At 40.9% G+C, this 499,538-nt stretch overlaps 2 protein-coding genes, 1 non-coding gene and 3 pseudogenes across 13 annotated transcripts; 4 read left to right on the forward strand and 2 right to left on the reverse strand.

The window, feature by feature from the left end:
* The first annotated feature begins 74,087 nt into the window (after positions 1-74,087).
* On the forward strand, positions 74,088-75,223 carry LOC100712838 (voltage-dependent anion-selective channel protein 1-like; annotated as a pseudogene).
* A 14,685-nt stretch (positions 75,224-89,908) lies between these two features.
* Positions 89,909-120,575, forward strand: LOC106028029 (wee1-like protein kinase 2; annotated as a pseudogene).
* Positions 120,576-138,382: 17,807 nt separating this feature from the next.
* On the forward strand, positions 138,383-183,370 carry Nsun7 (NOP2/Sun RNA methyltransferase family member 7). The gene is made up of 12 exons (XM_003471547.5): positions 138,383-138,629; positions 138,896-139,297; positions 145,086-145,144; positions 145,519-145,649; positions 155,445-155,597; positions 156,126-156,309; positions 157,304-157,514; positions 166,030-166,173; positions 166,569-166,670; positions 170,157-170,274; positions 179,862-179,985; positions 180,139-183,370. Exons 2-12 carry the CDS (start codon positions 138,985-138,987, stop codon positions 180,820-180,822), a joined length of 2,223 nt encoding a protein of 740 aa, XP_003471595.2. The 5' UTR covers positions 138,383-138,629; positions 138,896-138,984; the 3' UTR covers positions 180,823-183,370.
* Positions 161,859-161,991, reverse strand: LOC111757321 (U4 spliceosomal RNA; annotated as a pseudogene).
* Apbb2 (amyloid beta precursor protein binding family B member 2) lies at positions 181,811-486,466 on the reverse strand. 11 transcript variants are annotated; one of them, XM_063240605.1, is made up of 18 exons: positions 486,330-486,466; positions 480,728-480,843; positions 428,159-428,311; positions 368,283-368,397; positions 338,467-338,534; positions 330,244-331,062; positions 285,790-285,998; positions 277,627-277,689; positions 277,151-277,236; positions 276,999-277,059; positions 252,375-252,521; positions 249,510-249,637; positions 198,638-198,752; positions 196,308-196,395; positions 195,582-195,665; positions 193,878-193,993; positions 192,334-192,513; positions 181,811-187,175 (listed from the first exon to the last, which is right to left on the reverse strand). In XM_063240605.1, exons 5-18 carry the CDS (start codon positions 338,483-338,485, stop codon positions 187,008-187,010), a joined length of 2,283 nt encoding a protein of 760 aa, XP_063096675.1. In that variant the 5' UTR covers positions 338,486-338,534; positions 368,283-368,397; positions 428,159-428,311; positions 480,728-480,843; positions 486,330-486,466; the 3' UTR covers positions 181,811-187,007. The 11 variants fall into 11 exon arrangements, with proteins under 11 accessions (XP_063096675.1, XP_005004546.1, XP_063096677.1 ...); XM_005004489.4 differs by lacking the exon at positions 480,728-480,843 and having other exon boundaries at positions 285,790-285,995; XM_063240607.1 differs by lacking the exon at positions 480,728-480,843 and having other exon boundaries at positions 195,582-195,662.
* Positions 381,699-381,802, forward strand: LOC111757334 (U6 spliceosomal RNA). Its single transcript, XR_002791706.1, has one exon. It is a non-coding gene; the product is annotated as a U6 spliceosomal RNA (small nuclear RNA).
* Positions 486,467-499,538: the final 13,072 nt, after the last annotated feature.

Genomic DNA, 499,538 nt, shown 5'->3' on the forward strand with positions numbered 1-499,538 from the left:
CTCTTCACCAACCTGAGAACTTTGGATCAGAAGAACCCAGGTGCCCAGCCCAGTCCTCTGCACTGTGGGGTGGGCAGCCAGTGCAGGAAACACCCAGGACTCGGTAACCTCCTTATCAAAGGAGGAACACAGGAAAATGTCAAGATGCAGGAGCACGGTGCAAACTCAGACTTCTGGCCCACCCAGAACGAGTCCAGAAGACAAAGACACAGAAGAAATTAGAAGCCACACACCTGAAATCTCTGAAGTGCTGGCAACTGAAGTAAAGAAATGACTTAGTGCTTATATTGTTTAATTAATTTTGCAGGCCCAGGAGACATAGAGAAAGTTAGAAGCCAGGTGCCTGAAATTTCTGAGATATTGGTAAATGAAGTAAAAAAACAACTTAGTGCTTGTGCTGAAAAAGAAAAAAGAAAGAAAGGAATTCAATTCCAGTTTAGAGAATTTTAAAGGGTTAATCTAGGAGAGATACTGTCAGAGCTGAGAGGCTTGGAGGTTGCCTGAGATATAGCCGTGTAAAAAGGAAGAGTGCATTTTAAAGGCAAGCAAAAATCACCAAGAAACAAAAGAGGATAGATTCAGGGTATGAAGGCAGTGTTCTGTGAGTGAAGACTGGATGGCTGTGGGGTAAAGAGAAATTGAGAGGCCGAGTGCCCAGTACATGAGGAAGGGTCCATCACAGGGGAAAGTCACGGGATTTTAGGTAGGGAGCACGGAGATCAAGTTATCCACATGAGTCCATGGTTGTGGCAAATTAGATGGAGAAGAGAGAATTCAAAATGCCATTAGGAACAGGTTTGGTGGCACACATCTCTAATCCCAGCATTCTGGGAGGTTGAGGCAGAGGATCTCAAATTCAAATCTACCCTGGAGCAATTTAGTGATTTTTAAGAATTAAGAATGATGTGATTTCAACCATTGTCATTAAAAAAAAAAAAGAATTAAGAACGGTGTGTGTGTGTGTGTGTGTGTGTGTGTGTGTGTGTGTGTGTATGACAGGATTTGGGGATATACATCAGTACAAGGACCCTGGATTCAATCCCCGGTATTGCAAAAGAAAGAAATCTCAAGTACAGCACAGGAAGAGAAGGAGAGCTTGGAGCTAAGGACCAGTTCAGAAAAGACAGTGTTGCAGACAAAAGATCACAAGGTCACAGGGCACCAGCTGTTCCCCAAATGCTGGGTGTGGTGGATGCTTGAACTGTCAGATCTCTTCTTCCAGTAACAAGGGGCTGGACAGTTGAAAACTACATTTCCCAGACTGCTTTGCAGCTAAAATTCCACAGTAGGAGGAGTCTGACAGAGATCCAACAGTGTCCCTACCACTACACCTCGAGGTGCTGCTGTACTTCAGGGTGTCGAAGCCGGGACACCACACATTGCTGGTACGGAGACGTGGCAGGAGTGGCTTTCTGTTGCTTCAATTGCAAAGAAGGTAACCTGTGCACACAAGTGCCATGGCTTCAGACTGAGGCAGAGGCAGGGGCTGCCCCGCAGGCCCGTGGTGCACAACGCCAGACCCCACGGTGCAGCCACTCTCGTCTTCTCCGTTACACACCTAGCTGTGGGTCTCAGTCCTTGACGCTTCCTACAGCTGCGGAAGTTTCTACTGGTGGCAACTGAGCCCTGCTAGACCTGCAGAACACACACTGATAGCACTTGGTCCCCAAGTGAGTATGATCAGGAAGAGGGGCAGGTGGCAGTGAGGAAAAGAAAAGGGACAACTCTGGTTCTGTGGATTTATCCGGGCATCAGTCATCGGACCTATGGAGAAGTAGAGGCTGGGGCGGAGGGTGGAACATCACACTGTGAAGCCTCCGGCCCCGCACAGAGAATGGCATAGCTCCTTGCTGAGAGGGGGAGCAGGGAGGTGCAGGGCATCAAAGTGGGGCTCTTACTGCGATCAGTGCTTCAGCTACACTTGCCAAGTCCACTTTGTAGTTCAGGCTGCCTGGGACTCATAGCAATCCTCCTGCCTCAGCTTCTCAAGGGCTGCGATTACAACCCTTTGTCACCACACCTGGTTTTTATTTCTTATTTTGAGATGGAGTCTTCCTAAGCCACTGTGTCTGGGTTTAAACTTGGGGCAGTCTTATGATTTAGGCCTCCTAGAGTGCTGAGATTACTGATGTGTATTCTCCTACTGTTTTTTAAAATTCTTGAGACAAGGTCTTGCTAAATTCTCTGGGCTAACCTCAAACTCATAATCTTCCTGTATCAGCCTCCAGAATAGCTGGGATTTATAGCCCTCTATCACCACACCCAGCTAGAAACCCAATTCTTAAACGAAGTGTCATAAAATAACAATGGTTGTGTAGTGGAATTCATGCACATTTTCCCCAGTCAGATCTTGTTATTCAGAAAGTTGTTTTTCTGCAGGGCATGGTAGTACACACCCACAAGCCCAGCATTTGGGAAGTTGAAGCAGGAGGACACTGTCAGTTTGAGGTCAGCCTGGGCTACTTAGAGAGTTCAAGGCCAGCCTGAACTACTTATCACCGATCCTGTCTCAAACAAACAAACAAACCAACACCTGGAATTTATCTTCCTGGTAGTATGTACCTCCTGTTTCAATTTTGGCAAGACTAGTGCACTGCTTATCTCTTTTTTGTGTGTGATATTAGAGATTGCCTTTTTCTCTTTAGAATGGTGAGAACCAGGAGAGTGCACTGATACAGTGTAATGGATACATTGTTGCCTTCTAAGATTGGTTTTATGCCACAAACCTGGATTTTCTTTTTATTCATTCTTCCTTTTTATATTGATATTTTTGTTTGGAGGGATTTTTGGTGTTTTATTTTGTTTGTTTCATTTTGAGACAGGATCTTGCTATGCAGATCAGGCTGGTCTTAAACTATGTAGCCCAGGTTGTCCTGGAACTTAGGGCAGTCTTCCTGCCTCAGCCTCTCAAGTGCTGGGGTTAGAGACGTACACTACTACCACAACTGGTGTGAATACACTTTTTTAATAGGCATAGGATACAAAGCGGAAAGTAAAAGCAGAAGCAGCATTGGGAACCCCTAAATGTTAGCGTGTTTGTGTGTAGTACCAGGGCTCAAACCCAGGACTCCCTGCAAGTAGGCAAGGTCTCCCATCCCTAGTGTCTACAACCCCATCCCTAGTGTCTAAAAAAAACTAGGGAATGCTTGCTGAGTGACCGAGTAATGTTTCAGACTCAGGTTCAAGGTAAGTGTTGTAGACTGGCTGTGCCTCACTTTTTCTCAGTTACAAAATGGGTGCTCAGGACACGTGTTCTAGTATTTTTAAGAAGAACATGCAAAAACTTTTTTTTTGCGATACCAAGGTTTGAACTCAGGGCTCTGCACTGAGTCAGATGCCTTTATTCTCAGACAGACTCTTGCTTGCCACTAAGTTGCCCAGGTGGGGCTTGAAATTTCCATCTCTGCTCAGCCTCCCAGAGTGCTGGGATTACAGGCATGAGCCACCAGGCCTGGTTTATCAACCCTTTTTTTGATCCTTAATGGGAAAAGATGAAGAATTTCCTGTCCTACAACTGTTGAAGCATAATTATTCAATGAACTAAACAGGGGGATGGATTGAATGACCCCTCAATGACCTCCGTGGTCTAGGGTGGTAGCATGCTAGTAGCCACCTCCCCACTTCTCCGTCTGGGTCTGAATCGCTGCGTGTGGAGGAGCCCCGTAGAGAGGTGACATTAGTGACTGGTTGCTGCTGTTTTCCTCTTGTTTACATCAGATTTCCCCTTTCCAGGGGGATTTTCTGAAAAGGTCACACAGCCACTTCAGAACCGTCCTCTTGTTGAACAATGATAACTTCTCTATGTGGTTGGCAACCAGGGCGACTTCTGTCCAACCCAGCAGAAAAAGGGGTCTAGGCCACTCGACTGGCCAAAGCCAGAGGGAAAGTCCAGGCTCCTCTGACAACATCGGAGCTGTGGCAAAAAGTCTTCCATGACAGTCAAGCCAAGCTCTGCTGAGGTCTTGCTGGAGCCGCACGGGGTCAGGAAGCCGCTTCTGTGACCAGCTGTGGGTTTAAGGGGAAGCCGTTCTGAAATACATCAGGCCTTCTGTCAGTGCCACCTTCCCAGTCCACTTCCAAAATGCACCCCGAGATAATCTATGCCCCTTTCCACCAACACTACCCTTCTGTAAGTGCAGTAAACAGCTGTAAGGCAGAGCAGTGAGTGTAACCAGCCCGAGCCCCATCTCGCAGGCTCTGGGCTAGACCCCCACTAGATGCTGAGTTCAGGGTAGTAGAGGAGACCACAGTGCACAAGCTGGTGGCCTGTGGGGTAGACACAGTCTTGCAGGAGAAATTATAATTTTTTGTTTACTTTGGTGTACAAGCTTAGGACCTCACACTTGCCAGGCAGGCATTGTACCACTGAGCTATATCCCTGGCCAACGGAGGAATCCCTGTCATGGTACAAGAGTCAAATTCCAATTCATTCCCTGCCCCAATACATCCCCCGCTGCCCTGGCAGGGCTGACTGTGCCATTCTGCCTTCCTAGGTCAGTGCCTGTGTTCACGTGGTACATGACTCATGTGACTGTGACACTGCTGCCAGATTTCTCAGTGAGTCTCACTCGCTTCCAAAGAAAGTTTCAGCTCTTTAGCATGGGGTGCAGTTTGGCTGCCACTCTTCTCTAAGTTGCTTCTCTCACTGGCTGCAGTGAGCAGTCTGTGATTTAGGGTTCTCAGCTCCTGCGGTGCTCTGTAGCATGCTGGGGTGGGGGTGGGCCCTTGCCAACACCTGGCTGCATCTGCCTGTACTCAGTGTAAACTGCCACAATACCCACCAATAACCTGGGGATGATGCTGCATACTGGGATCCCAGCTTTGGGCAGCTAAGGCCTGAGGGTTTAAAGTTCCAGGCCATTCTAAGCAACTTAGTGATTTAGCAAAATCCTGTCTCAAAATGTAAAATCCTAGTTGGGTGTGGTGGCACATGCCTGTGCTCCCAGGACCTTGAAAGCTCAGGCAAGAGGATCACAAACAGTTATTCAGCTAGAGCTTGTCTCAAAATAAAGATTTTTCAAAAGGTTTGGGGATGTAGCTCAGTGACAAGGTCCTGGGTTCAACTTCTAGTACAAACAAAAACAAAAATGAAACCAAAACCCTACAGCTCTCTGTGGCTTTTCTCCATCTGAAGGGCACCCCCCCCCCTTTTTTTTCTGCAAACTGTTGAGTTACTGAAGGGCACCCTTACAGAATAAACTAGAGGCTTCCCCGAAAGTGACTCCCTCTCTCTCTGGCTTCGGTGACTCTGAGACAGCACCACACAGACACCCCGAGCTCCCCACTGGGTTTGGACTTTAGTCACCCTCAGTGACACACCTTGCTTCCTTCCCCATCCAGTACCCTATGCTCTTACTGTTGTTTTGGGATTCATCTCCCAAATTAATAGCGCATTCAGGTCCTTGTCTCTGGGCCTACTTCTGGGACAATCTAAAATGTCGTCTGTCTCCCCAACCTGGCCCTTCATGCTGTCTCCAGGGGCTGAGCACCTACCTTGTTCTCAGAGGCCACAGACATCGCCTCCTCTGCAAAGCCACATCCCTCCCACTCTTGGGACCTTAACACAACCTCTCTGTACTCCAGCGCAAACCACGCAGCATTGTCATTCTGTGTAGGAGTGTTTGCCTGCTCATTAGGAACTAGGACTTACTCATCTTTGTCCACCAGTGCCTATATCCAGAGCAGAAGCCCAATAAATACCTGAGTGAATTCCTGAGTCTTCTGCTCTGATTTCCGGGCTGTCACCCTTGTGACACAGGAAGAAGTTGGCCACCATGTTCTTGACCCAGCACGGGAATCCCTGGACCTGGAGAAGAGGTTGAGAAAGTCCTCCTTACCCACCTACAGGGCTGACTGGGCCTGCAAGCTCAATGCAGAGCAAAGTCTTTTTTTCCATGCGGGGCAAGTCTCTAAGCCAACTTACGCAGGCCTTTAGGAGTCCCTAGGAAATTCCAAGGGTGTAAAAGGAACAAAGGCCTAAGGGCTGGTGTGAATCCAGCAACAAGGCTCATTAAAAATGCTGCAGATAAGTCCTGGGCATCTGCCCTCAGTCTTTAAGAGAGCTGCTATCTCTGTAGTTTTTACCCCAGGGCAGCCCACCTCAAAGGAGATGCGATTCCAGAGGAATCCAAAGCTGCTGGTGGAGCAGGCCCCTGGTCTTTTGGGAGAACTGTTTCCGCCAACTTTCTGTGCTTTGCTTCAGAGCTATTTTAAAATTTCTTTGCCAAGGAAGAGCTGATGCCCTCTGAAGATCTAAGACTAGCAAAATTGGCTGTGCAGGCCCATTCACTGCAATGCTACACCTCAAACAAACAAACAGGAACACAAGGTCCAGAGCCACGAGGAGGAAAGTCAGTCTTCCCTGCTGGGTGGAAATGGAAATGAACCAGACAGCGTGAAGCATCCAGAATGGGGAGCTGGTACAGAAAGTGACCCAGTGATCAGCCACACTGATAGCGAAAGTGCTACGAGAACCAAGAAGATTGAAAGAAAAGAGGGGGGGAAGGAACAACAATAGAGTGGGGGGAGGACAGCAGACACACTGATAGGTACGAAAGGCGGGCCATTAGCATCCCCTCGGGATGAGAGCATTGGGTCTCGTGGGTAGAGAGCATTTATTCCTCCTATCAGCCCTTCCAGTAATTACAGCCATTCCACAGAAGGAAAAAAGTGGCTTGCAGAGGTCGAATGATTTGCCCAAGGCCTCCCACCTAGTGAGGAATAAAATCTAGGTTTAACTGACATAAAGACTTAGAAAATGATTCACACACAGGTCAAAGAACAAGAAGACTATCACCATGTGATATGGAACAAGTCAGAATTGGGCATGTGCATCTCCTGTTCTGTGCATTTGTAAATTCCCTGCCCTTGGAAAGGGTGAGGCAGGGCTCTAAGTGTGGGAGAAAGAACGGGGAGGACTCTAACCTTTGGAAATCTCCAAATCTGAGTTTAGCAGTGTTTGGCAAAGAAAGGTGGGAAGGAAGAGAGGAAGGGAAGAAGGAAGCACAGGATTTAACAGTTCACACTTGCTAATCCTAGCTGGGACCCGAGAGACACTGGCCTGGCTGCTCTACTTCACAGGCAGCCAAAGCCGGAAGGCTCAAGTCTGTAGCAAGCAGGCATCCCATTACCACTGGAGACCAGAACAAAAAGGGGAAAGAGACTCCCACCTTGAAAGCGGTGGTTCCCAAAGGCGCTGTGGAGCTGTTCTGGTTCTGTGTGTGTCTCATGTCTCAAGGGTGTCACCTGACAGCATTAGAATGACCCTCATGCCCATTCCCTGAGCCATAAGATAGTTAGAGTACATTGGCTTTAGGAAAAGGGTGCTAAGGGATTCCGCTCAGAGGAGAGCAACAGAAGAAAGAACTCTGGACTGGAAGACCTGCCTGCAGCTTTGAGGTCTGCATCCAAGTGCTGTTTATTGCTAAGCATTTCAAACTCCTTAATCCAGGTTCTATGACATCAATTAAAATGCGTATTTTTGTAACAAATTCAGTGACAAAGTTAGGCTCTTTTAGTGTGCTGAAAGAGTTCTTTTGGGTGACAGTGTCACACTGGAAAGAACACAGGCAGGTTTTAAATCCAGTTGCAGCACTTGAGAGGCTGAGGATTTCTGAGTTTGGGACCACCTGGGCTATCTAGTGAGTTCAAAGCCAGTTTGGAATAAACAGCAAGATCTTGTCTCAAAAAACAAAAACAGAGGCTGGGGATTTAGCTCAGCAGCGTAAGCGCCTGCCTTGCAAGCAGGCAGTTGTGAGTTCGATCCCTGGTACCGATAAAAACAAAAAAGACCAAAAAAAAAAAAAAAACTTTGTGGCTGAGCGTGGTGATGCAGGCCTATAATCCTAGTCATCAGGAGGCTGCAAATTCAAGGGCAGCCTGGGCTAAAAAGTAAGTTCAAAGCCAGCCTAAACTGCATAATGAAATCTTGTCTCAAAACAAACAAGCAAACAGCCAAACAAAAAAAGTAGTGAATATACAACTGCCTAATATCACATTGATGATAACACAATAATAATGATAATGATGTAGTAATACTAACAGTAATAGTATATTTAAAAAATTTTTAATAGTGTATTTTATTAAATGCTCCTAAGCAAAGTGAGTCTCCAAAGAGGAAATATGTTCAGTATTATTTGAATGTCTAATCAAACAAGGTCTAGATCAGTAGTGGCGAACCTACAGCACATGTGCTGCGTGGGTGGTTTGTATCACTGAAAGCTCCAGAAGGTTTGCCATCACTCCTTTATGGGATGATTCCAGGCCAATCAGATTTTTGGAGTTTTGCTGTGGAAGGCAGGGCCTGGGATGAGTTTCTAGGTTCTCATATGCTACAAACAAAGACGTGGAGAAGGCACCTGAGAGGCAGGAGAAAGCGGCAAAGTTTAATGGTGGTTAGAGCAGGCCCGTCCCTTTCTACTGTCAGTTTGTACCGCAGCATCGTGGTAGCCAGGTCTGCGTCTCAGTGCCTCTCCCTGCGGGATACAGGAAGCAATCTCTGTGTTTACCCACTTGATATGACAAACAGCAAGGAGTGTGCATGTGTCATAAGTGTCAAAATGGGCTTTGGACCCACCTTTATGCTCCAGCTAACTGGTTTTGTCTATATTTACCTGAGCACCACAGAGTCCAGTAGACCCACACCACTCTGGGATTTTTTTTTCTTTTCTCACTTTTTTTTTAAACTTTTTTTCATCTTTCCTTTGCTTTCCCCTTTCTTTGTTCTTCTCTGGATTTGAACATTTTCTTCCTATTTTATAATACCTATTATACATTTTCATTCTTATTTACAATTTTGGTTTCTCACACCAGAGAAACAATGTGGTATTATACATGTGTGTCCAATTTATTTTATTTAAGAGCATAGTCTTGTCTCCATTTTTAGTTTAATTCCTGGAGTGATGCTTAAAAGTTGCCTATGGTGAGTTGTTTTACTGCTAGTACTTAAGACCCTTAGGTGATGACTACCTCTTTGAGGTATCTTTCAGGCATAACTAGTTTTTGGGTTTTGAGTCTGTTGAAAGATCTGACACCTTCATTTTGTTAGAAATGAGAAGTTGTTGGTTGGTTGATCTAGTCCCTGGTTCTTTGGCACTGTGCCACAGTATTTTCTGTGACACTTAATCTCAGTCATGGAATGTCAGAATCAACAGCTGTTTAGAATAATTATGTCCGTTTTGGCTATTGTGATATCAATAGCATCAAATACAGCCCTGAAAATGACAGACTGAGCTAACCCTTAATTTGCAACTTTTAACATATGAATTAGATTTGTGATTTTATAACAAAATGTAAAACAAACCAGAGAGTCTTTAATGTGTCAGTTTTGCCCTTAGGGGTTAAAATTTAAAATGTTAAGGAGAAAACAGGAGTAGAAGAGGAGAAAGAGATTAGCAGTAAGGTTAGAGGACAAAGAGGTGGGGGGTCACACCAACTTGGGACACTAGTACAGGAGACTGAAGGAAAAGAGAGATAGAAGATTTAAAAGGAAGAACAGGACAGAACCACAGCCACAAAGAGGTCAGGAACCACTCACACTCTTATAAAAACAGTGAAGGAGAAAGAGAAAAAAGAAAAGGGAAAACAAACTGCATTTCCTGGATTCTCTGTTTCACTGGAAGACGCCCTGTGGAGACAGAGTCCTACATCCTGCCCATCTATCCCAGCACGCCAGCAGTAACTTTTTGGTGGAGTGTAGAATACTCTCAGCAAGCCTGCTCTGGGCTTGCCACAGTCCAAACAATTTCCACAAATCTGAGCCCACCTGGGAGCTGCTAGATGAACCGGCAACAGTTCTGGGTTCTGAGCTCAGACGGCCTCTCTACTACAAAATGGCTCTGGCCAATGGCTGTCTCCCGCAGGAGGACTAAGTCGTCTGCACTCATGGCCAGCCACTGTAGTCCTTCATGTCTGCTGCTGTCCTCCACTACCACGTCTTTCTGCAGCCATCACTGTGACCGAGACCCAGCGTCTGAAGGTTCAAACAGCTCCTCTGGCACAGTGAGTCCCATCTCACTGTGAAGATGCCTCCAGCTACCGCCTTCTCCTTCACTGAAGTTTTCTTTTCACTCTCTTCAATTTGCAGTTCAGACTCTTCCTGGGTCCAGGGCACCCACTTCCCTTCTTGGCTTCCTCATGATGCTATAAGATTTCATTGTCTGGATGTCGACTCTCAGAGAGGCTGTTTTCTCTGCTGCGTCCCACTCTGCCATCTTCCTAGAAGTCCTCACAAAACTCTCTTCAATGACAGTAGAGATAGTGTGTGGAGGTTTAAATCCACAGCCAGCTGGCTCCAAGGCAGCGTGGCACTGAAGAGGAGAAAGAGCCCCATGGCTGGGCAACCAGGAAGACGTGGTAGTGTCTTTTGCTTTCCTGGCCTCTTTGCAGGACATGCTTGACATTTCGACATACTTCACATCTTGCTGTTTCGTTAAGAGGTTCTCATTATGTTATAATGTGTAGTCAATAGGAACAGAAAATATTTTTTTGATTTTTTTTTTTTATCGGTACTGGGGATCAAACTCACGACCGCCTGCTTGCAAGGCAGGTACTTATGCCGCTGAGCTAAAACCCCAGCCCAGGAACAGAAAATATTAATAAAACAAATGGTTAAATTTTCAATATACAGACATCAACATTTTCTTATCAGCTGTGTACTTGCTTACAAAATCTATCAGAAATCAGACATGAAAACCTATATGAACTACAATGAAAATACCAATAGAAAGAACTCTACCACAAAATAAGCTTTGCTTCCGTGGTCACACCCAAGGCAGTCTCCACACATGACAACTGCACATCTTGCCTACACTGACAGCACATGTGCTGAGCTGTCCTTTCCTATGTGGCAAGCCATTCGTGTTACCTTTTTTTCTCTTCCTGATTTGCCAGGAGCTTCCTGCTATATTGTACAATGTGCACTTAGCAGGGAAATAAGATGGCAATAAAATACAATATCAAATATGTAATAGGTGCTTAGGATAAACATCAACACTTGCACATCAGTTGTTTACTTGCTTATAAAACCTAAAAGGTAACATCAAAAATAAAAATCTATGTTAACTACAATGTAAACACAAACAAAAGTCTACCACAGAACCAGGCATGGTGGTTTATGCCTATAATCCTAGCCCTCAAGGCTGAGGCAGGAGGAGCTTTGCAAGTTTGAGACCATCCTGGACTTATAAAGTGAGCTCAAGGCCAGCCTGCACTGCATAGCAAAACTTAAAAAGACAAAGAAAAAAAATCTACCACAGAAATAAGCTTTGCTTCAACTGCCTCATCAAATGCAGTTTTCACACATGACAACTGTATGTTTTATACGCAGGTATTGCTTACACTGATAGTATATATGTTTTGTTTTCTTGTCCTTTTTTGTAGGATATGGTTGATATCTTTTTTGTTTTCCTATTGTCATAGTGGGTCTTTGTGATTCTGCACCTGCCTGTTCACCTGTCAGGTCACCAGTGTGCTCCACAATTTCTTTTTGCATGTTTCCCTAGGCAGCAGCATTTTGTTTTCCTCTGCTATAAATGATCTCTCATGGATGCAAGTCCTGATCTGCTAAGAAAATTTCTCCATGGTATTTTCCACTTGCTGTTTTCATTATAAACTAATAAACTATGCTGCAGATTTTTAGGGTTGAGTAAAACACAACCTTGGCCAATGCTTTGTGCTCTGAGTGACTTCATAGTTGCTGCATAACTCATCAACAACATCTACTCCATGTTCAGCTTTGTTGTTGGAAGTTTCCATCTCAGGGTTCCATTTTGTCAAGGTTTCCCTCTCAATATTTCCATCACGGTGAAATGTTGACACAGCAGTACCAGTTTTTTTTTCCTTGCCATATACTAAGCCAATGTTGTATCTTTCTGAAATCCAAAGATCTTACTATACAATTCTGTTTTGAAATTGCAACATTTCACTTGGAATGTCTGCTTTATTCCTTTGTACAGTTCCTGCATCGATCAATTTGTGTTCTGTTAGCAAATGTAACATCATTTAGAAATTGGTAAACTAATTGCTGAATGTCACTGTTCTAATTAGATTGGGAGATGACATCATCATTTGGTTTATTACTGTACTAATAAGGGCCTGATATCTGAGTTCCAGAATAAATGTTTAAATTGAAAGTATAATAAGTCTTCAGATTTACAAGGGCATAAACTTTTATGCTATATTTTGAAGACTTTTGGGAATCTGAAACTATAGCAACCATGAAATGCTGCCAGGTGTTCATCAATGGTCATTTATTCAGATAGTGTGTAACTTGTTTGACAATTACCCACAAATCTTCAATCCAGGGGCTGGGGATTTAGCTCAGTGGCGTAAGCGCCTGCCTTGTAAGCAGGCAGTCGAGAGTTCGATCCCTAGTACCGATAAAAAAGAAAAAGACAAAAAAAAAAAAAAATCTTCAATCCATGAGCAGACAGCCGCCAGATTATAAATTCTTTTTCTTTCTTAGTAGTTGGTATTGTTATCAAACTCCAGGCAATTCTGAAAGAAACCAAAACTCCTCAGTATTATTGTTATTCTACAAACTTCAAGTAAACACCCAATGCTTTTCTATAAGTCTTTTACATTCTTGTGATAACCATGAAAAAGCCTTGTTAAGTACGGCAGAGCTATGAATGGTTTCAATTCAGCTAGTGAGGTGTCATAATAAATACATTTTAAATGTATTAAATGGCTAATGGTAACGTACAGAATATTTTACCTGTATTTCAGCATTTGTGTATTTCACAACATTTTATAGCATTTTGTTACAAACAATTTCCAACATTGATTGGCAGTGTTGGCATTCCATCCAATTTGTTCCATCCCTAGGAAGACCCTCACTGTATTTTCAGGCATAGATTTAACATTGGATCATTCCATTTGGTTGTGTGACCATTTGTATCAATGCTACTAGTTAATTATATACTCACCTTCCTGTTTTATTGATTATGTCAATCAAGGACAGCTGCATTTGCTGTGTCTAAATAGGTAAATTCTTGCTCCACTTCACTGTTCCAGGAACTTTAACTCTCATGGCCAACATCAAAGTCACTATCATCTTCATCATCCATGCATGAATCTGATGATTCACTTTTGACCTCCAAAATTATAAATCTGGTTCTTCATGTGCCATTGTACTGAACTGGGCTACTTCTACCAGAAAAAAAACCAAAAGAAAATTTTTAAAAACCAAGTCCTAAATGTACACAAATTTAGCAATGAGCATTTCATGGGTAAAACTCATCTTTTGCTGCTTTCTATCTCCTGTACCCACCTTGATGTTGTTTGTTTGCCAGGTGGGTGAATGCACACTGGTCTTTGCTTTCCCCAAGCACAGTTATTGTGAATCACCCCACATTACGTTTATAGTAAAATACATGTTTATGGAGCAAAAGAGTGGTGTGGGTGTATTTAACCCCCCGTGATGCTCAGGTAAACATAAATAAAATCTGTCAGATGGTGTATTACGTGGGTAAAAATCCTAGTTTGACACTTTTGCACACATCCACATACTTTGCTATTAATCATATCAAGTGGGTAACATGAAGAGTGTCTCTTGTATCCCCCAAGCACAGCTACTGAGATACACAACTGGCTACTGTTGTGCTACAGTGCAAATTGACAGTAGGAAAGTATGAAATGACTTGCTGTATTTCAGTGCTATGCCCTGAGGGATCAAAATGTTGCTCCATATCTAGAGCACCCCTCACTGGGTCTCTCGAAGCATGGCTGGCAACATGATTGACAGGGTGCTGAGTCATGTCTGTTCTGTCACTCATATCCTTTCTTATAATTCATTCTGTTGTAATTGGATGTATGAGATACAGTCCATATACATGAGCTTTAATGAACTCCTAGTAAAGAAAGATTACTGTAGGTCATGCAAAAGGCTATGGCTTACATGGGTCTTACCCACTCAGTAGAAGGCCTTAGAACAAAGGTCAGGGAGTGTTGCCCAGTTTCCAAGGAGAGGAACGGAGTGGCCCCATAGCCCCAGTTGGATACCAGGAGTGTCCTGCATCAGTTTATTTATTTATTTATTTACTTGCTTACCTAACTTTTTTGAGAAAGAATCTCACTGTGGAGCTCAGGCTGGCCTTTAATTTGTAGTGATCCTCCTACCTTTGCCTCCTAAGTGTGTTTATTGATTTACTTATTATTTTTTCTTTGTTATTAGTAATTTATTTTTAAGACAAGGTCTTGCTATGTAGCCAGACTGGCTTTGAGCTCGCCACATAGCCCAAACTGGGTTCAATTTTGTGATCCTCCTGTCTCAGCTTCCTACTACTGGCATTACAGTGAGCTTCCCAATGCCTGGCTCCACATCATTTCCACCATTAAATATCTAAGTTTCTAGGCTCAGAAAGGAGGTGTTTTGGAGTAAAAAGAATTGAGATACATTATGTACATATACCAACTCCCCACCACAAACGAAATCATTGCATGCTGTAAACACACTGATAAACATTGGGTAGGAACACACAGAGCAGAAATGTTAGTTGCTGAGAAACAGTGCAGAGAACGTAGTGAAACCTCTCTCTGAACAGTTTTATCACCGAAAGTGCCATCTGGCCTTGCCTATCAGAAAACAAATTACCAGGTGACAAGTTGTATCCCATTAAGAAATCAAGCAAAATATTTATCCATCAGGATGGTTATTCTGGGTTGAGATTAGAGAAAAAGTAGGTATTGAGCTGTCTCTGTGAGTCCCTGTGAAGTCCAGGAAAGGCTTCCTGGGGCCTATTGGAGCAGGACCATGTCAACCTGAAACTGAATCTTGCAGGGAGGCACCGAGGAAAGAGGAAGCAGGAAACCAGACTCCAACAGGTGCTCAGCCAGCAAAGCAGCCCTGGCTCCACCGACACATCAATGCCCATCTGTGGAGGCCCCTTCCTGGTGGTTACTCTCCTGCACTTTTTCAGTGCTGGAGATCAATCCCTAGCCCTTTATTGTTTTTATTTTGAGACAGGTACACACTAATTTGTTAAATTGCTAGCTTTATAAGTGTGTATCATCACACCTAATTTCATTACTCTAATTCTCCCCCCCCCCCAAAGACAGGCTCCCACTGTGTAGCTTAGGTTGACCTTGAATTCACTATGTAACTCATTTTGGACTCGAACTGGCTGCAATCTTTCTGCTTCAGCCTCCTGAATGCTGGGATTACAGGTGTGCACCATCCATGCCTGCTAAGTGTCCCTGTTCTTAACCTCATACAAAGAAGTATGGAAACGATTAGTTGTTGTTTCTGGAGAGGAAGAATGGTAGTGGGGGGACCAAACACCTGAGATGGAGGAGAAATATGCTTTTCCCTATAAACTCTCATGGACTGTATATGTTTGACAACTGTGCACATAACCTGCTCCATAAGTAAATGACTATTGTGGATATCTGAACAAATAGTTCTAAAATAGATGGTAGTGATACTTGTACATTGTTGATGTTTAATCATTACAATGGTGAATTTTTTATCTATACTATAGTACCAAAAAATACAGTTCTCAGCCAGGCATGTGGTGCATACCCATAATCCCAGCATTTGGAGGCTGAGGCAGGAGGATTGATTTGAGTTCCTGGCCACCCTGGGCTATAATGTGAGTTGACATCCAGCCTGAACTGCATATGAAGACATTGTCTTAAAAGAAAAAAAGAAAAATAAATAAGATAGTCATACTTCTTCCGATTTCTCTGAGTTCACTGAAGAGAAAGATTTGTGCTGGTCTTGCTTGGACAATTGAAGGCAGATGTCTTGTGCTCTGGGTGAACGATTTGGGGATAACAAAGCATAATATATATACCATTGTTAGCCCCTGACTGATGTGCTTTGAAAGTTTATTGTAGTTTTTTTCTTCTTTTTATGTTTGAATAAAAATGGATTTAAAAAGAAAAGAAACGAAAAATACAATTATTGAAGCTGACCACAATGACAGAGATGCTCGGACAATGTTTTCCAAGATTTTTTGTTTGTTTTTCAAGATTTCAAGCAGCACATTTGGGTCTGAAGTCAGACTCTGTCTCTGTCTCTCTCATTACTGATATTGAATATAAGACCTTTACACTGAGTTACATCCCAACTACCACCTCTTTTTAAATTTTTTTAATTTTTATTTTGAGACAGCATCTTTCTAAATTTCGCAGGGCGGGCTCAAACTAGCCATCCTCCTGCTTCAGCTTCTCAGAGTGCTAGGATTCCAGGCAGCTGCCACCCATCTAGTTTAGATGTCTCTCTTTAGCCCCCTTCCTATGTACCTACCGTGTGCAGGCAGGTAGGATCCACCAATGGCAAAGCAGTAGCTTTGATCTCAGAGAATGTACGAGAAGCAGTCTGAGGTGGGGAAACACAAGGTCAAGAAGAAGAGCTATTTTCTGGTCAAAGATAAGCCTATGTTGGCAAAAAGTCATGGATATATCCTTTTATTTGAAAAAATTCTGTTGCTTTGAGACAGATTGTTGAGATGTTGCCCAGACTGAGCACTGGTTTTTTTTGGTTTTTGTTTTGTTCATTATTATTTTTTTTAAGAGCAGACATTGAGACATGGTCTCACTCTGTGGTCCAGGCTGACCTTGAACTCATGAGGTAACCCAGGCTGGTCTCTAGCTCACAGTAATCTTCCTGCCTCCATCTCCTAACTGGGATTATCACACTGACTTTTGGACAGTGGTTTATGCCTCCTACTCTAACAGTCAGCTCTGTACCTTGTACCCCCCTGATACTGCTTGAGGGCTGTTCATCACTGGGAGCACTTTTAAGCCTCACAGGAGATACGTCTCTCAGGCTCACACTATTGCTATCCTGCCCCTGTTACCCTGCAAATTTGCACCTCAGAATGGCTGGGTAATAGAACCTGGTTCTTGTCTGCTTGTAACCACTCTGGAGCCAACCACTCTTTGGGCTGAGCATGTAGCTCAGTGCTAAATCCTGGGTTTAATCCCCCTCACTGGGGGGCAGGGAGAAACCAGGTGTGATGGTTCATGCCTGAAAGCCCAGCATTCTGGGAGGCTAGGAAGAACATGAGTTCTTCCTCATCTTCCGCATCTTGGGCAACTGAGCAGACTTCATGAGATTTGTCTCTAAAGGGTTGGGTATACAGCTCAGTCTGAAGTCACTGAGTTCAAACCTAGTACCTAACCAAACCAAAAAAATAAAAGCCCACCAAAACAACAACAACAAATCCAGTGGGGAAGAAAATGATATCAGGGTTTATCATAGTCACTTTTACTCAAATAAGAAGACCTCAGATAGAGATCTGGAGATTTGTCTGTGTTCTGTTTTTGTGTTTTTGACAAGGTCTCCCTATGTAGTTTAGGCTGGCTTTGAATTCACTGTATTGCCTGGTCTGGCTCAAATTTGTGGCAATTCTTCTCCTGCCTTGGCCTCCCAAATGTAGGGATAACAGGTGCGCATGCCTGTCCTTATGCTGTGACTCTTTGGGTTTATTTTCCTAATTTCCCTAATCAGAGTTCTGGGGCTGAGGACCTGCAGACACTCTGATAAGAATGGGCATGGGCTGGTAGTTTTGTTTGGTTTGGTTTTTTGAGACAAGATCTTGCTGTGTAGTCCAGGCCAGCTACACACTATGTAGTACACTCACTACATATCCCAGGTTAGCCTTGAACCCACAGAGATCTTTCTGCCTCAGCCTCCCTGAGATGTAGGCATGTGTCACCATGCTTGACACAGTTTATGTTTTGCCAAGGGCCATGGCAATACAAGGCCTGCTGGGGTGGCAACTGTCACAGTGTGAGGACAGGTGCCTGCGATGAGGGCCAGAGTGTCTTTACGCACAGCCTGCCATGCTGCTCCTGGCTCTGGGCCAGACTGGCACTGTCCCAGGACTCCTGTCGCCAGGTGCAGGGACTCCTTGTGCTGTATCGCACAGGCTCCTGAGAACTGAGTGGGATATTATGAGTTATTAAACACATCCGTTATTACAGTGAAATTATTCAAACTTGCACTTAAGTAAATTCTATTTAAACGGATGTAATAAATACCCCAGGGTTATCATCACCTGTTTATTTTGTTGTAGTTATCAGTGTCTTTCTGGCATTTACACCCATTGTGTTTGTCCAGTGGAAGGTATATACAATGCTGTGCTTTGATCTTGCTTTTTGGATTTTTGTGGCACTGGGGGTTGAACTCAGGGCCTTGGAACTTGGTCACATCTCCAGCCCAAGTGTCTCCCCTTTTTTAAACTCTGAGACAAGGTCTTAAAGTTGCCAAGTTATGCTGGAACTGGAGGCAATCCTCCTGTCTCAGCCTCCCATAGCCCTGGAAATACAGGTGTGCAGCACGTCTTTCTGGTTCTCCACTCAGTGATGTCCACTCAGAGAAGCTTGGAATCAGCCAGAGTGTGAGTGTACACTGCAGCAATGGGCAAACAGTCCAGGCTCCCAGCTCCACCAGGCTGGTTGGTAAGGTTGCTCAGTGCATATCTTCTCCTGGAGCCCCCCCCCAAAGAAAGTAATAAGCACTAAGGAGTAATAAAATCCAAGATGTGTAAATTTTGTTGTAAAAAAGAGAGGGAAAAAAAAAAAAAGAAAAGGAGCTCTAACGGATATAACAGCAAGTGTGTTTGGGGGTGTTAAATAGCTGACTTTATCAATGTTTTTGGAACATTGAACACAGCTGTTTGCAGTCTCCCTGTTTGAATGTCCACCTTGTGTTCTTTGATACTGTGATTTGAGGAACTATTTTCAAGAAAATAGTGTGTAATCTACTAGCAGGTAATTTCTTACTGTTATGGTTTTTTGTTTTGTTTTGTTTTGTTTTGTTTTGTAGTTCTGTATTGCGTGTACCCTTACGCCGCTTTGGTTTGTTTTGTGTTTTTCTCTTTTTCCTCTTAAATTAAAAAAAAAAAAAAACAAAAAAAAACCACATATCTTCTCCTGGAAGGAAGCTGCTGCCTTCTAGAAGGGAATGCGTAACTATCACCTCATTGCACTTCAGTTGGTCACACAGAAGGGAGCCAGGACACACAGCCCTCTTCTCTGCTTCCATCACAGAATCAACTAACTCTGAGTGCATGTACTTTTCTGCACCTCCTAATTACAGGAAGTAACTGCCTCCAGGGTGCAGGGCAAGAGCTCCTGTGCCTGATGAAATCCTGGCTGAGTCACCCCAGCATTTGGAGACTCTGCCCTCGGCCTCAGCGCATGAGCACAAACCAGATCTGATAGCATGTGTGTTTGCTTCTAAATGAATCAGACTTTGTGAATAGGAGTTCAGCATTCTCCGCCCACTCTACCCAGCCACACCAGTTAGAAAATTTTGTTTTTCTGCTTGAATTGACTCACAGACAATGTTAGGAGCCTGCCAGATCACATAGTTCTGATTATGGAAGAGGGAGTTGGAAACTTTGCTTTGTAAACTTGTTGATTGTACACTATATATTTGATTCTGTGTTTGTGTAAAGAAAAAAAGCAACTCACTCCTAAAGTATAGAACTAAGTCTCAGGAATGGAAAAGGAATCTGGTAGGTTCCCTAGAGCAAAGTCAGTGTCTTGGTTACTTTCTTGTTGCTGAGACAAAATACCTGACAACCAAAGTTAAAGGAGAAGAGGTTTATTTTGGCTCACAATTTGCAGGAATTTCGGTCCATAGTTAGCTGGCACCAAGGCAGGTCAGCATGGCCAAAGGACATCACAGAGGAGACTTTCCTGTTTAGCGCATCCAGGTTATGAGCCTATTTGTTGGTGCCACCCACACCCAAGAGCTACACCAAACCAATCAGTGGAGTAATGTAATTATCATACACCCTTATTACCAGTATCACACACCCTAGATCCAGCTCCACACACTCACGATCCAGCCACCTAGGAGTGCATGTGGCTTTAGGGACACCTAAGTACAAGCATCATAGCCAATAGACTGACCTAGCCAAGCCTCAGCGCTCTCTCAGCAGAGCTAGTGCACCACCAGGTGGGCTTGAACAGCTCCGTAGCACCACTGGACAGAACCACTTGAGGTATGAAGCGTCAAGTGCCTAAAGACCCTAAATGGTAACACTGACTGATGCTCCTCTGTCACAGATCATCCCAAATGAAGTTTCCAAGTAACAGAAATTTCCATGGAAACTGTAGAGATCAGCCAGACAGTTTGCCTGCGAAGTCTAGCTTTCCCACCTATCAGCTGGTGACCTTGCAGAAGTCACTTAAAACTCTGTTTCGGCATCATCATCTGTAGAACAGGGCTGATGAATACTACCTGCTTTCATTGGCTGGTGTTCCAGTGAAGGACACTGACATTTTCAGACACTTATGTGTCTTTCAAGCACCAGACAAGCCAGATGCAACTTGGATAGACCTGAAATTCAGAGTGCATCCTGGTGGGGGGAGACAAGGCTTTTGGCTTTCAAGCCAGACATGGACAGTTCTTGTCATTTGTTTCACCTTATTTATTTATTTATTTATTTATTCATTTTTTGGTCTTTTTCCTTTTTATCGGTACCAGGGATCGAATTCACGACTTCCTACTTGCAAGGCAGGCGCTTATGCCGCTGAGCTAAATCCCCAGCCCCTTCACTTTTTGTTTTTAAGTAATCGTAGACTTCTTTCATGACTACTCTCCATCCAACTTCCCTAATGGCAACACTGTATGTGACTATGGTACAATTATTAAAGCCAGGTTGCTAATGTGATTCAAATTTACCAGCTAAACTATAACCCCAGCCTGCATTTCCCATTGACCTGGCTCTCACATTGCACTTAGTTGTGTCTTCCTGTCTTCCCAGTTTCCTCTGATCCACAACAGCTGCTCAGTGTTTGTGTGTCCATCATGATCTTGACATTTTTTTCTCCAATACTGGGGCCATTGTACTGAGCTATGTCCTTAGCACTTTTCATCTGTTATTTTGAGACAGGTCTTGTGAAGCCATTATGTTACCCAGGTGGGGCTAGAACCTTCCATCCTCCTGCCTCAGCCTCCCAGAGTGCTGGGATTACAGGCATGTGCCACCAAGCCTGGTCACCTTGACACTACTAGTGAGTGCCATCCAAGTATGTTCTAGAATGGCTCACACTTGGGCTTGGTCTGGTGTTCACCTGTGATTAGACCAGTTTGCCTTTCTGGCAGGAGAGGACAAATTGAGGGAGCATCATTTCAGGATGAGCGGGATGTTGCTGTCTCTTATTAGTGGTGGTATCAATATTGGTTACGTGGTCCAGAGTCATACATCTATGTTCCAGAATAGCCACTGAAAACACTGTTAGTCACCTCAGAATGAAGGACAAGCCTGCTGCACAGCAAAGCTTCTAGAACAGTGGTGGCAAAGCTCTGGCACGTGTGCCCCAGTGAGCTGTTTTTATCACTGAAAGCTCTAAAAGGTTCGCCTTCACTGCTCCGCATCGTATCCTGCTCTGTGAAGATGTCAGACCCGTCAGCCAACACCTAGAACATGACTTCAAGTCCTGGAGGTCAGGTTTAACTGCTTGAGCATACGACTAGGGTAGCAGTTAAAAGGAAAGTGAATATGGGTACTTCTATGCACATTTGGACAAGAGTACAAGTTTCTCTTAGGAGTAAGAGACCCACAGGACAAAGATGTGAATTAATGCTCATGGAGCAAAGTGTGCACTGTGAGGGGCAACTGAGGCAGGAAAGCACAAAGACAGTGAGCTTGAGTGTGACTTATGTTCAATACTCAATACTCAAGCACGCGTGAATTGCTAGTCTGGACATTAAGTGCTTTGTTCTCATGGTAATGTCATTGTGCTATCTGGAATGACGAGGACCAGCAGGGAAGACTGGCTTTCTGTAATGAATCCAATGAAGTTCAAAACTGCTACATACTAGCTGAGCGTGGGGATGCACGCATGTAGTCCCAGAACTCAGGAGGCTGAGGCAGGATGATGGCTGTGAGTTCAAGGCCAGGCTGAACTACATAGGAAAAAAAAAAAAACAGCCAGGGACGTAGTTCACTCACCATGTATCCCTGGTTGGTCTCACACTCATAGTGATCCTCCTTTGTCAGCCTCTTGAGTCTCGGATTACAGGCATGCACCACCACGCTTGGCGAGAGGTGCCCTTTTTGAAGAATGGCAGAGCACAAGACTCCCATAAATTAATTGGTGCTGCTGCTATTTCTTTCATTTACTATAGCTGTAGGCAAGTTGCTGACACTCATCTCAGAAGCTGTAAAATGGATTCAAGTAATTAACAACTCAGAGCAACTATTATGAGAACCAATTAGTTTCTGCTTACCAAACCCTCCACCCGGCAGTCCTGGGTGTGTCCTCCTGTGAGTATGGGTTTTCCTATAGGGGAGCCCTGCCCACACCCTCACGGGTGGTTAAGCCCCTGCTTTCCTCTGATGGCAAACCCAGCAGCTGTTGTCCTTTGGTCCCCATGTAGATGGCTTCCAGGACCCCTTGTGTATGCTAAAATCTGAGGGTGCTAAAGTCCCTTACAAAAAAGAGCATAAACTGGGTGTGGTGGTGCACACCCATTATCCCAGCACTTAGGAGGCTGAGGTGGGAAGATTGTAGCTAGCTCAAGGCCAGCCAGGGCTACTAGAGAGACCCTCTCAGAAACAAACAGCAACAATGAAAAAGAAAGAAAATAGTATAGTATTTGAATTTAACCTATGCATGTTCTCTAAAATTCTTTAAATCATCAGTGTTACTTATAATGACCAACAAAGTGTGAAAATATGTAGTTGTTAAATTTTATTGTTTAGTGAATTACAAGAAAAATATTTGTGTTTGTTTAATACAGACATAATTTAAAGCCTCTTTTTCAGACATTTTTCTTTTAATCCTATGTCTACCAGCTGGGTGTGATAATGTACACTGGTGACCCAGGACTCAGGAGACTGAGGCAGAGCTCAGCAAGACCAAGGCCAGCATGGGCTACACAGTGAGTTCAAGGCCAGTCTGAACCACAGAGGGAGACTGTGTCTCACACAAAAAAATTACATCTACTAAAACCACCAACGCTACAGAGCCATATAGTAAATATTCAATATCCCAACTTGACACGGCTGTCATGGGAGAAACTCAGATGACAAGCAAATTGAAGATGAGTACAGAATTGCAGGAGAAGTGTAAGGTAATTTGCACTCACAAGAATGTTCTTCAAGTGTCAGAAATATTGAAACCAAGCAAACTATAACAAGGCCATGTTGAAATTTTTTAATCTCATAAAATTTCTCCAAGGATTTATACAAATTGCAATTCTCTCTCTCTCTCTCTCTCACCAGGATCTCACTATGTAGACCAGCCTGGCTTTGAATCCACAGTAATTCTCCTGCCTCAGCCTTCTAAGTGCTGGGATTATGGGCCTGTGCCACCACACCTGATCTAATGTATAAGAATAAGCAAATTATTTTCCATGCTCAAAATTTTAAATATGTTGAATAAGGTTGTATTTAGGCCTTGAGTACAGGAGTCCATAGAACAAATTTTTTGTATAGACTGAGAGCCAAGTTCATCTTATATATATGTTTTAAAAGGTAATTTTTATACCAAAAATTATATAAGTAATGTTATATGTAGTTAAATGTGATGCATATGTTCAGTATTCAAAAAATTGCTAATGTTGTGGGTGTATTCAAAGTCCAAATGAATGCCATTGTTTGGATTATAGCTATTTCAAGCAGTCCTCCAAAGCACAATCCATTGTTTCAAAATATTAGAAAGTACACCCAATATTATTGGTGGAAATGTCAGTGTGGTATAACATCTATGGAAATGTGAATAAAGATTCCACAACAATGGAAAAGTAAAAATTCAATTTTTTCCAGCTATGTTTGCTGTGTCTATAATTAAAGTAATCATATTACAATGATGCATAAATATCCATTTCTAGCAGCACAAATTAGAAAAGCTAAACTCTGGGGGAAGCCTAAATGTCTATCCACAGGAGTTGATTAAAGAAACATGGAATAGCTTGGGAACAGTGGCACATGCTTGGAATCCTAGCACTCTGGGAAACTGACACAGGAAGACCATACATTCATGCCCAGCTTGGGCAATGTAATGCATAATAAATAAGCTTTGGATGTATCGCAGTGCTAAAATCCTGGGTTTAATTTCCAGCACTGAAAAACATGTGATATGTACACCTAATGGAGTAGTTGATAAGCCATAAAAAAGAATGAAATGATCTCTTTTGCCAAAACATGGATAAATTTGGAGCTCATAATGTTAGGTTAAAAATTCAGACACAGATATTTCAGTATCACCAGTTATATTTTGTATGAGAAACAAAACATTGTATTAAGGAGTAAAACCAAGGAAAGATGGTAGAAAAGAGAGAGAGAGATATTTTGGAGTGGGTGGAGAGGCTTAGTGGAAGGGGAAGAGATGAAATTGTGGAGGAAAAGGTATCAAAAAAAAAAAAAAGCCAATACATAGCCTATATTTCACCAAGATGTATTCCAATTCCTCACAATGTGTTAAGTACTGCAAACGTGTCAATTACAAATTCCCAAATGAATATTACTGGTTTTTTTTTTTTTTTTTTTTTTTTTTTTTTTGTCTTTTTCCTTTTTATTGGTACCGGGGATCGAACTCACCACTGCCTGCTTGCAAGGCAGGCGCTTTATGCCGCTGAGCTAAATCCCCAGCCCCGAATATTACTGTTTTTGTAAAAGCTCTTTTCAAGCCACTGAGTGTAAATTCATGATTAAATATTCTTAAGGGGCATCAAAAATTATGTCTACTAAAATAATCAACTCTACAGAGCCGTATAGTAACTATCCAATATCCCAACTCCATGGGCTGTTAACTGTTAGCATACATCTCCCTTATTTTTGATATTTCTAATTTTTATTGGTACGTGTCTCTAGTACACAATTAGTACATTTAGGGAGCAGTTACACTTTCATAACATTTCTTAATTCGTTTAATTTCATTTCTCCCCTCCCTCACCCTTCCCTCCATCGCTAGATTTCTTTCCCATTCACAAAAGATCTATCTCCATGTTTCCTATTGTCTAGATTTTCTTTTGTTTATCCTACCTGTGTTATCCCTTCGCATGGGGCCCTGTCATTCTCCCTGCTCAAAACCAGAGCGTGCTGAACCCACGCAAAACAACGGACTTTCGTGGTCACACAACTCATGAAAGGCAAGCAAGGACTTTGTTTTACTTCCTTCTCCCTCTCCCCACCTTTTTTTATTCTGAAGGTAGCAAAATACAACAGAACAGGACAGAACAAAGCCAATCCAACAATGCGGTAAAATTGGTACAGAACTTCACATCAGGTAACCGGGATAACAGTAAGAGGCTCCACAGTGTGTCTCGTTATCTTCACCATAGTTGTCCTTTCAATCAGCAATAGCAAAATCAAACCCAAAACAGAGCATTATAAAACCTATCAAAACAAAATATTGACTACAGCCAAACAATTAATCAGAACAAAGCAAAACAGTGAAAACAATGTTGGCCTTCAAAGAGGAAACAGAAGGAAACGCCCATATTTGCTACATTGCCTATGGTCATCCTCCTAACAGACCTCTGGCCCCCAGTTGCTAATGGGGGGTGATGGGGTGAGATGTTTGCGTCTCAGACCTGCATGCTGATTGGTTCTCTTCCTGGCTGGCCCATCACTGGCTTGAGCCACAGCCGCTTACCAGCAAGGAGAGTATGTCGCTTTCTTGCTCAGTGCCCTAAGTTCCAACATCTACTGCCTTCTTTTTATAGCCAGCAAAACTGATTTATTTCAAATATAAAAGATATAAAGTCAAAAATTACTAGCCCCTTCTATTGGTCACCTTTCATTTGTTCTAATTTTTTAACTGATACTATACCAGATCATGCTAGATTATATATATTAGATGTACACATATTCATCATAGGAAACTTGTACCTGTACATGATATATCTTTTTTTTTTTTTTTTTTTTTTTGTCTTTGGTAACAGGGATCAAACTCACGACCTACCAGGCAAGCACTTGAGCCACTGAGCTAAATCCTCAGTCACAATAAGATATATTTTGATTCTTCCTTTTTCCCCGTCCCCTTCCCCTTCATACAGCTCTTTTTTCCTTATTTACAAAAGCTTTGTTTCCATTTTTTCCTTCGATTCATTTTTTATTTTCTTGTCCCATCCTTCTTTTTCCCCTCTCCCTTTGCTTGTTCCCTTCTTATTTGAACATTTTCTTTCCATTTCCCAATACCTATTATATATTTTGGTCCTTACATAGACTTTCAATGTCTGAGAGCAGAGAAACAATGAGGTATTTAAATACGTGTGCCCAATTTATTTCACTTCAGAGTGTGGTCTCAAGCTGCATCCATTTAGCTACAAAGGTCTTAAGCTTATTCTCCATGGCAGAGTATTACTCCATTGTATAAAACACCACATCTTCTTTATCCATTCATGGATTGATGGGCATTTGGGCTGTTTCCAAGATTTACCTATTACAAACTGTGCTACTATAAACAGGGGTGTGCATATATTGCTGTGGTGTGATGCTTTTGATTCTTTTGTGAAGATACCAAAGAGAATAGCTGGGTCGAATGAAACCTCTAGTTTTAGTTTTTTGAGGAATTTTCACATTAATTTCCACAGTGGTTGTACCAGTCTACACTCCCACCAACAGTGGAGAAGCATTTCTTTTCCTGCATAGCTCCATTAGAATTTCTTATTGCTTGCTTTCTTGATAATAGCCATTCTTTCTGGAGTGAGATGCAATTTCAGCATTGTTTTAATGTGCATCTCTGGAACGACCAGGGATGCTGAAGAATTTTTTCATACATTGAAGTGTCATTTCTATTTCTTCACCTGAGAAGGGTCTGTTCCTTTCAGATGCCTGTCTTTGGACTGGGTCCTTACATTTGGAAGATCTGATTTTTAAATTTTCTTAATATAGTCTAGATGCCACTTCTTTGTGTGAGGAAATGCTGGCACTTGCTGAGCTAGTGATTGTTCACACCTGCAGAGCCAAAAGCACAAGTGACCAGCCGAGTGCCCCAAGGGTATGAAGCACCTGAGAAATGCCCTGAGGGTGTGGAGTGCTGGACGTGAACAGGCCTCCCAGCCCCAGAACAGGGAGGTAAGAAGTGAGCTGGCTAGTTAAGCAAAGGGGCGTGGTATGACAAGTGTATAAAAGAAACGCATTGTGGTGGTTGACCAGTCTCTTCCTCTCATCTGCAGGAAGAGCTCTGCCTGACCCCAGCTTTCTGTCTCTATCTTTATTTTTTCATCCTCTCATCATTCTCCCCCTACCTCCCGGGAATTTAGAGCACTCTCATGGCCAGTGACAAGGAACAGCTAGCAAAATATTTTTTCCTACAGTATGGGCTTCTCTTTACTCTATCGATAATTTTTTTTTTTCGTGCAAAAGCTTTTTAATAAGTTGAGATCCCAATAGTTGATTCTTTGTGATACTTCCTCTGCAATAGGAATTTTGTCATAACATTTTTGCCTCCATCAGTGTCTTCAACAGTTCTACCTATTCTATTGCCACTAGATTTAGTGTTTTTGTTTTACTATTTAGATTTTTGATCCATTTAGATGTCAGCTTAGTGCATAGTGAAAGATATGGGTCTATTTTTAATCTTTGGCATGTGAAAAGCCTATTTTTCATCATCATTTACTAAGGAGGATATCTTTTATCCAGAAAGTGTTTGGCCCCTTTGTCAAAGATACAGCTGCTGAGTATGTATGGAGTTGTTTCTGCATCTTTGAATCTGTTCCATTGGTCATCAGACATCAGGTATGTTTTGTTTTGTTTTTTGACCAGTGCCATGCTGGTTTTTGTTTTTTTTTTAATCACAGTAGTTTTTTAGTACAGTTTAAACCCAGGGATTATGATCCCCATTACTTCCAAGGCTTCTCCTGTTTTTCATTAGACTGCCTCAGGTATTTTGTTATGGTAACAAAAGGCTGACTAACACTAGGAGCATTCATTCACTCCTCTATCCCTACAGCTACCGCAGGCCCTGGAAAGTTATATTCTTATTCTGATAGTGAAGTAGAGTTAATGGACATAGCTCATTTCTAATAAATTACAGTTACCTGAGCATAAGACCAATTTTGTCATCAAGGAGCATGAAAGTGGGTCTGTTAGACCCATATTTATTCTTTAAAATATGTCTATTGATGAATTATCAATTTTAATTTTATGAATTTTATTAAAATGAATACTTAAGAGGAAAAAATCACAAAATAAACTATCAAGTTTTTAATATTCATTGCTTATACAAAGCATCAAAATTTTCAACATAAACTGGTTTTTGATTTGCAAGGTCTAAAAGCAACATCAGAAATAAATTCCACTATGAGCTACAACAAAAATATCAATAGAACTCTACAAAAAAATCTTTGTTTGGGGCTGAGGATTTAGCTCAGTGGCATAAGTGCCTGCCTTGCAAGCAGGCAATTGTGAGTTCGATTCTTGGTACCGATTAAAAAAAATTTTTTTTTAAATCTTTACTTTGATTACCACATTGAAGGCAATCTGCATGCATGACAACAGCATGTTCTGTTCACATGCATCTCTTGCACTGACAGCACATGTCTTTTGTTTTCCTGGCCTTTTTATAGGACACACTTTATATCTCAGTGGTCTTGCTATTTTATCAGGAGATTCTTGTTATATTATACAGTGTGTAGCTAGTAGAAATAGAAAATGTCAATAATATAAATTATTAAATTCTTAATATGTATTGTGCATTTAGAAGAAACATCAACATTTTCACATAAGCTTCCTAACAAAACTTAAAAGTTGATATCAGAAATAAATTCCTATATGAACTACAATGAAAATACCAATAAAAAGAACTCTACCTCAAAGATAAGCTTGCATCTGACTGCTCAACTTCACACCCAAGGCAGTCTTCACACATGAAACTGCACATGCCATGCCCATGTCTCACTTACACTAACAGCACGGGTGCTTAGCTTTCCTTTCCTATGTGGCAGGCTATGAGTATCACCTCTCTTCTCTTCCTGTTTTGCCAGGAGCTTTCTACTATACTGTACTATGTACACTTAGCAGGGAATAAAATGTCAAAAAATAAAATACCAAATATGTGATGAGTGCTCAGAACAGGCATCAGCACTTGCACATCAGTTATTTACTTGCTTATAAAACCTAAAAGGTAACATCAAAAATAAAAACATGTGTGAATGATAATGTAAACACAAACAAACCTCTATCACAGAAATAAGCTTTGCTTCAACTACCACATGCCAGGCAGTCTATTGATGCTGAAGCTATGGTCTCTGATAAGTGCTTAGTTGAGATAAAAAGTGTTAAATACACAGAATGCTAGGAAAAAACACTGTGCATACAGACACATACACATATATACATACATATGTGGTGTGTGAGTATATGTTTTTTTTTTTTTTTGAGATAGGGTCACAGTATGTCCCAGGCTGGCCCTAAACTCTCAGTGGTCCTCCTTCCCCAGCTTCCCAAGTGCTGGGGTTATAGGCATGTGCTACTGCCCTGGGCTTTACATATACGTTTTTCTGTCATCCCCTGAGGATCTTGTTCTGTATTGGATACGGGGGCCACTTACATGATGAGCGTGCACCATTTTTCACAACAGAGAGGATACGTGCAGGGTAGATTTCTAGAAATGGAACCACAATGGCAAACAGAAACACCAAGATGATACCCAGGATTTGAAGGCAGGTTTCTTTTATGTTTGCAGGCACTGACAGGGACTCAGTTGTCCCTCAAAATGTCAGGCCTTGAAGGCCCAGGAAGGGAGGTTTTTATTGAGTTGAAAGGGGAAGTACAGAGGTAGAGTACTTGGCTTTGATTGGCTTTACAACATGCATCATAGTAGCCAGCTGTGCATCACAGTCACTAGCCATTTCTAAGACAGCAGTAACAGGAACTGTAACAGAGATTATTAACCAGGCAACTGAAGTATACTGGCTGGGGGTGGGGCATTTTCTGCTACATTTCTCCCCTCTTTTAGTTTCCCCAGAAAATCTTTGCTGGGCATGTCACATGTGATCTTTTGAGACAAGGCCCAATAGAAGCAGTAACATTAGGGCTGTCAGTGGTCCTAGGATTGGCCCTATACAAGGTTCCCCACAATTGGAATTTTCCCACAGGAGTTTGTAGTTTGTTTCCCTTATTATAGAGACTCTCCCTAAGTTGTCTCTGGCAAGAGAGTGAGGGAGTGATCTAGGAAAGTGTCCAGTGTATCTTAGACACTCATCAAATCTTAGAGCTAAGGCAAAAATCATAGCTAGCAGGGGGCTTGGGAGCAAATCCAAGTTGGAAAATACAATACACACAAGATGAAGTGGAAGCAAGGACTAGGATAAGCCACTTGAAAAGGCACAAAAATCAAGAGGAATAATGCATTGAGGTATGGAGTAATCATATGAACGTTGTCCTCAAGCTTCAGCCATGCATGGACTGGTCAGCATCCAGAATGACCAGAGCAGGGTTTTGAATGCATTGTGTCTTCAGAACTTTGGAACGGTGGATCTAAATGTGAATTTCTGAAACTTTGCATGTGGGTTATATGTATGTGTAGGGGTTTCTACAGGTATGGTTGGACCTCTAGCTAAGTGGTTATGAGCTATTCCTGTAGTGTTATGCTTTATTTCTTTAACCTTTCAGAACTTTGTGACCTCTATGCTGTACATAACTTTTATTTATTTTTTTAAATTTTTATTTAAAGAAAGACTAAACAAAACAGAAAATAGGTAGAAATACATACATTCAGAGAAAAAAAATAAACAGTAAGAAATCACTAGTTGATGTTGTCGTTTTACAAATAGTTGTTCAAGGTACAAAAATGGAACATGTAAAGTGGGAATTCAAACAGAGAGACTGCAAAAAGTTCTGTTCAACTGCCCAACAAAAAATTAGTAACATGGTTGTCAATCCTATACACTTAAACATACATGCAGTTATCCATATCTTTATTTATGTTTAGATTAAACAAACTAAAGCAGGTTAAAATCATTCTGAACAAAGAATAATAGTATTGCTGGATTTCACATCATGACACTCCATGATCAGCACTGGGTACTGTAGTGTCTTCTTTTTTTTTTTTTTTTTTTTTTATTTAAGAGGAAAAAGAGAAAAACACAAAACAAACCAAAGCGGCGTAAGGGTACACGCAATACAGAACTATAAAACAAAACAAAACAAAACAAAACAAAACAAAAAACCATAACAGTAAGAAATTACCTGCTAGTAGATTACACACTATTTTCTTGAAAATAGTTCCTCAAATCACAGTATCAAAGAACACAAGGTGGACATTCAAACAGGGAGACTGCAAACAGCTGTGTTCAATGTTCCAAAAACATTGATAAAGTCAGCTATTTAACACCCCCAAACACACTTGCTGTTATATCCGTTAGAGCTCTTTTTCTTTTTTTTTTTTCCCTCTCTTTTTTACAACAAAATTTACACATCTTGGATTTTATTACTCCTTAGTGCTTATTACTTTCTTTGGGGGGGGGTGTAGTGTCTTCTTTTAAAAATTGAATTTAAAGAAAGACTAAACAAAACATAAAATGGGTAGAAATAATACATAATTTCAAAGAAAAAATAAACAGTAAGAAATCACTAGTTGATGATTACAGATTGTCTTCTTACAAATAGTTATTCAAGATACTAAAGTGGAGCATATAAAGTGGGGATCAAACAGTGAGATTTGCAACCAGTTCTGTTCAACTATCCAACAAAAACTTAGAAATATGGTTATCAATCCTATACACTTAAACATAGATGCAGATACCCATATCTTCAATTATGTTGACATTGAATAAAGTCAAGCAGGCTAATATCACTCTAAACAAAGAATAATACTATTGTTGAGCTTCATATTATGACACTCCAGGATCAGTACTGGGTATTTTAGTGTCTCTTTTTCTTCAAAGTATCTTTCATTTTATCATGTGTCATAAGATCAGTTCTCATAAACAGTTTATAGATTCTACACATGCATGAGACTTTACATGTATTTCTTTTTTTTTTTTTTATTTTGAAAGTAGTAAAAAAGCAGCAGCACAAGACAGAACAAAGCCAACTGAGACAATGCAGTGAAATTGGTACAGGATTTCACAGTAGGATACTGGGATAGTAGTAATAAGTACTATGATATATCTCTTTAACTTAACAATAGTTGTCCAGTCAATTAGGTATTGTAAAATCAAACCAAAAATAGAACATTATAAAACCAACTGAGAATACTGAATAGAGCAAAAGAAACATAACAAAACAGTGAAAACAACCTATACCTTCAAACAGAAGATAGAAGGAAATCCCCCATATTTGCTATACTACATATGGTCATCCTCCCAAGAGATGTTGAAACATCTATCCCCAGTAGCTATGGGGGGAGAGGGCAGGTGGGAGAAGAGTGCTTGATTTTCAGCCCATTTGGCAGTAGGCTCACAGGTAATGGTTCTCCTCCAGGGCCAAGCTGCAGGCGCTTACCAAGAGGGCGGGTGAGTAAGCTGCCTGAGTCCCTCCATGGCCGGATCTCTGGTACCCTGTTCTCCTCCTGGCCCGCGTTGCAGAAACTAATAACTTTTATTTAATCTTCAATAGTTTTGCAAGGTTTGAGTTACCTCTGCTACAGCTACAGGCCTGTTATTGCTGCCAGTAATCAAGGCTAGTCCATATCTAGGGATGATTTCTCACAACCCTACAAACTTCTGCTGTATTTGCAGTGCAGGTAAGGAATGTCCACTCAGGGTCAGCCTGAGTAGGTACAGATGAACATTAATAGATAGTATGGGGTAAAGCTTTTCTGGCTGGGGTGGATGTTTCAGGTAATCAGATGGATCTCTGGCAGGGGCTTAGGCTTCTGGACCAGATTGTTTTGAGCACAGGTTTGGCATCATTGGCAGACAGCAGCAGAGAGCAGGAGCAGTTCATTGTGCAGATCATCTCTGTGGAGGAGTCTTGTCCAAAATACCTTTGTCCAAGGTGACCGTGGCATATCTAGTCTGCCAGCCTCCATTCTTAACGGAGCTACTTTCATCTGTAAAGTAGGTGTGCTCAGCATCTGTCAGGGGGGTCCTTTTTTGTATGTGCCAGGAATTGAACTCACCACTGATCTTGCTAGTTCCCCAGCACAAAATAGCACTGCACTTCTGATTAATGACACCCAAGCTGCCTGCTGGAAAGAAACAAAAGCTCTGCCCACAATATGTGGCAGAAACTGGCTACAAGGTAGCTTGGGAAAGGCTCTCTCTTCAAAGAAGGCAAACAAGTTTCTGAACCTCTGGTAAGTTGAGTCTAGGTCAGTTAACCTTTGAGTTCAGGACTGGGAAGAGGAGCTGACTGACAGGAGCCACTCAAAGGCAGAAGAAGGCATTGTTTTTAGGTCCAGGCAGGTGTTCCAGCAGGCTGTAGGTGGCAGAAGACTGAGGTCATGTATATTGAGGTCAATTGCAGTGGCACTGACAGTACTGGGAGATCTTGAACTGGCTTTACAAGCAGGAGAGGTGTATTTTAGCAGTATGGCAGTTTGTAAGCATTTTGTGGCTTTGAAACCTCTGGGTGTATAATTGTATTTTTCCCCAGGGGACCATGATGGCAAGCAGGAGAGGACAGAGAAACGGATTACCTTGGGTTGGCCAAATCTGTTGTCAGGGCCTCCCTGAAAATAGTGTGGAGTTATTAACCCCTTGGCAATTGACTCCAAGCGAATGTGTTTTGTCTCAGAATTTTCCCAGTTAAAGGGGTTTATGGGAGCAACCCACAAGCAGAAGAAACCAGGTGACATCTGTAGGTAACAGGTGACATCTGGAGGTAACAGTCCAGGTGACATTTGGAGGTGACATCTGGAGGTAACAGTCCAAAAAGGGTGCTTTGGGCAGGAACTGCAGAATTCAAGGTGCATGGAGATCTTTCACTGGCTGGTAGATCCCCAATGAGCATTTTTACCAGGAAGAGAGGAATGATTCAAGGTGATTAACTGTCCATCAAGATCTGGAATTCTTGGGGCTGGAGATTTAGCTCAACGGCATAAGTGCTTGCCTTGCAAGTAGGCAGTCGTGAGTTCAATCCCCGGTACCGATAATAAGGAAAAAGACAAAAAAAAAAAAAAAAAAAAAAAAAAAGATCTGGAATTCTTTTAGATGGCTGAAGTGTGGCTGGATGCCTGTGTGCTTCCTGTGACATAAGATACTGTCAATGGGGATTGCAGAGTTCAATTGCTATAGGAGCATGGTTTTTGGTCAGGCCTGGAGGTAAGTCTTTGGCTCACACCTCTGGGAGGAGAGTTTTCAAAATTCCAGGACTGGGATTATCTGTCTCAGGCTGATGCAGGCATCATCTCTCTCTTGGGTAAAGCACAGGATTAAATGAGAGAGAGGCCGACTGACTGGGTTACAGGAATTCATGTTTGGTGAGATATCCTCCAAGGCTGTAAGTTTGTGGTGGGCAGATGCAGCACCAGGCAAGAGTCCCAGTTGCCTGTTATGATAACCTTTTTCTGCCATAGAATTCAGTTCCATTGTCTAAATGTTCATAGTTTTTCTATCAGGCAGGCACTGTGCCACTGAGCTATACCCCTATCTCTAACTTTTGACATATTGATGGGCTTTTTTGTCTCCACTCTTTGATGTCTATGAGAAGTGCTTGACTGATTTTATGCTTCTAGGTGAGTGACCTTTGAGAAAGTCCATGTCAACTTATTCATTAGGGCTGACAAAAGACAGTTCAATTTTTTCTCAGTGTGGCAACACTTCTGTGTTGAACAGAGCCAGAAAGAATTGCTGACAGCCATATTAGATGGGAATTAGATGATGCCATCTGACTGGGATAAGCATGTAAGGATCCCAAGAAGTGGGAGGCACTGGAGGAGGGCTTCTGAGGCTGAATGCAAGCAGTGGCTAGCTGGAACTGGTTCAGCTGGCTGGAAGCAGACAAGTTGGGAGAGGAGAGAGGAGTGATAGGTGTTGGTAGCAACTGCAGTGGCTGAAGAGGATGCTGAGGAAGAATCCTCAGGGAGAATGGGTCTCTTTTTTCTTTGAGAAGTTTGGCACTCTATAATCTCAGAAAATCGTTTTTTAAAATTCTTGGACAAGGACCATTGGTTTGGGCTAATTAATTCCCATTTCAGGTTTCCTACTTGTGTGTTGTGTATCCTTGAACGATGGCATGACAAAGGGTCGGTACCTATAATGATTGATACATTTTGTCAACTTGAAAAGATCAGAGTTTAAGGTACTCAGCAGGGGGCCAAGATGCTCAATTTGTAAATATTCCCATCCTCTGTGAGAGGAAGGCATGAAGATTGTGTAGTGCTACACCTGCCCTGGTGGGTGGGTAGCCTGCTTACAATATAAGGGAGGAAATGAGGCTTGCTACCCTCTGATTTTGTGCTTGCTGCTTTTGCTGTCTTCTGCTGCCTTGAAGTGTTGCTGCTGTGCCATGCCACCCTGCTCTGAAGCCAGCTGATTATGAACTGGAACCTCCACAAACTGTGAGAGCTAAATACACCTTTCCTTTCTTCATTTTGGGGGTTGGTGTTTTGTCCAAGCAATGAGAGAAAAACAACCAAGACAGTGTCCTTAAGAGAGAGACCATTTAGATGCCCACCTGCCCATGTTCCTATGGAAACTTAGGCGTGACTTAGCTAGGGAGGGTGTAAGGCCTCTGTCATGACATATGTTAACTGCCACAGAACCATGGGTGAGGGCCCAATTATCTACCTCCACCAGTGCGTTCCAATCTTGGTGCATGGATCGAGCAGCTTATGGCTTATACTGTTTTATTCACTCACACATTCATTCAACAGGCACTCAGAAGTTAAACATTCTAATCTCTTTCCCTTGAGTGTGGTCCTGACTAATGAGAGGTGGTCAATCTCTTTTCCTGCATGAACTGAGCAAGACTGATAGACAGACTAACTGGGGTGCCCCTGGAGGTCTTACCTTATCTGATAATCAGACTAGACCTCAACATCCTCCCTTTTAGGTCCGATATGAGCCACTCAGAGGGGAGTCAACAATCCTCCTCCATACCTCTAAAGGGACTCAAGAAATTTTAAGGATACAACTTCTCATTAGGACTTAGAAAGGTTCTTGCTCTGTCTATGAAGGCCATGACTGGTGACCAAAGAGGTCAGTACAATTGATCTTCCTACATACCAGCTGCAATAGCAAACAGAAACACCAAAATGACACTCAGGACTTGGAGGCAGATTTGTTTTATGTCGATGGGCACTGACAGGGAATCAGTTGTCCCTCAAAATGTCAGGCCTCAAAGGTCTAGAGAAGGAGATTTTTACAGAGTTGAAAGAGGAGGTAAGGAGGTAGAGTACTTGGTTGTCTTTGATTGGTTTTTACAATATGCATCACAGTGACCAGTTGTTTTGAGGAGCCAGTAGTAACAGGGGCGGTAACAAGAACTATGACCTGAGCAGTATATTGAAGTATACTGGCTAGCAGGGGGCAACTTTTGCTATAGAATCACTGGGTCAAATCAGGGATGTGGTATTGCCCTCTATTGTATAATTCCCTTCAACAATACATGAGTGCCTACTTTCCTATCCCTTCACCAAGAGTTGCAACGGTTGTCAGGTTTGTTTTTAATTTTTGCTGTGGAATTTTTTTATTTAAAGGAAAAAAACAGTATAAGGGTACAAGTAATACAGAATTTTAAAAAATGGTAAGAAATCCATATTGATTTAATAGATTACATATTGTCATCTTAGAAATAGTTGTTCAAGTTACAGGATTAAAGCATACAAAGTGGACATTAACAGACTTCAAACAGTTGTGTTCAATGGTCCAATAAAAACTTTGTAATATGGTCATCTATCTTAACACATCTAAACACACTTACAGTTGTATCCTTTAGAGCACTTTTTTTCCCTCTTTTTTTTACAACAAAATTTACACATTTTGGGGTTTTTTTACTCCCATAGTTCTTATTACTTTTTTTTTGTTTTTGGAAGAGAATAAAACCAAATATGACAAAACAAAGCAGTCAGTCAAAACAAAGGCTAGACATAGCACATGATGTAAAAACAATACAAGGTTATCAACAATGGTTACTATAATGCCTCTTGCTTCCTTAAAAAGAATTGCCTATGTCATTAGGTATAATAAAATTGAACAAACAGTACAGAACAAGACCAATAAAACTTAAACATTGGAAACATTACAGGACTTCAAAAGAAGATAATAGTCAAACCAGAATGAGCATCATAGTGAATCTTATTGCCCTCAAAGTAGTTGCCTATACCATCAAACTTGATACTATCAAACAGAAAGGAATAGAGTCTAATCAGTCAAAACAAGATAGTGGGAATAATATAGGATTTCAAATCAAGTTAATAGGAAATCAAAAAAGTTACTATAATATATCCTGCTATTTTTTCCCTTAATTAAAAAAATAGTAAAAAATAATTTTTTTTATGAAAAAGAAGGAGATTGAGATAAAAAGAGGACATAACAACATAACAATACAGGTCAAAATATGAAAATTTCAGCAACCTAGTGTTCACCACAAGATAACCCGACTTAATAGTAGTTACCATACTGTCTCTTTCCTTGAAATATTTGAATATAACTTCTTATACTATCGCATCAAACATATCAAGACAGTGTGAAACCATTCAAGAGGATGAAAGTATTACAGGGTATTTAGAACCAGCTAACGGAAAATGAACAATGGTTTCTATATTATCTCTTTGCCTATAAAAATTTTTGTTTATACTATCACATATAATAAAATCCAGTAAGATAAAACATGATAAAACCAATGGAGACAGAAGAACAACAGTGTGGTGGGACTTCAAAACAAGATGATATTAAATCAGCACTAGCTATTATTTTCTTCAAAATAGCTGTTCATATCATCACAGGCAATAATATCAAACAATCCAGAATAAAGCCATTCCAATTAATGAGTGAAAACTTTATAAGGCTTCAAAGCCACATGATGGGGAATCATGATTACCACATACTTTTATATATTTGAATCATTTCTTACAATAGGGAAACTATTAAGTATTCATACATGTGAGTTTGATTTATCTCACTTATGAGTATGGTCTCAAGCTGCGTCCATTTATTTATAAATAGCTCAATGTGATCCTTTTTTATAGCTGAATAGTACTCCACTGTATAAAAATGCCACAACTTTTTTATCCATTCCTCAGTTGATGGACACTTGGGTTGTTTACAAGATCTGACAATTACAAATTGTATTGCTGTAAACATAGGCACACATATATCACTATGGTATGATGCTTTCAGTTCTTCAGGGAATATGCCTAGAAGTGGAATAGCTGGAACAAATGGGACTCCAAATCCCAGCTTTTTGAGAAATCTCCAGACTGACCTCCACAATGGTTGCACCAGTCTACACTCCCACCAACAGTGCAGGAGAATTCCTTTTTCCCCACAGCCTCTCCATCATTTGTTGTTGATGGTTTTCTTGATCCTGGCCATTTCAGGAGTGAGATGGAATCTCAGTGTGGTTTTAATTTGCATTTCTTTAATGACTAATGATGATAAACATTTTTTCATGCATTTATTTGCCATTTGTATTTCTTCATCTGAGAACTGTGTATTCATCTCAGATGCCCATTTTTGGATTGGATCTTTGAATTTTGGGGATCTGATTTTTTTTAATTCTTTATATGTTTTAGACAAGAGTCCCTTGTCTGAGAGAGAGTTCATTAAGATTTTTTTTCCCAGTTTGTGGGTTTTCTTTTCACTATGCTGGAGATTTCTTTTGACATGCAGGAACTTTTTAATGAGAGGTGGTCCCAGTTATTGATTCTGGGAAGTATTTCCTGTGCGGTTTGAGTCCTGTTCATGAATTCTCTACCTACCCCTATGTCTTCAAGGTTTCTACCCAATTTGTCTTCCAATAGATTTAGTATTTCTGTTTTAATATTCAGATCTTTGATCCATTTAGATTTTAATTTAGTACATGGTGATAGGCATGGGTCTAGTTTTAGTTTTCGGCAAATGGAGAGCCAGTTTTTCCAATACCATTTATTAAAGAGACTGTTGTTCTTCCAGTGAACCTGTGTGGCCCCTTTATCAAAGATAAGGTGGTTCGTGTGTTTGTAGTTGTGGTTGTATCTTCTAATCTATTCCATTGATCTTTGGCTCTGTTTTGATTCCAGTACCATGTTGATTTTACTACTGTTGCTTTGTAGTATAACTTCAAGTCAGGGATTGTGATGCCTCCTGCCTTGCCTTTGTTGCTTAGAGCTGCCTTTGCTATTCTAGGTCTCTTCTCACTCCAGATGAATTTTAGGAGTGATTTCTCTGGATCTATGAGGTATGTTGATGGTGTTTTTATTGGGATTGCATTGAATCTGTATAACAGTTTTGGGAGAATGGCCATTTTCACAATATTTATTCTTCCTATCCATGAGCAAGGGATGTCTTTCCATTTTCTGAGATCATCTTCAATTTCTTTTTTCAGTGTATTATAATTTTCCCTGTATAGGTCTTTCACTTCTTTCGTAAGAGTAATTCCTAAATATTTCATTTTTTTGTTTACTAGTGTGAAGGATGTGGCTTCTCTTATTTCTCTCTCTGTGATTTTGTTGTTAGTGTATAGGAATGCTATTGATTTTTGAGTATTGATTTTGTAACCAGTTACATTACTGAATTTATTATATCTAAGAGTGTTTCAATGGAGTTTAGGGGTTCTTCTATGTAGAGTATCATGTCATCTGCAAACAATTATAATTTAACTTCTTCTTTTCCTATCTTTACCCCTTTTATTTCTCTCTCTTGTCTAATTGCTCTGGCTAGTATTTCCAGTACTATATTAAATAGGAGTGGTGATAAAGGACATCCTTGCCTTGTGCCTGATTTTAAAGTAAAGGCCTTCAATTTTTGTCCATTTAGTATGATACTGGCTGTTGGTTTGTCATAGATGGCCTTTATTATATTGAGGTAAAAACCATCTATTCCAATTTTCTGTAAAGTTCTTATCATGAATGAATGTTGGACCTTATCAAAAGCTATTTCTGCATCTATAGAAATGATCATGTGATTCTTACTTTTGGCTTTATTGATATGGTGGATTACCTTTATTGATTTATGTATGTTGAACCATCCCTGCATGCCTGGGATGAATCCCACTTGGTCATGGTGTATAATCTTCTTGATGATTTGCTGCATCCTATTTGCCAATATTTTATTGAGTATTTTTGTATCTGTGTTCATTAGGGAGATCGGTCTATAGTTCTCTTTTTTAGTTGGGTCTTTCTCAGGTTTTGGTACTAGAGTAATATTTGCTTTCAGGAATGACTTAGGAAGGATTGCTTCCCTTTCAATTTCATTGAAGAGTTTGAGGAGTGTCAGCATTAGGTCTTCTTTGTATTTCTTGTAGAATTCTGCAGTGAATCCGTCTAGGCCTAGGCTCTTCTTTGTAGGTAAGGACTTAATTACATTTTCAATTTCATTAACAGAGATTGGGTTATTCAGCAGTTTTACATTCTCCTGACCTAGATTTGGTGCTTCATATGTTTCTAGGAATCTGTCTATTTCTTCTGTGTTATCAAACCTTTGAGAGTAGAGGTTTTTGAAATAGGTGTTGATGATCTCCTGTATTCCTATAGAGTCTGTAGTGATTTTACCTTTTTCATGTCTTATTGCATAAATTTGAGCTTTTTCTTCTCCCTTTTAAAAATAAGGTTGGCTAGGGGCTTATCAATTTAGTTATTCTTTCAAAAAACCAACTCTCTGATTCATTGATTCTTTGGACTGTTTTCTTAGTCTCTATTGCATTGATTTCTGCTCTGATTTTTATAATTTCCTCTCTTCTTTTGGCTTTGGGCTTGACTTGCTCTTCTTTTTCTAGCTGTTTGAGGTGTAGCATCAGGTTATTTATTTGTACTCATTCTGTTTTCTTGATGTGGGAACTCAGTGCAATAAATTTTCCTCTAAGGACAGCTTTCATTGCATCCTCTAAGGATAGCTTTTCATTGCAGATTCCGGTAAGTTGTATTTGTATTTTCATTTTCTTGTAGGTATTGTTTAATTTCTTCTTTAATTTCCCCTGTGACCCACTGATGTTACTCAAGAGTGTGTTATTCAGTTTCTATGTGTTTGTGGGATTTTTGCAGTATCTTTTATCATTAATTTCTAATTTCAAAGCTCTATGATCCGATAACATGCAAGGGATAATTTTAACTCTTCTACATTTATTTAAATATGTTCTGTGAGCTAATATATGGTCTATTTTAGAGAATGACCCAGGTACTGCTGAGAAGAATGTGTATTCTGATGTTGTTGGATGGAAAACTCTGTATATGTCTATCAAGTCCATTTGTTCACATGTGTGATTCAGTTTTGTTATTTCTTTGCTCATTTTCTGTCTGGTTGATCTGTCCCTTGGTGTCAATGGTATGTTAAGGTCTCCTGTTACAATTGTGTTACTGATAATTTGATTTTTCATTTCTGTTCATACTTACTTTATATAACTGGGTGCTCTAGAATTTGGTGCATATATATTTAAGTTAGTTATCTCTTCCTCTTGAAGTTTTCCTCTTGAAGTATGTAGTGACCTTCTTTGTCTCTTCTAATCATTATTGGTTTAAAGTTCACATTGTCTGCAAACAGAATGGCTACTCAGCTTTTTTTTGGGGGGGTTCCTGTTACGTGAAATATTGTTTTCCGTCCTTTAACTTTCAGTCTGAGTATCCTTCTGGGTTAGATGGGTTTCCTGTAAACAGCATATGGTTGGATTTTGTTTCTTGATCCATTCTGCCAGTCTGTTTCTTTTAATTGGTGCAGAGACCATTTACATTAATGGTTATAACTGTTATATGTTGGTTTATTGTTGACATGTTATCTCTCTGCTGTTGCATCTTTATCTTACTGTTCTGTTTAATTATCTGCTTTGCTTAGTGGTTTTTTCCTAAGTGTATCTAAACTGTCTTTCGATATTTTTTGCAGGGTTGGCTTGGTGATCATGAAGTTCTTCAGCTGTTCTTTGTCATGGAAGTATCTTATTTCACCATCAATTTTGAAGGACAGTTTTGCAAGTCTAGGTTGGAAATCATTTTCCTTTAGGATCTGCAATACTTCAATCCATGCTTTTCTTGACATTGTTTGTGCTGAGAAGTCTGCTGTGATTCTGATAGGTTTTCCTTTATAAGTGATCTGTCTTTTCTCTCTGACAGCTTTTGATAATCTATTCTTGTGTTGGATTTCTGGGATGATGATTATTATATGTCTGGGTGTAGGTTTTTTTTTTTTTTTTTTTTTTTTTTTTTTGTGTGTGTGTGTTACTCATGACCTCACACTTGCCAGGCAGGCACTTATGCCACTGAGCTAAATCCCCAGCCATCTGGGTGTAGTTTTATTTTGGTTATGACTATTTGGAGTTCTATATGCTTCCCTGATCCTGATGTCGGTTTCTGATTTCATGTTTGGGAAATATTCAGCTATTACTTCTCTAAATATCCTCTTGACGTTCTTTATGTCATCTTCTTCTTTTTTCATTAATCCCTATCAATCTTATGTTGTTTTTCTTTGCATCATCTTGCAGGTGTTGAATTGTTATTTCCTGATTCTTTGTTATTTTTAAAAGATCTTTCCTTTCCTGTTCACTAGCTGCAATCTTGTCTTCAAGGTCTGAAATTGTATCTTCACTTTCATTGAGGCTGTTTTTACAGCTTTCAGTGTATTTTTTGATTTCCTGTATATCTCTGTGCACCTGCTTTATGTATTCTGTTTGTTTCTTATATTGCTCATCTAGAGATTCTATCTTTTTGTTTATTTCCTCCAATTTTTAAACTGTGTTTTCTTTAGATATGTTCAGCATCTCTTTCATTTTTTTTTTATCATTTTTCTTTTACCTGGGAGATTATTTCTAGTTTGAATTCCTTTAATGCTTCCCAGAGTGGCTTTTTTTATTTCAGTTGCTTTTATGTCCGTTATTTGAGGAGTACAGCATATATTTTCTTCTATATACATTGCTCCTAAGGTTTCTTGGGATGGCTGGAGATTTGAGATTGTAATTTGGTCTTTCGTTTTGTCATTTTCTTATATTTCTGTGTTTCAAGTGTTTCAAGTGTTATTCTAAGGCTTCCTCAGGGTCTGTTGGAAATCCTCTTCTATGCCCTTAGCTCCTGGGACTCTGATACCCAGTTCGCCCAGTTCCCCGGGCCTCTGGAACTGGTGGTGCTTGCCTGCTTGCTTAGAACTCCACAGTCCTCCAAGCACAGCCGGGAACCAGGAGGCAGATGCAAGTGCCCCAGACCCATCTAGCTGTTCCAGTGCACCCAGAAGGTGCGAGGGTCCCAAACAAGCTGGACTCTGGGGAAAGTGGGCCCCCATTTGCTTGCTTAGAACTCCACAGTTCTCCAAGCACAGCCTGAACGAGGAGGTGGATGCAGGCGCCCCAGACTTGCCTGTTTCAATGCACCCTGAAGGTGTGAGGGTCTTTGCTGTGGAATTTAAGCCTCAAGCATTTCAGGCCACACTGCCATTCACATTCACTCTGTTCACATCCTGAAGCAGAAGCCCTGAAGCATTTCCCACTAGCAGCGATGATCCTGCAGGTACTTGTGCCTCTAGAAACCAGGCTGCCTCAAGGCAAAGGCTCTAACAGAGTTCATGGCTGTAACTATCTTCTGGCCACTCCAGCTATGGGGCGTGCGTCCACTGCACTGCACATGTCCTGGGAGGTTAGAACAGGGCAACACTTGCTATTTCTGAGCAAGAGCTTCTGGCCCCTTTATTCTTTTGGTGCCTCCCAACAGGTACAACCAGGACTTTTGCATGCAGAAGCCACAGAGACCAAGACACCAAATTGCAAAAGCATTGCACAGTGGACAGAGTGCAGAATTGGGCAAGCAATACAGAGTGCCAAAGGTCTGCATATGCCCTGCACTGTGTAGGACAAGAGGACACCATTGGGCATGGAGGGCTCTGAGGAGGAGGCCAAGAGCCTCATCCAGGAGGGGCCCGGGTGGTTGGTGCGTGCTGGGCATAAGATTTTTTCCTTTGGACTAATGAGTAATACTGGTCACTTCTGGCAACATATGCTATTTACATTTTACTCAGAATTTTGTGTATATTTGCTACTTCAATGATAATTAACAGCATTCAGTGTAAAAAAAAAGTGAATTTATATGCCAGGATAAGCATAATTCTCTTTATTGTCATATGGAATCAGAGGCAATAAAAACTGCAAGACCAATTACTTTAGACAAAGTGCCAAGGTTTGATTTCTTTCATATATATATATATGAAAAGATACATATATAGCCTATATAGCCATAAGACTTTTGTTTCCCAGCCTTACTGGTAAGGCCTTCTCAAGTTCATGGGATACCTATCTTTGAGCTGAACATATACTATATATAATTTTTCTAAAGTATTAGGGCTTAAAGAACCCAAGGCCTTGCTAGGCAAGTGTGTTACCACTGAGTTGCATCCACAGGCTGGTTTATTTTTTATCTTGAGACAAGGTTTTGCTAAATTGCTCAAACTGGCCTCAAATTTCTAATCCTTCTGCCTTAGCCTCCCTAGCATCTGGAATTATAGGTAAATGTCACCATGCTGGGCTCATATGTGTGTTTTGAATTGTAATACAACCTGGGAGAAAATTTGATAAAATTCTAAATCTGAATTTTTTCCTTTCTCTTCTCATATCTTCCAACTTATGTTTGGTTAGGTTTGCAGTCTTCATTAAATAGTATCCAGCATAACCCTACCTCTTGCCTGTGTTTCCATGACAAGGGCCATTAACCCCTGAAGACTGACATGTGTATAGGGAGAATTTGGTTGGAGACAGGCTTACACCTAATGTTTGCTTGCTTTTCCTTAATTTGAATGCTGAAAACCAAATGTATGAGCCATCTGCATTTGTACTTGCAGTGCTCTGTAAGAATTCCTTGCAGATTTAAGGGTTGCTTCAGCTGCTTTCATGCACTAATCCCTGAAGTCCCTGCTCATTAGGTCACAGTGAGCAGCTCGCTGAGGAGTGGGAGCTCCCGGAAGTGGGGAGTGCCAAAACCAGTGCTTCTGTAGCCTTAGCCTAAGCTAAGATTCCCCGAAGTCCCTGCTCATTAGGTCACAGTGAGCAGCCAGCTGAGCAGCAGTGCTTACATCTGCCAGTGGGCGTTCCCGGAAGTGCTTCCTTAGTGTAGCCTAAACTAAGATCCAACCCTGGGTTGCCAGTATTGCAAATGTATAAACAGTAGAGCTCATTACCAGGGCCCAGCCTAGGCAGGTTCTTGTACTTTTGCAAATGGCAGTTTGTAAATCATAAAAGGGAAAATACGTATAGCATATATTCTGGATGGAACTGTGTCTTCCCACCCTCCCGACTCAGGTGTCAAATCTCTAATTCTGTATATGACTATGTTTAGTAATTTCTATTACTAACGAGGGTGGGGCCCTAATCCAACATGACTAATGTCTTTATAAGAAAAGGAAGAAACACCTGGGAGGTGCCAGAACAGGGAGAAGGTTACAGGGAGGATCAGCAGATGGAGGGCGTAGAGAGGGAGGGGCAAGGAACAGGAAGCAAAAAAGCATTAAGATGTGTTATGTGCACGTACCCCAGTGTGAATGTACTCATTATGTCCTGCAAACACGACTAATAAAAATGAGAAACAAAGTTGTTAGAATCTAAAAAGAGTAAGATGTCCATCTATAAGTCAAGGCAAGAGATTGCAGGAGAAACCAACCCTGCTAACATTTTGATCTCACACTTCCAGAAAATAAAATTATGAGAAAATAAATTTCAGTTGTTCAAGCTACCTAGACTCTGGTATTTTCCTATGACGTCTCTAGCCATCTAATCAATGCAATTGTTAGGAAAATGTACAGAATTTGAGTAAGTTTGTGAGCATGCAGAGTTTTCCTTTGTGGCAATACATGTTAGCTTTTCATTTGCTATGGCAAAACACTTGGCATAAGCAATTTAAAGGAGGAGAGATTCATTTTGGCTCCTGGTTTCAGAGATTTCAGTCCATGGTCAGTTGATTCCATTGCTTTTTGGTGTGTGGAGAGGCAGAAACATCATGGCGGCTGGTGTAGAGGGCAAAGACTGCTCACTTAATGGTGGTCTGGAACAGAGTTCACAAGGGGAAGGGAACAAAAATATGCCTTTCAAAGGTGGGCTCCATCTCCCATTCAATCCACTAAGTTATGAATCCATTAATAGGTTAATCCATTGAGCACATTAGAGCCCTCACCACCTAATCACTTCCAAAGCCAGTCTACTGGCAACTAAGCTTCCAACACAATGAGCCTTTTGGGGTATGTGTTGGATTCTAACCAGAAAAGAGAATATAACTGTTTGAGTTGCCACCTGTTTAATAGGGGGGGATTTACAATACAGGGAGTGGGTTTGAAGGGGTTGGTGATTAGGGTTCCTGTAAAAATGCTAGGTCAAGTCTGGTATGCTGGTACATCCCTGTAATCTCAGATCCTCTGGAGGTTGAGATAGGAGGATTGAAAGTTCAAAAATAGTCAGAGTGAGTTAGTGAGACCCTGTGTCAAAATGAAAATTAAAAGGGTCCAAGTATGTAGCTCAATGGTAGAGCATCCCTAAATGCAATCCCAAGAACCATCCCCATACAAAAATACGGGTTCAAGATGAGTTTTCTCCCCTTTCCTTTCATACACATTGTCCTCACAATCTAAAAATTTAGCTCTAACATGGGCCAAATATGTCCCACTTTCATGATGTGTGCCAAAAATCTAATTTATTCAAAGAAGAGTATCTGGTAAATTATCCTGTCTCTTTAGAATTTTTGTCTCTCAGAAAGAGGAAAGAATAACAGTGGGAAACATTATCATGTCCTTAATTTTGATCGAACACACAGAATAGGCAAGAAGCAACAAGTATCAAGGTAGAAAAGATTGGGCCTTGCCAGTGCTGGCCAGGCAAGTGAGGTCATGAGTTCAATCCTTGTTAAAAAAAAAAAAAAAAAAAAAGATAGAAAAGATAGGGAAGGAGCCCTGGGGATGCAAATTCACATAACTCCCAGAAAAAGGTAGCCTTGTATCTACAGACCATCAAGAAGACTTGCCCAAGCAGGATGAAAAATCCTAAAAAGTGCAGTGTCCACTGTTAATCCCAAAGGGATACTTAGGAGTGACTGCCAGCAGGTACAACTGTGCTCTAGGCATGAGCTGCTGCAGGGTGGATAACTAAGCCAAACTGGGAAATCACTTGCTAGGTGTAAGGATTCTGGATGGTTGAACTGTTAGTACAGTAGTAGTCATGGTGATGGTCCTGTCCTTGAGCAGAGCCATGAAATGCTGTTGAATGTGACCTTGCCTTTCCTGAGTTTGGTGTTCAATTCTTGTTTGGAGTCTTGGATACTCTCTGTCTATCTATCTATCTATATCTGTCTATCTATCCATCCATCTGTGGTGTTGGGGATTGAACCCAAGGTCTTGCACATGCTAAGCACAAACTGGACCACCGAGTTACAGCCCCAGCCCAATGCTTTTAATCTACAAGTATTCTAGCCAGACTTAATTTCTGTTACAACCAAATATCAATTAATAGAGTTGACAAACCTTGCCTAAAGACTGACTACTTCTCATACATAACAATAAAGCATCTCTACATAATGTCAATTAATAATTTACAAGTTAATTTATAGTTATGAGTCTATTAGAAACTTTTTTGCCATTCCATATTTTTCTCATTCTCTTTGTGCTGAAAGCACAAAAAAGTAAAAAAGTCTTGATAGTAATAATTTACAGACAATATCCAACAACACAAAAGCAGAGATAATAAATATAATAATATATTATAATTTAAAAGTTGTAACAATAATCCAGTATAAATAAGCTTCAATGTGCCCAGCTTCAATAGATATCAAAATTTGGCTAAACTTGTTTCATTTATATCCCCACCATTGACCTATACTTCAATATTTTTAAAGAAAATATTGTCTGATGTAGTGGTGTGTACTAATAATACCAGCATTCAGGGAGGCTGAGGGAGCAAGATTGTAAATTCAAACCCAGTCTGGGCTGTCTTGGTTATTTTCTCTTGTGGCTGAAACAAAATACTTGACACCCAAATGAAGGAAGGAAAGTTTTCTAAGCTCACAGTTTGTGGATGTTTCAGTCCATAATCAACTGGCTCCAAGGTGGGTTGGCAGGGCACAGGGGCAGCCGTTCATGTCAGTGGCAGGTACCAAAACTGAAAAGAGCAAATAAGGAAGGGCATGCCTCCTTCCTTCCCTTGTATCGTATGCTCGCTACCCACCCCTGCATGGGTGCAACACTCACACCAACAATCCCAGGATTAGACAGTGAACCAATCACAAATGTTAGACTCAGGCACCTTCAAAAGGCCTGCCCTCCATGACTGTGTGAGACTTTGGGAGGACATCTAAACACAAACCATAACAGTGAGTTAGCAAGACTTTGTCTCAACATTAAAAGAATAGCCAGATACTGTGGTGCATGCCTGCAATCCCAGCACTCAGGAGACTGAGGCAGGAGGATTGCCACAGGTTCGAGGCCAGTCTGGGCCACATAAGGAAGTTCAGGGCCAGCTTATACTACACAGCAGGACCCTGTGTCTCCCTTCCCTGGCAAAAGATTAATCAAAGGGAGATTTTAACTAAGGAAAACGATGGGAACCTTTACTTTCTGATGGTGTAATGCATCTCCAAGCACTAATGGCTGGGAAACCTGAAAGACCAATATACATTCCTTCAAGGCATGAGGTCACTGATACCTGGATGTGACAATCAGAACAGACCTACTTCAGGCTCAGCCAAAGCCCTGGTGAGCTGCAGATGATTGCAGGCTCACTTGGTACAAGCTTCCTGCCTCCCTTTAACCAAATCACCCAGAGGAAGCTTTGACAGAAGACTTAAATAAGCCATCTTGGGGCTGTGTGGTGAAACTGGAGTGTTTTGTTTTGTTTTGTTTGTTTGTTTGTTTTTGTAGTGCTGGGGATTGAATACAGGGCCTTTATACCAAGTGACAACCCCAGTCCATTTGTTTGTTTGTGACAAGTTCTTGGCAAGTTAGTTGCCTGGGCCAGGCTTGAACTTGTGATTCTCCTGCCTCAGCCTAATGGAGGACTCAGATTACAGGAATTTGAGAGGACCTATAATCCAGTTGAGTATTTCTTCTGAGAGTCTGTGTGTGCTTGAGCTTTCTCGGACCATGCTCTCCCTCTGAACCCAGGTAGAGTATTGTGCTGGTTGAAGCAGTGGACTTGAAAGCAGACAGAGCTCACTTGCCGTGGAAAAAGACTGCTGGGTGTTGTCTCTGATATCCTTGCTGTACCCTTTAAGGAAAGTGCAAACGGACAGCCTTTCAGTTGGATAAGAGGACCTCACTTTCATCATTTCCCTAGAGACTGTAGTTGTAAATGTCTGACCAGTGTGAATCATAATGCACCTATGTAAAAGGCCTACCCTCCTTTGCAATTGCAAAGGGGACCAAGAGATGGCGCAGGGAGGGGAAAGGGACATAAGAAGAATTAAGATGTGTCACATACCTGTACCACTCCCCACAATGAGTGCAGTCATTGTGGAGTGCAAACACATGCCAATAAAATTAAACAGTTGGTTTTAAAAAGAAGGCTGCCCTGTTCCTTTTACAAAAAAACATCTAAATGAAGGAGTCCAGAGGTCCTTCTGCTGTACGCGGTCTGTGTACTCTATATAAAACTTCAGAGTGTGCTTTAAGATTATTTGAAATTTTAAGAGATACTCTGTAGTGTGATTAAAAGTATATACAATTGGTAATAAGTTTAGAGCATGGCATTAACAGTCTTAGGCCATTACCTCCACCCCTGTCCTGCCCCATGCACCGCCTGGGACTTGCCCCAGTGAGTCAGAGGGGCACAGGCTCTGAGTTCAGGGACCTCGCGACCACACACAGGAGCCATTATGCGGGGGGCTAACCCTGGGCCCCGGCTCCTGCCATGTCAGGGGCACAGGGCCTTCAAGCGGACTTCGGGAATGGAGTTCCTGGGTCTCTGGTCTTGCTGAGAAACTGTGTGTGTATTTCACTGTGGCCTCACTCTGCCACGGAGAACTTGCCCATTGGTTCCAGTTTTCAGTGTCTTACACATTCTCTGAAACCAGTGAGGAATTATTGCCACTGGGAGCAGCTGCTCTTCTCAGGCAATGTAACTCAGAACAAAGGTGGTCTTTCAGCTCTTGGAAATTGGAGAAATCACTTAGGTTTAAGCTCAAATGCAGTGACACACTGGTCTTTTCTTTGTTGCTTTTGGTGCTGGGCATTGAACCCAGGCCCTCATACATGCTAAAGTGCTAATCACGCACTCTACACTGAGCTAACCCGACTTCAGCATACACCTTGACTAGAGTAGTGTATGACTTTCTTTTTGCTGAGGCCCTCTTACAGTCCTCATCGTGGTCTGGGAAATTTATATTTGTAATTCCATGGAAACATTATTGGAATTCTGGTGAGTTAATTTCAATCTACTACCTCTAGTGCAATTCACATGGAGAATAAAGATACTAAGACGTATTTACAGTTATGGGACCCTAAGGAACCCTAAGTCTGATCCAGATGAGGATTTACAGAACAAAGGCCATAACCCAGGGCCTAACCAAGATTTTATATTATTATACACATTTAATGCAATATAAATCAAAATACTAATAGCATGTCTCACAGAATTGGAGAAAACAATCGTATAATTCATCTGAAACAGAAGAGACCTAGATGGCAAAAGTAATTCTGGGCAACAAAGACAAGGCAGAGAGCATCACAACCCCTGACTTAAAATTACAGTACAAAGCTACTGTGATAAAAACAGCATGGTACTGGAAAAAAAAATCCAAAACAAAAACAACCGCCCCAAAACAAACAAACAAACAACAATAACAAAAACAGACCTGCAGATCAATGGGAGAGATTAAAAGGTAAATCTTTGAAATAGCTCAAATGTCCATTAATCCATTAGTGGATAAAAAAAGATGTGGGGTTTTATTCCATGGAGTAGTACTTTACCACAAAGAAGAATAAGCTTGAAACCTTTCTAGCTAAATGGATGCACCTTGAGACCTACTCTTACATGAAATAAATCAAGCACATGTTTAACATCACATTTTTTTCCTCTTGTGCAAGAAACTGGAACTGTGAGCACTGAAATATGTAATAGATATTGGGAAATGGGAAGAAAATGTTCAAAAGCGATATGGGACAAATTAGGAAGAGTCTTTGAAGGGAGGAGAGAGCAATGAGCAACAGGAAGAATCAAGATATATCAAATTCTTTATGATGAATGTGATCATTATGTACATCTAAAACGTACAAGAACATTTTTTGAAGAACAAGAAACAGGGTTAGGGATACAGCTCCGTGGCACAGTGGCTGCCTGGCAAGTATGAGATTGTAGGTTTGATTCCCAGAACAAAACAAAACAAAACAATAAGGCTGAAGGACAGAGAAGATTACCTGAACTTTGGAAACTGGTGAAGAACACAACAGGGAAAGAGAGTAAGAAGAAATAAACACAAGAACAGTCCAGAGTAATCACAAAAATACTAGAAACGGTCTTCATATTAATACAGAGAAGAACAAACTAGCAAGAAGAGAAGGGAAACGAAAAAGTAGGAAAAAAATGTCCACTTCATGGCATGTCCCTGCTGTCACCAATAGACAGAGTGGGCACAGAGAGCCCAGATCCGTGTTGATTAATCCCGGGAAGCCAGTCATCCATTTGTGGCAGCTTGTAGAGAGTCCCAGCAGGCCTGCTCCTTCAGTTCACTGAAGTCCAGGCTGGTTTCTGGCTGAGGCCGGGACCTGATTGGTTCAGCCTCCATCGTCCTGCGTGTCTCCCGTTGTCTTGAAACTGCTCTTAATGTCCTGCCAGCTAAACTGGGTTCTGCCTCCCCATGACACTAGGAACTGCTAGACGGAGCCAGCCAACAGCTGCTTTGAATTTGAGCTCAGTCAGTCCCTGTCCAAAATGGCTGCAGGTCAATCCCCTCTCCTGGGGGATGTCTGAACCTGAATAACTCACTGGCCACTGCAGTCCACCATGTCCACTCCTCTACTGCCCTGGTGCATTTCTCTGCAGAGGCCTCTGGGGTTCCCGAGAGTAACCCCCGTGCCTGCCACCCACACACACAGCGAGGCATGGCTTGCCACCTCCCTCTGCACTGAGTCTCTCTCTTTGCCCTCCCTGTCTGGGGGCTTCAGTTCTCACTTTAGATCCTTGCTGGGTCCTGGGGACCCACTCCCCTCTTTTTTCTTTTCCTCACTTTGCTATGTTCCAGCATATGGACACCCAATCTCTGCTGTTCACCACCCCGCTATCCTCCTGAAGTCCCTCAGTCTTTCTATTTTTTTTGTCTTTTTTTCCTTTTTATCGGTACCGGGGATCGAACTCACGACTGCCTAGTCTCTCTCTTCTTAAAAGATAAGTCCTGCCACCCTTATGTTTGGGTCTGTTTGCACCTTTCCAAAGTTGACAGGGCATATACAAACGCTATCTTTGAAAGACAGCCACAGTGCATTTCAGCTTTGAGGCAGGGGATTATCTTTATCCCGGGCCAGGTTTGAATGTCTATCATCATGCCCTTCACCTCACTTTTGCTTTAGCAATTATTTTTTTATTTTTCGGTACCAGGGATCAAACTCACCACCATGCGCTTGCAAGGCAGACGCTTCTGCCACTGAGCTAAATCCCCAGCCCTGCTTCAGCAATTATATAAGCAATTCTAATGGTGCATGTGTGACGGTACAGCAAGGGCATTTTGACCACATACGAAATGCTGTCCCTATCAGTGAGCCATGTATGTGAAGAGGTACTTGAAATTCTTCAGAAGCTACAAGCACATAGCCATGGTGATCCGTCCTGCTGAGCCAGAAGGCAGGAACTCCCTGTTGTTGGCAGCATTCCAATCTTGAGGACTACACAGAGAGAGGGCAGCTGGGCCAGTGACCACTCACAGGTCCTGGACACACACAGGAAAGTCCATTCCCCCTCCCCGCAGAAGAAAGGAGCCCAGAGGCTGGGGAAACCACTGTTCATTTGATTGCTTTTGCAGTGCTGGGAATCACACCCAGGGCTAGGCATGCACTCTACCACTGAGCTACGGTCCCAGCCCGCCATAGTTTTTAATATATTAGAAAAACAGTCACAGGGTTTCAGCAACCTGGTCCTGCTTTGCCTGTGCCGTGAGGGAGACCAGTGAGGAGGGTTTGGAGAGGCCTGTTTACACCTGAGTTCGGGCCCAAGAAGTGGCCCAGGCTCCTGCGCTCTTGATTCCTGGGCTGAATCAGGAGCTTTTCCAGCTGTACGGAGGTGGGTGAGGGCGAGATGTGAACTTGGCAGCTTTGCTTGCACCTTATGCAGAGAATTTTTTTCTGTCCAAAAGAGAACACTCTTGTCCATTTGAATTTCAAACCAAATAATGCTACTCTGGGCTGATTTAGGTGGCTCATCTTCGCTGGGAAATGCCACACATTTATTCAGCTTCAGAACAAATTCTCAAATTGTGAATTTGGGTTTGAGAGGATTTGCTGCTACACTTACATTTTCACATGGTGCAGGGCCACGAATGTAATGTGATGCTGATTTCTGTTTATGGTAGTTTTCTTAGAGTTTTTCCAAACAAGACACAATTTAATAGACTGCAATACTGCTCAATTCTCTGAATAGGGACAAAAATCACTACAGGGCACGGATTCAGGGAGAAAGTAAGGAAAGCTTTATTATTCAAGGCAATGAATTATACCATGAGAAGCAGTGACCCTTCCCTCCCTCCCCACAAAATCACCCCAAGCCCAGCTCACCCAAGTAAGCCACAGGAAATTTAATCTTCTCCTCTACTATATGCTCAGTATGTTCTAGCTGACATTTTAAACCCTGCTCAAAATCTGGTCAGCTTCCAAGCACATGCAATACTAGAATGGAGAAATAATGTAGATAACTATCTCATTTTTCTCTCTCTGAAACGCTGACAATGATTCTTTGTAAAACCTCCCAGGACACTGAAGGAAGTTATTGACAACCATTTTTCAGGAATCTGTCAAGCACCGATTAGACAACGTGGATATTCCATCTCACAGGCTTCAGGTGTCGCCTGATCAAAACACGCGTGAGAGCCGAGGTGTCTCCCAGAGATGAAGATAGGAGCGACCAGGGCCTGGGGTGCTCAGCTGCAGCGGGGCAGGACGGTGACTGCAGGTGACCCAGGCAGGGTGGCGGATGCACAGTGCTCTCCTCCCCACCAGAGTGAGCCTTACTCAGCCACACAGTAGAAATCCACCCCTCTTCCTTTTCCCAGAAACTCTTGCACGTGCACTATGGCAGTGGCAGTGGTCCGTTGGAGGTCTTCACTACGTGGACAGGCGCGCAGTCACCTGGACGTCCTAGAGGAACCCATGTCCTCCTGTTGGCTTTTTCATTTCAGCTAAATTGGCTTTGCCACCTCTTTACCCAAGGCCTCCTTCTAGGAAGGACTCTACCCCGAGCCTGCAGAAGGAGCCCCTGTGTCAGGAAACACTGCCCAGCTGTGTGGTGACTCCCAGGAAACGGAACACGCTGGGCTGTCACACTGCACGTGGGCTTAGCTAATTCTCAGAATCAGCCACCCAAGGCAGTTTTAGATTTTTTTCTTTGATAAGCCTCGAGTCTTATTAAAACAGGGAAGAAACACACAGATCATTTAATTCTGCTTGCTCCGGGGTTTTGGTTTCATATTTCGCCTCTGCCTGTTCACTGTTTTCCCCAGAAGCATCAGGCCATCCCACAGCTTCTCTCAGTGTACCCAGCAGTGCCAGGTTTGCAAGGGACAAGTTAATCCGGGGCACAGACTTGCTCATACTTCTCAACAAAGACGATGACATTTTCTTTCATAACCTTATACTTTAACACACCAAACTTTTTTTCTTTTTTTTTTAGAGACAGGGTCTCACTATGTGGTTTTGGCTGGCCTTCAGCGTTTAACTCCCTGTGTAGTTTAGGCTTCCTCGTGAGGATCCTCCTGTCTCAGCATCCTGAGTGTTGGGACCATGGGCTCGCACTGCTACACCCAGCTTTAGATTCATAATTTTAACTAGTCACCAGGGCTGTGTGAATCCTTCCGTTTTTGTTTTTTGGGGAGTGGCTTCAAATAAATGACCACAGGCATTCAATATATCTGTGGCATAAAATCATTGATAATTGAATATCTCTTAATGTGAAGGTTTCCACAGAAACGCAAAGTCCAAAAATACATAGAGACCCCTTTCCTTAGTGCTGTTGAATTTTCCTTTCATCCTGGCTTAAGAGCCTTCAGCTATGACGTCGCAGGGGGCTGAGAGAGGCGCCCAGGGCCCTGGTCTCTAACAGGCTCCAGGCTCCCTAGTGCTGCACCTGCGGCAGAGGGCAAGCCGCTGATAGCATCTGCTTGACTTCCTAGATCCTTCCCCGCTGCTGTGCTGGGGACAGTCAAACTCCTTTTCCTGACCAGACGGGTCCTGCTGGACTTTGTCCTCTGCTCTCTGCTCCTGCCGGGTTGGGTCCTCTTCCTGTTTCTCTCATCCTGGTATCTTGAGCCCTGCAGCATTCCGATCGGCACTCGCCAAGGTGTGAGCGGGTCAGTCTTGTATCTTCCCTGACTATGAATCCTCAGACCTTTCTTGAATTAGTTAATTCATCAATTAACTGAAGTGCTGCACACAAGGACATCACTCCTGACCCCACCTTTTAGAGTTATTGCTTTTGAAAAACTTTTTCATAGAATTTATTTTTTAGGGTGGGCATCGTGGCACACGCCTGCAATCCCAGCACTCAGGAGGCTGAGGCAGGAGGATTGCTATGCGTTAGAGGCCAGCCTGGGCTACACAGAGTTCAAGACCAGCCTGAACTATGCAGTGAGATTCTGTCTCAAAAAACCAAACAAACAAACAAACAAAACTTTATTTTTTTACATTTTATTTTTATTAGCGTGTGTTTGTAGTACATTATGAGTACACTCATCATGGGGACTTGGTATATTTACACAGCAGATCTTAATACTTTTTAGTTCCCCACCCTGGATCTCTTGATTCCCTTTTCATTTGCAAAAGAGGTAACCTATCTCCCTGTTTTCTATTATCTGTCTCTAATTTTTCTCCTTAAGAATTATTATTATTATTATTACTATTTTTGTGTGTGTCTGGGGATCGAATTCAGGACCTTGCACTTACCAGGCAGGCACTTATGTTGCTGAGCTAAATCCCCAGCCCAAGAATTATTTCTATTTTAAAAGAAAGTTAATGCTGAAATGCCATTCAGTGCTGTTTTACTGTTTTATTTTTTTCACATCCATTTTATTTCAAAGTGAAAAAAATAAAACAAAATTTCAAAACACAATGATCAGGGGACAACAATGGTGCATACATTGCACATTGCCATCCCCAAATCATTCCCCACAGCACAAGACAGCTGCATTCAACTGTCTAAATACCAGCACAAACCTTTCTGTCAATGAACTCAGAAAAACCAGTAGTATAACTACTTTAACTATATTATATACATATATATAATATACATGCACATAAATATGTACATGTGTATAATTATACATATACGTATATGTATTATATATACTATGCATATAACAGTACAGTATATACATACTATACATATACTATATTATATACATATACATATACATATACATATACATATACATATACATATCAATGCTGCTTCATCTTTTCACACTAGGAAGACCATACAATGTTTACACATGTGTGTCCCATTTATTTCACTTGTAAGTATGGTCTCAAGTTGCATCCATTTACCTATGAAAGTCTCAAATTTGTTCTTCTTTATGGCTGAGTAGTACTCCATTGTATAAAAGTACCACATCTTTTTATTAGTTGTTGTTATCAGTTGATTTCTTGATAATAGCCATTCTTTCTAGACTGAGGTGGAATCTCAGTGTTGTTCTAATTTGCACCTCTCAAATGACCAACGTTTTTTCAAGTATTTATTTGCTATTTGTATTACTTCACCTGAGAAGGGTGTATTCATCTCAGATGCCCATTTTTGGGTTGGGTTTTTAAATCTGAGAGGGCTGCTGATATTTTGGAGACATTTATGTGGTTTCTCATGCTTTGCACAAGTTCTGTTTTTGTTTTTTTGTTTTGTTTTTTGTACAAGGGATCAAACACAACTTTGCACTTGCAAAGCAGGTGCTTATGCCACTGAGCTAAATCCCCAGCACCTGTGCAAAGTTTTTTATACGGTGAGATCCCAGTTGTTGATTCTTTGTGACAATTTCTGTGCAATTGGGGTTTTGTTCATAAAGTCTTTGCCTACACCAATATCTTCAAGAGTTTCACACACTCCATCTTTCATCAAAATAGAAACATTAAATGGATTTAATGTTTCCATTTTAATATTTAGGTCTTTGAGTCTGAATTCAGTTTAGTTCATGATGAAAGATAGGGATCCAACTTTAATCGTTGGCATATATAGAGCCAGTTTTAACCGTCAGCACATGGAAAGCCAGTGTTTCCAGCACCATTTATTAAAGAGGCTGTCTTTCTTCCTGTGAAGGTATTTGATAACCTTTGTTTTTAAAGATAAAGTGGCTTAGTGTGTCTGAAGTTGTTTCTGCATCTTTGAATCTATTCCACTGATCTTCAGGTCTGACTTTTGCCCCCTGATACCACACGGTTTTTATCATAGTAGCTTTACAGTATAATGTCAAGTCAGGAATTGTGATGCCTCCTGCTTTTCCTTTGTTACTCAGGATTGCCTTTGCTATTTTAGATCTTCTGGTTCAAATGAAATTTAGGATACTTTTTTCTAATTCTGTGAGCTATGCTGCTCAGTTTTGATTGAGATTGCATTGAACCTGTATAATTGTTTTGGACATATGGCCATTTTTACTATATTAGTTCTTCCTACCCAAGAGCATGGGATATCTCCTCATTTAAATATCCTTTTCAATTTTCTTTTTCAGAGTATTGTAGTTTTCAATGTAGAAGTCTTCATTAGACTGATTCCTAGCTATATCGTTTTTTGAATGATATTGGGAAAGATGTTGTTTCCCTGATTTCTCTCTCAGTGAGTTTATTATTCATGTACAGGAATGCTATTGGTTTTTGAGTGTTGACTTTGTATCCAGCTAAACTACTGAATTTGCTTATTAAATCTAGTAGTTTTTAGTGGAATTTTTGGGGTCCTCTATGTAGAGTATCATGTCATCTGCAAATGACAATAATTTAACTGCTTCCTTCCCTCTGTTCATTCCTTTTATTTTTCTCTCTTGTCTAACTGCTCCAGCTGAAGTTTCCAAGGACTATGTTGAATGAGTGGAGACAGTGTATGTCCTTGTTTTGTTCCTGATTTTGGTGAGATAGTTTTCAGTTTTGGTCCATTTAGCATGATGTTGGTTGTTGGTTTATCATAGATGGCTTTTATCAGATTGAGATAAAAACCATCTATTCCAATTTTCTGTAGAGTTTTATCATGAATGGGTGATAGACTTTGTCAAAAGCTTCTTCTGAATCTATTGAGATGATCATGTGGGTTTTGCCCTTGGCTCTGTTAATATGGTGTGTTACATTTATGGATTTACCTGTGTTGAACCATCCCTGAATCCTTGAGATGAATCTCACTTGAGCATGGTGTATAATCTTCTTGACAATTTGCATTCTGTTTTCCAGTATGTTATTGATGATTTTTGTATCTGTGCCCATTAGGAAAATTCACCTGTAATTCTTTTCTTAGTTGATATCAGGGTAATGGTTGGTTCCAGGATTGATTTTGGTAGTATTGCTTCCTTTCAATTTCATTAATGAGTTTGAGGAGTAGTGGTATTAGGTCTTCTCTAAATTTCTTGTAGAGTTCTACAAGCAGTGACTCTGTCAGGGCTTGGGCTTTTCTTTGTTGATAGGTTTTAAATTACATCTTTGATTTCATTTATTGATATTAGGTTATTTAGAATTTTTATATATTCTTGATTCAGCTTTGATAATTCATATATATCTAGGTATCTGTCCATTTATTCTGTATTTCCCATCTCATTAGAATACAAGTTTTCAAAGTAGTTATAGATGATCTTCTGAATTTCTTCAGGGTCTGTTGTGATTTTATCCTTTTCATTTTTAATTGTGTGTATTCAAGTCTTTTCTTTCTTTTTTTTTCATAAGGTTTGTTAAGGCTTTGTCAATTTTATTTCATCTTTCAAAGAACCAACTATTTGATTCATTGATTTATTTTTTTAATCTTCAATGCATTAATTTCTGCTCTGGTTTTTATAACTTCCCCCTTATATGAGCTTTTGGCTTAGTCTGCTCTTCTTTTTCTAGAAGTTTGAGGTTCACATTAAGTTGTTTATAGGCACTTGCTCTGATATCCTGATGTGGGTATTTACTGCTATAAATTTTTCTCTTAAGATTTCTTTCATTGTGTCCTGTAAGTTCTGGTATGTTTGTCTTGGTTGCTTTTCTCTCATTGTGGGGAAAAAATTACCTTACATCCAAAATGAAGACAGGAAAGGTTTATTTAGCTCACAGTTTGTGGATGTTTCAGTCCATAATGAGCTAGCTCCAAGGCAGGGTGGCAGGGCACAGGGCAGCCATTCATGGGAGTGGCAGGCACCAAAATTGAAAAGAGCACATAGGGAGTAGCATGCCTCCTTCCTTTCCTTGTATTGTATGTTGGCTACCCAACCCCAGGGGTGCAGCACTCACACCACCAATCCCAGGGCTAGAGAAAGACCAATTACAAATGCTAGACTCAGTCGCCTTTAAAAGGCTTGCTCTGTAAGGGTTTGGAGAGACATCCAAACACAAACCATAACAATATTGCATTGTTCTTATCATTCAACTGTAAAAATTGTCTAATTTGCTGGGGATTTAGCTCAGCGACATAAGCGCCTGCCTTGCAAGGAGGCAGTCGTGAGTTCGATCCCTGGTACCGATAAAAAAGGAAAAAGCCAAAAAGAATTGTCTAATTTCTTCTTTAATTTCATCTGTGATCCATTGGTTGTTCAGTGGGGTGCTATTTAATTTCCAAGTATTTATGAGGTTCTTGTGCTTTCTTTTGTCATGGATTTCCAGTTTCATTGCGCTGTGGTCTGATAGTATGTGTGGTATAATTTGAATTCCTTTTCATTTACTTAAACATGTTCTATGAGCCAGTAAGTGGTATATTTTGGAGAACATCCCATGTGCAGCTGAGAAGAATGTGTATTCTGATGTCATGGAGTAGAACACTCTATGGATATCTGCTAAGTTCATTTGTTCAAATGTTTGGTTCAGTTCTAATATTTCATTATTAATTTTTTGTCTAAATGATCTGTGTTTTTTTTGACAGCAGGGTATTGAGTTCTCTCAATACAGTGCATTAGGGCTTATTTGATTTTTCATGTCTGTTAGTATTTGTTTTATATTGTTGGGTGCACTGATATTTGCTGCATGTACATTGATGATTGTTATTTTTTTCTCTTGGTCCCTTTTTGAGGATGTAATGACCTTTTTATCTCTCTTAATCAGTTTTGCTTTGAAATTCACTTTGTTGTGTGGTGGCACACTACTATAATCACAGCACTCAGGAGAATGAAGCAGGAGGATACTTGTAAGTCAAGACCAGCTTGGGTCTGGGCTACAAGGTGAGCTCAAGGCCAGCCTGAACTGCATAGTGAGACCTTGTCTCAACAAGACAAAAAAAAAAAAAAAAGACAGAAATAAACAAAGAAATTCACTTTGTCTGCAAATAGAATAGCTACCCTTGCTTTTTCCTGGGTTCCTGTCACATGGAGTATTGTTTTCCATGCTTTGATTTTCAGCCTATGAATTTTGTTTTAAATTAAATGTATTTCTTGTAAGCAGCATATTGTTAGATCTTGCTTCTTGATCTATCCTGCTAGCCTGTGTCTTTTGATTGGTGAATTGAGGCCATTCACACTGATGGCTATAACTGATATGTATTGACTTATCCTTGCCAGGTTATTGTCCTGTTCTTGGCTTCTCCCTTTTCTTTTCCCTCCCTCTGTTTGCCTTGTCTGGTGGAGTCCTTCTCTTGGGGTTCATGGAGCTGTAGTCCTTATTACTTTGCTAGAATGTCTTTGAGGATATTTTGGAGTGCTGGTTTGGTGGTTATAAATTTCCTCAGTGTTCTTTATTATGGAAGTATCTTATTTCTCCATCAGTTTTGAAAGTTTTTCAGGGTACATCAATCTGGGTTAAAGTTGTTTTTCTTTAGAACTTGAAATATTTCACTGCAAGCTGCCCTTGACTTGACAGTATGTGCTGAGCAGTCAGCCGTGATTCTTTTCTTTCTTTCTTTTTTTTTTGTACCAGGGATCAAAATCACAACCTCATGCTTCCCGAGCTCATCTGTGATTCTAATGGGCTTTCTTTTATAGGTGATTTGTTTCTTTTTCCTAACAGCTTTTAAGATTCTACTCTTGTGTTGAATTTCTGGGATCTTGACTATGATATGCCTGGCTGTAGAATTTTTTGGATTATGGCTAAATGGAGTCCTATATGCCTTGCTTATCTTCATGTCAAATTCTTTTTATCTGCCAGGAAAGTCTTCTGTCCTGATGTCTGTGAACACTTTTTAATGTTATTTGTGGTATGTGTTGCTTTTCATTGACTCCAATCAATCTTAAGTTATTTTTCTTTGTCTTATCTAGCAGTTGCTGGGTTGATTTCTTATGATCCCTTGCTATTTTTGAGAAATCTTTGTTTACCTGGTTGCCAACTGCAAGCCTGTCTTCAATGTTTGAGATCCTGTCCTCATATTGGTTTAATCTGCTTTGAATACTTTTAATGGAGTTTTTATCCTTCTGGATATTGGCTTGAATCCACTTTATGAGTTCCATTTCTTCCATATGCTGAGCTTCCATAATTTTCTTAAGCTCATCTATTTGTTTTTGTCTGTGTCTGCTCTAATATCACTAAGCGTGGCGTGTATTCTGATAATCTCTGTAGCTATCTGAGAGATTATTTCTGATTCCTTTTTTTCCACAGCCTCATTCAATTGCTTTGTTGTTACCACTTGGAGGAGCCCAGGCTTTCAGATTATCCCACCTCATTGCCCCCCGGATTTGCCTTTAGTGAACTTGGTGTCTTGGGTTGCATTTTGTTTGAGTGTCTTCTCACTTTTTTTCCTTTTTTAAGTTTAATTCCTGGGATGATGTTTGTAAATTGCCTATGTTGGGTTGCTTTATTGCTAGTATTTAGGATCCCTAGGTGACCATTACTTCTCTGACGTATCTTTCAGGTGCAGCTGGTTTTTGGGATGGAGTCTGTTGGAAGATCTTACATCACACTTCAGATCCTTCCCGGGTCAAGGGGACCCACTTCCTTCTTTCTTGTCTTCCCTATGATGCTATATTCGTGTCTGGATGGCAACTCTCAGAGAGGTGTTTTTCTCTGCTGCTTACTGCTCTGCCAACTTGGTCTCCTCTCTCTGCACTATTTTAAACTATGAAATATAAGTAATATTAAATTATGTGCTTACATTCCATAAGACCTTTCCTAGATACTCGACTTCTAATTCATTTCCTTGTATCATTACATCATGACAAACTGAAGGGAAAGACTTGCTCCATGGCAAAGCTGGGAGGAATCTTAAGGGTATACAGTACTCATAATTAAATTCATATAGTGCTCATACATTAAATTCTAATGTATTTGCTGCAAAGGAGAAATGTACAGAGACAATAGGAAGATCAAAATTTGCCAAGGGCCGGGGGAAGTGAATACGTAAAGCCTAGGGGGTTTTAAGTTAGTGAGAATTCTTCATGGGGTATACAACAGTAGATACATGTTATTACAGTATATGTTTGCTCAAATCAGTATTATTTTCAACAGGCAAGAGAAGCTTCACATAGGGTACAGATATTGAGTACTACTGATATGTCATTATAGGCTCACGTCCCTAAAAAGCACCACCCTGGTGGAAGATACCACCTGGTGGTAATGGGGGTGTGCACATGGATGCAGGGAACATGGGATATCTCTGTACTATATCTTTCCCACGAGGGAGGAATGTGGTACATCTGTACCTTTTCCGCCAATGCTGCTGTGAATCTAATACTGCGCTAAAGATTTTCTTTCACTTACCATGTGTGATGGTGCATGCTCGTAACTCCAGTATTCAGGAGACTGAGGCAGGAGGTTTGCCATGAGTTCAAAGCCAGACTGGGATACATAGTGAGTTCAAGGCCAGTCTGAATCTCAAAAAACACAACCAAACCATACACACACACACACACACACACACACACACACTATAAATATGTATGCATATTTATGTAAATCTTACATATTTAATATACCATTAGTTTGAAGGTTTGCTAACTATTCTCTGCTCTTATGTAATTTAATATTTATTCAGGAGTTAACATGTGCTATACCCTGTATGGCCCTCAGTACACAGACTATTCAAAGATACAGACTTTGTAGTGAATAAGTTTTCCTATACAGTCCCTCCTCGGTATCCATGGATGCTTGAGTCTCATTTAAATTTTGTATGTAGCTTACCTTCATCCATCTATACATTGTGCTCTAAATTATCTATAGATTACTTATAATACCCCACTCAATGTAAATGCTGTGCAAATGTTGTTATACTGCTTGTATAGGGAATGACAGCAAGAAGCAACTCTACATGCATGTAGGTGGAATATTCTGTTTTGTTTTCTTAGCTATTTCCTAACTGGTGTTGTTTAACATCTGCAGGTGCAAAGCAGAGGGTAGCCACACACCTTGAGAAGACCCACACTAGAGCACTGTTGCTGGCAATATCTCATACCTGTGACCCCCCCGTATGCCCCCCGTATTCCTCTGAAGGAACGGCCGAAGAAAACAAATGTTAGTTGATTAAGTAATTCTTTCACTTAAGGAGCTTTCAACACAAAGAGTTATGCAGCAGGCGTCTACCAAATTGTCCCACACATGGAAAGGGCTTCACATGAGTTTCAGGTCAAAGCAATCAGCCCAGCAGAATTGCTTTAAATAAGGAAAGTCTCAGGGCTTGGGTATCAGAGTTTGCTTCTTTCTTTTTCCTCTTTCTTTCTTTCTTTTTTTTTAAATTTTATTTAAAAGGAAAAAGAAAAACACAAAACAAAACAAAGCAGTGTAAGGATACAAGTAATACAGAACTACAAAAAACAAACAAACAAAAAAACAAAAACAAACAAAAAAAAGTCAGAAATCACCAGTTAATAGATTACGTATTATCATCTTAGAGATAGTTGCTCAAATCACAGTATCAAAGAATACAAAGTGGACATTCAAACAGTGAGACTGCAAACAGTTGTGTTCAATGATCCAACCAAAAACATTAATATGGTCAGCTATTTAACACCCCTAAACACACTTGCTGTTGTATCCTTTAGAGCTCTTTTTTTCCCTCTCTTTTTTACAACAAAATTTACACATTTTGGGTTTTATTACTCCTTAGTTCTTATTACTTTTTGGGGGGGGGGAGAGAATACAGTCAAATATGGCAAAACAAAGCTATCAGTCAAAACCAAGGATAGACATAGCACATGATGTAAAACAGAGTACAAGGTTATCTACAATGGTTATCAACAATGTCTCTTGTTTCCTTAAAAAGAATTGTCTATCTCATTAGGTATTATAAAGCTGAACAAAACAGTAGAGAACAAGACCAATAAAACTTAAGCATTGTAAACATTACAGGACTTCCAAAGGAGACAATAGTCAAACTAGAATGGGCATCTTAGTGAATCTTATTGCCTTCAAAGTAGTTGCCTATACCCTCAAACTTGATACTATCATACAGAATGGAACAAAGTCTAATCAGTCAAAACAAGATCGTGGGAGTATTACAGGACTTCAAAACAAGTTAATAGGAAATCAAAAAAAGTACTATTATATATCCTGCTAATTTTAAAAATTTTTCTCCTTAATTAAAACAAACATAAGAAATAACTAAATAATTTTTTTAATGAATAAGGGAGAGATTGAGATAAAACAGGACATAACAATATAACAATACAGGTCAAAAGCCTGACTGTTTCAGCAACCTAGTGTTTCACCACCAAATAACCCGACTTAATAGTAGTTACCATAGTGTCTGTCTTTTTCCTTGAAATATTTGAATAAAACTTCATATACTATAGCTTCAAATATTTCCATATCAAGAAGCCCAGAATAAAGCCTTTCCAATTCATAAGTGAAAACTTTATAAGACTTCAAGGCCACCTAATGGGGAATCATGATTACCACATATTTTTATATATTTGAATCATTACTTACATTAGGGAAACTATTCGGTATTCACACATGCGAGATTGATTTATTTCACTTATGAGTATGGTCTCAAGCTGTGCCCATTTATTGATAAATATCTCAATGTGATCCTTCTTTATAGCTGAATAATACTCCATTGTATAGAAATACCACAACTTTTTTATCCATTCCTCAGTTGATGGACACTTGGGTTGTTTCCAAGATCTGGCGATTACAAATTGTGCTGCTATAAACATAGGTACACATATATCACTGTGGTATGATGCTTTCAGTTCTTCTGGGAATATGCTTAGAAGTGGAATAGCTGGAATAAATGGGACTTCCAATCCCAGCTTTTTGAGAAATCTTCAGACTGACCTCCACAAAGGCTGCACCAGTCTACACTCCCACCAACAGTGTAGGAGAGTTCCTTTTTCCCTACAGCCTCTCCAGCATTTGTTGTTGTTGGTTTTCTTGATCCTGGCCATTCTTTCAGGAGTGAGATGGTATCTCAGTGTGGTTTTAATTTGCATTTCTCTAATGACCACTGATGATGAACATTTTTTCATGTATTTATTTGCCATTTGCATTTCTTCATCTGAGAATTGCATATTCATCTCAGATGCCCATTTTTGGATTGGATCTTTGAATTTTGGGGGTTTGAATTTTTTTAATTCTTTATACATTTTAGACAAGAAACATATATTGTCTGAGAGAGAGTTCACTAAAATCTTTTCCCAGTTTGTGGGTTTTCTTTTCACTATGCTGGAGATTTCTTTTGGCATGCAGAAACTTTTTAATAAGAAGTGGTCCCAGTTATTGATTCTGGGAAGTATTTCCTGTGTAGTTTGAGTTCTGTTCATGAATTCTCTACCTACTCCTATGTCTTCAAGGTTTCTACCCAATTTGTCTTCCAATAGATTTAGTGTTTCTGTTTTAATATTCAGATCTTTGACCCATTTAGATTTTAATTTAGTACATGGTAATAGACATGGGTCTAGCTTTAGTTTTCGGCAAATGGAGAGCCAGTTTTTCCAGCACCATTTATTAAAAAGACTGTCGTTCTTCCAGTGAACCTGCTTGGCTCCTTTATCAAAGAAAAGGTGGTTGAGTGTGTTTGTAGTTGTGGTTGTATCTTCTAATCTATTCCATTGATCTTTGGCTCTGTTTTGTTTCCAATACCATGTTGATTTTACTACTATTGCTTTGTAGTATAACTTCAAGTCAGGGATTGTGATGCCTCCTGCTTTGTCTTTGCTGCTTAGAATTGCCTTTGCTATTCTAGGTCTCTTCTGGTTCCAGATGAAATTTAGGAGTGATTTCTCTAGATCTATAAGGTATGTTGATGGTATTTTTATTGGGATTGCATTGAATCTGTATAAGAGTTTTGGGAGAATGGCCATTTTCACAATGTTTGTTCTTCCTATCCATGAGCAAGGGATGTCTTTCCATTTTCTGAGATCATCTTCAATTTCTTTTTTCAGTGTATTATAATTTTCACTATATATGTCTTTCACTTCTTTTGTAAGAGTAATTCCTAAATATTTCATTTTTTTGCTTGCTAATGTGACGAGTGTAGTTTCTTTTATTTCCCTCTCTGTGATTTTGTTGTTCGTGTATAGGAATGCTATTGATTTCTGAGTATTGATTTTGTATCCAGCCACATTACTGAATTTATTTATTGTATCTAAGAGTCTTTCAATGGAGTTTAGGGGTCTTCTATGTAGAGTATCATGTCATCTGCAAACAATGATAATTTAACTTCTTCTTTTCCTATCTTTACCCCTTTTATTTCTCTCTCTTGCCTAATTGCTCTGGCTAGTACTTCCAGTACTATATTAAATAGGAGTGGTGATGAAGGACATGCTTGTCTTGTGCCTGATTTTAAAGTAAAGGCTTTCAATTTTTGGCCATTTAGTATGATGCTGGCTGTTGGTTTGTCATAAATGGCCTTTATTATATTGAGGTAAAGGCCATCTATTCCAATTTTCTGTAAAGTTCTTATCATGAATAAATGTTGGACCTTATTGAAGGCTTTTTCTGCATCTATAGAAATGATCATGTGATTCTTATTTTTGGCTTTATTGATATGGTGGATTACATTTATTGATTTACGTATGTTGAACCATCCTTGCATTCTTGGGATGAATCCCACTTGGTCATGGTGTATAATCTTCTTGATGATTTGCTACATCCTATTTGAAAATATTTTATTGAGGATTTTTGCATCTGTGTTCATTAGGGAGATCGGTTTATAGTTCTCTTTTTTAGTTGGGTCTTTCTCAGGTTTTGGTACTAGAGTAATATTTGGTTCCAAGAGAGAAGCACTTAGGAATCCACTTAGGAAGGATTGCTTCCCTTTCAATTTCATTGAATAGTTTGAGGAGTGTCAGCATTAGGTCTTCTTTGTATTTCTTGTAGAATTCTGCAGTGAATCCATCTGGCCCTGGGCTCTTCTTTGTAGGTAAGGATTTAATTACATTTTCAATTTCATTAACAGAGATTGGGTTATTCAACAGTTTTACATCTCTTGATCTAGCTTTGGTACTTCATATGTTTCTAAGAATCTGTCTATTTCTTCTGTGTTATCAAACTTTTGAGAGTAGAGGTTTTCGAAATAGGTGTTGATGATCTTCTCTACTTCTATTGGGTCTGTAGTGATTTCACCTTTTTCATTACTTATTGTGTGAATTTGAGCTTTTTCTTCCCTTTTTTTAATAAGGTTGGCTAGGGGCTTATTGATTTTATTTATTCTTTCAAAGAACCAACTCTTTGATTCGTTGATTCTTTGGATTGTTTTCTTAGTCTCTATTGCATTGATTTCTGCTCTGATTTTTATAATTTCCTCTCTTCTTTTGGCTTTGGGCTTGACTTGCTCTTCTTTTTCTAGCTGTTTGAGGTGTAGCATCAGGTTATTTATTTGTATTCGTTCTGTTTTCCTGATGTGGGAACTCAGTGCAATAAATTTTCCTCTGAGGATGGCTTTCATTGCATCCCACAAATTCTGGTAAGTTGTATCTGCATTTTCATTTTCTTTTAGGTATTGTTTAATTTCTTCTTTAATTTCTTCTGTGACCAACATTACTCAAGAGTGTGTTATTCAGTCTCCATGTGTTTGCGGGATTTTTGCAGTATCTTTTATCATTAATTTCTAATTTCAGAGCGCTATGATCCGATAACATGCAAGGGATGATTTCAACTCTTTTGCATTTGTTTAAATATGTTCTGTGAGCTAATATATGGTCTATTTTAGAGAATGATCCATGTACTGCTGAGAAGAATGTGTATTCTGATGTTGTTGAGTGGAACATGCTGTATATGTCTTTCAAATCCATTTGTTTGCAGGTGTGATTCAGTTCTGTTATTTCTTTGCTCATTTTCTGTCTGGTTGATCTGTCCCTTGGTGTCAATGGCATATTAAGGTCTCCTGTTACAATTGTGTTACTGATAGTTTGAGTTTTCATTTCTGTTAATAGTTGTTTTACATAACTGGGTGCTCTGGAGTTTGGTGCGTATATATTTAAGATAGTTATCTCTTCCTCTTGGAGTTTTCCCCTTACGAGTATGTAGTGACCTTCTTTGTCCTTTATGGTCATTGTTGGTTTAAAGTTCACATTGTCTGCAAACAGAATGGCTACTCCTGCCTTTTTTTGGATTCCTGCTGCATGAAGTATTGTTTTCCATCCTTTGACTTTCAGTCTGTGAGTATCCTTCTGGGTTAGATGGGTTTCTGTAAACAGCATATGGTTGGATTTTGTTTCTTGATCCATTCTGCTAGTCTGTTTCTTTTGATTGATGCATTGAGACCATTTACATTAATGGTTATTACTGTTAAATGCTGGTTTATTGTTGACATGTTATCTCTCTGCTGTTGCATCTTTATCTTTCTGTTCTGTTTAATTATCTGCTTTGCTTAGTGGTTTTTTCCTTTGTGTATCTAAACTGTCTTTCAATATTTTTTGCGGGGTTGGTTTGGTGTTCGTGAAGTTCTTCAGCTGTTCTTTGTCATGGAAGTATTGTATTTCACCATCAATTTTGAATGATAGTTTTGCAGGATACATCAGTCTAGGTTGGAAATCATTTTGCTTTAGGATCTGGAATACTTCACTCCATGCTCTTCTTGACTTTATTGTTTGTGCTGAGAAGTCTGCTGTGATTCTGATAGGTGTTCCTTTATAAGTGATCTGTCTTTTCTCTCTGACAGCTTTTAATAATCTATTCTTGTGTTGGATTTCTGGGATGGTGATTATTATATATTTGGATGTAATTTTATTTTGGTTATGAGTATTTGGAGTTCTATATGCTTCACTGATCTTGATGTCGGTTTCTGATCTCATGCTTGGGAAATTTTCAGCTATTACTTTTCTAAATATCCTCTTGACATCCTTTATGTTGTCTCCTTCTTTTTCATTAATCCCTATCATTCTTGTGTTATTTTTCTTTGCATCGTCTTACAGTTGTTGAATTGTTGTTTCCTGATTCCTTGTTATTTTTAAAAGATCTTTCTTTTCCTGTTCACTAGCTGCAATCCTGTCTTCAAGGTCTGAAATTCTATCTTCACTTTCATTAAGGTGGTTTTTACAACTTTCAGTGGAGTTTTTTATTTCCTGTATATCTCTGTGCATCTGCATTATGTATTCTGTTTGTTTCTTATATTGCTCGTCTAGGGATTCTATCTTTTTGTTTACTTCCTCCAATTTTTTATCTGTGTTTTCTTTAGATATATTCAGAATCTCTTTCATTTCTTTTATCATTTCTTCTTTTACCTGGGAGATAATTTCGAGTTTGAATTTCTTTAAAGCTTCCTGGAGTTGCTTGTTAATTTCAGTAGCTATTGTGTCCGATATTTGAGGTGAATGGCATATATTTTCTTCTATATACATTGCTCCTAGGGTTTCTTGAGATGGGCTGAAGGCTTGAGGTTGTAATTTGGTCTTTCGTTTTGTCATTTTCCTATATTTCTGTGTTTCAAGTGTTATTTGAAAGCTTCCTCAGGATCTGTTGGAAATCCCCTTCTATGTTTGCAGGTACTGAGACTCTGGCACCATGTTACCCCGAGCCACTGGGCCTGCAGAACCTATGGCCCTCCTCTGCCTGTTCAGAACTCTGCAGTTCCAGATAAGCTGGGCCTCAGGGACACTGTGGGCCCACCTGCCCGTTGGAAGCTCCACAGCTCTCCAATCGCAGCCGGGATGTGGAGGTGGATGTAGACGCCTCAAACCCACCTCTCCACTTCACTGCACTCGGAAGCCTGGAGCGTCCCAAACAGTCTGGGATTTGGGCAAAGTGAGCTGAGCACTCACCACAGGCCCCGGTGCCTCTGGAACCGGCGATCCTCCCCTGCTTGCTGAGACATCCACAGTCCTCCAGACACAGGGGGAGGCTGATGCAGTGCCCCAGATCCGCTCAGCCCCTCCTCTGCACACCAATGGCCAGGTGTGGGAGTCCCAAACAGGCTGGGCTCCTGGAATAGTGTGGGCCCGCTCACCCGTTGGAAGCTCAGCAGTTCTCCAAGTGCAGCCAGGATGGGGAGGCGGAGGTAGAGGCCTCAAACCCACTTCTCCACTTCACTGCACCCGGAAGCCTGGAGGGTCCCAAACAGTCTGGGATTTGGGCGGAGTGCGCTGAGCACTCACCACAGGCCGCGGTGCCTCTGGAACCTGGGATCCTCCCCTGCTTGCTGAGACATCCACAGTCCTCCAGACACACGGGGAGGCTGATGCAGGCCCTTTCTTTCTTTCTTATCAGTCAGGGTTTCACTATGTAGTTCAGGCTGGTTTTGAACTCACTTTGTAGCCCAGGCTGGCCTTAAATTCTAAACATCTTTCTGCCTCAGTCTCCCCAGTGTTGGGATTACAGAGATGTGCTACCATTCCTGGCCACCAGGGCTTCTATTTTAAGACTCCTTCTTTATGCTGTACCTCTTGTACTAACATTTAAATAAATCATCAATCCAAGAGACAGCTCCAGCTTGCTGGCAAACACACAATATTTCTGTTCAAAATGAGCAGAACAAGGAAATGTTTTTTCTTTTTTTTTTCTTTTTCAACTCTCATTCTACAAACATAAGAAACTAGAAATACTAGCTAGTCCTGGAGGAAATTAATGCACAGCAAGCTGAATAAACCTTTTACCTGCACAATTGCTTTCTGTGTTCCATCAAGCTACATCTGAAATATTGCCAGGTAGATGAGCCACCAGGTTAGACAACTGACTTTTCCTTGAACAGTTGATCGTTTTGTCTTCCCATTGCTCATGATGGTGCTGGTACCACTCCTGGCTTCGTCAGGGTTTCCGACTTCTGGTTTATGGTTGGGGTGGGCACTATGTTGATACTATTGCCAGAGCACCTAGTGGCGAGTTTAGGGATAAAGGTGGTGACAGGGCAGTGAGGTGAGGGCACTCAGTGTGTTCTGGCCAGTCCACAACCCAAGGCTTGGTTGTGAAAATCTAACATCCAGAGGAACCAGTGCTGGCCAAGGGCCACCTGTGCCATTCTAATCTAGTTTGGGTAGACGTTGACAAGAAGCAGTTTCAGCTAAGTTTTCAAGATAGCTGGCAGCAGGAATTCTCTTGTTGGGATCAGCTCTGGACTGGAGCCAGCCAGGATCTCCCAATCTACTGGATTCTGAAAGCGGCAGAGACCTCTCTAAGGAAGGGGCTTTCAGTGCCACACTGAGCGAGCACAGCTGGCACACACATCCAGTCCTGCTAACCTAAACCCTCCCTTGCCAGCATCCTCGTCGTTTCTGCCCTTCGATCTTTTACTTGCTTGAAGAGTAATAGTTTCTATTTTTATATACTTTTTTTAATGCTGGGGATTGAACCAAGAAGCTCAAGCATGCAAACCATGCACAGTAGCAGGGAGCTACACCACTAGCCCCTTGAGTAATACTTTTAATGGAATAAAATAAATGTATATATGATTTTAAAACAAACTACACTGATATAGTTATCAATTTTTAAAATATCTAGTTTGTATGTGCTTCCTTATTGACCAACAAAAAAGTAAGACTGGGCCTTAGTAAGTTATCATACACTTGAAGTCATTTAAGTGACATTTCTAAGGTATCTGCAACAATAGTGATGTGGTTTCTCTTACAGAGAAGTTGCAGGTGAGTCTAATGCTTCCGTGGTTTCTCACAGGAATAGAAAGAAATGATATATTTTATTTTATTTTTCCAAATCCATTTTATTTCAAGGAGAAAAAGAAAAAACTAAAATGAAATTTCAAAATGCGTCAATCAGGGGGCAACAGTGATACATACACCGCTATTGTCTTCCCCAAATCATTCACTCAGAGGAAAAGACATCTGCGTTCACTTGATACATTTTATTTAGAGGTTGTTGAAATTAAAATTTTAATTTTTTATTCATAATCAGCCTGGATTCTGCTAATGAACCCAGGGCCCAACATTCTCTGCAAGGTTTGAAAAAAACCAACACAGATTTAAAGAAACAGCCACTACCTGAATGAAAGGAATTCCAAGCTGGGGATGTCAACTCTTGTGACATTTCACTTGCAAATCTCAGTCCTGGTTACCCAGGAGAGGAATCCTTCTGCCCTCTGTTTCCTGGTCGCTTGTCATGTTTGCAATACATTCTGGTGATTCTGGATCCTGAGTAGACCCTTTTCTAAAACAGACCTGCCACAGAAAGACAATTATTTAGATAGTACACTGCAAAACCTCTTAGAAATCTTAGAGGAAATACAGGCACTTAGCTTACGGATCTGTGCCCACATTGAGGCTGCTTCCAGCATCTTTAATTGTGAAAAAACTGCTTCATTTAAGAGCCCTTTGTCTCTGGCCCAACATTCTTGTTTAACAAACCTACAGTTAGAGATCAACAGATGATGTTCTAGAAAAGCCCAGTGATATATGATGCAGATTGGACCACACTGAAAGTCCCAAGGATCACCAACCTTAGAGTCATCTTTGATCCTGGTTTTTAAAAAAGATATCCTAATGGCAGAAATGAAACAAAGAGTGGTAAAGAGAACTCTTGTTATCAACAAAAAATAACAGCATTAACCATGATCATAATATCAATTAAGTCATTATCCTCAGACAATGAAAATAATACCAGAGAAGTTAATGAGAGAGATTTTCAAGACTGTTCGTGCAATGATTTCTTTTGTTAAAACAAAATTTAAAATCACAAATAATGGATGGGGGAAGATAATCTCATCATATTTTTGATTGAAAAAGAATACTACTATGTACTAGTCAAAAGAAATGTGCTAGTTTCCTGTATGGAGTCATAAGAAAATATGACCATGTAACTACTTTTATAAGTGATCATTAAATGTACTGGTCAGATTTTCATGACTGGAACTAAACACCTGGCATACACAACTCCAGGGAGATGTTTACTTGGCTCACCGTTTCAAAGGGTTCAGTCTATGGTCTGCTGGCTTCAAGGCAAGAATATCATGGCAGAAGGGTATGGTGGAGCAAAACTGCTTAGCTGATGAGCTGGGAAACAGAGCAGGGGGCCAGTGCCAGACAGGAAGGGGTCAGGGACCAGACACAGACCCCAGAGTCACACCTCCACAACCCACTCAGACACACCCAAGTGTCCTTCACTAATCCCCTAGGCGTGTCCCAAGCCAATCAAGTTGACAATTCAGGTTCTCTATCCTTTGTTGACTTGACACCCAAACACATACTTAAACCATTCCTAATCACCAAATGGAAATAGGGTCATAGTTCTGCCGAACATGACCTAAATATCCTATGAACAATCAAAACTACAATTAATCCCTTCTTTCAAAGTCTCAACAGTTTCAGTATTGTTTAAAAGTCCACGTCCAGTGTCTTCTGAGACTCAAGGTAAACTCTTGGCTTCCAGTCAAGGAAACTCTACAGCCTTTGAAAATTCTCCAAGCAGAATACATATTTCCAATATACAATGGTATATGATAAACAGTTCCATTCCAAAGGGGAGGAATAGGAGGTTAGAAAAGAATAGATCAAAGCAAGATCAAAACCCACTAGGGTGGCCACCCCGCCACGGCCGAGTTCTTTTATTGTAGCAGAAGATGTGGCCCACGGACGCCGATCTTGGCAAGTCTGCCAGGGACGTCTTCACCAAGGACTACGGGTTTGGATTAATAAAACTCGATTTGAAAATGGACTGCAATTCACAAGCTCCGGCTCAGCCAGCACAGAGACCACCAAAGTGACAGGCAGCCTGGAAACCAAGTCCAGGTGGACCGAGTACGGCTGACTGTCACCGAGAAATGGAACAGGGACAGCACCCTGGGCAGCGAGGTCACCGTGGAGGGTCAGCTTGCACGTGGACTGAAGCTGACTTTCGATTCGTCCTTCTCGCCTAACACCGGGAAGAAAAATGCTAAAATCCAGACGGGGTACACGCGGGAACACATCAACCTGGGCTGCGACGTGGCCCTGGACATCGCGGGGCCTTCGCTCCGGGGAGCCTGGGGCTGGGCCAGGAGGGCTGGCTGGCCGGCTACCAGATGAATTTCGAGATCGCAAAGTCCCGAGTGACCCAGAGCAACTTCCCTGTTGGCTATAAGACGGATGAGTTCCAGCTTCACACTAACGTGAATGACGGGACAGAATTTGGTGGCTCCATTTACCAGAAAGTGAACAAGAAGCTGGAGACCGCTGTCAATCTTGCCTGGACAGCAGGAAACAGCAACACTCGCTTTGGAATCGCAGCCAAGTATCAGATCGACCCTGATGCCTGCTTCTCGGCCAAAGTGAACAACTCCAGCCTGATTGGTTTAGGATACACTCAGACCCTAAAGCCAGGGATCAAACTGACACTCTCAGCTCTGCTGGACGGCAAGAATGTCAACGCCGGTGGCCACAAACTTGGTCTAGGATTGGAGTTTCAAGCGTAAATGCATACTGTACAATTGTTAATTTTAAACTATTTTGCAGCATAGCTACCTTCAGAATTTAGTGTACCTTGTAATGTTGTATGTCTGGGATGTAAGAATCGCTAAAAAAAAAAATCATGTTAGACCTCCAGGTGAAAGATGATTCAGCTTTAAGGTGTTACCGATTCAGAGGTACCGAAGAAACCTGATTCTGAAAAAGGTCCTTTCAGCAGTACACGTGGGGGAACGTGGTGGCCCCCCTAGAGATGCCAGGTTCCCCTTTTGAAAAATGTAGGCATGGCTGCCAGGGGAAGCTGATAATGTGTAGGCACTTTGTAAATCTGCATTGAGTAAATGAATGAGTTGTGACTTTGAGAATGAGACCGGTGGTTTCCTAACCCTGACTGGTGAGAAGCTCATGGCTCGATGGTGTGTACAAGCTTCTGTAAGGGACTTTTTTAGACAGACCTTCACAATCTGTTCCCATCCCAGCTCCTCATCGCCTCTTATACACCAAAAGTAGTCCACAGGGAGCAATAGCTGCTCCTTTTGTGCCATTTTGGGGTGGCGAGGGGGGATGGGACGAAGCCAATCATTCAGGATTTAATTTCTTTTTATGTTGTGGGGTTTTTTTTCTGCCCTTGCACCAGTGTATGACCAGCTATGAGCTGGGAAGTCTGCAATCATGCAGTGACAACACTAGGAAGCTAACTTGGGTGTTTGGTGTATTCTTACCACTCAGTTTATTTTTCAGCAGTTTATTTGGTACATTTTAGAATCTTCCATTTTGTGTGGAATTAGATTCTCCCCCTTCAAATGCTGTAATTAACATCACTTAAGATAAATCTTGAATAAAATATTGAAACCTCCAAAAAAAAAAAAAAAAAACAAAAAAAACAACCCCAGTAGGGCACACATTAAGTCCTGCAACTCCAACTCCATGTGTGGCATCCAGAGCTCAAGCAGCTTCTCTCGGGCTTATTCCACTCACCACCTCTAGCTCTCTTCAGCAGGTATCCCACATTCTGGGTATTTTCAGTTTCCTGGCTTCCCTCCTCCAGTTTCACACATGACCAATCACACTGCCTGGTCTCCCAGACTTTCTTTTGAAATCTGGGTGCAAGCTTCCATGATCCTACAACTCTTATATTCTGTAGGCCAGTAAACCCAGCACCATTGTGGATGATGCCATGGTCTGCCACCAGCAAAAGCACTAGCAAAGCTCCTCAGGCCATGACTGCAGTGGTCTCTGAGTGCCTGCATGGCTGAGCATGGTGAAATGAATCCCAAGGAATCAATTACTTAAGAGGCCCTTCTTGAGCAAAGGTCCTGGGGCTCTTTACTTAAATGAAAGAGTCACACTTTTCCACACTTGACCTGGGATGGATGGTGTCTTGTTGCTCTTTGAGATGCTATCAAGCATCTTGCTTCTTGTTCCAATTCAAAATACTTGGTTTCTTTCTAATGACCCTAATCTCTTTGGCCTCCTTTGACCTTAATTGTAGGCAAGGTTCTTTTGGCGCCAAAATTTAAGTTTTTCAAATACTTCTGCTCTACTTCTAAAAAACCAATTATTTTTATTATTTCTATTAATTATTTTGGGTTTGTTGTTGTTGTTGTTGTTATTTAAAAGATAGTCTAACTATATAGTCCAGGCTGGCCTTGAACTTACTGTGTAGTTCAGGCTGGCTTTGACCATGCAGTGATCCTCCTGCTTTAGCCTTTTGAGTTTTGGGATCATAGGTGTGAGCCATTAGACCCAGCCTATTATTATTGTTGTTGTTGTTATATTTTTTTAAGACAGGGTCCCACTATGCATTTAGGTTGACCTCGACCTCACTATAATCTAGGCTGACCTTGAATTTGTAGCCATTTTCCTGCCTCAGCCTCCTAAATGGTAGGATTACAGGTGTGTACCACCATGTCTGGCTACTTCTGCTCTATTTTTTGCTCTTTACACTTATTATACAGCTGGCTAAAAGCAGTCTAGCAGTTACCCATCCCACAGCCTGAACATTTAGCTGCCTTGAAGTTTACTCCACATCAGAAAATGCCTTTATAATAATTACTGCTCACCTAAATAGAGTCTCTTTTGCAAAGATATGGATCTCATCTGGGGCTGTATTCTCTGAAAATAGTACCCTGCCTAATTTTAAAAGTTTAAAAAACTATTAAAAATTATGTTTGATATAGACTTTGACATTTGTACTAGAGCAGGATAAATTCTGGATATGGCTGTCAAGAATGACCTTGGTCAGTCATGAGAAATGCAAATCAAAACCATGAAATACCACTCGATATCCACTGAAATGGCTGGAATTTTAAAAATGAAAGTATTGCTGAAAGTCTAGAAAAGTAAGAGCCCACATGCATTCCTGGTGTGTCAGATGGTACAGCTGCTGTGGAAAATAAGAAGTTTCTCGAAAAGTTAAATGTATGTTACTATTTGACCCAACAATTCATTCACTTTTATGTATATGCCTCCGAGAAATGAAACATGTCCACACAAAGGGGATATGTGGCTATCTTAGAAAAAAATGCATATGTCCATCAACTAATGAGTGGACAAACAAACCGCTATATTCTTTTTTTTTAATTTTTGAGACAGAGTCTCGTTTTGCAGCTCAGGCTGGTCTCCAACTTGCAACAATCTTCCTGCCTCAGCTTCCAAGTGCTGGAATTAGAGGCACCCATCACCACGCCCAGCTCAAACTGGTACATTCATACAATGCTATATTATTTAGCTAGAGGAAAGAGTGAAGTACTGACATATGGTATGGCATAGACAAATCTTACAAACACTGTGCTAAGTGAAAGAAGACAATTACAAAAGACTACACATATTCTGAGTCCATTTATATGAAATATCCAGAACTGGCAAATTTACAAAACTAGAAAGTAGAAAAGGGGTTGCTTAGGGCTGGAGGAGATTTGGAGGTTTTGGGGGTGATAGCTAAGATGTAAAGAGATTTTCCTGAGCAGAAGGAAATGATAAAAATACTCTAAAGCTTATTGTGGTAAAGATTGCACAACTTTGAGAATATACTAAAAGCCTTGAAATGAATACTTTCAATGAATAGCTTGTATGGTAGGTATGTAACATATATCTCAATAAAAGCAGGCTAGCAGTTACCCATCCCACAAAAATACATGTAATTTTACACAAAATAAATGTGATTCAAATGACCCATCATAAAATCAGAGAGATGATTAGGTCCTTATCAAAAGGATCCAAGAAAAACTTATTCATGAATGGGAATAGGTTAGGAGACAGGAGGGAGGACAGGTTAGGAAATAATGAATTGGAAAAGCCAGTGGAACATTCTCCACTAAGAGATCCAGTAGGCAGCAGAAATATTAATCATTGTGCCAGAAGAGAAGTCTACACTGAGACACACAAGTCTTTTGTAGATCCAACGTCATAACTCAATGAGTCAAAATTATGAATATGTGGAATATTTGCAGTGCATAATTTTTTTTAAATTGTGCCAAAACATGGCAAAATGTATCATTTTAACCACTTTAAGTGAATGTTTAATAGAGTTAAATACAGTCGCACTGTTGTGCAACTCCTCTCCACAACTTTTGATCTTGCAACACTGAAACTGCATTAATCAGCTCCAACCCATTCCCGCCTCACCCCAGACCCTCGTAATCTGACTGTGGTAGAACTTCACAGAGGTGGAAAGAAGCATTCGGTCTTTGTCTTTTGGTGACCAGCCTGTTTCCTCTAACATAGGGCCTTCACGGCTCATCCATGGTGCAGCACGTGTCAGAATGTCATTGTTTTTAAAGACTGATAATATTCTGCTGTGTGTACATTATCACCTTTTGTTTATCATCCACCAATAGAAATGTGGGTTGCGTGTCCTCTCTTGGGTATGGTAAATAATGCTGCTATGAACACGCGTGCACAACGGTCTCTTGGAAACTGCTTGTGACCCTTTGGTGTAGACCCAGAAGTGAAAGTTTTAGATCACTGCTATTCATTTTTCATTTCTGAAGAACCGACATGTTGCTTCCTGTAGCAGTGACACTGGGTTACTTTCCCGTCAAGACATAATGGTTCCAGAGCCGGGTGTGGTGGCTCGTGCCTGTAATCCCAGCACTCAGGAGGCTGAGGCAGGAGGATTGATGCGAGTTCGAGACCAGCCTGGGCTACAAAGAGAGCTCAAGGCCAGCTTGAACTGCACAACGAGACCCTGTCTCGAAAAGACAAAAAAAAGACATGGTTCCAATTGCATCACACCCTCACTGATACTTGATGTCTTATGATTTTTGGCTTTGGGAAAGGTTGCTTTGTTTTTCAAGAATGTGAGTCTTTTTAAATATTAGGGTTGAGCCCAGGGACACTCTACCACTGAGCTGCATCCTTATCTTTTTTTTTTTTTTTTGAGACAGTGGCTCACTAATTGCCCTGACTGGCCTTCAGTTTGTGACCCGTCTACCTCAGCCTTCCAAGCCGGTGAGATTATAGGCATGTGCCACCACGCCTGACTCTCAGTATGATCTTGATCTCTATTTCCTCAATGATTACTGATGCTGAACATCTTTTCATAGGCTTCTTTGGAGGCCTATTGAGTGAAGTCCTCTGCCTACTTTAGATAGTGTTAATGGCAAGAGGGCTGTTAAAGAAGTCTTAATGTGCACAGAACACACCTGGTGTTAATGGCTGGATTTTAACCAGGCATAAAGACCCTGGCACTGTGCACAAACCATACGTGTATAGAGCTTTTCCTGAGTCTTTAATTCTCATCATTATTTTCCACAATGAAAAATAGCCTTAACTTTTTGATTAGGTAAATAATGCTCCTAGGTGAAAAACTAAAGAATCAAATCATGTTGTCTTGTTTGTCTATGGCTTTGTCATATCTTCTGTCATACAAACGCTGTCATTTTTATATAGTTAAACATGTTCTCGCTTCTATTAATTTCAGAGTCCTTCAGCCATAGTGAGAAAGGGATATCTTTCACCCTTTAGTAAAAGGCAGAACATGAGCTGAAGAGAAACCAGAGTACGTATGCCCTAACCCTTTAGATCGTACGTGGTATAATAATGTAGATTTTTTTTGTGTGATATCTTCTTCGTGTTTTGCTTTTACATTGAAGTTCTGGGTCTGCCTGGGATTTGTTTTGTGTTGGTATACACAATGTTTATGGTCCCTTTTGTTTTCATTGTTGTTATTCTGTCTTACAAACAAGGTTCTGCTGTGTTGCCCAGGCTGGCCTGGAACCCTTAGATCAAATGATTCTCCTGTTTCTGCTTCCTACAACACTGGGACTACAAGTGTGTACCACGGTGCCCAAATTTTGTGTTGATAACAAAGTGGGGGTCTTTTTCATTTCCCTCCCTTCCTCCCTTCCTCTCTTCCTGCTTTCTCTCTCTCTCTCTCTCTCTCTGTGTGTGTGTGTGTGTGTGTTGCTGCAGATTGAACAAGCATTCTATCACTGAGCTAAATTCTGTCCTTTAAATTTCATTTTGAGACAGAGTCTGGGTGAGTTTTCCAGCTGGCCTCAAACTTGTGATCCGGTTACCTCAGCCTCCCTGGTAGCTGAGATTACAAGTGTATACCACCATCCCTGGCTTTCTCCTCCTTCTCCTCCTCCTCCTCCTGCTTCTTTTTCTTCCTCTCCTCCTCCTTCTCCTTTCTTCTTTTTTTGAGACAAGGTCTCACTCTGTAATTCAGGCTGGGCTTGAAGGCACTGTATGGCCCAGGCTGACCTCAAACTCATAGCAATCCTGTCTCAGCCTCTCATGTGCTAGGATTGTAGGCATGCATCACCATGCCTGGCCAGATACCTCATTTTTTATTGCAGTAATATGTTATGGCATATTTGCGTGCTAGATTTTGCTAATCTTAAGCATATTTACATAGTTTCTATTCTTATTTTTCTGAGATATTACATCCGGAATGGCTGGTGAATTCTATCAAAGTTTTCAACATTTTCAGTGGTACCTCAGCTCATGAACTTAATTCTCTTCTTGATTCTGGTTGCAAAATAATTTGGACGAGAACCAAATCAAATCAACAGTTAGGGTCAATGTTGACCTTATGAAAAAATTTGATTTAGTCCTCATCCAATTCAGTTTGCAACCAAAATTGTAAAAAGAATAAAGTTTGTGAACTGAGATACCACTGAACTGATATGCTTATATTTTTCTATTTTAGTGTATAAATGCAATAGATTTGTAGTAGATTACTTGACAATGAACAATTTTTGTATTTCTGAAATATCTATTGTTCTTTGGCTACATAAATTTTTTTTATTTAAGGAGAAAAAGAAAAAATAGAAAAAGGGTACAAGTTATACAGAATTTCAGAAAAAATAAACAGTAGGCAATCACTAGTTAATAGATTACATATTGTTATCTTAGAAATAGTTGTTCAAGTTACAAAATTAAAGCATATAAAGTGGACTTTCAGACAGTGAGACTTCAAACAGTTCTGTTACATAAATTTTATTTGCTCAAAAAATAGAAATGTTTTATTTCTATTTTTTTGCAATTACATTCACAGGTGAGATTGGCCTGTATTTTTCTTTATGTTTTCATCTTAATTCATTTATGTTTCTACAGTAAAACACTTTTTAGATTAGGTTATGTTAGGGTTTTTTGGAGTGATTTTTGTTTGTTTGTTTGTTTGTGAGACGGTCTTAGGAATAGTTCAAGTTGGCCTTGAACTTGATATGTAGCTCAGTCTGTTCTGAAATTTATGTTCTTCCTGCCTCGGCCTCCTGAATGCCTCAATTCCAGATGTGCACCACCATGCCCAGCAGAGACGAGGTGATTTCTACAGAGCAGGAGTTTAATTCTCACAGCTGTGAGACCGGAAGTGCCAGGGAGTTGGGCTGCGCAGTGAGTGTCTGGCTGCACCGTTTGCAGCAGGTGGAAGGTTTGTGGCAGAACCGAAGAGCAGAGCAGACGCTGTGTGAAGCCTCTTTCAAAAGGACCTTCATCCTGTTCACAAAGCAGGAGCGATGGCCTCTTAAAGGCCCCCCTTTAATACTGCCCATTGGTAACCTTTGCGGGGAGCATTTTTCAAGTCTGCTATTAAAGTCAGATGTGCTATCATATTTTTACATATGTTATTTTATCATATATTACAATTTTTTTGTGGCACTGGGGTGGGACCCAGTGAGGGTGTTGCACCTGCTAGCTAGGTGCCCTATTATCAAGCTACAGCGCGAGCCCCAGTTTGTTTCATGAAGTAGGTTAGTAGAATTTCTTCTGCAAAGGTAACTAAGTTTTTCATTGTCTTTTTTTTTGCAAATCCCAGCTGGGAAGCCATATGGTTTTTCTGATAGATTTGCAACCACTTTTCCAGTCTTTTCTGCAGTAATTGGCCTATGCACATCTTGTACTTCAGCTGGGGTCAGTTCTACTCCTTTTCTGGTCAGGAAATCATTCCTTGCCTTGAAAATTTCTAGCTGCTGCTGTAAAACTTCCTCAGTCGCTCAGATCTGTGGCGATGACTACTTATCCCTCTTTTGCTGCTCCTGTGCTGTGCGCAAGGATGGAGAAATGGTTCGGGGGAATGTTGATTTCAAGGACTATTTATTTATTTATTTAGGGTCTCACTAGTTCACAGGTTGACCTCAAACTCATATCCTCCGGCCTCAGCTTCTTGACCAAATAGGATTGCAGAAATGTGTGGCAGAGTACACTCTGCTTCATTGATCTTTTTTTGGTACCAGGGATCAAACTTGTGACCTCGAGCTTGCCAGGCAGGTGCTTATGCCACTGAGCTAAATCGCAGGTCCTTCACTGATCTTTTCAAAGAACCAGAATGCGTCTTCTGGTTGAGTAGTCTCCTCCTGATCCCCATGGCAGAGAAGCACGCCCTGCCGTGAACTGGCTTCTCCGTGGAGATCAGGAGACTACTCAGCAAAGAACCAGATTTATCCTTCCCCACTTTGTGATGCCAGGGCTAAGGGGATCCTACCACTGACATCCCTAACCTCTTCTCTGTTTTTCTTTTATTTTTATTTGCGATGCTGGGATTAAACACAGGCTAGGCAATTACTTTATTACTGAGTCTTAACCCTAGCTATGTATTTTTAAAAAATTTAAATGGTTTCAGCTTTTAGTTTAGATTTTTCCTTATTCCTTTGGTTAATTTGTTTTCCTTTTTCTTGTTTCTAAAAATAGATCATTATTAAGTTTATTTTTATTCTCTAATGATACTTAAATCTATGCTAAACTTTTTTTAAAACCAGGAATTAAATTAAAATCTTGTGCTTGCCAAACATGCGCTTGTGCTGCTGACCTATATTCCCAGTCATAGATTTTCATTCTTTATTTTCATAATAAATAAAGTTTACACTGTTTGAATTTATTCACAGAGTTCACTCCATTCCCTAGGATGGTGCTTTCCATCCTAATTTTGTCTGATAGTACTATCAACAGCCCCTGTTTGTTTTTCTTTGTGTAGCTTTCTTTTGATATTCATAACCACACACATGAATTCATACTGCTGAATTTATTTTTTTAACCAATTCTGGCAGGCTTTATTTTTTTTTAAAATAGGTACACTCATCATATTTTGTGTTCTGTATCAATCAGTATAATTTAGATTTTGATTTACCTTATTCTTTTTACTTTTTTGGCAGTGTTACAACTTTATTTGAAAGTTAGTTCTCAGCTGGATGTGGTGGCACATGCGTGTAATCCCAGCACTTGGGAGGCTGAGGCAGGAGTATTGCTGCAAGTTGAAGGCCAGGCTGGGCTGCAAAGTAAGTTCAAGGTCATCCAGAGCTACATAGCAAGATCCTATCTCAAATAATAATAATAATAATAATAATAATTAATAAAAGAAAAAGATAGTTCTCATCTACATTCACTCTCTGGAGATTTTTACCAACACAGAGAGCTTGCCTGGTGAAACTTTCTTTGTTACACTTTCTGGACAACCATACAGGAACATGATACGGGATGTTCCCTATCCCTTTGGCCCAGACAGCTTTGTTGAGCCTGGGCCACATCCGGAGCCCCTTCTCCAGCATGGCAAGTTTCCAGACCTCCTTTAGTGGCCGAGCAGAGCGCTTCTTGAAGCCCACTCCGTGGACGCACTTGGGAACGCTGACGGTGTGTGCGCGGTGGCCATCTCGCTGCTGGCCGAGCTGCCCCTCTCCCGCGCTTCCTTGCGGGAGCAGGGAGAGTGGGATTGTGCGAGGGAGTGGTTTATCTTATTTTATATCAATCAGCTGAATTTAGATTTTGGTTTCCTCTTCTTTTTGCCCTAGTTTTGTTCATTTCAACAAATTATTATGCTTTCCACTTTTTTTTTGTCTTTTTGAAACAGGGTCTCACAGTGCAGTTCAGGCTGACCCTAGGCTCACTTTGTAGCCCAGGCTGGTCTCGAATTTGCAACATCCTCCTGTCTCAGCCTCCCGATTGCTGGGATTACAGGACTGCACCACCACACCCACCTTTTTTTGGGGTGGAGGGTTGCCAGGATCGAACTCTGGAGCTACTGGAGATCGTGCTACTGACCTTCACACTGAGCAACATCTCCAGCTCTGTTTTAATTTTTACTCTGAGACCAGGTCTCTCAAAGTTGTTCTGGCCGAGTGTGAACTTGTGATCCTCCTGTCTCAGCCTCCCGATTGCTGGGATTACAGGACTGCACCACCACACCCACCTTTTTTTGGGGTGGAGGGTTGCCAGGATCGAACTCTGGAGCTACTGGAGATCGTGCTACTGACCTTCACACTGAGCAACATCTCCAGCTCTGTTTTAATTTTTACTCTGAGACCAGGTCTCTCAAAGTTGTTCTGGCCGAGTGTGAACTTGTGATCCTCCTGCCTCAGCACCCCCAGAGGACTGGGATTGCAAGTGTGTGGCACCGGCCTTTGTCAGTCTGAAGTATCTCCAAGAAGGCTCATTTCTCTTCCTCTGCTTTCTGTCTCTGCCAGATACCTTTAGTATTATCTATAAAGGTCACTCTCTGGGATGCAGTGTTTGCCCAGCGCGTGTTCTACACCCAGGTCTCCTGTCCTCCAACTCTGCCCGAGCACAGGCCCCCGTCCCCACTCTCCTCCCCCTCCCCGTGGAGCACCTGGGGCTCCCCCTCCCCATCTTCTGCAAACGCAAGAGCCAGCACACCTACTGCCTCCACAGTCCTGTTTTCTAATCTTCTGATCTCCACCAGCGAGGATGGGAAATCCAGCACAGCACTGAGCTCTCCCCTCTTCCCAGCTCCGATGGAAATTTCCGGGCAGCCCAGGAAGCCACCGCGTCCTTACTTCGCGTCCTTACTTCTAGAGATCTGGTGCGGTCGGGCTCCCGCTAGAGATCACACAGGCACTCTATTAACATGGGCACCCGGACAGAAGCTTACCTTCCTCAGAAGGTCAGTTTTGGAGGGTCGGGGTTTGGTCACTGCAGGTTAGCTCCAGCACTGGCCCCAGCTGGGAACTGAAACCTCTGACAATAGCCTTCTTCTGTTTTTACTTCGACTCTCTCCGGTATTTTTTAGGGTAACAAAAAACTTAACACCTGTAGCATTTCATTCACTCTGTCCCCGCAGCGACAGCAGGACCTGAAGTATGATAGCCTTATTCAGAGAGACAGGTACAGTTAGTGGTCACAGCTCATTTCTAATAAGTTACAGTTGCCTGAGAATAATTTTAAAGTGAGCCTAAACATTATAAAGAGAATATTTTCAAAACTATAAGTTGAAAGAAAAAAAAAATTTTAGACAGGGTCTCCTTATGTGCCCAGGCTGGTCTCAAACCTGCAGCAGTCTATTGTCTCAGTCACCCAAGTGCTAGGATTGCAGGCGTGTGCTGCCATGCCCAGCAAGAATATTGTACTTAAAAAAATTTTTTTGAGTAGTTTAGGCTGGCCTTGAACTTGTTATGTAGCCCAGGCTGACACTGAAGACACGCTGATCCTCTTGCCTCAGCTTCCCTAGTACTGGAGTTACGGGCACACACCACCATGCCTGGCTCTTAAAGAATATTCCAGTTTTAAAATTGAAAAGAGGCCGGGTCGGGAGGCTGAGGCAGGAGGGTTACCGTGTGTCTGAGGCCAGCCTGGGCCATAAAGTGAGTTCAATGCCAGCATGAACTGCGTAGTGAAGCCCTGTCTAAAAAGACCCCCCTCCCCCAAAAATTGAAAATAGCCAATTTCTCTCTTTTCTCTTTTCTTGTACTTATGGTAGTTCTATTGAGTAACTCTAACCTTTAAAAGATGTCTTCATAGGCATTACACCATAAAAAAAACCAAGAAAACTGGCTTATAATAACTGTGTTTATTACAACCCTATAAATCATATTGCTTGTGGAATATGTTATGTAGTACTGTATAATAAAACCTAAACTTTTCAAAGTTCTCTATAATATTTTATCTTTTTATTTTTTGAGACAAGGTCTCACTGTGTAGCCCAGGCTGGCCTTGAACTCGTGACAGTCTTTCTACCTCAGCCTCCCGAGTGCCAGAATTATAGGCATGTACCACCATGCCCTGAAATTTTCTGTAATTTCAGTCTATTTCTAAGCAAGCTCCTTTAAGAAGCACATGGTCAAATGAACAGGCTTGTTCATAGCAACTGACTTCAACACTTCAGGCTTAAGGCATTTTTAGGGCTTACAAAAAGGTTCTCAAGAATTTTAATAATTATTATCATTGTCATGATTATTATAACAGCTATTTATTGAGTGCTTATAGTCATCTAAGAACAATGCTAAAAGCTTCACATACATTATCACTGTAAAGCTTTTAGAATAATGTTAATAGTCAATTGCTTAAAGTCAGCCAGCTAATACATAAATAACAAGCATTAAAATCCTGGTCTGCCTGACTTTCAAGTCTGGGATCTTGGGGGTTGGGGATTTAGCTCAGCGGCATAAGCACCTGCCTTGCAAGCAGGTGGCCATGAGTTCGATCCCCGGTACTGATTAAAAAAAAAAAAAAGTCTGAGATCTTGCCCATCCACTGCCCTGATTAGTGTAGGTGGGAGCACAAACTCAAAAATTATATGAGTTGTCCCAGATCATATGGCTAATAAAGTGCAGGGCCAGGACTAAAAATTACCTTTCTTATTTACAGAGCCAGATTCTCTGCATATCAAATGCAGCCTATGCATAAGCAAAACACAGGATATGTAATTTATTTAGGATTTTTAAATGTTTTCTTTTAGTGGTGGTAGGAATCAGACCCAGGGCCTCACACATATTAAGAACATGCTCTATCGCTGAGCTATATTCCCAAAGATATACATATTTTTTAATCGCTCAAACTGATTCTGACCTCCACAGAGAGAGAAAATAGTTATTACTGGTTCATAGTCTATTTTTTCATCAACAGCAAACTATTCAGCAGCCAGGATGGCAGTGAGGAAAGTAGACCTGAGGCACTAAGCAGGGGATGCAATCATTGATTCTGGTCCCAAACTAAGCCAATGAAGTGAAGCCTTATGCCTGACAGTGGTTAGTGATTAACTGTTTCTGCGGCAGAGGCACCGTAGCATTGCTCCCGGAAGAGCCTGGAAAGCCTTGGTTGGAGCAAGGAAGCGTGAAGGACAGGTTAAAAGGAAGCGAGCTGTTCCAGGCTTTTCTTGGGGGTAGAAAATGTCTCCCCTGCCTCTCCAGAGGGCTCTTCCCTTCTCTCTCTACCTGGGAGTCTCCATTGCTGGATGGCTGGGGAACCAGGGCCCCAGAATATCTCAGGCCTGGGCATTTTCAGGGCTGACCTGAGCATTCCGCTCTGGAGAGCAGCAGGTGCCCTGCCAATCTCCTAAGCCCCAGTAGAACTTAGAACAATGCCCTGCTCAGTCCTGGCCAGTTGTCCCCAAGGCCACTTCCCTTGCATTTAAGTCCCTTTTGATTGAAGTCAGTTGAATGCTGTCTTATCCGCATTAAGGGGTTTGGGCTACTTGTGGTTACAATGAGGTTTTTATGCCACCCAAGCATTGAAAGCTCATTTATGTCTGCCATTCCAGCAGGTTTGTGACCTTGAAGCTCACAGCTAATTTTTGGTCAGCAAACTAGGAGAGAAAAAGGAAGGCTAGACTGGTATTACATAGTAAAATACAACTTGTGTGACAGGAAAAGTCTGGTGCAGGGCACAGGGTGATTAATAATCAATCGTTAGAGGTGTGTTCACAAGTCTAATGCAAACCGCTGTAATTGTTCCTGTAACTCCCCTTGCTGGCCACTGTGAAGAGTGACACAAGAAACAAAATTATCTGCAGACTTTCTACTCCCACCGAAATCTCCTCCTACTTTATGTTCAAATATTTCAAGGTGAGGAAGAATAAAATAGGCTGGGGTACGGGGAGGCAAGGTCAGCTGGAACCCAGGCCTAGCATGTTGGGTTCGATTCCCAGCGCTGCACATGTTAGGAGTAAAAATAAAATAAAACTGATAGCTTTTTTCCTCTGGTTTTGGGGAGGGTCAGTTATTTGAGTGGGAAATGCAACAAGGTCTTTATTTTCAGAAAGAAATGTGCTTTCCCTGGTGTGCAACTCACATGCCGGTCACCTTCAGGTGCCACATAAGCGGGGCCAGAAATCAGGGGACGGGAGTGACATCCACAGTGGCAGAGAGGCTACGCGTGTGAACCGGACTCCCAGCTAAGCCCAGAGGAGTGGGGAGCAGGAGTTGTATGTGTTGGCTGTAGCGCTAATCATGATGACTGCAAATGCAAGGATGTCATTCTGTTACTAGTTGAAATAACATTTTTAATTCACAAAGAAAATTCCTGTTAAGGGCACATATGGAGAAATTAAAACATCAAGTGACAGGGAAGTGGCATGGGGATGAAGTCCACCAGTGATGCACTTTCTGACAGGTGTACTTTGAAGAAGTTCTGGAGAAGGATGGAGGTGTCAGCCCTGAACACCCATTGTCATTTGAAATTAAAGGGATGGCTCCCCCACTGTCGAGGCTCATCTTTCAGAAGCAGATTTATGCTTTTTTCTGTTGCCGCCATCAACAGTCCCATCACTGGATTGACTTTGAATCAAGCGGCATAAACAAAGTCTTTGTAATCCAAATATTGAGGCTTCTCCCATTGGCTAAACTGAGAATTGAAAAGCATCTGTGAAAGCCATTTTGAAGTTTCCCCTGAAGTCTCTAAGGTTCTCCGTGTGCTACTTAATACTTTTATGCTCTGCTAATAATTTGCAAGACAATATCCTCACAGCAATTACATTCTGTCTGATGAGGAAGGGTGCTTGCGTCCACTGCAGGATGCCCATGCCTATTCACTGGCAATGCCAGTACAGAGCAGACCATCCCACCAAAGTGCTGAAGACTTGCCTGTCTCTCCTCCAGCTTCTACATCCTGTGTTGTTAGTGACAATTCTAGGCTGTTTTGATGACACGGGATGCTGCAATCTGTACAGCATGATGTTTCAACGAAGGATAATGCTCCTCTAGCCTTTGATAGTCAAATCGAGCTGGAGCTTGTATAAGATGAGTTTTTATAAGACACGTAAGATGAGGGCTTTGGCTTTGAAGGGCACATTTTAAAGGAGTGCTACTGAACGGAGTTGCCAAACTGCAGATTAACCAAGACAGTGCGAAGACACGCAGTCAGGGCGCTGTCCCCTTGCATATCACAAGCTCCTGTCTTCACCTCTTCCCTTTCACAGTTCAGGCTCTTGGCCCATCATTGTGGCTGCCTCTTCCAGGCGGCTTTTGTCACCCTTGCCCCTCTCCTCTCTCTATTGTGTTCATCAGGCTTCTGGCACTGGGTCAAAGCACCGTGTGGGTCTCTGCTGAGATGCGCCAGCTGCTGGCTTGTCGAACTCGCAGGCCTGCAGATGCAGATTCCAGCAGAGTCAGGGGCTCTCGATATTGCTCGGTTCCTGAAGACAACACGGCTGTCATCTAATATTTTCCCAGGCAGCGCTCTTTCTCTCTGCACCCCGTTTCACAGATTCCAGCTGCTTCACTTTCCTCACAGTTTGGGGACCAGCATTCAGCCTGCCTGTCTGCAGAGACAGTGCCCTTCACAGATGCCCCTTTAACATCCCACTCTGCCCAGTGGGAGTAACCACCTGATGACTGGTGCTCTGGGTCAGAACACAGGGAAGTGCGGTGTGTTTGCTGGTGGAAACAGTCCCACTGTGACAGTAAGTCCAGCTATTACTGTGATGTTAGGCAGTTAGTAAACCCCTGATTATGCAATCGTGGCTCCTGTGAGCAAGCACCCAGAGTAGGAAGCCCAGAGAGTGAGACCATCTTCACGGCAGCGCTCAGAGCAGGCTTCAGTCCTCCTCTCCAAGCTCTTGTTCTGTCAACTGACCCACCCACCGTATGGTCAACTTCCCCCTCTTCCCGGTAACTTCCATTCTCATTAGCTCTTAGGTCATTCTGCCCAACTTTTCGTCTTCTTCCCCCTCTCCCTCTTTCTCCTCCTTTTCTTTCTTTTTAAAAAAATGAATACTATTTATTTTTTCCTTTGAAACACGCTCTCACTGAGAGGCTGTTATCCACGCTGGGCTTTCACTTGTGTTCCTCCTTTGGCAGCCTCCCAGAGTGCAGAAATTACAGGGGTCCGCCAACAAGCCCATCTCAGACCCCTTTCTTTCTTTCTTTCTTTCTTTCTTTCTTTCCTTCTTTCGTTTTTTTTCTGGTGGGGGGAGCTTTAGTTTATGAGGTATGCTTGCTCATATAAAAGCTGTTCTAAACATATACATTTTCCAACCAGATTTTATTGGTATTTTAATTATATATAATGATCACATTTATCATAGAGAATTTTTTTTTTTTTTGTCTTTTTCCTTTTTATCGGTACCAGGGATCGAACTCACGACTGCCTGCTTATAAGGCAGGCACTTATGCCGCTGAGCTAAATCCCCAGCCCCCTATCATAGAGAATTTGTATCTGTGCATGATGGAACTTGATTCTTTTTTCTCCATTCCCCGAGCCTCCCTTCAACTCCTTCCCCTCCCCATTTACAAAAGCTTTGTTTCTATTTTTTCCTTCTTTTCTCAACTTTTTTTTACTTTTCTTTTCTTACCCCTCTACCTCCCTTGTTCCCCTCCCCATTTGAGCATTTTCTTCCTAGTTCACAGTATCTGTTCCACATTGGTCTTTATTTACACTTTCAGTTTCTCACACCGCGGAAACAATGCAGTATTTCTATATGTGTGCCTGATTTATTCCACTGAAGAGTATGGTTTCATGGAGCATCCATTTGCCTAGAAATGCTCAAATTTATCCTTCTATACAGCAGAGTAGAACTCCATTGTATTAAAAAACACACACACACACATCTTTATCCATTCACTGGTTGACGGGTATTTCGTCAGACTCATTTTTTAAAAAGAATTTTTTGGGCCAGGGATTTAGCTCAGGGGCATGAGCGCCTGCCTGACAAGTGCAAGGTCGTGAGTTCGATCTCCAGTACAAAAAAAACTTAGTATTTTATGCTGTCTTACATTCAGGCCACTCATTACTTAGTGGAATTTAGGTTTCCACAGAAATTTCCCAAGTTACAACAACTTCCTTGTTACTAAATTCAACAGAAATTTGCAGTTTCTGTTCTACTGACCTCTCCCCCCTCAGCGCTGGAGCCACTCCTTCCCTCAGCTCTCGAGGCACAGCGAAGGCAGGACGGTGCTCCTTCCTCTCAGCCTCCCCTGGCTCTGCTCCCAGGCTCCTCCCTTCTGCAGGTGTCACACTTGTTTTGTTCTTGGCGTTTGGATCCTAAGATTCCATCTCTACTCAAACACAGACTAGAAAATGACAGACTGTGGTAACCATTCATTTGCTACCTTTAACCATATGAACTGGTTCTGGTTGTATAACTAAAACAAACCAGAAAGTTATATTCAGTAAATAAGCCTTCAGTCTGGTAGTTTTATCCCCAGGGGATAAAATTGAACAAGGGTCAGGGGGAAAATAAAGACAGAGAAGAAGAGGAAGACATAAGAAGCAAGGCTGGAGGACAAAGACTGCAAACTTTGGGAAACTGGTAGAGAAGACAAGACGGCAAGAACAGGAAAAAAGAAGAACAAAACAGAACAACAACTAGAAACAATGTTCACACTCACATGAAAACAAGAACAAATAAGAAACAAAAAACCAAAAGAAAAAATGTCCACATCAGGCCATGTCTGTGCTGTCACTGGCAGAGACTGGGCAGACAGAGCCCAGATCCGTGTTGATTAATCCCAGCAAGCCAGCTGTAGATTTATGGCAGGGTGGTGGGTAATCCCAGCAAGCCTGCACCATTAGTTCCACGGAAGTTCAGGCTGGTTTTTGGCTGTGAGGCTGGGGCTGTTTGTTCAGCCAATCACCTTCACATTTCTCCTGCTGGCGTGAACTCCGCTCCACCTCACCCTGGCACTGAGAGCCACTAGAGGGAGCCTGCCACTGCTCTGAGTTCTGAGCTCAGTTGACCGTTCTCCAAGATGGCTACCTGTCAATACCCTCCTTCTGGAGGATGTCTGCAACTGAAAAACTCACCAGCCACTGCAATCCACTGTGTCCACTGCTCTGTTCTCCTGGAGGCCTGTGGGGCACCAGCAGTCTCTGGATATCTGCAGACTTCAGCTGCTCCTCCCATGCAGTGAGCCAGAGCCTGAGGAGAAAGCACTGCTTACCACTTCCTTCATCTTGAAGTCCTTCCCTTTGCTCATTTCTCCCTTCAGATCTTTGCGTGGTCCTAGGGACCTTCTCCACCTCTTCTCTTCCTCACATTGCTATATTCCAGCATTCAGGCACCAAACCTCAGAGACTGTTTCTCTGCCGTTCACTACTCTACCATCTTCCTGGATGCCCCCATCTCTCCTCATCTAACTTCCCCCAGGATCTCACCTGCTACTATGGCTTCCATTTCCATCTTCAGGTTGACTTGTTAGTCAGCTCACCATCACTGTTACAAACACCCAAGCTAAACAACTTCAGAGGAGGAAAGGTATGTTTTGACTCATGGTTTCAGAGACTTCCAGAAGGAAGCTTGGCCCTTGGTAGCCAGTACACCGTGGCACCAGTACATGGCGATGGAGAAGGCCTGCTCATCTTGTGGAGGCAGGACAGCAGAAAGAGACAGGGCCAGGGTCCCCAAGTCCTCTTCAAGAGCGCACCCTCCACTTAATTTCCTCCGACCGTCTCTCACCTCTTAAAGGTCCCATGACTTCCCCATTGCACTACACCCTGGGGACCAGGCTTTTGGGAGACAGTTCAAATGCAAACTAAAGCAATGATTCACAGATCTATGGTCCTCAAGCCAACCCTTCTCAGAGCTTAGACGTGTGGCACTCACCTCACAGACATGTTCATTTAGATAGCTTCAGAGGCAATTTAAGGCTAGTGTTTCTAGAACTGAAATCTTTCCAGATTTCTTCTGCTTTTGTGAGAGGAAGGAGACATTGAATGACCCCAGATGTCTCATGTCAGATCACACGGAATAACCCTGGATTCTTTCTCCCTAGCTCATTCCATCTGCTTAACAAGCACTGTTGGTTCAACCTCTGCTATACCTTTCCTCTGTCTGCCTCTCCCCAGCCCCATCACCACTGCCCTGGTCTAGGCCATGGTTATGCTCTGTTTCCTAACCTTGTCCCCGCCTCACTTTACCCCCATTCATTCTGTGTTCTGAAGCGATGCTCCAGAAACTAAAACAGATCATGTCACTTCCTCCTCAGAGCCTCTTGATGGCTGCCACTGCTTTGTCTCATGTGTGATCCAACCCCTCCTTGCGTTCTCCCTGCTTCCCATCCTGGTGGGGTTGACTAACATTTCCCCATCCCCTAAGCACACTGTGCATGGCCTTTGGATATCCTGTTCACTTTTCCAGGAGCACCAGAGCTGGTGTCCTGCTGCTCTCCAGCCCTCTCCCTTGGACTTACTGGTTATTAGAGGTCACTTCTTGCAGAGGTGCTGCTGACTCAGCTCCCTGTACCTCTTGCCTCATCGCATTTATCAGTCAGACTGCAGTGATTGTTGTAGCTGTCAGTCCCCCTCAGAGAGACTAACCTCCCCAAAGACCGCAGGCGGTCTATTCTCTTCACCTTGACTTAAATCAGCAAATCCTGGCCATTAGCAATCACCTCCCCATTCCACCCCTCCAGCTCCTGGCAACCACTAATCCACTTTCTGTTTCTGTGGAATTCAAACGTCCTCAGCAGCAGACAATGGGACATACTGAGCCTGAACTACCACCATCTTTTAAAATAAGAATGCTAAATAACTAACTCAAGGCAAATTATTAAGCCCTCTTCTGTCTTATTTTTCCTTACTTTGAAAAGATGCCTTCTCACTCAAGGGCCCAGGCTGTAAAATGGGCCACATTTTTAAATGGGTCATCTGCATGTCCACTGACTTTCATATAAAACTTGGTACTACTTGCTGGAATATATTTCTAATTCTCTAAGTGCTAGATTCTAAGATTGAACCAGGAGAATTGCAAGTTCAACTAACGTTGTAAACTGTCTCAAAATTTAAAAAATAAAAGACAAAAAAACGACAAACAAAAATTAATATTTTAAAAAGCAACTGCATTAATTAGTATCTCATTCATTGTTTTGGTTAAGTCATAGACTTTCCAGCAGTCTGAACCCTGGTTTCTGCTGTGAGAAGCTCAGGCTCTCGGAAGGCCGAAGGCCTTGGAGAACCTTGCAGAGCACCCCTCACCATCTACCTTCTGAGCCTAAGATCTTCTCTGTTCTCTCCCTGTGAACTTCCCCTGCTCCGATCACAGGATTCTTGAATCTTTGCAGGACAGATAACATCTAAAAAGATATTGTAGACTATCATGTTGTTTCTACTGAAAATCTTTTGTTTAGCTAAAAACTTTTTTAGTTCTTTCAGAACTATGTAATGAAAAATAATAGTGAAGAAATCATAGATATTATATTAAAGGAAGGACACTTGATGCCTCTCCAAGTACCGGATGCCTCGTTGGTGAATTGTAATTAGAGAGAAGGGCTAATCTTTTCTCCCAAATGTGTATCTAATGTTAATTGAAGACTTTGCGGCACAGATATAATGCTGGAACCTTTACCTTCATTACCTTATTTAATCTCAGAACATCTCAACAAGGTAGGAAATATTGTTACACTCATGTTACAGATGAGGAAGCCGAGGCCTAGAGATTAAATGATTTATCACGCAGCTAGTAACTAATTACAAGCACTTAGGTTGTCTCTGACCACAGAATCCAGCATCAACTTTGAATATCTCTTTGATAATAGAGATACATAAATATATATTTGTGTGGGACCTGTGAGGAACATTTGTATGTCCTGATCATGAATTATTTTCCTTTTAGATTGTTAATGTGGTTATCGTAGGATGGGCAAAACTGGCAAAGTTCAACAGTGAGAAAGAGCTGCTTAATAGATGATCATAATCGCTTCCTATAAATTCCTTCCCACAGTGCCAGATACACATTGTTCAACTGCTTTATTTTCATTTTTGTAATATTTAAATTATTGTAAATTAGATGCCTGGCACTTAATAGGAACTTGCTGCATATCTGTTGGACAGACTGATGTGTTTACTCCTTTATGATCACACTCTGCCAGAGGCAGGACCTGCGTAAAGAGAAGTAGAAGGGTCCCAAGGAACATTCAGCTCTGCACTTCTATGAGCCTGGACATTCTGGTCCTAAAATACCCAACGTAGTGGCTCCCTAAATGCTTCAGTTGCATTAGTCTTGTTTCCTTAACTAGAATTTCAAGCAAAGTCTGAATACAGTTTGCCTTTCTTTTTTTGGGTGTGGGGGGGTTATTGCAATTGAACTGCCAAATATGCCACCATGCCTGGCTTATTTAAACTTTTCATGAAGTCCAGTTTATCTTTTTTCTTTCGTTGCCTGCACTTTTGGTGTCATATCTAAGAAACATCACCTAATACAAAGTCGTAAATGTTTATCCTTATGTTTTCTTCTAAGGGTTTTATAGTTTTGGCTCTTAAATTTGGATGTTTAGTCTCTTTGGCATTAGTGCATGAACATGATGCATACGCTAGTGCTACAATTTGGGGAGGAAATGTCTCCCAAGGCCTGTGTGTTACAGCGTTGGTCCCCAGCTTGGTGCTATTAGAATCTGACGGAAGCTGAGCAGGGGGCCTGGTGGGATCCACTTGCGCCTCCAGTCCCTTGGCGCATGCCCTTGAAGGAGCTGGTGGGATCCCCCTCTTTCCTTTTTCTGTCTTTTGCTTCCTTACCAGGAAGTGAGTTATCAGATGTGCAATGCAATCCCTCTGTACTGTGCCTTCTCACCACTGGCCCCAAAACAGTGGAACCCACTGATCACAGACTGAAACTGTTATTGGGGTTCTGGGGTGTTACGCTTTGCTCACTGGTACTTTCTAGGCTCTTGTCTGGGAACAAATAATTGAACAGGATACAAAGCATCGAGGTTGCACACTTATTAGAGGTATTAAAAATAAGAAAAGAAGGAAGGAGGAGTCGGGTGTGATGGTGCATGCCAGTAATTCCAGCACTTGGGAGGCTGAGGCAGGAGGATCCTTGCAAATTCAAGAAGAGCCTGGGTTACATAGTGAGTTCAAGGTCACATAGCCTGACCCTGTCTCAAAAAGACCCCCCCCAAGAGAGAGAGAGAGAGAGAGAGAGAGAGAGAGAGAGAGAGAACGGAGGAGAAGGAAAAGTGCTCTGTACAGGGGTGGGGGCCAAAGGTGCCCTTGGAACAGAAGACTAATTTTGTCATCAACGCTCATAAATGTGAGTCTGACAGACTCACATATATGCTTTAGAATATTTCTACCAATGAATTATTAATTTTAATTTTGAGTTTCATTTTATTAAACAATGATTACTTAACAGTAAAAAAATCACAAAAATAAAGTATTGAGTTTGTAATATTTTTTATAAAAAAGCAATCAAAATTTGCAGCATCAACTGGTGTGTGGTGTACAAAGTCTAAAAAGAAACATCAGAAATAAATTCTCATTTGAACTACAATGAAAGTAACAATAGCACTCTACATAAAACTGTTTCCTTCAGTCATCATGCCTAAGGCAGTCTGCACACAGACAAGGGCATGTCCCTTTCACACATGCTGCTTTTACTGGGTCTAATGTCTAATGTCTTTGCTTTTCTGGCCTTTTTGTAGGACACTCCTGACATCTCAGGGTCCTGCTGTCTTGTCAGGAGGTCTTATTGTAGCATACAGTGTGTGGTTAACGGGAACATAATATATCAATAAAATAAATCCTAAATTCTTAATCTGTATTGTATGTCTAGAATAGATTTTCACATCAGCTCTGTACCTACTTACAAAACCTAAAAGATAACATCAGAAATAAACTCTCATTTATATATCTATTTATTTATTTTTACATTGGATTTTATTGGTACATCTCAGATATATACAAGGATCATGTTCGTCATAGGGAGTTTGTAGCTGTAAATGATGTAACTTGTTTTTTCCTCATTCCCCTCCCACTTCAGTCCCTCGTCTCCTCCGTATTTATAAAACTTCATGTCCATGTTTTCCTTCTTTTCTCATCTTTTCTTGCTTTTCCTTTCTTTTCTCTCCTCCTCCCCTCTCTCTTGTTCCCTTCCCCATTTGAACATTTCCCTCCTATTCCAAATACATTTTGGTCCTAATTTTATAATTTCAGTTTCTCATACCCGAGTAACAATGCCGTAATTACACATGTGTGTGCAGTTTATTTCACTAAAGACTCAAGGTGAACCCATTTTCCTAGAAATGTCTCCAGATATCCTTCTTTGTGGAGAAAAGTACTCCATTGTATTAAAACACACACACACACACACACACACACACACACACACACACACACACACACAAGCACATCTTTTTATCCACTCACCAGTTTGGGTTCTTGGTTGTTTCCAAGATTTGGCTATTAAAATCTGTGCTACTATCCATATGGGTGTTTATATCATACCGCAGTGTTATGTCACCATGATATGATGCTTTTAACTCTTTTGGGAAGATACCCAAGAGGGAATGGCTGGGTCTAATGGAAACTCCAGTCCTGGTTTTAAGTGTTTTTTTTTCAGCCCTAGTTTTTGAGAAATCTCCACACTGATTTCCACAATGGTAGCACCAGTCCACACTCCCACCAACAGTGGAGAGGGGTTCCTTTTTCCCCACGGCCCCTCCAGCATTTATTGTTGCTTGATTTCTTAGTAATAGCTGTTCTCTCTGGGGTGGAGTCTCAGTGTTTTAATTTGCATCTCTTGAATGACCAATGATGATGGACATTTATTCATATATTTATTTGCTGTTTATATTTCTTCATCTGGGAAGTTTGCATTCATCTCAGATGTCCATTTTTGGATTTGGTCTTTAAATCTGAGAGGACCGATTTTTTTGAGTTCTTTGTATGTTCTTGATAGTAATCCTTTGTCTGAGGATCAGCTGGCAAACATTTTCTCCCACATTGTGGGATGTCTCTTTACTGTGTTGTTGGTTTCTCTTGCTGTGCAAAAGCTTCTCAGTAAGATGAGATCCCAGTTGTTGATTATGATAGTTCCTGTGAAATTGGAGTTTTGTTCAGGAAGTCTTTGCCTACACCAATGTCTCTAACAGTTTTACCTACTCTATCTTCCAGCAGATTTAATGTCAGGAATAAATTCTTATACAAACTACAATGAAATACCAGTAGAAAGGAATCTACTCCAAAAATAAGCTTTGCTTCCACTGTCACCCCCAAGGCAGTAACACACATGACAACTGTGTGTTCCATACACAAATATCACTTACACTGAGAGTATATATGTTTTGTTTTCCTGTCCTTTCTTGTAGGATACGGTTGACATCTTGTTTTCCTATTATCATAGTGGGTCTTTGTGATGCTGCATCTGCCTGTTCACCTGTCAGCTCACCAATATGATTCACAATTTTTTGGCCTAGTTCCCTGGGCAACATTTTGGTTTTCCTCTGTTATAAATAATCTCTTATGAGCTCCAGTCCTAATCCTCTAAGAAAATTTTTCTGTGATATTTTATACTTGTTATTTTCTTTGTAAACCATCAAACTGTTTATGCTGCATGTGTATTGGATTGAGTGTTGTGTTTCGAGTGACATCATTGTTGTTGCATGACTTATCAACAACATCTACCACCTTCAGTTTTGTTGTTGGAAATTTTCAACTCTGGCTTGTGTTTTTTTTTTTAATTTTATTTAAGGAGAAAAAAAGCAGAGAAAGGGTACAAGTTATACAGATTTACAGAAAAAAATAAACAGTAGGAAATCACTAGTTAATGGATTACATATTGCTATCTTAGAAATAATAGTTCAAGTCACAAAATTAAAGCTTGTAAAGTGGACATTCCAACAATGATACTGCAAACAGTTCTGTTCAATGATCCAATAAAACTCAGTGATATCATTTTCTATCTTATACACTTAAATATACATGCAGTTATATAGTTTAGAGCACTTTCTTTTCCTCTCTTTTGTACAATGACTATTACACATTTTGGGTTTTATTGCTCCCACGGTTCTTATTACTTTTTTGGAAGAGAGTAAAACCAAATGTGACATAACAGAACAGAGTTGGTCAAATAAAAAGGGTGGACATAATAGATAATGTAAAAACATAATACAAGGTGATCAACAGTGGTTACCATAATGCCTCCCGCTATCTCTAATAGAATTGCCTATATCATTAGTTATAATAAAATTGAACAAAACAGTAAAGAACAAAACCGACAAAACCAAAACATTGGAGACATTGTAGGTCTTCAAAAGTAGATAAAAGTCAACAAGAATGGGCGTCATAATGAATCTCACTATCTTCACAGCTGTTGCCTAAACTTTCAAACCTAGTACTATCCAGCAAAACAGAAAGGGGAACATCAGTCAAAAACAAGATGGTGAGAGTAATACAGGGCTTTAAATCGAGATAATGGAAAGTCAAAGTGGGTTACTATAATATATCCTGCTATTTTTATTTATTTTTCCCTTAATTAAAAGGATAAAAATAAAAAAGTAAATAATGGAGTGGAGATTGAGATAAAAGAGGGCATAACAGCAAAACAGCACAGATCAAAACATAACCATTTAAGCAGAATAGTGTTTCACCACCAGATAATCCTGACATAAAAGTAGTTACCATATTGTCTCTTTCCTTGAAATCTGTGAGTACAACTTCGTTAAATATAGCATTAAATATATCAAAACAATGTAAAACCATTTAAGAGAATGACAGCATTATAGGGTATTTAGAATTGATTAACAGAAAATGAACAATGGTTTCTGTATAATCTCCTTGTCTTTAAAAGTTTTTGCTTATACTATCGTACATAATAAAATCCAATAAGATACAACCTATTCAGACCAATGGAGACAGAAGAACAAAAGCTTGATGAGACTTCAAAACAAGATGATACTAAATCAGTATTACCTATTAAGATGTCATTTTCTCCAAAATAGCTGTTCCTATCATCCAGTCTTCTCTGCCTCATTTCTGTTGAGCTCTTTTTCTGTCATTAGCTGTCAGTTTGTCTTCTTCATTTTGTTCTCTGCTCCATTCGTTGTGGCCTCCCCACCACTATTTCTGGATTCTTTGTATTTTTCTTTTTTTAGAATATCCTGCAATACTCTCTGTAGAGTTGAATTGGTGGTTGCAAATTCCCCCAGTTCCTCCTTATCCTGGAAGCACCTTGTTTTTCCATCAATTTCCAGGGACAGTTGTGCAGGATATCTCAATCTTGGCTGGAGATTATTATCCTTCAAAGCTTGAATTATTTCTCCCCACGCTCTTCGTGATTTGATGGTTTGTGCAGAGAAATCTGCTGTAATTCTGATGGGTGTTCCCTTGTAAGTGGTCTGTTTCTTGTCTCTGACAGCTTTTAATATTCTGTTCTTGTATTGAATTTCTGGAATTTTGATTATTATATGCCTGGGTGTTGCTCTGTTTGGGTTGTAGGTAGCTGGGGTCCTGTATGCCTCATACATTTGAGTATCTTTACCTTTTGCTAAATTAGGAAAATTCTCCTGGATTATTTCTGTGAGTAGCTTTTGTAGTTCATTTGTTTGTGTCCCTACTTCTTCTTTTATGTTCTTAATTCTTAAGTTATGGATCCTCTTATCATCTTCTTGTCTTTGTATTATTGCTGTTTGTTTCTTTGTTATTTTTAAGAAGTTTTTCATTTCATTCTCCCATATTACAAATCTGCCTTCCAGTTCAGATAGTCTGTCCTTAGTTTCTTTCAAGCTGTTATGCCAGTTTTCGATAGACTTTTAAGTTTCCTGGTAGTCCCTTTGAACCTGCTTCACTTATTCTATGCTTTCTCTGTTTTCTCCATCAAACAATTCTCCCCTCTTTTTCTGTTCTTCCATTCTACCATCTGTTTTTTCTTGGGTGGTGCTTAGCATTTCTCTAACTATTCTGCTTACTTCTAGCTTCAGGTCATTGATAACTTCATTCCTGAACTGATCTATGAGGCTCTCTAGATGGCGCTTTATGTCTATTGGTGCGGTGTCCGCTATTATCTGTTTCTCAGAATTGGGGGCTGAGGAGCCTTTCTTGTTGCTGCCTCTTCCCATATTCTTTGTTCCTTATATATGCTAGCTTATATAGGAGGCCCAGCTTCCCTCCCTGTCAGCCACAGCCTGATCAAATTGTGCTGGTTATGTGTTCCCGCCCACCGCAGCACACCAGAAGTTCCAGACCAGGCAGCCTACGCGGGGCCCGCCCCTCCCGGCCACCGTCAGGCTCTGGGATCTGGGTTGGGCTAGCCTACCGAGTCCGCCAGCAGCGTCACGCAGGCCAGGCACTTCTCACAAATCCCACTTAAGAGGGGGATGTGTGGCTGAAGTCGCCACCGCGCCCTGCTCCCGCAGGACTGCCCGGTCCCAGAATGTCCTCTGCTGGAGTCAAACTGTGGTAGAGTGTCAGTTTCTCTCACTCACCTCACCACAAGTCAGTGCACACCTCTCTGCCCGACCTGTTTTCGACTCCGTTCGCAGATTCCCATTCTCAGAGCTTCCACGCATCTCTCTCCTTGCCGAGCCAATATAGAGGCAGCCGCAGTGCAGTGGGAAACCCAAATCGCGGCTTCCAATGGTGCGGGCTCCAGCCTCCACACTGAGGCTTTTCTGTTCCTGCTCTAGCACCAGGACTGCGTTCCAAGTTGGTTTCTCTCAGTCCAGTTCATTCCTGAGTCAGCAGAGCATATCTCCACTGGCTTATGTCTCCTTATTCCGCACCATTCCTGACTTCTGAGCCGAGTCTTTCAGAGAGCCTCCGTAGCTGCTGTTATCTGTCTGCCATGTTCTCCCGGAAGCTCAATCAATCAATTGAATAATGACAGATCTCTCCCATAGGATTATGACAGATACTAAAGGGATATTGTGAATAGGGCAGCAACATATTGGTAAAGTACGTGAATTCCAGAATTAGATTCCCTGACTCTGAATTCCAGCTTTGCTATCAATAAGATCAAAGTTTATCTATTGATCAAAGTTTATATCTAGCAATGATAATGTGTAAATTACCAAGTGTGTAATCCCAGCACTTGGGAGGCTGAGACAAGAGGATCACTACTAATCTGAAGCCAACCTTAGCAACATGGTGAGTTCAAAGCCAGACCCTGTCTCAAAAAGACAACAATGACAAAAATGTAACTTGTAGGTCTGTCATGAATATTCCTGGTAAATAATTCTTTAAAATGTTTGGGTGTGTTTTGTACATAGGAACTTCCCAGTAAACACTAGTTATCACCATTATTTGTTATTATTTGCCAAGTGGAGTCAGCCAGAATAAGTCAGATATTTCTTTCCTTTAAGAATTTGAAAATGACTTTTTCTAGGGTACTAACAGTCCCCAGAAGCTGTAGCCAGTTCTCAGCAGTCGTCAGACTCTGCATCGTCTCTGTGAGTTACCCCTCAGGAGAGTCCCAGCTTGTGGATGTCACTGTCCTTTAAGAACGATGTCCACATCTAACAGGCATCTAAAGGAGTAGCTCTTAACCCCCATCTGCCCCTGCTCACCTTTGCACATTCTATTTCTGGTAATGCCATTCTTGCTACGTTCACTATTCATAATATTATAGCCAAAGTTTCACCCCAAGGCCACTTCACACATGCTACCATTCAGTCAGGTCTTGCTTGTTCTCTATTTTAATGGTGAAATTTTTAGTAGTTGTTATAGTATTCTTTTTGTCTTTCATTATCATGGCTTGCTGTACACTGTACCTAAGATATTGTCATTGCTATCATTTGGGGGGGTGTTAGAGATTGAACAGAGTGAGGGTCCTGCACAAGTTAGACACATGTTCTACTATTGACCTACATCCCTCTACCTGCCTAAAATAATTTGGAGGGATAATGTGAGGCATGGACAAAAAGTTCCTTCCTCTGATGAAGATTTATATTTGTTTTATTATTTTTGTTTTTATTATTTTTTGTTCCCTTGATCATGTGCCTATTTATTTATTTATTTATTACTGAAATCCATTTTATTTCAAAGAAAAAAGAAAACAAAATTTCCAAACGTGACCATCAGGGGACAACAATGGTGCATACATTGCACATTGCCATCCCCAAGTCAGTCACCCAGAGCATTAGCCATCTGCATTCAGTGGTCCAAACAGTACCAGTGCAAAGCCTTTTCTTCAATGTACTTAGAGAAATCTGTAGTATAACACTAGGGAGATGATACAATGTTTACACATGCATGTCTGATTTATTTCACTTAAGCGTATGGTCTCAAGTTGCATCCATTTACTTATAAAAAGTCTCAAGTTTGTCCTTCTTTGCAGCTGGATAGTACTCGATTATATAAAAGTACCATATCTTTTTTTTCTCCATTCCTCAACTGATAAGCATTTAGGTTGTTTCTAAGATTTAGCTATTTTAAATTGTGTTGTTATGACCATGGCTGCACATATATTGCTGTGGTATGATGTTTTTAATTGTTCTTGGAAGATACCCAGAAGGGGAATAGCAGGATCAAATGGGACCTCCAACACTAATTTTTAAAGAATCTCCACCATTGAATCTCGGACAATTGAATGCAGTTTTTTAAGATTTCCACAATGATTGTATCAGTCTACATCCCCATCAATAGTGGAGAAGAGTTTCTTTTTCTCCACAGCTTCTCCAGCATTTGCTATTGATTGATTTCTTGATAATAGCCATTCTTTTTGGAGTGAGGTAGAATTTCAGTATTGTTTTAATTTGAATCTCTCAAATGACCAGTAATGCTGAACACATTTTTCCCACATATTTATTTGCTGTTCGTATTTCTTCATCTAAGAAGGTGTATTTATCTCTGATGCCCATTTTTGGATTGGATTTTTAAATCTGGAAGGACTGATTGTTTTGAGTTCTTTATATGTTCTTGATAGTAAACCTTTGCCTGAGGAATAGCTGGCAAACATTTTCTCCCACATTGTGGGATGTCTCTTTACCATGTTGGTGGTTTCTCTTTCTGTGCAAAAGTTTTTTGTAAGATGAGATCCCAGTTGTTGATTCTTTGTGACAGTTCCTGTGCAATTGGGGTTTTGTTCATAAAATCTTTGCCTACACCAATGTCTTCAAGAGTCTTACGTACTCTATCTTCCACTAGATTTAATATTTCTGTTTTAATATTTAGATTTTTTATCCATTTTGAATTTAGTTTAGTGCATGATGAAAGATATGGGTCCAGTTTTAATCTCTGGCATGTGATCAGTTTTTCCAGCACCATTCATTAAAGAGGCTATTTTTCTCCCAGTGAAGGTGTTTAGCGCCTTTGTCAAAGATAAGGTGGCTTATTGTGTCTAGAATTGTTTCTATATCTTCTAATCTGTTCCACTGATCTTCGGGTCTGTTTTTTTTTTTTTTTTTTTTTTTGCTAGTACCACATTGGTTTTTAAATCACAATAGTGATAATACAATGTTAAGCCAGGATTGTGATGTACCCCTTGCCTTGCTTTTGTTTTCTAGGATTGCCTTACTATTTTAGGTCTCTTCTGGTTCAAATGAAATTTAGGATAGTTTTCTCTAATTCTGTGAGATATGCTATTGGAATTTTGATTGGATTGCATTGAATTTGTATAATAATTTTGGAAGTATGGCTATTTTCACTATATTGGTTCTTCCTGCCCAAGAGCATGGGATATCACTCCATTTTATTTTATTTTATTTTATTTATTGGTATCAGGAACTAAATTCACTACCTCACACTTGCCAGGCAGGTGCTTGTTTAGCTGAGCTAAATCCCAGACCTCCATTTTGTAATATTCTCTTCAATATCTTCTTTCAGAGTATTATAATTTCCAATGTAGAGGTCTTTGACATCCTTTGTTAGATTGATTCTTAGGCATTTCATTTTGGGGGGGGATCCTATTGTAAAAGGTGTTGTTTCCCTGAATTTCTTCTCAGTGAGTTTGTTATTCTTGTACAGGAAGGCTACTGAATTTTGGGTACTGACTTTGTATTCAGCTACACTATTGAATTTACTTATTAAATCTAGCAGTGCTTTAGTGGAGTTTTTGGAGTCTTCTATGTAGAGTATCATGTGATCTGAAAATAATGATAGTTTAACTTCTTTTCCTTTGTTTATTAGTTTTATTTCTTTCTTTTGTCTAATTGCTCCAGCTAAAGTTTCCAGGACTATGTTGAATAAGAGTGGAGACAGTGGACATCCTTGTCTTATTCCTGATTTTAGAGAGAGAGTTTTCAGTTTTTGTCCATTTGGTATGATGTTGGCTGTTGGTTTGTCATAGATTGTGTCTTAGTTACTTTTCTATTGTTAATGGGTCAAAATATGTGACATCCAAAATTAAGGAAGGAATGAATCTAGTATTTAGCTGTTTATGGAGGTTTCAATCCATACTCAGCTGGCTCTAAGGCTGAGTGGCACAGCAGAGATGCAACAGTTCATGATGGCAGCAGTTATCAAAAGCAACAAGAACAAAAAGTGTAAGAGCATAAAGAGAAGACTTTTCCTGTCTTTTATATTGTATATAGGCCACACCAACTTGGGTATAGCACTCACACCCATAACTCAGCATTGGACCGTGAGTCATTCACAAACTCTAGGAGTCCACCTCCATGACTTCATGAGGCTTTGGGGGACATTCAGACTCAAACCATAACAGTTGGCTTTTTTCACATTGTGATAAAGACCATCTATTCCAATTTTTTTTAGTTTTTATTATGAGTGCTGGACTTTGTGAAAAGTTTTTTCTGTATCGATTGAGATAATCATATAATTTTTGCTCTTGGCTCTGTTAGTATGGTTTATTTTGTTTATTGATTTACATATGTTAAACCATCCCTGCATCCCTGGGATGAATCCTACTTGATCATGATGTATAATCCTTCTTGACAGTGTGCTGCATTCCATTTGCCAGTATCTTGTTGAAGATTTTTTCATCTATGTTCATTAGGGAAATTGGCTTGTAATTCTCTTTCTTAGTTGGTTTTTCTCTAGTTTTGGTATCTAGATAACATTTATTTCCAGGAATCAATTTGGGAATATTGGTTCTCTTTCAATTTTATTAAAGATTTTAAGAAGTAATAGTATTAGGTCTTTTCTAAATTTCTTGTAGAACTCAGCAGTGAATCTGTCAGAGCCTGGGCTTTTCTTCGTTTTTTTAATTTTGTTTTGTTTTTTTCCTGGTACCAGGGAATGAACTCACAACCTTGTGTTTGCTAGGCAGGCACTTATGCCACTGAGCTAAATCCCTGGCCCTGGGGTTTTCTTTGTTGATAGGTTTTTAATTACATCTTTGATTTGATTTATTGACATTGGGTTATTTAGAATTTTTATATCTTCTTGATTCAGCTTTGGTAATTCATATGTATCTAAGAATCTGTCCATTTTTTCTGTATTTTCTATTTCATTAGAATACAAGTTTTTAAAGTAGTTATAGCTGATCTTCTGAATTTCTGCAGGGTCTGTTGTGATTTCACCCTTTTCATTTCTAATTGCACTGTCTTCTTCCTTTCTTTTGTTTTTTTGGGGGGGGGGTTAAGGTTGGCTAAGGGTTTCTCAATTTTATTTAATCTTTCAAAGAACCAACTCTTCAATTTATCAATTCTTTGTATTGTGTTTTTTAGTCTCCAATGTGTTAATTTTGGCTCTGATCTTTATAATTTCCAACCCTGAACAAGCTTTTGGTCTAGCCTGCTCTTCTTTTTCTAGAAGTTTGAGGTTTATTATTAAGATGTTTATATGTGCTTGGTCTGTTTTCCTAATTTGGGTATTTACTGCTATAAATTTTTTTCTTAAAACTGCTTTCACTGTGTCTTGGTTTATTGTAGTTGTCATTTTCATTCGACTGTAAAAGCTATGTAATTTCTTCTTTAATTTTATCTGTGACCCATTGGTTGTTCAGCAGAGTGCTATTTAATTTCCATGTGTTTATGAAGTACTTGTGGTTTCTTTTGCCATGAATTTCCAATTTCATTTCTCTGTGGTCTGATAGTATGCATGGGATAATTACAATTCCTTTCTATTTACGTAAGCATATTCTATGTTGCCAACATGTGGTCTATTTTGGACAAAGTCCCATGTGCAGCTGAGAAAAATATGTATTCTGATGTCATGAGAGTAGAACACTATATAGATATCTACCAAGTCCATGTGTTTGAATGTTTGATTCAGTTCTAATATTTCATTAATTTATTGTCTAGGTGATCTTTATATTTCTGACAGTAGAGTAGTGAGATCTCCCAATACAATTGTGTTAGGGCTTATTTAATTTTTCATGTCTGTTAGTATTTGTTTTATATAGTTGGGGACACTGGTATTTGTTGCATATATATTTATGATTGTTATCTCTTCCTCTTGGATTGTTCCTTTTAAGAGGATGCAGTGACTTTCTTTATCTCTCTTAATCGGTCTTTGCTTGAAATTCACTTTGTCTGCAAATAGAATAGCTGCCCCTTTTTTCTGGATGCCTGTTGCATGGAGTATTGTTTTCCATCCTTTGATTTTCAGTCTATCAATTTATTTTTGAATTAAATGTATTTTTTTGTAAGCAGCATATTGTTGGATCTTGCTTCTTGACCCATTCTGCTAGTCTGTGTCTTTTGATTAGTGAATTGAGACCATTAACATTGATGGTTATAACTGATATATATTGACTTATCCTTGTCATGTTATTTTCCTGTTCTTGGCTTCCCCCTTTTTTTCTTCTCCCTCTGTTTGCCTTGTCTGGTGGATTCCTTCTATTGGGGTTCATGGAGCTATAGTCATTATTTCTTTTCTAGAATGTCCTTGAGAACATTTTGGAGTGCCGATTTGGTGGTCATAAATTTCCTCAGAAGTTCTTTGCCGTGAAAGTATCTTATTTCTCCATCAATTTTGAAAGATAGTTTTGGTGGGATACATCGATCTAGGCTGAAAGTTGTTTTTCTTTAGAACTTGAATTACTTCACTCCAAGCTCTTCTTGGTTTGAGAATCAGCACAACTTGGGCTTTCTTTGTAGGTAACTTGTCGTTTTTCCCTAACCGCTTTTAAGATTCTATTCTTGTGTTGAATTTCTGGAATCTTGACTATGAGATACTTAACTGTAGATTTTTTTGGATCATGGTTAGTTGGAGTTCTATATGTCTCATTTATCTGCAGGTCAAATACTTTTTCTCTACCAGGACAGTTTTCTGCCATGATGTCTGAACATTTTTTTAATGTCATTTGTGGTATCTCCTGCCTTTTCATTGACTCCAATGAGTCTCAAGTTATTCTTCTTTGTATCCTTTAGCGCTGCTGGATGGATGTCTCATGATCCCTTGTTAATTTTGAGAAATCTTTTTTTTCCTGGTCACTAACTGCAAGCCTGTCTTCAATATTTGAGACCCTGCCCTCACATTGGCTTAATATGCTGCAAATACTTTCAATGGAGTTTTTTTTCCACCTGGATATCTGCTTGAATCTGCTTTATGGATGCCATTTCTTTCATATGCTGAGCTTCCACAATTTTCTTAAGCTTACTATTTGTTTTTGTCTGTGTCTGCTCTAATATCACTAGGCATGGTATGCATTCTGATAATCTCTGTAACTATCTGAGAGATTTTTTTCTGATTTCATTTTTTCCAGAGCCTCATTCAATTGCTTTGTTGTTACTGCTTCAAGGAGCCCAGGTAGCAGGCTTTCAGATTTCCCACCGCATTGCCCCCTGAATTTACCTTTCGTGATCTTGGTGTCTTGGGTTGCATTTTGTTTGAGTGTCTTCTCATTTTTTCTTTCTTTTTAAAGTTTAATTCCTGGGGTGATGCTTGTAAATTTCCTGTTAGGTTGCTTTATTGCTAGTATTTAGGATCCCTAGGTAATGGCTACTTTTCTGAGGTGTCTTTCAGATGTAGCTTGTTTTTGGGTTGGAGTCTGTTGGAAGATCTTACCTCTTCAGTTTATTGGAGATGAGAAGTTGTTGCTTATTTGACCCAGTCTCTGATTGTTTTTGCACTATGCCACTGTATTTTGTGTGACCCTTAGTCAATCTCAGTCATGGACTACCAAGACCAATAGTTGTTTAGAACAATTATGTCAATTTTGGCTATGGTGATACCCATAGCATCAAACACACGGTAGAGAATGACAAACTGAGCTAACCCTTAATTTTCTCTTTTAACCATATGAGCTAGATTTGTGGTTATATAACAAAAAACCAAACCAGAAAATTATACGCAGTATACAAGTCAATTTTGCTCTTATGTGTTAAAATCTAAAATGAATTAAGGTGAACATAGAGAATTAGAAGAAGAGAAGATTAGAAGTAATGTCAAAGGATAAAGGGGGATCACATCAACTTTGGGAAACTGATACAGAAGACTGAAGGAAAAGAGAGATGGAAGAGCTCAAAGGAAGAACAGAACAGAACCACAAGCACAAAGAGGCTACGAACCACATTCCCACTCATAACAACAAGATCAGACAATGAAGGAGAAAGAAAAACAAAACAAAACAAATAAGAAAACACGAAAAAGTCCTCTTCCAAGGTTTTCTCTGGTTTCACTAAGCCTGTGGAGACAGAATCCCTATTTGTGAAGATCTCTCCCCACAAGCCAGCAGTAGTTTTTGGCAGGGCATTGGATAATCTTAGCAGGCCCGCCCAGAGACCAGACTCACTGGGCTCAGCACCACCCAAGCACTTTCCATGGGTCTGAATCCAGCTGGGGCAGCTAGATGGAGCCCCAGAAGTTCTAGGTTCTGAGCTCAGCAGGCCCATCTCCAAGATCACTCCCAGCGAGTTGGTCTCTCCTGTGGGGAGACTAGGTCCTCTGCTTGCACCACCAGCCAGTACAGTCCCTCACTTCTGCCTCTCCCCTCCATCACCTCGTCCCTCTGCAGAGGCCTCTGGGGTTGCCAGACATCACTATCATTCTGGGTGCATAGAGCTGAGCTGCTCCTCTCATACAGTGAGTCTCACTTCAGGGAGAAGGCACCGCCAGCTACCTCCTTATTCACTGGACTTTCTCTCTTCACTCTCCCCATGGGCTTTAATTCACACTTCAGTTTCTCCTGGGTCCAGTGGACCCACTTTCCTCCTTTTTGTCTTCCTCACAATGCTGCTTTCCAGTGTCTGGATGGCGACTCTCAGCGAAGCTGTTTACTGCTCCGCCATCTTGGTCTTTTCCACATTTGTTTTTTTTTAGACTCTTGAGGCCACAATCAACAGGAGACCAACTGGTCCATGACCTGAGATTCTCAAAACCCCACAAAATTAGCATGAACTCTTACTTACTCATGGCTCACTTTAATCTTGAGAGCACAGCATCTGGGTCTGAGACTGCTTTGGGGAAGGAAGGTCTTTCTGTAGACTTTCTGCTTCCCCAAGCCCTGAGGTATCATTTCTGACCTCCTTACCCACTAGGCCACCACGATGACGTTTCTCATTCATTCAATCCACTGTGCTTGGCACAAAAGCAGATGCTCCGCCCTGATTACCTGTCTTCACTCTTGGTTTAGCTTTTATTTTAGCCCTTCAGTTCCATATTATTTTGTCAGCTCTTTGAAGCCTCTGTCATCCATAATAACAGATATTCTCCAAAATGAATGAGTTTCTTTGGGAGTAGTGGAACACTGAACTGTATATATTCAAGAAGGCTGAGGCAAATGGAAATTTTAAAGCAAAAGAGAATTACGTAAGTTATTTTGAAACAATAATCCTTGAGCACAAGGGTCAAGAACAAAGGTGACTTCAGCCTGAGTTTGGGCATTGCTGGCCAGATGACCTTGCAGGAGTACTTCTTATGAAAGGCTGCAGTAGGCTCTGTGTAGGGCAAAGCCTCTAAGATAATTATGACCCTACAGGGCATGAAATTCCCCCTCCATCCAATCTCCTTCTTTCCTTATTTCATTTGTTTGACACAAGTGACTGCATTTTGGTTCTGAGAACTTACCCACTTCTTTGTGGGTTTTTTCACATTTTTTTCAAAGTATTTTCCCCCCAAGGGACCATTGATTTAAAAACCCAGTCTATCATTACAGGAAAATGCAAATCCATCTGTAATACTCCTGTTCTTTGAGAAGAAAACAGAACCAGAAGAAAATCAATGAGAGTCTAAGAAGAGCATTTGAAGTGGAAATAAACTTGCTTGTGCTGGTGACCAGGCAGCAGGCGCTGCTGTGTGTCGGGGATTAGCCCAGGAGGTGGCCAGAAGGATGCATGTGAACCTGTGGATCCGAAGACCAGAGGCTCTCAGGGGTTCCAGAAGAGAATTTGGGGTAAGGAACTTGGGGATGTGCTGTTGGAGATTGAACCCTCTTTTTGTATATGACAAGCAAGCACTCTAACACTCAACCGCATCCCCAGCCCGAAATAGAGATTTTAAAGAGCAGCTTCTTGTACAGGGTCCTTAAATATTTGCTAGACTAAACTTTCTGTGTTGGCTTACTTCTTTAAAGCAAAGTCACTGTGATTGTGCCACAGAAACCACTGCAGTTGATTATGGAAAAGGGAGGGAGAGAAGACGCAGGAGAGAAGAGAAAAGCAAGTCACAACAGCTAGAAGGCACATCTCCTTCCGGTAGCCCTCAGCCCCTACCGCATGGCAGGGGAATCCAAAAGTTAAAGGAACCATGTCCTCTGTCCTCTAGAAGTTTGCTGTCCAAGGACCAGGGGGAAAATTATGTCATCCAATAATTCACATACAATCCACATGCAACCAAATTTTGTTGCAATATTTTTGCTAAGAAAGAAACAAAGCCCTGATCTTGAGAGAGGCTGGTCAGCAGCTTGCCTGGAGCTCACAGCTAGGCCATTACTCTCCTGTTAGAATCATCACACAGACTAGTGACGCCGGTCAAGGTCATGCTGAGATCATGAGGGAGTGAGGAAAACAAGATCATTTCATATTTTTATCTAAGTACAGACACAACCAAGGTCACTATGTAACCCATAAAATAGCAAATAACTCTTCTTCCATCTACTATGAGTCACTACTGCTTTGTTACCTCTGGAATCGTAGCCTGAATCTCGCCTGCTGTCCCTACGAATACTGAGCTGTGCAGTCGTGGGTGGTCTTTGTATGCTGACAGCATCCAAGCCAGAGTGGACTCCCGCATTCTTGGCCTCTCCCACTCATCCCCAGACTGTTATAGACAGGCGGGTTAGGCAGAGACAGGAGGAGGCTAGAGAAGCCCTGGGTCCAAGCTAAAGTCAGGACGACCAGGCCTTGGTGAGATAGACAGGCTAGAAGCTACCAAGAAGCAGGTGGACCAGGATGCCCAGGGATGTGATAAGCGAAGTAACGGCCAGGTGCTAGACTGTGACAGCTGTTCCTCCCTATTTGAAAAATAGTTTTCCCTCTCATTTTATTCTTTAAAGAAACCACTTAGGTAGGACAGAGGCTTAGAGGCCCCTGCAGACAAGCTATGTGCCTCCGCTCCTTACAGGCCCATTTCTAGGTTAAGTCAGCTTGTTTTCACTTTAAGCTGACCTCAGAATGTAAGTCCTGGTCATTTTTTGATATAAAAACTCCTAGACAAAGAATCTCCTTGGCAGCCCACTTTTAGGTCCCCACTCAGTTACTGGGAGCTATTTCTCTCTTCTTCATACTCTTGTCTACTCCTTTGTCTTCAGTTTTATTCTTTGACTTTGTGAGATATGGATCCACATTACATCACTGGATCCCAGCCGGAGTCCAGTTCAAGGCCTTTCCTGGCGCTCTCTCAGGGAGCTGTGTGTGAATATAAAGCCAGCGTGTTCAACTTTAGGTACTCTCTGGGTGGGCTTCAGCCAGAGGGCACTGTCACTTCAAATATATTCTTTAATCTTCATAAGAAGAGCATAATATATAATTTATAGATGATCTTAAAGCTGCTAAAGGTTAATTTAATTCAAAGTTACAAACAGAAACAGACAAAGCTGGAATTTGAATATGGGCTCTTTGAATGCTTCTCATGACTTTGAACAACTGAAGACAGGAAGTAAGAGAAAAAGGAAAAGAAAGATGTCCAAAATGAAAAGAAAAAAGATTTTTTTTTCTCACATAGTATAACTGCCTCTTTAATGGAGCAACGTAGCCTTCTTGAAATACTTTAGAACAGATTTTAAATTCACTGGACTCTTCGAGCAGAAAAAATCATTCAAATACAACCAAGATTTAAGAGAATATATTTTCTTTTTATTCCATAAGCAGAAGAAAACTAATCCATTAAGCTGAAGTCCCTGGTTCTGTTGGAAGAAATGCCCTTTGTTGTCATCTACGATATTTTGTTTTCTCTGAGAAAAAGTCTTTTTGCATCCTCCTTTAGATTAATGTCCTTCTTTAAGGTAACCGACAGGCTCAGACCATAGTGGTTTCTTTTCCATCAAGGAAATTTTGAGTGCCAGGGACGGGGTGGGAGACGTTTCAGTGAAGATTTTGTATTTTTTAAAAATTGAAAGCCAATGGACTATATCACTAAGGAAAACAAAGTGTAGCTAATAGGTACAGAATGTTCTTCGTGTGTGCAAAGTCCTTGATATGATCCTCAGCAACAAAGGAAAAACATGTGTAAAGGTCAAAAATGACATATGTGTGTGTGTACAGCTCTTTAAAGACAAGTAGAATCTGCACCTGAGGTACTGCCCAGAATACAGCTCATTCACTTTTGGTCTTTCATCAATTGTAATTGACTCAGATTGCTTAAAGGTGAGTCTGTAGCAGGAGGAGAGAAATACATAAAGCAGGAAAAAGAGCTCAGTTAAGAATAAACAAAGCTAAAGAAAAGAAATAGACAAGGAATTTGATACATGGGTAAGGCAAACCTCCACGCTGGAGTTATGTGGATTGAGCAATTCTAAATATTCGTGTTATCTGGATTCCAAGAAAACATTTCCTGAGTCACTTGAAGGAGTATAATTCTAAATGTAATATATCTAAATTCTCTAGCAACCTTAACTATACAAACATTTTTTTAAAAAATCGAAAACAACTTGTCAGTTTACCAGCAGATGGTGCCCCAAATCTAGTTTAGAATAAACAGCAAACTCGCCTCCTGTAACAAATCCTTCTGTGTCAGGGTTTTTGTTGTTTTGAGTGATTGCATGATTACTTTGATTATTTTGTGGGGGAGTAGGAATTTTTATCTAGTTATATAAAATAGTGAATATGTCTTATTATCATTTAAACTGTTCCTCTCTGTGATCCTTAACTTCTTTCACTCTCCTTTGTTCATTTCATCCTTTTTTTGAGCATTGAGATTAAACCCCAGGGCTACTGAGCTACAGTCAGAACCCCTTTTCTTTTCTTATCTTTTTTTCTTTTCTTTTCTCTACTTCCCTTCCCTTCTCTCACCTCTCCCCCTCTCCTCCTCTCCTTTTTTCTTTTGTTTTCTTCTTTCTTTTCTTTTCAGTCAGGGTCTCACTAAATTGCCCAGGTAGGCTGTGAATTTGTGATCTTTCTGCCTCAGCCTCCTGAGCCACACCCCACCTGGTACTTTTTTCTTTTTAATTAGCACACCATAATTGCACGTATTTGTGGGATACAGTGTGATATTTCAACACATATATCTGATTGTAATTATCAAAACAAGGTGATTAGCATTTCCATCTACTTATCATTTCTCTGTTGGAAGAATGAGTTCTTCTAGTTCTTCTCAAGTACACAAAGGTCACTGTAAACTGTAGCGACCTACTGGGCAGCAGACATAGAACTGACCACTCCTCTCTGATGGCATTTTGGTGCCCATCATCTGACCTTTGTGTGTGCACATGGAGTGTTCTGACCCTTCCTATGCCCATGAATCACTATTGTGCTTCGAGTAAACATTTTCTTATTGTGGACATCTAGGTGAGAGCATGAGATATTAGTCTTTCTCAACCTGCTTTATGTCACTTAACATAGTATTTTCCAGTTACTTTCATTTTACTAAAAATAGCAATTTTATTTTTATGGCTGCCTTTTGTATGTCTAGCAATTGTGCATATACACTATTTTTTTGTGTGGTACCAGTGATTGAACTTACGGCTTTCACACTGTTACATCCCCATCCCTTTTTTAAAAAAAATTAATTCACTTTAATTTTGAACCAGAGTCTCACTAAACCCCTAACTGCCCAGCTTTAATTTGCTATCCTTTTGCCTCAGCCTCCCAGGATAATGGGATTATAGTTGTGCATGACCACACCTTGCTTGTATGCTATATTTTCTTAATCCATTCACATGATCCTTAACTTTAAAAAGAAAAATAAATCACAGCTTAATTTTACTTGTTTTATTTTTTATTTACACAAACATTTATATGCTAGTATAAAATATATTTCAGTATAAGGTGAATCTGATGTTCCGTAGAGGAATCTTACACCTATAAGACTATGTGTGTGTTAATTAAAAAAAAAAAAAAAAAAAAGACTATGTGTGTTGAGTATAAAGGCAGGGATTTTTTTTAGGACATGAATGAAATAAAAATGCTAGGGATTTTGTTTTCTTTTTATTTAAAAAAGACTTTATGTATTTTATACTGGTTTTGAATTTACTGTATAGCCCAAGTTGGCCTCAAACTCACAGTGATCAAAGAGACTGCAACAAAGAAGAAGGTAACAAGTGGCACTTTCTCTCTGACTCCAACTCCCACAGGGGAGTGGGTGCTTGAACCTACAGACACATACTGACAACCCCAGAGGCCTCTATGGAGACATGCTCCAGTGGAAGGAAGCAATGGGCACAGTGGACTGCAGTAGCTGGAATTATTTATGTTCCAATGTCCCTCAGAGTCAGTTGGCCAATAGCCATCTTGACAGAGACCAAATGAGCTTAAAACACAGGCAGCTGCAGGCTGGCTCCATCTAGCGCCTCCCACTGTCGGGGTGAGATAAAAGCCAGTTTCAGTTGGCAGGAGGTCAAGGAACTGACTTCAAGCCAGCAAGATGCCGGCTTCAAGCCAGCAGGAAGCACCCAGCATGTTGTAGGCTGAGCAAATCAAATTCCAGTCTCATAGCCAGACAGCAGCTTAAACTTCAGGGAAACTAATGGTGCAGGCTTGCTGGAATTAGCCACTACCCCACCACAAATCTACTGCTGGCTTGCTGGGATTAATCAACACGGATCTGGCTCTGTCTGCCCATTCTGTATACCAGGGAAAGCAAAGATATGCATTGAAGTGGACATATTTTTTCTTCTTGTGATGGTTTATTGTCACTTTTATATTAATTATGAACACTGTTACTGGTGTTTTTGTTATTGTTCTGTTCTTGTTTTTAATTTCTTCCTTCTCTCTTTCCTTGCTGTCTTGTTCACCAATTTTCCAAAGTTGACATAGTCTTTCTTTGCCCTCCAGCCTTTATTTGTATTTGTTATTTTATTGGTACATTTTAGATATACATAATGAAAACATTCCTCATAGAAAATGTATACCTATCATATACATGATATATGTTTTTTACATGATATATCTTGATTCTTTTTTTTTGCATTCCACTCCCCTCTTCAACTCTTCTTTCCTTCCTTATTTACAAAAACCTTGTTTCAACTTTTTCCCTTTATTTTTTTGTTTGTTTGTTTTGGTGCTGAGGATCGAACTCATGACCTCATGTTTGCCAAGCAGGCACTCACACTGCTGAGCTAAACTCCCAGCCCCTATTTTTTTTCCTTGTCCCTTCTTTCCTTTCCTCCTCCCCTCCTTGTTCCCCTTCTCTTCTGAACACTTTTTCCCCATTTCCCAATGTTTATTATACATTTTGGCCCTTATTTACACTTTTGGTTTCTCACACCAGAGAAACAATACAGCAGTTAAATATGTGGATCTAATTTATTTCACTTGAGAGTGTGGTCTCAAAGTACATCCATTTAGCTATGAATATCTCAAGCTTGCTTTTCTTTGTGGCAGAGTAATGCTCCATTGTTTAAAAAAAAAAAAACCCACATCTTCTTTATCCATTCATCAGTTGATGGGCATTTGCTGTTTACAAGATTCACCTACTACAAATTGTGCCACTATAAACATGAGTACATATATATCACTGTGGTATGATGCTTTTAATTCTTAAAGGAGGATACCAAGAAGGGGGATAGCTGAGTTGAATGGTACTTCTAGTTTGAATTTTTTGAGTAGTTCCCACACAGATTTCCACAGTGGTTGTACCAGTCTACATTCTCACCAACAATGAAGTGTTCCTTTTTCTCCACAGTCCCATCATCATTTCTTACTGGTTAATTTCTTGATAATAGCTGTTCTTTCTGGAGTGAGAGGAGACCTTAGCATTGTTTTAATTTGCATCTCTCCAATGACTGTGGATGTTGACATTTTTTCATATATTTATTTGCCATTTCTACTTCTTCATCTGAGAAGTGTCTGTTCATTTCAGATGCCTGTCTTTGGACGGGATCTTTTAATTTAGAGGGTCTGACATTTTTGAGTTCCTTACATATTCTAGATATTAGTCCTTTTTCTAAGAAACAGTTGGCAAAACTTTCACCCACTCTGTGGGATGTCTCGTCACTCTGTTGGTGGTTTCTTTTGCTCTGCAAAAGCTTTTTAATAAAATGAGATCCCAGTTATTGATTCTTTGTGATATTTTCTGTATGACTGGGCTCTTGCTCATGTGGGGAGCAGTTGAGCCAAGGCTGAACAGGAGATCAAATAGACATTCGAGGCTAGAGCAAGGCCAGCCCTAAAAAGAGAGAGCACCAGAGTGTTTCTCTGAGAACATATGCTTCACTCTGAATGTTCTCAGAGAAACACCGAGACTTACCTTTTCACCCTGTTGCACACATCCCTTCTTTTTACTGTGTATAAATAAGATGCAGACAGTGCTAGGTTGTTACTGGAGCTCCATCAGACAAATCAGGCCCCAACTGGGCCCAGCTTTTTCTATATGTCTTGTTTTTTCTTAATCGCCTATCACCCCGTCAGTACCCCACTGGCTGTGAGGGTTGCTGCAGTTTATAAAGTGTTTGTCTTCACCAGTGTCTTCGAGAGTTCTACCTATTCTATTTTCCAGCAGATTTAGTTTTTCTTTTTATTATTTAGATCTTTGATCCATTTCCAGGTGACAGACATAGTCTAGTATTAATCTTCGGCATGTGGAAAGCCAGTTTTTCAAGCACCATTTGTTAAAAGAGGCTATCTTTCTTCCAGTGAAGGCGTTTGGCTCCTTTGTCAATGATACAGTGGCTGGCAGCTGTAAGCTGGTGGACAGAAAGGCAGGATGAAGGTGTGGAGCTGTTGCTTTCAGTTTTTCTGTCTGTACATTGTTTCCTTGTTTCCTTCTGAGAGATCTCCTTGCCTGCATTACAATCACCTTCACTGAGATGATTGACAAAAACATTCACAGAGCCAAATCAAAAATTAAACTTTTCTTTTTGTGAAGAAGAGTCCAAGCATAAGGGGAAGAAGACAATGAGAGAGAGAGAGAGAGAGAAAGAGAGAGAGAGAGGAAACCTTGAGCCAAAACCCTACGAGTGAAGTTCAGGATGTGAAGACCTCAGGCCCATGCTCCAAGAAGGATGAAACTCAATATACAGAGACCCCAAGTCACAGCCCTAAGAAAGGCAAAGCTCACTATGTGAAGAACCCAATCCAAAGCTCTGAGAGGGGTGAGGCTGGAGATTTGGAGGTTCCCATAACTCCCTTGAAGAACACACTTGAACTTGGCACATATCAGGAGGAAGACAAGGAACGTCTAGTTCTGGTTCTACAGACTCCAGGGTCAGAGCTCTCAAGGGCGTACACGGCCCACAGAAGCAACCTGCAGTAGAATGACAACCCCCTCCACTCTCAAAAGCCTGCTGATGCAGCTGGAGATTTCTTCCACAGGGAAGGTCCTTGCCTGGAGTGCCAAGGATTTGTGACTCACACCTGCTCCCTCACGGATGAGGTTTCCTCAGTCCCTAGCCAGGGTTAACCCTTTCAATAAAAGGAAAGCCCCTTCAGAAAAAAAAGAAAAATATATATATGTATGATAGTTAAGATAGTTATATTACTAATTTCTCTTAGTTCATTGAAAAAGGTTCGTGCTAATATTGTATGGACAATTAAATGCTGGTATTTTGTACTCTGAAAAACTAATTTAAAGATAATAGACAATATATTAACCGTTATTACCTTCCTACTGTCTTGTTTTGAAATTTTGGTTTTTTTATATCTTTAAAATAATTAAAAAAGAAATTATTCCTTCAATCAAAGGACAGGAGGAAGACCCCAGGAGATCCTAAGACAACTGGTACAGAGAAAGGCAAACTATAAGGGCTTCTTGCCAAGAAAAGTGTTCTACAAGAGGCTAGCATGGCTTCCTGCTGTGAAAAAAGAATCTTTCGAGCTAGAAAAACTTGGAGTTGGGGGATTTGGTATAGTCTACAAGTGCAGGAAGAGGCTAGATAGATGTGTTTATGTGATAAAGCATTCTATAAAACTCTGGCAGCGTTATCAAATGAAAGTTTGTGTTTGCATGAAGTTATGCTCATTCAGCACTTGGGCATCATTCCCCTGATGTGGCATGCTACCACTCCTCATGGGCAGAAGATAGAATCTTGCAATGATGGGAAGCTTGCAAGCGGCTACATCTGAAAATATGAAGTCTGGTACTCATTTGCAAGAGTAAAACTTAGAGATATGCTTCTTCAAATTTCCTTAGGGCTTAAATACATCCACAACTCTGGCCTGATACACCTGGACATCAAGCCTGTAACATCTTCATTTGTCATGACGCATGAAGTGATTCTCCTAGAATCCCAGAAGAGATTGAAAGTGAAGCCAGTTTGTTTCTCTCTGCCAGTATAATGTATAAAATTGGTAACCTAGGCCATGTGATATCACTAAAAAATCCCAGGTGGAAGAAGGAGAGAACTTCTAGCTAATGAGATTTTGGGAGAGGATTATGGTCGTCTTCCCAAAGCTGACATACTTGCCCTAGGATTAATGATTTAGTGGCTGCAGAATGAAGACTTTACCCACCTGTGGTGCACAGTGGTATCAGATTCCTAAGGGTAACTCTGTACATTCCTTAGGAGCTCGCAGAAGATCCTTCACAGTTCAGTCAAGAATATGATCCATCCCGATCCAAGGGAGAGAACTTCTGCACCAGCGCTGGCCAGAAGTCAAGTTCTTGAAGACAACAGAGGAGCTCTACCAGCAGCTAAACTTGGAAAAATCGAAGCCACACTGGAAAGGAAACTGACGAATGTCCAGCAGGCCCAGTCCCCTCAGCGAGACCTCCATTATGGTAACCCTGCGGTCTCTGTGGGCCAAACAGAATCAAGAAGCACAAAACATGTGGTGGGTGGGATACAGAGTGCAAAGTCTTCTGGCTTTATCTATGGGCCATCTTCCTCACAAGAACTCACTCAGACCAGCCAAATTTATAATATAAACCCTCCAGAAAGATATGGATCACCCAACCTTCCTCTTACAAAATAGAAAAACTAACCAACCTAAATACCCAAAGATTTCAAGTCACCCTGTAACATTTATAGCCAAGATCACAAAGCCACTAAAACTTATCAGCTGTCTCAGATATAATAATTGGTAGCCACTTTTATTCCTGATTACTATATTCCTACTGCTGCCTATCAATGACATACAGACTTCTTACATTTTTGGATGGATAAGAATACATGAGTGTCTGTACTGAAAGAAAAAAACAAAAAACAAAAAACAACCTTTGACTTGGCCTATAGACTCAGATTGCTCACCAAAGATCCCAGAAAGAAATAAAATTTGTCTTGAGTTGAAATAGGACCTTGCAAGAAAATGTCTGTGCAATTAGACGGCACTTCCCATGTTATATGATGCTGTTCCTAAATGAGAATTTCCAGCCCCTCTGAGCAATGGTTTCCTTAATGTGTTTGTGGCAGGAGGTAACCTCTCTGATACTGTGTGTATCAAATGAATGGATCCACCATTATATGATGGGGGTAAAAATAAGACTACAAATAGCATGGATATGCCTGAGCTAGTTATTAACCCATGAAACAAAAACACTGGATAGGGCTCAAGGGGCCTCAAGGGAGAGGTGATGTGGCAGTTCTGTCTCAGTCAATTTGTCTTTACCCTCTTGTGCCTGTTGATTTGTTTTTGTTTTTTTGTTTGTTTGTTTTTTCCTTTTTATCGGTACCGGGGATTGAACTCACGACTGCCTACTTGCAAGGCAGGCACTTATGCTGCTGAGCTAAATCTCCAGCCCCATGTTGATTTGTTTTGACATTCTGGCTATCATCCCTGCCCCCACTGTCTCTACACTCTACCTCCACCTCCTAGAGCAGCACACAGACCACACTGCTTTTGTCCATGACCCTGGTGCAGGCAGCGTGGAGAGGACATGAGTGTACAAAGGGAAAAGCCAATGCCGTTCCTTTCTCAGAAGAAAATACTTCCCCCAGCCCTCCACAAAGTACACACGATCAACAGTAAACACCATGACATACAGATTAGTTTTCTTTGTTTCATAGCAGTGTAAAAAATCATAAAATTTTCACTAAAATACAAAATAAAAACAATGCAATGGCACAAGCACCTGTATACTAACTGACAAGGAGATTTTAATTGGCATCATTTTGCCAGATGGGCATCAAGCCTGGCATTCAACATGACTTTATTAATCCACATGCTTGTAAGGTTTTAACAACCTTTTACTTTATTATTTTATTTTATTACTTCTTTCTTCTTCAGTCAAGCCCAAAACAAAGAGAGCACTTCCCATGTCAGGCCAGCTACACCTCTGTGATGTCTCGGTTGCACTTTCTGTGCTAACTAGGGCGGCATTTTGCTCAGCAAACTAAGGAACTTATTTCTGTTTCCTTGATTCCTGTGACTTCTCCCTTCTCAGTCTTTTGTGCGCTCACTTCTTTGTAAATAAATCGTAGGCTTGAACATACCAGGAAATAACTGTAAAGAATGAAGAGATTTACTAGTGTTGTGTAACTAGTTCGTGACATTAATACTAGAAACCAGAACTTCTGACTCTAGTTTCAAAATTCCCCTGCTGCAGGGCCATGTGAATAAGCCGGAGTCATCTGTGACCTTGGATTTTCTTCCTTCCCTCCTTCTTTTGCCTCTTAATTCAGGGAAATCACTGTCCTTGTGAATTTTGAACTCAAATCTGTAAGTGCACTGCTTTGCAAGTGGTAGTAGGCCAGCATCTCTAAAGAGCTGGTAGATGATGGGAAGTGATGTGCAGATTCATCATCAAACGACATTTAGTCACACAGCAAGAATGTGGCTTTAGTCAATGTTCTTTCAATCCTCTGACAAGCAAAAGGTCTGGTACTAAGTTTAACATTTTTCTGCACTGCCCATCTCCTTCTGTAACAAAGCACAGCTACCCTCATGAGGCTTGGCACAACCTTTCCTAGCTGGAATTTAATGGTATCAGGTTTTGTTGTGGTTATTTTCATGTATGGAAAATGCCAATTTGCCACTTTTAGTTTTCTTTTTAAGTAAAATAGTAAATCTGATTTAAAATACAACATTACATAAATACTATCTTAGTTCCTTTCTCATTCCTGGGACACAATACCTGACAACTATAACTGTAAGAAGAAAAGGTTTGCTTTGGTTCACAGTTTTTAGAGGTTTCAGGCCATAGTTGGCTGGCAGGGCAGTATGGTGGAGGGCATCGCAGAGGAGAAACAGTTCATGGCAAGGCAGAGATCAAGGGAGGAGGAGGGATATATACCTGTCCTGGTCACACCCACAGTCACACCCACAGTGACCTACCTTTTCTCTCCAGGCTTCACCTCCCACACACACCCAGCTGTAAACTCATCAGTGGACTGACTAATCCAGTATCACATGTCTGCGATCCAGTCACTTCCCCACCCATGAGTGCATTAAGCTTTGAGGGGGCATCTACACATAAATCATAATGAATATACAGTGGACCCTTGAGTTATGGCTAGTTTCACATATGAACGACTTGGGTTATTACCAGAAGTTTAGATTTATCTTATGACCAAATTCTTGAGTTATGACCTGAATGCCAGCCACTTGTGCAATTATAAACAAAGACTAGCCATGCTAGAAAAGCATATGTAAGCAATCATAAGCATCAGTTTGAGCCCATATGCACGTTTGTGGTTTTTACTTCACTCAGTGCTTTACATAATTGCTATGATGACTGCTATCAGAATGGCCCCCCAAAACAAACAAACAAACAAACAAACCTGAGGAAAGTCAGGAAGGTAAAGAAAACAATCACAATTGAAAGAAGGAAGAAATTGTGGAAAATATGAGAGTGGTGTTCATGTGACCAATTTCCTTAATATGCACAGCATTTCGAAATCCACCATCCTGACAATCATACAAAGAAAAGATTTGTATAAGGAAGCTAGTATTGCTAAACAAATTAGTAAGTCATGATCAGCAGTGTTAGATGAGGTAAAAAAAAAAAAAACGCTATTATTAGTGTGGCTAAATGAAAGACAGATGGCAGTTTATAGCTTTAGTGTATAATTTGTGAAGAAAGCTTAGGGTTATAAATGCAGATCTCAAAGCATAACCTATTGAGTGATAATGGTGAAACATTTCATGCCAGTAAAGCATGGTTTCACAATTTTAAAGCAAGAACTGGGATTCATAGTGTAACTAGGTATGGGAGACAACTCCAGTGTCTGTCTTTGAATCCAAGACAATTACTGTGCCTTTGAATATTTGGAGACTCATTTCCTTATACTGACATGTAAAAGGGTGGCTAGGGTATTTCCTTCTCTTCAGTTAACGCTGAACATGGCAAACAAGGCTAGCCCAGGTGCTAAGGAGTGGAAATCTATAGCCATCACAGATGTGAGAGACAACTCCAGTGACTCCCTTTGGATTCAAAACAATTGCTGTGACTGTGATTATTTGGGGACTCATTTCCTTATACTGATATGTGAAAGGCTGGCTAGGATATTTACTTCTCTCTTCAATTGGCTCTAAGCATTGCAAATAAGGCCAGCCGAGGTGTTAATGTGCAAAGTCTGACCATCAGACAGTCCTGTTTCCTCACATGGTGCTCTCCACATTACAGGATTGAGCCGGAGAGATGTAGAGCAGATAGCTCTGGGAATGTCAACTGGGAAGGAGCCTCAAGATAAGAAGCTATGATTTCCCAGGGCACAAGAGTTTGCATATCAAAAGCTGAAGCAACAGCCCCCCAAAACAATTCCACTGCCACCTTAATCAGGTTATGTAAATTGATCCTTCTGCATGTCTTTATCTCTGCATTGGTGGTGGTAAATTGGAATTAACTTGCTAGGATTCCAATGGGATTACAAATATATCTTTTTGGATTGTGAGGAAAAGTAGAAAGAAGATTACAATACTTGGATGACTGAACTTGATATTTGGATAACCAACTTTTTTTTTTTGTCTTTTTCTTTTTTATCAGTACCAAGGATCAAACTCATGACCACACACTTGCAAGGCAGGCGCATATGCCGCTGAGCTAAATCCCCAACCCCTGAACTCAATATTTGGGTTTACAATGATTAATTTCTGGTTTCATGATGCTATGATCCAATAACATGCATGAGATAATTTCTATTCTTTTGCATTTACTTAAGTATGTTCTGTGGACTATTATATGGTCTATTTTAGAGAATGTCCCATGTACTGCTGAGAAGAATGTATATTCTGATGTTGGATGTAACACTCTGTATACGATGGAGGTCACTGAGCATGGCCCAGTCAGGCCTGCAGGACCTCCTGTGCCTCCTCCGTTGGCTCAGGAAGCTGGTGGGCTTCTAACCACTGGGAGTGATGTCCCAAAGTGCTCCCCAAGAGAGCACAAGGGCACTGGAACTCACCTTGCGCACCCTCAGCTCCCTAGATTGAAAGAAGGTCGCTAGGTGTGGTCCAGTCAGGCCAGTGGAACCTCCCTTGCCACCTCCAGTGTTTTAGAAACCTGAGCTGAACCATGGAAATTCTTCAGCCAATTCTTCCAAATCTCATGGGTGAGCAGAAGCATTGTCCATGATGAGGAGGGCCTTGAGTGGCAAACCTTTGTCTTCTAAACAGTTCTTAGAACAAAAAGCCTCTCTAATCCACTCAAGAAACAGTACATTTGTTACCCAGATTTTGTGTTAGAGCTCCACATGACTCCCTAGCCTATTCTTCATGATTTTATGTTTCCTGAAAACTCTAGAAATCTCAGAGTGACAAACCAAGACAGGCTTTATCTTGAGGTCACCACTTGCATTGACACATTGCAGTAAGTTTATCCTATCCTTCACAGGCTGATGGCTTGGCATTTGCTTCTCTTCCTGGGTAACGAATGTTCTCTTGGAAACTTTCTTCCAGAACATGCAAGTTTCATTACAATTTTTAACTTGTTGTTATAGTTTTGGAGTGGTGTATGTAACTTCTGGCTGTCCATTTATCAGTACTGGCTGCTTCAGCATGCCTAGTTATTGGAAACCCAAAAATCGAGTTCAGTCATCCAACTATTGTAATCCTCTTTCTAGTTTTCCTCTCAATCCAAAAAGTTATATTTGTAATCCCATTGAGACACTATTGGAATCCTTGCCAGTCAATTTCAATATACCACAACCAATGCATCCACGGCAAGAGTAAAGACACCAAGACATGTTCCACATTAAGGGCAGCCAAGGGGACCCAAGTCCATTTCCCGTGAGGACATGTAGACAAAGGCCTCGATCCTAGGCCTCTCCCAACATTTATTCTCTTGTGAAGAAAGGAGGGGGTGCTCAAGGATGAGTGATAGTATGTCAGGGATTACTGAGTAACTATAATTTGCAGAGAAAAAGATATGCAGAAGAATCAATTTACATAACCCAATTAAGGTAGCTGGAATTGTTTTGGGGGCTATCACTTAGGTTTCTGATATGCAAACTCTTATGCCCTGGGGAGTCATAGTCTCTAATCTTGAGGCTGTATCCAGTTTACATTCCTAGAGCTATTTGCTCTAACATCTTGAGTGCTCAATCCTGTATTGTGGAGAACACTATGCAAGGAAACAGGACTGTCTGATGGCTATAGACTTTGCACATTAGTACCTCAGCTAGCTTTATTTGCAATGCTCAGAGCCAATTGAAGAAAAAAGGAAATATCTTAGCCAGCCATTTACATATCTGTATAAGGAAATGAGTCTCCAAGTAATCAAAGTCACAGCAATTGTTTTTATTCAAAGGGAGTTACTAGAGTTTGTCTCCCACATTAATGATAAAAGAAACTGCAAAAACCCCACAAACACATGGAAATTGAATAATACTCTTGAGCAATCAGTGGGTCACAAAGGAAATTAAAAAAGTAATTAAACAATATCTACAAGCAAACAAAAATACAAATACAATTTACTGAAATCTGTGGAATGCAATGAAAACAGTCCTCAGAGGAAAATTTATTGCAGTGAATTCCCACATTAGGAAAACAGAATGAACCCAAATAAATAACCTGATGCTACACCTCAAATATCTAGAAAAAGAAGAGCAAGTCAAGCTCAAAGCCAAAAGAAGGGAGGAAATTATAAAGATCAGAGCAGAAATCAATGCAATTAGAGACTAAAAAAACAATGCAAAGAATCAATGAATCAAAGAGTTGGGTCTTTGAAAGAATAAATAAAATTGATAAACCCCTAGCCAACTTTATTTTTAAAAAGGGGAAAAAACTCTTAAATTCATGCAATAAGGAATGAAAAGGGTGAAATTACTACAGACCCTGTGGAAATACAGAAGATCATCAACACCTATTTTGAAAACCTCTACTCTCATAGGTTCGATAACACAGAAGAAATCCACGGATTTCTAGAAATTTTATAAACTACCAAAGCTGGGTCAAGAAGATGTAAAACTGCTGAATATCCCGATTTCTATTAATGAAACTAAAAATGTAATTAAATCCTTACCAACAAAGAAGAGCCCAGGCCCAGATGGATTCACTGCAGAATTCTACAAGAAACGCAAGGAAGACTTAATGCCAACACTCCTCAAACTCTTCAATGAAATTGAAAGGGAAGCAATTCTTCCTAAGTCATTCCTGGAAGTAAATAATACTCTAGTATCAAAATCTGAGAATGACCCGACTAAAATAGAGAACCACAGGCCAATCTCTCTAATGAACACAGATGCAAAAATTCTCAATAAAATATTGGCAAATAGGATGCAGCAAATCATCAGGAAGATTATACACCATGACCAAGTGGGATTCATCCCAGGAATGCAGGGATAGTTCAACATATATAAATCAATAGATGTAATTCTCTGAAGTGAAGTTAGGAACAAAAAAAAAAAAAAAAAATAGATGTAATCCACCATATCAATAAAGCCAAAAGTAAGAATCACATGATCATTTCTATAGATGCAGAAAATGCTTTTGATAAGATCCAACACTCATTCATGATGACAAACAACCTTATAGAAAATTAGAATAGATGGTATTTACCCCAATTTGATTAAGGCTATTGATGACAAACCAACAGCCAACATCATATTAAATGGCCAAAAACTGAAAGCCTTTACTTGAAAATCAGGCACAAGACAAGGATGCCACTTATCACTGCTCCTCTTCAACATAGTACTGGAAATACTAGTCAGAATAATTAGACAAGAGAGAGAAATAAAAGGAGTAAGGATAGGAAAAGAAGAAGTTAAATGATCATTATTTGCAGATGAAATAGTACTCTACATAGAAGACCTCCAAAACTCTATTGAAAGACTCCTAGATGTAATAAATAAATTCAGTAATGTAGCTGTATACAAAGTCAACACCACAAAATCAAAAACATTCCTATACAATAAAAACAAAATCACTGAGAGAGAAATAAGAGAAGCCATATCTTTCACAATAGCATCCAAAAAATGAAATACTTAGGAATTAATCTAGTGAAAGAAGTAAAAGATCTATAATTATATATATTATTATATATATTATTATATATATTATTGTAATTATAATACTCTGAAAAAAGAAATCAAAGAGGACCTCAGAAAATGGAAAGACATCCCTTGTTCAAGGATAGGAAGAATAAATATGGTGAAAATGGCCATTCTCCCAAAATTTTTATACAGATTCAATGCAATCCCAATCAAAATACCACTAGCATATCTCATAGATCTAGAGAAATCACTCCTAAAATTCATCTGGAACCAGAAGAGACCTAGAATAGCAAAGACAGTTCTAAGCAGCAAAGGCAAAGCAGGAGGTATCACAATCCCTGACTTGAAGTTATACTACAAAGCTACTGTAACAAAATCAACATGGTACCGGGATAAAAACAGACCTGAAGATCAGTGGAATAGATTAAAAGCTACAACTACAACTACAAATACACTCAGCCAGTCATCTTTGATAAAGGGGCCAAACACATTCATTGGAAGAACAATAGTCTCTTTAACAAATGGTTCTGGAAATATTGGCTCCCCATATGCTGAAAACTAAAACTAGACCCATGCTTAACATGATGTACTAAACTAATGTCTAAATGGATCAAAGAACTAAATATTAAAACAGAAACCCTAAATCTGTTGGAAGACAAAGTAGGTAAAAATCTTGAAGATATAGGGGTAGGTAGAGAATTCATGAACAAGAATCAAACCACATGGGAAATACTTCCCAGAATCAATAACTGGGATCACGTCTTACTAAAGAGTTTCTGCACATCAAAAAAATCTACAGAAGAGTGAAAAGAAAACCCACAATTTGGGAAAAAAATCTGAGTGAACTGTCCCTCAGACAAAGGATCTTGTCTAGAGCATATAAACAATTTTAAAAAATCAGACCCCCCCCCAAATTCAAAGACCCAATCCAAAAATGGGCATCTGAGATGAATACACAGTTCTCAGATGAAGAAATATAAATGGCAAATAAATACATGAAAAAAAGTTCAGCATCATTAGTCATTAGGGAAATGCAAATTAAAACTACACTGAGATTCCATCTCACTCCAGAAAGAATGGCCAGGATCAAAAAAGCTACCAACAACAAATGCTGGAGAGGATGCGGGGAAAAAAGGAACTCTTCTGCACTGTTGGTGGGAATGTAGACTGGTGCAACCACTGTGGAGGTCAGTCTGGAGATTATTCAAAAAGCTGGGATTGAAAGTCCCATTTGACCCAGCTATTCCATGTCTGGCCATATTCCCAGAACTGGAAACATCATACCACAGTGATATATGTGCACCTATGTTTATAGCAGCGCAATTTGTAATAGCTAGATCTTGGAAACAACCTAAGTGCCCATCAACTGAGGAATGGATAAAAAAGATATGGTATTTTTATATGATGGAGTACTACTCAGCTATAAAGAATGATCACATTGAGATATTTATAATATATGGATGCAACTTGAGACCATACTCATAAGTGAAACAAATCAAACTCACATGTATAAATACTATATAGTCTCCTTAGTGTAAGAAATAGTAAGACTACATCAGATTTTATGGTAATAATGGTTCCCCATTACATTGCTTTGAAGTCTTGTAATGTTCTCATTCATTGGTTGGAATGATTTTATTGTTTTGTTTGATTTTATTATGTGTGATGGTATGAACAGCTATTTTGAAGAAAACAAGACATTATGGCAGCCATTACTGATTTAATATCATCTTGCTTTGAAGTCCTACCATACTTTTGTTCTCCTATTTCCATTGGTTCTACCCTGTTGTGTCTTACTGGATTTTAATATGTGTGATAGTAAAAACAAATTTTTTATGGAAAATGTGATATTATAGTAGTCATTGTTCATTTTTGGTTATTTGGTTTTGAATGTCCTGTAATTCTTTCATTGTCTTGAATGGTTTTATCCTATTTTGTTATGTTTGCTATTATTGTGTGTGAAGGTATGCTCAACTATTTCAAAGAAAAAAAAGACATGGTAGCTACTGTTAATATCAGTTGTCTTGTTGGAAGTGCTGTATTGGTTACATTGTTCTGTTCTGATTTGCTTTGTTATGCCTTCTTTTGTTTTATTGTCTTTAAAATAAAATTAAAAGAAAAGAATTCCCATGGTTCTCAGTCAAGCTCCTCCTACCTAATGCAACTTCTCTACTGCAGCCTATGGACCAGTAGGTTATAGCTAATTGTAAGAAACTATACACCAAAGAACTGTTCTTGACATGCTTTCAGATACAGATACAGATACAGATACAGATACAGATACAGATACAGATTTAACACTTAAAGAGTTATGGAAGAAATATTACAATATTTTTCCTTGTGTAGCATTAATTGAGAAAGCTTGGCCAATGTCTCCCTAAGGACATTTGAGATCTGCCTGGAAGAAAGTGTGGCCTGAAATTATATAGGGGAGAGACTTCAAAGGTTGTGTAGAGGAGTCTGAGCCTTCCACTGACCCTGTGGTTAATGACACTGTATCTATAGCAGAGTCCAGAGGCTTGCAGGTAGACAGTGGTGATGCTCAGGGACTGGTGGAGGAACACTCAGGAACTGTCTACAGAGGAACTTCAGCAACTTCTGGCTGAGCAACAGAGAATGGCAGGTGAGGAGCTTTCTGAAGAGGTGGGTGAGTATCAACAATCAGTATGGCAAAGTTCTTCTTCTGAAATAAAGGAAATCCTGAAAACATGGTCAGAGCTACAAACATTTATAGAGAAGCCTCTCCCAGATGGAGAAGAAGCCAATCATTGCATGTACTTGCTTAATGGAAGTGTCATCTTCTCCTGTAGAACAGTGTTAAAGGAAAGACAGAAACAGACCAGTTTTTAGTTATGAAAAGATTGAGATCTAGTGTGCTAGTGGGCTACAGACTCTTCTGAGGATAGAAAGGACACCAGAAAGGCAGATTCCTGGTGTTTTTATGGGAGGGAACTCTCCTTCCAAACAATAATCACCTTCCATTTCATCCTACCTTCCTGCAAGCTTGAATGTTGAGTGCAGAATTAAATTGTTGTTTCTGGTAAACATTTTATAACTTTTTGGTGAGTACTCTAGGAAAATTATTGGTTTCTGGTAAATTACGCACATTATATAATTTTTTAATTTTTTATTGTTAAGAGAATAATACAAAAAACAGAATAAATTCAATCAAAACAAAACAATGAAAGTGATATAGGACTTCAAAACAAGATAACAGGTAATCAACAATGGCTGCCATACTGCCTCTTGTTATCTTCAAAATAACTGCCTATACCATCAGACCTAATAAAATCAAATAAAACAAAACAGAATAAAATCAATCTAAATGAAATGGTGAAAGTGATACAGGACTTCAAAACAAGATAATAGGAAATCAACAGTAGCTACCATAATATATCTTGTTATTTTCAAAACAGCTGCCCGTATCATCAGATATAATAAAAGCAAACCAAACAAAACAGAGTAAGACCAATCAAGACAAAACAATGAAAATAATACAGGATTTTAAAACAAAATAATAGAGAATTAACAATGGCTATTACATTTAATTTTTAGACATTTCCTCCCCTTTCACTTTCATAATATCTATTGTACATTTTGGATCTCACGAAGTCCTTCAGGTTTTTATGCATGACGTTCACCTGTGTGAGTCTGAATCATTCCACCCAAGAACACGGTCGCAATTTGCATCCATTTACCTACAAGAACCTTGAGATTATCCTTCTTTATAGCTGAGTAGCTTTCCATTGTATAAAAATGACACCTTTTTTATCCATTCTGCAGTTGATGGGCAAGCTAACCTGCTTTTTTCAGGTTCCCTGCCATATGGAGCATTCTTTTCTCTCCTTTGACTTTCAATCTATGAAGATCCTTTTGCATTAATGTGTTTCTTGAATACTGCATATTGACAGATCTTATTTTTTGATCCACTCTGCCTGTGTTTCTTTTTTATGAATGAATTGAGGCTATCTACATTAATGGTTATGGCCAACATGCACTGGTTCATCTCTGCCCTGCTTTTTTCCTGTTGTTTCCCCTCCATTCAATTGTCTGCTCCACTTGGTGACCCTATCTTGCTGTTGTTCCTAGGACTGTGGTCATTTTTCTCTCTCTCCAATATATCCTTTAGTACTCTGTAAAGTTGGTTTGGTGGTCATGAATCCCCTCAGTTGTTCTTTGTCATGGAAGTATCTTATTTCTCCATCAAATTTGAAAGAGGCAGGGTACATCAATCTGGGTTGGAAGTTGTTTTCTTTCAGGATTTGAAATACTTCGAACTCTTCTTAACTTCATGGTTTGTGTTGAAAAGTCTGTCATGATTCTGATGGGTTTTCCTTTATAGGTGATCGGTTTCTTTTCTCTAATAGTCTTTAATATTCTGTTCTTGTGATGAATTTCTGGGAACTTGATTATTATATGTCTGAGTGTGGATTTATTTTGGTTATGGCTAGTTGGAGTTCTATATGACTCACTTATCTGAATGTCAGGCCCTTTTCCCATGCTTGGAAAGTCCTTTGTTTTTACTTCTATAAGTAGTCTCTTTACATCATTTGTGTTGACTCCTGCTTTTTTGCTGATATCATTCTTATTTTTGTTTGTGTCATCTTGCAGCCATTGAATTGCTATTTCCTGGTTCCTTGTTATCTTTAAGAGATCTTTCCTTTCATAATCACTAGCTGTCATCCTGTCTTCTAGGTCTAAAAGTCTATCTTCAGTTTCTTTCAAGAAGTTTTGCCAGCTTTCAATGGAGTTTTTAATTTCCTGGCTATCTGTTGGAGTCTGTTTCATGCATTCCAATTCTGTACGTTGTTCATTCAAGGTTTCCCTCATTCTCCTATTCTCCTATTTTTTTTAATCTAGTCTTCTTTAGATACGTTCAGCAATCCTTTTATATTTGTCATTTCTTCTTTTACCTGATATATTATTTCTGATCTGCTTTCTTTTACAGCCTTATGAAATGGTTTCTTTACTTCAGTTGTCATCATCTCAGAAATTTCAGGTGTTTGACTTCTGCTTGCTTCCAAGTCTATGTCTCCTGGACTTGTTCTGTTAGGGCTGGAGGCCAAAGCCTTTTCCTCCTTTGTCTTGAAATTTTCTTGGATTCCTCTGGATGAATAGATTGTGGGGTCCCAGGTGCTTCCCATGTTGACTATCCATCCACAGTGCAGAGGAATGGGTCAGGTACCTGGGTTTCTCCTAACCCAGGTTCTCCAGAAAGCAGTAGGGTATGTGGCATGCTTCTCTAGACACTCACAGCTTCTCCAAGGTATGGCTGGCTTCCGCTGGCTACTGGCCAGACAGTCCCAATGGAAGCTGTATGCACACAGAGGCTGGGCTGGCTACCCATGCTGGCTACCCACAGGAGAGTCCTCAAGGTGGCAAGAGTGCTTGCAGGAGCTCCAACCCCCCCCTTTTTTTTTTTAATCATGAAAAGATTAAAAGGGTTCTTTGGGAGGTTTGGAATGCATTACGGGTATTTCCATTATTTCTTATGGGAAAAATAATCTTGACTTACAACCAACTTAAGTTACAATCAGTCCTTGCAAATGGATTGAGTCTAAAAGTCAAGGGTCCACTGTATAAGGTGACAAATAATAGTTTAAATAAGCAGTATATTGATATAGCTAAAAGGGATTGGGGGAGTCATGAATGTAGTGCTAAGTGATCAATCTGGCAAACATTATGTTGACATAGTCTATCACAGATAGTTGATTATGATAACCTTGCTCTGCCTAGACTACAAAGGATGACCAAAGGCTAGGGTGATAACTTTCCTGACTGCTCATTTCCCCTTGTATCCTAGGTGACTCAAATCTTCCTCAGTTGCTATTGTTATTTTTGGCTTCTAAATCTCAGAATGTCATTTCTAATGGTGCTGTCCCTGAACTGCTACAGTCTTGAGATTTGTTCCTCTGAACACACCTAACCTTCAGGAATCCATGCTCCACTTTGATCTGCTGCTTTCAAATTAAGGGAGTTTTTCCTTCTCTGGGAGCAATGATAAATTCTTTTGGCTGTCTTTGATGGTACCATGTTAAAGAACCTACAGTCATATTTTGATTTTCCCAAAGGGGTGGTTTTAGTATCAACTTAGCAGTCCCGTTTTAAGTTGCTCCTGTAAGGACAGAGCAGAGCAGAGTTGAGTAATGATGCCTTTATCACATGCAAAGCGATCCTCCACAGGAGCTCTTATTTAGCAATAAGGTACTGTTCACCTACTTCAGAAGATGCCTTCTTAGGTGACTTGGTTTATTTTTTTGCTGCTATAAACAAAACGCCTGAGGCTGGGTAATTGCTTAACAAAAGAGATTTATGTTGGTTTATGGTTCTGGAGGCTGGGAAACCCAGGAGTATGTCACCTGCACATATGTGGCTTCAGGTAAGAGTCTCATTTTGTGTCAACTCATGGCAGAGAAGTGGAAGAGGAAGGGAGCATTGCAGACAGGGAATAGGAGTGCAAAACAGTGAGAGGAGATGCCAGGCCTATTTGATAACAACCTGCTCCTGTGATAGATAACTAATGCACTCTCAGGGATCTACATTAATCCCTTTGTGAGAGTGGAGACCTCTTGATATAATTAGCTTTTAAGGTCCCATAGCCTCTCAACAGTATTCCTTTGGGAACCAATCTCAATATGAGTTTTTATGGGATGAACCACATCCAAATCACAGCAATGGGAATCTATACTCTCTTCTAGGACATCTTTTTCCTTGTATTCTGGCATACCTAGCAGCAAGGAATGGTAGGCAATGTGTTGACCTACCATACAAGAAGGGGGTGTGTGGAGGTGTTCTGTTGCTGTGACAGAATACCAGATAATAAGAAAGGAAGAAAGATTTTATTTCTAAGATAGGATAGCTCAGTATCCAACCATCAGGCCCAAAGGGCCCTCACTTATAAGTCCCTGAGGATCGTTCCACAAAGAAAGGTCCTCATGGCCTGACTTAGTGCCCCAGAGTTCAAGATGGCCATAGCTTAAGTCTCATAATAGGACACAGATAAGTCATAAAATAAAAATAAATAAGAAAGGGAAGTGCTGCAAAGAAAACCAGTCATACAATGATTATGCATGAGTCCTAATATTTTATAAATACGAGTTAAATTTCTTTGTATTTCAAATACCTTTTGTATTTCTGTAACAGGTATCAGTGGTACTGGAAAGTTTTCTTTGTGCAAACCAAACTGAGGCAAATGAGCTAATATATTTTGAATATGTACATAAGTAACATAAACTACCTAGTACTCTAATGCAAGGAATGCTAAGTTACAAGTATTTCAAATACATTACACTCAGGGAAAAGAAAAAAATCACTCTTTTGAGTTTCTTTGTCATAAAGTCCCAAATAAGCTAACTTTAATTTTCTACACCATATCTGATTTAATGTTCTGATTATATTACAGAGTGAGACTTAATGATTGGATTTTTACTACCTTGCCTTCATAACAGTTTAATCCACAAACATTTCTACGGTTACTTTTTTATAGTGTACACTGAAATTTAATGTATTATCCTTGAGCCCTCTTCTCTAATACCTTGAGTCCACAATGAGGCCATAAACCTGATAAGGAAGCAAGATTGTTCACAATAAAATAAATAGCAACCATGTATTCATTTACCTACAACTATTTGCCTGAGTTCTATTTTGGGAATACAGATTATCTGATTAAATCTTGTTTCAATATAGTGAAGTGTCACTTCCATGGAACTATTACATAAAAAATGAAACTTCTCAAGTCACATTTTGAAAGACAGTAGTTTTCAGTGAATAGCTATTATCTCATATTTTCTACAGATTATACCAGGTATTGTGTGATGCATGACAAATACATTATGACCTCCGAGACACCTTCCATATTTGTAATCTGCTGCAAAAGACTGATATTTTGCTAGCACCTGGAAATAAAAAGGTATATGATAAAAATTAAAAGTCAATAAGGGTATAATAAAACAGAGTGTGTGTAGAAAAATGGCAGAAGCAGGTGCAATACAGATATGTATATGTATGTTTATAATAAAAATTGAAAGGTGCCAAAGCATAAGTATTTCCAACCATTTCTTTCTTGAGAGCAAAGTTCCTGACTGTCCCATATGTTCATACTTTATTCCCAATGCTGAATACAATGATAGGCCCACAGTGAGAATTATTTCATTTTTTCTTGTTAAAAATGAGTGATTATATGAACAAAACATTACGGGAACATGGAGAAACTTTTGACATGCTGGGGGTAATGGAAGTGCCTGGACTGGTGATCAGGAGAGAGGTTTGTCAGTTTCTTCCCATTCTTTCTTCTCCCTTTTATGGTCTGGATTGGATACATCCCCAAAAGTTTCCTTGTGTTGAAAACTTGGTTGCTAATGGGCTTTTGAGAGATGATTGAATTATGAGGATTCTAACTTCTTCAGCGGATGAGAAGTTAGAATCCTCGGGGCTGGGGATTTAGCTCAGTGGCATAAGCACCTGTCTTGCAAGCAGGCGGTCGTGAGTTCGATCCCCGGTACCGATAAAAGTGAAAAAGACAAAAAAAAAAAAAAAAATAGAAGTTAGAATCCTCATAGCAAAACCATCACAATTTGATGGCATTATTGGGGGTTGATAAAAATGGGAGATATGCCTAAAAAGGGAGTGCATTATGAGGGCATGGCCTTGGGGACTGTATCTTGTCCCTGGCCCCTTTGTCTCTGGCTCTCTCCCTTTCTTGCTGTTCCTGGCTGCCATGTGGGAAGCAGCTTTGCTCCCCCTTACTATTCTCCATGATGTTCTTCCTCCCCTCAGGTCCACAGCAATGGAGCCAGCTGACCATGGATTGATACCTCTGGATTTAAAGGAAGAAATAAAATCTTTCTTCCTTTCTTATTATCTGGTATTCTGTCACAGCAACAGAACACCTCCACACACACGCTTCTTGTATGGTAGGTCAACACATTGTCTACCATTCCTTGCTGCTAGGTATGTCATGTGACTAAGTTCTGGCCAATGGAATATGAGCTACAGTAATATGTGCACCTTTCAGGTTATGTTCTTGAAAGGAATGGGCATGTCTTCTCCTTCCCTTTTATTTTCTTTTAGTGTTGGCTGGAAAGGGACATGGGGATGAGTTGTCTTAGACTATGCAGAAGAGCAAATCCTTTAGCGGTGGCCCCAGTTAGGAGTCTTGGTCTCTGACGGATTTGTGGAGGAGCACCTTTATGTAAGAGTATGGAGCCCAAAGTCTGGCTATGAAAACCTTATATGTGTAAGAATCCTCACACATGGGTAAGGTGCTTTTGGAGCCTAATGGTCAGATACTGAAATATCTTTATGTGAAACAGGATTTTAGGTGAAAAATAAGCCTGCAGAAATTTTGAATCTCTGTTTCAGCAGCTAAATTTACACCCTAACACATGCAAGCACTAGGAAAGGCTTTGAGAGAGGTAATGCTTTTGCTGAGTTTTAAAGACAGAGTAGGAATTTGCCAGACAGACTAAAAGGAAAGAGTTTTCAGGACTGAAGGGATAGCATGCAGAAGTTTGGGGACTGGTTGAAGGATGTCAATTGAAGATGGCAAGGGAGGCCAGGCCACATGCAGGAAGATCCTGTCCTGCTTCTCAAAGGTTTGGATTTTACCCTGCGGCCAAGAAGCTACTTGTACAGCAGGTGTGGAAGAGGATGGGAGACTCCAATAGAGCACGTTATACACAAAATAACCAGGGATAACCAGTCTGGTTAACAGAAGGATCAGAAACTCAGAGAGGACTTTGCAAAGTTAAGAGACAGAGATAGGATAACCATAATAGCAAAACCATCCATGGTCTGTGGACTGACTGCACCAGAGCCAACTCTTCCTTGGTTGCCTCCAGAATCCCTGGTTTAGAATCTCTTAGAGTGGGTTTTAGGAATTTGCATTTTTGTGACTAAAAATACAATAGTTAACACTTTAAATGAATCACAGTAAAAGGCACATTGTCTTAATCTCGCTGGAAATACTTCTTTCAAACACATCTCCTTCCTTTTTTAAAACAGATGCTTGCAGTACATAATCGTTACAGTTACTGTGGAGAGTTGGTACATGTACATAATACATCTTAATTATTTTTCTTCCTTTTTTAAACCCGTATTTTCCTCTTCCTTTCCTGCCCCTTCCAACTCTTGGTCCCTTTCCCATTTGTAAAAGCTTTGAAAATGGAAGGGATTTGCATTTTTAAACAAGCTCTTCAACGTGCTTGATAGTTGAAAACCACTGAACTTTACCAGACAGCTCTAAAAAAATCGTTTGTAAACAAGATGTAGCATTAGTGGCCACGGCTTCCAACAACGATCGATGCAAGGGTCTGGGCTTCACGCAAGGACTAGTGCAGAGCGGGAACTTCCGGCGTGCTGCCCGCCCGGCGTCCGGTTGCCCTGGAGACGCGGTGTTGGCCCCGCCCACGGCTGGCGACGGCGGCAGGCGCGAAGGCGGAGGGGCAGGCAGGCCCCCCAGAGCGCCCCGCTCTGGGGAACCGGAGCGGAAGAGGCCCGAGGCGCGTGTCTCCCGGAAAAAGCTGCATTTGAACTAAACCGGCTTCTCTGTCGCCACAGCACGGGCTCCTGAGGACCTGTGACTGACTCCAGCGGCGGTACCCCGAGTGCAGCGGCCGCCGCGTCTGCGCCCACAGAACCCCGGGAAACATCCGCCCTGGGGGTAAGGGCGGGCGGGACCGCGGGGGCCTGAGACGGCGACGGGATCGGATCCCTGCGAGCGGGATCCCTGGGGAGCGGGTCTCCAAAGTCACTCTGTGTGTATGGGGGGGGGGTCCCCAGCCGGCCTGCGCCTCCAGAAATTTCCCTCAGGGGTCTCATTGTGGGCAGCAGACGTAGACCAGGAAATGCCCCCTGTTGGTCTCCACGGCCGCCGAGGGAGGTGCGGCCGCAATAGTGATCCACCAACGACACTTTTTCTTTTCACAGAGAAGATGCATAAGATACGAGGAAAACCGTTTCCTGGAACATCGGAGGTGTAACGGGGGCTTTTTGAGCTGGTACGGTCAGGGGCAGACATGGTGAACTCCATCAGTGAGCTGGAGCTGTCTAACGACAGAAGTAACGAGGAGATCTCCCAGGTCGCGCTCCTGCAGTTGTCAGACGACGCGGCGCACAGAGAAAAAAGTTTAGCTGTTGCGCCGGAAAAAGCTGGCTACCCGGACCCCGTGTACGTGATGGCAGCGAACATTTTTCAGGGTATTCGAAAGGAAAAGTCGCCAGAGAAAGCCATAATCAAGTACGGGAATGAACCCCTGCGGTTCTCGTTGCAGTCAGAGGATGAAACGTTTAGGCGATTGTCCTACGAGCTGGCTTTCAGCACCCTGAAATGTGAGTAGTTCCCTCCTTGAAGATCAACCAGAGGCGCTAAAAGAACAGTACCCGGGAGTCTGGGGTGCAGCCCCCACCCTGCCACCCTCACACCACGAAGGCCTTGTGTCTCTCCCGGAGTGCATAGCGCTGGGTAATGCGGGGCGTTCAGTGAAACTAGCAGTTTTTACCTTGTGTCCCCCACCCCCACCCCCGTGCCTAGAAGTGTTTTGTGCTTAGATATTGATGCTGCAGTGATCGAAATGAACAAGACGCAATTAATAAGCAGAGAGAACAGGAGCCAATGGAAATATCCAAGCATCATTTTAGTGTGTGAGTGTGTGTGTATAGGTGTGATTGGAGAGTGAACTTAAGGCCATGGATCACACTGTCTTTAGCAACCCCCTCTCCCCCAACTTATTGAGACAGGATCTTCTCACCAAGTCACTAAGTGGTGCAGGCTGGGCTCAGGCTCCTGTCTGAGCCTCCTGGAGCGGTGAGATTACAGGTGTTTCTCTCACCTCGAGTATTTCTTTCCATTCCCTAATTTCACATCATGTTATTTTGGTTTATGAATTTTTAACAAATAGAAAACTACTAGGGGAAAGTGACAAGAACAGAGACAAAATAAAAAGAGAGAATGCAATATTTTAAAAAATGATACCAACTTACTGGGCATCAAACTCGAGATCTCACACTTGCCAGGCAAGCGCCTATGTTGCAGAGCTAAATCCCCAGCCCCATCATCCCATTCTTAACCAACAGCCTTAATTTCAGGGGCCAAACATGAGGGGAATTTCCCCTTCTATTTATTTGTCTTCAGAATATCAGACTCAGTGTCTTCAGTAACCTCAGCTATGGTTAACCTGTCAGCTAAAGTGAGCTGACTTCAAGAAACCACCAGTTATGGTTAGTATGAAAGGAGCTGTCACAGAGCCTGGAGAACTTGGTCTTCACAGAAGTTCTAACTGTGAACTTTAGACTGTTTTTTTGTTTGGTTTTTGAGACAGGGTTTCACTGTGTAGCTCAGGTTGGCCTTGAACTCACTATGTAGCCTCAAACTGGGCTTGAACTCTCAGCGATCTTCTTGCCTCAGCCTCCTCCTGAGTGCTGGGATTACAGCAACCACACTTGGCTAGGAGTCTGCAGAGATGATGCAGCTCAACTCTGCAGTCTGGAATTTGTCTTCATAGAGAAAATTTGATGTTTCCTTTGGTCATCTCTGTTTCCTTCTGTTGATTTTTTGCAGCTAAGACAGATAAGTCTGTCTTACCAATTTTCCTCCTCCAGTTTTTATCTTTCAGATTCTGTTTCATTTCTTGTTCTCTCCTTCCCACAAATCAAAGTGGTGCTCTTTACGAGTCACATTGCAATGGTGAAATGCAGCCCAGGCAGCTGTCGGTTAGCCAGTATTTAATGTTAATACTGGGATTCTATAATACGCAGTGTCCTTAACAGAATATTGAATTTTATCTTTAGAAATCAATAATAAGGCCAGTGTAGTGACAGATACCAATAATCCCAGCTCCGTAATGGCTGAGGCAAGAGGATTGTGAATTCAAGGCCAACACAGGCAACTTGGTGAAACCTCATCTCAAAATCTTTTTAAAAGGCTGAGATGTGGCTGGTGCCAGAATTCTTACCTAGGATTCACAAGGACCTGAGTTCAAGTCCCAGTACTTGGCGGGAGTTGGGGGGAGTAAGAAAAGGAGGAGGGAAAAATGGGAGAGAGGAAAAGAGAGAAGAAGAGACGAAGAAAGAAAACTATGATAAAGGCCTGAATTAATATAAAATTAACTAGATGGCTGTATTACAGAGTTATTTTGAGTAGATTATCTTTTACTTCCTTTCAATCCTGTTTTCTGTTTTATGAAAGAATCTTGTGACTATTTGATCTTAATGATTCAGAAAATCCTATTCAGATAAATAATGATCAAAATTCTTCACAAATCTTCCTTTCCTTGCAACATTCTTTTTTAATAATATAATAATATTATTCAACTTATTGTGTTTACTTGTTTAGAATACCTTACACTAATGCTGTCTGGCTTTAAGTTATCACCTCAGTAACTTCTAATATCCAGGGAGAGTAAAATCAGAAGGGGAGCTTCTGGCATCTGACAGAGCGCATGGTTAGCACTTGCCAGGCCTTGGGCCCTGTCACTGTAGCACTGCAAAATAAAAATAAAAATAATCAGAATCCAAGTGCAGTGCGTTTTCCAACATAATTAAGAGCCTGATCTTTTACTTTTAAGATATTGGAGGCTTTTGTGTGTTTCATTTTTGTCTTCTGTCACATCAATGTTCTGGCAATCCTTTCACTTGCAAGATTTTGTAAATCCACATTTGGATTATACATTTTACGTTATGGAGTCACGGTTTAGAAAATTCCACCTTTTATCCCTAAAGCCTTATTGAGTGGTGAAAGTTATTGTATAAATTAAAGCGTGCTTAGGTAATGGTATCTTTTGTGTGTTATTTTGTGAATAGGAAGTTAGAGCACACATATTTTTTTTAAGAAAGTAAGAGGACAGGGAAAAAATAAAATTTCTTAACTATATGAAAGTTGAGTATGACCTTTGGTTCTGTTTAATACTTTTCAGTTTTAGTTTCTTTATTGATGTCCTTCTTTGTGCATAAGCTCTTTCAAGCAGGGTTTACGTATATCTGATTAACCTTTTAAAGATTTAAAAGGCTCAGAATAATGTTTTTTGAAATGAAGATTGCCACTAGTCCTGCCTTACAAAATAATTCCAAAATCAATTTTCTGCTAAACAAGATTACTAATAAAGGAACACTTAGTCCTGTTAAATTTGACTTTTGTCAGATTAGTAGATACCACCGGCTGGTCTATTTTTCAAAGAATCTCTGTATCTTTCAAGGAATGCTAAATATTTTTTTTAAAAAAGAACAACTGGCAAAAATGATTTCTTGAGATATCATTGAACAAATAAAATCAAAGGAAAATGAAGTTGCCGATCTTTTTCTGGACTTAATTCTGTCTCTAGCTTCCCTAGATGTGTATGGTAGTTGGCAAACTTTCCACCCGAGAACTCTCATTAACTTGGTCATTTTGGAATTGTATAACTTGTCAGTAAATTAGTACTTAACTGGTTATTTGGTTCTAGCTTTTGGGAATTAGTCAAAAGATCTCAAGATCATCCCCAGCCAGGTTCAACAATTCCATGAAAGGACTCACAGAACCTTGCAAGACATTGGTACTCATGGAGCCTTATAGACAGTGTGCTCCATTGTCCTGCTAAAAATGTGTGATAGCAGGAAGTTTTACAGCCAAGGAATCTCACCCTGCTCTCTAGGGTTTTTCTTGACCCCAGTCTCATAGGCAGAGAGCCCATGTGGCTACTTTTGGTTACTCAATCTAACTTTTGCCCAAGTCAGTCAAGCTGGTAAACAAAGACATCTTATCAGGTGAGACATTTCAAAGGCTTGGCCTTTTCTCCTAGGAGGTGATCAACGGCAAAAGCTTTCCTTAGAATATGCAGTTTGGCCACCCCCTCCAACTCACTCCTGACTGCTGAGTTGATTATTGACCACATAATGATTCATTAGGGAAATGATACTGATCAAGAATTTCTTGTGCACTGTCACCTAAGAGGTTAAAACAGTTCACTTGATTGATGGTTATAGTCCCTTACATTTGTGTAACTCTTTATAAGTCACAGAGTCCTTTATTCTATTTGAATGCCAGTTCTCTGAGGTGGAAGATTCTCATTTTGTAGATGAAAAATATTGGAAGAAGCTCAACAGAGTATTAACACCCAGAGAAGCCAGCAGTGTGGCTAAAAAAGGAATCATCTGGATGAAAGGAGGCAGAGTAGCAGCTTCCATCTATAATTCTAGCTTTTTTATTTTTATGATCTATTTTATTTTACTACATAATGATTGATGGCAACTTCTTTTCCCTATTATATCCTTTTTATTTACTTAGTTATTTTTTTGAGACAGGTTTGCACTATGTAGTTCAGGCTGGCCTGGAGCTCACAGTGATCCTCTTGCCCAGCCTCCCAAGTGCTGGGATTCCAGGTGTGTATCACCATGCCCAGCATCTGCTATATCCTTCTATCAAATATTCTTTCGAAAGTGTTAGTGACTAGTTTTATTAATTTTGCCCAGGAGACTGGGATGGGGTTCCTGATCTGACACTGTGTAACCGTGGACATGTTATTTAACTATTCTGTGCATTATGACCTACAAAATGGGATCAGTGATAGGACCCAACTCATTTGACTGTTTTAGAGATTAAATAAATATATAAAAAACCTTTACAACAATATGTGCAATGTAAAATGTGCCATTTATAGTTATTATTAACATTGATATTGCTCTGTGAGAATGTTATGTAAATTGCAAATATAAAGATAATGCATTCTTGACAGTATCTAAGATACTAGTTTGGACAAGAGCCCTACAAAGCAACTATAGTGTTGGCAAAGATCATGTTGTGCTTTCTGGTCCTCGATTCTGCTTCTGCTGTTCTGTGGGCACCCAGCACCCTGGTGCTCACAGCTTTACTACCCTTGCAGTCTGCTGTGTTAGAAGCCCTCTGCGTCATCTGGGATTTATGCTGGGAGACAATGAAGTTCAGTGGAATTGGTTTGCAAGTGTGAAGGGTGTGAAACTCTGGAGTTCATTCCACTATGAATGAAATGGGAATGTTACCTCATATAAATATTGACAGTGATTCATAAAAGATTTCCTGTGAAAATTGAAGTCTGTGTTTCCAAATTAATGTTCTTTCTAGTTTTCCCATCTTTCAAATAAAGATTAAAATTCAGTGTGCACATTGCATGTAATATGTTTTCTTTGAACATTGAATGAATGTAAGACAGGCCTTGCTTTCTGTTTAACTGATTAAAACATCTGCTCTGTGATGCTCATCTAGTTAAGAGCTGGTGTCAAAAGAGATCATAAGAACCCTGTGGAGGTTTTCAAATAGGTCCACTTGTTTTCATCTAGTACTTCTGTTAGCCATTTATTCTCTCTCGCTGGACTGCGGTTCCTACTCGATCTTTATGTGGCAACTTGTCATTTGAATCATAGATTAAATGTCATCTCAGTGTCTTCTCTAGTGAGTTCTACCAAGTATTCAAGCTAGAAAAAATGTCATTGTAACACAAACTGTTGGAGAGGATTGAGGAAGAGGGAGCACTGCCTGCTCATTGTGTAGGGCCAGCTCAGCTCTGCTGTCAACGTTGACGAGGATGCTGCGAGAAAAGAAAATTGTAGCCCAGTATCGCTCATAAACATAGAATAAAATTCCTAAATAAAATCTTAGCAGTTCAATCCAGCAGCCCTTAATGTGGATAAGAGAAGAATGTTACCTTATTAAGTAGGTCTTCTTTAAAGTTTTTGAAAGATCACAAGTTAAGATCAAAGTTCTTTTATTCTTTGATTATTCATATTATTTGACTAGGATTCTATGTGGAATCACATGGCCCAGGGTTCATAAAAATTATTAATATTTCATCATGCTATTTTAATTTGACCTTATTAAGATCAAGAATGGAGGTATATTTTAAATATGAAAACAAAGTTATTGACTTTTTTTTGGTCTTTTTGAGACATGGTTTCACTATGTAGTTCAGGTTGGCCTTGAACTCACTTTGTAGTCCAGGCTTAGTCTTGAATTTGCAATGATCCTCCTGCCTCAAGTTTCCGGAGGGCTGGGATAACAGGCCTGCACCACCACACCTGGCCATAATGACATTATTTAAAGTGTACTTTGATTACAAAGTTTTCATTTTCACCTTTGGTATTTTTAATAACAGGCATTCCCCTTGTCTTGCAGATCAAGATATTTTGGAAACTATATTAATAGACAGCTATCTATTCCCAAGCACTACAATAGTAAGTAGACAACTTTTAGAATTAGCTTGTCTCATGATTATTTTTTAAAGAAAAAGTTAAATAGCTTTCAGATTTAAATAGTAGCTCATTTGCTTAATCTTGAGAGTTCGTCAAAATATAAACTGTTTCCTACTTCTCATTCTGATCTTTGTCCTTTCATTTTGATGACCATATCAAGATTTTTCTTTTCTGAAAGGCTTTTTTAAAAAAAAATTGGGTTCTCCACCATATTTTGAAGGCCTTTCCTATTTCAAATTAACCAGACCGTGTAAAACTTGTCATATTCCTGGTAGGTATGAAAACTAATGCAAAATAAAATATTATTGTTAGATATTGTTTGTATACTTCTCTTTATGTGTGTTTCCCTTTGGTAGCCACATCATTTGAATAGTCTTATTATTGTGATGCTGTATGATTTCCAAGATAGAAAATTTCAAACTCGTGTCCTTCCTGATAATGAAGAGTCCATATCAGAAGTTCAAGAAGTAGAGGACCTTCTTAATAGGTAATTATACAAATAAAAGGAGTTTTTATATTAAAGCAATACCAGTGTTGTCACTGGCATTATTGAATACAATACAATGTGTAAGTAAGTGTTAAAAATTTATGGAGGAAAATACAAAAGTTTATAAGTTTCTTGAGTTCTTTTATAGTCTTGAACAGATACAATATTCTGTTCAAAATCAGATTGATGGCTCGGTGTGGTAGCTCATACCTGTAATCCTAGCACTTAGGAGGCTGAGACATGTTCTCCGAGAGTTCAAGGCCAGCCTGGGCTATATAGTGAGTTCAAAACCAGCCTGGGCTACATAGTGAGACCCTGTGTTAACCCCACCCTGCCAAAACCCCCCAAAATAAAATCAAATTACTTTGAAATCTTGGATTTCAAGACGCAATGTGCAAGCATGTGGGGAATCATTAAAATCCCTCATAATTTTTAACATACACATAAATTAGACCTCATTACAAAAAGCTATCATTTGTTTCTTAAGCTTCATTTGCAATTTAAAAAAATTTAACATATCAAGTGAGAAAACCCCAACAGCAGGTAAGAACTCACTATTTTGCCAAATTGAAAAAGAAAGTTCTATTTAGTTTAAAATAAAATGACATGTTTTAAATTTCTCCTATATCAACAGAAGCTTGCTGATAGGATAAGAAGTACCTTCCTTAAAGGCTAGCTAGGAGAACTAATTAAATTAATGCATGTAAAACATTCAGATTAGAACCAGACCCCTAAACAATAAATCCTAAGTGAAAATGGTCAGTAAATCATGAATGTTATCATTTGCTGTGGTTCAAACGTGTGCCCAGAATTTATGTGCTGGAAACTTGATGGTCATCGTGATGGTACTGGGATCAGTGTCTAATGGGAGGTGTTTAGGTCATGAGGGCTTCACCTTGTAAATGATCCACACCATCATTAAAAGGCCTTTCGGGAACTGGGGTGTGGTGTGGTGGTAGAGTCCCTGCCTTGCAAGCTTGAGGCCCTGTGTTCAATCCCCAGCACTAAAAATATGGAGGGGAGGTGTGGCTCTCTTGAGTGCTTGCCTTTCTGCCTCCCACCATGCCATGACTCAGCAAGATGGCAGTGGCTTGATTTTGGGCTTCCTGAATGTGAGAAAATAAGTTTCTCTTGCTTATAAATCACTTAGTCTCTGAAAGCCTATTATAGCAACACAAACAGACAAACACATTGTTGGTTATGGCTTCTGTTATTATGTTGTTGAACGCTAATAGAACCCACACAGGGCAACAGGGAAAGGTTATAAGAAAGTTTTTATTTACTGAGTTGACTGACATAGTTATCAATAGGATGTCTGGTTTTATATTTTTATGGGAAATTCAAGCTATTTCATTTACATTGTTGAAAGCTGAGACTAGAGGATGCATGTGGTAGAGTAATCCTAACAGCTTTATTAAACACTTAGTGTGTCTCAAATCACTCTCCTGAGAAGCTCTTCCTATAACAACTCATTGAGGTAGTGACAGTTACCAAACTGTGACAGTATTTTGCACTGGGAAAACTGAACAGCAGGCAGGTTAAAGGACCTACCTAAAGCCGTGGAGCTAGAAAGAGGAAGTAGCCAGAAATGAAGCTCAGGCATCTGCTCCCAAGTCCACACTTTAAACATTTATATGCCACCACTCTTCCTACCTGTAAACTCGAGGCTGGGCTGAGGGACTCTGTGGATTCAGGATGTGACATAGTCATAGCTCTTGTCCATCATAACCACTGTGGGATGGAGAAGAACAGAAGCAACCTGATGTGTGTACTTTCTGTGTTAGATAAGTAGGCATCCAGCCCCTGCATACTGTTTGGATTTGGGGGAACCATCTCACTGCTTGTGTCCATATTGGACAACCTGTTTCCCAAGATGGCCATACAGGATGGATGCAGAAAACCTGATGGAGTAGTCTGCTGTGGGACACGCTGTGGGTTCCAGTCTTCCTGTGCGTCTCTCGAGTTCTGTTTTATGTGGCCAGCACTTAGGATTTAACAGTCTCAGACGGGCTGATGAGAACTGAGGTTAGGCTGACTTGCCAGGAAATCCGCAGGGCTCTAACCAAGTGAGAAAGTCGGAAAAGGACAAGCAGAGAGCACCTGGTTTAGGACGAGTGAGGAGCAGGAGATGCTACCATTTAAGGACTTCTAGAGCTTTCCCTTTACCGTTAATAAACACCATGCTCCTTGTCTTAACACAGATCTGGTTATATTGTTGTCAGTGCAATGTTACTAACTCTATAGAGGTTAATATAATGTAAACTTTACTCCTAAACTAATCAATCACACGACACTTAATTCACTATGAAACTCAGTTTATAATATGGTATGAAAACTAATGGAATGTGGTTAGCAATTGAATTTCAGAAATCAGTAGAACAAAGATAAAGCCACAGTATCAAGAGTATCAGCTTTCAAGTAACAGAGGCCATCTTTAGTTAGCTTGAGCCAAAATGGAAAATATTCTTATAAAGATACTGGAATACCTAACATAACTTAAGGACTCGGGAAAAGAACAAAAAAGGGAACTAGAGAGATGTTGAGACTTTATTTTCTTTCTATCCTTTTAATCTCTGCTTTTCTCTTACTGTCTGCCTCGTTCTTTTTTCTCTCTGCACATCTACCTTCTCTGTTTCTCTAGCCCACATGAGACCTCTCCATACCCATCTGCACATAATACCTGAGCTGATAGCTTACAGCTGTGTGCTAGTTTCCTTCCTTAGACTGACTTCTTACCTTCTACATTCTGGCAAGAGCAATTTGACTGGCTCCATGTGGGCCAGGGCATCCCCTTGGTTCAGACCCCATAGGCACTGAGGACAAGGAGGGGTGGGTGCGCCCCTGAGGATCCTCCAGTGCCGGAGGGTGGGCACCGTTGTTCCCAGGGGACAGAGCATTGGAACCTTACCATGTACCAGATTCCCTTAGTATGTGTCTCCCCAGGGCATAAAGTCTAAGTTTAAGAGCTATGGAAGAAGTAGTTAAGAAGAATCAAATGATTTCCTCCTCATGATTATTTTTGTCTTTCCCAGGGATTCTCTCCTTTTATCACACTTCTCCCCTACCTTGAATCTTTTGCTTCATTTATTCATGGCTCTAGTGATCAAGTCAAGATGGCACTGTTATCATTTTTGACATACGCAAGATCTTTAGGAACTCATTCCTTGTATCAGCTCAGCTGCCTATTAAACATGTGGCTGGGTTAAGAAAAAGACCACCGTCTCCTCCTTTCCAGTCCCTTTGCTTTCCCACCAGCCAGGGCGTGTCCTTCTGCCAAATAATTTGTTGAACTTTTATGGGCAAAGAATAAATAGAGAGGCAGCCAGGGCGGGGTGGTGTGGAGGACCCCGGGAGTCCATCCTTCCAGACCATCCCAAAGCTTTTCAGCCCGAAGCCTTCTATGGTTACAGTTAAGGCTCCACTGTGCTCACAGATGGCACGTTTGTCCCTCTCCTTCCCTCACCGCACCTGACTGTAGCTCCTGCATTGAGTTCTGTAAGTGCAGTGCAAGACACTTGCTGACCTGTCCACTTCTTTGCCTTGCCACACCGCCGTCCAACTGCTCTGTCTCTGCCAGTCGTACTGCAGCGATAGCGTGCTCACCGGTTACACTGCCCGTCACTTGCTCCCCGAGGAGTGGTATTTTAAATGTGTAATTATTTGGTCAGGATTGTGCACGCTGAGTCAGACTTGTTCTCTTACTTTAAGCAGTTAGAAAACTGGATAAAACACAAGTTACAGGTTTTAGATGTTAGTTAAGAAACTGCATAGAAATTTGATCCTGAAAGGACAAAAGCAAATGTGAATGTGTTGAGCTCTAGAATCTCTTGGCTTTGTGCCTAGAGGTACTTTCCATGCTGCGGTGTGGGAAGCGGAAAATGGCAATCGAGCCAAGTTTAAAAAAAAAAAAAAAAAAAACAGATCAGCAGTTTAGAAAGCGGAAATGCTCAGTTGTTATTTGCTTCCTTCTTCTATTAGGTGATAAGGTAATTTGCATTGAATGATTTATGAATGTTAGACCAACTGTGCAAATAAATCACATCTGTTAGATATTTTGTTTTTCTTATCTTTTCACTTCTCACATTGCCCCTAGTGACCCAGAGTTTCTTAGCCCAAATACCACCTAAAAACTTGCTGAAGGTTTTTTGTTTTGCTTTGCTTTGATTTAAATCTCTTGGACATTCTCTCTAGCCCCTCTTGGGAAGCTCTGCCGCAATTTCACTTATCTAATGAAGGGTCTGAAACATGTCTGTGAAGTGTCTGATTTTACATTTTTCAAGCAGAGAATTTCCTTTGACATTAATACTCGATTTATGCTCAAAGAGAAACATTTCTGATGTGTTAGGTTTTAATAATGGTACGCTTAGATAAAAATTCCTAACAGTTCTAAAGCCAAAAGGGAGTCAAGTTTATTTCATTAAAAAATAATTGAGGGGCTGGGGATTTAGCTCGGCGGCATAAGTGTCTGCCTTGCAAGTGTGTGGTCATGAGTTCAATCCCTGGTACCGATAAAAAAAAAAAAAGAAAAGAAAAAAAAATTGAAAAAGACTTGCAGAAAACATGGTGGATAGATAACAGCAGCTACAGAGGCTCTCTGAGATAGCCAGCTTAGAATCCAGGAATGGTGCAATGTGGGGAGTCCTAAGCAAGGGGTGATATTCCCTACCGAACCAGGAACAAACTAAGCTGAAAGAAACCAACTGGAAATGCAATCCCGGTGCTATGACCGGAACAGATAAAATCTCAGCACTGAAGCTGGAACCTGTGCCTCTGGAAACTGCGATTTGAATTTCCTGCTGCTGCTGCTGCATCTGAATCCACACAGCAGAGATAGAGATGCAAAAGCTCTGAGAGCAGGAATCGGCAAACCAAATTGAGAGCGGAACTGATGAGGAGCCCTACATCAACCTGTGGTGAGTGAGAGGAACAGGGACCCCTCCATAAATAAGGAGACTCCAACAGAGGACATTCTGGGACCGGGCAGACTAGTCAGAACAGGATGCAGCAGTGACTTCAGTCGCATATTCCCCTCTCAAGCAGGATTGGTGGGGAGCACCTGACCTGGGTGACGCTGCAGACTAAGACCCAGTAGGCTAGCCCAAACCAGGTCCCTGTGCCTGGTGGTGCAACCCAGCAGTGAAGTCTTCAGTAGGTTGACCTGGAGGGGCAGGCCCAGCATAGGTTTCCCAGGTCTGTGTCTCCCTAGTACACTGCAGTGGGGGGAACACCTAGCTGGCGCAATTCAAACAAACTGTAAACCACAAAGAAAGAAACTGGGCCTCCTATAAATGCCTGTATGGAAGGAACCAAAAATATGCAAAGAGGAGGCAACAAGAAAGGGTCCTCAGTCCCCAATCCTGAGAACACTGATCCAGGAAAGGTAAATGCAAAGGAGAATGAGGACAGAAAACAGACATGGCACCAATAGACATAAAGCGATATCTCTGGAGACATAGATGAGTTCAAAAGTGAAGTATTTAACAAAGTAAAGCAAGATACAAGTAGAATAGTTAGAGAAATGCTAAGCACTGCCCAAGAAAAAAACAGATGGTGGAATGGAAGAACAGAAAAAAAGGGGAGAATTATTTGATGGAGAAAATAGAGAAAACATAGAATACATGAAGCAGGTTCAAAGAGATTACCAGGAAACTAAAAACTCTATTGAAAGCTGGCATAACAGCTTGAAAGAAACTAAGGATAGCTTAACTGAACTGGAGGACAGATTTGTAATGTGGGAGCATGAAATGAAAAACTTCTTAAAAATAACAAGGAAACAAACAGCAATAATACAAAGGCTAGAAGATGATAAGAATTAAGAATGTAAAGGAAGAAGTAGGGACACAAACAAATTAACTACAAAGGCTATTCACATAAATAATCCTGGAGAATTTTCCTAATTTTGGAAAAGGTACAGATACTCTGATGTATGAGGCATACAGGACCCCAGCCACCTACAACCCTAACAGAGCTACACCCAGGCATATAATAATCAAAATTCCAGAAATCCAATATAAGAACTGAATATTAAAAGCCATCAAAGATAAGAAACAGATCACTTATAAGGGAACACCCATCAGAATTACAGCAGACTTCTTGGCACAAACCATCAAATCACAAAGAGTGTAATTCAAGCTTTGAAAGATAGCCTCCAGCCAAGATTAATACATCCTGCACAACTCTCCCTAGAAATTAATAGAGAAACAAGGTGCTTCCACGATAAAGAGGAACTAGGGGAATTTGCAACCACCAATTCAACTCTACAGAGAATACTGCAGGACATTCTAAAAGAGAAAAATAACAAGATTCCAAAAACAGTAACAGAGAGGCCACAATGAATGGAGCAGAAAGCAAAATGAAGAAGACAAACTGACAACTAATGACAGAAAAAGAGCTCAATAGAAATGAGGCAGAAAAGGTTGGATATAATTTCTAATATAGATGGCCTAGATACCCTCACTTCAGGGCTAAAATAGAGGATAGCAGGCAGAGTGGATAAAGAAATAGGGTCCACAGAGAGACTCTTTATAGGAAATATAATTAGCCTGAAGAAGGTTATATGGACCAAAATCAAACATGAGAAAGTGGAACTCGATGTGATAGGGAACCATAGAGTAATAGGGGTAACTAGACCAGTATATATGGATAGGTTGGACAGACAGGCTTTAATAAATGAAGAAATATAAGTAGAAATCCAGCCCAAGAGTAAGAAAGTTCAGAAACAAGTAAATAGCAGGTTGCCTCCTAATACAAAACCTTGAGTGTTGGGGAGACCCAAAAATACACAGTTCATTCTGGGGGAGTAAAAGAGAGGAATAGTCCTCAAAAAAAAAAAAAACAGCAGAAGATATAGCTAATAGTGTATCAGGAATTAAAACCCCTATTACTCGCCCCACTCTGCTTGGTTGGAACTCGTTCTGTCCTAGTTTGTGTACAAGCATTGGATCTGAGGGCACGGACGGCTGTCCATAGCATAGGGGACATCTTTAATTCCCTATTAACTCAATCAGGATCCATGTATGACTTATACTGTTATATCATGACTGATCTTAGTTAAATCTGACTTGTTTGATTGCTGCTTATTATTGACAGATTTTATTCAAAACCTGTAAGGTTGATGGCAACAAGTTGAGGAGTACAGACAACTATACTGAAAATGACAATGATCACTGTGATATCCATTCTGATTTGATTACTACCTGTTTTTGTAGCTCTACACTATCTATAAAGTTGTATTTCTGTTAATTCTGTTATGTACTGATATGCTCAATTATACTTTATCTGATGATATAGCCAATTCTGTTGATGATAACAAGAAACAGCACAGTGACCAGGATAGAACTCCTCATACAGTAGATTTATCTGTCTTTTTAGTTTGATATGTCTAGAAGAAAAGTTTAGTTCTTTCCTGCTTTGTTATGTTTTTCCCTCTAACATAGAAAGGATAGAAATATATGTTAAGACTCAAGCTTACGTAAAACCTATAAACAGTTTATGAGCACTGATCTGATGACACATGATGAAATGAACAAAAACTTTGAAAGAAAGTGGCACTGCAGTACCCAATCCTGATTCTGGAGTGTTATGATGTGAAATCCAGCAATATTATTAATCTTTGTTCAGAAGGATTTTAATCTAATATGCTCTGTTAGGTCTCAACATAAATGAAGATATGGATAAATGCGTACATGTCTTAAGTGTATAGGATTGATAGCCATATTACTTAGTTTTTGTTGGATAGTTGAACAGAACTATTTGTAGTCTTCCTGGTTGAAATCCTATTTATATGCTCCACTTGTGTGCCTTGAACAACTATTTATAGGGGGACAATATGTATACATCAGCTAGTGACTTAACACTGTTTCTTTTCTTTGAAAGTATGTACTATTTCTAAAAAAAAAAAAAGAAAGTATGTACTATTTCTGCCTGTTTTCTATTTTGTTTTGTCTTTCTTTAAATAAAAATAAAAGAAACAAAAAAAAATAATTGAAGGGAGTTGGGTATAGTGGTGCATACCTATTATCCTAGCACTCTGGGAGGCTGAGGCAGGAGGACTGCTAGTTAAGGGACAGCCCAGGCAACTTAGTAATTCAATGAGACCCTGCCTCAATAAATGCATACATGTACAACACATACATACATGTATAGAAACAAGCACTAGGGATGTAGCTGTGTAAAGGCCCTGAATTCCATCCTCAGTGGTGCAGGAAACAAACAGGCAGAGAGGGTGTCGCTCGGGGATCAAACATTTGCCTAGCATGTGCGAGGACTTGAGTTTGCTCCCTGGCCCACACACAAAAATAAAACAATAAAAAGATAATCAAGGGGAAGTACTATATCAGGATTCTTTCTTTGCAACTGGATTAGGCAAAAGGGGGAATTTCTTCAGCAGCTGTGGAGCTGTGCTAACTTGAACCTGATCCTCATTGTAGCATCAGAATTCTTGTCAGTTGCAATCTTTGCTGCAAAACTTCCTAATGATGGGAAGGAAACTTGGCTGCTGACAACTTAGACTTTATAGTACTAAGAACTAGAAGCACTGGCTTATCTTTCTGTTCTATATCTGAAACATTACACTCCCAGAGTGCACCGTCAGCCCATTGGAGGTGGCCAGAGACAATCAGTTTGGGATACCTTCTAAGAAAATGGTATGAATGGGGGAAGGGGAGGGACATTTTTCAGAAGAGGAGAATTTCTTTTTTTGGCAGGGGGAGTGATTTCAGGTACGTAATACAGCTTGATTCTAGCAAACCTATGGCATGCATATTTGTTTCTCTCTTAAGACCAAAAATGCTAATGTATGAATTTTTTTCTAAACTAAAACCTCAGCATTCAGGTTTAACTGCCGTATTGGAGCTTTGCAACAAGTAAATGGTTTTTGGAGGCAGTTTGGGCACTCGTCTGTAAAGGTTCGCCTCTCTGACCTAGGTCATTAAGTTCCTGGTCATGGCATATCTTTATTCTGCTTATTTCCTTCTTATTCTTAGAGTGGACAGGGTGCTTAGACGTCAAACCAGCAGGTTACTACATTAAGGAAGAGCACGGAGAGTAACTTTCGGGGGCATCATTTGTAGATTGATAGGTGTTTCTGTGATGCACTACAGTAGAGAGAGTGGATAGGACCCACGCATAGGACAGTTTGTTTCACTTGCAGTGCTGTTAGGTCAGTGAGTTGAACAGTGTTTCTCTACTCTTCAGTCACCTTCTATTTCCTGCAGAAAGCATCCCAGCATCCGATGCGTGTGTGTAAATTTATTTTGATCTGAGCCATCTGTCTCTCACCACACCCTGCCTAGAAAATGTGCTTCGCTGTTTATCGCCTCTGTATCTGGGGTGTTGCACCCTCCGTGATCTCTTGCTGTGTACGGGAAACTCATAGTGTCTCTATGTCTCCACTTTTGATCTGGAAACTTCTTGCTCCTCCTTTAGTAGCAAACTCAAACTTCTCCTCTTTCTTTTTATTGATGTGGCTGTAGCATTCATAATGTGTTGTCATTATGTGCTAGTGTATATATTTCCTTCCAAATTAGAAGTTACGTAAGAGTAAACATTCTCCTTTAATCTTTACAGTTCCAGATCTGATCACCGTACTTAGTAGTAGAATAAAGAATAAACATATTAATTGTAATATTTTCCTGACTAGCCTGCCGAGGGACAACAAAAAATAGAAAAAAAGAATCAGGATTATTTGGTTTTCTGTTTTCAATATGACAGTTTTTTATTTATGACTTCAAAATATAAAATGGAATTACAGGCAAATTTATTAAAATTCACCAAAAATGGATATTCTATCTCTAGTTTTAAGACAAAATTGGCTGCAGCTTTGGCAAGATGTCGAATCAAACACGATGCTCTTTCCATTTATCAAATTCTGCCGGAATCGCTCAGGAAACAGGAACTGAGAGCCTCCACCCTGCCGCTTTATGCTTGGATAAACACTTATAAGATAAGGTGAGAGTTTATTCAGGTCTTTTATTTATATTCCTTACTTCAAGTCTCCATCTTTTAAAATGATGTGGTGAGAAAGACTGTCTTTTTTTTTTTTTTTTTTTTAAGGCAGTCTTGCTATGTAGTTCAGACTCGGCTTAAATTCACGGTGTATGTAGCCCAGGTTTGCCTACAACGCTCAGTGATCTTCCTGTTTCAGCCTCCTGAGTGCTGAGATTACAGGCGGGCACGACCACACCTGGCTAGAAATATTACTTTAAGGGTCGGGGGCACATTAGAGTTATAATTTAATTCCAGATCTTATCACCAAATTAGCAAAGGTAATTACATAATTCAGGTGACTTTTCTGTTTCTAATTATCTTTTAGCTTCTTATTGGCTAAAATTATGAGTTCCAAAAAAAAAAAAAAATCTGAGTTCCATTAGATGTAACATATGCAGTAATATTTTGTTGCAAGAAAAAAGTATTATTTTTGGATACATTGTTAATATATCATACTTCTAATTACACCCTAATATTGTATATTTACAGCCCTGAAGAAGTTTATAGTAATTTGAAGAAAAAAGGCTACAATCAAGTCACATCTATATTGCATGTTGATGATAAAGTCTTTGCTGTGGACCAACATTGCTATGATGTCTTAATTTTTCCATCTCGTTTTAAAAAAGATCTTATAAATACAGATCTTTTCAAAGATTATAAAGTCATTTTTCAGGTAAACTATATTTACTTTCATTGTAATTTTCAGCAATCTTACTTATTCAAAGAATCTCCCTCAATAGTGTTTGTATTTTTAATGGATTACGGGGGAGGTTTATAAGGCCTAACTGTCACCACGAATAAAACTGATGCCTCTTTAATCAGTCAGTGCTCCTTTTGTATCTTGGCATCTTAGTTTCATGAGAAGTTGTACAGAGCATATTCTTCTCTCCAGACTCCCAGGAGAGGTTGTTGGCCGCTGGCAGGCTGTGTTATTTTCTCCGAAGGGAGGATTCCAGGGCAGCTACAGTGAGACCTTTGCTTTCTTTCATGTCTGGTTTCGATCCCCTGCCGCCTCGCGTATGGAGAGGCGCACAGAAAGCACTTCCCCACGCTCTCTTTAAGATAGTCTTACAGGGTTGATCTGTGAGCAGTGGATAATGGCTGCCAGTAGGAAGAGAATGAGACGAATAATGTGGTTTCAATAGAATGAGTAAATCAGATGGCCCAAATCATTAGATTAAGTTCATTTTTATACCCTTAGATTCTATATCTGGCTGGAGATTCACTAAGGTTTAGTTCTTCCCCACACCCATGTTCTTGGGCAGAATTTCTTACCTAATCAAGCACTGAGATCAACATCTTTTCATTATCTTTTCCAATATCATAATTTTAATCTCTCTGAGCAGCTTAATAGCAAGTTTAGGTGACATTGAAATGGGCTTTTTTGTGAAGGAATAAGAATGGAATCTAAAGCAAGCCCTTACAAATATGTTAATCACGTGTTAATGATTTAGGCTGAACAAAGTTAAGCTCTTTATTGTAAATATATTTAGCAGTTTTCTTGGTTAACTTTTATTTAGACGTATATTGAGATGTTTTAAACTGAAATGAGTTAAGTGTCTCTTCAAGAGCCCTACCAAGTACTTTCTGTTATCTGAAATGAAGTCAATTTATATTTCTAGTCAGGCCCTTTGAAATTCTAATCATGCTGGTTTTGTTTTTTGTAGGACAAATCTCGAAGTCTTGCTGTCCATTCCGTAAAAGCTTTATTAAATATGGAGGATGATATTTTAATGGTCAACACAGGTTCATGGTACACAGTTGCCCATATGTCTGTCTTAACAAGTAATAATACCTCAAAAATATTTGTTTGTGGAGTACAGTCACAAGCCAACAATCTTGACTTAAAGAACCTTTTCACAAAAATGGGATGTAAAAGTATGTACAAATGCATATTTGTTTGGTGATTGTTCTACAGGATTTAAGAAATTTTAAAAATGTTTGAATTTATAATATTTTGTGATGTATAATCTCTATATGATATAAACTAAATTCATAAAATCCTCACTATATTATATCAGGCTTTAGGGGCTGGGGATTTAGCTCAGCGGCGTAAGTGCCTGCCTTGCAAGCAGGCAGTCGTGAGTTCGATCCCCAGTACCGGTAAAAACAAAAAAGACAAAAAAAAAAAAAAAAAATTGTATATCAGGCTTTTTTTTTTTTTTTTTAGACAATTTCACTGCGCAGTTCAGACTGGCTTTAAATTCAGTATGTAGCTCATGCTAGCTTTGAATTTGCAGTGTTCCTCCTGGCTTAACCTCCCAAGTGTTGGGATTATAGGTGTATACCACCAAACCCAGGCTGTTCTTAATGTTGGTTTGACAGCTGTAGGTTAATCAATATGTTGATATTTTCAAGTTGTCTTTACTATGTAGCTATGACATAATTTGAGGCTCAAATTTTGGTTGAAGCAGATGAGTATCTTCACTTAATAAGTAAGAATATATTTACATAAGTACTTAACTGACAAAGATAGTACTAGAAACCAAGTCTTTTAGGCTTCCTGTTTTTAAAAATCGAACATCTACTGGATTGTGCAAGCTAAAGATTCAGTGGAGACCAAAAACTAAGCAAAACTTTGGACAGAGTCTTAGGGCTAAGGAGATAAAAATTGAATTCAGGGCTTGACCAGTAGAGGTATCCTGATAAATATTCAAGATTTCACTTGAAGCATAGAAGTAAACTCTGAACAGTGATAAGTTCTCCAAAAATAATGGAGCCCAGATTGTAGTCACCTGGGTTCCCAATTAGATTTTTGAGATGCTCTGGTTCTCCTAGTGCTCTGTTTTACTAAGCCCACTTTTTACCTGCAAGAAACAAAAGTTAATTCTCTCTAAAAGCAAATAACATTATCCTAAGTTTCCGATTATTTTCTAAACTTTGCCAAATGCAGTGTCTAGCACTCAGTTTAAAAAAAAAACACTGGGCAATAAGAAGAGATATGACTCAAATATTAAATTAATCCCACACTTAATCTTAGTCAAAAGGCCAAGAAGTGGTAGATGTGATTTAAATAAAGACAAGGTACTAAGTAATCAGACCCACAGAGAATCCAATTCCAGATATACCCGATATGAACTTTAAAATAACTATGATTAATATGCTGAGAGAACAAAATGCCATACTTCCACATTTCATACAGAACTGGAAACTGTAATTAAAAAAAGAGCTAAAAGAAAATTCTAGAACTAAAAAATACAGATGTGAAATTAAGAAGCAAGTAGGTCTTAGGTATAGCTTTGTAGTATACCTAGAAAGAAAAGGAAGTTAGCATCTAGAATGTACAGTGCCATGGCTTTGATTTCCAGTACCAAACAAAAAGAAAAAAGAAAGAAGAAATGAATGGACTTAATAGTAAATTAACAAAATGGAGAAAAAAAAAAAACCAGCAAGTAGGCTGATCCGAAGAAAATATCCAGACTAAATCATGGGGAGACAAAAGAATGGATACCTTGAAAGAAGTTACAAGACGTGCTCAAGACTGAGTGATCCAGGGATCTCATGTGTTATGACTGGAACCTCAAGAAGAGAGCAAAGGATTCCTTCAGGCCTTGGAAGGAAATGGTATTTGAGTTTCAGGCTGGGACTCATCCAATGTAGATAAAACACTCTAAGCCACAGATTCAAGAAGACTGGAGAACTCTAGTAAGAATAAGTGCATGGGGAACATACTATGGGGTAAAAGTTCCACTCGCCGGCCCTCATTCATATGTTAGAATCCTGTCCCCCAAGGTGATGGCATGAGGGATGGCGTTTTGAGAGGTAGCAGTGAGGTTAGTGCCCTCATGAATGAGAACTTGACAGTTAGCTAGTCCCTTCCACTGCGGGCGCCAGTTAGGAAAAGGAGGCCCTCAGGCACCAACTTTGTAGTACCTTAGCCTTCCCAGTTTCCAGACTTGTGAGAAGCAAATTTCTGTTGTTTGTAAGCTACTCATTCTATAATATTTTGCTACACTCCAAAGAGAAATATAACATCTTAGGCATATGGAGGCATAACTGCTGAAAACCAATGACAAAAAATAATGGTAAACAGCTGGGGAGAAAAACATATACTACCTTCAATTAAATAGCAACAAAACCGAAAACTTCTCAGCAGAAATGATTGACGCTACAAGTCGGTTTAACTGTGTCTTCATAGTGCTGAAAGAAACTTTCAGGGTAGTTTTTTTTTATATATATCTAGCAAAAATAAGCTTTGAAATAAAATGGAATAAGGACATAAAGGAAACACATTGTTTGGGTAGAAGGAATATTATGTTGAAAGTTGGGGTTGTTGCAAAAGGGACAATGAAAAAGATTAGTTCATACGTAAATCTACATGACTGTTGTATCTTATGGGCTTAAGGGATTAAACGTTTGTATGTTGTATATAATTAAAATAAATACAGGCCAAGGATATAGCTCAATGGCACAGTGCCTGCCTGGCAACCTGAGATCCTGAGTTTTATTGCTGATATCAATAAATACATAAATAAATATTTAAAACCATAAATATAATAGTGGCATAGAATTTTGAAGGAAAGGAAATGGAATTGCTGTGTTCTATGGCCCTTGGTTTTCTAGGAAGTAGTAAATGATATTAAGTAAGTGGTGTGTGCTATAGTTTCTAGCATAACCAGTAATAAAAGAATGTACTATTCATGATTTAGAGGAGGAAGAATGGGATTGGAATACCAATCAAAAAAGAAGGAAAAAAGAAAGACAAGACAGATAGAAAGCAAATAATATGGTACATAAACCAAAGTACTTATATTTAAGTTTCTATATAACACATTAAAATATATACATATTATAAAGTATTTATCAAATATATTAAAATATATGGATTGCTTACTTGAAATAGAGAAAAAAGAATGTCAATATTCTGTTTTAAAAGATTAATTATACACTGTTTATGAGATACCCCTTAAATAACCATCCAGAAAATTTAAAGACTCAGAGAGATATGTAATGCATATATGAACAAAAAGAACTACAGACAAATGGAGTCTAGCCACAAAACATCCCTAGAATATGCATGTAGTTCAGTAGCAGAACATGTGCCTAGCATGTATAAGTTTTAATATCCAGGGCTTGAACGAAATCTTGGGTATTAAGATAACAACCATGAAAGGTTCAGTCCATCAGAAAACATAACAGTGCTAAAGATGTATGTGTGTAACATCATAATCTTAAAATGTATAAAGCAAAATTATTAAGAATCAATAAATACTCTCATATAACAAATGATAAGGAATACCTGAAAAAATTGTTAAAACTAACAAAACAGTATAAGAAGGTTGCAGGATACAAAATGAATATATAAAGATCTTTTGTATTTTTATACATTAGCAATGAATAATCTAAAAATAAAAGTTAAAAACTATAACATCAAAAAGAACAAAATTTTAGAAATAAATTTAATGAAAGAAGTATAAGACATATGTAGAAAACTACAAAACATTATTTTTAAAAATTAGAGATGATATAAACAAAGAACATTCTGGGTTTTTTGTTGTTGTTTTTGAGACGAGGTCTCACTATGTAGCTCAGGCTGGCCTTGAACTCATTATGTAGCCCAGGTTGGCCTGGAACTCCTGGCAATCCTCCTGCCTCAGGCTTCCGACTCAGCTGCTGTGTGATAAGCGTGTGCCACCATACCCGGCCATTCTGTGTTTATGGGTCAGAAGACTTCATATGACAATACTTCCCAGTTCATTTTATAAATGGATATCAAAATCTGAAAAGCCTATTACAAAGACAAAAATTTTGAGCCAGGAATGATGGCACATACCTACAATCCCAACACTTGAGAGGCCAAGGCAGGAGGAGGACAATGAGTCTGAAGCCAGTCTGGGTTACATATGAGTTCAAGGCCAGCCTGGACCATACAGCCTCCAAAAACAGAAAACAGGGCCAGGGCTTTCGCTCAGCGGCATAAGCGCCTGCCTGGCCAGCAGGAGGTACTGAGTTCAATCCCTGGTACCAAAAAACAAAACAAAACAAAATTTTCAAAACAAAAACCTACAAAACAAAACAAAAAATAACAAAAAGAGAGAAAAAATTAATTTAGGCTTATAGCATACATGACAGTTATTTAAAAACCAGTAAATAAAATATAAATACCTGTGTAATTAAAAATACTTTTTAGCTGAATTTAGCAGTATGTTAGACAGTACATTGTAAACAAGCTGAGTTTATTCTAAGAATACAAAATTGATCTAATTCTTAAAAATGAATTTGTACAATCACATTAATAGAAAAATTAATATGATCATCTCAGGAAGTGCCATAAAGGAATTTGATAAAGTTTAATTAGCAATAATTACGCCTCAGATAAACCTCATTGGCTATGATACTGCCACTGCGCAAAGCTTTTGATAAAGTTTAACACTTGTTCATGACATAGCTGTAGCAAACACATTTGATGAAATGCTCAGAAGTTTTCTTTCTGATATGAAGAATTGAACAAGCACTCTTGTCATCGCTGTTTACCCTTAACATTGTACTGCAGGTCATAAGCGAGGTAGTAAGAAAAGAGAAAAATAAAACCATCTGAATAGGTGACCTGATATGCATATGGCAAATCCAAAATAATATACAATTAGAATTAATGTGAATTTTGCAAGGTTACAAGGTCAACATACAAAAGTCAGTTTTTTCTATATACCAACAAAAACCTGAGGTGAAGTTTTAAAAACAGATTCCTTTTAAAATATTATCCCAAAATGTAAACTATTCGACAGTGCTTCCAACAAAAGAATGTAACACCTTCTAAAAATAGAACATTACTGAATGGGAGGATCCCTGAGCAGATGGGAGAATGGATTTGTTCATGAATTGAAAGGCAACCTGTCACAAGCTGATGTTTCTCTCCAAGTTACTCTTAGAGGTTCTGTACAATCCCAATAAAAATTCTAGTAGTTTCTTGGTGGAAATCAATTTTTTACGTTAGTGCAGAGGGCCAAGCATACCCTCTGAAAACACTGCAGATAAAGAACAAAGTTGGAAGGCTTACTTCACTGAAAGGCTTTTTCTTTTTCAATTAAATTTTTTGAGATAGTCTTGCTGTGTAGCCCAGGGTGGCCTTGAACACATGGCAGTCCTCTTGCCTTAATTTCCTGAGTGCTGGGATCACAGGTGTGTAAAACACCACAGTATTTAAGACAGTATGTGAAGGGTGGTAAATAGACCAGAGGAACAGATCAGCATCCAGAAAAGACCCAGATGTAGGGTTACTTTATTTTTATTTATTTATTTTTTTGTCTTTTTCCTTTTTATCGGTACCGGGGATCGAACTCACGACTGCCTGCTTGCAAGGCAGATGCTTATGCCGCTGAGCTAAATCCCCAGTCCCAGGGTTACTTTATTTATGACTGAAGTGACAGTGCAGAGTATTGAGGAAGAGATGAACTTTTCAGTAAATTGTGCTGAAAAAAAGTGAAATGGCCATTTCATAACAATACACTAATCTAAAGTTTTCTAAAACTTATTATAGAGAAATACATCATGACCTGGAGGTAGATTAAGATTTCTTAAACAATACACATAAAGTCCTAACTGTAAAAGAGATGGTTGATAAATTGGGCTACAAAATTTTTTTTAAAAGCAAACTTCTTTGGATTAAGAGTACAAAGACAAAACCATAGAAAGTACACAAACTGATGAAGAGCTTTCATGGGTAAAAAAGAAGTACATCAGTACGAAAATGTGCAAGAAGCCCAGGATTTAGCTCAGTGGCGTGAGTGCCTGCCTAGCAAGCACGAGGTCATGAGTTCTGATCCCTGGCACCAAAAAAAAAAAAAAAAAAAAAAAAAAGTGCAAGAGACATGACCAAGTGTTTCACAAAAAGATACTCAATGCCAAATAAAACAACTTGTATCAAAATGCCAAATCCTATTAATAATCAGGAAAATGCAATTAAAATCACAACTTACTAAATCAGAGCATCTGGAATCGTCAGACACAGCAGGTGGCACTGGAATTTGTATTATTATTCAGTATTATTCACTGAAGGTGAATTATACCTACAGTATCATCCCACATTTCCTCTCCAGGTTTAGTACCCTTTTCCCTCGCCCTAAACTAGTACCTGCCATATGATCAATAAGTATGGTGAATATGGCTGCAGAGCGCCATCCACTGGAAAGGCAGGGATCTTGAATACAAGAAGCATCATGTAGAACTTTACTAACAGTTTCAACTGTGGTTCTGTTCAGAAAGCACGCTAACAGCGGATTTGAACACGAGGTGAATGCAGAATTTGCTGCTCGTGTTTTGACTGATAAAAGCAACACAGTTCACCAATTTCATTAGAATTGTGTGATTGGGCCACTTCAGCTTCCAGCCTAAGAAACGTCAAGTGATGAAACTGAGATCTGTAGTTATGATCTTGAAACCAAGGTTCAGAGTTCTCCGTGGAAATTACCCAGTTCTCCTTGTGCGAAAAAAGCTGATCAATCAAAATCGAGCCTCAGGGTGATGTCAACTGTGTTTTTTGACCTTGATGGGATCGCACAAGTTGGATTTGTACCCAAGTACCATGAAGTCTGTTATGAGGGTTTATTGGAACATTTAAGAAATGCATGAAGAAAATGGCCTAAGAAATAGGCAAGTGGCTTCATCCTTTATCATGACAATGCTCTAGTCACACATTGCCTGTGGAACTGCAGTTTCTGTCAAATAAAAGCATTATATGGTGTGTTATGGTGTGTGTACCATGTGACTCTGGCTCTTCCCCAAAGTTCAAATGACCATGAAAAGTATGTTTTGAATTGATCCAAGACATCAAGACAGCCACAAAAATCAGACATTCTGTGCCAGAGGAAGGGCTTGGACCTTGGACGATACACGACTTCCTCACAGGGCTTCAAGCAGAGCAGTGACAAGTATTAGAACATTTGGTTACTCTGGGGGCTGCAGAGAGATGAGCTGGGGGGCGGCTGTGCACAGGTCAGGTGTGGTTTTGATTTCCACCAGGTGGTGATGTGGGGATTCGTGTATTTCTGGAGGGGAGGGAGTTTATTACATTGTGCACGGGCCATGGGAGGGCGCACGTGTTGGGATCAGTGAAGGCTGTTGGTTTGTTCAGCTGGAAAGGTGAGGTTGCCCTTTCCTGAGATGGGAAGACTACAGGAGGAGTGAGGTTTCGGTCAGGTTAGGTATAAGATGCCTGTTCAGCACCAAGTGGCCGTGGCGGTCAGGCATTCGGGTGTGGATATAAATGTGGAACTTGTTATCATGTAGATTTAATGCATAATCCCTGGAAAGAAATCCAAAGCCCAGTACCTGTACATGGCAATACGAGGAGGGCCGTAAGATGAATGAGAAAAATCCACAGGAGAAGGAGAGTCAAGGAGCAGGTTCAGACACTGGGCCAGTTAGCTCTTTCCATCACCTCTCTGCTCCAAACTCGCCTTTCACCGGCTTTGCGACACTCTGCCAGTGCTCCGCAATTCCCACTCCCCAGGGCCAGTGTCACTCCTCCCGGGACAGCACTGGAGAGGCTTTCTAAACCTCTCTCCCTCCAGAGTGTCTGTATCTCTGCATGACTGTGCAGGGTGCTGGCAGTGTCACCAGGGCATGTGTCTTTGGTAACCTTGCCCTCTCCCCAGAGGGTCGGCCCTAAGGTAGGGGCGCAGGCAGTCGAAGGCTGAAGGAGGCAGATGCTGTGAAACTAAGTCACAAGGCCCTTAGAGGGAAGGGAATAATGTCCACCCGTCTCTGCTACGGGGTCAGCACCTTGGACTATGCATTCTAAGTGTTCTTGATACCCATTTATTTTTTGAAGACTGATAGCATATAAAAAGGGTACAAATGGGAGAGAGAAATGATACCGAGCATTTTACTGTATACAAGCATGCTATGCTTGACTACTTTGCCTCAATGTTGGTCACAGTTGTATAAGGAAATCGTCCCATTTTATGCATAAGCAAGTGGAGGCACACATGGGTAGTTAATAGTGGAGCCAGGAGTCAAAACTCAAGTTTGTGTGCGTCCAAAGCCTGGTTCCCCACCGTCTCATACTACTTTAACTTGAAGCTGAAGTTCAAGATGAAAACTTTAATTTTTTTTTCTTTTTTTAAAGCCAGTCACATTTAGCAGTGTGTGGGGGGTGGTATACCAACTTTAGTGACACAAATGTTAATGAGTTCTGATAACCCACTGCCAGCGGACCAGCCGAAAATTTTAATTTTAAATTTTAAAAACTTTCACATAGAGAAGGTACTTTATTAAGAAAATTCCTGTACTGACTTTGGGATGTTGTTAGAGAATAGTAAGTCCTTGTTTCTAACTACATACATTACAAAGAGTTTTTGTGGAATTGAGGATTTTAAAATGAATCATACATAGATACAGTCACATACTAAATTCAGATTTTAAATTAATATTTTATACTTTTTTTCCCTCCCAGATATTGAAATACTGGGTGAGACATTTGTTAACATTGAATCAAAGGACCCGAGGTTACAGAAAGTTAAAGTGATCCTGCTGCTGCCTCGTTGTTCAGGAGCAGGCATTAGCAATCCAGTAGAATTTATTTTAAATGAGCATGAAGGTACTTCTTTTAATTTCTAAATTATTATAATCAGTTGAGTGTATCCCATCAGTTTTTGGAAAATAAATTTTATTCTCTCTTTTCTGTATTTGTCTCCAGATTGATTGCATTTATTTTTCCATGTCTAAGTGACTAGCATGGCTACTTGGATGACTATTTCATAGACTTGAAGAAAAAAAGTATTAAATATTTCCTGTGCTCTTTTTGAAAAACAGTACGATAATGAATCATAATTATTTTTAAGTGAACATCTGAATGTTTATCTATTTTGTTTTGATAGGTATTCTTCCATGAAAATTCCTAGTAGGCAAAATAATTGAAAAATAATGTGATAATAGTAAAAAGTATTTCATAGGAATATATTTAAAGGTATGTATTTACTCTTTAAAATTTAGACACAGATTTACTTAAAGACCTTTCTCAAGGAGGCACATCAGAAGATAAACTTCAGGTTCTTACTCAACAACAATACGAGCTGCTAACACACGCAATGAAATGTGAGTCTGACATTGATAGAATCTTGTTAAAAAGTGGCATTAACCTTAGAAACATGAATATTTTATTTAGTATATTAAACCAGTGAAGTGTGAACCATAATTACATTTTCCAGAACATCCAGCGTTAGAACCTTCCCATAACAAAGTATTTACTGTATTAACTTAATCTAAGTCTTTAAAATATATGCATAATCATTTTAAACACAGGTTAGCGAGCATGATTTGAGTTTCTTTATAGTGAGGTGAAATGGTCATACACATCCGTAGTTGTACATCTTCATCTTTCCTGTTTCTTCTGCCTTCTTGCTTGATATAATTCTTCTTTTGTCATTTTGCCTACCCCCGAGAGCTCTTCTGAAGTCCAAGCTTTAATCCAGCTCTTCCCTCTCAGTGCTGAATTGAGAACAGAAAGGTGTAATTACTGATAAAGCCTCGCTGTCTTGACTTGAAGTCTAGACAGCCAGGCTCTTTAAGAATGACTTGTATCCCTGCTTCGGTCACTCCATTTAGGTTTTTGAGTACCACTGCATTAATCAACTTCCATTTAGTTCCAAGTATATTTATCAAGTGCCTACTCTGGGTTGGGTCTTGAGTGGGGTATTAGGCTGATGAATATGAATAAACCCTGACAAGGGCTTCAGGATGAGTCTGTGGACAGAGACAATACATAAAGATATACATGAGGTAGGAATATGGCAAAATAGCACGAAGGAAGTCTGCCCTTCTGGGTGATGTCGCTGATGCACAGTAATTTGAATGTGACAGTCTGCATATGAGCTATTATAATAAATTGGCTGGAAGATCATTTTTTATTAGTGCATGTTTGCACTACATAATGAATACATTCATCCTGAGAAGCTGGTACATACACATACCCCATCTTATTTCTTTTTACTTCTTCCTCACCCCTGTTTCCCTAGATCCCCTTCCCATCTGCAGAAGGTCTCCCTCCCTGATTCCTATCATCTATCTTTTATTTTGCTCTTTAAATGATTTATACTTTGAATTTCTCATGAGAAAAACCATGCAATATTTAAATTAAGTAACATTTTTTACTAGTGCATTTCAATTAAATTTTAATTGAATATTTAATGCTTTAAAAGGCCTTATGAAAAGCAAAAAGATTTACTGATGTAAGCTCTTTCGTGATGCCAGTAAACCTATTTTGGCAGCCCTCTAGAGTAGGGTAATTTACCTGAAGACATACTATAAATCAAGCTGTAAATATAAGGCCATTTAGGAAAAGTGCATAATTAGGGATTTATCTCCAAATTTTGATGGAAATGACTGAAAGCTCCATTTGAAGTTAACCATTTAAAGTATGCTTATGCTCAGTCTTCTAATGCATTGTGAAAATAACTTTTAAAATATTTTAATATGTGTTGATCACTTATTATTTGTTGGGCACCTTGCTATTGCCGTGTTTTTATATATTATCTGATTTAATGCTTATGAAATCATCCCTCTTAGCTTCCCCACCCCGAATCCCTAACCCCTCAGCACCCCCTTCTGTGGCCACCGTAACAAGAGGGCTCAGGCCTCCTAACCTCCATTGCCCTCTAAACCTCACAGCCATGTCCCTACTCTCTAAAGAGGAAAACATGGGAAACACCTCTTTATAATCACCAGAAATGCCTCTCTAAAATCACTGGAAATGCCTCTGTTTAGATCGTTGACCCCAGAAAGGCAGGCAGCTAAGGAAGGCTGGTCATCTCCTGCTCCCAGGCCCCTGTGGCTGTTTTCAGAGCCCCTGTCTTTTCTCATCGTCCACCCTACGTGCTCCAAAATTCACAGCCCCTCATCAAGAAAAATCTGTATTTTAACTCTCTTTGAATGTTTTCATCTCTTTTCCCCTATAACTTGACTTTCCTCTGAAAACAGTATTTCTCTAAATTTTTCCTCTTTTTTTTTTTTAAACCCCACTAACCTGCACATTTCCTTCCTACCAGTCCGCAGAGCCGTGTTAACTCCACTGGCAGACCTCGTGGGACTGGTCCCTCTCTGGCCTGGGAGACCACATTCCCTTCCTTCTCCCCTTGCTCTGTCTCTCGGGACACCTGCTCACTTTCTTTCCTTTTCCTGGGTTGCCAGCTCTTCCTGACCTCGCCCCACTTTCGCATTGCAGCTTGCCACGGCTCCCACCTTGGCCCTTCCTTCTATCTACACTTAACCCACCTGGTGATCTCACCCAGTCCACTGTGTGACTCCCTAATTTTGCAAATTCTAGATCTGTGTCTTCAGTGCCTTCCTGACGTTGTCCATTAGTGACAGGCAGGCATCTCAAAACTCACAGGTCCAGAATGGAAATCCTGATCTCCCAGCTGTCCTTCCCGGACCCTTCCATTTTAGTTAATGTCTTCTATTTGCTCAAGCCAAAGTCCTAGCATCATGTGTGACTCCTGTTTCACACCCACAACAGGTCGTCAGGAGCATTGCCACCTCTGCTGTCACTGCCCTGTCCTCACCACTACCTCAGCCCAGACCGCCCCAGGGGCCTCCTAATTTGTCTGTCAGCTTCCACATCCCTCCCTCTCTCCCTGCTTACTGTCCATTGTCAACAGAGCATTCAGGGTGGCGGTGGAACCAGTGGCTCCCATCTTACGTCCAGAAAAATCCACGGCCATTCATTACACCACCTCTAGGCCGCTTTACTATGGGGAGCTCACACCGTGTTTTCTGGGTTCATCTCCCACGCCTCTGTCCTCATTTTCTTTGCATCTCTTTCTAAATGCACCTGTGTCATCACCCCCGTCCTGCACCATCACCTACTTTTCCTGTGTATTTACGTTCTAATGTCTCTCACTAGCAAATGAGCTCCACACGGCAGGGAGTTTTGTCTTTGCTGCCCACCCACGTGTCCCACATCCTAGGACAGCACCTGGCAGGTGCTTAGGACAGTGAGCAAATACATGAGTTGCAGGTCAGGATGTTGCGTCATTTTGCAGAACAAAGATTTAGGACTGTGAGTAACCTTCCAAGGTTCACCCAGCATTGAGGAACGAAGTCTTTAAACCAATTAGATGACAAAACATGGAGGAATAGCTGAAAGCATCACGTTCATGGCAGCCTATGGTGTCTCTTTGTGTTTGTAATCAGTTGGTCATATACATTGAATTTTCAATCTTTGTACAATCCAGTTGAATTTAATTATTGGTTAAAAACTATTACATTAATGCACTTTATGCTTTAAAGGAGAGCCATAGTGGAAATCATTCCCATCAAAACCCAGTGATACTGTGTATGGTAGTGCACACTATAATCCCAGCGCTCAGAAGGCTGAGAAAGGAGGATTGCAGTGAGTTCAAGGCCAGCCTGGGCTATGTAGTGAGTTCAAGGCCAGCCTGAACTACATAGCTCTGTCTCAAAAAATCCAACAAATAAAAGAATCTTGTGGTATTCGTAGGAAATACACATCTGGAAGCATAGTGAACATACGTTGGCTTGTTAATGGGGCCATTACATTGATTCCATCTTCCTTAATTATAGTTGCTAAAGCGCAAGCAATTGTTTACTGCACATGCTCAACTTATCCAGAGGAAAATGAAGCTGTTGTTAAGAAGGCATTGGAATTTCAAGATCATGGGGTTAAAGTACAACCTTACAGGTAAGCAAAGGGTTCTAAACAACTCAAACATCCTTGAAAATGAAAACCATGATTTTTTAAGTCGTATACTTTCTTTTTATTAAGCTTTAATTGGATCAAGTAGCCTAACTTCTTTTTGCAAGTTTAGATTTTGTTATGGCTTTGTGTGAACTCCTGTAGCCTGGAATGATCTCTCTCTCTCTCTCCCTCTCTCTCACACTGACCTTGAACACACTGTGTAGCTCAGTCTGCCCTTGAACTTGAGGGGATCTTCCTGTCTCGGCCTCCGAAGCGCTGGAACATGCACTCCCACCTGCGTGAACATTTTGTTACACATATAAAGATTCTTCGATTTTTGTTATTATTGTTAAAGCTAAAGACATTTTCTCTTTGACTTGAATGGCTTCTAGATAAACTGGGTCCAAGTTTCATTTAGATGTCTGTATGCCTCAGTCTGAGAGCAATAAAGCCCGTAAACTGTTGTTAGGAAGTAGAGAGCCCGATGTGCACTGTTTGAAGACAAACATTTCTTAAGCTCTTTTAGCCTTTGGCACCCACCAGGACAGAGGTAGAAACAGCCTGGGGTTTATAGTAGCTTCAGGGTAAAATGTTGCCATGAAATATGGATAGAAAGCATTGAGGCTGAATAGGTGTCATCGAGGTAAGGGACAGCGCTAAGAATAAGTGATGCCAGCTAGTTCCTCAAGACTGACGATGCATAAGGTATTTTAAACATCTCTCCAGCTTCTCATGCTGTGAACTCTTCTGCAGAGTCTTAATGCGCCTGTGGTCTGCTCCGCCATTTCACTTGTTACTTTGTTTGCTGTCGAATCACAGCCTCTCCTTCTTGCTGACTTTCTTTGCCTGAATATTTTTTTTGGTAACTGTGTATCTTGTTTTGTCTCCTAAAGTTGACTTCTAACCATTTTCTTCATGTCTAAATAGTTGTAAAATACATTATTTCTAGAATATTCCCTTACATATGTTCTAAACATATTGCTATTAAGTGTAAAGAAGTCCATTCATTCTTTGGATCTGTAGATTTGTCTTGTTTGATTTATAGGAAAATGCTGAATTTCTTAGTAGCTTTTTCCCTAAACCACATTTATCTTGTTAAGAAAAAGTCTGGCTGGGCTGGGGATTTAGCTCAGCGGCTTTGATTTTTGTTATTATTGTTAAAGCTAAAGGCATTTGGCCTTTCAGCGGCACCTGCCTTGCAAGCAGGCGGTTGTGAGTTCCTTCCCCGGTAACGATAAAAAAAAAAAAAAAAAATCTGGCTTAATATAATTTTGTAATTGATTGATAAATTTTAAGATACATAAAAATAACGGCGGGAAAAGAGGGACGCAACACTGTTTTTGGAGGGGTCACTCCATTCTGGACTCTTCTTGCCTCGTCAGTAAGCAGGAAACATGCTCAGCCTCACTGATAGAGAACTAAACTTTTAATCAACAGTGAAATTGCATCTTTTTGGTCCTCAGATTGGTAAAGATTTACAAGTTTAATACAACCCAGCACTGGTGAAGCTGCAGGGCAACAGATAAATAAAAGTAATATTTTGGTGGGTAATTTACCAGTACCAATGGGAAGGCACGGAAGGGTGGCTACAGAGAGGAAGGGAGGGAAGCAGTTCAAGAACAGCTTTCTTAAAGACATCTCATGGCTGGGGATTTAGCTCAGCGGCATAAGCACCTGTCTTGCAAGTGTGTAGCTGTGAGTTCGATCCCTGGTACCGATTAAAAAGAAAGAAAGAAAAAGAAAACTTCTCAGCAGAACTGCCTGGCCATGAGAGAAGAGGCCCTGAGCTGTTCCCGTTTAGCACCTGGAGATTTTCCCATCTCAGGACACAGGTGCTGAAAGAAGCTGACTGACAGACACTTAAATTATTACGAATGGAGACAGGGGAAATGTGGATGTAAAATACAGTCCCTGATCTTGCCTTCTTGTTGGGTGTCTCCGGGAGTTGAATACATTAATACATAACAATATTTGGCACATTGCAAAGTTCAATCTTTTTTATTGTCATCATTGTTATTAATGGTATGTTCATGTGTTTGCCACTTTTTCAGGTGGATAATGGGCCAGGGATGTAGCTCAGCAGCACAGCACCTGCCTGGCAAGCACGAGGCCCTGAGTTCAATTCCTGGTACCAAAAAAGAAAATAGAAAAAAAAATCAAGTCGATAATCTTTTTCTTCTTTTGTGCTCTAGTCCCTGTTAGGGATATGAGTTGCTTTCATATGAATTACAAATATGTTTAGATTGTTTATCATTTTTCTTTGTATTTTAAAAATTATTTTATCTATTACATAAAAATGGTACAGATTAGGGGAGAATCATGTAACGTTTTAGTACATGTATACATTGTATGACAGTTAAATACACCCGCCTCCCCAAGCATTATTTTTTTTTTTTTATGGCAGAAGCTTTCCAAATCCTTTCTTCTAGCTTTTTGAAATGTTTGCTCCCATTTCCTGGAGTCGTGTTCTTGTGCGGTAGCACACAGGACTTCTCCTTAACTGTGATTTAGTAACTGCCAAGCAACCTTTCCCCCTCTCTTTTTTTCTCTCTTTGTTTTTCTTCCTTCTTTCCTCCCTTCTTCTCTCTCATCTCTGTTTGTTTCTTTCTCCCTATCTTCCTTCCCTACCCTCCATATCATTTTATTTTTAAATATTTAGAAAAACTTTTAAAAATTTACAGAAATTTCATATTTTTGTGTAGATAATTTTATTAATCTTTTCTTTGTAACTTCCTCACCTTAGTTTAAACTAATACCCAATTTAAAACTGTTTTGACTAGTTTTCTTTTAGTCCTTTTAAAATCACATCTTTTTAATATTTATCTGGTGTTCATTTAGATAAAGGTATAAAATATGGATTAATTCCTTCCTCTGTCTCTGACTATCTCTTCCGTCTTCCCTCTCCTCTGTCTCTCTCTCTGTCTCTCTGTCTCTCTGTCTCTGTCTCTCTCTCTCTCTCTCTCTCTCTCTCTGTCTCTCTCTCTCTCATACAGAGGATTGAACCCAAGGCCGTCACACTGAACTATACACCCAACTTTCCTTTCCTTCTCTCTCTTTTTCTTTCTTTCTTTGTCTCTTTCTCTTTCTTCTTTTTCCTTCCTTCCTCTCTGATCTCTGTTTCTTCCTTCCTTCCTTTTTTCGTTCCTTGTTTTTATTCTGAGACTGGTTTTACTAAGTTACTAATCTGCCCTGTTTAGGCTCAAACTTACAGTCCTCCTGCCTTAATTTTCCAGAGTGCTGGGTGTACAGGTGCACACCATCAAGCTCAGTTTAGATCAATCTGTAATTTTTCACCACTTTTTTCTGCCTCACTCAAGCTGCCATTTTAAATGTCATCTTTTTTGATATATTGTAATACCACTTACAATTCTACGTAACTGTAATTCTATTCCATTAATCTCTGACTATTTCTATACCAATATGACAATGCTTCAGTTACTATGATTTAAAAGTTTCTTAAACTTACTTTGTTAGTTACAAAAACTCATTCACATTACATGAAATAACTCAGCCACATAAAGAGAGAATTACTGATTTCCTCCTTTTATCTCTGCACTTCCAAATCCCAGAGTTTCCCCTTAGTGGCTGAAGCAGGGTCCTGAGAGTTCTTTTATGAGGCAGGTGTACCCTGTCTGTTCCTGTTGATGACATGAAGGTCTGGAGGAACCAGAGGGACTGGGCAGTGGAAGGCCGTAAACCTAGAGATTTGGTCTTTTTACTGTTGGTCCAACCACAGCACACTGTCCCAGCTGAATGCCAGCCAGAGCAGTGTGTGTGCAGCATTATGTTCTGGGTGACTTACACATTAAGTGCAGGAAGCTCCTACTTTTACTTAGATGATCACATACTATAAAATTCACCATTTTAAAGTATGCCATTCAGCACTTTAAAGATCCTGTATATTCACAAAGCTGTGCAGCCTCCACCACCTGTATTTCCAGAACATTTTCATCACCCCCTCAGAAAGCCCACACCATTAGGCACCACTCTCCTCTTTCCCAGCCCCGCAACCACTAGTCTACTTCCTGTCCCTGTGGCCATGCCTATTCTGGGCATTTCATATGAACAAAATCGTACCATGAGTGGTCTTTTATGTCTGGGTTCGTCCTGACACCATGCTGTTGTCAAGGCTCATCCATGTTGTAGAAATACGAGGATATCATTGTTTTCGAAGGCCAGATAATACTCCATGGTGTTGGTTCCTCGGTTGATCGACTTCTGGATTGTTTCATTTTTGGGTGTCAAGCATAATCTTGCTATAAAATTTTGTATCCAGGCTTTCCTGCAGACATAAGTATGCATTTCTCCTGGTGTATTACCTAGGCGTGGAGTTGTTGGGTCATAGGACCACTCTGCATTTAATCATTAGAGTGGCCACACTTCCCCAAAGTGCTTGTGGTCATTTGGCATTCCTGTCAGCAGTGAAGGAGGGTTCCAGCTGCTCCACATCCTCACCAACACTTGTTCTGTTTTGCTTTTAAAATTCTAGTCAGCCTAGTGAGTGTGATGTAGTTATGATTTGGATTCATATTTCGCTGGTGACCGTGACACTGAATATCTTTCCATGTGCCTATTACTAGCCATTTGTGTATCTTCCTCTCACAATGTTCATTCGGATTCATCGCCATGTTTTAGAGCATGCTATGGTTTAGAACTTAAATGTACCCCACAGGCTCATGTGTTTGGATCACGGGGTGCTGTAGCTGGGTTGCTGTCAGAAGGTGGGGCCTGGAAGAGAATATCTCTCCTGGGCTCCTCTCTTCTCTCTCTGCTTCCTGGCAGCCATGGGTTGGGCACATTTCTCTCCTCTGCCCCTCTGTCACGCTGTTTCTGCTTTGGAGCCTGTCAGCCATGGACTGAAACTGTCCTTTAAGTTGCAGGTGTTGGGTATTTTATCTCGGCATGGAGATCTGACTAAGACAAAGTGAGTTGTCTTTTTATTGTTGAGTTTTCAGAGTCCCTTTTGAATGGTGGACTCATACATAATTTGGAATTTTTTTCCCATCCTGTGGGCTTTTAACTTTCTTGATAGTTTCCTCTGATGCACAAGTTTAATTTTGTGTAGCTTACCTATTTTGTTGCTTGTGCTCCAGGGGTCATATCTGAGACTCCTGTCTAATCTAAGGTCACATAAATTTAGGCTTATGTTTTCTTCTAATGCTAATCAGTAGCATACTTATCTGATTCTGAAGGACAATTGCTTGCACGGACTCTGTGACAGAGGTAGATCTCCGAGAAAAAGTTCTGTGAAGCAGCCTAGAGAGGACAGCATGGTGCTGTGGTGCCCTATCCCCGGCTCTTTGCTCACTGCTCTGTGAAGCTGTCCAGGAGCCGGCTGTCAACAGTCGTACCTAATAGGACATCATTCATCATCAGCTGTGGCAGCCTGGTGCTCTACCTCACTTAATGTGACCCATTGTGTATTCACTTTCTGTTTCTGCTTACAAAATGACCACATACTTAGTGGCTAAAACTGGCTATTGATTAGCTCACAATTGGGGCAGATGGTAGGCATGGCAGAGTTGGGTCTCTGCTGAGGGTGTCAGCCAGGCTGGTCTTTGAGCGTTCTGGGGAACAGTCTACTCGGTGTGGGGTTGAGGACCTCATTTCCAAGCTAGTGCGCAGTCAACCCAAGTTTGCAGTCAGCTTGGAGTGGCTGCCTCTGTGTCCTGCCACGAAGCCCCTCCTGAGTCCAGCAGAGCATGCCATGTCCACCCTGCATTTCAGTCTCTGCTTCTCCAAGGGGCACATGTGATTAGGTCAGGTCCTCCCATAAGACCTGTATTTTAAGGTTTAGTAATTTGGAACTTAATTACATCTACAATTCTTTTGTGATGTATAGCAACGTCCTAGGCTGCTGACCCACATCACCCCAAATTTAGTGGCTTGTCACAAGGGCAATTAATTCTTGGACAGCACTGAAGCTAAAAGTCCTAAATCAAGGTCTTGGCAGAGTTAGTTCCTATGGAGCCTATGATCAAGAATGTTCCAGGCACTCTCCTGGTTTCTAGTGGTTGCCAGAAATCTGTGGTTGTGTCACTCCAACATCTGTCCCCATTTTACAAGTCTTCTCTTCTTCTTGGGGCTCCAGGACTGGATTTAAGGTTTATCCTATTCTGATGTGATTTCATCTTAAACAATTACCTGCAAAGGCTCTTTTCCAAGTAAGGTCACATTCTAGGGTTTTGAGTGCACGTGAATTTAGGAGGGACGCTGTCCCACCCACCTCAGTCTGCTCGCGGTCCCCTAAAATTCATACCTATCTCATGTGCAAAAACCACTCATTCCACCTCCGCACCTCCAAGTCTTTGTCCATTAAAGGATCCACTTACACATCAGAGTTCTCATCTATCAGCAACTAAAAAGTATCTCAAAAGTCATTATACAAATCAGGTTTGAGAGAGACTCTGAGAATAATCTTATTTTATTCTTTTCTTTTCTGTAAGGGGTAAGAAAGTCCCAGGTTGCTGTGGCCTCCAAGCTCGGTCACTTATTTGCTGGTTGAGGGACTTGAGCAGAGCCAAGCTCATGGGTCAGCTTCACTGAGCTCTTGTAGTTTTCAACTCTAAAGCAGTTTTAAAAGAGGGCCTGAGTACCATTTCTGTGACAGGTATGCAGTTTCCTTTGAGAAACGAACTGAGTGAAGGATGCAAGTGCACGTGACAATTGGCAGCTTCCATCTGTTGCTGTGTGACCAGCAGCATTATCACTCCCCCTGTGATGACATTAATGCCATTCTCTCTTCAGAAATCTCCATGTGAGTCTCCAGCTGCATCTTCTCTGTGCTCCATCCTCGCGTCCTCAGAGCTCTGTTTCTCTCTGGAGGAAAACTTCTCAAGCTGGGCTGATCAGGGCACATAGAGCACGCTAGGACCTTTCCCTGTGTGGCACCGTGACTTCTCTGACACGGAGGTGCCACGATCCACAACTCACTTTAAAAATTGCCCTCCAAACTCTTAAGAAATAAACAAAAAGAAAATACGCCATGCAATTAACAAAAAGAGAAAAGGAAATGGGTGTAAACTAGGGTTTAGAAATTATTTTGTAGGGACAATTTCTGAATGGTAGCCTGACTAATCTTAATAATGGATTCATATTATCATTTAAATAAGACAGCATATATGTAGCTAAATAGATAATAGTCTTATTCAATATTTATTGAATACCTAATATGTTCCAGGAACCCTGCTAAATTCTAGTAATGTCTCAGTAAATTTATATAAACAAAAATCCGAACCTTTGTATTTACATTTTAAAAAAAATTTTATTTAAGGAAAAAAAAAGAAAAAAAAAACAGAAAAAGGGTACAAGTTATACAGAATTTCAGAAAAAATAAACAGTAGGAAATCACTAGTTAATAGATTACATATTGTTATCTTATAAATAGTTGTTCAAGTTACAAAATTAAAGCATATAAAGTAGACATTCAAACAATGAGACTGCAAACAGTTCTGTTCAATGATCCAACAAAACTCAGTAATATGGTTATCTATCTTATACACTTAAATATACATGCAGTTATATCCTTTAGAGCACTTTCTTTTCCTCTTTTGTACAATGACAATTACACATTTTGAGTTTTATTACTCCCACAGTTCTTATTACTTTTTTTGAAGAGAATAAAACCAAATAAATGTGACATAACAAAACAGAGTCAGTCAAATCAAAAGGATGGACATAATACATGATGTAGAAACAAAATACAAGGCGATGAACAATGGTTACCATAATGTCTCTTGCTATCTTAAAAAGAATTGCCTATATCAGCATATTTACATTTTGAAGCTAAATATATTCCAGATTAGTGTGAAATAATTATTTTCATCGCATATTCTCTATCTATGTATAAGTGAATAAGTTCCTAAAAATAATTTCTATTTATTTAGAGACTAAATATACAGGCTGTATATCTCATATCCAAAATACATGGGATCAGAAGTGTTTCAGATTTTAGAATTTTTTGGAGTTTGGAATATTTGCATATACCTAATGAGGTATTTTGTGGAGAGACTCAAGCCAATAAACAAAACTCATTTATATTTCATACGCACATTAAACAAATAGCCTGAAAGTAACTTTATACGATATTTTTAGTGTGTCTGTAACTTGACTGTGACCATTGCAATCTCAAATGTGGACTCTCCTGCTTGTGGCATCATCCAAACCTTTTGGATTTTGGGGCATATTGGATTTTAGATTTTTGGAGGAGGGACACTCAACCTGTAAGAACTGGCCTCAGAAATTGTTGGCTGGCTACGAGGTTGATGAGGAACAACTAGCTCTCTCACCTTCAGAGTCTGCAGGGCTTTTTCACTTCAGTTAAATCTACCACCATGGTCGCCATCCATGTATTTAGCTCCAGCAGTGGCCAGATTGGCAGACAGGCCTGTGCCCCCTTCCTAAGGGACCTCTACTTCTCCTGACCTGATGCCTGGCCACATGACACATTTGCTGCAGCTGAGCGTGTTTTGATGGCACTTGTGCCTTTCCTCATGCTTTCTGTCCAAAATGACCCTGTCTGCTTTATTTGAAACCTATTTATTCTTCAGGACACGCATGTTGCCTCTTCCTGCTGCAGCCTTCACATCCCCGTCTCCCGTGGCCAGGATTAACTGCGCCTATCCCTGCTATCCTACAGGGTCTTGCCACACCTCGGCGTTCACATTTGGTCTTAACGTTATTGTAAACTGACTGATTTCCCCAACTAAATGGTAAACTCTTCAGGAGTTTTTACCCATGTACTTTGCATTATGTAGGCAAATCATGAATAAATATAGGTTCAAAGTTGGCTTTAAATTTCAGAACAGACAAAATATTTTTGTCACTTTTCTTTCTTTTTTTGTAGCAGGGATGGACCTCACGACCTTGCATTTGCCAGGCATGTGCTTATGCTGCTGAGCTAAATCCCCGGCCAGAACAAACAAAATATTTTTTAAAAATTTCCTGATTATTTTAATTCATGAGGAATAACATTTAATTGCTTTGAGTTATTAAATGTTTTAATTCTAAACACAAGGAAATATAAGAATGACTTATTCATAAATTAATTTACTATTAAATTAGAAATTAAATATAAAAGCCAAATTTTATTATAAACATTTATGAGTGATTAAGCGACCTATTTTTTGACATGAAGCCTTTTCTTTGTTATGTGCTTTCTTGAATAGTTTATAACTTTTCCACTGCAAAAGTGTTTGGAAAGTGATTAGAAGAATAATGTCATTTAAATGCTACATTGTATTTTTATATTGTAGCTGTGTAAAAAGTAACCCAAAAGAAGAAAGCATTGTATTTTGCTAATGTGGAAAAGTATGAAAATTTGAAGTTGGACGTTTGTGACTGTTTACCTGGCTTGATAATGTTTTAATTAGTGACTTGGGAAAGGTTTTAGTTTGTTAAGTTTGTTATTCTAGCATAACTGTTTAAAAGATAGAGAACTTGGAAAATATGATCAATTATGAGCTAATATGAAATACTAGAGCTTAATTTTTACTTAAATGATTGGTGAAACAGTCACAAACTGTTTTCTCCCCTCTCGGGAGGAAGACGCTGTTTGATGTCTGCTCTTTTTTTTTTTTTTTTTGTCGCAGGCTCAGTCCCCCTGTCCTTCCACTGTGCTCCTTGAAAGAAATCCAATTGTGCACCGATAAGTTTTTCAGAGTGGAACCATCTGAGCTCACCAACGGGTGTTTTCTTTCTGTTTTAACAAGAGAGGTAAGGAAAAGAAAAATCCCAGCCCAGGGCCTGCTTTGGAATTGGGAAACAAAGCCCCAAAAGCAGCACCCAGGAGCACTGAGTGTTTTGGCCCCTTTGCGGAGACGATGAGAGAGCCACCTCTCAAGCTAACCAGTGCCTCTTTCCTTGCAGCGGGACCCATCTGAGGCCGTGTCTGTGAAAGACGTTTTGGCCCGGGCTGCAGCAAAGGGTCTGCTGGAGGGGATTGAGTTGGGAAAATCATCGAAACGGGAGAAGAAAAGGAAGAAATCAAAAACCTCACTGCCCAAAGCTCTTGCTGGTGATAATTATAGCATCCAACTGAAGATCGCCGAGTTCCTGAGCCAAGAAAATAAAGCACACCCCAGTCAACCAGAGCCGCTGACGGTAAAATCATTTCTTCCACAGAAGACTGTGGCTCAAGATCTGGCTTCTTCCCCCCAGGTCAGAAAACCCAGCAAGCCTGCCGCCAGCTCTCCAATGCCCACGTCGACCAAGAACGTCGACCGTCCAACGTCGACGAAGAGCTCCTGCCCCTGCAGGCGGTGGGACCGGCAGGCACAGTTGGGGAGACCTCGACGGGAAAGCAAAGTCATTGCTCTGAAACCCGTGGAGATTGTCTTGCCCCCGGTGACGCTTCCATTTTCAGGTTCCCCGGGGTTCCGCGCTCAGATGCCAGCTCCACACGTCTTCTGCCGCTGGACTGGATCCAAGGCGGTCACGCCAGGCAGCCTCCCCCCGTCCGTCCCATCAGCCTCCGAGGGGGGGGAGAAGCTGAAGGAAAACTCTCCGCCCGCCCTGCCGCGGCGCCCCCGGCGTTCCCGGCCGTGGCTCTGAGCGTCCCGCCCTTCTCCCGTGGCCGGGAACCGGTGATTTTCCCCACAGTGCGGTGCTCTTGGAAGGTTAGACGTAGCTGCACAAGATGCTCACCCCTTCGGCGCTCAGTGTCTTTTTACCTCCCAGGAACGCAGGAAGCTGAGAAACAGCAATGCAGCGCGCGCAGAGCAGAATCCAGCAGCGGGCGCTGATGTGTTCCAAGAGCTGTGGGCTCCGTCCTGCTCCTGGGAGCCTCCTCCCTGGGTCACAGCGCTGGCAGGCTCCAAGGAAAGCAGGCAGGGCTCTTTGCATGTTCACAGGAAGCAGGATGGGCGCCACACACGGGTCCTTCCCGCCAGCTGCGGAGCGCACCTGAGTTTCCAGGCAGCTGGAGCTGAACTTTGAAAATCACAATCAGAGTTGCTTTGCTCCTTAAGTACTAAACTATTTTTGAAACAAGGAAGTGATGTGCATTTTTGTAAGGATACTGAGCTTGAGCAGAAAGTGGCGCTCACTTTGCTGAATGTGAACGTTTCTGTGGGCAGAGCCTCCCACACCTGAGTAGACTGAACACTGCCCTCCCCGCCTTCTGCCTGTTTATGCCAAACACTTGGGAAAATTGCGGTGAGCAAACTTCCACCTAAATATTCATAATTTGGAGAAAAGGAGCAAAACTGTTGGCCGTGATACCTGGTTGTGGAAGAAACTCATAAAGATTTCTGATTCTATTCAAAGATTAGGTGAGAACAGAATGTGCGAGTCATTTCAAATGGCAAGTAATCAAACTTCGGTAAATCATTTCTGATGCACAATTAAAATGTTGCATTGTTAATTATCCTAAATGCCAGATTCCTCCAGAATCTACTTGCCTACAAATTGTCTACAAATATTGTGATGATTATTATTTCTGGATCTACTAAATTTTTTCATCTCAGCAATTGTTCTACATTAAATACAGGAAGTTTACGACTATAAATCTTAAGTGTTAAAAAAAAGTTCAGACACATAGTTTGCGTTTAAAGTTTTATTTCCAGAATTCAGTTGTGTGGAAGTATTAGTAAACTCTTAATGCTCAATTTATGTGACATGGTTTTTGTGGAATATTTAGGTCTGTTGCAGCTCAATATTCTATTTCTTGAAGTGGGAAGAAGAGTGATTAATTTCATTTTCACAGTACTGTTTGTATTTTAGCTGAAGATTTACATTTTTCAGGACAGTCTTTAAGTGAACAAAGATGTTTTACTTGAATCAGCCTTATAATTTAAAATCCCAAAATTGTTATGGTACTTATGATTCTTGAAAAAATGCAGGCATGTTTTAAATGCTCAGCTTATTTTACTAAAAGTATCAGAAATGATGTACTTCAAATTGCAGCATGGAAACATGCTGTATCTCCACCCACATCTGATTTAGAGCACCTTAACATCCACAGCAGGGCATTGCAGCCACTTTAGCACTGTTCAGTAAGGAGAAACCTTACCCTTTTCCTGCCCTCCCCACTACCCAAGGCTGAAAAGTGTCCCATGTCTGAAAGTAACAGGTCTGGGATCTGCATTTTCCAGTCCATTTTCTGTGCTGTATTTTGAAATAGCCCAGGGTGCTTTCTAATCCCCAGAGCACCTGGGACTTATGTCACAGCTCAGACTCACATCTCCAGCTGTCCATCTTGGCACTAAATTGTTTTCCTCTTTAAAAGCTTATGAAGGTTCTGAACCAAACTGTTCATTAATGAAACCTGAATTTTACTCATTGAGAATTTTTAAGGAGGACAAGACCAGTTATTTAAATACACTGATAGAATAAAAAGGGTAACTTTTTAAGGGTAACAGCAAAACAAGAATTTCAGTAAAGACTTGATAATATGGGTCTTTTCCTGTGGCATTTCAGTTGCTTGAACTTTTAAAAGTATTGCAAAAGTCTAAAACAATCAATCTATAATTAGATATTCCAATAACAAATTTGGGTTTTTATCTGAAACCGTCTACAACTGTGAAAACCGCAATACCAAAATGAACTTTTGTTCCTTGAGTCATTGCCTTGACAGCAGAGAACTCGGGGGGGTGCGTCCCTGTCCCTCGCTTTTCGGGTCTGCACTTCTGCTGACCCACGGCCGAGTTCCCAGCGACCTTTCATTTCGGATTTAGCGCCTATACATTCTGTCCGTCATTCTCTGGTTAGTTTCCTAATAAGCTCCCTTGTGCAAACAGTTTAATTCTAGAAAGACTGCTACATTGGTGACTGCGTAGGCTTCTGTGTCCAGAACGCCTGCTGTCTTTCCACAGCACCAAACAAAGCCCGGGTAATTACTCAAAATTTACTTTCCATTTCTTACCAGGTAGAGAGACACAATCATTAATCAGAGCTGAATCTTTCATTACAATCATGTTGGATTTCTAAAACATTTGATGATAAAATAAAATGACTAGTGTAGAGATGCCGTGTATATTTCTATTTCTCATACATACAACTGAGTTGTCAGATCAATGAGCCGAACATCTTTATGCAGCTAAGTTTATTCTCACAACACATTACATTTAAATGTGTAAAAGTGGTCAACAGCAAAAGGGGTTTTAAAAAAGGAAAATAAAATGTCCTTTTGGGGCGAACAGGCTGCTCCAATGCCAGGGACTGCTTCTTTGTGGTGTGAGAATCTTTGCCCTGAAGCTGCAGTAACTTCATTTTACTGGCGGTAAACCTGTGTTAGATGTGATTTAGGTTAAGCCTGGCCAATTGGAGAGCTAATGGTCCTGTTAAATTGTGCTCCTATCAGTTAGGGATGTGTTTTCTGTGTTGTTCAGGGCATCTTGTGTTGCAAAGCTCATCCAATGAATTGACACAAATGTTTCAAGAAACAAGCTTGGGAGCTGCTGGTACATGGCCTCATGGATGCTTACAGGTGTCCATCTTCAACTCAGAACATGGATTGAAAAAAAGTAGCAGTGCCAAGAGTTTATCACCAAGAACTTGTTTTAATGGAAATGAGTCTAATGTCCCTGCATGCAGTAAGACAGACAAAAAATGATGGCCCTAGTTAATTTTGGGTGATCTCATAACCAGGTGAGAACAAAGGGAGGTGGATATATGTATACACCTTTTGATGAAATCACACGCGCTGTGAAGGTTATAAAAAAGCACGGCACAGTGCTTTAGTCTACAAAGTGAAGTTCTTAGCCACAGGCATGTTGGCTGTTGCTCTTGACGTGGCCAAGGACTGCGTCTAGCTAGCTGCTCTTATAAAATAAAAGGAACTTTAAGCATTTTGCCTTTTCTTCTACATATTCCAATAGAAATGTGACTACAAATCATTACAAAACCACCATTAGGCAACGTATAGTTCACTGAGATTACTTAGGCCTGGATACATTGAGACGTAATATCCAGTATATTTCAGTAAAAATAGAATAAATAAAATAAAAATATTTTAAGCTGTAGTTAACAGGTTAATTTAAAAAATGATAAGAGATACAAGGCATAGTGAACATGGCTGCCTGTTTACCGAATCACAAATATAAAGAATGCATAGGTAACTGAAGTGTCACTACTAAGTTCCCAGGTAAAACATTGGCATCTTTTCACGGACAGACACACACATACTTCACACAGACTTTTTGGCCATGGCAGAAAGTGTCTGAACATACTGTTTAACATAATAAATTTTACACAATTAATCTGCATTTAGTATGCAAAGCCATTTTCAAAACAAAGTATCTGCAGTAAAGTTTTTGACATGTAAAGGCTATCATTCATCTTACTGCATCCTATAATTGCATATATAAATCAGTTTGCTACTTAAAGCTAGCTCAGTGTTCTTGATCCTGAAAACAAACAAACATATGCCTTAAAAAATGAACAAGCAGGTTCTGTAGCGATTTCCTGTAGAAAAGTGGGTTACTTGTTTAGACTATTGAAGTGTGTCACACTAAAATGTCTCACGGGGAGATCAAGAGGAAAGATCATCCCAACTGAATTTTGAACAGCAATTCACAGGGCACAGTAAGATTTTCATAATGCAGCGATTGCCCACAATGGCACTGGTTACTTCAGAGAGAACAATATGCAAGTTGGCGAGAAGCACAATGCGTTTCTTTCCTTTTTTTTTTTTTTTTTGGTACCTGGAATCAAACTCAGGACCTTGCGCTTGCCAAGCAGGCGCTGTGCATGATGAAATTTTAAAGTAGCATTATTTCTATTACGACATCAGGGTGTCAGCAGACACTGCCTGCCCTGCTTTACCCCCCTCCATGGCAGGCACAGGTCTCCTACTCCTGCAATCATGTTCTGGCAGGTAAAGGCCATGGTGAGGAGCACCTCTGCCACAAGGACCATCACCTCTGGAAAATACTCAGGGTGCACCGTGTTGGATGCCGGCCTTCTGCAGCGCGTTTGAGGCGCAGCATAGCAAGCAGCCCCAAACTGTGAGAAGGCGCTCGTTTGTGATGGATTTAATGCCACTGCCTGAGTAACCTAGCCAGGCTTCCCTGCCTGTGCGGAGAATTCTGAGACCGCCTGACAGTGACAGTCTCCATGTCTGCTCGTTGTGGATGCCCAGAGTCACTGGGAAAGGGTGGGGGGGGGCACAAGAGCTGGGCTGGAGGCATGGGTCCTGCCGCCGCCCTCATGAGCTTTGGTGAGATCTTAGGCCTGCTGAGTTAGCCTCTTGGTACTGTATTTTACTTCTTCAATGTGTCTAGTACCTTTCTACCATATAAGGCTCAAATGTGATAAGGATATGGAAACCGTTTTGACGAGTACAAAGCCGTCTATAAACGGAAAGTGTTACTTTTAAAACTGGATGTTGTAAACGTTAATTTTGACATTACAAAGTAAACAAGACTAATATTGAGATGGATCACCTTAGCAACTTCCTTTTAAAACAGTGTCAACAGGAATCTAAATTTGTGTATCTTTATAGCTAAGTTTCTCAACCACATAAAAAGCAGGAAAACGTTATATTGGGAAACTGTTAAATAGTCCATTATTCCTGTGTATACTTCACTCTGACATGAAAATTTTAAGTCTTTAAAATAAAATGGAAAAAATATAAATTTTAAAATAATCCTGTTGGATCTAACAAATTCTAATGTTAAATACGTAAGTTCAAGAAAGCTTCAACTAAATGTAATTTGTTGCCATGGACAATATGTAATGGACAGAAAACTTTCTGGACAAAAAAAAATAGAATACAAATGAGCTAAATTGGGAATTCTAGCAGAACATTTACCTTCTGATGTGTACTAACAAAAATAATGTGGTAGTGGAAATCTAAAATAATAATGATTGATATAAATGACATTTCCTCAACTCTAAATTGCATATTGGCTAATTGTCAAACTAAGGATGAGAGGTTTATGAGGAATATTTCACCTAATGTTTGTGCAGAGAATGACCATAGTGAACTATAATTCTCTAGCTGCATTGTACAATGTAAGGCAGAAGTTTGGAATATATCCCACCCAAAATGCATTAGGATCTTATTCATCTCTTTTTTAAAATAATCAGTTTGAAAACCATCTGAAAAGGCTATGTTTTTGTTCGATTTTAATTCCCTAAATTTAGATTTTCATTAATTTTGAAGTTCACTTTTCCCCCCTAACATCCCACAAACAGCGGTAGACATGAAATGGGGTCCACGTGTCACAGCTCGTCAGGGAAAGCTGCCCATTGATTGCTACACTGATGCCAATAGCCAATTTTGTCAACCAACAGGTTCAATTTTTATGGAAAACTAAAACCCGTCCTGTGTTTCCAGCAATTCAGTGGCGTCTGTTCTGCAGCGATCCCCGTGTTTCCAAGGCTGAAAATGGACAAGGTCCTGCAGGACTGAGAGTTGCTTGGTGACACAGTTGAGAAGCTGGAAAAACAGACTCCGGCATCATCAGCTCCAAGGACACAGTGTTAGTTCACCAGGCGGCCGTGGCCACATTTCTCTTCCCGTGTGAAGCCAAGTCACGTCCACAATATGTACAATAAGAGAGACCTTCCACTGCTCATGATGTAACTTACAGCAAAAAAAAGTATTCATGCTTCTTTTCATATCACATGGTGGTGGCAAGACAGAGAACATGCTTGTCTAACACTGTTTGGTTACAGATAAACTCTCTGCAGACAAAGCTTCGGCGACTGAATGGAAGGCTGGGGATCAGTTCCTTTTCTCTAGTGGAGCTCTTCAGTCTTCGGCAGACAGCAGAGTGCCTGCACGTGTGTAGCTAGGGTGTTTCCGAGACAGGACGTTTCTGTTTCAAAGTGTCAATGAGGGACAAGACCCCTCGCTTTACATTGCTTGTGACTCTTCTGGTCACCGAGTCCGCTGGTGGAGGAGGTGGTCGGACTTTCTGTGAAGGTGGCCTGGCTACCAAGCACTTCTGATAGCGTAACTGAAATAAAGCAAAGAAGATATTCAAGGCCATGTTATTTTACCTTAATAGGGCTTTACATCTTCACCAATACGCTGACTCCAAAAAGTTAACAACTGAGCTCTAAAATCCAAGAGTTTATTTTATTTTTAACGTGTTTTAAATTCATCAGGCCCAATGAAGGTGTGCTGCCTCTGGCCACCTTTTCCTCGCAGCTGTTCCCATCCCTGACTTGTTCTCTGTCTTCACAGGCTACGAGGGTTACACCTCATAGTCTGAGAGCTGAGGAAAATGGAAAGCGTAGGACAGGGTGTTCACAGGATGCTTATCGGCAACACGCATGTCAGGCAGTGCCCACAGCTCCTGAGAGACGCAGGGTGCAGCCAGGCTCTGGCACTCTTTTTTTTTGAGACAGGGTCTCACCATGTGTTTGGCCTGGTCCTGAACTACATAACCCAGGCTGGCTTCAAACTCACAGCAATCCTCCTGCCTCAGCCTCTCAGTGCTGGGATTACAGGCATGTGCTACTCTGCCTGGCTATCACTTTTAAGTTGTTGATGCCGGGCAGTTATTAAACCTTCTGAGCTTAAGTCTTCTCAACTGTAAAGGGGCTAAAGAGTGAGAGTCTTTACAGAGGGTGTTATGATTGTATAAGGCATACTCACAGAATGCCTCACACAGGCCTAGCAACATACAGGGTTTGATTCCATCCCTTTGTCCTGCTTTAATAAAAAAGAAGGTGTATTCATAGGTTTCAGGACACATTTTATATTCAGGTCTAAATCTTAAATAGATTGATTTTACAAAAACTGACAATTTCAATCTGCAGGAATATAACAAAACAGCCTGCCTACATTCGTTTTAATGGGAAAACAACTAATTCTTCAAAGTTAGATAAAAAGGTTAAAACTTGCCCAGTGTTTTTTTCCTAATCAAAGCTCTGAAATACTTCCACAGCCGATTTTTAAAAACTGAGTTAGTATTAACAGGTTCCTTCCTATAGTTATGGAGAAGTTGATGTTACTCCCTAAAAAGCATATAACAGCAAGACCCTAGGAATGACGGGCCACAGTGTCCCATCACACCCCACGGCCCAGAAAACTGGCCCTGCCCAACTCAATCACACGAAATGGGGTGATTTATTATATCTACTCTGTGGAAGGCGTCTTGCTAATCTGTATCACAGTTCAAGACACGTACATCTCAAGCACGAATTTAGATAGACAGGCGTGGTGACACGGGGCCCTGGAGTTGGCATTCAAACAGCAGCTCTATATGCACAGCATGAATCAAAGTAACTGACCGATTCCATGAAGGACCCATGAGGCTCAAGCTTGGCTACGTCGACTTGACTGCTTGGGAGCTCCAAGGCACTGGTAGAGCACACCAGGCAGGGTGTGGGGATGTAGCCCTTAGTACAGTGTGTGCACCCAGCCCTTCCTCTCCGCTGCTTATTCCCCTGCTCTGCTTCCTGGCCACTGTGCTGCTTTGCTCTGTCACACCCTTCCACCGTGAGGTTCTTACCTTGGAGCCAGTCAACCACACACACACACACACACACACACACTCCCCTGAATGGACTGAGTTAAAGATTTCCTCCTTTACACTGTCGGTGCTGAGTATTGTGTCACAGCAATGGAAAAGCTGACTAATACCATCCCTTTCTGTCTTATTCCGAATTTCACAAAAATTTTATCAGATGAGTCTATACCCCACAGCTGTGACATACACCTAAAAATTAAGAAGGTTCAAACAGTGTTAATATTGGATTTCAGGCAGGATAAATCCACAGGTAGACAATTTGGATGGAGAATCACACAGATTTGAATCAAGAAGAAAGCTACCACACTAGAGAAGCCGGACTTGGGGTGGGACGGGGGACCTCTGATTTATCCATGTGCCTTACACTGGGTTGGTTGCACAACTCTGGCTGCTGCACTAATTACTCTAATACAATTAAAATAGCTAGCAAATGAGGAAAAGCTGTTTCCAAGAGGGAACATGAGTCTGGGAATGAAGAACGAACTGCAACTAGTAATAAAGCTAATTATTTAATTGGCATTAGCATTTAAGATGTATAATTAAAGTCTGAAAGCCATTTTATAACTAAAACCATCTGCTGCGATCTGTTGCGATTTCACAGGACATCTCATCAGCCACCATCCATTTGTGATTGATTGAAAATTCCATTCCCTGCCTGCCTCGGGACGCGCCTCACCCTGTTCTTTATTCCCACACCTGCTCTGGGTTTCTCCATGCCTCCTCCATCCCACCCTGCTCAGCGCCCAGGCACAATCTTGGCTCCACAGTCGTGTGCGTGCGTGTGTGTGTGTGTGTGTGTGTGTGTGTGTGTGTGTGTATCTGCACCTGTACTATGCCTGTTTAAAGGGCTGTGGTAAGTAGAGACACAAGGTCTCTCCTCCTCCATGTCAAAGGTATCTTTAAGATGAAAGTCAATCCCTATCTTTTCATCTCCCACCCTATCCTTCTCTGTCTGTCTGTCTCTCTCTCATTCGCTCTGTCCCTCTCTCCTGTTCTATGGCAGTTACTCAGGATTGAGCCTAGAGCCTTCACACTGAGCTACATCTCAGCCCTTTAATTTTTTTTTTGAGACACAGTCTTGCAAGGTCAATAAATTGCCCTGGCTCAAGATTCTCCTGCCTCAGCCTCCCAGACTTCTGGGGTTGCAGACCTGGGCCACGATACCCAGGCTTTCCTTCATTCTAACTTAGCAGTGTTCTGTATATAAAAAACAACGAACACACACAACACACGGTCCTCAGCTCGCTTCCTCTAGGCTTCACTCTTCTCGGTTCCTGGTGCCTCATGGCTGGTTTTGAAGTCCAGTGAGAGCCCTCTAATCAGGTAGGAGGCTGTCTCTTCTCAGTTCTTCCTTTACCACTAATTTCTGTCAGATTCTTGCTGCAACTACAGCCATGCATTTGCTGACAGACAGGGAAACACATCACCAGTTGCTTTCGTTCTTGTATAAGACTCAGTGTAGGGGTCTGGGGATTTAGCTCAGCGGCATAAGCACCTGCCTTGCAAGTGTGTGGTCATGAGTTTGATCCCTGGTACCGATGAAAAAGACCAAAAAAAAAAAGACTCAGCGTACATGCCCAGACCTGCGCCTAGGCTGGATGACACAGCCTATCGCTCCTGGGATGCAGACCAGAGAGCAGGGTACTGTTCTGAGTCCTGCAGGTGACAGGGACACTGACATCAGTGTATCGAGACACAGAGCACAGTAAAAACACGTCACGCATGGAGATGCAGGACTGGAAGTTGTTCTAGGCATCTGTGAGTGACCGAAGACAAGGTCCCCACTCTCCCACGGCAGACTTTGCAAACACTGTTATGCTGCACACTGAGGCTATACCAAATTTATTACCACTTTTTCTTCAATAATATATTAAGCCTAACTTACTCTAACTTTTTGTTCATAAATTCTCTCCCTCTTTTCTAGTCTCTTTGACCCTTTTGTAATAACCCCTAGCATGAAACACAAATACCCTGTAGGTGACGGGAATTCATTAGCTTCATTATAATCCGATGGACTACTGTCATACATGTCATACTGCCACAGACAGAAATGCCACTGTCATATGGCCACAGACAGAAATGTCATCAGCACATAGTGTATGTGTGACCACGTCATGGAGCCTGCTGGCTCATCTCCCTCAGGCTAAGAAAGTGCAGCTCACCTCTGGTCCTAACACAAATGACCTTGAGCAAACCAGTTGCCCTTTGATAGTGGGACTTTCTGAGTTGTCCACTTCCATAGCCTCCTTTTTCTTTCCTCTTGGTTCCTTGTCAACGCAGATAGTCCCATGCTTGTATCTGTAATCCTTTCCACACTAAAATGGGACTTGGGTTTCTGCATTTCACACACCACACCTAAACTTCACAACGCAGGGATCAGACTGAGGCAGGCCTGAGCTCACCCAAGCTTTCCAGCCTGCAGACGCTGGGTGGAATTAAGTACAGTTAACCTGGGGCCTCAAGCCTAGTCTCTCCCCCCAGGGCAAACCTGCATGGCGCCTATCAGATCATCACCCCATCTGTCCCCAGTCTGTGATCCTGGCGTGGACCAGCCTCAGAGTTGATCACCCTACCCTCACATGGCGCTTTATTTTTGTACTATACTATTCTTTAGAAAGGTAAATATGATCAATTCCCTCCTCTGCTTAACACCTGGAACTCGGGCAGGATACCATGGGCCATAGGCCCTTCGTGACCCACGGCCAGCCTCCTGCCACGTGGGCCCAGCAGCTCAGCTGCTACTGTTGCAGTCCACGGGCTCAGGCTCCAGGTCCTCCCGTGTTCACACAGCTCTTCGCTCCAGCTGGCACTCTCCCAGTGCCCCCTGTAACTGAGGCTCAGAGGGCTGCGTTGAGTGAATGAGGGGGTATTTCAATCCCAAATCATCTACGTGGTGAAAAACACCCTGGCTTGGTGACCTGCAGCTCACTCAAGCTTCTCTGAGCCTCGGTTCTCATAAATAAACCAGAGCTAACAACTATACAACAGGGCTTTTGCAAGCACCGACTTAGTGGGTATAAAGTAAATACAATATGTAAAGACAATGCATCTAAAACTACAACCACATGGAGTAAAACCACTTGGGACACTTCTGTTTCTAAAGTGCTGAGCTTAATGCAAACAGTAACAGCTGATGCATGACCAGCATTTTCTGGTCACATACTGAAATTAATTTGGGATCAGGAAAGGATAATCCTCAAATCTGAACCCTTTCCAAGGCTACTAGAGTCTCTATACAACTTGGCTCTGCTGGGTCCACTTCACTCAAGAGTGCTGGCCTCTTGAGATGCAATCTGTGTCTCATAATTGACTCAGTAACTTTAAAAATTTGATTTGTCTTTCTGTTTTTATTTTTTTTAGGCAATACTTGGGATTGAACCAGGCCACTGCACTGAGCTGTATCTGTGGCCATTTTTTAATTTTTTATTTTGAGAGAAGCTCTCACTAATTCAGCAAGCTGTCCAGGCTTCATTCAAACTTTTTAATCCTGCCTCTGCCTCCCAGAGTGCTGGGATTACAGGCAGAACATCTACGCCCAGCTCTCTTTTAAATGAGCGATTCTGCTCAATCAAGTTCATGGCGCATGAAAGCTAAGCAGGGAAGGAAAGCTGAGGGTCTCGCTGAGGCCATCACTCACCATGCAGGCAGCCTGGACCGCCTCGGACACGTTGGCGGCGTTGGGCTCGCACCAGAACACGTGGCACTCGAAGCGCTGGCTCCCGGTGTCCATGATGAAGGCAAACGTGTGGATGTCCTTGCCGACGCCCATGAAGGACAGAAATCGCACTCGGCACTCCACCAAGACCTCCTCTTCATTCTGCAAGAGACACTGTTCAGTGTTCAGCATTATGCTCTCCCCAGGAAGCCGGCCACAGTCACCAAAATGTTCCTGTCTTAAACAAGCCGCAGAAGTCAGCAGATAAGATCTGGTATTAAAACATGGCCAGAATGAATTTAGAAAGCACCTGTGACTGTCTAGGAAGGTAGAACTTTGCCTAAATGTCCAGGGAGGCCATTATTGCCATGGGCATCTGCTGACATTTCATGTAGCTGTGTACACTGCATTCATGGTGTGTCATCTGAGTCCTGTTTCTGCCCACCGTCCTCTGCATCTGTGAGCTCTGGGTGGATAGGAACAGTGCCACGTCCTTCTAATACACAGTCCAATACAAGTACCCAGTGGCTCAAAACCAGTGCGTCCACACAGGCATCTGGAGGAAAGGACTCACTGCATCTCTCTTCACCTGCCTCACCTACCCAAGAAAACAGCATGAGTCACATTTCTACCAAGATCCAAGTGAAACAAAAATTTGCCAAGTCAACAAATATGTCAGAATTTTCCCTTTCCACAAACAGTATCCATATGAAGCAGCAGAAAGCAATGCCTGCAATTCCTTCTTCTGAGTATAAAGGACACATCCTTCGCAATGACCACCTGTAATTTTTAAATCCATAAACACAGCCAGAACATCACCTTCAGATGGTAGTATCTTGACTGATTCAGTATTTACTCAGGACCACAGGGAGTGTTTGGCGGGTACACTGGTCTGAGAGCCACAGGGGATTTCCTGGGAAAGATGCTGAAACTGGGACCTGGGTGAGCACTGGGCCTGGGAGGAGCAGCCCTGGCGGAGGCACTAAGACACAAGGCAAGGACTCCCCAGTTTCGAAGCCTGGTCCTATACTTTCATCCATGTAATGCTGGGCACATTTTTAACCTCTCTGTGCTTCTATTTCCTCAGCTGATTTGGACTGAGGCTGATGCTGGACTCTGCCAAGATGATCAATGACTAATGACCCCTTTTACTACTGACAGAACTCCTAACTCTAACTTAGGGGAGACACCCTTTGTGTCCAACACCACCCCAAACTACATGGAGCCCTGAAAGAGACTGGCCAGAACCCTAACTCTAGTGCCACACAGTCACCTTAGCACACAATTTCAATCTCTTTGGGCAAACAAAGAAGGCAGAATCAGGAGCACCAGGATAGAAGATTCCAGGTCTGAGCGAAAGCAAAGGTGGGCAGAGAATGAGACAGAGGGCAAATCCTTTTATGAGCACAGGGCACGTGAATCACAAGCTAGGGCAAGCCCCAGCTGTTTCCAAGTTTCATGGAAGACCATTGCATCTAAAACTTCCCTGCAGCCCAGACCGGCCCATATCCCGCATGACCCCTCACCTTCTCACTGATGACTGTCACCGTGGCATCGGCTACATTCATGTTCACTGATGGCCAATCCTCCTGGTTAGATGAGGTCATAAGACTTTCTATGGCACTGTTCAGGGTATCCATGCCTGTGGATGGAAAAGGATTGCAAAAGCCCCGAAGTTGGTGACGACTCTCAGATGTGGGCCCAATCAGCCAATGGTAGACAAGCTGATTTTTCCTTTGTAGTTACAGAAGATACTTCATACTCTGTTATCAGGTTTGCCCAAAAGCAAAGAATCCAGACTTTGCACCAGAAGAAGGGACGTAAGTCTAGAGATCTGGCTTGGGGTGTTCTGTCTGATCAGCTAAGGATTCCAATCTCCAGAGACTCCTCAGCCTGGGAGTGTGAACAGGCTGCTCTGGGAGGGGACCCTGCAGAAGCCAGCATCTGCTGGAGTATCCGATCATCCTGCATCACTCTTGACATTTAAACAAGGCCAGGTCTGGCGGCCCCTTTACAAGAGCAGTATGTGCTTCTCAATGGGGCCCCTCTGTTGGGTCTTCCTATAGACTTTTTCGGGGGGCTGGGAGGGACTAGGAAGAGTAGAAATTTTATTCTGATATAATTCACACAGAATTCACTCACTTTAAGTGTACAATTCAATGGTTCTTAAGTATATTCGCAGAGTGTAACTATCACCAAAATCAATTTTAGAGCATTTTCATCAACCCAAAAGGAAGGCCTGTACCTTTTAGGAGCTATACTCTACTCCAGGCAACCACTTGCTTGCCACTGTCTCTAGATATCTGTCTATTCTGGCCACGTATGCAATCACACGGCATGTGGTTTTTGTGACTGACTTTTTTCACTCGGCTTAACATCCTCAAGGTGCATTCATGCTGCAGCACATTTCAGTACTTTGTTCCTTTCCACCGCCAAATCAAATTCCATTATTTGGAGGCATCATGTTTTAGTTAAACATTTGTCCGTCAATATTCATTTGGATTTTTTTTTAAACTATTATTAACAATGCTGCAAGGAACATCTGTACAAGACACAGCGTGGACAGATGTTTTCATTTCTCTTGGGTAATATGTGCAGAGGCAGAACAGCTGGGTGAAAGGTGATTATGTTCAATTGTTTGAAGCACCACCACCTTGTGTGCCCAAGCAGCTGCATCATGTCCCAGTGCCCTTAGTAGTGCACAGGGGTTCCAATTTCTCCTGGGCTTTTCTAGCCAGGGAAAGACAATGCTACCCAGCTTCTCTTAAGTGTAGTAGAGCTGAGTGACCCAGTTATGTCACCGGGAGGTGAACAGGAGGCTACGGGTCACTTCTGGGTCACAGCCCCTCTGCATCCTTGCTCCCCATCTCCAGACAATAAGACCTGAGGCAGGAGCCCTGGCCCTGGAGACGGAGTCCCACTGGACGGTGGCGGAGAACACCAGTCCTCTGCTTCCATCCCTGGATGGCTGCTTAGAGGAGAAACACACGTCTGTCTTGCAAAGTCCCTGTATGCTGGGCTCACATCCAACCTGCTTAGCCTGTGCCTGTAAAGGCTCATTTGATCAGGAATTTTTTTTTTTTACCACCTCTGGCTGGTGACAGCATGAGGGTTTGATTTCAGACAAGGCAGGGGAGGAACATGATAGACCTCACCCTTGTGGGAAGATGAACTTCTCCCATGAGCCCCTAAACACTGCAAAGTGGAAAGACAACAAAGGTTTTACATACCAACTGGTCTGTCTACAGGTAACATCCCCAAATACTGCACGTGGAACTTCTGGACGAGCTCAGTCTTTGGTGTTGGAAAATCTACTACAGGGAACAAAAGCAATATGTCTTTCTCAGTGCTTCTTGCTTCCCAGTGAAAAGCGGACATCATTCTAGATCTACAAAGTCCAGAACAGTTCCTGTGCCTACTGGTCAGTTTCTGGGTGTCATGTAAGGACCCTTCTTACTCCTGACACTAGGGATCTGTCAGGAGAACATCCTGTCCAACTCCCACTCAAGGCAGCATGTGAAGGCAGCAACTGGCTGTGTCAAGGCTGCTATTCTCTGGTGTGTGCTAAGAACAGCTTTGGATGACGTGCTTGTTAGGTATGGTGATGCTCAAAGAAATTGTAATCACAGGGCACAATCACAGACACAGGAAAAATAACTGAACAATTCCTCAAATAACAATCCACAGTTTCTGACTTAGGCATTTCTTACTTCAGGATACATATGAGCTTAAAGTAACTAATAATAATATTCTTTAATCTTTTCCAAGAGCAACAATATCAACCTGTCCTTTACATCAGACCCTACTGGAACAAAACTGACTCTGCCCCTGCTCTTGTGTTTGTTGAGTTCAATATGTTTTTTTAAGGAGACCCGAAATACCAGAGAAGCAGGTGAGACCCTCTGGTCCCTGTCCAGATGGAGGGCACCTCAGGGAAGGGAGAGGCCCTCACCTACCTTGCAAGGGGACATCGAGATTCACGTTGGTCCTCTCCTGTAGGGAGCTGCAGGCCAGGGCTTTGGCATTCTTCCGCTCGGCCATAATCTAAAGAGTAAGTGGAAACCCAGTTTTGGCTGGTGGTTCAGGCTCCCACATCTTAAGCTGGTCCAGCCAGTGAAAGATTTAAGCTGATTTCACTTCCAAGTTAATTAGTTTTAGTGTACTCCTTGATTCCTGACCCACTTTTCCCTACACACCCAATCTCATTCTTTGGGCATAATCACTGGCCCCTGTCATCTGAAACTTACTTATTTGGAACTTATAGCACTCCTCAGCTGAAAACCCAGCAGGCAATCTTGATGGAGTCCAGCCTGCTGGGCCACAGCAATCACAGGGACACACAGAGGGAGGTATCTGCCCCCATGCTGCCAGATGTGATATTTAGAAAGTCTTTTCAGAGCTCTGGAGACAAAGCACATGGGTTCAAATCCCACCTGTGCCACTCACTAACTGTGTGACCTTGGACAAGCCTCTGGCCTCCTGGGTCTCATTTTCTTGACCACACATGGAGATGACCATGGCACTGTGTCCCAGGGAGGTTCCCTGGGTTAAATGAGTGAGTGCATCAAGCAGTCAGAGAAGGTTTAGAATGTCAGCTGGCATTGTTGTTATTCTCAAACCTTTCCCTTATAGACACTGAAAACTGCAGTGCTCAAGTCCCCATCGGTTACATTTGCTGTGGGCTGAGAGACAGGGAGAAGCCCACCCTTCACTGACCTCGGCAGGAGCCCAGCCTGCACCCCATGGCCAAGCTTTCCACTGCAGGGGAGTAACAGCCACACCACCCGAGCTCCACTGTTCCTGAATCTCCAGATCTGTGCCTGGATGTGGGCAAGAGCACTGATAACAGGAAAGATAGGCTTTTGGGGTACATTCTCTGGGCCAGGTCAGGGACTGGGGGCTTTACACCACAGCCCAGGCTTTGCAGGGAAGGATTATTTTCCTGTGCCAGACATTGCACTCTGCCCAGTGACTGGAACCGAACTTCGCATATAAACGACATTCAACTATATTTGTTGCATGAATGAAGGAGAAAAATGAAAGCTGGAGTTTGCATGTGACATGCTGCCAGTCTCATCAGTGCATGAAAGTGAGCACAGGCTAGGAGAAACACAGTGATCTCTAGAACAGCGCCTGTTCTGCAGGCCCTGCCTGCTGCATGGTCAGAGCAGTAGATTGGTGAGGATTTTACTTTGGCACCTGTGGCTCCATTACTAGGCTGGGCTGCAACCCTGCCGCTGGCCTGGGCTGGGTCTTGCTAGCTCAGTAGAAATTACAGAAGGGGGTCTGGGTAACAAGAGGCGATGGAGAAAATCTTAGATTCTGCCAGTTAAACAAATGTGGGGAATGGAAAGCCTCAGACGAGGGAAGCTGGTGACAGTGTGCTGGGCATCTGGCTGACCACCAAGCACCCCAACACTGGCCTTGGAGTTTAGAGGATAGAGGAGCCCACCACGGGCCAGGAGGATGTCGGGGTCCTTCCACAGCCATGGTGCGCAGTAGGGCTCGTGCCTGAAGGGCAGCGTGGGAGACACTGTCAGGAAGTCCCTCGCTGCTATAGACTGCAGGGAAGTGTTTAGAGGTCCCAGGGGAAAGGTTTCAGGTCAACAAAAAAATGCACAGTGTAACAGCTGGGGTGCTTGGCGGGCGAACAGAGTCCTGGAGAGTCAGAGGCTGTCCTGGAAGGCCAGGGCTGTCACTGTGCAGGATGCTAGAGGTGAGGGGAACAGATAGGAAGTGAGGTGGCCTGGCTGTTCTCACTCCGAGGCTGTGGGACTCTGGTTAAAGAAGCATGGACAGAGACCACGGCCTTGCCTCCCAGCAGGTGAATGAGCTTTCAGGAGCTGCCCTATGTCACTTATCCGGTCAGTGTGTGTTCACAGCAGGCCCAGCTACCGGCACTTCTACACACCTCTGATGGTTTCCTATCATCCTCTCTCTCCTCCTGTCCTGTTCTCTACCTGAGATCACTCTCGGGAGTGCTGTGTTCCCAAAAGGCCCTTTCCCTACTATCCTGGTGACACATGGTCCTGGTGGACTGACCTGTCAAACAATGCACCTCAGGCTGTGGGAATGACACAGTTCTCCACAGTTTGCAGAGAATGCCACTGGGAGCGACACCTGGCTCGCAGCAAGAGCACCTCGGCCTTCGGAAGGAAAGGCTTCTTCATAACATGGGCCCGACCATCTGCTTCTTCCTGAATTCAATCTGCAAGTCAACTGTCTAGCCCTTCTCGTCCCTCTGTCTGCTCAAGGAATGAGAAGAGAGGTGCCCTCACCCACTTACCTTGGAACAGATTTCGTGGAGACTTGTGGCAATGGCTTTTGCTGGTGTATCACATCGAAATACATGACATTTCAAAATTCTCGTGTCTTTATCTCTTGCTACATAAGCAAAATCCCTGTGCAAACAGAAATTTATCAGGATATCAGAAAAGGGTACATTTTATTGACACATACTTTAGTTAGGAACGTTAACAGAGCTAGCAGCCAGCGTGTCAGTGGTGGACAAAGTTTGCAATGATCTTTAAAAAAAATGACAACAGCTAGAGAACACAGAAGCACAATTTTATGGGTATGAGGAATTGGTTTCTAAGTAACAAAACTACAATGTCCTCCAAGTCCTGTTTCTTGGACTCTGGGAATTGCTAACGACACTGAACGAACACTGGAATTTGCAGAACGAACACTGGATTTTACAGTCCATCTGGTGTAAAAACGAACATCACAATTATCCAACAGAACACAGAGTTGGAAGAGCACGAACTGCATGAGTGACATAAAGACAAAGACAGTGTGCAGCCACAGCAAAACAACAGGCTCTGATGTGTGAGCTGGGGATGGCCAGACCCACAGCTGCTGGAGAAAGTCGATGGGCGATCAGAGGGAGCACTGAACACAAAGCCACAGGGGCTGGAATCCCATCAAAGGCATCAGATTTCCATGAATGCTTCTCGCACTTGGGCTCCCGGGGAGACAGCAGCATCCCCGCTCTGTGTCCTGTCAGCTTGGACACCGCGGTGAGCAAGCTCTGTTGGATTTTAGCATTTGTTTTACTGATAAAAAGGATATCGACTATGGTGTTACTTGGCTGCAGAGACATGCAATGCAACTAAATTTCTCCCTGTTAGTACCGGAGGTCAGTGGCTGAAAGGTGAAAGTGTTCATGAAAAATGAACGCTCAGCTTTACCCATCGGTCATGGAACACGATGATGGATCTGCACGTGACCCTGAGCCAGGATACTGTCTGCTGACGGAACTACAGATGAATTTATTCTTAAAGTATTTTTCTTAATGGAAGAATTGGCAGTCTTTTCATAGTCTATGACAAACCCTTTCTTTGAGATAGATAGCCATGGCTTCCTTAGAAAGGCATAAGGATTTCCAGGGAGGCAAATGACCTCACTGGGAAGGGCTAGCTGGAAAAAATGTGAATTCAGGTGAGGAAAGCTGGCGGGAGAGGGACTGCGGAGAAGCCCATCTCTTTGCCTTTCGAATTCTGGGTGGCCGTGGTGGAGGCCTCCTAACCCAGACTCGAGGTCAGGCCATCTCAACTCCCTGCCCTGAGGTCGCCCCACCTAACTGCAGTGTCTGGCCCCCCAATCCCATGATTTAGCTCTGGTAGTGTCCTCTGCACTAGAATCAGACTCCTCAGCCTCCAGCTGCATCTTACACCTGGAAATATCCTGAATATCCCGCCCCCTTTCAGCACTCAGCATTCTGTGCAAGTCCTGACCACACTGCACATCCTCTCCACCCCGCTGCCACTGTCCAGCCAAGGCTGGGAGTGGCTCCTTGCACACACTGAGCTTACACGGGGTTCTAGCAGTGTCTGTCTGTCTTCTCCAAAGCCCCTGAAGCACTGTGAAGATGACTTTGTGCTCACCCATCCCCAGCACTTAGACCAGCCTGCCTATCACAGGGATAGGTCTGCTGAGTGCCTGTTCCTCCCAGAAGTACGGGGCTTGTCCTACCTGCCCCCATTTCCCATGGGGAAAGCTGGCCCTTAGGCTGAGGTGGAATGGGTTCCATGGTGGTGACAGGAGGGCTGGATCTGGGTGAGGAGTGGGGCTTGGTCTCTCAGGGCTGAGCACAGTCTTGCTCCATGCTGGGTTCCTTATCTCAACTACCAGCAAGGTCACTCGAGAAGGAACCACTCACTGTTGGACCCCAAGCTCAGGGCAGCCCTTGTTTTTGGTTCCCTTCCCACTGGCTCTTGCTTCCTGGGTGGATCATACAGTAGCACATACAAGGTCTCACCATACAGCTCTTCCTTTAAAACGTTCACTGTGGGACCATAATTTGTATGTCTTGATGATGGGAGGCAGGATTATCCCATTGAGTGGCATTTCATTAATTTTATTAGTAAAAAAACCGGAAAGTGATTAGATCCATTTGTACCACCAGTACAAGCAGCCCAGTTGGACAGTCATTTGCCCCCCCAACCTCCTGGTATAGTTCTCTAAGGAGTTCTCCCTCTGCTCCAGCAAATGTGGGGCTCCATGTCCACTTGTTGTGAGGTCTTTCCTGTCTTGGGGACCACTGGCCCTCCCTGCACTGTCCAGAGTAGACCCACCTTTTCAGGATGGTCCACCTCCCAGGCGTGCTGGCTCTCTGGTCCTCAGGGCCCTGCCAATGTCTAACTGTTCTCAATACATGAACTCTGCACCCAGGGGCCTGTAAAGATACCCCATCTTCAGTGTGACTGTGCAGGTCTCAGCTGTGTTTGTCCTCATTAAGAGATGGCAGGAAGCAGTCAGAGGGCTGGTGGATCAGGACTCAGCCAACCCGATTTCCAGTCTCATTCCTGGTCCTCCTTAGGTACATAGGTACATCCCACATCCTCCAAACATCCAAAAAGTGAAATCCCAAACTTTTTTGGGCACTGACATGATGCTACAAGTAGAAAATTTCATACCAAGAAACTTTGTTTCGTGGACAAAATTATTCAAAATATTGGATAAAATTACCTTCAGGTTATGTACACTGGTTATATATGAAACAAATAGATTTCATATTTAGACCTGGGCCCCATTTCCAAATCATCTCTTAATATAGATGCTAATTCCAAAATTTGAAAAAATAATCCCAAATCTGTAACACTGCTAGTCCCAAGCATCTCTGATAAAGGCTACTCAAACTGCACAACCTTGTGCATAGAATTCAACATCATCTTGAAGTGAAGGGGTTGAAAAACTCAATTTCCAAGGTCCCTCCCTGGCTCTGCCATCCTCTGATGTAAGCTTCCAAGGCCTTACACTCTCCGTGACCCCGACAGTCCTCTTTCTGCCTCTGGGCTCAAGCTCACCAACAGGGGCAGGAGCAGACTCTGGCCGGTGGGCAGCAGGCCATCCTAGCGAACCACAGCTGTGCATTCTCTCTTCTTTCACACGTAACCCACTATACATAATTTTAAAACTTATTATTATTAATCTTCATTTTGTGTTTGCTCCAGGAATGGTGATGAATGCCTTCCGGGTAACCATCTGGAGCCCCCATCTTTCCAAAGGAGAAATTTAGAAGCCTCAGGCTTTTGGGGAACGATTTCACATACTTCAGTTTTTCCTGAAAGCATCTTTATCTTTCCCCAGTTCTTCTCAGGTACCAGGCTACTAGAGGAAGGGGGCAGAAACCCGGGGGACCAGTAACGAGCCCTCCATAGACTGCACCGGCTGCCCATGCAGAAACAAGTTTTTTGTTTTTTCTGTCTGCAGAGGCCAAGAGATGTGTATGACGCCTATCTTCCCCATAGAGTACATCCTGAGTTCCCTTAAAACAGCTGACAGCCCTCAGCTCCATCGCGGGGGGTCTGCAGGATGCAGTGAGGATTTTCCCACTGGAGCAGGGACAGCTCTGTGCACTGTGAAGGACACAGCCATCGAATCTGTTAATGAGCAGGCTGAAATCCAAATGCCACTTAACTGGCTGCTTTCAATTTGTCATTGTTCACCTGACTTCTGAAGAAGGCTGCTGTGGCTGACACCATGCTGACTACCCTTGTGCCGCTAAGGGGTTCCTGCCCTAATCCCTGTAGTCTAGGACAGGCCCTTTGCAGATGTGCTAGACTGTGGCTCTCCAGACATTACCTGGATTACCTGAGTGGGCCAGTGGAATCTGGACGGAAGGGGGAGTGGATCATCCCACAGGGTCTCTAGAGAGAAGGCAATCTGGCTGAGATGGTGATCTCCCCCCACCCAAAGATCCTTTTTGAACTTCTGACCTCCAGAATTGTTGCTGTAAGACACTTAAGCTTGAAATAATTTACTACAGCAGCATCAGGAAACCAATACAGCGGCCATTTGGCTCTGTATTTTAACTACATTATGATATGGCATTTAAGATTTACATTTTTTAAAATACTGAATTTGATTCACTCCTGCGGTAAGGGGTGGTGGTGTGGCTGTGAGGATGGTACCCAGGACTTTAGCTGTCTGTGTGGCGCCTTGCACCCAGCTAGGACTCTGGCCCTCACTCTGGCCCACTCGAGCTTCTAACATCACATGTACATGGCTGGCGTGCTGCAGATAGGTCCTTCTGGTGGAAGCAAGTGGGCCGAGGGAAGGAGGATATTTAGGGGCTGCTTCTGTGGTCCAGGTGTGGGAGCACGAGTCAGGACTGAGCAAAGTCAGCTTCTGAGAGAACCCGGGACAGGACGCTGATGGAAAAGGCACTGGGAGGATGATGGTGGGGCAGACTGGTGTGCAGGTGAGGGAGACCACTAAGAACCACCCTGAGGTCTCTGCTAGGTCAACTGATCTAGGGCCGTGGCTGAGTAGGGGGACAAATAAACGGGAAGCACTGGAGGCCACGAGGAGGAAGCCAACCACACAGATGGGTAGGTGAACACTTGGTCCCCGAGCTCAGGCCTCGGGTCTGGGTGGGAGACATGGATCTGGGGCAGCTGAAGTCAGAGGCAGAGATGAGTGGGGAAGATGAAAGCGGCTACACAGGGGCCAGACAGACATTCAAAGACTTCTCTGAAGTAAAAGGGGCCAATGACAACGACGAGGATGAGTCCTAGGGAAGGGGACTCGGAAGGCCCAAGAAAGGCTGAGTCCAAAGCCATAAAGGAAAGGGTGGTTCTGGGAGGAGGGACCAAGCAGTAAGAGACACTTGTCATGGCACCAGCCACACAGGGCCCAGAGAGGCTCTAACACCATGTGGGGGACAGAGGCTGGCCAGGCAAATGCAGGGACAGGTTAGGAACCATCACAAGGCTCCCTACCACTCCTACCTCTCTCCTCCGATGAGGGCAGAACTGGCTTCCACAGAGCCATGTGTCCCAGCTTGGAGAGATGGCACTGGGTCCCACACACAGCCATGCACCCTCCGAGGACCCAGGACCTCGCCTACAAAACCATGCAGCAGGCCTCCCTGGTTGGCAAGCCCCAGGCAGAACATGGCTCCTATTTTTCTGCCCATTCTTTCTGGTCAGCTGGCTGAGATGCTCTGCCTGGCCCTCAGTAACAGGAGTCATTTTTGTCCTTTGTCCCCCTAACACTATGTGCAATACAGGGCCAGAAGCCCTTTGCAAAATGAGCTGCTGGACCCCTGTGGAGTCTCATTTCATTTGTTTCCTGCATTGGTAGGGGTCAAGCATTGTCCTTCCAAAACAAGGAACCTTGTTTTAAAAGGTCTGCAGCTGTAGCTTCTTAGGTTTCCTTGTTAAACCATTAACAGAAGCTGGAACCAGGAACCAACTACCTTCTCCCATCTGATTATTGAGCTCTTGTGTTGCTACCTTTTTTGTTGTTGCTGTTTCTGTCCTTTTTCTATTTCCCCCAGAGGACCAGCCTTAAGTTCTGCTGCAGAAAAATGTCAGCAATAAAGACATCTTTGACAGCCTCAAATTTCTTAATGGCAAAGTAAAAGGACCAAAGATTGCTTTTATTTTTCTGAATTGTACCACAGTCCCATCTCCCTCTAGGGGCTTGATCCATCTTTATAAAATGAATGAATAAACAATTCTTTCTTCAAATGGATTCTAGCGGGAAGGGAAAAAGAACAAAACAAACACCAGCCACCACAGAAAACCTCACCCTTTCCCTAAATCTCTCCCCTGCCTTGTAGGGTAAGTGGACTTTGCTTATGTGTTCACTTCTTCCTCAACTTCAAGAGGTGGCCTATCAGCTGTCACACAGGCTGACTTTTCAAAGCCCCTTCTTCAGCCTCGATTCCTAGAAGACCTAGAATAGGGAAGGAATGAAAAATATTTCCTTCAGGTATCAGCCTGTCCTGTTGTTGGAAGGCTCCCAGTCAACCAAAATATACATATTTTTAAAATGAGAAATTGACACTTGCCTCCCTGCAACCACTGCTGGCTAGATCTAGTTCTGCTTTGCGGGGAGAACAAGCTGACCTCGTCAGCTACCTGGCAGCCCGGGAATGGGATGACCATCCTCTGCTCACCCTATCAGCACACCCTCCGTTCACTCTCTCCACAGCTCCTGTCGCTGGTCCTTACCCAGTCTGCACCATGTGATAACACCTGTCATGTAAGTCATATTTGCTCAGGTCACATACATGCTTTTACGTGGGGAATCTGAAGGGTGGTACAGGACAGGTATCTGACAAATGGCAGTTATTATTAAGAGGGAAGAGAAGGCCCACTTTGAAATACTGTCTCCTTATCCATGAAGATGTTCTAATAAATGTCTGTCTGAATTGCATGGAGACTTCGTAAAATTATTCCAATTACCCTTTTTTACCAAAGTTGCCGCCAGCACAGAGTGAAGGTCCCACCTGAATCAAGGGTAAAGCAGCAACAATGTGACTGGTCTGAACAGGCGTTTCTAGCTCTCTTTGATACAGGGCTCTCTCTCTGTTTCATCTACACAGGGCCGGGTGTGGATTCCACGTGGGGACTTGGAAAGGGGCCCACAGGAGGTCCCAGTGTAATTACAGGGCTCCGGGGCTCTGCCAAACTGTGGTTAACAAGATATTCAAGGTCTGGAAGAAAAATGAGTCCCATTGCCAAGACACTCTGTTTTTTTTCTGGTTTATACTTTAAAAAGCTTTTTGTGGAGTACCTTTTGCGGACTGTGAGGGGAGAGAACCAGGCCTCACCAGGAGGTGATCCCCACCTGGAAACCGTATCATTTTCATTATTTTTCTGGGTTGGGTTTTATTCTCTTTGGTTTTGTTTGATTATGTTAAATCTGAAGGCAGGAGCAGCTGTTTAAAAGATAGCAAGCATATCATGGTAGCCACTTTGGATTTACTATTAGCTTATTTTGAAGTCCTTTATTGCATTTACTGTTTTGTTTCTCTTGTGTCTGCTCTATTCTGTTCTGTTTGCCTGAAGGTACCTGCAGCTATTTTGAGGACAAGAGGCATTATGGTAACTATTGCTGATTCCCTAAGGTTTTGAAGTCCCGTATCACTTATACTAGTTTATCTTGATTGGTTATCCTCTCTATAATAAAATAAAAGTCTTTTGCACAGAAAGCAAAAAAAAAAAAAAAGCTTGTTGCGGGGACAGAAGGGACAGGGAAGGGAGGAAGGGCACAAAACAGCTCATCTTCCTACATGGCCAACCCAGAATGCCTGTTTCTGGTGGTATTTTTCTTTTGCATTTTGCCCACTATCACATGCACCACACACGTGAGCATCCCTAATCTCATGAAGCTCAGCCTGCAGCTTTTTTTTTCCTCCTTTACAAACCTGAGAAGAGACTGCGTTCTGAAACTCTGAAAGAGGCATCCCGGCAGCTCAGTACTTGGGTGCACATACTTTCTTCACCGGGAATTCTTCGGCAGGCACCACCGTGAGATGCCCACTGTGTAAGCAGCAGATCTGAAGTGTGCCCACCTGTAATTATCAGTATCGTTTGGGCAACCAGCATTTATTTGCACCCCTCGCTTGCTGTCAATATTCAGAGCAGCTGTTTCCTGGGAGGAGACCTGGGTTCATAGAGAGAGCAGGGACTAACAGGACCTGCAAATCTCCTCCTGCAGACTCCAGCAGCGCTTGGCCCATCCGCAGGTGAGAGAGCATAGGACCCCACACCCAGCCCTGGTCCTCCAGAGCCACCTCCCTGTGCCCTGACCTCCTCAAAGGCCTAAGTTCTCCTAGTCACACCTCTGCAAGTCCACTCTTGGGTGTGTGTCTCACCCATCCACATGCCCTAGCAATGCCAACAGCTCATGGCCCGGGGAGAAACGGCTGCCAGGCTGGATGGTCAGGGCAGGAAACTGTAGTAAACATTGGCAGGCAGAAGTCTTATCTCCATTTTCCAGCTCCCAGCCAGCCAAGGAGTTCATCCGAGAGCAACTCCCACACCAAGAGCGGGCTGGCTTAGTGTCTGTTGGCTTTGCCCAGCAGTAACCACAGCCATTCTTTCAAGGAGAAAAACCTCAGAATTCCCTTCTTCTCTTGAAAATGGAATTTTTAAAAAATGAAGTGATAGAACTAGAGAATGGAGGCTTAAAGCTTCCAAATACCCAACGGGCAGCTGACATTCAGAGCGCCTGAAAAAGGCACCTGAGGTCTAAATATGGTTCGTTTCATGCTTACATGCACTCCATAGTTCTTTCTCCTGGGTGGCAACGGAGTAGAAGTCCATATATTTTGGCTAATAATTGATAATGAAATTGACTCAGTGCTTCTGTATAGTAGGCTAATGTCAAACATTATCATCAGAACTCTAGAAGACACATACGCGTTAATGTTAATCGAGGAGTACAAAAATTCTCCTTGTATAACACGATGCGGAGTCCAAGCATTTCTGTCCCACTTACTCCCTAGCATGCTGATCAGGGTTTTCAACTATTAGTAATCAGTGACTGACCCCGCTACCGTAACTGCTGACCCATCACCTTCCCCAAATAGGGCCACACCCAGCAGAGGACCAGGCCCCAGATGCAGCTCCAGGCTCTGTTGTAAATGGTGGACACAAACGGTTAAACAACATGAAACAAAATTCTGCCTGTCAAAGGCAAGGACGGTTGTGAGGATGGTGATGCGTATGGAGAAAGCAAGTGAGCTCTGCCAGACACGAAGACACCACAAAGGGGAAGAAGTGAAAATCGGCCGGTTACCTCTCTCTGAATCCGGGAAGGCGTGAGGGAACAGAACAGAAACAACACGTTAGCATTCACACTGCATCCGGCAAATAACACAGCAACTCTGAGCACTGACAGCCCATCTTATTTCCAACTTTGCAGCAATTAATAGCCCTCTGGTGCTTATTTTAGCTGAACTCGATCCCCCAGAAGAGTGTATTCTGAGCCGTGTTATGATGAAGCCAAGAGATTCCAGCTGACTTTACAGAGGCCACATGTCAACTGGGGGAGGTAATCAAGCTGAAAATATCACAGTCAAATACAGAAAACTGCAGTAAACATGGGCAGAGGACTTGACTTCCCTTTCCACCTCTACCTGCTCCTGATAAACCGCAACAATGACTCGTTCACAAGGTTTTGACATTCTATTAGAGCCACAATATGGAAACTGGGGTACCTGTGTGAAATGCAGCTCTGTTCAGGGCAGCAGCGGAAGGTCAAGGGCAGAGATAGGAGGGAGCCAGCAGACCCCAGACCCAAGGGAAGGGCGACAGGGAAGGGAGGAGAGCAGAGGAGCTGGAGCAGCCTGGGGTTCGGAGGTGGCACGGTTTGGTTTCGTCCCCAGAGCTGCCTAGAGCTGTCAGGGACGCTGATGAAAACCCCTAAAACCTGACTTACAGCACTCACCACTCCCTTCTATTCTTGTCCCAGCCAACCTGGAAGGGCCCCAGGGCAGGTCCCCCAGAGGAGTGACACTCACGTGTCATACACAGACTGGATGGAAGAGGAATGCAGGCCAGACAACAGAGACAAGAAGAAAGCCACGGTCACAGAGGTTGCTGTGCCCTGCTGTCCCTGGCAGCTGGGGTCACGGAGCGGCCAGCAGGGCCTGTGGGGCCGAGGAGAGCTAATATCATGGTGTGAGTGCCCTACACACCAGACAGTGAACCATGCAGCCATGAGGCAGAAAGGCAGAGCTGTGCACCTGGATGCAGCCAATGGCATGACACACTGTGACATGGGGGAACAACCAATGAGCCCAGTTATGTGGTCTCAAGAGAAAACCAACACAAGGTTCAGCAAGTATTTTAATATACGGTGGGATTACAGGCACGTGATACCTCACTCAGGTTAACAATCATCCTTATCTATTGAGCTCTGGCGACATGCAGAGCCAGTATTACTGTTGTCACTGACGAATGAAAAAACAAGTTCAGAGAGGTTGAGGAAGTTGGTCAAAGTTGCACAGCTAATACTGGTGAAGATGGGCTGATTACAGGCTGCAGGACTCTAATTCTAGTCTTCCTTCATGTACCTTTAATTGGTGCCTCACACTTCTACACAACTCTGCAGACCCCTCTAATGATTTGTCTCCCAAGTAATAATCCCAGAAAGAGTCCTTATGCATAGATGCACAAGGCAGGTCTGAAGAAGACTTGGGAAAAAATTTGGGACATCAGGGAACAAGATACTTGCAGCCCTGCCTCTGGAGAACCACTGTGGAGAGGGGAGGCGGACAGGCCGAGCTCCTCTGGACTGTGTACTCACCTTTTCTTGTCCACTCCATGCCCAGTTCCTGAGCTAGGAGTGTGCTCCTGTGACAGATTCCTCATCAGTGCAAGGACAAGGACACTGGCTCAGGACCACCACAGGAAGTGTACAGAGCACAGCAGGGATGACCTGCATTGTACAAACTGTGACCCCAAACTCATTGGGTGGGTTCAGGCACCAGCAGGACCGTGCTGGGCAGCACTGGAGATGGACTCTTTGAGGCAGAGCAATCACCTGGGGAAGGGACTGTGGCCTCTTGCACACTTGCTGGACACCACCTCAAAGGAGGACATGGAGTCACCTCCCCTTCGGTTCCCGCTGCACCTCCTGGGCCCCACCTAGGGAAGTCGATCCCTGGCAGCAATTCAGTTAACAGCAAAGGGTGCAAAGGCCTTGATTCTATCCCAGGTCAAGCACACAGCTGTGTCCCCTCGAGCAGGTCACCAAGCTTCCCTGAGCTTGGCTGGGCCTTCCTACCCCATATGAGAAGCTCTAGCTACCTCTTAGCATCCAGATTGTTATCAGGAAAAGACGTCAGACTCTGATGACGGAGGAGAATGAGCAAGTAACATTCTTTGAAAAGTTCTTGGTTTATGCTTTAATTTCTGACTCCTAATAAAAATACTTGTGTCTAAAAACAGCCCAATAATCCTGAATCTAATGACTTGAGAATACAATCAGTTTCTTCTGTGTACCATTGTGACGGCTGCCTGGGACATTTTAAATCAGACCCACTGCCAATTAATCACGTAAGGAAATGACTAATATATAATCACTATGTTTCTCCCTAAAGGCAGAACTGAGAAAAAAGACTCAAAAACTTCGAACATTGTTAATTCTTTGGGGATTAATAGACACTGCTTGATTTAAGTGTGAGGTGAAAACTGGCCATAAATTCTCTGAAATATCATTCAAAAACCCACAAGGGTCACAGATAGTGGCAGCTGTTCTGCCTAATTTAACACCTTGCAAATTTGCTAGAAAAAAGAAAGCCATGAGCCCAAAGTTGAGCTTCTGCACAAGACAAGCCATTCTGTGAGCGTAGAGGTTAAATTTAGAGTTGGACACAAGCACGCTCCCTTTCCTCTGTACAAGATGCCAGTAGAGAGAATTAAACCCTAAGATTAATTCCTCTGGCACTGCACACACCAAGGCTGCCTGATCAGCACGCTCTCGGGGCTGCTCCTCGGGAAACTGAACGCATGAGTAATTGGCAATGTTTTCCTGCAAATAAGCAGGAAATAACAGAACTCCTGGCAGGTAACCAGGCATCAAATGATAGGAAATTCCTAAGATACAAAAGCAGCAAAGGCACACACACCAGAATGACAAAGTCTATCCTGCCTTTTTAGAAGAGGATACTGCAGTTTCCTCCCTCCCTGGGCTGGCCACCTTCTTCTTAGGCAACACACAGTGCCCACTTCTCACGCTGGGCACACAGGTAAGGCCTTTTCAGTGCCCTGCCCGGCTCACAGCCACTTCTGTAGAACTCTATGATGCATGGTCCTTGAACTCAGGCTCTTCATAATGAGCTATATCCCTAGGCCTTTTAAAAAACGTTTCACTTTGAGACAGGGTCTAACATGATAAATTGCCCAAGCGAGGTTTGAACGTGTGACCCTCCTACCTCAATCTCCCAGAGTGCTGGGACAACAGGAACAAAACACTATGCCTGGCTGCATACCACTGTTTGATGCTTGTCTATAGTGCAAATTCTTACACTGGCTTCCATACCTGATTTATTTTCTCCCTCACCTTCATGCTTCCTCCTTTTGTGATTGACATTTATTGGCAGTTTGCCCTTGGTTTGGGGTCTTGGTCTCTTTGTTCTTCAGTTTCTACATCTGTGAAGGGGCACAATAGTGGAGCTTACATTCTAAGAGAGCTGTAGGGACTGCATACGAGTTAATCCATGGAGAACTTTATATTGCAGGAGTGGCTCATGGTGTACATTTGTGCAGATTAGGCTTGGGGTCACTTTGACAAGGTCGGAGGCTGGCCCAGGAAACATTCCTAAATTTTTTGAATCATGCCATCTTTTGGAATCTGATGACACCATTCCAGAAAAAAAATGTGCATGGATTCACAATTTCACATGTAAATTTGATGGGTGCTGGAGCTGGAAAATTTCATTGATTCTGAAATTCATTTTTGGATCCCTGTAGAAACTGCACCCTGCAGGTGAAGGACATCATAACTGAAATGAATACCAAATTGATACAAATTTCCCATCTGGATTCTGGTGGAATTCAGAGGCCTCAGCTCAGGGAAACGGCCTGTCCTTCCAAGGACCAAAACGTGATAGGAACACCTGCCTGCGACCAACTGTGCTTCCCTTTCCAAAGCAAGCTCCCCTCCTACCCGCCCAAGGTACCATGCAGAGTCACAGACATTAACAGGTGACCAGGGAGTCAGAATTCCAACCCAGTTAAGTTAACCCCAGGATTTAAAGCAGTGTAAGGTTACTGAAATTCAAGGCACATTCTTCTAAACAAAGACTTTCTCATGCCACTGGAGAGAAGATGCAACAGTTACCAGCCAGCTTACTGATGAGAGGAAAAAAGAATATTTAAGAGCAAGCAGGGAATGAGTACTTTTTAAAAAAAACCCATCTTTGAAGACAGCAAGAATTAGCAAGCCTCAGCTTCCCTGCTGAAAGCAGAGATGGGAAAATACAAACACTAGATGCCCAGAGGGCTCCTTCTGTTAGAGCAGACGAGTGTGTGAACTCCTGGACTCTGATACAAAGGATGACAGCTCCCACAACCCGCAGAGGCTCCTGTGCAAGAAGCGCTCTGCGGGTACAGCCCCTGGCAGGAACAGGCCAACCTCTACAGGAAACCCCACAGAACTGCAGTGATGGGCTGGGGAATGTAGCTTAGTGCCTAGAGTGTTTGCTTGGCACATTCTGCAAACAAACACCAACAAAAAACCCAACCCAAACCCACCAACCCAAAATTCCACAATCCCCAAAATACAAAGCCAAACCAAGGAGAGCCTATGGTGAATTCCCTTCAACTTCATGCATTCGGGCAGTAGGATGCCTCCTGTGGATAAGCCAGGCCTTAAATCAGTTTCTAGATTGAGAAGACTTGGGATGATCACCATATGGCCACTTCTAACTGTGCCCCCTGCAATTTCTTTGTGCAGCTAAAAGGAGACCAGGGTACACAATGCAGAAGGTAACATGCTTGGCTTTCATTTGAATTTTGTTAGTTTCCATCTAGGTACAAGTATTTTGACATTCTGTGTACCCCAATAATAACTGTAGAAAAGTAGCATCAATACTACCAAGACTGATTACTACTAATAAGACAACATAGCAACCCTCATCTATTGAATGCCTCTACACAGCTTGGCTCCTTTCTTGGCACATAGCAACCATCACTAGGTCCCTGGGAAGTCCTCTGCCCTGCCAGTTTTATTCCAAATTCTCACTGCCTAGGAGGACTCTTAGGTCCTGGGAATTTACGTGAACTTGTTCATCGCCCCCAGCTACTGAATGGGTTGAGGTGCTCCCTTCTGCCATGTGGTCTGGGTTGGGTCTGGAAACCTCCCTGATTAGTTGGCCTTGCTTAAGACCTCAGCCCTCACTGGAGAGACGGCACAGCTCTCCCCTTTTCTCTGTCCACTGCTGCTGCTATTAACACTCACTTAATGCTGTTTTGATTTAAATTCTTTTCCCTGCTCCCTGGTTTACACTCACCACCAACCTTCTAGCCTGCAATACCCTGGGCTTGCAACTACACAAGCTCATCCCTGCCTTGAAGCCTTTGCGTTTACTATTCCCAGTGACTGGAGAGCTCACTCCCCCATGTCCTCCTGTGCAGACTTCTTGAGATCACTGCCACCTCCAGGACATCTGGATGGACCCCTGTCAAGATCCACACTCAGTCATCGGAAACTGCACTGCCTTCCCTCCACCAAACAGTCAAGGATGTGGAGGCGCTTTTCTGCCTTGATCAGAGGAGGCAGTCAATGAACATTTTGCAAGACTGAATGAAGTCTGAACAGGACAAACGGAGGACTCTCTCTCTATTACTGATCATGGTAGAAAGAGAGTTGGCTGGATTTTTTTTCCCCTCCTATTGTTGTTTATTGCAGACAGCACTTTAAAAATGACTAGCTTCCGTTACATTTTCATGTCATCTGAAACAATTGTTAATAAAATATATTTCACCAGAATGGGCAGGAGACAGTTCTGGGCAGATCGGTAATCTCTTGCGACTGTATTTGAAATTAAAGCAAATCTGTACTCTGATCATCTGTACAGCAAAAATGACAATGGTGATTCCAGGGCCCCTAGCTGGATTCTTTCTTCAGGACATGTGTCTAAATGAGAAAAAGGGCCTCTGCTCCTAGAAATCAATACATAAATTTCCCTTATATATTGATTGCTATCAAGATTTATCTACTCCATAGATAATTTTTTTTACATTTGTACTGCTCATTACTTGGGGAACCCAAGACAATACATCCCACAGGAGCTGAGCCAGACGACTGTCCTATAGGAACACGGAATCCCACAGAAGCTGCCTTCTTTCTTTCTAAAGAGGTGAGTTTTTATAGGTAGTCAGTCTCCTATTCCAGCATTTTGTTTTTTCTTTTCAATTAAATATGATTTCAAAAAATCTTAAGAAAACAAAACCTACATTACCACTGTACCATCCTACTGTTACCATTTGAATCTGCCTTCTGTCATCATCCATATTTGACAACTAGGATCAACAAACCATCTTAAAAAAGAGGCTCCCTGTGGAGTTAAAGCCCTGATCACCTGCAAGAATTCTCTTTGAGGATGGACTTTAGCACACTACAGAGCTGGCTAGATGTAACTGAACCTTGAAACTTGCAAAGGACAGGAAATCCTCAGTCAAAGGTCTGGGTTCCATTCAGGTCCTTTAGACTAGGGTTAGCAAGCTCTGACCTGCCAGATCTGCCCATTTTGTTAGCAACGTGCCACTGCAGCCCAGCAATATCCATATACTTCAGTGCAGGCTATGGATGCTTGTGTGCTATTATACTCTCAGAGCAGGGCAGCTGCAACAGAAACCACATGGTCCACAAAGCCTAAAATAATTAATACTTGGCCTTCACAGGAAAAGGCCGCAACCCCTGCTTTAGATAGTGGTCTGATTCAAGTGTGTAGCACACAACACCGACACGCAATGAGTAAATAGTTTGTACTGTAGAGCACGGTACAAAATGGAAATACAAAATTCCCTGTCACAAAATTTTTGTAATTTTAAGACAGTAGCACCAGAGTTTAAATCAAGTGTGGAGCCCTCTGACTGGTTTAGATGGTGGAATAATTCTTACCAGTGTGGACAAATTTCAGGTCTGTCTAGAAACAATCCTACTAATTGCATTAGTTCACCTTGTGTTACTATAACAATATCCCAGAGGTTGAGTATTCTATACAGAAATGAGGTTTATTTAGCTCATCGTTTGGAGGACAAGAGTAGAGTGCTGGGATCTGCTCAGCTCTTTCAAGGGCTTTGGCTGTTCTGCAAGGTAGCAGATGGTACGGTGGTTTGTGTAAGAGGAAAGACCACTTAGGAGAGGTGCTGGGCTCATGCAAAAACCTGCTCTCACAGGACTTCCAGCCTTAATCCCTTTTGTGCTGTTTCCCCCATGACCAAGCCCCCACCCTTCAAGGTTCTGTCATCTCAACACCAACAGACCAGGAGCCCAGCTTCCAGCACAGCAAATGAATGCCTGAGGGCCATACTCAAACCACATCCAAACTACGGCAACCAAGATGAAGGAACTCAAGCTTTCCAATCTGAAAAATCTTTAGAACCAAAAGATAAGGCTGGGATTCGAGCCTAGAGGCAGCATGCTTGCCTAGCATGTGCAAGGCTCTGAATTTGATTTACAGCACAAAGAAAAACCAAAACAAAACAACCCCTTTTGCTCAACTAAAACCTTGCATGAATGCCTGACATGTGAAAGTAGTCATATAGATCTTTGCCCCAGAAATTTCACTTTAAAAAGATCACCAGTAGGTTAAGACTGTTTTAGTGTTTCAAGCAAGGAAGGGGAATTAACCAAAACACACCAGACTCCTTGTAAACAGCATTGTCAGGTAGCTTGGCAAACAGACATGTGCTTTAACATGACAGAATCAGGCCAACTCAGCCCCAATTGTCAACTGTGCTCTCAGCAGCTGCTTTTCTTCTATCATAATTATTTCAACTGTCATAATTTATTCATCCCCAGACAAGCTTACATGTTGTAGGGTAACCAGTGCAGGCTTTCAGATCAGAAAGGCTGGCAGCCTCACTATTTCTGAACTCTTCCCATCTGTTCAAAATACTCCAGAAAGAATATTTTCTGCACCAATATATTTTTTGTAAAACCAAACCAAAGTTGTTTTCAAAACCAAACTTCCCTGACAAAGATGCCATATGCTTTCTGATTCATAATTCTATAGCTAAAAGGAGGGGGCAGAGGATGCCCTCAGACACTAAGGACAGACAGTGCTCCACTTACAATGGTTCCATTTGACAATTTTCCAGCTCTGTGATGGTGTGAAAATGATATGCACTCAGTCCAAAGTGTACCTGCAATTTTGATCTCTTCCCAGGTTAGCAATGTGCAGTACAACACTCATATTCTCTTGTGATAATGGGCAGCAGCAAACCATAGTTCCTAGTCAGTCATCTGATCACAAGGGAAACAATACTGCACTGTGTTGCTAAGCTAGGATGCTCAGTAGTACAGAGTATTACATACATTTTCTACTCAGGATATTTTCTTTTTCTTTTCTCCTTCAAATTTTTTTTTGTATTAGTGTGTACTGGCTGTGCAGATTAATGGGTGTCATTTGGCAGATTTGTATATGCACATGATAGACTTTAATCATTTTTCTTCCTTCATTCTCACCCTGGTTTCACATTTGGGTGGGGTATGTTTAGCTACAATAGGCTCTTTGAGCTATAACCCCATTACAAGTCAAGGAACACCTGTATTTCATTTTTCTATCTTATAAAAATAGGAGACAACTTTTCTGGCTCCCAAAATGCTCAGTGAATTTCCTGCTAAGTTACTGAGGGAGTCAATTTTCTGATTTGAAATACCTATGGGACAAGTTTTATTTATGAGAGAGTATTAGTTGTTGAAACTACACAGGGTGCTTCAGGTGAAATAACTCCAAACGCAATCAGTGGTTTCTTATCAAACTGAGAGGAATAGAATAATTTCACATAGTCAAAGGCTTAACATTTTCTTTCCTTTTTTTTGGACACAGGGTCTTGCTAAGCAGTTAAAGTTGGCTTTGAACTCACTTATGTAGCTCAAGCTGGCATCAAACTCACAGCAATCTCTGCCTCAGCCTCCTGAGTGCTGGGACCACCCAGCTTCTTTCCTTATATTGATCCTTAAGGTCTACTAGCCAGTTGAAAAGGAAAGTCAGGCCACTGAAGGGTAAAAATGACTTGGAAAAATGGCTAAACACACAGTTTTCCAGTGGGTCTGTCTGCTCATTCACAATGCAGAATAAAAATTAAGACAAGGTCTTGACATAATCTAAATTTAAAGTGAGTGTCTTCAGCACTTAATACCTCTGTCCTTGAACAGTCATTATTTCTTTTAATGTGTAATTCCAACAGAAATAACCAATGACTCATTCCTAGATCACTCCCCTTCCTGAGTCGTCTACAGTCAACCCTGTCAGTTTAACTTCCACCACCTTCCTGACCCACCACCTCCCTGCATGCCTTCTCCGGTGTGATCACTCCTGGAGCAGGACTGGCTAGCGGGATGTCCTGCACCCCAATATCCATTCCGCTTAGCAGCATTCCCTGAGATCTTTTTCTACTTTCCCTGTGAAATAAAGTAGAACATGGCATTCCTTTGATTACCACTCTTCCAAGAGCTTTCCATGGCAGTCAAACACAAACCTTCAACTGCAGTTCAAGGGACCTTATGATCTGCCTGCCTCATCCACCCAAGAACAGACTACAGGCCTCTTTGCTCCCAGCTATAGTCACGGCGGCCTTCTCCTGACCCTTGAGCATGCACTGTGCTCCTCTTCCCTCATACCTTTCTCCGTGCTTCTCACTAGGCTCCCAGCCTCCGGCCCAGTTTAACTGTTCCAGCCTATGCAGGCTGCCTCCTGGTGGGCTCTCCCTAATCAACTTACTCTGCTGCTCAACCAAGCTGTCGACTCTTCTCAAGGAAATCAGCATCATCTATGTTGTTCTGTATCATCTTACTTCCTGAACTGTTGTTCTGACTTGTTTCCTGCTCCTTTGAACAGGGACCTTGTCTCTCGTTCTCTTGTGACTTGTTAAGGTGTCTGACACACATGTAGATGCTCCATATATGGTCAATAGCAGACTTATTTACAAAGGCTAAACATCACAATAGTCATAATGAAACTCCCTAAATAGATGATTTTTAAATTAAATTAAATTTAATTTTTTTGTCTTTTTCTTTTTTATTGGTACCAGTGATCAAACTCATGACCATATACTTGCAAGGCAGGGGCTTATGCCGCTGAGCTAAATCCCCAGCCCCAGATGATTTTTTTTTTTGACAATTAGGTATTTTCACCTAGTGATTCATTTGTTCACCCAATACTTACAGAAGTGATCTATGGAGAACATCATGTGTCAGGTACTTAAGGAATTCAAAAGTTTAAAACTCAACAATGTCACATCCTGTGTTCAACATGAGCATTTAAAAATGAACAAGTTATGCTACTATTTACTATAGCAGCACAGTATGGAAAAGTTAGGACACCCAGATGAATAAGAAGTTCTATCAGCCCCTCCTCCAAACTCATGAAAAGTATACAGAGAATAAATACAGCCTTTCCGATTGGGCTCTAAATCCCTTAACCTCTTAATCTCTTAACACTCCAGAGCCTACACTCACTCAGTCAGTGGAACATAATGAAATTCATTTTCTTAGGGGGCTGTTCAGGGAGATAGCTGTACAGGGAGAATAGGAAACTATATGACTGACAGTTTTTGCAGCAGACTAGAATTATCACGTCTAAATAAACAATGTCAATGTTCAAGCTCTTTAGAACTCAGCCCTGGACCTAGGATCCTCAGAGTTATTTATGATCGAAGCAAGCAAGTTTGAGAAGACTGACTTCAGTGCAGAATGACACTGGTTTGATCCACTCTCCCCCAGTGGAGTGGGGAGGACCTGAGCTCCACTGATTTGCATTCCCAGTCCTGGGCTCAGCTGACTTCCAGGGGAGCAGTAAGAAGCAGTATCTTTTTGTCTACCCTCAGTGTCACCTATACTGTTGTCCAGGAACGCTCTGGCTCAGATGCCCGAAACGGGCCCAATGCCAGCATCATGAGTGCCAAGAAGCAGGAATTACCTGTTGTGCTTACCACTGAATCCCCGGTGCCAGGCCCAGCGGGCAGCAGATGTTCAGTAAATGCTTGTTAAAATAAGCCATCTCCATGCTGAAAAGTTAGGACACGGCTCAAAAGCCAGAACACCCAAATTGACTAGTTGTCATCAAAGTGGCGTTCTCCCTGCTGAACCAAGAACCACAGCACCTTCTTTGCAACAGGGCCTGATGCTTTGTGGAAAGACTTTTCCCCATTAAGTATTTAATTTACATTCCATTTTGAAGAAGATGGCCAGAGATAACTTTCATAAGATTACTGAGTTAGAGCTGGCTTTCTGGACTGTTTTTCTGACTTTTTGAAGAAGGTCCCAGGACAGTTAATGATTCTTTTCTCATGGCAAGTAAAAGGTCTGAATGTCAGGGAGAAAACTTACAAACTGCTTTTGTGTCAGAGCAAGGATGGAGAGGGGACAGATGGCTCAGTCGTCTAGGAAAACCCAAAAGAGAGCAAGGCAGAAACTTCCACTCATGATCCAAGTCAAAGCCGAGCTACAGCTGCAGAGTTATAAAAAGGAGAAAGACTAATGGGATTGCCTCCTCCCGCCTTCTCTCATCCGAAGCAGTAATGATTCACGACTACACATTAATTAGAGGGTCGATAGACATGCCGAGATACAACCCTGGCACAGGGAAACAGATAATAGCTAGAAAACGACAGATTCCCCGAGAATCTAATCAAGTGTTGAAAGCAATATTTAAATCCTCACTTTTTTTTTTTTTCAAAAACACTACTTTTTCAACGCTAAGAGCAGGCATGGGGTAAGTTTGGCTGCGCTTGGGAATTTGAGGCATGTCTCCCATGCAAGTCACACCAATATTCGAAAATCACATAACTAAAATTATCTGGAAAAGCAGTCTTCAGACACCAAAGGATACTGATTTTAATTCAAGTACTGGATGAATGAGACCCTGTAATACTTCTTCCCAGCGCTAATTTAGAAGACAGACACGTGCGTTCCTTGGGGACAGGCGAGCCTGCTCAATCTTACAGCGCCGCCTGGGTCACAAAAGCCCAGCGTAAACCATCAACAGTGCGCGCCAACGGAACCGCTTCCTGCCGCGCGAGTAAATTGGGATCAAAGCCGTCTCTCCCTCCCTCCTTTCTTGCATCCTCACACTCTTCCCGCCAGCCAGGAAGAAAGAGCCCTCCTGGGCCCTTTCAACCACCCCCTCCCTGGACCAGGCCTGCGGCTGAGCGCTCACTCGGGGAGGGAGGGCGCAGCCTTTGTCCCCCGGATTCTCCGGGCCACCTCGTTATATCCAACCTCTGAAGACGCCTGCAAACAAAGGCACGCAGCCGCTCCGCTCCCCAACTTGCTCACCTCCGTCTCCCGGCAGGGCAGCGAACAGGCTCCAGCCAGCCTCATGGCACAGCTCGGTCCAGCTGCAGCGCGCTCAGCTCGCTCTCAAGTTCAGGCAGCAGCCCCGCCGCCCGCCCCGCCCTCACCGCCGCCGCCGCAGCCCATTGGTTGCTGGGCCTCGCCTCGCCAGCCTGCCAGGTGCTCCCGCCAGATGTTCCTAACAGATGTTCCCAGCTGTGAGGAGCCCAGGAAAGCGAGGGGGTGGCATGGCCCCCTTCCTGTCCACACACGTGCATTTCCCTTTTTAGATTCTCAGGACTTGGAAAGTTCATTCTCACCCCATTGGCACGAAGGCTGAGGGACATAGGGCAGCCCACAGCCAGCAAGCCTCGGCAATACTAAGACAAAGCAGAAACCGATCCGATCAGCAGTTGGATAAATCTGAATAGCTAGGCTTCAAAAGGCAGCAGATTGTGGACAAAACTGTATTTCTTATCTTCCGATTGACAAAAGCGCACAATGATAGCTCACCACGACTCACGGCTGTGACCCCTACCTCTCTTAAATCACCTTTAGTTTATTGCTGATTTGAAGCCAAGATCACACTCAAACGCGAACACTGTCTTTAGCTGACAGCCCTTGCCCTTATGTACATGGAAGCAGCAAAGTGTTTAGTTGCCCAAGAGACAGTATTTCAAATGAGCACTAGCCAGCCATTGGTCAAAATATGAATCTAAAAGGCACAGTCAAGTTGTTTTGCTGATTATATGCTGTGTGATCAAAATACGCCTTTTCTCCAATTGTTTCTGGGCATGAATAAATTAATTGATAGATCAATTAACAAAGTGAAAAGAGCAGAGGACTTTAGGTGTGTTTTCTGCTTTTTTAAAAGTCACGTAGTTCTTTCACAGGGAAAGCGACAGAAAATAGGAAATACACATGGAAAACAAAACAAAACCAAGGGAGTGCGTAACTAGATTGTGTCTGGGTTTGGTAAAATACTCCACAGGTGTTTGGGAAACTTTCTAATGACCACATCTTAAAACAGATCCAAACCTCTAGTCACTTACAACAATTATAAAACGCCTCCTAAGTGCGGGGCTCTGTGCTGGCAATTTTCCATTAGGCTTTTCTGGTTAACTGTCGTCTTGCTGGGCAATGCATGGTTAACGCATAGTGGGCTCATCTGGCACTGCGGAGATAGAGCCAGTGTTGCAGGGTCTTAACTCCAAAAGGAGGAGAAGGGTGTTGCTCACCTTGAAGCTTTTCCATGGGAGTCAGCACGGTTTCCATGGGAGTCAGCAGGGAATGCATGGTTTAACTCATCTAACGCGATGGCCAGTACACCTCCATTATTTACAAGAGTTATTTATAATGAACTGCTATGACAGCCACAATGTTTGGTCCACAGCCCAGACTGGACTTGGGGCCAGCTTGGATTTAAAGCTTGGGATTCAGCAGCCTAAGCAGAACTGCAAAGTCTGGAGGCAGCCCGGCTTGCCAGGATTGCACCTGAAGGCCATCCCTCCTTCCTCATACACAATTCAAGAAGTTTGGCTATGTGATTCTCTGCTTATAGCAGGGTGGAGCCGACAAATCAGGTAAACCACCAGATGCGCCCACAGGGTGACAGCAGTGTGTGACAGCTGGGGTCTGCCGGCAGAAAAGTCATGCCTGACAAGTCCTGCCAATGCCATCTCCTACTGCTCTCTCAATTTGTCCTCCTCTCTAACCTCATGCCACCAACCATTCTAGCCACCACCTCTCATCAGGTGGTTACAGTATTTCTGAACAGTCTCCTCACTTCTTTTCTTGTCCCCAACAGTCCACATGCTCATGGCAGCCACAGAGACACCCATTAAAAAGATCAGAAACATGAACATCCGTGCTCTTGCTTTGAAACCCCATGGTGGCTCTCATGCACTGAAAATGAAGTCCACTGTTACCCTTAGGCTTTCTGAGGCCAGCTGGACGTAGCCCTTGGTTTTTTTCTCCAGCCACTGTTGCAACCATATTCTCTCCTCTCACTCTGCTGCAGCCTCATTGTCTTCCAGGCCATGAAACATGCAGAGCTACTTGCTGCCTCAGGGCCTTTGCATGAATTGTTCCCTTCTGGGAAATGTCTTTCTCTGTACTGCTTACCTGGCCAATCCTTCTCATTCTCCGTCTGGGCCAAATGCTGACTCCCATGGAAAATCTTCCATGTCAGCAGCACCCTTATCCTCTTGAGGCTTAGGACCCTACAGCACTGGCTCCATCTCTGCAGTGCCAGATGAGCCCTCTGAACAAGCCCACCATGCCTGTGTGGTGCAGCCCCAGTTAAAATTCTGGACGCCCAGGATTAGATGAGCATTCCTGGTTGACACTGATCTGTGCTATTGTTGCTCAGCAAAATAAAGTTATTTGGGCCACAATTACCCAGGGAGAGGATGGCTGCAGGCATCATGCTGGGACTGGCCTGGATTCTGCCTTGTGTGCCACTGCCCTGGGCTGGCTTTAATTTGCAGCCCTCCTCTGTACTAAATCATAACCATGCGGGTAGCAGCATTCAGTGAGTACTGAGTCCTTTGTCAAATTATCAAACCTTAGGTAGTCTTGTGGGCTGTTCCCTGCTCCATTTAGAGCAGCAAGCACATTTTCTGACAGATAATAAGCATGCAACACATTCACTAATGATTACATTTAGTACATTAATGCTTTTTTCTTTTTAAATGACCACATAATTAGCATGTAATGCTTTTATGATTTAAAGAATACACTTCCAGTTGGCAAACACCTACTTATGAGTGAAGATCCAGATCAAATGTCACCTCTTCCATGAGGCTTCCTCAGGGCTTGTCTTTCCTGGCTTGTGTTTTCTGGACCACTGCTTTGCTTTTGTAACTGGTGCTTCTAAAATATCTTTGTCTTGCTGTTACATCAACTCTGAGTCCCTAACATCAGGAAAGTGAGTACCTACACAGGGCTGGCACACAGATGTTTAAGAATGCAGGCAACCTTTAAGAAAAGGTTTAGTTTATAGAAAAATAGGTTTGGATGTATGTGAAATTCTGGTAGCTATTATAGCTCATTCCCTGATAAATAAGGTGGTCACTGGTGTAGTAACAGTTGTAAGGTTATTTTCTTTTTCATTCTAAAAATAAAATGATCCTAAAGATATTCATTTTAAACAAAAACCTTTATAAACCCTTATAAAAAGCTTAATAAAATATGCAAAAGATCACCAAATTTAAGTCATCTTATTTCCTAATTAGAATGAGGTATCACAGTTTATCTGCAATAACGTATTTTTTAAAAAAGCCGTTTCTTTCTCCCATGTAAGCCTAATTGAAAATTCAACCAGCATACCAATAATCTATGATGTCCCCAAGTAGCATAGAAAAAATCAATTTTATTTCTTTCAGACCTACATTTAAACTGGATAATAACCACTATAATGAGCAACGGCCATAATCCAATTTCAATTTGTTTGATTAGATGAGAATAAACATTAAACAAGAAAGTCATGAGACTGTCATAACAATGTTCACACTCTTAACTCATTATAGAACACAGCGTTATAATTTGCTCCTGGAAAACAAGTTACTAGAAAATATATAAATATGAACTTGAACTACCCCTAAATATCATCCACAAAGTCTTTATATTATCTCAGCCACGATAAAAACCAGGTTTGAACAAGAAGTCACTTCAAATTCTCTATGAATCTAGGAAGAAAGCCTGGCTGATCCCTTAAACACCAAAGAGACCACAGCTAAACATTCCTTTTTAGCACCCATCAAAGCCACACCCAGGCCAATGGCTCTCAAATTACAGTGTGCATAATTATTGTTAAGGTGAAGCTGCCAGCCCAAGAGCCTGACTCAGTAGGGCTGGAGCAGCACCCTCCTGACCAAACAAAGGCTGTGGCAGCGGGGGCTGTGGACTAGATATTGCAGTCTGTCTCCAGAGAAGGGGATGGGTGGTGCGTGTGGTGAAGGCTATCAAGAGACAATATAACACGATGGCCCTTTCTGCATCCCGTTACACTCACAGCCCTGTGAAGGAGGGTTTGTGTTTGTTTATTGGTCCCTAGCTTGACAGTGAGCATCTATTAAGTTCATCTGCAGCAAAATGGCATTAACTCACACTCACATCTGCGTGGACACCAGGAACACACTACAGGGATACAATTCAGAAGGTCATAAAGGACTCTAACAAGATTATTAGAATAGGCAGGACATGTGGGCAGGATCCTAACATGCCTCATGACCTTTTAAACTTCTGTGTGCAAATGCATTCTCTGGGTATTGATCAAAACGGAGATCTGGTTCCTAAGTGCTGGGACAGAGCCTGCATTTCTGAAAGCTCCCAGGTGATACCTGTGGTCTTATTTAGAGACGTCACCTTGAGCAGCAAGAACCCAGGTGCAAATTATCCAATTCATACTAACAGCAAAATAAAGATTTCAATTCAGATCTACAATGATTCTGGACAAAGCCAATGAGTTGTGCACAAGAGTAATATTTTCAGCTTACTTGATGGGACTGGATACTCAGTGGTGCTACCACAAGACTCTGTAACATGTACTGTATTTGTACAAGAAAACCCCTCTAGCCCCATGAAATTTCTCAGACACAGCAGAAGCGTGGCTTGCATTCACATCAGGATATGACCTTTATCTGAAAGACCTCCAGGTTTTACCAAGCTATCTCTTTAACTCAGCTCCCATAGAAAATTTGAAAAAGAAAAAAAAAAAAAAAAAAAAAAGACACTCTCTTGCCCAATGGCCTGAAGTTTTCATGTTCTGCCCTATAAAACCAAAGGCTATTTATAATAAGTGTGTACAACAAAAGTCTTTGTATGTGGAAGACTTCCAAGCCCTAGGCAGGCAGCACAGCTCATTTTCTTTATGCAATATTCAGCAAACAAAACCTCCCACTAGATCAAAGACTGTGGGCGATTCCCTGGCACTCAGTGGACTACTGTTTCAAGAGGTCTGATTTATCCCCCTCCAGCCCTCAGCTCCCACATCCCCAAACTGCCAGTTGGTGGGGGTGGAGATGAGCAAAAATCATTAACCTCTATGATGCAGAATCCTAATAGAATGAACACAGCACTTTCCTTGAAAAATCTCAGCCCCCTCCCTAACCTGCTCTCTGGCTTTTCTCCCTGGGAGGCAGAATTGCAGGAAAAGACAGGAACACTGGAAGCTCAAGGTTGAAGACAGAGTTCTGGGCAAGGCAAAAGGAGGACAACAGGAGAAGTGACTGACTGGTAACTTCCATGATTACAGTTACAGAAAAAACAGCTTTGTATTTATGCGTCAGAAAGCCAAGTTTCAATTAGTACTGAATCCGTGGCTGGGAAGGAGGCAGAGGTTAGCACAGTGAAGCCAGAGAAGTCCGTGGGGGGAAAGTTGTATTTTCCCTAACCTTCCAGCCTATTACTAGCCTGGTTGTGCTCTAATAATTTTGGCTTTTTCAGAATGAGATCACATAGTATATGGCCTTTTGCATCTCGTATCTTTCACTTAGCATAACTGTTGATTGTATCAGGAGTTCATTTCTTTTTATTGTTGAGAATCCCACTGTAAGAATGCACAGTTTATCCACCTACCAGTGAATGGTTATGTGCTTTGTTCCCAGTTTGGGACAACTGTAAATGAACACAATAATCAGAACATAAACACCTCAATTTTTCAAAGTTTGAAACACACCTTACCAAAGAAAATACCTCATTTTTATTAGCTCAAGAAGATGCTCACCGTCACTAGTTGTTGAGGAAATGCAGGTGAAACCATAAAGTCATACTGTTTCATGCATTTTAGAATGTTAAATATAGTAACAACAAAAACTCTCAAACAAAACTCTGGTACCACCAGTTACTGGTAAGGAGACTGAATAGCTGAACTCTCCCACTCCGCTGGTGAGCTTCAGTGTGGTGTGGCTTCCTCAAAGAGCATTTTGAGTTTCTTAAATGTACAGCTACTGTACAACCCAGCAATCCCACTCCTAAGCATTTATTCCAGGGAAGTGAAAACTTAGGTTCACATAAAAATCTGTGGCTATTTAGAGCACTTTCCTTCATGGGTCGTGATTACTTTCCCTTTTAAGATGTATAGGAAACTGTCTTTGGACACTTTTCCACATTCACAAATCTGGGCACATAAGTCATTTTTAAAAATAATAATTACTAGTTCACAAAATAGAGCCACTTCAATTTCTTGGTTATAAGGCTGGACCTTGTGGTTGAGGCCACGTCCCAAAGTGTTGAGTGAGTATCACTACTTCTAGTCCCAAGGAGCACACAAAGAAACAAGCTGGAGTTTGAGTTACGCCTTCTCTTTGTCTTAATGAAGCCCTTCTCTCTCTCTCTACTTTGCTTTCCCTAGGCCACCTGGTACTCCCCAAAGCAGTTTAAACAAAGACGGCCTTTATTGTTGTTAGTACTCATTTGATCTTCACAATCAACTGGAAGTTCCTAATTTGAAGGGCAGTGTTACTTCTGATCAATTTTGGCGTATCATCACACTGTATATGTTTTTATAGTAGTGATTTACTGGAAACAGCCACTGTGGCTTTTGTTTACATCTTGTATAAGGTTGCATTTGCCTAAAATGACAAAGTTGAGTAACTAAGACAGATGGAATTAACCATAAAGCCCAAAATACTCACTGTCTGGCTATAGGCAGAAAAAGTTTGCTGTCTCCTGAATTAGAAGAATGGTCTTTTTTAGCCATTCTATTAATATGAACTACACTGCATAGCTAGTATCCTCGAACACTGGGTAGCATTTCGTATCTTTAAAGCATCATGTCATTATAGCACCCTGTTAGTATACTGACTTGGCTATTATTAACAACTCTTTTTTACAGACAAAAGGGGCTCAGAGGGAAACAGTGAACTGAATTATAAGGAGTGAAGCCAAATTTGAACCTTTTTTTTTTTTACCGGTACCGGGGATTGAACTCAAGACCGCCTGCTCACAAGGCATGTGCTTATGCCGCTGAGCTAAATCCCCAGCCCCAAGGTTTGAGGTTCAAGTTTTCTGAGATAATGTCCCCTACCCTTATTCCTGATTGCTTAATCTACAAAGTCATGTTTTGTTACAACTGACATTTTTTTCATATTTATCAGTTAATTGTGTTAATTGTCTAGGTTTTGTGGGACCTAAAGTTTAGACAATATCTGCAATCCTCTTCAAGAAAAAGAATGTTTGGCAAGTTTTACAAAAACTATGTGTACTCATTTCTAGGCCTCCTCCTAAATCTTGAAATTTTAAACCTTGTATTTTATCTTTCTACCTCAAAGAAAGGAACTCTTGTATCTCAAATTGAGTTCCTAGCAAAATGTGAAGCCTAGCGGCAAAGACTGGTTACTGAAATCTGCCACCCCATCACCTTCTCTCAAAGCTGCTAGACAGAGAATGTTTATGCCTATTCTTGGCAAGTTCTCTCTTCCAGCTGCCTAAGGAAGTAGTTTTCAAAGAGTGGTCTGGACAGAATTAGCATCACTTGGGAACTTGTTAGAAATGCAAGTTCTTAGGTACCAGCCCAGATCCGCAGACTCTCAGAAACTTGAAAGATCAGATATAGCTGAAAGACCTCCAGCTGATTCAGATGTGTGCTCAAATTTGAGCACCTTTGGTCTACCAGGCCACAGATTCTATTCTGTTTACTCTGTGACAGTTAAGTTGGATTATCAATTTGACTGGTTTCAGAGCCTCCCAGAGGATTAACAAAGCACTTCTAGGTGTGTCTGGTTGGGTCATGGAAGTGTGGTTCTGGGCTACTATATCTGGTTCCTAGCCTTTCTCTCTCTGTGTTGGCACTGTTTCGGTGGTCTGCTTCCATGAAATGAGCAGCTTTGTTTGGCCAAATCTCTCTGCCTTGATATTTCTCCTTTGGAGCCACCTAACCATGAACTGAGTCCTCTGAAACCATGAGCCAATAAATCCTCTCCCTTCTAAACTGTGTCAGGTCTTTTGTTCAAAAATGGGAAAACTAATACAATTCATATACATATATATGTGTATATATGTATATCTTTTTTTAAAGAAAAAAATGTATCTATACAAATATATATCTATGTATCTTCATATAGAAAAAAATATATATCTTTTTTAAAGACAAGAGAAAGTTACACCATCAAAGCAGGCTTTGCAATTTCTTTTTAGGAATACAATAATACAGTGGCAGTAAGCAATCCCAATTTAAAAATTTCAGGACAATATGGCACAAGCACAGCTATGGTATATATCTAGATGTCCCTCCAAAGCCTCATGTGGTCATGGGTGGGGCTTTTAGGAGGCACCTGGATCATGGGTGTGTGATACTGGGTTAGCCCACTGATGGGTTTATAGCTGGGTGTGATGTTGAGAGGTGAAGACTGGTGGCAAGAGGGAGGTCACGGTGGGCATGGCCTGTGTATATGTACATCCCTCCTCCTCCTCCGATCACTTGCTGCTTCTTACCTACCATGAACTGTTTCTCCTCTGCCATGCCCCTCTGTCATACTGCTGTGCTTTGGCATGAACCACCTATGGACTGAAACCTCTACAAACTGTGAGCCAAAATAAACTTCTCCTCTTTAACTTGTAGATGATATTTTTTCCTGGCAACAAAAAAGTAATTAACATATGTACTGTGTCAGGCTTAACCTAAAGGAGAGAAATAAATTCTCAAGTTCAAAGTCTACTTTGATGACTTTTGACTGCACTGATGATAAATTAAATGAATTTATAATTTACTAATTGAATGGAAAATGTATATTTAAAAACTCCTGATATATTCAGAGGACTAAATTAGTAATCCAAATCATCTTAGAAATTGCAGGAATTTTCCATGAGGGAGCTAAATTACTTGCCCCAAGCAAATTTCCTTATTTTTATTCAATTTTTTTAATCAGTACTGGAAATTCCTTATTTTTAAAGAGTAGTGCACTTGGACAAATTGGTCCTTTTAACAACCAGAGTCATTTTATTACTTTATCTATTGAGGAGCTCTATTCTGAATACCCACTTTTTATACATACATGTTCTTTCATTTTCCCCCGTACCACTTTCCTCTATTCACCAAATGTATATTTAACCATTTATTGATTGATTGAACAATCGATTGCCAGAGTCTCACCATGTAGCCCAGGCTGGTCTCAAATGCAAACCAATCCTTCCGTCTCAGTCTCCCCTATACTAGGATTAGAGGCATGTGCCACCACACAAAGCCACTAGTTAGACTTTCAGTATAAAATAACCAGGACTGCCTCTCAGAGTGGCTATCTTTTAATTCCCACAAGAAGCAGTGATCTTTAACATTTTAGTGGCCTGTGTAACCCTATGTTGCACAAATGTGTGATTTCCCCTTGGCCTCTTGTCATTTATAAAATGCAGATAATAAAACCTGACCCTGAAGGTTTTTCTGAGGACTAAAATACAAAACAAAAAAGTAAATCTACTTTAACTAGTACCGTGCCTGGGAATGGTAGGTATTCACATGCAGCAGCTGATTTTCCTACGTAGTGAAGCTGAAATCCTGCTATGAATTCTATGGTGGATACTTGGCAGGTTGTCTGTCGTGGTCCCTTTTCTGGGAAATACTAGTCCTTCACAAAGTGGCAACAGTGTCCTCTAGCTGGCATTTTGTATGAGGTGAGTCTCAGATCAGTTAATCAGATCAATGTGGACGGCTGGCCTCTGCTGTGTTATAGCCTCTCCGCTCAGAAATTTAGCAAAAAACTCTACTACTGGCAGAAAAAGAGAAGTATGTAATCATTCTTTATTATATAAAACTAAGAATTAGGGAAAAGAATGACATCAAGAAAAAAGAAAATGTGTCAGCCCCTACTGTTTCAGGAATCCAGAAGGGAATCCAACTGTCTCTTGCTTTAAAACTGCTCATACTGATTTCTGTTGGTTGTAACCAATGATCTTCATGTTAGCCAGGTTTCTGCAACTATAACCAAACATCTGACCTCAATTTATAAAGAAACCTCATGGTTTTGGAGGTTGCAGCCCACAAGAGGCCCCACGGCTGTGGACCTACCGTGAGCAGTGCTGTACAGCAGAGTACACGGCAGACCACGGCTCACCCACGCCCAGGAAGCAAGAGAGAGCTAGTGTCTCAGAGTCCCCTTTCACGGTACACCCTTGTGACCTAGAGATCTTCTACCACGCCCCATCTTTTAAAGGTTTCCACCCTTCCAGTACCACCAAGCGAGAGACCAAGCCTTTAACACATGAGCCAAACCAAGGTAATCTTTCAACACCTGTAACCTCCAGAGTGCCGCAGTCCCCGAGTTTGAGGTCAGTCTCAACTTTAATAGTGTGTGACACCCAAGGACCCATTTCCAGGTGGGGTGGCTACATCCTTAGCCCAGGGAGTCCAAAAAGGAGAGTGGTCCTTAGACAAGGAGTTAAAATTTAGCATGTTAGACCTGGAGACTGCCACCCTTCCAAAGGCGGAGAGGTTAATAAAACCCTTTTTATGGCAGGAGCTCTCACCTCACAGCTGTGGGATCCTATTCAATTCATTTTACCTCCTGAGCCTCTGTTTCCTCTTTAGTATATCAGACAAGGATGATAACAATAATAGTAACAACGACAGTAATACTTACCAGTATTGATCGGCAATGCACATCAGGGAAACAAAACTGCTCTAAATATTAGAAGTGAGGGGATTTGATAGAATTGGTGACATGGGTGAAGGAAGGGCTAAAAAGTGAGTGGAACAGTGAGGTACTAGCAACCACAGGGAGCCACTGCCACTACCCTGGGCTGCAGGGCCCAAAGGAGGAGCTGGCAGAACCAGGGTCCACGGGCTAGAGCCACTCGGAGAAGCTGTATCATTGGTGGCTGGTGGCGGAGGCAGTTGGAGCTCTGAGGAAACCCCAGGTGATGCAACCCAAACCTCAAAAGGAACAGGTGCTCTTTCCTTCCTCCTCCTTCCTCCAGCATCTCTTACTGGCTGAACCCAGGCAAAGGCTAGAAACCGTCTGCAGGGGCCAGAAGCCAGCAGTAAGGACGGGAACAAAACTGGGGGCAAAAGCACCGTGCACTAACCATTATGTGTCAGACACTGTTCTCCACTCATACAAGAATCACTCATCACTCCTGAGAGGTGATCTGATTAGCAAACTGCATACAGAGAGGGATAAATAACTCCTCCAAGAATACAAACAGCGGTAGAGCTGGTTTTCCAATCTTACGTATTTACTCTGCTCCATTCAGTGGTGTGGCAAACAAAAGCAAAAGTCTGCATTATTGCAGACACTATGTGTCTGTTGTTAGACAATGCTAATGTTTTAAAGATTTAGTATTCAAACATGGCATTGAGGCTGTTTACCCAAAGGAATGTATTCGGTGTTCTTGGCCATTCTGATCAGTGCCTACCAGGCAGAAGCTATAAACTAGGGCCTTCCTGATTGACTTCCTAAAAGTGAACTTTCTCTGTGTAAGCATGGTCATGGGACTCCAGGAAAACAATTCTCTGATGCCTTTCTTGCTTCAGTTGGTAATTCATCAAGAAATTACTAAATTTTAGACACTGTATGATGGTGAGTATTCAAGAAGTGATCATTTTTATTTTTTATAATAGTTATTACTAACCAATGATGCTAGGGAAAACCTGATAGTGGAAAGGCCTACGGAAAGCACATTTCATAACTGCCTGTCAGCAATAATACCGTGACACCCCTATTTCATCTCACCCTCCAACCATGGCAGACATGACTAACAGATCACAGAACTAACAGATCACCGAGCCTGGTGTGGGTTCCAGAGTTCTTCACAAATCTGCACCATAATCTCCTCACATCATTATATCAGAGATAGCACTTCCTATCCTTTACTTACTACCCTGTAATAAGATAAAGATGTTCTAAATATAACAGAGATTGTTGCATGAGCAATCTAGGCCAGCCTTTTAGATTCTGAAGGCAGATAATGAAGATACTGAGAAATCACAAAAACTTTTGAGAGAAAAATGGCTCTGATGTTTCTTGGTTTGTTATCTTTTATTCTTACCTTGCAATTATAGTTATTTATTTCTCTTCATAACCTTGTTTCCTAGAAATATTTATTAACTACAAGATTTATTGCTAAATACCTAGGATTTAATCCATATTAATATGGATTGGAATATACGAACACCAACCAATATATCAGGTTCTTCACATTAATGAGAAAATACGAGGTCAGCGTGCACCAGTTGGCCTGCAGTGTCCACGTACATCTCCTGAGATCAATGGAGTATGAATTAATATGCTCTATGTGACATGAGGCTCCAGTCAAACTGCAGAGAGAAAAAGACACTCAAATGTCCAAACACTTAACACACCGCATCATGTTATACATCATTTTGGGAGAAGACACAGTTCTCTGGCAACAGACTGTTCACCCATGAAATGAAATAACCTTTCTAGGAAAGGATGACAAATTATTTCATAAACGTATGTTTTTAACTTCACTGAGAGAAATTAATGGAGGAGGTGCTCAGCAATGTCGGGGTGCAGCCTCTGCCACCAGCCATTGTGCCCAACAGTGCAGGTGGAGGTTAGGGAGGCTGAGCAGGGCAGGGTGTGGAGGGACCGGCTCTGCACTGGGAGCTCTCAGTGCCCAGCTGCCTGTGCCAGGCCCCCTCCCACTCATCCTCCCACAGGCTAGCTGCAAAGAAGTTCTAAAGTTTCTCTCTTCAGACAGGGGACACTGAGGCACGGCAGGCGTACGTTTCCTGGAGAAACTGGAGAAACTTCCTACGTGGCCAAAGAGAGGCAGATCCCAGACCCACCAGGGTCATCCCTGACTCTAGAGATCCTTCCAGCATAACACATCACCTGCACCACTCTGGGGGAGAGAGAGTCAGATGCAGAGGACGGAGGAGCAGAGCTGGTAAGAAATAGCCTGGGACCAGCAGGGCTCCCCGCTGTGCTAACTGTGGCAGGTTTAACAAGACCACACAGACCACGCCTCATCCCTGGAAGCGCCAAGTGCTACCTTTCAGGAGAAAAGTTCTTTAGACATGTGACTAAGCCATGGCTTATGCTGTGAGGATTGTCAAAGTGGGCAATGAAGCCAATCCTAAGTAAGTGTCCTGAGGGTCACACAGAAATGACACGCTGGAAGAACAGAGGGCACTGTGAAGATGGATGAGGGGCTGACACACAGTGGCCTCAGCCGAGAAACGCTGGTGGGGAGCAGCAGCGGGAAAGGCTGAGCAATGGATTCCCTCCTCCAGCTTTATAGGGCTGCGACCCTGCCACCCGCAATTCCGCCCAAGAAGACTAGTGTGGAACTACTGTCCTCCAGACTGTGTGCAAATAAATTCTGTTAAGATGATGTCTGCGGTTACTTGCTACAACAGCTACAGGACATGAATACACTGACCTGCTGAAGACAAGCTGCAAGATGCAGACAGGCATCTTTCAGTTTCCCTGGGACCTGTATGTAGGAGACACAGCCCTGTGTTGACCAAAGATTTGAACCCCTTTTCTGAATCCTTTGTTTGCCCTTTCCTTGTGTGGTCATCAGCAGAAAACTGGGGAATCCACATTAACAATGAAATCAAGGAGGCCAAGAACTGGCCCAGCAGTCAGAATTCAAAGTTTCAGACAGAGCTCAACCACTTTTTTTGGATTTGGTTTTGTTTTTTGAGATGGGGTCTTGCTATGTAGTTCAGGCTGGCCCTGAACTCAGGGCTGATCCTCCTGTCTCAGCCCCTCAAGCAGTCATTACAGACATGCGTTACTATACCTGGCTTTCAACCACTTTTTGTGCAACACTGAGCAAGCCACTTAAAGTCTGAGATCTCAGTTTTCTCATCTGTAAAAAGGACCTCTTAATACATGCTAAGCTAAGCTCTTAAAAGGGCCAAAAGAAGATCACATACACAGTCTCTTAGGAAATTCTTTTTTTTTCTCTTAGGAAATTCTAAGGGTATAAGGAGAACCTTATCCACAGTGCTGATTACTCTCCTTTCATTTTCCCCTCCATATAATACAAGTATTTTTAACCATCAAGTATATGGACAACTTGCTGTTCAGTCATACACAAGGAAAGGTAAACAAGCTGCTGTCAGGAATTCACACTGTAACTGGAGAGAGACACACACCTGAAATGTTGAGTGACAATAAGGGCTGAAAAGCCTGGGCACTATTAAAATTTACAGACCACAGAGGAGAAAGACACCACAGGGAATGGTGTACTGGGAATATCCAGTCCCTTTCCTGGGGAAAGGGTATACTCACCTCTCAAAGTCAGGCTGGCTTTGGTCAATCAAAGGTGAGCAAAAGAGGTAAGGGTCATCCAGCGCCAGGCAGGAGTTTTAACTATGGCTGGGGACATTTTGTTTGGACACAGAATCAAGCCAATTAGCATGAAAGTTGTGTCTTTGGCCAAACTACACTAGACAGTGAACAAGAAACGAGTTGTTTTAGGCTGGGTAAATGTTACTGTAGCATAAGCTGGCCTGACCTGACTGACAAAAATAGTGATGGGGGGCTAACAGAACAGGCGGAGCTCAGACTAAGTCACAAGGACGGTGACGTCATGTGACACTTGCACAGGACTTCACAGCTGTATCCCAGTGCTTCAAGTGGGTCCATATAATTACTTGTTTGTTTCACTCGGTACATCCCATGAGGTCAGGGACCAGGAAGTTCTCGTTTCCGCCTGCATCGCTGGGACCAAGCAGTGTCTGACATGATGGGGACCTACTCATTGGACACCTAATGCACCCTCAGATAAGCAGACAGGGCCATAGTAGATAAAGGAAGAGGGAGAGAAAGCACTTCATCTTGACACCTTGAGTGAGGGCTGAGAAAGATACGGTCAATTTTCCGTCACATCACTTCAAAATAACAGGAATCAGTATGTCTAAATGGTAATTTAAAGCTGGAAAAAATTATAGTGGCCTTCTCGATGATGACAGCCTTTTCCACTTTCTTTATTCTTTGTTTAGCGTATTTCTTTGGCACAATCTTTAGCAGAAGGGCTCCAAGATTTAACAGAATGCTTAGCAACATTATAACTAAGAGTGACTTAAGTTTTGAAGACTTACAATATGTACCATCTTTTTTTCTCTCTCTCTGAACACTTTAATTTGTACAGTACAGGTACATACAATATCTTCTACTTTAAAAGAAAACTTTTCAACACTTAGTGAGTTTTATCTTCCTTAATAAATATCTTTTATAACTTTTCTTATATCAATAAAAAAGCCAAAGCAACTCTTAAGCTAGAAGCTATACAAGATAAATTAGAACATTTTTCTTTAAGAAAGGGGCATAGATATTTACTCCAGGCCACTGAATTTTTAGAGGAAACATACTGAGAAATTTCACACCATCGGTTAGATACAACACTTTTAGTAAGCACTGCTGATCTCTGTAATGGGCCTCCAGGTCGAGGAGAAAACTATTTCAGTGAGCAAGTACCTTGAGGGCCTAGGTGATTTCTGTGACATTACTTATTATTCCCTAATTTATGTAGACAACCAAAAATGTCTTTTGGAGTGGTCAATAAATATTAACTGGTTGTAAAGGTATATTTCTAACTTTGTTGCCCTGTTAGCCATTCAAGGTGTCTCCAGGGAAGAATGAGCACTTCAAAATACTCATGTTTCCAGCTGGGGAGTAGTTCTCTATTACTGAACAACAGGGTAGGCAGGGAAAACCTGCATTTCAAACTATTCATTAATGGAACATTACAACTGGACTTGGTTTATTTATAGTGTTTTATAATAAAAGGCAATATTCTAGCAGGTGTTTATATTAGAAAAGTAAAATATAAAACCAAGTAGAAGGAAGAGGAATTAATTCTATAAATTGACTAAAAATTAGCTGGAGTTATTCAACCATTTCTGATTCACAAAAATGGCAATGTCATATAGCTTCATCTAAAATAATTATAATTGAGAAATTAATTTAACTTGAAACTTCTTAGCAAAGAGGAAATATGACCAACTACACGGTTTGCGCTATTAATCACATTGTTGCACGCAAATTCTTTAAAATATGATGTTCTCTAGATGCAAAATTTCAAAAGAAACTGGCATGTCAATTTTCTATACAAGTGTTGTTCATCAATACAATACAAAAAGACAATGATATTATCCTCATGGGATCATCACTTATAACTTTATTTGTATAATGAAAACTATGTTCATAGGAATATAACACTTTGCAGAGAAGATATAGAGGCGAGGCACCAAGCTAATGAAAATCTAAAATTTCATTTGATTTACGATAATACAACTTGTTTATATCAGGTTATCGCCCAGAATCTATAGAACAGCATTCTCCGGGGTTTTCTAAGGTGGAAGGCTCCAGAAATGCAGGCCCTCTTACAGCTCACTGGTATAGAGCACAACGTGAGTTTCACGCTCCCAGAACATTATGAGCAGGATGGCTGGCACCTTCTACAGTGCTGACCTGTGTGAGGGGCTCTCTCTGAGAACAGGAATTGCACATAGTTGGTCCTGGAATTATGGGAAGCTTTACGGAGTCTTTTTCCTTAAACACTAGTATTAAATAGCTCACAAATCATCTGGGAAAGTTGGGCAAGATAAAGTCATACCAACTAGTGCTTACAATTAGTGTTTGGAAAATTAAACAAATAGACCAGCAAAGAAAAAATGAAAGGCAGAACACGTAGTGAAGGAAAGTACTGTTGTATGAAATTTTTGTTAATTCTATATGAGAATGAATATTATGTCATGAACTATTTCGTACGAATTATGACAAAACAATCTCAAAGTCAATTACATAAAAAACTAAAAGAAAGTCAGTCTAGGGCTGGGGATTTAGCATAGTGGCATAAGTGCCTGCCTGGCAAGCACAAGGTTGTGAGTTCAATCCTGGTACCAAAAAACAAACAAAAAAAATCTAGTAACTTATGATTTGAATAACAAATGTCCTCCAAAAGGCTCCGATGTTCTGAGACAGGGCTTTTAGAAGGTGATCAGATCTCGAAGTGCACCCAGTCAGATCAATCCAGCATGAATTCACAGCTGAACATGCCGCTTAGGAAGGGGGGTCTGGTTGGAGGAAGTGGTTCACTGGGCCTGGGAGGGGTGAGGGTGGGGGTGAGGGGGTAACCTGGGAGGGTACACTCTTGTGGCTGGTTTCTTTCTCTCTCCCTGGCTCTTCCTTGTTCTCTGTGCTTCCTAACTGCCATGAGATGAGCAGTCCAGTTCCACCACATCTTTCCACCATGACGTTCCTGCCCTGCCATAAGTCTAAAAGCAATCGAGTCAACTGATCATGGCTTCAAACCTCTGAAATCACGAGCCGAAATTCACTTTTCTCTTTTAAGGTTTATATGTTAGGTATTTGTCCCAGCAACAGCAAAATGAGTAATGTACTTCCCTTGTAAACTTTGTTTCTTTATGAGAGGAGATATACAAATAAGCACCCAGTTATACACAGCGTCCTTCAGAGCAGCAGGTGTAATGTCCACAGGCTGCTGCTGTATACAGTGGAGGGAATGGCCCATTCAATATAAGGAAATCAAGTGGAAAGAGGAGATTTTAGCAAGGCAGCTGGGCAGGAGCACTGAGCCTGGCCTAGCTGGGAGCGGGGCAGGCAGGGTGAGGCCTGATCGGTCACATGCTGGGCCTCGCTCACCCTGTGTGCTTAGGGAATGGCATACCAACTTATCAGCATGAGCTGGGTTGCAGTGTGGCAGGTTTTTGAGGTTGTAGAGGGACAGCGTGGCGAAGGGTTAAGCATTGGGAGTAGAGAGACAAGAAAAAAAGATTGTGCATTCTTCAATTACACTAGATAAATATTTAACAGGCTCTCCTAAGGATTATTTAATTTTCAGCAGTGCCTCCTGGTGGCGTGGTGATCCATCCTGGAGGGTTTCTAGCCTGTCCTAGACACCCCTTAGGTATCTTGCTGGTCCCCTCACCATTCATGAATTAAGTAAAACCTTTGGCTGGCACTCAGTACAAATTTTTAGAAGTTATTTTAAACAGCCTTATTGAGGCATAACTGACGTTCATATTTTAAACACATAAATTTTGCCAGGTTCTCTCTCTTTCTCTCTGGAACTACCAATATAATAAAAACAGTGCACATAACTCCCAGTGGTTCTTGCCTCTGAATAATCCCTTAATCCTTGCCTTCTCTCACTATAAATTAGTTTAGTTTACATTTTCTAAAATTTCATACAAATGAAACCATAAAGTACGCATTCTCTTTTCAGGGGGTGAGGGGGCTTCTTTCACTCACACAATCATGCTGAGGCTCAGCCTGCTGCTTTGTGTATCAATGGTCAATTCCTCTTACTGGCTGGCTGGGTGGGTATCCATTGCTGGATACACCGCAACCTGGTCAGCTCTTTGTTTTGAATGTTTGACGTCTGAACTGCTCCCGACTTTGGTTGCTACTCCCTCTGCATACACGAGAGTCAAGTGGGGCGGGTGACTAAGTGTAGAGAAGCAACCAGAAGCACGAGGCCTCCAGAGTGAGCGCACCTGCCCGCCTGCCACCCTGCACACACTGCTCTCACGTCCGTCTCTTACAGAGCCTGTGATTGTGCCCTGCCTCCCCCATTCCACCTCATTACTCTCAGATACTTTTTCCTCCCCAGCACCTTCCCAGCGGAAACTGTCAGATGGAACGAGATTTTGGATTTTACTCTCCTTACTCCCCATGCTCGCTTCTCCAGATACCCAGAGGGTGCTGGCGCCCGTCCACCCTCCACTCTGATTCTTCCTGGGGTTATTGGGGTTCTGCCTTTCCACTGTAAGTGAACCCTCTGGCTCGCTTACCATCCTTTGGCACAAGGCCTGATTTGGTGTTTCTGGGCTTTGGCTGCCACAGTCACATCAGACTCAATCTGCTCTCAAGATATTTTTACCTTCAGAAAGTGAGTCCTGACCTGAGGATCCTGAGTTTAACTTCCTAATTCTTGCTCTGATTCCCTTTTCCTTCCTAATATTTTTCTAATAAGCATCAGTCAGGTACTCCTATGGACAGCCTAGAGAGCTACAGTTATGGCAAAGAAAAATATGGGATTTAATGTTTTCACCCAAAGGTTGTGAACTGCTTCAGGGGTGCACAGGCAACATGGCTGGAGTGTCCTCTTGTTCAAGGAGAGAGGCTGGTGACCAGAACAGAAACACGGGCCTTAGTAAGAAGTGGCACAGCCTGACCCTGACCTGTGAATGACAGGACATATAGGCAGCAGGTCTGGCTGTGAACTCACTGCAGATAATTTTCATGAATTCTTACTTTTTCTCTATTAAAAAAATTCCTCTATTCCAAAGCTTTAATTCACAGCTCTGATACTTCAAAGACCCAGTGTGTCTTAACAAGACAGCTAGAGAAACACCAATTTAGAGGACTTTGCTCAATGATGACCTTTGAAGAAAGGGCATCAAACAGCTCTGGGGGCTCCAGGAAGTGTCTCCAACCCATCAGTTATGATACACAGCTACAGTTTAGATCTAAAATGCCTCTCCCCCAGTCTCAAGTGTTTAGAGGTGAACCTTTCAGAAGGATATTGGTTTTAAGGGCTGCTATATTCAACAATGGATTATTGCACTGAAGAGTTCACAGCTGAATGTGGGTAATGGTCAGAGGAGGTGGATCCCTGGGCGGGTATCTTTGGAGGGTGTATCTCTTCACTCAGCTCCTCCTTCTGCTTCCTAACATGGATTGAGTAGCTTCTTCCACGAGGACCTTTCACCATACCACTTCTGTCTTGCAGTCAGCCAACCATGGGTTGAATCTCCTGACACTGTAAGCCAAAATAAACCTCTTCTCTTTTGTGTGGTGTCAGCATTTTTGTTCAGTGATGGACCAAAAAAAAAAGTGACTAATACAATCAATAAGCAGATGAGTTTGATAAAGTCAAGAACATGAGAATGCTAATCTCATAGCCTAAATTTCTCTGAATTATTTACATGTTATGATTGATCCAGGGCAATACTTCAAGGAAATATTACTATGTTAATAACAACAATGCACTGGGGACAAAGCATGGCAGTTTTCTGAAAGCACTTCTGTATCTCTAACAGCCCAGAGATGACTCCCACTGCAGGACAGTGGCATTCTGAGGGAATGTCCCCTTACCTCAGTGTCAGGAAAAAACCCTGACTACACAGCAAATGATAGAACCCCAGTGTTCTTTCTCTTACTAGCTCGTTAGAATTTATTATAATTGCACAAAGCAAGTCTTCTTGAACTTTACCTGATGTTCTCAAATTCTTCCGAGTGACCATGTCACAGTATGTTCTTAGACGTGGACTTACCAGGAAGTCAAAAGTCTCAGGCTATATTTGCATTAAAAGGGTTCAAAGCAACAACAGGAGTATAAAGAGCAATGACTGCACATTCACTTGCAATGTGAGGCTTTTAGCAATTCTTCAAGCACCCCATCATACACTGTGCTTCTGCAGAATGCCAGTAATCAAGAGAAGCTCTGGTAGCAACTTCCTCTGTTCTCAAGATACTCATCCATGGTTAGATGGGTGGTCTGGCTAGTTCTCCACTAAGTCAGCTTGTTTTCCTTGTCTTGGAAGCTTTGAATAGTGAGAAGATGATGGTACTTTGGGAAGCGGCACAGAGAACTATTACAACCAAACACAAGTGATGGCCTCCCACTGCATCCAGAGAGTCCACTCTTCCCCTGGCTTGGACCCTGAAAGTGCAGGATGGAGGATCTCCAGGGACCATCACAAATGCTGCCTCCTTTACCCACAGCAGCATCAAGCCCCACACTTCACTGGCTGGTGTGCAACACACAGAGGAGAAACTGGACGCTGTGCTGGGCCAGAGTTATCCAGATGGATGGCTGTCTCCGTCCACTCACCAACAGCCATGGCACTGCCATGAATGATGTATTTGAAAATGCCCTCTCACGTGCCTCTGAAGGGACCCTTCCTTGGACCATTACTTACAATGTCTTTCCTTTAAGGTTATTCTACGCTAAAAGTATAGCAAGCATCCAGGCATTATTAATACAAGACAAGGAAGGTGTTTTAAAGAGATAAAATATAACCACCATGTAAGTCAGCAGAAGAGTCAAGTAAATCCTGATGCCCTGCTTATCATGGGGCTGTATTAAAAAGAAATTAGCTCCAGAGGTCAAGATAATACTGCAGCACAGGGAGAGAATTATTGTTCTCTCCTGGAAGACTTTTCTCCCTGAGGCAAGACAGCGCACACCCTAGATTAAACTTTCATCAGCCAACCTTGGAGTCCCATCAATCTTTCATTACTGTCTGGCTCAGAGGATCTTACACTAGATGTCATTAGGATCCTGTCTGCCATACGAGGACCTACCGAATTATACCTAGGAAAAGCAACAGTGGCTGAGAAGAAACACAGATAACTTTCAGATTAGCTCAGCAACTAAGAGGCCCATCATTTCTCTATTGTCTCAAAAGACAGGCCTTTTTTCAGGGACAGTTTCTATCAATTTAGAAAGGAAATCTTTGTTGTGTCACTTGCAGTGTAGGATAGCTTAAACAAAAAGAGTGGTCACACTCACTTGCTCAAAATGTCACCTCCTATAGTTTAGATCTCACGTATCCTCCAAAAGCCTGTCTGCTAACAGCTTCTTGCCAGCTCCTGGGAGGCTGCAGAACCCTCTAAAGTTAGGTCCTCATGGAGGGAAGTGAGGTCACGGTGGGTGTGCCCTTGATGAAACTGAGCCAGAAGAAACCTGCTTCTGTTTAAATTGCTTATCTTAGGTGTTTTGTCAGAGTGATTGTTATGGTTTGTGTCTAGATGTCTCCTTAAAGCCTTATGAACTTTAGATGACGCTTTTTTGGAGGTGGCTGAATCCAGAATTTGTGGTTGACTTACGGTTCAATGCTAGAATTAAAATTGCTAGGAGTGAGGGTGGGTGATTGCTGGATCAGTCCACTGACTAGACTGGCACCCCAGTCTGGATAAGATAAAAATCTACTTAGTCTGGGTAGAATTAGGGGCAGAAAGAGGCTTGTCTTTCCTTTCGTTGTTGCTTTTGCTGTCTTCTGGCCACCCTGCCTTGAAGCCAGCTGACTGTGGACTGAAACCAACCCAAACTATGAGCTAAATAAACCTTTCCTCCTCTAACTTTGGGTGTTGACTGTTTTGTCTCAGCAATGACAGAAAAGTAAGACAGTGATGGAGAGCTGACTAATGCATCCTCCCGATGACGGACATGTCTGTACTGTGTAAGTGGCCTTCTCCCTTAGCCTGTGCTAATTCAATCTTAAGGGTATCAAAGGAGGGGCTGGCAGGACCAGTCGGGAGAGAGAAACTGAACCAGCTTTTGCACAGAGGGAATATCACATAAAGAATTGTAACTAGCAATGCAAACATGTAACATGAAGAAGTTATCATGGTGGCAGCAACTGCAAAAAGGGTTGGAAAGAGATCAGAATTACTAAAGCTGAGAAGCTCAGAGGAGCCCCATGGAGTAAGGCCTCTGTGCCCCAAGGAGGAGGTGCTGCTGGGTCCCTGCTGCCTCTGGGTTCACAGGAGGATTCCAAGAGTTGGGGGCCCATACATGTAAAGAGGGCCCCCTCTGGCTGTGTAGGTCTCTGAAGAACAGATGTGATACAGCTGGCTTGGCACTTCTCCATGCTAGAAAAACTGTCAAGTGGATTCCAAATGGAAGCAGTGGTATAAGGACACGTTTCTAGGAGGACACACAAAAACATCAGCAGCGGGGAAAGGTATAAATCCCTCTTCATCCTCCAGTCTGGCCGTTTCTTTCTAGCGCTCCAGTCATCAGAACTTGACAGAGTCAAACCACAAAAGCACAGACATGTTTTTGCAGAGTCCTAGCCCTGGTACCTCACAAAAGACAGCCAGGAAAGGTGGGCTGGGCTGGGCTGGAAGCAATAGGTCACGGGATTGAGAAACTTGAGCTCTCATGGGTTTTACACTGTGTCAGAGGTCAGCTGTTTCTCATTTTTTTTTTTTTTTTGGTAGTAGTTTTAACTTGGCAATTGTCAGCCTAGCCAAGGACTCCATTTCCCAGAGTGCCTTGCTGCTAGCCAATGAAATATGGACAGACTATGGCTCAAAGATACGTCTGCAGGTTTCAGAGTATCTTTAATATGGAAACAAGTCATTGTATCAGTCAGCCCAGAGGACATCTGTGGAAGGCATAGCATCCACCTTGAAGGAGCCTAAGCCTCTGAGTGGCACAGAGGTGCCCTGCCAGAGGGCACAGCACACTTCAGACTGCTGTATGAGAATGAAGCCACAGGGTACAATCCAGGGCCTTGCGAGCACAGGCAGCAGCAATGCCTACAAGCACCCCAAGAGTTAGGAATGAGAGCATCAAAATGGACTTTACTCTTTCTCCAACAACCTCCTCTACACAGCAGCCACAAAGTTCACCTAACTATTCTGCATGTGTATGATTCTATTGTTCTTCTGTAAAGATCTGGGCCATATTTGGCTCCCAGTCTGGGTTCCATGTTTTTCTTTTCTTTTCTAAATAATCCTTTTAAACATAAAAATCATTCCTAGCTCATGGGTTATCTATCCATAAAGCAGGCATAGGGACATAGTCGTCAACCTCTGCTTTCAAATCATTCCTGTATTCTTCTTTCCTCTTGAGGGAGCCAGATCCTTGAGGGCAAGGCACCAGACTACAGCCTTGGGCAGGCTCCCTGCTGCTGCCTACTCCAGTATGGATTTAGCACACCCTGGATCTGCGTCTCTTCACCTGCTGACCCCTGGTCATCTAGGCCATTCAGTAGCCCTTGTTGGGGTGAACACATTAACTCCCCATCTGGACTGGTGAGAATACTTGCGGTCTCCTCTTGCTCTGCCACAAGCTAGAAGGGTCACCTCAGGTAAATCACACCCTTACACCCTAGTTTCCTAACCTCAAAACCGACTGAGAGCCACGATCATCAAACTGCCCTTCACACTAAACACTCATGAGGTGAAGTTGTGTATATTCTGATTAAATAAACCAAATGTAGCTTTACATTAGTGGTAAGAACCCCTCAAAAAAAGTGTTTTCAGAAGACACAAAACAACAAAATAACACTGTTAAGAAAACAAAAGCATGGATTTGATGTGACAAAAGTCTCTGAAAATTTGATCCAGAGCCTTTCATAAAACTAGTTAGGAATCTTCTAGGAGAAAAACATATTAAACAAAATATTCCATATAACTGAGACCAATTATATTTGTTAGATAAAAGTTCCCGAGATCATAATTGGATAAAAGATTGAATCAAAGATGAACTCTTTTGGAAATTTATAACCAATGTACCACACAGAAAGATCTTACTAAAAATTGTTCACTGAAATCAGAAAAGAGATGTATGAAAAAACTTCTAGGAAGATGAAGTTTGTTATACAAATCATAACCACATACATAAACTCTACAATAGGGTAAGCATTCAAAAGAGTAAAAAGACATAAGATACAAAAACTCAATAATTATAGGGAAAGGATAAAAATCTGCTTAAAGGGGAAAATAGTATCTCAGGGAAAATGAGGAAAAAGAAAAAGGAAGGGAAAAGAAAAATATCTAAAATTATATAAACACACTTAGAATAGCTAAGATCATTGTGCTACAAACTCTATATGTTTTTGGAACAAAATAGTTAACATTCATAGGATCGGAACAATTGTGCATATTATTGTATAGTGATCTGAGAAATTCTTGAAGATTGTTTTGTAAAATAACAACCCTAGTTATGCTCCTACCACCTTGTTTTGAAGGCCTATATTGTCAGTGTTCTGGGCTCTTTTGTTGTTTGTATGTCCTTTTTATGTCTTTCTAGGAATTTGTTTTGTTTTGTCTTGATTTTCCCTCTTATACAGAAAGGATAGGTATGCATGTAGAGACTCATGCTTGTGTAGAACTTCTAAAAAGTTTATGAGAATTGATAATATAATGCATGATGAAATGAACAGCTACTTTGAACAAAAAGAGACACTAAGGTACCCAGTGCTGATTCCATAGCGTTATGATATGAAATCCAGCAATACTATTATTCTTTGTTCAGAGTGATTTTAGTCTGTCTTGTTTTGTTTAATTTCAACATACAAGAAGGTATGGACAGCTATTTTGAAAAGAATGAGAGACATTATGGCAGTCATTGTTGACTTCCTTATTGTCTGGTCTTGAAGACCTAAAATGCCTTCACCATCCTGTTCTGATCAGTTTTATACTATGTTGTTTTGTATGAATTTACTGTGTGTGAAGAGATAGGGACAACTATTTGGAAGAAAACGAGACAATGTGATAGATAGTGAAGATCTCCAGTTGTCTTGCTTTGAAATCTGTGTCTCTTACATTGTTTTCTTATGTTTTATTTTGTTATGTTTAATTTTACCCTCTTTAAAAATAAAAAAAAACACAAAAGAGTAAAAAGTTGCTGGCTAATAAAGAGTGCTTGTGTGTAGTGGTGGCTGATGGTTTCTGTTAATTGTGAAAGAATTTTATCTTCATTAGAGCAGGGTCAATGAGTCCTCCACTTACAACATTTACTGAAAGTAACTCAAATTTTTCTTAATAAACAAAAACAGCCACTTGGTGTTGCCACTGATTTAAATGGATGAGTTTACGCACCACCGCAGTATTGTCTAAAGTGTTCTGTGTGGCAAAGTGCTATGGCCTGGATAAGTGTTGTGTGTTACGGGCTTGGTCCCTGGCCTGGGGCGCTATTGGGAGGGCACAGTAACATGAAGAGATAGGATCTAGTTGCAAACCTTCTGGCCATATGGGTACATGCCCTCGAAGGGGACACTGGAAGCCTGGCCACTCTTTCCCCTCATGCTGCGTCCCAGCCATAAAGGTGAGCAGCTTCCTGTCTCCCCCATCATGTGCTCCCCACCAAAGGCCCAAAGCAATGGGGCCAACAAGCCATCAAGCAAAACCTCCAAAATCATGAGCCAAGATAAACTTTTCTCTCTTTAAAGTCTCTTTAAAGTTGATTATCTCAGGGATGTTGTTAGAGTAACACAAGAGGGCTAATGCAGGAAAGCTTCCAGTCAAGCCTGCATGGAGTTCGCTTGGAGGTTCAATGCACACTGCAGAGAGGAAGAACCCAGGGAAAGGGCCTGTCATGCTTCATTTAAGCCAGTATCCCAGGTGAACCCAAGACCTTTTGTCTTTGGATTTGTTTTCTGCAAGCAAAATCTATGAATATCTCACCTGATTATTCTCCGATGGTACACTAATGTAAAAGTCACCTAAGAACATGAAACCCTGAGAATTCCACCCACCCATTTTCCTTCCTCATGGGAAGGAGAGGGGCTTAGCAGGCTCCACTATATGTTGCTTAGTGGACACAAAAATCCGGGTGCCCCTTCCTAGATGATGGACACGAGGGAAAAGGGGAGTCCTATTAAAATACCCCTACAAGCACAAGTACCAGTCTGGCAAGTGCAAGGTCCTGATGAGTTTGATTGCCTATACAAAAAAAAAAAGAGAGAGAAAGAAGTCCCTATATTCAGAGATTAAATTTGCTTATTTATTTATTTTTGAGACAGGGTCTTGCTATGTACTTCAGATTGGCCTTGAACTCACTATGTAGGTTTACAATGGCCTTGAACTAGTAGTAACCTTCCTGCCTCAGCCTTTTGAGGGCTGGGATTACAGGTGTGAGCTCCCTCTACAGCTACATTTGCTTGTTTTGGATATTTTTGTAAAAGAATAAGGAGAAAGCTGGATCTGAGTTAGAAGAGTGTGAAAGCTGGAGTTTGGGAGTGGATCTCTGAGACAGGGAGGTGATGTCCTTCCGACCTCTTCTTGGGATGGTATCTTGCCAAAGCCGTAGAGACAAGAAGACTGGTGACACTGCAGTTACCTGTCCTGCAGGGGCAAAATACCTGGTATATGGCACAGAATTTGCATATAGCACTGAAACATAATGGATAGACCTGGGGCTGCACTGGGAAATGTGAGGCCTCCATCTCCAGGACCCAAAGGCATCAAAGTGTGGTGTGGCCAGGAGAGAGGAGGCAGCCCTGCTCTGCCAGGCAATAAAGCAATCAAGACAGGCAGGGCACAAGGAGGGGACAAAACCTCAGCCAGAACGGAGCCCCACAGAGAACCAACCAGAGGCTTCTCCAGCTCGGCCCACTGTGGGATGTCCCCATGTCCTCCTCCTCCTCAGTAAACTCAATGCACCAGGAATTGCTCCAGAGCAAATCCAAACCACCTGAAATTCTTCAGAAAATGCTAAACCCAAACATTCTCTGAAATTCTGAAATTACATGGTTCAGTGAAGTCAGTACGCTGGCCATGGAGGGAGGTTTTGTGTCCCCAGCACTGGTGCACACACTTTTCTTATTCATTTTAAGCACATCAAGAAATCCCCTAAGAGATTCCATTTTCTCAGCAAAGAAAGTTACAAAAGAGAATGCGAAATGGGCTCATTTTCCCCAGCAAAATGAAACACTTTTATGTTTTATTCATGCAAAGTGAAAACTCCTTTCCTTTGCTGCATTACAAATTGAATTTGCTCTTGTAAATTGCTGTATTAAAAAAAAGGAATCAAAAGCAAAAGGAGGTTTTTTTAAAAAAAAAGAAGCAGAAAATACAAAGATCCTTTTTAGGGAATAAAAACTCAGGGGGCCACCGGGGTGAAACAGCCCTCTCCCTGGCAAACCTGCTTCTTTATGTGCTGCTTGAGGGCCCCCCACAGCCACTCGCAGCTCGCTGAGGCCTGACAGCCTGTCGGGGGAAGCCTGAGTACATTTCTAAATTATACTTCTCTGCCAACACTGAGTAAGAATGACAAGTGGCCCGTGTTTCTGAAAACACAGCCAAGGCCATGTTCGCTAATTTACTCTGACATCACTGAGGGGTAGACGGGAGGGGCTTGTCCTGCTTTGTAGGGCATCTGAACTGATTCTTGCCCTTAAAACAACCTCTCATCCTTTGTCTCACATCAAACACAGTCCCTGAAGCCTCCCTGGGGTCTGACTTTTACCCTCAGTGCTTTGGAAAGAAAGCCGTGCCACCAGCTGCATCTGCTAAGTGTGTTCTGCTTTAAAGACTCAACAGCAAACACTCATTACGCGTTTTTAGCATCTCCACTTCTGTGCCAGTTACTATACACACACGCTAGCAACATATACACATGTGTGTCATGGCCCCTACTATGCCTGTCCTTTCTCAGATGAGAGCGAATGAGGGTTGGGGAACTTAAATAATTTTTTTCAACTAGGAATCTGAATAATCCTGCCACACACATAACATTTGGACCCATTTTAAGAAGTTGGAGTGGGCTGAAAATCCTCATCAATGAATTCCACAAACAACTAAGCCTTAAAAATACACAACCATGGGGCTGGGGATTTAGCTCAGCGGCATAAGCACCTGCCTTGCAAGCAGGCGGTTGTGAGTTCGGTCCCCGGTACCGATAAAAATGAAAAAGACCAAAAAAAAAAAAAAAAAATACACAACCAGGCTTGGGGTGTAGTTTAGCATTTGAACAATTGCCTAGCATGTTCAATGTCCTGGGTTCACACTTCCGCATCTAAAGACAAAAAGACCCTCCCCCCGCTTAACCATTTTGGGTTGTACAAATCTTGGCTCCTGACTTAAAACCAAACTTGAGGGGAGGGACCTGGGCAGGACCAACTATCTTGTGTCTAGTACCTTCTATCAAGACTAAATGTTTTCAGTGATCACCCAGTGTCATCAGAGTTTCCTTTGTGAAAGTATTCATGTGCAGGGGTACAGCTGTGTTTAGCAAGTGGATGACAGATGCATATGCAGGATCTACACATTTACCTGAGGTAACTGAGCCAGCTATCAGTGCCTCTCACTCTGTTACAAAAAAAAAAACTCAAGATACACTCCGTTCCTGGGAAGGTGCATCCAATCAGCCATCAGAGAACACTTCTCGCTTTTGTCGATCAATACTTGGCCAAAGTCTTTCCTTCCTAGTTTAGAATGTGGAACTGAACCAGAGGACAATCAAATGCATCCATGCCCAGGATTCATGGAGAAAAGTGGCAATGAGACAAAGCAGGAACACCCTCCTTCAGACAGGCTCATGCAACCTGATAAAAACCAGAATGCACAGGAATGGGCCCATGAGTCCAGGAGAACCACGTGTTATTTGGAATTCTCACTTGCTTTTGCAATGCTCTTGTCCATTCTCAACACAGCAAGACCTATATACCATGTAGCTTGTCCCTAAATGCTAGGAGACTCTCCAACACTCGAGAATTGCCAAAGACTAACCATAATTTAAGGGTTAATTGCATTGGACTCCACATATGATGCCTGTGATATACTGCTTATATTTTAGCTAACATATGTTCTTAAAAATCGGGACACCCTTGTTTCTAGGCATTTTGGAGAACAAGTTCACAACACATTTACCTAAAAAAAGGTGCCATATTTTCAGTAGAATTTCACAAAAATATACAGAGTACCATTTTGATAAGACCAAACATTTTAAGAGATAACACGCTTAGCCAAGCCCAACTTCAGAAATTCCAGGTACTCAAGATTTTGTGATCTGAGGTTTGTGATTAAAGGTTGTATGACCTTATCTTTTCAAGTAGCTTCCACAAAAAAAAAAAAATGCCACTAAGCATTTTAGGTGCCTGGGATTCGACTGGCTGAAATAGAGTTAGTTAGCAGAAGACTGATGAAAAGAGAAAAATAAAGGGGTTCAGGCTGCCAGGAAAGCTGGGAACTTAGCAGAATGAAGATGAAGCATTACCATGCCCCTGGGACAGCTCTTGAGAATGAGGGTTTAGATTCCTCTCGAAGGAGAGGTAGCAGAACTAAGAGGCAGGAGCCAGAGCTGACAAAAAGGTATAAGCTACAGAAACCAGGAAGGACGGCCCTTGCAGGGCTTCTGGGCAGGGAAACGGGTGTGCTCTAATTTGTTACATTTCTAAGCAGCTGACTGTCAGGTCTCATATTCATTGTGTGAGGCCACACTTTGGCATGAAGCTGAAACTGGGGCACACAGTCAGGGGTGCAGCCAGCATCGACCCTGGGACTCACCGGCCGTTGTCGCGGCCCACGCCCCACACACGGATGCTCACAATGGGCTGGGAGTGCAGCACGGTGCGGTCCATGGGGTCCACCAGGCTGAGCATGTCGTTCTCCAGGATCAGGTACATGTCCTTGCCCTGGAATGCAACGAGAAGCGTGCCATGTTCCTCACGCAGGCTCCACATCCTGACCACATCTGTGGTTATCTAGGGGTGCTGTTTTAGGACCCCAAAGCAGTTACTCCATTGGTCTATAATTGTTTTTTCCAAAAGGGAAACATCCTTTCTGGACTAAAATATTCACTCATCTCTCCTACTCCCTTATAATCCCAGTCCTTCTCTTATTCTCTGAGTCCTCTGACATGTATCCTCAGCTGCTTTCTGGCTGGCTTTTATTTTATTTTATTTCATTTCATTTTATGACAGAGGCTGGCCTTGAGTTCACCATGTAGCCCAGACTGGCCTCAAACTTGTGACAGCCCTTCTGCTTCAGTCTCCTGAGTCCTGGGATTGCAGATGTGCACCACCAAGCCCCGCCTGACTCTTATTTTTAATTATTTACATACCTATATTTCTCAGAAGAAAGGCTCACATGGAAGCCTGGAGAATCTACTGTCTTACACACTCCATGCCCAGCAGACTCTGATAACCATTCCCTCCCACGCTCCTGGCCAGACACTTGGCCCTTCCAGACCCACAGCCATACCCTTTGCTGTCTGACCCTCATATGGTGCCATGTCTGTGAGGTGCACCTGGCAGCCAGCAGGCGGGGCTCTGGACATTTCTCAGTGCTAATGGGTCATGTTCATGTGCCTGCACAGTATATACAGATCCACTGGGGGCTTGAGGTGCCCTGGCCCAGGAACTCTCTAAATGGTCCTAGAAGAGCTTGTTTTATTATCTAACTCTCAGGGAAACCGAGGTAGCGCAATTAAGTGACGTATCTGAGTCTGACTCCAAAGCTGTGCTGGGCACCGCTCTATCACGGGACAGCACAGCGTCTCGGTATCTCAGCTTTTGTGCTAGAAGCTTTGGCGTCACGCATCTCTGTAGGTGTCAGCCCTCTGAGGACAGGGGACTAGACCATTCAACTTCATTCCTTCCCTGTGGAGTTCTCAGGCAGCACTGAGAGCCTTCTTGGTGGGTCTTCCAATCTCAAATTAAGACCAACCAACCGCTTTCTGGGAAAGCCCTCTTTCCCCTGCCTTTTTCTTATTTTGAGACAGGGTCTCATTATGTATGTAGTCCAGGCTGTCCTTGAATTTACTGTGTAGCCCAGGCTGGCCTCAAATTCACTGTGATCCTCTTGTTTCAGCCTCCTGGGTTGAGTCTCTTGGATTATAGATGTGCATCACCAAGCCTAAACGGAAGCTCCTGACAGTGATGTTTTAGATGTCTATCAAAGGTTCTCAGAGTGAATTCAGTTCTGATGCTCAAGGTAGCACAGATGAATATATCAGTGCTTCTTCCAGCCAGTGTCTACAGATTCAGTAAAATCTAAAACTGCCCTAAAGAAAGGCTACATGAACTAGAGATGGACTCATTGGCAGACATCATGGCTAGCACAGATGGATGGGGCTGAGGAGGCCCCACAGATCCTGCAGTAGCCTCTGACCTAAGGTACCTGAAGGGTCAGTCACTCACACGTTAGCCTAGATCGCAACAACCTCATTCCAATCCTAGCTCAGAACTATTTCAGAGATCTAGAGTTTTTCAGGAGACTGGAGGTGGGTAACTTGGGCCTGGGTATCAGGAAGGAAAGCTGAGGATAATGTGGTGGTAGAATGGTAAAGTCAAACACCAAAAGAGCAGTGTTGTTCTTGTGAAGAAGCAGATCTTTTCTCTTTTCTCTTGCTGGGGACTTGAAAGTCTGGCAAGCAATGCAATTCAGTTTGCAAGAGTCAGGGACCTACCTCCCATTGTGAGTGGATTCCCACACAGCCAATCCCAGAAGGAAACGTTTGCTCCCACTGTCCTGCTAATGGCATGTGGACAGGGCAGAGTGTCTGCATGCCACAAGCACTACACTTACGCGGCCCAAGTTTTGCAGGGCTCAAGCACAGTAGGAATATGGCTTTCCTGTTTGATGTGACTTCTATACATATCTGATGTTCTTAACCGCTACTTCCTTTTCTGAAATTATTTTGGTTACTGTTTCAAAATGGAATCATTTTGTGCACAGTTAGAGGGACTATATGGACATCAATTCCACAACTCATGTATAATGTTTTCAGACTATAAACAAAGAAGGGTGCACTAAGAAATGATAACGAGTTGGGACATTAATGTTCTTTTACAAGTATGCATGGATGTCACGGCCTCTTATAAGGAACACACTTTGGGCTCTGGAAGGCTGTGGCATGGGAATGGCAAGTTTGTATCCCATCTGGGCAACTTAGTGAGAACTTGTCTCAAAACAGAAATACAAATACAAATAAAACAGGGCCGGGGATACAGCTCAGTGTGAAGGCCCCAGGTTCAACCCCCAGCACTGCCAAAGAAAAAGAGAAAAAAACCAAACAATGTACTTGGAGAGCAGTGAATGAGTATTCTCTCAGGAAATTGTCCTAAATAGATTGGCACAATAATTTTACATATAAAATTCAGAGGACTCTCGGACTCTAAAATTTACCCATGGATCTTTGAGGACTGGAGGGTATGGGGGGCTCTGAAAGATGCTCTTGCACAGGGCCCCAGTCCTCACCTGGATGCAGCAGAGCAGACGGTGGCCAGCTGGGTACACCATGGATGCTGCCTACCTTTGTGAGGAAACACAACTCACACACACCTGCAGCCCCTCAGTATCACGTCCCGCAGAGCTCTGGGGAGGGGGACCCGGGTGGTCAGTCGTGAACTACATTCCCACGCTACTTACCTCTCCCCAGATGCCCACTGTGTCTCGGATGTCGTTTTTGCAGTATGAAAGCTGCCTGATGCAATTGTTGACAGCCACACTGCTTTTCCCAGGAGCGAGATCCTCCTCTGCCATCTCTACCCAGCCCAGAGAGCGTACAGCAAAACACTGGAGAACAAAGAAGAAGGTGGAAATAAGTGTCCGGTCCTCATCAGTCCACATCAGCTCACAGTGAAACCCTGAAGCGCTACAAGGGATGTTTAACGCATCTCTAAGTGCCCCACTAGGTTTGATCATCTAATTTGGTTGACAAATACTCTATCATTGGAAAATGAAGTTCTATTTTTGCTATTAAAAAATGTCAGGATGATGTCCTTGCTTAATTTGTGCAGTGTATCCAGATTTTCCCCTTAGGTTATTAGATGTACTATTTATTACAGGGATGGAGGCCATAAAACTTGTCCGGCTCCTATTATCTATCATAAAGCAGGTTTTTTTTTTCTTCAGTAGTAAGAAATGCAACCCCATCAAACCTGCTAAGCATCTAGGAAAAGAAAACAAGATAGAGAATGAATTAAATCCAGAAGAGGCACTTGTTTATTATAACAATGAAGCACAATATTTAATACCCAGAAAGGGAAAAAAATGGAGAAAAAGCAACAGGCAGGCCCGAGGTGAAACGCTAATTGTTACAAGACAGAACGGAGCTGATGCTCAGTGCCTTCCTGTAATTTAAAAAGCATTATATGTTATTGGAACAAGTCAAAAATCCAAAAGCTAAACAAGGCAAAACCCCCAGTCCATGCGAGGGCCAGGGTGACCCGGCTGTTGAGCCTATCATGGTCACCAGGCCCGGGCTCGGCTTTCACCTCTCCCCGAAGCGCCGAGTCCCTTTTAAGCTGCACGTCTGTTGAACAGGTCATTGTTCTGGGATAGAAGGGGCAGACGCGCAGCCCTGCACTTCCCTGGAGCCAGAAGATGGGCTCTTGCAGCACAGTTTATAGAGTTTCCAAAGTGAAGTTAAAAACAAAATGAAGAATGTGGTCAACTGTTCTAATGTGACCGACAAAGTCTGATGATATTCTCCACTCCAGCCACACAGATGGGGCACCGCCCCCAAAATGCCAAAGACAAAAGCAATTCACACGCTGAGCCACAGGTCCCACAGGGAAGGCTGGGCGACTGCCACAGGGGTGAGCACTCGGTGCCTTCTATAAATGGGTCCTGGAGAGCGGGCAGTCCCGGTGGTGGCTGCAGAAGTCACTTAGCAGGAAGGCTGGGAGAGGCCCACACGGAGTCCCCCAGGCCAGGATCAGCGGCAGACCCCGGTGCGCTGCCCTGGCCACCTCCGCTCTGGGCTGGACTGATCCTCCCGGCAGATATGTCTGCCACCCCCAGGGCTCTCCCCAGCCCACCTCGTTGTTTTACTGAAGCCCACTATCTCTCCACAGGGTGGCCCACTGGTTCTCTGCTATTGGCTCCCAACACAGGCCCTACCCAGTCCTCTCAGCATGCCTACCCTAGTTATTACCCTCCTGTCACCAAAAGAAGCTGAATTCTATTGATTTGGAGAAATTTTATTTATATTACCCTGAAAACAAGCAAACATAGCCATATCATCCGGCACAGAAAAGCAGGTACTGTTCCCACATCAAAGGTTACCTCGCTTACTCTCACCTCAACGACAGCAAGTCAGTATACCCATTTCAGAGATGAAAAAACTGAGCAAAGGGCAAAGCTAGTATGTAGGGGCTCTGGGCTCCCTGGGCCATTTGGTGATGCGTCGCTGAGGCTAGAAGGACAGTGTGTCACATGGGGCTAGGCCCGCAAAGAAGGCTCAAAAATAGTCTACAACACTGCTGTAATTTTGAACATGGATATGGCTCAAGAGGAAGGACAGCCTGAATTCCACTTCAGCTTTGTTTTACAGATATTGTAACCTTAAAGAAGTCATTTACTAGATTCTCAGGGTTTCAGTTATAAAAATGGGCATATGAATAGTAACAGTCATCTCACTAGGAGGTTATGAGGAGAAAACTATACAGTGTAGCTTAGAACCTGGCACACAAAAACATTCAGTGCACACTTACTGGATGGGCAGACATGTCAGTGCATTCACATCTTAGCTGGAGTCAGTAAAAGGGAAAAATGACGGGGGCAGAATATGTGTAATAGGGTGGCCACAAGTCTCAGGTTTCCCTCATGATAGATGCATCTAGTTTACGCATGGTACTCTGATAAAATTAAGAGCAGCTCTTTTCTTGGCAAAAATGTTCTGGGTCGGATAATAAATTTTAAGTTCATCTTAAGTCTCAATCACAGTGAATTTAGCCTCGGGGTCCTGGGATGGGCTGATGTGGAAAAGGGGTTTGACCGGGTCGACGCTGGTCTCAGCCCACATCTTAGGGACCCTGCTCAGGTGCCCTAGGACAGGATGACTCTGAGAGGTTCACACACTCCTAAAACCAGAAGCCAGGACCACATCCTCCTGCTGTGTCTAGCTGCTATTAGGAAATCTCCTGTGAATACTTACAAGAACTCATCAACCATAACAAAGGGCAAAGATTGGTTTGGCAGCACATAGACTAAAAAAAAAAAGAGGGGGGAGATTGTGGCTATCTTTTGTCCCTTGAGTTCAGGAACACGGGGGTTTCATCCTAGAAAAGCTCAGAAAAACCAAAGAGTATCTGTTGGTTCAGAAATATGAATCATCCAGCCACCCATAACACAATCAGGACATAGCTTTGTCATAGTGATTAAAAAGGAAACGAACAGTCAAACTATCTCATTATAATAAATTCATTCTTGAACAGTCCCGTAGTTATTATTTAATTTACTTTTTGAGCTGAAAAGCTTCACTGCCATTTCTTGTGGCCAAACAAGAAGGAAACAAAGGGAATTCTGAGCTCCACCAGGGAGTCTTCCCAAGAACAGAGCAGCTAAGAGCAACGGGCACTGATTGGTGCTGCCCTCAAGTGGCCAAGAAAGGTGATAACCGCCACCACCTCCTCAATCCGGAGGAGCTTAGCAGAATCAGCTCTGGGAACACTCATTTTACGACATGGGAGGAACTAAAACTACTCAATCTAATAAACTGCTTTTCAAAAACTTTTTCTTGAGTTTCAAAAACAAAAAATTAACATGTGCATTGTGATTGTTCATTCTTCAATAGCTGTTAAATAAATGGGCACCAGTTTGCTGGTGCTCCCCTTATTTTTATCAGTTATTAGCATTTAAGGGGTGTCCAGGCTGAATTAGAAAGGACAAAGCTTTTGGCTTGGCTTCCTTTTCTCCCATCTGTTCTCCCCCCACCCCGACCCCCACTGAAACCAAGCTATTACATCTTAGCTGGAACACGCATCCAGTTTGCTATTTTTATTTCCTACGTATGCCTGACAGAAGAATTTCTTCCTAAAATATGTGTAGTGGGGCCAAAGACAGCACAAAGCCTTGGTTTTTATGGCCAGACTCCTAGGTTCGAATCCTTCCATTCCATCTTGGGGTGCTCAGCCTCTATGACTCCCAAGTTTATTCAGTGGGAAAGTGACGATGTTCCTGAGCTCACAGAGAAAGAGGACAGGCAGTGGTGGGCAGCTTTAGGGACTCAGCTGATGTTCACTTCCTTCTCTCCAGTTCCAGAAGACTACCATTTCTTGCTTTGTTTTGCCCAGAGACTCCCTTTCTCCTCTCCCCAGATGAACTTCTAGATCTGTTTCTTCTTTCCTGAGATGTAATGGGGACAAGCAGGGTGAGGCGCAGCTGGCAGCAAGCTGGGGACCTTATTCCTGGACAGAAGTGGGGCAGGCTGCGAGCTGGAAGGGTAGGACATGTCCTGCCTCTGGCCAGGACAGCTGGCCCTGCCGTACAGAGCCCAAGACAACAGCAGTAGAGTGAGGGCCCACAGCATGACCACGCTCTCTCACTGCCGAGGGAAAGGGACACAAAGGCGAATGGTACCAGAATGGACAGCAACACTCAACTATGGATATTAAACACTGAAAATGTTCACATAGAAAAACTAAAATTTTGTTTAATGCTATGGTTGTAACCCTAATTACAGTCATTTATACGAATAACCATGTAAGCCTAATTACTGAACAGCACAATAGCATCGGTGTATTCAAGCCCTTGGACATTCACTGAGTGCCTGTTAGATCCAGGAGGCCTGTACAACTGAGTCACAAACGGGCCATACTTCTGAGAGGCTTGTGACAGGTTATTAGCAATATGAGCGGGGACTTAAAGTTCGGTACACGAAATAAGGGGACACAGAGGCAAAGCTATGTTGGGAGCTTAGGAAGGAGTCTTTTTATTCAGAGAGGGAGTATGGACAGCTTCCTCAAGGTCACGATACTGAGCTGGGCGTGGTAAGATGGATGGAGTCATTCATCCACAAACATTTACAACTCACTATGCTCCAAGTACTGGAAATGCACCAGTGAACAAACACACCACTCTGCTCTGAGCAGTACTTCAAAACTTAGAAGGTCCTAAAGCAATTTGGTTGCCATGCCAAAGCCTCCACAGCCTGATTCCCTTGGACCAAAGCCACTAACTAGTATCAAATCTCAGGCATGAGCCCTGTGATCTGAGACAAATTTCTGAGTCCTGGTGAGCCTGGGTTTCCTCATCTGTCCAGTGAGGATAACACCATGGACCAGCTGGAGTCCTGGCAAGGTGAGACAGGATGGCTTCTGTAAAGTACTATGCGAAACACCTGGCCCAAGGACAGTGGCCGAGAAAAGGCAGCCAGGATTTTCTCCAAGGCCAGTGTTGTCTGAATTGGGGGAGACCACTGGAAGCCAGTTGTGCCAATCTGGTTTTGTTCTGGATACACTTCAGGTGGGGAACGGAGAACAGGGCTGGTGAGGAGGCCAGGCTGTGTCCCCTGCAGCAGGACTGGTTCCAGCTCTTCAGCTGACTTTAGGGGCTTTAAATAATGATCCATAGCTGAATGCTCATAGATGCATTTCAGGAAGTTCTAATCAGAACTCTGTGTGTGTGTGTGTGTGCATATCAGGGAAAGAGGGCCTAGTACCTTTAGCAATTCTCCAAAGCTCATGAGAATAGGAAGTGATTCCAAGGAGACTAGATCAAGACATCACTGATGAAGACATCAACTAAAGCACGTGTATCAGGGTACAAAAAGTTTAATTGCCAACAGAGTTCTGTTTTGATTACTAGATGAAGAAAATGGTTAAAGGCTCTATTTAAGAACTGACCAGGAATTGGAGAGGGGGAGTAAACAGAGGGAATGGGCATAGAAAATAGAGAAGGAGGGAGAATAAGATGCATAATCTCTGCATGTGGAATTTCAGCTTTAAGTGGGTGTGTGATGTGTAAAGACAAGGAGAACCCAATACCCAGATTTTAATTTTCTGTTGCAGATAACACCCACCTGATATTACCTCAATGCTTCAGCAAGAGCCTGTTACAAAGAGATGACCCTCATCATTGGAGGAATTAAAGGAGAAGGGCTGTGACCCTTCCTCTGAGAAGATGCTGGGCAGAGAATGAGGCACGCTTTTTAGTAGAGAAGAGGAATTTAACACAACAGAAATGAAGGCCCCAGGTAAGTGGTCAGCCTTCTTGGAAGACCCAGGGACTTCAGCTGGGGAGGCATTTGGGATTCAAGCCTGTCTTGCTAGATCCTGCTGCCTGGTTATGTAGTGCTGCTCCATGGAAACTTCCACCCTGAGGTGGTGAGGTTGCAGTCAGGTGGAAAAAACCATGAATTCTTGCTATGTGTAACTATGAAGAAGAATAATTCAAGTACTCATCCAGGGCACACATGATTTATTCACACAGGACCAGAATAATGCCTGTGTAGGGCACTGTCATTCTTTTGATCTCCCATGTTCTGTGACATTGCTCTGAAAGTTAAGAGCAGGCCTCTCCCGTCTCATTTCCCATAGTGACACTGAGCATTAGAGACAGCAGCTACGCAGTCTGATTTTGCCTGCGGCTACAGTTTTTCGACCATCTAGGGCTCACTGAGACATACAGCATCCGGTAAGCAAGGCCTGGTTTCAAATCTCTTTTACCAAGTCTGTTCTAAAAGTGTGCAGCTTCTTCAAAAGTCAAAGAGTCTGGTTGAATGTGTTCTCCCTCGCAGGGCAGGAATGTGTTCTCCCTACACAGAGGCACGTAGATTACTGTCATCAAGCACACGGTTTTAAATAAAAGCAGGCTTTGCTACTGCTTTTCTCTGAAAGACTGACAAGATTTGCAGCTCTGGGGCACAGTAATTCTACAAGGCCAGGTGTCTGGGGGTTCCCTGAAGTGGTGTTTGACCCAGTTCTCCACTGAGAAGGAAACAAGGAATTAGCCTGGTGAATTATTCAGCAGAGCAATGACCTTGGTGTCTAGGGAGAACCCAGAGTGCATCTTTCTGTCCCAGCACACATCAGCTCTGCCTGATGCTTCCTCAGACCGTGAGCAACACAGCAGGCATCTGGGCAGAAAACAAGACATGTGGCCTTTGGGGCCCAGGACATACTACTGCCATTTACTTCAACTTTTCTTATTTTTCAGGGTACAGTGGCCCCACTGCAAAAGTTCACAGCATGCTAGTATCTCACAGGCCCTTCCACAGAGGGTGCAGTCACAATAGTGACACCACCAAGCCCTCCCAACACACCAGGGCCCGTGGGGCGAGCTCTAGCTGAAATGCCACCCACAGCACCCACCTTCTTGCCTCACTCCTGCCCGGCACACTATGGGATTGTGATATCTAGCCTGGCTACCTGTGCCTGTAAATCACTTACAAAGCCTGGACCATGCAGACTCCTTTGAATCTTCAGAGCGAGTTGATTCACTGCATCATGAATAAGTTATACAAATTTAAAAATAAAATCAGAATGTCAACTTAGCAGTTCATGGAGAGCCAATGTAGCTAAGTGTCGCCCTGCCCTGACCCTAGGGTTGGCTCATGAGAAACTCTGCTGTCTGGGGAAAATCCACTCCGGTTTTTAGTCACCTGCCCACTGTGAGCTGAGCAACAAAGACACCAGCAGAGGAGTCTGAGCCAACATCTCAATGGCCAGGTTCTTGGAGATTCTTGGCTTATGGCAGAGATACGCTTCCAGGTTGTGATTTAGTAGAGATATAGTTAATTGCATCAGTCATTTCCTGCCAGGAACCAGGCTGGCGGAATGAGGCCTGTTTTTATCAGTGGAAAATTTAAGCAGAGGTGAGTTTAATTGAGAGATGTGGCTCAATGTTCCCAGGCTGTTGAGGAACGAATTGTACTTAAACGTGGACTCGCAAGCATTTTACTGTAGATACATGCGATCTGACAGCCACATGTAATGCTCATCATCACACCGGCAGTGATCGTTTATTGAGGGGTTTCTCTGTGCTGAGTATTCTATGTGTGAAATTCAAGAGTCTGGGTTTGGTAGGAAAGCATGAAAGTGAGCACTGGTATTTATTTATAGTCACTTTCTGGATGCTACATTCTCAACACATAGCACAACATGTTCTCACAACAACTAGAAAGTAGGTGCTGTGTTTCTTATTTTCTAAATGGGAAACTGAGGCGCAGAGAGCTCAGCTGTATTGCATAAGGTCATACAGTAAATAACAGCAGCAGAGTTTAGTCCCCAGGTGGATCACTATTTGCATTTCACAGAAGCCAGATAATATGCTGGCCTATGCCTCAGTTTTCTAAACTGCAAAATGGAAACAGTTGCATTATTTATATTCTAAGGAATGTTGGGAGCAACAAATGGTATTGCAGAACTGACATGCGTAGGGCAGTATACAGTAAGCAGCCAATGTGCTAGCTTTTATCTTTATTAGCTCCAAACAAGGTATTTTTTTTTGGTACCAGGGATCGAACTCAAGACCTGACACTTGCCAGGCAGGCACTTATGCCACTGAGCTAAATCCCTGGCCCTATCAAAGAATCTCGATGAAGTCATATGTAGCAGTATACAAGTCATGTACAAATAGTCCACTAGTCAGGCATGGGACCACTCATGGGGCTGGGTAACATGTCTGGTTCCAAGTGGCGCTGTTGTAGATCAGAGGCCCAGTTCTTCCAGTGGGGTTATCTCTGCCTGGTGCATAATACAGCCCTTGTCTAGCTTATCAGGAACACCATCTACAATAGCCAGTGGGACTCTCAAAATAGGCCCAAGGCCTCAACCCACACTCAAGGGTCGTGGGATAGTTAGGGGCATCCCATGCTCTGGCTGTAACTCAGGCCTTTATCTGGGCCCAGCTGACTCGTGATCTATGCTGCACCCAGGAGCTGTGTGTCCAAGCAGACTTTTGTGCCAGTTTCCTTTTCAGGTGTCAGCAGTATCTGGTCAGCACACTGCAACAATGTCACCTCCTTTGTCTCTGCGATACAATACACACTTTGAGCCACAGCAGTCACTGAGCTATTTGTGTTCCAAGGACCCACTCCTCAGGTAGGACCCTAGACAATGGCCAGGCCTGTTGAGCCTCTAGGAAATAGAATCCCAACTATTCCTACAAGCACCCAAACAATATGAACCAAGTGTAGAACTCAATATTTTGCTGAACTATTAAAAAATTCAAAAGTAAGAGATTCTTTCCTTTTTGGGGTGTTGGGGATAGAACCTAGGGCCACACTCACCACATCCCTATTCTCTAGAGAGCTACATCCCTATTCTCTAGAGAGGCTTCTTAAATCAGTATCTGGCAATGTGATTTAGGGCATTTCTCAAATTCTTTCTCCTAAGTTAGAGTCTCAGCTCCTCCCAGATAGTCTCAAAGCTGCCCAAGGCCCAGAAGGCAGCTCTGAGTTACCATAAAGCATCTCCAAAAGTCATGCGCAGAAGGGGCCAAGGAATTCTCCTGGTGGGACAGGGACCATGTCACAAAAAGAAAAGCAGAGTGAATCTGCTGCTGGAGACACTTACACACTAACCCATGCCAAGTCAGTGACATTAAACACCAGATTCACATCCTCCTCTCAGAGACTAGCAAGAGCCCAGGGATGTGGAGGCCAAGAAGCTGGGCTGGTGGAATCCAGCTTCTCCTCCTGCTGAGAAGCAGCAGATGTCTGTACTACTGGAAGGCCATTCTTACGCCCTGAGAGTGTGAGTGGTATTTTAGTTTTCCCCTGCAGGAGTCTGGGAAATGACTGAGAGACAAGTTCTCAGGTCCACATGGCTCATTTACACTGCAGATTATGTTTCTGCTTGTGCAAAGCTGAGAAGTGTTATCTGCAGACTAAGCACAGAGTAAAACCATCATGCGTATCGAAACTTGGCATGTAATGTGGAACATTTTATTTTGATAGGAGATAGTAAGACAGTCATGTGGGCTTCAGGGGAGACACTGAGCCAGAGGAAGGAGCAGAAAGAGGCTGGAGCAGGAGACAGGCTGGATCCTTGGGCCTGGGGAAGCAGGAAGTGGTCGGACCTGGGACACTGTGGGCAGAAGGGGAAGTTACACAGTTCAACCTCAGAGCAAATGAGTGCGTGTGTAATATTCCTATAAGCAAGACTATCACTTTAAGTTAACTCTTTGCCGTAAGCATGCTCTCTAGGCACTGTCTGAGGCAATTCAGAACATGTCTGATCCTTTACCCTAGAATGTGTCCGAGGAGATGACACAATTACCAAAGATGCCACTTGGCTCCTGAATATAGTCCTTCCTCTGAACAGCTCAAGTGCAAACACACTCGATTTGCATTGTGCTGTACCTCCAGCTCTTTTAAATTTTATTTTGAGGTAGTGTCTTGCTAAGTCTTTAAATTTCCCAGGCTAGAATCAAACCCTCTTGCCTCAGCCTCCTAGAGTATGGAGGTTACAGGCATATACCACTATTCCTGGTTAGTATGTATCCTTTCCATTGTTCGTTTAATGTCACATCTTTCATATTTTAGCATTTGGGTGGCAATTTTACTTTTAAAATCACCCCCAGGAATAATGCTAAAGCACTGCTCAGCGCAAAAAGGCCATGACGCATCTATGAAGAAAAACAGAAGTCAGCTGCATCACTCAGGTCAACGTTAATGACAGGGTGAAACGTGGGAAACTAGTTATGCATTGATCAGTTGACAAAGCAGGAGACGACTAAAGCCCTGTAGGAACCCAACCTGTAACCCTTCCCGCAGAGCAACACTTCCTGTTCAGTTTCAGTGCAGACAGAACCTGACTCCTGTGAGTGAAAATAATCGTGAGTGTCTGTCCTGCATCTAGGCCAAGGAGGAAGAGGCTGGGGGGACGGCAGGGGGCTCAGTTACTCCCCAGCTTTCCCGATATTTGTGTACTGGGTTGTAGGCAAGCCTAGGGTTCTTGTCCTTATGCTGCTAATAAGCGGCAGCCTTTAGGAAGTCACCTAATACACACAGGCTGTATTTTCTTCATCTGACAGAGGATGGTGGGAAGGGGGCAGCTGAGAAGAGAGAGAAGAAAAAGGCCAGGACTAAAAGACCTCTCAGGACATTTGCACACACCTCACAAATGTACTGGTCTATCCTAGCTCACTCTGGTCACCTTGCTTGCTCTTGGCTCGAGGCTGAGCCCTCATCCACAGGCCACGCATGAGCTATGCGGGGTCTCCCTTAATGCTGGAGGACAACTCCTCAGGGCACTCAATGCTGCAGGCCTCGCCAGCACTCTCCAGCACTGTTTCTGCTCTGTTTTCCTCTATAGCTAACAGTTTTATCTGGTGCACTGTATTTCTTATGTGTGTCCTTACTGTCTGTCACTTTTCCTACATTGGCTCTAAATTACACGACACAAGGGTTTGGTCTGTAGCACCTGGCCTGATTGTTCATACAGGCAAAGCCAGAATTACAGGGATTCCTGGTACAGGCATTTAACTAACACTGAGCTATAATTATCATCGTCATTGGGCTCATTGTACATTTTAATGTTGGTGTGTAAGAAAGCTTTCATTGTACTACTCTCCAAAAACTGAAAAATCTGCAACTTTTCACCAAGGTCTAAAGCCAATTCAATAAGCTCATAATGTATGAAGATCCTGAAAGATCTCAATTAAAAGCATGGCAGTTACCGGCCCTAACGAGCATTCACATGTGAGTTCCTGGAGCTGACGCCTAGAATTCTACTCCCTACTCACCCAGGAAACTCATCTAACCACAGCACAAGGCCAAATACAGCCTGGGGATCCCAGAACCTGACCACTTCATTTCACAGATGAGCAAATCCAGGGCTGCTCACTGCTAATGAGGATGGGCTTTTGCCCTAAGCACAGCAGCAGGTGTGATGGGGCCTTGAGAGCTAAAGGTCTTTCAGTAGTCACCTTACACTCAGTACGGGAACATGCCCACTCCACTGGCCCTCGCTGGCCTGACAAAGACAGAGTAGACATGAATCACCCTTCTGCTGAGACCCCGAGGCCAACTCAAGGACCAAGAGTTTTCAGAAGCTGTCCTAAAGAACTGCTGGGCACAGTGAGGCATGCCTGTAATCCCAGCATTCTGGAGGCTGAGCCCAGCCTGAGTAATTTAGTGACTTACAAAAGACCCTGCCTCAAAATTAAAAAAGAGAATAGTGCTGGGGATGCAGCTCAGTGTAAAGGTTCTGGGTTTAATTCTCAGGACCAGAAAAAAAATCAAAACTTTAAATACTGTAGTATTCAGTAGTAGTATTTAAAGTTCTTAGAGTATATATATATATATATATAATATATATATTATATATATATATAATGTAGTATTTAGAGTTCTTAGAGTATATATATATATATATATATATATATGATGTTAAAAAGGAGACCATTTTTAGTACTAAACTAGAACAAAGGCTAAAATCTAAATCCAGTGATGAGAAAGCATCTGAGGAATCCAGGTATATCAGACTTGACCGGAAGACAGACAGACAGACACAGAATGAAGACCCTGTGGCCGTTTCTCACCAGAAGGCACAGAGCATGTGAATGCTGGCAAGCCGGCTTGGGGAAGATGAGCTGAGCTCCTAGGACAGTTGCTTCCTACTTTGCTCCTCTGCCCGAGTTGGCTGGCTGTAGCTCTTAGAATATAATTTGTGCTTCCATCTGAATAGCTTTGGTCCAAGTAGCCTCATGGCTGCTTTTGGTTCTGAGATGGTGCCGTGCCTGAGTCTCAGCATGACCGTGTTTTACCATGTATGTGTGTATGCACACACGTGCACACAGATGCTCAGAGAGATGCACAGAGGGACCCTTAAGCAGCCCAGCAGCTCCAGGAGTTAGGAACTCTTCTAAGGCTAAGCAAGACAGGCAACATTGAAGATCACAGGAGACTGGCGAGAATGAGCAGGGAGGGACCCAGAGCTGTATGGAGATGGACTCCTAAGAGTCTAAGAGAAGTGACTGCAAGTTCAGTCCTGTCACAAAGCCTTGAGATGGTGACAGGGCACAAGGAAGAAAGAAGCGAGCAGTAACGGGAGCAAGGCTCGACATACACTTGAAGGTGGGCGGGAAGACGCTGTGGAAAGAGCAAGAATGATCCAGAAGGAGGAAGAACTCTGGGTTGCAGTTCACACCATGCCTGGGCTCTGCTGCACTGCAGTCCTGGGCACAGCTCTCAGACCCAAGCCGTCAGGGCAGCAGTGACTACAGAACGGCCTTTGGCCCTGGATGGCCACCTGTAGGACAGCGAAAATTCCGCCCATCGAGTGGGCGGGTGCAGGGACGCCAGGCCCTCCTCCCGCTGGGCTCAGTGCAAGCCTCTGGCCCAAGCCCCTCTCCCCTTCCCCAGCTCCTACTGTTCAACTCCTGGTGCCCTGCGATTCTGAGTTAGCCCCACCCCCAGCTGCCTCAGAACTTTGTTTCTAGAGCTGACTTCAGAGACGGATGCTCTTTGCTTGGTGGTCAAGCCCTTTTAGGGGAAGTAACTCCCCACAGCCTGGGAATGACAAATACAGATGAGCGTGGGCTCTCCGGACCTCAGCACGGTACCCCTCCATTTCCTCCAGCGCTGCCCCACACGTCTCTTAAGGTCGGGTCCTGTGGGCATTCTCTTCCTATCCCACAATAGCTACGTGAGGCCCGAGCACACAGCCAGCTAATAATTAATTTTTATTCCAAGGAAAAGATTTACAGTATCCAGAGAAAAGTCACACCCAGGAAAAAGGAAGCCACACAAGTTCTGGCCTGTGAATTGCACAGAAAGGTGGCGAGGGTCAAGATCAATTTCCTCTGAGAAGAATGAACAAGTGTCTGAAAGAGGCTGGGCATGGTGGTGCAGACCTGCAACCCCAGCACTTGGCAGGAGGATCGGTGTGAGTTTAAGGTCAGCCTGAGCTATATAGTGAGTTCAAGGCCAGCCTAAATTACAAAGTGAAACCCTGTCTCAACCAAACACAAAACAAAACACAAAAAGCCTCCCCCCCAAACAAATAAACACAACCATAAAAAAGAGAAAAACATTAAATAAACGAGTGCAGAAAAAACACCAACCCAAAGCTGTCCTTACACAAGGGCTCCATGGAGAGTCAGAGGCACTGGGATTGCACACAGAATCTGCAGAGTGGTAGGCTGCACACTGAAGGAAAAGAGAGTAAAGCACAGACTCCTCTAGCAACGGATCATGGGCTCTCAGTTCCTGGCCAAAGGTTTAACAAGATAACCGGTCGGTTCTCCTTGGCAAACCTTCCTGTTTCAGCAGAGAAATCTGGACCAGCAAGTCACTAGGTTTATTCTAACTGAGGTTACGATGCTGAATGCAGAGCATAACCTCTGGGAAACTCATCCTATGACAATGCAAGTTTTTCAAATGGCTTTGGGAAGAGTCTTTCCATCCCGAAGGAAAAGATGGAAGCTCACACTGCAAGATGACACAAGCGTGTGGTAGCTGAGCAGCTCTGCTGGTGGGAAGGGGCTGCCTTCCACTTCATCGCTCAGCTGACTTCCTGACAGACAGCCACAATTCTCTCTGGACACTCATGTCTTTGGCAGGAAGATGTCCCCAAAGAAGTCCATAGGACTGTGACGGAATCCTGCACATAATGGCACACTAAAATAGGATTGTGTGCCTTGAGAATTCAGAGTGTTTGGTGTCCATTTTCCCTTGGTGTTAACTTTTTCTGACGGTAATAAAAGATTTGGGGGAGGGATGCTTTACAGGTGTGACATCCTTATCAACAGCCTGTCCCTTCAACAGGAAGTGTTGTCATGCTGCTCATGGCAGTGAGCCAGATGCTGCTGCAATCGCTCATTTTTTGCTGTGCCTGTCACGAAAAATCAAGGAAAATGCCAAGAGGAAGGGGCTGGGCAAGGAGCACACAGTCTGGGCTCTCCTGTAAAATGGTGACTTTAATCTCAAGGCATAACCACAGGACCCCCGGGGACTTGTTTTTTAAAGCTAGTATGAAAGCTGCAGGTGTCTAAAGCTCAGTTTTTTCCACTATGATTGAGCACAGACTGGGCTTGAGCCAGAGCCTGAGAGAAGGAAGGCTTGGGTTACTGGACTTGGGCACCTCTTTCCCATTCTGGATGAAGGACGAAGGAAATCAGAACCAATGAGTGTTTTACATAAATGTACTTTATCATAAGCACAAGGGGAACACGTACACCCACTCAGTGCCACCAGGCACAACACTGTTTCAAGGCGCCTATGTCTCTAAGGTGAGTCAACAAACATCCAACCCCATTTAGCATACAGGAAAGTCCTGACACACATCATTATTGTCTCCAGTCTGGAACTTGAAGCTTCCTATCTAACTTATGAACTGGTACTGTCCACATTTTCATTAGTAACTAGTATGTTACCACATAGTTCCCAAAGTCTGTTGGTTAACCTAAGCTATATATACGTAGGAAATCTACTGCTAAAATAACGATTTCCAGGCTCGGAAGTTAGGGGAGGTGCTGGCCTTAGCAATCACACAGACCTAGACTGAACTAAACCCACAGCACCTTCAAGGCCTTGATCCATGCAGCAGTCCAACCAGCCCAAACTCATCATCAATGGCAGAACTGTAGTCAACCATCACATCAGAATCTTTTTTAAAAATTTTGGCTGGGTATAGTGGTACATGTCTGTAATCCCAGCACTGGGGAGGCTGAGGCAGGAGGATCATTGTGAGTCTGAGACCAGCCTGCACTACACAGTGCGTTTAAGGCCAGCCTGAAGTATCTTAGGTCCAAAGAGCTATCAAAGCATCTCCACATACATCTGATTTGTGTCTCATAATAATACTGCAAGATTCCCAGACTGGGTACTAGCATTATCTCATTTTTATCCATGAGAAAGTGAAGTCCAGAGAGGTTAAGTGACTTACTCGAAGTCACACATCTCACGACTGACAGAACTGGGGCCAGAATACAGGTATTCTAGCCCATGATTCCCACTTGTCCCGCTTGGAACACTGCCCTGCATTTGGGATAACAACTCTGGCTGTTTTCGCTTTGTCATTCACTGAAATCTGGCTGCTACTAGAAAGAACCCCAAACCATTCAAAAATGAGAAAGTATATGCATCTTTTCTCTTAATTTATAAACAGCTGTACATCCTCAGGTCAACCCGAGCTTAAGATATGGGACGCCTGCCTCAGTGATCCCTAGAAAATCACAGGAACAAACTGAGACTGTGCTTTAAGGGCCGCAGAAAGGGATCTACTCAAACAGCAAGAAGAGCCAGCAAATCAGAGCTGCGGCCCAGCTCTGTATCTGGGCCCACTCACAGTAAGGCATGCCCCTGCGATCACCATTATTTCATAACCAGGAAGAACATGGGCTTTAGTATCTGTTTCCCTTTGATCAAACTTCATCATCTTGTGATAGCGGGAAAGTTATTTAAGTTCTCTGAATCCCAAAGTCCTCAGCTGTACAATAGGAAGAACAGCTCTGCCACCGTGCAGGGCTGCTCCGACACTCAGACAGATGAGCCGATGTGAGCAGAGTGCCCAGTGTGGCGCTAGGACGGGACAAAGGCTAGCTTCCTTCTCCATCTACCCGCTACCGCTGCCAGATGATGGACCTCTATGCTGGACAAGCCTTCATTCCCTTTTCTAGATCTCTACCGAAACATAGCAGAGACACTCAGGAACACGTGAAGCAGGAAGGATGAGTGGGAGATGGTATTTTGCTCTATTTGCCAAGTGATACACTAGTGACGAGGAGAAAAACAAGCCTTTTCTATAAATACATTCATAAGCTCTAGGCTGCTACAGAGCTCGTCTAACTCGTAACTGCATGTTCAAGGAAAAGGGCTTTCAGAGAAACCAGATGTTCTTGGTGCTAGTTCCAAGGGCCTCTCACATGAGCCCTGTTCCTAGCTTTTTTAGAGACAATGGACAACTGATCACTGACAAAGGGGCTGCAGGCAGGGTCCAGAGAACCAGGGACAGTGGTGGGACCCACAGGGACACATTTCAGATCTATATCAACAGTAAAGGGTGAATGAAACAATGTTTGGCTAGAGATCTGAGTGAGGCATGTGTTGGGCCAATAGCAAGACATGGTTTTAATGAGGTGAACTTCTGTATAAAGATCTCTTAAAACCAAATGAAATTATGTATCTGCTTAAAAAAACTGTCAAGTCACTTTCAACCGGAAGCTACTGAAATTTCACGTGTAGTTCCGGTTATCACTGAATTCCAGCCACGTTATAAGCATCACTCTGAAATGATACTACTACCATTTCCTCTGCTGTATTATTGTATTCTGGTCTCCTCCCCAGGCTGACTGATCTCATACCCACCTTGCTATAGCAGCTGCTGAAAAAGACATACCAAACGACCCGATGACTCACTGCAGATGAATGTTGAGAGCTCTCACTCCTGGGGTCAGTTTAGAGACTGAAAATCCAGAGGCCTGGCTGCAAAAGCAATTTCCTCCTAAGCACTGAGCCAGAAGCAGAACTCAGACGCCACCATGTGAGGCTGGGCTACGGGGCCCCACACTTTGAAGGGAGCGTTGGGGGAGAACGAGATGGCTGGATGGTGAAATTATCCATACGGTCCTGTAAGTGGAACTGTTATCTCTTTATCATTTTATTTGCTACAAATAAACAAGAGATATTTTCATTACTACCAAACCCATGGGAGTGAAATTCTCAGTTAACTGGCCTAAGACCACGCACCTGTTCCTAAGGCATAGTCAGGCTGTGCAGGGCTGCCATGCTGCCAGGTGCTGTCCCTCACCTCACCTGTTTCCCGCCAAGTTCCTACGGGAAGAAGCCTGCCTTTCCTTAATTAGCCTTTCCAGGCACCTGCCCACTAGCAGGCCCAGCTGCCAACAGTTGGCTCAAAACGCGCACTGCTCAACAGCGCCCGTCACAACTCGGGGCTCACACATGGTTGCCAATTCCTCAAGTGCCACGTGGGTATGTTAGTGACCACACGTTAACAAGGGAAAGGAACACAGCACTGTGCTTGTGTCTGTGCTGGCAAATAAAGAGATAAAACTATTTGGAAAAACAAGAGCCATCCTCTGGGCTGGGAGGTGAAAACGAGACTGAGTGTCAGCACCGCTACGCTGGGTTGGGTCAGATGCTTGGCTGCGAGACCTGCACTTCCTCAGCCAGCTATGCGTGCCCAGGTGGATTACTGTGTTTCTCTCCTTCCACTCCTCCTGAAGTGGAGAGGATCCTAATTTTCCCCGTGTGAATGCCACCCCAAAAGCTATGCAGGAGCACAAATCTCATTCAGGCAGACCTCTGTATATCTCATGTTTTGTCTGAGCCCTGATTTTTCTTTCCTTTTCCTCTTATTTTCTTCCCCTTCCCTTTTCCCTTCCTTCCTCCCTGTCAAGGATTAAACACAGGCTCTTTTACACGGAGTGACCTCCCTAACCATTTTAGTTTTACTTTTTAAATTTTAAAGCAGGGTCTTGCTAAATCACTAAGTCGCCCAGGCTAGGCTCAAACCTGATCCTCCTGCCTCTGTCTCCTAAAGAGCTGGGATTACAGGCAAGCACCACCATGCCCTGGTTTTTGACGGAACCAAGGGGACACATGCTGCTCTTTACTAAGGGCATTCACTTTGAATGACTGGCACATGGGAATGACTGCACCTTGTGCCTCCCAAAGATGATGTAATAAAGCTCCCTCCCTGTGACCATGCTATTCTCCCAGCAGAAGCTGGCGTCCTTTTGCCCAGCTCTTTGATCTGGGTTGTGCTCTTCTGACCAGCAGAATGTGGTGGAATTGAGGTAACAGCATTCTCAAGAAGAGACTTTTCTCACTGATGGGCTTTCCAGCTCTTTCCTACCCAGAGAGCAACACAGCCAGGAGCCCAGGCCACAAGGAGAGGCCTTGGCAGAGGGGGCACTACCTGCGGAGGAGCCCTGAGCCACAGCAGCCATCTTGGAAGTGGATCCTCCAGGCCCAGCTGCCCCCCAGTGGATTAGAGCGGAACTGCATCGCTGAATCCTCAGCTCTTAGCACCGTGCATGCACTGCCCGGCTTGCCTCTTCTTAGATCAGGGTCGGTATCTGTTCCCCTCTGGAGTAGGAGTGGTAATAATGACTGATACAGAAAGACTGCTAAGGACTGTTCTAAACAACTGGCATATACAGTATCTTATGTTTATAATACACCCACCCAATGTTCACAACAGCTATGTCACTAATAGTATCCTCATTCTACAGGTGAGGGAACCAAAGCCACATAACTTACTGAAGGTTACCCAGCTAATAACCTGCAGAGCCTGACTCTGAACACAGGAAGCCTGGCTCCAGAGCCCGGGTCTTAGCCATTACATCACACATCAAGCGCATGTGCTCCTTGAGCATTAACCATTCAATACATGTTTTTGATTAAGTTAATAAATCAACAATGTAAATGAAATCCAAACTTCTCTCATGGATCAGAGTTTCTGGAAAATAATATAAACCACATGAATAAAAATCAATTATAAGTACTATATGCAGCTATTGAATCCCATATAAATGCTAAGCAGTGATTATGCATTTGCTATACAGACCAGAAATAAATCTGAATGAGAAAAGATACTCCCTACCACTTCCTGTTTATCTATTAGTGCTAATTTCATCAGTACCCTGCTGATTTAATTACTTCATGAAAATCTATACTAATAGGAACCAAGGGAGGGCTCAGATAAATTAGGCTTACTGACGAATGGATATTTGAATCTCCTGTTCATTCACCATTTCTCAGTCAAACTACTGATTGGTATCAACCACTTCCCTATTCTCTCCATCTGGGAGAATAAGAAGACAACTGAAGCTTTCACAAAGTCCAGTAAAAGGGTAAAAGAAATTTTGAGGCAGCTGAGCACAGGTTGCCAATGGGCATAAAAGAACCAGAAGGTACTATGTTGAGAGACTGTGTTGATCCCCTGCAGAAGATACACAAAAATGGTGAGTTATTTTGATGAGAAACCAACTTTATAATGTTGGTATTCCAAATAGGTGCTGTAGGTCTGAAACCATTATAAGTGGAGAGTTTAGTAGAAATGCAAAACATGTCCCACCCCAGACTAAATGAAAATTTGCAAAGTTTGGTAAAGTTTGAAAAGTATTGCAAAGGATTGGACCTCATCACTCGGGATGAGGATTTGAACAGGTCTGACCTCAAGCCAACGGCCTCCCAGTTCCTTCCAACAACTCTGTTACTCAACCCCTGATACCTGGACAGCCAAAGTGATCTGAGGCCCAGAGTATCAATAGGTCGGGACAGGTGGCCACAGCACTGTCTTGGGCTTGGGAGTGACATGTATGGGACTTTGAGTACCATTTCCCACTTCTACCAGTTACTGGTTTATCATACTGTGTGACAAAATAAATCATTTGATCTCTTCAAAATATCAGTTTCTTATCTATGGGAAGGTAATTGTGATGCTTTGTGTTTGCAAGAGAACTGCAGGTAAGTGCCTGACCAGCACACAGCGGCTGTGCAGTGTGTTTGGGAGTTTCTCTGCTGCCCTGGTTCAAGACTCAGTTTCTTTTCTTCTTCAGACTTGCATGTAGATCAGAGAGAGCCATGTCATTCCTGGACCCTATAGATGAGGATGCTACATTCCATCTGCAATCCTAAAACCTCTCAGAACCAGAAGTGGCTCCTAATATGACATGTGCACTTGAAACCCAGCGAATGTGACAGCTGAGATGGCATAAGCTTTCTCACCCATTTCTTTTACTGTATATTTCAAAGAAAATGTTCTAAAACCCACTTCTTGCAAGTATCATGAAAATGATTCTGTATGCACCAAAAGAAAAACAATAACAGGTTGGTGGTCACAAGCTCAGAAAATACTCCTTCAGTGCACAAACTGAGAAAGCCCAGGACCCAGTTTTTCACTGTTAATGTTACATCCAGCTATACCAATTCTAAAATTCAAAATCAAAGGTAGCCAGTTTTTCTACAATGTAATTTTCAATACTGTCCACCAGGTGACAGAATATCTCCTTTACAGAAGTTGCAGCAGAGTTACACAAAAGAGGAAAGAATTGGTATATGCTTTTCAAAACATTAACTTTTCTACAATTCCATTTTATTTTAGTGTAATCATGCATTTGGCCAACAATATACCACATGCAAAGAAAAAAGGACTAAATCTAGATTCTAAAGTACTAAAGTGGGATGAATCCAGGGACCCAATAGTAAAATAATGGGAATTTCAAAATGCAAGCTACCCACACCGAGTAAGGAGTTACCTCCTTAACAGTGAGGCACCAGAGGCAATTATGTGAGGTTTGCACATACAGCAATATTTAAAGCGTTTTCCCCTTGGGAAAGTGACACAAAATAGACAAAAATGATCAGAGAAAAACATTTAGGGTTACAATAGTGTTACAATAGGGTTACAAACAGATAGTTGTAAATTTAAAAGTGCACAAGGAATAAAGGTATCCTGGATTAGATCTTAGAACAGAAAAAGGGACAGGAGAAAGAAAGCTGGAAATAAGAATAAGATGACTAGTTGGTAGTTTTGTACCAATGTTAATTTTTTCATTTTGATTATATTTTAATTATAAATGATATAATAGTAAGAAATCACTTGGTACTTTATAAGTGATATAATATTAAGAAATCGCTTTGTACCTTATAAATTTATATACAGTGGTGCCTCAGTTCACGAATTTATCTCTTCCCATCATTCTGGTCACAGAATTGGATCCATGATTCTGGGTGCAACTAAATTGCAAACCCTTGCAGTTGTGATTGTAAATGCTCAATGTTCGGTAAGAAAACACCAAGAAGTGGGAAAAGAGGATGCAGGAAACCAATACTATCTTTGCAACATTTTTATAAATCTAAAATTATTCCAAAATAAAAATTGCATTTAAAAATGTAGAAAATTAAGAGGAAAGCACGGCCAAGAAACAGAAACACAGAGCACTGTACTTTGGATCTGGAGGTTCCCTAAAGCTTCATGAGCTCAGGGGCAGGGCTTGTGGGAGGTGACTGCATTATGGGAGCTCTGCAGCTGACCTGCAGCTGACCTGCTGCGAGGGGTGGGCCAGTGAGGCACCGGTGGAAGGTCTCCCCAGCCTCCTCCCTTCCTTTCTGCTTCTGGTCTGCCATAATGTGAGCAGCTTTCCTACCCCGTTCCGGCCTTGGACTCAGCTAAGCATGTAAAGTCTGAAAATTCCAAAATTGGACGGCAAAATAAGCCTCTCCTCCTTTAAGTTGTAGGTGTCAGGTATTTGTCCCAGTGACGAGAAAAGTGACTAAGACAGTTTCATAAGGAATTTACTGTTCAAAGACAACGTCAAGAAGAGGAAACTTTAGGGCCGGGGTTGTTGTTCAGTGTTAAGAGCAGGTGCAGCATGCAAAGGCCCTGGGGATGAGAATGAAGGAAGGCAGAGGAACAGGTGGAGGGGAGGAAGGTTCAGTATGAGAGTACAGTAGCTCACCATGCTGCACCTCTGAAAGACCTTCCTGACCTTCTGTCCGGGCCCTGCCCAGTGTCCCCCCCCCCTGGGGTCCTGGGACCAACATGCGAGGAGCTCCAAAGCCAGAATCCTCTGTGACCCCACCACCACAGGGGGAGCGGCCACATACACCCCAGTCAGCCACCACCAGCAAATTCTCCCCACTCCACGCTCTGGTGTTCTCCTAGTCCAGGCCCAGTGGGTATCGGGAGCCTTGCTGCAATGGCATTACTGACGGATGCTCTGAAAAAGCCCATGGGCTCCACTCACAGAGTCTGGAGTTCATCTCTGGGTCAGGTCAGGGCAGAAAGGTGGTCTACACTGGCATAAGTGCCCCCCACCCCAAGTTTCCACAACGAGTCATGCATGGGTGTCCGCGGTGTCTCCGAGCTGACTGGTAGCCTGGGCTCCCTGCTCCCCCAGGGCAGTGATGGCGCAAGCCCACTGCATCTCACCAGCTTGGAAAACGATTGAACTTCAAAATTTGATTTTCCTGTTGAATACATATCACTTCCACACCACTACACATTAAGAAGCTATAAGTCGGGGACCATCTGTGATCCATAGGGTCCATTCCTACTCCCTCTCCAAACAAAACAAAAACAGCAACAATCTATACATCAACTTTTGTTATTGAAAATCCTATGATCTGAAAAACTAGGTATTTTTCCTTTTCTCTATTTTTCCTTTTCTTTCTATATTGTTCCAGTCTGATACACTTATTATTGCCTAATATATTCTGTACTTTACCAAAAAGAAGATTTCTTCTTGTAAGTCTATGGAGAAAGGTTCAACATAAATAATGTAACACACACTTTTTTCCCTTAAATCTAGACACAGCATTGGCAACTCATGACAAAGCCTCCTTATTAATATGCACAAATTCATAATCGGTGCTGGAATAGACGCACTGGCACGGGAAAGGTGGCAGATAAGCCACATTATCAGGAGGCAAGAAGAGGAGCCTCAGTGCCGGCCCGAGGACCTCAGGAGCAGCCCTCCTATTCCTGTCACTCATCACTTCCGGCTCCTGCAGCCACTTGCCCCGCTCTTGCCAGTTTCCCACCAGGGCTCCCCAGATAGCACAGCAACAGGCCGAAGTGCTGCTTCTTCCCCTCCTCCTGCCTCTGCTGAGGGCCCTCGTAAAACACCAGGTAGCAAAGCAAATCATTCACAGCCCGCCTTCCTGTTTTACTACATCCATTCCTTGCCATAAAATGTAGCTTGAAAGGCCTGCATGTGAGCAAGCAGCCCAAGGCCTTGTTGCAAATGCTAAGGCTCCATTAGTAGCTGTCATCCTCTCCAGGCATGGCGATGCCACTGAGATCCCCGAGAGCCTCAGAGAACAGGTGGCAAGATGGCGACTGCTAGCCAAGGCACCAAGGTTTCAAATCTGTATGGTGTTCCCCACTGACTTGCCAGTAAGCAAACCCATCTGCTCTTTTGTTCAGAGGTACAGATCTGCTCTGGGATTCAGAACAAATCTCCATGGTACAGTAAGGAAAGATTCCTTTCTCTATATGACACAGGAGTCAGGCGTAGGGAGAGGAGGGCACAGTGACATTCCATCTTGGTGAGTACCAAGAACCACAAATATTGTGTAAATGAGAAAAAAATATGCAAAATGAAAATCCAAGGGCTCCTTGTTCACAAGGCAGGAAAAAAGGAAAACACAAAGTTTTCCCGTCTTCTGTATTTTCTTGTTTGATCTGCTAAGGTGCTTTCCCATTGAGAGTTAATGTTATCTTCTTCAGAGTGTGGAGAGCAAGTATGAACCCCCAGGTGCAGGGTGCTGGCATGTCTTGCTGTACACAGGCTTCCAGTGATTGGACACAAGCACCACCTGCTGGACCAGCATAAGGAAACTGAACCAGCAACCCTTTTCCCTGTGAGCCCATCACCCTGACCCATGACCGACAGGTGCCCGGCAGCATACTCTGACGTCCAGTCGGGACACACTTGGTTCCTGGACTGGGAAGAGTTAAGAAGCTCTGCTGGATATTCCAACTGCTGCCAGTCCAGACTGTCTGCCCACTGCTATTCCACATCCAGGGATACCACAGGGTGGACACTTGCCCCAAAACATCCCCAAGTGCATGGCGAGGTCCTAGTGGGGATGGAAAGCAGCGGTCACACAGTGGTGACGGGGACGGGAGGCCTAGCAGGGTGGCAACGGGTCAGGCAGTCAAGAACCACCCGAGGTAGCAGGAAGGTGGCAGGACTTCCTGCAAGCAAGGGCTCCCACCACCAATATTGTTCCATTGTCCCACTGGACTCGTTACACAACACAAATTCAATTCAAACAATTAATAATTTCAAGATGGTGACTACTGGTATTAAACCCCATGCAAAGAGCCCATCTGAGTACACGGCAGTGGACAACTGTACTGGTCTCAAGCCAATGATGGTTTCTCACCAAGCCCAGGAGTAAAACACAGGTGCTAACCTTTGCTTTTTATCTTAAAATGGCACCTCCAACCTGTGCTTACCGCAGGTTGGCAAACCCATTTCACCTTGCCAAGGGTGCTCTAGCAGAGGAGAGAGCAGAGTTTCACACCTGCCTATCCAGCCCACCTTCATGCCAAAGCTCCTGAAGTCTGCCTGTTTGAGCAGCAATGTTAATTTTTACACTTGCCAAGAACTGATGTATTGAGATACAGGCTATCTTGATGGTTACAGAAATACTCTCACAATTAACCTGGCTTAGGGATTTTCTTAAAATCTGGGAGATTAAGAAAGACAGAGGATCAAGGGCTAATTACATATTATGTAGCTCTGGGTTGACGTTTGTAAAAACTGGGCCATAATCCAAAAGTCATTACGTCAACGCGAGAATATAATAACCTGGGTGTTGAAAGCATGATTCTTACAAACCTTGGCTTCTGGGTCACTGTTGATACTACAAGAATCATCATCGTCAGCATGAGGGGCATTTCTAGGATGAAAAACAGAAAACTGGTCTTAGAGCTCTATGGTTAATATGCACAGCAACAGCGACACACTCGGTGACATGCCCAGCGTCCTACCTGAGTTTCAAAGACGCATAGCGTAGTGTCGCTCCTTCAAATTCTTTTAAACTGGGATCAGGGTTAACTGTGGCTGCATGCAAATCCTAGAGGAAAACAGATCCTTGTTAATGTACAGTAAGGAAGGGGCTCCTTCCACTGCCTCAAATATCAAAGGGGAGAAAAGGCCCCAGCAGAGGCAGAGCGTGTGTGGGAGCTTAGGCAGAAAAAGGCATGCAAAGGCCTGGAGGCTGATTCAGTGCACAAGCGCCTGTTCTCACAAAACCACAGGGGGCCTGGGGCTATCAGCTTCAAGCCATTCACAATGGGAGACATCAAAAAGGGCAACACAAGTTGAGCTGCACGCCCTGAACAAGAAGCCCCATCACTCCGTCCCTGCAGAATGCATGATATTCACGAAGGAGAAAAATAGACAGCCACAGCCATGCAGAAAGGAATGAGATATTAAATGATCTAAAATCTGACAATATACTTGCCTTCCAAATGTCACTATTAATCTTTCCCCCATTCAGAACAGCAAAATCACTCCATGGCTGTTTCTAGACATATAATTATTCACATAGGGAAAAAGCACATTGATTTAACAGAAAAAAAAGGGAAAAAAGAAAAAAAAAACACAAGACACTGTTGTTAGCATTGATATTCACAGGATGGGTTAGGGAACAAATCAAATCTAACAGCAACTTGTTAGCTCACTCTCTCTATGACTACGTTATCACCTCAAGATGGGGCAGGAGGAGATGGTACTTTCATTACTTACCAAAACAAATGACCCAACATTATTAGAAGCAAACAGTGATTTGTGAAATGTGGTTGGAAAAGCAAACCAAACGCTTTCAAGCATTGGATCCCTAGCATACTAATTCCAGGGGCACATCACCCCCTTTAATCTAACACCAGAGTTTTCTGGAGGTGAGGATGAAATCAGGGATGACACCATGCTAGTTGGAACTAGGGGAATGCTTTTGCAAAGGGTACAAAAATCTGGCTAAGGACAAGCTACTGTTACTTAAAAAAAAAAAAAAAAAAGACAATGAGAGGGAGAGAAGGTTAGTAAGAAATAGAGACTGACATTGACATATTGCTGAAATTTATTTAACCCAAATGGTTCCAAGCAATTGGAGGTAAATTTCTCTGACTCCACCATCTTGTCACACAAACCTCTTCACAGATTAGTATCTAGGAACAAATTAACTTCCTAAACATAATCACAAAACAAAGCATGGAGCCTTGCCTTGTAGGAAAGTTCCTGCAATAGCTCTTTGCATCTAAAGAAACCCTCCTGCCCAACCACACACAGAGAGGCTGTCTTTTCTTTCTGTTTACACCAAGGGAATATTCTGATATTTTTCATCTAATACTTGCAAAAATAAATGAGATTAATAAAAGGATGTTCTCCCAATGTTTTAGACAAGCATCTTTTCTTCAGTAAAAAATCAACAAAGGGAACTTCTCAAGTAAATAACTTTTTCAACTGAAGCTCTTTGAAAAATGAGAAGAAAATGCTGACCTAGAACTTTTATTCACATTTATATAAGTTTTAAACTTCTAAAAGAGCTGATGAACTGAAGTTCCAACATCCCATATGGAAAGAAGCATCTACTCAATTCTGTGAGACTTGGGAGGCAAAAGCATGGCGGATGACAGCCCAAATCACTGCCACACAGCTGGGGCTTGCTCCCAGCCAGGGGCGCCTGAACTGCAGTGTTCAAAACACAAAAGAACTCAGATCACCATATTTATTTCTTAAAATAAACTATTCTAAAGAATAAGAGGGTAGGAATGCTGCCCAACTTCTTCCTCTCTCCCCCAAAGCAGTGTCCTGCCTCTGTTGAAGGTAGGAAGCTCAGAGGACCTGCCAGCCCTGACATGGCAGTGGGGTCTCAGAAATGCATCTTATTCTACAGAAAGTTGCCCATTGTGTTTTCAGAGGCCCCAGAGACCAAAACAACAACAAAAAACAAACAAAAAAGGTTTACAGTCACCACTGTGATTCTAATAAGTATTCACGATAAGTACCTAAAATATCCAGTACCTAGAATATCAAATAAATGATCAAGTTAGAATTTCTTTCTAAAGCAGAAAATAAGGTAGTGTGGCTCAAAACTGTCACCCTTGTACTGCAGGTGAGCCACAGCTGTGTTTCGCTTAAGCTGAACTCTAAAAAAGGCTGAGATAATGAATTAGGGACACTTGTAATAACTGTGCTTATAGAAGCATTTAAAGAAAAATTAAAGAAAAGGAGGGTGTCTAAAAAAGAAAATTGAAATCAGGAATCATTCAAGAGGGACTCTGTGTTGGAACTGGAGAGGATGGAAGGAGTATTTTCTTTCTATTTTTAAATTAAGCTTATTGGTACAATTTTTGATATACATAATGATCACATTCATCACAGGGTATCTGTACCTGTACATGATGTATCTTAGTTCCTTCTTTTTTCCCCATTCCCTTCTTTTCTTTTCAATCCCTCTTCCCCTCCTTATTTATAAAGCTTGATTTCCATTTTATCCTTTTTTTTCTTCAAAAGGAATATTTTCTAAAACCAGAGTCCAGAAAAGCTTCAATACTTAATGAAAATAGCTCTCTGTGTGCATGTGTGATTTTTACACACACACACACACACACACACACACACACACACACACACACACAATATATTTGCTTCTCGGATACTGGAGTCTCTGTAAAGTGAAAGCTGATTATAGTTTCAGGACTACACGAAGCCAGCTCTCATGTTATACAACATGAGTCAGCTGGTCACCTCCCAACAATCACCTTCTACAGATTTAAATAAACAAAGGTCCTACACAGAGATTCTATGAAACCTTACAATAACATGGTCAGGCCTAGGGAAATGTTTTACTATAAAACTTAAGTAAGGAGAAATGGAAACTGGCATTACACATGTTTTGACTGAGCTCCAGATCTTTTTCCCCTCCTATATCTAAGAACATTCATTCATATCAACGATGAAAAATTTTTCTCCTTAGTATAAGTGACCATAATCTTTTCCTCTTTTTTTGGTAAAGTCAATAAAGGACAAAAACAGTTGTGTCTTAAATTTTAAAGCTACACAGTCTAGTCATCTAATTGTTTTTATTTTTATTTATTTATTTTTCTATTTTTATTGGTACCAGGGATCGAACTCACGACTGCCTGCTTGCAAGGCAGGCGCTTATGCCACTGAGCTAAACCCCCAGCCCCCTAATTGTTTTTAAGAGAGAATAATTTTACATTTAGCTAGTAATTCTAGCTAATAAAAATTGAAAAAAGTCCACAAGAGATTCTTTTAGGTTCTATGGAAAGCGTGCAGCCACCCCCACCTGCAGGCCTGGTCGTAGGGTGGGAGCAGTAAAGGAAGAGCTCAAGAGCAAGCAATGAAAGTGGGAAAGAAAGGTGGGAGGGATAACGTCTCAGGTACAAAAAGACGTGACCAGGGAGCTGAGCAGCAGTGGACAGAGACTCTCTATCGTGGGCAACAACCTCAGCTGGTGACCTTCTAGGAGCTGACGGTAAAGCCCCTTATGGCCAAACCATGCTCTGTGCCATATCTGTCCCCAGGCACAGTCTCCTCATGCTTGTCCTGACCTGGCCCAGGTTGCGGCATCCCTTACTCAAGCTCAGTGGTGGGAAAGCTCCGGAGCCTCGGCGCCTGACAGGCAGTGTATCCGGCATGGGGGGCGGGCGGCCCCATTCCCTGGAACATGGTGCCTCTTGGCACTTGGCAGCATCACACAAAGGCTCAGCCAGGGCAGACCCACTACAGGAAGTCCCCATATAACCTGGGCTTCTGAGGACTGCTTCTCCCACATTTCTCCTCTGGGTTCTCGGAAAGCAATGGCACAAATCCTACAAAAATGATATATTATTCTGTCCAAAAAGGCTAAGATCAGAGTCAGTCCTTTGACAATGCCCATGAAGGGTTTCTGAGGTGGCTCAGGGGCGGGGAAGTCCTCGTGAGGGAATTTTCTTTAGGGTATGCTGTGGTAAGAATGGACCCTCCAAAAAGTGTGTTAGAAACAACTCTTGGTACAGCAGTGTAGGGAGTTGGAACCTATGGGGAATTATGGGGCTTCTGCCCCCATGAGTGGATTAACGCCAATTAACCAAGGGCTGAGGATGGTGGTTCATTTTCTTCTCTCAGCTCACAGAATGACATATCAGGAAGGCCTCTGCCAATGGTGTCCCTTGAACTTAGACTTCACAGCCTTGAGAACTGTGCGTCTATGGATTGCTGTCCATCTGGTATCTGTCGTGGTCTGCTATTGGAGCACAAAACAAACTTTCTTAAGATACTAAGAAAGTCTCTGTATAGTGGTATAAAGATGCAAACCAAAGTGGGAAGAGAAGGGCAGAACCCGAGAAAAAGTAGAAAGAGAAGAAAGTACTTGAATATTCTTCAGTGGCCTGAGCAGAGGCATTACCGCGTCATCTCAGTGTGCACCTCTGGAGCCCAAAGCACAGCCTGAGGTAAAGCCAGGGTTCTGATCCCAGGAACTCTGCTGTCATCAGCTATGTGGCCTCGGTTCCTTCATATATGGAACAGGGCCAAAAAAACCTCCCCTCCGAGTGGGAACACAGCAAGGTGGTAGTGGTAGCTCTTGGTACACAAACTGGCTGCCAGATAAGGACAGTGTCATTATCAGCTGGTCTTTCTCTCCATGCAGGAGGAGGAGTCTGATGCTTATGTAACATCTGCATCATTCTTTTCCATCCTGTTTCATCCAGACTTGAGCCTGGACAAGTGTGCCCTTGATAGAAATGGCATAAAACCTGGAATATGGAAGTCTCAGGAATAAGCAGGCAGCACAAATGAGTGCTTTACATAGTTAGGTGTGTATATGTTCTCCTTCTTTCTAAAATACTCTCTGTGTTTTTGGTAGATGCAACATTATTAGAAGAATACAGCAGTCTCCCTGGTTTTGTTTTCTAGAGTTTCAGTAACCTGCACTCAACTACAATCCAACAGTATTAAATAGGAAATGACAGAAAGAAGCAATCCAGATGTTTTAATTGTGTCTCATTATGAGTCGCATGGTGAAATCTCATGCCATACTTCACCACCCTTCCTGGGAAGTGAGTCATCCCTTTGTCCAGCAAATGCATACTGCATATAATCCCCACCTGTCAGTAACTTAGAGGCTCTCCTGCGAGGCCCTGTTGTGCTAATGCAGTACAAATCTGCTTTGGTACTATCTAGGATTTCAGGCAGACACTCAGGGATCTCCGACTGTATCCCTAGAAGACAATGGGGACCACTGTACAGCATTAGGGTCTATCATACAAACACAACTTAAGAGAATTAAAAAAAACAACAAGAAATGACAAATAGACTAGCAAAGGCTTGTGCAATTAAATTAGTCCCTGTGAGCAGCAGGAGATCTGAGGCTCTGGTGCTGGCTCAGCAACTACAGCAACTCCATTAACAGGTCCCCTGGTTATGTGCTCCTTTACTTGGCACACACATCACACACTTCACCACATACCGGGAACCATGTGAGGGCGGGGGACGCTCATCAGGTCCCAACTCCCATGGAGCCTTGTGGAGGGAGGCTGACATGCCCAGAGTGATGACACCATGAGAGGAGGAGATAGCATAAGGGGCATCCAGAGTATAGGGATGAAAGTAATAGTTTTTGGGAGATGCTGATGCAAGGCCAAAGAATTTACCAAAGTGATATATAACTAAAAATAAGGAGACTTGATTCTCTGGAGGATCATGCTGTCATACTTGGCATAAAACCCCCGGAAAAGCTCATGGTAAAGGCATATTCCAAGGCCCTTCTCCCAAAGGATCAGCCTCATGACCCGACAGGGCCTAAAAATCCTCCTGGCCACCGTTCCCAGCTCATAGGCTGGGAAATAGAGTTTACTGGCCCTTCTTCAAGGTTCTCTCTCCATCTCTGAAACACCATGATTACTTAAATGGGTCCAAAAGTTCAGTGGATGACCTTTTCCACTGTTGTTGTCTGACGTCTAAGGAAACACAGACACACATGCGTTCTGCTCCTCCTGGAGATGTTGCTGCTCAGAGAACAGAGGCCAAGAGCACTTCGACAAGACCAGAGACGTTTATGCCAAGAGGAGACCCCAGTTTTGAGACAGCCTCATCTGTCCTAGCTCCAGACCCACTTTTCTCTGTAACTTCTTCTTGAGGAACCCTAAAATATCTCCCCATGAAAAAACTGTAGAATTTTGCCACAAGTCAATAGTTATTCAGAAAAATATTTTGTGTGGCTCTTTATTTTCTTCCAAGTAATTTGGAAAAAATAAACGGTTGGGGAAGGGAAATTACTGTGTGCCAAATTTCAGCAGCAAATGCTTCCTGGGCAGTTTATAAACTTTCAAAAAGACTGCTGGCATGTGCGGGGGAAACATTACCCAATTGCGCTTAACACTTCCCAAGTGAACTTTGGAATGTGAAATATAAAATTTTCAAAGTGTAGGGAAGCCTTCAGTCTTAAAGTTTTGTGAAGTCAACAGATTTGGCAATTATTTACTTGATTTTTTTTTTTCAAGCCAGCTCAGGAAAACATTGAATAAAATATACATTGCTAACATGACACATTACATGTTTCTTCTCATCCTTAACATTTTGCTTTCTCTCATGTTTCAAAATTAGTTGAAATAGATTCTATTTAGGGATCAAAGAAATGGTGTTAGAGAAATAATCATTTCTCCTCAGCTGTCACTTGCACCTGAGACACTGTTATTAAGAGGAGTCATTTTCTAGAAGGCTTTGCATACTGCACAGCCCTCCCTTGGAGGGAGAGGAAGAGATTCAAGAGTCTCCAAGCTTCTTGATGAATTTTGCAAAGCTTGGAGTAGAAGTTGGGATCAGCAGACCTGAATTCACTCTGTGACCTAATGCAAGCTTCTTAACCTCTCCATGCCTTGTATTGCTTCAGGACTCTTGGGACAGGAACTATGCCTCAAAGTCAGTCTAGTCTCTACCTCTGGGACAAAGGGAGATAACAGTAGGCCAAGACCCAAAGCAGAGAAGCTGAGTGAAAACTCTGGGGGAGGTTTTGTGAATTTGAATCCAGAGTCAGTGCCACCTCTGGTCACTGACTTTTCTATGACTCAGTTTCCCCGTTGGTAACATATGAAAGCTGGTACCATGTGACCCTTTCCTACCCTGGCATTCTCCAATCGTAGGGTACTTGGTGAACACAATTAAAGAGTCAGGATAAGGGAACAAAGTTCTAGATGGAGAAAGACCCTAATGGAGATACTGAGAAAAGCAATGCCCAGATAAGGATAGAAAGTCTTCCTGGAGTGAGCAGAGAGGCTGGCCCTGACCAGCTTCCCTCCTGTGACCTCTGTGGAGCTGGAGGAAGCCAAGGATGCATCTGGGCTATCACAGCATGAGATTCCCCTTCATGCCAAGCTCCTCCATAGCTGGGGCTATGTTGGTTCATCTTTATCCTCCAGCATATGTAACCCAAGATAAATCAATCACTACATGGTAATTGCCAAGAGAGTAGGAATACTATGCTTTGATAAAACATTATCAAAATCCTGTGAATGCAGTGCAGTGGTACTGAAGCACATGCTTGATGATCACAGCAAAGTTCAGACCAACCAAGGTTCTGGTCTACCCACGAGGGTTCAGCTCTCTGACCTCTAAAGAAGGAGGGCTAAGGCTGCAGGTGACGTGGAGATGGGTAACAGCAGGAATGAAAATTGGCAATAGGTCTTCTGCTTCCCAGAGAAGAGAAGTCATCAAATGGTTAGAACAAGACACCAGCTACTTTTAAAGGCAGGAGGGTGGCAACAGTTGCAAATACAGAAGCCCTGTAGGTTACAGACGTAGCTCTAGTGCACTTCATGCCTCAAAGTGAAGGAAAATGAGGATTTTTAAAGAACAACCAAAAATCATCAGAAAAAGGCAGAAATGCCTTGGTAATACAGAAACTACTTTTCTTAAATTAAAAAAAAAAGTCACTTAATTGTGTTTTCCCAACTATAATTCTCTTGAAAATCCTGTTATCAGGATTTATGAAGGTTCACTGCAGAAATCTTCATATTAATGTATACCACAATGGAATGTTTTAATGCCTCAGTTCTTTGTTTAAACATCCAGATTTCTTCCTCAGGGATGGTACAATTTTATGCTGCTAATTATTTCTAAAATAAAGTCACTTCTGCTAAATAAACAGGTCCTTTTAAAATAGACACTAAGCATTCAAGAGCTCTCAAGGGTTATTCTTACAGATGCTTCTCCATGCTAGCAAACGAACCCATGGCTAATAATATACATGGTAATTATAACACGCCTGGCCAAGACACATTCTTCTACATGTAAATATTTTATTCAGCTAGCACCATGAAATGGTACACTACAGGGTAAATTACTGCCGTGGGGACTCTAGGGAATCTTAAGTACTTCTCATTAATCAGTCCCTCATACTTTCTGTACCTAGGACGGTGTTTCAAGAGACCAAACCCATTAAAAATGAAAACATCCTCATAAGATGGATATTAACACTATTTACCAAGAGGAAGCATTGCTGATATTTTAAATGCAACATGCATAATTAAAAAGCTTACCTCGATGACCTGTTGGGGCAGAAGCAACTAGTCTAAAGAGAAACCACAAGTTATATCTACTCTAGTAAGAAGATATTCCATATTACCTCATTCTCTGGGGTGGGAGATGGCGTTACAGAACTAAGAGACCCTTTCCTAGAACCCTGAAGATCTGCTGGGATGGAGACAGGCCGTTCCCATTGAGTGGCTCCTGTTGGGATGTGCCAGTAATAGGTACCAGCGACATCGCTGATTCTTTTCCAGCCTGGCGGAAGATCTGGATCTGTGTGAAATGAGTGATCATTCCAGATGTCTGCTGAGAAATGGAAAAAAGAAAAAGTTTTATTAAAAGAGGAAAAGAGCCTTCCAATTTTAGTATCAATCACCAGGCAAATGTTGCAGGTACAGTCTAAATGAGGCACGTTCAACCATTCTAGGAAAGAACTGAGAAGGCAAGCTGACACTTGAAATAGCTCATCCTTAAGACATCCTTTGGCTCCAAGACCATGATGAGAAGGTAATATATGAACCACAGTCAACTCCCCAAGCAAATTCCCCATGGTCACACACAGAATCTACTGGACCCTGATGTCAATTAGTAAGATTTACTGGCCAGCATCCTATGTCATCCCCAGCTATGAGTACAGATAATTTCCTGTAACCTCTTTCTATAAAAATGCATAGCATATGTATCTTTCATGCAGTTCAGTGACACTTCCCATTTAACTGTGAACATCTACAAAGGAGTAATGTATTCTCTCATACTCGAGAATTCTAACCTGCATACACAACATTCCTAGGGAAAACAAACTGGAAAGGTCTTGGAATTCAATAAGGGAGACTCATTCTGAGAAGGCCAGGAATGTAATTTATGCATAACAATGTTGTGAGAAACAAGAGAGAATGATGGGCTGAAGCAAAAAAAGCAAGCGTCCACAAAGCTCAAAGGTATCTGAATTGTACTGTGGACACCAAAGAAAACGCATCTACTGGACAATTTCAGCCACACTTTATCTATATCAATGTTTTATCAGTTCATAACTATTTGCTTTTAAAAATCCTCTTGAGTTAGATGTGGTGGTGCACACCTATAATCCTAGCATTTGGGAGGCTGAGGCAGGAGGATTGCTTCAAGTTCGAGACCAGGCTGGACTACAAAGTGACTTCAAGGCCAGCCTGATCTGCACCGAGATCCTGCCTCAAAAAGACAAAACAAAACAAAATTACTCTTTCTTTTCTTTGATTTGAAAATGAAATGGGTGAAAGTGTGCATAAGAAAGGCAATAGAAAAAAACATTCTGACACCCAGGGGTATCACAGAAGATATAAAAGCATCCATATGAATGTAGCCAGGAAGGAAAATTCAAACTTGAACACTCAGCCTGAGTGTCACTATATGCTAAGGGTTCAATCTTCTTCCACATGGCCATATAAAAAGAGACCAGATTCCTTTACTGTAATTCAAATGAGAACACGTGTGGCCCTTGATCTGTGCAAATGTCACTGCATCACGTGGGCAGGTGTCACTGCGCTGTTACAGCCACAAGAAGAAAAAAGAAGAACAAACAAAGAGGCTGATTAAGACCATGGGCACAGATGTGCATTCATGCAGTTGTCTGGCATCCCAGCATCCACTTTTCTCATTTAAGTCTGCCAGAGGCAAAATTGTCACTGGTCTCAAATTATGAAGAAAATTCTCGCCCCACAGGAGAATTAAGCATGATTCTATAATTTCAAGTTAACTAAATTTTGCAGAAACGACTCTAACTGTATGTGTTTATGCTTCTGTTTCCTGTCCCTTTTTGGGGAGGTGGAGGGGTCATTTTCATTGCAGTTTGTTCTCAGTATCTCAGCTGGGACAGGAGAGGTAAAATATATGGTCAAGGAATTAAGGTGGAGAAAGCGATAGCAAGTAGGTTCCTTTATACAGGGAGTTCTGGGGCCATAGAAAGGGCACAATGAAGCTCCTGGTTACCATTTCCGTGGTGAAGCGGTCTGAGGTCTGAACTTCTTGCACCAGCAAGTGTACATCATCAAATACGAAATCACGCCAGACCAACAGCAGAGACCAAGAGCAGTGGATTTTGAGTTTGGCTGCCTGGGGAGGTACCTTGAGGGTAGCATACAAGGCACCTGTTGGTTGGTAGGAATAGGGCTGTTCTGTCTTGAACTAAATCTACACATTTATCTGGTTTATATGCTAAGTTTATGCTGAGTTTTGTTGGAATAACAAAATCTATAGAAAGTCCCCAGGATATTTAAAAACATCTCGGGTCACAATATCATAGATATCTTTACATATCCATTAGTGCAGCAAAAACTAAAAAGTAATATCAACTTTGATTATTAACAGTCATTTAAAACAATGAGAACTTGTGTATACCGCTAAGAAAAGGGTAATTTGGAACAATCACCTTGAAGAAACAGGAGCACAGTAATTAGTAAAACTGAAAGTATCTCTACTGTGCAACTCAGGAGATCCACACACAGCAGACACCCTAGAGAACAGATGTGTGTGCGCCAGGAAACACAGTCGTAAGAATACCACTAACACGGCCAAAACCCTCAAAACAAGCCAGACGACCATTCACAGCAGAATGAATAAATAAATGACAGCAGAATAAATAAACAACAAAAACGAGCCAAGTACAGGTGCACACGACAATACGGATGCATTTCACAAATACACCACTGATGAAGTAAGAGAATTTCCATTTGTAGAAAGTTCAAGAACTAAATCACATTATTTAGGGATATAGACATAGCTGGTAAAAGAAACAGAAAACTGTAAGGAAATGCAAGAATACAGCTACAAGAAAAAACAGAGCAGCAAATATCTGAAATTAGGGGTTGAGAAGAGAGTTGATCAGAGAAGAGCATATCCAGGGCCTCTGCAGTGTAAGAAATGTTTTTCTTTTGGACTTCGGTGGTAGTGACACGGATGTGCCCTTCATAATGATTTGTTAAGCTGCATGTTTACTTTCTCCCTCCCTTCCTTCCCCTCCCTCCTCTCCCTTCCTTCTCCTCTCCCTTCCTTCCCTTCCTTGCCCTCCCTGTCCTCCACCCCATCTCACACGTGCGCACGCGCACACATACACACTCGCTCACACAATGACAAAGTGAAAGATATTTCACAAATTGGGTCTAGGCTTTTCATTAGCAAGAAAAACAATTCCCCACTCATGAAGGACAGCATGTTTTCATATATCACCGCAATTTAGGCTCACATCAATCCCAGCTGGAAGGCACTGGATCCGGGACTGTCAGGGCAGAAACCCAAGGGCCATTCTGCTGCCGTGACATTATAAAAAGCTACTGACAATGAAAGGGCACTGAGGCTGGCCAGGCATATCACACACCCTTCCCTGTAGGGACACACAGTGCATTCATAGCTACCCTATGAAGGAGGCGTCACTGTTAATCCATTTCTATGGGTTTAAAGCCTAAATCGCATTATTTAGGGATCGGCATCAGAGAAGGCAGCAAATGGGTTTAAAGCCAAAGAGGTGAACTGTGTCTTAAAGTAGAAATTGATTTTCCTTTTTCAGAGAGCTGAAAAACAACATTTATGGTAGCTTGGGGGAAAAAATAAAATGTGTAAATAGGAATGAAAACAAAAATCAAAGCATAGCAGTGACTGCAAGGCTGAAACTCTAAGTCCAGCAGCTGACCTCACCAAGGTCAAACAGGTATTAAATGATGGCACCAGGAGGCCTGAACTTGATCCCTGAGCCGCCGTGGGGATCTGGGTTCAGTGACACAGGTTCACTTCCATTGCAGGATGTTACACATGGTCCTCCTTTGTGTGACTCTCTTTCCGGTCCTGCTCCTATAAAGCAGGCCAGTCACTGCAGCTGGCCAGGCCCAGCAAAGCCCTCCAGCTGGAAGCTGAGGGATCAGATCTACCCTTGGGTACCAGTCCCCTCCTGCTTCTCCTCCTTCCCTCCTAAAATGAGCTTGCACCCCAGTTGCCCCCCCCCCCCCAGTTTCCGGTCCTGCAGTTATCACTGTATCTAACTGAAGGCGCTGCCATGTGCTGACCAGGGCAAAGGTCAGAGGTGGGAGCCACAGGTGTCTTTTCAAGTGGCTCCATAACCCTTCCTTGTTTGTACTTTTTAGTCTTTATTTATTTTTTATTTTTGGAGGGAACAGGAAGCAAAGCCTGGAAGTCGGCAAAAATAGCAAGGCTGAGAGCCTTACAAAGTCCCTCTTGTGCTGGGAACCTCTCAAGGCAAAAGCAATAGTTGGCGTGGGAACAAGGGGCCCATCTGTGAGCAGTAAGAACCCACCCAATTGCCGCCACTTAGAGCACTGGCTCTGAGGAGTTAGCTCCACCCTGGCTTCCTCCAGGGTCTGATGGCAGAAAGCTTGTGTGGGGACCAAGCTTGCCTCTGATCTCTCTCTCTCTCCCCAGACTCCCAAGAGTCAGATAGGAACAAATTAGCATCCAGCAGCACTGGAAATTTCCTCTCCTGCTGCAGAGGGCAAAGGAGGACTGGGTGAGCCGGGAGTCTGTATTTAGCAAGGTCGGTTGTGCAGAGCATGAAGATTTATTTCTCGCTTGTCTCAGAACCACATTATTCTCTTCCTCAATGTGGGTGTGCAAGGTCCGGGGTGGGAAGACGAAGATGGATTAGTGCATTCCACAAGTATTTCCTGTCCCCTTTGGGTCAGGCTCTGTTTCTGAGCTGGGGATGCAGAGGTGATTAGGATAGACAGAACCCTGCACTCATGGCAGAGGGGAGGGATCCATCAGTAACTTGGCAGGCTGGAGCATCCTCAAAATCTCTGGCTCAGTATGCTTGTGGTGGGTCCCAAGAATTTACATTTTTAACAGTTCCACAGGCCCACAAAAATGAAAAAGGCAGTCATTACTGTCCATCAAATTCCACCTACTGGCTATAGAATATAAAATATGAAGTATATATGCAATTATTTACTGATTATACTTATTCTTCATCTTTTTGTACCAAAGGCTTCCAATCTAATGTTCCCAAGTATTAGAGGGCTTCCAAATGTCTCCAAGTATTGTCTAGAAGCTGGGAATACAGCAAAGATGAAAGAGGTAAATCAGGCAATGTGATCAGTCTCATCCAGGGATGCTGTGGGCTATCTAAACAAGATGGCCTGGAAGGTCTCCGAAGAAACAACTAGACGGGCCTGCTTTGGGAAGGGAAAGGGAACAGCATTCCTGGTGAAGGGAACAAAAGCAGAGGTCACACAACAAGAAAACACTTGATGCCATTACTACAGAAAAGCCACTGGAGTGGTTTATGATAAGGGTTATGCATAAGGGTTAAACCATTATGCAAAGGGAAATTTGAAGGTTGTAAAGGTTGGTGTTTTAAAAGATCAGAAGAATAATGTGCACAATGCTGCCATTCTTAATGAAGAAAACACCTCTCTTTTGCAAAGTCTTAGTTGTAGCTGCTGCTGGCCTCTCTTTTGAGCACCGTTCTTCCTGATAGAGCAAAAAGCTTCAATTGTGCTAGAGTATTTGAACTTAGCCTTAAAAACTTTTCCTGATTACCTAGTGACCTGGCAATCCCCACCACCCAGTCACTAGTTTATTCTTTTATGTTTTCTAGACCCAAATCATCAGTGCTAGAATACCGTAGATGAGCCTTAATTTCCTCCATTTCATCACCATCTTTTGAAGACAACATAATAAAGCTAGGACTTTAGGTCTAGAAAGCTAATGACACATTTGTTGAAGGTTCCAAGCAGCAAACAGAGGCTGCCAAGCAGTGGACATGAAACTGCCCTTTGTCTAAGGAACAAGCAGAAACACAGACCATGGCTACAAGGGAACGAACCCCCAACTGCCCAAAATCTGCAGGCTCCCAAATCCTTCCCAGACTGCTCCAGTGAAGGAAAGCTCTCCAAAACACTTCCAAAGCCTTTATATTTTTCCATATTATTTTGCAAGACATAATTTAGACTTCGATACATCTATCACAGCCTGAGAAAAATTACACTTTGTACTCAACTGAGCTTTCTTGTGGAAGGATTATTTCAACAGTTGTAATAAAATCCCTTTACAGTTTTAGGAGTGTTGATGTCCTAACATTTTTCTCCACATTTTCCTTTACAGACTGAACATTAAGATTTCTGGATATCCTTGAAATAGGGAGCTATTTGTAGCTGAGGATTTTTCTGCTGAAGCTGAGTAAATTTTGTAAGAACTCAATATTCAGATGATCTTTAACTTTGGGCCTTTTAACAAATGCTTTGCATATTTTCATCAGGTATTTTGGCATAAGAGCACCATGACATTCCTCAACTTAAACTCACTGTGGGCAAAGCCTTCACAGAGGCTGCTTTACCTAATTTTTCACAAGGCTGTGTTACTGCCAGGTACAGCAGCTCTGGTGCTGGGGCAGCCCCTACCTACTTCACAGCATTCCTGTTGGACAAAGAACTCGCACAGCATGGGCATATATTACGTAGTCTGAGAGTGTTTATTATCATTGGCTAATGACTGATTTTTTCAAATGTGGCTTTGGGGAAAAACATTCTGAAACATAAAACTTTTTTTGTTGGGGGGTGGGGCTGAGACCTATGTGCCCATAAGCAAACGCTTTACCACTGAGCAACCCACCCCTACAGAACTTTTTTTTGCCTTTTTCCCCTTTATCGGTACTGGGGATCGAACTCATGACTGCCTGCTTGCAAGGCAGGCGCTTATGACACTGAGCTACTGCATCCACCACAGTGCATTTCTTCATTACAACAGATGAGATTTCTGAAAGTGTGTAACAACCTAAAAAGATGATTCTTACTTGGATCAAGAAAACTGGATGATAGCACTGGCCACTGACATGTCAGTTTAGAAATGATGGGTCATGTGGGGATGCCCAGATGTGAGGATGGCACCTCCTTAATCAGGCTGTCATGTGGCTGGGTCTTTAGAGAAGCAGAAATGCAGCTGAAACAAAATAATTTAACTCTGCTTTATTTTTAAGCCATTGTAAGAACTCAACTGAGTTTTGTACTCAACTGAGCTTTCTTGTGGAAGGATTATTTCAACAGTTACTGTTATTTCACAGTGAGCGGCAGGGGAAAAGAACACACAACCATGGGCATGAATTTTCCAGGTGGCCAGCTTGAGGGTGAATGAGATGGAGTGCTTTATCCTTTCCATTATTTTGGGAGGGTCTTCAATACTTTTTTCTCTTTTAGCTGCAGTGCTCAGGCAGGTACACAGGTACCTGAAGACCGAAGCTATTCCAGGGTTGCCTCAATCAACTCCAATGCCATCATTATTCTAATTAGGAGCATGCCAGGACTTGACTTCCCATCCCTGTTAAATATGTAAAGAGAACAATGCGCAGTGTAATAATTGTTATTCTCTTATTTGGTTGTGAAAAAAATTTTTAAATAACACATTGAAAAAATATTAGGATAAAACATGATTAATGAGAATTAGGAAACAAACAGACACAGTATTCAACAAGATGGTCTATAACAAGCACATTTTAAAAACTAGCGGGGCATGGTGGTGTGCTTCTCTAATTCCAACCCTTGGGAGGGGAAGCCAGGAGGATTGCGAGTTCTAGATAAGCTGCACTACTGAGTGAGAGCCTGAGAGGGAGAAAGAAAAGAAAGAAAAGAAAAGAAAAGAAGAGAGAAGTGGGGGTGGGGAGAGGAGGCAGCTAAAGTGAGTGTTAATGCCATTTACAATCAAAATCTGTATGTGGGAATATTACAGCACTATACTCTCATAAACTAAAATGCACATATTGGGTTTGTATGTCCTTCCAGGGTACTATATACTACTTTTACAGCACTAAAATAATCTTATTTGATACTAAAAATCTTGCAGAAGAGGCAGAGGAAATATTTCTATCGTTTAACAGTTAAAGAACAGAGTTCAGCAATGGTAAATGAAAGTTAGGAAACACCTCAGTGTAAGTGTGCTGCGAAACCGTTCTATTTGCTAAGTGAATTTTAAAGGTTGGGTGTTTTTCTAAGAAACTGGCAGAACTGAAGTAAACTATTCAGGCTGCCAGAGTGGTTAGTGGAAAGGCTTCGATGTTGACATAACATTGGATTTTAGCCTATAGACGGGAAAGTAGAGTACATTAAAAAAATTTTTTCCCAATACTAAGTTTTAAAAACACATTTAAAGAGATCAGGATGAACGTTCTTTTTTAAAGACTCCTTACAGATATTAAATTTCCACTTAAATGAAAGTATTCAAAAGTATCTGAAATAGCTTTTATAAAAATATATTTCAACCAATAAGATATGAGAATAGTGCCATGGAGTTGAAAAAATTAATTTCTTTTTGAAAAATGTCTTGCTAAACTAATAAAAGAAATTCATCAAAAAAAGAAGGAAAGAGGAGAGGAGAGGAGAGGAGAGGAGAGGAGGGGAGGGGAGAGGAGGGGAGGGGAGAGGAGGGGAGGGAAGGGGAGGGGAGGGAGGGGAGGGGAGGGGAGGAGAGGAGAGGGGAGGGGGAGGGGGGAGGGGAGAGGAGAGAGGAGAGAAATCTAAGAAGTTAGCATGTAGGAAAGAACTCTGGAAGTAGAAAGGCAACAACTGATAGTAAAAATTGCACATTGAATTTGAGTGGTTTTAGTTTATAAATACTGTTCTAATTACAACTGTGTTATACAACAGGTATATTTATTAATAAATCTTCTTTTAAATAATAAAACTTATTAGACAAGCTATTCGGTGCTTTTCCTTTTGTCAATGAGAAAGCTAGTGTTTAGAATCTCATAAATAAGTCACTTGTAGCAGATATTTCAAGATATTCATCAATATCTAATTTCTTCTTCCATGGGAATATAAATTGTGGACTGGACATGCACAAATCTCCAGGTTCCAGCCTCCTCTGCAATTCGTGTGGCTGTGCAAGAAACACTCTAATCACTGAGGTATTAAACTCCAGAACTGGCAATTGCCAAAAGCCAGGCACATTTTTCCTTGCTGCCCAGAGCAAAGATGCTGCTATGAACTATGAAGAAACACACCCAAACTATTAAGGTACAGGAGCAGAGGAGCGAGACAAAAGAAATTTAGTCCCTGAGGCTTTTGTGGAGTAAAGCCATTCTATCAAAAAAGGTCTACTACAAGACTTCTAAGAAAAACATTTTATAGTAGGAAGTCACTGTTTGAATACTGAGAAACTGAATTCCATCCCTCACATCTAGAAAAGAAATAGCATCTAACAGATCTGCTTTCCAATCTCATATTCAAAGCCAAACCTTTATCTAAATGACAGAGTTGGTTAAGAAACCTACTCTCCTGATTCTCAACTTGTCAAGTACTCTTCTAAAACATCATATTGCCGGAATAAAACTTCATCAGTTATTATGCATTCATTGTCTACCACCCACCAATCCAGGCATCCCTAACCTCACTCCCAAACACTGTCCAATGTAAGTGTGGCAACATGTTACACTTAATTTTTCACAAACCTTAATAAGTTATCTATCAACCAATCTCAAGTAAAAAGCAGTCACTCATTTGGTTCTAGGCTTTTAATTCTTTGATCTATACCATTCTCTTCTTCGGGCCCCTATAATTCTATACCAAGAAAGAAAAGAATAAGACTGTTTCCTGCATTCTCTGGGGGAAAACAAAATGGTACAATAAAATTACCCGCCACATACCTGTGGAATAGTTTTTTTTTTTTTCAGCAATAAAAGATGGCATGTAGAGCTTTGAATTTCAGAGACGCAGGGGTATTGACAGAAAAGAACCAAGGGTATCTGTGGATTCCATCTGCCAGGAATGCATGTGTAGAAAATGTAATTTTTTTTTACTTAAAATAGAATCTAGCACATGTAATTTTAGTTAACTGAGCTAAAGTTCCGAGAAACAACAACTGGAAGAATTATTTTCAAAGCCCTTAAACAATAAATTTGTGTTCAAAGTTTAAAAAGACTTAATTTTCTGAAAGATGAGGACGTGGAACTATTTGTCTTTTAAGCTATAAGCCCTCAGTAGCAAAATAGTTCAAAAACGGTCTTATGCAGATGCTATTCATCATAAATTAGGTAGAATATGAGTTTCCTAAGGCAAAGCTCTGTTCTTTTTATGCTAATCAATCAAACTTCCACAAAATGTCTCACACAGCCTGGATGGACAAGGAGCTTTCTAAACACACGGGAATGTAGTTGGGAGTGGCCTGTCTCTCTTCATACTTAATTCTCAGAGATTACAGAGGCTGCCTAGGCAATATCTGTATGAATGAGAGCTACAGGAAAGAAGTGGATGAACAGGGAAAGGAAGGAAATAGGAAGTGAAGCAGAGAAAGCCATGTCCTATAAGCATTTGCTAAATCCGAATCTTACTTTCCTATAACATTCAAAAAAGGAAATACAATCAGTTATTTTTTATTCATCTACAAATATTAACCCTCAAGGCCTAATATTCCAGCCGATATGATAAAATTATCTTCCCATATGAAAAACGCATTTGATATATTTAAGATTTCTAAAGCCAGGTGTGGTGACGCATCTTAGAATCCTAGCACTCAGGAGGCTGAAGCAGGAGAATTGCTGAGTTTGAGGTCAGCCTGGGCTACACACAGAGTTCAAGTCCAGCCCTAACAGCATAATTAGACCCCATCTCTAAAAGACAAACAAACCAAAACAAACAAAAACCCCAACTATCTGTAGGGTCTCTGGGGGAGAACTTCAACTTACAGTACTATGGAAATAGTTGTTTGGGTGTTCCCCATCCACCCTGCATCTCAAAATCAGTTTTCTACTTGTGAAAACCCTGATCTATACATAGTTTCTGTCCTCAGTCAGTTCCATTTCCTTCCTTCTAGATTAACAGATGGTTCATTCCCAAGTGTAAATGATGATCTATTTGTTCTCAACTCTGATATGTCCTAGGCATCCTCCCCCTCTATACTCTCCAGTACCTTCTGTATGAAAAATTATTATAAATGACAGAAGACTGCGTATCACAAGCAAATGATTCTTAGTTCTCAGATGTAATCACAAAGGAACATTTTTTGGAAGCAAATGAATCAGATGCAGTTTCAAAGTCTTCCTTGTTGCACACAAAACAGGCATTATCAGTGGGAGCTAAGTGTATGGCTATGTGGACAACTGTGCCCTAGTTACATATTTGTGCTTCCTTCACATAGAAACAAACTATCTGTGTTTCACATGTGCTTTGATAAATGAACTGAGAGCATGTTTAACTTCCTTTTATAAAATATAACAAGGGGAGGTATCTAACCACGGAACAGGAGCAGAATGGAATTGAATGAAAGAAAAACAAAATGAATCAAAATTTTCTGTTCAATGTGAAAAATAGAAGCAGATTAAACTCTATTAAAAGCAAGTGTATTTTCAGCATAAATTTTACATGTTTAAATTCTTCTTTAAGAGTGATACCTGTTCTCATCTTCCTGCTTTCTGCTTCAATGACTAATTCATTTAAAAGCTACATTCTGCACTGCTGATTGATTAAGAACTGCAAAGTTTCCTACTATGAATAAAGATTTCATACACTTGCACTTGGATCAAGATTTTGGCTGGTCACCTTGGAAAAGCATCTTTTCTAGGCCACTGTATCTATTTTAGAAACGTATATACAAAAATTAAACTGGCACGCTACGCCAAAAAAAATTAGATGTAACTTGATTCGACTGTCCAGCAAAAATATTGGATTCAACCCATAGTCATAATGCTGTATCTCTCACTGAACAAAACTATATAGAATTATATTCATAAATCCACCAATAAAAATAAGAAAAACCATTCTTTGTTTGCAAAATAAATAACATTCCCTATGAAACAGCAGTATTAGGTGTATATGCCATATACCTTTACAGATAGTTCCATTAGAGGACACATGTGAGGGTGTTCCTCACATGATTACCTGTGCTTTTAGGGAAACTGAGGCAACCTACAGCCTATCACTTTTATAAGTGGAAAGATAAAATGTGCTGGATTTACATGGGAAAAGTACTGTGCATCAGTTTAAAAAAAGTATTGGATGTATACATAGTATATAAATAGGTCTTTAAAATGCAATCCATAATAAAAAATCTTTAAATTAAATTTAGCAAATACCCTCGAAACTATTGTGTACATTGCAAGCATATGTTATTTTTCTCAGTCCTTGGGATTTAACCTAAGCCTTTGCATTGGGCTACACTATGCCTTTTTCCTTTTTATGAGACAGGATCTCACTAATTTGCCCAGAGTGGGCTCAAAATTATGATTCTCCTGCTTCAGCCTCCCAGAGTGCTGGAATTAGAGGTATGGGAGGCATACTTGGCTACAAGTATAATTCTGAACAAAAAAGTTAAATATTAAACACATTAGAATGGTGGCCTAGAGGTAAACAGAATGAAAGTGAAGGAGTAAAGGGATAAATTACTAAGTACATAAAACAAAAGAGATGTTTTGCATGGACGGGTGATGAAAATCTACGATGAATCTATCATAGCATATGATTAACTCAAATACCTACAACCAAGGCCCAAAACAAACGCACTTCTTACATTTACGTATTTCCCTTAACAATAAAATCATCAAAGATACAGACATTTGTAGACAGCTACTGAAGTGATTCAGAGCTCTGAAAGGCCTTCAGTTCTAGAATTGTGCTACTCCATTTGGAAATCATTAGCCGCCTGGGGCCACTGAGCAGTGAAATGCAGCTAGACGTGCTGCCAGTGTGAGATGCACCCTGGGTTTGGAAAAGGTATGACAAAAAATTATATAACATCGCATTAATAATTTATAGGAGCAATCTTACATCAGGGAATCTTTTATAATCTTTTTTATGTTGATATATTGAGCAAAACAGAATACATAAATAAAATTAGTCTCACTAATTTCTTTTCACTTATTTCAATGTGGCACACATTAAACTTCTAATGGATGGTACTGTTCTAGTGGCTTCCAGTGAGTCCTGGGCACCAATGGGATTTTTTTAATCAAAATTTCTTTGGAGCCTCAAATTGGAAGGTCCAGAAAAACATAATATGGGTCTTGGACTAGAAGGACATAAACGTGGTTCAGGATTAAATCCTGTGCTAAAATTCTAGGTGAGGAATTGCCAACAATTTCAAAATACAGCCTTTTATTTATTTATTCATTTTGGACACAGAGTCTTCCTATGCAGTTTAGGCTGGTCTTTAACTCACTTTGTAGCTCAGGCTTGCCTCAAACTTGTAGCAACTCTCCTGCCTCAGCCTTCCAAGTGCTGGGGTTACAGGCGTGCACCACCAGTCCAGCTCTTGCAGCCTTTTATTGTTCTCAGTTTCAAACTTCTCCAGGATTATTACAGCTTTTCAGAAACTCCAGCCCAGCCCTTGAAAGTAGATTAACTGAAAGGGAATCTCCACTGGTAGCACAATTCATTCTGAATCTGTGATTTATGTTGAGCAAACCTAATAGTCTCCAGCTACAATGCACATATATGAGATGCAGGTAGCCAACACTGAGAAGTGATTGTAAAAGCAGAATCGCTTTGGTACTAATTTTGTGAACGTCCAGCACTCCCTTTTGTCTCCTTGCTGCTTCTCTCTCCACGGCAGCTCCTCCCCACACTCTGGTGCGGACCATCTGCGGTCACCTGCTCAAGGACTCCAACAAGGCCCTTGTACTTTCATCTCTGTATTTCCATCACCGAGTATGAAGCTTTGCACTAACTATGGTCAAATTGCCTGAGGATTCGTGTTTCTAAAAGGGCACGCTGAAAAAATGTGGGAGAGAAAAAGTCAGACTATTTATACTCTTGAAACGGCTTAAGAAAACTGTAAAAAATGCAAAATGTACAGCAATGCTTTCACATTTTATCAACAGCAGCAGCAGCAGCCAAGCTAACATATCCTGATGTGCTTGCAGCATGCACAGTCTACATCGGAACCCGTGCTCCTAAACATGCTGGCTGATACACAAAAGCATGTCTTCATATACACGTCCAGGCATACAGCGCTGTCATATTATGGGGTCATTAGCACTGCGTCAGCCTAAGTTCTCAAGAGTCTTACTCGCACGTGAAAATGGCTTTGTGACTGTTTCTGTGACTATGCCGCTCTCTTCGCTCACACAACTGCTAGCCATTTCCCAGCAGAGAACCATTTCTCCAGTCCTTGGTCCTCTTCGTGTACAGCATGTTTGGACTGACTTCACTACTGTGTTGCTTTCCACGTCTGCTTCAACACAGCTTCTCTCCCTTTGCCATGTCACTCCGCAAGGCCTCTTCCAGGCTTCACCCCACCAGACCCTCCCTGTCCTCACCTCGGGCCATACTCTCTGCTTCCTAAGCCTGTTAAGGTGAAACTAAAGCCTGTTCAGCTTCGACAATCTCTTCTCCCATAAAATCTTCCTAATCACCTACTTAAAAATTTAGCGTGCTCCTCCCTGTGCTCCTACCTCCTTTTAAAGTATTACAATTTCTATTCTGTGACCCTCATCTTCCTCAGCTCTTAAAACACTGGCATCAGGGACTGTCCAGGGAAGCTCCACAGTGATGCTGGGGAGAAAGTCTGTGGGAAGTGGAAGGTATTTTTTGCATGGCTCTCAACACTCATGCATAGGTAACAAAATGCTTTCGAAAGTTTTGAATGGAAGAATACATGCTTTGAGATGAAGATGATGATATTGACGACAGAGAATTGATGAGCTATTGTTGCATTTGTGTAAAAATTATGTATCATAACACATGTTCAAAAATTGTATGTCATAATAGAAGTAAAAAGATAGAGCCCAAATAAGATATAATTACAAATTCTACATCCCTATTTAATTTAGGTCTCAACATAAATCAGTGATTAAAAACCCAGGCACTGGCTATTTGAAAGTCTTTCCTCCCAGTGTGTAACTGTTGTCATGACAACATGACTTCCAGTTGTGTCTCTGTGAATAGGCACATGTTTAAAGGGAAAGAATAAGAATCAATCAGATTAAACACAGAATACATTGACCAGTTGGAAAGAAAGGGAACATGTTCCAACCTAAGGTTGCCCAATATAATTTCTTTTAGAATCTTTTAGGAACAGGGTAAGCTTATGTAATAAATAAAATTCTGCTTACCATGTAATAATCACACTTAAGTTAGGCCCACCAACCTTGAAGTTAGCTGGTTTTTCAAAACATTTCCTGTCTTTACATTTTTCAGAGGTCACCTATCTGTCTCCCACCTTGTCCCTCTAAAGGAGGTAGTTATGGTAGACTGATAACCAGTGGTCAATTTGTAATACTAGCTGAACCGAATCAGCATGGTGCTGAGCATGGATGGTCCACCTGAGGATTGTTGCCAAGATAAAAAGGAGAACTAGAGAGGAAAAGGAAGAGAAAGAGTCACTGGTTTTCCCGGAAGAGCTTGTCACGCTAGCTTCCCTGATATGAACTCAGCCGTTATCATCAGAGGAGCTCTAACCTTGTTGCTGAGAATGGCTGTGGTTCACTTTGGGGGAGCTTAGGTCTTACTCTGACCACTGTTTCCTGGCTCTGGGGGAGATGTGTGCTCTTCAATCTCCAGGGGAAGCTATTCTTAGTGGCTTCCTTCATCCCAATGACACAGACATTCTAGCTTCCACCGCTGACACTGGGGACTTGCCAGCACAGATTCATGAAGCAGACTTTCGTGAATCAATGTCACGGGCTCTAGATTTCAGCTTAACTCATATAGTAACCATAGGATCCAAGCCCTTGGCGGGATCTTAGTGTGTGGACAGATTTCCTGCACTTTCTTTGTATTTGACCGCTTGGGTAACCATTATAAATAATACTATAAATTATGTGGCCTGTATGTAATTGTTTTCCTTGCAATCCCTGACTACAACAGTAGTCTTGTTACGAACAAATGGCCCCAATTCAGAGAAGACCCATTATTCTAAAGAGGTCATTTATCTTTCTTACCCTTCAATTATCTAAATGTTGAATTTCATTATAAAGACTACAAATTAATTTGCAGATTCTGTGACAACCAGTAATTACAAACAAGAGCAACAAATGGTTGAGAATTTGATTCAAGGTTTACAAACTTGAATCAATTTCCTAAGTTTTTTCATATGCTGGCTTTTCCACTAACATTGTTATCTCTCCCCCTCTATCTTTCTTGAGCCAAAGGAATTTAAACTAACTGGAAATACAAATGGCAAATAAATACATGAAAAAATGTCCATCATCATTGGTCATTAGAGAAATGCAAATTAAAATAACACTGAGATTCCATCTCACTCCAGAAAGCATGGCCAGGATCAAGAAAACTACCAACAACAAATGCTGGAGAGGCTGTGGGGTTAAAGGAACTCTCCTGCACCGGTGGGAGTCCAAACTGGTGCAACCACTGTGGAGGTCAGTCTGGAGACCCCTCAAAAAGCTGGGATTGGAAGTCCCATTCGACCCAGCGATTCCACTTCTAGGCATATTCCCAGAACTGAAAACATCGTACCCCAATGATATGTGTGCAATCATGTTTATAACAACACAATTTGTAATAGCCAGATCTTGGAATGGATAAAAAAAGTTGTGGCATTTTTATACCATGGAGTACTACTCAGCTATAAAAAGTGATCACATTGAGATATTTATAAAAATAAATGGATGCAATTTGAGACCATACTCATAAGCAAAATAAATCAAACTCACATGTATAAATACCGTATAGTCTCCCTAGTGTAAGAAACTGTCAGAGTACATAAGAGTTTATGGTAATCATGATTCCCCATTACATTGCTTTGAAGTCTTACAATGTTTGCACTCATTAGTTGGAATGGTTTTATCCTGGTTTGTTTGATTTTATTATCTGTGATGGTATGAACAGCCATTTTGAAGAAAACAAGACATTGTAATAGCCAGTGCTGATTTAATATCATCTTACTCTGAAGTCCTACCATGCTTTTGTTCTTCTGTTTCCATTGGTTCTATCATGTTGTATCTTATTGGATTTTATTATGTGTGATGATATAAACAAATTTTCTATGGAAAATGAGGTAATATAGTAGCCTCATTTTTTGTTATTTGGTTCTGAATGCCTTGTAATACTTTCATTCTCTTGAATGGTTTTATACTATTTTGTTATGTTTGATATTATTGTATATGAAGTTATGCTCAACTATTTCAAAGAAAGAGATATTATGGTAGTTACTGTTAATTATGGGTTGTCTTGTGGTGAAATACTGTGTTGCTTACATTGTTCTGTTCTGATCTGCTTTTTTATGCCCTCTTTTGTCTGAATTTCTTTAAAATAAAATTTTAAAATGTCAAAAAAAATAAATAAACTAACTGGAGGTAGCCTTATGCCTTGCACTTCAGCATTAGTCCTCTCAATGGGACGCGAATGTCCCAATACCACTGCTGGACTCAGAGTGATTCTCATGCTGGGAGGCATTTAAATGCATGACTGTTTGGGTTCTCACAGCGACTGGGACTCCTCGGGTAGGCAGGAGTCAGGTAAGCTCAGTGACCTCCCTAGTTGGGTAACCAACGGTCCTGGTTTCTTGGGACTTTGCCAGTCTTACCACTGACAGCCCCACATTCTGAGAAATCCTTCACTGTCAGGTAAACTGTCACTTATCTCCCAGTACAAATGAAAGACTGTCCCTTGCCAAATACTAGACAGCTTCTTCTAATTTGGACAGTAAATATGCATTTGTCTTCCAAGAATTCTCTATGGTTTAATAACTTACCAATTCCTTTGATTGTACTATTTATTTACAGTTCACATCTCAAAAGGAAAGTAACATTTCTCAGATTTATTTAGTTCCCACAGTGGATGAACGCTCCTGCTAGCTTTTGTAAGCATCATTCCTACATCCAAGCTTCAATGATACCTCTCATGTATTTCTACCAAGTGATGATCTCTAGCAAAATCTAACCACAGCGCACTATTAATACAGTTCTTCTTTATGAAACTTAAAATGAGAAGGAAAAATTTATTTCTAAAAATCAAACTACATTACTGACAAACAGACCACCAATTTTAAAAAATTATTTTATTATTTTTTAAACAAATGACCCCGGGAATAAGAGACCAGGGAAGGGGGAGGAGGGAGGTTGCCAACCCCTTCCCACCCAGACCACTGACTTTCCAACCTGCTTTCTCTTATCTCTGATGTCCTCCATGACATTTTTTTTTTTACAAGTAATTTCCTCCAATGCTTTTAAGCTGAGAAAGCATTTTACGCTACTGACACGTGGAAAAACTAAATTCCCTACTTACTCATTCAAATAAAGGATCCAATAATTGGAGTGAGGTCTCTAAGGAATATATTATACATCTTTATGCAGAAAAGGCTTTCTGTGGAAAAATGGCTAAAGCAGCTGCTTCCCTAAAATTTCCTCATTCTGAGGCTACTAGAAACACAACTGCTTGTGAATTTTGTAGCATTTTTCCTAGAAATGTTTTCCTTATATGGTTATCAAAGTAGAACTGGTTGATCTTTAACAATGGTCTTTTGGAGATCCTCAAAAGTTAATATCCCTAATTTAATACTAGAAAACAATGAAAGACTAAAAAGGGGGAAAGTCTATTATGTAACTGCTTCTTTCAACAACTCTTGAGTCTTAATCTGACAAGAAGCAGCAGAGATTTTGTTTAATATGTAAACATATTCTCCTAAATTCTTGGTCTACATTCAAACCAATGATTTAGATGTTCAAAGACTACTGCACACCACACAACCTTCTTTCATGTTCAAATCTGAGCTTTAACTTAGCTTGAAGGCATCCCTTGGGGACAATCAGCCCAGAAGAACTAGGAGCAGACAAAAACCAAAGATAATACTGTTCAGTTCAGTCTCTAATACTGAATAAAAATGTTCTTAATGAGAAAATCCCCCAAATAAAACTCTAGACTTGAACAAATTACAGACCATTTTGTTTTAACATGCGTTTTTGTAAAAGATTAATACAAACCATGATTTAAAATAGCAAAGTCCCTAGTGCATTTCAGTTACCCAGTTTTACATGTTTTAAGGCACACACTGGTTTTCAGAAGTTTCTAGAGAGTAGACGGAAGGCCCTCATTCCCTCCTCTACCATTCAGGAACACCTGCAGGGGTGGCATCAGCCCAGGTGTTGGAACTCAGCAGTGATGGTGAACCTTCCAGAGTGCCTAAACTGTAACCCAAAACCCCCTGATTTATCGCAAAGCACCAACACTGTAGTTAAACCTGATTGTTTTTAGTCTAGAAAACGCAACTCATACATTAGCATCTTTTGTCTTGAAAGAAAAATAACATGTGCTGTAGGTTCACCACCACTGTCCTCCTCATGAAGCATGGAGTCAGCAGGGAAGACATCTAGTTAGATTTTTCAAGCTCGCTGAGGGTTCTGCTCCAAGTACAGAGGCCCACGAGTATTTTATCTGGGCTCATATATTTAGCGCCCACTAAACTAAATTCTATAAGGGGAAAGACACAGTCAACTCTGCTCAGTGGTTGTTCCTAGAGAATGTCCAAGACCCGGCATCACAGTAGGTAGAATTTATTAAATGAATTCCATATCTTTGAATCTGAGACTCCAACATAATTATTTGTTGGCAGCCTAAATCCACAAAGTATTTAAGGACACTGGAGTGCACAATGCAATGTTAACATTAGATTCTTTCCTTCTTGTAAACCTAAGTTTGAATGGCATGTGCCCCTTACCCTAGTATACAGGATATTCTCCAGTTCACATCCACTCTCCTCCCACTCCGACCTGCTATGTATCCCCAGAAGCCAAACCACGCTGCATATCACCGAGTTTCCATGGCAGGGCCGGCCAGTGAGGGGCTCTGCAGGCCATCAGAGCATGGGAGGAAGAGGAAGTCAGCGGATTCATTCCTCAAGCTCACTCTACCTCCCGGCTCGCCTGGGGTTGCAGTCAGGTGCCAATCCAGCTCTGCTTGGGTCCAGCATGCTTGTCTGGCTTGGCAGGGGAATCCTGTCCCTGGAGAGTTTTAATCCTGCCCTCATTCCTGTGACCTCTTTCACTACCCCACCGAGTGGGTGTGCACTTTGCCCTAGATCCCTGATGCACACAGCAATTACTATAGCTGTATTCATTTCCTAGGCTGCTGTAACAAAGTCCCACAAGCTGAGTGGATTAGAACAACAAAGCAGTACTGTCCCACAGTTCTAGAAGATAGATGAGAAAATCAAAGTGTTAGCAGAGCCATGCTCCCTTCCAAGCCTCCAGAGGAGCATTTTTCCTGCCTCACAAGCTGCAGACATTCCCTGGTTTGTGGTGACACCACCCAACCTTTTGTTCCCACTCATCCACCACCACCTTCCTCTGCCTCCATACAGGACCAAAGAGACATTTATTTCTGGTTTCACAAAAGGCTTTCACCCTGGTTTCAGCTTCTACTCACTCATTAGCTCTCTCCCAGCCTTCTTTCTACACCATGGTGGTTTTCTCTGTGGAACACTAATCACCACTAAATCTGTCTAATTATATGTTTAATTACTGTCTGACTTCTGCAATAGAATGTAGACTTGTAGAGGCCAAAAACCTCACAGAATACCTTTAGCATGAGACTTGCTGTACATCTGGCAAATGTTATTAATAAGTTATCTGAAAGGATGGGATGGGGAGAGGTTGGTCAATGGTGCTAAGTTATATTTAGAAGAAGTTCTGGTAGAATTCTAACACAGTAGAGTTATTATAAATAAAGATAGTCTGCTATGTATTTCAAAAAGCTAGATAATAGGATTTTCAATGTTTTTACCATCAAGAAGTAATAAATATTTGAAGAGACAGATCTGTTAATCCTGATTTAAACAGCATGCAACATGCACATGTATTGAAACATCACATGGTACCCCCATATATGCATATTTTCTGTGTTTCAGCTAAAAATAAATTTAATAATACAATATCTTCCTTCTTTAACATTTATGAGTCTCCTTCTCTGAGCCTATGAACGCTTTATCGCTTATAAATTTCCTAGAAGGGAAGATCAAAAGGTCTCCTGAATAAAGCAAACAAATAACTTTCAGGTAATTAAGGGATTCAAATGCAGTAAGAAAAAAAAAAACCTTTCTCGCATATAAACCTTGTTCTTTACAAAAACAGTCATAAAACAGAATAAATTCAGTTACAAAACAGAATAAATTCCTTACTTATTTCTTAATTCTAGGGGCTTTTGTGAATACCTTCATTCTTATTTAATTCAAATCAGTAAATTTCAGTTACTCAAAAGACTTTTTAAAATGAATTTTTATCGCTCCTTTAGGACAACATTATTAGGAAAACTATCAGCAGTAATAAAATTTATACAAACTCATAAAATATTAATAATGTTTAAAGCTATTTTTGTTTCACATAAAACCATTATTATTCCTCTCTTCTATTGAGTTCAGTGCTACAGGGTTAACCATACATAGAAAACTTACTAAAATTATACTTTAATTTCAAATTATTTAGACCTGGAAAGCACTAACAATGTGGAAAAAAAAATTTCAGTTTCATAATAGCAAGTCAACAGCAATTTTTAAATGGAGGTTAATTTTATGTGAAATTATAAAATCTAAATTAGATAATTAATGAGTTTAGTATAAGAATTAGCCAAGATGAGCCTGGTGGTGTATATCTGTAATCCCAGTACCCTAGGAGGCTGAGGCAGGAAGACTAGAGTCTAAGCAATTTAACCAGACCCTGTCCCAAAATAAAAGTAAAAAAGAGCTGGAGATATAGCTCAGTGAGAAATCTCCAGTACCAGGGCCAACGAGTAAAAATTAGCTAAGACGTTAGTTCTTGATCTTATACTAGCGTGCAGACATTTTCTTTTAATATAAAGTTAAGCTGAGGTATTCTGTATCCTTTGGGTCAGGGACTGAAAACCTTTGGGGATCATATTTTGACAGTCATTCCTAAGTTTTAAAAAGTGGAGCTGTGATCACAGAGTCCCTGACCATCATCGTGCACTGAACCTAGTAGTGGACATCATTCTGTCAAGGTGGTGGTCCCAGGCGTGGGCTCAGGAGCTTCCAGTCTCGAAGGGAAGGTGAACATTTGCAGACATCAAGTAACTAACAGACCGAAGTGGCTAAAAACGAGTGGATAAAAATGAGACATAAAAATGACCCCCAGAAAGACACTGGTGAGACCACACCATCCCTAACCACAGGAGCTTCATTCTACTGATGATAAAGCAAATGTGGACAGACCTGAGTTGTTTCATCTAAGGCAGAATGTAAAAAACAGTCCATACTACATGGCTCAAGAAGACGTGATGCAGCCGTGTGGCACACAGTAAGAGGCTTCAGGGCAAAAAGAGTGGCCCGAGGACAGACATGCTCAGGTGAACAGATGCTCTCCTTTGTCCTGTAACCAAGGGCTGCATAAGATGCAGGAAACAGCCAACAGCTGCACTGTTTCCTTGACTTTGAGGATGGAGCCCACAAACACACCCCAACAGAGACGTGTGTCCCAAGCCAGGTCAGCAAACAGCTTTGCCCACAAATCAGGCAGCTCAGAGGCTGGATCAAGTCATACACGCCAGTTAAGGACATTCAGCTCCTACCTGACCGTAGTCCCAGTCTCCATGCTGGGACACAGCTTAGATTTGTGCTTGGTAACAGTCACTTTTCAAGATAAGTGAATCTGTCCACAAGTAAGGTTATGCAATGAGACTACATCCACTGTGGAAAAACACTGTCTTCTGTCTTGTTGATGAAAAGATTTTACTCTAGAAAAGTATTCAATCATATTTACACTTAGCTTATTTTTTAAGCTTGCAAGCATCACTGAATATCCTTCATGGTGGAAAAGTATGGAAAATTATTTAGTGAGGTATCAATTCAGTTGTCAACTGGATCCAAATTTTTTAAGGGCAGTTGGATCACATAGACTTTCACTGGTCCCTGCCCTCACCCTTGGCTATACAAGTCCTTGATTGTATGAGTCACCATGAAAATTATTAAGATTTTATGCTTGCAAATAAACAACAAAAAGCTCATTTTATCCAAGATTCCATTTCACTTAGTAACTAATTCATACATAAGAAAAATGTTCTAATTCAAGACAATAATGGGATACAAAGAAAATTGTTCATTGAAGTCAACAAGTTCTATATTTATTAATAAAACAGTATTTGGATCATGTTTTTTAAAAAATACTAAGAGATAGGAAGATAAAGGACAGCAAGGTACTAGCAGAGGCCCATTTTTCTCTGCTCTGTGACCTTGGGACTTCTTCCACTGAGGTGGTTTCCCAGCTGCACTATGAGTGTGGTCACCAGGAGCTATGTATTTTTCTAGCACTCTCTGGTTTTAATTTCTGGAAGAAAAGGCTAGATATTGTATTCTGCTTAACAACATTTTTCAAAAAAGTTTCAGGTTAGAATGCATACAATTAACTAGAGATCCCTGGAAATTAATATTAGTATTTTTATAGAGTTTCTAACCAATGATGTTCAACATACACAACTTTGAACACAGAGGCGGTAGAATTCTAAGACAGCCCAAAGATTCCTGCCTCCTGATGTCCATGTTCTATATCATTCTGCCCTCCCAAGTACGGGCAATATCTACAAATAGAATCCTATGATTATGCTACATTGGAAGATGAAGGGGTTTTTGCATAATTAACCAAGGTCCCTAATCAGTTGCCTTTGAGTTCATATAAAGAGACATGATCCTGGGTGGTCCTGGCCTAACCAGGCAAGCACTAAAGGGGAAAAAGAGCAGTAGATATTTCCCTGCTGGCCTTAAAAATTCGAGCTCCCCTTTAATATGAGTATTAGGCCACAAGGGAACAATGAGCTGGCATCCTCTAGGAGCTGACAGTGATCCTGACCTCAAGCAAGAAAACTTAGGACCTAACCCTAAAGAAATGAATTCCTCCAACCACAAATGAGCTTGTAAGAAGACTAGGAGCCTCAGATAAGCCCCAGCTAGCACCCTGACTTCAGCCCTGAGACATGCAATAGGATGCAGCCACTCCACATTAGGAATCCTGACGCATAGAAACTACAGACGTCACTTGATGTCTCTACTTGATAATCTGTTATGCACCAACAAAATACTGAAATAAGACACCCAGCATTTTGGGGACAAAATCAGCAGTTATTTCTCTATTTTCCTCACTTGCTGGTCCCTTCTCAAGTTTCCAGGTCACAGTCTCCTAGAGAGTACTTTGTCTCCTCATTATTTCTTTTGCTTGCATTCTGGATTCATTTATTCTTTTACAACCCTGGCATCAGAGAATTAGCAGTCAACACGCTGTGGGCAAGAGAGAAAACAAGAATACCCACCTATGATCCGCGAGTACTGCCAATGTGTGTGCAATCAGGATATGACAATTTGTCTCTAAGATGCAGAATACCAAGGAGGAGAAAGTTTGGGATAGTGTCAGAAACAGAAGAAATTACATCCCCCTGGTTAAGTCAATGCCTTCCTCATTATGTGCAACCTGATAGACTGTGCTTGTGCTCTTGTAGCTTAAACTGCTGCAATTTGGCACAATATAGAGTTCAAATTGTGTAGCTTTGGGGGAAAAAAAAACCAAAAAAGGCTATACGTAATTTACTCAAACTAATGCTTTTTCTCAAGTGTATCTAGCCCACAGTCTCTCTTCTGACTAGAAGAAATGGAAAAATCACCTGCATCACATTCACCAGGGATTCTGGTCAACAAAGGAGACTCTCAGGACCATCCAGGACTGTCTGAGTCACTTTCCTGGTTGCTGACACAGAATATCCAAAACCTACAACTTAAGGGAGAAAAGGTTTATTTTGGCTCCCGGTTCTTAGAGGTCTCAGGCCATAGTCAGCTGGCTCCAGGGCAGCACAGCATGACACTGGGGCATGGCAGAGGTATAGCTGCTTATTGGCACGGAGCTGCTTATGGCACGGAGGTGGGAAGGCAGAGAGTGAAAGCAGGAACTGGGCCATGACCCAGTGACACCCCTGCCACTAGAGCCTCCCATCTAACAGCAAGTCTGCTATGAGCTCCTATGACCCATTACCTTCCAAAAGCCCAGTCTATGATCATTTGCAACTTTAAGGAAACATCCAGATATAAATCTCCATGGAATGAGGTCCAGGGAATATATACTTTAACACAAGAAACCTCTGAACACTAAAATATGTAAACCAACAATCTACCTTGACCAATCCCATCTTTTATAGATGAGGTTAATTGGTCTACAGTGCCATGATTAGCAAATAAGAGACTTAGAATCCAGAATGTAAAACCTATGGACATTGATCTGGAAGCTGAACATGAAGCAGTGTCACTCTATTTTCTATGCAAATATTCTCCACCATTAGTACAGACAATCAACCACTGCAGACAAAATGACTTTGTAAATACATTAGGAAAAATTTTTCCATTTCAAAAAGGTCTAAAATCAGTACACGCTGGCTACGTGTGTGGTCTCTGCCCCATGATGAGGCCACGTGGATGATGTGTAGGGGTCCTTACCGCTCCACTGCAGCCCCCGAATTCTTCACTGAAGCGGCCACACTCATATTTGGGGTTTGCTTCTCTCACACATAGAGCAAGCAATAAAACAGGGTCTTAAAACACCCGCCAACTTTACTCAGTCCTCAACCACACTAATTTTATAGACTAACCTGTGTCCTGCCAAGAATCCTATGTCACAGCCCTCACGTGAGTATCATAGAACATGGCTGTATTTGGAGGCAGAGCCTTTGGAAAGGCAGTTATTATGGAAGCCCAATCTAATAGGACTGGTGTCTTATGAGAAGGAGAAGCCATATTTGTGCTGAGTTAACCAAGCTCCAGTGTAGCAGAGGGAATGCATAATTTTTCAGAAGTTTACAAAAAACATCCCAGGACCTAATAAAATTAAAACAACAACAACAACAACAAAAAACATCCCAGGGCCTATACAGGTACCAATAGTGACCATGAAGCTAACTGATATTCATCTTTTCAGGTTAGAATTGATTTCATTATCTTGTAAAACTACTTCATCTCCAGTGAATTTCATGTTTAATATATTGATCCACTAATTCACAAACTGTATTTAAAAAAAAAAGACAAAAATCGGGGCAATTTTAGACACTAATGGATTTCTTACCAGACAAACCAAAAATAAAGTAGCATTTTTTTTCATCCCAATGCAATTTTGCCACACTAAATCTCTAAGTATTAAAACAATAAAATAATAATGCCACAAAGTTAATTAATCTGAATTAGAGTAAAGCTCAGTAAAAACATAAGCATCAGTAATTTTTGGAAAGTTGAGCAAAGAAACATTTCTAGATATAAGTCAAATTGTGTGAGAAAAATGTCATTGATCCTAATTACAGTCTTCAGGCCAGTTTATAGTTCACTATGGGAAAGAAGGCATTTTACCTGGAATGATACCATTTGACTAAAATGAACTTACTGATTCATATTAACTTTGGTATAGACTTTTTCTGCTTCAGTAATTTAATAAGTTGTACCTGAGAAGAAATCAGTGACACATGAAGGAGAAAACAGAGTTTTGTAATGGATTCTATCTAGTTTGGAAACTTCCAAGCACCATGGATTACAATTTCCAAATTTAACTCTGGGACCTCGGGGGTTGGGGACACCTGGACTTTGAGAGCATCTCTTCAAGCTACTACATCAACTCAAAGCTGCTTGTTGCCTTCATTTATGATTCCCCTGTGAAGTTAACAAAACAAGCTAAAAAAAAAAAAAAAACAGAGTTCTAAAGGAATCCAGAAACAAGACAGATCCAGAGAATACTGCCCATGCAGACTACTTACAATCTCTCGCTGTGACTGCGCACTCCCCTCTCAACACCTCTGCCACCAGCATCCTCTGGGGTCTGAGCTACACTGCTCAGCAGGTGCCTGACCTTCTTCCCAGGACCCCTACATCAGCATCCTATTCGTTCTACGCAAGGCCAGCAGCTTCAGGCGTAAACAAGAATTCATTAATTAGCCTGGCTAGAATCAGATTTTGTGTGGGAGAATACAACCACCTCTCCTGCACACATTTGCCTGGACACTACATAGCTCAGGCTCCATATGTAAATGGTCTTAACACCTCCCTGGATACATAAGCTTGAAAAAGGCAGCTCAGAAAGGTGCATGCACCAATGAACTGCCTCTGGTTTGAAAGACACTGATGCATGATCTGCCTCATTCCATTCAAGAGACGGTAACTGGCAACAAGAGATATTTGGACTACAGCTCTACTGTATTAATCTGTCACCGAGTGCCACTTCACTACCAAAACACCTCACACAGCTCTCTTCCAAGCACCAAAGAAATGATTCAAAAAGAGTATCTTCAAAGTGTTTGCATAAACATGGGGGCCAGAAAAGACAATGAATAATTATTAAGATTAAATTTAGGACATAAAATTCTTCTTAAGGCTCTCAACCATCAACACCCCCACCCCCAAAGGAGCAAGGCAGAATGGTGGAAATTGATTTTGTGAAAGGCTATTAAAGAGAGTGCTGTTCTCATCAGAAAGGCCCTCCCCTTTTAACTGTAATCAATAATTTAAAACAAAGCCAAAAATCACGTTGGCCAAAATGACCAAGAAAACTTTTTTGCATGGTACGGTAAAATTAAATCAGTGTCTCCTAAAAAATTATTAATCTTAAGAGGTAAAGACTTTCTTTTCCATAGTTTTCTATTTTACTATTTAAAAGGAAAAGCTCAAAGTTAAGCAATGTAACACCAAGTATACGTATCAAAATAATACACATGTGTATTTTTATTTTTCAGATTTTTAATTTTCTGTCATAGTTTTAATGACTGACTTGGCGTTTAACAGGGACCCAACATATTTTAGAATTTGGCCATTTAACCGCAAAAGATTGTCTGTTTTCTCAGTCCAGCAACTTTTTAAATCTAAAGTTACAAAGTCATCATCCTCAGGAAACTTAAGATCTACAAATTATATGGAACCTGTTTTTTGTTTTAATGTGCCTGATCTCTTTAGACATTGATTTTTGTGTCCTAAATGATAAGACGGTCTGTTTAATATTTCAGAAGACTCTTTTTTAGTTCTGACATTTCAATCCAATGACTGACACTTTAAGATGTTTTAGAAATTAGTTATCTTTTCTGAAAAATGAAGGACTGGATGTGATTTCTGTGTGCCTAGCTCTCTAAATAGGACATGAGAATTCCCATGGTGCTTCTGATTGATAATTACAAAACAGAAAAAGTGTGAGAGTAGGTAGGTACCACCACTCTAGTAAGTATCCCACTTCCACGACCCTTTAAACTGTGAACCATTCTGTCAAGCAGGATTCATTCTAAGTAGGTTGTGAACCACCATCTCTATGACACAACAGAAGGGAGAGTAGAATACATAAAATCCAAGGTCCCTTCAAACGCTAAGATTCTATCCACTACAATGAAACTTTACATTCAAACATTACCGTTCATCAAATAAGATCAATCTCTCCAAACCTCAGTTTCCTTGTCTGAAAAATAAGAACATTCACATGCAGGGTTATTTTGAAAAATAAATTAAGATAATGGATGGGAACAGACTGTTCGTATGGTGGGTGAGAAACAAATGGTCACCATGACTAAGTGATTGCACCCCAAGGATAATTCAAAGCCAGTTCTGATACAAGAATTTCATTGCCACATTTCTGTGCCACACACATACAATCACAACAGCTACAGAACCAGACTAGCCCCAGGATGTGTTATTCCCACTGGATTTGTGCTGAAAGCCTTGATTTTGAAATATACTGAGCTTGAACTCAAATGAACTAAAGCTTAATTCTTCCTAACAACCCATTCTTTTGTTTTGAAATGACATATTTACAATTAATATACTTACAATTAATATCATTGTAATGAATGCTAAATAATACGGAATTTTCTTTTACTAACCAAAGCCTCTCCCTCCCCACTTGTTTTTTAAAGGTTCGTGTAGTGGGTGAGGGATACATGGATTTTTCAGTGGTTTAGAGGAGCTGATGGTGTATCTCCAACTTCTCTCCTTTGTTTACTGATACACAGTATTAACAGATGATCAGGAGTACCTGTAGTCTCAGAGGAGGAAGCTCTTGCCCTTTGCCCATAAGCACTTGGCTCTCTGTGTACTGTTCAGGGACCCAAGGCAGAGGAAAGCCAAGCAAAGCTCAGAGAACATCTGTTGTCCCTTTGCTACCTGTCAATGTACACCAGAGTGGATGTAATGAAAAAGATGCTTTTCACAAGTGTATGCTTCTGTGCTTCCTGCATACATTTCCTAGAAGCAGAAACAAAATCTTTGCATCTAAAAAATCTATGTGTCCAAAAATTATGGCTCGCCATCACCACTTAGCTTTTTATAAAAACAATGTGCAGATGAGCTTAGTGGAGATCAATAAACACAAGAGTTTTTAATTTCCCTTGAGTAGAATACAAAGTACATTCTTTCCCAAGGCCATCCCAAATGTGTCAATTTTTCAAACCAGCCACATATTAACTTTGTTTGTTAATTTGCTTGTTTGATTATTTTATTCCCTATTGCATTCCAATAGATAATTTATAGTAACTTACAGGTGTGCATGCATTACACAGACTACTGTACAACGAAACCTGTTGGATTTTGGTTTCTGCTATCTGCACTTTGGGGTGATCAATGTCACCACAGCTTCATCAGCAGGGGGATGCTGTGGGCTCCAAGGAATGGTATCACAGATGCCACATTCACAGGCTAATCATCGTGAGTCATGTGACCTGGCTTTATAAGTTAATGATAGCTGGGGAATCAAAAAAAAAAAAGCAGCAAATTCTGGCCTTACAGTGATCATTAGTGGACTGTTCAATTGGGAAAGAAGGAAAAGACAATGAGGAAGAGAAGGACAAGGAGGAGGAGAACGAAGAGGAGGAAGAGGAAGACGAGGAGAAGAGGAAGAAGAGGAAGAGGAGACAGCCACCAACAAGGAAAACATACTAACTGCTAAAACTATGCCATCGAAGAAGGATCCAAAAGATGGCTTCTTGACTCCCAGAAATAGAGGCAGACTCTTTCCCCTTACTATTCTGCCTTCATACTCACAGGAATGTCAAAAAATGGAATGAAGGGCATGGACTCTGAAATCAGATCGACCCAGATACTGATCCTTTTGGTCATTTAGCTATGCAGTAACATTAACCTTGATTCTTGTGGCTTCCTAAACCTCACTAAGCTTATTTCTTTAAAAAGTAAATTTTTAAAAAAGCTCCTTTACCTGGTAGCAGACTAGATTCTATAATGCTTAAATAGAACCTAACACACAGTAGGCATTCAATAAATAGTTACCATTGTCACTCTCCTAAAGTGAGTATTGTCAGCATTTTACAAATGAAGCAAGTGAATTTCTGAATGAATGATTTCTAACTTCAGCCCCATAAAGGAAAAACGTGGAGAGCTTAAATAAACACTGATATCAAAGCTTTTAAAAAATACAGTGCTGTGGTCACAAACTAGTCAATGTAGTCTACGGTAAGAAAACTTAAGAATAGATAGTTTTGGCCCACCTGCTATACCAGTGGTCAGTAGGTGCTAGGATACAGATCCATAAAATCTACCTTAATGCAAATATCATTCTGTTGGCTTTAAAATGAATACCTTAGACCAGTGATGGCAAACCTGTTAGGGCTTTCAATGATACAAACGGCCTGCTGTACAAACATAAATGCACACTTTGCACACATTTTGGCAAATACACTTTCATATGTTATTAGCTCATTTAGTTATCACAAGAATCTTTTGAAGGTGATACGAACCTGTTTTTAAAATTGGAAAACTTTAATGATCAGCTTGTAAAAAAAAGTAAAAAAAAAATAAATAAATAAAATAAAATTGGAAAACTAAGTCTCAGAAATGCTTAATAACTTTTGCCTAAGGACACAGAGCAACTAAGCAGAATTTAAACTCTTTTACCACTGTATCACTGGAATGTAGTACAGATGTATTTACGCAATTTAAAAATGTTTCAAGCAGTAATAGCCTGAAACTGGTGATTGTGTGGTTGCTGCCCAACATCATGGGGACATCCCAGGTTGTCTAACCTGAAAAGTATTCTTTTTTTGTGTGTGTGTGAAAGTGCCGAAGTGAAAGACACTTGTGCCGTCACAATTAGGATGGATGGATGGAAGGAAGAGGGGCAGGGAGGGAGGGAAGGGGCAGGGAGGGCGGGAGGCAGGACTTAGCAAACAGCTCAGTATTTCCACAGCCTACTGTTCCAAACCTTTCAGATTTCCAGAAAGCTCCTGATAGAGCCGCTGTAACGTCATGAGGCATTGCTTCACTGTAAAGGAATCCAGCCTAAATATACCATCATGTAGGGTGATGGTCGTCCAAGTGCACCCATATGAGTAAAGTAACACAGATTAAGCAGCTATATATATTTAATCTCAGCAAACATCCACCATTTTGGAAACTATGTTTCATTAGATTTCACCAAACTCTACATGGACCCTTCTCTTCCTTTCCTCTCAGCTGAAGCTCAGACTTGGGGGCTCAGCTCATGAAGGTATAAATTGTATTTATGGAGAAAACTAGAGGAAAAAGGAAATAAATAAATAATGCTTGATTTACAGGGGATGTGCACGGTTTAGTCAGCTGACTGTAGACATTGGGTCATTTTGGATTTTGTTTTGATTTTTAAACGTTTTGCTTCATGATACTGATAAAAAGTCCCCTAGAAAACGTCATGTATCTTAAAGCTTCTGTAACTCTTTTTACATTAATGTAGTCTATCCTTAAAATTATGAGTAACTTTCACACCACTGAAGATGCTGGTACAGAGTAACAGATACTAACTGATCCTGTTACATACAGCGAACATAGAAAAAATACCAATGGAGTCCTAACTACAGCAATTTCCTTCTGCTAATTTTTAGCCCAGAGTTGAAGTAAGGTGACACTGTTGTTTGTTTTTGCAAGTAAACAAAGAAACAAAAAGTACAGACAAACGCTAGACTTTTTAACCCCTCTTGCCATAGAAGATATACTTACTAATTTGCAGCTTTCATAACCCACTCTATATAGCCTTAACAACCCACTGTAATAAGAACATAGCACTTTAAACACACCAGAAGGCCCTGGCCAGAACAGATTTTATATCAGAATTTGAATTGCACTTCTCCAACTTGGTGTATGGAAAACCCTCTCAAGAATTAGTTAAAATTCAGGTTTCTGAGACTGGCCTCCCAGGTCTGAGTCTATAGGACCCATGAAGGTCCAGGCACTCACATTTTATTTTTAAATTTTTATTTTTATTTTATTTATTTATTGATTGACTGATTTTGTGTTTTTGAGACAAGTTCTCATTATGTAATTCAGCCTTGGCCCTGGGCTTATTTTGTAGCCCAGGCTGGTCTCAAACTTGTAACAATCCTCCTGCCTCAGCCTCCTGAGTGCTGGGATTACAGAAGTGTGCCACTACACCTGGCTGGTCACTCACATTTTGAAAACACTGATGTCAGTGGTGGCAAAACTATGACGCACATCCCGCAGCCAGCTGTTCGTTATCATTGAAAACTCTAAAAAAATTCATCACTGATCTCTGTGATCTTGATGTAAATAGACCACAGCTCAATAATGCTGCAATGAGATTTCCTCCAAACTTGTAAATGACAGAATATGACCGCTCTCTGAGTTAAAGTTCAACAGTTCAACCAGCCAATGAATCAAGGCTAAGACATACATAGGCATGAAACAGGATGGTTCTCAACATACTGTGAAGCACTTTTAACTCTATAGAAGTTCCTGTATCTTTAAAGATTATGTTGTCCAGAAACATAATTATCGAAAGAAAGAAAAAAGAGAAAAGAAAAGATAGAAAAGAAAGGAGCCACTCCTCTTCTCCAAAGAGGAGGCAACTTGTCTAACGAACTTCAAGGACACTAGGTCCTCGCTAGCATTGGCCCAATGGGAAGGGCAAGACACATCAGACTATCCTGGTTGCCACTTAAACATTCAATTCATCTGCTTTCTCTCTGCTGAGACTATTACCACTCTATGTGATCAATCACCTGCTGATGTGTGGGTTTCCTATAAAGTTTTACAATTATTTCTAGCTGGGAAATAATGTACTGACATTAAGAGTATGCACTGACCACATAGTACCAAGATTTCTAAGACTGAAGAAAGTGATAATTTTCCTCAGGGATTGGTAAATAGGTATTTTGGCTTTTGCATTTCAGTTTCAAGGACTAGACTGATGAGTATGTCCCTAAGAAGTTGGTCTTCTTGTAAGTTCATAGACAAGGATTAAAATTCTCCAGCCTAGCCTCTCTCTCAATGGCCATCAGCATCTTCCACATACTGATCTCCAATCAGATCTCTAAAAGTGCTAATTCGTATAGCAAAAGTTCCCAAAGGAGATTCTAGAAGGGCTCTGAGACTGAGGCTATTTTACAATTCTAGGACATTATTTATCATCTTTTTTATCGCTTTCACATTTAAATGATAGGACACAAAAATTACTAATAAATTATCTCAACATGAAATAAGACAGTAGCACAAAATATATGAGTTGTTATTATATTTCCCATGCTACACATTCCCAGTAAGAATATCCCTGAAGAAGCAGTAAAAATGATTGGTTTTATTAAATTTCAACCCTTAAGTGGATATCTTTTAGTGTTCCCCACAACTACCATCACCCCATCTGGAGACTGAACCAAGGACTTTCGCACTAGGATACAAAACCAACCCTTAATTTTTTATTTTGAAACAGAATCTAGTTAAGTAACCAAATTGACCAGGTGTATGCCAGCCACATCTGGCTAGGTGTGTATCTTTCAGGTGAAGATGCACATGTAGTGTAACTGTCATTTCAAGGAAAGGCACGTGAAACTGGGTAAGCTGCTGGCTAAACTAGCTGCTTTGTCATAGATAACCTCTTACTTGAAAAAAAAAAAGTGACAGATAAACTATGTTATTCAAATCCGAGTATGGACAGACATTTTCTCAAAATGAACACTTTAAGAAATAACACTACTTGTTGCTGATGATAAAATTCGAGCTGAAGGCAAACAGCAGAATTTGGGAAAACTTGTTTTTGCTCTGTGAGTTTGACAGCTTCCCAGTAAGACTTCTCTGATGAGATGGTTAGATTAACAAATGTAGCATTTTCAGACTGTATAATGATACTTATCAATACCAAGAAGGTATTTATAGCTCACTGAGGAAATATTTACCAAATAACCGATACATAATGTTACAAAATTATCTATGGAAAAGCACCCATTTGAAATGTGTGATAGCCCGGTAGATTGTGATATAACAGACTACTAAAAAGCTTCTTATTATGGGTTCACATTCTACACTGTAGCTAACCTTTAAGAAACTACCAATTATGGAGTTCTGATGTATCACTAACAGAAAAGCAGATCTGTAATTACCTCAAAGACTACTAAAATATTCCTCTTTTGCACCCACATGTCTGTAGGAGGCTGATAAGATTTTCTTCAACTACTTCTACCAAAACAATTCATCAAGATATACTAAGGATAGAAGCAGATAAGAGAAACCAATTACTTTCAATTAAACTATGCACTCAAGTTTTAATTTTCAATTATATACTTTTTAATTTTCAATTACATACTTTTCAAAAAGGTAGAAAACAGAGGAAAGAAAGTGAGGGAATGGGAATGGGCCAGGACCTCTGACTTTAAACCCCTGGCAGTGGTAATGTTGTAAAATCTTGAGGAAGGATCTTGTGAGCTTTCTGCTGTCCAGAACGGAGCTCAGTTCCTTGCATGTTGGGGCCTCAGTCAGCATTCAATGACTGACAGTATGTCCACAGAGTAAGGCTCACCTATTGTCCTTTTCACTATAAATGCAGAAGGTCTAGATTTTTATCAATCCAATGTCCTCCACTTAAAGATACAAGGACTCAGGTGAAAATGCTTCTCTTAGACACATGTTCTCTCACTCTGGGGTCTTGTTCCACGGCAATTGGAAGAAAAACTAACAGTTGACAAGATGATGACTAAAAGATGAAAACCACTCTGAAATCTTACAAAAGGCTGTTGCTTGTTCTGGGAAAAGAAGGAAAGTAGAGAAGATCATAAAATATCTCACTTTTCTGCTGTGAGTACAAATGAATAGGAATGCTGGTCACAGCGCCCCCACCAGGAAAACAAAACAGGAACTGGAAGAGTTAGCCATTACTGAGAGAAGTGTTTCTAGAAACTACTATTACTACTACTTCTTCTCCTCCTCCTCTTCCTTCCCTTCTCCTTTTAATTTAATTTAATTTATTTATTTTCTTTGACACAGGGTCTCGCTATGCAGTCAGGCTGGCCTTAGGCTCACTTTGTAGCTCAGGTTGGTCTCAAACTTGCAATGATCCTCCTGCCTCAGCCTCCTGAGTGCTGAGATTGCGGTTCACTACCACACCAGGCCCATGTTTCTAGAAACTTCTATGAGCAAGTTACTGGAGTCCTCAAATCTTCTCTTCAACTTCCCCTGCTCTATCTCCCATTAGGTCCTTCCCAGTAGTTTGGAGTTGGGGGTCACTGCAGACCTCTCAAATTCTGTCAACTCCACATGGGGTTCTGACCACATATTCTACAAGAACAGTAGATGGCAATCTGTGGTGTGCCTGCCACTGTGGGTTGTTATCATTGAAAGCTCTAAAAGGTTCGCCATTACTGTCCTAGAACATTCCAAGAAAAGGCTGTAAAAAGATTCTCTCGAGACATTCTGTGTGTCTATTAGGTATTAAATAGGCTTACCTGACCCAATATCCTATAAAGCTTAACCATCACAAATGCAATTAAGTGTATGAGAAGAAAAATTCTGGTAAGAAACAACAAACCAAAATCAGCTTCCCAAATAAGCCATTTGTAAGACATCTATCTTTGTAACAACCAGGATGTACCAACCAGCTCAGTGCAGTTCTATTTGAAAAATTTATCAAATAGCACTGAGGGAAAAAATATCAACTAACAATAACGACATTAAAGAAAAATTAAAACCAAAAATATATCAGCTGTTCTCTGAGGTAACATCACCAACGCCTGGGATCATCTCATTTTCTCACCTTCTGGCCATTCCACATGGAATGCTAATCATATGACTCTCTATTCCAGTGATGTACCCAAATATAAGCTTTTATGTCATTGTTTTGCATCTTAAAAGTCTGATAAGGTAATGAATATACATTTACATATGTAATAAATATATAATAATGTATATAAGAGTATTAGTATTATAAATAAAATGAGGGAAGGGAATGGGCATATATTTCAGCATTACACAGTGTGCTTAGCATGCACAGGGTCTGGGTTAATGAGAAAGAAAAAAAAAAGATCCCCAACACATACAGACACACAAAGGTAATTTATTATTTACTGTTACATTTATGAAAGTGAACTGGGCATATTAACTGAGTCAGCCTTAAGGCACAGAATTTATGAACCACCCACATCTTAGCTTTGGAAAAGCTAATGTTTTCCTTCCTCTAACCAGAATAACAGATGGAGAACTCTGAGAAGTCATCTAAAGACGTCTTTAAAAATTTCAAGCATGTTTTGCTTAACAGTTCATGTCACACTTTACGATTCTACCAGAAGGCCTAGGACTCAGACTAGGATGACTATGATTAAAAGAAGCCTGTAGATCCCAGCATGTTGTCACTATGGCATTACGCTTGCACGCAGCTGTAATTAGCCTGGTTCTTTCTGCCATAATAGTCCTATGTGTACATGATGGTGCTATCAACAGTTGCAATGGGGGACCCACCATGAGCTCAATGGCTGGCGCCAGAGAAGCAGGATTTATCTGAGACTCTTGTCTCTGGCATTTGAGACCAGTGGTGAGATTTCTGGATTTTCAAGAGGTTCAAAAGAACCATCGTTTCATGTAAAATTTCTCAATTTTAAGCCTCAGCACCCAGTCCAACATTTTCTAAAACACTGTCTTTTGAATAAAACATGATTTGAGGTTGCTTTCCATCTTAAAGTAGTAGTCCTTTACTTCAGCCAGCAAAAGGTGAATACAGCGAGGTGAAAGAGGCAGCACTCACCCAGCCTGTGAGTGTGCACAGGACAGCACATCCATTAAAGGCAGACCAAGAAAAGGCCACAAGAGGCTCCAGTATCATGGGAGAAAGGCAGACGAACATGCACTGAGGACGCTCCAGCTCTGTCCGTCTCTGAAGCTTTCACAGCGCTGTATTGTCAGGTTAGGGTCACAAACTTTCTTCTTGCTATTTTATAAGTTTGGAAATATTTATGTCTCTTAACCTAAGAAAGAAGAACATGGCTACTCTTACACTTCTCTCTGCTAAAGTCTGGCTATGGTTTGTCCCCCTGAAATCATATTGTAGTTTAATTCCCCCGTCATTGCACTTTCAGATCAATGGCTTTAGCTAAACCTTCATTCTTGATGGTGTGCTTCCGCTATTTCATTTTGGTAATAAAAAGCTGACTGCTAACACTGTCTCTTCTTAATCTTTGCTCAAAAGGAGTAACCCATTTCCGTAGGTCAAGTTCCTCGACTACACTCTCCTCTGGGGCTGGGAAACATTAGTTTGCCTGTTTTCATCAAGTTTTTCTGCTGGTTTCACTCACAGTGCTCTAGGCTCTTGTGGCCATTTGCTAGGTCCACCTCAAATATGTCTGCTGTCCTCACAGACTGCTAGGTCTTTGTCACTGTTCATCTCACAGTGTACTTCCAATATAAAGTATACCCTAGTATACTTTATAATAGATGCCAAACTTTTTATTTTTGAGAGACAGATTCTGCTAAGTTGCCAAGGCTGGGCTTGAACTTGTGATCTTCCTACCTCAGAGCCTTCTAGGTGCTGGGATTACAAGTGTGTGCCACCACATCCTACAAAACTATCTTAAACACTTACCAGAATAGAACTTTCCCAAAATCTTAAATTGAACATAATTTTTTTCTTTCATAGGTCCACAGGTTAACATAAATATTTTATACATACTTTTACCCCTGGAGCACCAAAGTCTAATTTGAAAAATGCATGATCTATCCCAGAACCCACTGTGCCCCAACTATTTTGGGAGTATCTCTCACTTGCCTTCTTGAGTTCTTTCTGTTACATCATGGAACATTCGGTGGAGGCGACATCACAGGAAGGCTAGTGAATCATTTAAAATGCTCAAAAGATTAAAATTAATACAGCAGGGTGAGCCAGCGGAAAACTGAGCCTTTCTTATATTCTAGAATTTTTAAGACAATGGAGAGAAAATTATTTATGTTTGAATTACCAAAAGCCATTTGAGACAAAAATGAACATTCAGAAGATATTTCAGAAAACAAACTTACCCAAAGCCCTAATATTCTCAAGCTAACTAAAGCCTGAAATAAGACATCCTGCCAGTCACATTGACATAATCAGGCTTGTGCCTTAGCTTTTGCCCTCATCAGCTCCTGGGCTAGCAGAAGGCTTTGCTTGTCTCAGGAATAGAAACAATCAAATGAAGATATCAAAGGCCTCAAACTCTAGAGCAACATGGATCAATCCATAACCTGCAAATTAAGGCAACATCTGAAAACTGATTGCCCTCAAAGATCTATAGATGCATACAAAAAATGTTTGTGGAACACTGAATTACTAGCCCCAACTCTTCAACTCTCTCAGAAACCTAGAATATAAATAAAAGTCATACTACCTGAGTGCTTTACACAATTATTTTTATACAGGCTGTGCTTTACTTTTTGACCTTTATAGGTATAGTAGCATGGTAAATATCAGTGCATGTACAATGATCTTGATCCACCTCTGCCCATCCAACCAGCAAAAGGTGACACCGATGGGACCACTTACTGCACACCACTTGCAACATGATGAGATTCACACACACACAGAATGAGGGCCTGCCTCTTGTTTTTATGGAGCTCCAAATCTAAATGAAAACGTTCAACTAGAGCAGGAAGCCACTCAGAGAAGCATGATAACATACTTGAGAACACTTCTTTGGAGTACAGAGAAAGGACTTTCTACACTCAAAGAATCTAGAAAAGTTTCACGGAGGAGATTGCTTTTGAGTTCGATCTCATAAAGGCATAGAAAAATCCTGGAAGATATCTGGCTTCCCACGATCTGGATTGCAAGATAAACTGCCATCCATAGCTATCCAACTAAACAGGAGGAAGTCTAGTGTATTCAGTCTCTAGAATCAAGTCCCAAGATTGTGGGACAACAGAAAAATATGGGACACTGTGTCTAGAGACCCGGGCTCCAGTGCCAGCACAGCAGCCTCAGTGAGAGAAGGCAAGGGTAGGACCTGACACACATACACACTAGAAGTTCATTGTGCCTTTTCCAGTGACTCGGGCTATTGAACCTCACCTGTTATCAGGTAATCTGATCAGTTAATTTAGACAACATACAGGCAATACTCAAATCAGACACTGATTAAGATTTAAGATCATACCCGTAACCCCAGAAATCTAGGAAGCTGAGTCAGGAGAACTGCAAATTCCAGTCCAACCTGGGAGATTTAGCAAAACAATGTCTCAAATTTTAAAATGGGGTGGGGGGTAGGAATATAGCTCAGTGCAAAGGCCCTGGGTACAATCTCCAGTACCACAAAAAACAAAACAACAACAAAAAGTGGCCTAGACAATACACCAGGGATGTTTGGGGATATGTAGATGGCCTCTGTTTTTTTTTTTTTTTTCTTTTGTTCTCTTTTTTAAATTTTTCTTCTTTCTTTTCATGGCCTCTGTTTTTATTCAATTTATCATGACTCCTTTACTAAGCTCACCTGCCTTGGTCCAGAAAGTGACATTACAAAGATAGGCCATTCCTTAGCCTTCAAGTCCAGAAGGTCTTAATTAAAATCAGTTTAATATATAGGCATTTCAGAATTAAAAGTAAATATTTTTTATCAATACCACTGTACTGATAATCACTAATAACTGCTACTATTTATTCTTGCTATATGCTATTTTTGCTCTCAGAGCTCTTTGAAGATGCTCTCACTTAACCCTTGAAGGTAAGTTTAGGACAAAAGACTATGAGTCTCTGTTTTATAGATGAGAGACAAATAAACTGCCGGTTGGTGGAGAACTGGGAGTTAAGCTCAGGAAGCTGACTCTACGGCCCAGCCCCTTTCTAAGTTAATGGAGTTTTAGGCTCTGCTGCACCAACTGGACTTTATTTTGTTGGTGTAAAATCCTGCTTTTGTACACTATAGCCCTGAACCTAACTTTGAAATGCTTATTAAATGAAACTTAGACTCAGAGGGTGAGGCACAGTGGTAGAACATCTGCTTAGCTTTTGCAAGGGACTGGGTTCAATTAGCAGTGTGCACACACACACACACACACACACACACACACACACACACATGCACACATATGCACACAAACCCATCTGTCTTAGTTACTTTATGCTTGTCGCTGAGACAAAATACCTGAAGCCCAAGTTGGGCAAGGGAAGGTTTATTTCTTACAGTTTTTGGAGGTTTCAGTCCACACTCAGTTGGCTCCCAGGCAGGTGGGCATGGCTGGGCCGCCATTCATGGCGGCTGCAAACAGCAAACAGGAACCAGCAAAGAGCAAGACACACCTTCTTCCTGCCATTACATCACATCCTGGCTCCACCCCTATGTGGGTATAGCACTAACACCATCAATCCAAGCACTAGACATGAACGAATAACAAATGCACAATTCAAACTCATGAGGCCTGTGCGACACAGACATAAACCATGACACCATCCAATGTCAGTCACATTCTGTGTCTCCAATTTTGTGACAACCACATAAAACCTAACATATAATTTAGTACCCTTAAGGCTTCAAAATGCTCCAGCTTCCAGGTCTTCATGAAGCACACATGGCACATCGGTTAAGAGAGAAGTCACAGCAAAGTAAGCAGCTTATCTGAGCCCCTGTACTTACCTGGGAAGGAATAACACTGTGACAAATTATCAACTGGGTTCACAGTTCCAAGAGGATGTGACAGTCTTAGAACTCAGGACAAGGCCTTCTCTAACTTTCCTAAACTTTACTGTGGAATGCTTTTCTTTTATCTTTCCTTTTCTTTTTTTAAGAGCTTTCTGGTTTTTTTCACAGGAAGAAAAGCACAGCACTATATTGTAGACATGATTGATTAGTTAAAAAAAAATCAGTGAAAAGCTGGAGGAGGCAACTCAGAAAGAAAGGGAAATAGAAAGCAGTCAATCTCTGGGTTAGGTAGTACATTCTGTTTTATAAATAGCACGCTAATTTGGAAACCATGCCCCTAAGGTAGAAATGGGTCTATTCTAATTTTCTAGGAACCCAAAGCAAAGCCTACAATCGAAAGATAACTGTGCCATGATGTCATCATAAAACACACTCTCCTGTGATAAGTATTTGATACGCTTATAGCACACAGACAAATGTACACAAGGCACTGCACATCAGTATCTTAAAAATATTTACTATTGTTTTACTTTCAACAGTTAATACTTGTGTTTATTATACACTCACTATGTGAAATACATGATAATTTTAATATTTACTATTTTTTTACTTTCAACAGTTAATATTTGTGTTTATTATATACCATGTGAAATACATGGTAAATACTTTCACCACTGCAAATGAAATATTCCATGTTACTTTAAACTCCCTGTGATCATTTTAAATACTAACAGAATACCTAACTGAAAAGAGAAAATAAAAGAAATACCAATACTGAAAAGTTGTTTATCTTGCTCACTAATCTGTGTAATGTTTACTACCTGAAACTCAGAAATGTCATTGTGAAGAGCAGGAGTACACAACTGGCCTTAAGGCAATTCCAAAAAAATTAATATTCAATTATTAATAATTTCATATTAATTCTTAATAATTTGGCTTGTAGTGTGCTTTTAAAAATGTGATCTTGAGTCACAGCTGGTACATTTTTTCAAATATATTTAATTCAAAACTGTCAATACTAATGATTTATCAAAGGCCACCACAACATTGCCATCCTTATTCAGCTAAGTTCAAAACCAGCTCTCAGAACAAAAACTAAATGCACCTTCCCAACATGTCAGGAACTCTAATCCAGTTCACTTCGCATGCTAAGCACTCTCCTGGGTTTGGTGGAGAAACCCAGCAGCAAATCACATTAGGACACAGAGCAAATGTATAGCCAACATCTGTGACTTCTTGGGGAGAAAGTCATAGACGCATTTCAGGAGTCCCAGCGGATGAGGTGAGATGTGTATTTTCAGATTAAACTCTGTCTTCTCCAGAGGCCCCACTGACACCAGCACTCAATAAGCACAAGGGCTACAGACAGAAATATCTAAATATTCACCAGTGAGGGATCACTAAATAACTCATGGAGTTGGCACATGGTTGCACAGGATGAAAAATACTTAAGAAGGAATGAAATAGAAAAATCCACTAATTTATAAAATATATTCAAGTGGAAAAGGCAAAGCATGAAATTTTGAGTAATTTTTCTTGCATTAACTTTTTATTATGGAAAACTTTAAACATATAAAATAAGAATCACAAACTCTCATGAACCCATAACCTAGTTTTAACAATTAGCAGCTTATGAGTAATTTTTTTTCTGATACTCCTATTATTTTAGAGAAAACTCCCTACTATTTTAGAGAAAACCCATACACACTATCAATTGTATTAATCTATATAGTCATCCCATGCTATACATAGGGGTATGGTTTCAGGACCCTTACTGAATCCCCCAAATCAAAGATACTCAAATTCCTTTATAAAATGATAGAGTATTTGTATATAAACTATATGTATCCTCCTATACACTTACAATAATCTCTAGATTACTTGTAATACCTAGTCTAGTGTAAATGTTATGCAAATAGATGGAATATTATGTTATTTGGGGAATGACAAGAAAATAAAGTTTGTACATGTTCAATACAGTTGTAATTTTTTCCACCAAATACTGTTGATAAGCATGGGCTGAATCCACAAAGGCAGAATCCACGAATACACAGGACCAAGTACTATTATGCCATTACCATATATGTATTAGTATATTCGTCTTTACTTCTAAAAGATAATGACTTACAGAATTTGAGTAAATTTTAAAATTTATTATAAATGTAGACACTTGCCTAAAATGTTTACACCTCCAGAGCCCAAAAAGTTAGCAATGATGATCTTTGGGAATAAGAGGTATGATGAGGGGCAATATTTATTTAAGGTCTTCCAGTTAATTTAAAATTTAACTATCAGAAGACATCTCCCACCCAGAAGAGCAGCAGGAAGCCTGCAGGGAGCAGAGGAAGCCATCGAGGTCTCAGCATGCATCGCTGCAAATAAGAGGTGGGATTTTCCTAAAAGATGCTCAGAGAATAGTTTCTGTAGATTCACACTCTAGCAGGGAGCAACGTCCACCAGGCACAGGATATGAATGGGTAAAAAGTAACAGAGCTGTGGACTCAGTGACATTACTGAACATAATATGATACTACCAGTGTGCAGGGCCAGACACTTCTGAGATAAGAAAGATGCATCTCAATAACCCTATTGCTGTCCCCAGCCACAGTCAGCTGATGAAATCTACCACTCAAAGGACTGGGACCTTAAAGGGTGCTTCAAAAACATGTTCATGGCTTTACTCTCTCCCCTTTTTCTTACATTTATTTCTTTAGAAAAATAGCAAATATCCTTTGCCTTCTCTTCATTCTATACTTTTGATACATTCATCTCACATTAACACAGCCCAGGGACCCACAGGGGTAGCTGCTGGGCTGCCTTGTTAAGTTGTTCACCCCGAACTCACACACAGCAAAGTTCTCTACATCTGTCAGTCTTCTGGTCAGTAGATTGGGGATAATGAGAAAATGGGATTAAGAGGAGCTGACCTCTAGGACCCTGTTCTTTTCTGTCACAATGTAACACCCCAACAAATAAAGATAAATACACCAAAACTATCAATGACCAATCTCAATCAGACTCGTTAAATCTTAAACTTTTACGTATATTTTATGAGACATACCATTTTCTCACTTTCAAATGTCACTATAAAATGTTCCTTAATGATTAAGATTACTTATAATATCTAGTCCAGTTTAAATGTTAATTTCTATTAAGGAACAAACTTCTAATGTTTTAACTTTTTAGTAGCGTGAACATAAATAAGTTTTTTCTTGTTGTTCTGGTGGCACTGGGATTAAACACAAGGCCTTTACACTGAACTACAGGTCCAGCTCCTGTAATTTTTACTTTGTGATGAGGTCTCACGAAGTTGCTATGTTGCCCAGGGAGGAGAGGTCCTCCTTCCTCTGCCTCCGAGGGTGCTAGAATTACAGATGTGCACCACCCTACCCACTAGATAAATTCTTTAAAATACTTGACAACTTTAAAATAGTTGGTTGTCTTAATTGGGTTATATCCTGGCCCTGGCAACTGTGTTTTATCAACAGATAACAAAACCTGGTATTTGTAGAGACTATACAAAATCCGTTTACCTATGTGCTATAGCATATTTTCTATACCAATGATAACTTACCATACTTAACCGAGGACCTATTTCTTCCACAAACGTGCTCACCATAACAAACAATTTAGGAATGATCCAAAATGAAACTAATCTAAAATGTAGTTTAAGAGTAATGATATTTTCCACACACGTTGCCCAGTTCTCCCCCGAGAGGCTCTTGTTTCTCTCACCTAGTGACAGACATCCTTGGTCAGTCTACAGATTGGCTGACTGATGGCTGGAAGGACCAAAAGCAAGTGCCACCCGAGGCCCCCCTTCCCCGAGGTACCTGCTTCATCTGGGGAGCTGGGGGAGGCGCTGTCGTGGGACAGCGTCGTCCAGCTTGACTCCTCGTCGCTCGGGGCCAGGTTCTGGATCCGATGGAGTGCACAGTCAGTTTTGGCCCCTGTTTTTGGGTGATCCTTCTTGGTCTCTGGGCTGGAGGACACAGTGGCTACCTGGCCATCTTCTGGACTGGACTGGGGTTTGTTTGGTTTCTGCAGCAGTAAATCTCCATTCCCAATGACGGCAGGGGCCTGATCCGGGCCCGGCTGGGCCTTTTCCTCCCCAAGCCCTTGATGGTTGCCCAGGTTCTGCTCCAGTTCTCGGGCTGAGGTTTCCAGGTCTGCATAGTAATTGAGGAAGCTCTTAGTTCTCCTGGGCTGGGCGGGCACAATCTCACAGCCCATGGGCTCCTGGGCATGGGGCTCTTTGCCCTCTAACTTCTCAGAAGTTATGTTGATGACTGCAGCAGGGCTGATGTTTTTGTTGGGGTCTTGCTGCCCTTGCTCTGCAGCCTTCCGGAGCTGGTTCTCCCCATTTTTCACCAGCTTGATGTTGGCAGAGCTATTATTTCCCAGCAGGGGCTGTGCAGAAGGATCCGAGAGGCCCATCGCTGCCTGGATGTTAGTTAGCGCATATTTTTTCCTGCATTTGGGAGGTGTGCTGTTCTTGGGGTCTGAGTGTTTAATTTCAGCATTCAATAGTTCATTGTGAGAGGAACGGAGATTAAGGGTGTTTGGTGGAGTGACTGGGCTGCTGCGATTTGCGATGTCCGTGGGTCCGCTGCTGGCCATAAACACTGCCAAGGTGTCGACACCAGAGTCAGCTGGGAGAAGAGCAAACTGGTTGTTAGATGCTTGTGACTTAGCATAGAATGTGAGCCACATTTTTACACAGCAAGTTGATATATTCTAGAGTTGACCCATTTTCTTCTTTTACAACTTGTTCATAATAAATAGGAGCAAATAAAGAGATTAATGTGAATAGACTATACTCAAAAGTCAACATACAGAAAGGCTAAGACACCAGAGGGTTGAAATTTTACTTAGAATAAAAAAAGCATTTTGCTTTTGAATTCATATAAAAGCATTTCCTTCTAGCTGCTGGTCTTCATTTTTCACAACCTTGAAAATCATCCCCTTTACAAATATTTACAACAGGCTTTTATCTGTTAGTTCATTCTCAGCAACAAACTGGTCAAAGTTTCTTGGGGGCTCCAGCATTAACCTGAAACATCATTATGTCATGATGTTTCATATAACCAAGGTAATTTTTCTCATTCTTCTTTAGAAATTGTGTTGTGATGTGAATGCCTGGAAACCAAACCTTCAGTAGAATTTGCTAACATCTCTGTGAACATTTTCAACCTGGGCTTAGTGTTTGCCCTCAGCAGAAATTTTGAATAAATGGCTGAATTTCTCAAGAATACACACAAACAAAACTATTACTTATAATATAGCACTGAGCTCTGGGCTACTGACAACATGCTAAAGCCCCTAAAGAAGTTTAAGTAGATTTCACTGAATTAAAATACAGACTCAGAACTCCTAGGAAACTATCTGACAGTTACATTTATCTCAAATATTGTTTGTACCACCAGTGATTTATTCCCTATGTCCCTTGTGAAAGAAGAAAGGTTTCTTATACTAAAAGGGAATAAAATTCATCAGCACGAATTGCTAAGGTTTCAGATTTCTCAGTCTATGAGCAGTGATTTCTTTCTTATCTGATCTTTGCCTTCCACAGAGACCTAGGTGATCCTCAATTCAGAAGCAGAGGAACCAAAGAACAGCCTCACACATTCTGGAAATTATGTTCTGACAACTCCCTGTTCCTCCCCCAGGCCGAACAGCGATCTCCACATTAGAAGAAGACAAGAATCTCCTCCTGTGTGGGTGTTTAGAGACACTGCTATATTATCAATCATAGGTTAGGGAATTTTAGAAAAGAGTTACTTATTCTAGAATCCTTGTGCTTCCAGGAAGCCAGGCAATGACCACTTAGCCTAGGCACCAGCCACATTTGTAACGGAATGACCATGGGCCATGCGATAGTTCAGGACTGTAACCCCAAGTGGGTAGACTTTGGGTTCCAAAGTTCCTATTTGTAAGGGTTCCTGCCTACCTAGCACCCCCTTCAGCTCAAGGGCCTCATTTTACAGGAATAGAGAATATATTTCTTTCTTTGAAACAATACTCTGACAACTAAATTTTAAATCTGTTTTATGACTGCTTTGCTGCTGCTACTACTAACATTTTATGGAAACGATACATTTCAGGTTATAATTTAATGTCATTCTAAACTAGCATTTGATATGAGTAGGCAGAACTGCTGAAAGAATCAAGTTCGTGAGCTGAGGTACCACTGTACTTCTACAAGTTAGGGAGCTGGGGAAAGTTAACTCTATTTAAACATGGGCTAGACTCGCACTGAGAAGTCATGGCATTACCACTCTCTCAGGTTCCCAAGCTAGAAACCTTAACACAGCCCTGCATAGTTATCTCAACAAAATCTGCCAATTTTTCTTGAAAATGTTTCCACAATAATTCAAGCTCTCTCACCTGTTCTGTGCCTACTCTCAGGCCCTCAGGCCTTATTCTAGGTTTCCTTATGGATGACTCTCTCTACCTTCTATCTACCCTGCCTTCCCTAACCCGAAAATCTGAAATCTGAAATACTAGAAAATACAAAACCTGACACGAGCCTACAATACAAAACTTGACAAGACATACAAGTGGAAAATTCCACACCAGACCTCATGTGACTAGCTGCAGTCAAAATGTGGGTGCACTATAGATATATAAATGACCCTCAGGCTGCATGTAAATGGTGTATATGAAACATAAACAAACTTTATGATATATATGCAAACATCCCCAAGTTAGAAACGGTTCTAGCCGGGCGTGGTTTCCCACGCCTGTAATCCCAGCACTCGGGAGGCTGAGGTGGGAGGATCCTTGTAAATTCGAGACCAACCTAGGCTACAAAGTGAGCTCAAGGCCAGCCTGAACTGCATAGCGAGACCCCGTCTCAAAAAAAAAAGAAACGTTTCTAAACCCAAGCATTTCAATTAGAGACATGCAACATATATGTACCTATATATGTATATGTGTGTACATGTATATACCCATACACATACATGCACACACCTCCACTCATACACACAAGTTTATTCTCTAAGAGAGAAACTGCCAGATCATTTCACTAAGTAGCTGTACTGCTTTACACTCCCAACCAGCAGCGTGTGAGGATTCCAATTTCTGTACATCCTTTTCAACACTTGCTATTGTTTCATTTTTAAAAAATTATAGCCACCCTAGTTGCTATGAAATGGTAGCTCACTATGTTTTTCATTTGCATTTCCCTTTCTTTTTTATATTCCCAGAATTTCCAGTTCATTATACAAAGTCTGACAGACAAGCACATTCAATAAGTGTTTTTCATTTACCCACTCATTCATTCTTTATCTATCAAACACCTACTCTATGCTATGCTTTCCCCTCAAGGATGTAAACACAACAGGGAATAAAATAATGGGTGAGCCATGAAGAAACAAAACATAGGTAATCACGAGGCCTGGACTTTATTACATGGGTAGCTTTTGTCCTTTATGTGTCAGGTGACAAGGTTCCCAATGATTCTAGCTTCACCTTACACCTGTGCATCACACTGTTTTGAGTGTGACTCATGAAGATCCATCCTCAGCTCAAAAGGATCAACTCGCACTCCAAGTAGGTGTAAGTTCAGATACAACAATGTGACTAAACCAAATACTGCTGCTGTCATCACTCTCATGCATGCCCAATGGAGAAACATCTACTATAACCTGGCATGTGTTCCTTAACAGCTCCACAATTTTTCTTGGGGCAAAATCAGTCTTCCCCCACACCCATTCAGTCATGCAACAGTTTTTTGTTTTTTTTTTTTTTAACACTACCATGTGCCAGAAATGCTTCTAAGTGCTGAGGACACAGCAATGAACAAAACTGACTTTAAAAAAAAAATCTACTCTAGTGAAGCTTATGTTCTAGGGGTTCAGCCCATGTGCTTCAGGCAAAGATGACTAGAGTTCTTATTTCAGGAAGCTCAGCCATTCAGACAAGAAATCTCCACGGCTCAGGCTGCTTCAAGAGCCAATCATGGAATTGTAAGAAAAGAAGCAATCTCTTTTGTCTCTTGAACTAGAAGATGCAAGATTTGAGCCTCTAGGGGGCACTGTGAGGAGATAACCTGCCTGAGCAAAAATCTAACAAGGAAACAACCAAAGTGAGGGAGTCCTAAAGGCACCATTTGAGCCCCTGAAATAAGTCCTATCTGAATACAATAGCCCTGGACTTTTCCCAGGCAACAGACTGATTTCTTTATTTTCCTTGCTTAAGGTCACTCTGAACTGTGTTTGCTCTTTTCTGCAATTGAAAGAGCCCTGGTTAATACGTCAAGTATTTTTGCTAAGAAGCCGAGACAATGTTAGATGGGCCAGGGTCAGTTTAATTTCTTCACAAAGGTCCCAGCCCAGGTGCAGCCAGGCAGACCCTCCCCGCTGGTGCCATCCTAGTAAGACTGATGCTGCATCTAGCAGTGAGACAGCTTTCCCCCAGCTTGTCTCTTCCCTGAGACCTCCAGCCTTCTGTCAAAGAAACAGCTTGTCAAGAATGACAGGAAACTGCTCTCTTTAGCCATCAGCTGCTCTCCCTCCGCACTCACACTTATAAAATTGGAAATAGGTTGACAAATGGGCTCAAAGAAGCCCAAACTTTGCCCTGTTCTTGAGTGAAATGTTGCATTTTCTTCATTTTTACTCCTCTGCTACACAATTTTACTTCCACTGAAGAATGAACAGCAAAATTTCTGTCTTAAGGAATCCTGCCTTTTGAACTAGACCTCAAAGTATTAAGGTAATGAAATAAATCAGATTTTTTTTTCTCTTCCTTTTAGGAAGAGAAGCAAAAGAAAGCTGGTTTCCTGAAATTACTCAGGAAAGCAAACTTCCATGTGACAAGAATGATAACTCTGAACAGCAGCCGAAAGTTATTAGAAAGCAGGTTGGGCTATACAGGGCCAGGGAGATCACAGGAGTAGAACCATAGAAATTTCTAGAGCGAGGGGAGCAATTTCATGGGTCTACAAGAAAGGTGCAATCGCAACAGAGATAAAGATAGGAGAGAGATGGAACAAATACTTTTCTCTAAGAAACTCAGTCAGATCTTAATCAGCTCTGTTTAGCCACTCTATCATATAAACATTTCAAATCATGTGATATATACACTAAATATATATAACTTTTATCAATTATAGAAACAAGTATGAAATGTTAGAAAAAGAGTCCCTGTTATTCCTCTAATAGTTATTACATATTGTGGTTTATATCCATGCATCCTCCAAGTCTCATGTGCTCACACGTGTGGCCTCGGTGAGGCGGCTGGATCACAGGTGTGTGATGTTAGATTAGTCATTGAAAGGTTTATAGCTGGGTGTGACACTGGAAGGTGAAGCCTGGGGGACAGAGGTGGGTCACTGGGGCATGGCCTGGAAGAGTGTGTGTGTGTGTGTGTCCCTCTTCCTTCCCTGATCTTGGCTTTTGCTGTGAGCTCTTTCTCCTCTGCTGCTTTACCTTGGAGCCAACCAACTATGGACTGAAACCTCTACAAACCAGGAGCTAAAATAAACTTCTCTCCTTTAAATTGTGGTATTGGATATTGTGTCCCAGCAACAAGAGAGTAACTAAGACATTCCCCAAATTCACAGTGTCTGAAATAGGCAAAGGATCTTTCAAGAACATGGCATGAATCTTGAGAATTGGGGCTCAGGGTGGGCTTTGCATGAAAGTTAGAGTAGAGCTGCATCTCCAAGGGAGGTAGGAAGTCACCGTGGACAAGGAAGATGAGGTACTTCTGCCATCACACTCGGCAAATGTGATGATCGGTTACTTCAGAAATATGAAACACAACCTGTGGCTCATATAGGAAGACAGATTTTTAAAAAATAGTCGTCTTGCGAAACTATATGCTTGTTTTAATATTTTTCTGGTTTTCATTTCTAAGCTCTAAAGATGATTTTTTTTTTTAATACTACAAACCTGTGCTTGCTTTTTGCTGTGTTTCTTTTTTGTATTTTTTATTTTTCATTTTTTGGAGACAGGGTCTCACCCAGCTGGCCTCAAACTCACAGCAATCTTCTTGCCTCAACTTCCTGAGTGCCGGAATTACAAGAGTGCGCTACCACACTCAGCAAACTCTAAACTTTTGTCTGGTGAACACAGTGAATGTTAAAGCTTGGAAACATTGGGACACTGTATATTTTCTTGCAAAACTGATAATCTCAGGCTTATATCAATTCTCAAAGTAGAAAAAAACAGTATTAAACAGCAGAATCCTTAAAATATAGATTATTTGATTATGTTATGTGCAAAGGGGCAAAGACCTATCTGGAAGGGATTCTGAATTGTACCCTGAAGGGTTAAGATGCATTTGGCAGGCAAATGACGGTTTAAACTTTGGTAGGTTTGGTTTTTAGAAAGCCCCTTTTAGTCACAGCTTATAAGAGTTCAGAAATGGATTTGACGGCATAATTTATCCCAGCTACTGGTCTGCTTCTTCCTTCAGGAGTTGCCATTCAAGTTTTTTAGTAAAATGACAACATGGACTAAGATATACCACTGAAATACAAATACTGCTTTCCTTGTAAATGACCTTGTCATGACCTATCCCACTGCATGATACTTGTACCTCTTATTTGAAATTTATGCTGGATAACTGTTTTCAGTCTCTCATGAAATCATCATGAAATAAAGCAACTTGAATACCTTCAAAAAGAATGAATGTGTCAGCACACCAAATAAATCAACAGTAAGAAATTTCTAGAATTATTTGTCGGTTCACCTCCATGTAGACAAAAACTCGTAATTCTATATATTGGTCAGCCTTATTCTATTAATGTTTCAATACAAGCTACTTTCTATGTAACACTGATTTTAAAGGATAGATTTGCACTTAATTATTTATAAAGAAAACCTATCCCCTTTCAAATCATCACAGTATAACTAGGCAACCCTAAGAATCAGCTTTATTTCCCAATTTTCCTGCACAAACTTGGGCTTGTTACGTTGTTTTTCACTCATTTATTTGGTAGTAGTGGAGATCAAATCTAAGACCTTCATAGTGAGCTACATCCCACTTTTTTTTTTCTCCATACATTTTAAAAATTTTGATAAAAGGTCTTGCCAAGTTGTCTGGACAGGAGAAATTTGTGACCCTCTTGCTTCAGCCTTCCAGAGTGGAGGGACTACAGGCACATGCCACTGTGCCTGACTTCTAACTTTTGTTTCTATGTATTTTGTGCTACTTATCCATATAAGTTTAGTATTTATTTTATTACTAATTTTACTCCTTTGTGTATTTAAACTTTTACTTCTTTGCCAAAATGTCACATGCAAAGTGTTTTATAAAGGAGAAAAAGATTTTAACACATTTAATAGAAAGTTTAACTTCAGAATTTAAAGACATTTAATATCTATTTTACCATGGCTAAATCTTCTTATATAAAATTGAGAACTTGTATCCTAAGATATGAAATCTATTCAAATCTATGTATCATTTGCAGTCTTATATTCAATTTGAAATGTTCCCATCATTTTTTTTTCTTATTAGTGTAAGGCTAAAACTTAAATCTCACACCACACTGTGGAGATTAACATCTACCTTGTAACAGTAAAATTCAGGTAGTTTTCTTAAGGCTTGAAATTAATCTAGATTTTTGGAGCACTCAGTCTTTAGAAAGAAAGAAAGAAAGAAAGAAAGAAAGAAAGAAAGAAAGAAAGAAAGAAAGAAAGAAAGAAAGAAATAAATCTAGATTAGATCCAAGGAGACTCCTGATTTGGGAAATTCTATTCCAGTCAAACCCCACAATATAAGCAGTTGTTTACAGGGTCTCTAAACACTAGAACTCACCCCTTTGCTATCTGAACAATTCACAGACTATGTACAATACTAGAAGGCAAAATTTGAGTTTTGATTTCCTGTCACAGTCCAAAATATTTTTATATGATGATATATGCAGTTACATAATTATTGCACAAACAGGTTACATCTAACAGGTTCGTCTACCTTATTTTAAAGATAGTATTTCTGTTACATTAGTAAAGAACAATGAAAACCAAAAGCATACTATGTATCTTATAACATTTAATATTCAATTGTTTCCCTGCATTGAAATATGTAAAAACATATCTGACCTGGAAGTACTTCTGACATGGATCAGGGGCGTCAGCAGTGGCGCAGGAAATAGGTTATAATTTGCAATCTAAAAAGAAAGGGATAATTTAAGAAATTAAAGCCTCAAATAACAAAGCATAAACAGAAAAAAAAGCATGCCATCAAAAAATCCCTCCAAAAGCTGTTCAAAATGCTAAACATATTATAATAGATTATATATACAACTTTTGTTTACTTACAGTTAGTCACACTACTTTTATTGCTAATTTGAATTTCTACAAATCATATTTCTCACCAACAATGAGATTCCTCCCACCCCCGGGCCAAGCTTACCCTGTCAGTCTTAAGTTTCCAGTGCTTTTACTCACATGCAATATTCAGAAACCATTAAGAAAACAAAGCATAACAAAACAAAACAACTAGTGCATTTTGCTACATAAAAAATAAAAACTCTCTGTTTAGAAAAAGAATTATTATAAATACTGCAAGGACAAAAACAAATGAAAACATTACCATCAGAGATGACATAAAAAGGCTGTTTTCCTTTATATAGAAAGACTTCTTTAAAATCATTAAGAAAAAGTAAGAACAAACCTATATAAAAATAAGCGAAAGAGAAGAACAAATACCCAATAAACATAAATAACTAGCCTGGCTTGAAGCTAAACAAAATGCAAATTTAATACATGGGACTAATTAATTGGTTTTCCTGTGTCAGACTACAAAGATTGACAAGCTTGCTAATACATAATCTAAAGAAGGAAAATGAGGAATTTTCAAGCCTCGCTGGTGGGAACAAACTCTTCAGAGGGCCATTTACAAATATCAGAGCAAATTTAAAATGCACAGAACTCTACAACCAAGCAATTCCATTTTTAAGAATTAATTTTACCCCTCCCCCAAAGAATTAACTGTAGTGATGAATTCCTATGGATCCCATTTTCCTATAATCAAAATACCAGTACTGAGCTGACTGCTGTTCAGTGGACAGCTGGCTCATTAAGTTGTGATACCTCTATGCAATGGAGCGCTACACCACACTCAAAAGAAATGAAGTGAATCTGTCACACTGATAGGAAAAGGGTATACAATAATGCTCAGGAAACTAACACACATAGCATGGCATGCTCGGATAGGAGTAAAAATGGCAAAAGCATGTACATGTGTATACACACAGGCACACACTCATACATATGCATTTACACACAGAATTTCTTAACTGAATAGTAATGACTCAGAAACAGTGGCAAACTGCCAGTTACCAAATTAGATCCATAACACGGGAAACTAAAAACAGAACTTATTTTCAGTAAATCTGCTATCAGAAATGTCACTCAGAATGATAATCTATTCTCTGAGGTTAAATGCAGCCACTGTGTGACTCCATGCTCAGGAAGTACAGAAACAGGAAGGACTCTCTGTGTCAGGATAGTGGCGTGGGACAGGGGTGGAAGAGGAAGCAAGAGACAGTAGCATCCAGGATGCTCATCCTGGTAGGCTGATTACAGACGGGACGTGACCTGATGCACATGTTCTGGTATGCACAGTGTAGTTCCATGAAACATTACAAGAAACAGTTAAATGCTAGAAGCTTTCTAAAGCATAATTCGATTTGGAAAAGTATTACGTTTTCAAAGACTCTCAATTCTAATCTAACCTTTCCAAACTAGTAACCTTTAATGGGCATTACTTCCAACCTTCTGATTCATATAATGACCTGACAACCTGGTGTTCTGGCCCACAATACATTTTTAATTATATTGTCACATATTGTGGGTAGGGCTCATTACTCTGGTATAATTAAAGGGGTGGATTTATTTTTTAAACTATTGAAAAAACATCAAGAGATGCCTCCTCTATGCACATTTCTTTTTGCCTTATGCCCTTTCTCAGCTTCTTAATTTCACAGTTGTTTCCCCCTCCTTTTTTGGTCATCAGTGTACCTTAAAATGTATGCAAAATGACAAATGAAGTGGTAAGGTTAAGAAAATGAATACAAATAAAGCAGAGTTAAGGTCAAGAAATGGTATACCTTCCTGAGTTTTTTTTTTAACCAGGCTTAAACAGAAGCTAAGACTAGGTACATTTATTAGTGTACATGCTCCTTAAAATATTTCCATTTCTCTGATCTGAGCCAAATTCCATCTTGTGCAAAGTTAGAGACTGAGCAGTCTGCAGAACACTTCATATTATAAATGGCCCTGCGATATTATCTGACCAATACACCCACAGTGTTCACCCATTGCTGGGCACAATGCTAGGGACGAGAGACACAAGGACATTTCCCTCTCTCAGGGAACTTGCTGTCTAGTTGAAGAGATGAACACTAACTACACAGTACTCAAGAAGTATGCATCTTCTCGAGGAACAACTCAGCTGTAAGAGAAAATATGGCAAAGAAAAGATGCCAATCTGGAGAGGCAGGAAATGTTCTTGTGAGAAAGAGAAATTTAAGTTGCAATTTGAAGATTAAATGGGATTTAGATAGGAAAAACATTGAACACCGACTTCATGTATGTTATTTCCTGGCCTGTGGGTGAAGTATAAAGATACACTGCTGCTTTCCTCTGGCACCACTTACACCCCTACAAATGAATAAATCAGTTTCTAAGAAGAATTCAGCAGGATAAACTACTTCTACCTAACAATAATCTGGGAAAATACAAAAACACTCAGAAAATAGGAAGACCCTAAAACGTATAGTTGCACTAATAAAATCTACCCAGTGGGAGCCACATGCCCATAATCCTGGCACTCTAGGAGGCTAAAGTGGTAGGACTGCAAGCTCAAGCCTAGTCTAGGCAACTTAGTAAGATCCTGTCTCAAAACTAAAAAAGTCCTGGAGATGTAGCCCACTGTAAAGATTCAAGATTCAATCCCCAGTTGTGGCAGGGGAGTGGGTGGGAGAGAATTATCTATAGCTATACTGCCCAATACTGCAGGTACTAGTAGCAACATGGAACTACTGAGCACTTAGAAGATGACCTGTACCACTGAGGAACTTACTTTTCTATTTTATTTAACTATAGTTAATTTAAATATAAATCCATAGCTGGCCATGGTGCTGAATGCCTACAGTCTCAGCACTCTAGGAGGCTGAGCCAGAAAGTTTACATATTCCAGCCCATCCTGAGTAATTCAGCAATTTGGCAAAACATTGTCTCATGTAAAAAAATAAAACTAAAGAAACATTAAGTATGGCTGGGGTGGTAGCACTGGGTAAAGCCCTGGGTTCTATCTCCAGTGTCACTAGATAAATAGATAGATGATAGGCAGATAACAGACTGATACTTGATTCACTAGAAAATATTTAAGTTTATGAACTTAAAACTGAAATATGAACTTCTTGGGTAGGTGAATCTACCTCTTTAATTCCAAATTTCATGAACTCTAAATACAGATCAAGTATTTCCAATGAATATTTTGCATCCGAGTTCAGAACTACGAGTATAAAATGCACAATGCTTTTAAAGACTTCACATGGGAAAAATGTAAAACATTTCATTAATTTTCAAATATTGAACACATGTTGAAGTAATATTTTGGATATACTGAGTTCAATTACACATTGTTTAAATTCATTTCATCTGTTTTTTAAAAAATGTGATACTAGAAATTTTGATTTATGTGGGTGGCTTGCATTATTTTTCTATTGGACAACCACTAATCCAGAGAATGTAGCCAGAGAGCAAAAATTCATCTTAATGAAAATATTACGTACCTTTCCCATAAAAGACTGACTGAAATGTGACCTCAGCTGTAATGTTACAGATTTTGTCAGCATTCAAAAGCAAGTGCCCTTCTTCCTATAAGAATCACATTCTGAGGTCAAAAGTTTTGTAGTCAGAATATAGTTGTGACTTTAAAGTGAACCATAAAACTACCCAAGTGAAACAGGCAGCCACCATGCTGTCCCTTCCAGCACTGCTCCATGTGTCTCTGCAGTGAAAATCCATGGTTACTACTATTAATGTCAAGCTATCTGGGGGTGAAACACAATGATGGTTAAATTTTTCGATTCTGACCGGTGTTGTTATATTGACACATTCTTTTTTTTTTAATCTCAGTCTCCCCCCCACTTTTTCTTTCCTTTTTTTTAAAAATTAATTTATTTCTTAGTATCTTTTAACTAAGGGAAAACTAAATTAAAAATAGTACGATAGATTAGTAATTTTTTTTTGTTTCCCTATTAACCCGATTTGAACCCCTGTAGTGTTCTCCATATCTTGTTCTGACTGATTTTATTATATTCTGTTTCGCTTAATAGCATCAAGTTTGAGGGTATAGGCAACCATTTGGAAGGCAACCAGATATTCTATGATGCCCGTTATTATTTGACTATTATCTTCTTTGGAATCAAGCTCTCCAATGTGGTTTTATTGGTCTTATGTACAGTTTTGTTCAATTCTTTTATACTAGCTGATATAGGCTACTCTTTTTAGGATAACAAGAGGCATAATGGTAACCATTGTTGATCATCTAGCAATCCCCCCTTTATTTTATTTTACATTTTATGCTATGTTCATCCTCCTGATCTAAATGACTCTGTTTTGCTTTGTCACATTGGGTTTTTCTTTGATCCGTCTTGTTTTGTTTTTTGTTTTTCGGCCTTTTTTTCAATCTTTTTTCTTTTCCTCTTCAAAGAAAAAGTTAAAACTGTGGAAGTAATGGAAACTAAAATGCGCGATTGTTAGTGTAAAAAAGAGAGGAAGGAAAGTGATCTCAAGGATATAACTGCAAGTTTATTTAAATGTGTAGGATGTGTAGAACCATATTGCTGAGTTTTTCTTGGATCATTGAACAGAACTGACTGCAATCTCACTGTATTAATCTCCACTTTGTATGCTTTAATTTTGTAATCTGGACAGCTGTTTGTAAGTTGACCATGTGTGATCTATTAACTCTTACTGTATGTTTTTTCTCTTGAAATTCTGTGTTGCTTCTAGCCTTTTACTGTCTTGCTTCATTTAGTTTTGTTTTTCTCTTTAAATAAAAAAAAAAGAAAGAAAGAAAATCCATTATGTGGGTGTGCCTTGTGATGATGTCACTAGGACTCCAGAAATGTCCAACAGGACTATGCAGAGAGCCCACAACCAGAAATCACAAAAACACTATTATACAAATAAATTAGTGAATAAATACATTCAACACTTTTATTTTGGTATGGTATTAAGATGCTATATACTTTTAAGTGATTCCAATAAAAACCTGCTTTACCTGTTGTGATGGTTTGTGTTTAGATGTCTTCCAAAGCCTCATGTGGTCAGAGGTGAGGCTTCTTTCAGAGGTGGCTGAATCTGGAGTGTGTGATACTGGGATTGATTTATGGTTAATGCTAGGGTCAAGGGCACTAAGATTAAGGGTGTGAGTGCTACCCACCTTAAGAGCAGGTATAAGGGACAGAAAGGGCTTTGGTCATCCCTTGTTTGCTTTTGCTGTCTTCTGTGTGCCATGAACTTGTTCTTCTCTGCAATGCCCTTCTGCCTTGGAGTCAGCTGATTATGGACTAAAACTTCTAAACTGTGAGCTAAAGAAACCTTTCCTCCTTTAATTCTGGTTGTTGAGTATTTTGTCTCAGCAAAAAGAAAGGTAAGATACCTATCTTCCCCATATACAGGCAAACAAGCCTAACAAATACGTTTCAACAAGCAATTTCTCAGTATGAGTCCAGTAGGGTTCATCTTGGACAGTCATCAGATGCTCGTCTGTGTGCACATCACTGCTAGCACAACAGAGACGTATGCTACATTCATAACTCAGGTATTGTGATGTGCCCACTGTCTTTAACATCAACTTCAAAATGCTGAACAACTCTTAGAAAACTCCAAAAGAATATAAAATATCGTTCAATTAGAAGGGGTTTTCACTATACTATATATGTATAGTAGATATCAAAGTCATTTGAAACACTTTATGTTTAGAACTTCTAGACATATTAATTATATGCATGTGATTCACCTACAAGAATATTTGGTAGGGTATTTGGAAACTTTGCAAAGTAAGATACTGCTGTATGAAGTGGTCCCAGGCCCTGTAAGATACCTAGCATCCCTATTTTCCATCCCAAAGCTGTAAGTAGTAAATTTTCTTCTGTACTCCCTAGGAGTTTGAGCCATTTTCACTTTTGAACAGTTGAAAATCAGCCCAGAATTCTTTTTATCTCCTGAGCTCATTCAACACTTAGGTTACATATGATCTTGAGCCAATGCTTGATCTTTGGAAGCCTGTTCAATTTCCTTGCTCAACTGTAAATTGTAATTACCATCAAGCTGACAGTTACTGCGAGCATCAAATGAGAATCCTATATTGTTTGCTTGCTGTCCTTAGTGGCTAGCACATGCTAAACATTCATAAATGTTAAATGCTATTGCTACTGTTCAAATTTTTTTTACAAATATCTATTTTCTCAATTATAGTGCAAACTTTCTGAAGTAAAGTGTGGAAGTATCATGATCTTTGTACACCCAGCGTAAACACCCAATAGACTCTGGCCACCAACATTTTCTGTCTTGTTTCTCTGCCATGTCCTAACTTCCTGGAAAAATGTTCACGCACAATAATCTGAGTCCAAGAATGGAGCTAAGCATTGCAATTACAGTGGAAACATTCCTTCTGCCACTGCTGAAATCATCCTCGTAACCTGCCAAGCACAAGAAGAGCTATCCAAAACCTTTTGGCATACATTTGCTCTTGAAAATTTGCAGGATTATACAAGTTGATAAATACTTTGAGAGTAGATACCGCACGCTAGGACTAGGCCTATCTACATATACATACCAATTCTATCTTGAAGTTTTAAACATTTTTCCCTAAATAACTTAATCTTTATTTCAAGATCAGTAAAATGGAGCAGTAACATCAGGTGATGAGGGTCCTTTCAGTGTATTTATATTTATATCTAACAGTATATTTATGGAGCACATATGTGCAGAGCATTGAGCCAAGCAGATACTTTGTAAGATTTATCTTATTTATCACTGCTAGCAAGATCTTATGAAAGAAGTACTATTATGGAGAAATGGAGGCACAGAGGATTAGGTAACCTGTCCAGAGGATTTGCCATTGTGAGGCAAGAGACAGAGCTAGTGTCAGGGGTACGTATGTTTACCTCCACAAAGACTAGACTCATGACCACCAGAGTGAGTCCACGAAGACTCCTCTACTCAAAGCTGACTTAGCCTGAACTAATTAATGCTGCAAGACAATTCCTGCTACATTAATGGGGTTCTTTTGGCATTTATGCTCGACCTTAAACCAGCTGCTAGCAACCAAAACCCTAGTCTTCTTTTTCCTTATAACGTAAGAGAACAAAACAGAATACAACTGAAAGCAAATGTATGAAATTTGAGAATTGCTTCTGAAGTCAGCAAATGAAGCAAAACTCAAAGAACAGACAAATTAACTTTTAAAAACTTTTTAAATAGCCTGCTTATATGATACACAGTTTCACTTAAACTAAAATGTGTATAATTTTCAATCAATAAATAATGAATGAGTGTATGTATATGCAAAATTTAACCCCAAGATTTCTTCCACAAAGGAGATGCCCATCCTAAATCTATATATGATATTGTGCTACATGGAAATAATTATGCATTTCCTAAGTTTGAGGACATTAACCATTGCTAGTAATAAACCCCTGACCATCTACATTCATGGAGACTACGTATCTGCTGCTTTTTAGAATTTTGTCCTGCGAGAGTCTAAATCAATCACATATAATTTAAAATAAAGAGAAACATTCACAATAGTAATGGTGAAGGAAATAATCCTATCTCTATAATTAATATATTTCTATGTATCAAGCAAAAACATTGAAGCATGTAGATTTCTGATTCTGGCTCTTTACTGATGTTCTTCATACCAGATTTCTACACAACTAATTCTAAGAACACTACTAAACAGAAAAATATACTATATATGCATGAATCGACAGAAGATTGTTCCTAAAATGTATCCCAGGAGAAAAACATCCAAGAAGTGGAGACATCATTAAACATACAGTTTTCTATGTAAAACTCACTTTTATAACCATGGCCCACAAATTTTAAAAATGAAGCAAAAGATTCATGTTTCCTCCACAAATATACTTGAATCTCACTTTTCATATTCCAAAGGCATTATACCTGGAGTTTCCAAATGACAGCAGAGCTGAATACATCTAAGACATTTTAATTTAAAATATGTTCCTTGGTAGCTGGGGAGGACCACTGCATTAATGGTACCAATCAATGGCCTCTCTTTATCTTTGTCATCTATCTTTAATTCTGCAGTCCCTCTCTACCAACTCTGCACTCAGCTATGTGCCTTGCTTTGGTCACCTGGATGTCAGTAAATGGGATGGCACAGAAGCTCTGGAGCTATGGGCTCTTTTCCATTCTTCTGCTGTGCCAAAGTCAAGGGAATGTGCCCAGGCTGGCCTTTTGGAAGGCTGTTTTTGGAGACTTGGGTAGGAGAGCTGAGTCTGCTTGCCTAAGGCCACCTCAGAGTAGCCAGAGCCTGTTGGCCAAAGCACATGGGAGCAGGCTGCAAAGCTCAGCAGATCTGTGGACTGCATGTGTGGCAGACAGCAGGCACATGAGTGAGCCCAGCAGAGACTCCTGGCAGAATCACTAGCCTCCCTGAAGGCACTGATAGCTATTGTTTAAGCCATTGAATTTTAGGAAGCATTCATCATGCAGTATTATGCAGAACAGGTAAATGATACCGTAATTATATCTCCAACAAAATATGATTGTAGAAAAGCTGTTAGGATTAAACCTGAGTAGAGCCAGGAGAGAGGACAGATACTATGTGAAGATCCTACTGTGGGGGGTCAATACGTTTTTGAGATTCATGTTCTCCATAGGTTACACAAGGCTGTTGGGTCAGTGCAGACTGTGTCTTTAACCCCTGCTACTAACCCACACTTTATACTATCCTAAGAGCATATAAACAGCAGGATGAGAACATACAGGCGGGATGAGAAATATTTTAAATATTCAACAGGGAACTGATTAAACAAAGTATTTCACCTATACAATGCACACTATGTATCATTTTAAACTGGATTTTATATGTATGTATCTACACAGAAAAAATTTTTATTAGATTTTACTGAACAGCAACAATATACTATAAAACAGTATGATGAGGACATAGGTATACCCTACACAATGCTTTCAATTTTTCTCTGGCTAAAAATGATCGTAATAAAAGGTTTAGGGAAGAGCAGTATATATAGTATCATTCTTTCACTAAAAATATCTAAAATCTTTTTTAGAGTAAAACAAAAACAGATTAAGGAAATCACACACAAAAAAATGGTTCTATGATAAAGAAAACCCTCCATGGGACTGTTAGTAATCCATGCTCTGCTTCCCTTCCCCAAAAGTTAGTTCTTGAATTTAGGGCAATCTTTTTTTGTATTTCTTTATGAGTTTATTACCCAGCTATACAAAACTAGTCAGCATAGTTAAGTGGTATTTATTTTTAAAAATCTGACATATCTTTAACTTACATTTAATGTATACCTTTTCTATCATTATCTTTTCCTGAGAAGTCACTCATAGAATCTGAGACAGTTGAGCTGTCCTCTAGCCTCTGAAATTTCACTTGGATTCAGAGGTGAGAACAGACTAAAGTTGAGTCCAGGAAACACATGTCTGGGGGAGAGAGAGGGAGAGAGAGGGAGAGGAAGAGGAAGAGAGGGGGAGGAGGTGGGGAGGGGAGAGGGACAGAGGGGGGAGAGGGAGAAAGGGGAGAGAGGGAGAAAGGGAGGAGAGGGGAAAGAAGGGGGAGAGGAAGAGAGAGGGGGAGGGAAGGAGGGGGGAGGAGAGGGAGGGGGAGGGGGGGGAGAGAGTGAGTCCCTGGGGACTGAACCCAGGCCTTCGCACTATGCTGTATCTACAGCCCCTTTTATTCTTCATTTTGAAGTAGGGTCTTGCTAGATCGTTAAGTTATCCAGTGTGGGCTCCAACTTGCGATCTTCCTTGAGAGTCCTGAGATTACTGGCATGCAACATAAATCCAGCTTTGGTTTCTGCTCATTTTTAACACTACCAAGCATTGTTAGTAGATGTCTAGAACCATTCACTCCCGAGGATTGCGAAATGGTGCTCTTCTGCCTCTCTCATTCCATCTTCATGCACGGGGTGGGTACTGCGCAGAAATGATGCAGGAGTGTTTCCTGGTTAGTTGGTTATCCAGTGGCACACAAAGGTAGGATAGACACTTGATTCTTTTCTAACTACTGTCAACAATGAACTGGTATTCCATAAACCTCAGAAGGTAATACATTTTTTCCAAACCATCATAATCTCATGAATTTAAACACAGTCCTCAATTCTTATTTCTTGGGCCAGTAGCAGCCTCTTTAAGATGGTTCCTGGGTCCTTTGGACATGACCTAATAATCCTTAGCAGGATTTCTGCTATTTTCTGGGGAAATACCAGGTTTGTCTTGCCTTTCTCCAGTTATTTTTGTTGTCTGAAGCTTGCTGTGGGAGTTCCTTAGGAAAAGGTTAGGAGAGGACATTTCCTCCCCTGGCTTCTTGCATATTAGGTTTGTGTTCTTTATGCTTAAAGGTCAATTTTGCTAGATATAAGAAATCTTAGCTCATATGTTATTCCATTTTCTTCTGACATAAAGAGTTTCTGAGCAAAAGTCCAAGAACAATTTAATTTTCTGTGACTGGTCCCTCTTTGTCTAAATGCCCCCAAATACTTTTCTTTTTAATTCAAGAGCTTTACTGGACAGCGTTGTGACGGGCTGTTCAAAATTCATATTCTAAAATACATCATTTGCTCTTTGGAGATGTATTTTTCTCACCTTTTTCACAGAGAATTTTCCTTGAAGTATAATATGTGTACCATTTTCATGATTTGGTTTTCTTCTGCTGTTTCATGTATGTTGATCTGCTTTGCTTATCTTTAACATTATCACCTTTTTCCAAATTTTACTTCCTTATTTATTTCCTTTTGAATTTTAACTTTTTCCTCCTTTTCATCTTCTATGTCTGAAGGCAATATTTGTGGTATTTATCTGATTTTGTGCTCCTTTTAACTCAGGATCTTTTTCTATAATGATTTATTAAGTCTAATTTTTTTCTTGAGCTCTATCATTAAGATTTTCTAATTCGAATTTATGTTGTTACTTCATCTCTTGTATAATTTTATAATCTTACCTTCTTTTAAAATACTTTTTTAGGATAGTCTTAATCTTCAGTTTTGGTTTTTGAACATTTTTTTTGCCACCTTTTCACAATTTAGAGGGACTTTTTAATACTAAGTTTGTATGCCATTTACCCTTGTTACTGCCCAGAATCTTACAAAATTTAACATATCCATTTAATTTACATCCTCTGCTGTATTTAGTGTCTTTTTCTCCCTTGGTGATGGAAAGGAGTATTTTATTTATCAATATATTTCTGGTGCCTAGCACATAGTGATATTTAATAAGCGGCTGCTAAATTAATACACAGAAAAGTTCATTGCAATGTTACTAATCAGGATAACGGGATACAAAAATAATGCCTTCTAATATTTTATATGCTGCTAATTTGCCTATATTTTTAAATGAGCATAAAAACATTTTTATATTTAGAGCCAGTTATTTTCAATTCAAAAAATAAAAGTTTATACATGAAGCTAGATGTGTACATACTGTGTATCTTTTAAAAAATAAAAAGCCCTGCTTTCTCACTCTCCCTGTCTTCCGCTCATCACATGCGTCTCCTACTCATACACACAAAGTCTGGCATAAAAGGAGGTGACAACGCTGAGGCTTCCTAAGGAAGGCTGGGTCCAGAGTTTGTGCAAGGTAAGACAGCACCACCCATCTGCCTTCCGTGCTGCATTTGACAGATTTTACCCTGTAGCTCAGAAAACACATTAAAAGGACTTCTCACGGTGAGAGGGAGGGATTAAAGCAGCAAAGGGCCCTGTAGTGACAGTTTGACACTAAATGGAAAGTGGCTTCCAGTCCCTGCAACAATTCATGGAACAAAGAAAACATCTTTTCATAAAATCCACACTCCAAGGCATCTTCCATACCCACTGAGAAACGTCAGTGGTGATTCAGGAGCACCAAACAGGACAATCCCCAACAAGGAGACGAAGCCTTAATTGGCTTAACTGGGCCTTTGTATATCTATTACAGAAAACATAAGACACAAGCTGCCTCTTAAAGCAGATGGTTTCACCAGTTTTTTTTCCTTTTCTCTAACTAGATAATTAAAAGAAACTAAAGGAAGAATCTTAGTAAATTGGCCAAGGAAAATGACTTCCTCTGAAGTAGAAGGCACGAGTTTTTGAAGAAAGGAGGCCAGATTTCCCTGTGAGGATGGCAGGTCATTTGAAATCCTGCATCAGAAAGGGAAAGCCATCCCAAGGACAATGGGTTTCAGGTGCACAGAACACTCTGGCAGCTCCACTGTCAGACTGACAGATGCGCCAGGGTAACATGGGCTTGCTAAAGAGCACTGGAGTGGGGAGCAAGCATACACAGGAATTGTCTTCTTCTTTAGGTTGCTGCTGGGGACCAAATCCAGGGCCTTGGGCATGTTAAGCCTGCTCTGTACTATACTCCGAGCCCTGTGCTGCCATCTAGATTTGTGACTCTAAGAGGTTCACTTTGCCACTGCTAATTTTTCTTAAATATACTCATTGTTCACTACCTTGTGAGAACAAGTGAGATGAGAAAAACCTTTATAACACAGACAGTCACTGCAAACCTGTCAGTCTAAAATGTAGTTTTGTTTAAATAACTCTATTGCCAAGTATAAAAGACCTACTTACGATTTAGGCATCATGGTACATGCCTAAATCCAGCACTCTGAGTTAGATTAGAAGTTCAAATCCTGCCCAGGCAAGTTAGTGAAACGCTGTCTCAAAATAAAAATGGAATGAGGATGCTAGCCTCATGCAAACGTCCTGGGTTCAATCCCCAGTACTACCAGTCAAGCAATTGGTACAATCCCCTTCATGACATCACTGTGAATTTAAAATTGGGGAAAGGGAGTAAAGGTCTAGGTGTTTTGGACCCAATAAAGAAACTGTCTACTTCTGTTCCCCTCCAAGCTCTTTTTGAGGGAAAGAAGAGGCAGATTAAAAAAAACACATCAAAGACAACTCAGGAGTTCACGCTATATTGTTGACTGTGATGGTGAAAATAGTCACAGCTTTTTTATGTTTCTGTTCAAAATATACCCAGAGTAGGCTTCCCAAAGACACTGTCACTTTTTATCTGCCTTCTGTGACTGAGTTTTAAGCAAAGCCCATGGGACTAGGGCCTGGGTAATGTTAAGAAGCTAACATTTAAAACAAAACAAAACAAAATAAGCTAACATTTGTTGGGTCTTCCTCTGATTAAACACAGTACACACATTCTCAGTTCTTACACAAATCCTGAAGGAGAAGTACCAAAGTTTCCTCATTTTACACAGGACTTTAGAGGCTTTAGAGAGGTGACTGCTGCCTCTTCCAAGAAGTGGACAGCAGCATGCAGCTGATGAAATGGAGACCCAAGACCTCATTTGCAGAGCTGATCTTTTTCTCATATATACTGTTCGAGGAGAAGGTGTGTTTCTTCACCAAGTAATATGGAAAGGCTGCTGCTTGCCCACACCACACAGCCACACTGAGCTGTCCTCACAGCCTGCCTCTTGGTACCTCTGGCTTGCTCTTTCCCCCTACATTTTTTGAGATCCTTTAGACATTTCTTGATGATTGTAACATCACTTCCTCAATCCCTCTCTATGAAAACCAAATCTATTTTAAAGCTCAAAAACTATGGTGAAACTCTCCTTACTAAGTATATGAGTCAATCCTGACTTCACCACTTACTGGTTTAGAAGTCATCTGGCAGTTTCTTAATGATGATAATTTCTAAAATACATATCACACATTGACTAATTTACCAGGCATTGTGTTAAAACTTTCTATACATTAACCATTTTGATCCTTAAAATCTATCCCTGATGAGGAACTATTATTATTCCCATTTCACAGATGAAGTCACAGGCAATAAGATACTAAATGATGCCTGAGAGCACAGATCTAACAGGTGTTGAAGCTATTTTGTTTTAAATCTCTCTGAAATTCAGTTCTCTCATCCTGAAAATAAAAATAGTATTTACCTCACATGATTATTATGACCAAATACAATAAATATAAGCAATTAAAAACAATACTTAAATTTTTCTTCCCTCTTGGCTCATTCCAAGGTACAATACAAAAAATTTTAATTAGAACAGTGAGATAAAAGTACTTAGTATTCTTTCACATACGTGTCATTTATCTGTCCTAACACCTCTTTTAAAATAAATATCACCACGATGTTTTACAGGCGAGAGATTAGGGAACTTGGGCATGGGAATTCTGTTGGTGACTAACCCAGGTTTGGAACCCATACTGCTTCTTGCAGTGCTGTTAAGGACTTAGGGGCAGGTTTCTAGTACCCTCCATCTTTCCCATGTAGTTACACACAGAACAGTCAGTGCCTGTACAAAGTCCGCAAGTAATCAATGTTTACGCAAGTTGCCGAAGGTACCTTTTCCTAAAAAAAAAAGTCAAGACCTAAAACCGTAATCAAAGCCCAAAACAGGTGCTGTCACAATTATTTACCTACCTGGCACAATTAGTAACTCTTCTGATGCACCAGAAAGACAGACAGAAAACAAAGGCTGGAAGAAGGGTAGGTGGGCAGGGGAGAGAAGGGAGCAAAAAGAGACAGAAGAACATGCCCTGACATGCAAAAATGGTAATGAAACGTAAGTCCAAACTGCAAACCCATGTTCTCTCGTCACTTGCAGGACATTTTTCCACAAAGGAATCAGCTATGTATCCTGGCACAGCCCCTGCTACTCCTGGCCTGCGTTTGGAGGTGTCAGAGAAGACAGGCCTGGCCAGGCATGCATCCCATGAGAAGGCAGGAGGAAGGGAGAAAGCCGCTCTCAGCCTCAACTGACAGCCAAGGCCCCACCAGGAACACAGTGCTTCTCCCAGCACAGGACACACACTCACAAAGAAACTCCAAGGCCTTCCTTGGTCTTCAGTCACAACTGGCTTCCTCATTAAAACTTCTACATCAAGAATCTCCACCAAGGAAGCAGAGCCCTAAAATGCATGTCCACTCCTCCCCCTGCTCTCAGGGCTGCTGATTCTCCAGCAGGGAGGAAGAAAAGCCACCCCTGGCTTTCAGTCACAGACTGCAAAAAACTGCAAAAACCTGCGGGCCTTCCCATGCCAAGACAAATGCGCCGGGAGGGTCCCTTAATGCTGAAATGTCATTGGCACACTTGTGGGCATCTTTTCCTAATCTCTCCTAGACTCCCAGGTTAAGAGCCAGTGCACTAGTTGGTCATAAAGTGCAAAAACGGGCTCTTCAAAAATAAATCATAACTCTCCCACTAAATCTCCTTCTCCCCTATTCTAAATCAGCTGGGGACAGTCAAGCAATATCCCCAGCACCTCCAACTTTATCCTTCCCAGTTTCCATGACCAATCAGGGACCCAGTGCCATCAATCCATCCTCCAAGGCCACTAGCTCTGAATTCTTCTCCCTTCATTTCCACTGCCACCATCTAGATCAAGGCCAGCTTTCATTAACTCTCCCAGAGGCCTGAGATTCATCTTTTGGTCATCAGCCTGTCTTTGCCCTGCACCACCTGCCCACTCCTGTGGATTCATCTTCTTACAGGAACCCACCACTGCTGTTATCCCTGTTATCCACTCCAGCTGGGACTCTCCTGCTATCCACGTGAGCTTGAACTCCATCTCCACCATATCCTATGCTCGTATATTCCTTGGTCTGTTTAGGTATAAAATGGAGCTAAGAATACTTACACAGAGGTCTCCTGTGGGAACAGTGCATTAATGCACTTGGAATGGTGATGACCCACAGTAAGTGCTACAGAAGTCACCAACATCATTATATCAAGAACTCCTAATTGGTTACTCATCTCTAAAATCCCACTCAACCAATGGGCTCTTAAGATCTTTGTCTGACCCACCTAGCCCCAACTCGCTTCTTATTTGCTAAGATGCACAAATTGTCCCTCTACCACCTGACTGCAAAGGGCCTGAGTCAGCTCCTCACTCCTTACTAAATCCAATGACTACTCCCACTCACATATGCATCCACTTGCTGTGAGGCGGACAGCTGCCCAGTGCCAGTATCAACCCTCACCAGCTCCCTGGATTGGCTCCAACTCTCATCCCCCATGAGGCATCACCATCCTGAATCCCAGTGGACAGCACCCCAGATGGAAGCAGTTTCTATGGTCTTGTCCACACTTGTCCTATGGCTACTTTCTGAGAAATACCACCATCCTATAGGGAAAACAAAACAATCAGAACAAATGACTTAGCTTTCTAGAGAAATTCCCAGGGCTCACACTGTTTTTCCTTCCCTTGGAATAGTCTTTTTATTAAAGAAAAAAAATTTCAGTTTCAAATATTTTTATTTTTAAATGAATAACTAAAATTGCTCTATATCTCAAGTTGCAAAACTAAGACTAAAAGATTTTACTAGCTAATATCTAGAGTCCCTTTCTTTTTATAATTTGACACCTCTGTGATTTATAGTTGTTCTTTCCTAATAGACTAGAGGACATTTCATTTCACATCTGTACCGTCCCCTAGATGCATGCCACAGGGCCATGCCTACCTTCCATGTGGAAAACAATCCTCCTCCAAGAATTACCATCCAGAGTACAAGACAGTAAAAAGAAGAAACCAAATTCTTTCCCTCTACTCAGCAACTGAGAGCTACATGATATTTCCCCCCATAAATGTACAGGAACTTGGTCACAAAAAGTTTGAAAAAAAGCAGAAAAATTAGTAATACCATTGCCCTGAAATCCCATAAAGCCTGTTGAAGCTTCACACTTTCAAGAAATCAGCCTATGCTATTATCCCTAGTGCTGTTATCATTTGCTATAAAGCCATAAATATACACAATGCAGTTCACTGGAAAACTGACTAAGGCTGTCATAAAAAAGGCCATAAGGAAGATGCTGCCCGTGAATTATGGTTCCATAGTATTTGCTACAGCAACTTCACACCACCAAGTTCATTTATTTTGAAAATCACATTTCTAAATCCACAACTCATCCCTTTCAAGGGAGAACAACATTTAAAGCAAGGTAGAATCTTCTTTTCAGAGTTTGTTTTCATACAGGCTAAAGGTCACACCAAAGCTCAAGGACCTTTAAGAGGCAATCACAGCACACAGTAAAAGGCTCATAACACCTGGATCTTCAGAGCTGCTTCACTTAGCATTGTGTCAGTTTTAAGGATCAGAAAGCCTGCCTCAGAGGAGAGTCAACAAATGCAAAGGAATACTTAGAGCTGCTGGTGGCTAAACAGCAAGGAGGTCAGAGCAGGCATCTCTGTGCGTCACTTCCCGTTTCCTGCATGCTTGTCACGTCATGGAGACATGATAGCTGCTACACATTCAGGCATTTCATCAGGATTCAAGGCAGAAGAAAGGGGAAAGCAAGGAAGGGCACTCGCTGATGGGCTCCTTTGTCAGGCCCGGTCAGGACAATAAATGCTTTCCCAGAAACCCCAATCCCATCCCGTGGACTTACTCTCAAGAGTTCCTGGCAGCAATCAGATCACAAACTATACTTTCTACAGGTGGTGCTGGGAAAATCAGGGCTCAGGATTTGTGTTTGGCTGAGACTATCAACATCTGCTGTCTGAAGCCGATGACCATCCACCTTGAATTAAACTGAGGTTCTATTAGCAAAAGTGGAACAGACTGTGGTACTGAGTGGGCAATTAAATGTGTCTCTGTTTTGAATCCTCATCTTGGGATAAATAAGATTATTTCCAAAGTGCTCTCTACTGCTCATACTGTATTAAAAACACCTATTAAGTAATATTTTATGAATTCCAGTGTCTATCAACAAATACAAATAGTTGACTTTTTAAGTTCACATGCTGTACTTTTCCTCTCTATGCAGACACATTCAAAGTGGCAGCTGAACGGCTAATAGGTTGGTGTGAAGTCCTGTTGCTGTGAATCCCGATCCCGTTTAAACACTGATGAGCTTTGCCTTAGGCAAACAGCTGCCTGGGCACACAGGTGAAGCCAGCTGCAATTCAGATGTTTACTGTTTGCGATGAACCTCCCAGAAATACTGTTTCCATTCTACTTCACATTTGCTCTTGTCCATCTCCCAGCCCATTCTGTGTCTGTCAGACAGACACATCCATTAGTAAGTATCCTCTGCCTCGAGTCAGACTCAGTCTTCAGTGCCTATTCAGGGCTCTCCGGAAACAATCCACCCTTTTTACTAAAGACTTTAAGTATACTTTGGCCCTGCCTTCTTCTCCAACCTCATCTGAAGCCCCATGCCACCACGCCATGCTCTGGCCACCCGAGCCCTTTCCTATGCTTTGAACGCTCTTGATTCACTTGGCCTAGACCAAGCTTTCCGTGCCTCTTCACAAGCAGGGCTTTCCCCCATTCTTCCAATCACAGCTCAGTCACTCCTTCAGCAAGAGCAGCCATAGTCATCCAGTGTTCATGGGCCCCAACTAATAACGCTCCGGCACACAAATTCCTCCACAGCACACACCACAATCCACAAGCCTCTTCTCTGCGGGCAAGACCGAACGGAAGCCCTGCAGGCAGAGGGGCCTCACTCCCTCTCTCACTGCCCTACCCCAGTACATGACACACACGGTAAGAACTCTAGACAGACAATGTCTCCATCCTGGTTCCAGGACTTGCTGGACGCGGCTGGCTTCCACCTCCCCTCTGTATTCCTAACATCTCCAGTGGCCGCCCAGTAGACACTGTATCCCCAAATCCTTTCCTCCTGCAAACCCATCTCAGAAGACTCTCCTTCCTATACATTTTTCTAGCATGTTACCCTTCATTCCCCTCACATCTAAGAAAGCAGGCACATGGTGGTTCAGGGCACAGATCTTGGAGCCACATGACCTGAGTTCAAGTTCCAGATCCACCACTTTCTGTGCAGTGTTAAACAAGCTACTTACCTTCCTATGTTTCAGCTGTAACTGAGTAATATTAATCTTTATGTCACAGGGTTGTTATGAGGGTAAAAATGAAACATACAAAGTACTTAGAATAGTGCCTGGCTATGTATCAATCCATACTAATATTAATAACAACAACCGTAAAATTGTTATTATGAATGCACTCTTTGTTCTCACTAGGACATGAACTTCCCTGGAGTTTTCCCACATGACCCAGTATGAGAGCTCCCTCCATTATATCCCATTCTGTGTGTCTTTCAAATGTCATCCCAGAAAGCTGCAATCCCACATCTGATCCCCAGCTGCATGAGCTGAATCACTCACTCCCTGACCACTGTGTTCTATTAGAGCAAAATGCTCCTCGGTGACTACACCACCTTTACTAACCTTCCTCTCCTCTAAACTAACACACCACATAATTTGATCCTAAAAAATACAATTCTTGTCTTTGGTTATAACTGCAGAGGAAGAGAAAAACAAGCACAATAAGGGAAATATGTAACTCTTCCCAGTCCTCCAGAGCTATGCGCATATAACATCAGTACAGCATGTGGGGTACCATCTATCTATTGGTCAGCTCTGATCACTCCTCACCCTTAGCCCTACCCTTTCCTCAAACAGAAAAGGGAGACACCTCTTTACGCTGGACTCTGTAGTGTAAGAACAGTGATCTCAAAAATAGCCTCAATATCTTGATGTTCAAAAACAAAAGGAAATCCTGTTTATCCCAATCAAGCTCTTGTCACAAGGATAGGATGGTCCCAGGTATTTATGATTTACAGAGAAGGCCACGTCATGTTGGATTTATTGAAATCAAGTCCCAAATAAGAAATATGTAGTTTAATCTCTCTGGGGAAATATGTACCCAAGGAGGCAGCGATCAATTTTTTTCCCCACCACTGGACATTAACAAGGAAAAAGGGTGAGAAAACAAATGAAACCCCGCGGACTGAAGTTATTTTGTGTAACAGCAAAGAAAGAAACTGACTAAAAGTCTAGATGTTCCTTTAACAAAGCATTCTCTGTGGAATATTCCAGTGCATGCTAATATATATTCGTAACAGAATATTCTCTGTGGAATATTCCAGTACATGCTTAGTATATATTCATAGCAGAAAGGTCTAGAAAGTTCAGAGGCCAACAATAAACTGACCTATCACATGACTCAGAAATAAATCAGGTCATTTCTTTCTGAATTCTATCAGATTTGATCTGTAAGAATTTTTGTGGCTTTCATTCAGGTCACCAGAATTCACTTCCTCTGAGAACAATTTCAGGTTTGCTTAAATAGGCAAATGTCCAGGAAACATGAAAAAATAAGTCTATTTTCTCCAGTCTCAAAACTGTTTCCAATTTTTCTCCTTTCCCTTCTCAAGGCTGGACTCGGGGACAGATAGGTCTCAGCTCCCACAGTCAGGCTGGGGCATTGCTTCTCTGTGCCCAATCAGCAGGAGGTGCTCAGGGCATTTCTCCCATGGCAGCACATTCTTCGCATCTTTCAGAGTCAAAGTTTGTCCTTAGGTACAGAAAGGACAAATTCTTGTCATCCAAATCCACTTCACATGCACTGAGAGTGAAAGGCTGCTCAAGAACCGCCAACAGTTGGTTATTACTCCAAACCGGTGGCCATCAGGTCTGCGGGTATGCACAGGCTCCCTCAGAATGAGAAGTCGGCTGCGGATGGAGAAGGGAGCCACATGGAGCGCCTCCCACAGACTCCTTCCCAGGGTCTCTTTCTGCAACCAAACCAGACACCAAGTGGGCAACCTTCCAGCTGTTCCAACTCCTACTACTGAACGCACCATGGGGTTTCTCAGTTCTGAGGGCGGGCGTGGGTCTCTATCTCTCTCCTGCCCTCTCTCAATTTAATTTCTCTCTTCAGAGAAACATAAATATACTGTTCTTCCCTAGTGTTGATATTAAGCGGTAGCTGTGTTTATTAGAGTATGAAAACCAGGTATTATATTAATGAACACGAAAATGATAGCTGTAGACGGGTCTCAGACAGAATGGGTTTCACAGTTTACGCAGGGACTGTAATGCCTCAGGTAGCAAACAGAGTTTGCCTCACAAGAGCTGGAGATCTATCAACACAGCAATGTTGTAAGGCTTCCATATATTCTCCTTTTACTATACTTTGCCTCTTATACCAGCTAATAAGAGGCCCTGCGCTGTCATCTAGAGAACCTTCCATAGCAATTTAGATGAGGGTTGTTTATTCATTTTTCAGAGGGATTAAGATTTCTCTAAGTAAATGCAAAAACGTTAAGAGTGAGAGGGTATGGAGGGGGCGCTGTGTATACCTGAGTTCCTATACAAGCTAAGAGTTAACAGTAAACAGAAAAGTTCAGTTGGGAAAAGGGATATGTGAATAAGCCCTCCAGGGTCTCTGCATCCTAACCCCTGGAATTTATGACTGCTACCTTACAGGGGCAAAGTAGACTGAAGATGTGACCTCCTCTAGAACCACCAGAAGGAACTAGCCCTGTTGATCCACTGGTCTTATAACCTCAGGACTCATGGACCTCTGCTCTCCAAAACTGTAAGACAATAGATTTGTACTGTTTCAAGTCACTCAGCTTGCAGTGTTTTATAACAGCAGCAACAGGACACTGGACAAGAAGATTTTGCAATTCATCTTAGAAATAAATGAATCTGACACCAAAACAATCAGAACATTGAAACTTCCCCAGTTTACAAAGGACACTAAGGAGAGAGGGTAAGGGAGATAATAAACTGAGATGGATACAAACCACAAAGCATTTACCCTGAACACGGCAAACATTGTTGAACCCTGTGTGGTAGAAAAGAGGAGCTGGAGAAAAATTTGTGGAGATGAATTGTCCCCTTTTCACTGGTGAGTTAAGTAGCTAAGCAAGTATTTATTCATTCATTCAGTATGTAGTTATTAAGGACTTATTAAGGGTCGGGCCCTGTATTTTAATTACATTCATGATTATTCAGAACTTTTGCTATCAGAACCATTTACAAAATTACACCAGGAAATGAGTGCTAACACATCTGTCTAGCAAACTGTATAAACCAAAATAGCATATAATAGCACTTTTATTTCTGTCACTGCTATTATACACTCACACAAATTGCCTGTACCGACTTGGCTGTGATCACTCTGATGGAAATGCTCTTTGTCTTTGCCTATTTGTGGATATTTTAAGCAGTTAAAATCCCAAGGTTAAAGACTACTTCACTATCCATTAATTTTCTGAGTTCTGTATGTCTTGAATACATTTGCTGCCTTTGACTTGGTTCTCCCTAGAGCCAAGCCTCATTTGCAGTTTTCTCTCCAGGAAGCAAATATGATAGATTTTTTTTCTTTTTACAAGAAGTTTCCTAACTACTAGCCAGTCTGGCTCCTTGATTTACAGATGTCAGAAGTGAGGCTCGAGCGATTTCATGACTGGCACATAGAGCTAAGCCCAGAAATAACAGGCCTAGAGCTAGTTTCCTAGTCCAGGGACTCTCCTACAATCATACGCTGTCTGCTCCTGGACCCCAAGTTCTAGGCCTGAGGGCTCTGCCTCATGTTAATTAACCTCCCCAAGCTGCTGCCAAATGGAAAGCCCGGTCATTTGTCTCTTCCAAGAGATTGTTAGCCTGAAACCAACATAAGTCAGACACTATGAGAATAAGTCACCCTGTCAACAAAAGTCAAACTGATGTTTTTTACATTGGTTCACACATTTAATGGAGCGGAAACTGAGCGGATAAAAAGATGTGAAGCCTCAATTTTAGGGAAAAGGAAATGCAAACTATGCAAACACTGAATGTTGTGCCTATCATACCTGGAGTATTTGTCTCTCTGCTTCTAGAGTGGGAGGAGATGGATATTCTTCATGTGGAACCGGGAGGAATACAACCTTTCCTGAAGGGATCTGTGCACACAATACAGTCTTTAGGCTGCGCGAGTCAGCCCTTTAGCTCAGCAATTTCACTCCTAGACTTTTTTTTTTTGTATCAGGGATCGAACTTACAACCTCATGCTTGCTAGGAAGGCACTTGCACCACTGAGCTAAATCCCTGGCCCTCCTGGATATTTTTTAAGGAAAAAAAGAAGAATTCAGAGCAATCACTAATCTAGAAGGATGCAAAAGACTGGCAACCATCCGCTAACTGTTAAACAGTGGGTGACTATTAATTATTGGCATATAGATGCAAAGTATGGTAATGAAGTATAAAAAATAACATACTAAAAGAATATTTAATGATATCAGGAAGTCCTATAATGACTTATATAACCAATCAAAAAGCACGTGATAAAACCAGATGTACCATTTGATTAGAATAAGGCTTAATAAAAGTGCATGGATGCACATACATACACACAAAGACAATAAAGATACATGCAAAATGTTAAGGTTTTTTTCTTTGTGTTGTTTTGCCATTCACACATCTTCAAAGTATACAGATTTTCTGGTTATTTTTAAAATCTGTTGTCTTTAACATTCCCCAGCTCTGACACGTACTCTTCATTTATACACTCCTATCTCTAAAACTGTGACCCTTCAGACCCTTAGGTGCCGATCGCTGCATCTGTGTGATACTGCACGGACTGCCTCCTGAACCGGGCAACCAGCCCAGAGAGCCCCTCTCGTGAGGACCATGCCCTGTCTGGCTGTCTGCACAGGGTGATCCATTTGGCTGTTAATGATCCTGAACTTGGCTCTCAGACTCCTGGTTTTAACTTGGAATCCACACATTTCTTCAAACTCCACAAGTACAGAATGCCTCCCTTGCCCGAGAGCCCTGGTTCTGCCCAAGCTTGCCTGCCATTCATTTACACAGTGAGCAGTGACTACAGTGTGGGTCTCTGGGGCAATTGCTTTTAAACTGAGAGTTGCAACCAGCGAGGGGAGTGTGGAAATCTACCTAGTCTCCTGGCCAGCAGTTTGTAACCAGCATAAAAGTTCCTCCTTACCTCATGGGGAATCAGCCTCCCTCTGGAATGTCTCATAAATCACTCCCACCACATGCAAAGGCTGCTTTAAATTCACTATGAAAGTAAATGCACTGGGTAGAAAGGTATTTATGGGGCTGGGTGGGGGAGTAGCTCAGTGGCAGAGTATGTGTTTAACATCTGCAAGGCCCTGGGTTTGATCTCTAGCACTTTAAGAGTAAAAAAAAAAGCAAGGTATTTATTACACACTGCAAAGTAAATAGATGTATTATCCTGTTGTTGTCAACAAAGAGAGAACAGATGTGTTAAGAGACACTATTTAAGGCATAAAGAAGTGATTCACAGTATAAAAAATATAGTTACCTATTTTAGGTGTGCAAGGTTATGAGACTTTCTCTTTTCATTAATTTCTTAATTTCCTTTATGAAAGATGTATTACTTGTATCTTTTAAAAGTGCTGTTAGCATTGCTGTGTTTATTATTCTTCCTATAGAAGTATTCTCCGTGGGCGGTGAGGGAGAGTCGATGGTATGAATGCTGCAGCTGGCACCCAGAGCCCTGTCTGTCAGCGCACAGGCCCTCTGCGGGCACACAAGCCGTGTCACCCCTGCACTGCCCAGCGGATGAGCATTCAGGTTTAATTGCAGGGCTGACACTTCGTGATAAATAAGTGGGTTTGGGGTTGCAGTTCGGGCATTTGGTGTCCAGGAAGTTCACCATGAGTGCACTAGACAAATGGAATTGAGTCTGGCTGTGCTCTCTGGAATGTCCTCCTATCTGCAAAACTGATTTGCAGAGTACATATCTATCAGGCCTGCATAGTGAATACCTGGCCTGAGAGTGCTATTCAGCTCTGCTGAAAACCAGGAGGCAGCAGAGTTCTAAATGTCTCACTAGCATGAACTCTAGGTTAGAAGTCTACCTGATAGCACAGACTCATTCTGCTATCTGAAAGGAAGTTTACAGACTTGCATTTTCCTTGGCTGTCTGCTCCCTACAGAAGTGACTGAGAGAAGAGGACATCTTTATGCAGCTCATAACTGCAAGCAGCCAGAGCTCTCAGTGTTGGGGAAAAGACTGGCTTCAGGGAATGGAGTCTGACTGTGCTCTCTGGAATGTCTGCCTAACTGCAATACCGGTTTTCAGAGTGCATAACTATCAGGCCTCTAGAGTGAATATCACTTTGGCCTCAGAAGGACTATTCAGCTTTGCTGAAAAGTGAAGCAGAAGAGTTCTGAATGTCACACTAGCATGAACAGTAGGTTAAAGTCTGATAACACAGACTTGTTCTGCTGTTTGAAAGGAAGGTTGTAATATGCATTTTACTTGGCCCTCCATTTCCCATTAAAGTAAACGGAGGAAGAGTACATAAAATCCAGCTGGTAATACAAACAGCTAGAGCTCCCAGCATTTGGGTGGTGAACCTGTGGCACACATGCTGTAGCTGGCTCACAGAGCCCTCTCTGTTGGCACATGAGTCTTCTGCTGGCATGTAAACCATGGTGCCCCCCAAAGTACCCTAGCAGATGCAGATTCAGGTTTAACTGCAGTGCTGATATTTTGTAATAAATAAGTGGATTCTGAGTTGCAATTCAGGCATTTGGTCTCTAAAAGATTCACCCTCACTATCCTTGATTATTCAGGTTGCCTGTAGTTTGTATGTTTAGTTGGATAAGAGAAGAAACACAAGAAAGACATCAAGATTCTTTTTTTTCCTGAACTTTTCAGGACGTTAGGATTGTCACCACCAAAAGCCAAGTCAGGAAAAACAGGTTAAGTATCTGTCACCTAATTGCCAGCACAAGAGACAAACTGGTGAGATAAAACAATCAAAAATGGGGAAAGGGTTGAAAAATCTGATTCAAACTACAACTCTCCTTTATTGTCTCAAGACTTAGTTTTCCTTATCTCTAACATGGGGGCAATAAGATGAACCTTTCAAAGCTTACCTAGTTGAAGTAAAACACTTCCAGTAAATACAGTGTACAGAGTGGTATGGGGAAGTGCAGCATCTCAAACAAAACCTTTACCTTTTATCAGAGAGCTGGAAGGTCAGAAGGGAAGACCAGGAAAGTAACCATATGCCTGCCGTTGCTTAAATAATCTAAAAGGCAATTTCTGAAGTGTAGAAAGAAAGCAAACACCCATTGTGTATGTGCACAAAGGAAAGGCATAAAGAGCGCCGTGGCTGGAGCCCTAACTCTTACCTCCTTGGCACTGGCCTGAATGAGTTCTGCAAGTGAGGCGCCTCTTAAGGATGGATATGATCCAGTCCCACCCCAAAGCCCAAGGTGACACAAAAACTTGAGCTTCTACTACAGATGAAACACCGTCCCAGCTCTCAGAGAAGAGGTGGAAAATGAAAAAGGATTTTGGTGTTGAAGTTCAAAGCATTACACGCATATATGCATACATACATGCACAAGCACTTGTTAAAACGTAAGAAATTCTGGACACATTTGGGAAGGACTAAGTGTCTTAAATCAATCTGCAGGAGCCCCTGCTTCCAGTCAGGAAACTGGGGAAGCTCCCTAAGAAAGAAAACAACAGCCTATATCCAGAGCAGGATTTTAGCAGGTTAGCAAGGGATGGATCTGTACTGGAGAGAGGAAACAATATGAGCATGAGGGCACAGGGACCCAGAGGTAAACTCTGTACACCACAAGACGTCAACCAAATGGGTGAAATGAACTCCAATAAATACTTAGTTGTGAGCAATGGGGATTTGTAATGAGTATGGAAGAAAATAGGGAGGATTCAAGCCCAGGCAAGCTTGTAGGCTAGGAGAGATACCTTAGACATTGTCAGGAAGGATGTGGAAGGATCAGAGATGTTACAGAGCTGGTTTGATTTCACCACTATTTTGGACCACATGTGCAGGCAGACTATAAACCAGAGGTCTGCCCACTACTACAATGGTCTACATCCTGACATCCAACGTCAGATTGGTGGCTGCAGTCAGGCAAAGGAGTGCCTAGCTACAATGAACCATAAACAAGGGTACAACTTTCTTCACGGCCCCAGAACACTTTCAAAACTCTAGCCTTAGCTCAAGCACAAATATCTGCATGAAAAGTCCAGAAAGGTCAGCTCTAGTTATTTACTTCTTACGGATGCCTTTCCACATTCCATCAGAGAAAAGCATCCTGTCCTGTAAGAAGATAGTGCTGGAAGGCAGAATAATGATTCTAAAGGAGAAAGAAAAGTAAAACTCCAATCTGATACACGAGCCTCAAAAACAAGCCAGAGTACAGCAGTATACACTGCCAACAGTTCACTAAGAGCTCTGACCACACTTGATGATAAAACATAAACGCTAGAGATTTTTTTTTTTTCCTGAAATAGTTTCCCTTCTCCAGGGAACAGTGTGACCCTGTTGAGAAACAAGCCTGGCCCAGAGGCCCAGAGTCACACTGTCTTACATGACAGGAGACAGAGCTGAAATAGCTTCCTACAACCAACAGGAGCCCCCACAGAATATCAGCCGCCAGTTACGATGAGCAAACTTTACTGAATGATCAGGAGAAATAAAATGCAAAAAAGAAGTGAGGGGGAAAAATGGGAAATAAGCCATGCAAAATGAAAGATGGTGGACTATGGACCAGTAACACTGAAAGACATCAAGAGCTGGAAACCAGGAGAGAGTGGCAGCACCTTCTAGCTCCAGGGAAGGAAGCTTCAAGCAACATGTTATACAAACATACATCACTCAAAAGGCGGCCATTTCCCTCCTTCCCACCCAAAATGGTACAGGTAAGGTCTGGGGCAGCAATCTCAGGGCTCCCAATCCCGGGGAAGGGAAGGCAAAGGCAATCTCTTAGAAAGCACTCCACAGGAAAGAAGTCACAGACCACAGAAGCTGGGAAGAACAGGCCCATGCAGCTCTGAGCCTTGGGAAGGTCTGGAGAGTCACTTCGCTGATGGGTGGAAATCAAGCACATCCATAAAGGCAAATTCTCCAGATAAACTTATTCCATCCACTCCAAGAGCCCAAGTGTTAGCATTCTAACCATTTAAAGGAAGAATTTCCTCCAAATATTTTACAATGAATGATGTGAAATTAGCATTTTGTAGGGCAAATTCTAACACATTATTTGGACCAACAGCAATGTATGCTTTCCAGCTCTCTTCTGAGCAGAGTGTATCACTTATTATTAAAAGAACCACAAACTCTTTGACTGTGATGGCCAAAAGACAAAGGTACTTACATAACCATTTAAAATGTTACCGTTATAAAGTCTACCCTCAGCTCCTACAAAAGCAAGCATTGGCCAGTTCATCAAATTCTGGTCTGTGTTTCTGAGGACATGCAACTTAGGGATTATGAAAATCACTAAATTTAATATAAAGCTGTCATCATGACCTTGAAGATATGAGTCCATGTGGACAAGCTGTCCGCCGCAACACTGGCAGGCTCAAAGCTGGTAGTCTGAATTCCTGCACTGCTGCCAGCAATTCCTTCTCACTGTCACTACTTTTAACTATTTTATTTTATAAATGTCTTGAAGGTGGATTTGACTTTTTGAGGAAGAAAAAACTGAGCTATCTCTAAGGAAATGAGACTGAAAGGTAAACATGAATAAATATAACTACAGCAGAGCCGTGGGAGCAAAAGCACTTTGGGAAATGCCCCCAAACACAGCTCGATTTGAAGCCAGAATTCCAGACAGCCCAAAAGCAAGTTACAAGAGTAAATGACTAGCTACACAACCAGCCCAAAGTTGCAAGACTAAAGATAGCAAAAAGTAAATCAGAGACAAACTGGACTTTCTGTAAATAAGATCAGACCATTAAACAAAAGTGCTCACATGTCAGATGCAGTGGCTCATACCTGTAATCTCAGCACTTGGAAGGCTGAGGTAGGAACATCACTGTGAGTTTAAGACCAGCCTGGGCTACGCAGTGAGTTCAAGGCCAGCCTGGACCAGTGAGGTATTGTCTCAAACAAAACAAAACAAAACAAAACAAAAACCCAACTCATTCTTTCTCTTAAGCTAATAAAAGTAAAGACAAATAGGAGAGGAAAGCAATTACAACAGCTCCCAAAAGACTTCTAGAATAACTTCAAGTGCTGTGAGACACAGAAAGTCATCACCAAGGAGCCTAAGAGTCTCCTCCTTTGGAGAATGCCAGGGAGGAAGAGCCAGGGCTCTCCTCCTACCGCACACGAGGTAGAGAAACGCCCAGAGTACATCTCTTCAAAGTCCCTGAGTTTTTTTGTTTCAAAAATTAAAGCAGTCATTGACATTTTTTTAAATTTATGGCACTATTATTGTTAAATATATTTTTGTGAAAAAGGAAGAGATGTAATTTTTAAAAAATGCTTGTTTATGAATGCACTGAAACAAAAATAAAATGGCTGATCATCTAATCTTATAGCGCCACTTCATTAAAAAATCCTAATTTAGATAACATTTCTCATCATTCAATATTAATTACCCTAAAGCAGTGATGGTGAACCTTTTAGAGATAGCCCAAACTGCAACTCAGAACCTACTTTTATAGCAAAGTGCCAAGACTGCAACTAGCCCTGAATGCTGAAGTTTCAGTTTAGAAAAAAAAATTCATACAACAACATCCCCTGTCTTAAAAGAAATACAAATAACACACGTGCTGTAGGTTCACCACCACTACACTAGGGCAATCCATTTTTCTGCATTTCTAAATATCTTCATTCACATCTTATGATTCTTCACCACTTCATTATCCTACAACATTCTACAAAGAAAACAAGAGAGGAGAAGAGGGAGAGAATGGAAGAGGAAGGGAAGGGGAAGGGAGGGGAGGGAAAGGGAAGGGGAAGGGAGGGGAGGGGAGGGGAGGGGAGGGGAGGGGAGGCGAGGGGAGGGGAGGGGAGGAGAAGCGAGGGGAGGGGAGGGGAGGGGAGAAAAGGTGCACACACACAAGCAAGCATGAGATCCCATACGTACATGAGCTGCCTGGATGACAGGGAGCCTCTGGGTACCGTCTGCCCATAGTGACAGTCAGCACTTTAGCAGGGGCCTCCACAGCTCCCAGGTACTCAGAAGATAGTGAGATGGTTAGCTGTAGTGAGAGGAGACAAAAAAAAGGTAGAAACAGAACAGAGACTTAGAATAATTATTGCATTTTTTCATTAAAATGCTAATGATGACCACAAATTTCTAGATAACCATGTTTATGAATTATTCATAGTCACACTGGAGATAAAGTTCCCTTGTCACTGCAGGCTGGCATGGAACTTGCTGGTAATTTATGTGTGACCCCTGAATCAGTGTGACAGAGGTACAGGCCACTGCATGGCCCTCAGTCAGGGGTGGCCCTTGTTGGCCTGCTCTAGAAGTGTGGCCAATCCCCACCCACATTCCACTGGTGTTTTTGCATCTCATTCTTCCTTAATGTCACGAGAAAGCACTAGTCTGGCTCTCGGTTATGACACCTGAGCTGAGGTCCTGTAACATTCCAAAAGCTTGAAAGAAGACAAGGAAATTTGCTATGCTGGAGAGGCAACATGTCAGACTGCTTCTAAAAAATGCTTTTCATTGAAGTATAATATAAATATAGAAAGGGCATCCATGCACCCACAACTGGACAGCTCGAGGGATTTTCCTAAGCTGAATGAGGGTGCAAAGAGGAACGTTATCCATAGGGCAGAGCACCCTTCATGCTCCCTTCTAATCCCACACAATTTTTGCCCCCTTTTATGAGCATCAAATTGATTTACTGCCATTATTTGTATTTCATTTATAAAACAATACTGAAAATGTAGCATGTGAAAGGCATTGTGTAGAGCACCTGGGCTACAAAGATAAGCAAGGCAGCTTCTCTATCTGGAAAAAGCAAAGTCTAGCGGGGCCAAGCGACAGACACAAACTGACCCCAAAGAGAAGTGTGATTCTAGTAATAACTGGTGATTCATGTCAAGCAGGGACATCCTGCCCTGAAATGGAGAGGTCAGAGAAGGTTTGCAGGGAAAAGGGAAGTCTAGCATGTATCTTAAGGCTGGACTGGAGTTGCCCATGGAAAAGCCAGAGGTAACACCGGGTGGGGCACAGCACAGCATGCCTGGCCCCTGTGCCGGCTGAGGCCAGGGAGCAGCCCAGGGCCAAATCAAAGGTCTGCACATCGCTCAGAAAACTCTGCCTTCATCCTGGTTGCAGACACCCACAGAAGGATCAGCCCCGAGTTGCAGCTGTCTTACTCCTTCTGGATGTATCTGGAGGGAGCAGAGTAGATACAGGGAGAGCAATAGGGCAGCTCTTTGGTTGTTATAATTGTTCAGAGAGGGGAGGCAGGATGGCACTGAGGGCAGCACAGGCAGGTGGGGAGAGGGCAAAAGAACGAATACTGCAAAGCCTCCAGAAACTACAGGCAGGACAAACCGATTGCCTACGTGTGTGGACATACTGGGAACTGAGGTAGAGAAGAAAGCAGAAGAAACAAGGAAGACAAGGAGTGTAGTTTGAGGAACCAGAAATCAAGATGTAGACACTCAGACAGGAAGTGCCAGGTGTTTTTTTTTTTAACTGTGATGAAGCTTTGGGAAGGAGCCTGAGCAAAATATAAGGACAAGAAGTGATTATTTCATGGAGAGCAGCAGAGATCATGTAAGTTGGGGACATCTCTGAAGGAACAAGGGCAGAGCTAGCAGATTACAGGATTAGAACTAAAAGCCAAATCCTAGAGGACACAAACAATGACAGAACAGGCGGAGGAAAAGGATCTTTTGAAGACAATCAGAAAAGGATGTCAGAGAAGTACAGTGGCACTTAAGATAAATATACCTTTAGGTGTGACATTTAAGAAGTCATTGGCCACCTTGATCAGGGGCTGTTACAGTGAAGTGGGGGAGGCAGAGACAGTGGAATCCACAGAGCAAGTGGAATAGCAGGGGAAGAGAATGGAGGGCTTCGGAAAGCCTTCGGTGCTAACAGAAGGCCATCGATGCAGGGGAGGGAATCCGTTCAGAGGGAAAGACTGAGAGCCCCAGAAGGAAGAGATAGCAATGAATCAGATCTTCACTGAGGTAGAGGAAAAGATCAAGAGGACAGACCAAGGGGCTGGCCTCAAAGGAGGAAGAGAATTCACAACTCTCTGATATTAGAAGAGGCATGGTGAAGATGAATTTTGTTACAATAAATTTGTAATTAATAGCATTGGGATGTTGGAGGTGAGAGTCCCAGTGACGTCAACACTCTTGGCAAGAGTTGGGACACTGGCACATAGAGCACAGTCCAGTCAGCAGTGGCACCTGCCCTGAGACTCCCTAGCATGGCTCCTTTTAAGATTGCAGTTATACCCTCCTCTTCAGGTCTCTGAACACTTTCCACCTACAGTCTGAGCAAATAAATCCACAAACAGGGCCAAGTGACATCACTTAAGGACCGCATCCCAGTAATGGCTAAAGTTCCTTAGAAACCTAACCCAGTGGAAAACACCTTTGAAAAGCACTTTGATATGGTTGAAGAAGCCTCTGGGATCCCTAGAATCCTGAGTTTGCCTCATGGTTTATCTCTTCTGTATATGAATGAGACCCAGTTCATCTCTGCAACTTGACAGCCATTTAGAACCATAATGTCCTCAATGTCAGCAGCCAGGACCGAGCAGCTTCCAAAGGCATCAGATGTCTCCCAGCTGACTCATCCATCTTTGCATCCCAGGGGCTAAGATATAGTAAGCAGCCAATAAATGTGTAATGAACCAATAAACCAGTACATAAGTAAAGAATTTTCACAACTAAGAGATAAGATGGCCAATTAAGCAGTGGAAACAGAAGTTCGCATCCTATATCTTCCTTTTTTGGCCTAATTAACTCAAAGCAAAGCTGAAAATTGGATTCAACGGCACTTATTTTTCACAGAAGAAAATCTTTATAAATAAATAAAGTGTTAAGTGAAAGATTTCGGAAGTTATGAAAACAGGATGCCTCTTAAACGGGAAACCAGGTATCTATGAATACTGTGAGCAAACAACGAAGTGGCACTGCAGGCTTCCCATCTGTGTGCCTTCTTTGTTCTCCCGGTGAAGGACAGAACTTCATTACTGGAGCCGCCAGGCGCCTCTCCTCCCAGATGCTCACGCACACAGCAGCCTGCTTAGGTTTAACCCACCGGCAACAAGATAAACCGTAATGGGATAATGAAAGCCTTGCTTCCTCGAAAACCCACCTCAGTTATAAGCCTATGTCCTGGCCCTACTGTACACTTCTTTATTACCCACCATTTCATTTCTTTTCATACATAAGCTCTGAGATATCGATGATCACAATAAACACATTTTATGTATTACATAGTCACACATGGTAGGATTCGTCTGGAAACAATTTTAATAATAATGCTTCCACAGCTAAGAAGGAATTGTGGTTTTTTAATTGCACGTACTATGTGACACTTTTCTGAACAACAAATAACTTGATCCTGAAAGAATTAAATGTGATTCTGCCTATCTGATCAGCAATACCTTGAGAAGGAAAAAAATCTCTGAGATTATCTTATTCTTCTTTCTATTAAGAATGTTAAGAGACCAAAATAAACAATATGCTATTCACTTGAGCGCAAGCCATCAAGGGAAGTTAAGGTATATATTTGCCAGTCCACAAAGTATTTACTGTGTGGCTTTTTAATTACTATGATTATGGTATTTTCCACAATATATTCACCACCACAAATGCTCTACAAGGCCATTAATCCTCAAAAAATACATTAACGCTTCCCTCCTCTCCTGCAAACTCTTATTATGCTGATGGGGAGCAAAAATGTCAAGAATTTTCTCCAAAATAAACAATTCATGTCAACAGCTGCTAGATCTACTATCCTCATTTAACTATTTTAAGATACTCAAATATCTCTGCTTAACTATTTGGTGCTACTGACTTAAAAGGTGAATTTGTAAAAATGGCTTTGCTTATTGCAACTTTTTAAAAGAAGGTTATTTATACACTTCAAAAACAATATATTCAATAACTCCTTAAATTATTACACACCATATCTTTCTCTTGGTACAATGCAGTATAATTTCTTTTTTAGAAATCTCAAGAATAAAACATTGAGAATGACCAAGATTTTCATAACAGTTAAAGGACTACTCATTTAAGTATTAAATGGGTTTAACTTCAACCCTAGTGGATTATTTTTTTAAAGAATTCAGAATATAATTATCTTTTCTTGGTGACTATTTTAGTTACTTTTTTAACTGCTGAGACAAAATATCCAACACTCACAAGTTAAGGGAGGAAAGGTTTATTTGTAGAGGTTTCAGTCCATTAGTTGGCTAGCTCCAAGGCAGGTGGCATGGCAGACAAGCATCTGGGTTAGTGTATGTTGGGCAGTAAACAACAAAGGATGACCACAGCATGTTTTTTTAACCTGTTTCGTTTCATCTAGGCTACTTAGGGCAAGCAGAACTCATACCCTTAATCCTTGTGCCCTTGATTTTAGCACTGTATTAGGAATTGGTTTTAGCACCATACATTTTCAGATCCAAGCACCTCTAAATAGCCCCATTTATGACCTATGAGGTTTTGGGGGGATATCTAGACACAGCCATAACATTCTGCCCTGGCTTCCCAGAGGCTCAGAATCATTGTGAATCCTTTTTCTCACCTTGCAACAACAGTAATTAGCATGTATGTATCATTTAAACTTTAAGGCACCTTCTCTTACATTGTTTCCCTTAAATGACTTCTATTTTCTTCTTTTTATTTTCTCTTGCCTCCCTTTCACAAACACAAGCAGAACTTTCTAAAATTAGCAAAGCAAAACAAAACAGACCATGCTTCACAGAGTTGTCAAAAGCAACTACTTATAGTAACCCTATTTTGTGACACATTCAACTCTTCTTGAAAATAATTATTTTTTCTCTGATAATGAGCTCTTGAAGTTAAGATACGGTGAGAAATATGTACATCCATCTCCCAAAAGAAATGAGACAGGTAAATCCTTGCAAGAACTGTCAACAAAAATAAATGAAAAGAAGTAGGAGATAAAATTTTGCAAAAAGAAAAAAAAAAGAATAACATTGTCATTATTATTTTAGTTTCCAGCAAAATCTCTATCTCACCAGAGCTAGTTTTCCCCAAACTCTGCATTAAATAATTTGATCATTAAATCTGTAAAAGCCACAAGGGATGTGGCCATCTCATTAAAAGGGATGATCGTTTGAGCTATGATAATGAGAAAGAGCATCTATTTTTGGTTTTAAGGATACAAGTACTTCCTGCCTGCTGCTCAGAGGCAATGACACTTGTAGCAAGCTTTGGCACAAAACAGATGCCTCAGTACTCTCTCTATCATGATGGCAACAAGAGCCGCCGCATAGAAATGTTTCCTGCCAGAACTTGTGCAGACTCTCAGTTTTAATTCATCAAGAAAGAACACGAGGTGTCTGAAACAGAAAAATATCAACCCCACTCTGGAAAGGTAAATATTGCTTTAACAAGAAGGATTCTATAAGCTCTAGACTGGAGATCAGATCATATTCTTTTATACTCATTCAAACCCTATAGGATATAAACACTCTTAAAATTTGAATTGGCTGTCCTTTTGTTTTACAATGGTTGAACAAACCCCCAAATAAACATATAGTAGTAATACATGGTACATGGACTGACCATCTCATGAGCCAAATTAAGCCTCCCTTCTGTTATGTTGCAGGTATCAGATATTTTGGTCCAGTGACAGGAAACTGACTAGTATATTTAACATACATAGGAATGAATAAACAGTATATAAATAGAATATGTGTGTGGGGGGGGAACTGTGGGAAGTGGTGACAGAATAAGGATAAAACAGAATAAAACCAATCAAAACAAACCAGTGTAGGAAATATACGTCTTCAAAACATTATGAAACCAACAATAGTTGCCATAATGCCTTGTGATGTCTTCAAAACAGCTGTAGATAACTTGGACATAGTAAAAATCAAGCAGAGCAGAACAGAAAGAAACAATAAAGCCAAAACAGTGAATTCCCTAAAGGACTTAAAAAGAAGCCTATAGTAAATGCAAAATCGCTATCATAATATATCTTGCTATCTTTGAAACAGCTGCTCTTGCCATCAGATTTGACATAATCAAACAAAACAAAAGAGAATAAAACCCAACCCAACAAAACACTGGAAATGATACAAGACTTCCAAAACAAGACCACAGGGAATCAGCAATGGCTGCAACCCTCAGAAGGAGATCCCCTCCTAGATGTCACACTGCGTACCGTTATCCTCTGAACCTACAATCAGACCACTGGCCCTAGACCTCAATGTTAGTCAAACAACAACGCACCACAGGTATGCAACTGCATTTTACCTTATCATCACAGCCTGTGTTTCTCTGTTATGGCAGTGGGGTAGGGGTGGTGGATTGGTACTTCTTGTTTGCCAGCCAGCACATCAGAAGGGGATAGGGCCTGGCTGTTCCAGTCAGACGGTGGCCTGTGCATGGTGCTGGTTCCCAGGTTGGGCTTGCTTGTTGCTGTGGCCTTGTTCTCTCTAGTCCTCAAATGGCACTGACTCATGGGGAGAGGCTGGAGCCTTGCTGTTCCAGTCTGCCAGTGGCCGATGCATGGCCAACATACACTTTTAATTGCAACACTAGGGGAACTGAGGCAGGAAGATTGCAAGATGTTTGAGCCTAGCCTGAGAAACTAAGTGAGGCTCTGTTTCCAAAATAAATAAAATAAAATAAAATGCACTGGCATTGTAAATGAGAGCACTCCTGGTTTAATCCCTAGTACAAAACAACAATGATATGTTGTGCAAGAAAAACTAAAATTATAGGACACTGCACAGCTGAACTGTGAAAAATGCTAACAGTGAAAACAAATGGAGATATAACTATCTTGATGAGTAGGTAGATGCTTACAGGAAGGCAAATATAAGAGCTAAATCTTTATCTGCCTTAATAGGAATTCAATATTTAATGTCTAAAGTTGCAAAAAAATTAAAATAACAACATAAACATATCAATTTGCTATATGGAAGCAAATACCAGAAGAGCTAAATGAACTGAAAATAGTTGCTTCTTAAAAGTAACAGCAATGAAAATAAGTGGGCAGGAAGGTGTATATATTACTGCAATTAAAAACTGAATTTTAAAAAGCCGGAAACCAGCCTGGTGGAGTGGAAGATGCCTGCAGTCACAGCTCCTCAGGAGGCCTGTGCAGGAAGACTGCTGGAGCCCACGAGTTCAAAACTAGCCTGGGATCTTGTTATGAAATTTTCTTTTATATTTTTTCCATAAAATTAAAAAAAAATCTTTTCTGGTAAGAAGAAAACAAAATTATTCAAGTTTGTGTTTCTTCTTCAGGACACTTTGCAAATTCTTTCTGAAAATATTTGGTAGCCTTATTTTCTAGATTAATTAATTTACAGGTCTTTTATAGGTTTGAAAATTATAACTTTCCTACAGTAAATTACTCACAAAAAACTTCTAATACTTGGATAGCAACAGTATAAATAAATGTACTTTTACTTTCTGTTGATTATGAAAAGCTGAACTTAGAATTGATTTCAATCTCACAAATAATATTTTCAATCAATGTTATATTTTATTTACCATTTACGAATATTTAGAGATACGTAGCATTGTCCTCCATTGGAACTGACAACTGTGTTAAGATTAAAATATTAATCAGTAAAAGTTGCAACTTTTAAAATATATACAATATGTGAATTAAAAAATAATGCATAGTGGAATGGAGAATATCAAAGAAAAAATACTTTTATTAAACTTAAATATCTTCAAATATTGTCACTTCCATGAAGAAACACTACATTTTCTTTTCTTTTTTTTTTTTTATCGGTACCAGGGATCGAACTCACGACTGCCTGCTTGCAAGGCAGGTACTTATGCCGCTGAGCTAAATCCCTAGCCCCTGAAACACTGCATTTTCACTATGTTTGATTCATATTATACAAAACATTTCACTTTCCTTTGGTTTTATCTGTGTAATAACACATTTATTCTTTGTTCGGTGCCAACAAAATTCATTTCCTTATATTGTCAATATGCTTTAATATATAATGAAAGTAAATAGTGATTGCAATAGAACCTGTAAAATGCAGAAGAAAGATGCGAACCCCAAGTCAATAAAGACAAACTACAAGATAAGAAGCACAGTTGCAGAAAATCTCAGGGGTTTAAATGTTTCATTTCTTAACAGAGTAGAAGTTATACACAGCTTCTTTGGTTCGGCACATTGACATCTAGATAAGTGGATCAATTCAGATAAAATGGACCATACGTGAGGCAGTAACATTAATAATCTTAATTCACTAAGCATTCACCATGTGTTGAACCTACCTCCCTTCATACTTTATAGGTATTGGTTTAACTAATCCTTATAGTCTATAGAATGACTATAAAACAATGCAAACGATTTTTTAAAAATATACCAAAAATTATAAATCTAATTGCATATTGTCTTCTCAGAGTGGTCATCCTGGGAGGTCTCATAGTTCCTGTAAAGTGCTTCTACTGCCCAAAATACTTTTTGTACTCTTGTTTTTAAATTGCCTTTGAAAGCATGGACAATTAAAAAATATTTCTAGGGGCTGAGGATTTAGTTCAGCGGCACAAGCACCTGCCTGGCAAGTGTGAGGTCACAAGTTCAATCCCTGGTACCAAAAAAAAAAATTTGCTTCGTAGTAAAATTAAACCTTTAAAATAAGAAAGAAAAAAACCATCCAGGGTAATACATCAAGACCTTATCTTAACACACACACACACACACACACACACACACACACACACACACAATAAAAGAAAGATAACAACTGATCCACCCAACCGTGTAAGACATACTGATAATGTGAAATTACATTTTCTACCATAAACAGGGGAACAGATAAATCTTAATTGGCTCCTCCTAATTAATGTAATTATTAAAATTTATTTCAAAGAGTTTTATCTTGTTAAAGAACATACCATGAGAGGTATTATGCTGAAACTGTCACAATACTAGCTTTAGTTAGCATATGGAAAAAGGGTCTCTGAATATCAGTAAATAAAGGAGAATGAATTGGCTTCACTATTAGAGTTCACTGACTGCAGCTTCAGATGGATAAACACCTTTGGCCATTGCAGTCACCTCTGTTTCTACCAGATCCCATACCACAGCTTCTAATGATAACATTTATCCATACAGGGGGAGGAGGATAGGTAATGCCTAACATCCAAATCCCTTTCCTGTATTCGGGAACTTTCTCATCAAGTAAGTTTCAATGAGAGGCACACTTTTATCACAGAAGCAAAAATCGCTGAATAGTCACCCTCCCAGAGTCCCTGGCAGCTAACACAGAGACACATAACTTAGCCTTGGCAAACCCTGAATCTAGAGCTAGAGATATAAAAAGAGAGTAGCAGAAGGAAACCATCTTGGGTGAAGAAAGGGACAAAAATGGTTAGTACCCAGAGGCAGTGAAAGTTGAAGTGACAGAGATAATCCCTAATGTCTGGTCACAACAGGTAGTCAATGTGAACCCCAATCTGCAGTGCTCAGTGGTGGCTGTACCTTAAATGGAACGTACCCTATTGTAGGACTTGGCTGTGGTGTCTCCACTTGTTCCTGCCCTTTGCTCAGCCTCCAGCCATTCTGGAACATGCCAAATATCTTCTAAATCAATTACTTCTCGATCAGAGAACCCCAGTTGATAAATGCTCCAAGATAACAGGTAGAGAAAGGTGACTATCTTGTGAAGACTAAAATATTTATGGTTCTTAAGATTCCAAAGCAGAACTAAGAACATTTTCCCACAGAGGAACATGGAGGAAGGTTATGTTTTAAGATACAAATAAAACTTTATTTCTGGAATGCTATGGCTCAAAAAAAGTTTTGGTCAAACTCTCTATTATTTGCATTATCATATCTTTTTGCATATTTCACGTAACACATTCAAAGTTCTTAGCCACTCACTCACTGACACAAAGCACTGGGATTGTAATCCATTTGTTAATTGGGGCTCTCACTGTTTACATCTAGCCAGAAACTCACACTCCCCATTTCTATTGTTATAAGTGGGCAGAAGTACAGTTTTGTCTTTCCACTTACACACAGATCTCTACAAGATGAGGCAGTTTGAAGGTCAGTGGTCAAGAACTACACACGATGATGAAAATGCAAACGAAGGCACTCAAAGATTTATATTCGACCATAAAGACATCAATTTTGTTGAAAAGCTGCATCCATCAGTTCAGAGCATTGCAGCATATTTAGTTCCAAGTCTGAGAATGCTGAACCTAAGCCATTTATCAGCATATGTCGCAGGCTAACCACACAAATTTTGCAGACAAAGCTACAAGTTAAGATAGCGCAGAACAGACTGTTGGTGTGATCAAAAGGGCTTCAAAAGACAGTCAAATGCATCAAAGGCATTAATAAAAAGGAGGGTGCAGAGAAAGAAAGCATCTCTCTGTGGTTCCTCTTGGTCTCTGAGAACCGAGGAAGGCTTTCATGACACAGAACAGCTACCTTTTGTTAGCTGTACACAACAAGAGGTTACATACTCCAGAAAGGGGCTTAAAAATAAATGTAAAACTTGAAGCACGCATGTAATTTTCTTTCTTGTGGTGTTATTTCATAAAGACCTCCCAAAATATCAATCCCAGTCACAGAAATCGGGCTATAAATCACCATGGGGGAAAGATGGCAATGTAAATGTCACTTCAAATCCCATCAACTGGCAGACCACTGTTACTACATATTCTTCTGTGTAGTCAGGTGCCTTGAAATATCTAATGGTGGGTGAAACAAGAGTTGCATTCCACAGCTGTCCAAGTGAGTTACATGGTGATAACACAGTGTCTTGAAAATACGCGGTAAATTTATCTCGGTCAATAACAGACTTCGCTCGTCCTTAGTTTCTTTTGGAGGTCTCAATGGGACAGTGATTGCACATAGTGACGTGTGGGACCATCAAGGTGAGTATACAATCCAACTACCACAGCTCTGGAAAGAATGTGACACAAACCAGCTCCTGAAGTTTCAGAGATGAAAAGAGAAAAGTGGTTTCAAGGAAACTACACTCCAAAGTTAGTTACAGAAATATATTTTTGGGAAATTTACAAATGAGTCAGGGTTTTTTCCCCAAGGATAAAGAAGAAAAATTCACAGCTAGCTAAAGATCTCTCAATGATGAAACCCTAGCTGGCTATTTCCAAAACAGTCACTGCATCAAAACCTGCAATAATACTTAATAATACAGAAATACTTTCTCCCTCTTTGAGATGAAGAGATTCTTCTAAAATTTAAGGTTGTTTTATTTTATCCTATGAGACGTCTACTTTCAAGCATCATTAACAGCAAAATTTTAAATTTTCACAATAAACATCTCTGTTGCATTGTATAATCTCTCAAATATCCTTTTAATTTGAAATTTTAACTAAACGAATATGACAAGATAATATTAACATGAAACTAATTTCACCAACATCATAGCATATAAATGGCAGTCAAATGAAGTTACCATGCAAAGTATAAAATGGTGAAATAATATTCATTTGGGGAAAAAAAGTAATTTAACCCAAATGGATTATCTACTACTTTCAACACAGCAGTCTGTAGTGTGAGGGAATGGAGAAAGAGGCGGGCACAGCACTGGCACAGGAGGCTCAGTGTGTTGATGAGCATGACATATGGAATTCTGGAAAGGCACTGGACCACAGCCCTCACAGAACACAGATTAGGAGATGAAGGGAGAAGCCGAGGTCTGCCGGCAGCATTTTTTGCCAGATAAACCTATTATATACTGTGTTTTAAAGGGTTGGGGTGGAGTAGGGTGGGTTGTTTGTTTCTGAGACCAGGTCTTGCTATAATTGCCCAGGCTGGCCTGCACCCTGGGCTCTAGGGCTGCTCCTACTTCAGCCTCCTGAACAGCTGGGACTATAGGAATATGCTACTATATCTACCTGATATACACATTTTTAAAAATTTATAGGACATGAAACACTCACATCTCATATCTTAAAGGATACTAACCAACAAAGCTGTCAACGCCAATCTCAAATAACTAATGAACTCTAGCCATTTATTTCCAATATCACATAATCCCCTTGTAGTATGTATTTTTGACAAATCTATGAATCTCCCACTAGACTATCAGATATCAAAGTCAGAAGAGAGCCCTATTTAACTTTGAATGTTTGGCTCTTGGCTTTTAGCAGACACATAATGATCTAATGTACCGTAGGTGGACAGGTGAATGAAAGAACAGATGAACGTATCATAAAACTAGCTATTTACTTACCGGTTTCACTAAATATAAAGGTTGGTTCTTGGCAATAAAACACAGTTGAGGTGACTTCTACAAAAGTTGTATTTCATAAAGAAAATGGTCAAAATTAACTAATAAAAATACAGGAAAAAAAGTATACACTGAAGTAGTATCCAAACAGGGAAAATAGCAACAATTATAAACTTTCAACAGTTGATCAACACTAGATGGACTATAGAGCTACTATAAATGACATGTAAGAAACCCCACAGCAGGGACAAACTAAAATGTAGCAATGAAAAGTAAGAGGAACAAAAATAGGACATATACCAGAACTACAACCAAATAACCATATACGCATATTTTTTTTAAAGCACTGGAGTAAAATACATACCAGAAAACACTTTTTTAAGTATACAGGTTTAGAGCTTACAGCTGATTTTCATTCTAAGCCGTTATAAAACTATTACACTGTCAGTTACAGCCTCTATTGTAAAGGTAGAATGCTCACAGTAAGATTCTAACAGTAATTATTACTGTGATCATTCATAGTAACTTTTCATCAAATCTAACTGCTCATTTTTTGCTGTTGGTTTTCGTTTTCATTTTTGCTTTTGTTTTTGGTTTTAGACAGAGTCTTATTTTGTAAAGTTCAGGCTGGCCTCAAACTTGTGGCCTCCTGGCTCAGTCTCCCAAGTATTGCAATTACAGGCATGCACAACCACGTCCAACTCTAACTGCTACTGAATGAAAAATGCACCCAATTTTATGAACTAAGAATAATATCAAAAGTGTTGGCAGTAATAGTTGTAAAATAGTAGCAATTGCAGGATACATCAAATTTCAAAAGTGTTAAAATACAAGAAGATGTTGAATCAAGGAAATGAAATACACACTATAAATTAGTTGTATAAGAAATATTTTGCTCATGAAATAAGAGATCATTAGTAAGTAATCAGATAACAAATGAATAAATCTATGCAAACTTTGATTGCATTCTTTTAAATAAGTGGCTTGATTCACAAATAGAAACTGCAGGTAAGTTTTGGAATAATGAAAGAAACAATGCACTATGAAAGTCAGGTCATCTTCAGGCCTCTGAGATAAAATGTATCTGGTTCAAAAGGATTGAGGAGAGTATTATTAAAAAGAAATTAAAGTACATGCTTTGGTAGCACATACACTAAAATCAGTGTAATACAGAAAGGATTAGCATAGCCTATGCACAGGTATGACATACAAGTTTAAAGTGGTTCATAATTTTAATTCATATACAAAGCATACATGTAAAACATAATCATGCACAACTTCAAATAAATATAACCATTATTTGTCATTCAAATAAATTTTAAAAAATAAAATATAGGGTTGTGAATATAGCTCAATGATAGACCACTTTCCCAGCAAGTGCTTGGGCCTGGTTCTAATTCCCAGTATAGCAAAACTTTTTAAAAAATTAAATTAAATATGACTAGACATTTTGATTACAAAGGATACAAGGGAAGAGAAGGAAAAGAAGAAATTAACGTAATGAAAATCTCCTGAATAAAATGCTCAACTTCTACGTTTAAGAAGTTACGGAATTGTTTTGAGTGGTACATCCTTGAAAGTAACACTGAAACTATCTGTGGCTGATAAACTCAGAGAAGGCCACTTGATGAATTATAATAATGACAAAAAGTTTTACTTGGGGGAGTAGGGGGAGGAGAGCTCATGATTTATGAAATCAGAATTTTTAATGCAATGAGCCCCTAATCTTTCCTTCCTAAACTGACCCAATTCTATGAATAATATTGGCTTTCATTTAATATAATAATAAAAATTAATCTCACCTGAACTTTTAGCAGTTCAGTATGATGAAAAATACAAGGAACTTTCCAGCTGGGAATCAAATTAGAACATACTGCATTAACTATCCATGAGAGACATTTAATGCAACAAATTAAAAGAATGAACTACGATGCACAGGGAGGCCCAGGCATAACCCAAGAAGCAGGAAAAAATTGGCAGAGACATTTAATTCATTATTTTGAAGTAATTTTTATTTAAACCCTTCACATACCCAGAAATATATGGCAAATGAGTCTTTTTCACATAATACAAAAGTCTAATACAAAATTAACCTACAATACCAGCTTGTTTAGTGGACTGATGATTTGTAAGAGTCACAAAAGTTAGCCTCTAAGAAAAGTCAACAGAACTGAGTTGGTTCTTTGAAAAGATCACTAACACTGAAAAATCTTCAGCTGGACTACGAAAACAAGAGAAAAAAATTGCAGTAACTAAAATCAGAAATCAAGGAAAGATCATGACTATTGATTGCATAGAAATAAAAAGAATAATTGGTGAATAAAGTTAAATGGCAAGAAGGTGGATACCCTAGAAGCAATGGACACATATCTGAAAGCACATTCCCTACCGAGACTATCATGAAAAAATGGAAAATCTGGAAGAACCTATACAGAAAGAGGAGACTGATCAATTAAAAACAAAAACATACCCCACAACAAAATCTAAGACAGTATGGCTTCACTGATGAATTCTATCAAACATTTAAAGAATTACTCTAGGTCCAGCTCAAGTTCTTCTAAAATATCAAAAAGAAGGAAAAATTTCCAAAGTCATTCTGTGAGAACAGGAGTACCCCCTGATTACTTCTGGTGTGTGGTGGGCAAGGGGTATTGAGCATGCATGCATGCGTGCACATGTAATTGCACGCACTGTTGCTCAGGAACCAAACTCAGATTGTGTGCAGGCTAGGTGAGTGCTTTATCACTGAGCTACAAACCCCACCCCCTTATGAATACTGAAGCAAAAAGGATTCTCTACAAAATACTAGTAAAGCAACTTCAGTAGTGTGTTAAAAGGACAGTGCAGGATTTATCCCAGGAATGCAAAGATGATTCATATATGAAGAAAATCAATCAGTGTGATATATCACATTAATAGGAGAAAAATCCCACAATGATCATCTCAACTGATGATTTTTAAAAAGCATGTAACAACATTCAGCACCTTCTCAAGATAAAAATGCACAACAAACTAGGAATAAAAGAAAAAATATGTCAACATAACAAAGCCATTCCTGAAAAGCTCCCAGTTAATATTATACTCAATGATAAGTGACTGGTACTTTTTCTTCTAAAATCAGGAAAAAGAAGAGAGTTATTCTAACAACTTTTTACCAACATAAAAATAGATGCACTAGCCAGAGCAATTAGGCAAAGAAAGACAGATAAACAGAAGAAGCATTCAACTAGAAAGAAAGAAACTTTTCACTGTTTGCAGATGACATGATCTTATCCATAGAAAATACAGACACATAAACATGCTCACAACTGTTAGAAAAATTAATTCAGCAAAGTGAAGGATACAAAATCAACACAAAAATCAGTGGCATCTCTACATACTAACAACAACTAAGTGAAAAAAGGAATTAAAATAGCAAAACCATTTATATTAGTGTCAAAAGGAAAAAAATACTTACAAACTTAACTTAAAAAGCAAAAGTTTGGATGCAAAAAAGTATCAAACAGGGCTGAAAGACATTCAAGAAGGGTCTAATAAACAGGCATCTTGAGTTCATAGAGAAGATGACCACGGTTCTTTATTGTAAAGATGTCAGTACCACACAAAACAATACACAGATTTGATGCAATTCATATTAAAACTCCAGTTATGCTTTTTGCAGTAGAAAGACTGGATATATTTTTTCTTTTAATAAATGTTAAAGTTAGCAATAATTCCTTATATTTAATCTACAAGGGAGTATATTCAACAATACAACCCCGATATAACTGAATTCATTTGGATAAACGGAAGATTCTACATTTTATATAGAAAGCTATCATCACTAAAATTCAGGCCTACGATGGACCACACTCACAAAGGAGATTTGTTGAGATGCTTGGGACTCCACAAAACAGCTACAGTCACCAGCCAAGTGGGCGATTAGAAGGGTAACCACCATCGCAGATACGATGTGTCGCTCAACAAATTACACTACCTACTTTTTGGAGTTAATATAGACCTGCAATGATGAAACAGGCAGTGGTGGTGAAGCAGGCATGCTGCAGTAGGGTATTCATTCAAAAGCTCTAAAAAGTCTGCCATCACTGATACAGAGTCTTAGACTTCTTGATTGACAAAGACCTTAAAAATCATGCTACCAGTGAAATTCATTTAATAGCTTAGAAAATGAGGACCCTAGGAAGAAGTCCTAGGCCGTGTAAGTAGTCAGCAAAACAAAAGACCAGAATTCAGGTTTCCTGAGTCCCTAATAAAACTCCTACACTAAAGTCCAGGAATACCTCCTTAATCTGCCAGTAGGCAAAATCCACGAGACACAATTTTCACCACATCAGTAAGTGTCCAGTATGGTTAAACTAACTCGCCTCTGCACTAGGATTACATGGAAAGCTTTTGATTAGTAAGAGTCTTTTTGATGGCTATGGTTGTTGCCAGGCCCTCTAGTGGTGGTCCACCTGGACCTCTCACTGTCAGTTATTCAGGGAAGAAGCAAATTCTGAGATAAGAAATGGGAACTGGCAAGGAAAGATTCCGCAGAAAGAAAGAACACCCCCAACCTATCCCATCTTCCAGGCCTCAGTGTCTTTGATGTCTGGAGCGTCTGTATACACGTTCTAACAGCAGCCACCTCTGGGGGTGGGGGCCTACATGGTCTGGCCTGGAAAGGCAGCCTTTCAGGGGTCCAGGTCCATAGGCCCATAGGAAGGGCCTATGTGTGCCCTCTCTTGTAGTCAATGTCTGGAGCGCTCAGAGTTTTGATATAAGGTATAAATTCTATCTCCTCCAGGGAGTTAAAGACATGTTTCCAGATGAGAAGTGGAATGGAAAATAAGAACAGACAGCTCCTCAAGAGTGATCGTAGGGCTGGCAGGGATGAGTCAAGGTCCCCAAAGGAAATGAAAGCCTTTGAGACAGGACTCAAGGCATGAAGTCCAGGCCCACATCATCATCAAAGATGATTCTTTTCCTGATGATTTCAGAGAAGGGCACATTAATTTAAAAAAGAGATCGAATGGGTTAGCTTGCAAAACATCATACATTAAACAAAGATTTCTAGACACTGTTTATACAGGCTGATATTTGGGGGCAGACACCGTGGGGACCTGGTGCAATGCTCACGACCAGTGGCCGATCCCACAGCCAAACATTGGTCACTAACAATTCCTAGTCTTCCAGTCACGTATCTCCCCATATTCAGTAGGGAATCTGTTAAGCCTGAGAAAACACCATCTTCTGTAGCATATGCTGAGTGATTATCCTGGATTTAGGAATTCATAAACTTCCTATTCATACACTAAGTAATATGCATTAGTATTTCCATTGTATAGGCTATAAAATTGAGGCTCAGAGAAAAAAAACTCAGAGAGCAAGTGAGAAAGCTAGAATTTAATATCAAGATGAACAGAATTTTAGCATTTTTAAAAAATGGTCCCTCCGTTCTGGGAGTCTATCCTCTGAAAGATAGTACTCCAGGGAATAAGTTACTATAGGACCTCAAGGTAAATTCATCAAGATCTCATAAAATATTAATATGGAAAAGACTGTTCAGAGTATGGTTTTAATCCTACCCCCATCTAACACTGCAATATTTGAAGCAAGACTTGTACGTGGAAAGCGGTTACAAATATTCACATGACAAAACACAAAATTTAGCTTTTTCAAATTCATGTATATGAATTATAGAGTCAGTTTAGCCCCACTTGTTAAGAGGAAAACCCCAATATACATTCTATTAATATCCCTGAAGTCCCAATGTGAATATCTAATCTGATTAAAATACCACCACCTGTTAGAGTTTATCTCTAGATGCTCCCCTAAAGCCTCATGCACCCACAAGCAAGGCTTTTGGAAGGTGTTGGATTATGGGGCCGTATAGCTAAAAGTGCAGGTCACTGAGGGTGTGGCCTGGAAGGGTGTACTTCCTTCTGCAGGGTTCTCTCTTATCTCTCTCTGCTTTCAGGCCCCAGACCCCTCTGCCACGCCATTCTGTCTTGGAGCCAGCTGATCCTGCAAAAACCAAGACTACTGAAATGTGAGCCAAAATAAAAATCTCCCCCAGTAGGTGGTGAGTATCAGATATTTGTCCCAGCAACATGGAAAGTGGACTAAGACACCACCATTTTCACCAAAAGATCTCATTTAACAGAAGATTTAAGAGAAAAATATAGATTTAACAATTTTTCCCTCCAGTCATTTCTTTAAATCTGAAAAACAAAACACTGCCCTAAGAAAGTATTTCTTTTACTTTCCACTTAGAAAGTTTTAAATGCATCTGAATTAAATTGCCATTGGTGTGAAATTACTAAAAGTCTCAATCAAAACCAGTGATTAGATTTTCTCACCAGAAATTCCCTAAACACTACCCTTTGTCCTGATAAACCTTTAAGTGTTCTTCTGTAGCTATGCCAGAAGCTACTTGTAATTAAAGTTCATTTGGAAGAAATCAACAGATTTCTCTCTACCTATGACTCTTTTTTGCTACTTTATTCTTTTTCTTCTATTTCATCTGAGACGAGACCCTAGTGTAATGTCACTACACCAATACTGCATTCACACTAATTCATCAAAGCAGTTCAAATACTATAGATTCTTTTCAAAACATAAAGAATACTATAAATTTCCTTTACTACCAGGGCAACCATTTATCATCCAAACCTGAACACTTTTTATACTGAAAGTGTGTATTATCAAAAATTGTATCAGAACAGCGGGTATAGGTAGGATTATGCTACCAAACTGAACCAAACTATTCAGTATGGTCACTGGACATTATTAAAGAACCAAATACTACACACCAAAGCTGAAATCTTCAAAAAAAAAAAAATGAAGTAAAGACCTATGTGGAAAATCAGAAGAACCACATCAGAAGGTCAGAAGATGCCTGGGGTCTCTCTGAAGTTCCAAAACGAATGGCGTTTTACCCAAGCATTGTTCCTCCACCCCAAATTATTAAAACAGCTCCTACATGTGAATGAGGATCTATATATGCCATGTGTTTTCTTTGCTTATTTGTTGCTTTAATGCTACCCTCTCACTCCTCCTTGATACTACCTGAACTTACTCATCTGTATATGAGTCTCTGTCTCCTTGGCTATTTTATTTCTCATCACTGAACCAATAAGATAGAGTTAGCAATTACTTGCTACGTAGCAAGGGACTATGCTAAACTACCTCCTAAAAATGGGGGAATGCAAAGCCGAACTGGGCACAGTTCTTGCCAGTTCGTTGTCTAAAATGTTTGTTTGGAAACTTTTGCTTAAAATTCAATACAGCTTCACGCCAATCTCTACTTTTACACATGTCCTTAGCAGCCCACAAAAGACAGACAACTGCAAAGCACTCTAGTGGTCCCCGCTCTATTTATTTTTATAAACTGGTGAGGGGAAAAAAATACAATCTCAGCAACTTTTGTTAAGACATCGAATTTCTACATCTTAAAAAACTTATTATGTAAGCTTTTCCAACAAAGACATGCGAGCCTTTTGGGGGCGCAACAGACCATGGACTCTTTCGTGCATTCCCATTTCCTTCTGGATGCTGGTGAGGAACTATGTCAGGTTCTAGGCCTGAGCAATGCAGCAACTTAACGGGAGCTTGTCTCAAAATAAGAAATAAACAAGGGGCTCTGCAGATGTAGTTTAGTGTGAGGGCCCTAAATTCAATCCCCAGTACCACACACATACACACGTGTGCGCACGTTGACACACACACACATGCAGTGAATAAATAAGGCTTGTGAATTGTTTTTTTTATTCCAACTCCTCAAAATCTATGTTCTACTGATTATCTCCTCTTGAAAAGCAGCCCCAAGCCACGCAAAATAGTTTATGCCTATAATCCTGGCATTCTAGGAGGCTAACGTTGGAGGACTGCAAGTTTGAGCCCAGCCTGGGCAACTTAGTGAGATCCTGTCTCAAAATAAAAAATGAGGTGGAGGGTAGGGGTTGGGGGTTGTGGTTAGTGTGAAAGTCCTAGGTTTAATCCCCAATACCACAACATTTAAAACAAAAAAGCAACCTCATTAACAGCTCTGATTCACACACACACACACACACACACACAAATGAGATCCCAGATCCCAGCCACTTACATCAATGTAACCTGTAACAACCTCTAATCATTCTCTGTGCTATTTCTTATCTATGAAATAAAACAGAGTTCACAGGGTTTTTGGTATTTGTGAGATTTGAAAACGACTCTGTAAAAGACCCAGACAGGAACCCACTAAATGTCTGCTGAATGAAATAAATTGCCATCCTGTTCTGTTGTACCTCCAGATCAAAATGTAACTACTATCAAAATCTCATTTGTCAAAGCTGATCTTCATTCAAGCAACAGATAGGCATCAAGTGCTTTAATACAGAATTGGAGTCTGTCTGCTGTTAAACATCAAAGGAAGAGATTACCATCCACCTTTAAATGCAGGAAAACAACAATTGGTTTGCAAGTAAAAGAGAAAGGTATATAATTTAGTCTTTTTTTCTTTTCTTTCCTTAGTATCAAAGTATTAAGGGATTATCGGCTTACATCAGACTGAACCTATTTTTTTTTTTTTTTTGCAAGAATTACACAATAAAGGAAAGCAACTTGGAACTGATTTGAAAACTCAGCATTCACTGGCAGCTCCTGCTTTTCATGGTCAAGAATACACAGGCCATTTGCCTTTACTTTAAAGTTCAAAACTACGGCGATACAGATCCAAGACTAAGATTTGGTGTTCAATGTTTTCATCCAACTGTGCTTGCTTTCCCAGCAATCTAAGATGTAAAACCTCACACCCTGGGTCTCTATGCAACTTTAAATTTATTTAAAGAAAGCCAGGCATGGTAGTGTACATGGTAGTGTAATTCCATATCTCTGGGAGGCTAAGGATTATAAATTTCAGCTCAGTCTAGGCACTTTATTGACCTAGCAAGATGTTGACTCAAAATAAAAATAATAATAAATAAATAAAAATTAAAAAATAATAAAAATAAAAAAGATGTAGTTTAGTGCAAAGACCCTTGATTCAATCTTCAGTACTACATATGCACATAAAATTGTTGGAAGAAAATAAAACATCACAAACCTAGGTTTGCTTTTGCTATGCAGCAGTGTTCTAAAAGCCCCACTCAGTCCTTCCGGCCAGCCAGTGGCCACCAGGAATAAGACGCTGTGCCTTCTATTTCTGGAACACCTGAACTCAACCTTGTGAGGCTCAGAGAGCTATTTAGAGGCACTTACCTTCCAGTTTTCCAGTAACACAGACAGACACAAGCACCTGAGCCTCTCCCTAGAGTTTGCTTCCCTTGCTCAGCTCAGAGCTACTCTCACGGAAGAAGAAAGAAACCCCAGAGTGTTCCAAAGCCCAGAAGCAGTGTTGATCTCAATAACATTTTCCATTTTCTTAGAACGCATCACTTCCTACTCTACAGGAGGCAAAGCTCAAATGATCACCTTACGGTTCATGGGAGTAGACGCAGTAGCTACAAGAGAACGTGAACTCCGGTTAAAAACTGCAAAGGGTTATCCTGTGGTAAGCATGGGGAAGATACAGCTGCATTAAATGCATTGAATCCTGTCCTACAAATTGGCACCTCTGGCCTCCTCTGAAGGACTCATTCAGGAAATGTTAACTCCTGGACAGTCAGCCAACTTCAAAAAGAGCATGATGCTTTAGAGTCAGCTCTCAAGGAGGCCCCCTGGAGAAGGAGGCCAGGGAAACACAGCATTGGGAGGTGGCTGACAAGAAGGTGGCCAAGGACAGAGCCAAACTTTGAGAGCAGATAACCTCTGTCTTCAAAGAAGAACAATCGCAACGTTTTCAACAGCAATCAAGGATGGTAGGATCCATCAGGATTCAGTCTCTTAGCAGAAGAATCAAGTTGCTCACATCTCAAGTAGCTAAAGTCACAAGCACCCTGTTTCACATCAACTGTGAGTGAAAATTTCCAACTTCAGGAAAGCCAGGCACAGCTCTTACAGGAAGCTCAAGGGCAGAAGGAACAAGTGAGCAAATTCACCTCACAGAAAAGCACGCTCCAGGACTCCCAGGCTTGAGCAGAACTGACGTGGGAGAAGGGAAAGCACACCAGAGCTCTGACTGAGTGCCTGCTCATCACCACGAAAGGCTGGGCTGCTGGCCTTGGAGAAGACATTGCACAGCTGAGAACTTGCAGTGCGAAATAAACAGCTAACTGGCACATGGGCCTGGCTTAGATCAGTAGCCAAAAGGACCTCTGGAGAAACTGGTTTATGGTGCTCAGTTAAATGCTTCCTTAAAAACTACAGGAGAAAACCCAATTTCACACACAACTCTCAGAAGCAGAGAAAACCAAGGAAGCATTGACAGTCTATGCAACATGTCCAGATTCAGCAAGCATCGTGGCAGTCTTCGAACACACAGCTACAAAGGGAACACCCAAAGCTTTGGCAGAAGCTCACAGTGAAGGCCGAAGTTCAGCAACACACAGTCCTAAGATGCTACCAGAAGCGAAGACTGCTGGCAAAATCCCAGTCAGAGCAAGAAGAGAAACTGTCAATAGTGGAGGAGATGGGACGCTGCACCACTGAAGAGCTGGAAACCTACAGAAAGTGAGCTCAAAATCTGCAAAAGGAATAGGAAAGGACCAATGACCTCCTTGCAGAAAAAGCCATAAGAACTGAGTGGTAGCTTGGATCACTGAAAGAGACCTCAAGGACTTGAGAGAAAATGCTTGCATCAGAGAAAACCTCAGTGCAGCAGAGCTAAAACCTCTCCTTTCAGGCAAAGATCCAACCACACTCAGTATTGCAAAGACCACATCTAGCAGAGAGCATTCCCCAGGTGGTCCTTTCCCTTGAGGTCAGCCTGTATCTGCAAGGTCTGTTTGTCTTACCCTCTTCCAGTGCAGTGAAGGAGCCATCAGGATGCTCAGCCTTGCACCCAGCAGGATGAGGAAACCCATCCAGAGGCTCTCAGATGGGCTTCATGTATCTCTGTCTGCCCAAAGCCAAGCCCCAGTTCAAGCCTTTATTCCTCCAGCCCTTCCTCTGGGTGAAACGCCATCATTTCCAACACTCCAAGGGCCAAGGTCCTAAGAGGTCCTTCTCCTTCACTTTTGCTTCCTCCAGAAAAAGGGACAAATCATCTTCACATCACTGGCCACCGAGGTATCTTCCTGACCCACAGCCAGCTTTCCCAATAAGCCAATAAGGAATTCCCCATGGACTTTCCTTCGTCTCTTCCTCCAGAGTAGAGGCTTTCCCAATCCCCTCACACTAAAATGAGGACCCCTTTGGGATCCACTCCACCTTCCAAGGAATCTGCTACACAGCTTTGATCTCCTTCCATAAGTCCTTTTTGACATTCTCCTTTTTCACTTTCAGTGGAAGTGATTGCTGTCATGTCCAAGTTATACTTTGCTCTTTTGTAGGCAAGCAGTTCTAAGAACCACTGACCTGATTTTAGTTGGCTCTATCACAACATTCTCTTTATCAACACAAGGAAAATCTTACCTAAGAAACAAGAAGGGAAGGGGAGGAATTCAAATAACCTTCTGCCTTGGCACACTGGTGCTTTTTCAATTGATTTTCATGACTCCTGGAAACACCTAGCTAAAAGCTGCCAGGCCAGGAGCAGTAAAAATTGGTGGGACACTGTTTGAGGCTGACTGCTTTCAGTCCTTGAGGATCAGGTGAACCAGAAAGGTCAAGGTGATAAAACCAGGTTATAAGGGACATGAGATGTAATAATTACCATCATTTGATATGTTCTTTTTAATGGAAGAATGCTGTCAGCGCTCCCAAACAGTGAGTGAGATATAATACCTGAGCTTAAAAAAAAAAAAGCCTAACCATTTCTTAAAATTGCATTCTATGGGGCTGGGGATATAGCTCAGTGACATAAGTGCTGCTTGGCAAGCATGAGGTCCTGAGTTTGATCCCTAATACCAAAAAACAAACAACCAAAAAAGCATTAAATGACCATTTTGGATAATGTATTGCTAAACAGGATTGGTTTAAAAATATCCACATAAAAAAATGAATAACATTTATTTACTTTTACGTTTCAGTGTCACTGTGGTTTTGCTTGAAATACTAAAAAAAGTAGAAACGAAAAGTAATAAATTATTTCTAGGTTTTATCAAAGGCTACCGACATATGCTGAGATCTAGGACATTATGAATATGTGCCCCTATTTAAAACTGTGAGTAGGGTTTTCAACTAAAACTACAAACAACAACTCAGAAAACATAATCAACAAAGTAACAATTTGATGATAGATTAATATTTTAGTAAATATTTCTGTATTCTCAGTATGTAATACAGAATGTGACTGAAATTTGAAAATAATGTTTTGGAAACAAATGTTTGAAAACTTGTGTAACTTTTTATAAGAATATGGAATCTGTAATCTTCAGCTATAAAAACTGGCAAATGACATAAAGAAAGTGGAAGGAAGTGAGAAGGACAAGAAAAATGCAGATGAGATAGAGCCTAAAATGCATTAGTTCAGAAAAGGTTAGATAGTGCTTCAAAAGCTTGCATATTCACGGACAGGAGGCAACGTCAAGACTCTTGAGTTATGAACCACCCTGAGCTCACAAGTAGACGTTTCCAGATGATTCAGTGAGGTGGAGATACCTGGGTGACCTCTGTCTTCCAGGCATTCTCTGACACAGAGAAGGGAGGCAGTCCCTAAGAAAACACAGGCAGGCATGGGCGAATGCCCCTGTTACCCCATACTCTGGGAGGTTGGGCGATTAATGCTGAGTGCCCACCCTACAAGGCAGGCACCAACCAATCAAAAGAACAGCTGTGAGCACCAAGCATGGCAGGAGATGTGGATTCAGGAGGAACATTACCTAGAGAACATAATGACCTGGTCACCAGGGAGCAGAAATACTTCTAAGTGGCTGCTTCTAGGGAGGTGGCCAGAGGATAAGGACCCAGGCAAGAGACAATTACTTTTTTGGGGGGACCGGGGATCAAACTCACGACCTCAGGTTTGCCAAGCAGGCACTTACGCCGCTGAGCTAAACCTCCGGCCCAAAAGTTACTTTTCGTAATCTTACAGCAGATTTTTTTTCAAAAGGTTCACTATGGTACAAATACATAACCACGAATGTTAAAAACTGCATAACTTTATTAACATCAAACAGATGATTTTCTGATAATGATTCTCCAGCATTATTTTTAAATGCTTGAAACCATCACTGCCTAAAATTATTTTAAACTAACAAGTGGTGCTATAATTCTGGGCATAGTCCTCTTTATTCACCAGTCCTGAAGTAGGTAGGAACACTGAAAAAAGCATTCAACTCAAAAAAGTCTCCACTGACAAAGATGAATGTGCTAAACATCATTTAGTAGAAAAGATGATTCTCAACCCTAGAAATGCAATTCTTAGCCTGGCAATGGTAGCACAGGCCTATCACCCCAGCATTCAGAAGGCTGAGGCAGCAGGATCTCCATGAGTTTGAGCCCAGGCTGGACTATAACATGATATCAAGGCCACCCTGAACTACATATAAAGACGTCATCCAAAAAATTGAAGAGGAAAAAAATTTCTACGTATCTGGTGTTTCTGAAAGTACAATTTGGTTCTCAAAAATCCAATTCTGGTCCTCTCATTATTCAACTTCTGTCAAAAGGCTCAGTTCTGCCAATGATCTGGTGACAGAGTTGGTGACAGAGCCAGAAGACCAGGGCTTCCTCAGCCCCACCAAAGCTTCCCATAGCTACGACAATGATGCTAGGCTTCCACTGTATCCCTCACGAAATGGTCTCACATGTACTTGGTTCAGGGCTTGGATCATGCCTAGAAACTGCTCAGCAAGTCAGTAACACGCAGTGACTCCTGTCCCCACAGCATGATCACATTCTCCTGCCCTGCCTCCACAGCCAGAAAGAAAATGAACCTCCAGAACCACCACTTAGCAGACCACTGCAGGGAGGCTGGGCGCACACTCACTAGGAGTTAGGAGAGAAGCCGGGCTGCCCCAGAGGAAGAGCCACAGGGCGCCTGCAGCAATCCTTGTGGCGTCCTGGGTGACCACTCTCATCAGCCGGCTGCAGAAACACAGTAGTCTGCAGAGCATCTGGCTCCTCTCTTCTTTGGTTCCGTGGCATCTGACAGCCCAAAAAGCAAGTCTGTCAGAATTTACAGCATGATGTTTTCCAGAGATTTCAGAACAATTCTTGCACCCACACACAGCCACCAAGGGGCCAGGCCGCATCTCGGGGGGCCTGACTTCCAGGATACCTGAGTGTTCTGACTTTAAAACTCAAATTAATTTCTCTAAAAATAAGGACAGACATCATAGGACTTCAACAATGAGCCTACAACACAGAACCTGGCACATCCCGGTTGCTCAACAAATACTTGCATTGGCTTTCTCTGATAGGAAAATTTAAAAAACTGAAAAAGTATGCAAGGCCTATAAAACACTTCACACCTCTCTAACTGCGGGCTGCAATCTGGGCCACACACAAATGATCTATCAGCCGTACCTCTGTACCCACCACTTCATCTGGTATTCAGTTTCTTTGGAGGGAGAAAGATGTGGGTAGACTCCTCCCTTAAGCACAGAAATAAGAAGATGGCTAGGCAGATGTGTATGTCACCTGCATTCTTGTCACACAACAAAAGGACTAAAGAAGACCCCAAGCTTCCTGCCCAGTACCTGTCAGCTAATGACAACAATGATGAGCACATATTTAGCCCACGAGCCTACCATTCACAAAATGCCTGTTATATTAAACCCTGTAAGAGATTATAAAGGTTGAAGCCTATTCTGTTTCTAGATGAAAAACCTACACCGTTTGTTTCACATACTTACGTTCCTTTCTGAAGGCAAAAACGGCCTCAAATGAAACAAAAGACAATTGGTTTTCTTTAAAGGAATAAAAAAAGATATTGAAGGCAAATATTTATTAGCATGGATACTCGTTACTTGTAAATATTTATTAGCCTGGACACTTCCATCTTTGTGGAAAAGGTGGATTACCAAACTACTTGTTCTGTATGCTACTCTTTTAGTAGCAACATAAAAATAAACATACATATTCATTAAATAGGATAATAAAATAGAAATTATTTTTATGTCTTTTAAAACAACGTACACATGGTTAATTTTTTGAAGGTGAAACTACAGTTTTGTCATGTTACAGACTCAACTTTCCAGAAATCAACCTCAAATACATATCATATAGAAACAAAGAACTTATGTGATTAAAAAAGAATAAAGATACAGGAGACAAGGAGGTTAAAAGATGTGGAGGGTGTTCTACATTTTGGGGGGTGTTCTACATTTTCTCTAAAACTATGCTTGGCTTCTGATAGTTAAGTATCTTTTATAGTTTTCAAAATCCTGTCAGAAATATTCTCTTCTGATTTTAATAGATTTCAGAGCAGCATTCTCCCCCAGATCCCCATGATAATGTGCATATAACTCCTGTTTCAGAACTAGAATCCGCGCTGCACGGCAATCTCTTTTCTTTTGTTGCTGTAATTTCGTTGAGTTTGTTTTTATCTTAAGGGTGAGCAATGAACATCCTTCTGTGCACATAAATATTCATTTATATATCAACCTTAGTAAGCAGAGATTTCTCTGCTAGTCCCTCTGGGAGTACAAAGGATGTCTTTAGCTTATCAACGTAAACAAAAGACCCAGAGCTTTGCCTCTACAAAATGGAAACATAACTTTTACAACAATGTCACAATGTACCCCAAAGGGAAAAATTTGGTAAAATGTAAAGGAAATATTTCACTAAAGACTAAATTAAATTTTAAAGAAATGATAAATTATTTGAAAGGCAGCTTAAGTACCTTATGTTCTGAGGCTACGTAATAATTCCAATATAAACATCACCTCAAATATCTGGATCCTGAAGCTCAGAGAATTAATCTTTGCCCTTTTCATTACAATCTGTGTATGAGCTGGTATCTTTCAACACAATCCTCTTTTAAATATCCTCTAAAATGGAGGAACAACTCTAACACAAAGGATTTCCTTTAAGATCCATATGCGATTAAAACAGAAGTCAACCAAATAAATTCCTTTATATTTAGAATTCCACCAACAGAATTTCACTACTGTACATATTTTATTATAACAAAAAATTACTTGTTTTCAACAGATTTATATTTAAGCAGGCTTGACAGTTCTCAGATATAAAGCACATATATATACAGATATGCATATAAATTTCCAACAAAGTTTGTTTTGGGTTTTTTGTTTTCTGTTTTCGTTTTGTTTTAAGTCTTTTTTGAGACAGAGTCTCACTATGCAGTTCAGGCTGAACTTGAGCTCACTTTGTAGCCCAGAGATCGTCTGGAATGATCCTCCTGCCTCAGTCTCCCAAATGCTGGGATTACAGCTGTGATTCATTATTGGGATTATAGGCAAGGTTCATTATTGAACATTCTTGTTATCACTTACAAAGTAATGCATAATTTAATTAGAATTACAACTAAATTTAGAGTAAATATAACAAAAAATCCGTAACATCTGATCTTACTAGTTAAGTAGTTTTAATAGAACTTGCAGAGTAAAGTTCTTTTCTCTCTTCTTAACATGTCTTAAACGTGTTTCAATTAGCTGATCTGTACTGACAGACATGGAAGGAAGCTGCTAGAACAACAAGACATACCACATTTAGAAAATTATCTAGTAATTTCATGGGAAAACCTTCCGTTACCCATTATTGTTTCTGGAACCTGCCAGAAATGAGACACACACGTGTGTGCATGTGAGCAGTTTTTGTTTTGTTGTTACAAGCATTTGGTCCTTTATACTTCCAAGTCGTATCTACAAAAAAGAGCTTGATCTGATTATCTTTAAGGCTCGTTGTACTTTTTCAAAAAATTAGGGAATAAAAGTGAACATTCTGGTCCTACAAATTTTTTTCTAAAAGACAGCAAAACTATTCATTCAAGTATCTTGATTAGAATGTCTTAGAAAATCGCAAAAAGAAGTTAAAAAAAAGAAAAGAAAAAGAAAAAAGAAGAAGAAAAAAAAAAAGGACCCGGGATGTGGCTCAATGGTGGAGCACTTGCTTAAAGCATAAGCCCAGCAAAAACCAAAAACAAAAAAGCTATAAAGCAATAAAACTCAGAGGTACTTCCAATAAAATTCAGCAATTCTTTTTTTTTTTTGGTCTTTTTCCTTTTTATCGGTACTGGGGATCGAACTCAGGACTGCCTGCTTGCAAGGCAGGCGCTTATGCCGCTGAGCTAAATCCCCAGCCCCTAAAACTCAGCAATTCTTCCAAGACCAAGCTATGAGACATTTATTAGATAAGGAAGACACATCTTGCTTTCCTTTCCAGACAAAAAAAAGAATCAAGCAGATTTCATTCTTAGCCTAGTAATATCTAGAATTTCATTCTTAGTCTAGTAATATAAAAAAAAATTAGACCGGTCTCCTGGAATAAAAGATCCAATGAAAAAATGAGCAACTGATATGATAGACCCTTCTCAAAGAAAGAGCAAATGGCCCACATAGGTACATGAAGGAAAATGTTCAGCATCTTTGGCCATTAGAGAATTGCAAATTTAAACTATACTGAGACTCCATTTTATTTAGGAAAGAATGGTTACTATTAAGAACTCACAACTGGTGAGGCTGTGGGGAAATAGGAACCTTCTACACTGCTGATGCAAATATAATCTAATACAACCACTATGGAAATCAAAAAACTAAAATAGAAATTTCATTTGACCCACCTATACCTCTTCTGGGTATCTTCCTAAAAGAGTTAAAAATGAATGGATAAAGAAAATATGGTAGATAGTCACAACAGAGTGCTACTCAACCATAAAGCAGCATACATTTGTGGTATTTGTACAATGGACCTTGAGTCCGTAATACTAACTGAAATAAATCACAGAAAGTTAAAATACACATGGTTTCTTTTAATATGAGAAACATAAAGAATAAATAACTTAAAGAGCAAAATGAAAAATGATAAGTAAGAAACACGAACAGAATCTGTGGAGACAGGAGGAAGGGGAAGGAAAGAAGATCAAGATGTGATACAAATATGTACCAATTCCTCATGTTGCACGTATTTATTGTGCATACTAGCATACTAACTAAACATTTTTAATCCACTACTAAGGAGCCTAAAAACTGAAGATGTTTAAAACTAAACATCTAAAATGTCTAAAATTTTAGATGAACTAAAAATGTTTACAATTCTAAAACACATGAAACTTAGACAACCTGACTTACCTTTTGATCAGATCCTCCTTATTACATAGTCTGTTTCTGTTTTTGTTTTTGAGACAAGGTCACCTATGCAGGCCAGGCTAGCCTCAGACTCACAGTGATGTCCTGCCTCAGTCTCTCAAGTGCTGGGATTACAGCACCACGCCTGTCTTTACAGCGCCTTACCATTATAATTCAACCCATCAGCTGCAAACACGATAAAGGTCTCAGTGAGGACTCAATGTGTCTATGAAACCCAAAAGCACTGCTTAATTTCTTGAAAGTCTTATGAAACTCTTCTATACTACAAGTCCATTCAAACTTACAAAGTTTACTAAGCCAGGAATGAAAGAATATAGGAAAGTCACAGATCTATTTTAACTTTCAGAGAAAAGAAAAACAGAATTTTCAAATTCAAGTTAAAGATTACTGACTTTTCCAGATCTCTGGTACAAAGCTCAGAAGGCAAGCTCACCTTTCACCGTGAAGTCTGTTAATTAACAGCAATCACCTAAGGCTGTTAGGCAGCCCCAAAGTATCTAGAAATTGTATAAAGATGAAAAATTTAAAATTCAAACTCAAGATTTGAAATTAAAAACCAAAATAGCCCATTCCTGTTCAGAGTACCTCTGCATAATTAAAATAAAGGTCTTACTGGAATACCTAAATGGTGAGATGCATAAGCAATTTTTCCTTCATACAGTACTAACAAGGCTTTCTAAATCTAGATGGCATTTTGATCTGTCATCTTATTAAAGTTCCTAAAGTAGGAACTCGCAAGGCTTCTTGGCAACCGCTCATGTTAAAAATGTCTTTCTGAGGCAGTCATAAAAAGGAACTGAGGGAGGATCTGGACTTCTAATTATACTGTGGCTTGGGAGGGAAGGAAGGTCTCCTGAAATCACACTCCTTAGCTCCCCCACCCCCCAAAGATGAGCTCACCTCATAAACACAGAAGTGCTTGTAAACAGAAGTGAACAATGACAACTAAAGAAAATTATCCACAGCATCTAAACACTCTTCCAACGTATGAATTTAACAAACTTCACTTTTGCAGATGGGAAAAAGAATAGATATATTCCTGTTGGTATTTTTTACTTAAATATAAAACCCGGAATTTTGCATGATTAATAACCTCACTTAAAACATCAGTTGTTTGTCTAATAATCCTGAAACTAGATGCATAGGAAATGACTCATTAATAAAATAGTTTTTGAGAAGGTAAAAACAGATGCCACAGTTAACCTATAACCTAAGTCTGTATCCCTTGGGCTTTTCCATTGTGAGCCTTACATTAGATGAATTCTAAGAAGTACAATAAACTCATTTGTAAGCCACAAGAGATTGAGAAATCGGTCAATTAGAAAGAGGCAGGAAGCACTGGTACAGCACACAGTCATAACTAAAAAGCAGACAGGAATCCCACGAACACCAATAAGCATCATTTAGTGTCAGTGTTATTGCCAACATTTATATAGCACCGCCAGATTGTTTCTAAGTGTTTTAGTGTATTAATTATACTTAATACACTACATTCCAGCTCTCTCCTGACCATCACTATGTCACCACACAGCACATTCATTCTACTCGAACACCAGTGTGTACTCCAAGGGGACAATTTGAGCATAACTGAAATTTCATGTTTGATATGCATGATTTCATTGCAAGAAAACACTAGGTAATCACAGAAAACTGCTTCCAAGCTGAACCAGCTCCACGAGGACAAATGGGACAATGACTCAAGCGCGCACCAGTGACCTCTGCTTCCCCAGTGTGCTATGAGACACACCCACCCAAGCTGAGGCTCCTGTCGTCCCCAAATTCACAGTATCACAGAAGTTGCAAGCTTTCAAGGCACCAGTCCACAAGCAGACATCAGGACTTTTTCAAGTAAGGAACATTTACTACATTATTTATGTATCTCACTCATTTGCTTAAAACTATAGCTGCAATTTTGATTCAGTTTTCATTTTTCTGCTTAAACATTGCTCTGATGGGCTTTTGTATCCTCGCATCTACTTTTTCCATAAATGCTGGGAGCTTTACTGTATGATTTCCATAGGACAGTGGTTTATAAGACCATATATATAATACTTTAGCTACTGATCATATAATAAATAGGCTTCATACAAATATGACTTATTCAGAAGGGATTACATTGTGATGTTTTTCATTTTGCCATGTTTTAGGAAATAGCAAAAGAATGTAACACAATTTTAGGAAATTTTAAATTTGAAATGTTACCAAGAATGAATGCTTGCCAGGGATGTAGCTCAGCAACACAGCATCTGTCTGGCAAGCACATGGCCCTGAGTTCCATTCGCAGTACCCTCCCTCCAAAAAAGAATCAAGCCTGGAGGGTTATTCTTAATTATGTGAAAAATGTATTTATGAGAAATTCTTTAATGGTGTTATATAAATGAATCATTACTGCAAAATTCTGGACAGACCAATATGGTAGTGTTATAAGAGAGCTTAACTGTAACTGTTGGAAAGGAAAAACTGAATGGAATTACTTTGCATGCCTTAAAATTAACAGACTGGAAAAAAGACTAAGGCTTTCAATTTTGTTTTAAATTTTATAAGATATACATAAAAACACATAGGAGAGTTTTCTAATATTAATATCATATAATTTAACAACATACATCTATCAATGGATAAGTTTTTAAATGTGTAAAACATTCATTAAAATGGGAAAATGTTCATAAGAAGATTTATTGGAAAAACAAGCAATAAAACAATATGCTGAATACTATTCCAATTTGTTTAAAAGTATTTCTATCTAGAAAAGAACTAGAAGGGAAAAATATCAATATTTGAAAAATTGCTAATTACAGATGGCAGAGTTAGGGTAATTTTTACTTTTCTTTATATTTTGCATTTGGTGGGAAAGTCCTCCTTGTACTCTCAGTTTAACTTCATATGTAAGTCCAGCCCGGGACTAAGGAACCCATGACGTTTCCTGGTTAATGACAGGTGTAAATAGTCAGTCATGTGGCCAAATTTTTGCGAGTATTTTTAATCTCACCATTCAGGGACAAATGCAGTCCCAACTGGGATGTTTAAAGTCTATAAATTCATTATAGAGGCCAAAATATAATCTCCTTTCACTGGATAAAACTGTTATGGATTAAGTAAAATCCAGATGAAAGATTTTTTAATTATATAATTGTACCCACGTTGTCTTAATGACAGAGAAAAAATTCATTCTGAATTAAGAAAATGTGTTCTGGGTAAAGCTCTCTTCAAATAAGGTCAAGATTAGACAAATACAAGGAAGGATGGGCTTGGCATAGGGATAAATGTTTAATTTAGGGAGCTTTAAAGTAAGAAAAAACAGGGGCTGGGGATTTAGCTCAGCGGCATAAGCACCTGCCTTGCAAGCAGGTGGTCGTGAGTTCAATCCCCAGTATGGATAAAAAAAAAAGGAGAAAAAAAGTGTAAAGTAAGAAAAAACAGATTGTTTTATAACCTTCAGAAAAATCTGACTGTTTTCAAAACGTCCCCAGAACCTCAAAACTTGATTCTAAAATTACCCACTATCTTTCGTTACAGTGTACTGAGATGAATTACCTAAAAACTGGGTATGGCCGGGCCACAGGAATCAAGGACAAACTGAGGACAATTTGGCCACCACACATCCAAGTTCACTGATCTGTGCATGGCTATCAGCACACTTAAAAGATGTGTCTCTTTTCAGTTTAGCATTCCTGGCACCCATGCCCTTTCCCCCAAACTATGTGGTATGGGGATCTAATGTGATCCCCATCGTCAAGTATGTGCTAGATACTAAAAGTCAGTGAGCATGTTTATGTAGGGCAGTCATAAAATCAGAAAGCACCTAATGTATACATGTATATATGTGAATAACCGTATCCTTGCTGTAGAAAGTAGAGATACAGTAATACTGTTTTTGCTGTTTTAACTTGCAAAAATGCTGACACAGATTTTTTTAAAAACCTTATGTTTCATATCTAATTTTATTTTTTAACCTTTTTAACCTTATTTGATTTTCCTATCAAATTACTAGCTCCATGTTCTTAAAAGAACAAAAAAGGCAAAATAACATTTTGACTACACATGTATTGTGCATATAGATCTCTCATATATATGCATACCTATATGTTTCAGAGAGAATGATCTTAGAGGAGATATTAAGTTCCAGAAAAATCAGTCCATCCAAGGTCAAATTCTATCAATAAGTCTATGGCCATGACACTCTGAATTGAATGCACTGGATCTCATGTGAGCTCAGAAGCTACAGAGAGTCAAGCCAAGGTAGTACTCAGAAGAAACACTACCACATAGCAAATATACACTGATTTGAAAAATAATGCTGCACAAAAGTACCCAGAATCATTCACAACCAAATATTATAATTAGCAAACACATTCAAATATTACACCCAACCAATCATGAGTATTTAAAATTAAAACTATGAATTTTAATTTTTAGAAGAAGTGATGCTAAAATATGTATCTTTCTGCATATACACTATACTGATTCTGAATATACAGAGCACTTACTGACTCCTGGTGTGGAAACTACAGGTCTTAAACTGCGGTAAAAATTACTTTGTACACACAGGCCAGGGGAAAATCTTTTCTTATTATTACTGAATATTAAAAAGGGGGGCAACTAATTTTTAGGGTCTACCAGGAAAACAAGCAGGTGCTTTCTCAGGCTTTCTAATCACTCCCGTAGGCTTAATTCTGATCAAACTGGTCATTGCGAGCACCATCTCCTTTCACACCCCTCTGCCACCTCTAGTCCAAAGCTTCAGACCTCCACGCTGCTGGCCTTCTTTCATTGGTCCTTTACTTTCAACATCTAACCTAATTGGCCATGAGAACACTCTGAGCCGAATGGACTACACCTAAATGAATGATTAACAACCTTTAAAGTTTTCTGAATAATGTGCATTGTTAAAATTCCAACCACCTAGATCTTGGTTTCTAACTACCTTTGCTCATTGGAGAAACAGTTGGGTTCAGGACTGGGGTAAGAGATGCAGAAAATAAGTCCAAAACGTCTTACTATGCCTAAAAACAACTAAATGCTTAAATATTAATGCAGTTACAGAACACAGGAGCTGCCTTGAAGCTCACCCCCAACTCCCCACCTGCAAGCAAATGCGGGACAATCTAAACAAGAAAAAATGGTATTGATGGATTATAAGGCTTTGAATCAAAAAGGAACATAAATCCAGTGGTATTCTTAACAAAGGGGGCAGGTGGAAGCTCTTCTTTAAAAAGTAGCCCAGTTAATAAACACTAAAAGAACAGCAGGAGAAAAATGGCACTTTGCAACCACCAATGCACTAGTTGGCTGAGTCAATGTTCATTAATGGATGCTAAAACCATTACCTAAAGTAGAACAGGATACTCATACGGTCTCAAAGTATTACCCCACAGATTACTTATCATTTACCGAGGGAAGAGGGTAGCCTTATGATGCAGAATTCTGGAAGACCACCTCATCCAAGGGATGCCTGGGGTAATCAATTACAGGACAAATGCATATCTCCACAGACTGCCAGACATACCTAATCTGTATGGAATCAGAAAGTAGCAATCAAACAAATTCAGATTATGACATATTACAGGACAGATGTCCTCATATCTCCAAGATATTAGCAACCACGAACAATAAAAACAAAACAAAAACTGATGCAAAGAAAATTGTCTCTTTAAGAGACAAAATGCAATGAATGACTACCATAAATCTTGGATTGGGGAAAGAGGTTACAAAATACATGATTAAGATAACAAGTGAATCAGAACCTATATTGAGATATCTGCATATTAGTGATGATAATGGTATGGTTTAGCAAATTTTTAAATAACAGTAAGTTTGCGGGTACGTATGTGTGTATACATGCAAAGAGACAGACAAAGATACAGAGAAACAAAGAAGAGATAAAGCAAACTTGGAAAACTGTTAACATTTTATGTGGCAAACTGGCCCTAACCTATAAAAACCAGTAACCATGGTTACCTGTAGCTCTATCCACCCAACAAAAAAGTTAGATCATAATACAACTTACAGTAGAGAGCAAAGTGACACAAACCGTAATGTAATTTCTTTGTTGTTAAGAGTACTTAGTCTATGGTTCAAAAACTTTTTTCCAATTCTGTCTCTATTTTGAAGCAATTAATGGTCCTTTGTTGGGAAGAAGAAGCTTGAGAAAGAAAAATCCAACAAAGATGGCAGTGGGTAAAAAATAGCAGTTAAACAAGGTCAGCTCTACTGTACACACTCTGAAGAGGGAGACCCTTTTTTTTTTTGGCACCAGGGATGGAACTCATGACCTTCCGCTTGCCAGGCATGCGTTTATGCTGCTGAGCTATATCCCCAGCTCAGAAGAGATAGAGTGAAAAAGCCTCCACCTTCCCATGCCTTCCCAGTAATAAGTACCATATGCACATGGCCATCTCTAAGCAGCCAGACAGAGTCCCTTTTCAAGAATTCCTCTGGCCAAACACCCTGCCCAGGAAGGCTAGGGATTCATCCTCTGCCCACTCTGGAATGAGCCTGGAACGAGGACATGATCCATGTAACCTCAGGAAGACAAACATGAATCCCAGACCCACAGCCTTAGCATGTCTTAAATGATTCGCCCCATCACACGCTAGCCCTGGTCTGCACATCTTTTCTTAGCTTACCAGCTTCCAGCATCAGTTCCGTCTTTCCCTTCCCTCCTCCTGATGGCCCACGCTTCACACGTTCTTTCTCATCTGCATCCTCAGTGCCACAAAGGCCAAGACCTCACATATTCTAGGTCAAACCAAGGTTTTTTCTATTCTTTCTCAATATTTTCTGTCCATGGCACACGTCTGGCATCTTACAAATAATTTTGCCACATACTTGATTCCATACTTGCTGAAATGAGACTTCTGCTATGGCATCTTACTTAAAAAGCCCTATAATTCTATGAAGCCATTGTGTTCCTATTTTACAGAAGACAAAGACGCTGATACAGGCGAAATAACTTGTCCAAGGTCATAGAGTTGTAAAGCTGTCATTCAGATTGTGGTCTTATGTTTCTACCCTAATACCAAAGGGTGTTGTGTTATTTACAGTTTTAAACATTATCTTTTGTCTTTAAACCCACTCATAAGGTCCTTGAAAGAAAGGATTTGTCTTAGCTATTTCATGCTTGCACTAGAACCTGACAAGACTCATAAGTCACGGGCACTGATTTATAGTTCAAGATCCCATCCATAGACCATCTCTTTTCTGACATCCCCCCATCCTTCACCCCTCCTCCTTGCCCTCCATATGCTTTTACTGCAATGTATACAAGCCTGAACCGTGCGCCTGTGCTGCCCCACGTATACCCAGCACAGTGGACACCTCAGGTTTACTGGGTGAAATTTCTCAACAGAGTCACTATGCCTTGTTAAGAAATCTAACCTCATTTTTATCTTTATCGCATACTGAGGGAAATTACTTTAGCAAAGAATACCACAGAGGAAACAGAGAACAGAGAGCACAGATCTTGGCTTTTGGGTCCTCTCAATTTACCAGTTTCCTCGGTTAGAACTGTTCTAGAACACTGCTTCCAAAGCTTAATTTATATGCAACAATGCTCTATTCAAATTACGACTCAGTATGCTGAGTAGAGTCTGACAGGTTGCATATCTAACAGGCTTCCAAGATCCATGAACCACTGTTTTGTTTTGTTTTGTTTTGGGAGATGAGAGCTCTCTATGTAGCCCAGGCTGGCTTGAACTTGTGGAGATCTTTCTGCCTCAGCCTCCAAAATGCAGGGATTACAGGCATGTGCCACCATGCCCAGCATTCATGAACCACATTTTTAAGTAGCAAAGTATTCTAGACATTTTAGTGAAAAGTGCCCCTTATATAAGATATAACCTATAAATTAAAACTAGAATAATTTCATACAATTGTAATGCTAGTTGTCTTTAGGCTCCTTCATTTTTAATTATTTTTTTTAAAGACATGATCGTTCTGTGTAATTCAGACTGCCCCTGAGTTCCTTATGGTAGCACAGGTTGGCCTTGAACTCACAGTGATCCTCTTGTCTGGGAATACAAGCATGTGCCACCACATCCAGCTGGGCTACTTCATTCTTCTTTTCTATAATGTCCAAGTATACTATGAGTATTACTGTTGAAAATAAAAACTGTAAGTGTTATCTACACATGCATTTAGAAAACAATATTTGGGCTTTTCCTTTCTGCATAACTACATCTTTACTTAAGGAACTATACTTAAAAAAAGGACTAAACGAGACAGGTAACATGTTGGTGAATTTAGTGATTCCCTCTCTTCTCAGTTTAATGTGCAAATTAACTTCAAATAGCAATTAGACTTAACATGCAGTTACTACCACAAGTATTATTTCTCTCAAGTTCCTTTCCCTTAAAAGGAAAAAAAAGACTCCATTCAGCTGAATGTAACGAAAGGCAAACAAAGTTAATGAAAAAAGAAAAAAGGAGCAGGCACTATACCGAACCTCTTCCAAGTGGGCCAACAGAACTATAAGAAAACTGAAAAGGAGAGAAGTGCTTTGCTATAGCAGAGGTGGGATGGGATGGGCTCCACAACACGGGCAGATGGGGCAGACGAAGGCAGAGTTCACTGCAGGTGAGACACAGAAAACAGTCCTCTCCAAAGCACAGCAAGAGAGACGATTGCATGCACATTTGCTGGAAAACATTTCCAAAGCACACAACTCCACTTTAGTGGAGTTCCAAAGATGCCAGGTTGTAAACCTTGAGTTGGAAAAGTACAGCCCCGATTAGTGAGCGTTTCACACCCATCTGAATGCTACAGCAAATCCAGACACCTGCTCAGCTCCAGGTGTTTGTTGACACGGGAATGGCCAAAAAGGAGCCCGACCATGGCATAAGCCAGGCTCTCCTGGTTAAAACAGGACTCTGGGCCTCTGCAGTCTTCTGTGTCCACCACCTTTCCATCCCAGGTTACATCTCTCATCACAGGCTTTAGGTCTTCACGCTATGATTCCTCCCATAATCCTTTAAGATCTTTTTCGGGGGCGGCGGGGAGTGCCTTGGGAAAGATTGTGAAATTCACTATGAAATTCCATACAAAAGCAGGAACCCAGTCCAGAAGGCTTACAAATATGATAAAGCCCAAAATCATTCCTGTGGTGTAGGCTGAGTGCTGTTAAGGATGTGGTTTCCTGTCTATAAAGCTGGGGGATAGTCGGCATTGGGCTCAACAGAAAACAAAGGGTCACTGTATCTACTGAGTTTTATGCGTCTAGCACTGGATTACTCAAGACAAGCATTATTAAAACTGTGATCACCTGAGATTTCCAAACCAACATCAAAGTCATCCCCTCCCAGGGGAAAATTCAGAATTTATTTGGACTTCTTTCATGTGTTTCATTAAAATTCACAGTGCTTCTATTCTGAATTTCACTGGTGTTAGATAGGGCGGGAGCTGAGGAGACCACTACAACCTTCCCAGGGCTGCACAGCACTCAATGTTTTAATATTCTAGTCAGAATTTTATAGTAAGAGACATACATGCAAGTCATGGCAACCAAACACAATGCAATACACAGTTTTTTGCCCAGATTCTAGTTTTTTAAAAAAATTTAAGACATTAAAGGCTAAGGGGCCAAATTCAGGAAATTCAACTATGAACTAACATTAAATATTATTTGGAGGTTATCATTAATTTTGTTGGGTCTGACAATGATATTGCTTTATACAAACAGTTTCCTTATTTTTTAGAGATGCATTCTGATATGTTTAAGGGTAAAATGTCATGATATATCTATAATTTATTTAAAAATGGTTCAGTAAAAAATGTAGACTTACATAAAGAAAATAGGGAAAATGGTATTAATTACTGAAATTAGATGGGGATTATTTGGGCATTCACTGTATTATTCTATTTGTCAGGCAACAATTGGTCCACATGAAGGGATAAAACAATGAGTGAGAAAGGACACTTTTTAGCCTGAGTCAAAACTAAAGAAATCTAGGCAAATTACAGGCTGTAGTCAATAATAGCATGTGAGTACTGGTTCATTAATTATAACAAATAATCAGATTAATGCAAGATATTATGAACAGTAAACAAGGTAAAAGAGTACTGAGAGCTCTCTGGACATACTCTCCATTTTTCTGTAAATCTAAACTAATTTTAAGTAAATAAAATCTGCTTTAAAGAAAAAAAAGCATGACTGTAAGATCAGTTTTCTGGTTTTCTCATTAAGTCAGTCTTAAACCAGTTCCAAAGAGTAGCCCAGTCATTTTTAGCAAATACAGTGGTACCAGATCACACGAATGTGACCTACTTGGAAATGACTTTAAATTAGGCTCTCCGATTGCATGTGTAGCATATGTTTTAAGCGTACTCTCCTACACTTATACTATCCTTCCCCTCATAATGGTAACATCTTTCAGACTCCAAGTTCTCCAGCTTCAATATGTTTAATCAAAAAATGAGGAAAACAAAAGCTATGAAATGAAACCAGACCCAGAATGCACTAAAGTACATGATTCTGACTTTGCTGTTACTGGAATTCTTGAAGGCCTGGGTCTGTGCCAGCTGTATTTTTCATCCTCCAGACAGAAGCCAGGCTCCCTCTCTCCCTGTGACTTTCCTCTACAGGTGCTCCCTGAATTACAATAGAATCACATTCCCAAAAAAGTCATCAAAAGTCAAAAATCCTATAAGCTAAGAATTCATTTGTTACACCTACCCTACTGAACATCATAGCTTGGCAACACTTCCATCGTCCCTTATGACCTCCTGGCCAGCTCACTGCTGCTGTGCAGGATCTTGAGATAGTACCCTACCACATTTCCAGCTAGGGAAAAGATCCAAATTCAAAATTCAAAATACACCTTTTATCAAATGTATACAACTTTCATACCATCATAAAGTCAAAAAACCACTGGAAGTTCTCTCTATAGACCATAGATCTGGTTCATGCATCCAGTCTTCAGAGCAAAGTAACATAAAGCAACTTGGGACTAGGATACAAGATCACCAATGTCCATTCTCTGCCATGTTAACCCAGTGCTTCCCATGTAGTGGAAGGTCCCCAATCCTAATGTGCCACAGTCCCCGAATGCTGCCTTGCTGGGATGCTGGCTCATGGGAAACAGCTATGAAACAAAAACATGAATGTACTGACTTTTCAAAACTTACAGAAAATTCGAGGAGATTTTCTCTTCAAATAATGCTTAAATTTTACACCATAGCTGAAACCCATAAATAGAAAGAGAGAGAAGTGTCTCTCTTTCTCTGTCGAAGGTTCTCAGCTCAGCCTTCAACAGTAGGCCAAGACTATTTAGGCAAGGCACTGTAATTCTTGGCGTTCACAGATTATGGAAAAGGTAGGCAATATAAATGAATTTTACCATCCATAAAGCTTAGGTTCTTCTCAAAGGCTTTTGTGTATTTCTCTTTCGACTTACTGGCTAAGTTGATCATTTATTTTTTTACTAGAACTTTTGAAACTCAGACTCTAAATCAAATGCAAAGTAAATATTTTTAAAAAACCAATTCATTTGGAAAAAAAATCAGGTCAGTCCCTCGTACAAAATATAATGCTCCTGACTGTCATGGAGATTGCTAACTAACTCAGCATGCTCTCTGCTTGGGCACCAGGACATCATAAAAGCTACAGAAATAAGCAGGCTCCTGAATGGCACTTCTGTGTCTTCACAGATTTAATATGTCCAGCGGTGGGAAATGAAAACCATTTTAGATTTTAGTGGCTAAAGTTCAATGCTTGCTTTGTTGGTTTTTAACCAGAAAAACCAAAACTGAATATAGTACAGTAAGGTTTTAGATTTTCCCCCTTGCTCTGTATTTTTACTTGTGTGTAAAAGATACTTTGTTTAAAATGAAAATATTTAACTCTACCATCAGTAACACATGTGCTCTAGGTTTTAATCAAGAAAAAAGGGGGGTGCATAGAGCTAGAATCTAAACTTTCCTCATATACATATCCAATAGCATATATTATAGAGCAAAACACAGAAATCATGAGAAATGTCCTCAGATCTTCTAGTTAATGAATGATTCCTCTGCCCTCATTAGAAAAGTATTCACAGAATACCAGGGGCACTCAGGTATGTTTGTTTGAATATGTTCATATGTGTGTATCTGTAACATGTGTTGGGTAGGCCTGGATTAGGGGAGGGCAAGCAATGGAAACCTGGAATCCAGATGAAAATCTTAAGGTTTCCCGAGGATGGAATCCTCTATGTGGTCTCCCCTCTCCCAGCCTGTGTGTGCCTGGACACTGACCCATTTCCTTGCCAGGAAATGGCTTGCAGCTGGGTTTGGCCAATGGGAGTTCCCAGAAGGCGACCAGGGAGCAGAAGGGATCCCTCTATGCAGAATCTCCAGGATCCTGGTAGGTGGCCCTCCACACAGAGCTCTGGGTCTCCCTGCCCCTTCAGGCCCAACAATCAGAGGAGATTGGATGTCACCAGCCCCAGGACATGGCACCGTCCTCTACAGCTACATGCTCCCTATCTCCAGGGCAAAAATGTCCCATTTCCTGAGGGCACACTGCCTGATACGGAGACCTAAAACTTTTGAACACTCATGTAACAAGATAGTACCCTGTAATTATTATTGTTTTGATTCCACTTTTACGCTAGCCTTATTACAATTATGTCAAAGAAGAGTAAATATTTCGAGACATGTTAAAGCTAACTGTTTAGAGTATTGAGTTCTTTTTGTTCTCGGTATTTTTGCATCTATACAATGTCATTATCTGCAATAAATCACACAGTACAGCAAATATTTTGTAGCTTAAGTGATCCTTTTAGAAATGCTGCGTCAGATCAAGTCAGGTCTCTGCTCAAAACCCTCTGTCTCAGAGCCAAAGTCCTCCTTCTGCCCTGCTGTGCCCAGCATAACCTGTCCCTCACTGGGCTTCTGTTGTCTCTGCATCACTCTTCCTCATTCTGCTCTTGCCTCGAGGGCAGCTTTTCTACTTCTCAAAACCAGCCACCTGGCTTCACCTGAGGATCTCGGCCCTGGCATTTCCCTCCACCTGGAATGCTGCCTCCTGGCACCTCATTCACAGATTCCAGATCACTTACAACTGCTCCAAGAAGTCAGAGTCCAAGAAACTTTAGACATCCCTCTCTTTTCCCCAATTCTTTCTCTCTCTCTCTCCTCATTTTCTCTTCATTGTGCCTAGTATCTGCTATATGTGTGACCCGTCTCCTCCCATCAGAAAGTACACGATCAGACAGAGTGTCCTCATCTGTAGGATCACCATCCGTCCTTAAAATCTAAAGTAGTCAGCAGCAATCAGCACTTGCTCAATATTAGAGGAAATAAAATGAATTGATTTATTTAAAGATTTTTAAAACTGCAGCCTGTTTTTTAATGACTGCAGCTAAACGTCCTGTGGTCCAGAAGATATTCAGTGGCCATCTTTTCAGAGATGCTACTGAAGAGATACTAAAAAGGAAAAGATTGGTTTATAGAATGATCTGGCACCCCCACCAAAGGATCTTCCACATTACACAGTCAAACCAGTACTGGAAACAGTACACCGTCAAAAATATGATTAAACTGAAATAACTTGTTTAAATCAGAGCTGTGAAGATCTTCTGTCCAGGCTACAAGGGTCCCAGTCTCTATCACAAGTACTTAACTCTGCTGCTCTAGCCCAAGAGGACCACATGTGACGCAAAACCAGGTAAGAAAATAGATACTTAAATAATTTCCAAAAAGAAAAGAAAACACTGGGTGAGTGCTGGTGAGTTTCAGTAAACTTCACTTATGGACACTGAAATACACAGTTCATACATTTTCAGGTGTCAGGAAATTATCCTTTTAAAAAAACACATGTAAAACTGGATAAACTCCTCCCCCACCCCCTGCCCTAGTGCCTTTGCACTGAGTTACATCCCCAGCCCTTTTTTGTTTTTTATTTTGATATCAGGTGTCGCTACATGTTCTGGGCTAGGTTTGAACTTGGGATCCTCCTACATGAGTCTCCCAGAGTCTGGGATTATACCTATGTACCACCATGCCCAGATTCAAGGGCCATTTAAAAAACAAGTAACAAGCCATCATTTCTAACGATGGGTTTTTTTTTCTATAGATGAAATACATTTGGCCTCTGACTGAAAAACATTCTACAACTAAACTAAGCTATTAAACATGGAGTATCTAGGTTACTCAACATGGAGTAACTAAGCTACCTGAGTATAATGGCACATGCCTATAACACAAGCACTCTGGGAGTCAGAGGCAGGAGGCTGCAAGCTTAAGCCCAGCCTGGTCAACTTAGTGACCAAATGAGACCTTGTCTCAAAATAAAAAGGGACTGGGGATATAGCTCAGTGTAAAGGCTTTGGGCTCCATCCTCAGTATCACGAATAATAGTAATAATAAAAAGCTGGATAAATAGTTTATTTGGGTGAATGAGCACCGCTGACTCATTCATCAAAGACTCTTTTACCCACATTTTGGTCATCTCATATAAGCTCTGTGAGGACGCTTTTCCAGAGCTAGTGAAGTTTAATGAAGGAATTCCACCCCACTCCTTCCTGTATCAGAAACAAGAACAGCAGCAAAACCTTAGGAGAAAAGACAGTCCTTCCTCGTTCTGGCGCAAGACAGATTCCAACATAATGTTTCATGCAATGCATTGCTTACGCTTTGCTTTCAAGTACTGTTAAACACACCCTATTGTGTGGGCCCTGGAATGAGAACCATTTTGATTGCAGATGCTGCTGGAATTCAGGGTCATCTGTCCCCAGGAGCTATAAAATTAGCTGAAAGAGCCAGGCCAGATGAAGGCACAGCCAAAACATGGTATTTCAAGATTTGAGGCAAAATAGTTTAAATTATACTCAATTATAATACGGTCTCCTCTCTCGTACACAACAGCAATAAATGAAAAGAAGGGATGTAAGGCTTTCTGCATAGTATTACTGTCAAGTACACATAGAAGACATGAGTAATAAACATCAAACAGGTCTACTGACCCTAAATAAACAAGAAAATGAGAACACTTAGCCTTAAGTCTCCAAATATTTTAAATATCCTGATATTGGGTGTCCCAGCAACAAAATCAAGAAAGAACTCAGGAGGAGAAGCTCTCAATATTTATGCCTCTCATTTTCTCTAAGCCTGAGACATGGATCAAAACCACAATTTACTATAACCTAATTAATTGCAGACTGTACTTGCCCTACCCATTTCGAAAACAGATTACTGGAATGTGAAATAAAAATTTTTAAAGTTCTTTAAAAGCCCACTAAGTGACCTGCTTCTTGAAGAATTTCCAAGTAAATCAAATCTGAATAAACAGCCCAGACGAAATTAATGCCAACAGCTTTCCAACTCTTACCATAAGTAACACACCCTACAGATTTACTGTGAAACCAGGATTATTCAATTAGGTTCTGCTTGAATTGCAGGCTGCCAGGGATAGTTTCCGAGAAAGCAGACTTGGTCTGAAACCCTGCTATCTCATGCACATGGTCCAGTGCACACCCACAGGCAGCATCCACAAAAACCAGCCCGCCTCCCAGGACTCTTCCATCCTGCTGAGGTGGGACTGTACGTGCATGAACGCTAGTTGAGGAACCCAGACATTGAAAGCTGTAGGTTGAGCACCTCAGCTTCCTCTTACTCTCTTAACTGAGTTCCTAAGCAAAACAGTAATGCTGAGAAGACACGCAGTTCCTTGCAGAAATGATCCGAAATGAATGAATGAGGAATCGTGACTGTGGCTGTCTGGTGATCCTGTGAGTGTTCAAATGGACGCAGCCTGAAGAACCCAGAGTTCACTGAAGAATCCTCTTTCTGATTTCTGGGTGGCTGTGAGGCTGAAACTGGGGTGGGGTGGGGGGTTGAACATTTTTGACTTCATGTTTGCATTGGGTTGGTTTCTTTGAAGACTCTTCTCCTTGGCTTGGAAATGCCATCTTCTCCCTGCATCTTTACACCATCTTCCTACTCTCCATGTCCGGATCCAATCTCCTCTTCTAATTCACTTGTCATCCTGGTTAAGGATCCACCTTAATGACCCTTAACATAATTTTAACTTAATTACCACCTTAAAGGTCCCATCCCCAAATGTACTCCCATTCTGAGGTAGTGGAGGCTACAACTTCACCCCCTGAACAGGGTGGGAGGCAGTTCACCCCACAACAGTTAGAACCACTGCCACAGGAAAGCTCCATTTCCACTTACTCTTACCAGTGCTGTGAGTCTAGACTCCTTACACCAATGTCACTTCTCACTTCTCTTACAATTACATATATTTCTTTCATGATAAAAAGATATCACATACTATGATGTCATTCAGATACTATGAAATCATCACCCTGATTTTGACTTAAAAAAAAAAAAAAGCAAAATGTCTTTTTCACTGCCTTTATTAACTACTTCATTACTCAGCAAATCCATCCCTCAGGAAAAGTCTTTGGGGATATCCAAAGGTTCTAAGCACTTGTTTACCAGACTACATTTTATAAGCATTGCAATAACAAAGACCCAATGCAAGAAAATACAGTACCAGAGCATGTGCTTGACGTTCATCATTAAAGAAGGCAAGTGTAAAAATACTCACTTCCCATGTGCTTTCCTGCATTGTCATCCACTTCTCTGCAGGAAGAATTGCCTTTTACTGTGCTAAACTGAACCGCCTATTCCCAAAGTCACACTGGGTTCAACACATGATAATGCCATTAGCAATCAAGATTTCTTTCAAATACACTTCTTCTCTTGACTTCCCTAGCTGGAATACTTGTATCTGTAGACTCCTAGCTTTCCAAATACAAAATGTATGAGTTATTTTATATTTTTCATTCTCCACCTTACTTTAAGGATCTCTGATCAGCACTCCCTAGTCCTGTCTTCTTTTTTTCTGATACAAACATCATAGTCATCACCTATCTGCCCACAAGCCCCAGCTGTGAACCACACTATCCACACTATCCACACTAACCACACTATCCACACTCTCCATTATATCTGCCCAATCCTGTCAGTCTTTTCTAGTTCCCTTCCTCAGTCTCTTCTGGTCTCTCTATTTCCACTAAGGCAATCTTGATCATGTTTTTCAATTTCATCACATTTTCTCTAGAAGATGAAACCCTTTAAGCAGCAATAGTTACCCTTTCACCTGTGAATTCCCAGCACCTGAACCATTACCTGGCACACAGTAAGAAAAAGGAAGCCAAGACCTCTGAGCACAGCATTCAAGATCCCTGTCAACTTTGTCCTGCTCTCCACTTCTAGCCTTGTTTTTACTGACTCCCCAGGACTCACACTTCCCGACCACGCAGGTAACTCATTTGCCCCAGAATCCCTGGGGCTCTTTCTCCCGCCACGCTGCCTTCTACCTGTAAGAACATTACCTCCTCACACCTGTCTGCCTGCAAAGTCCAAATCAGCACTCCAGACATGGCTCAAAGAACACCTACCTGCCTTTTCACTTGTGTTTGCAGAGGACTTTGGACACATTGCATTAGATCAGCATGCTGTTTTCTGGGCTGTCAACCCCCTGTACCATGTGCTTTCAGGACAGGGCTTGAGTTGTTTTGTAAAACTGTCAGTGTTTGAGATGTAAATCTCAAGGGCCTCTTGAAAGCCACAGATTTATCCCTCTAACAAATATTTATCAAGCACCCACTTGCCCCTGTGCTATTCTAGAGAGCCAAAATATAACAACCAAAAACAACAACAACAAAATCCATGCCATTTAGGGATTGAGATTTATTTATAAGCTTATTTGTTGCCTGGCACGGTGATGCCCACCTGGGAGGCTGAGGCAGGAGTTTGAGGCTGGTCCGAGATATACAGTGAGATTCCCTATCTTGAAAACCAAAACTAAAAGATTTATGTAAATCCCTCCTGGAATTTAAATTCAGTGAGAAGAGAGAGTGAATAACTTGCACAGAAAGAAGGCAGCATATCGGAAGGGGATAAAATGTGTAAAAAGAAATAGAAAGTAAGAGAGATGTGGGGAAGGACAGGAAGGTTTGAAATTTTCAATACATTTGAAAATACATTTCAGTCCAAGCAGGTTTCAATGAGACAATGATATTCAAGCAAAGATTTAAATAAGATAATTAGTCAGATGTGTATCAGAGGAAGAGAACACAGGAAGAAGACTCAGTGCAAAGGCTCTGAGGCAGAAACATGCCCAGTATGTCCAAAGGCTATTGCGACTGGAGTGCAGTTAGTGATGGGGAGAACATGAGACGAGGTTGGAGAGGAAAGGAAGGCCATCTTCTGGGTTCTATCGGGCCTCATCTTACTCGGAGGAAAGAGAGAAACACTGAAAATTCTGGAAGCACCATGCCCGAGCATTAACGGGATCAGCCAAATGAGAACAGGGTGTGAAAAGAGCAGGGACAGCGCCAGGACAGGCAGCTATCCAGGCCAGACAGAATGACAGCTGGCGTGAGGCAGCAGCAATGGTCTGGTCGCTTGGGTTTTTTGACAGCCTGGACTTGGAAACATGCCTAGGTTTCCTCTTTGTCGCCTGCTAAGACCCAGCCTCTTCCTCTTCCTCACTCCTGCATGGCTCCAGGAGCCCAGACATTGTGTTCTTGTTCTCATTCATTCTCATCCATCCCCTGTCCCGTTTCTTCCCACTCTAGGATGGACCAGGCCTCACACAGCCCCCTTTAAAATCTGCATTTTGAGACAAGATCTCATTAAGTTGCCAGGTTGGTCTTGAACTTGCCCCAGCCTCCTGGGTAGCCAGGATTACAGGAATGTGCCACAGCACCACCCCTTTCTCAGCTCTCTCTCTCTTTTCCTTCACCCTGTGAGCTGCAGCTGCATGGCTCTCCAGATGGACCTGCTCCAGCCCCCTTCTGAGAACAGCCCCCACAGGCCCACACTGCCCCCATCCTGCAGACCCCTTTCCAACAGCCCAGCTCCTCCCTGCCCACTCCTCTGTCTCTCCATGGCCCTTTAGTTTGAGCCCCTCAACTATTCTGGGTCAGACTGGCCACACCGGCAGGTACCTGCCTAGAAAGAAAGCACTGCCCCTTGCTTCTCTGGCCCCATGACTGACTGCCCACAATTCTATAACTCTTACTGACACAGGACTTCACAGCCAAGCCTGCAACAATACAATGTTTTAATTACAATGTGTTGTCAATTCTGAGATACTGAGGGCAGTCACATAAAACGCCCAGCTTCCATCTTGTCTGGAAACCCTCAAAGACCACGCTGTACTAGACTTCCACTCCTCAGGAGCTAAAGCAGGCTATCTATGAGCAGTGGCTCTGCTTTTTCTCTGCCATTCGTGCCCCAGATCACTTGTTTAACTTTTTCTTTTGGCTCTCTGCAGGCATTTGAATTTGCAATTCCTGTAAAAGACATTGGTCACAACAAATTTTTAAATGATCAGATTCTTCCGGGAACTGCATAGTTACTAAACACATTATGAATTCTTCTCATTTTTAATATCAACTATCAATGACAGTATTTTGGGGTCTTCCACATTGTAAATGTAAGCAGCCAATTACACACAAAAACATACACATATACAAACATCTACATGTACATGTGTTTTGCAAATGTCTCCTTAATTTCCCTAAGAGATTAAAACTCCTACATCTAGTTCAAATACCTTGAAATATGAGGGTATAATTCTGTGCAACTAGGGTTAATAGGGCCAGAAAGCAGTATAGAAGTCTAAAGAAACACAAGGCAAGACAAGGGAGAAATAAATATTTCTGAATTACTTGATCTATATCTCAAACAATTTTAGGAAAAAAAATAAAACTTCTGAAGTTCTTCTGATACCTTAAAATTCACATCACTTCTTGATTTTTTTAAAATGAAACACCACACATTATGTATTGAAATTTGGATAGAGAAGGATGTCAAAATGTGGAAAATGTCACAATGTATATACTTTAAGGAGAAATTGTCACATGTGCACCTATTATTAACTTTCAGTGTTCAAAGTAAGGTTAAAGGAGGTAAATCACAGCACAATAAAAGCAAATACACCAGTTGCCAAACAAGCCTACCCACAAGTCAAAGATTGCAGCAGGTACTGTTATTGGAAGAATTTAAGGGACTCATCTCCTTTGACCTATGACCTTTGTCTAGGAGTTTTAATTAAGAGAAAAGCAGTATCTGGACACAGAAGTCAAAAGCTATTTAGAAGTCATACTGGCTTTATCAGTGCATCAGTCATTACTTCAAGTCCAAACAAGCAGGCCTTTCTTACCAAACAACTCTCCTGATGAACAATACAAGTGAGGTGACTCCCGTGGCCAGGTGCAGTCTTACAGTCTAGAAAGCAAATACAGCTCAGGCCAAAGCTCCTTTTAAAGCCAACAAGCTGAGCATAAAGGTACATATACCTTCAGTCACCCTTTGCACCACACCATTCCCTGTCCTTCAGGGTACACTTGAGTAAATATTTTTTTCCTTAACATTTCTCAGCTCAGTGTTTTAACTAAGAAGCTTTCCAGGAATGTTTGCTGGCTTAACCCTCTTTGTGCAAAAGTTACCTCTTCCCTCTACACTCAGAGAGGACAAGAAAGCCTGACAAATCAACATTAGGAAAAAAAACATGCAATGCTTTTGAAAACATCTGATAGGGTTTATAAAATACATAAAAACACAACAAAGCAAAATGCTCCATGTTTACAGTGTCTGGCATCTCTTTTTGTTTTGTCTTTTTTTTTTTTAAGAAAGAAAATAAATAACTGGATATGGTTAACAAATCCAAGAAATGCAGAAAAAGAAACATTTTTTTCTAGGTATTCATGGATATATATATATATATATATATATATATATATATACCTGCACATATCCCTTTTTAAAAAAATTAGACAGAAGGGTCGGGTATTCATTTGACTCAATGAAACATTATTTTATTTTGTGTGTGTGTCTCTGCAACCCAGCACACATGCAGAGCTACTTCATTCTTTACAAACATGCTTTATCTTATACAAACAACCCTGGCATACGTTCATGTTAACATATTTATGAAATTTCTGCTGGTTTTAAGCTTTAAAATACATCACCAAACTGCTTTCCGATGGAGTCTATTTTAGAACATAATTGGATTTCAAACCGTAGTTTCATTTCTGCATATGTTACAAGTATCATAACTGACCTGCTTTGTCTCCAACTGTAATCGACCCACAGCAAACTAGGCCAAGTCCTTCTCGACAGCACAGACTTCATGAACCAAATCTGAAATGGCTTCTAGCAAAACTAGAGGCTTTGCCAACCAAGGCTCTGTAAAGGCCTGTGCAGCTCACCTTTTACTGTGATAGTTTCTACACTCCACCTAAAAGGCAGACATAAGCACAGGAGAAAAGAGGGGAGGCTTTAATAGCTGCAAGGCACTTTACCAAGAGCACTATCAACTGAAAAGACTGGGAAAGCAGTAAATAGCCAACAGTCTTAAGCTATTCGTCCCTGCCACTGTCAAAATCGAGGTAGCTCTCACAGCAGTCACTACAAAGAAGCTTGAAGCTCTCAAAAAAGGTGTACAGGGTGGGTATAACAGGGAGCCAGGGAAAGTTCCTTCCCTCTCTAAGCAGCTACTTTGGAGTGTCTCATCCCCCTCATACCCAAAACCCCTCGAGAACTCAACAAATTAAAGACAGCAGGACTGGGTCACACACCTTGCTATGAAACTTACAATGACTTGTCGAACAAGTCATTGTAAGTTTTTATTTCCACCTCTCTGGATTTGAATTTTCTCAGGTACAAACATTGGAAAGAATGGTGTGGTGATACATGCCTGCAATTCCGGCTGCCTAGGAAGCTAAAGCAGGAGAACTGGAAGTTCAATCCCTTTTAGGAAAATTTAGCAAAATAAAATGGGTTAGAGATGCAGCTCAGCACTAGAGTACCCGACGAGCAAGAGCAAAGCCCTGGATTCAATCCCAGTTTGCTGGTTCATTCTCTGTCTCTGTCTCTGTCTCTGTCTCTGTCTCTGTCTCTGTCTCTGTCTCTCTCTCTCTCTCTCTAAAGATGACAGACAGATAGACAGATAGGAAAAAGTCCACTGACACTCACGTGCCTTCTATAATTTATTAAACAAAACAAACCAAACAAAAAATGGCACTTCTCCCAGATTAGCCTACTACATTCATATTTACTACTTCCCTGGAAATTCCAAAGCATTCTATTCATATGTTGCTTTAGGCCTTTATTACTTCACTAGTTAAACTAAAAATGAAAGACCTATAAAAACAGATACATGGAAAGAGAATTTACTATCAATTGACCATTTTATAGGCAATGCTTTATACTAATATATTATGGAATCTGCAGGGAAAATATCTAGATTCAAATTGAAATTAGTAGTTATAAGATTTGGTCCAATCATTTGATTTCTCTAGCCTGACCGGATTGAGCTATAAGACAAGGTAATGTCTGTCTCTCATACGGGGGTGTTGTGAGGATCAGATGACCTTCTCCCTCATTCCCATCAAAAGCTGCACGGCTGAAGAAACCGCTAAGCTCCCCAGCAGGCTTGTATTTGGGCCATCTCCCAGGAGGGATATTATATTCTATTACCTCCAGCAATGACCACACCAACCTTCCACAAAGGATGCACTGCCACATTCACTTGGAATGCAACAGAATTCCACTGCAGTAACTAGAACTAATCCAGCTTCCCTTATCAGTCTTTAAGTTAATGCCTGCTCAAAAGTAGGTCTTTTTCAATCCTACCCCAGAACCATAAATCAAGGATCTAAACTCAAAGTTAGAATTTCAAGTGTTTTATCTCTGAGATAAATCTTTCGTAAAGTCACTCATTACTGTCTGACTTTCTTAGGCACATTGACACCAGAAAAGAACCATTACAGTAATAAAACCAAAACTAACAATCACATCTACCACTTAAGCATCCTCAAGATAATTTCTCTTATGCAAACATCAAGGAATAGATGCAACAGGTCTCACTCTGTCCTCAAAGGGCTCAGCTATATGATGATTATGTAAAAATTGCTCTCTTTCAGTCTCAAAAAGCACAACATTCTAATGCAAGCTAGCTTGATGACACTTTTTTATAAAACGTTGGCTTCAAAACTGTCCATATAAAACATTTAATCAGCTATTTTTGTTCATGAATGAAACTGGGTATGAAAACTTATTTGGATAAATAATAATTTGGGGAATTTCAGTTTTGAATAATTATCGTGTCATGAATGTAGATTTTACTTGGATAGTATCATCAAATTAAACATTTTATTCATCACAGATCAGTACAGGATTGAGAAAGTACTGCTCATTCTAATATCAGTAATTACATTAAAATATATAAAATATATAACAATTGACTATATGTCACGTATTTTTGAAGGAAACCTATATAGATTATTTAACATAGATTATTTATCATAGATTACTTAACATAAAATATAGACAACTAAAATATTGAAAGATGTTCTATTTCAAATTCAATTAATATATTTAAGTGTCCTCATAGATTGGCACAAAAATGTGCTTTCTAATAATGAAAACAAGTTCCAGATATTCTTTTTTAAAATTGATTTTACTGTTATACTTTTGATTTACATAATGATCAATTCAGCACAGGGAATTTGTGCCTGTACATGACATAGCTTGTCTTCTTTCCTTTTGTTCCCCTTCTCTCCCTTGACCCGCTTCCCCTCATTTACAGGAGCTTTGTTTCCATTTTTTCCTTCTATTCTTTTTTCCTTTTTCCTTCCTTTTCCCTTCCCTCCGTCCCTCGTTCCCCTTCCTACTTGAACATTTGGTCCTTATTTGCACTTTCAGTTTCTCACATAAGAGAAACAGTGTGGTATTTAAACATATGTGTTCAACTTATTCCACAGAAAAGTATGGTCTCAAGGTACATTCATTTACCTAAAAATGTCTCAAGTGTATTTTCCTTTATGATAGAATTATACTCCATTGTACATAAAAACCACATACCATCCTGAACATGCCGGATCTCATCAGACACCCTATTTTCATATCGGCTTAGGGTTCATCTGATTTTGCTTCATTTATGATCAGACAATAGGATGGAGTCCCACAAATGTAATTACACCATAATTTGAACATCAATAGTTCAATCTTTTTTTTCTTTTTCCAGTAGTGGGACTTGAACCTCAGGGCCTCACACATACAAGTGCCCTACCACTGACCTATTTCCCCAGCTTTCAGTCTTTCTGAACCCCTACTTTCAGTCAGTAAAGGCTCTATTCAAAGTAAAGGCAGTGAAGAGATTAACCTCATCCAGCCAGTTGTTTCAACCCCCAAAGAAAATAACACTAACAAGACCAACCTTCATAGAACATTATACTGCATTCCTCAGAGCCATTCTGTGAGAAGTCGTGAAGATGTTCTCACACGTGCTTCTTACCAAGAGAAACAATTAAAGGAGTACCTGGATTGAAAGATTCATGAAGCCTATTTCTGGAATTTTAGAAATAGCAGTGAGAACTTATTTCTGTCTTTTTTTCTAAATGAATGCTAAAAAATAATTCTACGTTGCCTCTACAGATGAATTTTTTCTAACTAACACTGCCTGGGAAGTAGAGGAGCCCGGCAAGAAGCATTTCAGTGCCCATCAAGCTGGTCTGCCCATGCTGAAATGTGAAGGTTACAGACAGAGCAGAGAGTTGGATTGGGACTGGATGCCTATAGTCCCAGCATTCTAAGAAGCTAAGGAAGGAAGATCACAAGTTCAAACTCAGCCTGGCCAATTTATCAAGACTTCATTTCAATCAATCAAACAAACAAATAAACAAAACAAAACAAAAGCTGGGGATGTAGCCCAATGTGAAGCCCTTGGGTTCAAACCCTAGTAGCCATCCCCTAAAAAGAGCAAGCAGGAACTTATGCTTAGCATAAGCAAGGACTAGATTTAGTCCTGGGCAACAACAACAACAACAAAAAAAAATGAATAAAATAAAGTAATACAATATTCTGGAATAAGCATTTATATTGATTCTACACTGTCTTCTACCATTTAAGATTTTCATAATTATCACAAAGAGAAATCACTGTAGATTAGTACTTAACAGCACAAAAAAAGGAGAGGAAAAGTAACAAAGACAATAATAGTTGATTTTTTTTCTAAAAGAGATGTATTGCAAATAAAGTCTGATTCTTGAACAAACCTGTTTCATACAAAAACTGCACGCAAAAAACTAAATGTACTACAGTTCTAGTATATAAGTCAAAGGAACAGAACTGAGATTCTAGGCATTAGCTGTTATCTTTATGACCAAGTGATGCTCTACAAAGGTAGAACAAAAATCAGTGGATAAAGGATAGTTTTTTTTTTTTTTTCAACAATAGTGCTAGCATGGAATATGAAAAACAAATTAAAGTAAAATGAACTTTGTGAGCTTTCATTGGGCAAAGAGCTTTTAGAAACATCAAAATTATGTTTTAAAAGAAAAAAATTGATCAACTGAGTTTTATTATAATTTAAAACTTTTACACTTCGAAGGACACCATTATGAAAAGTTTAGCCCTCCCCATGCACACAACTTCCTATACCAACGAAGTTTAATATTAATTTAAATTTACATTATTTCATTATGAAGAAGAAAAACAGCAGCACAAAAAATGAAAAGATAAGGCCAGAGATTGGAGAAAAGTAGGCACGAATGAAGTATCTCATAAAGGACTTATATCAGGAGTAAAGACACAGAGGGAAATGACGCTATACAACAATTGGCAAAAAATTTGTATTATTTTCCCAAAGAAAATATAGGAATGGCTAAAAAGTACTTAATTGAGCAGGGTGATGGTACATGCCTGTAACATGCCTGTAATTCTAGCATTCTCAAAGCTGATGCAGGAAGATAGCAAATTCAAGTCCAGCCTGGACAATGTGGCAACTCAGTAACTTATGATAAGACTCTGTCTCAAAAATTGAAAAAAGGTCTGGACATGTACATCAAAGCAATCTCCACTACCAAAACAGAACAAAAGCACTAAGTAAACAGGTCAACTATGAGGAAGTGAATTTCATATCATTTTTTGCCTTTATCAAAAATCTACACAATGAAATGATTTCACAAGAAACTCCAAAGTGTACAATTTTGTACACTTCTCATACAACAGTCAAGTTTTCAAATTACTGAAGAAAAACGACAGTAACATCCAGATTGGGCAAGAAATGAAACTATTTCTATTTGTACAAGATACAACCTGTTATAAAGAAAATACTAAGGAAGTCACATATACATTAAAAAATTATCAGTACTTGCATGAATAACAACACAGTTGCAGGAAACAAGTTCATTATACAAAGTCAATTGTAGGGGCCAGAGATCCAGCTCAGTGGCACAATGCCTGCCTGGCAAGCATGAGGTCTTGAGTTCAATTCCCCGTATTCCTTCCAAAAAAATTGTATTTCTATGCCTTAGCAAAGAATAACCAAAAAATGAAATTAAGAAAACAATTGTTTGTAGACGCATAAAAAGACAAAAAAAAAAAGCTAGATCAACATTCAAAATAAAATGAACATAATCCACCATATAAGAAACTAAAGAAAAATATGAACATAGCAATACTTGCAAAAAAAAATGTGGGAAAAATCCAATTTGTTCTCATGAAAACTAGGATTAAAGGGAACTTCCTCAACTTGATAAAGAATATCTTTACAGCTAACATCACGCTTAATGATAAAAAAAACCCAAATGAACCTAAAACATCCATACAAAATGTTTATAGCAGCTTTATTTATAATTATCAGAACTTGGAGGCAAACAAGATGTTCTTCAGTACAGGAATGAACAAGCAAGCCGTGGAACAATCATACAATGAAGTGTTATCAACTACTGCAAAAAAATGAGTCACCAAGCCATGAAAAGACAGAGAAGCCTTAAATAAACTTTGCTAAGTGAAAAAAAAAAATCTGAAAAAACTAAGTAGAGTATATGATTTCAATTATATGACATTCTCAGGAGTAAAACTATAGAGATGGTAAAATAATCAGGGATTGATGGGAAGGTAAGAAAGAATGACTAGATGTGACACTGAGACTTTCAGGACAGTGTAACTATTCTGTATGACATTACTTTGTGATATATTTGTAGGACATATATTTATATTATAGAGATATACAGTTGTGTATCTTACAAAAATATGCATTACTATTGAAAATATTTTTCAACACACATAGAACACATACACAAAGAGTGAACCTAATGTAAATTATGAACTTCAGTTAATATATCAAACTGGCTCAATTATAACAAATGTGTCACATTAATGCAAGATATTAAAAACAGAAGCAACACAACAGGAGTCATATGGAAACTCTTACACATTCTGCCCCATGTTTCCATAATCTACACTCTCTAAAACAATTCTGAAAGTTAAAATTAAGCAAATTATGTTAATTATAAAAAATTAAATAAAGATAATAAAGTGTAACAGTCACAGAAGCACATAAAGCTTCGATATTCCCGACACAGCGGGAATTTGCTCTGAACATAAATTCAGCTCTGAGGTTTTGATGAAAACAATCGCTGTTATCCTCTGGTGTTAAAGTAAACTCTGGACAGCTTTCTGATAACCTCTAATTTGTCTGCTCCTGAAACAATTGTATTTACAGTAAATAACAAGATTCTACTACTGGTAAAGCTCTGAAATTATCTTCCTTATCTGCAATTTGCTTTAAGTATAGGCTTTGGAAAGTTTTCCTTTACACTCAAAAAGCAAGTAACTGAATTAAATGGATCTCTAAAAATGCTTCTGAAGCCTAAGTCCCATTTCTCCTTTGTTAAAAGTGCTTTCTGCTATTTCCTCCACCACCCAGAAGAATGCAATTTCACCTCTGCTCCCACAGATCTCCGCTCTACCTGTGGTTACACACTTTCATGCTACATGGCCGAGATGTACTAGGCCATCTCTTATAACATGACAAAGACAAGAACTAAGCCATAGTCATTTGTGCACTGTTTCCATACCTATCAGGTACTGCAGCATCAAGAAGTATGGAATGTAAGTGACACAGTTACCTAACTAAGCTGCCAGGAAAGCGAAATGGGAGATGCTGCTTTATGCTAAATTGGGGGCTAAATCTGTGTGATATATATATATGAGTACACAAATGAACAGGGGTATATGTATCTACGTTTGCATATATACGTGCATCTGTGTGCATCTGAACATTTGCATGAATGTGCTTATAAGTATCTATGTGTGTATGTATTTGTGTTTATGTGTGTGGGAGTCCCTCTGTTCTCAACTTCGTTTCTCCATCTCCCTGCTCTGATTTCTGTGTTGACTAAATTCTCAGCAAGTGTTTCCCTCTGGCTGGCAAACTAGCTCAATGGCAATCCCACATGCAAACACATAAAAATTGCCACTAGCAGTCCAGATTAACAAACTTGCAAAAAGGAAAACAAACTCTCTTTTCAATGGTTTTCAAAAGAGTACTTCCCCAAAGTGAAGTACTGCGGGGGTCCCCCTACTAAATGACCACTGTGATCATCACTAGTCAGGCAGGCTATGTCACATGCTCAGGACTGAGCCAGTGGAGTCACCACCTCTAGTTACACAGACTGACAATGAGGCAACAGTGACTGCCCAGGGAAAATGTGGGTGACTTATTAAAAGAATGGAGAAAGAGATGCTGGCGGCCAAGGTCAACAGACACTCACCACTTCATTGGCTTTCAAAGCCTGCTGGCTCACCCCTCCCTACTAAGTACTTGTTAACTGCTCTTTATGAATCAGGCCGAGTTACTCACTGAACAGCTAAAAGCAATTATCTACAATACCCATCTCTGTATAATATACTTTCTCAAAATGAGTTACTTTCTACCTTAATGCCATCTATGGGGTTACTGATGTTGTTTCATTTTCCTGGTTCACAGTGAGGCTATTTTGCATTTATTTAAATGCTTATTATATTCAGGGCCTTTCTCTTCCCTTGTGCTATAAGAGTATCTTAATGCCAAATGCACACACTGCAGAAAAAGAAAGTGTCAGTAGCTTTTGTTTGGGGGGAAAGAAAGACTTACAATCTTGCCAAGCAAACAAACACGCACAGCCACAGAAATGACCCAACCTTCTGAGTGTGAAACCATAAATGAGCCCAAGTCTGAAAGTCCCAGCACAGCCCCAGGAGGGCAGGCACGGCTTTCTCTCCAAATAAAGCCAAGATCACAAGGCTGTTACAGATGACCTCGGGTTATGGCTTTTTGCAATCTGTGCAGAAGATTGTTCTTCTCAGAGAGAGGAGACAATGAAAGCCAGGATGGGACAAGAGAAGAGAGAAAGAGAAGGAAAGGAAGACAACACATCCTACAAAGAAGAAAGCTGTGAGGATACATCCCTGACAGGATGCTAGGAATCTCCCAAACAACTGAGGATGATTAGTTGGAGCAATCTCAAAAACACTGATGGAAGAAACAAAACAACTTTTCCCAATCTGACCCAATGAACTTCTGCCAGTGTTTCTTATGTTTAACCTACCTGATTCTGCTGAAGGTGTCGTCCGTCTCAGTGTTTCACAGGAGCTTTCTTTTATGGATTTTCCATCCAGCAAATGTTTCTGTTCCGTGGCTGGGCAGATCCGACCACAGCATGCTTGGCTAGAGTCTGCAGCTCACCCAGGGCAGCTCCAACCTGGAGGGCAAAGGCCAGAAGCCATTATAAGGACTCACATTCACAAGCTATTTCTCTCTCTCAAGGGCACATAGTTGGCAGGATAACATCAAGCACCTTCCAAATGTTTAAAATCATTGATGGACAGAGAAAACAGCTTCTAAGGTACCCTAAAGACAAGTCAGGGCTATTCCGAGAGGAGGGCTGAAGTATTTAATCATTACTGAAAAGGTATGGCCACCCGACTTTGTTCTGTTTGTGGAAAATTTAAAAGCCAGATGTTTTAATTAACCACGGAAAACACAAGCTGCAACTAAAATTTCATGAACACAGTGATCTGCTCCATGGAAAACCACAGGAATGTTCTGGCAGGGCTCGGTCTGAATTCTTAGGACACAGAGGCCTGGAGTCATTCCCCTTAGAAACTCAAACAGAAAATTAACTTGCTCAATATGGCTAAAAGTAAAATGAAACCCAGATTTAATCTCAATCAAACATGAAAACATTTAAGACTTCAAAGGACACCACCAAAAGACCCAGGAGTACGGGCCATGGAAATACTCTAATGCAGTTCAGGATTTAGAACTACATTCACAATGCAGGGCAAAATGTCCTAACAGAACATTTTACAGGCTACCCCATGCAAAGGGGAAATTAACCTTCCATTTCCTCATAGAGCAAATTATAAGTAAAAACAATATTCAACATATTCAAGTAAATCAACAATATTCAAGTAAATCATAAATATTACCAAAAGAATAATCTATCTAGGCAAAAGGAATCCTTTAACCACCTCGCTTCCAAACACGTGTCCTGGCCACACTAGTTACCAGGCTTCAGCCTGCTGACTCAGGGCCTCCAGAAAAATGGCATTAAAACAACTTCTGCTCATTTGTTTCTGCTAGCAATACTGACACAGAAAAACTCAAATGAGGGAAGCTTATGAAAAGAATTAGCGAACAATCAGAGCAAATAGGTAAGTCTTGATCTGTTAAATATAGTAATAGTTACAACAATATCTATAGAGGCTAAACATTGAAAGCCTGTTCAAAAGGGAACAAGAAATGTTATTTTCAGATACTGGTCTACAATTCTATTTCTGTAAATCAAAACAGTTCTCTTCACAAGTGTGCCAAGCATAATATTACATTAATTTCTACCTTCAGCCCCCAAAAATCACCACAAAAAGAATCCAGCAAGAAAAAGACATCAATATGTACACTATGAATCCAGTAAGACACCAAAGTGTGAATAATAGCATTTTTGGAAGCTATTTAAATCCTCTTTTTGGTAGTTTCCAAGTTTTGTATAGGTTTTATATATATATATATATATATATATATATATATATATATATCATACAATTAGAATTTTTAAGTTAGGATTTTTTTAAAGAGTATAAGAAATGGGACATCTATGTTATATTATTATTCTTATCCCAAATTGCCTCGTATCTGAACAACAGAGCTACAAAATTAAGAAGTGTTCACTCTACTGAACTCAATATAGGTTGAGCATCCTTAATCCAAAAATCTAAAATCCAAAGCAATCCAAAATATAAAGCTTTTTGAATGCAAGCATGACACAATTAAGTAGAAAATCCAAATTATGAAACACTGTACAAACTACGAAATTTTCTGAAACACTATATAAAATTATCCTCAAGGCCTCATCCATCATCATAAAACATCGATGAATTCTGTGTTCAGATTTCAGTCTCATCCCCCAAGTAGCTCACTATGTATATGCAAACATTCCAAAGTTCAAAAAAACCTGCAATCCGAAACATTTCTGGTCTTAAGCATTTCAGTTAAGAGATATTCAACTTGTAATTCTTAATTTACAAAATTCAATCCCAAGTATCCAGTAATGTGCTCAAGGCTGAAAAACAGCAGTTCCCTAGAAATGCAAACATTTTTCTTTTCTAGTCTGAAAACTGGCCACAGACAGAACATCGCATCCAGACTTCTTGATCACTGACTATGCAACATACCTGTCAATTAAGAGAGTATCTCTTGGGATTACTGAATAGTTTCACAGGTACAGGGCCCTTAGCAATCTCTGCCACACTCCACTTCTGATGCTGTTAGCATCCTAAGAAATACAAAGCAAAACTGTGGAACTGAATGCTGAAGGTCTTGACAGTCTTTTATCCCAAGAAGCCTAGGCCCAGGGAGTTAAACTGCTTTTCCCTTAGCCACAGTCAGAAAGCAGGAATGTGATTCAGGATTACCTGCTTCTGCTTCAACCAAACGCTCTTTTCACAACTACAGTGTCTCAGCATGCACCCTTAGATCACAACATATACTATATTAAATTCATATCTGCTAAACCAGAAGAATGTGTTCCACTAGAAGTAAATGCATGCAGAAAAAAAAGTGAAGACTCAACCCCAGGGTATTAACGACAACAGCAACAATGCAGCTCTGCCCAGAATGTGTCCAAGAGAAGAAACAATGGTTGCACTGTCTGTCAGTGGCAGGTGTCCTCAGCAGAAACCGACTATCACACAGTGAAAGTCCTGGCCCTCTTGATAACAACACAATCCCCCTACATAACGTGGGACAAAAAACTATGCCTGTGCCAAGTCACCTGCAAAGGCCTGAAAGATACATGTTCATCATGTTTAGAAATAAGCCCTATATGGCATCGAGACCTGGCTGCTCACTTCAGAAATGATCCAAGTCTTAAGGGTTTTAAAATCAACAAGTCACTAAGAATGAAAACAAAATAAAAAAATAAGATGTGAATATTCCACATCTTATGTTTCATACAACCTTAGAGAACAAGCAGGCTTTTTCTCTTTAATTATTTCTTTGAAATACTGCTCACCTCCACTTCTTTGTGTCTACCTAGAATGTCCACGCCACACCAATCAGAAACCTCAAATTCTCACAAAATGCGATCCACCTAAAAAGCAAGAGACCAAAGAGGACAGATGGCAATGACAAACTTAGAAAGCCTTCCTGAAAGGCCTTTATTGAGCTCACTTCTCTTCACCCTTTCCCTACTGAGCAGCAGGACAACAAAGGAATGAACTGTGAAGCTGCTAATAATAAAATTTTAAAAAGCCACATCAGAGATGATGTGAGCCAGCTTTGAAAGAGCCCAAGCAAACACAATAGCTTTGTCCTGCCACAAGTCAGAAGGCCAGCATTAAGTGAAAAAGAAAATGCTTTCTTTCCACCCAAAACCGTTCCCAAAATCCCCACTCTGGATCCTAGAGGGAACACAGTCAGCAGCTATTTATTCCCTTCTGTCCCTCAATTCTAACCCTGAAGGTTAATCTACAAAGTGGTAAAAAGGAATTAGATTCTTGCTGATACTTCACGATAAAGTCAGAGTTTCATGGGGAGTATTATTCAGATAACTCTTTAAAGGCATTTTTAAAATAATGACAATAAGCTTAAATTTAGCAGTCTGACACAATGAACTCTGACTTATCAGCCACAAGCTAGACAGATCCTGCTGAAGTCACCAAATTATCTTACTTAACAGAAGGCTAAATAGAAATGAGAATTCAGAGAGATTCATAGATTTTAAAATCTTTCATTGCTTCAAATCTTGGCAGGAGTCATTCAGCCTTTGGTTCCAGTGAACGGCTCTGGCAAAATGTGCACCCCGATACTGCCACCATTCAGGTACCTTAAGTGTTTGCTTGAGCACTGTCTTTTTTTTTTTTTTTCTACTAGTCAAACGGCATAAGGAAGGCTTCTATTTCTTGAGTTTCATTCTGGAAGTATCAGCTGAACAATTCAATGCTTCTGAAACTTCTGTCTCAAAATGAGCTGACAAATAAGGCAAGAGATAGTATTTTGGAACGTATTCTTTTCATAGTTGTGAAATTTTGATTTTAAAACTTAGATTCTTAACATTAACAAATAAACTCCTCAAAACATGTGGGAGACAAGAGAGTACAAAGTGTTTAAAAGAACGAAGGCTAATTTAAAAATAACAAATTGTCCCCAAAAGAGTGTATCATACGTTTCCATCTCAGGTAAGAGAAAAAGACCTAGTATTGTGAATACCCAACCTGACACCCAAGAAAGTTTGGGGTTGATGATAAGACATGACAATTTGGAAATGCTTCCCACAGTGCTTTTCCCAGCATGCACTCAAATAAAAGTGTGAACAGGGAGAGTAAGGAAATTATTGTTCACTAACTTTCAAAGGCCGCTGTGAACAAGAGAGGAAGAAATCAACAGATTCAGAGGTTGCAGCGCCAGCTCTGCTCCTTGTAACCCACAGCTTTCTGACTGTGAACCTGAGCTCTCTTTAATCTTTGTTTTGTCACTGGTCAAACTGAGAAGACACCATCAGCCACCCTCATGGAGTTGTCCATTGCTGAAACCAATCAGGAAAGCATGATAGACTATAAAGCATTACCTAGTCATCCAACAAACACTAAGCAACTACATGCTGCCAGAAATGGGACTGTGGCTACAAACATGAGGACAGGAAGCTCACCTCTCCCAGGGCAAGGGATCTCCATTAACAGATACTGAGATCTGGGAGGAGGCAGCAGGGGTGATGGGGATAAGCAGGCAGCATCTAATCAGCCTAGCCAACAAAGGCATCACCTCTACATCAAGTCTGTAACAAAGTTTATCAGTGAAAAGTGATAGATGTGGTTGTTAGTCTTGGTTGTTTTGCTGTTAGCTCATTCTTTACAATGTTTGTATTGACCAATCACTAGGGTTTGGGACTAAACAAGTTCCATCTAATGTAGTTGATATTCCAGTCGTTTTTCATCCACGTGAAATATGGATGCTAAATACACAAAGTACACATGCTAAGTACACAAAAGCAGCTTCTATCGCAATGTAGTAGTTTTCACAACCAAAGTCTTCACACACAAATGTAAAAAACAACATTCTAACTGACCTAAAAGCAATAAACATTTTATTGCTTATTTTAATCTCCAGTCCACATTTTACAATACACCAAATAATTGCCACCATACGGAAGGTCCTTTTAGATTGGAGGGATTAGAGTCTATGTGTTTCTTGGCATGGAGTAGAACATTCCCCCACATTCTTCCCCTAAGGGAAAGAACATATGCTGGAATCTATCCAACAACAATCCCAGTTTTAACAAGGGGAATATCAGTTATTTTAGAAGCATTTCCTGCAGAAACTTTTTAAAAGATAAAAAAAAAATTGAATTATTTACTTTAGAAACTAAACTCAAGTTCAATTTTAACATGCCAAATGTCTGTCTTTGCAAAGTCTATTTTTAAAAAATCTGTCTTATTTAATTTTTTTAAAAATCCTGAGAACCAGGCTGCCCAGCACACAGTTAACCCTGCTGCCCAAAAATTCAAACTGAGAAGGGCAAAAGGGCTGGTGAAGGAGAAGAAAAAGAAAACAGGTATCGGAGTGAAGGCCCACGGAGTAATCTCTGGGACCAATAACTTTGAAACCCACAAACTTACTACACACTCAGAGCCAATGTTCAAAATGTATGTTCAAGGTAGAAAGTAGCATTCAGGTAACAGTGTCCAAGATGCTGCTTAAGTCCAGAGCAAGGTTCCTAAACCTTGAGCTCCTGGAAGAGCACAAAGCTCCAATTCTCCAACACAGCAGTAATGGGACACGGTATTGGAATCTGTATTTTTTAAACTGTCCCCAAATGGTGCTGATACACAGCCACAGGTACCAGTAGTATTGGAGTTGTTAAATAACGCAGGTCCTGCTTTGCTAAGTGCTTTCCATTAATCCTCACATCTATCCTGTGGTAGGAATTACTATTATATCTGTTCTTAATGAGAAAACTCAAGATGTGGAAAACTCACCCAAAATGTAGAAAAATACCCTGATCGGAGTTACACAGCTTTTAAATCAAGGGCCTGGGCTTTTTTAATCCAGCTACTTGCCACGTATTTTCTTAATGCTCTACTCTGGTGAACTTCACCATCAATCTCTTTTCTACTGTATCCTAAGGCTGTTACATGACTACTCACCTTAATAATATACAATAAGCATTACACTTTTCAAGAAGTACATAAATCTCAAAGTCCTTTAATAGACTGTGTAATTTAAGAGGAGGCTGTGAAAATCCTGTATTACGCATAGTTTATTTAGAGCACTGGTCAGGTCTACCATCCTTTTAATCCCTCTCCAACCTAAGAGCTGAAGACGCAGGTCAGTGATGGAAAGCTTGTCTAGCATGTATGAGATCATGGGTTTAAAGAAAGGGGGTTGGGGAGAGACTGACCTAAAATCAGTAAAATGTATGTAGATCTGAGGGAGTAAACGTTAGACCTTTAAAAAGTACAGATCATTAGAAATCATCGCCAAGGTTGTCTTCACAATTCTGTGCTTTGCTACTGTGATTCTTCTAGCTATACTGTCCTCCTCCTACTGCAACTACTCTGATGTGCCAGTTATTCATCTCCTCAGCATCACCTCCTTCAGGAAGCCTTCCCTTTGTGTTTTCAATACTTCTATCAAAAGGAGCGGGCTAGCCAGGTATGGTGGTGCTTGCCTGTAATCCCAGCACTCAGGAGGCTGAGGCAGGAGGATTGTTTCAAGTTAAAGACCAGGCTGGGCTACAAAGTGAGCTCAAGGCCAGCCTAAACTGCATAGTGGCGCCCTGTCTCAAAAGTCAAAATAAAAAGAAAATGAAAAGGAGCGGGCTGATGGGTGTTTTGATAATACACGTCTCTGCCACATCCCAACTCCTCCCCTCTCATCTCAGGTTGCCTGAGTACTTTCTGGTTCTCCTTTATCTCCCAGAAAGCTCTCTTCAGATTCTATTTTGGGGTCCTTTTTACCTGACTACCAGATAATCAAGCAGACCACAAGATGTTCCAAAAGTTCTATCCTAACCCTCCTCACACTTTGTTCAACTTCCCAACATCTTCAACCACACAGCTTGGCTCAGCCGCCAAACACTTCTGTGGAGCCCCACCCACCAATTCAGCCACCAAACCTCTCTAGGGACCCGAGATGCCCCAAACACCTAGCACTGCACATGTCCCCGGACCAGCCCTGGGCCCCCAGCTCTAAGCCCAGGCTGCACCCATTCCCAAACATTTCTGCCCACTTCCTTTCACACATGCCCTACTGAGCTGTGTCTCAGTGCGGCCCAGAACTTGGACGATGAAGATTCCCCAAGTCCTGAAAGGTGGCTGGTGTGCCTGAAGGGCTGGTCTTCTTTCTCAGCTTTAACGCATGCAGTGTATGGGTGTGTTTCCCAATCTCTGTGTTCCCTGTGCCTTCTGCAACCCTTCCTCAAGGCATCACTTTCTTCTCCCTGAAACATGTCCTGAAGTGTCCCGAGAAAGATCTGCCATGACAATACCAGGTTCGCTTTTTTCCAAAAGTGCATTTTGCCTGTTCCTTGAATGATAGTCTTGTTGGCATACAACCAACTTATTTTCTTTTAAGGTTCAGAGGACAGCTTTTTGTTTCCAGTTTCCATTGTTGCTGTTGAGAAATCAGCTCTCAGTTTATCACTTCTTATATAGGATGCATCTGTTCTTTCCGGCGGTTCTTAAGATAATCTTTATTTTTAATTTTCTTCATGTCTAGAAGTAGGTTTTTTATTATCATCATGGTGCTTTCCTTAGCAGCCTATGTGTCACACGAAGAGAAACACTGACCATTTGTGTCTTTCGAGTTTCATAAACTCAAAAATTATTCATGGACTAGAGCTTCAAATATAACTTCCCTCCATTTGCTCTCATTATCTTTTTGGACTCTGCAGAAATCTCCGCGTAGCTTTTCTGTCCTTCGTCCACATTTTCATGCTTTTCTTTTTCTTTCTATATTACACTATTCATTTTTTTCAAACCTCTTTTCAGGTTCATGAATTCCTTCTTCAACTGTTTCTAATCTACTTAATTTTTATTTCAACAAAGATAGTATTTTCCTTTGGGTTTTTTTTCCCCAAATCTGCCTAATTTTTATAATTTCATGTTACTTCCACTTACTTGTGATCACATATTGTATTTCTTAAAATACTGCAAACATAGCTATTTTATATTCAGTATCAGATAATTCTAGTATCTAAAATTCTCAGAATTCTAAATCTGTTTTAGGCTTTTGGGTTGGGTGGGTTGGGTGGGGTTTTATTGTTTCTGCTGACATTCAGCCCTGTCTTTATTTTCAAGTAGAACTATCTATAGGTATCTGATTCTGAGCTTATTGGTAAGTTTAGGAGAATTCTAAGGCCTATGAGTGGAAATGGGGTTGCTTTCTCCTAGAAAGGATTTTAGTTGCTCCTGCCAGGAACTCAAAGGACATTATCTACCCTGGGCTACTCAACTCTTTTTCTACCCAGTGGAATGCAAGATCTTCTCCCTGTGCTACTAACCCAAGGCTTAGCCTCCAACCACAGTGATAAGATTATTATTTGCTTTTTCCCCAAAAATAAATCTATTGGTAAACTTTACTAGAAATTGAAATTTTCACTTTGTCATGCTAAAGCTTCACGAAGGGGATAAAGTATTTTGAATCTGGTACATCTAAAAATGAAGCTTTGAAACATGGGAAGGAAAAACTGGCAACTGTATGAAACAATTGATAAGCCCATCATCATAGTAAGATATTTTAAACAGATTTCAGTATTTGGTAGATCAGGCAGACAGAGTGAGGATACAGAAATACCACAATCATCTTGATTCAATGGATTTATAGAGAACTCTGTAGTTATTGATTAGATTATATGCATTATTTTCAAATACTTGTGAAGTGTTGGTAAATATCAACTATATTGCCTTTGTTTTCTGTTGATATAACATGCCAGAGTCTGGGTAATTCATAGAGCATACAAGTTCATTTGGTCCAACCATTTGCTCTTGAGGCAACCTGTGTTTTGTGTCGCTTACACAAAGCTCCCAGCTTTTGTTTTATCTTTACCTTTTGATGGTTAGTCAACCTCACTGAAAGAAGAAACTTTAGAGATGCCTTTGTTCCTCCATTCCCAGAAATGCTTTAAAAATGTTTTATCCAGGATACAGTAGGGAAATGTATTACAGTATCTATCCTATCATACTGCCAAAAACATAAGCAAAACTAGTCTTGCACCAATCATCTTCCCTCAAAATCTTACCTTTTGTTCCACATTTTATTCACTCTCACCCAGAATTACAGATACCAATAACCTTTCCTGCCTCTACTACACCATGTGAGGCTAAGGGTCCACGTCCTAACTTCTTGATCAAAAGTAGGTTTGTATTTATGTTTCTAATCTTGGCACTAAAGGTGTACTTTTAATCATCAAATAAGAACAAATGCAACACAATTAAAGTCTGAATGATGCACTCTGCTAAAAGAAGGTGCTTTGTGATAAAGGAAGCTAAGACTCCAGGAATGTGGACAGAGAGCTGAGTTTTACAGGGATTTCTAAAGCTCTCTAAAGAGCTCTAGCACTGTCAGAAACAGAATCGCATTTTCAGAGAGGTTTAATTTCAGTCAAATAAAACTAACTGTCATGATAATTAATGTTAACTTGAACTTTATTGATTTTGTAGTTTTATTTGAATTTACTCTATAAACTTGTCATTGTTTTTATAGTTGTAGTGTAAGGAGCTATAAGCATACAGAGTTTATATCTAGTTTTATGTCCAGCCATATTTAAGCTACTTAATAATAAAAATATTTATTACCGAGGATTTGTGAGATTTAAATAAGGAGGTCCACAAATTACTGAGATTTAAGGAACTCTGGCCTTTTTATACTTTGTCCCTTTTGATATATTTGCCATTTTCTCCATAAATGAATAGACAGAACACAGTAGCACAAGAAAGAAATCATTTGCTAAGCTCCCAATTTCTCCCTCAGTCCTCCAGCCGCTGGAACTATGTTACGAACAACTAGTCTCTGCAGACAGCCAGGGAGGTGGCTTCTAATCTTTGAACCACCGGAAACTGTGCTCAGCCCAGTTCTTACCCTCTCTGGATTCTATGAGAAGTTACAAAATGACACAAATGGGCTGGCAGCAGCACAAAAAAATAAAATGTGTCAAACAAAAGAGTGGTCCTTGCCTTAAGGAAGTCCATTTCCTGGCTGAGTTTCAATCACCGGAATTTGGAATATAGGATTGTTTTTCTGAATGAGAACAAGAAACACCCAATTTTTTATTTTTAACTTTCTGTTTTTCTTCTCTGTCAAGGTCTGCAGTTCCTTGAACCTCCAGCAACTTCACCTTCAAGTCCCACTGGCCAACGTAAAACTTTCTTTATCCAACACACTTGTCCATGCGTAGGTATCTTGCAGTATTTGTCTTCTCAACTGGTCCAACTCATTCAGAACCAGAAGGGAGGTCACAGCACAGCCAGCCCGTTTCTTCCTGGACTGAGGGGAACTCTGAGCCCACAGTCACAGACACAGCAGACATAGTACTAGCTCTAGCTCGTCTGGCCGCCCTGTCCAGCTCTGTAACTCATTTTAAATCACAAGTAGTTTGAAGACAAAATAAATGAATTTGGCCATCATTTAAAAAAAAAAGTCATGAAATTTGTCATCTTGCTAAAATAACTTGGGGTTATCTCTAGTGTATAAAACACCAGCTTATGTTTCAATAACAACTGAATGAAAGTTTTTCATATTCTGTTTTGTTTTGTTATGTCTTGTTTTATGAGACAGAGTCTTGCTATGTAGCCTAGGCTGTCCTCAAACTGACAGCAATCCTCCTGCCTCCATCTCCCAAAGTGCTGGGATTACAGGTGTGCCACCATGCCAAGTTTCATACTCATAAACTGAATTCTAGGAGTCTTACTGGGGAGTTTGTTGTTTTGACTTTTAAAACTAGAGTACTGTACATCAAGGGAGATGGGGAGAATGGTGAGATTATTTTCAAGCTTAAAGAGAAAAATAAAATATCCTACTGATACTTTAAAATTTAAAAAGTAGTGACTTCAGATAACCCTAATTCAATGATTTTCAAATTAAGATTCTGGTAAAGTACAAGAATACACATCTTTAACAAGCATAGGTGATTACAACACTGATATCTAAAGATTACCTGATGAGCAACACTGATCCACTTCATGTTTTTAAAAAATGAGGCAAACTTTTGTACCATTTCTACCTAATCAAGAAAGTAAGAAAAAAAAAAAAAGGAAGAAGAATAAGGTCTAGTTTGGGGTTCAGAATGTTTATTTTGTGAAAGCAATGTCACTGTAACAATCCCTTAGAGGGGAAAAACACTGAATGAAAGCAGGAGCCAACTGGTAAGACAGGGCGTTCTGGGAGGGTGAGGTGGTCCAGGGCTGCCCAATGGGCACCACTGCGATCAGAATGCCTCTGCAAGCTGCTTGGAGCTGCCCAAAATTCCGTTAGCAAAGGCTTTCCATGGCAGAAATCAGAGCTGTGCATAAACCAGAAAAGGACTTAAAATGCCTGAGCACCCTGAGCATACCAGGTCCTTCATATGTCCTTTCCTCATGGTCACCCCGGCACAGTGACTGTACAAAAGAGGAAGTGGACAGCAGAGATTTCCCAGAAAGTCCATCCTAGGCATGTGCCCACTGTAGCACTCTGCCTCGGTCTATGACATGGCTCCAAATCAAGGGAATGGAACTGACAGAAACAGGAGCCGCACGGATCTGAAAGGAGAGATTAACAGAAAGTCAGCTAAAAAATAATCTACCTCAAAAAACTACTTTTCTATGAAGCTCAAATAACACCACACTATACACAGTAAGAGCAGTTAGCATTTGCTAAATCTAACTGGTGCCATGAATACATTCATCTCACAGCCTCAGAGACGTACGTATGATCACTCTCATTTTCTCAGATGAGAAAACTCAAGAGGAAAAATTTAAAATACAAACTGCCCGAAGACCAGTTTGAGTGGAAATAAAAATCCACGATTCATTAACCTATCAAATCTTGTAGAGACAGTACTTTTTCCCTTATTAGGAAATTTTCATAAGTGGTAAAGAGTCTTAAAGGCTGCAGAAAAACAACAAAGTGATATGGATAATCTATAAACTCGAGTTTCACCCCTGACTGAACAGGAGAAGCCTGTAAACATAGTCTTAGCTAAAGAATAGAAAATAAACAGAAGCATCCAAAAGAAACAAAAGCAATCAAGAAATAACATTTCCTCAAAGGAAGGAGGAAAACAATAGGTTGAAGGGGGCAAGAAACAAAGACTGGCAGGCGGCAGGGAGGGCAAGAGACAGGGATCACAGAATGCGGCTTTGTGGGTGCGGAGAACAATGCTATTGAGAAACTTCAAGGATGAAAACCAAGGCCAGCAATGTGACTCAGACAGCAGGAACTCGATGATCCAGGCCAGGCAGGCGGCTGTACGGAACGGGTGGGACTCACAGGTGCTGCCGGCCTGGACAAGGACGACCTGAGCCTTGGTTCACTAGGCCTTCGGTGGAAATGACAGCGTTCTCTCTGCCTAGTAAAGGATGAGTCAGAGCTCGGAGGAACACCACGCATGCTCCCATTTCCCCTCCTTGCCATGTAAGAGCTTTACCAGACATCCCTTTTCCTAGAGGGGATGCCTTTGTTAATATTAGAACAGACGGAAGATTTTTCTCCACAGAATGCACACGAGCCAGCAATTAAGAGGCCAAAGACGACTTGCAGAGCTAAATTTGGGCACAGAAATTACCCGGAGTTAGGAGATCTGTATTCCGGATGTGGCTGCAGCCCTAATGCTCTGGCTAAGAAAACCCCTCTTCAACTCAGATCAACAGCATCCAAAGAACAGCAGCCCAGAACGGCCTAGACTAAGGCTAAGCTCTGTGACGAACTCTCTCAAGTTTCCCTGGTCCTCTTCTCCAACCCAAGAATCCTGTGCTTCTGGCCCAACAGGAGAATGAGGGAGAAGGGGGTAAACTGAGGATGGCTCAGTACACTCAAAGCTCAACTCCAGCTGTACAGAACTGGAAATCCAAAACAGAAACAAAACTAACAAAATCAATGAAAATATACCTACCATTTACTGAGTCATTACTACTCGCTGGATGCTGTTTGAAGTTCTTTCCATTTGTCAGCTCACTTGATCTTCTCAACAACCCCAGAAGATAGGAGGTGGGTTAAGGCGGCACAGCTTGGTCCAATAGGACCTGAACCTGGCCTCCAGAGCTTGTCTGAATCCCAACAAATGCACAACCACAAAGTGATGCGCCTTTGCTTTTAACTTAAAATTATACCAACTGAAACTGAAAATGTGTACTACTGAATAAAGCCACTTATGGTGAGCCCATGACCTTCACAGATGTCGCTCCTGGCTTCTGAAATCGGCTTCCCTTAGCCCAAGTCCAAAGTCTTGGTCAAAAGTCTCTGTCAGGTCATCACTGACAGTGAGGACCTCACTCACCCAGGCAACTCATTTAACACAAGGGCAAGGCCGGGAAACAGTAAACGGGTGGTTCAGGTAAGCCCAGAGTATGCAAGGACTAGGATCCTAGCCTCCAAATCCAATTTAAAGTTCTTGTAAATTCCTTAAAAATAAGAGCCATACTCTGTCCCTTATTTTATGTTTGTTTTAACTTCTTGTTAAAGAAACTTAACACACGCAGAAGTGGGGGGGGGGCTTAACTCCATAAATTCATCTAACTTTAACAAATATTAGTTTATGGTCAGTCTTATTTATCTCCACATTCACCTATTCTTTCAACCTCCTCCCAGGTAGTTTTACAGTAAATCCTGTATATCACATCCTGCCATCCACAGTTACGTTCCTATATAGCACTGTGGGTCAGCTTTCTGTCACCCTAACAAAATACCTGAGCTAATCAACTTATAAAGAGAGGTTTATTTTGGCTTACAAATGTGGAGATCCCAGCCCATGATGTGTTGGCCCTGCTGTTTTTGGGCCTGTGGTGAGGCAGGACATCATGGTGGGATCATGTAAAGGAGCAGAACTAATGACCTCATGGCCAAGAAACAACAGAAAACAAAGAAGAAGCTACAAGCTCCACTGTCCCCTTCAGAAGCATACCCCCAGTAAACTAAAGGCTTCCTCCTAGGGTTCCACATCTTAAAGATTCCACTGCTTCCCACTATCACTACCTTGGAGACCGAGCCTTTAACACATAGGCCTCTATGGCCACCGAAGATGCAAACTATAGCAAGCTCTTAATTCAGATATTCTAAAGTATAACCACACTGGTATTATCATATCTATAACAATGAATAATTATTTAACATCAATTATCTGACCAGTGCTCAAACCTCCTTAATTATCTTTTTGGTGGTTGTTGTTTTTTACAGTTTGCTAAGTCACAACCCATATGAAGACTATATACGCATCAGTTAATATACTTATTAAATCTTTTTTTTTATTTTTTGTTTTGGTTTGGTTTAGGTTTTTTTTGTACCAGGAAATGAACTCATGACCTCGCACTTGCCTGGCAGGCGTTGTGCTACTGAGCTATATCCCCGGCTACTAAATCTCTTTTGATCTCTAGGTTCCCCTTTCATCTCTCTGACTTCCTTTTTTCTAACAATTTATTCACTGACAAAATCAGGTCAGTGTCGTATCGTGTTTTCATAGTCTATAAATAGGTGAGCTTTCTTTTATCTCCCCACAATGCTCTGTGCTTTACCTTGCTATGGAAGTGTGCCTGGGCTTAACGACATACATTGCTTTCTTTTCTATGTCAGTCTGTCTGTCTGTCTGTCTCTACCGCTCTTAAATAAATGGCAAATCCCATTAAGTGCTGACTCAATTCAAAGAAAAATACTGAGCACCAATGAGGGTGAGATTTATGGATTACCAAAATGAGTATGACATGATCCTTATCTCTGGGAGGACACAATTCCATGAGGATGATGAGTTCTACAATGGTAATTCAAATAAGACAGATGGAAACTGAGAAGCCTTTAGAAGAATTTCCAGGATGAGGAGAGACTTTGAAAAAGATGGTGTGGGCCTACGCAGAACAAAGCACAGTAAGACATAAAGGACAGCTTGGGCAATGTTAACAAAGTAGGACTATTCCTAGCATATTTAAAATGGACAGCAGCCTTGGTGGGTAAAAGATGTTATGGGGAAAGAGTGGGATAATGAAAGAGCCTGAACATCTGCTCAGGGATTTGAGATCTCTTAAGCATGTCTTAACAGGGTATAGCACTAGATCTGTATTACAGTCAGTAACACCTCTAAAATTGTACTAGAAAAGCTGGGCACGGTAGTGTATGCCTGTAATCCCCACTCGGGAGGCTGAGGCACCAAGATTGCTCCAAGTTTGAGGCTAGCCTGGGCTACACAGTGAGTGTAGGGATATCCTAAACTATACAGCAAGATCCTGTCTCAAAAATAAACAAACAAATATCAAAAATAAATAAATAAAAATGAAAACGCACCAGAGATGGGGAACCTGGTTAGTATTTCAATAATCCAACTGATGGAGCCTGAATGAGACCAATAAGAGAAGGAAGTGACATGGTTTGTCAACTAAATACTGCAGCCAGAGGCAAGAAGAATAAAACATACGAAAAGCTGATCTGCAGCTCTCAGAGAAAGGAGGTAATTTCCGTGAAGAAAAGATAAATGATTTCTACAGTACTTGCTCTGGTTTGAATGCATCCCCAGACTTCATGGCTTGGAAAATTACTCCAATGCAACCGTGTTAGAAGTGTGGCATAAGAAGAGGTAATCAGGCCACGAGACCACTGCCTCAGTGAATTAATGTCACTATCTCGGAAATGCATCAATTATCATGAGACTGGGCTTGTTACAGAAGAGTTCAAGCCAAGTGCTATGGCACAGTCCTGTAATCCCAGCATTTTAGGGACACAGTAGTATCACAAATTCAATCCCAGCCTGGACAATTTAGCAAAAGCAAGAACCTGACTCAAAATTTAAAGGAGGGCAGGGGGTGGTTCTCGGAATGTAGCTCAGTCCAAACGCTCTGAATCCAGTCCCCAGCAGACCCCCAGCAGACCACACACACACACACACACACACACACACACATCTGAGTTTGGCCCTTTCTTAACTCTTTAAAATTTTCTTGTCTGTCGTCCTTTTCCCATGGGACAACAAAGCACGAAGACACCTTTATAAAATGCTGATGCTATACTCTTTGACACCTAAACTTTCAGAACTGTGAGCCAAGTAAATTCCTGTTCATTACAAACTAGCAAAGGTATTCTACTATAGCAACACAAAACAGACTAACACGGTGCCTCAAGAAAATAAATATACTTTTCAGATGATAAGCAAATATCAGTCTCATGTTTTTGTCAAAGGTTGGAGTTAAACATCTGGGTCATCACAGTTTTAAAAGCAACAGATCCTAAAGAATATCAAACCAACTAACCTTCTTAAATTAGTCATAATTCTTAACTTCCTTGAGGCCTTTTGCAATGTGGACATGTGAGTTTAAGACAAAATTGTGTTTTACAGTTTAATTGTACTTCAAAATAAAAAAAAGAAGAAGAAATTCATGCCTAAAAACTTGAGACCATCTCTTCAAAACCTCAAGTACCACATATTCATCACTTTGTAGTAAATCCACAAACAGAAATGTGCTCTCGTGTTTCAAACACAAAGAGCACGAGAGGAAGGAAGTTAGCGGTAAAGAAAACATTCATCTTTCAGAACCATGCTGCATTAGGATAAAAACGTGAGCATCATTTAACCCTACAATTTCAGCCTCTGAATTCCCAACCAATTGTGAATGTGCACAAATATGATCAGGAGTTTATAAATTTCCAAGACACTGATACAGGGCACAAAATTTTTTCTTACAGAAAATCTTGGGACACAAAAGCTCTCTTTTATCTAATTATAGGACTATAATAGTTTCTCTTTGGACCAGAAAGCAAAACCCAATTAAGAGTTTAATAGATACTTTCTGTGTTAAGGCTCATGGAAAATTAAACAGCAAATCAAAACAAACAAACCCTACAGAATTAAGATTGCCAGAAAAAGTAAAATAGTATCACTTCTTAAATGTTAACTTTTAAATAACTAAGAGCTGTTTTATTCTCTGGACTTCAACGTTACATAACTAGCTTTAATACAGACCCAAAAAATAAATCCCACATGCTGGTAAAATCATCAGAGGGTTCAAACTTAAATGCTTAGAAATATTCCTAAGCGATCTCTTAAAATATGGCTTTTATAGGGGGCAAAATTAAGTCCAGGTGTTTATGTTCATGTCAAGGCTAACATCCTGTCCATCTTCTAGGAGTACTTCTGCATTTTCATTTTTTTTAATATTTTTTATTTTACAGAGAATTTTAAGTGAGTGCATTTTTCCTTCAGCCCCATTTGTAGTTTTACCTTCAATGTAATAACGCATTTCTCTAAAATAATGAAGCTCTAACACTTCTACAACAAAACTGATTTGTTTTTTTATTTGCCTACCTGAGGCATTTACAAGACAACTACATAGTGGAGATAGTTTGAAATCTAAAAGCCTCAGGACCAGTTTTAGCTGTGCAACATCAGGCAAACCACTTATCTGTTTCCTCTCTGCATGTTAGGGTCCTGAGCACATCCATCTCTCTGGGATGGTACATGGACCATCCTCAACTCTCCACTCCAACTCAAACTGGGTGTCCTATAGTTCAACCCCATTTTGACACCAACTTTCAGGGGACAGTCATCCTTCATGAGTATCTTTTCATAGTTGCTTGATGGCCTGAACAGATTCAAAATGTTTATAGCAATTATCTGTCACATAAAAACATTACAGTATATCGTCACGCACTTTACTCACCAGTTCTGGTACCATGCAACTTTAGCTCTCTCTCAAAGTCAAAATCAGCATGAAAGGAAAATGTTTTTAATCAATTCAGGGCACTGAGGTAGCCATACAGCACAGCTAAAGACATTTATGACCGGTTTCCAGAACTGCTTCAGAAAGTGCACGAATAATGGGAGAAGTGTATTTACAGAAAGAGGGAAGATTTTGAAAGGATTAACAGCAGTGTGTCCTACCGTAATAAATTTTTAAAATTTAAACTCATCTTATTTTCCAATCATACCTTATATATTGTCCTTTCTTACTTTGTTCTGCTAGTGATTCACTTATACTGTATTTTCCAAAACACTGATCTCCATTAAATTAAATTAAGAATTTAAAAAACCACCTTCCCTCTTGAGCAGCGGTGCCTTAAAACATCTGAAGAGAATTTAAACCGCACTTCTAATCAAACCTAAGCTGAGCTCAGAATCTACTGTGTAGCTGGCTGAGCCAATAGACACCCTTTGTTGACTAAACCTGAGCTGAATTTTCTGCCACTCTAACCGCAGCTATTCTAATTGATACAGGAAGTGAACTATCAGACCAAAGTAAAGTGACAGAGATGGAGGAAAGACACACCAGAGGCAAAGGAACAGAGAACGCCAGTCATTTTATATAGCTCCACATGAAACTGAAGAAGAAAAAAGCCATTCAAAGACATATTATCACCAAAAGGCTTTCTACAGCCTGCAACTGTTTTCCTTCCTGTAAACGTGATTCTAGGCACACACTTCATTGTTCATTTACCTCAGCAACTGCCACCTTCAAGCCAACTGAATTATCATCTAGCAAATATCCCAGTGGGTACTAATTTCATTTTCCCAAATTGTTGTCAAAGCTTTGCATGCTAAAGCTACTGAAAGGAACACCTGGCAAAATCACAACTTTAAGGTGGGGAAAAAATGAGTTCTTTCAAAGCAGCAGCCTGTGAACCCATCTCCAAATTGCCGCCATCTTAACATTCTTCAACTGTAATCATTTCAACAACTGGTTTTCATAGCATCTGTGCAAAAATTTGGTCAATTTATTTTTATACTGTTTTAATAGGGTGTACTCCAAAACAAATAGAAAAAGAAAAGAAAATATTACTGTATTACTGTACATTTTTAAAAATAGTACTGATAACTAGACATAAGGAATGCAAGGAAAGAATGAAGAATGAACTTTGTTAAGAAAAATATAACTAGTTTTATTATTTTTTTAATTAATCAAAGATAATCCTAAAACAGAAAGTGGTTACTGTAAATTTAAAAATCTATTTATAATAAGTAGAGTAAGCAAGCCATGAGGGGAAATCCCATCCTAAATAATCATTTCAAGACCAGGGAAATTCTAAATTCATGTCTTTGCTTCTATCTCTCATGGTCCTAAACATGGGCTCAGAGGGCAACGTAAATCCATACTGGAGAAACTTGAGCCTATGGAACTATATCCTATCCATCTGGAAGGAAGAGCAACCAAATTATGATTAAAAAACAGAAGGATGATTGGCGCTGAGATGGACACAATGTCATTTCTGTGATATTCTTAACAAAAATGCATCACATTTATTCAGTGATGAGGAATCTATCAAAAAACTCAAATTAGGGGCGCTCTATAAAATAACTGGTTAGTACTCTTGATGAGATTTTGAAAGACAGAAAGAGGCACTCTCCCAAACAAACACAGGTAAGAAAACAACTAAATACAACAGACTGGATTATAGAACAGAAAAAGGACGTTAGTGGGACAGTTACCAGCAAAATCTGAATAAGGTCTATAGATGACAGTATTATAGCAGTGTTAACTTCTTTATTTTGGTAACCATGCAATGATCATATAATGTATTAACATTTAGAAAACCTGGGTAAAAAGTACAGGAAAATTCTTTGCATCTTTTTTTTTTTTATTCCTTTTTCAAAAGCCTAAAGCTATTTGAAAATACAAGGTCAAAAACAGTAATAAAAGATTTAAAACAGGTAAGAAAGATGATATGGGTCAACAAAAAGAAAGTCCAAATAGTTACAATGTAGGTATTAACCTGCACAGCATCTAACAATGTCCAACTGACTAAATAACCACCCCACTGGCAGATCTGTAGAGATGACCCTTTAAAAGATGCGACCGATTCATCGTGGCAGATTCTCACTCACCTTCCTGTGTAGGTCTGCCTCTGGCACTCACGTCCATGCCCCTCCTCAGCACTAGATGACACTCTGACATTAACCATCTGGCTGTTAGTTGACATGAGTCTTTTGTGACGTGGGTTAACAAGAGCACGTTCCCAAGAGTCCAATCACTTCACAAATGTGCTGAGAAAAGCACTCATTTTTTTCAGGTTATCAAACCTGGAAGCCACACCCCTGGATTGCTCAACTTCTCCTACCTAAAAACAGACATTTTATTCTACAATTTCTCCCAACAATAACAAGTGTCCCCTTTAGTCTAAATAAACAAAAAAAAAAAGTGCAATTAAGGTATAGTCTCCTGAGAAAGCAGGGAAAGGTAGAGTAAAATAACTTTGAATCGTGTTGAATAAACAGAATGATGGAAGACAAAGTCAGGGCAAAGAGCCAAACTTATATAACTCAATAAAAGGTTTAGCAGACTGTTTGAACAGAGTATCATCTTTTAAGCTGTACCCTAGGACATTTAAGCTGTGACCTAGGACCAGCCTTAAAAAACATAAATCTATCCATGTCTTTACTTCAAACCCTTTCACAGTTTCCCACTGCATTCAAAATAAAAGGCCAACATTCCAGTGACAGCCTGGTGTCTTGGCTCCTTCTACTGACCCAGTACTGGCCAACATCCTCTCTGTTTTGTAGAACGGCCCTCAAGCCAGCCTTGATGGGCACTTCCAAGACTCAATGAAAAATGCATCCCTGACCCAGAATGCCTCCCACCTTAGCCACCAGCCCTGCACATATACTTCAGCCTCGTGCCTTCCAATCTTCTATAGTTCCTCAGATTTCAGCTCAGTATTATTCATTTTCCAAAGGCTTCCCTGACCAACCCTGAGTATAGATGAGCATCCTCTGACCTATATACTCAGAGCATCCTATAACTTATCTTCATAGAACGTATTATCATTTCTAATTACAAATTTTTGTAAGGTTCTTGGTCGACCTCTATTAATCTACAAACATTCAGAGATAAGGACCAAGTTAGGAAAGTGAGCACATTCCAATGTCTAGTCCCACACTGTACACTACACATAATGGGAGCAGATGATCACCTTGGCTTGAAATAAAGTATTACAGAACTTACTGATATGGTAAATACTCATACAAGACAGCTTCACGGTCTATATCAAAATGCTTTTCCTCTAAGGGTGCCCACCTCTTTCATCTGATGGGGGAGAAAAAAGTCAGCCTGGCAAAAGATGCTGCTTTGCCATTTTTTCAATGATACTTTGATTGTCAAGTCAGCTAATTTTAGGATACATATGAAAAACTTCAGATTGCAAGGTACAACATTGCAAAAGGAAAATGCTTCTAAAATTAACAAATTATACTTCTTTCACGCTGAGATAAATCTATAATCATCAGTACGTTTTTAGTTTTCTCTGCAGCTTTCACGGTCACCTTCTCTTTCAAAATCCTCGTTACTACCACTTAAAAGCACCTCTGGTCCCTCTTTCCAACACCAAAGATTCTATTAATAACTTTCATGACAATTCCAACTATGGCTAAAATTTCATCCACTTCCATGATATACCTGCTTCTCTCTCAACTATCAGCTAAGAAAAGAAGATAAATCAACAGTAACACAGCATCTGGCTCCAGCCACCACCTACTGGTCAAGCTCCAAAGTCTTGTGATCACAAGTGACAATTTAAGGTTAGTCTGTCACATGTAATTTAAAAGTATTAAAACTAGGAATCCATTTCATACACTGAAATGAACAGTGTCATTTAAATTTAATCATGGGTCTACAGGATCAATCATTGGAACTGGCTACTGTAGAGGAAAGACTGATGATGAATTTTGATGCCCCTACATCACTTACTTCATTTTGGAGAAAAAAATAAGGAATCTCCTGAGCTTGCTGTAATTACTTTTTAAAATGTCTTTAATCAATGTCACCAAGAGCCCTTTGTAAGATCAGTTCCTCCACCATGAATGGTATTAAACCAAAACCAGGGGGCTGGGGATTTAGCTCAGCGGCATAAGCACCTGCCTTGCAAGCAGGCGGTCGTGAGTTCGATCCCCGGTACCGATAAAAAAAACAAAAAAAGAAAAAAAAAACAGAAATACTTTCTATACACATTTTACTGTATCTCTGTGACAAGGAAGCACAAACCCAGCCTAGAGCAGATGAGAAGAAAGAAGCAATCTGCAAAGTAAAAACTTTAAATATGGAGTTTGTTCAAAGTATGCATCGAGAGTTATACTTCACTTGTAACTTTTTCTTTAGCTATATCTGGAATAAATTTTACTTTTTTCATTTTTATAGAAATTACCTATGTGAATTTTATATGAATTGCCTATATATACATGCTTTCAAAGAACATGTACAGATTTTACAACTTTTTCCTTAGGTTGGTTCTAACTATAACTTACCCAAATATTTTATTTCTGTTGTTTCTAAAACTAAGTTTAAAAATGTTGTACTTTATGACTTATTTGGTTTTGTTTATACAAGTTCACGTCTATGACACACTGAAAAAAAGAAAGACTAAATCTTTACTATACATAGGCCGATAAGCAGACATGGTTCCCACCAATCACACTGTAGCCTTCCTAGGGTCAGATGTGTTTATGCCTAATGTTTTTAATGCCAGTTAGTCAGAAAACAATTTAACTATATATCAGTGTAGTAGATTATATAAATATGTAAAATGTGAGATCACGAAAATTAATATTTCTTTGAAAATAAAGTCAAGTTATTGAATGATTTGGAATAACTCAATGAAAGTACACCATTAGGATAACTATTATATTCAGAATGAGACAGAAATGACAATAGACTAAAAGACAAATCACAAAAATCTAGGATTCTACAATCAATACATTTTACAAATATCTTAACGTTCCTACAGCACTATAATCATCCAAAGTGAAAGCCATGTATCATTGGTGTAGTTTACATAGAAAAAAACAACACTGAAGCCACTTATCAGACTTATCAGACTATATCAGAAATTAGCAAACATATTTTGAGTTTAAAATAAAATATTAGGGCCAGGCATATAGCTCAGCAGTACAGTGCCTGCCTGGCATGCACAAAGTCCTGAGTTGAATTCTCAGTACCAAAACATTAAATTAAATTTTAAAAATGTTTCAGATACAAATGTTACATTTTTACATTTCTCCATCTTAAATAACTGACCAACTGCTGGTATGACAATCTCCAGAAAAGAGCACTTTACATTGTAAACATAAAATTCTGTACGGAATATTCAAGAGATTCTGGCCTCCTGTTACAGAGACACAAATGGTAGGTGATAAAACAGGGACACAATACAATGTACGGCAAGACTCACACCAATTGTGGAAAGCATAAGGAGTCCAAAAAGAGGTGCTAACAAAATAAAGGAAATAAAACGATTTCTGGAATTGCAAGCTTATGTCTCTTTCTTAGCAGCATAACCACAGCCCATTCCTGCAGAGATGTACTTTTTAGCGGTTAACAGCATTAACCAAATTAAAGTAGAGCCCTCAGGGAATAGACTCAGCAACAACAGACAAAAAGCATCATTTTTCCTGGCAGAACCCAAAGGTCATAAAACAAAAGCAGAATCTACAAGTAATATATAAAAAGCCCTTTATGAGATATTGCAAAACATTTTCTCTTACTATTGCTTTGAAATATGTTAGCGATTCTAAGCCCTAACCCAAACTAAACCACAGCCAAGGGTTTACTTAAACTCTGAATTTAGACTTTTTACAGTTTATCCAAATTTGCCCATAATCTAAAGTTTTAATTTGGGGTTAACAAAAATAAGCCAAACAAATGAAAAGTATAATAGTAGGATAAGGGAAATTAACACACAAAGGCTGATTTCATAAAACCATTCTGGGTTGGCAAAAACTAAAATTATATGGGGAAAATATTTAAGATCTTATTAGTACTTAAAATTACAAACTGATTTGCGACTAAGTCAGAGTGCATCCAGTCCCCACTTTTAGCACTGCAATTGAAGTGAGCCTGTCATGGTTTATGTCTTTATGTCTGTGGCCCCCAGGCCTCATGAGTTTGCATTGTGCATTTGTGATTGGTTCACTGGCTAGTGCTTAGATTGATGGTGTCACATAGGGGTGGAGCCAGGATGTGATGTAATGGCAGGAAGAAGGTGTGTCTTGCTCTTTGCAGGTTCCTACTTGATGTCTGCAGTCGCTGTGAACTGTGGCCCAGCCATGCCCACCTGCCTGAGACTCAACTGAGTGTGGACTGAAACCTCCAAAAAGTGTAATAGATCTTTCCTTTCCCAACTTGGGCTTCAGGTATTTTGTCTCGGCAACAAGTAAAAAGTAACTAAGACACAGCCATTGCAAAATTTCATGTTAATTTTACTGCACAAAGGCAACAGAATAATACATAGCACAAAACACGGCCAAGGGCTGGGGATGTGGGTCAGTGATAGAGCACTTGCCTAGCAGGACCCAGGCCTTAGTTCCTGTCCCCGACACTGCCACGAGCAATGAAAGGCGCACACATGTACATGGCAGGTGGGAATAGGGGTGCTCTGCAAGGCCTAATTAGATAGTGGGGAAGCTAGGGAAGGTAACTAGATACTCTGGGTTTGTAGTTCTGGCTCTGCCAATAATTACCACTAGGGCCCCATAGAAGTAGCTCACTTCTACACACCCCCACCTGCACACCCAAGCAAGCAGTTTAGGTGTACAATACATCTACACACTCAGAGATGCTACTCCCCTAGACTAAACTCGCAGCTGATTCTGGGCTAAAGTTTTTCCCGGCAATGGAAGGTGGGATGCAGATGTGAGACCTACCTCATGAACAGAGCTACAAGCTCCCTGACTGCTGATTCAGTTATTCTTGTTATGAAAGGAAGGAGAAAAAGAGGAGAAACACAGCCCAGAAAGCCACAGCAATGCCAGGGACGTCAAACCTTTATTGCAAAATGCAAACTGCAAAACAACTTTTAAAAATATTTTGCATTTTAAAGTGAACTTTATCCCAATTTTCTAATTGATAAAACTTTTAATTTATAAAACAAAAGGACAAAAATGTATAGTACTGAGACAAAAGAAAGCAAAGAAGTCATGTAAAGATTACTTTGCTCTTACACAAATTTTAAATTCTTTGTGGAAAGGATACAACGTGACGATGCAGAGCACAAACTGCGGCACCTGGACCTACTTCTACTTCCAGTCACCTATCCCAGCAAATTTCAGTTTCCTCATCCATAAAATCAAAGTCTCAACCCCTCATGTGACTGTTGACAGTTAATATATAGAAAGCACTAAGTGCAAGGTCCCCGGCACACAGAAGAACCTCATCAGTGTTTGTTAATATTTGATATTAAACAAATTGATGTTTAACTAAAAATAGAGGTTCACTCATATACCCAGTGAAACAACATAAACACGAAGACTCAAAAATACTTCTCCTAAAAGCATCCACATCAAACAACTGCAGGTTGAATATTCCTCCTTAAATTGGCTAAACCATGATGCCCAGATTTTAGATTTTTTGATTAGGCAGGATCAACCAGCAAAGTCTATGCAAATATTTTTTTAAAAATCCAAACTCTCAAACATTTCTGGTCCCAAGTATTTCAGATAAAAGACACTCAACCTGTAAAACTTTAAGGCAATTCCATGTTTTATAGATGACTGTAATTTAATTTAGCCATTTCCTCAGATCCCAGCTCTTCAGTCTAGTCTAACAAGTTAATGTTCAAAGTAAAGATTGGTTTAAGTCACTCCCTAAGACCCTTCACAATATATACGTTACAAGATATATAGAATAAATTGCAAACCCCACGGCTGAGCTGTATCCCTACCCAGGATAGAATGCGCCTCTAGCACCTTGTATTTCACAGTACTTACAGCGGGGTAAGTTTAAATCTGAGCACCTGTTTGGTTAGTATCTTGCCCACCTGGGAGGTGCCACAATGAATTGCTACCTCGCATCTGTCAGGTAAATACTTCTCATTTTCCATCAGGTTTATTCCACCATTTAGCACTCTCATAGAACTTTTCTCATCTGAGCCTCAAGTAAGGCTTTAGGGAAGGCAAAGAATGTGAGAAACCGAGGCCTGAGGTTCACTGAGTCAACCAAGGGCACATTCTCAGGAAGTGGCACAGAACCAAGTGTGTTAACTCCTGCTCTGGAGTTCCTTCCAAAAACTGTCACACCTAAATTGAATCCAATACAAATACTCAGGCTTATCTTACATTTTTTCGTCTCTGAAGTTTTCAGCTCTTTCTACCCACCCAGAGCTGCCTCCTTCCTATCTCTCTTCCATGTCTCAATCATTAAACAATATTTATTAAGGATTGTGATTAATGCACCAACCTCCCTTCTTCCTTCAGGGTCTAACACTGTGTTGCACACCTGCCTCTCCTAATGCAGAGACACGCACTTATCTACTCAACAAAGACTCTTCATGGATGGACCTTTAGCTGCTATATCAAAACAAAAGTGAACACTTACTACAGGCCTGCCATGTTCAGATGAGGGATGCCCTGCAGGAGGGTTCATGTGGTAGAAGGTTCTTAAGTCATGTGAAGGTTCTTAAGGTACTGCCCTTAACGGGTAGTACAGTAGTGCTCAAAGGACCCTCACACAGACAAGGTGATATCAGAGCGACCCCCAATCCCTGCATCTGACTCCATTTCCCTACTTCTTACGATCTCTCCCCCTCACACATTTCTGCTGCTAGTCTATCACAGATAATGCTAACACCATATCTGAAACTTCTAGAACTGTAATCTAAATAAGCCTGTTTTAATTTTAACATTACTCAGCCTCTAGTTCTTCATCAGTAACAAAAAGCAGACTAATATACTACTATACTGTGTGAGGATTCATTAGGATACTAGTGTTCTAGTGGTCTGAAAAACTACTGAAGTTCCTCAAAAATAATAACAATGTCAATTAATCTTGAAAAAGCAACACAACTGCCATTCACACAGCCTGAGCTATGCCAGGTACCTGGATTAAGAAGTAAAGAAAGGACCAATATCCATCAAAAGAAAATGAATCATATTATTATATTCCAAGATGTTTATGTATATATGATAGTAATTTCATTTAACTATTTTCTCAAACACGGACCCTTATTATAAATCACAGCAATGTATCTATCCATTTAAAAGGAATATAGATTTCATTTATGTTCCACTGTTTAAATATAAATAAATCAATTCACACAACAATATCCACAAATTAGGAGGTATTCTGGTAGCCGCTGTTGATTTCCTACTATCTTGTTTTGACATCCTGAATCATTTTCATTGTTTTGTTTCAATTGGCTTTATTTTGTTGTACTTTGGTTTTAATCTCTTTAAAATAAATTTTTTTTAAAATCCACAAATTATTCCTAGATCTTTTCTGCCAAAGTTTCTATCCATCAGGTCTATTACACAGTTAACAGGCCTTCTCAAACTTGTTAGCTCAAAGCACACACAATTAACAGATTCTGGGATCTCATGCCTCTGGATTACTAGCAGAGAAAACCACAACTCCAAATGTAACAGCAATAAGCCTGCAATAATCCTAGTGAAATATAGTATCAATTAAATGCTGGTGCAAAAAATGTAATGCAGAGTAACTGCCATACTAACACTCCTTGAAGATAAATCACTAAAGACTTTAAACAAGCAGAAATCGATTCTATGAATATTTAACACAGCTGGCTTTATTTAAAATTTCCCAAACAGATATACAGTAGCAGAAAAATAACTATGAAGGGTTAAGAATGTTACATTAGAATTCAAAAATAAAGAAGACAGCTGCTTGGGAATCATCCTTATCTTGGAAATGACAATCTTTTAAAGCCCCTGGGAAAACACACGAAACAGTATTTGACAATACGTTAACTCATTACACGATTTAATAGAAACAACCCCCAATGTGTCCTCTTTCTTTCACATCTAAGCTTCAGTACTGAATTTAAGAGGGCATTATCAGATAAGACAAATAGGAAATTGTAAGAACAAAGCATCTCTCAAAATGGTCAGAAGCCTGAAAAGTCCAAAGAATGGGGAACTCCTATCAATAGAGGTCAGCTGTCTGGTTCTCACCTCACTATCTGCTGCAGGAAGGCAGCTACTTTATCCAGCATGCTCTCCTAGATCTGGAACAGGGGAGTCAAACCAATGCAGATATATTCTTGTATCTTTCGATGGGCCAAACAGACCTGCCCAAGGTCTCCTGAGACTCTACCCCACCCATCTATAAGACAAGCACAGGAGCTGGACAACCTCTAGGAACCCCATGAACTAATGCTTCCTCTGGACTGAATTTCCAGCTCTTCTCACTGATCAGTTTAATTCCACTTCCTTTTTTGTCTCCCTTGTACTCCCCAGCATTCAGCTGAAGGCACTGAGCCTTTGAGAGCAAAAGTCTCTTTCATCTCATTGTAATCATCACATTTGGTCAGATGCACTCTGAGTTAACAGGTCAGGTGTGCTCTTAAATAGGTGCCCTCTACCCAAAGAGTAAGGACATCAATGATCAAATCTATTTCCATTATTTCCATTAAAAATTTGTTTTCAAGTCTAATATGGCCTTGTAGAAACAATGTATCGGTCGTCTTTTCTGGTCACTGAGACAAAATAACCCAACACTCAAAGTTGAAGAAGGAAAGTACACAGTTTTGTTGAGGTTTCTGTCCATAATCAGCTGGCTCCAAGGCAGGGTGACATCACAGAGGAGAAACAATTCACGGCAGGCAGAAGGTAACAAAGCAACAAGGGACAGTTACTGGCACTTTCTATCCCATATATCTTATTTATCCACGCTACTAAGGGCAGGCAGCACTCACACCCTAAATCCTAGTGCCCTTGATCCTAACAGTGCACCACAAGTCAAATCCAGCATCACACCCTCCAGATACAGTCCCCCTGAAAAAGCCCTACAACCACATAAGGCTCAGGGCCTCACCTAGACACAAACTGTTAACAGTATCTAATATCTACTTTGGTTTTTTTTGTCTTTTTCATTTTTATCGGTACCGGGGATCGAACTTACGACTGCTTGCTTGCAAGGCAGGCGCTTATGCCGCTGAGCTAAATCCCCAGCCCCCTAATATCTACTTTGTAACACTGTATAGATCCCCCTGAAATTCACCCACATTCACTTAAGAGTTTTTTCTAAATGTTTCCACACAGCCACTGAGGAAAACAGGGAAGCTACAGCTCAAAGGTCCTTTGATTCACTACAGTCTTTTAGTTGCCTTCTGGGTCTTTTCTCCCTTATCCCATGCAGTAGGGTAATAAAAGAAGATGAAACTCAAGTGTGTTGATTATACTTTACTCATAACTCTTGATTTTCAGATATGTGAAGGAGGAAATTGAAATGGGGCTAAAATGGTTTCTGCATATAAATGATCCCAAAAGCTAATTATGTATAATTTCTCCATTTTTATTATTCATGAATATGAATACCAGATAAATTTCCTTTTAGGTCAAGTACTTCTTCCCTTATGACTCCATGACTAATCCTATATAACCCTAGTGTTCCCTTACTCCTCGAGAACACAGAACGATTATACCATTCTGGCAGAAAGAAAGCAGCTAAAACTTAAGTTTGAGAGGCTGGCATAATGTTAATACTTTGCCAGGAAGTTATTACTACTGAGCAGAACGAAAGTTCAATAACCCTGTAACAGAAAAGGGGAAGCCTGAAAAGTGCCTAAAGCTCCATTCTAAAAACTAGAAACTTCTAGAAACACAGAACCATTCTTGAAAACAGAAAATTTCCTAGATTTCTCCATCTGCAGCATTCTAGCCTACCAGGATCTCTGGGATGCACATTCAGTCACCCTCCAGCAAGCACTGTCAGAAAGCTAATTGAAATCAAGTGCTGTCTACATTTAAGATCTCTACTTGGTCTCTCCCCATTGAGTTCACTCCAGCCAGGCTTACACTGGTCTTATCCTATCAAAACTGACTGTCATGGTCACCAATGACCTCCATGTTGCCAAAACTTTAAACTCAATCTGAACTGTCATCCTGCTGGATGGCTGGCTATCTTAAACGCATTCAACACAGGCCTTCTGAAACCTCCTTTCTCCAGATATTCTTCCTACCTCAAAGACCACACTTTTCAGGTCTTTTCCAGGCACCTTTCATCTTCTCTACCCTTGCAAGGCAGCCTACACCCTTACCCATCTAGCAACCGAGTGAGGTTACACTTCAGTGTGGGTCACTATGAGCAGGAAGTACTTACTCCAGAGCTCTCTAGGGAATGAGCCAGGTTTTGCCAAACCTGTAACACAGTTCTTCTACCCAATCCTGCTTTTGCCACCTTCTGTTTACATACTGATCTCACATAAACATCTCATTTCTCAAACTCCACCACAGCTACTACTTCTGCATAAATCAACTGAAGGCAGCCCCTCCACCAGAACAAAATCTTACTGAGGGCAGGGACTTTCTCTGTGTCATTTATCCTCAAAGCCTAAGACAGCACTTGGTAAAAACAGAAAATGAATCAAAGTACTGAAAGGAAGGATGAGAGCTTGCCCAAGGCACTGATTATCTGAACAGATAACCAGCCCCTGGATACAACTGATGTAACTTAACATAGCCATTATCTGTCACAAAGTAAAGGGAATATACTCTATTACAATGAAACTATGTTCAAGCTCTCTAAAGTGCACCTGCATGTTGAATTTAGAGAGTCTTAAAAATAATGAGTACAATCTTTCTACACTTGATACCCCAGTACTTCCCTCTAATCTGTAAATCTCAAATTCTACCACCCAGAGGGTTTCAGCTCCAACATTTAAGGTAGGGTGTACCTTCAATTACTTTGCAACATCTTACATGCTAATACTTGATTCCTATTAAAGAGAAACGCTGCTTTGCATTTTATCATCATCATCATCATTGTTGGCTATACCGTTTATGGTGTCAAGCCACAATCAAAATATTGTTTATTCTTAGAGAATTGTCTTTTGATTCATTGTTAACACTTTAATTGCACTCAGCTCTGACAAATATATTTTGCATGTCCTGTGAAGTTGGCTTCTCACACCCAAATAAAGCTCACTTCTGTGTGTACACATACTTCACACCAATTCAAGAACGTGAGATCCGATTGCAAGGTAATAAAAATGGGAGTTTTATGCATATTTGGTTTAGTCAGTTGCATGATTTTATACAACACTGCATGATGAGATTCTGTGTAAAAAAATTAAAAGTCACGTTAACACCACAAAAAACAAAATCATCCTCAAACTAGAGCTGCTATCACTTTACTGGTATATAACCACCCAAGACACTGTAAGCCAAATAGATTCAGAATATAATCTGCATGTTTACAACACAGCAATGTCTCACATAGATGTACCCAAAATATTTTATAACCATAAATATGAATAACAGAGTTTTCCCAGGCAAATCTATCTAATTTCATCAGCCTTCTGAAATTACATCTTTCACCAAATCAGCCTCAGGGCACAAATGCAATGAGAAAACATTAATTAAAATACATAAACCATCCAGGAGCAGCATGAAGTACACTACATTTTTTTAAGGGGCAGAAATTAAACTAAAAATAGTAATTGCTATTCCATCAGTTTAAAAAGCTAGGTCTTACATACTGCCTGAAGCTATAAGTCTACCAGACTTTCTCCACAGTAGGATAATAATTACCATTCTATTCACTCATCTGGTATGCACCTAACTTTTGCAGGTCTGTGTGTGCATGTGCACTCACTAACCCAGGAATCAGTTCTCTGTTGTTAGCCTTTACACAAAACTTAAGAAGTTCCAAAGTACACCATGTCAGCTGTTACTGCCATGCCAACAGTGGTAACATACAAAACGATGAAGATTCTATTTAATCCCCAAAGGACCCCCATTACTGTCACTGCTGAGGTTCACATCTCTTCATTTGAAAACATTATTGCTGACCATAAATAAAGCATCATCATTACTATTGTTACTAGTTATCAACACTGCCTTAGCACTGCCATGATCTCATTGGACTCACAGGACCCTACCGAACACGTATTGATTGAAAATCTTGCTCAAGACCATACAATGAGGAAATAATGAAGCCAGCCTTGGGCTCTAGATACCATGAATTGGATGACAGTACTACATGTCTTTTGAGAATGATTACAAATGTAAATACTTAAGTTACATAGAAACAAAGAACCAACTTTACCCACTAAAATGCATAAATGCGTAGCTTCAGCACATGCAAAAGAATCATATGAATCATCAGTGTGAGAATGCTGTTTTGGATTTTAGATTTAAGTTTAATTCAGGGATTAGCATGCAAATAACCTTAGCACAGAAATGTAATCAGGTGACAGATGAACTTCAACTAGAATTTCCTTTCTCCTAATGAAATGAAGATACAATAAAATAGGACATTGGGTAATAGAAGGCAGCAGTTCCTTACTTTCCAAACATGTACTACAACGTAACACCTATGGAAATGATAGGCTTTGCGTGATTTTTTAAGTTATTTTTTTATACTTTGTATTTTGTGCTTTCTACTACAATCTGAATTAATAGAGATAATAAGCATCTTTTAACTGAAGGAAACAAATAGTAATAACATAGTTGTACAAATAGGCATTATCTATAAAATGTCTGTATATGAACTACTGATTCAAGTTGAACACCTGTCAACAGAAATCATATACAGACAGGATAAAATTGAATTCAATGACTATGTGCCGTGAAGGCTCAGTGCTTGGTCGGATGAGACACTGCCATCAAGTACTGTCCATGTTATCCTGGACAAGTTATTCAGCAGCTTAAGAGCCATTTCCTCATTTATAAAAGGAGAATATTGTGATATTACCTATATAACAGTTACTGTAAAAATTATATGACAAATATATATATGTATATATACTCATAAACCGTAAACTGTCATCAATGAGCTACTTATTATTAACAATCAAGATTTTTTAAATTTAAACTGAATGATCTTTCAATGAAAGCTCTCATTCATGTCTGTGACATAAAATTATCTGCTTGTAGCATCTTTTACAACCCAAAGCTTCCCATAGTGCTAAGGGATGAAATGATCCATGTGTATGTATATATTTTTTCCTGAATGATATCCCCATCAGAATGTAAAATCATTACTCTTTAGCTCTTTCTAATATTTACACAAAGGAGTTTAGACTTTACATTACAGGCAGTTTTAAATTAGAGTTCCATTCAATTCACATTAAAATGCCTATAAAGCACCCAGTGATGGGTGCTTTTAATTATGTTTCTTTATATTCTAGGGGAACATTTGGAGGATGGCTTCTAGAAAAGAAAAATCTAAGAGACAGAAAAAAAAAAGCCCTAATTACAGCCAATTAGCAGGCTCTGCTATCAGCAAGGTGAGAGGAAAAGAAGATTATCTTCACAGAGGGACAAAAAGAAAAAATAGATACTAGAGCCATTTCAGAAGAATGTCTATTCCCGTCATAACTTCTCTGTAAAGAAGATACTCCTACCGGTCAGCAAGGTGTCCAACTGCGGTGTCTATTACAGATTGAATGTTTGTGCCCCACCCATAACCAGGATGCTAAAATTCTAACCCCAAGTCAATAGCAATGGGAGGCAAGAGCAGCGGGAGGTAAAGTGTTCAGATCATAAAAGTGAAGCCCGTAACCGGGGGATTAGTACCCTTATTAAAAAAAAATAACAATAATCAGAGCACTCTTTGCTGTCATGTGCAGATCCAGTGAGAAGCAGCCAACTGTGAACCAGACAGCACGACCTTCATCTGCTGGTGCCTTGATCTTGGACGTCTGAGAAAGCAAACACACCATACAGACCAAAATAAATATTAAGTCACCTACTCCATGACACTATGGTTACAGCAGTGTGAACAGGCTAGGAGAGAACCCGTAAGGGTGGCAGCATCATGCTAACTATGGTGGGGAACCTGGGGAGTTGTACAACACACAGAGCAGATGGGAACACAACTGGGAACAACCACTGTGGAAGACCACGTGAAAGTGAAACGGCCTACATGTATGCCTTTCAATTCAGCAATCCTGGCTCTAAAAATGTACCTCACAAATCCATAAGTATCCACCAAAGGCATACACACACACACACACACACACACACACTCCAAAAATAATATGCTATGAAAAACACAGCTAAAAATTAGGAAATTCAGAGTCTGTCAGTAATAATGTAGATAAACTAAATATATTCAATAATGAATTATTACACAAAATGGAAAAGAATCAGCTACTGCTACTCACAATATGGATGATAGCACAGAAGACAGTCAACAAAAAGAGCACACCCTGCAGTTCAAAAGAGGGAAAACTCATCCTCGATGCTAAAGACATGAGAGTCTAGAAGGGCACAGGAGAAAAGCTGCAGGAGGGATGAAAATGTTCTCCATCCCAGGTAACGGCTATACAGATAAATATATAGGGAAAAACACATGACATTATGCCCTTAAAGTGTTAAATTAAAGAGTAAATAACATTCCCCTGGCCCTACAGCATTATAATGATGGCAAATCTTTCCAACACAACCAGCTAATCACTGTTCTGGTAACACAGTCTCGCTTCAAAAATCAAGAAATAAAACATCTCGACAAAGCTGTTCTCAGAAATAAATGTGTCAGAAAGAGACTGGTTCTGGTCCATTTCATCAAGCACCTTCATCAGAAGTAGAGGACTAGCTTTCATTGGCTCTGCTGTTTTTAGATCTTCTCTGAGAAGAATCTTCCTTTTTATAAAGGACAAAACAATTAAGTCAATTTAAAAACGAAGACTTTTCTGGATCCGTTTAGCTCTCCCTAGGGAGAAGCTTGGCAGGGAAGTGACACCAAGAGGTCACAGGCACTGAGCTAACCACAGCCCTGCCCAGCTCAGAATGGAAAATGCCCACACTGATATAATATGCCATTCACAGGCCCAGACAACCAAGGAGAAGACTGTAAAACTTACACATGTCTTTTTCTTTGTCTACTTGAGCAAAACAGCTTTCTCTCCCTCTTACTCATATCTGTGTAATAACATGATCAAGCCATGCGGCTGGTTTATGAGTAATCTGCCATGGCATAAGTCCTCTGCTCAACTTGGAGCTCACTGACAATGTCAATAGCTGTTAAATTCTTTTTAAAGTTTATTTCTATGCATTCACTTCTTAGTATTTTTCCCCAGCCCTCCTAAAAAACAAAACAAACAAAAACAAAAAAATACTAAAAGTAAAAGAAAATAGTTCTACATAGTCAACTAATTTTCAACCAGGGTACTATCATGGTACAGTGGAAAAAGTACAGTGTTTTCAGTAAAGAGTGATGGGAAAACTGGATTCCCACAGGCAAAAGAATGACAATGGGTCTTCACTTGACACTATACACAAAAATCAACTCAAATTGGATCAAAAATCTAACACAGATGTGAAACCTAAAATTTTTAGAGAAGAACATAGAGGAAAAAGCTCCTTGATATTGGCCCAGCAATGATTTTTTGGCCATGATCCCAAAAGCTCAAGTTACTAAATTATAAATAAATGAGACTACATTGCATTAAAAAAACTTGTGCACTGCAGAGGTCACATTCAACAAAATGAAACAGCAACATATTGACAGGGAAAATATTTGCTAATCAAATAACTGACAAGGGGTTAATATCCAAAATCTATAAAGAATTCATACAACTCAATATTAGAACAAATAACTCCTTTAAAAGAAAGGGTAAATGTTCTGAATAGACATTTTTCCACAGAATGCATAAAAATGGTCAATGGGTATATGAAAAGATAATGATTCTCAAGGAGATACAAATCACTACTACCATGAGATATCACCCCACATCCAGTAAAAAGGCTATTATTGAAAAATAGATAACAAATGTTGTCAAGGGTGTGGAGAAAAAGAAACTCTTGTATACTGTTAATGGGAATGTAGCTTGTTGCAGCCATTATGGAAATCAATATGAAGGTTCTTAAAGAAATTAAAAATACAAGCTGAACATTCCTAAGTAAAAAGTCTGAAATCTGAATGCTCCAAACCTCAAACTTTTTGGATACTGACATGAATGGCTGAAGTGGAAAATCCACACATGACCTCAGGTGATCGGTCACAGACAAATGCAGCTGCACTAAAAATTACAAATAGAATTATATTACAACTATGCATACAAAGTGTATGAAACCTAAGAAATTATTTAGATTTGGATATCACCCACAAGACTTTGGATATCATCCACAAGATGGTTCATTATGAATATACAAATTGCCAAAATTTAAAAAACTAAATTTAAAATCTGAAACCAAGCATTTCAAGGAAGACCAGCTGCAGAACTGCCATATGACCCAGCAATCCATTCTCTTCTGGACACATGACCAAAGGAAATAAAATCACCAGTTTGTTAAGATATCTGCACTCCTGAGTTTACTACAAACATTACTCACAATAGTCAACATATAGAAATAATCTAAATATCTACCAACAAATGGATAAAGAAACTGGGCATAATACATGATGGAGGCTGGGGACATAGCTCGGTGGCACAGCATCCACCAGCACTTGCAAGGTCATGAGTTCAATTCCCTATACCAAGAAAAAAAAACCCTACGTACATGAAGGAATATTTTTCAACAAAAAGGAGATTCCACCATTTGCTGCAGTATAGATGATACCAGAAGACAGCAGGTGAAATAAGTCAGACACTAACTAAGAAAACTGCTGCATGATTTCATATATATGCAGAATGTTAAAAATAAAAGTCTAATACAGGAGATAATAGTGGCTACCAAAAGCAGAGGGTGACGAGGGGAAGAAATGGGGAAATGTATGTAACAAATTATAAAGTTGCAAACATGCAGTATGAACAAGATTGAACAAGGCTACAGTTAATGAAGTGTACTATAGTTGGGACTTCCTGCTATATAAGTAGATTTTAGCTGTTTGTAACACAAAAACAAAATAAAAAATGGATACCTAAGATACAACAGAAGTATTAAGATGCTTCATTAACCATCCTACTATCTACTATCCTACTATCTGTATCCAATAACATTGTTGCATATCTTACGTATCCACAATAAATTTCATTTTTAAAAAACTATTTTTTAAAGGGGACAGTTCTCAACAATGCAAGTCATTTGGCCAGTAGGGTGGCCAGCAGGAGAACTGCAGGTGATTGCACCTCTGACAGGCTGAGTGGTCCACACTCAATTGTGTCAATGCAGTGACCAAGGTGTCACAGTGCCCCAAACATCTGTGTAAATTCATTAATTTGTCAGAAATGTTTATTTTTATTGTTGTTTATTTTTAGCCATGGTATTCTATCACCACCAGTATAAACCTATTTGTGCTAAACATAGCTAACTATGCTGAGTCAAAAATCAAGTTTCTGATGACAGAGATCACACCCACTGAAGCATAGGAGAGTCTTCAGATAAGTCACTCTCTCCTGAAACAGGACAATAGGACAGGCAGGGCACAGTAGCACCAAACATGCCCAACGACTAGCTATCCCTCAGAAGGTCACCAGACTGCTGAATGACGAACCTTAATGAACATTCTCAATGAACACTTAAGGTTTTCTGGCTAAGAGACTAGACTTAACATTTTAAAAAACAAAACCAGCTGTGCTCTAGTCTTAGTCCAATGACTTTATAAATTAAAATTGTTTAGCTTCAATATTCCTTTCTAGATAACCAACGTATATTATTTGAATACTCTACCTTGAAAAGTTTTGTCTACCAACTAACCTACCAGTAAAAGAGAAGATGATGATGAAGCCCTGGGGAGATGAACCAATGGGGAAGTGGGGTATACTATAGGATGGGGCCTCTGGACCCTTCTTGTACAAGACTCCCAACCACCACAACCACTGATAGTGGGAATTAGTTCCCCGTTTGTAAATGAACCAAACTAAGCAATGTGAAAGTTAGGTGACTTGTACACAGAAACAAGGACAGAGCTAGGATTTGAAGCAAGGGCTACAGAACAGCAAAGCCTCCACCCATGCCCTATTCCATGGCACTTCCACCATCTCTCTCCAGCTCCCCACTTGGGAACCTGAGACTCCTCAGGGCTACTTTCATCAGGGAGCTAAACACATTCCAGGTGGAGGCTCGTTTTCCGGGTCATTACCTCTGCAGGTCTCCTAGGAGCCAGCGGGATACAGGACCACTGTTACTGCCAGGACAGCAAGTGTCTGAATAAGATAGCACAGCCTCAGGCAGGTGGAGGAGTCAGAGCCCAGGAAAAGAGGTGGCTACCCATGTGTGCACCAGGCTGAACGATGGACTGTGCACGATGAGTGACACAAATAAAAATAGTAAGACTAACTACAATGCAGAAGAAAAGACACACTTCAGAACATCAAGAGCATTTCTGTGCTCCTGTGGTATTTGTATTCTTGAAATGATTTTGTTAGAGGGAAATACATGCATATGCAGATATAGAAGTACATACATTTGAAAGGTTATTTAAATTCCTGTTAACCATGAGAGCTCTAGGTAGGAGGAAGAGACAATGGGGCATTTGTACTTAAAACAATCCTCTCTATTGAGAAATAAATAAGATAAAACCTAAGAAATTCTCATAGGTTTTGAATGATAATTACTACAGTTTAATGTAGATCTTTCTTTTTAGGTTAAATTTACTTTTCATTTACTTTTGGATCTGACCCTCCTGATGGCACATTTCCCTTGAAATATACTTTCAATTGCTTTCAAGACACTACACATACACCTTGAGGGCTCCTGAACCTCCAGGCTCCCAGTTGGCTCTTGCTCAGTTTTCCCACCCCAACCCTGCAGGGCTCTTGGGCCTGGTCTCTACCCTCACTCCCTCCCCGGGTGACGGTCACACCCACAAGTCTCCACTTCTGGTTCAGTCCTCTCCCCTGAGCTCGGGCTCACAGATCTGCCTCATGCTCCACTCTGCTAGGATGTGGGTTAAGCACCTCAAGTGTTCTAATGGAAGGCTGAATTCCCCACCGAAGCCAGCTCACCCTGTATCAATTCAGAGGGCCTCTAACTGAAGTCTACACAATCCTCCTTCACTCCCCGCCACACCCCACATGCAACTCCAATCCTCTGGGCTCAGCTTTGAAAATACATTCAGCACCTAGTCATTTCTCAGCATATCCACTACCACCCTTGTCCAAGTCTCTACTGTCTCTCAACGTATTACAGCCAAAGTCTCTGTACCAATCTCTCCGCCTCTCCCCAGGACCCCTAAAACCTCTTCTCACCACAGCTGCCAGATGACCTTTGCAAAATGCACCCTCAGCCAGAATCCTCTCCAATGGCTTCACATCTTCCTTGGTGGTTTTACCAGTCACCACTTTCACTTGATTCCACCTACTCCTCCTCCCCTCCTTCACCCCATCCCAACCACGCAGATATTCCCTGCCCCTCGTCCTCCTCCTGAGGGACCTGGCCCAGGCACTCCCAGCCAGGGCATCCTTCCTTACCCCTTGGTGAAATCTTCTCTGAAAAACAGCATTTCCTCCCCACCACGAGCTGCGCTCCATCCCTGGTCCAGCTGTTTCACACAGCACTGAACACTTTTCAGCATCAGTCACACGTGCTGGGTGGTTAGTGTACACCATCCTGACGCAGGATTCCTGTCACACAGATGTCTACTGCGTCCACTTCAATTTCCCCGGCTCCTCACCAGCCCTTGGTAAGCACATTAACAGACATCCTCTGCCCAGCTGCTTCCTGACACCAACATTTTAAACTCCTTTAATAAAAAGCAAGTGCATGATCCCCATCATGCTACTTTTGAATTTTCTAGACCATTTCTAACTAAGCGACCACCCTGGAGCCTCATCAGTTGCTGTGTCCTCTGCCAGCGTTGGCTGCCCTGCAGTTGAAAGGGCCCAGGTTTTCCTTTACATTTCGGCAAGCTTGAGGAGCCCCAGAAGGACCCATCCCAACTGTTAACAATGACCTTCTCCAAGTGTTGAAACGTGTAGTGCTGTGTACTTTTCATTCCCTTTTTGCCCGTGTTGTCATAAGGAGTACATTTTCCATTCATGATCAAGAAGACCACAATTGGAAGACCCATCCCTTCAAAGTAAAAATAAAATCAGATGGGACCATGGCCAAAATCATGCATTTGCCATCAGGGCTCTACAATGTGTGTGGCCCAAGGCATCCCAAGGCCACCTGCGCCCTTCTCTACCGCTGAACACAAGCCTCTGGTGGCAACACCAGGTTCAGGACACAGACTGACGTCACTAGATAACTTAGAGACAATTAAAAATAAACCAGAACTATGCTCAAATTAACTGCTTACGGATACAGGTGGTTTATCAGACTTAAAAACAAAATCATGTTGACTCAACATGCCGGGGTTTTTTATTTTGCCTAATCAACAATCTGCACACAGCTTCGTGCCAATGTCTGTCCTATTATAATACTTTTTTCCCTCTATTTAAACAATGCACACTATATTTTTTCACCTCCTATGTTCAAATGGTATGAGAGTATATAGAATTGTGGGTGCCACGTTTATCCAAGTCCACGGGAAACAATGAATTCAATTACAAAAAATAGTGGGGCTTCTTAATCCTTGTCTTCTAATAGCAAAGACCAGAGTAATAACATTAACTAGAGCTGAGGCTTTTAAGGACTGACTTTTGGCTAAGCACTAATCTAAGTACTTTAAGTCATTCTATATTCATTTATTCCTCTAAACACCAATTATTCCTACTTTAAAAGTGAAATAGAGAGGCACAGAGAAATCAAGAAAATAGCAGGTCACACAGCAATAAGCAGCAAGATGTGATGAATCCTGCCTCCAGGATATTCTTTTACCCCACCATAGCTACTCTTTCCTTGAGTGATGGCTAGATGTCTTCTGTCTTTGGAGAAGCTACTTTCACAGGCCCCTATTGCTCTATTCCTCCTTTGCTGCCCAGAAAACTCCTAGTCAGCCTTCAAAATCCCAGGTTATGAAAATCTTTCCTGATGCTCTCAACAGAATTAATCATGCTCTACTTTATATCCCGTACTTTTTGTCCAGGTACTGTTTCAATAGCATGTAAATAAATACATCTCTGCTGATTTAACTATGAGTTCTATGTGGAAAACAGCTGCATTTAACTCATGCCTGAATTAATAATCAAGACAAAGAATTTACAACTTTGAGACCTTTTGGGTGATTCACATAACAATATAATAAGTCATTAAGTGCTTAGGATTGTAAGCACTTGAAGTATTTTAGCTCACTGATCCTTATGATAACCCTATGAAGGAAGGCACCACTCTGGTCACGATTTTGCAGATATGGAGGCAAGAAAGTTGACAATGGTGTCTTCATTCATGATCAGGGCTAGTGAGAGCCAGAATGTAAACAGGGCCCATGCCTACAGCTCACCTTCTCCCCAGTAAATGTTTCTAAGGTCCAGGAGAAAGACTGGCACTAGCTCTGCCTATAAAGATGCCACATGTACACATCTTTCTTCCTCACATTACCAGAGGAGATAATCACCTGAGGAACTTATGATGGAATCCTGTCCATCTGCGATCACTGTAGCTGCCATAACAAAAACACAAGGTGCAAAGACATACTGGGTGACTTAAAACAACAGAATAGTCTCCCCTCACAGAACTAGAGGCTCAAAATCTGAAATCAAAGTGTTGGCAAGGCAAGCTTCCTCCCAAACCTAAAGGATAGCCCCCATTCTTGTTCTTCTGGTATCTGATGGCCCTGGCATGCCAGGCTCTGCTTCCACATCCACTCGGTCATGCACATGCTGAGCCTGTGTCACTGTCCTTCCGTGGCCTTCTCCTTGGGTCAGAGTCCAGATCTCCTCTTCTCGTATGGACATGCAGCACACCCTACTCTGGTATGATGTCACCTTAACATAATTACATCTGCAAAAAACCCTTTTCCTAATAAGGTCACACATATTCAGAAATTAGGACTGCCAGGTAATCATCTTTGATGAAAAATAATTCAACCTATAACAAATACCCCACTGAAAAAGGACTCCAGAGATACAGATAAGTGACTCAGTTTCTATAATCAGTCAACCCCAGAAGCAAGATTTGCCAGTTCTCCAAATAAATGAGTGGTTAAAGGTTTGAGGTTTCAAGGGTTTCCTTACACACAAGGTAATCAGAACACAACCAAAATGGAAGCATGCTTTAAATAAATGAGAAACTTTATTATAAACAAGTATCTCCCTGGAATAGAAGCCAATAATATATCAAAAAACTCAAAGTGAAACACTTACAACCTGCTTACCTTCTCATGCTGCATATTGATCATGTACTTCCAATTTCTCCCAGTAAGGCAGTATCTTCAAATTTTGAGAAATGAATAATTAAACAAGATAGTCACAACCTATAACCACTGATACTTGATTTTTTTAACTATTAGTGACTCTCAGGATCTACAGCTAACAGATTACATGCAAACTTTAATTTTTTCATTTATTGGCTCTGTTTTGTCTTTTGAAATATTGCATTTGAAATAATACATCCCTGGAAAAAGAACCCCAAGGTTCCCCCTCTGGTGTGTTTCCACCTTGATTCTGGATACTGCATAATGCCAGCCAAGGTTGTCAGGTCAAGGAAGCTAAGCAGGAAGGGAGCAGATGGCTGTGCCACCAAATCTTGGACTGGTCACTTTACAATCATCTAGCCTACCTCTGAGGTCCATGACAAGCTTCCTAGGTCTGTGATCATCAGTGATTTCAAAGTCACCAATGTGCCTACGCTTCACCACCACAGTTAGAAACTCGAAGATAACTTTGGGATACCATCTGAGAACCTTTATGACTGTATGACATTCGGACAGCTCTCAGGACATCAGTCGGGACATCAGTCAGGAATCATGTATGCCATGATAGTGGCAAGAAAAGAGCAATAGTCTGAATTTTTATTGACCTGACAAACACGCGTCTTCAAGGAAAAGTATAAATGAAGTATACAATTATTCAAGTAAAAGGGTATGATTCAAATTCTTCCTAATGACAGATGCCCACTCCTTCCAGAGTCTCAAGCCACATTCAAGCATCCACTTTTCAATAACCATACTGCACCCATCTATGCATCAGGAGAAGCACTGTTCTCCATGCACTGGCATCTGGCTTTCTCCTGGTGCCAAAAAACACACCAGAAATCTCCACAACAGACCAATTCAGACTTTGGCCCTTTAAATACATTTGGGGAATTCCTTGGCAAGAATAATTAATTGTCAGTCAACCCAAGGCTCAAGGGTTGTCTTGGAAATGACTTTGTGGGCTAACATCACTGACGCTGAATCTAATGAATCCATGAGACTTGTATCCCCTGGATGAAGAGAAGCACCACATAATCTCCATTTATGTACCAAAATGTAACACTCATACAGATCACGGCAAAAAAGTTGGGCAAATTAAACACTGTGGGGTCACAATTTCCTAAGATCAACTGCTTGACCTGAAATTAGATCTGTGGTCCTGCACTCTATCAATTATCCTAACCCAACTAAAGAGGAAATACTATCTGGTTATTCCACAGGACAATTCAACAATTTGGAAGAAATTAAAAGACCTATTTAAAAAACAAAAACTAAAGCTACGGCCTTATTCTACAAAATGACCACAATTAACATGGAATAATTTAACAAGGAAAATTGTATCTCACTAGCACTCTACATTAAAATGCAATTTTCAGACTAATATATTTACAGAACATTTTGAGACTGCCAGTTGCTCTCCCCTGGCGGCTGAAGCTCATTCTTTGTAATTACACTGAACATAATCTCAGGACAGAATGCTCCGTGATTACAGAAATACCTGATTTGTTCCTAAAGAAAACAGCACAATACCAGTTATACTCTTTAAATCTACAGAAATTTTCTGTTTCAAAAGTGATCAGGAAAAAAATGCAAAAGCACCTACAATTACTACCAAATACAGTAACTGTTTCTGAAATATCTTTTTCACCACAGTCGGTACTTAGACATTAACTTCCTGGGGAATTCTTGATTTTGCAATGGAATAGCTCTTGTGTCTTCGGAAAATATTACGGGCAATATGTGTGTGTGTGTGTGTGTGTGTGTGTGTGTGTGTCTGCATGTTCATATTAATTGAGTGTCTTCTCCCTTGGAAGCTCTGTTCCTATAATCCTTCTCCATTCAGCTCATTATCTGCTTTACTGTGTGCCCCTGAACAACCTTGGTGAGCCTTGGCTTCCTCATCTGAAGTTAAGGGTTAGACCATATCTCGATCATGGAGACAGAGATAACATAAGCAGCATTCCTCAGAGCAACAGCAGTCTGACAGTAAGTGCTCAGTAAATGTGCACTCTTGTAACTCTTCTAGGGGTCTCCTACAGATGAGAAAGGACTTGCTTAGGGTTGCTATGGTGGTCAAATGTGACCCAGTATCAAAGCTTCCAGTCCACAAGTAGAGTCATCTATATTCTCTGAGGACCATTAAAAGAAAGAGTAACAACCAAAACCAAAACTATACAATTAAATAAAAGGCATATTACAAATCTTTCACCTTCAACTTTTTTAAAGAACCTGTTTTTAAAAACATTTTAATCCTGCTGGGCAAAGTAGTGCACACCTATAATCCCAGCATTTGGGAAATGGTGGCAGGAGGGTCAGTGTGAGTTCAAGGCCAGCCTGGGCTACACAGTAAGAACTTGTCTCCAAAATAAACCAGAAAGGTCTAATCCTAAATAATATGTAAGCTTTTTTTTTTTAAATAAAGGACCATTTTATGCAGGACAATAACAAATGTGGAATAAATTTAGAAGCCTTTTTCATCCTAATCACCATTTCAAAAATAGGAAATCAAGGAAATAACTAAGTATCTTGAGCACTGTTCTATGTAGCATGCATTTTCACATGGTACCACAGCAAATCCTCCCAACAGCACCACCAGGCAAGAATCCACATCAGCATTTTACAGATGGAGAAACTGTGGCCTAGGGAAAAAAGTCAATTACCTTGGACACCCACCAATATGCACCTCTCCCAGAGGAGGACCTGAATTTAAACCCAGCTCTGCATCTGAAGCCCTTGATTTCTGTCTTTTTCATTTTTATCGGTACCAGGGATTGAACTCATGACCGCACACTTGCAAAGCAGGCGCTTAAGCCGCTGTGCTAAATCCCCAGCTCCCCAAACCCTTGCTTTCTTCAGAACAACATGGATAAAATTTAGACTTCCTACTCCCTGGCTTTAGGGGCGTGCTCCACAGAGCAAGGAAAAAAGGTATCACAGTTTTTGAGGATATCCCAATAATGGTTCCTTTTAACCAAATTAGTTCTTTCAAAAAAGACAGTGATAAACATGGCCAAAAATTTGCCCCTCTGAAGTCATACCCAATCACAGGACCAAGCTACTCTGGAAGCATGCTATGTTCATGCAAAAAGCAGCTTCAGTAGGGCAAGAACTTGGTGTCAAGTTCAGGTGAGGGGCACCTATGCCCTCCCAGGTGCTGGGCTGGTGCCTTCCTCAAAGGCTGGAGCTGCCACTTCAGCAGCACACTGCCAAACGCTAGAACACACTTCCAGGTTCAGTCCAGGACAAGTTAATTCCTCCTTGGATTTTTACACATTTCACCATTTTAAGTGTGTAATTCTATGGTATTAAGTACATTCACATTATTGTGCAATAATCACCACCATCCATCTTCCAAATTTGTCTTCCCCATCTGAAATCCTGTACCCATTAAACAGCAGTCTCCCATGACCACTGGCCCAGTCCCCATTCTACTCTCTGCCTCTGTGAATTTATTTTATATACTGCATCTAACTAGAATCATAATAGTACTTGACCTTTCGTGACAGGCTAATTTATCTTATCCCCTTATCTCATAATGCCTCTTTCTCTTATTTCCAATTAGTTTCCTTGTAGAAGCACAATCTTGAATGCACAACCTTTAGACAAAACAGAAATGAATAAATGAGAATGACTCCCCTCATTTTTTGGAGGGTACCAGGGATCGAACTCACGACCTTGAGCTTGCCAGGCAAGTGTTTATGCCACTAAGCTAAATCCCCGGCCTGACTTTCCCCTTTTACACAAGGTTACCAGAATATAAAAGCACTAAGAAAGCTTAAGAAGGAAGAAGAGAAAAAGCTACATCCCAAGGAATCACACTATTTTTTTTATGTATTCATCTTCTAATGTACACAAAGTCTACACCATCACATCACACTGGAACATTCAATGGTAACATCATATCGATTCTTTACCTTAACCATCTATCAAAATGGTGCACTACATTACCTTTCAAGGTCAACACTAAGGAAACTAAAGATGTTTTAATGAAAACCTGTACCCCCAAAACTCTCCCATTATACCTACAAGGTAAAATTGCCTTAAGTGTCACTGTGATAAAAACTGCTCTTGGCAAGATGGCACTGTATTAATAGTTGGTGCTACAGAAAGAATGCAACACCTTCACAAATGTTCATTCAGAAAGAAATGTTAAGGAAATTTTTATATAAACTCTGACATAGCCATCTATCCCACTATTATCTCTCAAGAGAGAAAACAGCACAACAGCTTCTAATGAAAATCCTGTTTTCTTTACAGGAAATAAAGATAATAATGCCACAAATCAACATTCTCCCTCCAGTTTGGGCTTTTGTTTTGTTTTTTATTGGTTTTCTTGCAATCCACATGTTCTCAGAACCAAGAGGGGGAAAAAGATAAAAATTCAGTAAGATACTACATCTTATTTTTGTTTCATACATCTGCTTGTAAAATAACAGCAGAATCTGGTGCTAGTAAAGGAAAATGATTTAAATTAAAATAAAATTCAAGTCAGCAGGAGACGACTTTGATCATGAGACAATGATACTTAAGTTGACAGAATGCAAGACTTCCTTTATTTATTTTAGAAGCAATAACCTCAAGTTCTGGAAAAAAGGCATTTTTAGAAAATGACACTGACCCAATTGCTAAGTCTCATGAATAAGAGCAGTGAGTGTGAATTTTGTTACCACTGCTCATATATTTTCTGCTTAAATCACTGGAAATCCTTTTACCGGACTGTGGGACATTTTGCCTTCTGAGCTTTGGGATGTGGAGACCCTGACCCTGGTAACAGTATCCGACATATTCATCATTTATGTTAGATTTCTTGTTTTTTTCAAGAAAGCACAAACACTACAAAAATAGAGTACTTCAACCAGGGGGACCCCAAAATACCAACCACTCCATATTTGAGGTTCAAGTTCCTAAAACTAGAAGGAACCTCCAAGGATCCCAACTATGCCGGAAACCTGAAACCTGAAACACTCTCGTGTGGTCTGTTGCTTGGGCTGTGCAATCTGCCCCCAGCTCTTCTCACCCTCTTCTCAGTCAAGCTCCCTGTGTCATCTGGAAATGCCCCAAGCACAAGAGACGGCAGCAGACAAAGAGGTTTTCCTACATCCCTGACAGCTGGGCTCTTTTGCTTCCTTATCTATTCCACTTTTACAAAATTTTATTTTCAAAGAGACTCATTCTGGGTTGTTTTGCAAACAAAAATTTCCAGTGAGTTTGTTCCACCTTGTCCCTCTAACTTGCTGTGCCACACAAGACCCATAAAGATACCAAAGAACAAATCTCTTCACAAAGACAGACCTAGTCAATATGCTGACTTCAGGAAGGACCAAAACATGTGTCATTCAGAAGTAAATCTAAAAGCCCATACATTAATTGTGATTAAGATCCCAAAACATCAGCAAAATGCCAGGATAGTGTTAACCAACTCTGACTACAAATTCATTTCTCAAACCTAATGTTCATCTTTAACAAATCCAAAAGATCTCTTGTCTTGCCCTTGCCATTACTTACGGTCAACTGACATCCAAAGCACTATATGTATACCCTACAAAAGAAAGAAGCTATATTTTGAATAATTCAAGCAAAAATCACTGTTAAGTAAGGCTAAAGCAACCTGTAGAAACACTTATGACACACATATCACTAGTTAGTGATGGTGAACTTTTAGAGCTTCCAGTGATACAAACAGCCTGCTATGACACATATGCCATGGGTTCACCATCACACACTAGAATCAGATCCTTGCACACAGCACATAAGCAAAGACCTCTTGGTCTCTAAACATCATTTATCATTGGGACGAAACCACTAGAACTGATTCGCTGAGCACAGGGCCTAAGAAAAACCAACATGAGGGGCTAAATGAATTTGCAACCCTCTAAAAACACCAAGCCCTGTCCTGGGTGCAAAGTACACTACGGTCACTGCAGGTGTGGTCTCCAGACTCATATCATCATCATCAACACTTAGGAATCTACTAGAAATGTAAATTTTCATCAGGCCATACCACAAGCCAAGGAAATCAGAAACTCTGGTTCGTGTAGGATGAATTATCTGATGCATACTGAGATAGACCATGATTAGGCTACTGCCTAAAGAAGGGTCAAAAGTCAGGCAGATTAAAAAACAAAAACAAAAAAAAAAAAACAGGTAGTAGGCACAAGTGTAAGTGATAGGAACACTTATCCCCAGAGGTACAGAAAACCAGGGCCAGAGAAAACCTGGCATGCTGTAAGAAGAGTGGGTCACAAGTCCAGAGCAGAAGATGAACAGTAGATCACGAAGGTATTAGCAGCAGTAACAAGAGGCAAGGACATCACTCTGAGGACAATTAGAAGCCTCTGAGGGAGAGGACAGATATGCCCTGACCTGCAGAGGATCACCTTGGATGCAGTGCAGAAAAGAAACAGAAAGTGGCCACGGTGAAAGTAACTGCAGGTTTTGTGGTGGGAAGTATCAGCAGAGCAAAGGAAAGCAGAGGCATGTTGTAAACGACAGGGCTCCACACAGGAGTGGGAGTGCCTTGGTGCCTTAGGCCACAGCAGAAATGCAGGTGTCAGGCACAGGTGCACGACGGGAAAGGCCAAGCATTTCTCCGGCTTCATCCAAGCTTTGTGGGCACACCCTCCACCTAGGCAAGGGTAGGCGCTGGTTTGGGGAACAGTAACACCCACCCAGGCTGTGCATGGTAATCTTTCGATAGCTGTGAGGCAACCTGGTCAGTTTTCTTGTGCAGCATTTGGAACACCGCCCAGCCTTCGGGAAGCCAAACTGAATGAAGGCAGCAGAAGAAGCTCGGAAGCCACTGGAGGACACTGCTGTCATTTAGGGGACAGATGACAGTGTGTTCACAAAGGAATTAGGAAAACACAGCAAAGTAAAAGACTTAATTTCTCTCGAGTCTATCAATACTACCCCATACTTTCCAAGTCAATTATGTAGTGAAAATTTAACAGTAAATTGAATAGTTTCTACAAAAGCTTATCTCACCATGAACTATCTGAAAGGACTACTGTGAACAGCGTAACACATGAAAACAAGACAAGGTGCTAGGCCACAGAGAGGCCACAGAGAGACTGCTACCTAATTAAGATGACAAGTTGCCTTCTTTTGTTTTTGAAATGATTGCAAAGCCTCAAAGCAGAGGATGGAGACGTTTCAAATCTCACTGACATCGTCTACATCTTTGCTTTGATTTTTAGAAATGATTCCTGGCAGGCAGATAATGTTGTGACCCAATTACAGGGTATTTTGGAAGTAGTAGGCCCCTAAATGGCAGAGGAACTGGTAGGCGTCGAGGGAAGAGTTAGTTGCAAGCAGGCACTACCACCTGCCTCTAGATCCTGAATTTTACAGGAGGGGGGAGCACGACAATCAGGAAGGAATGCAACATCTTCCCTGACCTGCTTCCAGCTTTCTCACCATTCCCAAAATAGACAGAGCTAAGGAAAATCATAAATACAATTCTCAGCCCTCTAGGGGAAGGGCACAAATTTGGGTCTCTGGAAAACAAAGGATGAAAGGCACAGCTATTGAAAACCCTAGAATCAAGAGGTGAGAACAGAGGGAAAATGAAACCACTGGACACAAAAGAACTCAAGAAACACCAAAACAGTGGCCAGTTCTTACACCAAAGCACACCAAGGGGAGGTGTCACAAGCTTGGCTGCCCTGGATTCTCCAAACTCAAACTCTTTTGCTCAAAAGGCAAAATTCTTCTTCAGAACTAAAGACAGTAATGATGCTAAGGTCTTGCTTCATGCCAAGTATTGTTCTGAGCCTTTATCATGAATTAACTCATGAAATACAACTACCATATTTTACAGGCACCATTAGTATTCCTATTTACGGAGTAGGAAACCGAGACACTGTGTGATTCTGTTATCCAAGCAGAATCTTATGATTGCGGGTCATGCAGCTATTAATTGCAGAGCAAACCAAAGCTGTCTATCTCCCAACAGGACTACTCTGTGTGCGCACTGTGGGATGGTTAGCAGCGCCCCTGCTTGCTCTCTGTAGCTGTCAGCACTTCTCTCTCCAGAGTCAAGACAAAGTGTCTCCAGACATTTCCAAGTAAGCCCTGAAGAGCAAAGCTGCTTTCTTTCAGAGCCAGTGATATAGCAATTTGAAAACTAAATCCCTCCCTCACAGAAAGAGTAGCAAACCCCAACTGTTTGAGTAGAGGGAACAGGCTATAAGAATTCCTCCGAGTCAAGGAAGGACGGGAAAGGAGACGGCTGGAGAGGATTTTGCCCTTGAGTCAGTCACTATGACTCCTCTTCAGGAAGCCTCCCTGCTCTTGCAGAGTGAGGTCAGCTCCCTTCCCTCCACTCTCAGAAGGTCTCAGCCACATGCCTCTACTGCAGCTCCATCATATTCCTCTGTCTTCCTGGGCATGACACAGTGCCTGATATAAACTATGTACTCAATAAACATTTGCTGAAAAAAGAACGAACAAATGAGGCTGAGGTTCATGAGTGTCATCAAATGAATGTCTCTCTTCACTAATAAACTGAAAAAGGCTTAAATAAAACTTGGTTCCGGGGGAAAGGAAAGGGGTTCTGCTCAGATGACTAGAAGATTGTGAGGCTGCCTAAGCACTTCCGATGGTATCTACACTCCCAAGTCCACTGAGAGTTTTCTGATTGTGTGTTAGCTCTGCCTACAAATTTAACTATAAAATGAATCAACTAAAAAAAAAAAAACCCACCTAACTCATGGTAAGGAAATTCTAACTTACTCACTTCTGCGCACAAACAGGACTGCCGGTAAATTGGTATATTCAATGCCACAGATCAGTTGACTTGTCCAACACAGAAAGCAACTGGAGAAACCAAGTAAGGATTAGAAGGTAAGAACAGAGCAAGCAGCAAAGAGTAAACAGGAGGCTCCCAGGGAGATGCCCCATCATCCAGCTTCGTAGGGTCCCCTCTCAGACCTAACACGGTGGCAGCCAGGAACAAGTGTCAGGCCAGCCATGGGACTGCTAGAGAGGCCCTGCAAGCCTCACCAGAAGCCTCCATCTCCCAACACTGCGTCACAATCAGCATGTGACAACTATCAGATTCCTCTGTTTTATGACATAAACACGCTAGACTAATCTGCTCAGAAAGATCCAACACAGCAATCCTTAGTTTCCAGCATTTTTGTAAATTTTATTTGGATCCCACAATTCAACCTGTGTTCAGATTAAAAATATACATCAGATCCATGATGTAGAGGACAGAGCTCCACCAACTAAATAGGAAAATTCAAGTTAAATGTCCATTTTGAAAATGGACAAAAAGAGAAATTTTCCCCAAATGCTGAGTGTAAAAAAATTCATGGAAATAACAAGGCTATCGGATCTGTTTAGGGCCTGGGCAAGTCTTTTAACTCTTCTGGGTTATGGTTTGTTTCCTCACCTACAAAAATGGGAAATTAAAGGTATTGATGTGCTTCTTTCCTGGTATCAGGCAAGCACACAGTTGGCCCTTAATTAATAAATATTATTTCTCCATCCTGCCAGTTGCCTGGCAACCCACAGTCTCCTCAGTATTGATGACAGTTTCTAGACAAGCACCACTGTTTTCTGTGCTACCTTAGTAAAAAGGTCCTCAGTTTTCTTATCTCTAAAATAGGAATAGTACCAGTTTATTTTTTGTAAGATTAAGTAGCACAATAATAAAGTTCTTACCACAAAGCCATAGCTGTACAATAATACCAAAATTATTATCAATGAGATAGATACAACTATGCTCAGATTTTTTAAGCATTATCAGAAAACACATTATTTACTTTCTTAAACTGTTAAAACTCCAATTCTTTTTTTTTTTTTACTTTCTCCCTTGTCCCCCAAACGCAACCAAAACTAAAAGTGAACAATGGCAATTTCATAGACAAACTATTCTTGAGCGTCCTCAGGCTAGTCCAGGCTCACACTGGAAGGCATGATATTGCCAAGGCCCAGACCACGCTAGCTATTACACAACACTTGGTTCTAGGGCTTTGAACACAACAGTATTTCCTAGAAACACAACTCTGAATTGCTAAAGCACATTGTTTTGGCAGAAAGAAGCCTGCTTACAAAGAAACAAATGCCAAGATAAGTCTCCAAGCCTCCTGCTGAAATCACATTTCAGTCACTTGCTTCTCTGCTCTCTCAGACCCTCGTTTTTCATCTTGGCACTTTTTTTGTCATCCTTAGGCCACAGTTCAAAAATATTCTTTCTTGGGGCACTTTTGAAATTAGTTCCTTTGCAGCTCTTGGGACTCTGAGTCACTCCCTATGACTCTACATTCCTGGGAGGCCCACGGATCCCAGCAGCCCACCCACAAGCTCCACACTCTGGCCTGAGCCCCAGCACTCAATCCGGCAGGCAGGCTCTCTACAGCTAAGGCCCAGATTCTAAGACTTACCAATTTCATGGACCATTAAGCTGCCAAGTGAAAATATTCCCATCACTTCATAAACGAGTCTTCCAAAACTCAGACAGGTATAATCTCATGGAAGAGGACACATCTTTGTATTTGAACTGTAATGAAATAGTCACTACATTATCATCATTATCACTGTAATAAAGACAATGCAAACTTCACCAGGCAATGGCCCCGAGGCCTAGCACTGTGCTTTTTTGCATAATTTTTATCTATGTGGAATTAATAGTTACTTCTTACACTATGTAGAAATTAAAATCTGATGTACAGGACAGCAATTTTGGAAACGTCACATTCTCTAACCCTGGCACTGCCAAACTTGCCTTCTGCAACAATGGCACTCCCCTTTACTCTGTGGAACTCTGAAAATTTCCTCCAATCTCATGCTCTGGAATATATACTTTTCCTTTTAGCTTAGTTCCAAAACTTGAGTTTTTTAGTTTTAAAAAAAAAAACTCTTCCCTCCATCCCAAGCATGCCTGAAGCACACTTGCCAGGAGAATGCTACCTCAAAAACTTCAGGTATTGCCTTGCAGACAAAATTTTACAACATCTTCAAAAGAGAAAAAGGACAAAAATGGTTAATTTCAGTTATAACCTGAAATTGTTTCAGATACAACCACTGTCCAGTTATTAACACACAATAAACAAGAACTCTAATCCATATACACATACCATACCATCCATTTTTCCCATGTTTTCTCAACTTTGCCTCTATGAATCTGTACATTTTATATATCAACAAATTATATAATGGGATTTTTTTCTGATTATAAAAATAATGTATGTCCATTACAGAAGGCTCTGACTCAAACATTATGGAAATCAATAATGTACAAAAGAGAAAGTCTCCTATGACTCCACTCCCAAAGACCTCCAAAGCCTTTTAACTGATCCAGGCTTCTTAGTTCTTGCCAAGTGACAATGAGTTGACCTCCACTCCCCAAATCATCATTTATCTATCCTTGCCCCTGTTTTATAGCTCTCATCTAGTATTTGGAGTTACTGGCCCACTCCTAACAGGGCTCCAGGAATCCCAGAGCCTAGTTATGATCAGAAGCACCAGTCACTGCCCACTAACTGTCAATTGTTTAAATAATTGTTAAATAACTGTCAATTGTTTAAACACGGTAAGAACTGCTACTCCTTACCTTATTCCTTAAAGGTTAATGAGGCTAAGTATTGTCAGCATCCATAAAGCAATGTGCACTGAAAACACTAAATAGGATTGGTTTCCTTTGCACTCTGCCCCATCATCATAGCCTAGGGGTAAGGGGCAGGAGTGGTGATCCCACCACTGATATCACACACAAGTCTCTCCTGCTACTTCAGCAGCCAAACAGGCACACACCCACCCAATTCAGCAATTTAGTTCAGATTAGCATTAAGTGACAATGATAATCTTATTCCAGAGACCAGGTGCTGCGCTTAGTCTCCCTCAGAAGATGCTCTAAAAGTGCCACCCAGGTATCTTGGCACATGCCTGTAATCTCAGCAGCACTCTGGGAGGCAGGAAGATACAAATGCAACCCCAGCCTCGCAACTTAGCAACTTTGTGAGCCCCTGTCTCAAAATAAAAAAATGCTACAGATGTAGCTCAACGTAAAGATCCGGAGTTCAATTCCCACTATGACAACACCCCCCAAGTTTCAAATGTCAAAAGTTTGAACCCAAATTTAAAAACTAGTCCATCTCCAGCCTACACTAGCAGGCCAATGGAAGTAATTTTATGACAACCAGTTTATAGCAAGTGAAAACTAAAAGGGTGACAGGAATTGGCCCAAAAAGGAAGAACACTGGCCAAAGCAGTAGTCATAGGATAGGATCAGGAAACACAAAATTCACCTAAGGCTCTAAATAAAGTACTCCCTCTCCAAATCGCTGCATCACAGATCTCTGGACTGGGACACAAAGGACCAGATAGAGACCCAAAGGGTACATGCTACTGTAACACTCTCACATTACAGATGGGGAAACTGAGGCCAGCAAAGTAAAGTGACTTTGCCAACATCACCCACTGAGTGAAAGGAATGAATGAGGGGCTGGGGATTTAGCTCAGCGGCATAAGCGCCTGCCTTGCAAGCAGACGGTTGTGAGTTCGATCCCTGGTACCAATAAAAAACAAAAAAGACCAAAAAAAAAAGGAATGAAGGAGGCAGGAAAACCCAGGAGGCAAGTCTTCGGAGCCTCTGGTGGGTGGTCTTTCCATCAAATCCCACCAGTCCCTTAATTATGCAGACTGTTACTGTCATCGCCACTTCAGCTGAAAGACACCATCATCACTTATCAACATGCAATATATGCACAAATAACACATTAAAAATTGAAAGGGTAATCTGGGTTTATTTTCCTTACATTTACTTTTATTTGCTAGTAGTACAACATTGCTGAAAATAAATGAACACAAAACAGTTTTAAAATATGATGGAAGCTTCTTAAAAACATTCAAATCATTTTGAAGACATGCTATTCCAATCAAATCTAATCCCAAATAACAAATCAAAGATGTTTTGCAAGAGAATGCTTACTGAATAAAAATGGAACTGTTACAGTTTGTGTCTAGATGTTCCCCCAAAGCCTCATGCATCAGGAAGACAGGCTTCTAGAGTTTCTGATTGGATTGATTCATGGTCCAATGCTGGGACTATGGGTGTGAGTGCTACACCTGCCCTGGGGCAGGCAGCCTATGTGTAAGGGAAGGAAAGAAGCTTGATTTCTTTCTCCTCCCTTTTTTGCTCTTGTTGGTTTTGCTGTTTTCCATAGCCATGAACTTCTGCCCCCTTGCCATGCCACCCTCCTCAGAGCCAGATGAGTATATGGGCTGAAACCACTACAAACTGTAAGCTAGATAAACTTTCCTCCTCTAACTTTGAATGTGGAGTGTTTTGTTCCAGCAATGACAGAAAAGTGACTAAGACAGGAATGCATTGAAAATATTTTCCTACCAGATAAACTTTAAGGTTAGATTTCTGTGGAATCAAAAGGTGTTAAGCCTTCAAAGCTGTGCTTGAGTAGGTAATATTTATGCAAAGATGCTGACAATATAAGGTAGTATATGTAAAAGCTTACTATCAGTCCTGACACATAATAAGCATTAAATGAATGCCAGTTTTCTTACCCAAGAGAAAGAAGTGCCATCCACATAACTAGTAATAGCTTACTGCAATAGTTTCCTAATAACAGTCTGTCATATACTCCTCAAAAACTGAAAAATGACGTATCACAGGGATATTGACCATCCCTGAAGTGTAATGGAAAAAAGCACAGACACATAATGTTTCATTTTCCTTAGACAATATATGAAGATATCCAGTAATGAGGGTATTCAACATAACACTATTCTTAATAACACTGTAAGACTTTCCAGCATTAATTCTTGCTGCAACAGGAAAAAGGAATTCCATGTTGGTTGTTTCTTTGGTGGCAAGAAAAGAAGTCATCATAAAGTTAAAACATAGAGTACAAAGTAACAGTTTCAAAATGCTATGTGTCTATCTGGGAGCAGTGGCACTGGCCTAGAATCCCAGCACATGGGCGGCTGAGGCAGAAAGACTGCTATGAGTTCGAGGCCAGCCTGGACTACAAAGGGTGTTCAAGGCCAGCCTGAACTGCACAGTGAAAGGCTGTCTCAAAAAGACCAAAAAAAAAATTTTTTTTAAATGCTGTGGGTCTGCATATATAGATCTATGTAATGTGTAAGTCTTTTTCCCAAATAATGTCATAGTCAGCATTCATATTACTCTAATTTAGAGTAAAATGCTACTCTGTTACATTTTAGCTCACCAAGATTTCAACTACCACTTTGCAAGTATCAGAAAGCAGGGTCCTTCTGGATCCTTTGAGGTGAATTATTCAGGTAAATGTATTCGTTTTAAGAAAGAATAAAACAGACATAAACTCCTTCCTATGAAAGGATCTCAACCTAAGAGTCCTTTCTCAGACTCTGTGCAACATGAAGGAACACAGTTATACTCTCAGTTATGAGGACTTTTTGGAGTTACCTAGCACATCCATGACAAAAGGTCAGCAATAGAAATCTGGCAATGGCGGTGTCCCCCTCCTGGAGAATGTCCCACAGTGCACTACTGCCACCTGTGCTCTCTTGTATTTCCCCCAGGATGGAAGATCCCCATTCTCATGACAAATGTCATCCTTTCACAAGGATGTCATTTCTAGGATTCTGCAAGTTCTGACAAACAACTGTTAAACAAATACCGCTTTCAAGCTACGAACTGAAAGATACCTAGGTTCATAATAGAATCCCCTTTCAACGGTGGTCGGTTAGCCCAGCACCACAAATTCAAATAGTCATTATCTTGGCCATCTGAGGACACGATTCAAAATATAAATCCTTGACAAGGTGGGGAAAAAAAGCAATGATTTAAGCCAGCAAAATGAAAACAGATCAGATGCCACTGTTTGTTCTTAAATTAGTGAAACATGAAAACAAATGACAAAACAATGCCAGCCTCACAAAGTTTACTCATTTCTTGGAATTCAGATGCCACTACTCATATCCTGTTAGGTGTTTTACTTAAGTCATCAGACACAACGTACAGCCAATGACCCAGGAGGTCCTCAGCACTGCCTTCTAAGATCCCAGTCCTATCCTACCTTCCTACATTGACCTACTTCTGTCTTGGTCCTCTATGACCGCTCAGTCCATCCAAAATCGCCGGTGACAAGCTCTAAACTGCGCAGAACTTGCCTCTAAAACTGTCCCAACTCAAGGTCTAATTTCTCAGGAATTTTTAATTCAAGTTCCACACTCTCCCGCAACCCTTCGACCCTGACCACGGGTTCCAGACCTCCCCGCGGACGCCTCGACCACCTTGCATTGTTTCTGTAGGACTCCGCATGCCTCCCTCCGTCCAATCTGTTTTCGTCGCGCAAATGTCATTCCTAGCGTCCGGCTCTCCGTTCCTCCCGCCAGGCAGCAGAGGGGCTTCCTGAACCCAGGGCCAGCTTTCCTGACTCTCCCCCTTCGCACAGCCATTTTCTAATTAAAATGCTTTCTCTGCCTACAAGGAGGGGGATGAACTTTTTTCCTTTTTATCTCTAGGCATGGAATCTCTGAAACCCCAAAGCAGCCAGCCCGGTCTCCAACTTGCCGGCAGGAGCGCGCAGCTGCCGGGGAGAGAGAGCCCAGCCGCACCGTGGAGGCCGGTGCCAGGGCCAGGGGGTGTGCACTCCTCGCCGCCCGCGCCCACCCTCGCCACCGCTCCGCAGTCCCCTCCCGGCGCTCGCCCGGCGACCCTGGCTTCCCCGCCCCAGGCCAAGCCAAGCCAAGCCCGGGCAGATGCGGGAGAGAGGGCGCCGGGAAGCAGGAGCGATGGAAGTCAAGGAGTGAGCCCGCAGTCGCCGCGCCACCGGCCCTGCAGCGCGGGCGCAGGGCGCACGGACTCCGCAGCGGGCGCCTGCTGCAGATGCGGCTGCGGCTAGGCGGACAGCAGTGACCGCGCAGCCCCGGCACCGGGTGGAGGAGAGCAGCGGCGGGGGGCACTCGTGGCCACTCGCCGCTGCGCTTTCTCCCTGGGTCGTCCCCCGAGTCCGCGGTCAGGGCCAAGAAGCAAGCGGGGCTCACCGGCAGTGCGCGCGGCGCTCGCCTCGCTCGGCTCCAGTCCTGCCCTCGCCGGCGCGCCCGGATCAGCTGCGGGAGCAGCGCGCGAGCTTCCTACTAGAGACCAGCACGGGCTCCGGCGACTGAGCATGCCCAGTGCCGCTCCGCGAGTCCCGCGCAGGGAGCGGCGCCGGCGAGATTCCGCCTCTCCAGGCTTTGGCGGCGGCTGCGCGAGGAGAGGCTGGAGGGGCCTGGCGAGCGGAGGCTGAGCGGAGCAAGGCGGGGCCGGGGGCGGGGGCCGGGCGGAGGGGGCGGGCCGCGCTCCCACGGCGACCCCTGCAGGTGGAGGCTGGGGGCCCGGCGGCGCGCACGCGCTCCAGGTCGCCGAGGAAAGCAGCGGGTGCCCGAGACCCAAAGTCCGCGATCGCGGTGCAGCCTGGCTGTTCCCTCCATGTGGCCTGGCTTCAGGCTGCATCAAAAGGCAGTTGGGTGACCTTATCCCTGATTTGCCTTTTCTCTTAAGTCTGTGATCCTTACAAAGGAAAAATGTCCCCAGATGAGAGCTGCCCACACCCACCCAGGCTAGTGAAAGTTAGTGGGCCAGACCCACTCCTTTCGGTCTTCAGACCCCTTCCCCTGAGGGCTGTACTCCCTCCCCTCCCCGCCTCCAGTCACGCGCCACTCCCTCTCAAAATCACAGCAAGAGACGCACACCTGCAGAAAGGAAACACATAATTTCCTTTCCATTCCCCGTAGTTTATCTATAGCCCGATTTGTGCACCAGCGAGCAAGGTCCTGATAAGAGTAAATGCTCAGTAAGTGGCAAGCAGTACTCTGCCCCACGCTCTGTGAATGACGTCCCTGAAGATATGGAGGTTGCACTTTTCCAAAACAGCAATCATCAAACTGGAGCCTGGTTCATACCCTCCAGAGGGCTCGCTAAACAGACCGCCCGCGGGGTTCCCTTTCGTGTGGTGGAGCAGGAGCAACTGTATATGTATATGTAACAACTGTATATGTAACAAGATCAGAGGGCATTCTGATGCTGCCGGTCCAAAGAGTGCACCTTGTGAACCCTGTGTGTACACTGGCAGCTCTACCTACCATCTCTTTAGGAAAGATAATCCTAAAGTAAAGGAATTGTAACCACAAAATAACAGCTCTTCGTATTCTCTTACCCAAATCTCCAGAATGCACTTTCCTCAAATAATGAATTCATCCCCATTCTTTCTTGTTCATGTATGACTCTATGCAGTGGAAATGCACATTATTTGATTTCTTCATACGTCATGAATTTATTAAGGATCTGCAAGGTCCTGTACTAGGCCTTAGGATAGAAGTGGATTAAAGTGTCATGGCCTAGCACGGAAACAGGTAGCCATCATAGTCAGCAGTTAACTCTTACCATGAAACAAGTGTGCAAGGTGCTAATTGGTAAAGGGGGGGGGCGATGCAGATTTGGAGCAGGGTTGCTGGACATGCGGGAAGCTTCCTCGCAGAAAAGGGATTTCTGGCTTTTGCATTCCCTAACTTCGTTTATGAACCATTATTTCCCACAGACCCAGCTCTAGGCCTTTTACGACAGAAAAATCTGTAAATCAACGAAAATGCTTGCTTGAGGCAGAGTCCCTGCCCCCAGGACTAGCCTAATGGGTCTGTGGAGCAGGACAGTCGATGGTCACAGTTTAAGTAGCCACATGGGGAAAATATGGGCTCTCTTGGGGAAGCCTTGTGGGTCTGGGCTGCGTCCTTGAGACCCAGTGAATAAATTCGCCAAACACAACCCCGCAGTCATTAGAGACCCCCTGGCGCCCTTCCGGGCGAGTCCTCTTCCAGCGCAGTCCATTCCCTCGGACTCCACCACTCCCTTCGGTACCCAGCCCTGTCACCCCTTTCCTCGGGGATCCGAGACAGCGTGCAGCTGGCGACTAGTAGAAAAATCTGCCGCGGAGTGGGCGGCGGCGGGGCGGGGCGGGGCGCGGCGGGGCGGGGCGGACGACACGCGCAGGCGCACTGGACGCCAGGTTAGGCCGAGGCGGCGGGGGCTCCACACCTGATGCAATCCGCCTTCCGGAAACGCGCCGAGCCGCTGCGCGCGCCCGGGAAACGCTTCCGCGCCCGGCGCAGGCCGCGCGCACCTCGCCGCCTGCCAAGTTCTGGGTGCAGGCAATGCTCTGCGCTCCCCAGGGGTCGGGAGGTCACCTTCTGGACGTGCTGAGTCCCCGGGCTTCCCGCGTAGTGCTGCAGAAGGGGCCACGGAGCGTTGTGCAGCCGCTCAGCGATCGCCGAGCCGGGGCCAGGCTCTTCACCTCCCTCTGCTTCCTTCCTCCCTCCCTCCCGTCCCCCGTCAACCGCCTAGCCACATTTTCTTTCCCTGTCTCTAGCAGGAGCTTTTCTGGCATCGCAGTCTTGTGGCAGCGTGGAGAGGGCTCCCCAAACCCTCCGTCGTGCGGAATACGGAACCGCGCGATAGCTCTGCGGCCGAGAACCTTGCCCTGTGCAGTCCTCTTCAGATCAGTAATTGGTTCCTCTGTACCTCTCCATTGAAGTTTACAAAGAAAATCGCTTTTCATCTTCCTACCTCGTGCAATTTTGTTGTGTCGTGAGCTTTGTCCCTTAATGCTGACTCATTCAATGAATTGTTTTTTAAGAAAATTATTCCAAGAATAAAAGTGTATTTTGTAAAACATGGAAGTAGATGCTGTGAACAGCACATAAAAATTATTTCTGTGAGTCCCTTAAGGCCTAAGATCTTCTCTAAATGCTTGGGGCCTGGAGGAAGGGCCCAGATTCAAGAATTTGACTGGGAAGAACACTTAACGTGATCATTCCAGAATCAAGTCTAGATCTACTCCTAGATTTTACAAAGGACATTTGCCTCTCTGGGCCAGAGACATAAATAACTATTTAGACAAGTCAGGGACAGGACTGGCGCTGGAACCCTTATTTTTCTAAAGTAATGGGGACAACAGCACTAGACTGTATTAAAACTCTGGCTTTCAATCTAAATGTTACCATGTGCAAAGTTGGTGGCAACCAAAGGGATCTTATTACTTGTCTCTACTTGCGAAGTCACTAGTCTTTAATCTTTGATCAACAATCTATCAGACTGCTTCTAAGAATCTCAAACAAGGCATTATTTCAGTCAAAGTGGTATGAAGTTCTTCAAAACTATCAAGTGTCAAGAAATCTTTTGTGCCAGTACTTAAAGTCTCTAGTGTTTTTATTTGATCACCCGGTATATGAGCTGTTTGTGATTTAAGCAAGGGATTTTAATGATTACAACAAAAAAGAGAGGTCATGATTTGCTTTGGTCATGTTTTAAAATTACTTTATAGAAATCAAAGGGAAATACCAAAATACCTGCAAAGTTCACGCTTATAGTAAGATAATATCTTAAAAATAACTTCAGTACTTTATCTTTTTACTTTTATTTTTAAGGATTATTTTTAGGGATGTTCTGACATTTAGCAGTTTAGGAGGATACCTTCTACGTTAGCAAAAACAGAATCAAGTAAATGTCAAAACACAGAGGTGCAAAGTACAAACTCATCACAAAGTGCTGGTTATAGAATAGCTTAACTTTTATTGTTTAAGATGTGCCAGACACTGGCAAACTATTTCACTTAATCCTCACAACTCCCCTACTATTTTATTCCTGTTTTACCCACGGAGAAATGAGGTTTGAACACACAAAGTCACTAAAAGAAGACAGATTAGTGGCAGAACAGATTTGAACTTAGGCAGTTTGCCTGAAGTTTGGGGCCTTAACACTCTACACAGAAAAATAGATAGAAAATAAGTTAGCGGTGCTAACACTAGGGTCAAAATGTGTGTCTGAATTGCAGTGAAAGGTAGCTCATTCGAGGTCTTAGGCTTGGCAGTTGAGATTTTATCCTTAAGCAATGGGACATTACCAAGGGGTTTAAAGGAGAACAGTGACATCACTGGCATCTTATTTTAGAAGAATCACTCAGGCAGCAATGTGAGGGAAGGTTTGGATTAGGAGTAAAGGGTATCCCCAAGGTCAGCAGGATTGCAAAATAGTGCTTAAAAAGCCCAGGACAGTGGGAATGGGGACAATGGAGGGCCCTGATCTGATACGCATCCTCCAGGGGGAGGGTAAGGGGGGAGCAACTGGGCTTGATGACTAATTTGGGGCAGTAGTTAAAGAGGAAGGATTTCTAGTTTAGGAACCTGAGTAATGGGTGAGGTCATTAACTGAAATAAGGCTGGAAGGAATGAAATCATCCCACCCAAAGCCTACTAGAAGCTTTACAGATGGAAGCTTTTCATTTGCTCCTAAAGAACTCCATGATGGAAACACAAAGAGACCCATTATACAGGTTAAAAAAATGAGGTTCATGAAGGTTCATTATCTTGCCCAAACTCACACAGCTAGTGAGAGCTAGGACATAAAATAATGCTTTAACTGCAAACACCATATTCTTTCCATGGTAACAGTCCACACTTGGATATGAATTGTACTTTGAGAAAACAAGAATGAAGTTCAGGAGGAAGGGAGACACAGATATATGGTCCTCCCAGTAACAGTGCAGTTGGAGGAGACATTAAAGCCTTTACTATTGGTATAAACGATCAGAGCAACATGGTCTAATACAATTTTCTGCAATACTAGAAATGTTTTTATATTTGTTTTGTGCATTACAGTAGTCATTAATGAGCTTGTGGGTCTACTGAGCACATGAAATGTGGTTATCGTGACGAGGAACTAAAATGTTATTTCTGATTGATGTTAATTAATTTCAAATCAAGTAAGGATATGCAAGGAGTGGCTACTGCATCTGAGCATTTGGGACTAGAACAACCAGCCAGTCACAGAGTAGTCACTGAAGAAAACATCTCGAAACAAAGAATGCCCTTTCCTATCTGCTCTTTCTCACATGCTTCTCAGGCTGAAATAATATTCTTACATCTCCTTTAGCTAGAAAATCCTACCTAGCTTCTAAGATCGACTTTGGGTATTACCCTGTATATAAAAGCCCTTCACCTCCTTTAGAAAAGGGTGGTCATGAGCTCTCTGAGATCCATGGGTTTAGCAGCATTGTACAGATTTAAATTTCGGCTGTACCACTCTTCCACTAGCACCTTTGGACAATGACTTAACCTCTCCAGATCTCAGTTTTCTTCATCTGAAAACACTGACAATCAAAATATGTATATTACAGTGTTTGCCACCAAAGTATGTGAGGTAGTGTCCGTAAAGCCCATAATGATCTGCCTGGCTTATGGGCAAGCATTCTATATATCACATCAAAATCATTATTACTCTGACAGTTGTTCCTCTTATCATGTTGTTCTCTGTAGCATTTTAAATAATGTTAATTTAAATTTTTTCTATTTCACAATCACATTTGATTTTACATTAAATAAAAAGTAACCAGATGTGGTGGTACATGCCTGTAATCCCAGTATTCTGGGAGGCTGAGGCAGGAGGATCGATACAAGTTCGAAGCCAGTGTGGCTACATAAGCAAGTTCAAGGTCAGACTGCCCTATAAAGTAAGACCCTGTCTCAAAATTTTATTACAGACCTATGTCATATTCATTAAACAAAACTTAGTAAATACAGATAATAAAAACTAATCTCTCTCTATCATCTCTATCTCTATCTCTCTCATTAAGACAGCATCTTGTTATATAGTTCAGGTTGCTTTTGAACTCACTGCATATCCCAGGCTGGCCTTGAATTCATGGTGATGATGATGATCCTCCTGCCTCAGCCTGCCAGACTGCTGGGGTTATAGGTGCCACCATGCCAGGCTTTAATTTCTCTCTTTCTCTGTGTTGATTTTTTTTTAAGACACATCTTGGTTACAAAGAAAAGAAACTCTTGTTAATTTACCCAGGGGAAAATTAAGAAATGGTGGGTTATCAAATAGCTCTCTGCATTAATACAGAGACGGAGAGTTGAATCTATGGAAGACTGGCAGCAAATCACACAGACGAAGGCACAGCATTGTGCTACCAAAGGTAGCATCCACCAGTCCTGAACCTTTTCATCTTAACACCTCTCCTCCCTATCCAAGATCACAGATACAAGCACCTGAGCCGGTCATGGCCTAGCAGTGAGAGACAGAGAGGAGTATTTGGCTCCCTTCAGTTCCATAGCGGGAGATCAAGCCATCTTCCAACCCAAACTCATGCAACAGGAGTTGCCCAAGAGCTGGAGAAGAGCGGATCTTAGCCCCTCTCTCAGGCACCCACCCCACAGTGCTTTGTCCACACTTACTGATTCACTGGTGGACAGCACGCACTTCCACGCTGTGGTGCTCTTGCTGATGCTGTTCCTGTGCCTGGAATACGCTTCCTGCTTTACACATTGCCCCCTTCTACCTCCTCCACCTCACCCATGTGTCAAGATCACACTCTTCCTCCAGAGGGTACAGCGCGTGCCTGCAGCCACCATACAAGCTAATGGCTCGCTCCTCAATTCCAGAGCATGTTGTATGCTTTTGTAGCACTTCCCACATCCAAGTAGATAGGTCATTCTTCCTTGTTCTGCTGTAGACTCCTATTTCTACTCTCACCACATAGAAGATAATTAATAGATATCTGTTTAATGAATGAAGGGAAGAAGAAAGGAAATTAGATTTTCTGATACTATATTAAGCAATTTACCAACACTAACTCAATTTATGATAAAATTTTTCCTCAAATAGAATGTATTACCATTTTATTCCACAGAAAACTGGGGCCAGAAGAATTAAATTACTTTCCAAAAGTTACACCGCTGTTAAGGGACAAAGGTAAAATTTGAACATAACAGTCTTACTCCAGATAATACTGTAAGCTCCTAATAAGATGTCATGTCCACATACAGATTTTTGGCATTTTTTAACTCTCTTGGTAAAAGAGAAAGCTAATTAAATATTTCTGCAAATTTTTGCTATTGAAAAAAATATCTAGCAAATTTCATGAATACTTCTTCCAGTGGTGATTGATTGTTCCATATAAAAATTCATAGAAACTCAGTTGAGGATAAAAACACACACTGAAATCTATTACTGTTTCTCTCTGCCCTTGCCCCAGGGTAACAGGAATTGTTACTATAGACACTGCCATGTTATAGAAATGGCTCTGGCTACAAAGAATTTATATCTTCACACTCAGGGCAGTATCCAGTTATGTGATATCCTCTCACCCTTCCTGGAATCCTTGTTTTTCTTATCATCAGACAGCAGAAATTTGAATCCAAAGTACCCATTTGTATCGTATCTCACAATTAATCCTCTGCACAGACAAGGGCAAGAATTTGGAGAGAAACCATTGCTTTTGTATTCAAGGGGTACAATATAAATAACACCATCCAAGCTACAAAAATGCTTTAATTTATACAGATGTAATTAAATAGGAAGGGGAGATCTCAAGTAGAAGCCATCCAGAGAAAAGACATTTAAAAACAACTGGAAATCATTTATAAGAGAAAATGCTTTACTCCAGCAGAGATAACAAGAAGCATACTTCTCATTTGCAAAGGAATCGATAATTCCCTTAATCAAACAAGAGTTTACAGTCTCCTTTCTGAATTTGTTCCTATCAAATATTTTATACTTTAAAGCATCTCATTACAAAGGCTGCAAAAACAGGAAAGAAAAGGAGGGTGGAGGAAAAGACCTAAAGATTTCTTTGGTTTTTAAGATATCATTATAACAAGTGAACATCTATACTAGGCTAAGTGAAAGCTAGCTGCTTACTAATAACTGAGAGTACAAAAAAATTGGGGAGCGGGGGTTGGGGGTTTAGCTCAGCGGCACAAGCACCTGCTTGGCAAGTGCAAGGTCATGAGTTCGATCCCCAGCACTAAAAAAAAAAAAAGGCAACTGAATTGGAAGGGGCACTAGGAAAAAGAAGTATAATTAATAGTACACAATTAATATTCAACATAAAAGTTAGGTATTTGAAAAAGGTTCTTAGTTCAATTAGATAAAAGACTTCAAAGAGATATAATGAGTGTTCCATCTCTTGAGACATATAAAATTAACCTGGACAAAGAAGTAGAATATATTTTGTAGAAAGAAATCCTTTCTGACAAGCTAGTAGATTAGTTCTAATTGATTTTTCCACCTCTAATTTCTTTGATTCTCTGAAGTGCTATTCTTAGAAGACAAATGAGTTTTCCTTGCGGTTGAATTTTCTATCTTTATTTTAATGAAATGAGATATGATTTCTCATGAAAATAGTTTCAAGCCAATGACTTTGCAAGTAATAATTCTAACTCCTATTTAGACAATGAAAAATTTAAATCAAAGTTACAGCATTAGTAAACATAATAAATCACAACCTGTTTTCTTCCATCATGCACTAGCAATAGTAATGTTCCCAAGAAATGAAGGAGGAGGATACAGTACAAAAATACAAAAAGCTCCAGGGGTTTAGCTCAGTGGTGTAAGTGCCTGCTTTGTAAACGTGAGGTCATGAGTTCAATCCCAGGCTCCCACCACACACACACACACACACACACACACACACACACACACACAATACAAAAAGCAGAGCAGACCACCAAATTCTATCACTGTTTACTTTTTAATTCTGGGTTCATATCCTGTCTAGAAAATTATCAGTGAGAGAAAAACATTTAGTTCCATTTAAATTATATCAAAGAGTGTATTATTGGATCAAGCCATAGATTTGAACAGATAAGGTATGATATCATATACATGTTATTTATTATGCGAAAATAGCTAAATTAGAAATGACTTACAAAATGCTTTTTCTGGTGTCTGAATTTTCTTAGGTAGCACTTTGCTTAGGATAAGAGCATACAGTAGGTAAAACAGAAGGTAGACCTCAGTGATGTTCATAGAATTTAGTGTTAACTGTTTTTCTGTGCTTGAAAACATGACTGAAATTTTTTTTCTTTTTGTCATTACTGAGCATGAACCAAGGACCTTCCTACTCAACTACATGTCCAGCCTTACCTCCTTTTTATTTTTTAGTTTGATACAGTATCTTGTTCAATCACTACATTGCCCAGGCTGGCTGGAACTTGCAGTCTTCCTGCCTCAGCCTGCCAAAGTACTGGGATACACCACAACGCTCAGCTGAAAAACATGTTCTTGATTAAGAAACTCTTTTTCATGCCTAAGCCATAAAGGTCTTTTCCCTTATTCTGATACATTTCAACTTTTGTATATTTTACATTGTTTGCTTCACATTTAAATCTTTGTTTTCTAATACATTGTGAGATAGGGATAAACTTTTATAAGGATAAACATTCTTATGCAAGGTATTTTATAACCATTTCATTTCCATTTGTCTATACTTCTGTACTTATTATATAACTACTTCTCACTGGTCTCTTCTTAGATTCTCAATTGCTTTTCATAGATTAGTTTTCTATTAGCTAATATTATGCTTTTATATTTTCCGCATATTTTAATAGATCTGGATATTAGGGTATATCTGTCTTCTTTGTCCTGTTTGATAAGTGTGACTTTATTCTTCTTTCACAATAATTCTTCCAGATAAAAAAAATTTTTTTTGTACCGGGGATTGAACTCATGACCTTGGACTTGCCAGGCAGGGGCTTATGCCACTGAGCTAAATCCCCAGACCTTCCAGATAAAATTTTTAACAAATATATCCATTTTGAGGAAAATTTCCAGAATTCTATTACATTAAATTATAGATTAATTTAGCCAGGTGTGGTGGAACATACATATAATCCTAGCATGCAGGAGGATTGCTTTGAGTTCAAGACCAGTCTGGTCTACATAGCAAAATCTTGTCTCAAAAAAAAATCCCAAGTCATTATGGGTACCAGGAAATATAGATTAATTTAAAGAGAACTGACATCTTTGTTGAATTATTCCATACACAAAGATACCATATTTCTATTTCTTCATTATTTTAACAAATACTCCCTACATCTACTAATCTCTAAGTTCTTGAAAGCCTACATAACTTTTTGAAGTTTGAGAATTGTATTAGCAAGATGATTTCACCTGTTTGCCCTAAATCTGCTGCTGTTACTCTGGATAACATGAAAACTCTGGACAGAAAGCCGTTGCTCTCACTTTATCTTGGAAAAAGTCAGTGAGAGGATTCACTCACTCATGAGGCTTTAGTGGGGCATCTAAATACAAACCATAACACTCACTCATGTGATAGTTGGCCATCCTTAATTCTCACTGGCTGTTGGCCAGGGACCTCAACTATTTTTTACATAAGCCACCTGAGTGTCTTCAGGACATGACAGCTGGATGGATCATTTCAGAGCAGGAGGGTGTGTGTATGTGTTATACAGAGAGAAAGAGAGAGAGAGAGAGAGAGAGAGAGAGAGAGAGAGAGAATAAGAATGCAGTATGTAGTGTAGATCTAGAATGTTCCCTAAAGTCTCAAATGTTAAAAGCTTGGTCCCCAATCTGTGGCACTATTGCAAGTAGTGGATCCTTTAAGAAGAGCCTGGGGAGGGGGGAGTCTTAGCCCCTGAGTTGATACCTCAAAGAGCCTAAAACTCCAGTACCCTGCTCTTTCTCCGCTGCATCTCAGCTGAGAGGAGAAGGGCTTTCACTGTGTCAACGCTCCTGCCATTATGTGCTGTCTACCCACAGACCCACAAAAAATAGGCAAATTGGTCATGGACTAGGAACTCTGAAATTATGAAACAAAATAAACTTTGCATCTTTAACTTGATTTATCTTGAGTATTTGTTAGTATAAAAAGAAAGCAGACCCTCACAAGGCCAAGACCACAGATATGGCATCATTTAGGTTATTTTTTTTACTTTTGTAAAAATACTATTTAAAAACTGATGTATTTTTTATCAAAACCATGGCTTTGTGAAAGGATAGTTTTTAAATTTTTATGAGAGAATTCTAAGGCTTTATTTTCATAAAGCAATAACAAAATAAAAATACGTAAAATTTTTTCAATATTATGATGTTGCACAGAAGTTAAGTAGCCTGGTCTTTGGCACAACACTGCCTGATTTACATGTTCACGTATCAGCTGTATAACACTAGGCAAGTTATTTAGCTTCTCTGTGCTTCAATTTCATCATCTATTAAATGGGACAATAGTATTACCTTATAGTGTTCTCAAAATTAAGTGTGCAACAGAGGGAAGATAGGATTTGACTAGCTGAAAAGTTGCAAAATGGTCACATTACCAAATGGAATGCGCGAGTTAGAACTAAGTCCAAAAATACAGTGAAGGTCTTGGTGAGGGTAAAATGTATTGGACAGAATGCCAGCACTGCCATTCATGTGGTCATCTCAATAGATGCAGAAAAAGCTTTTGACAAGTCCATCACCCATTCATGATAAAAAAAAAGCCCTACAGAAAATTGGAATAGATGATCTTTATCTCAATCTGACAAAAGTCATCTATGACAAACCAATAGTCAGCATCATACTAAATGGACAAAAACTGAAAGCTTTCACTCTAAAATCAGGAACAAGACAAGGATATCTACTATCTCCACTCTTATTCAACATAGTCCTGGAAACTTTAGCCAGAGTAAGTAGAAAAGAGAAAAAAATAAAAGTAATAAAGATAGGAAAGGAAGAAGTTAAACTATCATTATTTGCAGATGACATGATACTCTACATAGAAGACTCCAAAAACTCCCCTTCTAGATTTAATAAGCAAATTCAGTTATGTAGCTGGTTAAAAAGTCAATACTCAAAAATCAATAGCCTTCTTGTACATGAATAACAAACTTACTGAGAGAGAAATCAGGGAAACAATACCTTTTACAATAGCATCCAAAAAAAAATGAAATAGCTAGGAACCAATCTAAAGAAAGATGTAAAAGACCTCTACATTGAAAACGATAGTACTTGAAAAAGGAGACTGAAGAGGATGTTAGAAAGTAGAGAAATATCCTGTGTGGGTAGGAAGAAGCAATACAGTGAAAATGGCCATACTTCCAAAACTGTTACACAGATTCAATGCAATCCCAATCAAAATCCCAATAGATATCTTACAGAATTAGAGAAAACAATCCTAAAATTCATCTGGAATCAGAAGAGACTTAAAATAGCAAGGCAATCCTGCACAAAAAAAAAAAAAAAAAAAGACAAAACAGGGGCCATCACAATCCCTAATTTGAAATTATACTAAAAGCTACTGTGATAAAAACAGTGTGGTACTGGCAAACAAAACAAAACAAAACAAAAAAACACCTCAAGAATATTGGAATATATTAGAAGATACAAGATGCAGAAACAACTGCAGACACACTAAGCTACCTTATATTTGACAAAAGTGCAAAACACATTCACTATAAGAAAGATAGTCTCTCTAACAAGTGGTGTTGGAAAAACTGGCTTTCCACAAGTCGAAGATTAAATCTGGACCCATGTCTTTCACCATGTACTAAGCTAAAATCAGAATGGATTACAGATCTTAATATTAAAACAAAAACATTATATCTGCTTGAAGATAGAATAGGCAAAACTCTTGAAGACACTGGTGTAGGCAGACTTTATGAATGAAACCCAAAGTGCACAGGACTTATCCCAAATAATCAACTAGTGGGATCTCACTTGAGATCCTGCTGAAAAGCTTTTGCACAGCAAGAAAAACCACCAACAGAGTGAAGAGACAACCCACAATCTGGGAGAAAATGTTTGCCAGCTGTTCCTCAGATAAAGGGTTACTATCAAGAATGTATAAAGAACTCAAAAAAAATCAGTCCTCCCACATTTAAAGACTCAATCCAAAAATAGGCATCTGAGATGAACACATACCTCTCAGGTGAAGAAATACAAACAGCAAATAGATACATGAAAAAATGTTCAACAGCACTGGTTATTGAAGAGATGTAAATTAAAACAATACTGAGATTTCACTTCACCCCAGAAGGAATGGCTAGTATTAAGAAATCAACCAATAACAAATGCTGGATGGGCTGTGGGGAAAAAGGAATCCTTCTCCACAGGAATCCTCCTTCCACTGTTAGTGGAAATGCAGACTGGTGCAATCACTGTGGAAATCAGTGTGGAGATTCCTCAAGAAACTAGAATTAGAAGACCCATTCAAACCAGCTCGTCCTCTTCTGGGTATCTTCCCAAGAGAATTGAAAACATTATACCACAGTGATATATGTGCATCCATGTTTATATCAGCACAGTTTATAATAGCCAGATTTTGGAAACAATCTAAATGCCAATGGGATGAGGAATAGATAAAAAAGATGTGGTATTTCTGTACAATGGAGTACTACTCACCATAAAGAATGAAAAGATGGACACTTTTATAG

Source organism: Cavia porcellus, unplaced genomic scaffold (assembly GCF_034190915.1).
Source record: "Cavia porcellus strain 051 isolate PalLab524CR breed Dunkin Hartley unplaced genomic scaffold, mCavPor4.1 scaffold_30, whole genome shotgun sequence".
NCBI lineage: Eukaryota > Metazoa > Chordata > Mammalia > Rodentia > Caviidae > Cavia > Cavia porcellus.

What these genes read in the sequence shown, in the direction of transcription:
- Nsun7 (XM_003471547.5), top strand. Translation starts at nt 138,985, where the DNA reads ATGGTGAACTCCATCAGTGAGCTGGAGCTGTCTAACGACAGAAGTAAC. An exon ending in CACAAAAATGGGATGTAAAA is followed by an intron (nt 157,515 to 166,029) that starts GTATGTACAAAT and finishes TTTCCCTCCCAG; the next exon opens with ATATTGAAATACTGGGTGAG. An exon ending in GTTAAAGTACAACCTTACAG is followed by an intron (nt 170,275 to 179,861) that starts GTAAGCAAAGGG and finishes TTTTTGTCGCAG; the next exon opens with GCTCAGTCCCCCTGTCCTTC.
- Apbb2 (XM_063240604.1), bottom strand. An exon ending in TATGCGTCTTTGAAACTCAG is followed by an intron (nt 277,060 to 277,150) that starts GTAGGACGCTGG and finishes TTTTCATCCTAG; the next exon opens with AAATGCCCCTCATGCTGACG. An exon ending in GTGGGCCGCGACAACGGCCG is followed by an intron (nt 198,753 to 249,509) that starts GTGAGTCCCAGG and finishes CTGTTTGCACAG; the next exon opens with GGATTTTGCTTATGTAGCAA.